General features: G+C 45.9%; 1 protein-coding gene and 1 pseudogene across 2 annotated transcripts; one reads left to right on the top strand and one right to left on the bottom strand.

Annotated features, from left to right (window-relative positions):
• Window positions 1-48,008: 48,008 nt before the first annotated feature.
• LOC147711102 (rho guanine nucleotide exchange factor 19-like) lies at window positions 48,009-313,744 on the top strand. 2 transcript variants are annotated; one of them, XM_086921908.1, is made up of 13 exons: window positions 48,009-48,038; window positions 100,761-101,354; window positions 135,590-135,666; window positions 178,711-178,952; window positions 189,044-189,204; window positions 189,911-190,063; window positions 207,231-207,360; window positions 207,463-207,537; window positions 208,015-208,107; window positions 221,877-222,037; window positions 223,607-223,768; window positions 223,895-223,961; window positions 311,175-313,744. In XM_086921908.1, the coding sequence occupies exons 2-13, from the start codon at window positions 100,819-100,821 to the stop codon at window positions 311,202-311,204; spliced, it is 1,887 nt and encodes a 628-aa protein (XP_086778034.1). In that variant the 5' UTR covers window positions 48,009-48,038; window positions 100,761-100,818; the 3' UTR covers window positions 311,205-313,744. The 2 variants fall into 2 exon arrangements, with proteins under 2 accessions (XP_086778034.1, XP_086778035.1); XM_086921909.1 differs by lacking the exon at window positions 48,009-48,038 and adding an exon at window positions 48,052-48,148.
• A 144,984-nt stretch (window positions 313,745-458,728) lies between these two features.
• On the bottom strand, window positions 458,729-495,383 carry LOC147711101 (uncharacterized; annotated as a pseudogene).
• Window positions 495,384-534,839: the final 39,456 nt, after the last annotated feature.

Here is a 534,839-nt window from a genome sequence, read left to right as displayed (position 1 = left end):
AGTCCAGTCTGCTGGTGATGAGTGCGTGGGTGACTGTCTTCCTTGACTCAGGGGTAATCCACTTGAAGGTCTTATAGCGGATGCAGAGGGTGTTGAAGCAGCTGGAGGTGACGGCATTGACCTGTCGATTCATGGTGAGTGATGAGTCGAGTATAATGCCGAGGTTTTTGGCATGGTCTGAGGGGGTAGGTGGGCTTCCGAGGACGGTTGGACACTAAGTGCTGTACTATGCAGAAGGGGTGGGACCAAAGACGAGGACTTCTGTCTTCTCGGCAATGAGCTTCAGGGAGCTGTTGCTGTGGTGCTGACTCACTGATAGTGAGGTGAGAGGTGGGCTATTCAGTTAACAGTGAGTTGTGTAAGGTGCTTCAGTTATTGTGCAGCGTTTGTGTCCTTTTTTTAAGAGTTTTATATAGCACGAACAAGACCCGAGACATTAGGTATCAGAGCGCTTTACATGAGGACCAGGTGTGTTTCATGAGGACACATTCATTTTTGTTAGGCACAGTGAGATTAACTGATTTGCCCAGAATCACAGGATGTTGAGCGTTGTTGCCGAGACTCGAACCCGGTTCTCCAGCTTCGAGGTAGACCGATCTAGCCGCAAGGATACATCCTCTCCCCAAGTGACTTTGTGGCAGTTGTTATGTTACTGCTAAGGTGTGTATGTGTGTGTGTGTGAATCTCTTGCGGTTGTTATATGTTTGCAGTTGTCATTCAGTTACTGCTTAGGCATGGATGGCTCGCTTAATAATGATTTATGTGTGTACTTCATTTATTGGTGATATGGTTGTGTGGATAACTTAGTGCTAAGGTATCTTGGTGTTTGTGTGTGGTTTCAGCATTGCTGAGTTGAATATTGGTAAGATATTTGGTAAGTATGTGTAGGCTCAACTATTGGTGTTCTGAGGGTATTAGTGGTGAGTTGTTCAGGCATTGGTATTGTCTGTCGTTTTTACACTGATGGCGTGTGTATGTGTGGATGTATACATCGATTAGGTTGTAGGTGTTTCAGTTATAGGTGGGGGTGATTGGTTCATTACTTTGGCGAGATGTGTTTTGCCAGTTAGTGCTGAGAATGTGCGTGGTTGTGAGGTTGTTATTGGTGATGTGTGTTCGTAAGGTGTGTGCTGGCTTCTGTTACAGATAAGGAGTGCCTGTTTGCGTGGGTCGTTTATGAGCGAGGCGTATGGAGTTTAGGTATTGGTGAGGTGTTGCAGGCACAGTTTTTGATGTATTGATCTGTGTTTATCGGTGGGAGGTGAGATTCCTGGTTCGTCTGTTATTGAATTGCATGCTGTTGCATATTGACTGTTCTCGCCTCAAATCACACCGGGTGGCTGCCGCTCTGCTTTAGTCATTCAGTTCAAGCGATGCTATTTTCAGGCCACGGGTCTGACCTTTCATCGGCCTTTCAGATGTGAAGCTCTGTGCGAGATGTGACCTCTATCCTGAGTCGTGTGCGACATGTGAGACACTCAACGTGAGCCCTGTGGGCGATGTGACTCCCCCCACCCCCTCCCGAGACTTGACACACACCATGAAGTAGATGTGACCTCTGAACACAGTCTTACGTAACATGTATGACACTCATGGAAGGCCAAGCGACCTCACCGGGTCAGATCGGTGGGCGGCCTTCCGTGAGTGTAATACTGACATGTCACACTAGACTCTGATGGAGGTCGCATCTCGCACAGAGCTGCAGATGAGTCTCTCAAGCCACACAAGGCTCTGGGGCGAGGCTCACCCCAGTCTGTGCGAGACGTGACCTCAACTGAGAGCCTCGTGTGACATGTGGCACAGTCATCGACAGCTCTGAGCGAGATGTGACCTCGACCAGAGCCAAGTGTAACGACATCTTGGTGTTAAATGTGACTTTCAACTTGAGCCTCGTGTGACATGTGGCACAGTCATCGACAGCTCTGAGCGAGATGCGACCTCGACCAGAGCCAAGTGTAACGACATCTTGGTGTTAAATGTGACTTTCAACTTGAGCCTCGTGTGACATGTGGCACAGTCATCGACAGCTCTGAGCGAGATGTGACCTCGACCAGAGCCAAGTGTGACATGTGACACAGTCATCGACAGCACAGTGCGAGAAGTGTGACATGTGACAGTTATTGATAGCTCTGTGCAAGACGTGACCTCAACCAGAGCCTAGTGTGGCATTAGAGGCTCATTAACAGCTATATGCGAGATGTGACTCACTCAGAGCATAGTGTGGCGTGTGACACAGTCGTCGACAGCTCTGTGCAAGACGTGACCTCAGAGTCGAGTGTGACATGTGACGCAGTCATAGGCAGCTCTGTGCGAGATGTGACCTCAACCAGAGCCTAGTGTGACGTGTGAGAACGTCATTGACAACTTTGTGCGAGAAGTGACTTCAACCAGAGCCAAGTCTGACATGTGACAGTCATTGATAGCTATGTGCAGGATGTGACCTCAACTGAGAGCCTAGTGTGATATGTGACACAGTCATCGACAGCTCTGTGCCCGATGTGACCTCAACTCACATGATCCTTTGTGTGACACACGAAACGCCGGTTCATCGACAGCTCTATGCAAAATATGAGCTCCCCCCAGAATCTTGTGTGACGGGCGAGACGAGAAACTCTCATCAAGAGCTCCATGTGAGATGTGACTCCCGCCAAAAGACTTGTGGGACATATGAGACACCCAGCGGGTGTTCTGGATGAAAAACCATTATAACTTGACGGTCCCTGAGCTGAAACCCCGAAACAAATATATTCAACCCTGAACTGTGTGTGACATGAAACGCCTGACGAGAACCACATACGTCTTTTAGGGGCCGCTAGGAGGCGCAGCGGCGACCCCTGGCTTGTCCCTTCCGACCCCTGGCACTGCATTTATAACCCCTGGCTTCAGAGTTAGCAAAATCAGTGCCAGGAACATTTGAGCAGCTCGCCCTTATATAAATCGTCTGGGGGCTCCAATTTCCTTGTTTTGGGTAATAGTTTTATTGCACAACATTGAATAATAATGTATCATTCAGTATTAGTGCAATAAAAATGGAGTACAATTAGCTGCACTATAACCCTCCTTGGCAGCAGAGGTAAGTAAAAAAAATGCTTTTAAATGTATGTTGTGTGCATGCATACATGTGAGAATGTGTTTATGCGATAGAGAGTGTGGGTATGTTTGATTGGGTGTATGTGTAAGCCAGGCATGCAACGCCTATAGGGCTAAAAGGGTTTCATCCCCCCCTGTCCCCCAACCTCCGCTGTCTCAGCCCTGAGGGCTCGCACTGCTGGGGGCTCAGGCTGGGCAGTGTCTGGAGTCTTATCCGAGTTTTTTTACAAGTATTTAAAGACACTTTGCATATATTTACATACCTTTGTAAACTGGTTACCAAGGTTTACTTTTTTGTCTGGTTCCAGTACTCCGTGGGCCCCCACTTTGCCTATTGCATTTGCATTTACTGCCATTACATGAGAATACATTTCATGAAAAGGAATATAAAGTAGGGTTGCCAAAAGGAAAATGGCAGCGAGGTGTTGTTTTAAGATCCTGCAAATACCTCATCTTGACACTAAAAAGGGTCATAAACAAAAAAAAATGTATTCATTTGTAATGTGACTTTTCTTTCTTTGTACTCTTTAAATATCAGTCATGGATCAATCAGGTAGCCCTAGAACACAATTAAAATTGCTTTCTAGTTATATGTGCTATTCAAAGTATACACAGATAAGCGCTGAAAATCAGTGTTGGATTGGACTAAAAAATCGGTCCGGGCACACTAAAAAACAAGTATTTGCAATGCAATAGGTCTCGCGAAGGCAAGATGGCTGCCGAGACGCCGTAGGGGGAAGCCTCACTCTACCTCTCTCCTGATGGTGTTTCAATGAAGTGGGAAAGAACGCTCGTTTAGACTTTTATACTGCTTAGAGTTCTCAGGTGGTACTCTATCGTATGTATCCCGCTGTGTACTGAAGCAACACTTGAGGAGATGTTTGTGAACTTGATACACTGGCCTACGATTGTTAAGGATCTGACTCAGGACAGAAGCTTGAGAAAAGGCAAACATATTTTCGAGTCCTTTACAGCTCTAATCTCAAGGACATTTCAGGCGGGCCGTCTTTTTTACTCTGCTGCGATGGCGGCTAAGATCTATCGTATTAACAACAAAAGCAGGGATTTACCCCCCTCCGATGAAGAAGGCTCTGAAGAGGGTCCTGGATCTTCAGCGGCTAACCTGAGAGTAAAGTCGAGGAGCAAAGCTCAGCTGAGGCGGGAGGCTGCGAAAGAGGCGAAGGAAGCAAAAGCACGCAAACTGAAAGAAAGGGAGCTGGCAAAGGCAACCAAAACGGAAAGCGCCCGATCTGGTAGGGGTCCTGGCAAGGGAGCCACAGACCCAAAGCTGCTGGAGGCGTTGGGGAGAGAACCTGCCTTACGGCAGACCACGATAGTGGAGTCATTCCTACCTGTGCCTGGAGCGGTGGTGACAGTTTCTTCGGATATAACGGCTGGACAGCAGGCGTCTCTCATTCCCACGCTGGCAGTTTTGTGTGGAAGCAAGTTGGGCCACGTACAGTTTCAGAGCTCCGAGTCGGCTGATCAAGAAGTTAACGTGGAAGTGGACGCGTTGCACACTGAGCTTGCAGGCTGCCTGGCGACGCCTCCCACAGGAAGCGAGGTTACAGAAGCAGGGGATGTGGCTGCCTCTTCAGTGTTTGCAGCAGGGGGCGGGCCTGTGGTCTTAAAGGGCCAGGAACCTGAAACCGAACCTGAAACCGAGTCAACAACAAAGAAGGTAGGAAATAACCACGCAGCAGCGCTGCCTTCACTCCAATTTCATAATAGAGACTCTGGGGCAGAGGGTAGCCTTGAGAGTGAAGGCATGATCTTAGCCCTCTGTGGAAACAATGAAGGAACACAAATTGTGCAGGATAAAAGGAAAGAGACACGAATTCAAGCACATGAGGTATTGGATGAATTAAATTTAAATATGTCAGTGGATACAAGCATGACTGTTAGCAACATCGAATATGTGCAAAACATCCCAGATCCATCTATGGCATCTCCTGGTGAAGACATCTTTTTTACTGGAAATGATGAAGCAGACAATGAAGGAGATGAGGAAGAGTTAGATGGAAGTGAGACAAGCACTGCAGAATCCTCTAGTGCAGAGTCAGAATTGGGTGATTCAGATTCCATAGCAGGTTCAGGTTCAGAAACTGACATATCCGGTCTCGGCAATGTATCGACCATCTCGGATAGCGACACTGACTCAGTGACACATGAGACAGTACAAAGGGTGGTAAGACCAAAGCTAAAAAAAAGTTTAAGAGAGGAACGCAGAAAGTCAAAAGACAATGACTCTGCATACACGGGGAAAGCAGGCAATACAACCCGCAGGAATGAATCTAAAGTACCTCGCAGAAGACAAGTGAAACCAGTAGTTAAAAAGCTAGTCTGGGATAACATCGCAGAGCAAGGAATAGCTCACACTGGGGCATCTGTGAACACGGAAATAAGGGCTCAGGGATCTACTTCTCATGGAGCAGAGGGGGACCCTGGAAGGGGCGCCGCTAATTTTGAACTTTTGTTCACAACCCTAAAACAAATCCAAACTGAGGCACGCACTGAGAGTCACAGATCAAGTAGAAGGGCCAGGCGTGCAAATAGGAAGATACAATCCTCTCTGCAAAAGGTCAACAAAATGTACGAGGACATGGTCGGGAGAGTATCCGAGCTTGAGGTCAGAACAAGCAAACTGGAAGACGACTTTGTTAAAATGAAAGATGCTGGCGATGATAAAGACAAGACAACTGCAGATATGCTCTGGAAGCTAGAGGACTTCGAGAACAGACAAAGGCGAAATAATATCAGATTAATTGGAATTGAAGAGGGGAAAGAGGCGGGGGATGTTAGAACATTTGTTATTGATTTGTTGAAAGGTGCATTCCCTGAGTTGGTCTCATGGGATTGGGAACATGAGATTCAAAGAGCGCACCGATTTCCGTTGACATGAAAGAACTTGCAGGGCAAGCCACGGGCGATATTGATCTATGTTGGTAACTTTCTTCTGCGCGAAGAATTAATCAATAAGGCAAAACCACAGGCTAAACGCTCTTATAAGGGAATTGAGTTTTTCGCCCGCCCCGATTTTTGTCACACCACCGTGGAAAGAAGGTGGCGGATGAGACAGCTTATTACTCCGTTCCATAATATAGGCTATGAGGCTTATCTTTTATTTCCGGCACGTCTGAAAGTCGGCTTTGAGGGTAGCTTTAGAGTTTTCCATTCTGAAATTATGGCGCAAGAATATCTTTCTTACTTGAGAGAGAATAGAGGTCGTCAAAAGCCTACACGTGGATCTTTGGAGGTTCAAGATACACAAGTTGGTCCTGTCCAAAATATACCTCGTAAAAAGTAAAAAGTAGTATACTCTGCTAAGCAATAAGCATAAAAAGGAAAATGAGAAAATGATACATCAGGAGCAGCCTGATTGTTTAAAAAAAAAAAAAAAGTGTAAAACCCGGAAATTACTGCTAAAAGTTATGAATCACGGCGGGGGGGGAAAAGGGAAAAAGGAAAAGCAGTAACAAAATGATTGGGTCTATGTCTATGCCAGTGAGCATTCTGAGCAATGTATATAGTTAAAGGAAAATCAGGGAGGGGAGGGTGAGACAACCCAGTGGCAAACGTCAGCCAGACATAGGTCTTATGGACCTATTTGCCTGTAGGGGGGGAGGGTTCACGAGGGTGGGGTGTCTGGGGTGGGGGAGGGAGAACTTAGGGGCAGGGCACAAGGATATTGTAATTTGTAGAGGTAATGATGGGCGTGTGATGGAAAAAGTGTTTCAGTGGCATGATGTCAAGGAAGGGATTATCAATTCTAAGTTGCATGTATTGAGTGTTTTAGGCGGATTGAAGATAAAGTATGTCAAGATAATGTCAAGTGATCAGGCAGTCAAAAGTTTTGTGAAATTCAGTAATGACACTTAGGTTTACAACATGGAATGTGTGCGGTTTAAATGATGTTCAAAAGAGAAATAAGATAGGAGTACGATTACGCCAGATGAATGTGGACTTCATTTTCTTTCAAGAAACGCATATAACGAGTACCCAAGAGTCCTTCTTGAACCAGATGGGATTCCAACTCATAGTTAGTTCCAAACAAGGGGCTAAAAATAGAGGAGTCGCTATTCTGTCAAGGAGTAGAAACTGGAGAATAGGGAAAAAACTAGAGGATAAGTGGGGAAGATGGGCCATGGTAGAGATTGAGATAGATGGGGTTTGGACGACGATGGTGTCCATTTATGGATCTACACAGGACGACCCGGAGGTGCTACAGTTTATAGATTCTGAGTTAGCTGCTTGGCCCCCACAGATTATTATAGGAGGAGATTTTAATATCAACGGGGCGGATGGGTTAGGAACTGGTCAAAATGGAAGCTATAAAGGCCGTAAGAAAAGAGTCCATAAGGCACTTGTTGACCTCCTGTGTAGTAACAATTTGAATGATGTTTGGGGTATTACTAGACCACAACAGAAAGGGTATACTTATTATTCTGCACCACACCAAGTTTGTGTTAGGCTTGATTATTTTTTAATTTCTAGTAATTTAATGTCAAGGGTTAATATAGATAGATTGCCAAGAATTCTAAGTGACCACAATCCGTTAATTCTGGATTTAAAGGTAGAAGGAGGAAAAAGACCTAATCGGGTATGGACTTTTGAAAGAAAACTTCTTTTAGAAGAGGATTATGTATTACATATGTCAAAATGGATCACTGACTTCTTTTACTATAATAAAGGAACAGCACCGGAGGGAGTTATATGGGATGCTTTCAAGGCAGGCGTCCGTGGAGAAACATGTAGTTACAGTTTTCACAAACGCAAAATGGAAGGGATATTACAAAGGGAATTAGAGAGAGCCGTCTCAGAAGCAGAAGAGCAAGTTGATAACTGCCTTCTTAGAGGTGACCCAGTAGAACAATATCTGATAGATTTACTAAAAGTCAAAAGTGAGGCAGAAGGGGATTTGGCAAAAAAAGCGGCAGTACACTATATAATCCGTAGGGAAAGATGTTATGAATATAACGAAAAAGTTGGGCATGTTCTGGCCATGCGTACTAGGCAGATAGCGGCAGCGGGCACGGTGAGACAAATTAGAGATGAAAATGGTAATATACAAACTGGTCCTGAAGAAATTAGGGAAGTATTTAGGAAATTTTACCAGACCCTCTATGACCATCAATATCCTTGTAGTAGTGAGGAGATTAGTGACTACTTGGAAAATATACCAAACGAGACGGTAACAGACGAAGATGCAGATAGATTAGAAACCCAGATAGAAATGGAAGAGGTCAAAGAAGCCATGGGCAAACTCCCCTCTGGTAAGGCTGCCGGCCCCGATCAGATACCTCTAGAATTCTATAAAACTTTCTGGGGGGTACTTGCACAAGAGTTAACTAGAGTGTTTCAATCTGCACAGCTTGGGCAGTCTACACCAAAGTCATGGGGGGGTGCAGACATCGTCTTGATTCTTAAGAAGGGCAAGCCGGAGGAGGAGCCTGGGTCTTATCGCCCCATTACATTAATGAATAATGATACTAAAATATATTCTAAAATATTGGCAATGAGATTTGCAGAAGTAATCAGCTCACTAGTTTATCACACCCAACATGGCTTTATTCCTGGTAGGGGAACAACCCATCATACTAGGAAGGTAATAACACTATTGGATGCCGCCGAAGTCAGAGGGGACCCGATGGCAGTCATTCTTTTGGACGCTGAAAAGGCGTTCGATCGGGTCTCCTGGGACTATTTGTGGTATACGTTGGCTAGAGCTGGCTTTAGAGGTGGGTTTATTAAAGCACTTCAAACCCTATATAAAGAACCGGTCGCGGCCCTAAGAGTCAACGGGGGGACTACTGGCCAATTCTATATTAAAAGGGGCACACGGCAGGGGTGCCCATGCTCCCCATTACTTTTTGCCATGTATATGGATCCACTGATCCGCAAATTAGAGCTCTGTCCAGAAATAACTCCATTGCCGACATTACTGGGGCCATGTAAAATCTTGGCCTATGCTGATGATGTGGCGGTGATAACACCAAACCCCACAGAGGCAACTGTGCATATAGAAGAAGAGGCCCGCAGATTCGGTCGCGTATCCGGGTATGCCCTAAATGTCTGCAATAGGTCTCGCATTAGGAAAGTTTGAGCTATTGGTATTGTAAATGACACATTTTTTATTTATGTGTTGGCTTTGAAAATAGTTAAATTAATAGCTTTGTCACTTACAATACCAATAGTTTTAACTTTCGCAAATGTGACACCTATAGCATTTGTAATGCCATATGTGTTGTATTTATGTGACTTAGATGTATTGATATTACAAATAACAATGGCATAGCTTTTTTAAATAATTAATACTTAAATAAAAGCTATTGTAATTTATAATGGCAATAGCTTAAACTTTTGTAAATAACTTTTGTGAAGATTATGTTTAGTGTATTTTATTGTGACAAAATCCAATAAAAGAAGTGAAATATTAACATCTTTTTGTGACATTTGTAATAAAGCTTGAAACATTGAGAGAACATATTTGAACCAGTTGTTGTTGAATGGTTGCACAGATTGATGCAGTGGTGGCGCTGAATGATGTGGTGGCGACGAGTGATGCTGTGGCGTTCAGTGATGCTGTGGTAGCGCATAGTGATGTTGTGGTGCCCCTGAGTGATGCTGTGGTGGTGCTGAGTGATGCTGTGGTGATGCAATAGATAGAGTGAGTGCGATATAAAGATAGAGTGAGAACGATAGATAGAGGGAGGGCGATAGATAGATAGAGTGAGGGTGATAGATTGATAGATAGAGAAATGGCGATAGAGTGAGGGCGATAGATAGATAGATAGATAGATAGATAGATAGATAGATAGATAGATAGATAGAGTGATGGCGATAGAGTGAGTGCAATAGATAGACAGATAGAGTGAGGGCGATAGATAGATAAACAGATAAAGTGAAGGTGATAGATAGATAGAGTGAGGGTGATAGATAGATAGATAGAGTGAGGGGCGATAGATAGAGTGATGGCGATAGAGTGAGTGGGATAGATAGACAGATAGAGTGAGGGTGATAGATAGATAGACAGATAGATAGAGTGAGGGCGATAGATAGATAGAGTGAGGGCGATAGATAGATAGATAGATAGATGGATAGATAGATAGATAGATAGATAGATAGAGTGAGGAGTGATAGATAGACAGAGTGAGGGCGATAGATAGATAGAGTGAGAGCGATAGATAGAGTGAGGGCGATAGAGAGATAGAGTGAGGGAGATAGAGAGATAGATAGATAGAGTGAGTGAGTGAGTGCGATAGATAGAGTGAGTGAGGGCGATAGATAGATAGAGTGAGGGCGATCAATAGAGTGAGGGCGACAGATAGAGTGAGGGCGACAGATAGATAGAGTGAGGGCGACAGATAGATAGAGTGAGGGCGATAGATAGATAGAGTGAGGGCGATAGATAGATAGATAGATAGATAGATAGATAGATAGATAGATAGATAGATAGATAAAGTGAGGGTGATAGATAGACAGAGTGAGGGTGATAGAGAGATAAATAGAGTTAGGGCGATAGATAGAGTGAGGGCGATAGAGTGAGGGCGATAGAGTGAGGGCGATAGATAGAGTGAGGGTGACAGATAGATAGAGTGAGGGTGACAGTTGGATAGAGTGAGGGTGACAGATAGAGTGAGGGCGATAGATAGATAGAGTGAGGGCGATAGATAGATACAGTGAGGTGGCCTTGTGGTGGACATCGTGATGACCGTGGTGCTGGTGGTGGACTTGGTGGTGGTGGATGTGGTGGTGGTGGATGTGGTGGTGGTGGACGTGGTGGTGGTGGACGTGGTGGTGGAGGTGGTGGTGGTGGGTGTGGTGGAGGTGGTGTTGGATGTGGTGGTGGTGGATGTGTGGGGGTGGACATGGTGGTGGTGGACGTGGTGGTGGATGTAGTGGTGGACTTGGTGGTGAACTTGGTGATGGAGGTAGACGTGGTGGTGGTGGACGTGGTAGTGGCCTCGTAGTGGACATGGTGGTGGTGGTGGTGGACATGGTGGTGGTGGATGTGGTGGTGGATGTGGTGGACATGGTGGTGGTGGATGTGGTGGTGGTGGATGTGGTGGTGGTGGGTGTGGTGGATGTAGTGGTGGTGGATGTGGTGGTGGTGGATGTGGTGCTGGATGTGGTGGTGGTGGACGTGGTGGTGGAAGTGGTGGCAGTGGTAGTGGTGGACTTGGTGGTGGACTTGTAGTGGTGGACTTGGTGGTGGACTTGTTGGTGGTGGAGGTAGACGTGGTGGTGGCGGTGGACGTGGTAGTGGCCTCGTGGTGGACATGGTGGTGGTGGACATGGTGGTGGTGGATGTGGTGGACATGGTGGTGGTGGACGTGGTGGTGGTGGTGGATGTGGTGGTGGACGTGATGGTGGTGGAGGTGGGTGTGGTGGTGATGATGGACGTGGTGATGGTGTTCGTGGTGGTGGTGGACGTAATGGTGGTGGACGTAGTGGTGGTGGTGAAGTTGGTGACTGTGGAGGTGGAGGCTGTGGTCGTGGTGGCTGTGGACGTGGAGGGGGTGGATGCGATGGTGGTGGTGGTGGTGTTGGTGGTGGACATGGTGGTTGTGGATGTGGTGGAGGTGGTGGACGCGGTGGTGGTGGACATGGTGATGGTGGTGGACGTGGTGGACGTGGTGGTGGTGGACATGGTGGTGGTGGACCTGGTGGTGGTGGTTGACATGGTGGTGGTGGTCGATGTGGTGGTGGTGGATGTAGTGGTGGATGTGGCGGTGGTGGATGTAGTGGTGGACTTGGTGGTGGACTTGGTGGTGGACTTGGTGGTGGACATGGTGGTAGACATGGTGGTGGACATGGTGATGGTGGACGTGGTGGTGGTGGTTGGTGTGGTGGTGGTGGACGTGGTGGTGGACATGGTGGTGGTGGACCTAGTGGTGGTGGAAGTAGCGGTGGTGGATGTTGTGGCGGTCAATGTGGTGTGTGTGTTGGTGGTGGACGTGGTGGTGGTGGTGTTGGTGGTGGACATGGTGGTGGTGCACATGGTGGACGTGGTGGTGGATGTGGTCGGGGTAGTGGTGGTGGACGTGGTGGTGGATGTGGTGGAGGTGGGTGTGGTGGGGGTGGTGGACGTAGTGGTGGTGGATGTGGTGTTGGTGGACGTGGTGGTGGTGGACGTGGTGGTGGTGGACTTGGTGGACATGGTGGTGGTGGATGTGGTGGTGGTGGATGTGGTGGATGTGGTGGTGGATGTGATGGTGGTGGTGGTGGGTGTGGTGGTGGTGAACGTGGTGGTGGTGGACTTGGTGGTGGTGGACGTGGTGGTGGAGGTGGTGGTGTTGGTGGTGGACATGGTGGTGGTGCACATAGTGGTGGTGGACGTGGTGGTGGATGTGGCCATGGATGTGGTTATGGTGGTGGTAGTGGTGGTGGACGTAGTGGTGGACGTAGTGGTGGACGTGGTGGTGGTGGATGTGGTGAATGTGGTGGTGGTGGATGTGGTGGTGGATGGGGTGGTGGTAGGTGTGGTGGTGGTGGACGTGGTGGTGGTGGACGTGGTGGTGGTGGACATGGTGGTGATGGACGTGGTGGTGATGGACGTGGTGGTGGTGGACGTGGTGGTGGTATATAACCATAACTCATCTGTGATAAGAAAATGGCATAGCTACTTTACTGTAATAATGTACTACACTGGTGATGCCGCATTGCCAGCAGGCAGATTGAAAGGCAAGGTTAGCAAGCCAGGCCGTTGTTTAAATAATTAAAGGTGTGACTAGCATTCCAGCTTTGTTCTGGTCTCTTTTTAAAAGTTAATGGTTCACAAGGTGACTTTTATGGCACTCTATTGCACTGCTGAAGTCATTACAAGAACTAAGAATTTTGCAGTTTCCCACACGTGGACTTGTACCTACTTTTCAAAGTGACTTACATTAAATTGTTTAAATGCCAGACGAATGGAAATTCGCCATAGTAAAACCCTTGAAGAAGAAGCCAAACATCGACTCCTCAATCTTGCAAACTATAGGCCCATATCTCTGTTACCCATTTTGGGTAAAATTACAGAGAAAATCGTGTATAAGGAGCTTTCTAATTAGCTAGAGGCAATACAGGCTCTTCATCCCCGGCAATCCGTTTTCCGACCAAAATATTCATCTGAGTTGGCGTTACTCGAAATATCAGAAACGATCATATTCATCCTGGATGAGGGCAAGAGGGCAGTATTGATCCTTTTAGACTTGTCAGCAGCGTTTGATTCCATCTCACACAAAATCCTGCTAACCAGATTGAGATTGTGTGGTATATCAGATCATGCTTTGACATGGATCACATCCTTTTTGACAAATAGGACACAATCGATCTTGCTGGGACCGTTTCTGTCATCAGTACAAGTCATCACTACAGGGGTGCCACAGGGGGCTTCTTTAAGTCCTCTGCTGTTCAACATATATATGGCCCCTCTTGTCTCATTGATCTCTAATTATGGGATCGAAATTACGCCGACGATACCCAATTGATCCACTCCTTGGATAAGACCACTACCAATGCAGAGGGAAACTTTAAAATCTGTCTTACAGCTGTGTTGCAATGGATGAGGGAAAATCATCTTGGTTGCAATGACAATAAGAATCTTACCAATTGATAAAGATAACCCTTTTCATCCAAATGATTGGTGGCCAGACAACACCACAGCGCCGCCATCAATTTATTTTATTTTAAATTCTTCTAAAGCGCAGGAATCAATCCCGTAAGGGTATCTCCGCGCTGTGCCAGCAGTAGGAAACTCAGTCAGTGAATAAGGAACATTAAATTAGATGGACAGAAATGCCTCTTGATAAAGGATAGTTTTTAGTATTTTCCTAAAGGATAGGTAATTAGTAGTTGTTCTGGCTTCAAGGGGCAGTCTGTTCCATAGGGCAGGTCCGACTGAGGAGAAGGCCCGGTCTCCTTGTCTGGACTTCTTTGTGGACGGGGGTTTTAGCAAGGCTTGACTACTTGAGCGAAGGGACCTACTGGGCTGATATGGCACCAAAGATTGAGACAGGTATTTAGGACCTATGCCATAGATGCATCTATGGACCGTGCAGCAGATCTTAAAATCGACGCGCTGTCTTATTGGGAGCCAGTGCAGCTCTCTGAGCAGGGGTTTGGAGGGGGTCCTAGCTGGTGCCCCCATAACCAGTCTTGCTGCCGTGTTCTGGACCACCTGCAAACGACCTACTGCGTCAGCATTTGCTAACGTCAGCAGGCCGTTGCAGTAGTCCAGACGGCTGGTCACTAATGCCTGCACAAGTGTCTTCCTGTAAGAAGCAGGAAGATACGGAAAGACACGTCTAAGCAGGCCAATAGTGTGAAAGCACAATCCTGCGATGTAATTGGTGTGCTCCTTCAAGGTCAGCTTTTGGTCCAGTTTCACCCCCAGATTCTTCACATGGTGTTTAGATGAAGGTGCTGGGCCAAGATCTATTGGCCACCAGTCAGGGGACCAAAGAATGCTTGCTTTTCCAAAAAGCATGACCTCAGTTTTTGTGACATTACATTGGAGGCAGTTCTTCGCCATCCAATGTGACACCGCCCTCATACCCTCAGCAAAGTTCTCTTTGACTTTCGAGTCAAGGGAGCTGAAAGGGTAGAGGAGCTGGGTGTCATCAGCATAGGAGATCGGTGTGAACCCATACTTCCGCACAATCTCAGCAAGGGGGGCCACATATACATTGAACAATGTAGGGCTAAGGCAGGAGCCTTGTGGCACCCCCTTCGTGAGCCCCCTGGAGATGGAACGGAAGGGGCCCAGGCTGACAGATTGTGATCTCCCGGAAAGGAAACTCTCCAACCATGATAGTACTAGGCCTCCGATTCCTACTCCTTGCAACCGGCCGAGAAGGATGTTATGATCCACGGTATCGAAGGCTGCAGACAGGTCCAACAGCACTAGAATCATGGAGCCTCCTCTATCCTGTGACATTTTGATCTGATCCGTCACAGAAAGAAGGGCTGATTCAGTGCTGTGGTTGGGCCTGAACCAAGATTGTGATTGGTCCAGGCCCCCTGTCGCCTCGATAAAATCGGAAAGGATGGTATTTACGTGCTTCTCAGCCAGTTTGCTAATGTAAGGGAGGAGAGAAATCGGGCGAAGGTTGGAGAGTTCAGACCAGGGCAAGGTGGAGTTTTTGCGTATAGGGTTCACTACCGCTTTCTTCCAGGCTGATGGGAGCATACCCTCAGCGTATGAAAGATTAAGCAATTTCTGGTGGAAGTGGAAGTGGCTAAAAATGTAGGCGTGTGGTTTGACTCTGCCCTTTCATTCAAGCCCCATGTTCTGAAATTGACCGGGACCTGTTTTGGGCTCATAAAAACTTTGAGAAAGTTTTTTTATTTGATCCCCCTGGCAGCCAAGATGACAGGAGCAGCCCTTATATTATCGAGGCTGGACTACTGCAATAGTCTCCTTGTAGGAATTAAAAAAACTATCCTGAGGAGACTACATGTGGTCCAGCACGCAGTGGCCAGATTGGTTTTAGGACTACCACGTAGGGCATCGGCCTCAGCTGCACTGATGGCCCTTCACTGGCTCCCGGTCCACAAAAGAGTTTTGTTTAAACTCTTGACAACTTTTAGAGCCCATCGTCATCTGGGTCCAGGATATCTTTCAGCAAGATTTAGGCCTCATACTACTGTGAGAACACTAAGTTCTACCACTGCAAATTTGCTCAGAGTTCCAGCATTTAAATTAGCCACTAGAGACAGAAGATCAGCCACTGTCTTGGGAGCAAAAGCCTGGAACAGCATGCCTAAGGAGCTCAGAGCTATTGAACAGGAGGGTCAGTTTAGAAAACTGTTAAAGACGTGGATATTTGGATTATCAGATGCTTGCTGCCTAAAGATAATTTAGGTTTATGTCATTCATCTGATCTGTTGTTGCTTATATCGCCAGGAGACTCCGTCAGGAGTGGCAGTTCGCGCTCTACAAAACTACTTTTCATTTCATTTCAAGTATAGTTTCCAGCCATTTATAATGTGCATATTGTCATTGGCTTTATTTTCACAGCATACGTTTTATTCTTATGCCGTTGTGATGTCTCTTTATAAAGAAGTGCATGGCAATGAGGATTTAAATTAGGGTTTGGTTTGTGACTTTTCAGAAAGATCACTGCTTTAGCCCAAGTTCCTCTTTGAAATGAGAGAATTCCTTGGTGATTTGCATTATCCTTATACTGTAGTCCATACTTCATCCCATATTTTTTTACATGTCTTACAAATAATATATAAAGGCTGTGTTATTGTCCATGAATGCCATCTTAGGCCTCTAGTGATATTTACATACCACTTTCGTTGGCCTCATTGTTTACCTCACTTCACTTGGAGCACAGGGGGAAGAAAGGAGGAGGCTGCCCCCACTCAAAGCCTATTCATACACAAAAAGAGTCTTTTGTGTATGAATACTCATTGTTTACCTCGTCAGATAGTTTCATATGACATATCAGTACCTTAATGGCATTAACAGACTGCAATGCACAGTTAGCCAGTATAAACCCTCTATGAATATATCCATTACAGATAATCAGACCATATACGAGCTGTTGGACAACCAATGTGCTAGAGAATATAGTATATAAGTTAAAGCAGTAGTTAGGACATGGACAGGCTAGAATTCACTTGTCGTCACTATAGCGCCTCTCTATAGATCTTGCAAACCAGGAGTTTCCTCCAGGTAGCATAGGTTGCATAGACTAGATGAGCCAGTTTATACGACCAATGCGCAAAATTTAGTGTGCCAACTAAATTTATGCTTCTGTTTTTGTATGTCTATAGTTGCTTAACATTCTTACAAGTGTCAGTAAGTCAGCAAATTGCTGTAAAAAACGAATTTGTAAGAACAATGCGACTCTGGAATCTTGGTTGTTATAAATGGCCATTCTTTACATGCATGCATTGAGACCTAATGCTTCTTAGAGGCCCTATGGACAGCCTTAGTTGTTTAATAACAGGAAAATCCTCTGATTTCTGGAGGAAGTGGTAACACTGGCAGAGAACCTAACTGAGGACTAATGTGGGGGAAGAAATTCCACTGACGGATAAAGCAGGTTTAGCACTTCCTTCTGTAGGTGGTGTATGGTAGTCTGTTGTGTGCGTGAATGAGTGTGTACGTATGTGCATGCGTGTGTGTGAGAATTTGCATTATATGGAGGTGTGTGAGGCTTTTCATGTGTGTGAGCACATATGATCTGTATGTGGTAGTGGTGTCAATCTGTGCTATATATAGAGTGTTGCACCGGTATATGTGTTTTTGTGGATGTGTTCGTGTGTGTGTGTGCGCATTTGTTCTGTGTATAGGCTGGCGTTTGTGAGTGTGCATGTGTGCTATTTATAGTTTATGTGGTGTTGTGTGCATCTGTGCTCTATGGTGTGGTGTGTGCATCTGTGCTATATATCGTGTGGTGGGTGTGCGTATGTGTGTGCGCGCATCTATGCTATAAATGGGATGACCAGTGAACACGTACATGTGTTATTTACACAGTATGGTGTGTGGTTGTGCATGTGCTTTTCATGTGGGATTTGTGCCCGCTCTGCCGCCTGTTACTTATTGTGCTTACGGGAACATGCAGAGCTGACGTGGAAACATCTGGAATAACGGCAGCTTAAACATATTTCGAATTGTCTTTATAAATCAGAATAGTAAAATTAAAATAAACGAGGGGTGTGCGGGCTGGAGTGAAGAGATGGGGACAAGGGGTGCACAGGCGGGAGTAAAGAGATGGGACAACGCGCTGGAGTAAAGAGATAGGGGCTAGGGGTGTGCGGGCGGGAGTGAAGAGATGGGGACAAGGGGTGTGCGGGTGGGTGTGAAGAGATGGGACAACGGGCGGGAACAAAGAGATGGGATAGTGGGCGGGCGGGAGTAAAGAGATGGGACAACGGGCGGGCAGGCGGGAGTAAAGAGATGGGACAACGGGCGGGTTAGTAAAGAGATGGGACAACGGGTGCACGGGCGGGAGTGAAGAGATGGGACAAGGGGTGTTTGGGTGGGAGTAAGGAGATGGGTCAGCGGGCGGGCGGGAGTAAAGAGATAGCGGACAACGGGTGCACGAGCGGGAGTAAAGAGATGGGACAACGGGCGGGAGGGTGGGAGTAAAGAGATGGGGACAAGGGGTGCACAGGCGGGAGTAAAGAGATGGGACAACGGGCGGGCAGGCGGGAGTAAAGAGATGGGGACAAGGGGTGTGTGGGCGGGAGTGAAGAGATAGCGGACAACGTTGTATGGAAAACAAGCGGAAGGGAAAGCAGGCTTGTTCCTCTGGGAAAGGTGTTGTCGCAGCAGGTCTAGGCAAACACACCGCTCACCCAGCAAGGCCTGAAAGACATATAGGCAGAGGTGACAAGAGAAGGAGTCAGACAAGCATTCAAAACAAGCTCTGCATTGCATGGTGGAGGAGCGGCATTGTGTGGCGGGGGCGGGGAGGGGACTTATTTCCAGGAGAGCGCTTTAGAGTATGATCACGCAGTTCCAGTATAAGCCCGGCTGTAACTACTAAAAGAGAACTGAAAGACGTGTAGCTCAACCTCGCGCTGAGTTACTGGGATTCAAGAAGCCACACAAAAAAAGAACTGAAGTAAACAAACCTTCTGCCTCTGCCCGTCATGTCTGCAAGGGCTTTAGGGATCTCGGCACTTCGTCCAGGCAACACAACAGCGCCAACGTAGTCACGTAGGGAAAGTGGACGAAAATGTTAGAAGACGCCGAACTGCTGACAATGGACGAACAGGCGCCATGTTTTTAGTGCGTCAATTTGGTGTTGCTGAAAGATAAAAAAAAGCTCTAGGCATTGCGTTGTGGGGTCGGCGGGGGCGGCATTGCATGGCGGAGGGGCGGGGGCGCGGGAGAGCGGCTTCCTTCGAAGTCTGATGCCGAGGCTCATACAAATGGTGCGCGATGTGGCTGGCAATGTGCATGCGCCAGGCTCACATGAACTGTACCTGATCCGCAGTTTTGGGTAGACTTTTGAAAGCCTTACTATAATCTCGACAAACAAGCATTGCTAAAGCAATGCTGTAGTTGAGACCTGAAAAGTAGCCCACATTTGCATAATGCTTCTCCGCAAAACACTGCTTCGTGACATTTTATTAACCCCTTGCATGCTGCAGCGATTCTGCGCCTGTGCAGCACATTCCGATCGCGGGTGCGGTCATGACGGCCCCCAGCCGTCATCAGCACACGAGCACTGTAGTGCATGATGGCTGGGGGCCATCATCAGCATGCAAGGAGTTAAAACAAGCATTTACAATGCAATGGTGTTGCCTTTGTTAAAGTTAGAGCTATTGGCATTGCTCTTGACATTATTTTTATTTATGGTTTTTTTAACATAAATAAATGGCATTGTCATTTACAATGCCACTAGCTTTATCTCTCGCAAATGACACACACAAACACACACAGAGCCCCCACACACAAACACACACAGAGCCCCCCCACACACACCCACACAGAGCCCCCCACACACACAGCCACACAGAGCCCCCCACACACACAGCCACACAGAGCCCCCCACACACACAGCCACACAAAGCTCCCCACACACACACAGCCACACAGAGCCCTCCACACACCCACACAGAGCCTTCCACACACACCCACACAGCACAAGCAGGCAACAGGGGCACACGGAGGCACAAGCAGGCAACAGGGGCACACGGAGGCACAAGCAGGCAACAGGGGCACACGGAGACACAAGCAGGCAACAGGAGCACACGGAGGCACAAGCAGGCAACAGGGGCACACGGAGGCACAAGCAGGCGACAGGGGCACGAAAACTGAGGCACAAGCAGGCGACAGGGGCACGAAAACTGAGGCACAAGCAGGCGACAGGGGCACACGGAGGCACAAGCAGGCAACAGGGGCACACGGAGGCACAAGCAGGCAACAGGGGCACACGGAGGCACAAGCAGGCAACAGGGTCACGAAAACAAGCACAAGCAGGCAAAAGGGTCACAAGCAGGAATTGTAATTTAGACGGGGCTGAAGTGGAGAACGGTCAGTAGGGAAGTAGTGCGGCTGGTGCAGTGGTACCAGGCCGAAAGGTGAGAGGGGCTGTCTGCACCCCAGTTTGGACAGTTTCCACTACCTAACAGGGATTGGTGGGAGGGGGGCATACTTCTTGCTTGCTTTAGGGCTGTTACTTCGGGGACGCAGTGCACGCTCTTGCCTGCTGCCGCCGGGACACGACAACAAGCAGGGAGATGACAGGCTGGGAGAGGGCAGGGAGGGGACAGGCTGGGAGAGGGCAGGCTGGAAGTGGACAAGCTGGGAGAGGACAGGCTGGGAAAGGTCATGGAGGGGACAGGCTGGGAGAGGGCAGGCTGGAAGTGGACAGGCTGGAAGAGGACGGGCAGGGAGGGGACAGGCTGGGAGTGGGCAGGCCGGGAGAGGACAGGCTGGGAGTGGGCAGGCCGGGAGTGGGCAGGCTGGGAGTGGACAGGCTGGGAGTGGACAGGCTGGGAGTGGACAGGCTGGGAGTGGACAGGCTGCGAGAGGACAGGCTGTGAGAGGACAGGCTGCGAGAGCACAGGCTGGGAGAGGGCAGGCTGGGTGACGACAGGCTGGGAGAGGACAGGCTGGGAAGCAGAGAGGGTTTTAACTGAGAAGTCTGCCAGCGCGGAGCTCTCCGGGGCGCAGAGCAGCAGCAGGGCCCAGCAGAGCAGGGCGGGGGGCGGCAGGGGCTCGCAGAGGTGTCTCCTGGGGCAGCCGCCCAGGTCCACCATGGTTTGGCTCCGAGCCCCAAGCTCACATGGACAGTTTCCACTACCTAACAGGGATTGGTGGGAGGGGGGCGTGCCACCTCCTGGTCCGAGGGCTGAAATTCCCGAATGTAAACCCGGTCCTTGGTCCTGGCATCCTCCTCTTCAGCAGCGACAAAGGACGAGGAGACCGGGGCAGCTGCTGGCATCATGTAATTTGAAGTTGGAAAAAAAATATGGAACGATGCACAATTTGGACAACACCTGTAACCACCAACACATGTAAAACGGGGACAACATCAGCTTGCGCCCGATTTTGGACTTCATAGCGCCCTCATACTGAGCTTTAAACCGTGCTGACACCAACGCAGCATTATTAGATTAACAGGAAATATTTTGCTCAGTTGAGGCTATTTGATCAGCCGTGTTTCAATGAATATTGGTAATCGCAATCGATATGAATAATTCTAAATATAAATAGAACCCTGTTCCGGAGGGAACGGGAGTAGAACGGAGGGAAGAAGTGGTCGTACTGTCCCGGAGCAGCAGGTTAGGACTTGGCGCTGATGCGGGCTTGGTTACAGTAACAGCCTGCAAACAATTCGGCAAGTAAACTTTAATTGCCATTATTAAAATTCTTCAGGTTGTTTATCGTGAGCCTTCCTTCCTTCCTCTCGCCTCCCTGCCAAGCGCACCTTGTTTTAACAAGTCTGCCAGCCCCAAACCCACACACCTCTAATTATGGACTCAGGCGGGATTCGGAGGGGCTACCCTCCCCTTAAAAAAAAAAATAAAGAGAAAAAGCCACAAATATTCGGTTACCGTCGCTGTTTTAACAAGTCCACTCGAAAGTCGTTCTAAAATGATTGTCTTTTCGTTAAAATGGAGGGTTATGGAAATATGCAGCAGGAGTGCAAGATTCACCCCACCTCCATCGAAAACCTACTCCAACATCACTTAATCCGGAGCTTCATTCAGAACTCGGGGAGACACGGAGAGCGAGGCAGCGGTAGGGGGGCGGGGACGGGAGCCGAGGCAGCGGTAGGGGGCGGGAACGGGGCCGGGGAGACACAGAGAGCGAGGCAGCGGTAGGGGGGCGGGAACGGGGCACAGGAAGGCAGGTGCCGGCTCAATGCTGGACCAGATTCGGGTAACAGCCTGCAAACAATTCGGCAAGTAAACTTTAATTGCCATTATTAAAATTCTTCAGGTTGTTTATCGTGAGCCTTCCTTCCTTCCTCTCGCCTCCCTGCCCAGCGCACCTTGTTTTAACAAGTCTGCCAGCCCCAAACCCACACACCTCTAATTATGGACTCAGGCGGGATTCGGAGGGGCTACCCTCCCCTTAGTACCTCACCCTTAAAAAAAAAAAACTAAAGAGAAAAAGCCACAAATATTCGGTTACCGTCGCTGTTTTAACAAGTCCACTCGAAAGTCGTTCTAAAATGATTGTCTTTTCGTTAAAATGGAGGGTTATGGAAATATGCAGCAGGAGTGCAAGATTCACACAACCTCCATCGAAATCCTACTCCAAGAACACTTCATCCAGAGCTTCATTCAGAACTCGGGGAGACACGGAGAGCGAGGCAGCGGTAGGGGGGCGGGAACGGGAGCCGAGGCAGCGGTAGGGGGGCGGGAACGGGGCCGGGGAGACACAGAGAGCGAGGCAGCGGTAGGGGGGCGGGAACGGGGCACAGGAAGGCGGGTGCCGGCTCAATGCCGGACCAGAATAGGGGGCGTTCCTGAGGGCTTTTGGCTGACGTAGCGTGACGTAGCCAAAAGCCAAAAAATCTCAGGAACGCCCCCGAATCTGGTCCGGCATTGACGGACAGGCCCGTCTTCCAATGGCTAGCCTCCATTTATGGAGCTAGCCAATGAAAGACGGGGGCGTTCCTGTCTCCCGTACTATTCTCATCAGGTTTTCGCCTGCGCGAAAAAGATGCGCAGAGCGCATCTTTTCGCCAGGCAAAACCTAAAAACGGGGTGGGGAGGGTAAAAAAAATGCACTGATTAGTTTACACTGGTGAAACACGCCTGAAAACACTTTTGCTAAGGCCCCCTGCCACTCACTCAATATACATAAATGAATGGGCTGGCCCAGCGAGAGAAAGGGAGTGACAACGCTGCCTGTTGAAAAAGGGAGGTAATGGACGCCCATCTGCCTCCAGAAAGTCCACTCAGGCACCCACTGGCGGCATCCTAACAACGCAGAAACCGCCCAAATCGGCCCCCTAGGCAACCCAAAATAGCAGCCCACAGCTGGAACTCAGATACCGGCCCCTCGGCCATTGCCCGAGTGCCCTCATTACCATTCTAACCCTGCTGAAAATTCGGCTTTAGATGACTGCTTATTTTAGTACCACCTGGAACATCAAAATAAGGAGCTGGCAACCCTAATCATAAGACTGGAAGTTTGTTGCAGGATCAGCACATTATTTATTTCCTCCACCCTCTGTCTCTGAATAATGCCATAATAGCAATAGTTTAACTTATATCTGAAACTCTACGCCGCGGTCATAACATGCTGAGTTACCACTACGCCAGCCACACGCTTGACCCAGTCTTCTCCCCCAGCAAGTACATCTCCTTCAGCCACTCCACCGGAGTCCACTAGACAGACCACAGCTGCGTCCACTTCAGCTTCAGAAGGACCGCGACTCACCACCACCCACAACAGGCTCCCCGCAGGAGCTGGAACAAGATCACCACCGACCAGCTCACCACATCACTCAACCAGAACCCCCCTGACAGACCAACGGACCCCAACCAAGCAGCCAACAACCTCACACAGTGGATCACCAACTGCGCTGATGACCTCGCACCCCTGAAAAACCATCCCAGCAGGCCCGGAAGCAAGAAAGCCTCCTGGTTCAACGACGACCTCAAGAACTCCAAGAAGGACTGCCGCACCCTCGAGAAAACCTGGCGAAAAAACCCGACTACAGACAACATGACCGCCCTCAAGCACGCCACCCGCAAACACCACCAGCTGATCCACACCACCAAGAAGACAGCATTCAAGGATCGACTAGACAAGAACGCACACAACAACAAGGAACTCTTCAGCATCGTCAAAGAGCTCTCCAACCCCAGCGCCGGAAGCAACGATATCACTCCCTCACGAAACCTCTGCGACGCACTCGCCTCGTTCTTCCACAGCAAGATCGCAGACATACACAACAGCTTCGGCGCACAAACCATGCACCCAACCACAGAACCTACGCCCCCCACCACCACCCTCCGTGCCTGGACCCCGGTCAGCACCGAAGACACCATCCACACGATGAACGCCATCCTCTCCGGATCACCATCCGACCCATGCCCCCACCACGTCTTCAACAAGGCCGACTCCGTCATCGCACCCCAACTCCGAGACATCATCGACTGCTCCTTCAACACCGCTACCTTCCCGGAGAGCTGGAAGCATGCCGAACTCAGCGCCCTCCTGAAGAAACCATCAGCAGACCCCACCGACCTCAAGAACTACCGCCCCATCTCGCTCCTCCCGTTTCCTGCCAAAGTCATCAAGAAGACCGTTAACAGACAGCTTGCCGCCTTCCTCGAGACGAACGGATCCCTTGACCACTCGCAGTCCGGCTTCCGAGCCAACCACAGCACCGAGACCGCCCTCATCGCAGCCACTGACGACATCCGAGCCCTGCTCGACAATGGGGAAAGAGCGGCCCTCATCCTCCTGGATCTCTCCGCAGCGTTCGACACTGTCTGCCACTGCACCCTAGTACAACACCTCAGCAACATCGGAATCCAAGAGAAGGCACTGGAGTGGATCATCTCGTTCCTCGCCGGAAGAACCCAGAGAGTCCGCCTCCCCCCGTTCAGATCTGAGGCCACCCAAGTCATCTGCGGCGTACCACAAGGATCATCACTCAGCCCCACCCTCTTCAACGTCTACATGAGCCCCCTCGCAACCATCGCACGCCAACACAACCTCAACATCATCTCCTACGGCGACGACACCCAGCTGATCCTCTCCCTCACCAACGACCCAGCCACCGCCAGAACAAACCTAGGCGAAGGGATGAAAGACGTAGCCGAGTGGATGATGAACAGCCACCTGAAACTGAACTCAGACAAGACGGAAGTTCTCATCCTTGGATCATCACCCTCTGCCTGGGACGACTCCTGGTGGCCCCCTGCCCTGGGCAGCGCACCCAAACCAACGGACCACGCATGCAACCTGGGCTTCATCCTGGACTCCTCCCTCTCGATGACCAGACAAGTCAACGCCGTCTCATCATCGTGTTTCAACATCCTACGCATGCTCCGAAAGATCTTCCGCTGGATCCCCACCGAAACCAGGAAGACTGTCCCCCAGGCACTCGTCACAGTCAAACTACAGAAAAGACTCCAACGCATCCAGAATGCCTCCGCACGACTCATCCTGGACATCCCCCGTCACAGCCACATCTCCGGACACCTGAGAGTCCTGCACTGGCTCCCCGTCAGCAAGAGAATCACGTTCCGACTCCTCACCCACGCACACAAGGCCCTCCAAGACCTGGGCCCCAGGTACCTCAACAACCGCCTGACCTTCTACACTCCCACCCGCCAGCTACGATCGACCAATCACGCCCTCGCCACCGTTCCGCGCATCCGAAGAGACACCATGGGAGGAAGATCCTTCTCCTACCTAGGCTTGGAACTCCCTCCCCATCCACCTCCGTCTTACCCAAGACCACCTCCCCTTCAGGAAGCAGCTGAAGACCTGGCTGTTCGAGCAGTAGCGGACCCCCACCCCCCAAGCGCCTTGAGACCCTCCCGGTAAGTAGCGCGCTATACAAATTCCTTGATTGATTGATTGATTGAAGTGTCTGGGAATGCACCCTGCAATCAGACAACTCACTCCTCATTCTCGCCTTCACTTTCACGCTCACCCTGCACTCACAGTGATCACAATGCACTCACACTGATCACCAGGTACTCACACCATTCACCCACTCACCCTGCACTCACAGTGATCACTCTGCACTCACAATGCACTTGCACTGTTCACCCTGTACCTCATCCTGCAGTCACAAGAGCACACTGCTCACCTTGCACTCATGTGACACTTCACACACCTGTCCCCCTCACTGCTCAATGTCCAATCTCACTCAAACAAGCCCATCACTAACCATGCATTCATTCATTTCATTCTGCACGTTCATCGGCACCCAAATTTATATGGTCACCTAACTCACCCTGCAGGTACTCCGCTTACCCTACTCTCACACTGTCATATTGCTCACCGTGCACTCACATGGGCACTTCTGGCACCCACACAGTGCAGTGGGATAATGTGCCTGCTACTAAGAATGTGTACCCTGCAGATCACAGCACTGAGTGTGAGTAAACTATGAGTAGCGCTTTAAAAAAATTAAATGTTTGTCAGAAAGGTGCTATAGAGAGATGAGGTGCATTGAAGGTGAGTAGTATTGAGGGAATTCATGGAGAAGGAGGAAATGTGGGAGGGGCCACCAAAAAAAGACGGTTGCACTGTGTGGGACCAGTGCTAGGGCCAGCCCGGGCTGAGTGTTAAACCCCCCCCCCTCTCCCCCCCCCCCCCCCCCCCGAAGTTCGGGTCTAGTTGCGTCCCGGGTGTAAGCCTAAGTATGTGTGAGTGAACATAAAGGTGAAATGTCATGTGTTGTCACTACCGCTACCTTTCGGTGAATTGACGTTCATGCGAGCCTTATAGTTCTGAGCTCCACCCAGAGCCGTCTGTGAAATGTGAGACACCCATCACAGCCCTCTGCTAGAAGAGACCCTCATGTGAGTTCTTCATAGTTAGACATAACATCCACTAATGGTGACACCCACTTGAGGTCTGATGCACGGTCAAGACGTCTTCACGCCTACTGAGACAACACTCTCAAGGTGAGACTGCCACCTCAGTCGGTGGTAGCTCAGCTGTGGCACTCACCCACCCAGAACAAGGGCCCGAGTTTACAGTAAGTGACTGTGAGTATGCTGTGTCTTGATTGACTGATGCTATCAGCTTAGAATGACTGACTGGTCTTGGTAGTTTCTGCATGGATCAGCAGTCTCTTTTGGACTAAAGGTCTTCCCTGCTACTGTCCATGCACGGTCTCTGGATGCCTCACGTCTCTTCTCGAGTTGGTGGTCTCTTCCCGGGGTGGCTGTCTTTCCCTGCGCATGTTGTTCTCTTGAGTGACTGTTTCACTCTGATAACCTCCTCTTGAACCATCACTCTCTCCTCAGACTGACAGTCAGCTGGTGGACGGGCCTGTCTTGCCTGTGACGACAGCGGTGCCTCAGTCAGATGAACTTTGTTTGAAGTCCTCAGTCGGGTCTCGTGGCCCATCGAAGGGGGGAGGGCGGAACCCCCATTAAGACTCTCTCCTCTCAGCATCGTCTGTTCACATTGGCATCCGCATCTCCACCGAACACAACGAGGCACTGAGCTCAGAGCGCCGCCAGTCCAACTGAAGACACCGGGGCAGCGAACTGTGCCAGCTGCTCCTTCCAGGAGGCCCCGCGGGAGCCTGGCACAGATTCCAGGGACGCCAGCCCGGATGTCCGCGCTAACGTCACAGGATGCACAGGTGTTCGGAGAGAAGTACCTGGGCATGGAAGAAGAGGTCTCTATGGCAACCAGGGCAGGAATGAGGTACCCTGGCCAAGCTATGAAGGTCCCAGCACCACCGTGCCGGTAAAGTACAGAGTGCTAAAGGTTAGGGTTGAGGTACTTTGACAGAGTTGTGTGGGGGATCCCCGTACTGGACTAGGATGGGGCTACCGGGACAGGATTGTAGGTCATTGACAGTGAGGTGCGGTGGTGGGGGGTGCAGGCGCGCCTCAGTGCAATGAAAAACATTACATTATATAGCGCTAAAATCGACTGGAGCATCCGGGGCTTTTTGAATAGGGTGCTTGTCAGCTAAGTCTCAGCACTGAAAGAGAGGTGGTATTTCGGATGAGGGATGTGACGCACTGGTCCAGCTCTGTGGTACGGCAGGTATGAGGTGTATTTTCACAACTGTGTGTCACCATAATCAGAAGAACAATATCCTTCCTTAAGGCATCTTGTGAGAAACCCACCTGCCCATGGGCCCAACCAGCAAAAGCTACCTCGACAGACTGTTGTTTTAAGAAACAGATCATACTTATAAAACACACAGAGGGACTTTGGGTCTAGGGACTTCATCCTCTAGTCTGTTAAATTATTGTTCACGTTTTGATTTTACCCCCCACAGCATTCAGCAATAGATCAGCCCAGTTTATACGTGGGCTCCCTTTACTTTGAGCGACTGCACAAAGCTTCGACGGTTCCTAGGGGATAGTAAGCGCTATATAAATGCAATTCCAATTAAAATTAATCAAACTAATCTAAAACAGTTATTTTTTCTTCAGTGATTAACCTGCTTCCTAGTTAGCTTTTTCCTTTTAAATATTTTTTATATTACATTTAAAAGCGGCTTTTTATTTTGCCTGCGCTCCATGTTTCCACTTACGTGGTAATTTATTTTTAGAATTATAAAATTTTAGTTGACATGGAACATTGTAATGTTGCAATTGTAGTGCTTGGTTAGCTGGTGATTTCTTATTTTCTCCAACACAAACAATAATAAAATGCATGGCTTAATTGAAAAGCTTTTACTAAAATCAGTAGTTAAAGGACCACATTGGTGAATGTTTTTAAATCTGTAATGCAAGCATATGGTGTCCGTGCCCATTCATAAGTGGCCACATGTTTTCTATATTTTTCTTTTTCTGGCACATTTTTGCAATAAAAAAGAAATTAACCATTGCATCAGCCAGCCGGGACTAGACCTATTGGGTTTGTCAATGCTTGTTCTTTTATGTTCCCCATCCGATTTTCTATGCTGCCTGTGGCAGGTGGTGGTGCTTAATTTGAGCAGGTGGTTTCTGGTGCTCCGCACCGGCACTTAATTGGTGCCCATTCATAAGTGGCCACATGTTTTCTATATTTTTCTTTTTCTGGCACATTTTTGCAATAAAAAAGAAATTAACCATTGCATCAGCCAGCCGGGACTAGACCTATTGGGTTTGTCAATGCTTGTTCTTTTATGTTCCCCATCCGATTTTCTATGCTGCCTGTGGCAGGTGGTGGTGCTTAATTTGAGCAGGTGGTTTCTGGTGCTCCGCACCGGCACTTAATTGGTGTCTGGGACTGGGCGCACAATTTAATTTTCATCACCATTCACCACACTTATGACACTCTGCCCCATGGTGGCGCTGCTCATCTAATTTAGAGGTGAGCTGAACAACGGTACTTTATGAAAACAAAATACTAATACTTGCTTCCCCAGTCATTCCTTTAGCTTTGGGGACGCAGGCAAGAGAGATGGTTAGTAGTTGTTTTGGTACCGTCATTGGCAGCGATGACGGGGCAATGGGTGGTGCAAGCTACAGTGGCCTCCTGGTGAGGGCCCTGGCACTTATTATTTTACAAATTAAACACTGGCAGGTGGTCATCCACTCTGTGATCTTATGATTCTAGGAGAGTAAGAGATGTAGTTAAATAGAGAAGGGGATTCAGAGTTCAGCCCCTATGGAATGCGTTACAAATCTCCTCTATATTGTCAGTATATGTCAGGTGAAAATATTTGCCAAGATGCACTGCATTATCATAATCCTCTTTTTTAGGTTTCGCCTGTCGAAAGCTGCGCAGCAGCGTTTCGCGCAGGCGAAACCTTTTGTTTTACAATATGTGGGCTTTGTCCCGCCTCTGTCTTCCATTGGCTAGCTCCATAAATGGAGGCTAGCCATTGGAAGAAAGAGGCGTCCGTCATTCTGCGATGCGACTCGTGGACGTTCCGGTGATTTTTTCTCATCCAGACCCTTTTAGCACGTGATTGCAGCGGTGGGCGGGTGTTTTTTTTTTTTTACCGTGTTGTTTTCGTCTTTTTGGAAGTGCCTTTAGCTGGAGTGGTCGGCGAGATTTAAGTTGCCAGGAAGTTGTTGTTATTTCCGATCAGGTAAGCAGCATTTTGTTTATAATTACTGTCTCATGTCGTCTCCCTGTTTGTTTACGTCTTTGTGTGTGTTTTTGCTGTGGTCTCTACATGCCCCTTGTTGTGAATGTTTCTCTTTGTTTCTAACACATGCCCCGTGTTTGTACGTGTACCTCGTCTCGGGCGGCTGCTGCGGGTAATTCCTCTTGGAGCCTCTCCCAGGGAGGCCGGCTCGCTGTCCGTGTGCCCGTTAACCCGCCCCCCTCCCGCTGTCCGTTTGCCCGTTCCCCCCTCCCGCTGTCCGTGAGCCTGATGTCCACCTGCGTCCTCGTCCATAAGAAGCACCATCTCGCACTCGCCCTTCCCTTGCAGAGAAAAATAACAGTGATCCCGTTTAAATATATAGTACAAGTACTGAACATGAAAGCGCCAAGATGCAAGTCAGAGGGTGATGTGCGACGTAAATATTACTGCGGCGCCTCCCTTCCCTTTGTGCAAGAGGTTAGACTGGGATAGCGGCTTGGGTGGGGGAGAGCGTTTCCTCTTGTTAGATTTACCCCCCTAGAAGCCGACACACAGAAATTAGCGCAGGAGAACATCTAGCGTCGGAGTCTGCCAGCTGTGCTGGCGTTTTTTTAAATTCAATGTATGTATTGTATATTTTACCTCATGGTTCGTTGAAGGCGGAGGTGTGGGGCGTGCGAGGCCCCGCCGCCTGTTCTCGTTAGGCTCTCACAGTCTTGGCAGTACATTGTAATCATTTTTTTTGTTGCAGTTTTATATAGCGCGAACTCCACCCGAAAGTATTGGAGCTCTTTAGACGAGCACCAGTTACATTACATAAGGACACGTTCCTTTTTAGTAGGGACGGGGAGATTAGGTGATTTGGCCAGAACACAGGATGTTGAGCGGACGCCGAGACTCAAGCCTGGTGGTAGAGGTGTAGCGCAGCGGCCAGGGTGCCTGACTCCGGACCATGGGGTTCAGGGTCCGCTACCCACGACAGGTTAGCCCACTGAGACTCTGGGCAATAGCTCGCTCAATCTTCCTGTGGGCCCCCAGCGCCAGGGCACCTCTCCGGAGGTAGCTGTGCGCTTTACAAATGCTGGTATTTCATTTCCCCAGTTCAAAGGCGGCAGCTCTGGATCTTACGCCATCTCAGTGCTACCAGGAGCAGCTCCTCTACTGTGGGGAAAGCCAGCGGGCTGTTATTAAGTCTGTTAGAAGCTCCGTCTGGGAGAGAGTGTGAGAGCCACGGAAGGAGGCTGAGGTGTATCCGTGATCCTATGAGAGAGAGCGACAAAATTGGCTGAGGTGGATTTAAGTGGTACCCGTGAATAGAGCTAGAGACCTCACTGCTAAAGTCCCGGCGCATTCACATAAAAGAAAACACCACTGTAAGAGGTGCCCTCAGCAGGGAAGCCTACCACTGAATGGGCATACCCTGTCCCTATACAAGCTGCAGGCACTGCGGGAAGCGCTTTAATTTCCAAAACACTCAGGTCAGCACATTCTTATGTGGTGCGAGTCTGGCTTCCAAAATTCCCTCCAGCGCCTAGAGGCGGCCCGGCTAACAACACTTGCTATATTCCTGCTATCTCATATCTTTTATTATGGGTTCTATGCGAATGCCTGGAGATACCATACCATTTACTTAAGCAGCGTGTCGCTTTCTGATGTTATGCTACTTGTAATACCATGAGTGGCCTCTTATAGCAACTTATTACAGCTGAACTCTGAGTCACAAATAAATGCCGGCTTCCGTAGCTCGCACAGGCTGCTAAAAGTGGACCCCTGGGAACAATAAGACATGTAGATCACACATATAAAAGAAAGAGGAGAAGGAAACAGAGAGATAGTTAAATGTCTAGACATATAGGCATCAGGACATCAATTGAAGTCATAAATATCAAATGTATTACCCAGCCAGTAACATGTTACTAACATAACATAATAACAGTTTGGCTTATACCCTGCCAAACCAGATTTGACCTATCTTGTCAGAAATGTGCGAAAGATTAAGCTATTGACATTGTAAATGACAATGCCATTTATTTATCTGTTTTCAAAACCAACACATAAATAAACAATTTGTCATTTACAATGCCAATAGCTCTAACTTTGTCAAAGGCGAAACCGTTGCATTGTAAATGCTTGTCTTTATAGGATCTCAATACTGTGACTATTTGACTATTTCGGACATGCAGGGTGAACTGCTTGGGTCCTCTAATGACCACAATTTATGACATCTCTTTGGTCTTGGCAGGGTTGGCTTGTTAGTATAGAACGGTTAGTTAAGCGGGTTATTTCAAGTTCCCTCCCATTGCCAGCTAGGTTCCACTGGGCCCTTATTACCGATAGGGTGCACTTTCCATGGTTGAAGCAGGTGCCTCGGGTACAAACATGGATAGTGTGCCCTATCAGGACGAATACGCTGCCCTGTGGGCAGCCGTGATCTCGTACTGCCCCCAGGAGAGCGCATTCAAGAGAAATACAGAGCAGCTGTTTTAAAATTGCTGTTTCTCTGTGCAAGCAGGGCTGGACTGGCTGTAGCGGTCACCGGGCAAACCCCCGGTGCACCCCACGGGTGGGGGCCGGTTTTGGGCTCCTGGGGGCGGTTTTTGTTTCAGACCCATTTTTGCAGCATAGCTGCAAAATCGGCCCTGTAACAAAATCGGCTGAAAACCGTCCCTGGCATAGAGCTCGGCCGCACCCACAACCCCCGGGGGTGGGGGTGGGGGGCTGGCTGAGCACTTTGTCAGGGCCGGTTTTAGTTCCCAGTCAGGCGCATATGCCTGTTGCGCCCCAGAGCACTTGTGTAATACGGCTGAATGTCCTTTCATACATTATACGCCTGTCCCATTGATGATAATGGATCAGGCAGTGAGACATGATGATTTGAGACATTATGGTGACATGGATTATATCAAATGGAGGCTAGGAGGACCATTTCAGGGACATGGGCCACTTTTTTTTTACATTTTGATCAGAGGTAGTAGGTGGGGGAGACTGTGTACTATGTCTGTAAAGGGTGTGGAGTCCTCTATGTCATTAGGTAGGTTGAAGATCTTCAGATGCTGAGAAGCGGAGAGTACTTTTGATATTGATTGGAGAGGCATATTGTTTGATTTGGATGGTCTAGTTTTTAACTTCCATTTTATGTCGTAGTCACTGTGAGATTATGTTGGGAGGAGTTCCCCAGTTTGGGTCTAATGCCGTTGTCTGCGGTCTGGGCCTGGTGTGCTGTCCAGGACAGTTCTGTAGCTCTGGGCCGTGCTTGTACCGGTATAAGGGTTATTTTTCTGGTTCTATTCTAGGGTCAGTGGTTGATGTAATTATCTTGGGGACAACCATGCTTTTACCTCTCTTGTGAACTTGAAATTCTCCTGAATGTTTCAAAACCTAGCTGGCCATGAGCTCCAGAACCTGCCAGCTTGTACAGAGAAAGAACTTCCTATGGATTTCTTGTTGTAGGGCGGTATGACAATCTGTGGTGCTAGTCTGGAGCACTGTGTCTACATTTTATTTGTTGCATTTGATTTGTAGAAATAGTGGTCTTATTCCTTGGGAAGATCTATGGATGGTACAAAGTGCTTTGAACATTTATTATTGAGCTACAGGTAGCACGTGGAGTGTTTGGAGGACTAGCATCTCAATCAATCATAGCATTTGTAAAGTGCACTACATACCCGTGAGGATCTCAAGGAGCTGGGGGGGGAGCTGGGGATTCACTTGTAGATCTTGCGGAGCATTTGGAGGGTGTTGAAGCAGGAGGAAGAGACGGCGTTGACCTGTTTTGTCATGGAGAGGGTGGAGTCAAGGATGACCCCTAGGTTGCGTGCATGGCCGGTGGGTGTTGGAGCTGTTCCCAGTGCGGTCAGCCACCAGGAGTCGTCCCAGGCCGAGGGGCTGGATCCGAGGATGAGGACCTAGTTCTTGTCTGAGTTCAGCTTCAGACAGCTGTTTTTCATCCATTCGGTGACAGCTTTCATTCCTTCGTGGAGGTTGGTTTTGGCGGTGTCGGGGTCCTTGGTAAGGGAGAGGATCAGCTGGGTGTCATCGGCGTAAGAGATGATGTTGAGGTCGTGCAGTCGGGCGACGTGGGCGAGCGGTGCCATGTAGATGTTGAACAGCGTTGGGCTGAGAAATGAGCCCTGGGGTACGCCGCAGATGATCTTAGTGGCTTTGGAGAGGAATGGGGGGGAGGCGGATGCTCTGTGTTCTGCCGGAGAATGTAGTAAGGTGGATAAATGGCTATGGTTACCCCAGATTTATTGCCTAGTGTTTAGCTGGTTTTCGACTTAGTTGGCCTGGGATCCTGCTAATCAGGGAACCAGGCTATCTGCTCTCACTGTAAAATGGACTCCATGTACTTTAGGTACATCTCCAATTGGATATTGGGTCACCTTATGAGCCCCTGTACAATGTACTATAGGAACGCAGGGCATAGGTGCATCCAAGGCATACCAGGGGCTGCAACATGTATTATGCCACCCCTGGCTGGCCACTCACATAGACACAACTGGCTGATCACTCAGCTGGGGCAAGGTCGTGTAATCACCCCTTGCTTAGGTGTAGTATCCCTATACCTACCTTTACATATAGACACATATATACCTATAAGTCACTCCAAAGGCAGGCCTTGACAATCCTGGAGGCAGAGTGCTTGGTTTTATGTGAGATGAGGCTCTACCATGAGCTGAGCCTGTCTGCAGCTTTCCGAACCATGTCCTTATAGCTGTTCTATGATATAGCCATACCATATACTCTTAAGTGGATTATCATCCTCGCGGTTGAATGCTAACTTTGGTTTGGCTTTATCAAAACATGTCGTGTAAGGTGTCATGCGCTTTGGAATACTACCCCCTCGCCAGTTCTGGCGATGGGGGTAGCATTCCACCCTTCTAGAGGGAGAAGACATGTTGTTCCTACTAAACCCGGTTAAAGATAACCAGAGCCGTAGCATCACAAAATGGATGCTGCTGCCACAGACACAAGTCTGACCTCCTGCTGCTGGGAGTCCTTCCAGCTAGGGAGGCTTGGACAATAGGTTTCCTGTCTCGGGAGGTGCTAGCACCACCCCAGACAGGCCATAGTGTATTGGGGCAGGGAGGGCTGAATGAAATGAGACACTGCCTGGGGCACACAAGGTGTCCCATGCATAGTCCGTTGAAACCAGTTGCTGGGGCACTCCAGCCCCAGCTCTGGCGCGAAACTGGACAAAGGGAAAGGGGTGTAACCACCCCTTTTCCTGGTCCCACCCATAGGAGGGACCTAGCAGGTAATCCAGCCAACCAGATTAGTATATAGGTAGAAGTTGAGTCAAGAGACTTTAGATTTATCCTGAACTGAAACTTGAAACGAAACTCTGGACCTTCGACCTTCTACTCGACATAGAAGACAGAAGAATCTCCCTTGTGGTCAAGGAGTGATCACCCTGCACAAGCAGGCACCATCAAGCGATCAATGGTTTGCTTTGTCGACACTCCAGTCGGAGCCCGAGCACAGAGCCTGACAAGACCCGGACTTCCAGACTTCCTCCAGCCCGATCCACAGCCACAGCAAAACTGAGACCAGTGGAGGCGACGAGAGATGTGGGACCGGCTATCTTGGAAAGCCTGCGGATTGCTTTCCGTGCAGCTTCTGAGGTACCCTCGAAGTTGTGCATTGGGGACTGAGAAGCCCCGAGCAGCATCTGCCCCGAAGATCAGCCCTCCACACTCCACGAGTGCCGCGTGGGGCCCTTCTGCATTTTCTTATTTGACGCGTCTGTCCGGTCACTTGCCCGTTGGCTAGTGGCCTCTGTGACGATGAACCTTTGAATTTCCAACACTGGCCTGGTTGCTCCAGGCTGGCCCTTGCTTCTCTGAAAAGGAGAAGCCCATCAGACCTTGCTGGTCTGATCCAGAAGCAATCTTTGATTCCTGCGTGGGTTGCCTTAGCCAAGGCTTGTTGACTTCAATCCGGAAGCGGACACCGCCGACAGCGAGATCCTTTGTGGGACAGTCGGTGCCCAGCTGCTGGTTGTCGTCGACACCTCCTGGTGAACGTGGCAGCAGAGACCAGCTTCATGAGATCACCTGATTGCTTTGCGACATCGCCTGGTTCCTTCCTGGTCACTGACTAGTGACCCAGACTCGGTCCCCTCTGCTTTCACGTACTCTTCATCCTCGATCCGCCCTTGGATCCAACCGGACACTTCTCTCTTGGTCGCCTGCAGCATCTTTCCTCAAGGCCCCATAGGATTCAGCGACGAAACCCGACACACTTTGACACCTATGCACCCGCTTCCTGTGGGTGAGGTAATGCTAGTACTCCGGTGCTCCTGTGGGTATTAACTAACCTAGTGTCCTAGTTTTCAGTAGCTTTCTTCTAGTCCATCCGGAAGTGACCTAAAAGAACTAGTTTCCATTTCTTTCTTTCCCATTCTAACTCCATGGTAACTCGCGTGCGTGCACACGCCTTCCGTGGGCCTCCTGCTTCCTATCCTTTGGTAGTACAGCATAGCCCCAGTGATTCCCTAGGCCCTAGGCCTATCCTTTGTTTGTGACGTGGTTCTTATACCACTATTTTAGTATATGGTTTGAAGTGCCCCTAGGGCTCTACTGTATATTGTGCAACTTATTGTATGATAATTAAGTATCTTGTTATGTGCTTGTGCCTCTGACCTGATAAAGAGTTCAGAGGGGTTGTGTTAGAACTTATATATAACCTGTGTGGTGTCCTTTCATTTGGTATTAAAGGGGTTACATATGGTAAAACAGCTGGCTTTACATGCCCTCTGAAGTTTTAGCCTAAGACTGCTTTGTCCATGCTACCACTAGGATAGCTGGTCTAAAAGGTTGACTTTAAAACCATCACCATAAGGGTTGTTTGGACTGATACAGGGTTCCCACTAGAATAGTGGACATCACATATCAGGCCAACTTCTCACGTTGGTGTGCAGCAATTGGGATAAGAGCTTGCTGTTGTTTTACCAATTGTAATCTTTGAGATATCATTTGAAAGATCACATTAGGTACCTATCGGTACATATAACAAGACTTATAATACTTAAGTTCTACTGAACTTAGTTGTTGTAGACCAAAGGGCCTAGCACACCCTGACTACAACTCCTAGCGATGTTTAGTATGAAACACTCAGTGTAGGTAGGTGCACACACCACACCTCACTAGATCATGTCTGCCACAGGTGAGCCTAGTGTGTCTCTACCTGTGGGAAGTGACCCTCCAAGGGCACCTTCCAGATTTGATATACTCAACTTCAGAGAGCTGGGACACTTGTGTACCACAAGGAAGTTGAAACAGGGTTCTAACCCTACCCTTCAGCACCTGATAGAACTCCTAGAAGAATCTGAGGTTCTTAAGGCCTCTAGTACAGGCCCTACAGGTAATACAGATGAGGTCCTACCCTCTACAGATGATGCCACTGATCCTGAGTCATAGAAGATGATGAGGATGAAGTTGAGGAAGATTCTGAGGAAGAGGTAGACAGCCAGGCCCAAGCTAGGAGACTTAGCCAGGCTAACCTAAGTCTATTTGGGGCTGAGAATGGAGCAGCCCCATTCAGGCCTACAAGTGAACTTAACCAGAGGTACAGGAGGGAAAGATCCCACTCTAGGGACTCTCTCCACTCCAATGCCTCAATGGGTTCTCAGAGGGGAATGACTTCCCCTCAGAGAAGGGAACACCAGGCTAGGATGAGGGAAGTCAATCTCAGAATTGAGAGAGAAGAACTTGCCCTAGCGGAAGAGAAACTTGCTCTTGCAAGAGAGAAAAAGTTAAGTGGATTAGAATTCACTGGTGGCAGCAATATCCCTAAGGATAAATACAGTTCCTATGACAATAGAAACCTAAGTAAGATTGTGCCCCCCTACAAAGATGGGGATGACACCCACAAATGGATAACTGCTTTGGAGAGGGCTTGCAAAGTACAGCAGGTACCCCAAAGTCTGTGGGCAGCAATCTTGTGGCTCTCCTTTTCAGAAAAAGGTAGAGATAAGCTCCTCACAGTTAGTGATGAGGATGCTAAAAACTACTCAGCCCTGAAGAGTGCTCTAATTGATGGGTTTGGCTTAACCACTGAACAATATAGGTTGTTGTTCAGGGATACCCAGAAGACACAGACTCAGGACTGGACTGATTTTGTAGAATGTGCTACTAAGGCTCTGGAGGGCTGGTTATTGGGCAGCAAAGTACATGACTATACAGGATTGTATAATTTGATTATGAGGGGGCAGATCCTTAGCAATTGTCAAAACCAGCTTCTACACCAGCACCTGGTGGACTTAGATCTGACCTCTCCGCAAGAATTGGGTAAAAGGGCAGACAAATGGGTCAGAACCAGGATTAGGCTTAAAAATCAGGGTGGTGACCAGAAGAAAGATTCTACCAAGCCTCAAGAGAAAGGTGGGGATAAATCAAAAGACAAGTCCTCCACATGGCCCCAAAACTTCAATGGTGGAGTGGGTCCCAAAACACTACCTCTAACCCTAAGAAACCTTATTGCCATGTCTGTAAACAGCCTGGCCACTGGAAGACTGACAGCAGTTGCCCAAGGGCCAACAATAAGGAAAACATTCCCCCAAGTAATACTCCCAGACCTCCTGTTACTATTAGTAGTAATTCCCCAGGTGGTGGGAGTACCCCCAAGAATTTGGCTGGGTTTACTTTGGGAACTCATGTGGACTCTGGTCTAACCAGGTCCCCTTCCATAGCTACTCTTGCCTGTGAAAATGGCATGGGGTTTGCCAACTTCACTGCTTGTCCCAACACTTTGGGCAAGTACAGACAGGAGCCCCACATCAATGGCCAGAAAGTTGAAGCCTATAGAGACACGGGGGCTAGCATCACTATGGTGACTAACAGTCTAGTTCCCTCAGGACAACTTTTACTTGGGTTCACCTATCAGGTGACCAACATTGTTGGAGTGCAGAAAGATCATCCCATGGCAGTATTTATTCTCAGCTGGGGAGGTGTCACTGGCCCAAAAGAGAGTGGCAGTGTCTACAAACTTGCCTGTAGATTGTCTACTGGGAAATGATCTAGAGATCTCAGCTTGGGCTGGGGTAGAAAAAGAAACCCATTCCAAAATGGTAGGCCTCCCAGAAAAGGTTAGTGGGGCTGTCATAGCCACAGCCCCAGCTCAAGCAGAATTCCTTCCTAAAGAGGTTGGAAGGGCTGTGATGGTCACAGTCCAAGCTCAGACAGACTTCCCTGAAAAGGTTGGCAGGGCTGTGATGGTCACAGCCCACACCCAAACAGAGTTCCTTCCTGAAAAGGTTGGTAGGGCTGTGATGGTCACAGCCCAAACTCAAACAGATTTTAGTGTTGTGAACCTGAAACTATGGATCACTCCACTCAGACAGAGAGTATTGGGGAGGAAGAAAAGTCATCCTCCCCCCTGTCCACAAGAACTCCCCCATCGGCAGATTAGGGGCACCAAAGCTAGCAGTCCTAGCAAGGTGAAAAATGCAAAAACTCCAGAGGGATCTCCCTTACACTTAGTTAGGAACCTCCCCCAGATGGACTCTGTTGGGCACAGCCAGCCTGGGACCCAAGGGCCCCAAACCTGACCTGTCCCTCCAGTAGGTCAACCAAAGGGACCCAACCTCTAGCTGTAGGTAGTCAGAGGTTGACCCTGAGAGCACAGTGCAACTCAGTCCTGGAAAGAAAGGCATGCATGGTAGAAGATGATTGAAGGAAGCTGAGCCCTACATTAGAGGAGCCTCACTTCAGTACTCCATCTCAACACCAGCCTTTTACTTTGCCCAAACACACCACAGGTAGAGATTCCTATGATACCCTTAGGGTAAGGGATTGCCTAGTGGACTGTTGGACTTGGCCCTTCTGGCAGGTTCACCCCTAAACCTTTTGCTTTTTCAATGTGAATTGGTGGTAGTGGTTTTTGGTTTCAGCGCACTTTCACTGTGTCCCAATGGAAAGTGCTTGCGCACTCTGAGTGCGTGGAGTAAGGTTGGCCTTCCCTCCCATAGGAATGCATGGGGAATGTCTGTGTCCCTGGTAGTTCCTGATGCGTGAGGTGTGCAGGCTCGAGTTTGGCATGTGCTGACTCGTGTGTTGAATGCTGCGCAATGATATGTGCGGCGTGAATGTGTCTAATATGGAAGTGCCACTTCTAGAAGTGTGCCTGTCTGTGCAGTGAATGTGCTGGCGTGTGATTGGCAGGAGCTGGCTGGGGTGCCAGGCTCCATGAGTCATGATGGGTCTGCCCGGTGGTGAGTGTGGAGATTAGCATGCTGATGGCTGGGGAGGAGTGCACCTGGGTCCTGAATAGGGCTGGGCTTTCCCCACACAATGCTGGCTCCGCCCCCTGTGGTGCGACTGATGACCCTAGCCCTGCCAGTGAATAGAGTATATCAAGGGTGCTCCCAGACCAGCTGTGACTGGTTCTTCCCCCACCCTGCACAAAGAGAAAGGGTTTCACTGTATAAAAAGGGGTGTGTCCCCTTACAATTTGTTCTCTTCTTGATCCTATCTAGAGGGGGGCTGCTGCTGTGGCTGGGCGCCAGGAGGACCGCCACTAGGGATTGCCTTCCTGCCTGGAGGGCCCAGTGAGCTGGCTCTGGGCCCAGCCTTGCCCCCCTGCCTACCTGAAGGACTTTGCTGCTGACATTTTGGCCTAATAGCGCCTGGGAGCGCTTTATTTTGGCCCCTAGCGCTTGAGAGCACTTTATTTGTACCTCTAGCGCCTGGAAGCGCTATATATATTCCTCTGGCGCTGGGAGCGCTTTTTATTGCCTCTAAGCGCAGGGAGCGCTTCATCTGCTAAAAGTCGATGCCCACCCGGCATTGCCCCGTGTCTGCGAGCGAAATCGCCCCTGCCGCCCGGCCGGAAGTCAGGCAGGCCGAGGGCGGCGCAAAAAGACATCCGGAAGCCCACTGGGAAGTGCTGCGAGAGGAGTCCGGGACCTAGCGAGGCTCCCCTGAGGAAGGAGCCCCGCCCGCGGAACCAGGGGAAGCGAGAAGAGCCGCCGCAGAGCCGGAGACGAGACCCGCCTCCACAGCCTCGTCGCCGGAGAGAGAGGGAGCCCCGCCTCCGCCTTGAAGAGAAGCCGGGAGAGAAGCGAAGTCCCCTGAGAGAACAGCCCGGTGAGTGACCCGGGCTGGGGGGAGTTCTGGGCATGAGCCTGAGTGCCTAAAGAAGGCACAGTTCTTTCTTGAGTCCCCCAGAAAGGGGGGGCTCCAACGGCTGGCCTCCCTTCTTCTAGAAGCCAGAGAGGCTTTCGGCGGCATCAGCATTTTGAGTCCCCGGAGAGGGAGACTCCAACAAAGGCTTCTGGGCACATTTTGTTACGAGCCCACGAGGCTCGCAGGGGCACATTCTTGCAGAGAGCCCAGAGAGGCTCAGTGGCACAAGTGTATTTTGGGTCCCCCCAAGAGGGATTCCACCGAAGGGGCTATTGGTTCTTCAGAGCCCCGAGAGGCTCAAGGACACATTTCATTTTATTTAGAGCCCGAGAGGCTCGGGCACATTTGCTTATTTTGAGTCCCCCCACGAGGGACTCCAACGATCTAGGGTGCATTTAGGGAGGTAGAGCGACCCCAGCTGGCAGCGGGCCGCTCCCATCACAGTTGGCAGCAGGTTGCTCGAGCCCACGAGGCTCACAGGGCCACGAGTGTTCCTGGCCAGACCCTGCGAGGCTCCCACGTGTCTTGCCCATTGGATTCAGCTGCCCAGCACTTAGTGGGCAGCTGCCACGTGTAGGCTTGGTGCATTTCTTCTTGGCTGCCTACAGCCTGCCCCTGACTTTGGGACACAGGGCGTCCTAGCCCTAGAGAGGCCAGTTGGCCTAGGGAATGCCACAGGTGGTGGCTCATGTGAGTTTTGCACAATTGTGATCTTTCCCTGCACCTCTGAATGTGTTTTGATGCGTCATGTGCCTTGTTCTTACACCGCTGAATGTATGGTATGCATCATGTGTTTTCCTTCCTTACACCGCTGAATGTATGTTATGCATCCTGTATTTTTCTTCCCTACACCTCTGAATGTGTTGTGATGCATCATGTGTAATGTGCTTATACCCCTACAGTTATTGTGATACTTAGGTGGTTGTTCTTGCTAGTACCGGTGTTGCTAGTGAGGTCCTGGTTCCCTGCGTGACATTTTCTTAAGGTGGTTAGGATTGCGAAGGTGGTACTTAACTGTTACCAGTAGTTACTGGTTGTGTGCTCTATTTTCTATTTTGTGCTACAGTGATCTATATTCTATGTTCTAAGTGCTAGTTCTAAAAGTGTCTATTCTTGACAGTGGTCCATGTGGCCCTGTCTTGTTCATATCCCTTGTAAATTCTGCCCGTGCCTGTTGGCACATTGTAAAGTGTGTGTTTTCATCTAATGTGTTTTGGTATAATACAAAGGCTATTTTTATATATAACCTTGTGTGGAGTTTCCTTTGTGGTGGGCCTTGGGTGTTGTTGCTTGGTGCGCGTGCAAACACTTAACTTACATAGCCTCCAAGTTTAGCCTTGCTGCTCGCGTCACGTTACCTAGAGGGTGAGAAGGGGTTATCGTGGCGTGTAACTCCTATGCCCTGACTTGGGAATGGTGGTCTCTGACTGGCTTTGGCGCAAGCCCTGGCCAGCCAGGGATCCCATTTCTAACAAGGACCATGAGACAGGGGGTAACCATGCTAGTGCAGGTACTTCCTTATATGGCCACTTAGGCAATATAGGCTTACCTGCTCAAGGATAGCCTTATCTCCTTTCGTTGGGGGGGGGGGGGGTTGTGTAGGAAGGTGGATACCTGACTATGGTTACCCCAGATTTTTTGCCTAGTGTTTAGCTGGTTTTCAACTTAGTTGGCCTGGGATCCTGCTAATCAGGGCCCTAGGCTATCTGCTCTCACTGTAAAATGCACCCCATGTACTTTAGGTACATCTCCAATTGGATATTGGGTCACCTTCTGAGCCTCTGTACAGTTTACTATAGGTACCAGGGCATAGGTGCATCCAATGCCTACCAGGGGTTGCAGAATGTATTATGACACCCCTGGCTGGCCACTCACATTGACACAACTGGCTGATCACTCAGCTGGGGCAAGGTGGTGTAATCACCCCTTGCTTAGGTGTAGTATCCCTATACCTACCTTTACATATAGACACATATATACCTAAAAAGTCAATCCTATGGCAGGCCTTAACAATCCTTAAGGCAGAGTGCTTGGTTTTATGTGAGATGAGGCTCTAGCATGAGCTGAGCCTGTCTGCAGATTTTGGAACCATATCCTTATAGCTGTTCTATGATATAGCTGTACCATATACTCTTAAGTGCATTATCCTCCTCGCGGTTGAATGCTAACTTTGGTTTGGCTTTATCAAAACATGTCGTGTAAGGTGTCATACGCTTTGGAATACTACCCCCTCGCCAGTTCTGGCGACGGGGGTAGCATTCCACCCTTCTAGAGGGAGAAGACATGTTGTTCCTACTAAACCTGGTTAAAGTTAACCAGAGCCTCAGCATCACAAAATGGATGCTGCTGCCACAGACACAAGTCTGACCTCCTGCTGCTGGGAGTTTTTCCAGTAGGGGAGGCTTGGACAATAGGTTTTCTGTCTTGAGGGGTGCTAGCACCACCCCAGACAGGCTATAGTGTATTGGGGCAGGGAGGGCTGAATGAAATGGGACACTGCCTGGGGCACACACGGTGTCCCATGCATAGTCCGGTTGAAACCAGTTGCTGGGGCTCTCCAGCCCCAGCTTTGGGGTGAAACTGGATAAAGGGAAAGGGGTGTAACCACCCCCTTCCCTGGTTCCACCCATAGGAGGGACCTAGCAGGTAATCCAGCCCACCAGATTAGTATATAGGTAGGAGCTGAGTCAAGAGACTTTAGATTTATCCTGAAATGAAACTTGAAACGAAACTCTGGACCTTCAACCTTCTACTCGACATAGAAGACTGAAGAATTTCCCTTATGGTCAAGGAGTGACCACCCTGCACAAGCAGGCGCCATCAAGCGATCAACGGTTTGCTTTGTCGACACTCCCACCGGAGCCCGAGCACAGAGCCTAACAAGACCCAGACTTTCAGACTTCCTTCAGCCCGATCCACAGCCAAAGCAAAGCTGAGACCTGTGGAGGCGACGAGAGCCGTAGGACCGGCCATCTTGGAAAGCCTGCGGATTGCTTTCCGTGCAGCTTCTGAGGTACCCTCGAAGTTGTGCATTGGGGACTGAGAAGTCCCAGCCCCGAGCAGCATCTGCCCCGAAGATGATCCCTCCACACTCCACGAGTCCCGTTTGGGGCCCTTTTGCATTTTCCTGCTCGACTCGTCTGTCCGGTCACTTGCCCATTGGCTAGTGGCCCCTTTGACGACGAACCTTTGAATTTCCACTGCTGGCCTGGTTGCTCTAGGCTGGCCCTTGCTTCCCTGAAAAGGAGAAGCCCATCAGACCTTGCTGGTCTGATCCAGAAGCCATCTTTGATTCCTGCATGGGTTGCCTTAGCCAAGGCTTGTTGACTCCAATCTGGAAGCCGACACCGCCGACAGCGAGATCCTTTGTGGGACAGTCCGTGCCCAGCTCCTGGCCATCGTCAACACCTCCTGGTCCATGTGGCTGCAGAGCCAAGCTTCACAACATCACCTGATTGCTTCGCAACATTGCCTGGTTCCTTCCTGTTTCCTTCCTGGTCACTGGCTAGTGACCCAGACTCTGTTCCCTCTGCTTTCAGGTACTCTTCATCCTCGATCCGCCCTTGGATCCAACTGGACACTTCTCTCCTGGTCGCCTGCGGCATCTTTCTTCAAGGCTCCTTAGGATTCAGCGACGAAACCCGACACACTTTGACACCTATGCACCCACTTCCTGTGGGTGAGGTAACGCGAGTACTCCGGTGCTCCTGTGGGTATTAACTATTGTAGTGTCCTAGTTTTCAGTAGCTTTCTCCTAGTCCATCCGGAAGTGACCTAAAGAAACTAGTTTCCATTTTTTCGTTCCCATTCTAACTCTATGGTAACTCGCGTGTGTGTAAAGACACTGCACACGCCTCCCGTGGGCCTCCTGCTTCCTATCCTTTCGTAGTACAGCGTAGCCCCAGCGATTCCCTAGGCCTATCCTTTGTTTGTGACGTGGTTCTTATACCACTATTTTAGTATATCGTTTGAAGTGCCCCTAGGGCTCTACTGTATATTGTGCAACTTATTGTATGATAATTAAGTATCTTGTTATGTGCTTGTGCCTCTGACCTCATAAAGAGTTCAGAGGGGTTGTGTTAGAAATAAATACATATATATTTTATATATAACCTGTGTGGTGTCCTTTCATTTGGTATTTAAGGGGTTACATATGGTAACAGCTGGCTTTACATGTCCTCTGAAGTTTTAGCCTAAGGCTGCTTTGTCCATGCTACCACTAGGATAGCTGGTCTATAAGGTTGACTTTACAACCATCACCATAAGGGTTGTTTGCACTGATACAGGGTGCCCACTAGAATAGTGGACATCACATATCAGGCCAACTTCTCACAGAGAGGAAGGAGGTGGTCCAGTCATGGGCCTTCTCGTGGATCCTGGCGTTGTGTAGGCGTGTGCGTAGTGTACGGTGACAGACTGTGTCGAAGACGGCTGACAAGTCCAGGAGGATGAGGGTCGCGGTTTCTCCGTTGTCCAGCAGGGCCCTGATGTCATCGGTGGCGGCGATGAGGGCAGCCTCGGTGCTGTTGTTGCTGCGGTACCCGGACTGGGACGGGTCCAGGATGCTGTTCTCCTCGAGATACCGGGTCAGTTGTTTGTTGACGGTCTTTTCAAAGACCTTCGCCGGGAACGGGAGCAGGGAGATGGACCGGAAGTTTTTAAGGTCCTTGGGTACGCCTTGAGTTTCTTGAGTAAGGTGTTGATCTCGGCATCTGTGAGCGGAGGAGGAGCCTTGGAGGAGTGTTTTTAGTCATTGAATTTTGTGTGTAGTTAGACAGGACACACACAAATATAGGCTACTAATATAAGCTTTGAGATCACAAGAGTGAAGCTAACATGTAGCTTTTGCTGGTATCCAAGATGTGGGAAGATGTGCTGCAGTGTTTTCATTGTGTAGAAGATGCTCCTTGTGACCTCTTTGGCATGTGGTACCAAGGGTCGATCCGAGTCCATGATTACTTCTGGGTTCCTCACTTCTTTATGAAACTGGCGGAGGATCATTTTCCTTGGGCAGTATGGTTGTTGCCTGGTGTTTGTGCCAATATCCACAGGTCACTATATCTGAGCTTTAGGTGGTTAATCATCCATGCATCTAAGACACAAAGATATAGTCATGTCTGGACTTTTAGAGGTTTTTTGGGCCATCCAGCTTCAGAGTGATTTGCATAATATCTGAATAGTTGTAACATACAGGGCTGACTGAACTGATCAGGACCAGTAAGAGGGTTGGGTAGGTGTTGAAGAAAAGAGAGAAAAGATGATTCACCCCTGAGGGGCGCCACAATGTTGGTTGTTTATGAAAGTTAGCAGAAACACCTAGCTTTGTTTATCTTTAAAGAGACAATCCATTTTAGGGTGTTTTCGTCTATTCTGAGGTGAAGCAATCTATGTAATTGCGTCTGGTAGTTAAATGTGTTGAATACTCCTGAGAGGTCCAGCAGCATGTGATGTTCATCTTCCTGAGAATTTATTTTTATTTATTTGAGAACAACTTACATGTTCTCACAATTATTTTAGAACAGCTCCCATGTACTCATAAAGATCCAGGCTTATGCCTGTACCTGACGTATTTATTTCCTTTCATAGAGCAAATTCTACTCAAGCGTAGTGCTATAAAGTAGTGTAACTTCGCATGTGCCTTTTTAAAATGTTGCCAACATTCATAACCAATTTAACGTGGGAAAGAAAAACCTGGGCAATGGAAGTGTGCCGCCTCCTGTGGCAATGGTTGAAGCCACTACATTTCACAATACATGTCTGAGGGTATGACTGAGTGTTTGAGACCTATGGTGACATTGTGGCACAAGAAAAAGTTGTAAACCATGTTTATGCTATACTATTTAATCACAGTGTGCCATGTGGCCAGTAATATATATGAAGGGTGCCCCCTGAAGGGTGGGGCCCACTACGTCGTGTGGGGCTTCAAGGCTCTGTGTAACTCTCCTGTTGTCACGAAGACACGCAATTTCCATTTTTATTCACACTAAAAATTCTTTCTGAGACTTCTAATCTTGGTGTAAGTCAAATCATCCAATTTCACTGTCAAACCCGAAAATAGCGATTTCTAAAGAAAAAGTCCAGAACTGGAATAGTTATGTTCTTCGGGCAACTTTAAATCAAATATCACTCCACTCCGTGTACCTGGTTTTATAGCGCCCAGTGGGCGATGAACCTCGGGATTAGTAATCATAGCTGGACTACATTTCCCAGAATCCTATGCCGTGAGTTACAAGTTTAACGCTTGTTTCCCCACTACCAGTGAATGCCACAGCAGCTCCTACATCTGTAACAGCGGGAACATTCCAGGCAGAAAAGGACGAGCCCTTGGTTCACGTTACATAGAATTTGAATATAGCCCTTCGTCCAAGTGAACCAAGCTAAAAACTTCCGCTAAAGACTATGCTACTACATGAAAGTCCAGGACTGGAACGTAGGGATCCGATTAGCCAGGACTTCAAGTGGGATGACAAAATTGGAGGGGCTCTAAGGGGGGTGGTCGATATAATTAAGGGTGTGGCTTAAAAACCCCTAAGCTAAACATCTTTGCTGAGCATAGTGTGCCGCCCACTGGTATTTTTCTTTTTCTGTCACAGCATCGAGATAAATGATTCAACAAGTAAAATTTACACCTACACCTAGGACTATTGGCTTTGTCAATGGTTGTTAGTTGCATTAGATAAATAAGCAAAAACTATAGCTTCGTTTGTATATAATTGACAATGCTTCAGTTCTGAAATGATGAGACTGGGAAGAACCATAAGGAGTCTCTTTGAAGTGACATCAAAGGCAGTGAAGGTTAGCACTGCTGCAGAGTAAAGATTTATTTTTCACCCAGAGGGTAAGGACAAAAAAGTAGAGCCCGATAGGGACTCGTTTTTGGCATCTGCTGTTTAGAATTTACGGTGCTGAGCAGCAGCAGGACCCGGCCCACTTAAAGCCATGCGATTAGCACATGTGTTACATTAGGATCATCTTTCTCGTCAGACCTTATATCACACTTTGAAATACCAAGTCAAGCAGATGAATGATTATCTGTAGGTGTGATGACATTTTACAGCGTGCTTTCTTTGAATGCACTGCTGCTTTAAGAGATTTCTTCTAAAAGGGTGCGCGGATGGGCGGGTCGGGCAGTAATTTGCGACACAGGCGTGTTTGCTTCTTGAAGTCTCAGGTAAGATGTGCGAGACGAGCATTAGGGGAAACGTTGGTGTATCGTATGGGGGCAGTGAGTGGACGCGGGACCCCCGATGCACGGATGGATCACCCATAGGGTCGCAGAGGGTAGGTTTACAGTTTAGTTTACACTAGAATCAGGGCTGCGGTGAACTCTCCATCACCTCCTTCCAGCGACAAGAAAGTGCTCCCCTCTTCAGGCGCCCGGTCGTAACGCTCTCTCAGCGGTCGTTGGAACAATCCCGAACATGCCAACTCTCCCCTTGCAGGGACTGTTCGACTGCCAACTGGTTTATCCCGTAGCACTCTCCCTCTTGAAACTTCTTCCACTGCCAAAATAACAGGCATTTACATTCCTCCGGGGTGTCTCTCAGCGTGCCCCTTATAGCGGTTCCCACAAGGGACATGTATTCAATCTCATGGGCAGGGCAGTTAGTTGCAACACCCTTGCCCCATCTTCGTTGGGTTGTAGGAGGGAGGGGAACGGTTGCCCCCTCTGTAGCCATACTGTGTAACCTGCTGCGCCACGGGTAGTTTCACTTTCACGGCACTCTTGGGGGCAGTGCAACCTTCAGGTGGAGTTGGTGCTCACCCGAGGAATAGGTTTGCCTACTGTCTCCACCTCGCCAGAGTAAGTGCCACGTTCTTGCGAGACAGTTTGGCAACCTGATGCTGGTGCATTCTGGGCGCTGTAGTCCCAGACTACTTCAATTGATTCAATTAAGCTAATACGCACGGAATCGATGATTACCAAAAGAACGTCCACTACGGCATTCCAGCGCCCTCGGTGACGCAGATTCTTCTGGTAACCTGCCCGCGCTTGGCAAGGCAGAGTGGGCAGCTGCGCAGCCCCTTGCGCTCCGCTGAAAAACAGGGGGCCCCACTTCACTGTGGAAGGCCGTACTTTCACAGATAGCCCCACCCCTGCTCCTACACGGGGCCGTGCCTCACCCGATCACATTATGAACGGAGGTGTCTTGACCTTGCTGGTAATTGCGTGCCTGGGGGTGCAGGGATGAGGGGAAGGGACAAACGGAATGGGGGACGGCCAGCCTCGGATTGGTAACGCAGGCCCTCGGGCAATGCCCGAGGGGCTGGTGTCTGAGTTCCTGCTGTGTGCTGCTTTTTTGAGCAGACTGGGGCCGATTTGGGCAGTGTCTCTACTTTCGGAATACAGGCAGCAGCCCAGTGGGTGGCTGAGTGGCCTCTCTGCAGGCAGATGGGCGCTCATTACCACCAACACCGCCGGCCCCCCACCCCTGGTTTAGCAACAGGCAGAGGTATCACTCCCTTTGTCTCGCTGGCCGGCCCATTAATGTGTGCACATACTGAGCGGAACAGGGGCCCCCAGAAGAAGTTGCCTCACTTGTTTTAAGGTGTGTTTCACTAATGTAAACTAATGCGTGAATTTTTTTAAGCCCCCCCTCCTTCTTTTTATTGCAATTACGCTGAAGCAGTGATTTGAGTAACGGCATTCTGCAAATGAGGGCCGATTTATTATTTTTTTTTTGAGTGCCCGGGCCGATTTTCAATCCCAATCCGACCCTGGGGACGGCACAGCAACTATGCCAGCGGTTATATTGGCTCTCACAGTGTCATGTGTCGGGCAGGCAGCGCCTCTTTTAAACACCGGCCATTCTAGTCTGTTTTTTCTGCCTTTTGATTCTAGGCCACAGAAGGCCCCTTTGTTTCCAGGACCAGCCGTACACAGGTGAGGAGAGGTGGGGGAAGAGAGGAGGAGGAGGAGGAGGCAGCCCGATCACCTGGCTTTGCATCACCCATAGCAAATATTTTTCACTTCTGTAAATAGAAATGTGCATTGGAAATGTATGCAGATCTGCCATGGTAGGGAATTGTTTTGCCAAGTCCTTGTTACTGTTTCGAGACCCAGGGGAGGGAGTCCTACTGCTTCTAAACCCAGGGGAGGGGATCCCCCTCCCATGGGCCTCCAAATACTGGACCAGGCTGCAAGGTTTGCCCTGTTCCCATCATGCACTGGGACAGGAACAGACTAATTTGCATACAGCCAGGTTCTGAAACTGGGATGGTGCAGTGAGCTAAAAAACGGTGTTGGATCTAGCCCTGATCTCTTGACTGGGTGAGAGTATTCTGTTTAATTCAGAGACTCTGTCCCTCACCACCCCTTGTTGTAAATATTTTTGTCCACCCCAAGCGTGGAAGGGTATACTCAGATGTGAGTCCCTTGCTCATTGCACCATCAGGATTCAAGCAAGCCGGGCCGAAGACGGCTGAAATGCCAGAAACCGGTCCCCGGTAGCTTGTTTCCTTCCCAGTGTAAGAATTGGCTTTTGTAGTTTGGTTTGCCCTGTTCCCATCATGCACTGGGACAGGAACAGACTAATTTGCATACAGCCAGGTTCTGAAACTGGGATGGTGCAGTGAGCTAAAAAACGGTGTTGGATCTAGCCCTGATCTCTTGACTGGGTGAGAGTATTCTGTTTAATTCAGAGACTCTGTCCCTCACCACCCCTTGTTGTAAATATTTTTGTCCACCCTAAGCGTGGAAGGGTTTACTCAGATGTGAGTCCCTTGCTCATTGCACCATCAGGATTCAAGCAAGCCGGGCCGAAGACGGCTGAAATGCCAGAAACCGGTCCCCGGTAGCTTGTTTCCTTCCCAGTGTAAGAATTGGCTTTTGTAGTTTGGTTTGCCCTGTTCCCATCATGCACTGGGACAGGAACAGACTAATTTGCATACAGCCAGGTTCTGAAACTGGGATGGTGCAGTGAGCTAAAAAACGGTGTTGGATCTAGCCCTGATCTCTTGACTGGGTGAGAGTATTCTGTTTAATTCAGAGACTCTGTCCCTCACCACCCCTTGTTGTAAATATTTTTGTCCACCCTAAGCGTGGAAGGGTATACTCAGATGTGAGTCCCTTGCTCATTGCACCATCAGGATTCAAGCAAGCCGGGCCGAAGACGAATGAAATGCCAGAAACCGGTCCCCGGTAGCTTGTTTCCTTCCCAGTGTAAGAATTGGCTTTTGTAGTTTGGTTTGCCCTGTTCCCATCATGCACTGGGACAGGAACAGACTAATTTGCATACAGCCAGGTTCTGAAACTGGGATGGTGCAGTGAGCTAAAAAACGGTGTTGGATCTAGCCCTGATCTCTTGACTGGGTGAGAGTATTCTGTTTAATTCAGAGACTCTGTCCCTCACCACCCCTTGTTGTAAATATTTTTGTCCACCCTAAGCGTGGAAGGGTATACTCAGATGTGAGTCCCTTGCTCATTGCACTATCAGGATTCAAGCAAGCCGGGCCGAAGAAGGCTGAAATGCCAGAAACCGGTCCCCGGTAGCTTGTTTCCTTCCCAGTGTAAGAATTGGCTTTTGTAGTTTGGTTTGCCCTGTTCCCATCATGCACTGGGACAGGAACAGACTAATTTGCATACAGCCAGGTTCTGAAACTGGGATGGTGCAGTGAGCTAAAAAACGGTGTTGGATCTAGCCCTGATCTCTTGACTGGGTGAGAGTATTCTGTTTAATTCAGAGACTCTGTCCCTCACCACCCCTTGTTGTAAATATTTTTGTCCACCCTAAGCGTGGAAGGGTATACTCAGATGTGAGTCCCTTGCTCATTGCACCATCAGGATTCAAGCAAGCCGGGCCGAAGACGGCTGAAATGCCAGAAACCGGTCCCCGGTAGCTTGTTTCCTTCCCAGTGTAAGAATTGGCTTTTGTAGTTTGGTTTGCCCTGTTCCCATCATGCACTGGGACAGGAACAGACTAATTTGCATACAGCCAGGTTCTGAAACTGGGATGGTGCAGTGAGCTAAAAAACGGTGTTGGATCTAGCCCTGATCTCTTGACTGGGTGAGAGTATTCTGTTTAATTCAGAGACTCTGTCCCTCACCACCCCTTGTTGTAAATATTTTTGTCCACCCTAAGCGTGGAAGGGTATACTCAGATGTGAGTCCCTTGCTCATTGCACCATCAGGATTCAAGCAAGCCGGGCCGAAGACGGCTGAAATGCCAGAAACCGGTCCCCGGTAGCTTGTTTCCTTCCCAGTGTAAGAATTGGCTTTTGTAGTTTGGTTTGCCCTGTTCCCATCATGCACTGGGACAGGAACAGACTAATTTGCATACAGCCAGGTTCTGAAACTGGGATGGTGCAGTGAGCTAAAAAACGGTGTTGGATCTAGCCCTGATCTCTTGACTGGGTGAGAGTATTCTGTTTAATTCAGAGACTCTGTCCCTCACCACCCCTTGTTGTAAGTATTTTTGCATCACCCATAGCAAATATTTTTCACTTCTGTAAATAGAAATGTGCATTGGAAATGTATGCAGATCTGCCATGGTAGGGAATTGTTTTGCCAAGTCCTTGTTACTGTTTCGAGACCCAGGGGAGGGAGTCCTACTGCTTCTAAACCCAGGGGAGGGGATCCCCCTCCCATGGGCCTCCAAATACTGGACCAGGCTGCAAGGTCCAGTTGTGAGGGACCCCTTCCTTGGGTCTTGTAGCCATTATGTAGGGCTGCCCATGGTAGGTGGCCCCCATACCCTGAGCCTGGCAGCTAGGGTCCCCCCCGGGAGGTGTTCTACTGGCATTGCCAGTATTTTGATCTCTCGTGGGATAAAACAAATGATCGAAACCACCTAAAGCTGGTATTTATTAGCCTATATCCTTACATTATTTCATCACCAAATATAAATAGAAACCCTTTAATATGTTGGAAAGCTGCTTTAATGAACCATGTTATGTTATGTTATGTTAGTGCTATTTGTATTGCGCACGGCTGCTCCAGCGAAGGAGCGTCCCGGCATGTCTACTCACACCTTTACGAGTTCAGCCCACAATAGCAGTCTGGTGCCAGGGCAAGTCTTTAGTGTTTATTTGCTTGTTTTAGAATAAAATATTTATTTCCTGCTGCCTCTTTTCTGTATAGATTATGAGCTGTAAAGCGCAGCATGCAAAAAATGGTTTGCTCTACCGGTCACACACTTGTATGTACCTGCTACTAATTAGAAAACTATTTTGAAATGTGCTTTTAAAGTCCCCACTGCACTAGCTGCTTTGGTGGTATGTGACATCGAGAGATCACTTCGCCAGCTTCAAAAGAAATTTAGGGTTTCGAACAGTGGCGGCTGGCATCAACGGGAAAGGGGAGGGGGTGGTCGCACGCACGCTACAAATAAAATAAAAATATATCAAAATGGGCGTGCACAAATATAAAGAGGCTGACCCAAAAATCATGCGCACTTTGAAATGTGCACATACAAACTACCCTCCTCCTAGTCCCTGCTGCTGTCATTCAGCAGTGGCCTGCCTCCGTCCTGGCACTCATTCAGGACGGTAGGATGAAAAAAAAAATGTAATGAAGAATTACCATTTTATTTTTTATCTAGGGGGCATTTAAGTGGGGGCGACCCTCCAACGAAGGAGCCGCCCCTGGTTTCGACAAAGAAAGTGATGAAGGATTCTTGTTTCTGCTACAAAACATGTTTCAGATTGTAGACAAATCAAATCCGTATGTGTGAACCTTCACATGAAAAAGCCTCTTTCCAGCATACATGCAGATGCCGATGGGCCCAGATAAATCTCTCACATTGGTTCACATTGACCATGGTTGTAAGGGTTTGCTGTGTTCTATGCATGCATTTTGCTAGCACATGTCGTGTTCTCATTGGCACTTTGAAGCCTTATCTGAGTGAAACATTCTGTGTCTGCTTGCCTTGGGACGTTATCTGGACATGGGTAGACCAGTGACTCAAAGTAGGGTAGCGGGATAGGATGCAGAACTATCAACACTTAACACCTCTCAGAGATTAACTTTCACATGTAGTTGTGTGCAAGAAAAGCCACCATGATTGAGGATATGACTTTCTAGCTTTTACAACGTCACTGCTGGAGCAAAGCTACCACTGTTTACAGAAGGTTTCACCCAACAACCAAAGACTAAAGTAAAAAAATGCTGAAAAGTCATGTTACAAATGTTGTGAATGTATACAATGTAGTTTGAAGCCCTATTTAGTAGCAGTACCAACCAGCCTTTGCAGGCTCTTAAAACAACAACAAATGGTCGGTATTTTATTCTTTGAAAGGTGGTAACAAGCCTAATGTAATGCAACATTTTATTGTTTAGTTAATTAAAACCGTAACAATTTTCCTTACTATTTATAGCAGCTATGATAAAAGAATCAAGCAAGTTTTAAAACCATTTGACTGTCGGATACTCGAAGAATTATATCCGATTTTAAAATAAACTGTTAACCATAAATACGCTCTAAGATTCATTGAAATGGTGCCTGTACTCTACTTTTTGCTACATGGATTGCAGAAGTGACCCGGCAATTAACAGATGATGAGAGTTAATCGGTTGGGTACAGGCAACAAGTCATTATGATTGAGAATAGTAGTCTCTACGTCTGGGTGGTCCAGTCCACTTGCTCCCTCCTTGCGGTATCGTCCTCAAGATGGTTGTTCAAAAAGGATCATTTATTGCTGGCGCTAGTCCTTCTGTAGGTGTACCCTCGCGTTGCTGTGTTGACTTTATTGCCTGTTCATTTATGCACAGGAACTTGCCACCTTTTTGTTATATATTAGTAAATTAAATGCGCTAATCAAAGTCAAGTTCTAAACAAAGGATGGTGTGAAAAATCAAGCACCTTCTCTTTTGTGTTGGAAGGGCAATACTTCAGAAATTGTAAAATACCCCTCACATACTAAAATCTGATTCAGTGTCATGCTTCAAAAGTTGGGGTCTTCCCGTCCCTCTACGGGACAGGGCGTGCTACGACCCACGATGACGCAGGAGCACTTTTATTCAGGATTCGTGATTAAGTGTAGTGTGTGGGGTGGTAGGGTCGTGAAAGATGTGATAGTTAAAAATTCCCTGGCTAGTGGAAAAAATAATTTTATTGCCTTCTCTAGCTGGAAATAGTAAAAAATGGGGAGATGTAGATGGTGCACTATGAGTCACTTTCTACAGGGTCGACAATTTTCAGAAGCCATCCCCCTTGCTTTCTTACTCAGGACCAAAAAAGAACGATCCCTATGTCACCTTAATCGGTGATATATTAATATTGATGTACATATGCCTGCTGGCCAAAAGTACTGTTCTCTGTACACCTTACTTAGGCAGTCAAAAATAAATATACCATTTTTATATGGATTGTAAATCTCTGAAATGAAGATACATGGGATAAACGACATCGCTCATTATTTATCACACGTATTCACAGCACCATCATGTGGAAAGTATTGTGGGGTCTACCACTGGGATATATTTCTCTTATGCAGACACAAAAAATTTCATGCTGGTAGTGGGTGTCTTGCAACCCAAAAGGGAATCCCACTCGCTCACAAAAAACTAAAAAACACTCCTCGCAGTGATTTGTAAAGTATTTACGTTTAGCTTAGGTTTCACATTCATTCATATCTCCTTCATGCTTCATTATGGACTTTAAAAAGTTTTGTTGTATCCCACATGTAGTCATTAGATAGATATGTATACATGTGAGCATTCTCTCCTAAGCAGTCATACTTCCACAGCGTGTTATCAAATTTTAGTTGGTATACATAAATCTGTGTATTAACGTTGTTGCCCCATGAGCTGACACGAGAGGTGAAAGGCGCCTGTGTTCAGACATTGTAGGTTTTTAAAGAAAAGGAGTATAAACAGTTGTCGTTGTCGTACTCAGATTTAAATTGTCGTAATGGGTGGTCGGCTCTTTAAATACTAGCCATCGTCTTACTTACATGCTGGTAGTAGCGCATTCACCCAAGGATTACCTTCTCGTGGCTTACCAGAACATACTCTGGATGTTATCAGAGCCCAACTTTTAACTTGTTTGCCGGTGTACAAAAGCGCGCTCAAAACTTGGAAAACAATGGGCAGAAAACTAGACTGAGAACTCTACAAAAAATGGCCGCAGCTAATGGGGCCTTGTAGAGGCTTTGTCGTAACCACACTTCCTGGTTGGATTGTTAGTGTTGGTTGGAGACAAAAAACTGATTGTGTACCTGACTCAAAATGGCCACCGTCTATGGGATCTCGATGGGGCCTCTTGTATCCACACTTCCAGTTTAGTAGTTTGTGTTGGTAATGGTTGTATTTTATCAGGGGAAGATCAACATTGATTCTTAAAGGCTTGTTTAAGCGCAATTGGTGAAAAAATAAATATTTCCTGAAAGAAATGTTTATACAATTTGGCAAGAAAAACATTAGCAAGAAAAATATTGGGCTAGTAATCTCAAAGGGTCGCCATAAATTGGTTGTTGAATACCAATCATGAAAAAACTATTAGAAATTATGAACCACATTTTGTAAAAAATGTTAGTATGTTGCGCAGGAAAAATAATGGGCCGCAGATTTCCAAATAAAAATGCTTGATTCGAAAAGTTTTCCAGGAAGTTTGTGTTCATTTCCCAAATGTCTTTTCTAAGAAAGAGCTGAAGAAAAACTGGCTTGTATAGTAGGCACCTGAAAAAACAGTCTTAATTAAAAAGAGAAAGGTATCTCAAAAAAGGGGCTAATGGTCACTTGTGTTGATAAGAGATATGTATTTTTAGATTGTGCACAGATTAGAGCTGGTTCCAGGGAATGTCATCATTCAAACCTTTTACATGTGTTCTCAAGCGGAACACCCACGATTGTTCCTTTTCAAACAAATACCTCTCATTTCGGATTTGTTCGATGACTGTCCAGGAGATGTCTTCCCACTTGTGACCCAATTGGTATATTTCTTTTTGACCGCCTAAGTAAGGCGTACAGAGAACAGTACTTTTGAATAGCAGGCATATGTATAACAATATTAGTATATCACCGATTACGGTGACGTAGGTATCATCATTCTTTTTTAGTCCTGAGGAAAAAAGCCAGGGGGATGGCCTCTGAAACACGTCGACAATGTAAAAAGTGACTCATTATAGTACACCATCTACACCTCCCATTTTGTACTATTTCCAGCTAGGGAAGGTAATAGTTATTTTTCCCACTAGCTAGGGAATTTTTAACTTTCACACATCTTTCACGACCCTACCACCCCACGAACTACACTTGATCACAAATAAAATTGCTCCAACGTCTACGTAGATCGTAGCGCGCCTCATCCCATAGAGGGACGGCAACACCCCAATGATGAAGCATGACACTGAATCCGGTTTCAGTGTGTGAGGGGTATTTTACAATTTCTGAAGTATTGCCCTTTCAACACTAAAGAGAAGGTGCTTGATTTTCACACCATCCTTCATTTGTTTAGAACTTGACTTTGATTAGCGCATTTAATTCACTAATAGATCTATAACAAAAAGGCGGTAGAATCCTTGTGTTGTATTAACAGTATTGAGAGGAGGTTGATTCTACCTCTTCCCTCTTCACCCCCCCCTTTGATTTCTTGAATGCGCAGGAACTTAAACAGTTTACAGTTCATCTGATGGTCAGATGGATCAAGGCCTTTGACAATAGCCGCCCAGCATGTTCGTATTCCTCTGTCCAGAAAAGCTTTTCTTAGTAAAGTGATTCATGCTGGGTGAAGCTTCTCACAGATGCATATTAGGTGGAACATATCTTCTTTTAGACTTCCACATAGACCACACCTTTTATGTCCGTATTTTTCCACTTTAGGGCATCATCTGCCAGTGAAGGATATTTTCTGAAACTCAAAGCCATTAGCTGTTTCGTTTAGGTGGGCCAGAAATGTTACATATAAGTAAGCTGCTGGTTTAAGAACCTTGTAGTTGATGAGAACTGTCCAATCCGGGCCGGCTCCAGGGCGGTGCGATCGGTGCCACTGCACCGGGCGCTGACTTGGGGTGAGGGCACCATGTTTATTGTTTTAAAAGAACCAGATGCCACGTTCCTTGTCCCCGCAATTTTCAAGCATCAGTAAAAATGTCACAGTAACTCCGGTGATTAATATTCTTCCTGGAGACAGGAGCTATGTCTGGTAGAGGAAGTTTTGACTCATCATAGTGCGGAAGGTTAATATGCCTGCCGCAAGCATAGAACGTGTCCTATTCAGATCACAAAGTGCACACAGTATAAATAGGTCAATGGGTTATCTTTTGTCAGAGAGATCATTTTGTTACTTGCAGTTTAAAAGTTAAAATCCTAATATAGAGCAGTGAGCTATTAACTGTCCTCAAAGAGCTGCATGCAAACTGCAAGGAATATATTACAGCTACATGACTTTTTTTCCCAGTCTTCCCTTACTCTAATAATGCAAAAAGGGTTGATTTGGGTAGAAATCGTATCTTATTAAAAAATGAGGTTACATTTCAAATTATGAATTTGTGCTTTTCCAGGCCAAGGACTCTTAAACTATACTGCCTGCAATTATGGATGACATGTGACTCCTACACCTTGTAGGTCTCGGTCTTGTGTAACATTTCCTATACACCGATTTACACAGGCATGATTGTCTCTGTGGAACGTTATTTGTGGTGTAAAGTATTCTGACACCTTAAACTGGTATGAGTGTCACTATAAAACAAAATGAATCTGAGACAGTGGTTATGGAGACTTGGGGGGGCATTGTCAAATGGCGATAGTGAGGGAATCCTTGGCGAGGTGGTAATGGGAGTGGGTGCCGACAAACATTGTCGCACAGTACTAAAGTCGGCCCTGTGTACAGTTTTGGGATCCCTGGCTCAAAATACTTTTGTCGAGCAAGAGCGAGTGAAGTTTTGCGACTTTGTTAAGTGTGAACTTAAATGTTACATGAGACATATTTTTGTTCCAGAGTTCTAAGGTGCAAGTAGATTCAACTGCATTGTGCAAATAGTGCATATGTGATACGTTAGGAGCTTTCTCTAGCTCTAATCGCAGAGCCTTGTTTAGTTTAGAGTCCACTGAATTTTGCTTTATACGGTACCACACTTTAATTGTTGAGAGTAGCCTACCAACTGTCTCATTCATTAAACCAAATTCTAATCGCAATTGGGCGGGGGATGCCATTCGAGGGAGCTGAAAAATCCTTTTAAAGATGCTAGTTGTTAGATTGTTGAGTAGAGTTTTATATTTTCCTTGGAAGGCAAGGCTGGCGTAGGTTAAAGTTAGTAGTGTTTTCGCTGTTCTTACCGTGACCAGTGGATTGAGAGAGGTGCCCCCCAAGTTTACTGCCAGTGTCTTGTAGGCAAAAGTTTATGCGTTTGCCCGTTGGGACATGTCGTTTTTCTGTTCTCGTTGGTTTAATTATTATAAAGGTAGAATCCAAAGTATTTGTAGCTTTACACGTAGTCCAAGGCTTTGCTGTGGTGCTGCATTTAATTTTTTTTTTGCTATATTAACTTCTAGCTTGTTTACTGTTGGCAATTCTACAAGACCAGGTATTATCCTTATGCGACCAGTCTTGATCAAACTAAATAGGACAATGTAGGCGAGGTGCGAAAGCGGTAATAATCCCAGGCGTGGGGAATGGGAGTTGATTGTGGTAAGTTTATCCAATAGATCAGCTAAAAACAAGTTAAATGGGGAGCAAGCACGCAACCCTGCTTCAGGCCCTTATTTGTGATCCATTTTCTTGAGACTCTTGATCCATCTCCAAGTTTGACTCTAACCCATGTATCCGTGTAAAATAGCATTAAACCTTTTAAAATTCTTTCAGGTATGTTCCATGACCTCAGTTTCATCTATAATAATGGTAACAAGTGGCGTAACAAAGGCCCCTGGACCCATCGCAGTGTGGGGGGGGAGGGGGCGGGGAGGCCCGAGCTCTAGGGGGCCACCTCAGCATTGGCCCCTGGGCTGAGAGCTCCTGTGTAAGTCCGAAATGGGGCCCTTCCCTGCAATTTGCAGACCCCCCCCTCAAGTTTCATTATGCCACTGGTGTCAACTCTTTTCTTGCAGCACTCCACCAGGCTACAAGGTCCAGGTGTGGGGGCCCCCTTCCCTGGGCATTGTACCCATTATGTAGTCTTTTAAGGGCCAGGGAAGGGAACCCCTCTCCATTTGCCTTGCAGCCCTATACTATGGAATTGGGAACCGTGTATAAGTCCTGCCATCAGCTCTACATCCTGCGAGTCTTGGAAAATCACATAAATCCCCATATCAAAAATATATATATTCTGACCTTTTGTGATGTAACTGGTGCCCATGTGAAGCTCTCAAGAGACCTTGAGCTGAGCTTGTGGTATATAAACTGTAAAAAAAAAAAACTGAAATGCTGTGTAGCAGTCGGCTCACATCCTGGAACTGTTGCTTTCACAGTCCACCCCGAATGGTGACTGGGAAATTCGATGGAGGATTTAATATCTATGTACATTTATTGTGTAGGCAGTGCAGATGAATTCCAATAGTACCGGTGTGGGAGATGCTGCTGCACCCCTAACCAAACATTCTTGGAACCCTGCTGCAGTTCCAAAGTGAATGGGAATAAAGTTGTCTTTATATTTTGCTTTTATCTTGTCACATTCACCGTGTGTTGAAAGACAAAGGTCAAATGTCAGGAGACACATTGCTTCTTATTTGTATGCGTGTGTGTGTGTATATATATATATGTGTGTGTGTGTATATATGTATATGTGTGTGTGTGTATATATGTATGTATGTGTGTGTGTGTACATATATATATGTATATATATATTTTTTTTACAACAAGATTGGTAACTTTTCTTTTTCTTGAGTGCAAAGTGAGAGAATATGTATATTGAACAATGGAACATTCTTTCTGGTGAGAAAGGAAAGGCTATAAAATGAAGTGTTTTTTAAACACACTGCAAAATTTCAAGAAATAATAATGGGCTCAGGGGGGTTACAACAGGGTGGCATGGAAGTTAGTTGGTCACTAAGTTGGGAGCAATGCTAAGTTTCCCATCTCTGTAATAATAATAAATGAGTTTCTAAAGCGCCTTGTTATACTAACTAGTATGTTCCCGCGCTGAAGCTAGTCTCCCATTTTGCTTTGGTAACATGAGAGAATCCTAAATGCACAGAGAAACTATATGGGGAAGTGCCAGGTTTTTAATTTTTTTTCGAAAGGTCCCTTCCGAGAGTTCAGACCAAGTGTCAGAGGGAGGTCATTCCAGTGTTTTGCGGCCAGCCGTCTGAAAGATCTTTCCCCTCCCCCCATTTTTGATCTTTTGATTACTGGTAATTTCACCAGTTCTGTTCCCAGGGATCTCAAGGCCCGGATAGGGGTATAAGGGGTCAATAGATTGTGTAGGTAGCTAGGACCCTTTCCTTGCAGGATGCGGTGGCTAATGCATAGTGTTTTGAAAATAATTCTTTCCCTTATCATGAGCCAATGTAGGGTTGGGCAGGGTGTTCTTGGATGGAGGTCTCCTGGGCAACATCAAAACGAGGCAGGCCGGGCTACTGTTGAAGCATTAGAAACAGCAGTTCAGTCAGCGGAATTGGCACATGCCACAGATAGCACAGCAGACACGGCGCATGCACTAACACTGGCGTCACAGGAATACAAGGCATACGTAGAGGACATAACCAAGACAAAATTAACTAACACACTGCATAGGATCTATGAGTTGGGAGACAAGACTGGCAAGATGCTCGCATGGATCGAAGGTAGGGAAAGGGCCAGTAGGTGGATTGCCACGGTAGAATGCCCAGATGGTACATACGTGACGGCTCCCCCACAAATTGTAGAAGAATTGGCCACTTATTATGAGACTGTATACACTGCTCGTGGGGGGGGGGGGACAGAGGAAGACTGCTTACAATACCTGCGGGACATACCCCTACCCACACTGTCACAGGAAGACTCAGACGCTCGAGGGCGACTTCACAGGGGAAGAAGTGGGGAAGGCTATAGCAGCGCTGCATACTGGGAAAGCGATGGGCCGAACGGCCTACCCGTTTAACTCTACAAGACACTATCAAGACAGATAATCCCCTATATGCTCCCGATGTATAATGATTGCCTATCAAATGGAGAGCTGACTGCTGACCAACGATTAGCCACCATTGTAGTAATACATAAACCCAGTAAGCCACCTGACCAAACTTCTACCTACAGGCCAATCTCCCTAATGAATGTGGATGCTAAAGTCCTGGCGAAAGTTCTGGCGCTACGACTACAGCCCCACCTTACAGACCTGATACACCCGGACCACTCGGGCTTCATGCCTGGTAGAAATACATCACTTAACCTACGGTGCATCCATGGAGTCCTACACCGTATTTCCCTCTTACAGGAAGATGCGGCCATCCTCTCCCTTGACGCTACAATGGCCTTTGACCTAGTAGAATGGCCGTTCCTGTTTGCAGTCCTCAGGAAGGTGGGCTTCGGCCCTACATTTTGCAGTTGGGTTAAACTTCTCTACACCAAGCCAATGGCACAAGTGGTAGCTAATGGCCACACTTCCCGCACATTCACACTGGGACGTGGAACGAGGCAGGGGTGTCCTCTATCCCCGCTACTCTTCGCGCTTGTACTTGAACCTCTGGCGATGCGGGTACGAGTGGACCCCGTAATCAGAGGGATCACATGGGGGATGGGGTGGGAGGATCGCATCTCCCTTTATGCGGACGATGTACTGGTTTATTTGATGTCCCCCTCACAGTCGCTGGCGGCTTTGATGGAACTGCTCAGGGTCTACGGTGAGGTATCGGGATACACCATCAATTGGACCAAATCGCTTCTTTATGTCCTGCGAGGCCACACACCGACACTGCCCCCAGACTGCACCCTGCAGACGGTCACCAGGAGATTCATATACCTAGGGATCTATGTCACGCCATAAGAACCCTTATTTATGGAAGAAAACCTAATGAAACCACTTCAAAGGCTAAAATCGGACGTCACACACTGGCCATCTCTACCGCTTACACTGCTAGGGAGGGCCGCATTATTTAAGATGCTATCACTCCCCAGATTTCTTTACGCATTGCAAAACATGCCCTGTCCAGTCCCTCTTACCTATTTCAAATCCATAGACACAGAAATTTACACGCTCCTGTGGTATGGGAAACCGGCCTGTATAGCGCTCGCCAAATTAATCCGATCCTGGTATGACTGGGGGGATCGCCCTACCCTGTGTCAAATTGTATTACTGGGCAGCGCAATTGAGTGGTTAATCAGTGGATACATGCCCCTCAAATGAACCTGGCCTTCTGCCTTGACCGAACGGTGCTACCACCTGACCAACTCATGCAGGCACTATACACGAACAAACGACGTCACACCTTTACAGGCCCAAAAGCACACACTATCAAGATCTGGCACGCAGCGCAGAGAACCTTGGGGTGGGAGGGAGTACTCACGCTCGCAACGCCACTTTGGGACACACGGCAACTAGGTACCCTAGCAAACACAAAGGGCTTCCAACAATGGGACTTAATTGGTATCTCCAAAATCGTGGACTTATGGAAAAAAGGCGAAATAGTCACATTCCCTGCCCTTAAAGAAAAATACGGGATGGCGGACACCGAACAGTATCGCTACGCACAAATCAAGCATGCGCTGCAGGGGGCGATTCCAACAGGCACCCGACTGGTTGAGTCCTCCCCCTGGAGGATAGACTCCTTACTGAATCCCTAGACAGAAGAGCGATCTCCCTCACATATTGCAAACTTATTAATAACATGCCCGACCCCACGGCTGTCCTCCGAAGCAAATGGGAGATAGACCTGGGGGATATAGAGGATGAAGACTGGTTGTACGCACTGGCATCTCCCAGGGAGGCCTCCATTCCGTCACGAATCAAGCTGGTGCAATTGAAAATATTACACAGAATATACTACTCCCGCACACTCCTACACCGGCTAGGCCGTATCCCAGAACCTACCTGCTTACGTGGGTGCGGTCTCCCGGGCACATTCTTCCACATAATATGGGACTGCCCAAGGATCCAATATTATTGGGACCGAATACTCTCCGAAATATCAGAGGCAGGTGGTGTCTTATTACCAAGAGACCCTAGATGTTGTTTACTGAACATTCGGTCGCCCACTGACATGAATCGAGGAATGCAGACATGGGCAACATTGGGCCTAGCCCTTGCAAAAAGGAACATTGCCAGGAACTGGGGCTCAGGGGTAGGACCCACTCGCGCACAGTGGGGAAGGGATATGGACACAGCCATGCTGGCAGAAAAGGCAGTATGTGTGCATAGAGGATGCCCCAAGAAATGGACTAGGTTATGGGGGAAATGGAACGAATACAGAGGACAACTATGCGACACACCACAGGACCTATCCGATCTCGAAAGTAATCCAGGAAGGGGATGCCCAGAGATGTTATGGTACATTGCCATAGGGTTCTATTTACCGAAGGGAGGGATAGAGGTCATGTATACCCCTGACTGGTGCGGTGAGAGGATAGAAAACGACTATGTTCAGTAGATAGCACTCCTCTGTGCAGTCCTCATGTCAGAAATACCGGTGCCAGATATGATGGAGAAAAACTTTCACCTTTGAAGTAAATGTGATGTAGTTTACTTGATGTGTGCAACGGAAAATATGTTGCAAAGAGGTTGTACCTGTATCCTATGACAGAACCGAAATGCCAACTGTTAAGTATAATAGGTAAAGCAAATAATGCACACATGGCTGCTCATGTCACCTATGCTGTATGATGCAATTTCAACATGTTTGTTTTAAAATTGAAAAACGACGGACCTGTTCAGATTTCTACTCATACTGTATATTATGTACCCACATTGTTGCTTAACACCGCCGTACCCCTGGGATATCGGCACAAAGGCTGTGTTATCCTAATGTTACAGAATGTTACTGACTAAATTGTGGCCAGCCCAGGGGGATGTAGGCTGGAAGCTGTGTTTACTATTAGAGGTACAATAAAGGTATTAAAAAAAAAAAAAAAAGGCAGGCCACCGTATTTGAATGCATTGCAATCTTTGTACACATTTCCCACTTGCCCCAAGATATAGAGCGTTCCCTTAGGCCAGGCGAGATGTTACCAGTGCATGCACTAATGTTTTTCTGGTGGATACAGGGAGCACGTCTAGTGTCCTCCGTAGGCCCTTCATTATTCCAAAACATTTCCCGGCAAGAATCTTGGTGTGGTGGTCAAAGGAGAGCTTTGAGTCCAGCCACACCCCCAAGTTCTTAACCTGGTCCTTCGGTGAAGGGGTGGAGCCCAGGGAATGAGGCCACCACGTTGAGGACGATATGGAAGGAGTCCTGCCTACTATTAAAACCTCTGTCTTGCTGCTGTTCAATTTGAGGCAATTGCTTGCCATCCAGACATCTAGTTCCTGTAGGCAAGTGGAAAAGTTGATGGCTTGCCTTTTCATGGGGTTGCGATAGTGACACCACTAGTTGTGTGCCATTCGCGTAAGATACCACACTGATGTCGTATTTCACAATCAGGTCAGCTAGGGGGGGCCATATATATAGATTAAAAAGGGTGGGACAAAGAATGGAACCCTGGAGGACCCCTTGAGCCAGCCTGATGCTTTTCGAGTAGAACAGACTCTGAGACACTTGAAAGCTTCGGTCCTGTAAGAAGGGTCTCATCCATTCCAAGGCCAGTTCGTCTAGCCCTCCTCTTTCGAGGCGCTGTAGGTGCAGAGTGTGGTTGACTGTATCAAAAGTGGCGTTGAGGTCCAATAGAACCAGCGCCACCGCCTGGCCATCATCTGCGTGTCTACGTATTGTTTCGGTTTATAGGAGCAATGCTGACCCCATCTAAGAAGTAGCATGAAAGCCCGATTGTGTGGGGTGTAATAGATTATGCTTCATGTGCGAGGTTAGCTGAATGTTGACCACCTTGTCTGCAATTTTAGCGAGATATGGTAGGAGTGAGACTGGTCAGTAGTTATCCAACTGGCTTGCATTCACCCCCAGCTTTTTAGGTTTCGCACTGTGAACCAATCGCGAAGTGATCATCGCTGCAAAACACCTATTTCAATAGTTTCTGCTTTCAAGGAGTCAAGGGAGACAGGGGACAAGTGATGTAAAAGGATCAGGTCACGCGTGCTTCCCGTCTCCCATGGCTCCTTGGAAACAGAAACACACACACACACACACACACACACACACACACACACATACAGACCCCCCCGCCTGCCGCGCATACACACACATGGTGAACTCCCCCAACACCCGCCGCCGCGCATGCACACACATAGAGAACCCCCAACACCCCGCGCGCACACGCACACACTCACATAGAGAACCCCCCTCCCGCCGCTGCCGCCGTGCATACACAGGCACACATAGAGAACTCCCACACGCACACGCACACACATACATACATACATACATACATACAGACATTCCCCCGCTCTTACACACACACATCCCCTACCTCGGCGTGTCTTCTATTTATTATTTATTTCAAGGGTTTTATATAGCGCTGCTGGACCCTGGAGTATCGGAGCGCTTTACAACAGAGTTAGACACAATAAGATAAAATAGCAATATATGTGGAATTAGCAACAGGATACAGTATTGCAAAAAGTATGGTAAGGGAGGGGGGGTAAGACAGGTACAAATAAAAAATAGGCGAAACAGTTAACAGGGGAGAAGATGTTGAATTCATACAAGGTGGGGGGAGGGTATAAGGGTAGAGAGAGTTGACATGCTAGGTACCCCAATATTTGTTGTGGAGAAGTAGTTTGAGTTCTTTTTTGAAAAGAGGGTAAGAGGGGTTGCAGCGAAGGTTTTTGGGGAGTGAGTTCCAAATGGTAGGAGCATTACCAGAGAATGCACAGGATTGAGTTTTTTGACAATTAAGTCTGGGTGGGATCAGGAGAAGGGAGTCGGTGCTTCTCAGGGACCTGGTGCAGCCTGCTTTTTTTTAGTTTGGTTGCAAGGTAGGCGGGGGTGTTTTGATGAAGAGCTTTGTGGGTGATACAGGCAATCTTGTCAGAGGATCTTCCTTCAATTGGGAGCCAATTAAGATTTTTGAGGACGGGCGATATGTGGTCAAATCTTTTACAGTCCGAGATAAGTTGGGCAGTTAGATTGGGGACAGATTTAATCGGTGCAAGATGGGTTTTAGGGGTGCCGGCAAGGGTGGCGTTAGCTTAGTCAATCCTGGAGAGGACTAGCGATTGGACAACGATTTTGAAATCATCAGCTGGAATGAGAGGTTTGATTTTCTTGAGGTGGAGCAGGGTGAAAAGAGCACTTTTGGCGGCATTATTAATGTGGGGGATGAGGTTGAGATTCTGGTCGATTCTGATGCCAAGGGATTTAACAGAGTTGGAGGTGGAGAGGGAGCAATTGAGAGCTTTGATATCATTGATCCAGATTTGGATGGGAAGGGTATTGTTTTTGGGGGTGAAAAGAATGATTTCTGTTTTTTTGGGGTTCAGTTTGAGATGGTTTAGATGGAACCAGGCTTGTACTTTAGTTAGGGTGTCGTTGAGGTGAAGGAAGTCGTTGTGGGATTTGATCTTGTAGTATAATTGGGTATAGTCGGCGTAGAGGTGGTAACTTATTTTAGCTTGTTTGAGAATGAGGGTGAGTGGTTCCATGAAAAGGTTAAAAAGGGTTGGGGAGAGGATGGATCCTTGAGGGACCCCGAGTGAGACCGGTTGAGGATTAGAAAGGAAGTGGCTAAGCTTGATTTGCTGTGATCTGTTTTGAAGGAATGAGCAGAACCATTTGTGTACAGTGCCTTCCAAGCCAAATCGATCTTTGAGGGTGTTTAGAAGGGTGGGATGATGGACAGTATCAAATGCCGCCGAGAGGTCAAGGAGGATCAGTAGTGAGGATTCACCATTGTCAAGGGAGCGATGAATGTCATCTGTGATATTTAACATTGCAGTTTCTGTACTACAGCCTTTTCTGAATCCTGAAAGGAGATTGAAGTCGAGGATATGGTTCTCAAGTTGTGGTAGGACACATTTTTCCAGGGCTTTAGAGAGAAAAGGAAGGTTAGAGATAGGGCGCAAGTTAAGGTCATTTGGGTCGGCAGAGGTGTTTTTCAGGATGGGAGAGATTTGACCAAGCTGAAGGGAGGCTGGGACGCAACCAGTGGCAAGGGAGGAGTGTATGATATTGGTCCAAATAGGAGCAATGGTAGATTTGAGGTCTTGGACCAAATGGGCGGGAAGAGGATCTTTGGAATGGGAGGAAGGTTTGAATTTAGTCATGATGTTAATAATAGATGACACTGAAACTGGACTAAATTCACCCCAAGAAGCATTATTTTTAGTTATGAGTCCATTAGGAGAGAGGTCTGAATGCGCGAGAGCATGAAGGGTAAGAGATGGGTGTAGGAGAGTGGGAAGAGTTGATGAAAGAGATAAAGGGGTGTTGTGGAGGGTGTGATAGTGTGAGAGGGTTGGAGAGAGGGGGGAGGGAGGAGAAGGATAGTTCTATCTTATTGACTTTGTTGCTAAAAAAGCTGGCGATTTCTTCGCATTTGTCAATAGAGGCAGATATTTTAGGTGGGCCAGTGGAGGTATGCTTTTTAACCATGCTAAAGATTTCTCTGGGTCTGTTTTTTAGCTTGGTCAAGTTGTGACCGGAGAAAGGAGGCTTTTTTATTGTAGATAAGGGTAGATAGGGTAAGATTGTCATCGGTGGGATGATTTCTCCAAACACGTTCAGATTGTCTTAGGGATCGTCTTTCATTATTAAGTTCAGAGTTGAACCAGGATTTGGGAGGGTTGTTTTTTTGTTTGAGCTTAACTGGGGCAATTTCGTCAAGGGCTTGGAGAATAGAGTTATTATAATGGTTGGTTAGGTCATTAGTACTGTCAGAGAGAGGGAGGCGAAGTAAGCAGGTTTTAATTGTGGATTCCAGTTCATCAAGAGGGATAAGGTGAAGGTTGCGTGTAGATTTCTTAGGTAGGGTGTTGATGGGGCGGCGTGATTTGTGGGTCTCTTCACGTAGAAGAGGACGAGGTAATGGTCAGACCAGTCGATAGGAAGTATACTAGAGAGGGAGGCTAGATCATTGCTAGTTATGATAGCATCTAGGGTGGAACCTTTATTGTGAGTGGGAGAATGGCAGAGTTGGGTCATGTTGGTGATTTACATGGTATTCTTAAAAGTGGTGATAGCAGGGTCATCAATTTTGTAAAGTAACACACGGTAAATACTTGAAGAAGTTACTTTATTGGTAGTTAATATGACACACCGGGCAGCGCTCCGGTCACTAGCTCAAACTCATTGACAGCTGCAACTGTCACTTTAACTGGATTAACTGTCAGATAAGCCTAAACGCCATCTGACGTAAAGTATGCTAATGGGGTCGCGCGGCAGGGACGGAAACATGAAAGGGACAATTACAAGAGGGAAGGGTACCTTCGTCACTCGTATGCAAATGTAATGTCGCGCGGCAGGGACAGGAACAAGGAAGGGTGAAAGCAGATTAGTAAGAGTGTCACCGTAACACATCTCCTTCCGAAGGATGAGAAATTAGAAACCCATATAACAGTTGTGAACAAGGTTCTAGTACTACAAGTCTGTTCATAATGCGGCCAAGTCATAACGGATGAATGGTTATCCCACGTAGTCATAATCTGCGTTTAACCCAAACACAAACATGTGGTTCTCACTAATTACCAATTCACAAGAAGTTGTCACTGCTAAGAAGTTGGTTTGTTCATGTGTGCCAACCAAGTTCAAACATTACCCAACGTGGATGAATGAGCTACATAACGTATGTGGTTGAGTCCACTAAAACACAAACTTGTGCTCAAATGAACTTCCAAAATGTAAATAGTCACTCCCTAAGTATGCTTCCTCATGTGAGCATCGCATGGATTTGGATGCCTTGTCATTCTCTTCCTCTAATTCCAAAGTGTGCCACTAGCCACTGCAATACGTTTCTCTATTGTGCTCTAGTCCAAGGTTACATGTTCTCCTTCTTTTCCTAGGAGTGTGGCAACAGCCTTAGGATCCTTTTTCTTGGGAAATTTCCTGAACCATGTTGCACTGTGTCTTCTCCTACTGATGCAACCAGTTTCCTTCTCGCCATCCTGATCAGCGTTGGGTCTAACATCCATTCTCTTGTTGTACTCTTTACCAGAGTTTTTTGTAGATTCTACTTTACTTGCCTCAACAAAGACTGGTCTTACTTCTGATTCCACCAAGCGAGTTCTACTGGAGAATGTGGTTGAGTCTTCTGTGTCTCCGAACACATATTTTCTCCTGCCTTCTATAAGCAACCTGTTCCTTCCTAAAGGAACTTTGGAATGCGAACATGGTGGGCTATTCTGCGCCTTCTCTCTTTCCATATCAAACACCTCGCTATATAACCAGTCCCAGTACTCTCCATACTTATTACACTTTGATTCAATCAGACTCTGGCTATCTACTCCTACTAAGTCAATGTCATCAACACATTCCTACCTTGTCATAGGTTTGGGCTCAGCCAGTGCAGTAGAGCGCCCCGCCTTATCATCTTTGAGGCGAGTAGACTTACAAAAGGCCTCCTCTGCCCTCGTGGTTAGTGTTTCCACACTTGTTCCCTTACAAACCAGTTCAATTTCCACACCATCATCCTCACTTGACTTATCACTGAATCTTTTACTTGTATTTTCTTCAACATCTTTTCCAAAGGATGTTTTTAGATTCCATTTGAATTTATCAACTTCTGCCTCTCTGATCCACTCATTCCTCTCAACAGCCCTTGTCCATCCGACACATGCCATAGATGGTAGAGTTCTCTTCCTTAACTTCTCCATTTTTGTAAATTGTCTACTGTTGTCTATTGACAGCCTACTCGTGGAGTTTGTATTTGTGGGTTTTTGTGCCAACCCTAATTTCATTTGTTCGTCCCATCCTAGTACGGAGAACTCTTCTTCTGAAATATATACTTTACTCCATGTACTTCTCTTCATGTAACTCAATTTCATCTCTCTACATCCAATCAAGATAATGCTTTCACCAGTGTATGTTTCCAGGGCCGTGTCTGCTTCTTCCCAATTATTCCCTAGAGTTACAGCCAATTTATTCTTCCATATGCCTTTGCTTACCACTGTATAATGTGACCCAGAGTCCACGTTAATGTCAATATCTACTCCACCCATATTGATGGTATACTCATGTTTATTTTCATTTCTGTTCACTTCCAGTTTGATATCTCCATCTTCTTTGTATATCATGTTCTTTTGTGCATATCCCTTAACTTTTTTATAATCATCTAAAACATGTATGACGTTCTCAAATACATTCCCGTCTGTTCCCTTATAGAATTAGTTTTTTAAATTATTGTACACTTTCCGACCTCCGGCTCCTAAACTGTGTAACAATATTCCTACCTTCTTCTCTGGTTTTAAAGGTTCTTCCTCCTCATCAAAAATGGATATGTAATTGCTAAAATATACCTTCCACTCCTCCCATTCTGCTGAATAAGTACCATCTCCTTTCATAAATGGTTCAAGTGGCGGTAAATTATTCATCATGTTTTTTTCCATGTTAATATCGCACAATATTCTTTTTTTTTTTTTATTGTTTATCAGTCCAGTATTTTCCCACTGTTTGCAGATGTTTAACTTAAAGGATACAGTCTTAGTACTCTTTCCGCTGTTCCACTCGATTTAAATTTCTTTTTTTTAAATTTAGGAATTCTAATATAAAGATGCAATTGCGGCACTCAACAATAAGGTGGCGCTATTACGTGGTGTGCGTCACTCTCCCCTTGGCGCCAAAGAGCTGAGGGAAGTGCAACACACGTTGAGCGCCGCCAGAAACTTCTAGCTTTATCTACCTCACGTTTCTGAATCCGCTGCTTAAAGGTAAAATAATTATACTTTTTTTTAAAATTTGGTGTATTTCAGTTTCTACGCTTAGCGCTGAGGAGGGTCAGACTTTTTTCTTTCTGGCGGTTTATATGTACGTGGGTTTCCGCCGCTCTAGATTCTTCTAACTTTCACTAAAACACAGCTAACTTGTCATCTGCTGCTCAATTCTTAAGATTTCATAAACTCACGCCTAGACATTGTGTAAAATCTCACTTACTATGCGTTATGATGTTATCTTTGGCTGCACACTAGAGATGTGAGGAGAATTTTACTTCACACGTTGTTTGCGCGCCGATTTACCTCAAATTCAAGATGCGGTCCTTATCTTTTCTCGTTTCTTCTCATGGCTCAATCATTTAGTTGCTCTTTCTTTATGTTCCCCTTCACTTCAAAATGTATTCAAATATTTGTCATCATTGACACGCTTATTTCTCCGCTTGCTGTTCACTTTTAAATTAGTCTTTTATTACTTCCTTTAGTCTTTTCCAAAAAGCGGCAGTAAGATATCACGTTTTCTCTTGGGTTTGCGCTGTGGATCCGAAGAGAATCACACTTAACTTGCTTTGCATGCAGCTTAAATCAATTTCAAACGCGGTTTTAGAGCTTTTCAGCTTTGTTCTCTGCTTCCGCTCACATCTCCACCCAGTCACCAGGGCTCACCTCCATGAACTTTCACAGACTCAGTGTCCACTTACTTCGGGTCTTACTATTCTTTAATTATTTATTTTACGAGAACGCCCAAAGTTGAATTAGTATTCACTTCTACGGCAGAAAGATCACGTTTGCTCCTGGGTTTACGCTGTGGTCTGAGGAGAATAACACTTCACACGCTTAGCGTTAAGATATTATCATTGGTTGCACTCTGGGGATCTGAGGAGAATTTCACTTCCAACGCTGTTTGCGCGCTGATGTACTTCAAATTAAAGTTGCGGTTGCAGTGACCCTATGTCCACTGTTACGCTCACATCTCCTCAAATCAGTCACCTTGGCTCTTCCCATAAGTCTTGCGTAGATTCCAGTATTAAGCAACTAGGGTTCCTTACGTCACCTTATCCTTTCACACGATAAACCCAAGTCCACTTTTTATACACTGGTCACACTTCTTATGGATCACATCCAAGGTTCACTTTTCAACTTAAAAATTGCGGTGACAGCGATTAAAAATCGTTCCCTGCTCAGCTCAAATCACCTTATTCTGCATAAACTGCTCACCTCATCAACTTGCGCAGATTCCAGTTTTCTTTAACTTGGGTCTTACTTTTCTTCAGTATTTTTAAAATTCACAAAACGCCCATAGTTCATTCAGAATCCACTGGTCAAATCACTTCGCAATAAGTCCAAGGGAATTATTTCACCTCACTCAAATTTCAAAATGTGCCGGTAATCACGGAGGCTGCTCTTTTTCTTCAACTCATACACGTTTCAAGATGACTTTTTAAAAAAAAATTCTCACGTGGTGGGTTCTCCGGCATCCCATCCTCGTCGCCAAATTTGTAAAGTAACACACGGTAAATACTTGAAGTTACTTTATTGGTAGTTAATACGACACACCGGGCAGCGCTCCGGTCACTAGCTCAAACTCATTGACAGCTGCAACTGTCACTTTAACTGGATTAACTGTCAGATAAGCCTAAACGCCATCTGACGTAAAGTATGCTAATGGGGTCGCGCGGCAGGGACGGAAACATGAAAGGGACAATTGCAAGAGGGAAGGGTACCTTCGTCACTCGTATGCAAATGTAATGTCGCGCGGCAGGGACAGGAACAAGGAAGGGTGAAAGCAGATTAGTAAGAGTGTCACCGTAACAGTTCCAGTGGACGTTGTAGTCAACAAGGAAGATATTCTTAGAGTGTGATAGAGAGGATTGGATAATGAGGTCAGACATTCCTTCAGTAAAAGAGATACAATTTCCAGGGGGGTGGTAGATGGTGTGCAGCCGAGTGGTGGGGGAGTCGTGAATAAAGAGATCTGCGCAAAGGTATTCAAAGGATGAAGGGTCATGAGGCTCGACAAGCGTGATATGTTCAGTTTTAAAAATGAGTGCAATTCCTCCTCCTGTTTGCTTCATTCTATCTTTCTTGATGATTGAGTAACCTGGGGGAATGAGCAAGTCTAGGATCGGAGTGGAGTGGGCGGTGAGCCAGGTTTCGGTTAGGAATGCCATGTCTATGATTTCGCTGAGGATAGTTTCTGCAATCTCAGTGGCGTGGCGGGAGGCGGATCGGCAGTTGATCAACATGCAATGGTGGGGAGAGGGGTCAGGTTGTTGTGTTGAGGGACAGGGGGGATAGTTCTCAGATGCTGGGGAGGTCTAGGGGATTTCGTAAGAAGGGGGATTCTGCTTGTATCTAGGAGAACTGGGATAGTAGATTGCTGCGTGGGGATAGGTCTCAGATGTTGGGGAGGTCTAGGGGATTTCGTAAGAAGGGGGAATCTGCTTGTAACTAAGAGAACACGGTTAGTAGATTGATAAGTGGGGTGCATAGTGGAAGTAGATTGAAGAGTAAGTGGCTTAGTGGCTGGGGGTGAGCTACAACCGTGGTTTCGGTTTTGCGGCCTTTTTGCATTTCCGTAGCATTGTCTCCCTGGTATTTTAATAGAACTCTGGGACATCGTCGCTTCTCGAGCCTTTAGTGAGGGCGGCACGGTAAGGCACAAATAACCCCGCCGTAAGCTTGGGGGGGGGTGTCTGGGGTCCTCTGTCTCTTTTGATTGTTCGCACAGGGTGTTGGTGAATGGGGAGAGTGCGGCGTGCAGGCTGAGAGATGGCGTATGTTGGCCGGGGCAGCTGCAGCGGGATGGGACAGGGGAGGTAAACAGCTTTTTCAAGGTCTGCTGGGGGGTCGTCATTAATGACTGTGGTCGGAAAGGTAGTGGATGAAGAATTTGCGGCGCTAGTGAAAAGTAATGACTTACTATAGAATAGTCGCCACCTTGTTTCCTCCTTCCCGAAAAAAATAGCAATCCTGCCTGCATGCGCCATGCTTGGGTCTTAAAAGTGGACTTTTTAGCAAGTGTTGCTGAGGTGTTAATGCCGGTATACCTCCGCATCTCGCCCCAAACGTTACTTTTGTTAAAGTAAAGCACTACACAGTCACCCATCTCCTTAGCGCTCACACATCAACAAACCAAACCGCCCCTCCTCTAACCATAGCGCTTCACGCATTCCTAAAAATGCCTTCCCCAAGCCACAGCATAGCCCGCCTCCTCTGCTATTCCACCCACACTACGAGCTCCACCCTCCGCAAATGCATCGCAAGCCATTCACCACCCCCCCGAATATAACTGGCACTGGCAGGCCATCTCTCACACATTATGCCAGCCTCCTTCTGCACAGTGCGCATACTTCAACAACGCATCTCCCTCAAGCCACAGCCTCTCTTCACACCTACCGAGCCCTCCCACTCTCATTCCACGCCACTGTCTTTTCCAGCCTCTTTACCCTCTAACCGTTCCTCCTATAGTGCGAGACCCGCAATACTACTCGCCCACCTCGCATGCACTCGTCGGCCCTAACAGCTGTGAGCCTGTGCCTGAGGTGCATCATCAGAGCTGTGTGAATATGCACCTCAGGCACGGGGCTGACGCAGTTATTATTCACACAGTTCTGATGATGCACCTTGGGCACGGGCTGACAGCTATTATTCACACAGCTCTGATGCACCTCAGGCACGGGCTCACAGCTGTTATTATTCACACAGCTCTGATTATGCACCTCAGGCACGGGGCTGACGCAGTTATTATTTAGAGCTGTTCAATGGAAGGTCTTCCTCAGGGCTGGGGAAACTTTGGTAGGACACTAAATTGTCTCAATATTTTTGGGCATGTGCTGGAGAACTGTCCTTCCAGTGTTTGCGGTGGTGTCTTCGCACTCCTTTGTACTGTGCTCCTTTGTTTTCAGCTACTTTCTCGGAGGCAGCATTTGGTTTCTTCTCACAGGGGGCTCCTTCAGCGGCTCTGTTACTTCTGTGGGCAGCTTCCTCCAGCAGATGTCCAAGAAAGATTCAGATAATTTAGTGTCCTCCCAAAGTGTTCCAAGCCCTGAGGAAGACCACCCATCATGAAGGTCGAAGCTCGTTGGCACATATTTTTCTGAGGCCAAGAGTGACCATCTGCAAAAATTAGTCAAATGATTGACAGTCCAAATGCAATTAAGAAGGATTAGACTAGAACAAATACACCTTCCCTCTGACCTCTGTAGGACCCTCAACTCAATTAATACTGAGGAGATAGAGTAGACCGGTCTCAATATTTAGAAAAGAAGAGTAGAGCATATAAGATCTTACTTGCAGAACAATCGGCCCAGGAGTAGGAAACTAAAATATCTGATCTATGCAATGTCTAAAAAATGCATGTAATGTCCAGTGATTATTCGTTGGTCTAATGTATGATTTTTTTTTTCATGTGTGTTGTCTCCAATACAGCAGATTAATGTTTGATTTATATTCTAGTTTGTCTTTAACAATTCATCAAGTGTTTGTTTTTTCATGTAAATGTGTTAATGTGGCACTGTATTGTTGCTTTTTAATGACATAATGCTTGAAACAGCCAACTCATACGGAATACAACTAAAGTTTTGGTATACGTGACACGAGGGTTCTATCTTAAAATTTAAAGAAAGGGAAAAACTCTATGTAAAGATTATATGTATAGAATAAAAATAAGCAAGGTTCATTAATTGAACACCCACGGAGATGACATTGGGGGATCTCCGTTGTGGAAAATTTTTATTTATCTATGGTCTGAGAGGTATTTTCTTTGTTAGAATTAGATTATTTGGTGCATCATTAGCTACTGTAGAAAAAAAAATGGTTTGAGTTTTGTAGAGACTCTTTAAATGGTGGTAAAGTTATTACCTTTAAAAAAATCTGAGGAACTCCCATCTCTAGGAATCCTAACTATAACTACAAAGTGACTAATTCTATTCTGAAAAACAAGCCTTTGCAATGCAATAGGTCTCGCATTAGGAAACTTTGAGCTATTGGTCTTGTAAATGACATTTTTTTTTATTTGTGTTGGTTTTGTAAATAGCTAAATTAATAGCTTTGTCATTTACAATGCCAATAGTTATAGCTTTCACAAATGTGACGCCTACAGCATTTATAATGCAACATGTTTTGTATTTACGCGACTTAGATGTATTGATATTACAAATAACAATGGCTTTTAATTTCTTTAAATAATACTTAAATATAAGTGATTGTAATTTATAATGGCAATAGCTTAAACTTTTGTAAATAACTTTTGTGAAGATTATGTTCAGTGTATTTTATTGTGACAAATCCAAGAACAGAAGTGAAATATTAACATCTTTTTGTGACATTTGTAATAAAGCTTGAAACATTGAGAGAACATATTTGAACCAGTTGTTGGTGAATGGTTGCACAGATTGATGCGATGGCGCGGAGTGATGTTGTGGTGGTGCTGAGTGGGGCTGTGGTGGTGGTGGTGCTGAGTGGGGCTGTGGTGGTGGTGGTGCTGAGTGGGGCTGTGGTGGTGGTGGTGCTGAGTGGGGCTGTGGTGGTGGTGGTGCTGAGTGGGGCTGTGGTGCTGGGTGGGGCTGTGGTGGTGGTGCTGGGTGGGGCTGTGGTGGTGGTGCTGGGTGGGGCTGTGGTGGTGGTGCTGGGTGGGGCTGTGGTGGTGGTGCTGGGTGGGGCTGTGGTGGTGGTGCTGGATGGGGCTGTGGTGGTGGTGCTGGATGGGGCTGTGGTGGTGGTGCTGGGTGGTGCTAGAGTGGTGGTGCTGGGTGGGGCTGTGGTGGTGGTGCTGGGTGGGGCTGTGGTGGTGGTGCTGGGTGGGGCTCTGGTGGTGGTGCGGATTGATAATGTGGTGGCGCAGAGGGCAGAAAGGCAAAACAAATTCCTTTTATTCTAACCCTACATACCGAAGAGCACTCTAAAAAGTGGAATAATTCAGAAATACTTTGCAAACATGTAAAACTCTTTTAACAAGCCTTTTCTGTGCCTTAACACAGGTTTTCTTCCCAAATAACCTAATACTGCTGACGAGGGCTCGTTTGATGATACCTGGCACTTGCTGCATCAGCACTACATTTTTTTTCATGTCGCGGCGCTGAATAGTACTTCCGCAAGACAGTAAACCAGAGGCCACATCCTGTTGAATGCAAATCCGGCAATGTTAGGTAATGAAGCCTGCTGCAGGGTACCCTTTCGGAGTCCTGCGTCTGATAGAAATGATCGGCTTGCGGCAGTCATTTTGAAGCCTTCACTCTGTCGCTGCTGTGAATGTGAAAGCTGCGCTGGGGCAGGGGGAGGTGCAGGCTTACAGTAGGATTCTTTGTGAGAATCATGGGACGCGGGTGCCGTCCCAGTGACTGGGCCTGGCTGTGCACAGCAATGGCTCTTCGGAGTCTTTTAGGAAAAAGGAAAAAGAACAATATTTTTACATCAACAGTAAATAGAAATAAATGCAGAGAGCACACACGCTCTACTGCTGCTGGTAGCTTTTAAAGTACTGTGACCATGTGTGATCTCCACTGCAGCAGCACCCATGTGGTCTGGGCCAATTAACACATTGACTAATTCACCGGCTAATAATGCAAAGTGGCCAGGAAATGCAAGCGGCCGGGAAATGCGCATTCCTTTGTTCCCTTTGAAGAGAAGCTCAAGGCCTCGTGGCTGTGAAAGTGAAAGCAGGGAAGCTCTTGGCTTGGCATTGCTGTGGGGAGGGGGAGAGGAGAAATGCGAGGCACTGCCTGGCGGCTGTGAAAAGTGTGAAGCGTGGGAGCGGAGCCCTTAGAAGTGAAGCTCTGGAGGCAGGCGGCTCGGAGAGCGCGTGCACGAGCACATGCACTCGACGAAATCCACGATGGTTTCAGAGCTTGGATGAGCCTCTATACTCTCGTCCTATCTATCACTTACGTGATGGAATAGACGAGACCTAATCAATGGTGTATACAGTAAGGGAAAGGTGATTTTTAGGGTTAAGGGGCGGGTACAGATCTACAGAGGTAAGGTTAAATATTTGATTTAGGAGTGGAATGATGTAAAGGGATGTAAAGGTAGCTTTAGGATTTAGGTGATTGTAGAGGTAAAAAGATGTTGGGGTAATTTTAGGGTTTCGGGGCAGATGGGAGGTAAAGGGAGGTAAGGGATAGATGGAGATAAAGGGTGGTACGGATTTATAAGGTTCCTGGGATGAAAGAGGCGCATGGAGGGGGAGGATATCCCTCCATGAATATAAAAAAATGTGGAAACGTGTTTGTCTGTATATATTTAGATACACACATATTAGGAGTGCGAGACAGAATAAGATGGTAGATAGAAACTCTGAGAGGGAGTGTCAGATGGAGTAAGGCAGAGATGGAGAGAGACAGACATAGGGAGGTTAAGAGGGAGACGGAGAGTGAGCCTTAGGGAAACGGAGACAGATAGGAGATAGCTAGATAGTACTACAAAAATGTGTGGTAAAGATCCACAATGTAATGCATTGAGTTGTAAAGTTCCACATGCTGTATCACATGCATGATAAAGACATAAGTTAAATACATCCACTCACGATCTCTGGCATTGAGTGTTGTAGCCCCCAATGACCCCGCCTCCCCAGAGACCTACTTTGCTATTGAATATTTCTCACACCATTATCTGATATTTCAACACCAATAAAGAGAACTCCATTTGTTTCTTCGGCCCCACATCCCCAAAAAGATGTAGCTGATTTTTTTTCTTTTATTTAAAGGATCCCATTGACAAATACTATTTTCTTTCGCAACATAGCTTAAAGAAACATTCTGAATTAGGAACACCCCATATGCTACAAAGTTTAATTAAGTCGGGGGAAAAAGGGGGCTATTTTAGGACCGTTTGATATGATCTACTCAAACTGTACCATGCAGAGTCTTTCTTAAAATTTGAACCAGTCCTATTTTTCCAAGTTTATAGCAAATGATGCAGTATTGATGCCCCCAGATGCTTAACATGCATTCAGTAGCCCAAACTCTGTAGTCACTTCAACTCTTAAATAAGGGGCTGTCATGTTGATTACACAATTCCTGATATTTTTGTCTCACGTGCTCTAGTTAAATCTCTCCAGCATCACCAAACAAATTGAAACTATTGAACCTAATTAATGTTCATTGATACAGATGAATATAATTCTATATTGTAGTCAGATTCTTTATTATTAGAACCGGAAGCATTATTATACCCCTCTAATGAAAGATCTCCCAGATTGGCAGCAGTCGAAATCTGTTAAAAATCTAATTTAATTAACTGTTACGCCTAAAGCACATCCTCATTCTTATTATATCCATGTTATCAAAAATATTTATTTTCCTGCTTAAAATTATCGGAAAATCAAGCCCCAACCCAAGATCCATTTTTGTCATTCTCACAGGCTTCTGAAGGGTCTTCTGATTACTGTGAATAAAAGGGAAAACTAGTGGAAGTTTAATACAAACCAATGCTGTTTAGTTTCATATTGAAAGGTCCTTTTCAGACTCGCTTCTTTTCTAAGGTTCATAGATCTACTCCAGGAGGAAAGCCTTTTAAGTTTCCTTTCTCCTGGCCCTTAGAACATTGACACTGATATCTCTGGTGCTATAAATCATGTAACAATATTTCCCAAATTAAATTTCTGAGTTTGCATATTCGGCTTTGTATCAATATTTACCGAAACCTTTTCAGAGCTCTAGATTTACAGAAGCTACTCTGAGTGGGGGAGGGGGCGATTGTCATTGAGAAAAAGGTTGTCAAAAGAATTGAAGTGTTCCCATTTTCCTCCAAAGGCATGTCAATCAATCTTCTGTTGAGGTAAAGCAGAAAGGCAGAAGAGCTTGGTTAACTAAAAGAAGAATCGGTCACAAGAGACTGCAAAGATTCAGGGGGCAAACACTTACCTTACACATTGATATTGTGTGGTAAATATTTTAGTAATTTACCTTGATCGGAATTTCTATAATATCAATAAGGTCAAGCATGAAGAGCAGAGTCCGTGGTGGTTAGAATTCAAGGGTCTTTATTCAGTAACTCTAGTTAAGGGAGAGCTCCGTCATTTAAGGAGGCTCGGGAATAGTCTCTACTTTAATCAAAGAAAACATGGTATTTATACACTTTAGACATAGAAAAGAGGAAGTAGCTTCCCTTGAGCAAAACTCGGATAGCTGTGTTGTAATCTTACAGAAGTCATGGCAGCGTAACTGTGTCCAAATCATACAGAAGTCATGACAGGAAGAAGCGTGACTATGCCTTTAATCATGAGGAAGTCACTGCAGAAGCAGAGCATTGAGAAATAACACTACGCTGGTTCCTTAGGTAAAAGAGGGAGAGAGAGAGAAAAGAGAACTGGTCGTTGACAGGATGTCTGGTGTCGTGTCCTTTAGCAAACGGGCCCTGGTTTCTCAGAATTGGTCGTTGTCTTTGCAAACGGGAGCTTATTTCTCGGAATCGGCCTGCCCATAAGAATGTGGTTGCAACGGGGCTCGTTTCTCGGAATCGGCTCGGACATAAGAATACGTGGTTGTAATTAGAGGAAGTAGCACGTTGAGTGCGACCTTGCGTTCATGTGCCTGTGTTTTCTAGTTTCCACCATGGTGGGTTCGGGACGAGAAACAGAGGGTGTATAATGGGACCTACATAACGAAAAATATTCATTTTCCACATTCCCTCCTTGTCCCATAATATACCCTTTTAACATTGTTTTTCTTAATCTACCTCTATGTTCATTAAGTTGTCTACTTGTTCCTGTAACATGATCTCTTCCTTCCTTTTCTTTCTAGTTTGGGGTCTGGGAATGCAAGTAGTGATACAGAAACTACAGAGTGCTGGGCCACATTGGATAGAGGCAACAGGTGAAGAGGATGGCTAGAGCGAGACCTAGGACTGTGTGCCTTGACATCCCCATGAGGACAGGAGGCCCCAGAGCCATCCAGTCAGGGACCAGGCATCAGTGTCTGCATCTAGCTTTCTGGAAAGTACATGAAGGCGGGAAATAGCCGAATACACCGAGGGTGCATTATCTGGAATATATATACAGCAGCTGGACCCGATCAGTTCGCATACGCCACCACGGTCGGCCAATATGATATCTAGAACCATACGGTTCTGCAACGTCATGAGTCTGTCGGAAGCCATCTCAGCCGTGATGATGTTGCTTAAGGCACCAGCGGTCTCGTTTATGGCTCCCTGGACTACACGGGTTAGTTGTCTTATGTGGCGGCTGTTGATCATAGGCCCCCAGAAAGGGATAATTCCTTTGAAGAAATCGCCAGCCTCTTGGTCCTCTGTCTTCAGCATCTATGACCCCTTTTCGCCGTCTATTAATTACGGTCGGAGGATCACTTAGATGGTAATCTGCCGGGGAGGTGTAGTTAGGAGGAAGGAGAAATGCAAGGTAGCACTTTCCGGACCAGCCTTGAGGTAGCCAAGTACAGGCGTGGGGTCCACAGATAAAATAGGTGTTTGGGGCAGTGGCCATCATTGGGAAATTTAGGTCAGGTAGGGTGTATGTCTTATTACACTCGCTGTATCCCATTTTCTGAACCTGCCCTTTCCTCTTACACAAAATAGGCCCTTATGGGGCACAGCCCATCCTCCCTGATCTGTCTGTCGTCTTTGGACGGAACACGTTTCCCTAAAGGAGGTAGTGCCATTAAAAAGGGAGTAACTGGTATTCTCATTATTATCTGCTCGTCCCCACATCATGGTGAAATTTACCATCTTTTCAACGGCTCGCACTGTCTTGGTTTTTATCTCGTTCCAGGTACTAGTGTTCTTGGCCTTGGTCTTAGGAATGTTTCTAACAGAAGCTGAGAATATCATAGAGAATGCGTAGGTAGATCCAGCATAGCCGAAAGGGAGAGGAATAAAAGGCATTCCCCCGTGTACGGAATGTGGCATTAAACCACAGACCCAACAGTTGGTTTTGTTAATAACCATTTGATGTTGTTGGAGGGTGGAGATGGAACGTGTTATTGAAAAATTCTTTTCTTCTGTTCTCGATGTGGAGGGAGATCTACATGTGAATGCATAGCAGTGTTATTCAAAAGCGTGGGGGAAACAGGTGGAAAAGCAAGATGAAGGAACCAACCTAGGCAAACCGTGATACAGAAAATGAGAATCATGATGGAGAGGAAAATTGTAACTTTGTATAATAATTTTATGGATTTAAACATACTTTCCATGATTTGTCGCTAGTCAATAGTGCATTCGTGACCGGACACTTCCCAGCAACCGCCTCACCAAGACTACGTCTTGGACTTAATCAGCCACCGGTAGGTCGAGGTCAATGTCTCTAGCTTGTTTCTGATGAGATTGCAGCCGTGAATGTCAGTAGGAGTTGATCCGAAGAATTTTTTGCAATGGCTGACGTGGAGCCATCCTTTTCGTCCTTCGACCTTGACTGCAGTCCTCGTCGTGAGTAGCACCAACTTGGGAGACGTCCACCTTCTTTCCAGGGGACTGGCACAATCAAAATTCCGGACGAGGATCCAGTCGCCGGGTTGAATGGTGTGTTCCCCGGACGTGGTTTTGTCTGGAAAGGCTGCAGCCGCCTGTGAACGACAAGAACGTAGTGCAGACATCAAGGAAGCTAGGTAATCTGTCAAAACATTCGAATCCATGTCAGTTAACTTTTTAGGGGATGGGACGCCCCAGATATTTGAAGGTCTTCCATATGTGACTTCAAAGGGAGACAGACCCGTCCGGGAATGTGCCACCATTCGCATGTAGAAAAGGGCAACCGGAAGAGCTGTAACCCAGTCTATTTGTTTGTCAGCACAGATTTTGGCAAATTTGGTCTTTAGGGTTTAATTATGTCGTTTGACCAAGCCTGCTGCTTGGGGGTGTCGAACACAGTGACATTTCCAGGTGTATCCTAACAGTAAGGAATCCGCTTCCATTAGCTTAGAAGAAAATGGTTGTCCTTTGTCAGAGTATATGACTCTTGGCAACCCATATCGGGGGGGAAAAAATTCTCCAACTAGTTGTTTAGCTGTCGTTTGGGCACCGTAGTCTGGGACGGGGTATGCTTCAGTCCATCGGGTCAAGGTACAGTCTACTACGAGGACATACTTATGTCCTCGACATCTCTCCTTCTGTATGTAGTCCATTTGGAGGACTTCAAAGGGGTGATTAGGGGGATGGAACCCTCCTTGTTCAACTGAGACACTTTTCCCTGGATTGAACTGACAGCAAATCATACAGGTTCGTACTTTTTTGTTTGGCTGCTTAGCGCAAATGCTTGTTATGCCATACCAAATTCAGACTGTCCAACATTCCTTTTTCTCCTAGATGTGCAGGACCATGGGCAGTCTCTATGATTACGGGAACCATTATGTCAGGGAGAAACCATTTGGACTTGTCTTTTGTTACCCAGCCCTGAACTGTGTGAGAATTTCCCTCTACTTCTCATTTCCTCTTTTCGGTTTCTGTTGCTTGGTTTTGGATGTCTACTACATCTTTGGTGGGGTCGATAACTGGATAAACAGTCTTAATAGTAGTTTCAGTATTCAGTGTTCCTGTCTGAGCATCATGTTTAGCTGTGGCATCCGCCAGAGCATAGCCTCGGGTAATGGAGTCACGACTTTTGTGTGTGCCTTGCATTTCAGTATAGCTATTTCTGTGGGTTTGTGTATTGATTCTAGCAGCAAAAAGAATGAGGTCTCCATGTTGTATTTCAGTTCCATTAGAGGCCAGGAAACCTCTTTCCAAAGGGTCCTGAAATTATGGACAACCCCGAACGCATATTGCGAATCGGTGTAGATGTTGACCCGTTTTCCTTTGGACCATTCACATGCTTGTGTAAGAGCTATGAGTTCTGCTGCTTGGGCTGAATGTACGGGTATTCTGGCTGCTAGGAGGACCGTATTCTCTGTACTGACAGCGTAAGCTGCTGAAAGCTCGCCTGTTTGGAGGCGCATACAGGAACCATCTACGAACAGTGTGTGTTCGGTGTACTTAGAGGTACGTCTACAAGATCAGACCGGGGTTTAGTGACTAGTTCGACTATCTCTAGGCAGTCGTGAGTTTGGTTGTCTTCGGGAACAGAGGGTAGCAGTGTAGCTGGGTTGAGGATATTGCATCGTTTGATAATGTGGGGTTGGAACAATGTGACTTCATAACCTGTGAGACGAGCTATGGTCAAGTGTTGTGTCTGTGTCCTATTCAGAAGTAATTCTACTGCATGTGGGACTTGTACTTCAAGAGGATGTCCTAGCACTATGGAATCACTTTGTCGAATTGCCAGAGCTGTAACTGCAACGGATTTTAAACAGGCAGGCAGTCCTTGTGCAACAGGATCAAGAGTACTGGAAAAATAAGCACAGGGACGATGTTTATTGGCCTGCGTTTGTGCGAGTACTGACAAGGCTGTACCTTCCCGTTCTGTGACGAAAAGGACAAAAGGTTTGGAATAATCAGGTGTAGCTAGGACAGGTGCACAGCATAATGCTTGTTTGAGAGTGTCAAAAGCAAAAGTATGACCTGGTGTCCATGGCAATGGAGAAGTGGGAAAATCTGAGGTCATTAATTATATCAGAGGTTTGGCTAGATAGGTGAACTGGGGAATCCACTGCCTACAGTAGGAAGTGAGTCCAATAAAAGCACAGACTTCTTTCTTTGTTTTAGGGACAAGAATGTTAAAAATGAGTTGGATTCTTTCAGGTGTGAGTGCCCTACCCTCCTTTGACAGCAGGTGTCCTAAGTATGCCATCTGCTGTAAACACAATTGTAATTTAGAGGGTGATATCTGTGGCATGCTGTGCAAGAAACATTAGGACAGTTTGTGAGACTTGTTCACATTCTGGTTCGGAGTGCGCAGTGATCAGTAAGTCATCGACATATTGTAGCAATGTCGTATTGGAGGCAGAACAATGTCATCTAGTTGTCTTTTGTGCCCGACTGTAGATACTGGGGACTTTCTGTGTACCCTTGAGGAGCTCTTGTGAAACAGAAACTACGACCTTGCAGTGGGAACCCAAATAGATTCTGACTATCTGGTTGAATGGGTACACTGAAGAAGGCATTTTTTAAGGTCAATAACTGTAAAATGTGTTGCATCAGGATCTATAGCTGTTAGCAGAGTGCTGATGTCTGAGACCACAGGGTACTGTGGTACCACACATTTGTTGAGTTCTCGTAAATCTACCACAAGTCTGTAAACTGGTGGTGCACCGTCATCTGTCTTTCGCACTGGTAGAACTGGTGAATTACATATGTTGGATGGTACTTCTCTGACTACTCCTTTTTGTATCAAGTCATCGATAATCTGAATAAGGACTTGTTCTGCATCTGGAGGTAACTTGTATTGGCGAACACTAGGTAAGACAACACCTTCCTTCAATGTGACTAAGTGTGGTGTGATATCCATGAACCCTACGTCAGTTGGATCTGTAGCCCATAATGTAGTAGGAATGTTCCTTAATCTGACATCTAACTCTCGTGTTGGTACGTAACCTTTGAAATCTCGGAGGAACAGTCATATTCCTTCCGGAGAACAGCATATCACAGCACCTAGCTCCTTCAATGTCTGGATGCCTAGTAAATTTTCAGGACATGGTTTAGTAAGTACCAAATCAGTGGAAGTTGTAAGAGGTCCAACCTGAAGTGATACTGGTTCAGAAACTTTGTTAATGACTGGTGTACTTGAGAAACCCAAGGAAATACTATTTGAGGCAGAGAGGGGTACCATGGGAACTTCATTGTGTTGTACTGTCGTCCTACTGGCCCCGGTGTCAATTAGAAATTTTGTTTTTTTACCCAAGAGTTTAGCATGTACATAGGGACCCTTTTGGTCGACCGGATTAGTGGACGACTGTCGTGTTCCTCCCAGCTGTCTCATGAAATTGTAGGGAATTCAGGATAGGATGACACGGGATACTGATAGTTGTGTGGCTAGTTTAGTATCAGCTGGGGGAGTTTATGTTGGAACAGAGGGACGAGTGGTATAGGGGCGAGGCTGTGTCTTTCCAGTAGCAATATTATATTGTAAGACTGGACAGTCACATACAAAATGTCCGGGATTTTTGTAATAGTTACAAGTAACTTTTTCTTGTGTTTCTGGACGTTGCTTATGAGTCTGAGGAATTGTATTGGTCTGTGCTACCAGTACTTTCATTTTAGTATCTTTTTGTCCTCTTTTTCTCCTGTTCATGTTAGTCTCTAATCCTATTCTGATGGTACTGGAGCATCAAGTGCTTGTGAAGGGGAACTTGCTTGCCAAGTACTTTCAATCTTTAATACTCTGTCTTTTATTTGTTGTAAGGCATTCTCTACAAGCTTCGAAACAATCTACTATAGGCGTCTCCACCTGAGGAGAGACTGCTATTAATAAGAAAACCTTTTTCCAGTCTGGTATAATAGTCCCCTACATCCTCATCTGGTTTTTGTTTGCATGCAGAGATAGCATCCCAATCTTCCTTTTTAGTGGCCAATTACTGGGAGAGTATTTTCGGGAGAAGGCGAGGGAGTTCCAGGACTAGAGGTCCCAAGCCTTGTCCAGGAGCACCGAGTATTTTCTTCTGTCTCTAAAGCTGTCCATGCTATCTTCTTCCCTTCTACCTCCCAATCGTTCCCTTTTAGTTTCTCGTATGTTCCTTGAGGCAGTAAGACTTTGAGGAGAATATTGAGATCCTTATAAGTAAAGGAACCCATTTGAAGGATGTCTTTGAGTTCCCTATGGAAACCTGAAGGATCTTTTTCATGAGAAGGGACCATTTTCTTCATTTCTAATATTTTCTATTTTTGCCAGGGGTGTGTAGACAAATGTTTTGTTGTAGCTTTCCTGCAGAAACTGCAACTGGATGTACTTCTTGGAGAGGAAATTGACCTTGATCATACTGAGGAGGATTTGAGTCATAAACATTAGAATGGTACATAGCGTTGTCGTTGGTCTAGGAAAATGTTTAGGAATTCTTGTCTCCTTGTCACCCACCTCCCCTCTAGACAGTCTCCTCGTAAAAGAGGATGTAACATTTTGGGTGGGTGGCTAGTGGCTTCATACAATGTAATGAGGTGTTGAACCATATAGATACTGGCTAGTCTTTGAGATGTCATGGGGAGCGATCAGAACATTTGGGCGACTAGGTCAGGGCCATATATAGAGTATTGGGACACCCAATGGGTGCTTGATCGGGCGAGTTCTTTTTCTCGTGTGGTGAGTGGAGGTTCGTCGTCCATCCAGTCATCTAAAGCCTCTTGTGTTAATTGAAATGATTGGTCTGAAGAAGCTGATAATTTTTTAGACTTATTCCTAAGTTGTCCGCTACTTTATGAACGAGGGATACGAGAACGTACTGATCCCTGAAAAGCAGCTCCTTCTTCCCTATCTTAGTCTGTACCCCCATTCTGTCTCTTGGGTAGGGGCATTTTTCTGGTGAGAGTCAGACTTTACTGGTAAAGAGAGGGATGAAGAAATCTATTTCTTTTATTATAATTTCCCGCTACCACTGCTTGATCTAGCTGTAGTAAGTCATCGGGAACCTTTTTTCCTGCACTTGATATCATCGGGATAAAGCAAGTAATCCTAAATCGTGAGAGGCACTTTATATATGAGAGAGGTCTAATTTTAATAGCCTCTTGTAGGACTTCTAAATTTTCTCCTGTTCGGAGAGCTTCGTAAATTTTATTTAGACAATTTGTGATATTTGGTACTTCGGTATGCCTTCTAAAGCTTCCCGTAAGCGATAGGAGACATCTGCTTGTGGGGCTTGTGGGCCTTCACCTGGAGTCGGGTCCAATTCACATTCTAGCATAGGCAGAACACCATCTGAAGTATTGGGGGTGGTTTCTGTCTGAGTAACTATCCGTCTGACTGTTTGATTAGTATAGGCAGGAGGTGGTTCCATTAAATAGGAGGTAATTAAGTCTTTGGGAGCAGAAGGAATTTTAGGACGGGATACATACCCGTCCCGGAGGCTGAGGCCTCCCTCTTTATTTGTTCAAAATTAATATCTGCATTCTGTTCTCGTAACTTTCTCATCTTACTTTCTTCTGACATTCTATTTGCTTTCTCTACTTTCCTTTGCTCTTTCTGTTCCCTTTGATGTGCTTCCTTTCGCCATAATTCGATACTCTCTAACATCGAGGGTCTTGCTTTCTTTTCCCAACATTTCTTTTCAACTGCCATGATACAATTCAAATCCCATGTGACACTTTTGGCCATCTAATCGCAATTTCTAAATCTTGAGTGTACTCTTTCCACAAATCCAAGTACAAAACTGCACTAATTCCATATTTCGTATACATAAGAAAATCATGAGTATCCTTTGGGGGGACTGGTACATCTTGTTCCAGTAACCCCCTCCGCGTACCCATTTTACCCAACTTTGAAAACCAAGGCATTGTGACAACAAACAACAAAAAACTTACACTTGATAACTTGATATATCCGGAGTATCAGAATACAAACCTACCGTTTTCTAGAAACCTAGATCTCGTCTTGACCGTGCTCTGAATAAATCGAAACCAGTCTTGATACACTCCCAGCAGTACTCACAGAGGTGCAGAGATCTTGAAGATCTGGACACTGGACTAGTTGCGCTGCGCTCTTGATCGGGGGACTTGTCGGGGTTCTGAAGACCTCGGACTCTGCAACTTCACAAGATTCGGGCTCTGGGTCGAGACTTCCGCTGTCGTCCTCACCGCCTCGTATGGATGGCTAGGCTGCGGCTCGGTCCCTCTTCGACACGAAGGAGGCCATGCAGGAACACCCTGCAGTGTGCACGTTTAAGTCCGTTGGTATCTGGAGAGAAAGGTTCGGGTCCGCATCACCGGCGTGTGGGGAGAAAGGGAAGTACTTGTTCGGGGCGCCAATTTACTGTGGTAAATATTTTAGTAATTTACCTTGATCGGAATTTCTATAATATCAATAAGGTCAAGCATGAAGAGCAGAGTCCGTGGTGGTTAGAATTCAAGGGTCTTTATTCAGTAACTCGAGTTAAGGGAGAGCTCCGTCACCTAAGGAGGCTCGGGAATAGTCTCTACTTTAATCAAAGAAAACATGGTATTTATACACTTTAGACATAGAAAAGAGGAAGGAGCTTCCCTTGAGCAAAACTCGGATAGCCGTGTCGTAATCTTACAGAAGTCATGGCAGCGTAACTGTGTCCAAATCATACAGAAGTCATGACAGGAAGAAGCGTGACTGTCTTTAATCATGAGGAAGTCACGGCAGAAACAGAGCATTGAGAAATAAGCCTAGGCTGGTTCCTTAGATAGGAGAGGGAGAGAGAGAAAAGAGAACTGGTCGTTGACAGGATGTCTGGTGTCATGTCCTTTAGCAAACGGGCCCTGGTTTCTCGGAATTGGTCGTTGTGTCTTGGCAAACAGGAGCTTATTTCTCGGAATTAGCCTGACCATAAGAATGTGTGGTTGCAACGGGGCTAGTTTCTCGGAATCGGCTCGGACATAAGAATACGTGGTTGCAATTAGAGGAAGTAGCATGTGGAGTGCGACCTTACGTTCATGTGCCCGTGTTTTCTAATTTCTACCTTGGTGGGCTCGGGACGAGAAACCGAGGGTGTATAATGGGACACACATAACGAAAAATATTCATTTTTCACTATTGAGCAACTTGCATCTTCTGGTATCCAATAAAAATCTAATGCAGCAATGTAAAGTGAACCTGATCTGCCCTTCCAGGAGATCTGTGCTAACTTTACTCCATTTATTCTAAATTTACCACTTCCAATTGGTTTTAATTATGCGTTAGAATCTCCTGTTAGACAATCAACCCAAGTAACATGCAAAATACTATCCAAATATTAATTCTGAACAACCTCCTCTTAATTCATGTCTTCCCACAGGACATCCCTTGGAAGAGGTAAAAAAGAATAAAAACTCGATCTAATTTTGAAGCTCCGATCTTCATCCTCACATGATCTAAAGTTAGTGAGGTTGCTACCGGAACATCCTTTTACAATGGTCTCTAGTGTAGAATTTGTCTCGAATTTAGTCACTTCACTGATTCTTATATGTGCAGAGATCTTGCAAACCAGAGGAAGTGATGTCATTCTTTTTAAGCTTAGTAAACTTACCAGACCGCGTTCTAATGAAACAATTAGGATGGTTTACCTACCAACAAGTTGATATTAGGACTCCAACCTCTTGATGCTTTAAATTCATACCTTCTGCTGAGGGTCCACAAATAAAGATTCATTGTTTTCATAGAGGTTGTCCAGTGCATTAAAGAAAAGTGGGAATGAGATTGGATGAAGTTTAAATTGTACCCGTGTTTTGTAATTCAACCAAGATCGGACTGAGAGGCCTCTGGTGTTGGCGAGATGGGGGCATAATACTTTGCCAGATTATTTTATTCTCATTCTGTATGTATAGTCTATGGTCTTCCATTTGTTTGCAGGTTCAACAGTGTTTGTGAAATAAGTGTAGGGAGCTGTTTTGTAAACTATTTGGGGCATTTGCTGCAGAGGTGGTTTGGTTCATGCTCCATGCATTGAAGATCTTCTTTAAAAATGTTGAAAGATGACTACATTGCCGTTTGGTGAAAAAGTTGGAGAGTACCGCTAAGGCATTTGATTGTGTGTTTTGTGTTTTTGTTTTTGTTTTTAATTTCAAGCATTTCACATTCTGGTCACTTGGCAGCAACCCTGAGGAACTATTAGTCAAGGAAACTGTATTCAAATATAATAGATTAGAATGTCTTTATTTCACAGCCTAAGAAATCTGGTCTGGATTAACGAAGCATGTGGGCTGTTGTACAAGAGCAGAGCTCTTTCTTGATGGGGAAGAGAGGTAAAAGGTGGAACATCTTGAGATACTTCTGTTGTGGGTCAGGCTTTCAGAGTAGCACTGGTGCATGAAGCCTTCCTACAAGTTGTGATTGAAACAAAGTATGGCCTGGTGGTTAGCCTTGGAGAGAAGGCAAGGGTGACTGGTATTCATGGTAACCTCTTTGCATCCTCAGCATGCCTGATCTGGATATCCGACATCTGATAGAGACTTTGTGCTTGTGGTCATGGAATTTCAGAAATGGGAGTATATGACTTGTGGTTTTGTGAGAGACTGAATCTAACATTTATATTATCAATCACTGCTGAAGGGTGGTGGGGTGCCATTGTCACAGTCCTAGAACATTGGGTAAAGCATGGTTGGAAAGTGTAGGATTAGGAACAAGAAAAATTGGGTGATCGGAGAAATTACACCTTTTGAGAAGGAATTCATGTTCTGCTGGATAAACTGTGAGGAAGGTAAGGAGTGAGAATGTTTACGTGTGCACGATTGTGAGACCCCCTTGACCCATTTGTGCACTCTGTACTTGAGGATTATCCTGTAACTGTGAACGAGTGTCTCATGGGAGTTGCACCATGTAGCTGCCAGGTCTCTTTAGTTAACAGTAGTTCAGTCTCGTGCTTAGTGAGTAAATCCTGCATGTAGTGACAATTTTTATATTTCAGTCTTGAAGGGATCAAGAGAGGGAGGTTTAAGGAGACGGTTTAATTAACAGGATGATGGCAGCAGTCAGTGTGGGGGAAAAAAGGTTAGGGTGGTGTAGGAAGGAAAGGAAGCAGGGGTGCATGACAGATGAAGTAGCACACTTAGGAGGCTATTAAAAAGACTGGGAATTTTACTGGCTCTGCAAAAGAAGGAAAATGGAAGATGAGGAGAGGGAGATGTGTCATTACAAGGAGATTGTAGGGTTTTTGGTAGTGTGTGGTGTAAAACTTGGGACTGAGCACTCTAGGTCCATGCATTGCCCCCCCCCCCCCCCGCCAGCAGTTAAAAAAAAATTAATAATAATAAAACGATAAACCCAGGTTTAATACGGGTTCATTTTGTTTCCCGGCCGAGTCTTGGGGGTGGCGGCAAGGGTGATGACGCGCACCGATGGAGAGTGGTTACATTGCTATCATTGCACATGGCAGTTTGACAGTCGTCTCAAGCCAGCCAAACAGTCATGAACCCTGAAGCTCTCCCCATTGCAGCTGCGTTGCTGGGTTGGAGACAGCAAAGCACAGCCTCCCAGTCTCCCTGTGAGCGAAGTCATAAGCGCTCAGGCCAATCCTGAAGCTGCTCTCATGTATGAGAGCAGCTTGAAGATCAGCCAGAGGGAAATCTGGATGACTCTGCCTGCAGTGGAGCCATGAGAGGAGCAAAAGATGGCGATGCTGCAGGTAAGCTCTTCTTTTTTTGTTAGTCTGCCCTGTCCCTCTCCTTTGACAATGGCCACTACCGCCTTAAATAGCAGTTGAGCTCATCTAAGTTCAGAGTCACACAGCCCTGTTGGAAAAACTTATTTGCATGGATTCTATGTAGATGTATGAACCCTCACCTCCGATCCTAGAAATGAGAGTAAATCTCCTATTCTCTTATATAGAATAAAATGAATATTAGAAAAAACTAAAGCATTTAGCATCACCCATCCCTACTGGTTGTAATAAATTAATATAACCCCTACATATCACCCGTGTATGTATTGATTACCAGCCTCATGCTTAACGTTATAGCTGTATTAGTAGTAATTCACTTAACTATTTATGGCAAGCGATGCATTCATCTAATTTTTCTCAGAGCTGTTGGGCCTGTGATTGGATAATGGCGATCCGGGACATCTCTTCTAGCAATCTATCCATTGGGGCTTAGTATGGGGGTGTGGTTGGGTGTTATATGGCCACTTTGGAAGCATTTCACAAGTTGCCATTTAAAGATTTTTTTTCCTTGTTTCTTAAAAAGATGTAAAAAAATGTTTTGTGAAACTGGATTGTTCCAACCATGCGCTCGCAAATTTTCATTACAGTAGATTGCCATATAACTGAATATTTCATGTGCTGAAAAAAGAAAAGTAACTTCCTGTCCAAGGCCAGTCTTTCCAAACTGTACCAGCCGCTCTCTTTGGTATATGACCACTCTTAAATGATTCGTAATATAGTTGGTATGAAATATAGCGAAGGCCTCCTTGAGGATCATCATTTGAGTGAGTACTGGGTACCTTATGCAATTTGCTGGGATCATATTTGACAAATATTTATAATTTCTTCTATGGTAACCTACCTGATTGAGCACTACATGTTAGTGTGAGATTTGCATTCTTATGCTACATATATTTGCAGGGCTCATGATTCAGCCAGGAGGGTATCCTGGCATTTGATAGCAGGTGTTGCGTGGTCCAAGCATGGGCCATGGCTAATTGAATAGGCAAGTCTTCCGTTTCTCGCAGAATTAAAAAAACCAAGGAGACCGCTCTGATGTGTAGAGGCAGTTTATTCCAGACCTGGGCAATGAGGTAGGAGAAGGCACACTGGCCAGATCTGGTCCTGCGTAATGTGAGGATGTGTGAGAGTAGGAGTCTGGCTGAGCGAGGTATCTGGTGTGTTTGTGGAAGCTTGTGTAGTTGTTGAGATATGCTTGGTCAATGTTGTGCGAGACTTTGAATGTGTGAGTGAGGAGTTTGAAGAGTGCCCATTTATGGATGGGTAGCCAGCGGAGGTCTTTGAGGTATGGTCGGTGTATTCTGAGTTTGGCACCAGAGTCTGTATGATCTGGGGTGTTCTGTTAGGTCGTGCGCTAATTTGTATGTAGCCTGTATTGCTGTAATTCAGTTTGCTGCTGACTGCAGCCTCATCCCTGCAAGTATGGAGAGGAAACCACCTGAAAATCTTCTTGAGCATAATTGTGTGTGGAAGCAGGAGACAGAAACTGCCTTCACTTGGTTGAAAATAGCCAGCTGGTTGTCTACTACTATTTCGAGTGTTTTTCGCATGGTTATCTAATTGAGGATCTTTGTGGTACTCTGCTGATGAGGTTGGTGTTGGCCGAGGTGAAAGTCAGATTGCCTGGATGGGTGTGACCTATAAGAAAGGAGCAGATCTAGCAGAGTGTATGTTCTTAAACACCATTTTCATGTAGCCCTTGAAAAAGGATGGGAGTAGTAGAAGGTGTCTAAGGTGGCAGATCAAGAAGGATGAGGGCAGTGGTGTCTCCCTTGTCCGTCTGTCATCTGTGGTTGCGATAATGTCTCAGTGCAGTGGTTGGGTCAGAATGTGGATTGAATGGTGTGTATGAGGTCTCCATTGATGTAGGTGGTTAGTCACTTGTTTATGATGTTCTCCATGGCTTTAGCCATGAAGGGTAGCAGGAAAATGGGTTGGTAGTTGGATTCACTCTTTGGGTCTGCTGAGGGTCTCTTCGGGAGGGAAGAACTGTGGCATGCTTCCAGGTTTGTGTGCAAGTGGATGTGGTGATTTAATTATTCAGATTGAAAGCGATGCTGATGGGTTCGATTCCTTTAGTGAAGCCTTGCCAAGGGTAGGGGGTCTGAGTGTGCTGCGTTTTTTTGAGTGGTGATGGTTGACCACTTTGTCAGGGTTGTCATCGGAGTGCTGTAAGTGACATATGTAGGGTTGCTGTGACAATGGAGCGGTCAGGTTTGGGCGCAGAGTTGTCGTAGATGCTGGTGATCTTGCTGCCAAAGTCGAGGGACAGCTGGGTGCATACGTCCTGTGAAGGAGTGATTTTGGTGCGGTTTGCGGCCAGAGAGGTGAAGTATTTCACAATAAACAAGGACTCCTTGGCACTGTTGCTGTTGAAATGCTTATTGAGAGTGGAACGTTGGTGGGTCTGGTTTGTTGGAGGTAGCATCTGAGAGGTAATCTGTAGATGCTCTGGTAGTATTGTCTGACGGATGATCTGTAGGTGCTCCTGTCTGTGTAGTCATGGCTTCTTCTCAAATTCTTTCTAGCTGCATGGAGTGGAGTTTTGGTGAGTTTCTGCTCTTCTGTGAACCACTTTTCTTGTGGTATGGCTCTAGTGGGGTGTCTGCATAGGAGGTGATCCAAGTGTTGAAGCTGGAGATGGCACTGAGGAGGTCATTGAGGTGCTTAGATTGGTGGTGTTGGAGCTCTGGACCAGTATTCTTCAGAGACCTTATTCAAGTTACATTGTGCCGATTTGGCAATGACATTCAGGCAGTGGCGAGGGACGGGTATGCTAAAGTGGACGAGGGAGTGGTCTGACTAGGTGATGGTTGTGAGCTTGCCCACCATGATTTAGCTGAAGCTGGCCATGATGGGGTCCAGTAGGTGTCCGGTGGGATATGGGTAGAGCCTTTTACTCACTAGGTGAGTCCGAGGTTTGTCAGGTCCTCCAGGAAGTTGGTCGTTTTGGCATCAGGAAGTTCCTTCAAGTGGTAACCGAGGTTGCCAAGAAAGATGAAGGACCTGGAGTAGAGTATCAAATGGGAGCTGAAATCCTTTATTGTGCTTTTGAAGTTTGCTCAGCATCTGGGAGGTTGGTAGACTGGAGTGCCACTCGGGATGGTTGATGGTGATGTGCTGTTTGAAAGTCAAGTATTCCATGTTGCCATTGGTGTGTGCTGAGGTAATGATGTACTGAATGTGCTCTTTGAAGATAATGGCGAGTCTGCCTCTGGGTCTGTTAGTCCCTTCCTGTCTTCCAATTTTGTGTCCGGGGGTGGATAACCATCTTGATGTCAGGAGGCAATGTGGAGTCAGCAAGGTTTCTCTCAGAAAGAGTAGGTCCTGAGATTGGTCATGCAGTAGGTCCCAGATTCCAGTGACTTGTTTTAGAAGGAAGTGGATGTTGAGGCAGGACAGGGTGGGAGTCGGGGGAGGGGGGGAGGGGGTGGGGTGGTTGGCCTGCGGGAGATGTATTTGGTGCTTGTGGGGGTGGTGCTGAGGTGTTAGACATAGGAGAATTGGCAGGTGGAGCAGGAGAATTGGCAGGTGGAGCAGGAGAAGGCACATTTGGCACCAGCCTATGAGACGCTGCAGAAGCACCACAAGGTGTGTCGAGAATTCAGAGCAAGGAGTAGTAGTGATGGTTGGGAAGCGGGCCAGGGGGCCTGGCGTTGGGCAGGGTTCGAACAGACTTGTCTTTGGAGCACTAAGGGGAATCCATGTTGCAGTACCATTGAGTAGAACCAGGAGGGCAGTGGAGCTGCGGGGTGGTGGTGGGGATGAGTGTGCAGCAGGAATAGAGTGTGGCGCAGGAGAATGTCACAAAGGTGGAAAAGGAAGAAAAGAGGTAAGTGAAAGCTGCAAGAATGGAAAAAGGCACCGAAGACAGCGTGTAAAAGATTGTAAGTGAATGTGTGAGAAAAGGCCCCATAAAATCAACAAAGAATGAATGTGTGAGAAACACAGCAAAAGACAGAAGAGAATGAATATAAGCAACGAGAGACCAAAGAAAGGATAGAACTGGCTTCTGCTATGTAGAACAGCCTGCCTTCCCACCCACCCCCTCCCACTGCTGTGCATTTCTACTTTGGAGCAGAGATTTGTACAAGACACGGTCTAACCTGCAGTTCTGTTTGCATGAAAGCCATTCTTCTTGCTAAATGCTCTTGTGCAAACGCTGTGCCAGAAGCAATGGACATCCGTGACACCAGATGGTTTCAACTGCTGGGTTTGAGAGTGCCCTGTGCTGGCCCCGCCTGCTGGCTAAGAGTGCCCTGTGCTGGCCCCGCCTGCTGGCTAAGAGTGCCCTGTGCTGGCCCCGCCTGCTGGCTAAGAGTGCCCTGTGCTGGCCCCGCCTGCTGGCTAAGAGTGCCCTGTGCTGGCCCCGCCTGCCCTGTGCTGGCTGGGAGCTACCTGTGCAGGCCCCTGCTGCCAGCTGTGAGCGACCTATGCAGGCCCCTGCTGCCAGCTGTGAGCGACCTATGCAGGCCCCTGCTGCCAGCTGTGAGCGACCTATGCAGGCCCCTGCTGCCAGCTGTGAGCGACCTATGCAGGCCCCTGCTGCCAGCTGTGAGCGACCTATGCAGGCCCCTGCTGCCAGCTGTGAGCGACCTATGCAGGCCCCTGCTGCCAGCTGTGAGCGACCTATGCAGGCCCCTGCTGCCAGCTGTGAGCGCGCAGTGTTAGACCCATTTGCTAGCTGTGAGCGCGCAGTGTTAGACCCATTTTCTAGCTGTGAGCGCGCAGTGTTAGACCCATTTGCTAGCTGTGAGCGTGCAGTGTTAGATGTGATTGCTGGCAAAGCCTACCATGCCAGACCCGGTTGCTGACTGTGAGTGCGCTGTGCTGGACCAGGCTACCTGGACTGAAAGCGTGTCAGGCTTGGCTGCTGGCTGCGAGCATACTGTGCTTGGCCTGTCTGCTGGCTGGGAGCGAACTGTGCCAGATCCTATTGCTGGCTGTGAGTGCACCATTCCCGATCCAGCAGCTGGCTGCTAGCAGGGCACTCCTGGATACAGCAAAAGGCAGTTCTCGTACTCTGGACCTGTCGGCCATCTTCAACACCATCTCCCACTTCATCTTGATCAACTGACTCCATCACATCGGAATCAAGGGAGACTCCTTCAAATGGATCACCTCATATGTCACCTTCAACCCCTAGAGGATCAGTCTCCCCAAGAAGATCTGCGGCATCCCTGAAGGATCATCCCTCAGCCCCACCCTTCAACACGTACATGACCCCCCTGGCAACACCGTAGGATCACATGGACTCAACATGATCTCCTTTGCTGATGACACCCAGTTTATCCTCTGGCTCTCAGAAGACACCTCCACTAACAGCCAACTTCTATAACTGTATGATGAACGTTGGCAACTGGATGAAGGTCAACTGTCACAAGCTCAACACTGAGACTGAAGTCCTCATCTCTGGGAACAACACCTTGCCGTGGAATGACACAATGTGGGCTGCTGAACTCTGTCCTTCCCCCGCAACCTCTGCATCCTCTCGGACAGCAAGCTATCTATGAAGAAACAGGTAAATTCCTCTCATCCACATGCTTCCACACCCTACGCATGCTCCGCAAGATCTTCAAGTGGCTCCCTATAAACACAGAAGAGCAGTCACACAGACCCTCGTCAGCAGCAGGCTGGACTACGGGAACACACACTATGTAGGGCACTGCACACCTCCTGTAGAGACTACAGACTATACAAAACTCTGTTGCAAGACTCATTCTTTACCTCCTCAGACGGACCCACAGCGACACTGGCTCCCGATCCAGAAGAGATGCCAGTTCAAGATGTTGACCAATGCATACAATGCCCTGCACAATGCAAGACCAACATACATCAACAAATATATGACCTCCACCAATCTCCCAGACACCTACAATCCGCCTTCCTCGCAGACAACCCCCCTCCTCCCCGGATCTGCTGAGACCACAGCAATGGATGTTCCTTCTCACACCTGGCGGCTAAAGCTTGCAAGAACCTTTTCGGGCACCTCAAGAAGACCTCACTCCAGGAATTCAAGAAAGGACAAGACCTGGCTGTTCGAATGAACAGATCATCACGAAGCAGTTAGCAACTCCAGCGCCGCGAGACCCCCAGTACTTTTTCCAAGTCCTTGATTGTTTGAGTAGACTGGCAGAACACATTTCTGACCAGGGCTTTAAGTCTGATAAAAAAAAAAAAGGGGGAGGGTCTGAATAAGGCGAGTAGTTCATGTAATGTAAGGACATAGCTTAAATACGTAGACTACATTTCTGTGATTCACATAATGTGCCACCCAACCAATATTTTGCTTCCTCTCTGAGCTGTTTGGTATTTTCTACAGATATACAACACAACTTGCACACACCTAAAACCGGACAAGACTGTTAGCTTCGTCAGTAGTTGTTAGCTGTTAAAGATAAATGAGTAACAGCAACGAGTTTGTTGTAAAGAATATTGAAAATGTTTCTATTCTGAAATTGTGAGACTACAAATTAACCATTACAGAGGCCTATGGAAGGGGATAATCGTACTATGTTCTTTTCTCTTCAGCGCCCTCTTTTCGCTCCCCCATGAATGCACTTCCTCTCATCCCCTTGACTTTACTCCCCACAAATGCACAGCACATCCACTCACTTGTAAGCACGTCATTTTCTTTTTCAGTATTTTGACAGCTGTGTACCTCCTTCACCCTTTTGCATTGAAACACAATTGCAACTGGAATAACGTGAGGCCAAGGATTGGATGACCATAAATTCTGAACACTTTTTTTAACTGACGGGCACAGTAGAAATCTACACTGCATTTAGCCTCCACCCGAGCGCCCAATCATGTCCTATTAATACATGGATGAGACTGGGTTCAAAAGTAGAATTATAAAAGAGTAATACTCTTAGAGAATGCAAGATGAAATACAACGTGAAACATAAACGGGGATTAAATCGTTGACGTTACCTTAACTTATTTTTTTTTTTTTACATTAATTGTTCAGTAGTCGATCAGGGTTTTTGTCATTACAAGTAAAGCATTGAATTTAGGGCCCAATAGAGAACAGTCGGCTTTTAATTTCTACCCGGTTTCAGACCTGGCCCACTTAAAGCCTTGTTTCTGACTGAGCTATACCAACTCAGTTCTGCTGTGGGAGCACTGTTTCCTCGGGCATAAGTAGCTGATACATGGGCAAAGAAACTGAGAAAAGAGAAGACTGTGCAACCCAGTGCATTGGGGTGGTAAGGGCATGGGGCTAGATGTAGGTAATTTAAATTTACCGATTCGAAAATACCGAATTTTACCGATTCGGTATTTTTTGAATCGGTAAATGCTATGTGGGTAATTAATCCGTAAAAAATACGGATCGTTAAGATTCAGTATTTTTGGGAAAGTCCAGGGTGGCACTTTGACACCCTTTTGCACCCCTGATTAGAGCTTGTGTGCACATGTGGCATACATACATGCCCTAAGGGTATGTATGTCTGTCACATGGCACAAGTGTAAATGCACATATTTGCATTTACATAGGAATTCGTTATTTACCACAAACTAATAGTTGGTGGTAAATAACGAATCCTTTAAGCCCAGAAGCACTGTTTGAAGTGCTTCCTACATTTCATTTACCGATTCGGTAAATACCGAATTGGTAAATACCAATTAGTTATTTACCGAATCGGTAAATATGCCCCCTACATAGGAAAAGTCTATTACCGGTCGGTAACAGCCAATTTCGGCCATTACGACCGGTAATAGGCCACCTACATCTGGCCCCTGGTCCCTTATGCAAGCAAGGAAAGAGGGGCTCCTCTGCACCCCCTCCTTTTCGCTACTCCCACTCTTAGGCTCTGGTACCATTACTCTTGCTGCACTTATGATAGCTATGCCCCAGAACACTTGCTACTGGCTGTAAGAGGGATCACTTTAGCTTGGGTGCTGGGGAACATATAGTAAGCGTAATTAGCATTCTACTTTCTCCCATGTGTCCACTCCAAACCCACGTTAATTTATTATTTATTCAGGTTTTTTTGTTTTTTTTGCAGAATCACTCTACTCCAACCACTGCCAGCTCAATCATGCGGTGACCGAACAGAACATACAATGCCTCAGATCTCCTCGGCAAACTTACCAGCAGTTGCAGAAGCCATTCTTGGAAGCTCTGGGTCAGCAATATCAAGTCCAAGGTCTACATTGGCGGCCTTTGCTGAAATATCCCCACCTTCCACCTTTACTGAACCATTTGGTCCAATGCCATCTATCATAAGTACCAACCCAGCAGTGCCAGCATTTAGTTTTAGCAAGGACACACCAGTAGTGCCAATGGAAGCTGATGCTTCAGTACCAACGGCTGAGTCGTCTACTGCTAACCCTGCAGTGCCATTGCTTCTTGCCTCTTGTGTGATGGGGGTGGATTCTCCCAGTGCCTGTCCAGCTGAAGCACCACAAACTGTCTCCAGAACTGAGCCCTCAGTGCCACCAGTGGATTCTACAGATGGTGACAAAGCAACAACAAAGATGGAGTCTACCATTCCTGGCCCAACACCACAGACCCTAACCGCTGTCGTAAAGCGAAAGTTCTCGTTTCCGGGAAGCCTTCCAAAGGCGTCTTGCATGGACACCAGTCATTCTGAGTCAAGGTAAGTCTCAAATGGTGGAGGTTATGGACAAGTGGAGGACTGATCACTTCATGTCACCAAGGAGGTAAAGTGCTTAGGACTGCAAACAGCATCCAAGTGCTAGGGCTCTGAGGTTGAATTGTTATGATTTCAGTAGATGCCAACCAAGACTGTTAGTTCTTGACCTGTAAAGAGCGAATATGTTGCCATAGGCCCCTTTGCAGTGCAGGTAGGAATGAAGCAGAGCTTAAACTTAATCACCAGGGTTTAAGCTAGCAAAGGAGCATAGGTTGTAAGTGCATGTTCAGGCTAGTCCTAGGAGGAAGCTTAAGGAGCAACTTAAGCACATAAAAGGCCCAGTTTATAATATGGCTCGGGCATATTCTAATGTGTACTGCACCTATATTTGGTTGAATGACTTCCCTGAAAGATGGTAGTTTGTGGTTTTTTTTTTTTTTTTTGCAGATTTATAGAACCCGATCCAAAGATATTGGAGCGCTTTACATGAGTATCAGTTACGTTACACAAGGGCACATTCATATATATATATATATTTTTTTTTTTTGTGTAGACACGGGTAATGTGGAAAGAGCTTGCAATAGAATGTATTAGACATTCCAAAGAAGGGTTCCCTGTACTCCCTGCCACATCCAGGATTTTCCTGCTGTATTTTGGAATGTTGATAAGACTGGTGCCTCTAGATATAAGGTTGTATTCCGTATCTGGGGCGAGTGGCCTTGCTGTAGATGAGACTAGTGCCTCTAAAGGATTTGAATATGCTAAACTACATTTTAATTTTAATTCTTTGTTGCATTGGAAGATGGTGCAGATCTTTCACAACTCCTATAGTCTTGACACATTGTTCTAAGTAGTCTGGAGATGGGGGGGGGGGGGGGGGTTAAATCTGTTCTTTGGAGAACCACTGTAGACCATATGTGGACCATCTGACCATATTCTAACCATATCATTATTAGGGTCCGGTGACATTGGTTTTATGATTCAGCTGTAGTAAAGGGAGTACCACCTTTTTTAGGCCTCCTAAATTGATTGTTGCCTCTAGTCTAAACCAACACATCACTTCAGTTGTAAAGACCCACATTGCATTAGGTTGTCGCACAAAAGCAGAGAACTACAAACTGTCTCTGTGGTGATCTGAAGTAAGGTGACCAATTTAGTATGGATCCTCTGAGCTGAACAATGTTGAATTTCTTTTTTACAGGTTGATGTACCTTGATGCTTTCAGCCATCCATATCCCCCAAGCAATCCACCACCTTTGTACTAATATTTCACCTTACCAGGGGTGTTGATTGTGGGTCCTTTAGACAGTTGGATAGTTGTGAAACTGGCAATTTCATTCTACTTTAGCATTGACATTCAGTGCAAACTGGGAATGTGGTTCCTTTCTGCTGATGCAGAGTTTACCTAGGAGGAGCACGTTTCATCCAAAATGCAGGCGCTTGTGTGTATATGTATGTATGTGTGTATATATATTTTCGCATGTGCAACTCTTTAGCACGTGATGTTTGATAGCAATGGTAACAAGTTCTGAGCAATTTAAATGGTGCGTTTATTTACCACATACAATGAAAAGCTAAGCAGACTAAAAGTGTGACCTTTCACTGTCCCTCCAGTTACCACAGTAGGAACATTACCAATAGAGTGAATGTAAACCTGAGCACAACCTAAAGATACTATATTTGAAACCGGTAGCACAGAGGTTTCAGTGGGGGATGTTTTTTTTAATGTATTTTTGTAGCCTGCAGGCCACAAGTTCCTGCCCAAGTTGTTGCCGGGATTCTGCGCATGCACAGAACTATGCGCAGGACCACAGGACCTCAGTGTATAGGGGTTGTACCTTCCTACCACCTTAGTGTCCAAAATCCCAGAACCGACTAGGTATGGTGTCTCATTCATTCTCTGCCAAAATCACGAAGCAACAAATGATTAAACAACCCAGAACACAACACTCTCACTCTCTCAGGAATCGCGGTAGCAAGACCTACCCTTTCTCTCACTCATACCTGCCCACAATTAGGCTTGTCAGAGTCACTGTATAGTTCAAAAATGTTTATTTTACCTATTGTGCTCTATAATGCAGTATACGAGCCACTACCAGCAGCAAAATGCATAAACCTAGCACAGTTATCATTGTTACAATACCATAGGATATAAAGGGTGAAGTCATTATATATAGACAGTGGAAAAAGGATTATAAGGCCTAGCCACCCTCCCCTTGGTACGTTGAGGTTTATTATATAAAGAAAGATCTATGCGCTTTGTTAGCCGACCCCATACCTTAGAGCCTAGATGGTAGCTTTACATCATAGGAACAGCCTAGCTCTTCTCCAAGGAAAGTTTCCCTCCAAGTGTGTGTGAACAACATGCAACACCGTAATAGCCAAACACAAGCTCTCTAGCAGTGCAGCTGTGTGTAGCATATTTTGTCTACGTGCTAGGTACTGACCAGAACAGAATAACAAGGGGCATGTTTTTCGACCTTGCACATTGTGTTCAGACTGAACCCCAGGACAGCAGAGAACGCAGAAAGCAGACCCTTCTCATGTGAAAGACTCAAACAGAGTCTTGCAAAATTAAGTCATGTAGTAACGTGCGCAAAAGCAGCATCTTGGCAGCAGAGCTCATGCTAACATAGCAATGTCGAGAATGACCCCAAGGGCCATATAAAAAGTGCATTGTACTGCTGCAAAGATCTTCATATAACCAGCAAGGTTTAAGTATGAATATTTAAAGGGAGAGCTCAAATTTGTATTCTGTTACTGTACCTTTTGAACGTAGTAGTAATTCACACCAACGATAAGTGCCAAAATAGTTCAGTTTATAATATGGGCCATACATAGTATAATTGGCATGAAATGTGCATTGAAATATTTCAAGGTCCCTACCTGAACCTCCCCTCAGATTCCATACGTTCAGATGTCAATGAAACCGGCTAGGTCATTGTCAAACTAGAGGAAGTTTGACCACAAAGGTGTATACAACACTGGAAATGCCTCCCAAATTATCTTCTTACATGACGTTTTTAAAAGGACATGAATTAGCCAAGAAATTTACCAATACAGGTTGAGTAATCATGGCTTGAAAGTATCACTGATTTTAATGTCACAAATTTCTTTCCATTGTTAAAAGGGTGTATTAATCAATTAAGTACGTAAGAACAGAAGCCATCCTGTTGAATAAATCCGAAGTGTTTAATATGAACAAAAATTGTTATATACATGATAACTTGATAACTCAACTCGCTTGGCATCTCTTACAAATATGTAACAATCTTATTGGACACGGGTACTGTTCGAAGAGCAACATAACACCGGTGATCATGGGTGGTTGCACTTGGGTGACTTTCGTTGGTTTGTTTTGAAGTGCTACAACAAGTCAATCAAGCTCCTGGCTCCTCTGATCTTCGCTCCACCCACTTGGGTGGTTCCTCAGCTTGGGTTTCTTCTGTCGCTTTGTAGTAGTCACTGCGAGAGATCACTGATCATTCCTGGAGGAACGCAGCAAAGGTAGGGAGTTTTTTTTTTATTAGCAGCCGTTGAAGTGAATTCTGCTGATCTCCCTCCATAGGATGTGATTGTAGATATATAGAGATAGAAGACCAGCTGTATCTAAAACTTAAGGTTAGGGGGCTCTGCTGAAGCGGTTATGATGTATTATAATGAATAGGCAGAATAAAGGGCCTTGCCCGACAACATGGAAGCCTGGATGGAAATCTTATGTTTTGCTTTTCCTCACGTGCAATCATTCATTTGGGTCACTGCTGCTTTACACACGTACTTTCTGAAATGCTGTATGCTACTGTTGATCTTAGTTGCGGGGGAGGATAGTAGGATGGTTGAGTTTTCTAGTTTGTTTCACTGATAATGAGGGGTTACAATTATCACAGGTTTCTACTTTGGTCGCTTGCATTCAACTGGCATGTGAAGACTAACATGAAAACACAAAACAACAAAGTACAATTTATTATTTAAGGTGACCAGGGAGATTCCGGCTATATCTTAAATATGCCTGTTTTGCTATGTATGTTAGCGTATCCTATTCTCAGAAGCAAATACCCCTTTTGCTTGTTTCGGTGAATGGTCCCTTCGCAGAGTTAAATTCACCCTGGTGACCTGTTCTCTACGATCTCTGGCATATTCCAAATGTTGCTCATTGCATTGACCACCAAACATATGGCTTGCAAAAGTTAATCTACTCCTTTTTAAGTCTCTAGAAATAAATGCTAATCCGCATACCACCTGTACCCCCCATTGTATCTTACAGACCTTTGGTCTTCAGAGACAGAGGAACTGGTGGTAGGGCATGGGGAGCAAGCAGCACCCCCCAGCCCAATACTTTTTCATGGAGCTTCACTACTACTTCAAAGTATATTTCTAGAGTTTTTTTGCTCATCCTATTAATATTCATGTAATAAATATGAATGGGCTCCTCTGTGCATCCAGACCACCTCCAACCATACAGATAACAAGAAATACCTACTTCAAAAAAAAAGTCTGCTAGAGACGCAAAGTTATAAAGAAGATAACGAAATACACCATAGGAAATATTGGAAAAATACATTCAATGTTATCCTGAAAAGTGAAAAATAATGTTTTCTTCCATGTGCTTGATCACGACCAACCTACTCTTTGCAGTCAACCAAAACATGACCCCAGAGATGTATATGTGGCAGTATTACACTGAAAATTGTAATTTTCTATAAATCCAAGCTCATCAGTGTAGCACACCCAGACTCTGTAGCCAAGAAGGACTTCCTGAAATGGGATAAGAGCAACTGAGTAATCCTGCTGGCACCTTACACTTATACCACAATTCTTGAGTAAAAACAAAATTTAGATGAAGGCTCACAGGTGTGGACTTGTTTTTTTTGGCTACACTTGTCAGGTTGTATCGGTCCTTCTGGAGTGACATGTTGTATACGTTCTGATAGCACTGAATAAAGTCAACATTTTAGGGACCGACTCCTCTGATCTACTTTTCCCATTTATAGGAGGAACCCCACAACTGTTAGTCTGCAAGAAATTTCCGATACCAGCTAGTCACTCGCCTTCTTCCCAGAAGGTAACTGCTTCATCAGTCTCAGTACTTTTTGAACTCTCTACTCACAAGGAGAAAGCTGTATTAGAGCCGGTTTGTCTGACAGTTATTTGATACCATTTAGTTCTGTGTGATCCGACATCTGATTCTACCAATCCCAGAGCAAACATTTGAGGCAGAACTGCGATCAACTGCAATAGCTCTGCGAGTAGGAGTGCGTTCCATCTTCTTTAGTTTTAATACTGTATCCTACAAGAGTGGCAAGCACATTCATTTAAGGTATTACATTGGTATTCTTTGGTAGTGAACCCTAGCCAAATTTAAATCCCCAGATATCCACTTCCCTAGATCTACAGCATAGTAGTAACTTCCTGTTTTTAGTAACCTGTTTTATGCAGCAAAATTATCCCAGGGTTAGATAAGAAATGAAAGCAAACATGAATGTTTAAGTAAGGAAAGGCAATACTTACTAAAATAATGTAACTTTTAGAGTCTGTGAAAAAAACTTGGTGCCCAAGCCCTATTCACTGACATTTCCTGAAGAGTTGGGGCCAGAACATCTTCTGCCAAAGATAGGGTGGTAATCACACCCAACCTTTTAGTAGACTTACTCATACAAGAAAACACTGGTTCATGGGGATCGAAGGGTGGGCATATAGAAGAACCTCTTGGCAAAGATATGAGACCTTTTTATGATGACCTTGGACACTGGAGGACTTGGGAACAGTACTGAGACAATACCACATTGTGATGACTGGCAAATAGGTCCAAGATAGAACAGCCAAACCAACACCGTGTTCAAAATCTGTAGAGACTAAGAATCTTCTTTAGAGGAGGTAAAGTGTTGGCTGATGGATCCTGCATATTGCCCAGACTTACAGTAAGAACAGCTGAGAGACCGATATGAACCTTTGCTCACGGTCTTATCTTGAGATGGAATCAATCCGTCCTTTAGTGCCACTCAAAAGATTTGATGTCAACATTTGTGGTTGTATTGTCTGTTTGGAACGGAGTTGGGTTTCCCTGGAGCACAGTCTGGTCTGCTTTAAACCTTGCCACACAACAGTGAAAACTGGTTCCTTTTCAGTATACAGGCTCTCCTATTGATGAGGGCTCTTGAGCAGACAGTCCTGCAGGTGGCTCTACACTTCCGGCCACTGGTAAACACTAATGGAGGAGGCACAAACAGGCATTCCCTCTTATCATATATTGGGGTGGGGGGAAACACCAGCTGAGCTGTCTTCAGAGGAGGTAGTAAAGAAATGGGATCCATTCCAGATTAAAGGTGAACCCAATGAGCCATCGGGAGAGGAGCTTGCATGCCTCCCTGCACCCTGAAGCCACCAAAGGGCTGGTGCTTCGGAATGTCAAGATACTTCCTGTAAGGGTTTTAAATTTCTGAAATCGATCCAGAAAGAGAAACACTCAGCCCAGGTTCATCCTGAAACTTGCTCCAATACACGAAGTCCTGAATCCAGGTTAGATGTGACTTATTGTCCAGTTCAACAGGAATCCATGCTCTTGTAGTTAACTGCACAATCTAGCCGTGTCCTGTGATGGTGTGCATTTGTACCTGCTAGTCATCCCGGTATGGGAGAACTAGAAATTCCTCATTGTGAAGGAATGGAAATCTAGGAGGAGACATGAGACTAAAGGGGAGAACTGTAAATTGATACTAGCAGTTAAATACTGCAAGCCAAAAACCTCTACTCTCCTGATTGTACTGGAAAGCAATGGTATATATTTTGTAGCCAAAGATGCTAAAAACATCCCTGGAAAATCCATCTGTAGGATCTGCTGAAAATGTCCACACTATTTTGTAGTAGGGAAGAAAGAATTCTGAACTTTTAGATCCATAAGGCTGCTAAAGCTGCCAATGTTTTTCTACCATGAGTACAATGGAAAAGACTTCCTGACTTAGCTCTGTTTTTGAAACAAGTACTGCTGGCTTTTTGGCCAGAAGTTCCAATGTCAGTGATTTCAATGCAGAGGGGTCTCTAAGGCAGATGATGAAAACGAGTCCTTAGGACCACTGTGTCAGGTGGTAGAGAAGAAAACTCTACTTTGTAAACTTCACTGATAATTTAAATGACCCAACGATCGTAGGGATCCATGTGTTGTAAAAACGTGCGATCCTTTCACCCACCAGAAGAGATGGAGAACAGATGCTTAGCATGGTCTAAATCGAGGAGTTTTGGCAGGCAAGGAAAAGCTGGTGTTTTTGTGGAAACCTTTGTGAAAATATTGTTTGTCTGGACCTTCTCCTTTGGAGGAGTGGGAAAATCTGGATCTGTTGGAGTAACGAAAGGACCTGAATAGAGATTACTTTTTCACTCTTTCCTTCCAGTTCTAATCAAATCTTAATGATGGACAGTATTTATGGCACCTGGGGCCTACTCAGATTCTTTGTTTACTTTGCATTTCAATAGCTGATAAGTCCTGCAATGCCTTTCTCATTTTGGATGGTTGAGTAGAGCTTCTGGGAATTCTTTACCAGGGATTAAGATGCATAGGTCTCAGTATCCATAGACCAGTTTGAGGCTGCACAGGCCTTCAGGAATAGATCGATGTTATGATCTACTGACTCTATAGACTGCCATCTTCACCCAAAACTACTGATCCAGCTCCAATACAAATAATTCATCAGGGATTGATGCTCAACAACATTAATACAATGGCCCATACACATTCACCCAGTATCCCTGAGGCGCTGGGGTCCGTTTGTTTAGTTTACATCCAAATATTCCTTATAGTTCTTTTCAGGACATCTGTCTTATAACTAATCTTGCTATCCACTCTTCCTCTACTTGGTCAATGGACCAATTAGTTAAATAGTTGATGGCAATGATAAAAATTGATTTACTAATCATTTACTCCAATTAATAACGGACTCTCTGTAAGGTTAACAAAATGAATGTACATCTCAATTAAAGGTTAAATGCTCACCTACAATTTGGTCACAATAAAAACATCAATCTCTTGCAGAGAAATTTTACAATTGATATAGGCTCACTGTGCAATGACATTATGCAATGAAGGAGTGGTTAGAGTAAGAGATAAAAACATGTAAGGTGTTCCAGCAAATGATTATGCCAAACAATAATATACCTAATGGAGGGCTAGATGAAGAGACAATGGGTTCATACAAAATAATGCATATCAATATTTTGTTGACTGGGTGGAGAGACAAAAGATTCAGAGACGAAACAAAGCTGATATCCTGATAACGACATAGGTTAAATACAAACCTAATGGTCCTTAGGAAGAACACCCCCTGGACCCAGGTAATGGCAGGGGTTCCTCAAAAGGTATTCAGGAACGCAAGATATCTAACAGGAACAGGATAAAATAGGAACAGCTAGGTCTCTCTGCAAACCGATGGACAGTGATGCATCTCCCCTCTTCTCTTCTGCCAACCGAAGCTTCAAAATCACCCCTTAAGGTACCCCAATTATAGTGTAAAACCTATATGTCCGTTCCACATTAGTTTCAAAATTTCAGGAAGCTTGACGGGGGATTGGTTGATTTTGGGGGGTGGGATGTCACACCACTGTGACTTCACTTACATTTTGACTATTCTATTGTTCCACTTCCTTTCCCATAGTCTGACTCTCAATTCTTTCATATGATATTTACAAAAGTTACAATTTAAACATTCTTTATTCAGATTAAACCGCATCCGCGGAAGTTGTTGACTTTCACACGGTCGGTCACAGCCCTTGGCAGGCATTCAGCATCACCACCTTCAACTTTTAGGCATCATCTGCTGTGCTCGGCGCTTCTGCCTGCTTTGTCATGAGTCTCGCTCCCATTCTGAGCCCGCCCTATAAAAGTAGTCAATTTAAGAAAAGACTGTTTTTCATCCAATCCACTAAAGCAAATGAAATATAATTCATTAATCCTAGGACACTGCATCCCTCACTGTTTACCACTGATTCCCATTAGTATTAACTAGCATAAGCATTGGGCAAAAGCAGCATTATTTATTTCCAAGCGGGATGCAACATGCAACTACTGATGCACATGCTGCCTATTCGTGCAGTATTCCTTTTTTTTTTTTTTAAAGCACACTGCAAATACAGGTTTAGTTCTTTCGTATATTCACGTTCGTGCATACATGCGCAAAGCAAATTCCCTCTTGTTTGTGTGGTGCACATTAGTTTACTACTTCTACTTACTGTTAGTACGTATTATAGGGGTACTCTATTCGAGCAGGTTTCATTTTGAGCTAAACCCTGTTCAATCACCCCCAACCTGCCAACAAAATTAATAACACAGGAATCCACTTTGATCGAATGAGCTAGAACGATGTCTGCCCATTGCAAATCCTAGCAATGGTGAAGGAACCTTACGATTGCAACTTTTTCTTAATCTTTATTTTCCTTTTTGATGACCTCTAGAAGAGCTGGTGAATGGGCATACCCGATCCTGGATCTCTGGCAATGACAGAAAAGAACCCCTCTTCCGCTGAGTGGAGATTATGCCTCATGAAAATCTAGATTATCCTGAACGTGATTGTTAGACCTGCCATCTTTGGCGTGATTACCCCTATCTTTTTGCCTCTGCCTCCTGTATTTTTGATGCTGTGCTGGATTCGTTTTTGCTGGTTAAGATGCTTTGGACACTCTGCCACTGCTGATCAGTGCCAGAGTGTAAGTGCTCCCTATGTAAATTGTTATTCTGATTGGATATAAATGTTTGGCATATTAGTATCACCATGAAGTCCCTAGTAAAGTGCACTGGGTGTGCCAGGGCTGGTGATGACAAATGCTACTAGTGGGCCTGCAGCGCTGATTGTGCCACCCACAGGATTAGCTCTAAAAATGGTGTCTCAGGCCTGCCACTGCAGCGCCTATGGGCAGTTTAGAACTGCCATGTCCTCCTGGTCAGTGTCCCCACTGACCAGGCCTAACCCTTCCCTTTTCGTGCACATCAGTCACCCCTATGGAAGGCTCAAGGTACCCCCCTGGGCAGGGTGCAGTGTATGTGAAAGGTAGAGCATGTACTAGTGCAGGTGACATGCTCTGGTAGTGAATTACAGCCATTTTCGTTTTTCACTATTGTAAGGCTATCTTGCTCCATAGGTTAACATGGGGGATGCTGGCTACCATGGTTAACAGCATTTCTTCCCATAGGAACAAGATAGGACATAAGTATCTAGTATCCCTGAACTCAGAATTTAATAATACATCTTTTAGGAAAGGTGGTTTTTAAATCCTGTGTTTGACAACAGCACTTTTAGAAAGTTGCTGTTCTCTTGTCTGACCCTTCTGTGTGCCTGGGCCTGTTTGTGTATTGACTGTCTGGTTTGTGAGTGACAGGGGCTGGGGAATTCCCCCAGAGGCTGGATGAGTCAGCACTAGGCTGAATGAAGCAATTGCAACCTGAGTGGTGGGAGGAGTTAGCACCTGGGCTGAATAGGGCTGTGCCTGCCTGCCACAATGCTGGCTCCACCTCCTGCTGGGCGGCTGAGGACTCTGCCCCTCACTCTGAAAAGAAAGATGCAGCCGCTCAAACATTTTGCCAACACACCAGAATCAGTTTGGTCATTGCAGGCCCCTCATTAGGTGGTAGCAATGGAGCACTCTGTTCTGAAATAGATAATTCTCCTAAAGGCATTTCTGCAGGCTTGCTTGAGTGCTTGCCCATGGGGACACAACAGGGTAAATGTTAAAGTCCTGGGGCAAGCATCACCCAAAATAGTGAAGAGGGTATGAAACTCCTTTAAGCCCAATGAAAAAGCTGTAGAATGGCAAAAGATCTTTTGGCAATCGATTGTAAAAGGTGAATTTTTCAAAAATGTTTTACATAAAACGGACTTATGATAATGGTGTGATATTTTGTCAATAGTCACATTTTTGTAATGACTTGACAGAAAAACCTCACGGCCACCTTCAAATGTTTACCCAGCCCGGTAGCCAATGTCACTGAAGTAAATACTAAAGCAAAGAGTGGAAATCCTGCCCCTCCACTATCCAAGTTTTCCCAAGAATTGAGAAGCAAAACACAAGCTACCAACTGGGTTATTCCTTTAACCTAGGATCTGCTCAGAGAGAGGAAGGTAGGGCCCCTTCTTAAGCATCCTCCCGGAAAATTCATGTAATCCAAGGATTCAGGGGATCAGATGTTTTAGCGCGGGGGATAAGGAATCCCACCATGGAAGTGCATCAAGCAGGACGAGGAATGATGCGGTTTAAACTCTCCAGCATACGAACACCTCCTACCACATGTGTGCAGATGATACCCAGATTTACATGAAGATCTCCTCTCTTGAGGAGATAAAGTCAATGGATGATGCATTAAAGCTCACTTTACATTGGCTAACCTGCAATCATCTTAGACTCAATCTGCAAATAACAGAATTGCTCTTGATTTCCTCGCCCAAAAGCTACGCCAATGGTAAGGAATGGACCAAGTCGATCACTGCTCTAAACTGTTGACTCCTCCAAATCTTTGGGTATTACTCTTGACAAGAACTTAAACATGCAATCTCACATCAAGTTGATGGCCAAAACGCTCGCTTTCACTTGAGCTATCTCAGGCAATTGAAACCATTAATTTCATCTACTGACCTTCAAATGGCAGTACAATACTTAGTCATTTCTAGGATCAAGCATGGTTGCACCACACTTTCAGGCACACCCAAGATCTCCACCTCTCCCCTAAAAACGTGCCTCAATCTACAGCAAGACTCCTAACAGGATCAAAGAAATTTGACCTCATCTGAAGGCTTCGAACTGGCTCCATTCATAGCAAGTTTCAACTTAAACTGGCTTGTATTACTCACAAAGCCACCCACCACAAAACACTGATGTATCTAGCTAAATAAATCAAGATCTCTGCAGGAGGAAGACTCTCTGGCGGAGCAGGCAAAATAGGAAAGGTCCAAGGCTTAAACAGCGCTTTGATAAGCTGCTTTTGTAGGTGAATGGAGACACACTCGAAGCCCTGGACCTCTTGGGCTTCATACAGGAATGCACGTTTGAAAAGTGGAGAGTGTGTACTCCATGAGGGATCACAAGTGTGCTTGTTAGGATTAATATCCGTTCTTTCAAGTAGTCATACAGAGGACAGAACTATTTCAGGTTCAGTGTAACATCTTTATTATTTTTTAGTGAGACATGGACAGCCGACACGTGTTTCGCCCCCTCTTGGCGAATTGCGCCGGGGCTTTCTCAAGGCTGTAAAGAAAGATGAATGAATTGTTTAGGAGTGTGATGAGATAACAGTTGACCCCAAGAGAAAGAGATAAAAAAGAAAGGAATCACCTAAAGTGGAAAGTGATTGGAATATTTTGTGATGTCTCGGCATCAAGGCATTATCTAAAGCGTGAAATGAAAGTGTATCGTGCCTCAAGTCACGTAATTATAGATTTCACATATACTTATAGCGAGTCCAAACAACAAAAAGTGCAAGACCTAAAAAGATGAAACAAGTGATTTTAAGAACAGTACAGAAAAGTGCGCTTTAAACAGTGTCTCCGATAGGTCGAATGTTCGAAATTCTCTAGCGACCCAGGTAGTGAGCAAGGGTACCAAGCCAAGATGATGTAATAGGACAAGACAGAGTAGTAAAAGCATAATAGACAATATGTAGTAATCATACCTATTTCCACATATACAGCGTATATTATTACTGTTTCCCATTTTGATAAAATCCAAGATACAGAAAGTTCAATACTCGAGGAGCAAAAGTTCTTCTGTGAGTTCTAATAGGTAAATTGTATACAAAATTGTTTGTAACCAAATGTTATGCCATAGCACAACATACAGTGCATACAGTATTTCACATTGAGATTCGTTAGAAAACATACATATAGTTGAAAAATTGTATATGGTACAGGTTAAACAGGTATACCTATATTAGGTCTTAGATTTTGTTATGCGTTGCTTTATATATCTGGGCCTAAATGCCCTAGACATTGTATGTTGGTTAGGTTAACTAACATGTCCTCATTCCTCGTCGGGAGAGATAGGCATATGTGCTTATTGATCTTATCATGTTAGGAAAGCATGTTTAAAAAGATAACTAATGACTGTGGAAATGGGGTAAAAGGTCCTTTAAGTTTTACGTGCATGGAAGAGTATCCAAGAACGAGATAACCTGTTTATCGGATTTACAAATACTGCAAACTTGATTGCATACGATAAAATGTATCAAAAAAACAAAATCGTTTTTTTAAAAGGATAAATAAACAGAAGCCAAAAGGAGTTGTCTTTGGCTTCTTTTTCTAGATTTATTATTTAAAATCTATCAATGTCCACGTGGAGGTGCGTGTCTATTTTCATATACGTTTCCGTCTTTTTAAGCCAACGTTTAATGACTCACAAGGCACCCACGTGGTTACAGGCGATTGCCTATCGAGACGATATCTAAATTGGGAAACATTAACTTCTTAAAAAATCCCATCGGATGTTCAAGACTGGTCGTGCAACCCGTATGTTGACAGTTCGCGCCCATCTCGTAATATCCACATTAGTTTAAGCATACACGGGACACCCAAGGTTTTATGTGTGTTCGAGTGCCATAGGAAGAGCCGTTATTTAAAGAGAACTCTGATCTTAACCACCATGGTTTGCAAAAACAACAGGACACCCGCATTGCTAGGGCGATACTTTGCCAAAGTGAAGTACATTACTTAGAGAGAGCCGAGGTGCTGGTAGGATCGCATGAGCATGCAAAATGACTGGAGCGAGTAGAACGAGCCGCGACTTTTCCATTTCGCCAGGCATAACAGAGCCCCAAACATACTTTTACTCACTTTTGGGCTGATAGTGCAGTTCGGTCCCTGCTCCCAGTCCTCGGTCTGCGAGTTAGTTTACGGGTTGAATCCCAGGCTACCCGTCGCCCGAAAGTCACCCGGAAGTTAAAGTGCATTAACCGGAAGTGAACCCGGGAGATCATGTTTACAGGGTTTGATTGCCTTCGTTTACGGGAAAAAAAACCCTGTGCCCGACTGGATTTTACTGTACTAGTTATTATTTCATAGTATGTCAAAAGGAACTAGTGATTTAAAATTTGATATTGGATATAGCATATTATGTCTGTCAGCATAGTTACGCAAGGCCGCCATTTGCAAGGAGTGTTGACGCCTTAGTGTGAGACTGTCAGCCTACATAGGCGAAGACGTCACAAAACATACACAGAATCGAGTAACCATTCTCTATGTTATACATCTGGTCGTCTTGTAAGATGCATCGTGTCTGGATATTTATTACTCTGCCTATCCTTCAGAGCAGAGATATAGTCATGGTTTGGGTTGCAAACGAGTTCTAATATCAGAGATTCATAACCCCGGGGCAAGTAGAGTAAATTTGAACAATCTTTAACATAACACCGAAGTATACATCATGTAACATCCTAGCCTAGTTTCTGAATGACCTGCCTAGTTATGCACATTAATCATGGTACAGTCACCAATGTCACGTTTTTTGTTTGTTTATGCAGTCTAAGAAGGTAAACATTCATGAACAGCTAGATCTTACGGGGGACACAGGGTGGACTAAGCATTGCTGTGATTGTGCTGCATAGGGTGGTGTTATCAAAACCGCACATTTATGCAAAGCAAGATATTATTATTCTTATCACATAATTGTTAGTAATATATCCATTGGCAATGTACATCATCTCCTAAAGGGGATATGGGAGTTTTATTAAAGCCAGTGATGCCATTCGTATTCCACTGGCTTTAATAAAACTCCCATATCCCCTTTAGGAGATGATGTACATTGCCAATGGATACAGCCATATATTACTAACCATTATGTGATGAGAATAATATCTTGCTTTGCATAAATGTGCGGTTTTGATAACACCACCCTATGCAGCACAATCACAGCAATGCTCAGTCAACCCTGTGTCCCCCGTAAGATCTAGCTGTTCATGAATGTTTACCTTCTTAGACTGCATAAACAAACAAAAAACGTGACATTGGTGACTGTACCATGAATAATGTGCATAACTAGGCAGGTCATTCAGAAACTAGGCTAGGATGTTACATGATGTATACTTCGGTGTTATGTTAAAGATTGTTCAAATTTACTCTCTACTTGCCCCGGGGTTATGAATCCCTGATATTAGAACTCGTTTGCAACCCAAACCATGACTATATCTCTGCTCTGAAGGATAGGCAGAGTAATAAATATCCACAGACACGATGTATCTTACAAGACGACCAGATGTATAACATAGAGAATGGTTACTCGATTCTGTGTATGTTTTGTGACGTCTTCGCCTATGTAGGCTGATAGTCTCACACTAAGGCGTCAACACTCCTTACAAATGGCGGCCTTGCGTAACGATGCTGACTGAGACATAATATGCTATATCCAATATCAAATTTTAAATCACTAGTTCCTTTTGACATACTATGAAATAATAACTAGTACAGTAAAATCCAGCCGGGCACAGGGGTTTTTCCCCGTAAACTAAGGCAATCCAACCCTGTAAACATGACCTCCCGGGTTCCCTTCCGGGTAATGCACTTTAACTTCCGGGGGACTTTCGGGCGACGGGTAGCCTGGGATTCAACCCGTAAACTAACTCGCAGACCGAGGACTGGGAGCAGGGACCGAACTGCACGATCAGCCCAAAAGTGAGTAAAAGTATGTTTGGGGCTCTGTTATGCCTGGCGAAATGGAAAAGTCGCGGCTCGTTCTACTCGCTCCAGTCATTTTGCATGCTCATGTGATCCTACCAGCACCTCGGCTCTCTCTAACTAATGTACTTCAGTTTGGCAAAGTATCGCCCTAGCAATGCGGGTGTCCTGTTGTTTTTGCAAACCATGGTGGTTAAGATCAGAGTTCTCTTTAAATAACGGCTCTTCCTATGGCACTCGAACACACATAAAACCTTGGGTGTCCCGTGTATGCTTAAACTAATGTGGATATTACGAGATGGGCGCGAACTGTCCACATACGGGTTGCACGACCAGTCTTGAACATCCGATGGGATTTTTTAAGAAGTTAATGTTTCCCAATTTAGATATCTTCTCGATAGGCAATCGCCTGTAACCACGTGGGTGCCTTGTGAGTCATTAAACGTTGGCTTTAAAAGACGGAAACGTATATGAAAATAGACACGCACCTCCACGTGGACATTGATAGATTTTAAATAATCTAGAAAAAGAAGCCAAAGACAACTCCTTTTGGCTTCTGTTTATCATTTTTAAAAAACGATTTGTTTTTTTTTGGATACATTTTATCTTATGCAATCAAGTTTGCAGTATTTGTAAATCCGATAAACAACGGGTTATCTCGTTCTTAGATACTCTTCCATGCACGTAAAACTTAAAGGACCTTTTTCCCCATTTCCACAGTCATTAGTTATCTTTTTAAACATGCTTTCCTTACATGATAAGATCGATAAGCACATATGCCTATCTCTCCCGACGAGGAATGAGGACATGTGAGTTAACCTAACCAACATACAATGCCTAGGGCATTTAGGCCCAGATATATAAAGCAACGCATAACAAAATCTAAGACCTAATATAGGTATACCTGTTTAACCTGTACCATATACAATTTTTCAACTATATGTATGTTTTCTAACGAATCTCAATGTGAAATACTGTATGCACTGTATGTTGTGCTATGGCATAACATTTGGTTACAAACAATTTTGTATACAATTTCCCTATTAGAACTCACAGAAGAACGTTTGCTCCTCGAGTATTGAACTTTCTGTATCTTGGATTTTATCAAAATTGGAAACAGTAATAATATACGCTGTATATGTGGAAATAGGTATGATTACTACATATTGTCTATTATGCTTTTACAACTCTGTCTTGTCCTATTACATCATCCTGGCTTGGTACCCTTGCTCACTACCTGGGTCGCTAGAGAATTTCAAACATTCGACCTATCGGAGACACTGTTAAAAGCGCACTTTTCTGTACTGTTCTTAAAATCACTTGTTTCATCTTTTTATGTCTTGCACTTTTTGTTGTTTGGACTCTCTAAGTATATGTGAAATCTATAATTACGTGACTTGAGGCACGATACACTTTCATTTCACGCTTTAGATAATGCCTTGATGCTGAGACATCACAAAATATTCCAATCACTTTCCACTTTAGGTGATTCCTTTCTTTTTTATCTTTCTCTTGGGGTCAACTGTTATCTCATCACACTCCTAAACAATTCATTCATCTTTCTTTACAGCCTTGAGAAAGCCCCGGCGCAATTCGCCAAGAGGGGGCGAAACGCGTGTCTGCTGTCCATGTCTCACTAAAAAATAATAAAGATGTTACACTGAACCTGAAATAGTTCTGTCCTCTGTATGACGACTTGAAAGAACGGATATTAATCCTAACAAGCACACTTGTGATCCCTCATGGAGTACACACTCTCCACTTTTCAAACTCTCTGGCGGAGCACCAGGGATCTAATCCTGAAACCACCCTTATTCCATAAAAAGAAAACCTATGACGGAGCCTTCTCTGGAGCGACCCCTAGAATTTGGAACTTGCTTCCCTCTCCTTTCAGAAGAATGAGTTCTACTACTGCCTTCAAGAAGGAAGCGAAGATCTTACTCATGACCAACTTCTTACCATAAGCTATCGACTGAACTCAATCCCCTTCACCCCTCATTCTACGCTGCCACCGACTCGATTCTTATTTTTCCCCATTAGCTATGACTCTGCTTTCTCCATCTAGCTCTATCAGAACTACTATGTTCCTGAATTGTTGTATTACAGCAAATCCTTTCTAGCTGAGATCTTTCATTTACTGTACACTTGTTTTTCTATTTGCCTATAACAGCCTCAAAGTAACATCGTCTAACTCAATTACTCTGCATTGAGACCCTGTTTTACACCCATCCTACTGTTGTTCCCATGCTTTGTTTATAGTTTATCGCTTTGTATCATCTTGCTTTTTTATGTTTTTGTTTACCAGTATGTACTTAAGCGCTCTGGTACCCTTGGGTCATGTTCCCGCTACATAAAACTTTCAATAAAAAAATAAAATGAGAGAGGCTAATGACAAAGTCCACCCTCGTGGTAAACAGTAGGGGCCAATGGCACAACTAGAAGAGTTTTTAGTTCTGAGAATATCTGCACCCAGCACATAATCCATTCTCTTCCTCTCCTCCACTAAGAGGACCCCTAGTAGATTATCACTCACAGACATTCACCTTGCCTTTGTGATAACTAGCCTTACAGCTATGGGAAAGGAGGGTTGGCACAAAATGAAGACCATACCAAATTTCTTCCTTACCCCCAAGGTCCCCTTTGCTGGAAAAGGATGAACAGCGGCACCCTACACTGCTTCCAGTCATTCTACTCCAGAGAAGAGGTGGTGACCATCCAGGAGTTCTTCAGAAGGCACCTGTTTCCATTAGAGATTGGCAAAAAACCAAGAAGAGAAGCCACAGAGGAGTCGAGAAGGAGGAAGATGGCGGCCGGCTAAGACGCTCGGTCGCAAGCTCCTGAGCACCAGCAAGCAAGTCGATGCTAGCGCTTCCCCTGAGTGAGCAAATGGGTGATCCCAGCCGCGACCCCAGCTGCTGAAAGAGATGGTCAAGGTAGGGCTGCTTTGACACCCTGATAAACCAAGCTATAACCGGTAATACCCCCGCAGTGGCAATACTCCCGTAGCGTTAAAAAAAAAAAACCCTCTGAAGTTTGCAGCCTGAGGAGAGACTGAAACGAGGCAGACACTCACCGAGACAAGAGTCGGGTGATATCGGCAGGCTCAGCGGCTCGGCGGCGGTGTTGCAGTGTTGCCGGGATCACGCTCGGAGGTCACTCGTGGTCTTCCTTGTCGGGTCCCCTCTGGAAGCCCAGGAGGTGCAGCAGTCACGACCAGCAGAAAGCCGATTGTCGGAGCAGAGAGGGCGCGGCATCCATGCAACGGTGGTGGTGGAGCTCTGGGCGAGAGCGCAAGACGCCACCCGTTGCTGCAGAAAGGCTCTCGGCGGAATCTCTTTCCTCTTCGGGGGAAAGGAAGCAGACAGCGGCATTAGCCTCAAAGACTGCAGAGAGGTGAGTAGCCTGAATTACAAAGAGGCAGGCAACGAGAAGAGTATCCTGAGCATACCGAGTAAACAAGGAGGCACAACAAATAAAAATAGTGAATGTAATTATTTAGACACTTCAAGTGTGAAAGTAAATAAGAACCAGGAGTATTATAAAATTTCACACATTTTGAATGACTGGTACTGGATGAATAAAAGAAGCAAAGTGGGTGTTCCTGGAGATAAAGAATTAACTCAAACTAAATTACCTTACACTGCTATAAGAGGAGAAAAAAGAGCATTGCTTAAAAGACCCCAAAGGACTTTCCCCATCTGGTGAGTACGGTGTTTCCGATTCACAACAATCGACGCAAGGGCTGGAGCCCTAAAATACTAGGGAAGAGTTTCCCCCTGTGACCACCTATGTGACTAGGTCAAGAAAATTACTGGCAGAGAAAGCAATACCTATAGGAACACAAGACAAAATAGAAGAGGAAACAGGAAGATCAGTCTATTGCTGAAGAAGTCGGAATTTACCCAAGCAAAACATATCAGCCCAGAAGAAAGTGTGTGACCCCAAGAAGTACAAAGAAAAGAAATCTACAGCGGTTGGACGTATTATCAGAGAGCATCAAAAGCAGAGCCTCAAAAACGAAAAATAGGGGGCAAAAAGTTAAGATAACACTATCCCTAAGATCATATTTTAAAGTGCAACAAGTATTGCAGATATGGGGAGGACAGCCCACGGCGGAGGTTTCAGCTGATAGTACTTTAACATCTACATCTGCGTCAATCTCAGGTGGAGGTGAGGGTGAAGAATCTACTTGTGAGGACGAAGAAGAGATACTTGCTCTAGAATACTTAGACTGAAGTATATACGAAGAAGAACAACAACAAATAATCTCCCCAACCTCAGCCGGGTCATTACAACTATCACATCAATCAACACCAAAAGCAATAATGAGTAACCAGACGACACAATTTGCAGAGAAAGAGGCTGAGGCTGAAGCAGATATAACCCTACAAGATCAACAAGGGGGGGCGTTGGGGCAACAAGTTGACAAGGAAAGGGACGCAGATCTACATGACCTGTTACCAAGGGAGCAGGATATGGATCAGATGGATATAAGCAAAATGGAAAAGATAATGGGGACGTGTATGGATAAAATGATGGACATAATCTTGGGGGAAATGAGAGAAAAATTCTCAATATCGGAAGGGAATCAAACCAAAATCCAAGAAGTAGTCAAACCTTGACCAGAAATTAAATGAATTAGGAGTAAGAGTAACAGCTGTGGAAAATGAACTTGGCTCTTTAATCAAAAAAGTGGATGTAAACTAAAGGGAAATACGGCAGATAAAAGACAGTGAGGGCAATCGGGAAAAACTTGAATCCCTGGAGAATCAGGGAAGACTTAATAACCTTAGATTATTGAATATCCCTGAAAGTATGGAAGGGTCAGATATAAAGTCGTATGTCATATCCTTGTTAGAGGAGTTCTTCCCTTGGTCGAAGGATAGTGATTTATCAGCAGACATCCAGCAAGTCCACAGGGATCCCTTTAGAAAAAGCAAAGACCGAAAAGCCCCGAGAAAGATACTAATACATTTCAGGACCTATTCCTTGAAGGAAAGATTTCTAAATGAAGGACTAAAAAGCGGACCTTTTAACAAAGACAACTGGTCATTTCGTGTCAGGTCGTATATATGTAAAGCCACTCAGGATAGACAGTGGGAACTGGGGCAATATATGCAAGAATTACAAAGTCTGGGGGCAAATGTCCAGTTGAAATTCCCCGCTGCTCTACGAATAATGTGGAGAAATAAAATGCACAATCTAAGAGCCGAAAGAGGTAGAGAATCTCATCCAGCAAATAAAAGATCAAATCGAAATTGATAAGACTAATAAAGGTTAATGAGAAATTCGAAATAGGTCACTGAATATTTTTTGTTTGTAAAGAAGAATTTTAACCTGAAAATAAATTAAAGAGTCTAAATGAAAGGGGAAAGCGCAGGCTTAACAAATGTTTAATGTTTAACGAAACAGCTGGCGATACGGAGCACGAAAAGGGTGGAAATACCACCTGAAAGAAGAAGGGAGGCTTCCTCAGGGTGGGACGTTAGGCCTGTATTGTACAGTAATTATGTAAGATACAATTACAAGTGGGTGGGGAGCAAAATAGGGAAAAAATAACCTCAAATCTGGTAAACAAAGGTTTTCGATGGGGACGAGATGGTCCATTTCAATATTATTTTCAATCGGCATTTTTCTTTTAAAACGGAATGGCAAGAGAAAAGATAAAAATACTCTCACGGAATGTCAATGGACTTGGAACTCCCAAGAGAAGAAGAAGAATCCTGGAGTATCTGAAAGAGGTAGAAAGCGAGATAATTATTCTTCAGGAAACTCATTTGGTAAAATCAGAATGGTCTCAAATTGTGAAAAACTTACACTGGATTGGCTCAAGCATTCATACATCACAAGAATGCAATATAAAAGGGGTGGCAATTATCATAAACAAATCTTTGAATGCTAAACTGGAATCGGAAGTGGTGGATAGAAAGGGAAGATGGGTAAGGGCTAAAATTAGGATAGAGGGTTCCACATTTATGATTGCAGGGCATTATGGCCCAAACATCGACGACCTGGCTCCACTCAAGAAATTATATTCAGAACTATTGACATCCCCAGCCCCAATAATTGTAGGAGGAGATTATATTATATTGGACCCGACCGTGGACAGGCAACCTCCTTCTAAACAAAGGAATTCACCAAAGATGAGGGAATGGCTGGGGATATACAAAAAAGATCTAAACTTGGTTGATATGTGGAAGCAAAAAGGTGAAAAAATAAATCCGTTCACTTTCCATAATAAAAAACTAGGACATAAATCTAGAATAGATTTCTTTTTAGTAAGCAACTCACTTCGAGATAAGGTTAAAAGTATTGAGCATCAACCAGCACACTTATCGGACCATTCGGCAGTCCAATTAAAACGGTCATTAACACAATGTCTAACACCGACTAGATGGACAATGGATCGGTCAATCCTAACAACGGAAGAAAGTGTGGATCAATTGCTAAAAACCACAACTAATTATTTTGCAGACAATGATGAAGAATCCTCTAAAAGAATTATATGGGACACATATAAAGCAGTAATAAGAGGACACTTACTCAGCTTGGGAGCACATAACAATAAGCGAAAAACTGATATTAAAAAACTGGAAGCAGAAATTAAAGAAGTAGAAACACAACTGGGTGTTAGTATATCTCCGGTTTCTAAAGAAAGATTAACTGAGAGGGTTTGTAAGTTAAAAGAGGATCGAACAGATTACATGGAGAATATAGTTCAAGAGAAATGGGAGAACAGTGAATTGGCTAATCACGAATATGGGGAAGGCTGTGGGAAAATGCTAGCTTGGAAGTTGAAAACAGACCAGACAAGGAATACTATACTATCTGTACATACTAAAGATCAATCCGCTTTATGTGAAGATGACGCTTCAATAAGACAAGAGTTTTCAGACTTCTTCTCAACAATATACAAAGAAGATACAAATCCAACGGCAGAGAACATTAAGAAATATCTAGAGGGTATAACTATGCCAAAATTGACGGAAGAGGAAGTAGTTTTCTTAAACAGTGATATAACATCTGAGGAGATGAGAGCTGCCATAGGTAGCTTAAAGAGGGGGAAAGCGGCAGGACCTGATGCCCTAACCAATGAATTTTACATAGCCTTAAGAGTCATTAATTGGTCATTTGACAAAGGTTATGAACAAGATCTATGTGGAGCATGAAAAGATCCCTGATTTGTGGAACGACGCCACAGTAAGCCTTATATTAAAAACAGGGAAAATCCAAAGTCTTGTGAATCCTACAGACCAATAACATTACTTAATTGCGACTACAAACTGTTTATGAACATAATGGCAAAAAGATTATCAAAGTTAATGCCGAATTTGATTGATCAGGACCAGAAGGGATTCATAAAGGGCAGACAAATTCAAGAAATAACGCATGAATTACTGGCGACAATTGATGTAGCCATATCAGAACAGCTACCACTCACGATTATCACTTATGACGCGGCGAAAGCCTTTGATCGCGTGAATTGGTCTTTCTTAAATAATATCATAGAGAAAAATAATTTGGGGAGTAACTTTGGCCATATGGTGAAGGAAATTTACACAAACCCTAGAGCAAAAATAATAGTGAATGGGAATTTGACAAGTAATATCACTATTCAGAGGGGCACGAGGCAAGGTTGCCCCTTGTCTCCATTGCTCTTCAATTTATATGTTGAACCTTTGGCTTGCTCGGTCAGAAATCATACCTAAATAACACCTTTCAAATATCAAAAATGGACAAAGAAAGTGGCATTATATGCAGATGACCTTATGGTGTTCACGGACAATTATAACAACTCAGAATTAGCAATTAATGAAACAATGAACAACTTTGGCAAGGTTTCAGGTTACTTGATAAATGTTAGGAAGACCGAGGCAATGAGCTGGAAATAGTACCACAAAACCAGCTTTCTCAAAGGAAAAAAGATATTTAGGGATAACCCTAACTAAAGACTTGGATAAAACTCCACAACTAAATTTAAATATAGTAGTAAAAGAAATGAGAAGACTCTTTAAAATATGGTCCGGTCTACCACTAAACCTTTTGGGCAAATCAAATGCAGTCAAAATGACAATTATCCTCAAATTCACGTATCTTTTTAATACAATTCCGTTGGACTTTAATAAAGCAGCCCTTAAGAAAATACAAGGAGAGATATCCAGCTTTATTTGGTCGGAGAAAAGCACAAGACTTGCGTGGAATAAACTCAGGAGAAGGAAGGAACAAGGGGGCATTGCAAGTCCTGATATTTTTGAGTATTGTAGAGCTTTTCAGTTCAAAAACTTTAGAACGCTGCTAATGAAGCATGGGGAGTTCCCAAATTTTCTGCAGCATCTTACAAATGGAGAAGACTATTTTCTTTTCAAGTTTGGCCATCCCAAATTTTTTAAGAAAGTAAAATTGAAGCTGTTAAATAACGCGGTCAAACTATGGGCCCAGATTAGAAACATCTTGAAGATCCCATATTATAGTAACATGGCCCCAATTTGGGATTCACCTGGAACCCCAGAATGCCTTAAGGATGCATTATCTAGTGTACATATACAATTAGGCTTTGAAAAGTGGGGACAACTTTTATGTGAAAATGATTTAATATCATGGGACCATCTACATACAATAAGGGAAGGGACAGTATCGAAGTTCAAATACTATCCATTAAAGAGCTGGGCTAATACCATACCAAAAGGAATAACAGATACGGGCAATTTTGAAGAAGAAATGATAAAGGAATCTACAATAAAAAAGATATCAAAATGGTATTGGGCGTTAATTGAAGCTGGAGAAGACCAATTAATACCTGAGAAAATTTGGAGAAGAGAGTTCACCAACGAAGATATTGATTTAAATATGATCTGGAAAAAATCATCGGAAGTATGTTGGGCGTGTGTAAAACCTGCAGCCCTAAAAAGAAACAATCTGTTCTCAATACATAGAGCGTACTGGACTCCAAAAAGGTTATCAAGCTTTAAAGGCGCATCGATAAAAACTTGTAGTAAATGTGGCGAAGAAAAGGTAGATGACATTCATGTTTCATCGTTGCCAGGCACTTGCGCATTATTGGCAAGAGATTGGTAAGACACTATCGGCACTAATGGGAATTCCAATAACTGTAAGTACACTTTTAATTATTTTTGGGATCAGAACAGATACCATCAGGTTAAGTAAACTTCAGGAAAACTTAATGTTTGTGCTGATATTATTAGCACAAAGAGAGATCTGTATAAATTGGATAAAACCGGTACCTCCGTCATATGAGGACTGGTTAAATTCTGTTATTAAAGTGTGTAGGCTAGATATGAAAGGGAATAGTATTAAAAGAATGCAGTTTTGGGAGATATGGGTAAACTTCACTCCTAAGTGAAAATCTGGTTTTGTGCTTGGCCCTTTTTTTTTCTTTTCCTTTTTTCCCTTTTTTTCTTTTTTTCTTTTTGTTTACCAATGATTAAAGCGGAGACAAGAATTTCCTGGCAGGATCGGATCTCTGCCGAGTAGCTCTAGGGCTAGCTCATCCCAGAACGTTGAAATTATTGTGTTGGATAAAGGTAAAGAGGAGAATATTGACTGGTTCTAAGTAACAGCTGGGAAACTCCCCTTGGGGTTTCCAACAGAAATTTGGGGCAGTGAAGGTATAAAATATGGAAAGACTGTCAAATCCCTCGAATACCTTCTTATCCGCTTCTCTTTCGCAATGAGGTTAAAGGAAAAAAAAAATGAGGGTTAGGTGAGCTATTTCTGGCCTCATTCCTGTAATGAGTGGTACAACTGGAGGTTAAACAATATGTATACAATAATTAAGAGATGCTGTGTGAAAAGCGAATAATTGAATTGAATAAGGAATGGGACGAGGAAGTGACCACAGAAGGTAATGGATGTGGTGAGTGGCATGGCTACATCTTAAGACACAAGGACACCTGACACTTCAGTCTGTTTAAGAAAGAAAGATTTGTGTTTTGAGTTGTATTTTCATTTCCTGCTCTCATCTAAGCATAATACAATTGTTGATTTAAATGATTGGTAAAGGTGAGCACTCACAAATAGGATCTTGCTGTAAGTTACTAAAGTACTTGTTTAAAGAAAGCGGTGCTCAACAAACTGTTGATATTGGGTACAAGGAAGCTACTAAGAGTAATAGGGTTGTAATGGGTTGGGGAATTAGGATTCAGAGAAGAGTAGTTCTAAGAGGGAGCAAGGGGTTTTGTAGGATTCAGGGAATGGGAGCGGTAAGGATTAGTATGTGTTTTTCAGGGTTCAGGGAAGAATTTTCAATTTCAATCCTGTCCCTTTTTCCTACGTTAAGGACTCCACGTTAACATTTGGCAACCACCGTTTTTCTCTGTGATATTCAGGAACATTTCAAGTGGCAGAGAAGGCTACTTCGTTACGTTACTTGTATGTGTTTTATTATTCTGCCAAGAGCGCTCCGCGTAAAATAACCCATGCCACTTTTCAGAAACCTGTCAAAGAATAGCAAAGGGAGATCAAGCTGGGGGCTGCCAAGAGTTGAGTTTCAGATGTTACCGTGGATATAAGTAACAAACCACATTGGAAAGAATACAATTTAAAAAATTACAAAAATAAGTGTGTCCATCTGTAACGAAACTTGTGCTCATGTAAAGCGCTGTGATACCCAATATCTCCAGGTCGAGTTCGCGCAATGTAAACCCCTGAACCAAACACTGATGGGCGCTATTCTGAAAAAATGTGCTATTTTAATAGAAGCTGGACTAGGAGGTGTAAATCCTTGTTGGTACTGAAGGTTGTACACACTGAGAATTCCGACTATTCAATACCCCCAAAGCTAAATCTCCACTTGGAGGACACATCAAATAGCATGGTTGTCAACCTCCTGGAAGATTTGAATACCCTCAGTATGACACTGCGGAATGAGGGTCCCACTCACCAAGCTGGCCATCTGCTGGACCCCATAATATCCAACTCACAGGAACTAAAATGGTTGAAAACCGACCCCATCTGTTGGTCGGACCACTTTTTTAACCCTTTTTAGCATCACCCCCACTGACCCTAAGCCATCACTCTCTGCTCGGCCCCCAATTCTTATGAGAAATTGGAAAAGGTTAGACCTATCCGAGCTGCAGAGTGCACTAAAGATTCACCCCCCCGTTTTGGGCACCGATATGGAAACTATTGCGCGTGAAGCCCATACCTGGCTGGAGAGAGCAGTCGATATCTGTTTGCCCGCTACTAAGTGCAGAGGCAACGTCCATCGCCCGCCAGCCCCTTGGTATAATGATGAATTACAATTAGAAAAAACCAAGTGTAAGGCACTAGAGCGGAAGTGGCGCAAACACTACGATCCTTTAAAAAAGGAAATTTATCGTAGTGCCAGAAATCTCTATCATAGAGCCTGCACGAGAGCCAAGGCCTGTTACATAACGGAGATGATTAACACAGCCGCAAACAAAGCACGGACTCTTTTTGACACTGTTAAGGAACTGGCCGGAGCAAATTCTACGGCTGCCCCACCTCCCCTGACCCCTCAAAAATGTCAAAATCTTGCCACATATTTTGTGGAAAAGATAGAGAAGATAATTGCCAACATTAATCCTCTGATGAGGGACGACGGGGAAGTTCCGTCCCCACCTTTGGCAAATCAAACAGAACCACGGCTTGACTCTTGGCCACTCATTTCTTTGGACATCTTGAAATCTTTAGCTGCGTCCATTAAATCAGGCTCTCCCTGTGATCCTCTCCCCATTAACGTTCTGAGGCAGTTGGATGACCCAGCTCTAGGGATTATTGTTGACACATTAAATGCCTCCATCCAGCTGGCAACTGTTCCAGCGGCCTGGAAGCATGCCATGGTCAGCCCTCTATTGAAAAAGCCGGCGGCTGATCCTGAGGTGCTGGCCAACTACCGCCCAATTTCCCTGCTACCTGCGTTCTCTAAGATTTTAGAGAAGCACATTCACGGTGCACTCTCAATGTACACGGAGAACAACAATCTTCTCCATTTTACTCAGTCAGGTTTTAGGGCCGGCCACTCCACCGAGTCCGCCCTCTTGGGAGTCACCGAAAAGATTAGGGGATTTTTGGATGAGGGGCAAACAGTTGCTCTTGTCCTACTTGATCTTAGTGCGGCCTTCGACACCATCTCACACAACAGACTACTTGCTAGGCTGAGTGATGATGGTGTCGGAGGGAAAGCGCTTGACTGGATCGCGTCCTACCTGAGCAACCGGACGTTCCAGATCTCGTCCTCGCAAGCTCAGTCAGACACCTTTCAGTCTCCACATGGCGTGCCTCAAGGCTCAATTCTGAGCCCGCTGTTTTTTAATCTGTATCTCCGCCCACTCGCCGATTTAGCTGAGCGAGTCGGTTTAGAACTTATGTCCTATGCGGATGATTCGCAGATTATTTTTTCCCTTACAAACGCAGAGCCTTCATCCCCGTCTGCATTGAAATCAGGCCTTCAGGAAGTCTTCAGCTGGATGTCCACCAATCAGCTGAAGCTTAACGGGGAGAAGACGGAGATTCTCATCCTTGGGAAAAAGAGAGATCTATGGCAGGATATCCATTGGCCATCCTCCCTGGGTGCTTTCCCCCGCCCGGCCACTCAAGTCAGGAACCTAGGGGTATGCATTGATGACTCGTTATCAATGAAACAGCAGGCAAACAAAGTAGCTGGTATGTGCTTCACCATCTTGAAGTGGTTACGGAAGATCATCTGGATGCTACCTATGGATACCCAGAAGACCGTAGTCAATGCACTGATTACATCTAGGCTTGACTACGGTAACATCTTATACCTGGGTTCCAATCTAGCTGTGATTAGGCGGCTCCAACTGGTCCAAAATTCCGCCGCCAGGCTGCTTTGTAAGATCCCTAGGACTGCCAGAATATCAAAACACCTTAAGGACCTTCACTGGCTTAGGGTTGAGAACCGTGTCCGGTTCAAAGCATTGACCTACATGTTTAGGATCAAGGCAGGGACCGCCCCAAAGTACCTTCAGAATCTGGTTAGGCCCTATGTTCCTGAACGAAACCTCCGCTCCTCAAATGGAGCCAACTTTGTGGTTCCCAGATTTAAACTGGCCCGCATGGGGGGAAAGTCTTTCTCCCATCTGGGTCCAGTTCTTTGGAACTCTTTGCCTTTAGCCCTGCGGAAGGAGGTAAACCTCGCCAGTTTTAAGAAAGGTGTAAAAACTTGGCTTTTTGATAAATAATTGCAGGCTTTAAATAGGTTGTTTTCTGTGCTGTCGGTGTTTTTCTCAGCTCTCACCTCCTTTGCGCCGGGAAACCCTTTGTGGGTATCTGTGCGCATTATAAGTGCAAAAAATAAATAAATAAATAAATAAATATAAGAATGGCTGGGGAGGCCGCCTGCAGGTAGTGGTCATTTTTAAAAAAATTGGATATTGAATTCATAATTAACTTCTGTTGTGGTAATCTCTAAATTAGTCCGACAGCACCACCTTGTGGTGAGGCGGTCTTCGGGCAGGCGCGCAACACCCATTGGAATCAAAGGGCTTCAGGCTGGCCACAGGTACTGTTGCCACAGACAGCCTATCTGCGATCACCAGCAGCAAATAAGGGGCTGTTGATGGTCAGCCACGGTGTCTAGGAAAGTAGAACTGTGGGTCAACACTGATACTACAAGGTCAAAGGGCGTCTGATGCCACTTCACTATCCCTGGCATTTTTGCGCATTGGCGTCTATGCTTTCTGCTTTAAGACTTGAACAGCCTCACACAGCTTTCCTCTGATGACGCAGTTTTGCCAATTTTGAGTGTGGGCCTTTCTGCCCTACAGTTGCATTTCTGCCCTTGCCCTAGGAGGATGGAATGGACTATCCAGCCTTGCCTAAACTGTTTCAAGTGTGGTCTTCCCTCTTCCACCTCACCTACGCCTCATGTGCCAAGAAATTTCCAGCCAGTGCCAGGTTTTGGCTCCAGGTGCCACCCAAGTGCGCTCCTCCCGTGCCTGACAGGCTCACGCGCTCTGTCCTTTATCTCAATTTCTTCTGAAGTGTATATAATGAAGTCCTTAAGCAGGAGGAAGAGACTGCCCGAGCAGGATAAGTGCTCCTGTTTCAGATTGGTTCAGTACATTTTCTGTGGCTCTGTTAACTAAAGCAAAATAAAACTTCCAATGAAAACTAATCTGTGTCAATGCCCGGCTGGAGCCCGCCGTCCGCACACCATTTAATGAGTTCAAAGGCCTGGCTGGGACCTGCATGTGCCCAGTTGCGTGCAATTTCAATTCGGACATTTTGTATGTCGCGTCAACACCTCAGCTCACCTCTGGCGTGTGCTGGGCCCAGGCCGCTATAAAGAAACGATGGTCCTGGACCAATTATTTAAGAAAGAGTTAGATTAACAGAATTATCAATTTATTTGAGCTTACATTAATCATCTAACAAACATCTGTAAATAGTGAAAATAAAAAAGCAGATGTGCAGAAAAACCACTAAGTATTATTACAATATATTTAATTCGTTTTTTAAAGGAACAATCGTTAGATGGTCCAGAAGGTACGAGAATGTTCTAGGGATCGTGTAAGAAAAAGTGCTAACTTTTTTATATAGGAGTCAAGAGCGCAGTGTGTAGAAAAGTAAAGGGCATGTATCCAATAAACTGTTAGTTGCAACCTGGCCACATGCAAATTATTCATTTTAATTAGATTTTCTAAAGTTGTAAGGAGAGTTTCCTTAAGGCTGTAACCAGGGGTAATGGGAAATTGGTCCAGGTGCGGTAGGGGGTAGCGTTGATGTTTCGATCCGGCTTATCAGCAACTGAGGGATTTTAATACCTCAGCCATGCGGATCTTTCACAGGACAAGGGGAAGTGACCCTCCTCAATCTTGCAATGCTCTATTGGAGTCCAAAACCTGGTTACACCAATGCCCGTAAAGTGGCAAGGGCCCACGAAGGACAAATCCCATTATTCAGTAGATTTAAACCATGACGGTAGTGCGCAGACCATCCATGGAATGTAATATTCAGGCCAGTATGTGTGGCAAGAGTTCGCTGAATGAATCAGGTAAACCTAGGGCTGCTACCGCGATGGAGTAAGGAAGTCGATCAGATCGTCTCCAGTCATATAAATCACGCTGAGCCACAGTGACGCCTGTGATGGATGGATGGGTGTGGGGTGCATGTGTGCCCACTCCCCCCAGGGAGTGGTCCGGGCAGAAGTCGGGGGACAATGCGGGTTTGATGGCATCCCCCCCCACTTATTTTACAGGGTGGACACCGTCCCCCCCTGCTGGACCATCTAAGGCACGAATGCGCTACCTATCAAAGTACTGCTTTGCAAATTGCTATTGGCAGGCCAGGCGCGCAGAGCCCTTTGAGTTCAAAGGGCTTCAGCCCCCCTCCTCCACCACCTATCCCGCACCCCCCCCCCCCCAATCCCAGTCTGAGACAGCTTCCCGGGCACACACACACAGCTGCACCCAAGTAATTCACAGGTCTTTAAAAGACAATTTGCTTGTGAATGAGGCTTTGCTGTTTTTCACTCCTTCGGGCCCCTCCATCTCAAATGCATATTTCTGGAAGAGTCAGGGAGCGCTGTACCTCAGTATGTTTCCTGACTTCTGTTCCTTAAGGACACATCTCAGGATAAGGAGAGTGAAGGGATAGAAGAACACCTGGAATTGTAAATGTCCCGGTTTCCAGAGTGCCCTGTCATCTAGTCTCTGCATAGGCATTGGTACCTGTGTCCCTCAGAAAACTCACTTCCGGGACCAACACTTTTCCATAGATAAAAAGCGTTCTGGCCAGTGATGTATTTCCTTCATGCCAGGCCCAAACACTGCTGTTTGGTTTCTAAAGCCCTAAAAACCTCTGGAGGCCAGGTGCTTACCTTAACCTAAGGATTTTGTAGACTTCATGCAACCAAGGCTCACATAGGTCAGGTGTTCCTCATGACGCTGCACAGTGATCCCAAACCAAACCATTAAGGTTGTGCCAAAGATAGGTGACGTGAGGCAACCCAAGTATTGGGATTTCGTTTGAGGTGAGCACCTGCACGTTATACTTTTGTCAGTGTGTTATGGTTATCAGTCTCAGCCTAAGCTTGCTCGCTGAACCCAAATGTCTCTACTGCAGGCCCCGAAAGTGCCCAAAGGCGCAGGTGGGATAACCAGTTTACAGAGGATTGTATTCACAGACCCTCGGAGCGCCACGGAGCCAGCCCCTGGAGGGTCATGGAGCCAGACTCGGATTTCATGTCTAAACCCGCATTTGAGAGCTTCGTATTGAATACTAAGATGTTGGACGGCTTGTGTACTTTTAATTTGTAATGACAAACACAAATTAGCCTTGGCCCGAAATCAATAAATACACTCCCTTAAGTTTGTGGTAGTGAGCAGCAGCTTTCCAATGCTGGAGAGCCCAACAAAAAAAAATATGGCAGCCCTCCATCTGTTTAGTGTGCCTTGAGGGGGTGGGGGCTGAGGGGGCTTTGAATGTGGCTTCCCTTGGCAGGCTCGGTTCGAAGCCCTGCTCTTAACTCCGCTGCCTCGACACTTGGTACAAACTGAGTAGAAACAGCAAGGAACGGGCTGCATCTTGCAAAACTCCTTATAAGGTCCCAAAGGCGAGACATATTGGCTATGCCAATGCTTGTTTAATATGTACTACACATAATGCAGGTACCCACCCGCTTCAAAGCACTGCTAACATTGGCGAAAATGGGGAATGAGGCAGTGAAATGGACAGAGCTTTGCTCAGGATCACATATTTAATCAGATGGAGAACCTGGGAATACTCTCGACAGGCAGGGCATTCATTTTACTAGTACGGAAACTAGCAAAGGCACCCTGGAAGTGCAGGCGGAAGTTGCAAACATGTGGCTTACTGCAGACCCTCTTCAATTTTCCGATTCTTTAGAGAAGTAAAAACGACAAGGAGGGGAGTTTACTTTAATCAGGAAAGAGGACTTTCCTGCTGATTGATTATCCTAAACTTGAGGAACAGTAGGGTGGAGGTGTTCTCTCAAGTCACTAGCAGAAGAGATTACATCTTTTTCACTCTTGAAGGCCTCAAAGTGCCTAAAGAAAGTGAATTAACCTTGGGGAGAGAGAGCTATTCTGCGGCTGTAACATCTGTTCATAGAAGTCCTAATAGTGGGTATTGTAGCCAATCTTGGGGCTTCCTGCGGATCATTGCTCAATCCTTATAGCCTTCAACAATTTCCAGAAGGATTCAAAGAGGAAGGGCCCAAAAGAAGACCACCATTACTGGAAATGCTTCAAAGTAAAAGGATAAACCTGAGACTCCCAGCAGGAGTAGCTTTCTCATAGAAAAATGTTGGCCCGGGACATGATACTTCATTTGTTTTAACATGGTCTTTCTTCTTTGTTTACATGAATTATCCTATAAGGGAGTTGCCAGGCAGCTCTAGAACACATTTTAAAGTGTTTTATGGTGTGGCTTGACAGCGCAGCCATTGCAGACAATAAGTGGGAATCACTATAGAGGGGCTTTGGTTTCGCCCACATGTTGGTAGTCCGGATTACATGCATTGGTTGGACAGAAATTGTGTGCTTCCAAGCGCGCACCAATTTAGGAAAGAGTTGGCAGCTCACCACTTTTATGAATACCAGAACACAATGTATTAACATTGTCAACTCAGTTTTCACTCCACTTACTAGTTGGCTTTATGGTTGTTTTTCAGCGCGTACAGCACTCCACTACTTATATATTCGCTGTATAGAAAAAACATATAAATGTATACCAGGGCAGAGTCTGGGGACCACGCGGTGGATGGCGTCCCCCCACTTATTTTACAGGGCAGCTGCTGGCCTATAATTCATGTAAGGCAGCACGGAGAGTCCCTTTAAAAGTGGGACAATTTTCTGTTTTATCCACTTTTAAAAATAAATGCAGACAGAAAACACACATTGTTTTTGGTCTGTATTTATCTGTAAAATATCTGTGAAAACGGGGGGCCTTACACATCAGCATCCTGAAACTTGGCATGCAATTATGTTTTACTATGCCTCGCTTACAGCACTTAATGGCTTGACAAATGTAGTTGTACGTCAAACTTCATCCACATTTAGGCTCTTAATTCCTCCATACAGGGACCTTGTGCCACAGGCCTAAGTACTGAGCAGCTTCAATTGGTAAATCTTGCAATACGTGCAAATGATGGATCTGCTGCATAGGTGATGTCACTTCTGGCTGTGATGTCACTTCTGGCTGTGATGTCACTTTCTGTGACACCACCTAACTTGTAGAGTACCCCCACTTCTTTTTTTAGGACTTGTGCCCTGGGAGTGGTTAACAAACTCTGTCTGCTGAGACACTAGAACGTGTCCATCAGGACACAACACTACGTACGGACCCTTCCAGAAACTTCAAGCCTTTGCAGCAGCTACTAGCAATAGTCCTCAGATCTAAAAGTAAGCCGGGAATGTTATCCTCTCCCCAAATGAAAAGAATAACATTATACCCACAGAGGTCTTTGTGTCTGACAAACCCAGTTCCACAACAGAAGCCTTGGTGCAACTAGTGTATTTCTTGACAGCAGGTATAGTGGGTGAAAATGTCCAGAGTTGCGTATAACGGTCTCTTGGGAATGAGTAGTTGGTATTATACTGCCTTTTTTTGAAATTTCAACCTATTTTGTACATTCAGTCTTGTCCCTAGGTTCAGAGTGAGGACCGGAAAAGCATCCGCAAGATCGAAACGAAAGTCTAAATACGTCCAAACACGTAAGTAGAACCCTTGTTGTTTATGACTAGATCTAATCTGTTCTCTAGAATATACTTGCTTCACAAAGATCCTTTTTACTCAAAATTCTTCTCACAAGCCCAGAGTTTATCAGTTTTGTGGTGAACTGATCACCAGCTCCTCCACCTTGTTCATGTCTCAGCCAGTGCTTTAAATGGGAAAAAATAAGTGCAGGTACTCATTAATATGAGCTAGAGGTGTGGCAAGTGGGCGGGGCTAGGGGCGGGGCTAAGAGCAACATATGATGATACATAATGAATTCTGTACCAGTTGCAGCCACTATAAAAACACATGAAAAATGTGTGTATGTAAACGAAACAGGTTAAAAAGAAATCCAAACAGGATGATATGTGAACAGTTCCTCGTTTTGTAATATTTGCTGCTTTTTAATGCCATACTGCTTTTTTGTTGTTGTTTGGCACAATACTATCTACTCTCAGGCATACACGCACACGCACACACACGCACACGCACACACATACACACTCACGCACACACTCACATACACACTCACATACACACTCACTCACATACACTCCCTCTAAAATCTCCTGAGTATCCTGATTCTCTCCCTCTTTCCCTCACTTTTCTCTCACAGAAAAACAGGCACACACAAGTCTGCAAGCACACAGACATAAGCAAACACTCACAAAAAGTCTAGGTGGGATTAAAGCCATTTTAAACTCCTTACCTCCCATGACTTTCTAAATTGCTGTTGTCCATGTTCTGCCTCAATACCTGTGTTTGCCCAAATGCACACAATAGTGGGAATGTGATTAACAGCACAGGGCCTAAATGGGCCCTCCACTGTCAATACTGTGTGATGGTGAACACAGCGACATCATGCAAATGATCCCAATCTGAATAGTTCAACAGCGGCTATGCTCAGGACTATAAAAGCGCTGTGGCTGTCAAGTAGGTTCCAACCATGGCAGCCTCGTGCTCACCAGCACTAGCAGCCAGTGAGCCTACCTTTCATGAGTATTGGTACTCTCCTAAGCAGTAGAGACGTGCTACTACACACATTTAAAACAATGCCACTGCCCTTTTCCCTACGACCAGGCTCTTCTTGGTTCCATGCCTTTACATAGGCATGTCCTCTCCATTCGCCTCTCATCTTTACCCAGCCTCTAAGCTTATCTCCCTAGTTCTGCTTCTCTTCTTCCCACTTTTTGCTTACTCTCTCCACAAGTCTTCAATTTCCTCACTGTTTATTTCCCTACTTGTCTCCTTTTCTCCCCTCCTTTCTGTACTCATCCCCTAAGTTTGCCATCTGGCCAGTATTTTGTTCTGCAGTGTGTGTGTGTGTGTCTGTGTGCGTCTGTCTGTGTGCGTCTGTCTGTGTGCGTCTGGGTGTGTGTGTCTGGGTGTGCGTGTGTCTGGGTGTGCGTGTATCTGGGTGTGTGTCTGTGTGTGCGTGTGTCTGTGTGTGTGGGTGTGTCTGTGTGTGTGTCTGTCCGTCTGTATCTATCTGTGTGTATGGGTGGATGACAGCACAACATGATGACGTCACTGAATTATACCAATTACTTTATAACCGGGATCACATTTAAAACTATTAGCCATGGGAGATGGGATGCGCAAACATGGAAGATGACAGCACGGCATGATGACGTCACGGAATTATTCAAATTACTTTATTAACAAGACGTATCCACGGGACGGGCCAAACGGGATAAACATTTCAACTGTAGAAAATTATCATGGGAGGGCACGAACACGGAAGAAGACACTTGGAATATGCAAATAGAAGGCACATTTGAAAATATTAGCCATGGGAGATAGGATGCTCGAACACGGAGGATGACAGCATGACATGATGACGTCACGGAATCATGCCAATTACTTTATAATCGGTATCACATTTAAAACTATTAGCCATGGGAGATGGGATGCACATTTTAAAATATTAGCCATGGGAGATGGGATGCACAAACGCGGAAGATGACAGCACAACATGATGACGTCACTGAATTATTCAAATTACATATTAACAAGATGCATCCACGGGACGGGGCCAAACGGGATAAACATTTCAACTGTAGATAATTATCATGGGGGGGGGGGGCACGAACACGGAAGAAGGCACTTGGATTATGCTAATTACTTTATTAACAAGACGTATCCACGGGACGTGCCAGACATCATATGCATATATGCAAACGGGATAAAAAATGTGAACTATAGATGATTATCATGGGGGGGCACGGACACGGAAGAAGACACTTGGATTATGCAAATTACTTTATTAACACTGATTAATGTTGGAGGGGTTCACAAAGAGAAGCAGCTCCTGTCCTGAACAAAAAATGCAAAGAAAACCGGCTTTGGCTGTCTTTCTCAACCCATTTACACACCTGATTGAGAGGGGCGGGGGTGAGGCTAAAGCACTTTCAGCTGAACTGTCGTTGCGCATGTGATCAACAGGGAAGGGTCTGTCTAGAGACCCTGCACTGTTAATCACAGCGTGACGCAAGGCAAGCCCTATCTGACCCCTGCTGTCTCAGGCCATTCACATGGGCGCTGCTGGAATCACCAGCAGGGACTCTGTAAGAGGCTTTGCGCCCTTACAAGCTCCTGAGAAGCATGGCGTCATCTATCCTGTGCAAACGGGGAAACATAACCGGAGCCTGCCGTCCCGTTTTATAGGGTACCAGTACTCTCTCTGGCTAATAAAAAAGTGCCGGTACTGAGGGCCTGAAAATTCAGAAGTGCCGGTACTCCGTACCGGTGAGTACCGGCCCATTTAAAGCACTGGTCTCAGCAGGTAACAGGTGAAAAGGCATGTGTTACTGTTGTCTTGAGGCTTGATGGCGAGTGAAATGCATAACCTTTGAAAATAGCAGGCTTGGATGTTCTAGTGTCCTGCATAAATACAAACAAAATCCTGAAATCAGTATGTGCAATTTAAAATACTCATGCATCCACATGTATTCTCTACAAAAGTGTGGCATAAGGCAATTAAGTTTTCAGTGCCACATTAAATATGATATGGACATCTACATACAGTAGAGTGTAAAAGTGGCTCTACATTTTATTGGTGGCTCTTTTTGACGTTCCCTTATTTCCTATTAAACTTTTGCCACTTTATTCAGATTTATACATTTTTTTTTTTTTTTAGTACTTGTTCTCGAAGAAGAAAAATTGAAGCTAGTGCTTTAGGTTGAGCCTGGGCAGTGCATGCACTGCTCTGCAAGGCATGCTGCATTCAGGGAAGGACTTAAAGCTCCACCCACTCCCCGCCCATATTTTTAATTGCCTTGTGTCCTTGTCCACTGTAAACTGTGGCTGTTCATTGGTACGCAGGCTTAGTAGTCCCTCCTTAGTACCGCCTTGTCTTATTTTGTAACCTTCCATGACAACACCCCCTGTTACGTGTGTTATTACTCCGTAGGCTTTAATTATGGTGTCCGAGCACTATTTTCTCAGATAGTTTTGTCCTGCCTGCGGTTGCCGGCAGGACACATACTTTAAAACCTTTTTTTAAAGCTCGGGCGTCAAACGCATTTGCAATGTAATAGGTCTGCATTTACGAGAGTTTGAGATTACATTGTAAATGACAATGCCTTTTATTTATCTGTTTTGAAAACACATAAATAAAAGGCATTGTCATGTACAATGCCAAGAGCTCAAACTCTAATAAATGAGAGACCTATTGCATTGCAAACTCTTGTTAACATCTGTTTTCGCGGGTTAAACTGTAGCCTGATATCAGCCTTTTTTGGGCAGGCTACAGCCTTTGAGACACACACTTCTTTCAGCCTTTCTTCCATGTCTGACCCTATTTATGAATAAAACAAGCGAGAAATGGTTTTCTTTCTTCCGAAATTTAAGTGTAAATAAAAAAGAAAAACCACCATTTAGTTGTTAGCACAGTGAATATTTTTTTACTATCTTCGCCAGACTCCCCAATGCTCAACACGTAGCAAAGCTTTTTATCTAGAATCAGGCTTCCCCAATGAGTAACTTTTGAGCTACTGTTAGCTCTCCCGCCCAACTTACCTGTAAGTACCAATTCTGTGTCCATCCCCGTGGGTAAATTGTATAAAAAAAAATAAGTGCTGGGGCTCTTGTCAGGAGGCAGCTGCACCAGCCCATTTCTCCTGTTGGCGCCACCTAATACAGAACCATGGAAGTGGGCAGAGGATGTGGCGTTATGGCCAGAGCTTTGGACTTCAGAGCTGGGGCACCAGGTTCGAGTCTCGGTGTTGGCTCAACATCATGTGATTCTGGGCAAATCGCTTCAATCTCCCCGTAAATGAATGTGTCCTTAAATGGTGCTCATGAAATGCACCATGATTAAGTGCCGATACTAAGCACCGGAAACCACTGGCTCAAATTAAGCATTGGCCCATCCCATTCTACTAAGAAGCTTTTTCGTGGTTGAATTTGTGTATTCAAGCCAAAATGAGTGTATTTTCAGAACTCGAGAGTTAATAGAGAAAAATGGCAGAATTTCCAAAATATATTTAAAGCTGATTTTCGAGTGACAAATCATGTGGAGAGACTTATTACTATTGTAATTACTTTCGTGCCAGGGGCATTGCACCTGTTTATATTACCCAGGTAGAGCCATTCAACATTGACATGGCTGTTTTAAAGTTACAGCTGGCAACCCGTCTGATGCACTGGGGTGATCACTGCTAATAATTTTACACATGGTGGCCACCTTATGTAATCCTGTCTAATGTGGTCACCGTTACAACACTAACAATACTGGTAGCATGCAACGATTTTCATTGAACACAAGAAGCTTTTAATACTCAAAAGGTTAAAGACTCCTGATCTAGATGCGTTGCAAGCTGTAACTGACCCGCAGCTAATTGAAGTTAGGCTGTTTATCTGGATAGCACATCATGATTGGCATTTTTAAAGTCTGTCTCGCACAAAAGCTCTGAACAAAACATTGAAAAAACGGGAGCACCAAAATAACAAGCATTTACAATGCAATGGTTTTGCCTTTGTTAAAGTTAGAGCTATTGGCATTGCTCTTGACATTATTTTTAATTAATGTTCTTTTTAACATAAATAAATGGCATTGTCATTTACAATGCCACTAGCTTTATCTCTCGCAAATGACACACACAGAGCCCCCCCCACACACAGCCACACAGAGCCCCCCCCACACACACAGCCACACAGAGCCCCCCCACACACACAGCCACACAGAGCCCCCCCCACACACACAGCCACACAGAGCCCCCCCCACACACACAGCCACACAGAGCCCCCCCACACACACAGCCACACAGAGCCCCCCACACACAGCCACACAGAGCCCCCCACACACACAGCCACATAGAGCCCCCCCCACACACAGCCACACAAAGCTTCCTACACACACAGCCACACGGAGCCCTCCACACACGGACGCACAAGCAGGCAACAGGGTCACACGGAGGCACAAGCAGGCAACAGGGTCACACGGAGGCACAAGCAGGCAACAGGGTCACACGGAGGCACAAGCAGGCAACAGGGTCATGAAAACAAGCACAAGCAGGCAAAAGGGTCACAAGCATGAATTGTAATTTAGACGGGGCTGAAGTGGAGAACGGTCAGTTCGGGAAGTAGTGCGGCTGGTCCAGTGGTACCAGGCCGAAAGGTGAGAGGGGCTGTCTGCACCCCAGTTTGGACAGTTTCCACTACCTAACAGGGATTGGTGGGAGGGGGGCGTACTTCTTGCTTACTTTAGGGCTGTTACTTCGGGGACGCAGTGCACGCTGCTGCCTGCTGCCGCCGGGACACGACAACAGGCAGGGAGGGGACAGGCTGGGAGAGGGCAGGGAGGGGACAGGCTGGGAGAGGGCAGGGAGGGGACAGGCTGGGAGAGGGCAGGCTGGGAGAGGGCAGGGAGGGGACAGTCTGTACATACAACCAAGAACCTACCAAAACCGCAGCAAGATGCAAAGAATAACAACAGTATCTTAAGTGTTATTCTGTATCTGGAAAAAACACCACCTCTGAACAAGTCTCAACTGCTCGACCACAGCAACCAGCAGAGTCAACACAAAGGGAGTCTTGCTACCCTTACCATGCAGAGTCTAGTATGGATGACAGTACAGTCGAGGGATACCGGCTGAGCACAGCACATACTAGTGTGGACGGCAAGGGCCAGGCACGGGCCCCCGGTACCCACACCGCAGGAAACCAGAAATCGCTCGAAGCCACTGCTAGCCAGAGTGCAGACAAACAGAAGACCGCTGCTGGCCACAGCAAAACAGCCACAAACCAGGTCATGTATGGGGTACAGACCTCTACCTAGATCCAGGCAGCCATAGACAGAGGAAAGCCAAGAAAGCAACCTGACCAGTTCTACGGCATCGCCAGTGATATGCCAACAGAAAAAAATGGCTTGCTGATAAGACCCATGCGCTCGGCACCTGAAACAGGGGCAGAGGCTCTACACTAATGTCGCAACTAAGAGTCGCTCGGGGCCTCAACTGCTAACCCAAAGCGGAGCCAGGCAACCCAGCCACATAGATACCCCATAGAGAAGCCACATTCTCAAACTATTGTCCACCTTGTGGTAAGCTTTGAATAAAGCCACAACATGACAAGAGGCAGTGTACTTCAGAGTCCGGAGGGAGTCCAAGCTGCCTTTACCTGCACGAACGTACAAATCAGAAAGGACAGGATGGATGGATGGATAAATGAATGAAAGGTGTTAATTTATGGGCGGTGTGCAAGCTGCCTCTTAACGGGCCGTGGGCTCTCACCCTAAAGTCAGAGCACAACCAGATCTCTTCATCCACCTGCGATACTGAACGCTCACGATATTTGACGACCGCTAATGGATACGGAAAATGAAACCAGCAAAACCACAGTACATGGGGCAGCGAAAGCAATCTGCTGTTTGTGAGAGATACTAGGCCAGTTGAAACCCTAGGGGGAGGGTCGTACATTAGCCCAGCACACCCCTATTCTGTTGGGGGGGGGGGGGGGGGGGAGAATTCTGAATCGGGGCTTGGCATTCCTCCACACCTGACCTGCCATAGGCCAGGCAGAAGATTAGGGACAGGTATTAGACCAGGTGAGAACCACCAACCTTCGGCAGGACCACTGCACAGCAGGGCACTGGAAGTAAGGGTGCTGCAGCAGCCCAAAAATAATCGTGTTGGAGTCCAGAAGGTAAAGGAGCAAGATTTCTGTTTTTCTGGTCACAGTTGCTGTGCGTTTAAAAACAAAGGTCAAATGTCATGCTATGACTACTGACGAACTTCTGCTAATTCAGAAACTGGTATTCACATATAATTCTCTGACTTAAAGAAAGAGGATATTTGTAAAAGTGACTTAGAGGACAATCTTGCTAGGGTACACGAGCTTAAAAAACGGATATCCTTCCGCGTTTCCCTTCAAACACAACAACGTTTAAATCATGTAAATAGACTATACATAGGATTCAAAATAGCTCAGCAATTAGGACCGAGCAAACGAAGCACACTTTTTTTGCAATTCTGAAGTGTGATGAAAACAAATATTTTAATAGGATTAAAATAAATCAAGGCAGTTTACTTGGTGACAGACGCACATGACAAATATCCGCCGATTATATTTTCTATGCAGTTTACTAGTAAAACCGCGTGTCTATGCAGATTTAATACCCATTCCAATGGGAAATATGCGGTCTGTGAGTGAAGGTGTGCAACCACAACTGTTTTCAAAATGCATCAGCAGCTACACACGACACACCTTTGCCGCTCTCCTGCTGAATCGTCCCGGTAAGTTTGCTAGACGTTTTTGGTAGGATGCTTGGATTTTTCACAATCGCTGAGACTTTAGTAACGGAATATTAATGGCAGCACCACTGCTGCACGGTGGAGGCCTACGCCGATACGGGCCAGGGAATCCAACCTCACAAGAGCTCCCCGGTGACAGATGGAGGCAGAGGGCCAGGTGGGGAGGGGGGCGTGCCTGCCAGCGAAACAGCAGAGAGGGAATGACTGGCAGCCAGGGGTAGGAATGCTCAGCTGTACCGCGTCCATACATTCTACATCCGAGCTACAGAAACACCTCCGTTAAGGCACAGCGCAGAAACGTAAGTCCTGGTGTGATTCCCTCTATCCGGCTCCGCCACATACCGGACCAGGCAGTCAGACACGCCGAGGAGGGCCGGGCCGATGCCGAGAGCTGCCGTTCACATCGACCAGCAGAAAATGGGTCCAGACAGGCCCAGTGGCAGGAGCCTGTCATCGGGGGAGCATTCCTGCGCCACGTGCCACCTCTGGGCAAGACAGGTCCCGGCGTGCGACACACGGCACCCACTTTCACTGCGGACACGCCTGCCGGATACCTCACGGCAGCAACCAGGTAGCGGAGTCAGCAACCTGTCTGCAGCCGCATGGACAGGCCCTGGCTGGAAAGGGTGAGGGTGCCCTACCAGCAAGGTGTGAGCACAGACCGGTGCAGACTGAGCAATGCGGGCTGGTTAGGCCCGCCGTCCCCAGTGGCACAACGCAAAATCATGGTGCCTCGCTGCAGAACGAAATGAAGGGGCTCAGAGTTCCCGTATCTCTCAGACTTTCATTCGCCGTGCTCTGAAAAGGTTCCCTGAAGGTCTGAGGCCCCTGAAGTGGTGTGCCCCGCCGGGGCTTGTTACGCCCCGGGCCGTACCCCTTCAAGTAAAACATAACGAGAAGCACCAGTGCCGACCGCCCGCTAAGCAAGGTATGATCGGAAAGACAAGTGCAAGCTGGACTAGAGTGCTCCCAGTAAGCTAGGTTGAGAAACCAGTGCAGAGCCTTTCTGCCGCAGTATGAGCACTATGCAAACATGGCACGAGAACAGACCACGGCCTGCCTGATAGACCAGCGCAGACGTGCCCCTTTCCCATGCATAACTGTTCGGCGCACCATCAGCGAAGGGTGCCCACCCTTCTTGGGGTTTTATACTCCATATTCCCCAATACATAACCTTGACTATAAATAATAAATATCCCCCAGCCAGGCGTGGTCACCATACGCCATTACGGTCCGATCTATAGTGTCCTGCCTCTCTGCAAGATGGGTTCAGACGCCCACCAGGCCTGGCCTGGCACGGAGGCATGTCAGACAGTGCAGAGGTCCACGCCCCCTTTCAATGACACGGATACTGATTGGCGGGTTTTAGAGTCCTACGTGTTCCCGTGATGGCACTGCTCTTTATGCTAAGCCGGTCCCAAAACACACCGCTGCACTCCACTGTACCCAAGTACAGAAAACGAGGACCGTTCCCATTCTAACGGCATGATTCTTAGGCCGTTAATAAAATCACCATCTGGCGATAAATACTATGTCCAGTTTCTTTTTTTCTACCCTGAAACCGGACCTAGGATGCGTGTTTCCGGTCCAGGGAGGACTTGGCCTGGGAGTTCGGTCTGGACTGTTCCCATGAGGCACAGGGTCAAGTCTGATTTGCATATGGCTGGGTCCAAACTGGGATGGCGTAGTGGGCAAAAGAACGATGGATTTAACCCAGATCTTTTGACTGGGGAGAATGTTTGCGTTGTCTGCATTCCGTCAATTATTTCTTTGCTCTAACAGTTTCTTTTTGCAGCCTAAAAGTGCTAACCTTTGGATTCCTTGCTACTTTTGAAACAAGACATCCCCAAACTACTGTAAAGCGCTTCGACACAAGAGGCATTTGTCCGTGGTACACAAAACAGCGTACTTAACTAAAACGATGAAATCGGAGCAGTCTATATCCCCCACCCAAGTTAATCCGCTAAGCCATCAGCAGAGGGCAACCCCATCACAACAACGTGTGATATTAAATCCCGTGTTGGGCACAATAAGCAAGACTGAGTTGCCAGCTTCCCCTCAAGACGAAGGACGGATGGGGAGGGAGGAGTCCCTCCGACACCTCTCTGGGGGACAAACATTACACACAGCAGTTGGAATCTAGCACAATCTTGAAACCTCCCAGACATCACACATGGAGTGGGGGCTAAACCCAGACCAGCCATCACATCAATAGGGTGCGCTGTGACTGCAGGAGAGGGGCTCAAATGCAAGGCCGGAGTCCCAGCCCCTCAGTGTGCAGAGCCGGGCACCACCCGCTGCCAGTATTGTCAGACCACACCTCAACGCTGAGGGGCTTGGCGCCCTTTCACACCCCGAGAGATAGCATCATTAAACATGGAGGCCATGACAAAAGGTGCTTACATAGAACTACCCGCAGCCCCCACCCACCACAACCATTCCCAATACAAAAGAAGAAAGGGAAGGCACAATGCAACCGAGCAGACAATGCTTCGGGGTTTTATATAATAATAAGGTTTTGGGTTTCTCAAGCGTCAGTAATACATGGAAAACGGTGGCATTAGCAGGGCGGGTTTCCTCAGAACGCACGAAGCACAGGCAGTAGTGGTGCGGGTTTTTCCTCACACAAAGCGCCACAGCCCGGCAAAAGCAGCACAACATTCCACAGGAATAAACAGGTACATGTACATCTCAGGCAGCAGTACAGAAAGACACAAATATACACACAGGATATGTGTTCCCGACTAGCAGGGAATTCCCGTATAAACCACACATTAGGCGACGCTGAGCAGAGAAGGTTTTGTCAAACAAACCACTCACTGTAAATCTATCTTGCTCTGTGCAGCCAACCACCCACGATCCCACCAACCTAAGTGGGAGAGCTCCGCCAGCATCAAACCGCCGAGCCGTGCATAACACAACGAATCACAAGGAATATACTTTAAATAGAAACAGAAGCGCCCACCACTGAAAACCGGAGCACTCCCAAAAGCACGGAGGAACGAAAGATCTTTGTCATTTAATGCAAACACAAAGTAGTCTAGCCGTCGGTGTTTCACTACACAAGCACAGTTAGCAATATGGACTGTGTTAAGATGTGTATTTGGTTACAGGTGATTTCTTGTGTTTGGGCTGAATAGTCTTGTGGAATAATGACTTAAAGCGCTTGATGGTAACAGCAGTTAATAAGTGCTCAAGAAAGATTCTTACTGATCTTTAGCTTTTATAGAATAACGAGCACCGGTTCATGGCATTGTAGAGTTTTATGTCAGCTATGCACGGGCACCAGCGGGAGGGGGGCGGGAACGGGGGCTGGAGACACGGAGAGCGGAAGGGGGGCAGGAACGGGCATTTGTAGAGCAGGAACGGGGGCCGGAGACACGGGGAGGGGGGAGGGGGGCGGGAACGGGCATTGTAGAGCAGGAACGGGGGCCGGAAACACGGAGAGCGGGAGGGGGGCGGGAACGGGCATTGTAGAGCGGGAACTGGGGCCGGAGACACGGAGAGCGGGAGGGGGGCGGGAACGGGCATTGTAGAGCAAAGCACGGGCACCAGCGGGAGGGGGGCGGGAACGGGGGCCGGAGACGCTGCGAGCAGGAGAGGGGGTGGGAACAGCCAAATAAAAGCAAGCACTCACCTGGACTTCTTCCGGGTGCCGTCAATGCCGGACCAGATTCAGGGGCGTTCCTGAGGGCTTTTGGCTGACGTAGTGTGACGTCGCCAAAAGCCAAAAATTCTCGGGAACGCCCCCGAATGTGGTCCGGGATTGACGGACAGAGCCAACTCCCAATGGTTAGCCTCCATTTATGGAGCTAACCAATGGGAGGAGGGGGCTGTTACCAGACTCCACACACAGAGCATAAGATTTTTTCCTAGCGCATGCGTACTTCGTACGCATGCATCGCTAGTCAAAACCTAAAAAATGAATACTTTCTGTGCATGTATGAGACAGAAGTACACTGAATCCTCACACATCCAATTCCGTGATGTAAAATAGACCCTCATGAATTCCAATGTAAACTTCGCATAGGATGTCAAATGATGATCGAAATGGCAGTAGCATCAGGGAAGTTTGTAGGAGGCACTACATTTGAGTGGGTAGGAGTGACAGCACATGGACAGCCATGGGGGAAGTCGAGCTAGGAGTCTGGCTTGGTTTCTAGAGCCAGAGCACAATTTGAGCCATCAACAGATGCATGTCAGCCAACAAATGTCATGGAAAAAATGGTTGAGTTAACAAAAAATATATATTTTTTTCAACATTTCTCAGTGTCTCAATTAAATAAACAGAATTATATTACAGAATTAAGTGACATTTATTTAAATGATATTTTATTAACAGTTTATTGAGCATTTTCAATAAGAGAGCATTACAGAAATGTGGTAAGAAAGAAGTATGAGCAGTAAAAAAACACGGTGGGGTTTTGCATGATGTATGAGAAGCCAATAAAAAGAAACAAATGCGTAACCGTGTGAATGCATTAATGTACGAATCAGCAAAAATCATTGGTCAGTAGAGCCACACGGTTTAGCTTCTGTACCTTTGGTGGTTTAATTACCTTGTGAAAGAAGAGGAGAGTAAAGACGAGAGTGTAAGCTAGAAGGAGTATAGCAAAAGGTAGGGTTGAAAAAGGGGGTGGGGTAGCCCAAGATCCTGTCTGTTGGTAGAGGGTGGTTAAATAGTACTCCGCTCGGTACCTGGATTAGGACTGCCATTGATCTGTAAATATGCATCTAGAGGTAGCCAAAGTTGTTTGGATCTGGTATGGTCATAGTTTTGTTGAGTTTTCTGAGAAAGCATACCCAGGCCCACAAAGTGTGGTAGGAGATTGATCTAAAGTCTTTTCAGTCTCAAAGGATCATTTTGACCCCTAATGTGAGTAATAGGTTAAATAATAGGAGTTCTGCATTTTTAGTTAGCATTAGGAATAATCCAAGGGGTCTATGCAAATGAGGACAGGGTCACATTGCAGTGGGAAATCTTGTTTATGTTTTTAGTAATATCCTTCCATTAGGAGTGGAGCACAGAACAGGGTAAAAATGTGTTCAAGGTCTCCTTTTCCAGGTCAGCAGTTCCAACATTAGGTTTAATTTATGAATCCTAGTTTGAAGAGTTAAATCCAGGATCCAGAAGGATCTATGTAGCAGCCACTATTTACACTGTGCGATTATGGGGGAGATTTTGAGGTTCGTTACATGTTTCCATTTAAGGGACCCATTTTTCTGATCTAGGCAGCTTTATCCTTCTTTGAGGCAAGAGGTGGACCACTTCTGATATTTTTGTATGCCACTTGAGTGTGTTCCTGAAGGACTTTATAAAGTTTAGCAGCTTGGTGGTCGTGAGATGTGATTAAGGTTAGTTTTTTTAGAATGCTTGAGGTTTGCAGGTTCATGAAGACTTGGTTGCGATAAACTCAAAAGTTGAGATTAAAGTAAATTGTAAAATTCCTGGTCAGGATTGTTATAGCATGTTTGTAATTATGAGAAAGGGATCACATTGGCCCTGCCAACAACATCCTTAATGTACAAGATGTTATGTGATGTCCAGGTGTGCCTATGGAGAGTTTTACCATCAATTGTTATTAGTGGGTTGTGCCACAGAGCGGCGTAGGAGGGCTTGATTTTGACTTCATTTGTTGTCTAAGTGCTTAACTGCCATTATTGTGTCTCCGATTTTATTTGAGGAGTGTGGGGGTTTGAAGTGTTTCATTAAGATTAGCAGCTAAGTGGGTGAAGTAGATAAACAGTCATTTCTTGATCTCTGCCCAGATTGGAGGGGGGCAACCGATTTGTAGCCAATATAAATGCCAGTTGGAGTTTGCTCAAGTTGGAAAATCCGAATCCACCTTTCTCTTTGTCCAGTTAGAACATTTTGGTTGAGATTCTGGGTCTTTTACTGCACCAAATGAATTGTATGATAGTCTTGTTGAGCACTTAAAAAAAAAAAGGTAGAGGGGTGCAGGAGGAACATGCTGATGATCCTGTTTACCTGGGGTACTATCAACATTTTGGTGCAGTCCAGTCTGCCGCACCAAGTCATGTGTTTGGGTGACCATGTGTTGATGAGGTCTTGAATTTTTTTTTTTAAGGAGGTTGATTTCAATAGGAGTGCATGACGTGACCAGAGATTTGCAGGGTTGAAGGCCTAAGTATTTAAGGTGAAGATGTTGCCATTTGAGGTTATTGTTACAGAGATTTGCAGGTGTGCAGAGTGTTAAGGGGATGACCTCTGTTTTTCTTTATTCAGTGTAACTCGAGGCTTTAAAATAGGTATCGATCTGGTTCACAATTTCGGGTATGGCTGTGTCTGCATCTTCGAAGAAGATGACATAATCGGCATAGGCGGAACCTTATGTGGTTTTGAATCGAATGGAATGCTTATATGATGGTGTAGTGGTGTAATCCTGGTTAAAATATTTTGAGGAAAGACCGAGAACTGAGAAAATTGGGAGGCATTACCATCATTCTCAAGGACTATTGGAAGGGGCGTATTGAGCCTGATATCATCATCCAAGATTGTGAAAAAATGTTCTTCACAATCTTTTTCTTTCCTACCCTCTCCCTATTAGGAGTCCTCATCTATTACCCTCCAGCCCCCAGGGGGCAATTTCTGAAAATTCTCAGATACCGCTGCTAGCAAACACCTCGCCCAACATCACCCTATTAGGCAATTTTAACCTGCACCTTGAGGGCCCTCTTAAACCTGAAACCTTGGATCTCACCCAAGACATATTTGCTATCCAATTGACCTAAAAAGTCACTAGTCCAACACATACCCAATCTTCTCTAACAATGAGAAGCTTTCAGTAGGTAATCCCATCCCAGTGCCATGGTCGGATCATTTTTTATTCCAATCTAATGCAACATCCCTCCACAGTCCACTAACATCCAATCTTCTAGTAGCTGGGAACGCCACTGGGTGACTCATTAGAGGCATGGACCACATCTCTGATAAATACTAGACCTCTATTGGACGCCAACCCTGACATTGCCACTGAATTTCAACTATTGGATTGAATCATCTTTGGATGCCACTATACTGCTTCAAGTGGGCCAGAAAAGGCCTTAAGAGAAAACGACACCTTGGTACTCACCCAAACTTCGGGGACTTAAACAAAATCGCAAAAGATTAGATAGAGCTTGGAGGAAAGAGTACAACACCTTACAAAAACAGAAATCTAGAGTCCATCAAAACCTACCAAACAGAAAGAAAGAGCACAAGCACAGTATTTTGAAGAGAATTACATCCGCTGCCAACGCTCCCAGGGAAATCTTTCGGATAGCTAAAAGTCTTATGAAGTGTCCTTCACCTGAGACACTACCTGTCTCTTCTCAATCGCGCTGTAATGAACTTGCAGAATTCTTCAATAAGAAAGTTCTAGATATATATGATACCTTCCCCCCTGGCCCTCTGCCCCAATACCACGGTCTTAGAAGCCGATACTCCATCTGGCACCTTATCACGACTGGAGGAACTTCCAACTATGAACCTGTCCACCCTTTCTCAACTCTATGCCCAGGTAAAATCTGGTTCCCCTCTCGACCCTGCACCCCTCCATATGCTTCGTAAGGTAGAGGAAACAATACTCCGTCTTACTCGAAGTGTTACATTTATCTAAATCTACTTGTCAAGTACCTTCGTAATGGAAGCATGCCATGATAAGATCACTGCTAAAAAAAAAAAACGAATCTTGACCCTGAGGTATGGGATAACTACTGACTGGTCTTGCTTCTCCCCGGAACAAGCAAAATATTGTCGAAATACATTAATAGAACTCATTCTGAGTTCTTGGAAGCTAATTCCCTGCTGCACGCCTCTCAGACAGGATTCCGACCACAACATGGTATGGAAACCGCTCTTCTAGCAGTAGTGGAGGAATCAAGGAAAATCCTCTACCAGGGAGGAGCAGTGGCCATCATCCTATTTGACCTGAGCTCCGCCTTTGACACTGTCAACTATAACATTCTTCTTGACAGACTGGGAAGTGTTGGAGTCTCGGGTAATGTCATGGCCTGGATCAAGTCCTTTTTACTTGACAGATTGTTTCAGATATTCAAAGGTAACGACACCTCCAAATGTGTGCCACTTACATGTGGAGTTTCCCAGGGTTCTTCACTGAGCCCAACTCTGTTTAATGTCTATTTAAAACCTCTTGCTGAGCTAGTTTTGCCATATGGGAACCATATCCTCATATATGCTGATAATATACAGCTAGTGGTAGCATTAAAACACCAGGAAAAACCTGACAGGTAACTTAAAAACCTGTCTGAAAACAGTGGCCAAATGGATGGACCAGTCGTGCCGAAAGCTTAATGAAGACAAGACTGAGATTATGATCTTGGGCAGTCATTCCATCTCTACATCAGGACTGGGGTGGCCCAACTGTCTTGGCCCTCCGCCAGCCCCTAAACCCAAGATCAAAAGCTAGGGAGTTTTGGTTGGATAACTCAAAGTTGATTACCAAGTAGTGAAGCTAGCAGCCACCTGCTTTGGTATTATCAGATTGATTCAGAAAATTGTATCTCTTCTTCCATTACCCGCTCGGAGAGTCATGGTTCAGGCGCTGGATCTCTCCCGCCTGGACCACGGGAATTCCTTCTACTTGGGTGCCCCTAAATCCACTACAAGGAAACTGCAAATAGTGCAGAATTGTGCAGCCAAACTGCTACCCAAAATTCCCAGAACTCACCCTGCCAAGCCGGCTCTCAAATCACTGCACTGGCTGCCAATAAATGAGCCCATAATATGTATATCTCATAAGACCCTCTGGTGGAATGGCCCAAAAATCCATCACTCTAATAACTTTCTATCACCCCCTATTATGCCTCCGCTCATCCAGTTTGTTTCTGGCACCTGTACCCAAAATCAAGAGAGCCAGCTGCGTTGGCCACGCTTTCTCTTACAACACCGCTAGACTATGCATCACTCTTCCTAGTCATTTTCGATCAACTGCCCATAATCTTTCCTTTCGTAATTGAAGACCTGGCTACTCCAGAATATGCCTTAGAACCCCTAACTCTGTCTGCTTGTTACTAGCACTGGGATGCCTGCAGGTAGCTACGTGCTTAACAAATGCTGATTAATTATAATTCAGTTGGGAGGGGCTCGATGACTAGGAGAAAACCTAGTGGGGATAGGGAGCAGCCTCGCCTGGTTCCTTGGGATAAGTTAAATTGATCAGATAAGTATTTATTTACTCTCACTCTGACTGATGGAATGTTGTAAAGCACACCCTCTCAAAGGTCGATCCTAGATTGCATTTGCAGATCACTGATCTTGAGAAAAGGCCAGGACACTTTGTCAAAGGCCTTTTTAGGCATCTAAGGCCAGGGCCATTGTTGGGGAATGAAGAAACCAAGCCTTTTCTAATATGTGACCAAAGAGCCTGATGTTTAGGATGCCAGTCTTCCTTTTATGAAACCAGTTTGGGAGGGATGTATTTATGAGAAGTCATTTTTCCAATCTTGTAGCTTGGATTTTTGCATAGATTTTACAATCTACATTAAGTAAGGGATATGGCCTATAGTTTTTGGTATCTAGTGGGTCTTAGTTTTCTTTGTGGATGGCTGTTATCAAAGCCTCTGAGAAATTCAAACTGGTTTTGCCCTTGGATTAATAATAGTCGAAGAGGGATTTTAACTGTGGTGTAAGTTGTGGCTTAAAGGTTTTGTAACAACGATGATGGCCCCAGTGCTTTTCTTATTTTAAGTGCTTTTATCGCTTTTTCTAAATAAACCAACCAAGACACAGTAAATAGAAAAGTCTTGTCCTCCTTTTTAATTGATGGGAGTTGGGATGTTTTGGAGGTGGATATCTCAATCTTTACTACCTGGTTGCCAGTCAGGGTTGTACAACTCTTTATAGTTGTCTGTGAAACAAGTGGCTACAGTTTTAGTCTCCCTCCGTTTTTCCTGATTTGCTTAATTGCAGTTATCGAGGAGTTCTGGCGTTTTACCTGTAGTTAATTAGCTAGCAATCTTCCAGCTTTGTTGAAGTTACATCGTTTTATTAGCCTTATTGGTGTATTGGTATTTCAGGGCTTTAAGTTTATTGAAAAATTTGGTGCAGGGATTTGAGATTAGGAGACATTCAAGTTACTTCAGTTTGGTTTCTAGTTCTTCAAGTTTTTTTTATTGGCTGTCTTGTTTTACTGGCCACGATACTAATCATTCTACCCTGATTGTTGTTTTCATGGCATGTTTCTGGGGAGATCTCTGGTGAAGCATTTTCATTGAAGTAGCTTACGACTGGAGCATATTTCTTCTCTGCTGGTTGTATCCTTTAGTAGCATCTCATTGAGATGCCATAGTCTATCTGGGTTTTGGGAGTTGGATATTGTAATATGCAATTAAATACAGGCGGGTCTGAAATGTCTTGAATGGTGCAGAATCGAGTAAACTTCTGATTTTGTTAAGATGTAATCAATCCTTGAGTGGGAGCTACGTAGGTGCGAATATAAAGTGACCTCGCTTCCCGTGGGGTTGAAAAGCCTCCAGATGTCTGTTAGGGTGTGTGCGGAGCATAGATTTTTCATGTGTTTGTGGGATCTCCCTGGTCTGAGTCAGTGGGGGTTAGTCTGTCCAACACTAAATCCATAGGAAGATTAAAATCTCCTCCTAGTAACATATTTGAGCCATTTGGAATTTCCTTTAGTCTTTTATTTTGGTTGACCCAAAATGAGGGGGAGTTGGATGCACCGATATTAACAATAAATAGTTCTTGGTTGTGTTTGGATACTTGTGCGATGACCCACCTACCCTCTGTCATGTATGATTTTAATTACTTTAATGCCTGCTGATCAGCAAAAATAGCGCTGACTCAATATTTCTTGGATTCAGGGTAGCATGCCAATTCGGAGCACCACTTACTTAGGAGGTTGCAGGCAATATCGACATCTATACTGGTTTCTTGGAGTAAGATATCAATTTTCACCTCATGGCAGTACTCGGATTTCCTTTCTTTTAACAGGCTCATTCCGCCCTTTCATGTTTAACTAGAGAACCTTAAGGGTGTTGGGCATGATATATGTTGTGAATTACTCAGTGGAATGTTTTTTTTTTTTTTAGGCACACATAGTGTTATTTCGACTGTGGCATATAGTATATGATGAGGGTATGAAGGGATTTGGAGGATGAGGCTTGAGATACCCTCTGGCGAGATTGGGAGGTAAGGAGAGGAAACCAAGAACCAGAAAGTGAGGAAAGAAAAAAGTATAACTAGCTAACCCAATTTCCCAACCCTAGATGGAAAGTAGGGCAGTGGAAGCCACAGCCAACTGCTAGGAGATCAAAGGAGAGGGCATTACGGCAGCAGAGAGGAGCGGTTGATAGTTGGGTGAGTGGGAAGCAGAGTGTACCTGGAGTCTGGAATTGTACTAGAGCGCACAGTTGACCTTCTGAAGATGTGTTGATGGAATCTAGTTCGGGTTTGTTAACTTGTAGTCTAGTTTGAGGGCAACCTCCGCCTAGGCATAGGAGAATGCAGCTTCACCAAGAGGATTAGGGATTGCCATTTTGAGCTGTTAGTTTGCATAAACTACTTGTGATCAAACCGATGTCATACAAACTACCAAATTGAATACAGCATGTACATAAAAACATAGCTCAGTCATATAGTTCAATCTAACAGTCCATAGTCCAATAAATAATTAGAGAGCTGAATAATTCGAGACCTGATGTTTACAGAGTGGAGTCGTACCTATATCGTATGTATTGACTGGGGAACATCTTGTAAGGGAAACCGTTACAATTACACATGCAAAAAGCTTGCCAGAAGTACAAAAAGCTTGCTGTTGTGAGCAAATATAGCAATTGCGACAAGTTCAGCTGAGCTGAGGCGAGCCAATGAACAAGGTGAACAAATCTGAACACATTTATAGATTTTCTTGTTAGGTCGTGGATTAAGCCATCATGGTTCAATGATACCATGTATGTGGTGAGGTGGTGATTGTTTCGTTCTGAGTGTATCAATTTGCCTTGGCTTCATCTTGCTAGGTTAATGTTTTTCATATGAGGTGCAGATATCTGAATGTGTGTGGTTGGGAGAGCCTGTGTGAGTGTATGTATGGGGGGAGGGGTGTGTTTTTGTGTGGGAGGGTGGGTGTCCAATATGTATGTGGGTCTGTGTGTGTGTGTGTGTGTGTGTGTGTGTGTGTGTGTGGAAGTTAGTGGGGCACCTGAGCTCGATTAAGTGCACATTGTAGTGGAGTGAAAACATATAGTTATGCCCTTACATAAGTGTACAAGAGTGCAGAAGTACCTGTGAGTCAGAGGGTGAGAAATCAGGGAGAGTCCAGCTGTTGGGGGTAGCCATTATAGGCCTAAGAGGGTGAACCTATTGAAACAAATAAGACATGCCAACATCATATAGACCTCGTACATAAATCAGGATTAACTTGAAAAGTTTGAAGTCTTATCTGTTGGGATGCGAAGTAGACTGGTGTGACTGTTAGGATCGTGTGGGCGGTTGAGTCAGGTTATCATTTCTTCTTGCTGTTGGTTTTCAGTGCAAGTGTAGAGCTCTACAGGGTCGTCCAAGATTAGTCTTTGCTTTGTGGATGATTTTAAATATGTCTGGGCCGATGGAGAGGAAGGTGATGTTCAGCGATATTAGGGGATTTCTTAGAGCTAAGAAGCCTTTTCTGCAAAGCTCAGAATTTTTTGCATAATCTTGAGATATTCCAATGTTGACGTAGTTCCATGTTACTGCTGTAACCTTCCTTGTGTCCACTAGTAAGGTCTTGAAATGTTGGAATTTAAGCAGCCTGAAGATGAGTGTCTGTGGAGGTTTGGCGCCTGGATTAGGTCTGGTTGGCCCTCTGTTGCTCTTTAGATTTCAAATGGTCTCTCAAACTTGATTCCTAGAGTTGTGGTATTCATTGTTTGAGGAAGGCGACACATGAGGTTGCTTCACTTTCAATGCCTTCAGGTAGGCCAAAGATTCAGAGGTTCCCCTTTTGTTCCGATTTTCTATGCCTTTTATACTTCTGTTGAGGTTGTGTACTTGTTTTAAAGCGGCCTGTATATTCTTTTTGTCTTTGAGATCCTCATCCCCTCAGCTACTGCTTCTAGATTCTGCTGCTCTCATTCCTACGGAGAGGGATATGAAGTCATTTTGCATGTATGAGATCTCCATTTGTAGTAGGTCTCTATTCACTTTGGTGCTTTGCGCCAGTTCCTGCAATGAGAGGTTGCAAAGGAATAAATACATTTTGTCATTGGTATCCAGGGCCTATTTCTTAATAAATCTTAGTAAATCTTTATTTCTATTATACACAATAATCATAAAAGATAAGCCTTGTCTTAAAGAGGAAACACAATGGTACTTATTATAAAACAGCACAAAAGTCATTTAAGACCTTTTTAGGCACATTTAGATTCATCCAATTTAAAATATACATACTCATAAAATCCTATTAAAATAAAGACCTCGGCCTAGCATGCGCGTTATTACTAAGCACACAGTATTTTATTCCAAAATAAGGCACCTTTTAAATAGCCGATGACCGCAGTCATCACCACCTGATCCTGTAAAAGTTGTAAATATAAAAAGGCAGGGTGATGTTGGGTGAAGCCCCTCACATTTAAAAGTGGTAATATCTTCTATGGTAAAACTCATAGTATTTACAAAATAGGACCAGATGTATTAGGGTCTGGGGGAAACTTTTGTCACAAGGGCTAACTAAAGGAGCGTGAGGATCAAACTGGCCCGGCAGGAAGCAAATCATCGTACGGATAGTACCCAAACGAAATTTAGTAAGTAGGATCGATCCGTGAGGTGCTTAACTGTCGTGAGAATGTTCAGGACCACTAACAGGAAAGATCTAATAGTCTTTCATCAGCACCCTAGCTTCCCTTTCCTCATAGGCTTTATTAAGAAATGTTTCTATTGAAGCTCTGCGATCACCCTTTTTTGATGAGATGTGGCTTATCGAAGATGTCTGTGCGATCGAGGGAGTGGGCGACCAATTTTATATAATCCACTGTATCTTAAGCCCGTAGCTGCAATCCATGCAGTCCTCAATCACACTCCTCTTGACCACAAGCTCTCATTAGCCCAAACCGAGATCCATAATAAAAGTGGAGCCAGTTTAACCTGGCCCTCCACGTAGTTTAGGCCCAATTCCTTCTGAATGGCAAATGAGGAGCTGTTTGGGCCCACCCCTAGGAGCTTCCTTCAAAATCGGTCCTCTTCCAGCTGGATTCCTTTACACTTACGGTAAACCCAAATAGCAGCTCCATGAGTCAGGACTGGCGGACACTTCATTTTGAAAATTTGTACCAGGGGCAGCACAGACTTGTTGCCTACTGACATTGAAAATCTAAATATGGCACAGCAGGCTTGGGTGAATTTACAACAGCTGCTAGATATACAGGGGAGTCAATTGTTCTGGTAGTCAAGAGATCCCCAGGTAGGGGAATATGGAAACCCTGGTAATGTGTTGCCCTTTTGATGATGATAGGCTTCGACTTAGCTGTCCTCCCACAAACCATATAGTGCGCCTTAGAAATGTTAGTGTCTAGGTCCAGGTCATCCATGAACTTCACAAACACCCACCAGGAGTTTTAGCCTGTTACCCGTTTGGGCTATCAGTATGGCATCGGCATATAACAAGGATAGCACAGTACTTGTCTTTACTTTTGGCAGATCAACTCTATATGTGCTCAGACATGCATCTAGGCTGTTAATATACAATAAGAACAGTAGTGGGGCCATCAAGCATCCCAGCCTGAAACCTCGTGGTAGGCCTAAAGGTTCAGTTGTTTCCCCCTCAATGCAGTATCTAACACAAGCATTAGCATCCGTGTGCAGGGCTCTGAGAAAATTAACCAGGTTGACGGGCAGCCCCAGTGTCCCAAGGATGTACCAGAGCTTGGACCTACTCACCCGATCGAAGGTGCTGCTAAGATCCATAAATGCAAGGAAGAGATCCCTGCTGTGATATAACATACTTCCCTATAATAAGATTCAGGTTCAAGCATTGTTCAGTAGTACCTATCCCTTCCCTGAATCCGTATTGAATGGGGCAAATGGTGTCTTTAGCCGAGCCCAAACTTCCACATGCTGGAGAATACGACCTACCACCTTTATCACTGAGCATAATGGGGAAATTGGTCTGTAGCAGGTAGGGTCCGACCAATTCCCCTTCTGAAAAACAGGGCCTCTTGTATCTGTTTTCCAGATAGGCGGAAGACCAAGTTGTGTTGCAGTGTTGAGAACATTAACCAACACTTATGCCCAAAGATGAGGTTCATTCTTGTAAAGGTCCATGGGGATTCCCTTTGGCCCAGGTGCTTTATTGGACTGACTGCCCATGGGCCCATTTCAATTTGACAGGTGACTCAATTGCAGGTGAGTCTTTAACTCTTTTGAGTGATGCCTTATTGTCTTTGTGGTCCTTTGAGTCCTTATCTTTGTGGTAATTCTTGTCCATCATTGTGTAACGGAGTGCCAGTACTTAAGTAGACCTAAGTTATAGCGCAAAGTTTTTTGTGGCAACAGTTTGAACATTCGTATTGTAGTGACACTTTAAGCTGGAGGAATTTGGTCCTGTAGCGGCTGTCCTGGTGCAGGAGGTTGTTCACATCCTACCTTGGTTAGATCAGGCAGTGATGTAGTAGGATTTACTGGCAGAAGTGCTGAGCCGTGGCACTGTGTTGGTGATGGTGTTGCTTACAGTGGTGCCCGCCTTGGGAAAGCTGGAGCCTCCTTTCTCCGCTCTAGTAAGTATTCGGTAGAGAGGGCTACAATTCAAGAGAATAGGATGCACTTCAAATTGTTATGGGATGTCAGTCAGTAGGGATGTGATGTTTGTCGGCTCACACCTCGTTGCACTTGAGCAACAGTCTGTAGACTTGTTGAGGGAATCTCGAGGTTGCAGTGTGCTCGGCTCTATCATGCACTGCAGTGAGATAGTGTACTAGGTTGCTGCTGGTTATTGAAAGGCGCTATGAGGGCCAGGCGCTTTTGATCTGAGAGGGTTGTGAGTTGTCCCCAAAAGTACATGTCGATTGAGCATGAGGTGTAGGGTGGGACTCGCCTCACATTGGGAGTGGCAGAGAAGATGCGTTAAACAGTCAGTCTTATTATCCCCTTCAGCATGCAAGGTTTTATGAGGGGCGGGTACGTGATTTAATCGGATCGCTGCAGCCCCATTTTATGTTCCCATCTACTTAACAGATAATTCAATGTGAGCAAGGCCTCGCCTAGGTAGAGAGACTGCACTTCTGACGCTCCTGCCTCGGTGCATGCTCACCTTAGGTGCTTGGATTGATGGAAAAGGTAAGGGCTTACGTTTTCATTTCGGATCTTAGGGGCCCTGGTTGCTGAGAGGTATGGGTGCGCACGATAGGGAGTCAACGCAGTGCCATTTTGCAGAGCAGGAGTTTACGGCATGGAATACCCCCCACAAGAAAGTGGGCCCGCACACCTTCTATGGCACAGGAAGATGAAGGTTACGGTATGCGCTTTACTTTACAGGATTACTTCAAATCATTGAATTTTGCATGCATCCTTCAGTACACAATGTTTCTACTGCCTCAGGCGCTATGAGGTGTGTGTGCGGGGGACAGTCAATCATCGTGGCACCGTCTTGCAAATCTGTTGCGGTAGGTCCCAGACCCAGCATTGGGGCTGCACACTCAATGTGGTGCTGCGTTAAGGTGATTGGTGGGGGGGGTGAGCACTCTGAAAATCGAGAAGACCTCTTCCTTAGTCTTTTGTGGTCAATTACGCTCTATGTGGCAGGTGCATGGCGGAAGTGACGATAATCGGAGTGCCCCAGGCGCCATTTTCACATCCCACAGGTTTTTGCTGGATTTCTGGGGGGCCAGCCGGTATTAATCACATAGGTGCTCGTCACTGCCACATTTGGGCTTGAGGGCAGTGGATCATGGGAGATATTTGGGTGCAATCTCCCCTAGGGTGACCAACCGTCCAAAAATTTCACGGACAGTCGGTAATTTTGTCCGTCTGTCCGTTGTCCGTGAAGGATTCTTTAACGGATGCCATTTGTCCGTAATTTTAACCACCCACCTCCCTTCTTGACGCCTATGCTGCCGAGTTCGGGTTTTTAACAGACTCCGATGCAAGCTCAGACACCCAGCAGCATTGGAGAGGCACAGTGGGATGGCAACCCTCACACCTCCAGCCCTTGATGAGCTGTTAAGAGGTGCTTGGAGGTGACTGAGAGAGGGGGCTGCAGCTTCAGGAGCAGGGGCATCTATTCAGATGCAAACAGCCCTGAATGCGTCATGTCTCTGCAATTTAGAGGGGCCTCACACATCCCATGGCCTCAAACATCCTATAACCGGCCCCATTACACCAAGACAGCACGTGGTTTAAATAAACCTCGGTTCTGCAAACATGCAGTATATAATGTAATAAAATTAAGAAATGGCACAATCACACCCTAGGGTGACCAACCGTCCGTACATTTCACGGACCGTCCGTCATTTTAGTATGATGTCCATAAGGCGTCCGTAATTTGGGGATCTCCAATTACGGACGCCTTGCAGACATCATACTAAAATCGAAATGGGAAATCGGAGTAAGGAATGCAGTTTCCCATGTGAGAGGCCCTGTGAGTTTAAAGGTTTTCACTCGGGGCCTCGCAGTTACCTTTTAAACTGAAGAGGCTCCCTGCAGACTCCCCTCCCGGACCTCCCTCGTGCAGACTTTGGAGCGGCCCATTGTCATTCTGAGACTGCAGCTGATTGGCACTTATAGAATGACAATGGGCCCAATTGTAGTGACAGCATGTGGGGTGCCTCATCCTGCTTGGGACTGTCTATGGCAAAGCCTTCTGCTTTTGTCTTGGCGCCATGCTGGAGAAAATACAAATAAAATCACTAACAGTTTTCACCGTACATTTAAAAGACAGATTTCAACATACAAATACCAAAATACTATTTATGAATCTGTATTGTTACTAGCACAAATCTTGATTGCAGAAAGGGCTCGATGTCGCTTTGCAAAGTTGTGCGCATACTGAAACTCATTGATTGGCTCAACCTTATATAAACTTATTTTGACTTGTATTTATTTTGGTTGTCTATTTACTTACTTATGTTATTGTGCCGCCTCCTCTGATATGTCTGTAAAACTTACGTTTTGTCCCAAATTTTTGTCCTGAATTTTGACCCTTTGTCCTGAATTTTTACACTGACCGTCCTGAATTGCACCTATGCCAGTTGGTAACCCTATCACACCCACGCTGATAAAGTATGGAGGACAATCAGTTCTCTCCGAGTATCTCCTTTAAGTACTGTACATCAGTTGGAGATCGCAAAAGTAACATTTTGGAAAGAGAGCCTGTCTTCTCGTTGTCTTGTCCAGGAGGAGGGGTGGGGGGGAAGAGCCCTACCCCACCCTGGAAGAGGTCAAGATGATACTAGAATACTGCACGCCCACCCTGGTGGATCCTGTTCCCCCTCCTGTGACGGCTCCTGCCCCCCCCCCCCCCCACCCCCCCCCCCCCAGTGATGGCTCCTGTTCCCCCATGTGGTGGATCTGTCTCTGCCCTGGGTGGCTTCTGTTCCAGTCTTGGATTGGCTCCTGCAGCGAGGGTGAAGTTCTTGATGGGCCTCTTCTCAAAAAGGCTCAGCTAAAAATGAATATGTTAAGGTGGGCGAGTGAGTAAGTGAAGAGATGGGTGGATGGCTGGATGAATTAGTGAAAGGGTGAATGGATGAATGAAATTTTGAATAGATGGATAATGAGAGGATGGATGGATTGAGTGATTGGAAAGATGGAGGAGTGAAAAGGTAAATGGCTGGATGTATGGGTGGAAGGGTAGCTGGATGGGTTAATGGGTGGATGGATGAGTGAAAGGATGGATGAGTGAAAAGGTGGATGATTGAGTGGATGGATGGGTGAAATGATGGATGGATTGATGAATTGATAAGTGCAAGGGTGAATGGATGAACGGATGAGTGAAAGGGTGGATGTAAGGATGAGTGAGTGAAAGGGAGGGTAGATGGACAAAAGGATGAATAGATGAGTGAATGAGTGAAAGGATAAATGGATGAGAGGAAGGATGGATGAGTGATAGGGTCAATGGATGGATTCATGAGTGGAGGAGTGGCTGGGTGTATGGCTGGGTGTATGGCTGGGTGTATGGCTGGCTGGGTGGATGGCTGGGTGGATGGCTGGGTGGATGGCTGGATGGAAGGATTGCTGAGTGAAAGTGTCGATGGAGAGGGAAAGGGAGGATGGATGGATGACTGAAAGGGTGGATGGATGACTGAAAGGGTGGATGGATGACTGAAAGGGTGGATGGGTGGAAGGATGAGTGACTGGGTGGATGAATGAGTAAGTGAAAGGATGGCTGAATGGGTGAAAGGGTAAATGGCTGAATGGATGAGTGAATGGGTAGAAGAGTGGATGGATGAGTGTACAGATGGATAGGGTGAAAGGGTGGATGGATGGATAATGGATTGATGAGTGAAAGGATGAATGAAGGGATGGATGAGTGAAATGATAGATGGAAGGATACTGGTTGAATGTTTGGATATGGCTGGGCTTACTTATATACTATTGTGCGACCTCTGATGTGTCTGTAAAACTTATCCAATTGTCCTGAAGTTTTGTCCTGAATTTTGACCTGTCCTGAATTTGTGTCCTGAATTTTGACCCTTTGTCCTGAATTTTTACACTCACCGTCCTGAATTTGCACCAATGCCAGCTGGTCACCCTAATCTCCCCAGCTGTCGGAGCTCACACTTCATTTGGCCTTTTTTTCTGTGCTCGAAGCCACGCCCATTTTTTTTTTTTTAATGAAACCATCAACAGCCCCATTCCCAAAAAACATTGCGAGTTACCCAAATTGTCAGTTTGTCATGTTCTCTACCTATAGAGCCTATATTTTTATATTCTTATTCAATGTAAAGTAAGGTTATTTTATATTGACCATATAATTGAAGTTGTTGTCGCACCCAGATCCTGTACCAAATTACTTCAATGTGTTCTCAAACTGAAAGGATAAGGGAAATGATACATAGTTAAGTAATGCCATAGTCATGGATCACGCAGCTTGGTCAAGTGGGGAAGCTGGGATTTAAATCCAGGATTGTGTATTGTCCTGTTCGGAGACTGTAGGGTTACATCTTTCCCCCTTTAAGTCTTAAGGATCTGTTGTGTGCCACTGTAAAATCTTTATTTGATTAATTGAGTTAACCGGTAATGAGGTGAGCAGAGAGAGGGTGTACAGATATAATAGCAATACCAAGACTTTCAAAAAGATGCACTGTGGCAGAAGCAATGATTGATATGTGTAAAAAAACAAATTAAAAGAAAATCAGGGCACCAACGTTTGTCAGCAGTCCTCTGCTGGCATGGCTGAATGCCAGGTGTTGCAGAGCAGTCTGCTAAGCCTTGATTCCATTGCATACTTTTTTCTTCTTCCACCCTATACTTCTGTCCATTTCAATTGTGCGCTTTCTTTTTCATCACTTCCTACACTCGTCACAATTTCCATATCTTACTGTTACTCAATCTTTTCTCTTTTTCTGTCCTTTTCTCTTGCACTGGTTAAAAGTAGAATAATTAAGCAACCATATTCAATAGGAGAGAACTCCCACTTGGGTATTGACCTATGTAGAGTCCGAGGGCTTGAGAAAAAGCAGAGGGCACTTCACACTAACAACTAAATGAGAGTTCCTTTTTGATTGTATGTCAACTAACTTGTACTCCAGATTTTTATGATGAATGGTGTTTTTCCTGAGACTATTTAGATGGAAAGTTGCAAGAAGCCTATCTGTTGAAATTTCTTGTTTGGTGACTAGTTTGCCATTTTTATCCCATGTAAATACTGTGAGAAATTGGGTTGTTAATTAAGGGGTGTGTGAGCCCTTCTCAAACAGCCAATCTCTTTCAGGATGAAACACAAAAAGTCACTATATTAACTTGTGTGTAACCCTCTGGTAGCTTCTCACAAAGCAGTAAGATTTAACCTAGAGGCAATGTGTAAAGTATTTCTGCAGCACCTGAACAGTAATAAAGTGAAAATACAACACAATAAAAATCCCACATCAATTTAGAAAAATAGAGTACATTTCAATACATTTGACACCAATATGACAAAAATCCATCCGTAGAACTGGTGTTAAGAATGTTCAAAGTTTAAAGACAAGTCTAGCCCCTAAAAGAGAAGCGCCAACTGTAGACATCTAGTCATGCGAGATCGGGGCAAAGTTGAAAGTTATGGCCAACCATGATGGTGTGCAGGTCCGCTACAAGGAGTGGATTGGGCCCGGTCTGCTCTTACCCTCTGATTTTTGAAAACGTTTAGTATATAAATGTCAGATAAAGTAAAGTTCACCTCAGTGAGACAATGTCAGAGGAGACGGTATCTTCACCCGGTAGCTGCTGGACGAAGTTACGTTGAAGATTTCTACATTCAGATTTAGGTTTTTATTGGAACTCGAAAATCTCCAGCAAGACTAAGTTTCTAAGGCTGTAGAGGACAAGAGTTCCATGAGGCTGGATACCAATTCTCGGAAGGAGACACTGAACAGGATTTGCTGTTGCTGAGTTTGATTACTAGCCCACAGCACATCCCCTGAGTACGCCTTGGACTGCCCTGCTTCACTACCCTGAGTGATTCTGGTGCTACAAGTGGGGCGCTTTGTTCCCAGTGAGGGGATAATTGTGGACCTATTACTTGTACAAGTCTCACATCTTACACATTAATAGCCCAGTTACCCTGCACCTGTTTTCGTCCATGATTGTTTCATTGAATTCATGGTGTGCTCTTCATAAGCTGAATAATGATACATTTTCAAATACACTGAAATATCTTTCTCCGCCATGTGAGTAAGTCCCCTCGGCAAATTGGAACATGTACTTCCAACGATAGCAGCTACCTGCCAGTTGGTTACACAGTGTTTTACTGAGCTTCGCCCAACAGGGTTTAAGGAATAACTAGAATGGAGACTTTATAAGAATATGACCAATATTAGGCACACATGAAGGCCATGAAGCTCGCATAGGAGTTATTGAATGTAAAGCCTTGCCCGTGGAGTTTGATGAAGTAAATGAACAAGGAGGTGTTGATGCACATACGAAACCAACTGGTTAAAAAATCAGTTCGGGCAAATTTGTATTTTTGGTCAATTATGCAGTGACATTTGAAAGTGGTGAGGCGTAAAAGTTGAGCTAAGTGCCCCGTGGCGAGAGAGCGAGCCTTAATGTCATAAAAGGAAATGTTATAAAAGAGTGAGCAAATGGAGCATTTTCAAGCAAATATGAGAAAGCAAGAATGGTAATCTATGGTGAAATTGTAGGTATGACATCAATAAAGGGATTTCATGAGATAATGACATGGGTAGCTGCTTAATCAGTATAAGCCGAGAACTTCTAACAGACTTTGAGATGAGAATGCAGTGAGCACCACACAGATTTCTTTATTTGATATACCTTCACAAATAAAATCTACTGAGGGAATACAAGTTATTGTGATTTATCTGACTGGACACAATAAGACAGCAAGCAATAAGGATTAAAAAGCAGTAGAGCACCCTACAAGGCGTTGGGTTGTATTTTCCTGATCACCCAGCGTGGTTATCTGAGCTGTGCAAGCTCTATAGTGCTTGGCATTAATTTCTTACTGCCCATATAGGCAAGTGCTTCAGTGCCCTACATAGTGGCAATAAGCACTAGTACAAGACACCGGATGAGTGGAGAGGCAGAGTTTGGATAGAGGGGCACATGGCATGGTGAAGACTGTGCGAGTGAAGGGGTAGACATGCAGTGGTGGGTGCACAAATCAATAGTGAAGTGGTAAGGTAGAGGGTAACCAGAGGGGCAAAGGATGAGGGAAGTGCTGGGCGTTATGAGGTAGGTCCATAGCCAGAAATATGTGAACTGAGGATGCAGTAGGATGTGAATTAAGAAGCTGTGCAGGGAATAACAGAAGGTGAATGGTATGGGTTTGGTGGTAGGGATATTGAAGGAACAGGAGTGGCAGGCACAAGGTACCCATAGGTGCTTGGGAGACTGCAAATACGCAGGGGGAGCAGACAACAAGAGAAAAGTTGGGGCAGGCAGGGCGTGGGGGGTTTGTGGCTAGTACTCCACTCTGGTTCCCTGGTGTCAGATTGCGGCCGAATACCTCTGTACTCTCAGTGCTTGGGGTGATCCTGAGATGTCTCAATCTTGTCATTGTACTGGTTGCCATCAGTCTGAAAGGTGACATACTTAGTAGTCACAAAGCCTGGTGTTCTAGTTGCCTGGGATCAGACCAGGTATTGGTACACATGGCTGTGTCATTGCATGAGGATTCCCGAGATTACCTTGTGCCTGATGATAACACAGCCTCGGAGAAATCTGTGGTGTTTGCTTGCGTGCTTGCTAATGCCTGTGTCTGCTATTCAGTGGTCAAAGTGCATGAAAAAAGTTATTTGGAACTGTAATGCTGTACGCAATGGAAGTGAGGTGAATGGCGTGGTCAAAGGCCTGGCAAAAAACCCCAAAATATTTTGTAACTTTTTTCAGTCTTTTCCCTTCAGATATCTACACAAATTAAAACACAGCTTAATTGAAAATGATATGCAAGTTATCTTAATCAGTAAGAAATGGATTATCATACATTATGAAACCTCTATTAGTTAATGCTCTACAGAGATCTGTCTTTAACCAGAGAGCCATCGAAATTAACTCTGGTTGGTGCAGTGGTGAATAGTGACTTGTGTATGTTTAGGACTATAAGGTCCCAGTCTGTGAAAGAAAGCACTGTGAAGTCATTATGTTACACTGGCCTTACACACAGTATAAGAAAGGCTGCTACAAAATGCGAAAAGGTTTAAGATAAAAAATTGCTTCCAAAATATAGATTTTAGTAAAACCCGACTGTATGTAATGCAACTTTTTTTTATCAGTCTTTTAAAAGCACGCACTTCATAGTTTAGATGGTAGCTCCTTTACAATACCTCTCAAAAAGAATAAGGTTGTGCCATCAGGAAACTTCAACTGATTCCATCAGTTAAAGGCAATACTGGCTTACAAGCACCCTTTACATTTGCAGATTGACCAGTTGCGCACATTTACATTTCTTTCAGGCAAGCGGGCCCCTAGCAAGAAAGTTTGGTTAGCTGTCTGCCACTCCCTTAGTTTCACAGGACAGGACACACCCTGCCTTCCATTTCAGCTGTAGTAGTTCGGCTCTTGGAATTAACGGACCTGGGACGGTTGTCTGTGCACAAAAAGTAGGGGAACTGTTTTTCTAAAAGTAAAAAGTATGGGCACGTTGTTCCCCTCAGATTTCCCCCCCCCCCCCCTCCTCCGCCCCACTCAACTTCGACCACTGCTGCTATTATAATAGCTTCAACTCATGCTCGGGATGTTCCTTTGCTTTTGCTGCACATTGCTGCGACCATCCTTGATGTGTCTGTCTGCCATTGATCTTGTTGGTCCCTGTGGCCTCTGCCTGTAGTACATCTCGGGTCCCTCCTGCATCTGCTGATCGAGTCCGCACCGCACGATCATCATCCACATCATTAGGGTCAACACATGCGATAACCTCTTCGCATGCTAGCCTCAGCTGCCTGTTGTAGTTGGGACCTGGGTGCCAGGGCCAGATCTAGGATTTACCAGGCAATATGTCTCTTTCCTGACTTTGTCTTACAGTAGCCCTGGCACATGGCCGGTTCTAGATGCGCAAGCCATAAGCCACCATGCCGGGGGCTTGGGTGACACCACTGCCAGTTGTGGAGCCTGGGCCCCTCCTGCGTCTGCCTGCAGAGCCCAACCCAGCACTCCCCCTTTGACCCGAGCTCCCCAGCCAATCCAAACACTGCTAGTGTGCTGCATGTGATACTAAGCAGCATCAGAAACGCAGTGTTGGGATTGGCTGGGGCATGGAAGCACAACGCTCCATTGAAGACTGATGGGGCTGTGTCTTTGCTAATGCAGCTCCATGGATGCCTTCAATGTGAAAACCTGAACTGTGCATGTCGGGCTGGCAAGAGCAACCATACCAGCCAATCTGACATGTGCAGCTAAGTTTCAACCTCAGCTGTTCATCCCGTCCACTTAGAGCTCCGTAGCCCTGCCCAGAAGGAAATGCAATGAATAGAGGTACGTACCGGGCCAATTTAAACGGACAAAAGGAGCCTGGGTGGTAGTGGCTCGCAGCAGCAGGGAGTCTATGCACCTGTGCCCATATGAGCAAACTGCATTTATGACATCTTCTTTAATGAGATATCCTATGGAGGAGACCGAGGTAACCAACAGAGTGAGGAGTTAAAACGTGTTCTAGCTTTCGCCTCTAGACTTTTCAATTCTATCTAGGACTCTGAGGCAAGGATAATGCTTTTCCTTCTTTGCTGTTTATTAACGGAATGTTCACAGCAGCCAATGAAAATAAAGTTGTACAGAAAAATATATTTCCCATTATTATTTCACACCCTTTTATACCTCAACACCATTTTAAAATCCTCTTTCCTTGTTTGTTTGGCTTTAGCGTATCAAACAAAATCAGACCCCATAGCAAGCTCCAACAGTTGAAAAAAATGAACCATAGAAGTGCATCCTCTGGAAGCTGCATCCGGAAAATGGAACAGTCCAGGATGGTCTATAGAATGTGAAGTTCAAAGTGCGATTAGCCCTTCCGTCCTCTCGCTCTCGTGTTTCTGCTCATTGTCTAGAGGGAAAAACAAAGGATTGTGCATCATTTCTGTATTGACAATATGATATTGCAATAATTAATGCTTTACAATTTCAGGGTGGGTTGATGGGTGTACACAATCATGCAGGTTGGATCAAATCTCAAGGTGGGATAATCCTCACCTCAGAGTCCTTAATAGAATTGAAAATTCTAGACTTGAAAGCTAGAATTTTTTTTAATTCTATATCCTGATCGGAGATTTCGGATTATGCCTGTATAAAGGTTTGTCAATACCACTGAGACTACATCTAGAATCTGTTTATAGTAAAATGATTTAAACGTGGATTCAGCGGACCAGTCCGCTGCTATCATAATATGTCATGAAGCTGCAAACCCAATAAAAAAAAATGTGAAAGCAGTTTCCCATCTTGACCGAGTGAGCTCCAAACATACTCATGTCTATCCCGGCTTCTGCCATTAGCCACTTAACCCATCTTGCTAATGTGGCAGAGAAGACCAGATTAAAAGGCTTTTGAATGGCAATAAGTAATTGACCACCAGTGGGTTGTCTGAAGTCTCTAGTGCGCTCCTCGTATTCTTTTAGAGATTTGATATTACAGAGCTTTGGACTGTCGGGGAAATTTGGGTACAAATTCTTTCGAACAGGTTTTGGTTCTTTTAGACGGCTTGAAAGTAACTCTGTCCGTAGAAAATAGCCATCATGTTAAATCCAGTGCCTTATCAGATATTCTTCTGCAGGAGACCAGGCAAAGTAGCATTGTGAGTTTCGGGAAGAATTGTTTCTTGGTTAGATCTGCATTAGCAGGCGATCTGTGAAGAAAATGTAAGATGATATTTAAATACCATAAGCCGCTATATTTTGGCTGAGGAGGATTAGACCAATGGACCTTGCTTAACCCTCCGTACCAGAAGATGTTTACCGACTGGTTTCCCACTTACAACAGACCAACTGGCTTAAATAGCTGAACAATAGTTATTGACTGACGTTCAAGCCCAGGCCACCAGAGGCCAATTCTGCCTGAAAATTGATCACAAAGGTAACTTGAGCCCCCCAAGGTATCCAGATTATGATAGTCTCTCTAACCCAACGAACTTCAGCATTCTGAAGAGCATCTCTTATGAGTGACTGCAGACCAGGATTGGGCGATCAAGCTCTCAGATTGTTCCAGTAGACCTGGCAAGAGCCTTCGTCTCCTGAAATTCGCCAGACCATAAGGTGCAACAGATTCTGGAGGATTAAAGGATGTTGAAGGCCCAACGGATCAATTGGAAGCTCCAGGAACAGTAGAAGGCTGGCAGGAGAGTCACATAGCATCTTTAGAAGTACCATGATCTATGACTGATCTCTCCACAGAGGGTCACTATTATAAATTCTGCCTTCTGGCTGGAAGGCATAATAAAGATACCATGCCGATTCTGGAGAAAGGAATCTGCAGCAGTGGCTATCAGATCAAGCCTCCAGGAAAACAATCTCTTCAATTGAGTGGTGAGGTGAGAGGCAAACAGGTCAGTGTGGCATAGACCCCATTGATGTTGGAGAGATTGTGAAAAACAAAATGGTTCAGCTTTCAATTGCTGAAATCTTGCAGGTGTCAAGTTTCAATTGGTCACTACGTTGTTCCACTCTGGGAGATAATCCCCTCTCACTCCCTCCTATCTCCCCCCCCCCTCTTTCCCCCCCCCCCCAGACAGAAGCAAAGATCTGGCCAATTACTTCGAGTCTAAAATTCTGCGGATACTGGACTCCCTTCCCACCGTCAGCCCCCCTTCCATCCTGGCTACGGCGGACGAAAACAACAGCCCTCAGCTGGAGACTTTCAGAGCAGTTTCCCTCACCGAGGTGACGTCCACGCTAGAGAAAATGAAAAGCGGTTCCCCCCCCTTGACCCAGCCCCGGCTAGATTCTTAAAAAAGGTGTCCTCCACCATAGCCCCAATCATCAAGGACCTTATCAACTCTTCCCTCGCTGGTGGAACGGTACCCTCCAACTGGAAGTACGCAGTTGTGAAGGCTTTGCTGAAAAAGCCCCAACTGAACCCGGACGACATGTCCAATTACACACCGATCTCACTGCTCCCTTGTATCAGCAAGATGGCTGAAAAACTAGTCAACTCGCAACTATCCCAATTTCTCGAGACAAACAATATCCTGCGCCAATCCCAAACTGGGTTTCGACCCGGCCATGGCACGGACACCGCACTCCTCTTCGTCATCGAGAAGGCAAGGTGTATCCTAGACTCGGGGGGATCAGTGGCAGTGATCCTCCTGGACCTTAGCGCCGCCTTTGATACGGTGGATCATCGTGTCCTTCTACACCGCCTGGCCAAGGCAGGTATTGTGGGTACGGCGCGAGCATGGATCGAATCCTTTCTTTCCCATCGATCCTTTCAGGTGTGGGACGGCAACTCCCGGTCAGAACCTCTTCCACTGAAGAATGGAGTTCCCCAGGGGTCGTCGCTCAGCCCCACCCTGTTTAATGTCTATATGGCTCCCCTGGAAGACGTAGTGGCCCCCTACAGTATAAAAATAATTAACTACGCTGACGACACCCAACTTGTTGTATCCCTGTCCCACCTGGATAACCATCCTGACAGCCTGCTGCACTGTCTCCAGGACATCCATACCTGGATGTGTGACTCGGCCTTGAAGCTGAACGGCGCAAAGACCGAGATCATGCTCCTGGGCAATAAATGGACGACCTTTCCACCCACATCTTGGCCCGACACCTTCGGCGAAATCCCCTCTCCTAGAAATGAAATCAAAACACTAGGAGTTTGGTTGGAACCTGACCTCACCATGAAAACGCAGGCAGCCAAGACAGCAGGCACCTGCTTCGGTCTCCTGCGGTCCGTACGCAAGATCTTGCCCCTTCTTCCCCTCCCATCCAGGAAATTACTTGTCCAGGGTCTGGTCTTGGCCCGGCTCGATTACAGCAATGCCATATATCTGGGGGCCCCTGAATACACCCTGGCCAAACTCCAACGCACCCAGAATGCGGCGGCCAGGCTCATTATGAACCTTCCCCCCCAGAGCGTCGGCCAAGCCTGCCCTCAAAGCCCTACACTGGCTTCCAGTCCGCCAGAGAGTAGAGTTCAAGGCCCTATGTACCACCCACAAGCTAATCAACGGAGCTGGCCCTGCCGCGCTTAAACACATGGTCACCCCATATAAAGCCTCAAGACCCCTTCGCTCCGACGCCGAACACCTTGCTACGGTGCCTAAATTTAGGAAGACCCGCACCGGCGGTCGCCGCTTTTCGGTCAAAGCCTCCACAGCGTGGAACTCACTCCCTCTCAGTCTACGCCTGGAACCCTCCCACATGGTGTTCCGCAGGAAACTTAAAACCCTCCTTTTCCCCAAATAAAGCACTCCCCCTACCCCCCTCTGTATCTTCACAGGTTGAATAGCGCGGGGATGCCTACGGGTCACCAGGCGCTTTAGAAATCGCAAAATAATAATAATAAATATAACTGAGATGCGGTGTTGGAGACCATATTGCCAGAACTTTTCGTGATGTCGATCAGGCCTTGGCATCTGGTTCACCCCCAACTTGTTTATGAAATGGACTCAAAAGTAAAACATATGTATAGTAACATTCAGACAAATAAACAGTGTACAAAGCAACAGATGTGGGAATCTCCAGAGGAAGAGTAGTCCGATGGAGTCCTTTATTTAGTACAACAGCCAGCCTACACATGTTTCATCGTTTTTCCAGGAACACAACCCTGAGGAACACGCAGCGACTCTGGAACACACTCCGGTATTGGGCTTTGTTTCACAATAGTGAGTCGCACCGGACTCTAAGCTGCACAAGAGCAGTTGGAAGCCCCGGAAGATTTTATATAAATTCACGACATGTATGCATCTTTAATAGCAGTGCCGATTGAATTTCACACGCAATCCAGAGACAAGGGACCTTCATCACATACAGGGGTCACTGATACTCGTTCGTCCATGGTCAAGGGCCCGGCTGGGTCGGAATTATCACCAGCTGAGCGACCTTCTGGTGTAACACAGCCATATAAAGCCCTGAGGATTCGCAATAGCGATGAAACTCGTGTCGGCTGGCTGTTGTACTAAATAAAGGACTCCATCGGACTACTCTTCCTCTGGAGATTCCCACATCTGTCGCTTTGAACACTGTTTATTTGTCTGAATGTTACTATACATATGTTTTACTTTTGAGTGCATTGGGAATACGTGTTATTTTGTGTTTTGGTAGTTTCTCTACCAAACATTGAGTGGTTTTAGGGCTCTCCACTCACCCAGGTGCACCACTCCACTTGCTTAGCCTTTATCAGTGTGTCTACTTTAGGTTGTGCACCCATTGTCCTTTCCTGACCAAAAGCCTTGAGGTTTTCTCTTGTTTATGTAATGGGCTGCTTAGATGTCCATCTGGAGCAGACGGCAGCAATGCAACTTTTAAGGGGCTTGAGTTTTGATCGTAAAAAGACCCTGCCAGTAATTCTAGGGAATTTTATGTGTAGGTTTTGTCTGGTGCCCAACGGCCTCCAATAGAAATATTTTTGCACCAGACCCCCCTAACTACCCAAGTTATCGTCTGATTCGATAATGAGGTCTGGGTGCTTGCCGAAGATGGCCTTGCCATTCCAGGTCAACATGTGGTCTAGCCACCACTGAAGTACTGCTCTGGTCAGATCGATCAGATCCACGTATGACATCCATCTATATAGATGCTGAATTTTGTAACTTTGAAGGGCCCTGTAGTGCAGGGGGGCTGGAAAAGTGCCTTGGACAGAGGAGGCTAGAAGTCCTACTAGCCTGGCAGTTGGGCTGTCAGAGTTGATCTGTAATCCCAGGAAATCCATGCATTAGGAAGGAGTAAGGAGGTATTTGCATTGTTTAGCAGAAACCCAAAGTCCTGGAGAAGGTGAATAGTCCCATATAAGTGGGTCTGGAGAGTACATTTTTCCTGTGCCGTCAGGATGTCATCGATATTCGTAATCAATCAGAACCCTCTGGAGTGAAGGTGTTCCACCACCGGTTTCATGAATTTGGTAAAGCACCAAGGGGTGGAGGATAGCCTGAAACAGAACTTTGTGTTTGTACCCTTGACTGTTTGAGTCAAATTGGAGATATTTCCTGTGAGGAAGGAAAGTATCTTTGAGATCTAGCCATACTATCCAGTCTGCACTCTGGATTAGGTCGTTGAGAAGATGGATGCCTTCCATCTTGAAATGTCGGTATAGAATCCAGCCATTCAATGATTTTAAATTGGACCACTAAGCAGGAACCCCCTCCCCCTCTTTTGGTGACCACAATAATGTTGCTGAAGAAATCTGTCAGGTGTAGGGTCGATTGCCATATTTATTCCTTCTGAAGAAACTGAGTCTTCCTGATCTATTAAAATCCACTCTTGTCTGGAAAAATAGAGGGGCGGAGTGTGGCTGTATTGGGAAGGGGACCCCTAGAACTGTATTTTAAATCCATGGATCATTTCCAGCATCCAGGAGTCTTTCGTAAGTTTCACTGAGTTGGAGAGAAAATCAGTGTTCTGCCCCTCAGGGTAATGGACTTTGGAGATATGAAGCTTACCTGAGGAGGAGCAAGCGGAGTCCTTTCCTTGTTTTGGAAGGTCCCTCTTCTGTATCTCCCTGACCCCCTCGATATCTGGAGGGGTAGAAAGAGCATTGTTTTTTTGGTGTATCTGTGGACTTGTGAATGGAAGCCTCTGGAGGGGCCTTGTAATGAAGTATAGCCCAGCTGAACGCCCTCTATATTGACCGGCCTGGCCAAAAATCCATAGGTGGAACACCCTTTGAAGGATGATTGGGCCTTGCCCAGGGCTGTAAAGGTCTGGACAAAGCTTCCCAGGTCCTTAACAAATTTGTCACCAAATACTAGGCCCTTAGCCGTAGGGCCTGTCTATGCTGTTGTCGCCCAACTGACAAGACCCAATTAGAATTGCCTAGAAGGCCCATCCGGCTAGATTGTCTGGATATACTTGTGTGCCAGCATCTTTACCTGAACAACCATTTCTAAAGTGTTGTGGAGGGGAACCTGCCAAGTCGAGGACCTGGTCTTCACAGGCCTTCCATGACCTGTATGTATCCTTTTTTGGCTCTTTCGCTGACCGCTTCAGGAAGGTCACCAGGTCGGGTTCATTTCAGGAGTTCCACTACCTTGTCAGGGATGTCTGGTCTGGGGCATTCAGAGCGCAGTCGATTGCAGATATTGCGGTCAGAGCTTCTGAGAAGTAGTGATTGCAGGTAGTCTAACATTGGAGGAAGTGGGCACCAGTTGGAAGAGGGGGTTGGATAATGTAGTCCGGATCAAAGTCCAAGGAGTATGAAGAGTCTACGTTGTATAAGTATTGGAATTCTGGGTGGTCCAGAGCTTATTTTTGAGCTTTTGGCATGGAGAGGTGGGATATGAGAGTTGTAAAAATGTGAGGAGTGAGTGGGTGCCATGTCCAAATCGTCGTTACCATCCCTAGGGCAAGGGGATGTGTCTCGACGAAGGTCCAAACACTGAAAAAGCATGGTCAGGGATGAGGCTCAGTGAAAACTGGTTCACGGTGGCTGCATGTAGCTATTCAGGTGACTTGGCCAAGGGCTCAACTCCCCTGTGTTGAGGAAGGATTGTGGGAGGAATGAAGGGTTTAGAGAAGGTGGAGTTAGGAGTGTACTTCCTCAACTGACATGTGAAGCGTTGGAGGGCAACAGTCAGGTCTCTGTTTACAAAGTGGGGGACATGGTTGTCAAGAGCTTTCAAAAGTAAGTCTTCAAGAAGGTACTAGTTTGTAATCACCTATTCTTTAATCTCTTCCTGATGCAAGTGTCTGTCGTTTAAGGTGATAGGTATGGAGGTTCAGTGAGGGAGCAGTGGGGGTTTCTGAGGTATGCTGCTCAGAAAAAAAGGGGGTTAGCGACCAAGATGTTCGGCTGCTTTACAGAAGGCAAGTCTGCTACAATTGTCCCCGCTGGCTCAGCCTGTAGATACAGTTTATACTTGCCCCAGTGTTCTGGGTGTGGGTGAAGTGCTGGGAATCTTCCACAAGTAAGCAGGGTAAGTGTATGCATTGGAAGTCACTCTTCTTGCCAAGCGTTGGCGTGTCCTCACAGCCAGCTACTTTTGGGTTTCCTGAGTTGCTGCTTGTGCGCTTGCGGGGGAGGTAAAAAGGGGATTTGGCCGCTAGACGGCAGTCCTGCAGAGCACTTCTTGCACCTGGGCACCCTGGTCAGGTGTGTTAGTAGTAGCTGGTTGAGTAGGGCCTAATATAGCAGAGCAAAACGATACAAACCGCACCATAAACTATGGGAGAAAAAAAATCACTTCCAGTTACCTAGCTGAATGGTTAGCGACAAAGAAAGAGGATTTCAAAATGGTGTTGAGGTGTTTTATGGCACCAGGGACCGCTAGATTGCTTTAAAGTGGTCATAAAAAGAATGATGGGAGATGTACTTTTCTGTAAAAGTTTGTTTTGATTGGCTGCTGTGAAAATTCTATTCAACAGAGAAGAAGGAAAAGCATAATCTGAAATTGTTTAGTGCACGCGAAAGCTCAAATGAAAAAAACATTTTCTATAACTTTTCAAATCCTCCTCAGTCGTATGAAAAGGCCTGGCACGCTAAATTAAACATGTTATTTTAACAGCAGAAGCTGTCAATTGATTCCTTAGTGTTCTATTGTTACTTTATCATAGAGTTCTATTGAACTGTGGCACCGTATTCTTATCTAGATTTTTTTCTATCCAATCATTTGAATCTTTGGTCGACTAGACCGTTTTTGTCTGCTAAGAAGTGTAAAGGGAAGAACATCAAATTCATAATAATTTAGTATGAACCCAAATCAATCAAATTCAAAGGATCCCACGGACTACAGAATCAGTTTAAGATGTATTACAAAGCCAAAAATAACTGGAAATACAGGCACCTCAGCAAGAGATTAAGAAAATAAACAGGCACTAACACAAACCTAATCCTACGCAGAAGTCTCATACGACTCAGGATTATTATCAATGTTATTTCTAAAACCATCAGGCAAATGTTAATTCCTGCTTGAAGTCTCGGCTGCGTTAGCTCAAAGAAAATAGAATATTAGTCTGTCCCTACACTATCTCTAAGGTGACATCCCTACTTAGCAATCCCACCCAGGCAAGAGAAAAAGGTGTCAGCAGTAAAGCCTTCCTAAGAGGTTCACTAGCTTTCCATGGGTAAGTAGCCTAAGCTACAGAGCTCGTTCTAAGATGATCCTTTTTGCTTCTCCCCCTTCCTTCTCCTCTCCACCCTCTGGGTACTATCCCTAATACAAAATCCCAAAAACATTAAACATGCCTTAAACACACCCCTTCGGCAGGTCTCCTCTCCTGTATTTTTCCAACAAAACTTCAACTTCATCCAAAACCGTTGGTGTGTCCTTGGGTCCCAGGCACCTTCTCCGCCAAAATTATCGTCTTGACATTCCTGTTCACTCCGACCGTACTCTCCTCTACCATCCTAACTCCTAAAACAAAAGGCTATTCTTGCTAATGAAACATGTGTCCTTGCACCTGCAACAGAAAGCCTGTGAGCAGATCGACTTTGCACGTACACAAGTCTACAATCCAAATTCAACTAAGAAAAGGAGCCTTCCCAAGGAAAATACATTTCGGCCTACAACATTTAGCCAATCTACGAAAACCCAATTAGGCCTTTAGTGGTGCTCTCATACAATCGGGCCTTTACATTTAAACACATTTCTAAACTACATCATAAGCGTTACATTCAAAATAATTATAAAAGCATTACATTTCACTCTTAAATAAGCAAACCTACATTTGCAACTTTTAGTGGGTGCACGTTTAATCCTAATGCTACATCTTATATGTGAAGCAATAATTTCTCCATTACTTGAGGCATATTCTCGGTCAAACACTACATTAGTCTTCAAATGATATGAATATTCTAGACATTCTAACATAATTTGATTAATTACTACACTTCTAATAATCCCACATTAATACAGTCTTCTAAATATGCGGGTGTTAACTACCCATGATTATGACGCACCCCAACAATTTTCAGAATAACATGGCACTCTATCAGTTCCCCTCCCCCTTTGATGACCTGTGTCATCACCAAATTACACCATTCTTGGGGAAGGAACCGACTTAAACAGAATTTGTTGCCCTTCTCCCTCGCCTAATTTATTTAAGGAACTTGTAGCAGTGAAGATGAGCACCATTTTCATGTACATATCCACTCTTCTGCACAGGAAAGTCTGTGATTTTAAAGGTCCCTTCTACAGCAGCATATCTCCCACTACGGGCACTTTCTGTGAAGGGAACATTCTTTGTGATTTTCATAGCACATAAGTGTTTAGTGATGTGCGTTAATGCTGTAATGAAGCGTGTCTCGAGTGCTATTTATGCATCTCCATGGTCTATATCACCTGGATAGGAGCGCATCAAATACAGCAGCAGTAGTAGTGATCAGCTGTCTTAGTTACAATGAAAATGAAGTGCATGTGTACATCACCTGCAACCACCAGCACCAATTAAGCACAATACACAAGTCCATGAAGTTAACAAAGGAGGTTGGCAGAATGAGCCATTGGAGAAGGAAGATGGCATTTTGGCACAAATATTTGCTTGGTTCTATCTGTCAGTTGTCGGAAGTTTGGTTATATTTTCATTGATCCCAGCTCCTATTCTCCTTACCAGAACCCCTTTACCAGGAGTACTGGTCACAGTGCACTGGAGTGGACCCAAACCCTGGCTCGCCTGGCTTCCATTTGGACCGCTCCCGCTCCCTCTCCATGACAGCTGTGATAGCGGTAGGGCTCCTGTCTCCTCCTCTGATGTCTCCTCGGGATTCAACCTTCACCTTCTGGCAGGAGATTCCGCAGGTGAAGGAGAGTGGGCTGCTGAAGCACATCACCCCCCAGGAACGTAGACTGCAAGAGGTAAGGCGAGCAAGCACTTGGAGGAGGTCTGAACGTGTTAAAATGTGAAGGGGTCTGTATACATGATATGTGGTCTAGAATACTTACAAGGGGATTGTTTATAAGAGCCCTGCCAGTGATGCAATTGAGGATATAAAACATGGTAGATGAGATGACAGATCTTTGCACCTGACAATACTGGAGAATGAGGGATCCATTCAAGCCCGCTCAGTGTCTCTGTCTAACACTACCACAGACTACTGGCGGCCTCTTACTATGTGAAAATACCATAAGCTGATGGAGGCCCTCTTTGAGCCAGATGGAACAGATTGAGGTATCACTTTGTTGTCCTTGAGAGTAGCACAGATTGAAGTAGCTTTCTCCGGCTATCACTAGCAGAAACTTAGGGAGCTCTTCCTTTTTAGGTCATCTTTCTGGATCTGAAGCTTTCCCAGCATACCTAATTTCCTTCTTTTAAAGCTAGATCATCTAGGAGGCACTGACCTGTGTGTGCTGTGGATATGAGTACTGAAAGTTTTTTATGTTTGTATTTATACTTCTCATGGGATTTGAGCAACAGTATAAAGAGTTCTTCAATACAGAAGATACCAAGAAGTGGCATCCTGAGTGCCTAGTGCACAATGGATTAGATTTTTAAAAACACTATTAATGTGATAAATACTCAATATAAATACTTTCTACCACCTTAAAAGGTAGAAAAGCAGAGTCAAACTGGGCTTTAACAAAATGGTGGATTTCACATTATTCTCCACAGCAGATGCTTAGCTTGCTGAGGTGTCTCCCAGAATAGTGAAAATTGAATGGCAAAAATTCATAGGCACTTTGCCAGACTAATAATTTTTTCCAATCTTTTTTTAATTGGTGTTATTGTTTACATATACACTTGCAACATCACATAGCCTGCACAGCTTTCAGTGTCCCAGATAATCAAAATGAAAATGTTTATACCTGAACAATCAAAAGCAGGCCTCTGTCCACCAATTATGCGCTGATACTACCTCATTATTAAGGCACCTATTCCTTGAAAGAATATACACCTATTGTAGAGGGGATTTAGAAGTAATTCCTATGCATATTTTATTTATCAATGATTAACAAATGGAAAAGCTTTTAGTACTGCAATTTCTGTGTAGGCATGTTGCATTGAGTTTAAAACCCTTAGGTGCAGGAGATCTCTAAATTATTCGAAGAGGCACCTCTTAGGTTTCACAGGTGTCTGCTTTCCATTCATGTGAATGTGATCTTTTTCCATCCCTAAAATGTCCCAGACCCAATATATCCCATCTCTTAACAGATTTGGTCTTGCCACATTGTTTTGTCAAAGTCTTGCTGCACATATTGCTAGTAAGAACTACTTGCCCCTTTTGGAATGTTGTGTACCCCTCTGCTTTTTGGACTGACCCAGTAATTGTGTAATTCATGAATCTTGGGTGTATTTGTCTGACAGTCAATCAGTTGCGTAAATTATCTTTGTCAAATAGTTTGGGATTTTTGGGCCGTGCAATAGTATGTGTATCATTGCGCCTTATTCTTCAGATCTCTCTAATTTCTGTGTGCCTCACCTTTAAATCTCGAGGGGTGTGTGATACCAGTAGAGTACACTTTTAATACAGACTTCTTTTCCAGTAACGTATCTAGGTGAGGAAGTATTCTAAATGTATCATCCCATTCTATTTGCTATGAGTGTGCACCCTATCTTTCATTCCCATTATATTTCAGCTGGAAATCTTTATTGTAGGAATTCTTACTATAAATGTATCAATCTCAGATCACCCTTCTGTCACTCTTTTGTAAGAATCCATCTTTCAAATTTGAATAGATGCTGACTAGCATGTGGTATAATACAAGACTGAAAAATCAGTTCCCTATCTAATCATGAAATTGTTCTATTGTGGTTGCCTTGCTCCTTCTTGATGGTTCAAAAGGGCTAAACACCCTCTGCCTTAAACAGCTTGCCTATTTTCGTACACCCTTTGATTTTCCCCATATGCTATAAGAATTCTCATCAAGTGCTGGAGCTAAGGCGGGATTGTCTACGAATGCCATTGAAGGTGAGGGACAGGAGGGAGAGGCCCAATCGTTGACTTCTCTGATCCCAGACATGTGGGTTGGCTCTCATAACTGGGGATGAATATTGCCCCATGTACCTGGCTTCTTCTCAAGCCAATAAGTATTTGAAATGTAGGTCCCAGCAATGATTGATTTGATCTATGTAGCAAACGTGTTTTTCGATTTCAATCATTCAAAAATTTACAATGGAGTGAAGTTGGGCAGTACTGTATTCATGACATTGGGGAGACCAATCACTCTTTCATGGTGATCTTAGAAAATCACACATGGTCCTTGCCTTTATCAGCCAAGATAAAATTAATGCACTTTATACATAGTTTTAAGCAAAGAGGAAGGCATCAGTATTGGGACTGTTTGGAAGCAACCCAACAAAGAAAAGCCCCCATATGCCATGATAAGTCCTTCTGAATAGCTTTTGTAAATAGAGTATATAATGGTGGTGATTACCTATTCCCTGGTAGATATTATTTGAACCACTAACTAAGTTATTGATTCCTTCACCCATTGAAAGTGGGAGAGGCCCTGTAGAACCAGAATCTGCCTCTGTGTGGCTATTTTCAATAAATGTGATTTCTGTAAGTTAATCATAAATACTGCCACTTCGGTTTGCTCAATAGACTCTTTCATCGGTGGCAAGTGGATGAATAGGAACATTTTTTGAATCAAGATGTCTGCATCCGTGGTCAACTTGTGCTCATACTTCACAAACCTCACTCCTTTGATAATGTTGATTCATCTTCTACTTTCCATGCCTTTCAGGGAATAGTCCATAAGGAAGCATTAAACATTAAGGTAAAAGGGGCATGGTTAGGCCTATGTTCTATTTCAGTTTCCTGTATAATTTGTAAAATGGATGTTGATACAAGGATTTGATCTAACCTAGCATATGACTGGGGTGTACAGATAAGTAAGATGTATATTCTGAGTGTTGTGATGGATAATCGTCAGCCATTCCCATACTCGTCAGTCTGTATTCTTCATTTAAGGTCAGCCTGTCTGTCCTCTTTGAATCGAGCATCTATGATTAGAGCTATCCAGAACTATGTCAAGATCTCATGCAGTATTACCTTCCCTTCTATTGTGAGGGTGATGGCGCACTTAAGGAATTTTTCCTTACCCAATATTTGGGGCACACAGATTAACATCTGTGTATAGTGTGAACCTATTTTAAGCACAAGAGGCCCAGACCTACTTGTACTGCCTGGTACAGCTTTTACCACTTCACAAATGGCACCTAGTAGAAGCATAGTAACTCCACCTGTCTAATGTACTGAGCAAAGAATTGTTTGGACAGCCATTTCAGACTATGAAAAGACCAGTGCCTTTGAAGGAGAGATTCCCCTGTATTAGCATATATATTTCCCTTCATTTAGTGTAACATGCTTTGCTTTTCACCGAGGTATTTAGGCCTTTAGCATTACACCTAATAATCTTAACCATGGTGTTGTGTGTTCCATTCTACTTTGTTGTTAGCAGAGGTTAGTGAGTCTTTATGGCCTTGTTCTACTAGAGCTGTGGAAACCGTACCTGTGTCAGTAGAATCGTTTCTTAACCTGTAACCTCAACTGCCTATTAACTGACTCATAAACTGACTCTGTAAGAACCCAACTTCCCCAATAAAACAACCCTGGGATTCCTAGCCACCTCTGAATACTCCAGGTCATGTTCCCTGGGACTTTAGACGACCGGCGAGCACCCTTCCACCTCACACCTTGTTCCCTCAACCACACCATGCTAACATTTGTAAAAGGGAGCAAATCTCGTTTTCAAGTATATTCTTAAACTTCTTGTGAGTGTGCTTCGAAGCCTCCTGATCCATATGATTGGTCCTTCATGCTGCCAATTTTTCATCCTTTGTAACACTTCTGTTTTGCCACTGCACTTTCTTTGGAGGATGGCTTTTTTCTCCCCGATGGGTCTTATTGTGTGCTATTTTGTTTGTAATTGTGTATTTTCCTGTGTGAGGGTTTAGGTCTGCTGTGTCCTGCAGCAGTACTATTTTTTGGTTCTCTTGATGGAGGTGGTGACCATTCTTTTCCCATTCCACATACAGATAATGCTGAATTTTGTGAACACAGAAGATCTGTTATCGGCCTAAATTCTCTTGGCAGCCTCAGTGGCATTTGCTAGATAATGGAACAACTGTACTTTGTGTTCTTGATCAAACCATTCCCTTTTCTGTCGAGCTTTGGTCATGGTATTAGACTCTTCTAAATATAACTTAGGGGAGGGGTTTTCTTGACCACCTTAGGCTTACTCTGAATGCAGTCCAGTCTCACCAGGGGTGTGGGAGTGAATGCCCCCTTTCCCCCCACATTTAATGTTGCTCTTCCCATCTCTCGTTTGCTGTTCTTTTGTGGTCATCCACCCTGGCTTCATCTCACCTTTGAACGCTTTTGGTCCAATAATGATCCTTTGGTTGGTTGTGCCTGTAATGCTGCTGTGGATAACACATCCTTGACCGACTGTCACTCTGAACATGGCCTCCGGTAAAAACAAAATTACAGTCCCTTCCTACAACAGTTGTGTGCAGCTCCTCAGTTATTCCTTCCGGCCTAACAGATAAGGTAGGAAGCTCAAATTTGTCTTGAGTTGGTGCTGCATTTGTTAGAGTGGAAATCTCACTGTAATCTGTTTAGAACATTTAGTAAATGTGGCGGGAATTACCTTTTTAATTACCATTACTATTTTTCCACGCCAATATATATTCTCATATATATTCTCGAGGTGACTAATCTTTGCCACCATGTATGTTTTGACCAAAAGTACTCCCTCATAAACGCAAGCAAATTAAATACAAATAAATATTTTGTAAGTAGTTTAAAGTGTTTTATTTTATAATTGAAGACCATGGTTTCTTGGAGTCTTTATTGATTAGGTTAATATCGGGCAAATTACAGAATTGATAATAGAAAACAAGAATTAGTGCCGATCATATTATAATATCATACTGCACATTCCATTAAGGAAAGATTCCCTATTTTAAGAATTGGGCACAAATTATGTCGGTCAGAACCCATAAACAATTAAAAAATAAAGGCAAGAGTGAGATTAGCATGAAGTGAGATTTGCATGAAGCTAATAAATCAATCATTAATCATTTCAGAGTTTCTCATAAGAAGAAAATAAAGCATAGAGCAAATAACGATTGGTAAATCCAATTAGTCAAAGCAAAAAGCTTAGGGTTTTATTAAATGTCACAGGGACACAAAGCCTTTTGTTCAGCTCTGCAGCCTTGCCTCACCCTCTTCAGCAGCTGAATCATAGTTTCTCCTCCCCTGCATCTAGATCTGCACCTCTCTGCTCCCCTCCATCTAGATCTGTTCTCAAAATCACCTCTGCTCTCTTCAGTTATGGATCTAAGTCTCCCCTCGACCTCTGGTTCTGCTCTGTTCTCTGACTCCTAAGCTAGGAAAATGTTACAAAATATGTGGTCTGTTCTAGTCTTCTCCAATTGAAATCCAGAATTCTCTGGTAAGCACATCTTCCCATTCCTCCAGTTCATGCTCAATTCATCAGGCACTGCCTATTTCTTTGTCCTCTTTTGTAATGTAACTTGTCTTGTGCATCCTCCCTATGCTTACCCATGCTCTACTGCTTGGCCCTTGATGATGTCATTGGAATGTTGGGATGGTTGAACAGTAAGGAGATGTCAGTTGGCATGAGGGGCTGAGCAGTGGAACTGCTCCTGGTGGGGTCTCTACTCTATCTCATGGATCTGAAGAAGAAATAAAGTTATGATCCTGAACTATACACTACAGACTATGGATCTTTCTGTATTGTAACACTGACGACGATGTAAAAGAATCTGCGTGCTACTTCTATGGATTTGGACTTTGGACTTTCAAGAGACTAAAGGACTTGGATTTGAATTTGGAGAAATTTGGCACATCTAAGACTCCACCAGTGACCACTTCATCGGTCTCCCTATTCATGTAAGTGCCAGTTTCTTTTTCAATGTTTTTGGCAGTACTGGTTTGCTGTAACTTACTACGAGCTGTTTGGAGAGATGGTACTCTGTTTAATGCTGAGGATGACATGAAAAGAGCGTGTGGTTTTCATTACTTGCCTGCTTCACTTTACCGGATTTATCAGCTCTTTTTTTGGAACACAAAGCGAGTCTGGAGTTTGACTCTCTGTTTAGATTGTGAAGATCTGCCTACAGTTTTTGGCCCTGTGACTGACGTGTGAAGTAACGATGTGGAAACTATCTTTTTGTCATGTTTTGGATGTCTGCAGGACCATCAGAGCCAAGCCTCTGTGCCATCGCAATGTTTTAACTGGCAGTTTCTCTGTGATCGCACCGCAATTGTTTTGGCTGCTTTGTGTATCGAGCAGTTTATTTGGAGGATTGTTGCTGCCATCTACTGGTCTCATCTGCGTTTGGTGCACTCCAACAAGTAAACTACGTGATTTTGATGAACTTGACACCCTTGAGATTGAACTTACATGATCGAGTGCTTAATTTAAGAAAAATTTCTACAACCTCTTTCGGCAAATTTTGTTTTACCCCATGGTGAGAGAGCAACACGCACATAGCAACGTTGAAAATCGAATTAAATGACTGCTTTTTAGTACGCTGTACATCAACGGCTCTACATGAAAAGAAGCGACATGGGACTTTATTGTTGAGCGCTTCCGTGTAATGAGGGACATGCTAGAGAAATTGACACTGAAGAAAAGTATGCGTTTTCACATCTGTTGCTTTAGAAATTGTAACGGCTACTCTTACCGTTACCGAGCGCGCCCTGCTGCTCGCGCTGCTTTCACTGGCTCTGACTCCTCTTGCGCTGCTCCGTTTTCCTCACTTTCGGCCACTGTTTCCGTGGCCTCCCTCAGCGCGCTCTATTTCCCTTCGTTCTTCACGACTTGCCGGTTGTGTGTTATGACGTCACCACGTATAAACGTCATTGTGAGCACGCATACCACCATCTTAGTTTCTATGGGTACCGGCACAACGTAGGGAGCGATCTGATTTCTTCATTGAAGCAGCTAAGTTTGTTTTTTGTTGGCAGTTTTGATGTATCGGTATTTACGAACTGCAGCTCATTTTATGAATTTAGTTACAACGATCTGCAGCACACTTCAGGAGAGGCACTTTACATTAACTTTTCCAAGGTACTGTTTATTTCCATGTGCTGTGTGCGTGTCAACATTTTAGTGGAATGGCTCGGGAGCAAAGATCGAGCTCCGGTGTTTGATATTATATAAGGGCCAGGGTGGTCAAGACTTTTGAAGGAAAATTTTCATGTTTTTAGCATGTTTAAATTATATTAAGTGAATCTTATGATGGAGCCTTCTATGTTGGTTGTTTGGTGTATGCATTAGTGGGGTTTCCCTTGTCCAGCTGTTACTGTTTACGTATGGGAAAGGGAATGTGTGTGCATGGTACCAGTAGTGTATGCAGAAATGGTAGTACACTGTTTACACTATTTTCCTTATCTGGTTATTGTATGCTGTATGCTGTCGTGTTGGACTGTGTGTGACGGATAGTCTGTCTTTTTAGTAGCTTCTCATTTGATTTTGTTTTTACTCTTTTGAATTGGTTTTTACCTCCTGTTGTATTTCAGATTTTGTAGAGAGTCCAGGTGTTTTGTGCTCTCATTTGGGTTGTGGGTAATTTAGTTGGTTACCCCTCAGGCTATGTGCAGTTTTCTTGGTTGTGGGTGACTTAAGCCTGTCACCCCATTAGTCTTTCATGGTTTTTGGGAGGTGTTTTCCCCAATAGGGTGGTGATTTGCCCTTTACATTATGTTTCAAGGTTTTTGGGAGGTGTTTCCTTTAAAAAAAAAAAATTCCTATGGGAAGGAGGTGGGGTGAGGATGGTTTACCTCCGTTGTTGGGTGTGTAAGTTCTAGTCCCTGACATTTTCTGGAGTTGCTTTAGGACTTTTGTGTGGGTCTTTGGTTATGGAATTATTTATGAATGTGTTTGGAGTGTTAGAAAGTTTAGAACTTGGATGTTGAATCGCTGTGTTATTTGGCTCTTTGTTTCTGAATCTTTTTGACATTCTCTTTGTGCTTTTTCATCTTTGCACTTTTACTTCCTTGTGAATTATTTTGCATGTGTGCTTATGATTCCTTTGTTGATTTTGATAAAAGGGGGATGTGTTGTAATGGAACTTATCTTGTGCATCCTCCCTATGCTTACCCCTGCTCTACTGCTTGGCCCTTGATGAAGTCATTGGAATGTTGGGATGGTTGAACAGTAAGGAGATGTCAGTTGGCATGAGGGGCTGAGCAGTGGAACTGCTCCTGGTGGGGTCTCTACTCGATCTCATGGATCTGAAGAAGAAATAAAGTTATGATCCTGAACTATACACTACATACTATGGATCTTTCTTTATTGTAACATCCCCACAGCATATTTGGAACTTATTTAAAATGACCTCGTAAACACGATATATTTGTTACAAGAGAAAATTATTATTTAAACTGGAAACATATTGTGGCAATGCATTTTGAAATGTTTGTGCATTTTATTTATACAGAAAATAAATGAGACTTTAAGTCAGTTCATGAATAGAGCTCGTTTAAATTATCATTCTACCAGCAACTAACACGATATCAGGACGGCTTCTGAGAGTCTATTTCACTGCGTATTCTGTTAAGGACAACGTCAAAGCGTCTTACCCGCAAGTTGCAAACTATAAATTATATTTAGCGGTCAGTGCTCTTGTGCATTTTTTTTTTTAAATGTAGTTAATTTAATACAAACTATACACTACCATTTCACACGTTTAATAATTATTGTACTTTACAAAAACACATTCTATAATTAAAACAAAATCTAAACTAGTTACATTAACTATGAACTTTTACTTGTACATGTTTTAACATTTTTAAAAAGCATGAATTATTACCAGAGAAAAGCCTTTGAACCCTAGTGTTTTCATTGTATGCACTAAATGTCTGTGTAATTTTTAAAAGTCATGGGCAGATTGTCATTTTCGTTTGTTATGGAAGTCACATTTTATTTTGTAAGTTATTTCCTACACTATTGAAGCTCCTCCAAATTGGCACCAACCAGTAGTTGTCATATGCTACGTTTGCACGTCCCTGCTGCTGCTCCATTCCGCTCTAAATTAGTGGTGTCTTGAGCACGGGACCCAAGGATGCCCCTTATGGACACAATGGCACTTATGCTCTACAGGGCCATGTCCTATGCCATGACATACAGCCAGGCTTGACATGAAGGGGTTCTGCAGATGTTAAAGTATACCCCTTTCCCACAGCACCCTATCCCTCCCCTAGCGTACTGGGTCTGTAACCAGTCCAAGACTTGCTCATATACCCACATCTTCCCTGACTCCCCTAACACTTTCCTAGGTGTTCTTCTCAGTTCAAGGTGTATTTGTGAGGGTAATATCCTCGCTGTGCAGGGGTTCTTGGCGCAGAGTACGTAGGCTAATACTTACTCCTATGGTATCTCTGGAGGCTAGGGTCAGCTAGCGCTCTGTGGACCTAGCGCAATAAGGAGTTGCCATGATGGGCTTGGAGTAGTTGATATTCGGAGTAAGAGCATAGTTTAGTAAACAGGACTGCTCCATTTCCATGTTGGCCATGTCCCCCAAATAACGATTGAAACACAAGACAAGGAGTACAGATTGAACTCTAGCAAAATATGTATAGCAAAATATGTAGAAACTATCTGTTAGGAAAATATGTTGTAATGTATTAGAGGATGGCTTAAAATGTCTACATTGTCCATTTGGTGCTTATCAGGCACTCTGTTGAAGCCAAAGGCCTGTCCTAGGATTGTAATTGCAACAAAGCCAGATCACCTTTGGAAACATGTAGCTTTTAGTCCGTGTGTCCCCTCAGAGGCCGAAGTTTGAAAATAACCACCTAGTGGTGAAGTTTCTCTGAAGGGACAGTCTGTATGCATTTTTGTTTTGTTCTCCCTCCACCCCAGGAACTTGTGGTTAGGATGTATGCTTAGGTATGAGGTCGGCCATGCTACTATGTTACTATGTTATTGCTTTTCATCACCTGTGATGCTGTTGTCCTCTTTTATTTCAGACTGTGTTTGAGGTGGTTACATCAGAAGCTTCATATCTCCGCAGCCTCTCATTGGCCGTGAATCACTTTCAGAGATCTCAAAAGCTCACGCAATGCCTCTGTGTCACTGAGGTGCACACGCTGTTCTCCAACCTGCAGCAGGTGATGGATGTAAGCGAGAGGTAAGAAACAGAAACATTATCCCCCCCCCCCCCCATCTCCCATATTCCTAAAAATCCTATGCAAATGGTAAACGTTAAGCCATGTTGCCCTATGACTTTGTATTTCATAGCATGGCACATGTATTTCTTGTATTCCTTGGAATTGCAAGACTGATGTGCCACAGAATTCTGCCAATGCACCTCTTCTCTGCAGTGTGCACTAATACTCCTTCACTGAGATATCACACAGAGCTCTGCCATTGCATTTTGAACTGCAGCAGTCCTAGATCAGAAGAGAGAACCACATGCAACTGCACTAGTACACCTCCATTGTGCTACAGTCTCCCTGCTATTACATTGCTGGGCCCTATCTACAAGTCTTCCAGTGTTTGACCTTTCCCTCTCCTCTCCTTCACCATCCTTGTAGTGGGAAGAACTACATCTGTCATGGTTCCTCCCTCCTGATCTTTGGCATACCATACTGTTCAGTACTGATTCTCTACAAAGGTCTACCAATGTCCCTCCATCATGACCAACTGCACCCTTGCCAATCCAACACCGGGGCACCAGAACACAACACTGTCAATGCTCCTCCAGTTTGCCCCAAATCTTCTTAGAACGCAGTCCCCCTTTTTACCTTGTGGGCTCAATTGAGAAGGGACGATAGCTCCACAATCTCTACTTTCTTACCTTCCACCCTGGTGACTCTTTACCCGTCTTCTTGTAGTTTTCTCATGGATCTGGAGGAGGAGCTGGAGGTGGACATCTTTCTCTCAGGAATTGGAGAGCTTGTCTTGAAGCACTGCCCATCTTTTCACAAAGTCTACGTTCCCTATCTAACCAACCAGATGTACCAGGAGCAGCTTGCACAGCGGCTGATGTAAGGAATACCTGTGTCGCCAGTATATCCAACCATTTCCTTTGAAACAGAGTTGCTGTGTTGCATCTGAAATTGATTAAATTAATGCTTTGCACTTTGCAACAGTTATGTGCAAATTGACAAACTGCTTTCTTTTTAAAATTAGCTGAATATATAGTGAATCTGAAATCGCTTGCCCGCTTTGTACTAACCTTGTCCTGGTAGTGTTTGAATTGTCTGGGTCACTTCTAGCTATTGAGGCTCCCTAGGAAACAATGTAGCTTTATCAGATTCAAAGTGTCTTAAAATGGGCACCGCTTTGAGCTTTTAGTACAATCCAAATGGCTATCCTGGACCATTCCGGGAAAAGGGGTGGGGATTGGATGGGGTAGGAATTATAAACTTAGTCTTCAGCACGGTTGACCTGGTTAACTAGAATAGCTTGGGAAATGTTTTCAATTCAATGTTTGTACTCAAGTGACTTCTGCTTTTAATGCTTCTACGTAGATTCTGTCCATTGATTACATATTTTCTGAACACTTTAGGATTTATTTAGGTTCCAGAATCCAAGGTATTAAAGCACACATTTTTCAATCGAAAATTTAATTTTACAGAAAATAATTACCACCATGCTTTTCTCCTCTCGTTTTTAACAAGCCTACACAACCTTTATTATTATTATTATATTTCTTATATAGCGCCAGAATCGACCCCCGAAGGGGTATCTCCGCGCTTGCCTTGGGAACCCGTCCTGGTTTTTCCCTGTGAGATAGCCCCTACAGGGCATCCCCAAGGTGAAAGCCAGGCATCCCGCCGCGGGGGGCCGTTGTGGAGATTAAGCAAGCTTAATGCCCAGAGTTGCAGAGTGTGAACCCATGATTAGGTCAGGCACCGAAGCGAGAACTATCGAGTCCGTGGACATTTGAGCTCAGCACCCTGCGCGTCTAATTGAACCCTGGTCCCGGGTCTGACCTCTGCTTCAGGGTCGGCCTGCTCTAACCAGTGAGCCACACTTCTCCACCTTGAGATATGATATTTAAAGACTGGTGTTGCACTCACTGTTTCCATTGCTGCAAACTTGCAGATTCCTTTACCTTTCTGGCCAATCTAGACCTTTATGAAAACTTCCAATCCTCTCGCAGTTTGTCCGGAGTAGTGCTTCTGACCTACAACTTTTGGAATTCAGTCAATACTGAGTTTATTTTGCGTTAGTGTTTAACTTGGGGCCTTGATTACAAGTTGTGTGCATTAGTGTGGAAGATTAACCATATCCAGTCAAACCCATTACCCCAGGGCTACCTCCAATTTGGAGGTTTTTTTTTACTTTCAAGTGAAGCAGAACCCGCATTTAACACACCAAATTCTGCATGTTTTGCCTTATACCCGGGTCTTTCTATTGATATTTTTAACCAGTTTGACTGGCAAAAAGCTGCAGGTGAAAACCACAAGGGTGGGTGCATATCACACAACTCTAAATTCCGATGTCTGTGCAATCTTCTTGCACATGGATCAGAATTTAGTCCTGATCTTGTGATTACGGCCTAGAGTGAGCCTTGAAGGGAAAGATAGACTGGGTCAGATCAGGATTCCCCCCCCCCCCCCTCCCCTTGGCGTTGACTATACCAGGGTCATCAGTAACTCCAGCGGGTGAAACTACTTCCTGTTTGGATTTATTGGGTATTAATGTGGAAATATGTTTCCATGTTTAATCCCATGTTTCCCCAAGCATGTCACATCCTGGGATTCGGTATGTTTTAAGCAGCTGATATCTCTTCATGAAATAAAACCGGTCATCCTGCTTGGACCTTAACCCCCATTACCTGCCCCACCAGGGTACTGGGGCACCAACAATAAGGCCCTAACAATGAACCAGATAGTGCCAAGCAGCAGACGCATGTTATGGCAACAGTAGATTTTAAATACATTATGGGTTTCTACATCTTAGCGCCAGGTGTCTCCTCTCTCCTTCCCTCTATTCAAATGGATGTATACAAAAGGTACATGTATGAATTATAGGAACTAGATCATCCATTTTGCATCTCTACCTAACTTTGCTCATCACCACATCATGAGAGTGTAATGGAAGAGTTGTAAATATAATTGCAAGCTTCCAGGATAGGAGTCATGGCATGAGCATAATTCTTGTAAAAGTAGTTCTTTGTTGACTGGTTCCCTTTCTTACTACAGAATCGCCAATGCCCTTTTCCCCAATGTCAGGCTTCAGTAGATGAGGATGTGTGGTATTTCAGGTTAGTCAAAACAAATTTAACTAAAGAGGGTTGGGCACACAATAGGCAAAGGAGAGTTCACTCAACTAACATTTGAGGTAATTTGAATTTTTATGGTCAAGAAATGTCCCCTAACGTGTACCCCACCGTCTCCATGTACGAGCTTAAAGTGCATGTAACTTCCCTCCTCGACCAGCTATGAAGACGCAAATACATTTGCGTCTAACGTTAACATGTCCTCTTTAAGATCCACCATGAATGGATTGATAATTCAGTTCCTAAGTATGCCTTGCCAACGTCTTTTCATGGTGCACTTTCACGTTTTCCTAGCCCTGCAGAGCTAGGCCCTGATTTCTGCCATCGAGCCCTTTCTGCTCTCTGCCTCCTGAAAGCTGCAACGTGGGATACATCCCTGACCTCTGTCCTACTCCCTGCGTGGCGAGAGGTGCCCGGCTCGGCCTGCTTGCCTGCCAAAGACAGTATTTTGCCTTCAAGTTATCAGTATAGTCGAGCTCAGCTCCTCAAACACATTCCAGTCTAGCAGAGTAGATAAACAATCCCCGGCTGCAGAGCAAAGGGCCCGGCCTTTCTGTCTCCATGCAAGTAATTCATTGCTCCCGTTACCATGGTAGGCCCATGGCCCCTTGCATTACACGCAGACACGTAGTCACATATGCACGCATTAATAGTCAGTATAGAGTAGCCTCTGCCCAAGAGACCTTTCCTTCTAGATAATATAGTTCCCCAAACACAAGATATCAGATATGATTTAGGAACGAGTCGATCTGACATGCCAGACTTCTGTCTCTTTCCTCTAGTGCTAAATGTCAAGTCCCCTGCACCCTCCAGCCTCACGTCAGTCACACGTCATGCTGCTGCGCGCGCATCCTTGCTACAGATTTCTGCTGACACTGCAAGATTCCTCTATGTATCCACCCACTTGTGACACTTTCATGTGACGTTTCTAGCACACACCTCTGGGTACGCCCTCGTGCACGCCTTCTGTTACGAACATGTGTTCTTATCTCGCTTCTCTCAGCTGTTACGCCTTCTGTATCCATCACCACTATATGCATTGACTATATATATTGTACTCTGTTAATAAAGTATTGTCTATCCCTTCCTGAACCTTAGCGGTGAAAGGAACATGATACCATGGTTCGAACCATTCCATTTATGGAATAAAACCCTTATAACTCAGATACCACGGACTCTGCCTCTCATTTCCGATTGAGTTATTTTATTGAACTTTACCGCATAGAAATTCCGACGGTAAATATTTATTTACCACATTAATTTGGCGCCCGAATAGGGACCCCTCCCCCACTCCACGCGCCGGTAGGTGCGTCGCAGGCTTTGTCCCCTGCCACAGCCGTGACGGACAATTACGCGTACCCGCAGGATTTCCTGCATCTCCCTCAGGCCTACGGAGGTGACGGAGACTGCGATCAGCATCCAGACGAGGCGGTGAGGAGTGCGGAGGATCCCGACCAGAGCCCAGCCGAGAGAGCAAGGTCCGAGGTGTCTAGAGGCCCACCAGTTCCGACGTACCTGTGACGTCACGAGTCGAGTCCAGTCCGGTCCAGTCCAGACGAGTTTCCGAGGCCTTCCGTTCTGTGCTTCCCGGTGAGTACCGTTGCTGGGGACGCATCTAGACGGGTGCATTACTATGTATCCGGTCAAGACGGGTCTGGGTACACAGACTCGGTCTGCACTGTTTTAGCAGTGTAGCTGTACTGTTTAGCAGTATATCAAGTAATTCGTGTCTTCAACGGTTCGATTTTGTTTTCGTTATAGAATTCATGCATAGGCAATATGTGTTCAAAATGTTTTTATGTGATTAATGTCGTGGTATGAGTGACTGTTTGATCTACATTACCGTGTTTTCTGTGTAAAAATTGTGTTCGAGTAAGTGTCAAGTATCGAGATGCCATTGTTCTCAAAGTTAAGACAGTTAGGAACCAGGAAAGGGATACTAGAGGAAGCGATTCCTGCCCCACCTAGGGACACTCCAGGAAAGTTTATGTATCATAAACACGGCTTAGATGCCATATTATATCTAGATTTATGGGTCGATTATACTAAGAACCTAGACGAGAAATATAGATGGCCCGCTACAGGGACATGGGATGCAGATTGCATCATGGGAGTAGAAGAAGCGCTATGGAAAAAGGCCAGACAATCTCAGAAGGACGCCATAGAATTGTGGCGTAAAGAATCGCATAGACGTACAGAGAAAGAATTCAGAAAAGCAGAAAAACATAGAGAAGATTCAGATAAAGCCCGAGAAAACGTACTAGTTGAAGAAGGAATACGAGTTAAAGCAGAACAAGTAGACCGACAACGAAACACTCTTGTGAATGGTATGTATCCTCTTTTGGCCGAGGGTTTACCTAAGGCCACTCCGGAAATACCAAAAGATCTGCCCCCTCCATTGGTTCCGACTAAATTACGTCACAAGACCGCAGCAGACATTTTTATTTCGTCCTATTTGGATGATGTAGCTCCCACATATACTACTGCACCTGCCCATGTACCCGCACCACCTGCACCTGCTGACGTCCACCTACCCCATGATCATCAGCCCCCAGGTCCGCAACAGCAGATCCCTCCAGGTCCGCTACCCGCACCCGCTGTTCCCCCCGGTATTCAACAACTGCATCCATTAAATCCTTTTGGGACTGGCGTGGTCCAGGATCCAACCCAGCTACAGCAGGTACCGACCCTACAGCCAGGTTATGCTCAAGCCTCCGCTTCAGGAGGTGCTACAGGAGGTTATCAAACACCCCCACAGTTACACCGAGTGACAATGAGAGATTTAGCAAAGGCTCGGACACCTAAAGGTGTACCGGCCGAACAACTTAGAAGAGAACTTACAGACTGCAGATATGACCCAGTGCCTGGTACGTCAGGACCCATGTTGTTAGCGTCCCTACGTTTGAGACGTGTTACAGATTATTTGATACTACTACCAGGAATGCCAGAACATCTAGACAAATTGTATTATTTTATTAGAACAGGAGAAGGACCGGAGTCTGTTGCTGAAGCCATGTCACGTCAGAAAGTTGAGAATAAAGGTTTAATAATGCGATTTTTGGTAAATTGTTTAATAAGAGAACAAGATCAGGCAGGTTTTCCACAAAGTGAGATGAATAGACTGACTAGATGGAGCCAGAATATGGCGGAGGGTAAACATGATAAGGAGAACAGTGTACATCATATGTTTAGAAAGATCCGTAAAGAAATAATAGAAATACATGCCCAGCGAGCACCTGAAGAACAACTTGAATTAGACGATCCAACTTTCTCGCAAGAGGAGGATGATATAGAGGATCTAGCAGAAACCTCGCAACAGTCAGACAAAGAGATGATAGCATATGTAGGTAAGGGAAGATACCTTAAGAAAACAATACGTCCAGAAAGCAAAAGACTTTTTCTCTCTGCTATATCAAATCCGAGATCTCCTGAACATATGTTTCAGGCTACCGATAAAATACTTCAAGATCGAATGGGGTACCACGTACTCAATTCCATGGATGAACAAGAACTAGCCCGGTCTGCAGTACAATGGGCTGACAATTCTAGTACATATAAGGATACAGTAGCACAGACATTTTTTGAACCTCTCCCCTGATGAACAGAAATTAGCTGGTGTATACATGATTCAGCATCTCATTACGTTGTTCAAAAGCCAACATTCTGATCCAGGTCCCTTACCAGATATACTAATAGAACTACTCTCGAATAGATGGAGAGGCCTAGGTACTGATTTAATTAAAGAAATTCTAGAACATAGACACAAATATAGTGCCTTCCTGAAACCACAGTTTATTTCAGCTCCACCACCCCCAGAAAAAAAAATGTTTTACTTCGACAGACAGAATCCTTTGCGAGAAGTACATCCAGTCAGGAATGCTGATGATACCCTTACATGTGTGTATGTATACACACCCATAACTAAAATGGAATTATTGGAAATGAAGAAAATAGTGCCCAGTCATGATAAAGACCCTGCAGGTTTTCACCGAGAAATTAAAGATATGTTACTCATGGGCGATTACACATATTCAGATATTATGAAAATGTTAAAGGTACTGTTGCCTGCAGGAATTTACGAGAAACTAAAGGAGAAAGAATGGGAGGTGGGAGACTAAAAGATTGATTGGGCTGCATTAGAAGTCGAAGAAAGAGGTCGTACCCCAGGGTTAGGCCTTGGGGATAAAGCTAAAGCATTACCAGGTTTATTAGTACAGGTTTTGCCTAGACTGTTAGCGACTAAAAAGGAAGACTGGGACGCAATCTCAGCCTGTAAGCAGAAACACGATGAAGATACTAGTGATTTTTATTCTAGATTCGAGAAATGTTTTATTAACAGTGGCCTGAAAACAAGTAGCGAGTCATACCCACACCTCTTTGTATCAAAATTAGTCGAATTCCCTGCCTCAAGTTAAGAACCGTGTTTTGAAAGTCGAAAGCACATGGCAAGCAAATACGCCGTCCCAAATGTTACAAATGTTACAGTACCACCAGAATAGAATTAGGGAAGAACAAGATCACGAACAGAGACATATGAAAGATACGAAAATGAAAATGTTAGTTGCTCAGTCAGTTCCAGCTGACGGTCAGAAAAGGGGTATGACACAGTCTAATAATACGGCGGCTCCCGTTAAAGGGACATGCAACTATTGTAAACAGCCAGGTCACTATGTGAACGAATGTACAGTTCTGAAACACAATATAGCAACAGGCAAAACTAAAGAGAGACCACGTCGGCCTAGACAGGATCAGGTCCAACATCAGGTCCAGCAACATATTCCACAGAACGTACAGCCTATGCCTGCTCCACAGCAGACAGTACAGACAGTAGCGGTACCACATCCACAGCCCATTGCCGCGACACAGCAAGTTTCACAACAGATGTACCAGTATGCACAGTCTGATTACCCCGATTATCAGCGATACTCATGAAACAGCCTAGAGAGGGAGGTTGGCTTGCCTCTCATTGAAGTTCCTGTAGATCAAGAGGGTCCTTATGTACATAGTCAAGTATTAGGAAAAGATAGAAAGTTTTTGATTGACACAGGGGCAAGTCGAACAACAATAAGTCACGACGAGGTTCCAGGGGCACCCCTCTCAGGCTCACAGAATGTTTCCCTTGGATTTTCAGGACAGCCTATTGTTAATGAAGTATCGAAACCTGTTCCCCTAGCAGTTGGTCCATTGTCACGTACTACAGACCTATTGCTCACGAAATCATGTCCAGAAAACTTGTTAGGTATCAAGACGCTAAAGGCTCTAGGAGCAGTGATATGTTGTTCTCCGGAAGGAGTTAGACTGTTTTTGCGTGACTTTAAGGGTCACTATGTATTACGAGATTTTGATGTCAGATTGAAAAATGTACCAGAACATTTGTGGGCGCAAGGCCCAACTGATGTAGGTTGTATGCACATTACACCATACCGAGTTACACTCAAGCCAGGAGTTGTATTACCCCGAACCCGACAATACAAGTTACCACCCGATGCTGTAGTGGCTTTACTGGAAATCATTGAAGAGCTCATTGCACAAGGAGTGGTTGTCGAAACCGACTCCAATCTATGTAATTCCGATATCATTCCAATTCTTAAACGTACTGACCCGAATGCACCTCCAGTTTATCAATTAGTTATCGATTTACGAGAAATGAATAAATGTATTGTACCACAATATCCTGTGGTCCCAGACATCTCATCATTATTGACTGCTATTGATTCAGAGGCGACGTTCTTTACTGTAATTGATCTCAAGAACGCCTTCTTCAGTGTCCCCATTGAACCGGAAAGCCAATATCTTTTCGGATTCTGTTTAAATGGCCGTAGCTTCAAATTTGCACACGCACCTCAAGGATTCACAGAAAGCCCCAGCATCTACAGCCAAGCTTTGAAAAGACAACTTGACAGTATTCACATGCCAGTTAACACTGCCCTACTCCAGTACGTCGATGATCTGTTGATCACCGCCCGGAGTGAACCAGAATGTGTGCAAGCATCACTGACAGTTTTACATTTTCTGGCTGACAAGGGGCACAAGGTGTCCCCTTCAAAGCTACAATTCTGTGTTCAGCAAGTGGTGTACCTTGGGCACTTGCTGTCCAAGAGGGGGAGACAGCTAACACCTGACCGCATTCAGTTAATTGCACACTTACCGCAACCCAAGACACAAAAGGAAGTGCGGGCCTTCATTGGCCTCACCTCTTACTGTAGACAATGGATCCCCCAGTACGCATTTCTAGCCAAGCCACTTATACAGTTGACAACACAGGAGGCAGCGACTTCGACTGTCCTCCCTTGGACTCAGGAACACACACAGGCTTTTAATGAATTAAAGAAAGCATTATGTCAAGCACCAGTTTTAGCAACACCATGTTACAGCAAACCTTTTACACTTTTCGTTACAGAACGTGACGGCACAGCATTATCTGTCCTCACACAAGACCAAGCAGGTTCACATAAGCCGTGTGCTTATTTTTCGAGTACATTAGACCCAGTAGCCCAGGCCCTGCCTGCGTGCTTGAAATCAGTTGCAGCGACAGCCCTAGCAATCCGACAAAGTGATTCCATAGTGTTAGGACATCCCCTGACAGTGCAAGTTCCACACTCTGTGGAAGTTCTTTTAAACAGAACACAGACTCAACACTTGACCATAGCACGACTGACAGGTTATGAATTGACATTGTTCCAGCCACACCTAGAAATCAGACGCTGCAATATACTCAATCCTGCCACATTGTTACCCTCGAACATAACAGATCCAGCTCCACATGACTGTATAGAGATCATTAATGCAGTAACAAAGCCCCGACGAGACTTGACAGATGTTGCACTGACTAACCCAGACCTGACACTTTATGTGGATGGTTCATGTATGAGAACAAGCACAGGAGAATTAGTGGCTGCATATGCAGTGACCACTGAAACTGAAGTCAAAGAAACACACCGTATTGATACACTGTCTGCTCAAGCTGCAGAGCTCATTGCTCTGACTCGAGCCTGTATAGTAGCCAAGAACAGGAACGTTAACATATACACAGATTCACGTTATGCATTTGGAGTCGTACACGACTTCGGTGTACTCTGGCAAGAAAGAGGTTTTTTGACCTCTCGCGGAGCCAAGATCCAGCATGGTCCCCTCATTCAAGCATTATTAGAAGCAATACATTTGCCATCAGCCATAGCTATCATGAAAGCACATACTAAAGTTACCGATACTATTTCCCAGGGTAACGACCTGGCCGATCGAACTGCGAAACACACAGCTCTGACTCATACACATGCAGCTGATATGACAAAGACAATAGTTCCAACACCGACACATTGCATGACAGTTAAGGATCCCGCACTAGATGTAATTGACATACAGACACATGCTACTCCAGACGAAATAAAGAAATGGACTGAACTAGGAGGGATCCAGACAGACCAGGGATGGATGACGAAGGGAAAAGCCACATGGTTTCTCCCCGACTCTATGGTTCAAGTTATGATTAACACCGCACACAGTCCAGCACACTTAGGAGAAAAAGCCATGTTAGACAGTTTACAGAATCTCTGGTACAACAAACATTTACGAGCAGCAGTAAAACAGAAAGTGCGTACTTGCATGATCTGTTGTCAGTTCAACCCAGGCAAAAGCATTCCTGTAGAGCAAGGTGGATTTCATCCTCCCGATTACCCTTTTGAAGTCCTCCAGATGGATTATATCCAGATGGAACGATGTCGAGGATTCAAATATGTCCTCGTAGTTGTATGTGCACTTTCCCGTTGGACAGAAGCATATCCAGTCCCAGATTACACTGCTCCGACCACTGCCAAACAGTTGGTTCGTGAATTCTTCCCACGGTACGGTTTGCCTCGTGTCGTGTACTCAGATAACGGTCAGCCATTCTCGTCCGAGCTAATGAAGCAGGTATCACTCCTGCTAGGATATCAGTGGAAGTTCCACTGCGTCCGACATCCCGAGGCAGCAGGTCTCGTAGAGAGACACAATCAGACACTGAAAACACGTCTTGCCAAGATTTGTGCCGAGAAAGGGGTTGACTGGATAGTCGCCTTGCCAGTTGCATTGTTTTATATGAGAATGGTCGCACACTCTAGAAAAGGGTTATCGCCGTACAAGGTGGTCTTTGGTAGGCCACCGAATATGTGGGGGACGCCTTTGCCTCGTAAGATCACAGATGTTGACTGTAATATGCTGACCGATTACCTTGCTTCCTTGATGTCTGCACTACAATCATGTCGTTCACAGGTGGCTGCAGCCTTTCCCGACAACACCGAGGTGAAGCCACACGAGATCGTCCCTGGAGATTTGGTGTTTATCCGGAATTTCGACAGGAGGAGTCCGCTGGAGCCCCGCTGGCAGGAGCCGAAGCTTGTTCTACTGACCACGAGGACAGCAGTGAAGGTGGAGGGCCGCAAAGGTTGGCTCCACTCCAGCCACATCAAGAAATGCTATGGACTGCCGCCAAAAACAGACTCCCAGTCCTGCCCCATTCCAGAGACTGATACTAAACTCCCCCTGGTAGAGAACTCCTTCTCAAGAATTTCGCATGAAATTGAGGTCTAGTAAGTCAGACAGTTTAATTGTTTAAGTCCTCCCCTAGGTGAAGCGGTTAGACAGGTTCCTGACATGTACAAGTTAGACCCCAATAGAGAGAGAGATAGACAGAAACAGATCAAGAAACAGAAACATTGTAAATCTTTCCGGAGCTATTTCATCATTCCGTTATTGATTATGTTTTTTCTGAGTCTTATGGTCATTGGCATAAGTGTATTATTGCATATGTTCTTTCCTATTGCACACTCTATTCTTAATAACACTGCAGAGCACACGTTCAGTGAACTGCCTCCACATGAAGTGTCTTACAGACTTGCGCTGCGCAACAATACATTCATCAGTATGTTACACCATTCCCATCAGACCAGCAATGCTACAAATTGTTGGATATGTGGCCGACTCCCTCCCTATCAGAAATACAAAGGAGCTCTGCCCCTCTTCCCGTATCAGTTTACGCACAATGGTTCCTGTGGTGCCTGGTTCAGCTTAATTAATTCTGTAGACACTGATTCCATAGTTTACCAAGGCAATTGGGTATGGGGAAATCTGAACACAGTCATGCATCAAGCATGTTTCCCAGACAAGGATGGTCTCCCACAAAGGACAGGGACCGATCTAGAAAACGAAGGATATGGATTAGGTAATTATACACTTAACCGCATGATTCTGAATGTCCAGTCTGAAACCGAACCAGACTTGCCCTCTAGGTCAGTGTTACCCGTTAAAGGCGAATTATGTGTCAGAAAGAATGGTTCAATACACTTGGGTCATAGTGAATGTATTACTGTGATCGAATTCAGTGATAAGGGCAAGTCCACATTCAAAGCTTCCCGTCATTCCTATTTCGTTTGTGGTCATACCGCATACATACGTTTACCCCTAGATTGGGATGGTACTCGTTACATTGCATTCCTACTGCCCCCTGTTTTTCTAGCTCCTCCTGATTACCATAGAAATCCTCAGCTTATACAATCTAGACACAAGAGAGAACTCCCAATTGTAGATCAGACTGAAACAGCATGGGAACAATATACAGATTTCAATAGAGGATTCTTTTTCTTTTTAGGACCTGTCTCGAATAGTAAATTGATACGAAAATTGACCAGAACCCTTGAAGCAGTAGTGAATGAAACTACTTCCGCCCTAAGTAACCTAACGGAGGAACAGTCTGCTATAAGACTTGTTGTTCTTCAGAATCGTCTCGTCCTTGACGTCATCCTGGCCGATAGGGGCGGGGCTTGTAGAGTCATCGGATCGAGTTGCTGTGTTTTCATTCCAGAAAATGCACCATCAGTATATAGAGCCATATCCCGTCTTCATAAGATCGCTGATCAGATTCATCAGGATCCAGGCACCTGGACTTGGTCCGGTTGGTTCTGGAGTACGATAACAGCCTGGGGATGGAAGCTACTTTCTTTCCTAGGGATTATATTGGCCATAGTATTCAGTTGTTGTCTCTGCATTCAATGTGGGCCAGCGATATGTGGCTTGTGTGCCACAGCCTGCATTCCTCGTTCAAGTTCACGCTCTACATCCCGCCTGAGAAAGGATGAGCAAATGATGTTATATGAACAGATAGATGGATTAATGAAGATCGATGTATCATGAAGGGTCCGTAGGGGACAAGGAGGGAATGAGGTAATTTGAATTTTTATGGTCAAATGTCCCCTAACGTGTACCCCACCGTCTCCATGTACGAGCTTAAAGTGCATGTAACTTCCCTCCTCGACCAGCTATGAAGACGCAAATACATTTGCGTCTAACGTTAACATGTCCTCTTTCAGATCCACCATGAATGGATTGATAATTCAGTTCCTAAGTATGCCTTGCCAACGTCTTTTCATGGTGCACTTTCACGTTTTCCTAGCCCTGCAGAGCTAGGCCCTGATTTCTGCCATCGAGCCCTTTCTGCTCTCTGCCTCCTGAAAGCTGCAACGTGGGATACATCCCTGACCTCTGTCCTACTCCCTGCGTGGCGAGAGGTGCCCGGCTCGGCCTGCTTGCCTGCCAAAGACAGTATTTTGCCTTCAAGTTATCAGTATAGTCGAGCTCAGCTCCTCAAACACATTCCAGTCTAGCAGAGTAGATAAACAATCCCCGGCTGCAGAGCAAAGGGCCCGGCCTTTCTGTCTCCATGCAAGTAATTCATTGCTCCCGTTACCATGGTAGGCCCATGGCCCCTCGCATTACACGCAGACACGTAGTCACATATGCACGCATTAATAGTCAGTATAGAGTAGCCTCTGCCCAAGAGACCTTTCCTTCTAGATAATATAGTTCCCCAAACACAAGATATCAGATATGATTTAGGAACGAGTCGATCTGACATGCCAGACTTCTGTCTCTTTCCTCTAGTGCTAAATGTCAAGTCCCCTGCACCCTCCAGCCTCACGTCAGTCACACGTCATGCTGCTGCGCGCGCATCCTTGCTACAGATTTCTGCTGACACTGCAAGATTCCTCTATGTATCCACCCACTTGTGACACTTTCATGTGACGGTTCTAGCACACACCTCTGTGTACGCCCTCGTGCACGCCTTCTGTTACGAACATGTGTTCTTATCTCGTTTCTCTCAGCTGTTACGCCTTCTGTATCCATCACCACTATATGCATTGACTATATATATTGTACTCTGTTAATAAAGTATTGTCTATCCCTTCCTGAACCTTAGCGGTGAAAGGAACATGATACCATGGTTCGAACCATTCCATTTATGGAATAAAACCCTTATAACTCAGATACCACGGACTCTGCCTCTCATTTCCGATTGAGTTATTTTATTGAACTTTACCGCATAGAAATTCCGACGGTAAATATTTATTTACCACACATTCACAAAAACGTTTCCTCGTAATACACTATCCTTCAATTTAATCCAGGAGCATTTTCATTATTTATTTCAAAAACATCTAAACAATATAATCAATAGTATTAGAACATTTGAATGTTGGGAGCTCATTTGAAAACAATGGAGTGCTTTGGGCTTCTAATGTCCGGTAGAAGCCAGGGCTCCAAAAACCCAATGTTGTCATCAATAGCTGTTGCTGTGAACAAAGGCCTCACTGAGCTCAAGGGGATTTCAGTCCCCTCTGGCTCTTTGAGGCCTTTACTTTATTTGTTAGAATATTCTGCCCTCTAGTGAAGGAATGTTTTAATAGCCTTATAGCCCTCTGTAGCTGGGCTGTTCAGGCATTAAAGTTCAGCTCCCTTGTTAAAGGCCCTAGCCTTCGGCCCAGGCCATTAACGCTGGATTGGTGCCTTTAAAGGCCAGTATAGTCAAAGTCAAAAAATTTATATAGCGCGCTACATACCCAGAGGGTCTCAAGGCGCTTGAAGAAGGGTGGGGAATTACTTGTCGAATATCCAAGTTTTAAGTTGCTTTCTGAATGCTAGGTGGTTCTGAGTGAGGCGAAGGTAAGTGGGAAGTGAGTTCCAGGTTTTAGCTGCCAGGTAGGAGAAGGATCTTCCTCCCATGGTGGTTTTGTTGATGCGAGGTACAGTAGCAAGGGCTTGGTTGGAGGATCGTAGCTGGCGGGAGGGGGTGTAGAAGGAAAGTCACCCTGTGTCGGCTGGCTGTAAGGCTATTATAGTTCATAAGTGAATGATCACAAAGCACTTTTATCAGAATTCATGCATGTAATAATAAATAAAAACCCCAATCAAAAAGTATCTTGAAAATAGCCCTCAAACCAAACAACTAATCAGATTATCAAAAAAGTCAGTAACCCATTGAACAAGTCCCTGTTAAGCAAAAGCAAGTCTTCGCCTCATTCAAGAGGCAATCAAGTTGTGTTTGTTTTTCAGGCTGATATCAGTGGACATCTAAAAACGTTGACGCGTGTTTCGGTGGAAAATCCTAACTTTCTTCCACTTTCCTCAGGACTGGCTGCTAAATTTATTCCATCTAATTAGATTTACTCTTACTTTTTATCACAAAAGCTAGAGGTCTTATGTCTTCTAATGATCATGTGGTCACGATAATTAAAGAACACTGTCATGACGCTGGTACTCCAAGGTGCCATTTCATGACCACAGCACAGAGGAGAATGCACCGATAATTCTACATCCTCTCTCATATATTCCAGTGCTTAAATAATCATTGTAATTAAAGAACACTGTAAACTGCTACCATTTCCTTGCATTATTCCGTGTAGTAGCACAGGAGAGTAACAATTAGAACTCTGCAGCCTTCCTGTAAATATTGTTGAACAGACAAATATATGGACCCAGATGCACTGTGATAATGTATGCACTTGAACAAATAATAGGCTATGAAACTGTTGATGTCTTGTCTGTGGTCATGAAATAGCAACTTGAAAAATGGCCAATACATGATGAGCGAAACATACAAACTGCATACAGTGCCTAAAGCCTTGTCTCTTGATTCTTCTCGACCTATCCACAGCCTTTGACACTATTAACCACAATACCCTTCTGAATTCTTAACAAAGAATGGGGTTTGAAGGCATAGTGCTCAAATGGTTTGACTCATTCCTTTTGGATAGATCTCAAATGATCAAAATAGGAAACGTTCTCTCTACTTCAATGACTGTAGGACAAGGCGTTCCTCAAGGCTCTGTCCTCGCACCCACTTTGTTCAATCTTTACATGGAAGCGTGGGAAATCTCTGGAAAAAAAATCTGGGCTCCATTATTACCTCTAAGCAGATGATACCCAAATCTACCTTAAGGTGTCTTCCGCACATGACATCTCAATCCTCAACACCATTCTCAGCTCCATCCAAAATTGGATGTCAACTCCTCAACTTATTCAGAATCCTTAAACTGAATTCCTTCGTCTCTACCTCTTTCTCCTCCTCCTGTTCAATCTTGGATGGACAATCTGAACTAACTTAACAAACCTATCATTGTCGACCGTGCTAAATCCCTAGGTGTCATACTAGACAAAAGGCTCAAACTACACTCCCATATCAATACCATCGCCAAGAATGCATGTTACCAACTGCGCCTTCTTTGGAGGGTTAGACGTTTCTTTCCTGAGCAAGGCCTAGAAACATTGGTACAATCACTGGTTCTCTCCAGATTGGACTACTGCAACTCTCTCCTTTCTGACCTCCCCAAAACCCACCTTTTCCCTATTAAATCCGTACCCCATTCTGCAGCATGTTTCGTATATGGTATGATCACATCACACCCATAGTGTCTTCTCCTCTTTGGCTTTCCATCAAAGCAAGATCAATTTACAAGACTGCCATTCTCACCCACAAAGCCTTGCACACTTAGACCCCTCGCTATCTGGCGAATAAACTCGGTCTCAGGTGGTTCTACATCTTCACGCAATGCTGAAAACCCTATTGCTAGAGTCCCCTACTTTCAAAAGGGAAAGATTTATGGCTTAATACTACTCAGGCAATGCGGCGAGAATTAGGAACTCTCCTCTTCCAACCCTCCAAACCACAGCCTCTATACTGACCTTCAAAACCGATCTTAAATCTCTTCTCTTCCAAAGACACTTCCAGGATTAATTCAACCCTCACTCGTGTTCAAGGCCACTTGGCATTCATTTGAGCTCAAGACTGTAAATATGTCTTGCATGCCTATATTAACAGATTCTTGCTAACTCTTATTTTATCTTTTTAATTATCCTGATAGTATTTGTAACTTGTTAGTGTGTAAATCTCCTTATGTAATGTACTTGGTTGTATTGTAAAGCGCTGACATCTTTGGGTGAAGTCTGCGCTATATAAAACTGCATTAAATAAAAAAATATAGCGCTGCCCTTCAGAAGAAACAGTCTTGAACTCAAACAAGAAGTGTAGTACTTAAAAAAAAAACTCAGATAGGCATAGTAGCTAGCTGAATCCTGTTCAACCTGTACTATCTGCTGCCTGTAATATGTTACTAATGCATTGCCTTGTATTAAAAAAAGTTATCAGCCCAATTTTTTGCTCCATCATTTTTTGAAGACCGATGTATACAGGGGGGGGTTATACCAAGACGTAATCCAACATAGTGTGTTCGCATAGAGTTTGAAGGTAGAACCACCAAACTTTTACCAGCATCATAATTATTATCTCCAGTCGAATGGATTTTGATATCCAAGCTTTATACAGTGAATTTTAAATAAAACGCCTTTTGAAGTTGGAATGTGCTGTTTACTAGTTCCCTTTCCTGCATCTTCCACCTAAGCAAACCTTAAAGGATTCTTTTGATCAATGAATGTGTTGCCTTTAATCCTAAATGTCATGTCATTGGTATCTGTGGGGGCTTTTATGTGTCCTTATCTATTCTGTTTCTGAGCTAAGTTACTGGCACTTCATCTTGACTACTTATGTATTGCACTGGGTTCAGCTTCTGACTTACTTTAGTGAATGGTGACTCAGTGTGTGAATCATCCTCTTCCTCCAGGCAGGAGAACCTCAAGTTCCTTCAGGTTTTACAAAAGCTGGAGCAGGAGCGGTTGTGCCAACGACAGACTCTGAAGTCTTTCCTAGTTCTGCCTTTCCAGAGGATCACGCGTCTGAAGATCCTGCTGGAGGTAAGGCTGGCGGACACCTGAGAGAGAACCTCCTGCATGGCATTCATTGTTTTAGCCGAGCTGCCACTGTCATGCCATAAGTGTCGGTTCTGTTTCTTGCAGACAGTTCTGAAGCTGTCCAAAGTGGGCTCTGTGATGGCAGACTCCGTGGGCAGAGCATTGAAAGCAGTGAGTCAGGTAAGATCTCTAGCTTGCCTAATAACAGAATGCCATAATTTACCTCTCTGCCCAAGAGGCTCCCTGATTGGATAGCAGCGCAGCCCTAAATGCCAGGAACATGAGGCTTAGAGGAACCAGGCCAGTAAAAAAATGACACTGACATGAACCAAGACCTCTCTAAGGACTATTGTATTTATTTTTCAAAACAAACTCCCAAACTGAATGCAGAGCAGACTAAACACGTGTTGTCCACTCTCACCTCACCCGTGGATGCACTGAAGGCGCAGAATCTCTTATTTAGTGGGTGGTTCTTCACTTGGGGGGGGGGGGGGGCGAAGGGGGCTTTGAAGAGGGTCAAAGGTCAAAATTATTGTACCTTCTAGTCACTCTGCCAATTGCATGCAACTCATTTTACAATATAAAATTAGAGCTTCAAAGATTAGTGTGTCCTGATGAACCACTCTTTCTTTCACCATGCTAACTACCCCTCCACAGATTGTCTCTGAGTGTAATGAGGGTGTTGGACGGATGAAGCAGACTGAGGAGCTGGTGCGGCTGGTGAAGCAAGTCCAGTTTTTGAAAACCAGGGTGAGTGCTGATGAGATGGTATAGTTCCTATTACCACCTTCAACGTTACATTAGCAGATCATGAAATAAGAACAAGAGAGGGATATACTGGGAGTCACTCTTGGTCCCCTTAATCAATATCATAAACAACAAAAAGAGTGAGGCAAAACAAAGGAAGGCCTCACATCTTTAAAAATTTGAGGTTTTATTTTTTGTTAAAGAATTTTGATCAGAAATGCTGTCTATGTAGTTTGCATCAGGCTGTACGTGAGAACCTATAGGTGGGTGGGTGGAACGTGAGACTGAGTATGTCGAGCAGTCCAGACATGGAACAAACTCCTACTACTTCTCTGCCACTCATCTGGTCCCCATCAGTCACTTTAAGTAGCCCCCTTCCTAGACTTTTCTCTGAACAAAATTCCACACTGGCCACCCCTCACCTCCCCCACTCTACCTTCACCTCAACTAGAGGTATGGAATTGACCACCTTCTCTCAGCAAGGCACACCAACATTTACCAACTTACCCTGAGTCACAGGTACCACACACAACTCATGTGTACATCTTGTGGTCTGCCGGCAGTCTCCATACAAATTTAACCCATTATTTTTTCACTAGCATTTTCGAGAAACTCCTCTCCTTGTCAAACCTCTCATAACGTGCCCACTCATTGACCAGAGTGTCCTCTTCTGAAGCAAAAAAATCCAACCTCCAGCCAGAGTCAATCCTTTGGTAGTACCGCCCTACTGTTTACCAGTCTTGTAGCTGACAACTGACCCTGGACATGCTAGATCTTTTTGTTTCCCTCCCTGGGTTGACAACTTCCCCTCGAAGTAAAACTTGTGAAAATTTCTGTACGTCCACCTGAGCACTCGCCCCACCCTTCTCTCGCGAAGTAAAGCAGGGGCTGGATTTTTGTTTTAATGGCCATGGAGATGTGGGAGTACTCTTATTTAACATGTTTGTATGGCTCAAATGCTCAAAGTTGCTACTACGTTTGACATGTAACCTTCAATAACAAGGGTGCTAGAGTATGTACGTAGTACGGAGCACATGGTTCACTTTAAACCATGGAAAACTAATTAGAGGCCCATGCAGGCCAGAACGTATCACACAGCCTCTTCAGTGTGTGAGTGGTAGATTCAACAGGCTATGCAGTGTTAGAGAAGATGCATGTGGGAAAGATGCATTGTTGGTGCTTTACTAAGGGAGGAGAGAGTGGGATGAGTTCTCAAGTGGATGGAAAGTAATTTTCACAAGTTCATACTTCAGTAGGAAAGAGTCAGTCCAGGACAGTAGACCCATGTGAGTGCTAGAAACAAGATCTAGTGTGTTGAAGGTTAGTTCTCTCAAGAATACCTACACAACATATTACCCCATCTCCCCTGTTTCCACAGCAACTGAGGACTGGTATCCTATTCGTCCCCCACCCTCTCTTAATGGCGGAAGAGGAGCGGGGCAGCCTGGCAGGAAGTGAGAGTAGCACGGGCCACAAAGAAAAAAACGACAATGTGTGCCTGAGAGCAGTGGTCCAATGGGAGGAGTGAGAAAGCAGGGGGCTAAAGGAAGGAAATTGTCAGATCAAGAACAGCTGGGCAGTTTGGAAAGTGTTTTTCAAAATATGCAAAATGTGCAAATGCCATGTGCAAATTGGTTTTGAAATGCTTTAGTTTTAATGGTGCATAGAGCCGTAACTTATAAAACTGCATCTGAACCAAATTGCACCGGTCATTTAGAAGTATAGATAGTGCTATGAATAGTTAGGCCACATTTTCGTGTGGTACACCATTATTTTTAAAATGGATGCTGTTTCTTGTGTTATGTTCAACTTCTCCATCTCAATTGCCCTCTCCCAATCTGTGTCCCACTGCACAGCCCCTTGGTCCCCAGAGAACAAGCAGAGGACATCCATGAAATTAGTGTTTTACAATATCTTGTTAGAAAGTGTGTATTGTGAATGAGGCCTCCATGGTGTACCCAAAGTATCATTTTCAATGACGTCCACTGGAAGTTCTGTTGAAGATGCGAGTTCTATGAGCTATTGCTCGAGAAATGTCTAATTTGTATTATTCCTCTCTGAATGCTGCTGCTTAGGAAGCAATGGAAGAGTTCTCTTACCTTAAGAAATGGGTTGGTGCTTAAGTAATTATGGAATTGTGGGTGGAGTGGTGTGGCTCACTGGTTAGAGGTGGAAGACCCGAAAGCAGAGAACGGCCCGCGACCAGGGTTCAATTCCCGATGCGGCAGGGTCGTGGACCAGGGTCAACGGACTCGATAATTCTTGCCTCTTTGCCTACTCCAACCAGGGATCACACTCTGCAACTCTGGGCATTAAGCTTGCCTCATCTCTACAACGGCCCCCACAGACGCCGGGGATGCCTGGTTTCACCTTGGAGATACCTAGAAGGGACCATCTCACAGGGAAAGCCAGGACGGGTTCCCCAGCGGTCTTCAGCGCCAGGATGCTCCCGGGCAACCGTGCACTTTACAAGTCCCACACATTTACATTATTAAGTTGTTCCCGATGACCATAATCATCCCATACTGGATTTGCAAAATCTATTACAAGTTTGTGGGAATTAGCTATAAACCTTTAGGATCTTGTGTGTTTTGTGAGTTTCATATTCTTTTTCTTTGACAGGGATTATTTGCCATTTTTGTTATAGGGGTCCTGTTGTGATGTCAATCTCCTCATGAGTTTCAAACTTAGTTTTTACTTAGAATATGCCTAATTTAAATGTATGATTTTGCATTATTTCCTGTAGTGCCAAGTTGGACCTTTATGGCGACCACTGCATTTTTCACCCTTGTACCACTTTTTTCACTATTCTGTAATAAAAATGAATTGCTAATTTTTGAGCTAGACCTCCGTCCTTTATGCGTCTAATATTTTTTATTCAGTTCAACTCTGCTAAAGTGCATTTGTCCTGGTGAGGAGTGCAGTCTGTAACCATCGAATCAATTGGAGATTCCATATCCAAATTATTTTAGTAAATATTGGGGTTCAGATGATTTGGGGGTTTGGCTCCCACAGCAGGGAGAGCAAAAGCTGCCCACACTTAGAAAAACCATTCCCTGTGGGTGTGCATGAAAGATCTTGCAAGAGTGTTGCAGCGAGGACCACTAGTTCTAGTATGTCCCCCATCGACAAAATGTCACTGACTGACACCAGTGCTGATTGTGAACATTTTTCTGTGCTTATAACTTTGTGCCCAATAGCCTGTCTACAATATACGCCTGAGCTGGGTGACCACTATATTTTGTGCATTCCCTTTAGACAGCCAAAACTCAGGAAGGGATGGGTGTGACACAGGATTCATCTGCATACTGATGGCCTTCTTGGGCAGGGAGGGTGGAAGTGGCTCACACATCTGAATAGGTTATGCCCTGCCCTCACACAAAGGGCTGATTTACCCCCTAGTGGTAGTCTGGAGCCTGGGCTGGGCTGCAAGGGATCCTTGTGCATTTCCGAGAGCTCCTTTGAAGTCATGCCCTTCATAAATGGCATGAGACACTTCTGGATCCTGAACTGAACCTCTGTCAGAAGGACTGCTGAGCTGCTTAAAGGACTCCACTTGACTTTTTTTCTTGTTGCTCTGCTGCTCCCTGACTCTGCTAGAAGGAGAGCTGGACTCTACCTTCCCTTTAAGTGATCTCCAAGGTCTTGCAGCTTGCATCCTGTTCTTATGAAGTCTCCGGGACATTCGAATTCCTACAATTCTGCTGGTGCTGCTGGACTCCGCCTTCTATCTATCTATCAATCAATCAAAGCATTTATATAGCGCACTACTCACCCAGAGGGTCTCAAGGTGCTAGGGGAGGGGGTCCGCTTCTGCTCGAACAGCCAGGTCTTGAGTTGCTTCCTGAAGGCGAGGTGGTCCTGGGTCAGGCGGAGGTGGGTCGGGAGGGAGTTCCATGTCTTGGCGGCGAGGTAGGAGAAGGACCGTCCCCCTGTGGTGGCTCTTCGGATGCGGGGGACGGCGGCGAGGGCGTGGCCGGTCGATCGAAGCTGGCGTTTGTGAGCGTACAAGTTGAGGCGGCTGTTGAGGTATCCTGGGCCTTGGTTGTGTATGGCTTTGTGTGCGTGGGTGAGGGGTCGGAAGGTGATTCTCTTGTTGACCGGGAGCCAGTGCAGGTCTCTCGTGTCCGGAGATGTGGCTGCGACGGGGGATGTCCAGGATGAGTCATGCTGAGGCGTTCTGGATCCGCTGGAGTCTCTTCTGGAGTTTGGCGGTGGTTCCGGCGTAGAGGGAGTTGCCGTAGTCCAGACAGCTGGTGACGAGGGCCTGGGTGACCGTCTTCCTGGTCTCGGTGGGGATCCACCGGAAGATCTTGTGTAGCATGCGCAGGATGTTGAAGCACGACGAGGAGACTGCGTTGACTTGTCTGGTCACGGAGAGGGAGGAGTCCAGGATGAAGCCCAGGTTGCGTGCGTGGCCTGTTGGTTTGGGTGCGCTGCCTAGGGCCGGGGGCCACCAGGAGTCGTCCCAGGCAGAGGGTGAGGATCCCAGGATGAGGACTTCCGTCTTGTCCGAGTTCAGCTTCAGGCGGCTGTTCTTCGTCCATTTGGCTACCTCTTTCATCCCTTCGTGAAGGTTGGCTCTGGCGGTGGCGGGGTCGTTGGTGAGGGAGAGAATCAGCTGGGTGTCGTCGGCGTAGGAGATGATGTTGAGGTTGTGCTGGCATGCGATGTCTGCGAGGGGGCTTATGTAGACGTTGAAGAGGGTTGGACTGAGCGAGGAGCCTTGAGGGACGCCGCAGATGACTTCGGTGGCTTCGGATCTGAACGGGGAGGCGGACTCTCTGTGTCCTTCCGGCGAGGAAGGAGATGATCCACTCCAGTTCCTTCTCCTGAATTCCGACGTTGCTGAGTCGCTGCACTAGTGTTCGGTGGCAAACAGTGTCGAAGGCCGCGGAGAGGTCTAGGAGGATGAGGGCTGCTGTTTCTCCATTGTCAAGCAGTGCTCGGATGTCATCGGTGGCTGCGATCAGGGCGGTCTCGGTGCTGTGGTTGGCCCGGAAGCCAGACTGCGAGAGGTCGAGGGATCCGTTCGTCTCGAGGAAGGCGGCCAGCTGCTTGTTGACGGTCTTCTCGATGACTTTGGCTGGAAATGGGAGCAGCGAGATGGGGCAGTAGTTCTTGAGGTCGGTGGGGTCGGCTGATGGCTTTTTCAGTAGAGCGCGGAGTTCGGCGTGCTTCCAGCTCTCCGGGAAGGTAGCGGTGTCGAAGGAGGTGTTGATGATGTCCCGCAGTTTGGGTGCGATGACAGTCGGCCTTGTTGAAGACGTGGTGAGGGCAGGGGTCAGTAGGAGATCCGGAGTGGATGGAGTTCATCGTGCGGACGGTGTCTTCGGTGCTGATCGGGGTCCAGGCGCGGAGGGTGGTGGTGGGGGGCGGTGGTTCGGTCGTGGCGAGCGTCGGTTGAGTGCTGAAGCTGTTGTGTATGTCCGCGATCTTGTTGAAGTAGGAGGCGAGGGAGTTGCAGAGGTCTTGCGAAGGGGTGATGTCGTTGTTTCCGGCATTGGGGTTGGAGAGCTCTTTAACGATGTTGAAGAGTTCCTTGCTGTTGTGTGCGTTGTTGTCCAGTCGTTCCTTGAATGTGGTTTTCTTGGTGGCGTGGATGAGTTGGTGGTGTTTTTGGGTGGCGAGCCTGAGGGCAGTCATGTTGTCCGGTGTTTGGTCTCTGCGCCAGGTTCTCTCGAGGGCTCGGCAGTTCTTCTTGGAGCTCTTGAGTTCGTCGGTGAACCATGGGGCTTTCTTGCTACCGGGTCTGCTAGGTGGGGTCTTCAGAGGGGCGAGGTCGTCTGCGCAGTTGCTGATCCACTTCGCGAGGTTGGTGGCTGCCTGGCTTGGGTTCGTTGCGCTGGTGGAAGGGTTCATGCTCAGGGAGGTCGCGAGCTGGTCGGCTGTGATCTTGTTCCAGCTTCTGCGTGCAACCTGTTGCTGGTGGATCGTGGTCCTTCTGAAGCTGAAGTGGACGCAGCTGTGGTCCGTCCAGTGGAGTCCGGTGCCGTGGCTGAAGGCGATGTCCTTGCTGGATGAGAACACTGTCTCGAGTGTGTGTCCGGCGTAGTGGGTGGGGGTGGTCACCAGCTGCTTGAGACAGGGGTTGGCGAGGTTGTCCAGCAGGGTGGTGGTGTTGCGGTCTTTGTTGTTCTCCAGGTGGAAGTTGAGGTCCCCGAGGAGGATGTAGTCAGCGGAGAGGAGGGCGTGCGGGCTGATGAAGTCGGCGATGTCTTCGCTGAATTGTGTGCGTGGTCCCGGGGGTCTGTAGATGAGGTTGCCTCTGAGGGTGGTCTTGGGGTTGATGTGGACCTGGAAGTGCAGGTGCTCGGCGGGTGCAAGGGTGTCGTCGGTCGTGATGCGGATGGTGTTCCTGTGGATGATGGCGATGCCTCCTCCGGTCTGGTTGATGCGGTCCCTTTGGATGATCTTGTAGCCGTCTGGGATGGCGATGGCGATGTCGGGCGCTGAAGAGGCGTTCATCCAGGTTTCCGTGAGGAAGGCGACGTCTGGTGAAGTTGTGTCGAGCAGGTTCCAGAGCTCGACGGCGTGTCTGTGGACGGAGCGGGTGTTGAGCAGGATGCATTTCAGGTGGCTGCTGCTGTTGCTCGTCTTGGTCTTGGTCGGTGCTGGAGTAGTGCAGGTCCGGATGCAGGTGAACTTGCAGGAGTTGCAGCAGAAGGGTCCGTGGGTGCGTCTCGTCTTAGGACTATGAGTCCTAATCTTTCCTGAGGAGCCCCCTCCAAGCTCTGGGTCTCAGGAATGTGTTCTGAAGCTGCCTTAATCACCTACAGCTCCAGGGCCCCTGAAATTAAGCGTTTGGGCTCTTCTCAAGCACAAACGGGACTGTTCACATTGGGACGATGTCGCTTGCTCGAAGGATCAGCGCAGCCACCGCATCATAGTGTCTTCTCACGCCAAGCATTGCATCCCCATCTGCCATTTACTATACCTAGCTTACTCTTCGCACCTGCAGGATCATCCATAGCAACGCTATACCTGTTCCTGGCGATCATCTTCCCTGCAAATGGGGCACCTCACTCCGGTTGCAAAGGTAAAACTTCATCTTCGCCTGTTTGAAACTGTATCTGTACTTCACTCCATCTTGGTCGGACTGAACTTTGGATTTACCACAGGCTAGCGTGACCTAAAGAAACCTTTTAGCGCTATGGACATTTAAACACTTTTGGTTTATTCTTTGCAAATTCATAACTCTGGTTCTACTTATTGGTTTTTTGTTGTTTTGGTCTTGTTTTATTCATAAAAATATCTTTTTTTAACTCTACGTGAAGTATTTTTGTGGTGTATTCATTGCGTTACTTTGTGTGTTGTACAAATACTTCACACATTGCCTATGTAGATAAGCCCAGGGGGTGAACACAGGTTACCTTATTGTATATCTAGCTTACCCTGACTAGAGTGGTGGTTCCTACCTGGCCTTGGTGCATACTTCAGCCATCTAGGAATCCCATTTCTAACACACAGTAAGTAATCTACCCTAGGGATTGATTGGGAAAGGAAAACGTGCGAAATTGTAAGTTCTATGTTGGACAAGTCGTTTCTCATTGTGTAAAAAGTTTACTTAAGGAGAAACGAAGAAAAGTTAGCAAAACGGTGGTGTCCCGGCGCACTTAATTCCCTTTTCTTTTTATAAATCGAGCACCGTTTGAAAGATGTAGTTAACAAGAATTTCGCACAATTCCCTGTTTTTTTTTGTTTAGGTCATTGCTTTAAAGGAAAGAAAAACTGTTTATGCGCTAACTAACAAACGCCCCCTTTAAAATTAGGGAACAATACTTGTAAGGTAACTAAAAACAAAGCTTAGTCTAGAATGGCTTGCAGAAGAGAATGAGTAAGATGTATGAACTCTTCTAAATTACCCTGGATGGATTCAATAATGGATTCAATAAAATCTGAGGATAAGTAGGTTAAAAAAAGCCAAAACAGATTCATTATGCCAGCATACCAAGAAGCAGACTTTCATTTCCCTAGCTTCAGATGTCGCACTCTACTTTAAAACTGTGGCAATAAGTGACATTTTAAAAAGGTGGGGTGTAAATGTTGTTTAAGGAGCTGCGTTCCACGTTCTAGCCAACCAAGTACGGCTTCCAGAAGGGTTGAGGTACGATTGATCAATGCCTGAACCTCAGCATGACCATCTCAAAATATACCATAGCAAAATGAGGCCGTATTTATATGGCTTTTATGAATTTATCTGTGGCCTTTGACTGCATGAACCATGTAAGTTATGGCATATAATGCTGGTGATGGGCATTGACCATCACCTTATCAACTTAATTTGTGAACTGTATTCACAGGCGACCCCTAGCGTTCGTTATGTTAGCAAAGGGGAATGTACGAGGACTTTCCAGATCATGAGGGGTCAGGCAAGGATGTGTGCTTGCCCCATTCTTGTTCTCATTGTATACAAATGGGGTGGGAGACACTCTAACATGATCTGCAGCAGACATCCCAACCTTCCCCCCCCCCCCCACCCCAGTAACGCTACCAATTCTGGCTTATGCGGATGACGCAGTGTTAATAGCCAGAACGGTGGTCGTGCTTCAAAAACGAATTAACATCTATGTGGGGCACATGTCATCACTGGACCTAAAGATCAATGAGGCTAAATGTTTTGTTATGGTGTCAGGTTCCTTGCCTGTAAATAGGTTGCCGTCTTTTTATATTCAGACAAGGAAGCTGGACATAGTGGAGATCTTATCATATTTGGGAGTCTCCTTTGATAATAAGCACACCTGGGTGCATATGGTCAAATGTAAAGCACTAACAATGGAAAGGACTTTAGGTGCAATTACAAATTTTTGTAAAAAGTTGGGATCTAAACCCATAGGAATGATAAAAAACAATTTATATTCCGAAAGCTATTTCAGTTGCAACATATGGGGGTAGGTCTGTGGGGAAGGGTACCTACCGATTCCTTGCTGAAGATAGAGGACCGTTTTATAAAAAGGGTTACCACCCTCCCCCACTCGTTTTCCAACTATGTCTCATCTCAAATTCAGATTCCCCCACATAACGGACATAAGACTTTCCCTGAGCATGCTGTGACATTCAATTTGGAAAAGAAACACTGTGGATGTCAATCAGACTATACTCTGAAATTGTTTGTCATTAGACAATGCCAACAAGATTGCTTGGTTGGAGTATGTTAAATCTTCGCTATATTTTTTAGGTGTCCCGGAATTGTACAATAATCAATCTTGTTGCTCCAAATTTCCCATAAAGAAACTAAAGTCCCTTTTTCTGGCTAGGGCAGACTATGTAGGGAAGGAGATGCGCCAAGCAAAATCAGTGGTGAAACTTTACTACAAAATCCCCCCCCCCCGATAACTGAGGGTGAATTTTTGTATCTGGAGGTTGTAAACCACGCACAGCATAAATTCAACCTTAAGATTTTGTATCAATTTAATTTCAATGATGTTGGGCTTTCCAGCCAAAAATACTCTATTAGTGAACTGGATTGTTATCCCTTGATAATCGGTCAACGCAATCTGATCTTCATATTCTTTTTTTTTTTTTTTCTGTAAATATTAAAGGGACTTGAGACATAGATATATCTTACCTGTTTTACGGTGTCATAAGTTTAGCCAATGTGGAGTTGCCTTATTTTTCATGAAGAAACTCCCTGATTATGTTTGCTTTTGTGTAGCATCTTTTCTGTGGGCTTGTCTGTGCAGACAGCGTCTATTGTAAGTATGATATGTGCTTGCTCCTGAACCCTTCCACTAAAGTTCTGACTTTTTAATCATGATGTTTTGTGATTTGTTTTTACACAGCACACATACTTTTTATCTGCGCATTTCCATTTCTGTGGTTTTATTAATCAATAGTATGATGATAGGGAAGGGACTGTTGTAAATTTAAGCTTATTGGTGCTAGAAGCCAATTTGTTGGAGCTGCTATTCCACCCGTTCAACCACCATGTATTAAGTTTTTTTTTAAATGGCTATTTTTACAGTTTTTAAACTTGTATACTTTTATGATCTATGTCATTTAATTAGATTGAATAACGTGATTTTGATGATGAGAAACTTCAGCAATGTCACACAGACAAGACGACAACCTAGTTAAGCACATGCCTAACACAATAATAATTTCCAAAATATTAAAGTTCCACAATCTCTACAATAGTCATATGTATGTTGTCACACCAGCCACACATAGTCTTCCAAAGTCCATCAGAAACACAATCACACAGTGAAGTTGGTGTATGACAACAATGGCTGAACCAAAGCCACAACATACCATGGTTAAGGTAAGTCACCCGACAGGGCACAGGCCAAGTGCCATAACAATAGTTAAACACTATTCCATGAGGGTAGTCACCCTTGAACTCGCTATTTTTACCTCCGAACGAAGGCTCTGATAATGTATTTTATTACCTGACCAGGCCCCCCCCCCCCCCCCCCCCCCCCCGCAAATAGCGGTGGGGCGCCCTTAGTCGCTCCACATGCAGGAACCAACACTGGGAGTCCCTCGTCTGTTTTGCCAGCAAGAGAAGAGGGTCGCCAGTGACTTTCTCTGGGGACTCCCGGACAGCATATAAAGCAGTACGAGGCAAAGGATTGGCCTTTTTTCTCTTCACTGTTCACGATCCAGCATACAAGGTTACGCTCTTGGTTAAACCACATTAATTGCAGTTGCCCATCTCCTTAGGAGTTTTTTCAGTAGGGAGCAGCGAGTTGCACGTTGTTAGAGCACTATGTTTGACTGCTGCCTTTCTGCCGGGATAAATGTAACATAAACACACACAAACAGCAGGGACGGTTTCTCCATTAGGGCTGAGGGGCTGCGCCCCTCTGAAATTCCAACACATTTACATAAAAACATATTAAAAAGATAGATTTATTTAGAGATAGGATCATATCGCTAAATAAATTAATGTATTGAAGTCTGGGCTGTCTGTCAGACTGCCTTCCCTGCCTCGCTCTGAAGCAGGAGACGGAAGCAAGGCAGTAAATCAACTTTCTGAACGGTGATGCAGGACGCAGAGCTTTCTGTTTTAAAGGCCTTCATTGCCATTTCGGTCTATGGTTATATGCACTATGTAGGCCAGTGACTCAATCAGCGTCACAGTTTCGGGAGTCGGAGACTTCATCCCTTGGTGATTTCAGAAATGTGTCATTCAACGGCATAGATCCCACTCTACGTCATACGTGAGTGTGGATGAAAGCACGTCTGATCTGGTGCCTTGTTCTCAGCAAAGGTAAGTATTTGCAAGCTAATGTTGTGTTATGTATATTTTGCTGAGAACCCTCATCACGCTAACCTCCCCCACTGTGCCACCCCAGTCTTTTGCTGCAGATTGCTGGCTCCGTTAGAAGTGGAGCTGCTGTATCTGTTCCCCAATGAAATTGATCCAAATTACGAGCAGGGGTCTTGTTCCCTTGCGAAGTTGATCCAAATATTTGAGTCCAGCAAGGAGAGAAATATGTGTTAAAGTGGACAGTTCTCTGATATGGCATTAAAACTGGCTGTGTCTTCATGCCCCTAAGTTAAAACTATGCCAAAAACATGGATTGACTTGCAAACAATGAATGTTAAAAACTTAAGGGTATGCATTTCAGCGATTTTAGTTCCTCTCATTCCACATGCTTTTTTAAATTTTGAATTGAGTGCGACAACCCTGGTGAGCCTGCATTACAATCATGGCTACTGGTGCCTGCTGACATCAATTATAAGCCCCACCGTGCATACTTTACCTCACTCGAGTCAACCTGCAACCCGGCCTGCACTTAGGGAAAAAAAAAAGCTCCTAGGAATTTTCATGGCCATCAAGTGACTAAACTTTCATGGCCGGAGTCTTACATTTGGTTTTGGGCCCGACTCAAATTTGGAGTGGATCTTCTGGGACACTTCCAGTGAGACCCTGGCACACTTGGGAATCTTGTGTGACAGTCTTCTGAAAGACCCTTCGATGAGACTGCGGCATCTGAAGGCCCACACTGAGAGCATGGCATATGAGGAGCCATGGCCAAGAGCCTCTTCTTCAATGAGTCCTGATGGAGATCCTTCTGATGTGGGTGTCTGGTTTGTTTGGAGCCACTCAGATGTGAAGCTTTTGCAAGGCGTCCCATAGATGGTCTCAATCTGAACTCTTGATGTGATTTTCCTGTGTAAGGATTATGACATCAGGAAATCTAGCAGGATCCATCAAGCACAAAATGGGTGAGTTAACACTTCATTTGAGGTCACCTGAGATTTTTAGTGATGCTGACATTTCAGAGACTCTGGCCTACTTGGAACAATTTTTGACCCTGGCTGTGTTGTAGAATGGATCAAATCCTGGAAGACACTGTATATCCTACTGTGACCTATGCATTAAAATGCTGATGTATATGTACTACCATACAGTGCACAGTAGAATGGAATAACAGGATTAACAAATACAAAAAAGAAATCCTGTGTAAACATCCTGCACACTGGTCAAAAAACGTGCACGGAGAGGCTTCAATGACTAAACGATCATGGCTTTTAGTGCCCCAAGTGATTTCTTCAAAAAATCACAGCTGCTATGGAAATCGAACCCTTGCAAATGCAGATTAACATTGTATAGGCAAAGACAAATGTATTGCACTAACAACGGGGTATGCAGTTTACTTTGTGTACAAGACAAATATTTGACTGGCATACGCCTTTAAATTAAGCACAGTCAGATTTTTACCATCCTTTTAGGTTGAAGCCTATCAGACAGCACAGCTGACAACTTCTTGGGGACATTCCGAAAGCTTACCTGGGAATGCATTCCTCCCATTGGCTTTGTGTTTTGTAACTCACAGTTGCTTGCTTTCCATTTGCTGGTTTTATTTGTTTGAGGATGACCAGCCTGAGTTTGTCCCTCCCGTGGAGCATAGCTTATTTACTGTATTCTTCTAGGAGTGCTCCATTTCTGTAAACAGGCCTTTAAATCTTGTCCTTATCTTGTCACATTTGCTGTCTTAACTTTTCTTTCTCTGACTTCAAAGTGGGAGTATTTATGCGACAATCTTGCTGTGAAAGGAAAGTCTTTTTTTCTAGCACCCAGCACAATTAAAATGTCTGTAAATGAACTGTGCTTGTGTTTTAGAATATGGCAGAATTAGGAAAGTACAAATGAAGCATGTTTTTATGTAATTCTGAAGTGTGGGGGAAACAAATATTTGAATATGATCAGAAAACATCAGTACACTAGGTGATGACATTTCCACACGTTTTGTGTGCAGTAAAACTGTATGTCTGTGCAAATGTATTAGTCATTTCAATTGAAAATGTGTGGTCTGTAAGGGCTGTGTGATACCACATCATGCATATTCCACACTGCGCCACTCCACTCAAAACCACTCTACTCTACTTTATGCCCCTTCATTCTACGCCACCCTCCTCTGACACGCCACTCAGCGACCTGCCCCTCCACTGTATGTCCCTCTACTCTAAGCCACTCTACGTCACTTGTCTCTACGCCACAATAATTCACTCTACACCCCTCTACACTACTTACCTCACTCTAATCTAATGCACTCCAATCTACCCACATCCACTCGTTTCAATCTACCTCAAACTACTCCACTTCAATATACCCAGCTCCCCTCCAGTATACCCCACTCCACTAACCTTTAACCATGCTGAACAGCTGGCACACTGGTGTGCAACATGGCTAATACACATTGCCAAAACCAATAGCTCTTGCATATGCGAGACCTATTTGGTTTTGCCAGTGTTGGTTTATTTTACCATCTCTGCGACTGCAGCATACCAGTAGAGGTCACTTATGCCTCTTTCATTCACAGTCCATTCCACTCATCTCCCGTGGACGTCAGCTGCTGCGGCAAGGGATGCTGTCAGAGATTCTCCTACTGGAGACCTCCCCGGGGCGACAAAGGCCAAGAATCTGCACAAGGCCATTGTACTTGCACCTCTTCTGTGACTTGCTGCTCCTCTCCAGGCCCGAGTGAGTATGTCCATGGTCTCAATGAGGTGCAGCCCTAGAATGCACTAAGTAATGACTTTGACTTTGTCCTTCATCAGGTCCATAGATTCTTATCTCCTTAGGGGGTACCTTACCACGGCAGTATAACCTTGGGTAGAGCTTCCCATTTAATGAATACTCACTTGAAGGTATTTACTTTAGTTGGCGCTTGTATAATTTTTTGTTGATAAAATAAAGGGCATTAAAAGCCAATCCTCAACTGACCAAACAGGTACAAGGTGACAATACTACTCAAAGGTTTATTTATTTTATTTTATTTAGCATTATTTAGAAAGCGCAAATAGTCCTTCCCTAAGGGATATCACTGCACTAATAGGGTTTCATGGGGATTACTCCTATAGCTTAGTAGGTTAATGCCTCTGATGTAGTAATCTGTGTATAGCTTGCAGCCTTCAATCCAAGTATAGTTACTTAACAATTTAAACTTTTTGTATTTTTAATTGTATTTTTTGGCTTTTGAACGGCGAAGAAAACAGGGGGGAAACGGGAAAAAGAAAGGATTACCTTACATGCATGAAAGCATCGTAGGACAATATCAAGCATTTATACACGAAGGGAAACCACATCAAATACAGTGTACGGTTCAGCGATAAACAGGCCGGGGTCCGGGACGTTGGACCACTTGGGAGGGACCCTCAAAGTCATGGGGCGTGACACCAGTGGGGGCTGCTCACAAGTGAGAAGTAGCAATTGGGGCCAACAGACTCGTTCCTTCCAGTCGCCCCACGCAGCCCCAGATGTAAAGCAAGTTGGGCCGGGAGTGTAATGGCATAAGTTCCCAGAAGTTTGCAAGCCGTTCCTGGCAATATGCTGCATCCTGCAGCCAATCAGCAGCAGGTCACCTGTCCCAGTGAATGGCCACCCTCCATTTAGCCAAAAGCAAAAGCAGTGCAGAGAGTCATTGAGTCTCAGAAGGAATCTTTCATGTATCCCAAGAAGACCACCAGTGGTGTTAGCTGTGGGAGATGACCAGTGATCTGAGCCACCTTACAATAAACACTGCTCCAGGAAATCGCTACTGTGGGGCAATTCCAGGCAAGGTGGAGAAATGTTGCTTCTGGAGCAACACACCTCGGGCAGCCCGCATCCTCAACAAGTCCTATCCCATGCAGTGGGGATTGTGTGTGATCTAGTCTGTGTAGGAATTTAAAGTGGGATTGAAAGGCTCTATATTAACACAATATTTGTCAGCCCCTGGGCTATCCAGCCACTTTCCTTCTGCCACAAAATTATACCCTGTTCACTTATCATTGAAATTAGTTCAACCCTTCCCTAGGGATGGGCAATGGACTGCTTAATCGACAGACGTGAGGATTTGATCCCCCGTTGCATCTGAGGTTCTGTTTGTGAATGGCAAGATGACCCAATGCACCATGATTACCCTTAAGATGAGTCTTTGCTCACCCAGAATGCATTTGAGATTCTTGCTGAATTCTCATTTCCACTTTGAGTTTTGCCTTTGTCTTTCTTACACTGCATTGTTGTCATGGCTTCTAACTTAGAGCTTTGTTCCCCTGCCACCTCTTCTAGGAATGATCTTTTCTTGGTTGAAGACTACGCCTACTCCAGCAATGTAAAAGCAGAGAACTTCAAAGCCAAGGCCCTCGGTCTGCCCAGCACAGCCTTCTTGATCTGTCTGCGGCAGAACCACAATGGGTCCAGCTGCAGCTTTATCCTAGAAGCGGCCAGCGAGTGAGTGTTGATTGTGCAATGTGGGAGAGGGGGCTTCTGCACAGCACTAGGCCTATGGATTTTTATGTCTATTCTAAACAGGGCACTTCATCTTCACAACTCTAACAGTATCTCTTTGGCTTCTAGGGATGAGAAGAAGGAATGGATGTCTGCTTTCCAGCCAGGGTATGTTCCAGGACCCTTCAGTGCAAAGGTGAGGGTTAAAGGGTGGAGGGTCGAGATTTTTGGGGGAAGGGACGGGTTAACCCTCAAATGTTTCTCCCAAGCTATGCAGCAGTGCAGAGTTCTCAGGGTTTTCAGGTCTGCATTCTCCTCAGTTTACACTTTTTTACTTTGTGGCATAATTGAATAGTTTCAGATATGACTTTTATACCATATGTCTGTAGCACTGTCCCTTACAGATTATAAATAGATTTATACATTCAAAAATGCACCAATATTGATTGGTGTGTGGCTAGTTCAGGAGCCTAGTTGATATAATCAGGAGGTTAAACCTGTGCAAATCTAGCAACAAACTCCATATCTGCAAGCATTTTACTTTGATCAAGCAATTTTTCAGAAGTTTAATAAAATTGATTCCAAGCTAAAGTAAAAATGTTTTTCTACTATGCAGTAACACTTTATTTAAAGTGATGAATGGATTTAAATGTAATTTAATTATATTTTAATAAGTCAATGTTATACAGTCATTTCTAAACTCAAACTGTTAAAATATGTTATAATTAAATAAATACTTACAGATGTTTTTAACCTTGAATATATTTATTATTTGTAACTATTTTAAATAATTTAATTTAACATTATTCCCTATGGGGTTTCACTTTGAATCCCCACCACCATTATTTTCTATGGGAGGGTGTTACAGTACACGTGGATGGTCATGTGTGATGCTGGACTTATTGCTGCTTTCAGCTGGAGTAATTTCCTACTGTTTCGGGTCCCTTTTTGACTGTAGTCACTTTAAAGGTGCAGATTGTGAATAGCAATGAGCTTACTTTTTTGTGGGTGGGCTCATGTCCCTCCCTAAATCCCTCCTATTTAGTGGTAAGCATGCTCCTTTATCATGCCATTTCCTCGGTCCCTCTTACATTTACAACTAAGTAGTAAACTTACATCTGTGAGGATCTCCCCACAGAAAAGATGGGAGGGGTGGAGTTTTACAAGAGCAGGTTTGTGAAAAGCATTTAGAAGTATTTTAGTAGAACTGTTTTAGTACTACAGAAGGTAGTTTATGAATTGGCTCCCAATTGTAAGAAAATAAGCACCTTTATCTTTGACAGTTGTAGCTGAGTGGACAAATCAAACGTTATGCCCTAGCCTTAAAAATGAGAGGATGAATCAAACATCAAGGATTGAGAGACCACAGGCTGTTAACTGAACAGAAATTTACTATTTTGTGGACAGTGTGGGTAAGCTGTTGGCAATCTGAGTCCTGCTTTGTTTTAGGGGCATTAATGTTGAAGCCAATGGAAACAGGAAAGAAATCTTTTGAACATGAAAGATTAACTTTTTCTTAACTCCTTCGATGCTGATGACGGAACCGCTCCGTCAGCTGCGGTGGCGCTGTGCTGATGACGGAGCGGTTCCCTCATGGCCCGCTCGCCGCGCCTGCGTGGATTCCGCGCCTGCGCTGGGCGTTCCATTGAGCGGGCGGTGCCATGACAGACCCGCTCCGTCATGAGCACAGCTCAACCGCGGCTGGTGACGGAGGGCTTCCGTCACCAGCATGCGCCTGCCGCGCGGCCGCCCCGCCCCCTTAGCGCTACTGCAGAATAGCCGCCGCAGCAAAGGTGTTAAAGCAAAGGAGATCACTTGAAGAAACGGAATTGAGTTTCTACTTTACACCTAGTACATCATAAAACCAGTACAAAGGATATGGTGCATGTGAGCATGGTTTTCAGAAGCCTACCACAATGCTCTCACTTTGCAGAGATCTTTTCAACAAAGAGAGCAGACCTAAGGCAACTTCCTGAAAGCCATTCGTTTCGAACGAGAGATTTAGGCGTGTGACCTGGTGGCAGGGCTGGCAGAGATGTTTTAAGGCATGGGTAAAGTTTGTCCAGGCCCATGGCCCCAGCCTTTGAAGGGAGCCCCCTGATATAGCCAACTCTGTTCTTGCCCTAATGACCTTGAATAATTCTTAACAATTTTTTTACATACCGTTTTCCTTTAATTATTTTCTTTTCCTGTGGGTGATGTTTTGAAGTCAATACAGCCATTTGGCAAGCAATATATATATTTTTTAACACTATGTGACATCCATAAAAACAGTTTGTTAGATCAAACTATTGTAATGATGAATGATGCGTAGTCAGGGTCTTGTTGTTTCATCAAGTACATTTATTCTCAAGTTACAGGAAGATGTTCAGTTCCAATTAATGCCATTAGATGTTCCTTAAGTTGCCCCACCAGGAGCAGCACTCCTCGCTGCTCAGCCCATCCAGACCAACTGACTCTCACCACATACAAACACACCAACATTCTGCATGACCTCATCGCAAGCTGAGCAGCAAGGCAGAGAGACAGTGTAGGGAGAGTGCAACAAGAAGAGTAAGACTACAACACATCTCCCCCATTATAATAATGAAAAACAAAAAGAAAGTGTGAAGCTGTTAGACACACGTTTAAGGAAAGGAGGATGCAGTACAAAGAAAAAGATACATCACCCCCTCATTGCTATGGAAATCAAAACAGTCAAAAGCAAAGAAAAATAGTGGATCAAACAGTAAAGAAAGATGCATGAAATAAAACATACAACACATCCTTCCCCCCTGAACACACATAAAGCAGAAATAGAGGATGCACTACAAAAACATATAATACACCCTACTCACTGGTAAAATAAGGAAAACAAGGAATGCAAGTCAAAAAGATACAATCAAAAACTACATACTGCGTTTCCAAAAACAACACACCACACGGTGTACCTAAAACGCCACATGACAGGTCCAACACCCATAAAAAAAAAAAACTATGGGTAACTGTAAATCCAAAACTAACCAATAATGAGTACTTAAAACTCAAGGGAAACACATCATGAGTTATTCTAACTCAAAGCAAATGATTTATGAGTCACTAGAACTCAAGATAAGCATATTATGAGTAACACTAACTCAAAGGCAACATATTTTGGGTAATCCTACACCCAAAGGAAAACATAACATGGGAAAATCAAAACCCAAGGCAAACAAACATTTTGGCAATTACTACACCCAAAGGAAAACAAAATTATGGAAATCGCCATGCCCATGGCAAACATCTGATAGGTTTCTTTAGACCTAAGGCAAACAAATTTTGGGAAACTAACCCCAAGGAAAACAAAATATGGATCACTAAAACCCACGACAAACTAAAATTAAGGAAAACCTTTAAACCCATGACACACACGTGTAACTGAATAAGGGACACTCCACCAGAGTCAAAGGAAACACCACACACACTTACCAACCACAACACCAGAAAACAAAAGACAAGCTAAGCTACCAATGACCAGCAAAAATAAGAATGTCTAATGCCCCGGTGAGCTGTCTCAAACAAGGAATGTTGTAAATACGGGAATATTCGCGACGTCTTCCATAAAAACCACAACATTCCGAAAAAATACTCCACCCAACGTTAAAACAAGCATACAACTGTAACATGCCCCCATCCAGATGTAAAAATCACAAGGTATGTAGTAACACAACAAACTAAAACAATAAACGTGGTCACCGTAGTCTAGGTAGATGAGCGATACCTCACCCGAAAGTCTAGTCAGCAAAACAGAAAGTCAAATCCAAAGATGAGCGAAACCTCACCCGAAAATCCACCACGTAGCGTCTCACCCAAAGTCCAGAAAGTATTTGTCAGATCCAGAGTTACCACTGCAACAGTACCACATTCGCAGTAATGACGACCCAGTTCGAAATGACCACAAGCAAGGGGTCAGCACCAGCAATACCTCAACCGAAAGTCCAGAAAGTATCAGCCAAAGCCAGTGTATCCAATGCAGCAGTCCAAATGGCCACCTGAACAAAAAGGTAAAATGCTGCATCGCTAGATAGGAGCGAATGAAGAGGAGTCTGGACATCAAGAAAGAGCGTGGAACCTCAAATAACCTGAAATGCATCGAAAGCCAAACTCCGTCGTGTTTCAAAGCAGAACAAAGAAATCCATCCCAATCTGCTAAAATGGCCGCCACAGCGTCGTTATGCGTCATTTTCTAGAGGAAATTGCCCACGTTTACATGTTGAACTTGACGCAGGTAACCTTACTGACATCCGACGTCACAGGGGTCATCTCCACCAATACGCCGGAGTATTCGAGCAACGTCATCAAATGGAAACAGCAGAGGAAGAGTGAGGAGCTCCGCTGGCCAACCGTCATCGACCTCAACCGTCAACTCCACAACGGTGAGCTAAAGCAGAGAAGTGTACTTCACGCGCTAGGAAATATTTGCTCAACTCTTGCCAAAATACACTGCTTGTTGAAATATCCTTCACTGTGACGGCAGAACGGCACCACGAATTATGAGCAGACCACAAAAAAAAGACAAGAACTGTGCCCACTCACTTGCTCACAATTCGCTTCCCCAGCATATAAAAAAAATAAAACTGCTTTACTTGTGCACCGCTGACTAAGTCTCACAGAAGTCCTTTTAAAAAAAAAAAAAAAAAAATTAATAATCCTCTTCATCACGCAGATACTTCGCTCGAACACCAACTTAACAAATGAACTCCTTGTCCATATATTCTTTACCAGTAGATGGCAGCAAACACTCGGAAAACGTTAGGAAGACGTTAGATCTCCAAAATGCTACATCCTCAGTCCAAGTTGCACACAGCAGACAAATGTCAAACGCCCTGCCCAGGTCCAAATTCAGTGAATTGCACACGTCAGACTCCTCTTCCAAAGATACGCTTAACAAACCTCAAGCATTCTGGTCTACAGGCTGTCCTGATGACTAAGGACACTGGTGGGGCTTACCAGAGCGCAGTTTCTTGTAATCTTCTTCTTTGAAAGTAGAGTTCATCTTCCTTTTAAATTTTGTTACATCCTTAGTTCCAGGTTAGTCCAAAGTTCATGGTAGTCCAGATAGTCCTTCACGCAGTTCTTTTTACCTCGTCGCCAGTATTGTAATGATGAATGATGCGTAGTCAGGGTCTTGTTGTTTCATCAAGTACATTTATTCTCAAGTTACAGGAAGATGTTCAGTTCCAATTAATGCCATTAGATGTTCCTTAAGTTGCCCCACCAGGAGCAGCACTCCTCGCTGCTCAGCCCATCCAGACCAACTGACTCTCACCACATACAAACACACTCCAACATTCTGCATGACCTCATCGCAAGCTGAGCAGCAAGGCAGAGAGACAGTGTAGGGAGAGTGCAACAAGAAGAGTAAGACTACAACACAAACCATATGAGAAATCGCAAGGGATCACTCAGATTTGCAATAATATTAGTGAAATGCTGCTGTATTATGATAACATCACACACGACTATCTCTGAATATTAGATGTTAACAGATCTAGAATTTGCACCAGTGTGCCTGTGCACTGTCAATGACCTGGCCAAAGAGGGCATGAAATAGTTGAAATTGGATCATAAATTCAAAGCTGTTATGACCAGTGGCCCCCAAAATATATTTGGCCCCAGGGCCCCGAAATCCTTAAGATGTCACTGAGGGCTGGTGGGTCCGACATTACTCTCCACTGGGCACTCTGTAGAAAAAGCAGCCTGGCAGCATCAGGAGTAAACTTCCTCAAAAAATGTAAACCGTTTTCTCTTGTGCAAGCAATTTTATTGTCTATATATCTATTTAATAATGTGATCTTCTTTGTACTGCTGGCCTTCTGTATTTCCTGTTATGATCCCAATAAAGCTTTTAAACATAAAAAGGAGTATCTCGGGGGGTGGCTGAGACTATGAATAGCTCAATGACTGGTGCAATTTTAGATTACATTAAAGGACTGTATTTTTGAAACAAGTAAAGCTCAGCCACCTTTTGACTAGGAATGTGCTATGGAAATACCATGGATGGGCAGGGGAGCACCAATGAGCAAAGGCAGTGGGACGGGGGGCTGGGGGTGAGCCAGTGTATGTCCAGTGGCGGCTCACCATGGGTGTGCTGCGTGCCGGGGCAGGGTTAGGGTTGGGGGGGTAGTGAAGTCCGAGATACGACGGACGGGAGTAAGGAAAATAATTAAATAAAACAATTTACCTTACGCGCGCTGCATTACAGAGTTGGCTTAATCTTGTAGGTTTGAGCATTCTGATTGGAGGCTGGTACTTGTGATCTGGTCGGTCGGTTTCTGCCTATGAAATGTAGGAGTCTCTTACATAGTTATATATTTACAACGTTAATAATGTCATTGGACTGGAGTTGATGGATGGCATCCATGAACTTGACCAGTAGGTCTGTAACTACAGATCTGATGAGTAGGGTTAATTTCTCCGACCACTGGGCTAGGAGGACTTGTTTACTGAGTGGTTGAGACTAAGGTTGTCTCTTTTGTTCTAAGTTTTCCAGGTGTCTATAGACTAGTGAAATACAGTCTCATGGTGATCACTACAGCCTTTACTGTCGCATTTCTGCTTGTCCAATACTATACATGCAGTATTTGGACATATACTGCATATTGTGTGCTGGCGCTTTCGTGCTTCAGTGCACTGACCTCTCTGTAGGCCAGGTGCCACTGCCTGGCTGGCAATACACCCTACACTTCCTGATTATCCTACCACTGAAAGGGTTTTCAGCCGTCATCTCTCAATCCCAGTTTTACTATCTTAGTCTTCATCCTCCTCTTTCTGCCTCCTCTTACTCTGGGTAGAAGCCTGTTGATGAAACATAAATAACTGTCTCCAAAAAGGATTACCGGATCCCACCACCTGCAACGATCACCACAAATTAAGCACTGGCCTAATCCACCCTCACGACCTGATGATGCCGTTTTAATTATGGATTAACAAAGTAAATTATTTCCACTTCCAAATTTGCCTGATCCCTGTCTAGGCCTAGAAAAGAACAAATGTAAAGCAAGCCAAACATTAATGTTATGCAGAGCTCTTCCTGACCAAGAAGGAATGAGTAGCATGGTCAAATATCTTTATTCGGTTTTTCAGACAGAAAAAAACCCATAAAAGCACATTAATCAATAATAAATATTACACAATAAAAACGTGATACACAAGCATAAAATACCCAGTTAATAAAAATGTTAATAACAATCACAGATCGGCAGGTGTAAAAATGACAGCTGTACACAAACAATTAGCTTTCCCTACTGTTTCTAAATCTTGGGGCAGATTTTAAAAAACCAGTCACAAATAAAGTGCTTTCAGGGATTAACAATTGCAAGTAGTAAAGGGCAGGTCTAACCTGGGTAAAATTCAGTTTTTTAAGAGGGGCTTTAAATAGAACCTCCGGGGTAGATCATAAAAAGGGCAAATAAATAAAAAGTGCACCAGGTCCTGCGGAGACTCATTGCCGCAGCAGCAGGGTGGTAGCCCTTGGTCTCTATGAGAATCCCTTGGAACGGCTAACAAAAGGTGGTAATAGTTCAGACAAAACCTGATTAACAAGTGCCGCTCAAAACCCGACATGGACCAGGATAGATAAGGCTCCAATGAGGCGGTGGTTTTCAGCATAGCATGGTTTCGGACACTGAGTTTATTTAGTTCCACCTCTTCCCGATTCATTTGATGTTAAAGAGAAAAAGGTTTCCTTACAGCCTCTACATCAACGAATCTGATCAAATCGGGATTTGAAAAAAGTTCTGGGCGCCCCACGGCTGAAAAGCAATCTTTTAAATATTTTAGCCATGGGATTTTGAGCATGTTGTCTAAAGATAGTTCTTCCCTTAGGAGTGGATGGTTTAAAGGCAGATCTTTATTTAGCCAGCATTTTAGCCAGAAGATTAGTGGCCGTATTGCTAAAGTATCACTAATGAAGGGTGTTCCAGTTTCGTCATGCACTACTAGGTTGGAGGTCCCCTTTGGGACCCCCAGCAGTTTCATCAGAAATGTTCTCTGCCACCACAATATCATTAGCTGTCACGTGCCCCCAGAGTTCGCTACCGTAACTTCCTATTGCCGCGCTCTTTGCCTGGTAAATCTTTCAAAGTGCAGCAATAGGACGTTTGCCCATTTTCCTGGCAAAATTAAATATAGCAGCATTTGCCCTGGTTATCTCGCCCCTTTTCTTTTGGATTAACGGTCCCCATTTTAACTGGTCATTGAACAGAACTCCCAAATACGAGAATGTTCTGGTTGTGGGGACCCTCTCCTTGTTAACCCTAAATGAATAAGGCTTAATGTTGTGCTGCCCCACCTGCATTATGTAAGATTTAGTGTTGATGGATAAATCACAGGCATCCATAAAATTATGAAAAGCATTTAATAGGGTTTGAAGGCCTCTTGGGGTCCTAGCCAGAAGGACCGCATCGTCCGCATACAGTAAAACAGGCAGCCCCTTGCATCCAACATAGGGGTAATCAGCACCAGTGTTTATTAAAAACTCTTCCAAATTATTAATATATAAATTGAAGAGAAAGGGGGCTAAGATAAGCCCTGCTTAACGCGCCTGTGGACACTAAAATCCCTGGACACTCTTAAATCCTGCAAGTACCTCACGTTGGCCTTAGTATCCTGATGCATGTCCCTAAGGAGGTTGACCAGGCTGGGCTCCACCCCCATGGCGCCCATGGCCTCCCAAAGTTTCCCCCGGTTGACCGAGTCAAACGCAGAAGAGTCCATGAACGCCATGTGAATGGTACCCCGCCTAGCCAAGGTATACTTTCCCAGGACCATGTACAGGTTGAGGCACTGCGCTATTGTAGAATGACCAGGCTGGAACCCGTATTGGATTTGAGAGATGACCCTGTGATCGTTGGCCCAGGCTGTCAGTCTATTTAGGATTACTCCATCCACTACTTTGACCACAGAGTCAATGAGGGAGATTGGCCTGTAACAGGTGGTGCTGTTACGGTCACCTTTCTTAAATACTGGCACTATCGTGGATGTGCCCCAGGACCGAGGGCAGCCATGTTCGGCCGCTGCGTTAAGCACAGGAGTGAGAACCGGCACCCAAAGAGATTAATTTGATTTGAATAAATCCGGGGGCACACAGTCTAGATCTGGTGCTTTATTACCGGATAACCCCAGGATACCTTTCTTAACCTCACTAATTGTAAAAAGTGGGGGAGTTGCACTTTGTTCCCTTTGACCACTTCTGTCTGAAAAGTATTACTATTAGAAGTAAGCCTAAAATGGGATACCCACTCATCTACGGGGATGTTAGTGCCAATAGAATTGGACCCCACCACATCGAACAGAGGTTTGTTAATAATACCCCAGATTCGTTCACTGTTTCCAAGGGTATTTGGGTCTAACCGATCTTGCCAAATTTTGTCCTTCATTTCTGCCTTACGCTTAACCAGGGTCTTTTTGTAAGACAGCCGTAGTGACCTGATTAATGTGGGGTCTTTGGGAGTGGACTTCAAAGCCCCCTTTAGCTTGCGGCCTACTTTTGAGCATGAGTAGTCAAACCATTTGGGGTTCCTACACAGAGGGCCCGAAGAAGGGTACAGATAGCATTTCGCCTACTTTTAAAACAATCCCGTCCAATGCTAAGAGAATATCTGGCGGGAGAGACGCAGGGGATACACAAAGATAACTGAGTCACAAGTTTTAGTAATTTTATCCTAGATTACCTCAGGGTTCACCTTAGACCATTTTAAACGTCGCCTACCATCTAAACATTTCAGGACCCCACAATTTTGGACTTTATCACGTAAATTTAAAAGGTTGCCAGCCAGTAAGATACAAACAGGATTGTGATCGCTATAAAAAGATTCCTGTATTTTGAAGCCAGATATAATTGATTCTAGGCCATTGGCGAGGAGAATGTGATCAATATAATCCCCCCTCCCAGAGTACCCCTTAAATGTAGGAACGGGCTGGCAGCTACAGACATCAACCAGGGACATAGCAGAAATTAGGTCTAATTCATTTAGTAGCTGGTTCAGCGTATCACTCGAACAGAATGTTCAAAGTGAAGACCTCCCATTCTGTGACAACCTAGTTCTCCCATTACGGTGTTCATGGGGTCCCCACATGGATGCACATTGAAGTCCCCCAAGATAAGGATCCGATGGGAGAAGTTTTCAGTGGTGCCTAATGAAATCGCTCAATTCAACAATCCTACATTCCCCTCTTAAATTTACAGTGCTATAAAAGTTAATCAGGGACACCCTTTCATTCCCTCTTCTTATAATCACAGCTTGGATGTCGGTGTTGTGTGTAGGTATTACTTTGACTACACAGAGCAAGTCTAAGTCCATATACAAAGCCAAGCCCCCTTTGGCTCTACCACTTCGTGAAGGTTCAGTGGGTATGAAAACTTTTATATCATTCTAGGAAAATATCACACTCCACCAACCAGGTTTCTTGTAGACAGATCACCGAGAAAGACCTTATGAATTCTACCCATTTTGGATATTTAGCCATTCCCACCAGCCCAGCAATGTTCCAGGAGATAACACTGCAATCCGATTTCTTACATGCAGATGTTTGTGACAATCTGGTTGCAGTCATACCCCCTCTAGAATCAACGTTATTGACTATATTAGCGCCCCTAGGGGGTTGATTGGGGGGGGGGGGTCACAGATTTGGCTAGTAACTTGCTTGGTGGCTTCCTCAAGTTGTACATGACTACCACAGTCGGATTGCACACACATTTCATCCCTGGAATGGTTAAGTCAATCAACCAGTTCTAAACCGCTATACATGTTTTGTGTATGTATTTGACTGGCTAAATGCGGTTGTGCGTACCTGCCCCCAACCGACCTTTCCACCCCCCGATGTTTTACCAGTGTCCATTCATTTTCCAGGACTGGGAAATGGGATGGGGGGTTAAAGTATGACAATGGGAGGGGTTGGATTGAGGACTCGTGGCTGTAGTGTCTCCAGTTACAGATATGCCCCACGGTGCGCGGGTCCCTGAAATTCAATACCACGCAATCTCCTTGTATAGTTTTTGGCCTGTGCCCCACCCAGGACAACCTGCGTACCATCAGGATTTCGCTAGAGACCTTGCGGGGGAGTGGTCTATATCTATTTAGCCAGTCAGTGGTTTTATTTTTTAAGGAGATGAATGATTCCTTGGTTGGGTTAATTAATTTAGGGACCCCAGTTAAAACTACCAGATATGGACTTCATTCTGGTGGTAAGTCCATTCTTATATCCCTAACATTGCCTGCAACGGGTGAATCCCGGGAGATTTATTTGGGCTTAGCAGTATTAGCCCCTGATATGGTGTTAACAGATAGTAATACAGGAGTAGGTATTTTTGTGGGAGATGCATTTAAAATAGATGATGATACAGGTGCGATAGAGTTGTTGATCACATCCCCCCCTTGTGCGTTATTCTGTTGAGCATCACCCAAAGACTGTTTTTGTAACGTAGTATTGTCCACAATCTCCAAGCTTGCTTTCTCAAGCTCTGTTAACCGCTGCTCGATCTGTACAAGTCTGTCTTCAAAAGATTTGAAGGTTGATTTTAGCAGAGCTCCAAGATTGGCAAGGTCTGGGACCTCCGGTGCCAAGGTGGTAAGAAAAGTTAGGCGTCCCTGTATTGATTTCGGACGGTATTAGTAGCCCATCTCTCTCTCTACGTGAGTCAGAGCCTCTATACCCAGGCCGTTTGATTCAGAGTTGCTGTCGCTGACACGTTTAGCAATTTTGGACTTCCTGCCTCTGGCAACAGCATTAGTCCCCTGCTTCCTCTTGGGAATTCCCCCCTCACGCCTCCCTCAGAGTTCCCTGGTGTTAGGTCTCGCAGGTGAGCTGCTGGTAGACACCATAGTGTTCTCTGTAGCCATAGATGTTTGAAGCTGGTCAATTAGTGAGATAGGACCCTGATTCAAGGGAGTGGGTGAGCTATGGACAGTCACGGGAACGTTGATATTTGCACGTGACAATGGATCCCAAGTACGGGCGTTGGCAAAGTGCCCCATGGAAGATCTTTTGGCTAAAGCAAGAACTAGGGACACCCTGTGTTCCATAAGGCTAATCCCCTGATCAATAACTGAGTTTGCCCTGGTGATGAAATTGTCCAGGGTCCCTGTTACTTTACTTCTGCTATGTGCTGACATTTTACAGTACGATTGGCCAGCCAAGCAGGTACTTGCAGTTAAGCTTGATGGTCTAGTAGCAGGAACTCCACTTTGAAATGGGGTAGCCCAGTCCGGTCTCCCTCTGGCTCGTACGGGCTAAAACGGGTCCGCCCTTGGCCAGGGCTTCGCCCGGCTCGTCCCGCGAGGCGGGTCCCCACGTTGTTTAAACGTGCCCGCTGGCGCAGCGTCAATAGAGCGCGCCGCCACTAAGGCAGCCAGGAATGTAGTACCGGAGCGGCGGCACAACTTTGACACCCAGTGACTCCTGGCGGTGGCGGCGTTTGATGCCCAGTGACTCGTGGCGGCGTTATCCAAAGTCAGGTAGGTTAGCACGGTTGAGTAGCAGAAAAGACAACTCTTTGTTAACGTGACATTCAGACAGCATCTACAGGGGGAAGGAATTGGTTGGAAGAAACCCCCTTCTCCTATGAAAGAGCTTGCAGGCCTCGTGGAAGTAAGTCATGTCGGCCAACTGACTGATTTCTCAAGAATGCAGTGCCACTTCACAAGAGGCAAAATACTTCAATGGCATATGCATGAAAAGAGGAAAATACTAATTTACAATCGCACCCTTCCTTCTGGGGAAAAAGATGTTTGTGTGGCTACAGCTTACACCGCCTGCAGTTCTCCTACAAGAAATAAAGATGCACAGATGACCGTTTTAGGTCTGGCAGTATTCGGTTTACCTATTGTTACGAATTCTTAACAAAAAGAATAAACTTCGTGGACTCTGGCTCCACTCAGAAGAGCATTTCTCACATGACCCATGCTATTGACTGTCAATCATTCTATGTCCTAAGTGTGTACAGTACACAAATGTCCATTTTAAACTATTTTTTTTTAGCTTTTTTAAAATTTTGTTAGACAACCAGGCAGCATACCTTAGCCAGACAATCACTGGCGAGATACAAAAGTCACAAGTCAATCCATCATGGTTTTGTAGAGCGCACTACTCACCCGTGAGGGTCTCAAGGCTCTGAGGGGAGGGGTGAGCAACTCCGTGGGGTCATTCGAAGAGCCAGGTCTTGAGTATATAATACAGGTTCACAGCTAGCACGGCATGATTCAAGGAGGAACTGGCAGCTTAATGGAAATAAGTGTAAAAACAGAAAATGTACATTACAGGCTCTAAAACTGCTGCTACCATTAACAAAGGAATGCCTAGGCAGACCACCTTTGAACCATCATAGCAGGTTGGCATCACAAGCAGTGACTAGCTCCCAGACTCAAGGCAGCATCATACACCACATCAATCGCCTTGACACACACCGTGAGCATATGGCCATTCACTCAACGTAACATTTAAGTCCCCCCTTCTCCCTCATCCATAGTTGTCATTATCACAGGTATGCACGAGAAATGCCTGGTAGAGTCCCCAAATATTCCTCTGGTGGTTACAGATAGGCATGAGGTCCTGACTAGCATCAGATAGAGCATTGCAGTAGGGCATATCGGTGTGCCACTCCTGTAAAGTTGGGAGAGTACCCTTCATCCAGTGCATCGCTGGCCTGCGCCGCAATAGCCCAAAGCAATGAGGCGACAGTAGGACTTTGGGACGTCGCTATCATTACCGAGCAAGGCCAACATGGGGTAAAAGCAATGCTCTTACCCATAATCTCATGCAAAGCCCCAACAACCGTGAGCTGTAAGTGTTGCTTTCCCGGGCAAAGCCAAGCACCATGCACAAAGCCAGCAAGATCTGCACCTACAGGCATCTGGACTGCAAACGGTCCTCTCTCCGCACACGAATTGAAAATACATACAGCAGGACATTTGTAGAACATTGCAAAATAGAAAAAAACAGATAAAAAAATATGAAGCAAAAAAACAGTAATGGAGTTAACCCAGCCCTACTAAGTCTTGAGAGGGCTCCGGATCGCACTCCTACAAACTCAGTGAATGCCGCTGAGCGCCTGCAGCAGCAGACTTATGGAGGAATTGCTGCAAGAATTTAGGGTTACTGAAGATCCTGGCCTTCCCATCCACTGTCACCCATAGGTAAGCGACATATAGCACAGCATACTCCATTTTTAGTTACTGCAACTTGCGTTTAGCTGGCAGAAATTGTCTACTCACCTCCCAGACCTGCTGAGTAAAATAAGGGAAGATGGAGAGTTCAGTACCCTTGTGGCGAAGCGTCTGCAATTCCTGGGACCAGCGGAGTGCTGAGTCCTGGTCTCTGTAGTTAAGAAGTCTTGCATTTATCTGACGGGGCTTGACTCTGGGCACCTGGCTGGGTGCTAGGGAATGGTGGGTGCGCTCCACCAAAAAGATATCTGCAAATGTCTAGGGGCCCATTAGGTTAATATGGAGTTGTTCCCCAGATTTCTCCATGTTCCCCACATTGGTAGACTCTGAAAGGCCCACAATTCAAAGGTTGTTCCTATGGGAGTTGGCCTCCAGATCCTCCGGTTTGGGCAGCAGGGAAGAGTGTCCCTGCTCTAGTTGCTTCTGCTGGTCAGCGACAGTGACCTGTTTTTCCTCCACCTTTGATACATGACGCTCCACCATGTACAGATGCTCTGCATGATTATCCACTCGCTCCAACATTCTGTCCTTCCGATAGGTGAGGGCATCGATCTTGGTGAAGCTAAACTGCATAGCGGTCAAGATCTGGCAGGGCTTACCTCTTAACTCTTATGTGGGAGCCTCAGGACCGGCCTTGGGTGCCTCCACGCCCTGCTTGCAAGGCCTAGGGGTCTTGCGCTGGTCAAATTGAAGCTTGGACTGTGACTTCTCAGTTTTGCTTATTGTGATCAGTGACACTGCACCCTCAGCAGACTGGGACAATGAGGCAGGCACTATGTAGAGCTAAGCACAGGAGTAGTAAGCAGTGGGACAGAGCTCCCTGCACTAAGGTCCAGGAACACAGGTCCGAGGCCCGACACTACCCACCAGCTGCAGGAAAAGAGACACCAGAGGGGCATCAAGGACCCCAGCAACGCCACTGCCAGTGGAAACAGAAGCCTTATTAGCTCAATCAAAAACTGGGGCTCTACTCACCCCAGGGTTCAATGACACTGACCAGGGGGTCTCCACAGGAGCAAACAGCTTAGCAATTATTATATATGGGGAGCGCCATGAGCGGCAGTCTGCACCCCTCCCCTCAATGCTGGGCAGAGTAGAGCGCCATGACCCGCAGGGGCAGAGCAGCATCCTCTGCCCTCTGTGATCGCAGTGTCAACACATGTGTCTGGGAGGCCAGGCATCTCTGCAGTAAGACCAGCAGACCCCAAGGGCAGCAGAGCATGCGCTCAATCTCTGGAACGGTAGGCAGCGGGTCGTTATGCCAGGACCGACACTCTGAAGAAGTGCCACAGTCGTCTCACAACCCCTACGGCTCTTCACCGCACCGCCAGCCATGCACAGCCTAAACAAAGCCACAGGCAGCCCCTGCAAATCCCGCATGCTTGGGTGTAGTGTGCATACAGAGGCAGTGTCCAGCTCCGCAAAGCCCCCACCTCTGGTCGCAAGGACTCCAAAGGGCACAAGCAGGGCCCCGCAGTGATTGGCATTATCCGTAGCAAGCCCCACGGCCCACCTCCAACTCCAGCCATGTGGCAAGCAGCAAAGGGCAGATAAAGAGCACTCTGTGCCATTCTGAAGAAACATTTCAGCAACAGTGCTCTCCTCCAGCGTCTGAGCTATGCAGAGCAATAGGTGTGGCAACATATATATTTCCTATGGCAAAGGATTATGCAGGATAGTAAAAACAGCTGAAGTAGTTCCCCTAAACAGCGGCCATCTTCAAGCCAGGAAAGCTCTACCCACATCAATTTTAAACTATTGTATCTTGTGCATGCATTGTGTACAAAGAGTAACCCACTTTTTTCTTTTCACTGCAAGTAGTTTTTTTTTTTTTTTTAAACGTCTGGAATCACCAAGAGGCATTTATACAGATGCATAAGAGCGCACAAACAGCTGTTTAAAAGAAATGAAATATTGGCAAAGTCAGGGAGGCCTAGCATGCGCAAACACAGCATCATCAATAATCTTTATTTCGATTATAAAAAACCATAAAAGATTACAGACATTATAAAAAGCAATCATAAGACAACTCATTCTATTCATAACCCGCCTAGTCAGACACAATTATAAGTACTAATCGAAGTCCCAGTAAAGGTTTTCCTAGAAGTTAAAACAATAAATATGATTTTGGATTCTAAAATACGTAGGACATCCTTCACAGGCCCAATTTTGACATCAAAAAATGTCAACATTATATACAACAATCCATACCAGTCAAAAAAAACAACTAAAACGTCAAGCCCTTTCTCATTCTTATTAGATCTACACAGAAAAGGTATCTACTTACTGCACAACCTATTGTGCTTAGTGTATCTGTTTGCAATATTCTTTCTGCCTCACTACAGCATCTGAGTCCCAGGAGCCGGCATATTGGTTTAATCCATTATTTCCTAGCATAAGTGTAAGCGGGCAGAAGAATAGGACATGTGCTTCATTCTCTTTAACACCTGTGTTGCAAAATTCACAACCAATATTTTCCTTTTCTGTATTATACACCCATTTAGTGGTATTTGCAAAATACCATGACAACATTTTAAATACAGAGATTTAGCAAGTTCTGATTGGATTTCATCCATAAATGACTCAAATTTACTATTTGGCTTTATAGTTAGGTACCTTAAGGATAAGGTGCCTAATCTAGAATTGTATGACGGGGAATCTTAAAAAAACATCCAGTAGGTTTGTTTCAGCAATTTTTTGGAACTCAGTCAAACCTTCCTGGGTCTTACCAAAAATGTCTCAACCCTAGTTTAGTAAACCAGTCCTAGATGTGATTCAACCATGCCAAACTTGTGCTGTTTCTGATTTAAAAAAAAATTCCTGTAGACCTTCTCTATAATGGACAAGCTCGTCTGTTGACCACATGCGGACCCAAAACAATAATGGCCGTAGAGCCGCGTGATCATCAGTACGGTGAATATGTAAATCCATTACTACAGGAAGTAAAGGAGTGCGCTTAGGGATGCTTAATAATTTTCTGAGAAAGATGTTCTCTTGCACCATAAAGGTATTTTTACTGCATAGCCCCATAATACTGCCCCGAAGAGGCAGGCAGATTGTACCTTGTATTCGTATAGCTCCAGTACCGGAGAGGCAGCTTTTGATTGGCTACTCTTATGTTTCCTCATTATTGGGACTAGGTTCTGAATGAGAACTTTTACTTTTGTCCAGCTGCGGTTTCCAGTCTAATTTAGTGTCTAAAGTGATGCCAAATAATTAAAATTGGGTAAATATTCTATCCTTTCAGTTTTGACAGTTAGGGTTTTTCTAAAATATTCATGAGGATTAACTGCCATATATTTTGTTTTGGTAGAATTAATCTCCAATCCCTTGGTTTCACAATAAATTCCAATTGTATTAAGTTTTGCAGACCTTTTGGTGTCTGGGATATTAAAATCGTATCGTCTACAAACAGGTACAGGCCCCCTCCCCAACTTGGGAGAATCATGTTCGCAGCCCAAGAGGAATTCTGGAATGTTCACATACAAAGAGCAACGTGGGGGCAGGCACACACCCTTGTCTTACACCCTTGTTTACATGTATTCGGTCTGTCAGTTCACCATTTGGCCCCATCTAACCCTGGCAAAGTTACCCTCATGCAGTCTAATAATCTGTGCCAAGATTTCCCCCGGGATGCCCAAGTCCCTTAATGATTTCCACAGAAGATTTCTGGGGACAAGATCGAACGCTGCCCAGAGGTCCACAAAGGCAATATACAAGTGCGCCTTCTTAATTTTAATGTACTTTCATATAATACAAAGGAATCTAAAAACCTGGTCGATTGTGCTAATTTTTTCGCTAAAACCTGCCTGGTACTTGGTTAGGATACTATTTTCCCCAATCCAGGTACTCCAGTTTATTTAAAATTTGTTTTGCAAAAACCTTTTGTAGGACATCGATTAGACTAATCGGTCTGTAATGCGCCAGGTTCTAACGGTCCCCCTTTTTAAAAATAGTTATAAAATCTGCTCCCCGCCATGTTGTCGCGTTCTAATCTAGGACCCTGATCGATACTGTGACCTTATGCCCCTATACGGCTATAAATCCATATATTCCCTATATTGGCATAACCGATCAAATGCAATATTCAGAAACTCTTCTCTGGCCTCACACGAACAGAGCCACATTTCAGAATCGCTTCCTCTGCAACTTCCTTTGCAGCTCATTAGTGCAATGACCTAGCAGAAGTTACTATCTAAGATTCCTAGATCAACACTCCGAGTTCTTCAACAAGATAAAGACTCAGCAACCTGGGAAAGCCCTGCTTGCTATGTTTTGATTAGTAATAGAACTCTAATGAGCACTGATAGACGATCACTTCCTAGTGACATCTTTATTGACGTCTTATGTCCAAAAACTTACGTCAAACAATCAGGTATAAATATTACCAACGTTGCCTTAAGCTGCTGCTGCTGTTATGCTGAAGCTATCGCTGTCAAGCTAATGCTGACACTATCGCTACTGCTATCGCTGCTAACGAGCGAACGATGGTGTGGTGAACACAGGAGCTGAACAGCCGTCCCCTGCAAGAGCCCAGCAGATGCAAGCTGCCCGCGGACGCTGCCCCTCCTCGACGCGCTGAGAGACGCTGTCTTTTCTCTTGCCGAGAAAATCCAACTCCGGCGTTTCCAGCCTACTCTTGCGAGTGACTGGGATATCAAGTTCCCTGAAGGAGATACCAGACCTCCAGCTTTCTATTCCAGAGGTATGGTGTTGATTAAACCCTTAGAGCAAATTCTTGAAGCAAACCTTGGCAAAACTAACTTAAAGCTATTTACTTACTCCCCTCCCAAGTATTAGGCTTAGGTCAGGTACATTGGGGTAGGCTTAGTTAGAAGCACCAGTTGAGTATTTTAGCCTAATGTATATATGAATGTATATATGTTTTATTCATTTTAAACCACTGTATGGCTAAGAAACCATATCAATGCTTTTACAATATTATTTCGCAATACTCATCTTACTGTACGTACTTTTTATAATAACAAGTCTTGCAATTGTGGCAATTCATTTCTTTTGTACAAGAAGAAAGACTTCAATAAATAATACCTTTTATTGAAAACGCCCGTCTCTCTATTCTCTACATATTGTGAAAGTAATCTGCACAACAACTGACTGAGTAAAATAACTGTCTATTGTTTCACACGACTCTAGAGACTGACTTTTATCTGAGGAGCAAAGTTGTCATGTTACACGGTTGTTGGAAAACTGAATCCCTTCTTGGCTGTGCCAGGGAAGCTGATCACTTCCTATTCAGTCAAGAACGTTTCCAGTGACCTCTGAGCTAGTTGGTAACAAACCCAATTAAGTTTAGCATAGTCAGTAGAGGCCTGGAAGATCCGCACTTCTACGTCGATACTACTGTTTGTTATTCCAATGCGCAGGGCCTATTGGGAAAATAGGAACTACACTACATGGCGCCCAACGTTTGGTAAGGCGATAAACTAACTCAAGACGTTAGAGTAACTCAGTCGTGCATTTTTCACACAGACCCCTTTCTCCCGTAAATACTCCAATAGACGTCTGGAGTGGGTGAAAGGTTAAAATCTGCCCGACCTTAGTAGGAAGAGATTCCTATGTAAAGCTCTGGTTTATTCAACGTTTAAGGATACAGTGTTCCAAAATATTGTGCACCTAATCTTTGTCTCCTTGGAGACCTGCTCTGCAAAACCTGCATTTATAAAATGTCAGTAGAAAACAGAACTGATGCCGCAGCAGATGCGACTCAGCAGGGTCCCGACGGGACTACTGAACCGGGTGCAATAATCATCCCGGCACATTTAAGAAAATCTATAACGTTAAAACTTATAGAAAATGGACTGACCACACAAGGCGGCACAGTCGTCTTCGTGATAGAGGCACATGAATATCGACAGACAGAGGTAATCTATTCATGGATAAAACTTCCAGCGGCAAACGCTGCAACACATGAGTTCCACTATTATAAAATAGAGGATCCACCGGATGAATACGCTCCTTTCAAGGAGATTGAAATCCCATTAAAATACCAAGAACATTTACTTTGGTTTAAAGGCGCCCTAAAACATGATCATATTACCAGGCTCGGTCCACTAGGTAGACAGGAGCAACGTGGCCGGTTCTAGCCAGCTACACACCACATCCGGACATTGCAAAAATGTCTAAAGAAGAGCTGTTAGCACAGCTAAAAACATTAATTAAAATACATAGGCAATTAGTCCAATATGTAATGCGGACTGCAACAGTCCAACCAGCTGTTAATGTACCACAGCTGACCCCTCATCAGGGGAACACTAATAAAATTACACCACAGAACATACAATCATGTCTTGGTAAAACACCCGTAAAACGGGAACAAATTCCTTTCTGGTTAGCGCAGAAAATCACTCAAATAGAGGCAGTATTTCCGAATACTACCCCTATTGAGAAACACAGAATCTTGACCATCTGCCTTCCAATGGGGGTCGCACCACACGTGGAGGACTGTGACACTTGGGGTACAGTCTTTGCTTCCATTTACACAAAAACACATGGTGTTCCGTCTATGGTGGTAATACCAGAAGTGCTAAAACAGATTCAAAATGAATACGGTCCAGAACTTGCTTTTAACTCTTGGTATGAAATTACTGAAAGACTTCAAGCAGGTCTCGGCTATATTATTAGCCAACATAAAAGGAGAAGCAGCATCTGTGGCGATCCGCCAGAAGTTGAAGGAAACGGATATAACAGATCAACCAATTGAGCTTGCCAGAATCATAGAGAAATGCTATGAAGAATTAGGTAAAGACAGCTTGGGTGGAAAACCAGTTAAGCCCCCACTGCTCAAATCCTGAAAAATTATTTATTAAAAATAATTCAAACACTCCTAAAAAGAGCTGGGATGGAAAAAAACAATCCACTCCCAAGGAAAAAGTTTTCCAGTCCAGAGGAAGGTCTCCTCGACGGATTGAAAGAACTCCGACTCGAGAACACCAGTCTCCCCAGAGGGAGCCCTCTGAGAAAAGATACAACTTTAGAAATGGGGATAATTTGAAAGAACCTGATAGATATCAAAGTATTGATACACGTCCCTCTCGATCTTTTTTGCAGAAATCGGAAAGAAGAGGACGGTCAGACACACAAATCCAAAGACAAGGAACCTGCTCAGAGTAAAAAATCTAAATTTCCAAAATAGAAGGTAGCCAGTATTAGAGTAATCGAACATGCCGAGAATACTGAGGACACAGTTGAAAAACTGGGAGTGGGCACAGACAATGCTAGACAGTGCAGCAGAAATCACTATAGCCCGCAAGATCTTGAGGAGTCATCTGGAGACAGTGGACACGAATGAATACATTCAGGTTGAAACTGCTGACACCAGACTTAGCGAGCCCCATAAGATATACAAAATAACATCGCATATAGAGGGTGATAAGACTAGGAAAATAAGGGGTCTATTTTGGGATAAACTCTCAAAAGGCTATGATATTCTGTTAGCGGAAAAAGATTGGCCCCCAGAGTTTGTCAGGGAGTGCCCTCGTGGCGAAGAAATGATTATGCCTGCCTTCTCGAATCACATTCCGATTCACAAAAAATATAATTATGCAAGGAAATGGGCAGTAGCCCAGGCACCGGCATTATATAAAAATCATGTTGGATGGGATGTGGACTCTCCTCCTCACAAGATCCAGTTAAAAAGTGAACCAACTGCACAAAGGCAGTATCCGATTAAGCAAGAAGCTAAAAAACAAGTCCGGGAGATCTTAGATCAACTTGAATACCAGGGGGTGATTGAAACATGCACCTCTCAAATGAACAATCCTTTGTTTCCTGTCTCCAAGCCAGACAATTCATATCGTCTAGTTTTGGACTACAGACATCTTAATGCATGTTGCAAAACTTTTGCAGTACAAAATTCGCATAGTGCTGCACTAATGAACAACATAGTTAGGAAAAAATATAAAACGACATTAGACATATCTAATGGTTTCTTTTGTCAAAACATTGCACCAGAAAGCAGATACTTGACCGCTTTCTCAGTAATGGGGTCTCAGAAAAATTTCTGTAGGCTGCCTCAGGGGTTCAAGAACAGCCCAGGACTATTCTCAGCTAGAGTAACAGTTACTACAAATATATGATGATGAGGCATTATCTTACGTAGATGATATCTATCTCACAGACGACGACTTGGAGACTCACTTGAAAAGAGTGAGCACTAAGCATGGGCGAATTTTGCGAATCTCGCGTTCGCGAATTTTGCGGATTTGCGAACTCGCAATCCGCAAAATCTGCGAATTCTCGCGAATTTGCAGGTTTTTTTTTGTGTTTGCGCAGGTTTCTGCCAGTTCGCGAGGGTTTTGTACAATGTCGCAAATTGCGAACTTACCTGTCGGGTCGCAAGTTTCGCGAACTTGTTTCTACGTGTCCAGCCTGTTCTTCATCACTGCCACTCTGTCACCACTGCCACTCTGACTACTCATGCCACCCTCTGGCCCACCCATGCCACCCTCTGTTTCATCACAGCACCCTCTGGTTGTCCAGTCAGTGTACATTATTGTGGCAACGCAAGCACACCTTCCCTGCCTCAAGTGACCTGAATTATTTGGGGCTGATTAATGTGTCACAGAATATTTTTTTAGCTGGCACCTGCTTCCTTAGTGCTTCCTGATTAGTGATCTTTTGCACTTGCTAAGTGCTTTCATTGTTGCAAAATTAGTTACACCTGCCCTGCCCCAACTGACAATAATGAATTAGGGGCTGATTAATGGATTTGAACTTCCAGCCTGGCTCCTGCTTGTCTCCCTTAGCTGTAATTCAGGACCTTTGTGGCATATGTGTAACTATTCTGAGGTTCAGAGCAGGGTCACATAATAGTTGCAACTGGCAACTGAACTCTGGAGGGGCCCCTCAGGAAGCACTACAGGAAATGGCTACTAATGATGAGCCTGAACTTTTGAACCTGGTAAGTAGTTTCAGTTTTGCTAAGATTGTATTTCTGCAATTTTGCACTTATTTGCAGGGCGCGAAGTTGTACTGGGAAGCCGCGAACTCACGCGAACAGTGCGAGCAAAATCCGCTGCTCGCAGATTTGCGGATTTTGCGGGAGATTCGCGAATCTCGCGGATTGCGAATTTACCGAAAATCCGCAAAATCCGCGAGCGAAACGGATTTTCCGCCCATGCTTAGTGAGCACCATTATACTTGGGTTCGCAGCAGAGGGTTACAAATTCAACTTTAAAAAGTCTCGAATTGCCCATCTGACAGTATTATTTTTAGGATACGAATTATCAAGTGAAGGAAAAAGCCTAGCGGACAACTTCTTAGAGAAGTGCGCTGTACTCCAAGCTCTCAAAACGCTGAAGAATTTGCAATCTATTCTAGGCTTCCTGAATTTCGGTAGAACTTACATTCTAAATTACGCGGAGAGGGTTAAACCTCTCTACGAACTAATCAAACCTGATTTTAAACAAATCACCTGGACTCAAACACAGAAATTCTGAGATCACTGCAAACAGACATATTAGCAAAAACAAAATTAGATACACGTGACAACACACGCAATCTTGTAATCCGAGTCATCCCAGGAAGATGCGGATTCACGTACCTAATCTCTAATGAGGGAGAAAAGTTACCAATAGCTTACAAATCACATTTGTACACAAAGGCTGAAATAAAATTCAGTTCAACAGAAAAAATTCTAACTGCGGTTCAGACTGCTGTAGCAAAAGAAAGGCCCCTAGCACATGGTAAACGAATAATAATCGTTACACCTATACAGGCTTTAGAAGCGGTAACTAAAGCAAGCATTCCTAATGCTAAAGCTTTGCATCCGAGATGGATCCAGTGGGTTAATTCTCTTGCTGCAACAGACGTAGTTTACTAATTTGATCCTAACTTAAAGACACAGGAATTTTTTACAATATGAATATGAATGTCCTATGCCAATTGAAATCCTGCCTCTCGAAGAATACGTAAGTATTATATATACTGACGGATCAGCACAACCCGCAGTTGGGGGCAAACAAGCTTACAGTGCTGCGTGCGCGATTGTTAAAGGTCGTTGGCACAAAGGAAAATTTAGACCACTGGTCACTAAATCACAATCTCTCGGAGATTGCTCAGCTCAACGAGCTGAATTGGTAGCATTTAAGATGGCGCTAGAAAATACTGATCGCGAATTCCCCACACTAATAGTGTGCGATTCTTATTATTGCGTACAATCTTATAATGAATACTTGCAGAATTGGGTGGAAAATGGTTTCAAAGATGCAAAAGGTGGCACAATAAAGCATAAAATGCTATGGGAACAAGTAGTTCTTTTACAGAAAGAACTACAAAAAACTCACGTGATACACACTCTGAGTCATCAACGTGATGGCGTTCACGTTGCAGGGAATTCATTGGCTGCGAAGGCAGCTGTGCAAATGGCTTCCGTAGCTGCGATTACTCGGTCACAAACAAAAATAGACAGCGACATTCTACAAGCTGTCAGTGCGTCAGTAAAAGATAAGAAAACACTCCCAAAAGGCTTTCCAGAAAAGTACTTCTATTCAACAGATACGAATAATGTTCCTTTTTCTCAAATCCCTGGAGTGGGGGATAGAGTAATTCCAAACATGGAACACAGGTTAGGACTAATAAAAGCGGCACACGAAGGGCTTGCTTCTGCACACGCTGGCGTTTCTGCAACAATATCACTATTAAAACAGAGATATTGGTGGCCTCGCATGAGAATACAAACTAAGAAGTATGTATTAGAATGCGAAATATGCCAAAGAATGAAAGTATCCACAGTAAAACGACCAGCGCAGACACCCCTTCTCATCTCAGATAAACCATTTGCATGTGTTTACCTGGACCACTGTGGTCCCCTACAAAGGGACGGCAACTATAAATACATCATGGTCGCAGTGGATTCCTGTACGAGATTCATATGGATGTGGCCCCAGCGCTCGGCTGACACCAGAGCGGTTATAAAAGATCTGCGAGTCTTTATCGGCACATACGCAATTGCCATGTTCCATTCTGACCAGGGAAAGAAAGAGTTCTCCCAAATGATTTTAGGTCCAGAGGGGGGAGACAAAAGCAAACAACGTATGCAAAATACCTCTAATTATGACCTATATTGCTTTTTAACAAGGAATAAATCTAAACAATCTTTATACAGGAGAGAATGTCAAAGAGGAAAGCTAACACTTGAAAGTATTATCAAAACATATTTTCATTTATTTATTTTTTATATAATTTATATCGATTTGAAAATGTTTATGCATCTGCACATTTCATTTTGTCAGTTGGCATATTAGACAAAGATTCACCATATTACAAGAAACAATTTAATCCTAACATTCTCGCATACACACTTGCATACCATACATACCATAACCAGCATCCACAAATCTGGATATAGTTTGGTCAAATCTACACAGACCAATTTCTAACTGGCAGAACCACCTCATCTAGGTTCTTTATACAATCTACCAAGTACACCTTTTGGGTCTCCTTGTCTCATTGTGTTCAGTTTGTTTCCCAATGTTTGTTAGGAATGTTTTTTAATAACTGTTATGGTATGTATGGTATGCAAGTGTGTATGCGAGAATGTTAGGATTAAATAGATTGTTAGGGGCACTTTTTCTTAAGCCATATTGTTTCATTTTGCACTTTCCCTAATTATACAAATTGTTTCTTGTAATATGGTGAATCTTTGTCTAATATGCCAACTGACAAAATGAAATGTGCAGATGCATAAAAATTTTCAAATCGATATAAAATATATAAAAAATAAATAAAAATATGTTTTGATAATACTTTCGAGTGTTAGCTTTCCTCTTTGACATTCTCTCCTGTATAAAGATTGTTTAGATTTATTCCTTGTTAAAAAGCAATATAGGTCATAATTAGAGGTATTTCGCATACGTTGTTTGCCATTCTGACCAGGGTCCTGCTTTTAGCTCTCGAGCTTATAAGGAGGCCATGGCCAGCATGGGAGTCGGGTTGCGGTATTCTTGTCCGTCACACCCCGAAGGGAACAGTGTGGTAGAAAGAAAAAACCGGGCCATAAAGCAATCTATAACAGCGAAGGTATTAGGTTCGGGTGCTGGGTGGGTCAAACATTTAATAAGTGTCCAGATCAGTCTTAATAATTTGACAAGAAATTCTCTAAAAGGTTTCAGCCCATACAAACTATTGTTCGGAACTAGAATGCGAGTTCAGTACTTTGTCAGGTATCAGTGGTACAAGATAAGAAAACAGACTTTGACATAAGATAGTTTGGCTGTTTTACAGGACTTGAATGAAACAAGAAAATCCTTAAGCAACATAAAGTTAAAGCAACAGCCAGCTACCACTGACGAGGCACCACTGGCAACAGCCCCAGCAAGGCCTGTCTGGATTCCAAAGATTGGGGATCTAGTCAGAGAAAAAATAGCGGTGAAGAAGGAATTTGGGCCTTCTTACAGAAAAGCAGTACCTGTCTTAGCTATCAACGGAACAAGATCAGTAGTACTACCGCCCCTTGCTGGTAAAACTGAAAGACTAATCACATTCGATCAGCCTGCAGTGCACAGAGAGGGACTATGCAATAATGCCATGTGACTCGTGCCTCTTGAGACACAGATTGAAACAGTTCGTCAAGAAACACCAGTCTACAATGTGGCATCAGAATGTGCTACCGAAAGACAAATTGAAAGAAAAATTCCAACAATTGACAGAACTGCCTCTGGCTATTTCATCAACTTCAATAACTTTTCCGAGGATCAAAGCAACCCCGAAGTGATGCCAGAAACTAAAAAGGCTTTTAAAGAAAAAGCAACAGAACTCTTTCAACAAATCAAAGAAGTATATCTGGATGCACCATTGATTGAGCATTGGATTATTTCAGGGGTATTTATACTCCTGCTATGCCTAATTTTAGTTTTAATTTTAGGAAAGTTTATTACAATACAATGGACACAGCAAGTCAGAACATCAACTTAGTCCTCAAACCACACAGATCCTCCCACATGAAGAAAAGAGAACTGTCAACAGTAAATTTCACAGCCATTCCAATACCCGGTGGGGTAGTATGGGAAAAAACTGACGATGAGATCTATGGTCCGGTAGAAATCCTGAAGTATCCTCATCAACTCAAGGTTTCCTTAAGTGACTTTGTAAAACCTAGTACATTCTCTGGTTGGGACTTTGAAAGTATTAATAACATGATGTCTGATTTAGTAATGTCAGCTAGATTCACAGAACATGATTATTTACAAGGTTCGTCTAGTTATGAACAGATGTTCTGCTTCACACATTATGGCGATCATTATTTGCATAAGTCTGCACAACCTAGAAGTGTTTTTAAGTATAACCAATGGGAACATTGTGCTACACCACCTAAAAGCAGTTCTAAAACATTCTATGAGAAATTTCAGTACTTATCAGGGTTCAACACCAGTGATGCAGAAACGTTTATTATAAACTGCTAGATAAAGCAGGATTGAAAACAATGCTGACAAATACTAAATTGATATACTCAGAAGTATTTTATGAAAAAATGATGACATTCGGTTTTGATTATTGGAAAAATAACATTGAAACAAAAACCATCTGGGGGACAAGAGTGGCAGGTACAAGGCCTAGAAGCACTTTTTCGAGCCAGCATGATCCCAGAACAAATGATGTTTTTAAATGACACAATTCACCAAATATCCTGTCTTGGCCTAGCTAAGATTAAAGACCTTAACAAACCGTCTATTCCAAAGCCAATAACTGAAAATGCAACAACAGATATTGAGATAGACGTATCTAAAATTTTACATTTAATCAGAACACATCCTGATTGGAAAAAGTGGTTAATCTGGCCTACTGACACAAACAACTGTCAAGATAGATTCCTGAATAAAACACAGGGGTTAAAAATGACCAGACAAGACCCTAGATACTCCCAGAGACAACATCCAGGGATAGTAACCACATACAGTGTAGGGAAACTCTGCCTTGAATGGCTAGGATCATCCACACTGGCTGAAATTAAGCAACACTTGTCTTTACTTAAAGATGGTGCTGATTTGCGCAATTTCATTCTTGGACCACGCAAACAGCGTCAAAAGCGTTTCATAGCGACCAGTATCTATGCGGTATACAACGAGGCTTGGAAAGTCACACAAATTGAAACAGCTGAAAAAATACGAGAAATTGATCGTATTAATTTGGAAAAATCACTTTCTGTAGTGGACAATGGGTTAATGACTCTGTCCTCCAGAATATATTCGTTGGACAATATTGTATCATCTGCCTTTGATATAATAGACAGAGACTTGCTAATGTTACAGCATGGCCAGTCGCAATTACGTTCTATTGTACAATTAGGCTGGACGCTGCAAAATCTTCGTTCAGGCTATGTGCCTTGGCGTTTAATCAACACAACGTCATTGTTTTCCATCTTTAACCTTACTGATAAACAAATCAGCTTGGCACAGAAAGGAGCAGACTATACAATCCTGAGCATCAAAAAACTTGAGAGATTACCATTGACAATGTCAGAAAGTCCTGTCATTGAATGGATGATACACGGGATTATTACAATTCCGATAACAACTTTCCGGTTTAAAAAGTGCCTTGATACATACCTACTGGCCAGTATGAACGATTGGGTAAAGGATATGTTAAGTCGGCATGCAAATTACCATACACACATTCATGCTACAGTGACAGCGACAAAAATGTATTTCTTAGTGTTGAAAACTGTGAACGTTCACTAAGCGGTATACTTTTGTGCCAGGGTATTAATTTACACGGAGCCTGTGAAGGTAATTCTAACAACCTTTCATGCCACCAGCTTGTCACACCTGCAACGCAGATAGAGCCTTTCTTTATGCAACTCTCGAATGGGAGTTACATTCTAAGAACGGATCACAGATGTTGTGGCCTTTTGCCAGGAAAGCGTATCTCGTAAGCGTAACTTCCATGGTCAAATGCTGTATGCAAGCATTGTTTCCGAGCGGTCCTGGAGACATAGAGACTCCCATCTGACCTCGTCTGAATTTCTCTTCTATACAAATTGATACTTTAAGCAGAATGAAGTCTGTGCTTTTGCAGACAACAGTGCCCATCACGTCATCAAAAGAGACGTATGATCTCCTAGTTGCAAGGACAGCTACGGAGGTTCATGACCTTTTATCAACAAATTGTCCTGTGCATTTCGTAGAAATGCTGAGCCAAATTCTTAACATGTTTAGTGCCATAGGCATCCCAGGCATATTTAAGACGATTTTTACGGGACTGCTAACACCGTTTCAAGCAATTCTGGGAATCGTTCCCAATTTTGTCCATTTAGTCTTTGGCGGCATACCCCTATTTTTGGGACTTGTAGCAGGGATTTTATTTTTGACCCTCCTGCTCCAATATGGCAAGCCACAGCTCAGACATGACTCCTATGGGAATGGAAGAAACAATCCTAGCAGTGCGCTACCGGGACAGAATAACTAGAGTCCTTGGATTGGCCAGGCTGAGCGATCTAAACATGACCTGGTTCCTTTCATTCAGACCTATATGGCAAAACTGCATCTTACCTGTACTACGATGTATGCTATGCGGAGATGAGTGCATGTTGGACACCTGTCTTGCACTTCCATCAGCAGTACCAATTGATATCGATACTTTGCTCAGTCCGATAACGGCTCACGCATTGTGTTGTCCCCAGCGGCTACCAATCCTGATGACGGCATTCGTTGAGACTCCTGTACTACGACTAGGTGGCAACAGTGGAGCGAGTGACAAAAGCAACATCACCCAGGTACGACCTTCTGTGAGCATTGCTGATCCAGCCTTTGATGACCGCAATCATTCTCACACCTGCCAAGTTACAGCACTATCGAATTTGGTCGAACTGTCACCTGATTTTGTAGACCAATTCTTTGAGAACCTGTCTGATGTTCTCACCCGAACAGAAACAATAACTTTAGAAAAGCATTCCGACATACAGCGTTCCCATGAACTCTGAATTCGGCCTTCAGTTTTGATCAACAAAAACTGCCAAAAAGCGTTGGAACTCTATTCCCCCGTTCACAAGAAAATATTTTTTGGATTGAACTATTTTTCATAATATTTTCCCCTTTTTCTGGCACGAAAATTCTTTGCTTAAAGTAGACCTATTCATAGAGAACAGAGGCTCCGACTTCTATTTAGGTAAATCTAGAGAAATAATAACTTTCAACCAGCCTCTAGCACATTTTACTGAAATGCATTTATATGTGATGAAACTCTCGCCCTTCTTTTCTGTATTCAGAGATATTTCATGTGATTTTTTTTTTTGCAAAATCGTTCATTGATTGCATATGCTATAATTTGAATGATTTCTATGCTTTAAAGACGTACAGTACCTATATTTTCATGTATTTCAAATACGCCTATTTCAACTGCATATATGTATTTTGGGGTGGGCAATGTTACACATGCATCTTATTGCTCTAGTTTTAGTAATTTGATGGACATAAATTCGTGGAGTGGGTGTCGCGTTCTAATCTAGGACCCTGATCGATACTGTGACCTTATGCCCTTATACGGCTATAAATCCATATATTCCCTATATTGGCATAACCGATCAAATGCAATATTCAGAAACTCGTCTCTGGCCTCACACGAACAGAGCCACATTTCAGAATCGCTTCCTCTGCAACTTCCTTTGCAGCTCATTAGTGCAATGACATAGCAGAAGTTACTATCTAAGATTCCTAGATTAACACTCCGAGTTCTTCAACAAGATAAAAACTCAGCAACCTGGGAAAGCCCCGCTTGCTATGTTTTGATTAGTAATAGAACTCTAATGAGCACTGATAGACGATCACTTCCTATTGACATCTTTATTGACGTCTTATGTCCAAAAACGTACGTCAAACAAGGCACCTTTCAGGTATAAATATTACCAACGTTGCCTTAAGCTGCTGCTGGTGTTATGCTGAAGCTATCGCTGTCAAGCTAATGCTGACACTATCGCTACTGCTATCGCTGCTAACGAGCGAACGATGGTGTGGTGAACACAGGAGCTGAACAGCCGTCCCCTGCAAGAGCCCAGCAGATGCAAGCTGCCCTGGACGCTGCCCATCCTCCTCCTCCTCCTCGACGCGCTGAGAGAGACGCTGTCTTTTCTCTTGCCGAGAAAATCCAGCTCCGGCGTTTCCAGCCTACTCTTGCGAGTGACTGGGATATCGAGTTCCCTGAAGGAGATACCAGACCTCCAGCTTTCTATTCCAGAGGTATGGTGTTGACTAAACCCTTAGAGAGAATTCTTGAAGCAAACCTTGGCAAAACCAACTTAACTTAAAGCTACTTACTTACTCCCCTCCCAAGTATTAGGCTTAGGTCAGGTATATTGGGGTAGGCATAGTTAGAAGCACCTGTTGAGTATTTTAGCCTAATGTATATATGAATGTATATGTTTTATTCATTTTAAACCATTGTATGGCTAAGAAACCATATCAATGCTTTTACAATATTGTTTCGCAATACTCCTCTTACTGTACGTACTTTTTATAATAACAAGTCTTGCAATTGTGGCAATTCATTTCTATTGTACGAGAAGAAAGACTGTTCAATAAATAATACCTTTTATTGAAAACGCCCGTCTCTCTATTCTCTACATATTGTGAAAGTAATCTGCACAACAACTGACTGAGTAAAATAACTGTATTGTTTCACATGACTCTAGAGATTGACTCTTATCTGAGGAGCAAAGTTGTCATGTTGCACGGTTGTTGGAAAACTGAATCCCTTCTTGGCTTTGCCAGGGAAGCTGATCACTTCCTATTCAGTCAAGAAAGTTTCCAGTGACATCTGAGCTAGTTGGTAACAAACCCAATTAAGTTTAGCATAGTCAGTAGAGGCCTGGAAGATCAGCACTTCTACGTCGATACCACTGTTTGTTATTCCAATGCGCAGGGCCTATTGGGAAAATAGGAACTACACTACAATGTTTCAGGAATCGGTGCGCCCGATGCAATGGTATTACACAAGATGTTAATATAAGGGGCCCATATCTCCTTCTCATGTCTCCATAGGTCACCAGGAATTTTATCCGGCCCGGTGCCTTCCCTGGTTTTATTGCATTTATTGCTTCTAGTGTTTCAGACATACTAAAGGACAAGGGTATCTCTCTTGGGTTGACGATTAAATCATCGCTGCCAAAATTAACCTTATTATTGGCAGTTGAATACAAATGAGAGAAATGGGATTCCCAAGTATTCGCATCAAGGAAAAGATCCCTGCTACAAACCCCATTTCTATTATCTTTCGCTATCCGGCACCAAAACCTAGCTTGGTCGTTTGCTTCACATGCATCTAGCAACTCAGACCAGATGTTATCATCCCAGCTTTTCCTTGCCTTGAATAATACATCCTTGTAGCACTTCCTTTTCTTCCTTAGGGCTACAATATCCTTACTTTTGGTTGCCTCTATCAGATCTTTGTTGGCGTTACTGCATTCTTTGTTATACCATGGATGGCCTAGGGAGGCTAAATCTGTTTTCCCCTTTTTGGAAGTCTTTGAAATTTTGGTCAATATTTGTTCAAGGCCCTCTAGCATATTAGAATGCATTTGCATGATCTGTAGCTCCTTTATTGGTAGATCAATATATGGGGAGACTACTTCTACAGATGTCTTGTAGATCTTTTTAACAGTATTTTCATTCCCTAATACTACAGGCCATTAAAGTGCTCTACGATTATTTGACAGCACAGGCTCAATTGAAATGTGTGAGGCCTCTTTTCCCTAAGGGAATTAACTGAAAAGGGAAGCAGAAAGCGTCGGACACAAGGGATAATGATCGATCTCCATACGATCTTCAACTACAACATCATTTACATTCGTCCAGAATGGGATGGAGAGCAGTACGTAATCTATATAACTTTTACAGCTACCCCGCCTGCATGTTGGTTGATTTGGACTATCAGACGGTGGACGCCCATTACAGGCACGTGGGCCATGGGCTGCAATCAACCGCAGTAACTGCGCTACAGCATGTGTGTATTGTACTACAGGGCTACTCTCCAATTGAAGACCTTTTCGAGTCCTGCTACCGGTTCGAATTTGTGGTTAAAGTCGCCCCCAATGATTATCAGAGCTCTGATTAATCGTAGATATAATATAATCTAGGTGCTCAACGACATCCACTTCTTTACTAGCAACGCTTGGTCTACTATATACATTCAGAATTTAAGCTTCCCTTTTATTTGATCCTAAGAACTTGACTCCCAGTATGTCTTGGCTGAGAGTACCAATTTGTTTAAAATCAACACCTAGGGTAATTTTTGTCCAAATAACAAGCCCTCCATATGGCCTTCCTCTGGATAAGGTGGTGGCAGGTACACTAAAGGTTTTAAAACCTACTTTAAAGGGGCTTTCCACAGCCCAAGTTTCCTGGAACAACACAATCTCAGTGTGACCAATATACTCCTGCCACATTGGATCACTTAGATTTTTTCTAATTCCAGCTATGTTCCAAGAAGTTAACTTGATCTTGGACTTACACCCTTCGTCGAGTAGGTACCCATTTATCCTCGTTTCAGTTTCCAATTGCTGTGGGTACTCCATGTTATTACACAGATCGTTAACTATATTCTGTTGTCCTATAACTTTATCACACTGATTTTCAATCGAGACTTTTTTGTCGTGCATCTTTTTTTGGTCAGTTACATATTCTTGACCCCCACCACAGGTCCTACAGTCAGTCTCAGTGTTATTAGAGTTAACAGTTGGGCTTCTACATAAATACTAAGGGACACATCAGGGGCCATATTAGAAGTACTTGGAATACCTAGCTCTAAAAGATCAGTTAGGGTACCACCATGATTCACTTAGTCTATTTCATTATCCTCATATGCGAGGCCTCAAGATATTAAGGTTACTAAACTGGCCCTATCCTGACTAGTTCCAGGTAATCCTGGAAGTCTAGGTCTGACAAGGCTTGAAATCTGTTAAATTGACTTAACGGGGGAAGTCCCCATTTCTGATCTCCCCCCCCCCCCCCCTTGTTGCCTATAGAAATATCCTAAAGGTAGGGCACTAATCTCCATCTTAGGTGTAAAAGTTGCATCGTGGTGGCGCAGTAAATGATGAACCATGCCTGGCCTGCAAAAATTAACCACAATGCAGTCACCTCTTATATTCTTTGCGGAGTTCCCTACCCACCCTACTCTCCTAACCATTGGGATCTGGTTAGCATCTTTAGGGTGGCACTTCTTCTGTCTTACCAGCCAATCTAGGGTTTAATTCCTTAATTCTACCCAATTTTCCTTCTGGTCACTCCTTAGTGCTGGAACCCCAGTCAATATTAAAACATAGGGGCATGATGCTGGGGGGAGTTGCAATGTCTCCTTATTAGGAGCCAGGGGCTCTCTGGGGTCATTAATTCCCTCACTACTTGGATTACTTGCACCCGTGATTCAGTCTAAGGATGTTGCTTGCCTTTTTTGTGTGCCCTGGGTAGCTAATGACTGTGACCCTGCTGGCTCACCCACTTGGTTACTCCCAAAATTCCCAAGCATTGATTTATCCAGTGTTTTATCAATATTCCCATCTTTGTTAGCTGACAATTTCCCCCCATTGCCCCTGTATCTTATCTATCCCCTCCAGTTGGTAATTGGCTTGTGATATTAGTACTTAGGGTATTAATTACAGACTCAAGCATGCTAATTTTATCCCACAGTTTGGAAAAAAAAATTCAGCCAAGTCACACATACATATTAGCGCTGAACCTAGTCCTAGGTCGTTTATACCAACAGGCTGATCAGTCATAACTTCCTTGGAATTGGGTTTAACTATAGGCTTCATTAACACAGGTAAGGTCATCTCAGTTTGCGTGCCTACCGAAATATATTTAACAGCTGAAGGAGTGACAGTATTTTTCTTGCGCTTAGTTTTTCTTGCCCCCTTGTCCTTCTTTCTTTTCTCTCCCCCTTGCTCAGTCTTGTGTGGATCCGAATTCTTTACTGTTTTGGACCAAGTAGCTTTATTCTGAACTAATGGAGAGCTCGATGTTACATCAGGAGCGAGGGGTAGGGGGACAATACTTAGTAAACAGTTTGTGGCGAGGTTAGGTTGAAGCTCCTGATTCTGATTAACCATCTCTGGTACAGGTGGGGAGGCACCAGATATTCGGTGCCTCTGCAATGTGGCAGGATCTCATGCAAGGCGCCGCTCTGTCAGATGAATTTCATGGGATAACAGACATTCTGTCCTTACTAAAAAAGCGTCCAATGTGCCAGATACACCCTTTCGTTTTTCCATTAGTTTGGTATATATGTTTTCTTTGTGAAATGAAAGGAGACAGTACCTTAATCCTTCTTATGAACCTAGTTAATCACAATGATGGGCAGGAAGAACTGTGCTCCTCAGAGGAGTGGCCCAGCCCAGCCTCCTCCTGCCGCGGACGGGCCCGCCCTTGGCCTAGACTTTGCCCAGGCACGTCTGCGCGCGTCCCGCGCTGCGGGAGCCCTCAACCATTTTTAAAGCGCCTCCTGGAGCTTTGCACTGACGCCGACAGTAGGCGCCACCAAGGATGCTGGGAGTTATAGTCCCCAGTCACCAAAGGAACAGCGTGGCAGCAGGTATTGCAGCGAGTGTGGCATGGTGTGGCGTTGCAGTCTCCCCGGGACTGGTCTCAAACAAGGTAGGATGGCTTCCAACAGTAACAGCAGAGAGATTATGAGGGACACAGTATCTATTCAAATGCACTTTTAAGCCAGATCTATTTAATTTGCCCATGCCAGTATTCTTTTGCGGGTGCTTAGCATGACCACCCTATGGAAATGTATGACTATTTTAGCATGAACAGTTCCTCAAATGCTCCCCTGTTTTGTGCTTAATAAATGCCAATTGCGTACCAAGCCTCTTCACAATTAGGGTTTTTAAGTGTACTTTCCCATAGTACCAGACGAGGACCAAAATATTTAGCACTGACTAAAAAAGCAGCTAAAAAAGCAGCATGGAGATGCAAGTGGATGTGCAGGTTATGCATTTAAAGGCACATTATATCACCATTTTGTGGCACTATTATCTATAGCCTTTTTAAACCTCTTTTGCAAACCAGATACTGGTGCTGTAAAATACATAGACTTTTAGGTCTAGCCACAGACCGCTTTAGATGTTCTGGCATGAGCATTTGCCATCTCACAACACGCCATAACATACACTTATATATATTCAGATGCATATACAGAAAGGGGCTTTGGGAAAGACTTTCAGTCCATAGCCTCTATGGTTCCGCTTTCTTGAGGTATTGGCTAAGAGGGCTGTGCATCCGTTTTCTTACCAATAAACGACATTTTGCAGATGTGAACATAGTAAAAATGGTTCCCTCATTCTCCTCAAACTCGAACTGCCACCAAACACCTCCACACACTGATCCTTTGTTCTGATGATCCCCCTGCCAGAAGTATTGATAACAGGTCTTCTCAGTAGAGGTCATTTAGGGGTCTCCAGGGGTCAGATCGGTGACCTCTGGCTTTGCCCCATGCAACCCTTGGCACAGTATTTGTGACCCCTCGCCTTAGAGGTGGCAAAGGCTATTTCAAGAACACAATCTAAACCGTGCCCCGATGAGCTCGGTTTACTTTCTGCGGCTTCCACTGGACTAGCACCATTAACCGACTAACCGCGGCGGTAATTCCGCCACGGTGCGGGCGTTTTCTTGCGCGGGTGGAATGCCGTCGCCCAATGGCCGACTGCAGCACTGGGGAGGTAGTGCTGCTGTCGGCCATTGGCCGACGACAGCAGGGAAAGGGTTAAACCTTTAATTCATGTAAACAAATAAATTCAGTGATGCAAATACGCACTTTCCTAAACCTAATAAAAAATAAACAGATTTAAATGTCAAGTTTGATTAGTGTAAAAACATGTACAACTGTGTCGGAATAAAAAACGTCACCTCTGTGATTTGCATGGGTGGATACTCAATCAGTTAATCCATATCCATACTAATATAATAAAGAGAGAGCCCAAACCTTTGAGGCGGGTAATCTCAGGAACCTGAGCACCAATCACAACACCCAATACAGCGTTCGAAAGGGCAGTTGCAGCAGAAGGACATAGGCTATGCAGACGCCCGCCATATACATTTAAAAGGTAAAAGAACTGTGCAAGCAAAGTAGTCCCTGTGGGCGTGTCTGTGTTGTGCTGTGGGAGTGTGCTGGGGGAGTGACAAACGCTGGGGGCACCAGGACCCAGAGCCTGAGTGGCCAAATGAACCTTGGCAATGAAGAAATTTTACTACCATAAATGCAAGTCAAATGTGCCGTTTTCCCTGTTTGCACCAGGGCCCATGGCATCCTTACTACGCTACTATTTGTTCCACGTATAATCATTTCACAAATTCGATTCCCTATCTTTGTGTGGTGGCATCATTCTGGAACAAACACGAGTCCATGAAAGCATCCTGCTTATCTTAGTGTCTTTAACACCCCACCCGACATTTACGCAAGTTTTCTTTTTTCAGATTAATATAGTGCGAATTTGGCCCAAGGGCATTAGAGCGATTTATATAATCACCAGATTACATTGAAATTATTTGTCACACTAGAAGATCACTAAACACCTGGCCCTGTGTACTCCACATACTAGACCAGTTTCGTCTCTTATCTGAAAAATTATAAGTGTGGGGAGTAGTATGGTAGTTAACACAACCAACAAGGTAATACCGGTTGGCCTGAATTATGATTTATTCTTCTTGTTTGCTAAAAGAGAATCTTTTGACACAAATTCCCTTAATCTCTTCCGTGCGTCACTGTGGGCTTGTGCGTTGGACAGCTGGGGGCCGTCCGATTTGCGCACAAGTAGTATTCACCAGCACATCGGGGAAATGTGCGCCGCATCAAAGCGGTTATACAATGTTGCAAAAAAATCATAATACACAATTTGTCACGGTGGTTTACAAACTTTCAGACTCCATGTTGCCTAAAATCAGCATCAATTCTTGTTGTTCATAGTTCATAAGACAGCAGCATCTATACAGCCAACCTGTTTCGCTGTAAAAACACCGCTTCTTCAGGACTGTAAAATACCAAAGTAAAAGCTTCAATTATATAACATAATTATACAAAATTTCTAAACACTAATCATTGTCACATTAACATCATAATAAAAAATTCGATTTCCAAGGTAAATTTTACTATGCACAAGTGTTGTATGTCCTCACAACATAATTAAGCATGTATTGATTTACTTCTCAAAAAAATAGATAAACTAAAAAAATAAGCAAACCTTGGAAAAAGAGGAATAAAGATATTAAGGTCAATTGACCTAAACCGTTTACCTCTAAAGTTATCTTTACTTGTACAATTGTTCATCATTAATAAACTGCAATTGGCAGGTCAACTGTGTCCTCCCCAGTAAGATTTCTGCAGATATCTGTACATCACTGGCTACAGCTCCCCCCAAGCAAACGTTGTAACCTATACAGATCAAACACAAGAGTTCCATAGTTATCATGCTCTCAAACAAGTCAAAAATGTGTACATAAGTTAATCAAAATTCAGTCCCCTAATGTGCTTTCTTACCTAGTCATATCCACATCTAGTCATTTAACGCCATGTAGCTACGATAGTGTTCACCATTGTGTCCATATAATGAAAATAAATACAAATATTGACAATATTTGGAAACCTCACCTATGGAAAGGACATGTCTCAAACTGTGGTCCCTGTCCCTTTCCGCAGTATCTCCTCATCGACCAAGTCTATGTTCACAGGTTTGTGGAATGACGTTGACAATCCCACTACCTATAACACCATTCAAAACTAACCAGCATTTACAATGCAATGGTCTCTGCATTATTAAAGGTAGAGCTATTGGCATTGCTCATGACTTTTTTTTTTAAACCGTAAATAAACGGCATTGTCATTTACATTACCAATAGCTTAATCGTTAAATAAATGGCATTGTCATTTACAATGCCAATAGCGTAATCGCTCGCAAATGCAGGACCTATTACATTTACACCCACACATAGCCACACACAGAGCCCCCCGCACACACAGAGCCCCCCGCACACACAGAGCCCCCCGCACACACAGAGCCCCCCCGCACACACAGAGCCCCCCCGCACACACAGAGCCCCCCCGCACACACAGAGCCCCCCCTCACACACAGAGCCCCCCCTCACACACAGAGCCCCCCTCACACACAGAGCCCCCCCTCACACACAGAGCCCCCCCTCGCACACAGAGCCCCCCGCGCACACAGAGCCCCCCGCACACACACACCCAGAGCCAAATACACACACCCAGAGCCAAATACACACACCCAGAGCCAAATACACACACCCAGAGCCAAATACACACACCCAGAGCCAAATACACACACCCAGAGCCACACACACCCACCCAGAGCCACACACACCCACCCAGAGCCACACACCCAGAGCCACATACACACCCACCCACACCCAGAGCCACATACACACCCACCCACACCCAGAGCCACATACACACCCACCCACACCCAGAGCCACATACACACCCACCCACACCCAGAGCCACATACACAACCACCCACACCCAGAGCCACACACACCCACAGAGCCCCACATACATACCCACACACCCAGAGCCACATACACACACCCAGAGCCCCCCCACACCCACCCACCCAGAGCCCCCCACACACCCACCCAGAGCCCCCCACACACCCACCCAGAGCCCCCCACACACCCACCCAGAGCCCCCCACACACACCCAGAGCCCCCACACACCCAGATCCCCCCACACACCCAGAGCCCCACAGCCACCAAGCACCACATACACACACCCAGAGCCCCCACCCACCCACCCAGAGCCCCCCACACACCCACCCAGAGCCCCCCGCACACACAGAGCCCCCCGCACACAGAGCCCCCCGCACACCCACATACACCCACACCCAGAGCCACATACACCCACACCCAGAGCCACATACACCCACACCCAGAGCCACATACACCCACACCCAGAGCCACATACACCCACACCCAGAGCCACATACACCCACACCCAGAGCCACATACACCCACACCCACACCCAGAGCCACATACACCCACACCCAGAGCCACACACACACCCAGAGCCACACACACACCCAGAGCCACACATACCCAGAGCCACACACACACACCCACCCACACCCAGAGCCACATACACACCCACCCACACCCAGAGCCACATACACACCCATTCACACCCAGAGCCACATACACAACCACCCACACCCAGAGCCACATACACAACCACCCACACCCAGAGCCACACATACACACCCACAGAGCCCCACATACATACCCAGACACCCAGAGCCACATACACACCCAGAGCCACATACACACCCAGAGCCACATACACACCCAGAGCCACATACACACCCAGAGCCACATACACACCCAGAGCCACATACACACCCAGAGCCACATACACACCCAGAGCCACATACACACCCAGAGCCACATACACACCCAGAGCCACATACACACCCAGAGCCACATACACACCCAGAGCCACATACACCCACCCAGAGCCACATACACACCCACCCAGAGCCACATACACACCCACCCAGAGCCACATACACACCCACCCAGAGCCACATACACACCCACCCAGAGCCACATACACACCCACCCAGAGCCACATACACACACACCCAGAGCCACATACACACACACCCAGAGCCACATACACACACACCCAGAGCCACATACACACACACACCCAGAGCCACATACACACACACACCCAGAGCCACATACACACACACACCCAGAGCCACATACACACACCCAGAGCCCCCCACCAGAGCCCCCCACACACCCACCCAGAGCCCCCCACACACCCACCCAGAGCCCCCCACACACACACCCAGAGCCCCCCACACACACACCCAGAGCCCCCCACACACCCAGAGCCCCCCACACACCCAGAGCCCCACAGCCACCAAGCACCACATATACACACCCAGAGCCCCCACCCACCCACCCAGAGCCCCCCACACACCCACCCAGAGCCCCCCACACACCCACCCAGAGCCCCCCACACCCACCCAGAGCCACATACACACATCCAGACCCACCTACACATACACCCACCTACACATACACCCACAGAGCCCCACAAACATATACACACACCCAGAGCCACATACACACACCCAGAGCCATATACACATACACCCAGAGCAACCACACCCACCCAGAGCCCCCCACACCCACCCAGAGCACACCCAGAGCCCCCCACACACCCAGAGCCCCACACCCACCCAGAGCCCCCCCTCACACACACATACACACACCCAGAGCCCCCCACACACACCCAGAGCCCCCCCACACACCCAGAGCCCCCCCCACACACCCAGAGCCCCCCCCCCACACACCCAGAGCCCCCCCCCACACACCCAGAGCCCCCCCCCACACACCCAGAGCCCCCCCCACACACACCCAGAGCCCCCCCCCACACACCCAGAGCCAAATACACACACCCAGAGCCAAATACACACACCCAGAGCCAAATACACCCAGAACCACACACACCCAGAACCACACACACCCAGAACCACACACACCCAGAACCACACACACCCAGAACCACACACACCCAGAACCACACACACCCAGAACCACACACACCCAGAACCACACACACCCAGAACCACACACACCCAGAACCACACACACACCCAGAGCCACACACACCCAGAACCACACACACACACACCCAGAACCACACACACAACCACACACACACACACCCAGAACCACACACACACCCAGAACCACACACACACCCAGAACCACACACACACAACCACACACACACAACCACACACACACAACCACACACACACCCAGAACCACACACACCCAGAACCACACACACCCAGAACCACATACACACACCCAGAACCACATACACACACCCAGAACCACATACACACACCCAGAACCACATACACACACCCAGAACCACATACACAACCAGAACCACACACCCAACCAGAACCACACACCCAGAACCACACACCCAACCAGAACCACACACCCAGAACCACACACACCCAGAACCACACACACACACCCAGAACCACACACACACACCCAGAACCACACACACACCCAGAACCACACACACACACCCAGAACCACACACACACACCCAGAACCACACACACACACCCAGAACCACACACACCCAGAACCACACACACACCCACAACCACACACACACACAACCACACACACACAGAACCACACACACACCCAGAACCACACACCCAGAACCACACACCTACACCCAGAACCACACACACCCAGAAACCCAGAACCACACACACACCCAGAGCCACATACACACCCAGAGCCACATACACACCCAGAGCCACATACACACCCAGAGCCACATACACACCCAGAGCCACATACACACCCAGAGCCACATACACACCCAGAGCCACATACACACCCAGAGCCACATACACACCCAGAGCCACATACACACCCAGAGCCACATACACACCCAGAGCCACATACACACCCAGAGCCACATACACACCCAGAGCCACATACACACCCAGAGCCACATACACACCCAGAGCCACATACACACCCAGAGCCACATACACACCCAGAGCCACATACACACCCAGAGCCACATACACACCCAGAGCCACATACACACCCAGAGCCACATACACACCCAGAGCCACATACACACCCAGAGCCACATACACACCCAGAGCCACATACACACCCAGAGCCACATACACACCCAGAGCCACATACACACCCAGAGCCACATACACACCCAGAGCCACATACACACCCAGAGCCACATACACACCCAGAGCCACATACACACCCAGAGCCACATACACACCCAGAGCCACATACACACCCAGAGCCACATACACACCCACCCAGAGCCACATACACACCCACCCAGAGCCACATACACACCCACCCAGAGCCACATACACACCCACCCAGAGCCACATACACACCCACCCAGAGCCACATACACACCCACCCAGAGCCACATACACACCCACCCAGAGCCACATACACACACACACCCAGAGCCACATACACACACACACCCAGAGCCACATACACACACACCCAGAGCCACATACACACACACACCCAGAGCCACATACACACACACACACCCAGAGCCACATACACACACACACCCAGAGCCACATACACACACACACCCAGAGCCACATACACACACACACCCAGAGCCACATACACACACACACCCAGAGCCACATACACACACACACCCAGAGCCACATACACACACACACCCAGAGCCACATACACACACACACCCAGAGCCACATACACACACACACCCAGAGCCACATACACACACACACCCAGAGCCACATACACACACCCACCCAGAGCCACATACACACACCCACCCAGAGCCACATACACACACCCACCCAGAGCCACATACACACCCACCCAGAGCCACATACACACCCACCCAGAGCCACATACACACCCACCCAGAGCCACATACACACCCACCCAGAGCCACATACACACCCACCCAGAGCCACATACACACCCACCCAGAGCCACATACACACCCACCCAGAGCCACATACACACCCACCCAGAGCCACATACACACACACACCCAGAGCCACATACACACACACACCCAGAGCCACATACACACACACCCAGAGCCACATACACACACACACCCAGAGCCACATACACACACACACACCCAGAGCCACATACACACACACACCCAGAGCCACATACACACACACACCCAGAGCCACATACACACACACACCCAGAGCCACATACACACACACACCCAGAGCCACATACACACACACACCCAGAGCCACATACACACACACACCCAGAGCCACATACACACACACACCCAGAGCCACATACACACACACACCCAGAGCCACATACACACACACACCCAGAGCCACATACACACACACACCCAGAGCCACATACACACACCCACCCAGAGCCACATACACACACCCACCCAGAGCCACATACACACACCCACCCAGAGCCACATACACACCCACCCAGAGCCACATACACACCCACCCAGAGCCACATACACACCCACCCAGAGCCACATACACACCCACCCAGAGCCACATACACACCCACCCAGAGCCACATACACACCCACCCACACACCCAGAGCCACATACACATACACACACACACCCCCAGAGCCACATACACACACACCCCCAGAGCCACATACACACACCCACCTACACCCCCCCACATACACCCCCCCACATACACCCCCCCACATACACATACACACACATACACACACACATACACACCCACCCAGAGCCACATACACACACACACCCGGAGCCACATACACACACACACACACCCGGAGCCACATACACACACACACCCGGAGCCACATACACACACACACACCCGGAGCCACATACACACACACACACCCGGAGCCACATACACACACACACACCCGGAGCCACATACACACACACACCCGGAGCCACATACACACACACACACCCGGAGCCACATACACACACACACACACACACACGGAGCCACATACACACACACAGCCACATACACACACACACACCCGGAGCCACATACACACACACCCGGAGCCACATACACACACACCCGGAGCCACATACACACACACCCACACCCAGAGCCCCCCAGAGCCCCCCACACCCCCAGAGTCCCCCACACCCCACCCCGTGCCACATACACATACACACACCCAGAGCCACATACACACCCACCCAGAGCCACATACACACCCACCCAGAGCCACATACACACCCACCCAGAGCCACATACACACCCACCCAGAGCCACATACACACCCACCCAGAGCCACATACACACCCACCCAGAGCCACATACACACCCACCCAGAGCCACATACACACCCACCCAGAGCCACATACACACCCACCCAGAGCCACATACACACCCACCCAGAGCCACATACACACCCACCCAGAGCCACATACACACCCACCCAGAGCCACATACACACCCACCCAGAGCCACATACACACCCACCCAGAGCCACATACACACCCACCCAGAGCCACATACACACCCACCCAGAGCCACATACACACCCACCCAGAGCCACATACACACCCACCCAGAGCCACATACACACCCACCCAGAGCCACATACACACCCACCCAGAGCCACATACACACCCACCCAGAGCCACATACACACCCACCCAGAGCCACATACACACCCACCCAGAGCCACATACACACCCACCCAGAGCCACATACACACCCACCCAGAGCCACATACACACCCACCCAGAGCCACATACACACCCACCCAGAGCCACATACACACCCACCCAGAGCCACATACACACCCACCCAGAGCCACATACACACCCACCCAGAGCCACATACACACCCACCCAGAGCCACATACACACCCATCCAGAGCCACATACACACCCACCCAGAGCCACATACACATACACACACACACCCAGAGCCACATACACATACACACACACACCCAGAGCCACATACACACACACACACCCAGAGCCACATACACACACACACACCCAGAGCCACATACACACACACACACCCAGAGCCACATACACACACACACACCCAGAGCCACATACACACACACACCCCCAGAGCCACATACACACACACACCCCCAGAGCCACATACACACCCCCAGAGCCACATACACACACACACCCCCAGAGCCACATACACACACCCCCAGAGCCACATACACACACACCCCCAGAGCCACATACACACACACCCCCAGAGCCACATACACACACACCCCCAGAGCCACATACACACACACCCCCAGAGCCACATACACACACACCCCCAGAGCCACATACACACACCCCCAGAGACACCTACACCCCCCCACCTACACCCCCCCACCTACACCCCCCCACATACACCCCCCCACATACACCCCCCCACATACACCCCCCCACATACACCCCCCCACATACACATACCCATACACCCACATACACACACACACACATACACACCCACCCAGAGCCACATACACACACACACCCACCCAGAGCCACATACACACACACACCCGGAGCCACATACACACACACACCCGGAGCCACATACACACACACCCGGAGCCACATACACACACACACACCCGGAGCCACATACACACACACACACCCGGAGCCACATACACACACACACACACACCCGGAGCCACATACACACACACACACCCGGAGCCACATACACACACACACACGGAGCCACATACACACACACACACACGGAGCCACATACACACACACAGCCACATACACACACACACCCGGAGCCACATACACACACACACCCGGAGCCACATACACACACACACCCGGAGCCACATACACACACACACCCGGAGCCACATACACACACACACCCGGAGCCACATACACACACACACCCGGAGCCACATACACACACACACCCGGAGCCACATACACACACACCCGGAGCCACATACACACACACCCCCAGAGCCACATACACACACCCACCTACACCCCCCCACATACACCCCCCCCACATACACCCCCCCACATACACATACACACACATACACACACACATACACACCCACCCAGAGCCACATACACACACACACCCGGAGCCACATACACACACACCCGGAGCCACATACACACACCCACACCCAGAGCCCCCCAGAGCCCCCCACACCCCCAGAGTCCCCCACACCCCCACCCCGTGCCACATACACATACACACACCCAGAGCCACATACACATACACACACCCCCACCCAGAGCCACATACACACACACCCCCACCCAGAGCCACATACACACACACACACCCACCCAGAGCCACATACACACACCCCCACCCAGAGCCACATACACACACCCCCACCCAGAGCCACATACACACACACACACACAGCCACATACTCACACACACACACACACCCACGGAGCACCACATACACCCCCCCCCCCCCACATACACCCCCCCCACATACACCCCCCCCACATACACCCCCCCACATACCCCCCCCATACAACCCCCCCATACACCCCCCCCACATACACCCCCCCACATACACCCCCCCCACATACACCCCCCCCACATACACCCCCCCCACATACACCCCCCCCACATACACCCCCCCCACATACACCCCCCCCACATACACCCCCCCCACATACACCCCCCCCACATACACCCCCCCCACACACATACACACCCACCCAGAGCCACATACACATACACATACACATACACACACAGCCACATACACATACACACAGCCACACACACCCAGAGCCACATACATACACACACAGAGCCACACACACACACAGCCACATACACACACACAGCCACACACACACACAGCCACACACACACACAGCCACACACACACAGCCACATACACACACACACAGCCACATACACATACACACACACAGAGCCACACACCCAGAGCCACATACACACACAGAGCCACATACACACACACACAGAGCCACATACTCACACCCACCCACGGAGCCCCACATACACCCACCCACCTACGGAGCCCCCCCATACACCCCCCCATACACCCCCCCATACACCCCCCCATAAACCCCCCCCATAAACCCCCCCCATACACCCCCCCCATAAACCCCCCCCCATAAACCCCCCCCACATACACCCCCCCACATACACCCCCCCACATACACCCCCCCACATACACCCCCCCACATACACCCCCCCACATACACCCCCCCACATACACCCCCCCACATACACCCCCCCACATACACATACCCATACACCCACAGCCACATACACACACATACACACCCACCCAGAGCCACATACACACACACACCCAGAGCCACATACACACACCCACCCAGAGCCACATACACACACCCACCCAGAGCCACATACACACCCACACCCACCCAGAGCCCCATACACACCCACACCCACCCAGAGCCCCATACACACCCACACCCACCCAGAGCCCCCCACACCCCCAGAGCCCCCCACACCCCCAGAGCCCCCCACACCCCCAGAGCCCCCCACACCCCCAGAGCCCCCCACACATACACACCCCCACCCAGAGCCACATACACACACACACACCCAGAGCCACATACACACACACACACACACCCAGAGCCACATACACACACACACACACCCAGAGCCACATACACACACACACCCAGATCCACACACAGAGCCACACACACACCCAGAGCCACACACACACCCAGAGCCACACACACCCAGAGCCACATACACACACACCCAGAGCCACATACACACACACCCAGAGCCACACACACACACCCAGAGCCACATACACACACACCCAGATCCACACACAGACACACACACACAGAGACACACACACACACAGAGACACACACACACACAGAGACACACACACACACACAGAGACACACACACACACAGAGACACACACACACACAGAGACACACACACACACAGAGACACAGACACACACACACACACAGAGACACACACAGACACACACACACACAGAGACACACACACAGACACGCACACACACAGACACGCACACACATGCACACACACACACATGCACACACACACACACATGCACACACACACACATGCACACACACACACATGCACACACACACACAGACACGCACACACACATGCACACACACACACACAGACACGCACACACACATGCACACACACACACACACACACACACCCAGAGCCACACACCCAGAGCCACATACACACAGGGAAGCAAGCACAGCGAGGGGGCTGTGCCCGGACTGACCTGTGTGCGTCCTCAGATGAGCCTTCATGTGTGAGGAATTGCCGTACACCTTGCCGCAGCCTGGGTTGGGGCACGTGTGCTTCTTCTGGGGCATCTCCGGATCGCTCCGGTCCCTTATATGCTTGGTGTTGAGTCCTTCTGGGTGCCCTGCGCCGGTCACTGCTCCCCTCCCCCTGCCGGGCCGGGGCTGTGCTGGTTCAGGTCTGCCAGGCCACGTCCAGCAGGGAGGCGGTGTCCCCAACATCCTCTCCCGAGGGCAGGGCGAAGCGATTCCCAGGGCTGGGAACTGAGGGTGGCGGGAGGATAACTCTGGGGAGGGCGTGCATCGGCGCTGCTGATGTGAATTTATTGTGTGCCCAACTCAGTGCTCCAAGGGGAGAGTGGGCCTGCACCTCCGTGACCTTGCGGGAGGCATATCGGTGCTCCGAAGCGCCCACATGGCAGAAAGAAGACTAGACCTGCAGCCGATAAAGGGAGCAGACATGGGGGCGGCTAAGGATGGGGCGACAGAAGCTCCACAGAGGGAGTTGGGGCGGGGGGGCACAAGACAGGTAGGCCGGGGGCGTGAGCTGTTATGGGGAAGCCCGGGCGTGAGCCTCCCTACATGGCATGAGTACTGATCCAAAGCCTGCTGCTTCCACCCCACCCTGTGGTAGTCTCTACTGGCACCCCACCACTAAGCAGCCGGGTCGCAGGGACAAGGGGGCTGCTGGAGGCCATTGCAGGGGAAACTCACCATCTCCAGTCACAGGGCACAGTACGTTCCCGTAATCCCCAGGCACCAGTCACTGGAGCTCCTCCTCTCCAACTCTGGGACTCCCCGAAGCCGTTTCTGCATCACGATGCCTCCCATGCAGTTCCAGGCCAAAGGCGGCAGTCCAGCATCGGTGGGTTCAGTCGCGGGGATCGTCGGACAGCACTAAAGGTGGGGTGTAACACCGGCACTCACGATCCTCTCTGGCAGACGCAGAGACTCTGGAGCGGTATCAGGATCCACTCGTGCCAGCGTTGACCGCCGATGGCACCGTCTGGCAGCAAGGCTGTGTGCTGCCGTTGGCTCTGCTGTCTTTCGGCCCCAGGACTCAGAGGAGCGCCGCTGGTCTAGGCTTCGATAGCGATCAGGAGTGAGGTAATGCCTTTTTTTGGGAGACCGCGTGCCGATCGTCATGTCAGGAAAGTCTCAGATTGCGGGCAAAGAAGCCTTGGCACAGTGTTTGGGGGACACCAACGTTGTCCAGAGCCCAGCAGTCACCAAGGGCTCAGCGTAGCAGCGAGGAGGAGCAGGATTTCGGCTGAATATTAGTCAGGGCCAGCGAGGCTGTTCCCGCCAACAGCAAAAAAAAAATGGCGGGCGCAAACTTCTGAAATTTTCGGAATCGGGGGTGTTGTTTTGCGTTCTGAGTGACGGATGACGTCAGAGAGCGAAAGAACGCATACAACACGCCCCCGAATCCGAAAGAGACAGGGCTTGATTGGAGTGACGCCCCTCTCATCCAATGGCTGGCCTCCTTTTAGGGAGCCAGGCAATGGAAGAGAGGTGGGCTCAAGCCCCATACTACAAATCATTAAATCTCCCACTGGAGACTGCGCAAGCGCAGCATTCGGTCCTCAACCTAAAAATGAAGTTCAAACTACAGATACCTCACCTAAGGAAAGGCCAGGTATTGAACCGTGGTTCCTTCTCTTGCCGTACCATCTCCTCACCAACGTACTCTGTGTTCAACAGGTTAAGTGCAGTGACTTCTACAATTCAACAAATCCATGGTTATAACAAAGACCTAAAACAACTAGAATCCAATGACCATGTTGTACTCAAAAAATGAAATGGCCATCTTGGTATAAATCCAAATGCTAGATGATTCTGAAAAACACCACCTGTCAAAAGGCCAAGTCTCAAACCGTGGTTCCAGCCCTTAGTGTATCATCTTATCATTGACCCAGTCTATACTCACAAGGTTTATTGCAATAACTTCTACAAACCCACTATCTCAACTACCATACAAAAAAGAATACTATATGCATTCTTTGTCTATATTGTCATCAAACACAAATACCAGTGACTCTATTATAAAAAAGGGCTACCAAATAGTGAGCTACTCCAAAACTAGCAACCACAATTATTAAACCATATAATTCTCAATGTAGAAGAGTATGAAACTCCTTGTCAGTGTTCAAAAATATTTGACAGTCCACAAAGTGTCTGTCCACCATGTCTCTTTACATCTGAGTGTATGTTCTCAATATCCCCATCAATAGTTGTTCCGAATATGATCAATCCCAAATAATGCAAACTGACTAATTTCCATGGAGCCATTTTCAGAAAAAATGTCCGCTTATTGGAGATCTATGGTCTTTTATTTCTTTTTAAGTTCAAAAGAGTTTTATTTGATAATAATAAAAAGGAAAAGCAGGTGTCAAGCAAAATACAATGGAATACAAAGTTAAAGACTCTTAAGCAATAAATAAAAAAAAAAAAAGAACATAAGTATACGAATGCATTTGTAATAAGAAATAAATCTGGATACAGATTGAAAAATAAGGAAAAGACATAGGAAAAATACATGAGCATAAAATATGGCAATCATAAAAACTTTGAGAGAATTTTGAGAAAGTGATACAGTGAAGAATGAATGGAATGTATCGGGCGATTAAGGGGGTTTGGGAACTTCTTGTTGCAGAGGCAGAGGATGAAACAAACGTTTACTGCAGGAGTCCAAATAAAGTGTAACTGGGGTCCATAAGTCCATGCGTTTGATAGCCAAACATGCCGGGAAAACATGAGTGGTATCGAGCCTGTGGTTGTGGCAGACATTAAACCACCACGCTTTGAAAGAAATTTTGGAGAGATCCTTCCAGTTAACAGTTAATTGTTGGAAAGCAGCAGCAAGTAAAAGGTCAACAATTTGGGGCTTCAAGTCAACATCATCCCAGCAGGGGGAAAGGCTACCCATAAAAATATGTGTGTGGGAAAAAGGAATAGAAGTGTGGAAAATCACATTGACTTGAGCCCAAACCTGCAGCCAAAAACTGCGAACATGAGTACATAAAAATAACATGTGGAATAAATCAGCTTGTGGAAATGAGCAAGACCAGCATGTGTGAGGAGTATTAGGGAAGCGTTTGTGCAGGTCGGAAGGTGTGAAGAGGAGTCTATTATAAATAAAAAATAAAGTCTGAGTGAGTGTTGCTGCTCTTGAAGATTTGCGTAGTTTGGTCCAGAGTCTGTCCCAGAAGGGAACTGACCAAGAGACAGACAAGTCATGCTCCCAAGTCTCCTCAACTTTGGATTTAGGTCTCGGAGTCTTACTAGCATGAAGGTATTTATAAATAGCAGTAGCCCTTGGTGCAGTGCGTAAGAAGGAGTGAAGTAAAGAAGTGAGGGTGGATGGGGGGGGAGGAGGGTTGGGTTGAGTGAGGAGATCGTACTTCAATAGAACTGCATTTTTAAGGGATTGATATTGACGTGCAGAGGAGGTGGGTAAATCATAGAGGGTGCGAAGTTCATGAAAAGATAAAAAGGAGGAGTTGGAAAAAAGTTGGGAAATCCATTGCAAACCTCGAGTATGCCACGATTTCCAGAAAAAGGGTCTGTCCCGGATAAGTATGAAGGTGTTATGCCATATGGGGGAGGATAGGAATTCGGCAATAGTGGTAGGGGGTGAATGAGAGGAAGAAAGGAGTATTTTTGTGGTAAACTTATGAATCGGAGTAGAAACAGATGCGGGTTTGCGAGGGAAGGAGAGGTATTCAGAAAAAGAGAAGGGAGATAGAAGAAGGCGTTCGAGTTTGGTCCATAATGGGCATGGGGTGTCAGGGTCTTGGAGCCAAAAAGAGGCTTGTCTCAATTGGAACGCCTTGTGATAGGCTGGGAAATCAGGGAAATTAACCCCACCCTCTGATTTAGGACGAATCAAGCGCGCCAAGGACATTCGTGGTTTCTTTTTGTTCCAAAGAAAGGAGGTTAGAATAGATGTGATCTGTTTGAAAAATTTGGATGGGATAGGAACCGGAATGTTAGAGAGCGTGTATAAAACAATGGGAGACAACATCATTTTTATAGTGTCTAGGCGGCCCCACCAGGAGAGGTAAAGAGGATGCCATTTGGACGTGAGATCTGTCAATTTTTGAATACATTTGGACATACATAGGGAAACGGTATCCGGGATGGTGGGGGCAACATGCAATCCAAGGTACTTGATATGAGAAGGTTTCCATGTGAAGTTGGAGGCGGCAAAATCTGGTTTGAATGTAAATTTGGTTAACGGAAGGATCTCGCATTTATCATTATTAAGTTTATAACCAGAGATTTGGGAGTAAGCTTGAACTTCGGTAAGAAAAGCAGGGATGGAGAGAGACGGGTTGGAGACAAGTAACAGAATGTCATCTGCATAAGCAGCTAGTTTAATGTGGGTATCTGATAGTTGATAACCATGGATGGAGGGGTTTTGACGAAGCTTGGAGAGGAAGGGTTCTAAAGCCAAGTTAAAAAGAAAGGGGGATAGGGGACATCCTTGACGAACACCTCTTTTTAAGTCAAAAAATGAAGAAATTTGACCATTAGCACAAACCGCTGCGCGTGGGTTAGAATAAAGCAATGAAATTAAAGACGTAAAAACAGGACCAAAACCAAACCATTGGAGGGTATGAAACAGATAAGTCCACTCAACCCTATCAAACGCTTTTTCAGCATCCAAAGCAATGGCCGCAAGAGGGTGAGGCAAAGGGCGGGATTTAGAAAGAATGTTAAATAAGAGTCTGGTGTTGTCAGTGATAAATCGGCCTTTGACAAAGCCGGACTGTTCTTCACCCAATAAGTCTGGAAGGAGAAGGTCAAGTCGAGCTGCAAGAGATTTTGCGAAAATTTTGTAATCAATATTGACCAGGGAAATCGGCCTGTAATTTTTACAATATTGAGGATCCTTCCCCTCCTTGGGTATGAGGCAGATATGAGCGTCTGAAAAGGAGCCAGAGGAAGAACCTAAGGAAAGGAAGGTGCTGAGAAGAGAATGGAGTCTGGGTATAAGAAGCTTTGAAAAGTGGAGAAAGAATTCTACCGTGAAGCCGTCGGGCCCAGGGGCCTTGTCTTTTTGAAGGGTTTGAAGTGCTTTGAGTAATTCTTGTTGGGATATATCGTGTTCCAATTGAGAAAGGTCAAGTGGAAAATGTGAAGGTTTTTGTATGGTGGAGAAGAATGTGTCCAGTGAGTGGGAAGATGGTTGAGTTTCAGAAGAATATAAGGTTTTATAGAAGGTAGAGAATGTAGTGAGAATGTCTGCGTCTGTGTGTTTGAGGTTCAAGTCATTGTCGTAAATAGATTCAATGTTTAGCTTGTTGTGTTTCACCTTCAGATAATTAGCCAAGATCTTGCCAGCTTTATTTTTGCCCCCATAAAACTTGGCACTAGACTTTAATAAATATAATGATGCATCATCTGTAGATTTTTTGTTGAAGTTCATCTTAGCGCTGATAAGGGCGGTTAGAGTTTGCTGTGAGCGGGAAGTAAAATAAGAATGCTCCAATTTCTTAATATCTAGAAGGATGGTCTTAGTAGCTTCTCGAGCAGCTTTACGTTTTTTAGCAACAAAGCCAATGATAAAACCCCTCGCTGCCGCTTTAAAAGCATCCCAAATGGTATGTTTAGGAACAGGGGAGTTATCGTTTAGGGCAAAGAATTCATGGGAGAAAGAGGTGAAGGCGGTAGTAAATTTGGGATCGAGGAGGAGAGAGTTGTTGAAACGCCAACGTTTAGGGCCTGTCGATTTGGGTAAGAGATCCAATTGAACTAATGTAGGGGCATGGTCAGAAAGTAAGATCGGACCTATTTCTGCATAAGAAAGAGTTTGGGCAATGTTGTGAGTAACAAAAATGTAATCGATTCGAGATTGGGAGTGATGACAAGGGGAGTAGAAAGTAAATTCTTGGAGATTTGGATTACAAAGACGCCAAGCATCAGTGAGTTTATGTTGGGAGATGGTGTGGGAGAAGAGTTTGTGAGGTTTGTTAGGGGTGAAATGTGCCTTGGAGTTCCTGTCTAAGAAGGGATCTAAGGGCTGATTGCAGTCTCCCGCTAGAATGAAATTATCATCCATGAATCTGGTGACATGCTGGGAGAATGAATGCCAGAAAGTGGGATCACCAGCGGTAGGGGCGTAAACATTTAGAAGGGAAATTGGAACATTCTTAATAGAAAGCTTAACATAAGACCATCGGCCCTCAGTATCTGACTCTTGAGCAATCATAGAAGAAGAAAGAGCTTTGTGACACAGAATAGCAACTCCGTTGCGTTTACCATCCCCAGGGGAAAAATAAACATCACCCACCCAGCTTCTTTTCAACTTAACAGATTCTTCGGCAGACAAATGGGTTTCTTGCAAAAAAGCAATGTCTACATTTAAACGTGAAAGATGAGACAAGATTCTTTGTCGTTTGATAGGTGAGTTGATGCCCTTAACATTCCAAGTGATTATTTTAAGAGACATATCATATCAAAGAGGAAGAAAAAAAAAAGAAAAGCAGAAGAAGATAAGAAAATTCGAGAGGGATCCAGAGGAGTGAGAAAAGCAAGAAGAGCAAAAAGATCAATGAACGCCAGCACATGATACTGATGAGCAAGAAGATGAGAAAAGGGGGGAGAACGTGAGGAAGAAAAATATAGAAGCAGTAGAGGTAGAAAATCCGAGAAGAAAAAAGTAAAAATAAGTGAAGTAATAGGAGGAAAGAGAAAAGAGGATGAGGAAAAGGAAGACAGAGGCGAACTATGTATGAAGAGTGGAAAGGTAGTCCAAAAAATAGGTAGTGTGATAAAAAGAAGAAAATAAAAGAAGAGTATTTGAAAGGTAAAAGAGTGAGACACCTGTATGACAAGGGAAATTTGGGAACATAAAAGTGATAGAGATACAAAAAGGAAAGTGAACAACCGGGAGGAGAGGGGGAACATACTTACGAAGGGTAGAGACGGGGAGGGTTGATCACCAGGGGGAGGATGCACGAGGAAATGAATGAGGGGGGAGCGCCAGGCAGAGGAAGCAAGCGTCCAATGCAAGCGAACCAACAGGTCGGGGGAAAAACGCCATACGAATCGTAAAACCTGCAAAGAAAAAGGGGGAAAACAATGACGCATGAGAGTAGTGAGAAAGGAGGAGAACAAAACAATGATGAGTAGACATAAAGGTGTGCGAGGAAAAACATTCGGAAGCAATATTAACTAACTAACAGGAGTACAGGAAAAGCGAGGAAGAGTGGGAGGAAAATCTGGAAAAGTAGAGTCATTGGAAACATGAGAAGAACAAACAGTAATACATGCAACAGTGCGCGATAAGCGCGCGTACTAATTTAAACTATATTGCTGCGCCATGCAGAAATCATGTTATAAACATTCAACCAGGAGACATGAGAAATAAGGGAAAAGCGGAAAAAGGAACATAGGAATTGAAGTCGTTAGGAGACCTAGCAGAGGGAAAATAACAGCACAAACTGCTATAAGTATAAAACATATAGGTTAGGTAAAGCATCTAAACCATGCCATGAGAAATCATGGAGGGAAAGCTGATGAAGAACTGGAAAAGTCCATGTCAGGTGCTTGTGTTGCATTCAGGAAGCTTCGAAGACGAACAGGATCCTCGTAGGTCGTAGTCTTGTTGTTGTAAGTTACTCGAAACAAGCAGGGGTGAAAAAGGCCGTATCTAGCTCCAAGGGCCCGAAGTTCTGGTCGCATATCCAGAAAGGCCTTGCGGCGGCTGGCTGTGGCTTTGGCGTAGTCCTGCGCGAAGAAGAGATTGGAACCTGACCATTGGAGACGAGGTGAGGCACGGGCCGCTGAGATGACTTTGAGTAGATCAGTGTATTCTAAGAAGTACATGATGACACCTCTTGGTCGTGACGAGGGGGAAGGAGAGGAAGGTAGGCGACCCAGCCTATGAGCGCGCTGAATATTAAGCGTTGTGCCTTCAGGAAGATGGAGAAGTTTAGGTAAAAATGATTTGAAGAAGGCAATGGGGTCAGTTCCTTCACAATTCTCCGCCAGGCCATAAAGGCGAAGGTTGTTGCGCCTATTTCGGTTCTCCAATTCTTCGACTTGTTTTTGGAGAGAGGAAAGCTGAGACTGCATGTGTGTCACTTTGGAGGATGACTCCTGAAGAGACGTGATAGAATGTTCTACGTTGGTCACCCTAGCATCCATTTGAGACCAATTATCAGTGAGAACTTGCAATTTAGAATTAGTCTCTTCCATGAACGGCTTGAGGGCACGGATCTCTGCTAATAACAGCTCCATGGAGACAGTCGACGTGGAACCAGTCGGTGACGGAGGGTCCTTTTTGAGGCGCTTCGTGGTCCCTTTCCCTGTAGGTTGGGTAGGTCGTTCTGTGCTGGACTGTGACATCTGGGTGGAGATCGCTGTGGAAGCCTCAAGGTGCGCCAACGCTGAGAAGACTTTCGAGTTTTTGATGAAAACACGACGCGGTGTTTTGAGAGTTCGTGGAGTTGCTCTCCGTTCCATACAGGAGCGGTAATGTTTGAGAGGAAGGGGGTCCAGTTAGGACCAGCGCACACTCGTGAATGCCTCAGAGTCTGGTCAGGAGTATACAAGCTTCAGAGGTCGGAGATGGAGAAGAAAAGAAGCTATCTGTTGAAAATCAGAAGTGCCTAAGGGTTAGGTGGCAATTAGAGCAGCCTTCATGCACTTAACTGGTGGGAACGTCCCAGAATCGAGTGAGGCACGCAGGAAGTCAGCATAACAATGAAGTGTTGATAATTGGCACAGTAAACAGCATAATAAACTCTTCAGGCGATTAATAAAGCTGTGCATGCAGAGAGAAATGCACCAGCTTATTGTAGAGGTGCATCACCAGTTGTGAGAGAATGTATGCATAGAAGCATAATAAAGTACTGCACTGATATGAGGGAGTCTGCAGAAGCTGCGTTTACATGTAGATTCTGTGAGGAAGCTCACTTGCGCAAAATGGCCACCGATGTGAAATTCTAGCGAAAATGCGAGTGAAAGTCTAACAAAAGCAGCGCTTCCCAAAGGTTTCCCAGCAAAGTTGCTAACCTGAGGCTGGAAGCTGAGCAGGAGTGGCCAGCATTAGAGGAGGCTCCTCGTACGACATTCGTGTTCTGTCAGCGGGTGCCGCGTAGCTGAAGCCGTAGAAATCCAAGATGGCGGTCGCGGCAATCAGGGAGCCGCGTCCGCCGAGAAAATGAAGATAGCGGACGTTCCGCCGCTGAAAAGTCACCGCATCGAGAAGCCTGGTACTGTGCTGGGCTTCCGATGCGGAAATGTGGCGTTTGCAGGCGTCGGGGGTTTAAGGAAGGTGGCGGAATTCCACAGCGACCCGGAGCGCTCACATGAGAGCCGCCGTCCTCGTCGGGCGCAAGCCACGCCCCCCATGGTCTTTTATTTCTAATAGATATTAATGTTTCCATCTTTTTGAGGCCTGATTGTGGATCCTACATATCTCAAAGAACACACACACACAAAAAGTTGTGCTACAATTTATGAACTCCTTGATTTTGAAAGTCTTGTGATCATGGGTAGAAAATTCTGAAACTATTTTTCACAAATTACAACAAACACAGTTGCATAGTATTGCACGGTGCCAACGACATCTTCTACAACAACATTCCACTTTTTCATTTACTTTGTTACTGTTGTTCCCCCCCCCCGTGATATCGAGTAGTACTCCATATTTACTTTTGTTTCAATTTTTCTTCAACCATAACTCCCCCCAGGGCACTCACATGTGATATACGGTGTTTCGCTTGCGAGCAATGTCCATAAAGATTCCGAGACATACTGTCCATTCGACCTGCCATTCTCCCATTGTAATATTCCTTCAATATACAATCTGTTTCGAGTCTGCAACCTGTCCTACGTGCATATCACCTCCTGTGGAATGTGGTCAGCCCCTCAAGTGGGAACCCTCCCTTGCCCTTAACAGACCACCATCACATCCACCAATGGCACAGGTATTCACTGGATGTGCTCCTTTGCACCTATTTCAAACTCCTCCACTATCGAATACCATTCTATGGAAATCAGATGTTTGCGTAGGCCCCTTCGCTCCTCTCTTTGTAGCTCTTGTCCCTCTGCCTTTCCCCATCTCACCACCTCGCTATTCAGGACTCCACACTCGGCGGTTTCACCGACTGCCATTTCATTGCTATCATCCTCTTTGCTAATAACATTGCTAAATCTACGAATCTAGTGGCTACACTCAGTTTCTTTTCTTTGTGTCCCAGCCCCACCATGTTGTATAGTGTTGAATCATAGGGTCTACCTGGGGCAACCTCCGTTAGGATGTGGTGGATTGTGGCCCAGTAGTATCCCAACTTAGGGCAGTCCCAGAACATGTGCAGCATGCCTGCGTCGTCACGGTGGCATCTGGGGCACTGGTTGGACGACTCGGGGAACATCGCGTGTATTCTGTGTGGGGTTAGGTACGCCCTATGTACTATCATGAGTTGAATAAATTTGAACTTAGGGTTTCGTGATACTTTCTTGGGGAGCCTTAGTATCCTTTCCCAGTCCTTATCACCAATGTCTCCGCCTGTGTCTCCCTCCCAGTTTGTACGGAGTGGCTGTAGTGAAATGGATTTACTCTTCCTAATACCCTTAGTGAGCCATTTTGTTAAATGACTGCCTGATCCCATGAGGTATTGCATAGTAAGCAGGGCCGTTGTTTCCGGTTCCATGCCTTCTTTCTCCCAGTGTGTGGAAATTTAGTGCGTGACTTGTGCCTGTAATAGAAACGTCGATCGCGGTGTCTGGTGTATCTGCATAAAGTCAGCATGTGTGAGGAGTCTACCCTCCGAGAAGAAATCCCCACTTGTGTTACCCGAGCTTACCCAAGCTTCATGCCATGTACGCAGCTTACGTTCTGTGAGCGTTCCAGTGCCTAAGGGGATGCCCATAAGGGGTATCGTGGGTGCGTAAGCCTGTTGGCTGCCAATGTACCCGAGTGCTGCCCTCCACTGCTGTATTGCAAGCTTAAGCAGGAGGGGGGGGGGGCTGATGGTATTTTCGCTTTTGGGAGCAACAGTCGGTGTATGACCTCCATTCCTATTTGCTTCTGACATGTTAAATTCGTGCAAGTTACGACCCGCTAACCAGTAAGCCAGCCACTGAAGTTGGCATGCGCAACCATAGGCTATCATATCAGGTACTTCTAGACCTCCGCCGTCTTTTGGCAGTTGCAGTTTGGCTAGACTTATGCGTCTCCTGCCCTTCCCCCAAACCAATTCTGTCAGTAGCGAGTGTAGTTGTTTAAAGAAGGCCATGGGAATTAGTACAGGTACATTCGTGAAGTAGTATATCATTCTGGGCAGGACCACCATTTTCGAGATCCCTACACTCCCTGCGACCGACAATGGTAAAGTGTTCCAAAATCGTACTTGTGGCTATAGCGCATTAAGGGCCCTACCCAGATTGCCTTCAAGTAAATCCAGTGTTTCTCTATATATGTGTATTCCCAAATATTTGAATGTTACTGGCGCTATTTGAAACTGGTAGGGAGCAAATTGTACGTGTGTGGTTGTCATTGGCCTGTGAAAACTATAACTGTCGGATTTGGACGCGTTAATCGCAAGGCAGGATATCTCTCTGAACACCTCAAACACCCCTGATATCGGCTCTAGTGGGCTTGTTACGTCGCGCAGGAATAACAATATATTGCCCGCATATGCAGAGATGATATGATGGGTAGTAAGTTGAGTGATCCCCATGGTATCCGCCAGGGTGCGGACTTTTATCATCAGGGGCTCCAGGGCCAATATAAATAGTAATGGTGACAACAGGCATCCTTATCGCGTCCCCTTTGCAATGTTGATTTGGGCTGAGATACATCTATTAGTCCTAACGCGTGCAGTGGGTTTGTGGTATAATAAAGCAATCCATTTTGTGTATGCTTGCGGGATGGCAAATTTTCCCAGTACGACCAGCATATAATCCCATTTTAGGGAATCAAAGGCCTGCTTAAGGTCCAGTGATACGGGTCATTAGTTGGCTCAGTCTCCTCGGGTTAAAAGTGGTGTTCCTGCCCGGTACAAATCAGCATTGGTCCAGGTGTATTAAATCCGGAATATATTGTGACAGTCGAGTTGCCAATATTTTGCTAAGTATTTTATAGTCCGTGTTTAGGAGCGACAGGGGCCTGTAATTCTCCAGCTGTAGCGCGTCTCTCCCTGGCTTCAACAATGACACTATTAGTGCCTGTAGCGTCGATTCTGGCAGTTCACCTCTCCATCGCCTCCTCGTATAGTACAAGGAGGCGGGGGCCAGGACCTCAATATAAGTCGAGTAGAATTCCCCCAGTAGCCCATCCGAACCCGGTGCTTTGTTTCTCGGCAGTGCTTTTATGGTCTGCCTAACTTCTGCCAGGGTGATGGGCTTAGCGAGAACCTGTTGTTGTGCCTCTGAGTTGTGGTATACAAATGTCAGCCAGGAAGGACTCAAGCTCAGGCTCTGAGAGTGGCGCGTGTGGGCCATACAGGTCTGCGTAGTATTTCCGGAACGTTTCATTTATATCTAATTGGGTCTGTACTCCATCTCTCTCCTGATCAATCACCTCGGTTGTAGGGGTACTGTCCTGAGCATTGCGTGCCATGCACTCCAGTAGAGCACCGGCTTTGTCAGCCTGCGTATGTACCCTATTCGTATATTCCCTAAAATCAATTAACTGTAGCTCTTCCAAAAGTTCAGCATGCTGGATATGAGCCTCCTGCAGCTGCGTAAGGTTACCGTCGGTGCCCGCCGCTTCACCCTCCAGCACCGCCAAGCTTCCCTCTACTGCCTTCAATTTCTCCAGTACTAGGCGCTTCACTCCAACCTTAGTGCCCATTGCCACTCCGCGCAAAGTTGCCTTGAAGGCGTCCCACTCTATTTGTCTGCTGCTGGCAGTGTTTTCGTTCTCTATGAAGTATTTTGTGCATGTGTCCAACAGAGAGGACTTTAACTCTAGGTCCTCCAGTAGTCCCAGCGATAGGCACCACGTCTGGATGGGAGTGGGCATCTTCCCCCATTGTAATGACAATTCAACCGGATTATGGTCCGACAGTGTCTTACCCATGTGTAACACTGTGGCGATCGCCCCTCGCAGCGCCCTGGAGCAAAATATGCGGTCAATCCTGGTGTGTAACCTGTGCGGCGGGGAGTAAAACGTGTATTCCCTGTTTGTATGTAGAACCCTCCATGTGTCATCTAATTCCCATCCGCTTGCCCAGTGTGCCCCCGCTTCCGCCTGTTTCCTACTATCCGCTGTATGCAGTGGTGTGTGGGACCTGTCTAGTATAGTGTCCAGAACTGCGTTGCAGTTCCCACCTATCACCCAATGTTGTCCTACCCAGTCCGATAGTACTCCACTAATGTCATCAAAGAACCTCGCTTGCTCTGAATTGGGGGCGTATATACTGCCCAACACTATACTTGTGCCATCCAGCGTTCCCAATATGAACACAACGCCCATTCTTGTCCACCCGCTTTTCCACTAGTGTAAATGGCAAATTATTCCTGATCCAGACCGCCGCCCGGAGTAGTCAGTGGCATACAGTTGACCCTTCCACTTGCGGGCTAGTTTCTCTCCCTCCGCCCTATTCAGGTGTGTTTCTTGCAGGTATGCGATCTGTGTTTGTCTCCTGTTCAGCTGCGCCCTTATCCTGTGCCTCTTGTGGATCAACCCCATACCTCTTACGTTCCAGGTGCAGAACTGGTAATGGTTAGGTAATGACATTAAACATATTCTCCTTTCTCTTGGACATTGCCCTTGCTCCCCATTCATGTGTCAACAAAATGTATATTTTGTGTGCCATACTTGTGCGCAACTCCCCAACCTTGAGGTCCCCACCCCACAACTGTGCGGGACCAAACCATAATACCCAACAGGGGTATGAACTGAGTGCAGTCATGCCTTCGCCTGGGGGGGCGTGTGCTCAACCGCTCTTTCTCTGCGGGTAACAGTCAAAGGTCCTCCGTTGTATTCCCCATTCTCAACATTTGACCTGGCTCTCTTCCCCACCCTCCATACGATTTTCCCGATCTACATATACATCACCCTCCCGCTTCCGTTCCGCTCTCCTTCACATGTCCTCAGCCATTTGCGCCGTTATGCGCGGAGACCGGTGTAGACTAGCGTCCGTGTCTGATGCTACCGTGCTTGAGCTGTCTTGGCTGTTTGACACCAGATCAATGTTCTCGTCGTGCTCTGCCAGTGCGTTAGTTGTAAGCAACACCAATTCCGCCGATTCCTCTCCTCCAGATGCCTGATTTTGTCCGCCCCGTGCTAATCCTGCCTCCGGCACTCCGTCCTGGGTCGAGGTGTCGCCCCCATGTGTGGGTTGCTTCCGTTTCTGCGCGTCCGCGGAATTGTCTCTCGATAGGGGCGTTGGCAGTTCACACCTCGATCCATTCAGACTCCTCCTGGGTCATTGAAAAAATGAGACTTGCCATCGTGGATAATTTTTAGTCTTGCTGGGAAAAATAGCGCATATTTTATCATCTCAGCGTACATTTCACTCCCCAGAATGACGCCCTGGCTTTCTGTACTGCTTGTGTAAAGTCTGGGTAGATCGAGATCGTCTGTCATATTTTACCGCCCCGGCCTCTCTCGCTGTTTTCAATATCGTGTCCCTGTCTTTGAAGTGTAGGAGGCGTGCTATCAACGGCCGCGGCGGCGCCCCTGGACTCTGTGGTCTCGACGGCACTCTGTGCGCTCTTTCTACGCTATACATCTGGGTGAGTTCCTTAGTGTCGACTATTGTCTTCAGCCAATCTTCTAAGAATCTGGTCGGGTTGGTCCCTTCGCTTGGCTCCGGCACGCCCAAAATGCGAATGTTGCGTTGCGAGCGTCCTTCTGCATCGTCCACTCTGTCTCTCAATCCCTTGAGCTGCTTTTCCAATACCTCCAGGCGTGTGGAATGTTCCGTCTGCTGCGGTATGAGGTCGGCCAGGATTAACTTGTTCTCTGCAACTTTTTCAGCCAATTTCTTATGGTTATCTTTCAGTAGGGAAAGGCCCGTCGACATAGTGTCGATTCTAGCTTCAAGCGCCTCCCTAGAGGCCCTTATTTACGTTAGCATAAGATCCAGTTTCGCATCTTGTGCACTCATCCCAGTTGATGGGATTATATCCTCGTTTGTGGATGCTATCTGGTCATCCGATCCAGCGGAACGAGCCGTCCCATTGGTGACCGGGTCCGGCTGTTGGAGTCTATTTCGTCCCATTGTGACCTTCAGTTTTCCCCTCGTGGGCCGTCTCTGGGTATCTACCTCCTGCCTGTCTATTTTGAAAGTCCGTCGTACTTCCACTAAGGGCCTGTTACGCTGTGGGCGTGCCAAGTGGTGCGTGACCAGTGGAATTCCGGGCCATGTTGTGCCTCTGCTTTTTTTCCCCTATAATTGGCGTACCTTCCTCCGTTATGTATCATCCCCCGCCAGCCTCCACTACACCATCGGGTGTCTGCAGCTTGGCACCCCTCTGACTCCTCGGTGCCTCTGTGCTTGTCTTCAGCTCCCTCAGCGCTTGGGCGCCGCCTCCGCTAGTCCCAGGGTCCCGTCCTTGCTCCTCTCGGTATTGGGTCTCCTCTTCCCCCGGGTGTGTGGACAACCTTCACCTCTCTGTGGGCAGTCGGGCCGGTACAGTCCTTCACGGGGTTTCCCCTGATGGGTCCTGTGCACCTTGTTGTATGTTGGTAGCCCCGACTCTTTCTTCAGTCTCCATCCACGGGGCTGGGCCTACCTTCCCCCGCTATGTCCTCTTGTGCAGGATCTGCCCGTTGTGCCTCTCCCCTCGACTCCCGACTAACCTTGTGTCGGTTTCTCTGACCTCCGCAGGCCTCCGGTGTGGGGTCCCCCAATCCACTGGGGCACTGGAGTTGGGCCGGCACCGCTGATCACTTCCAACAGCCCCGTTCGCGCTTCACGATGGTTGGCTCTGGGGCACCCTCTCACTCGCTGTTTGTGTGCCGAGGCTCCGCTTTGGTTTTTATGAGGGACGGCCGCTCAGTGCTTGCACTTGTCCCTTATTCGCTGCAGGGGAAGCACCAGGGTGGACGGTGTTCCCACACGGGCCCGCTCTCATTCACCTGCAGACGGGCGGCCACTTCCGGTCCGGCTCGGCAATGCTGTGGGACGCGGCTTCCCCCTGCTCGTCAGCCCTCACTGCGACTCCCGATGTAGTCCGCCTATGTCTCCGTGAAGGTCGGCCGCTCAGTACTTCCACATTGTGGCCCACTAACACCGCGGGAGAAGCGCCAGGGAGTGGGCAGTGTTCCCGTGCCGTCCTCCGGTATTTCCCTTCTGTATACGGCCGCGCTTCCTCACACTCGCCGCCGGGCGGCAACTTCGGTCCGGCTCGGCAATACTGAGGGTCGCGGCTTTCCCCTGCTTTCCAGGCCTCACCGCGTCTCTGATGTAAACCTTCCGTCGGGACGTCCCGGCTGCACCTATGGCTCTCCCACTCAGCTACTGGCCTTGTTACGTTTCGGATGTACTGCAGGTAGGGTTTTTAATCCAGAATCAGGATATTTGACAGTATTTTTAGGGGTTTCTCGGACGGAGCTCACTCAGCCCACGTCTGGCATCCTCGGCTGCTAGCCACGCCCTGTATCCACCTTTTTATGTGATCAAGGGGTTCCTAGTGAAGTACCCTGCTAATTCCTGATCCATTGTGAAAATGGACCAATATTTTTTAAGCATGTTTAAAATGTATTGATTCTCCGCACGGAACCTAGTTACAAATCTCACCAATTTCATGTTTCCTTTTCCATTTGCGTTTCTTCTTATTCTTAAGTAATACTGTTCGATTTATAATCCTCGCCTTATGTAACATCTCTTCTGGATATCCACATTCTAGGAATCTAGATATGGTTTCCTTTTCTTGTATCCTACATTCAGTATCTTCACTGCAGTTGCGTTTGTCTTAATAGATTCACCATAAGGGATGTTCGTATTTTGTTTATATGGATTTCCAGATTCCAAATGCAGAATGCTATTGCTGGAAGTCTGATTCCCATAGGATCTACTATGTAGAGTCTGATCCTTCCCATAGCTAAGTCTAAGAACACCATTATTATCAGTTGGTCATAATCCAAAAGATAACATTAACAACATGGTGTGGCGACGTGATACGCTGGGATGCCCTAAGGGTAGCCATGTGCTATATACGTGTGCATTCATTCATTCATTAGAGTTGAGAAATTCATGAGATTCATGGAATTCCTTTTGAGTGCCATTCTAGATTTCAAGATCTATACCATGTAACCACATGGTGGTAACCAACATGGAGATTCTCTTTCCAGTCCTGCTTCCTCTCATACCACCCCATAAAGAGGCTGGAATAAGGAGCAAATTTAGCTCCCATTGTTTTACCCCTAATGTGTTGGTATAGGGCACCATGATACAGAAAAGAGTTCAGAACAAAGTTTGTCATTTCTATATCCATAGACATATATTTCAAAAGGTTAGCAAATTTACATGAAAAGACATGCATCATAGCTTTCACACAATCCTCATGTTGCATAAGTGTATATAAGATCTTAAAATCCATAGAGACTGTATAATATAACATAATGTGCATTTGTAAAGCGCACTTTCACCCAAGTGTAGCTTGACGCTGATTAACAGATGTTTATTCTAACCCAATTTAGTGGTGCTCATTTGATCAATCTCAAAAGGCTGAGTGGACCTGCTGGTATTTAAATCTGTGACCATGAGGTCGATCACAGGCCACTACAGTGGACACATTAGTCCATTAAACAACCAGACCAGGTTCCTCCCCTGGGATTCCACACAACCTATTTGCAGATCTTTTTAATCTTGAATGTCTGAAGCTAAATTGCTAAACATAGTTGATAGGAACATATCAATATATTCAGATAAGCTTTATGTACATGAACCAGTGCCAGATGTGATGGGTCTAAAGGGTGGCAGTAAAAAATAAATGATTGGAATAGTAGTATTTTTGACATATAGATGTTTTTATCTCCTCATGGTACAACATTCCTTCATGAACATCTTTTAAGAGGACTATGGCATTTTCTTTGAGTGTCTACATAGGTATTATTCTTATATTTCGCATACTCATTGGACACTGCAAGTTGTTTTTTAGCTTCCAAATCCTAATTTTTTAAATCTAAAACAACTACAGTCCCATCTTTATCATTCTGGCGAATAATGATATTCAAGTCATTTTGTAGATTTTTCAAAGCTTTCTTCTCTTTAATGTTGAAATTGTTTTTACATGTAATTTTCTTAATAGTCTCCAGTTCCCAAGAAACGTCAATGACATTTTAGGAATAAAGGCAGATCTTTCCCTTAGAACAAGATTCTTAATAACATGGTCCTCAATTTCTAAATCTCTAGCCAAATCCTCTGTATCAATCATCCTCTATGCTCATCAATGCTTCCAAATCCTACAGATCCTTCGTAGTTGTGTTAAATACCATACTTCTCCCACCAGATTACATTGGACAAGGTCAAATTCTTTTTTAGGCATGGGCAGACTCGGTGGTTTTCTTAGAATCACAAGATGTTGTGCCACAACTGGGACTCAAACCTGCTTCCCTACTTCCTGCGTTAAGCCTCATCTTATTTTAATTTTTAGAAAAAATAAAAATAAAATAGTAATATCCCTAAGCTACCCAAGATAAGGGGCGCAAAGGTGTGCAACATGTAGTGAGACACCTGGCTCCTATGTGGTAACCTCTAACCCCGAGCACCACACATGCAACACTCAGCTGGGTCCAGCCAAAGGGTATAAATAAATGGGTGAGAGACAACCCTGGTCTTGGCCTATAGAGAGTAATGCTGTGTTTGTCTCCCATTTGTAACCCCACCAGTGCTTGATCGCAAACCTTACACATGTCCATACCACACTGGTGATGAGTCTACCAACCCACATGGCACTTCTCTTCCTGCACATCTGATGACGATCGCCCTACACAGGTGGCACCCACTCTATGCACTGCTGCCTTTGCGGCCGATCTGCTTATCGGCCAAGCAAATTCCGTGAGTCACTGTGACCTTGTATGACAGCATTTTCATCCTGCATCTCCAGAACCTCTCCTCTGGGGTATCCACTCCTGAGCCAGACCCGTGGAGCTGCTTACTTCAGGACTTGGCACCTGCAGCTTGCCCTGGCCAGCCCGTGGAGCTGCGACCTCTGGTACTAGGAACTAACCTCGCTCTACACCTGATACATACGCCAACTTGAATTGACATATCTTCTGAATGGGCAACTAGTGTAGCTTCCTGGGAATGGGGGTGATGCAGGTTCATCTGGGGAGGTTAAGGATGAGTCTGGTAGCTGAATTCTGTAGGGTCTGAAGTTGTTTCATAATATGCAAGGAGATTTCTACATAGAGTACATTGACGTAGTCCAGCCAGCTGGTGACTAGAGCTTGAGTGACTGTTCATCTTGTTTTGACTGCAAGCCATTTGAAGATCTTATGGAGCATGCAAAGGGTGAGGAAGCAGGTGGAGTAGACTGTTGATCTGGTTTTTCCAGGAGGATGCCAAGGTTGCAGGCATGGTCTGTCTGAGTTGGTGAGGGTCTGAGTTTGGAAGACGCCAGGAGTCTTTCCATGATGAAGCGTTGTTCCCGAAGATCAGCACTTACGCTTTGTCTGTGTTGAGTTTTAAATAGTTGGTCTTTCATCCAGTTGGTGACACTTTTCATGCATCTGTGGAAGTTGGCCATAGTAGTGGAGGGGCATTCCAAAAGCGATGGGATGAGGTGGATATCTGTGCATGAGGTGATGTTTAGTCTGTGGGTTCTGACTATGTTGGCCAAGAGGGTCATGTAGGTGTTGAACAGTGTAGGGCTGAGGGACGAGCCTTGAGGGATCCGGCAAATGATCTTGGGTAGTGACGTGAAAGGAGGTAGGCGGGCTCTCTGGGTTCCTCTGGTGAGGAAGGAGGAGATCCATTGTAAGGGGCTTCCTTGGATTCCAATGTGGGGGAGTATCTTGAGAGGGTGTGGTGGGATACAGTGTCCAACGCAGCTGAGAAGTCTAAGAGGATCAGGGCCCTCTGTTTCTCCCCACTCAAGTAGGGTTCAAATGTAATCAGTGGCAGTGATCTGGGATATTTCGGTGCAATGGGTGGTGCAAAAATCCATATTGGGAGGTGTCCAAAAGACTGCTGTTCTCCAGGTGTTCTGTGAGTTTGCGGTTAATGACCTTTTCAAGGACTTTGGAAGGAAAGGGGTGCAGAGGGATGGGATGGTAATTCTTCGGATCATTGGGGTTGGCAGATGGATTCTTGAGATGGGGGTTTGACTTCTTCTTGTTTCCATTCTTCGGGGAAGGTGGCTGTGGTGACCGATGCTTTGAAGATGGCAATGAGCTTTCTGAATATTTTGCTCCAGAGGCTGAAGATGTAGTGAGGAGAGGGGTCACTGGGTACTCCTGATTGGATAGAGTTCATGATGATGGTGATGTTTTGAGTGGTGACCTGGTCCCAGGTGGTCAGGGTTTGCATTTGTAGGAGCGAGGAGTTTGAGGGTGTTGGCAGTGGGTTGGGGTTTTAAGTTTTTGTAGATGGAGATCTATTCATGGAAGTTAATCATGGTTTCGCAGAGTTCCTGGGTGGGAGTGATGTTTTCCTTTTTGTCATTTTCAGGAGTTGGTGGTATTGTCTGAGGGATGTCTTGAAAGTGGCTCAGTCCGTGGGCTCTTGCTGGTGTGCCATATCCTTTCAAGATGCTTGCAGCTGCCTTTTGTGGCTCTGTTCTGCAGTGTACCAGTTGGCTTGTTTGGTGGGTTTCTTAAGTTTGGTGAGCTTGATGGGTGTGACTCTGTCAATGTATTCAGTGAGCCTGGTTTAGTGGTTCTTGACAGCCTGTTCTAGGTTGGTTGACGTGTCAGTGGAAGGTGTTGAGGGCATCATCGGGCCACTGTCTCTCAGATACTTTGTTCTGGGCTGCAGTGAAGGAAGCTGGGCAGTTTGGTGGCAGAGATGGGGATCCTGTGATGGTGAAGCGGACAATGGCATGGTATGTCCAGGTGAGTTCGGTGACATGGCTATACTTGACTCCCTCAGTAGCTGTGAAGATCGGGTAAAATGTGTGTCCTGCGATGTGTGTGGGGTTGGTGACTAGCTGGGTGAGGATGATTTTGTTCATGCTTTGAGGAGGTTTGCAGTGTTGGTATCGTTAAGGTTATCGAGGTAAATGTTGAGGTCTCCGAGGAAGATGTAGTGTTTGGAGTCAATGGTGAGAGGGGTGATGTATTTGGGGATGGCATTGCAGAATCTGTGGTGAGGTCTGTAGGCCTTAAGTTCACCATTTTATTAAATGTCCTTTGTACTTCCCTGTGTTATGTACATTATGTAAAACTCATCCTGTATTGGACATAACAGAAAATAAGCCGAGATGCTAACGCTTCTTTATATTAAAGTGTGGATCACAAGTTTGTGGTGCTAAATGTTATCAACAATCGTGAGTGCAACGTCGTATGAATTTTTTTTCCGTGATATGAATTTTGGAACATGGGTATGACATGCTTCAATTTCCTCTAACATTGAGTGATCATTTGGCTATTGTATTTTTCTATATTTATTTAATATTCCCCGCCGTCCCTTTTATGAAATACTTTTCTTTAAGTTTCTCATTCCGCAATGATTTCATTAACTTTGAACCCTGCCCCTTTTCGCAATGCAACTTGCACCCTTTATTTTGTTTTTCAATGCTGCTCCCACCTCTTTACCAGCAGTAACATCTTTGAATACTGCAGCGCAAACTACTGTATTCAGTGCTGCTTGACCATAGGTATGTGAACAAAATTAGAGGCCCTATTACCTGCTGGGAATGCCGAGCACAGTTACCATTTGCCGAATTTAATTATGTAATGTCAAAAAACAAAGTAGCCAACCATCCGGTAGTAATGAAGGGGAGGGGGTCTAATTGATGCACGCTCCATAGTTAAACATGCACTTGACATCAGGGAATTAATCATTGGAAATGATTTAGATTTTCTATGTATTACCGAAACTTGGTTAAAAGAAGACTACAACCTAGATATTGCAGTCGCTCTACCCCCTAACTACACAATCTGTTGGAAAGACGGAGAGGATGGTGGGGGGGAGGGGTGGCTATCATTCATAGATACACTTCAATGGAAGAACTTTACCCTACACGAGCTTAAGGGAGTGGAAAGCCTTGGCTTCTGCTGCGCCGTAAATGGATCATCTTCATTCTCTGGAGTTTTAATCTACCACCCCCAAGGCAATAGCAGTAGCTTTCTGGACTAATTATGGAAATTCTTAGTCAAGCTCTGCTTAGATATGCCAATCTTACAATGCTTGGAGACCTAAATCTACATTTAGAATGTGGTGGTAACCCCGGGGTCACCACTTTCTTGGAAACAGTCCCTCCCCTTGGCCTGAGCCCACTAGTTAAATGGCCGACACACAGGGCAGGACATACATTGGATGGTGTTTGTTCCAACTTCTCACTTCGGATAGGGGCACCTATCCCACAGGCTTGGTCAGATCACTTCTTTATCCCCTTGGCTGTCTCAATATCCAAGGCGACACAAGCAGCCATAAATAGCCCTATGGGGTAGTCGAGGCGTAAATGACATTTACTTGCTACTAATCCCACTTTGTCCATAATTTCCCAAGAAAAGATACCAGTACTTACTGGTGAGCCAGCAGGAAACTCCCACCGCTTCCACACTTGGATAGCAGCCATAAGTGATAACTTAATTCCTTTAAAACATCCTTCCAGAAGGAGCAAAATAAAATCACATAATGATCCATGGTTCACTAAAGATCTAGCAAAGCAACATCTACACTGTAAACAGCTAGAACGTAGATGGAGAAGGGGCTATGAGAGAGCCAATATACAGTTCTTTAAAACTCAATGGAAGCAATATCATTCAGCTATCAAACTAGCAAAAAAAGACTACTTGGGAATAGAATAGCTATGGCAAAGCAAATCCAAAAAGAGAGATTTGCGATCATGAAATATTTTATTGATCATAAAGCCCTACACTCAGAAGTCCCTCCCTCTCAATCGCTTTGTAATGATATTTCAACATTGTGTGAGGATAAAATCATGAATATTCAAAATGATTTTGGAGCATCAAGCTTAGAAGAATCTGTTAACGGACAGAAGTCTGATCACAGGCAGTATAGGCCCATTCTCCACGCCGTTCAAAAGGTCACTCTATCTCAGACACACAAAGCCATCTTAGCATGTAAATCGGATTCACCATGGATGCATGGCCTCCAACGATATATCATATCATGGATATAGTGAATCCTGTGATTATTGATATTATGAACTCCTCGCTTTCCTTCGGCATAGTGCCCGATGAGTGGAAATTTGCTATAGTGAAGCCTCTAAAGAAAAAACTAAATATAGATCCTTCTAATCTCTCCAACTGTAGGCCCATATCCTTACTGCCAATCTTGGGTTAGATTACAGAAAGAATGGTCTATAAGGAACTCTGTAATTTCGCCGAATCGGCGCAGATCTTCCACCCTCGACAAACCGGCTTCCGCCCAAAACATTCCACAGAATCTGCCCTATTGGAGATATCTGCTACTCTGAAATTTATCACAGACAATGGCAGGAAGGCAGTGCCTTTTGGATCTGTCGGCCACTTTTTATAATATCTCTCATATCATCCTCTTGGCCAGACTAAAGTCTTGCAGCATTTCCAACACTGCACAGGCCTGGATCAAATCCTTCCTGTCCAATCGGAGGCAGGTAGTCTCCCTTGGCACCTTTCTTTCCTTTGAACGCACCATCACCAGGGGAGTTCCACAGAGTGCCTCACTTCTGTTCAATATATACATGGTCCTGCTTATTTCCCTCCTCTCTGCCTATGGGACTGAAACATCTTACGTTGACGATACTCAGCTGATCTGGTCCCTTGATAAAAACTACACGGATGCTGAAGAACATTTCAAAACCTGTCTTACGGCGGTCATTAAATGGATGAAAAACAACCAACTCCGTTGTAACACGGATAAGACAGAAATCCTGTTGATAGGGAAAGATAATCCCTTTCAACCCAAGGATTGGTGGCCGGAAGAAGCAGCAGCCCCGCCATCTATTGTGGAGGTGGCAAAAAACCTGGTGGTGTGGTTTGACTCCTCCCTCTCCTTCAAACACCTTACACTCAAGGTGGTGGGTACATGCTTTGGCCTAATTAAAACCATGAAAAAAATTATTTGATTTGATCCCACTTGCTGCAAGGAAAACAGTGGTTGTGGCATTAATACTTTCACGTCTAGACTACTGTAATAGCCTCATAGCAGGTGTTAATAAATCAACTCTGAGGAGACTACAGGTGGTGCAACACAAGGCTGCCAGATTAGTCTCCAAACTTCCCCGTAGGACATCAGCATCAAAGGCTCTGAAACCTCTTCATTGGCTCCCGCTACACAAGAGAATTCTATTCAAACTCCTGGTTACCACCTTCATAGCTACTCGCCAATTAGGACCAGTATATATCTCCACAAGATTTACACCACAATGAGGACACTCAGATCTACATCTGCTAACCTCAAATTGCCTGGTTTCAAACTTGAAACTAGGGGAGGGAAAACTGCTACGGTGTTAAGTGCAAAGGCTTGGAAGTTTGTGCCAAACCAACTGAGATCAACGGAATCAGAAATGCAGTTTAGTAAAGCTCTAAAGACCTGGATCTATGGAACAACTGACAAATCTTGTCTTGCCCTCATCTAGGTCTTTATTTTCCACTGTTAAGCTCGTTATCTGTACAGCGCAAGGAGGCTCCTATGGGAGTGACAGTTCACGCTTTAAATGCCACTTTTCATTTAATTTCATTGACACTGGTGGTCGCAGCGCCGCATCTGCTCTTGCATCAATCGGACCGCTTACTCTTGCCCCATAATGACCTGCAGATCAGCCAATGTGGGGACTGTTCAACATGCAGGAACAATTGTTCACACAATTGCCATTTGAAATGCAGCCCCCACAACTGGATTAATTTCCCTGAACCCTAACATAACTTGTAGCTAGTTATTTACTCTTCATTATTTGACAGCGATTGTTAAACCTCTATTAGCCTGCATTTCCTATAGCTAACCCATGTGGCCTCTCAAGCATCTAGCTGCATGGATTTTCTTGTGGACCTGCACAATCTCCTACAATTTGTGCGTTTTTGTCTTTACCTTATGTACTCCTTCATGATTAGTTATTGTTGATGGAATCTTAAACACTTTAGTTCTAAATTATGACCGTTGTCCATTTCACCACATGGGCATGAATTTACCTCAGTCTCCAATTATAAGCATTTTTGTTTCAGTATGTACCATTTACATACGGTCACTAAGTTAGCGGGCCCATTGAGTGTTCATTAACCCCTAGTTTCGTGCTCAGATATTTTGACTCCTAGGGCTCCTCCGTATTTCGACCATGGCATTTGGAAGTCTTATTCTCATTTTGACTGCTCCCTAAATGAACCTTTCTGGGGCTGCTTCCTACAATAAAATCAATCCTTTTATTTTCTTACACTCCTGTCATGTCTCTTGACCGGTCCCATCTCCTCCTGTGCTCCTACTCCTCCTTCATCCCTGATGAACCCTGAATAGATGGTGGGTTAAACCATAGTCGATTTACATAACAATAAGATAAGGATTCGGAATCCTTTGTATAAAGCAGACCAGAAAAAGCCTTTATGATCAGTATATGATATTAATATTTATATTGCTTATGAGGATACACTGAGGGCCTGATTTAGATTTTGGTGGATTGGTTACTCCATTACAACGGTGATGGATATCCTGTCTACTGAAATATAAATCCTATGATATCCTATGGGATTTATATTTCGGTGGACGGGATATCAGTTACCGCTGTGGAGGAAAAATCTAAATCAAGCTCCAAGATTCAACACATTGGACATAAAGTGATGGAATATATTTTTGAGTTTTAAGTCAGTTCATAAACTTTATTCGACAGTTTTAAAAACGTCATAAAAGTACACAGATAAAATCATACATGTGACATTACACAGGGAAAGTACATATCGTGGGTTGTTTTCAGGGCATACAGAAGTCAGCAATAAAAAACCCCCAGAAAAAAATAGCTAAAAAACCATACTTTTTCTTGCAGCAACAGATTTCAGGATAAAAGTTGCTATAAAAAAACACAAATCCGGGCTAGCAAGTGAAAGTAACAATTTCATGGCATTTGAAGTAGAAGACACAGAATATTTTTTAAATAACGGTTTCAAGTAAACAATACGTAGGGCTTTATAAAGGGGGCAGATTAACATAAAATGAAGGGTACTTTGCTTGGTTAGTCCATCACATGGACAGGCAGATGTTGTATAATTTTTCATTTTTGGAAAGGCCACAAGGTTGTGGACAATACCAAGTCTAAATCTGGATAGTACGAATTGGTGAGATTGCCTGAAGATTATTTTAAGATAGATAGGCAAACCAGGACCCTCGTTTGCATTGGAGGAATAGAAAGCGTGGGTTGAGTAGTTACTTGTGTCTGCTTTCCGTTTAACGAATTTTACCCTCATAAATTCTTCTTTCACCTCCTTTTTGGATAAAGTGGTTACAATCTCGGGATCTTTGCGTACATCCAAATCAAAGAGTTCTTTAAAAGTAGTGGTCACATACTTTATCCATGGTATATTCTTGAAATTATCCAAAGACAGACAATCTTTGATAATGCTCTTTGTGAAACTTGTTTCGTCCTTCAGCCAAATAGACCTCCATACCAGGAGGGGTCTCAATTCGATTAAATCGGCTATATGGTCCAACCTTAGTTCCTCGTGGACCAGGTAGTTAGATGCCGATGAGGGTAAACAAAGTAGCCGTTTCAGAAACAAATTTTCCAGAATTTGCAAGTCTTTGTTAAACCCGTACCCCCATACCCCTGAACCATAAAGTGCTATTGATGAACATCTGTGTCTATAAATATTTAGCATTGCCGGAATCCGTCGGCTGCCCAGTTTATTGGCAAATCGGAAGACACCTAGTGTAGCCTTCCCCATCCTGGCTTTTATATTAGTTTGTTCAGGTGTCCATGAGCCCCGACAGTTAAAAGTAATGCCCAGATAACAGAAGTTATCTACAACCTCAATTCTGTTATCTTTAAAATAGAAAGACTTGGGGTGATTCACCTTTTTGCCACAGACCATAATGAATGTTTTAGAGTTGTTAATTTTGAGTTTCTTGCCCTGGATAAAATCATAAAAACAGTTCATTAGCCGCTGTAGGCCGATTGGGGTTCTAGATAATAAAACGGTGTCGTCCGCATATAACAACACTGGAATTGGTAGGCCGCCTGCTTGTGGTGCATCTGCTTGGACCTGTTTTAATTCTTGTTCCATAGAATTAATAAAAAGGGAGAAAAGCAAGGGGGCCAATACGCACCCCTGCCTAATGCCTGATTTTACCATAATCTTTCTCGTACACTCTCCTGCTGGTCCATATCGAATCTGAGTGGTAAGGTTGGAATATAACCTAGCTAAGAAATGGATAATAGCTGAGGGAGCTCCCATATCGAGAAGGGTTGTCCACAACAGGGAATGGTTCACCAGGTCGAAGGCACTAGAGAGGTCCGCAAAACAAAGAAATAAGGAGCCCGATTTGACCTTGGTATATTTACCTATTAAAAGGTTGAGGTTAATGCACTGGTCAATGGTCCCCAAACCCTTTCTAAAGCCATATTGGGATTGTGCCAGGATATTGTTATTGGTCGCCCACTCCTCCAGGCGTAGTAGTAGTACCCGGCTCATGATTTTAAGGGAGGAGTCTAAAAGGGAGATGGGACGGTAGTTTTTGGCCTCCCCTCTATCTCCCTTCTTATAAATCGGGATAATAACGGATTCACTCCAGGTTGCCGGGGTGGAGAAATCAGTGGCAGCATTAAAGACCTGGGTCAATAGGGGGCTCCAAAGGGCCAGATCATGTTTGTAAAGATCTATCGGGACCCCGTCAGGTCCCGGGGCTTTACCTCCTTTACTAGAGTTAATTGCCGTGACTACTTCTCGGATGGTGATTCCCAGAGTCTGCGGGGTCAGCTGGGGATTCATACAGATTTTATCATAAGACTCCTCAGGGGGGTCAAATATTCCTGAAAAATATCGGACCCAGCTATCTTCGCTTACTAATGCGGTAAGCACTGGGAAATCTTCTTTCTGGAGGAAAGGGGCATTAATCGTACTCCAAAACAATTTACAGTCCCGGAGAGCTGCGGCACAATCCAGATTGTCCCAGGCTTGTTCCCGGAGTTCGTTTTTCCTGCGTTTAAGTTCAATGTTATAATTGGACCGCAAGGTTTTAATCACTTCCCTGTCTCTTGGAAGATTGGATAGTGCTTGCTTAAGGGTTTTTAGCGCTGTTGTACAGGCTTGGTCGAACCAGCCAACCTTATCCCGTCTAGAATTGATCTTATTGTTAGTAAAGATTCTATTAATAATAGTGCCTAGATCCTCAAAATCCGCTATAATACCCTTAGGGAGGGCATTGACTTCCAGACAGCGAAATATCTGCCTGGAACCACCTACCACAACTGCACTATGTAGTTTTTCTGATTTTTCTGTGCACCACTTTATCCGGGTTCCATTAGGCCTACTTGGGACAATATTGTCAACAACCCTGCCTGTAGGCGTAATTCTGGGGCCCCAGATAAGAATAAACATAGTTAGGGCATTATGATCGCTCAGACAATAGTCCTTAATTATTGGCACTGTGCAGAATGGCACCAAACGGGTTGAAATCAACAAATGGTCAATAACCGACTCCGTATCCCTCCCTTTGAATGTTGGAACAATGTTGCCCTTTTTATCAAGAGCTGGTTGGTGAATAACTAAATCAAATTTTAACAGAAGACCATTAAGGGAAGTCCCATATGGGGTGTGTTGAAAATGTGCTAAATACTCCCCCGAATCCCCATCGAACCCGCAAACTGGGGTTTGAGAGTGCGGGCACGTTCTGATATTGAAGTCCCCTCCCCATACGATGTCATAAGATGTGTGGGATTTATTACAGATTTTATTTAGGAAGGCTTCCAGTTCGTCCACAACCAGGGTGCTGGTCGGATCAAATGTGTTATTGTAATGATTGATCAGTAAAGTGTTCCTACCCTTTTTGGATTGTAATTCCAGGATTTGTGAATGTGTGCCAACAGTAGAATATGAACCTACAGTTATCGGGAGATCAACTGATATAAGAACAAGCAGACCCCCTTTAGCCCTCCCCATAGCAGATTCCTGGGCAACAGTTATAAGAAACAAAACCATCAAAATGAATGTCTAAAGTGGACCATGTTTCCTGTAAACAAAGAATATCAAACCCAAGGATAAGTTCCCTCCACCCTAGAGCCGAAGCTCTGACGCCAGCCAGCTATATTCCAGCTCACCATGGAATACCCTTGATCACTTGGGGTAGATATCTCTTCTAAGGGAGAAATCATTTTACATCCCCTATCAGCAATAGCCTCATCGAGTGGTGAAAGGTGGACTTCAATTGGTTTATCGAGAGTTAATGGGATCAGATCGGGTAGATCAGAAGTTATTTTGCCAACCGTTACTGGTATGGTATAATACTCCACAGTAGCCCCGCTATCGACAGGATTAGTCTCGATGGGCAGAGGGGGAACAGTGGTGGAAGCACTGGGTAGTCAGCCGACTCCCTCTAGCCCATCGAGACAACTATATCGATTATAATCCCAGAAGGTGTTCTGCGGGGGCTGAAATGGGGGCAATCTGGGGTATCTTGGGCGAAAAGGCCTTCCCCTACGTTCAACCCTAGTCCATTCATTGCTTCCATCATAGTACATGGGGTTAATGGGTGGGGGGAAGACAAAGGAAACAGGGAGAGTCTGGATAGTGGAATCTAATGACCTATTAACACCCGCACATATGTAAGACACAGTACGTGGGTCTCTAAAACTGACAGTGATACAGTCTCCCTTAATGGATTTAGGGGTTTTACCAATCCATGGTACCCTCCTCACCATGATGACTTCATTGTGCAGGTGTGCCGGTAAGGGACGGTTCCAATTAAGCCATTTTATGACTTGGTTTTTAAGGGAGTTAAAGGTTTCGGTTTCACCCCTATCTAATGGAGGTGCTCCTGCCAGAATTACCATGAACCGGTTGGCCTCCGGTGGTAGGTCAGGCCATCTAATTCTTGGAGTTTTGAGGTCTTCGGGTGGGGGCCCTTGGGTATCGATAGACAAAAGTGCGGGTGGAATATGCGAACCTGGGGGGGGGGGGCTTGGATATTCTGGGAGGCAACTAGGCTAACAGAGCTAGGAACTTGGGGATCTTGTTGGACGCTTGTGGACGTTGAAACAGGAATTTGGGGCACAGTAGTAGGAGGGATAATTTGGGGGGCAGGCAAACTAGGAGGGAGACCAGAACTATTAGGCTTGGAGGAGTTAGCTAAAAGTATAGCGGTTGATTTCTCTATATTAGACATTCTAAAATCAAGCCTATCTAGTTTGGCCTCTAAAGGAAAAATAATCGATTTTAGTAGGGTTGCTATTTTATCCATAGAGATATCGTTACTAGGTAAGCTCCCTCCACCTTTGGAATTCAACAATACAGATACTCCATCTATTCTAGCTGTTTTAGATGCCCTCCCGTTATTTTTACCTTTATTGTTATACTGTCTCTTCCGTTTCCTAATAGCCCCTTCTTTTCCCCCCTGAGTTGTAAGGAGGGTAGAATTTCCATCATTTACAGAGGTAAGGGAAACATTTGCACAATCAGAGACATGGCTAGAATCAGCAATGACGATGGAGGGATTAGATATTACAACAGAGTCTACATTTAGCAGGGGGGCAGAATCGGGAAGTAAAAGTTGGGCATCCACCACAGGCAAGCAGTCAGTAGGTCTTTCAGGAGTTTTGGCATTAGCAAAAGGGCCCATACTGGAACGTTTGAGAGACATTAGTTCCTTGGACAATCGTTTCTCCAGTGTGACAATTTCTTTGTCAATAATATTGTTAGCCCTAGTAAGAAACTTCTCCATACCTCCTGCGGCAGATTGTGATCCTCCAGCCAACAGGGATTTGCTCCTGGTTTCGCGTCCGACCATGGTCCACAGGAAATCAGGCAGCAGAAGGATTCAGGGGGGTAGCCCGGTCCGGTCAATACCGGTCACGAACGGGCACAAACGGGCCCGCTCTTGGCCCGGTCTTCGCCCGCTTCTTCGTCCGCGCGCGTCCCGCGTACGCGTTCCAGGCGTGGTTGAAATAGAGGAGGAGAGAAGGGGCGGGAAGAGGAACCAGGTGCGCGCGGTGGACGGCGCTAGCACTTCTGGACCTCGCAGTCCCGCTCCCACGGCAGATAGTCGTCCAGGCTCTCCCCCTGCCGAGGTGACCGAGCCGATGTGCTCCCAGGTCGCTGGATATGCTAATTAAGAGGCTCCGCTGCAGTACTTGCCCCCAAAGCGTCCACGAGTGAGCAGAGCAGCACTTCACACACAGCGCGAGCGGCACCCGCGCCAGCGGGGGCCGCGAGGAGTTATGAAGGTTGTCAAGCAGGTCGGAGGGAGAAGGGGGCGGGAAGAGGAACCAGGTGCGCGCGGTGGACGGCGCTAGCACTTCTGGACCTCGCAGTCCCGCTCCCACGGCAGATAGTCGTCCAGGCTCTCCCCCTGCCGAGGTGACCGAGCCGATGTGCTCCCAGGTCGCTGGATATGCTAATTAAGAGGCTCCGCTGCAGTACTTGCCCCCAAAGCGTCCACGAGTGAGCAGAGCAGCACTTCACACACAGCGCGAGCGGCTCCCGCGCCAGCGGGGGCCGCGAGGAGTTATGAAGGTTGTCAAGCAGGTCGGAGGGAGAAGGGGGCGGGAAGAGGAACCAGGTGCGCGCGGTGGACGGCGCTAGCACTTCTGGACCTCGCAGTCCCGCTCCCACGGCAGATAGTCGTCCAGGCTCTCCCCCTGCCGAGGTGACCGAGCCGATGTGCTCCCAGGTCGCTGGATATGCTAATTAAGAGGCTCCGCTGCAGTACTTGCCCCCAAAGCGTCCACGAGTGAGCAGAGCAGCACTTCACACCCAGCGTGACTTAGTGACACAACGGCTACTTTGAGTGCAGTGGCGTCACTAGGGGGGTGCGGGGGGTGCGGACCGCACCGGGTGACACCATCCCTGGGGTGACACCGTTACGCTGTTTTCAAGTTTTTGTATGTATCTCCTGTGTTGTTTTTCACTCCATATCGGGCCCTGAATTTTACCCGCGATCCCTTTTTTGACCGCTTGAAGATCCCGCCCCACCGGCGTAGCTAGGGGGGTGGGGGGTGGGGGGTGGGGCGGTCCGCCCCAGGCGGCACTCATTTGGAGGCGGCCGGCGGCAGTTGCGTGCACTGTGGTGGCAGCCCGGGATTTATTTGGGTATACACAGTCAGTCGAGCAGCACTGCACAACGTGTATGTAAGTGCAAGCAAGCGCAGCGCTCCTGGTCCCAGGGCCGTCAAGGTCCTAGGCATTATTTTTGGGTCAGCCCCGGCCCTGTGCTGTTTAAATGCAGCAGTGATGCGCATGCGCACGCTCACGCGCCACCACTACGCACTCTCGAAGTCTCGGCAGTGCTGCTGGGCGGGCAATTTTCTGCAGACAGTCCAGTTGGATGAAGGTGAGGAGACGCCACATACAGATGAAAAATGTAATGTAAGTGTAAAACAATGTTGTTTCTATGATCGCACTTGCTTTCAGGTCAACCAACAGTCGGGGGTCATTACTAGTATATAATGTACGAGTGGGAATCGGAAATACACACACAACCACATGTAATGTCGTATTATTAAAAGACATGCTCTATGCTGACATTCTGCAGTCCTAGGGTTGGGTTTTCATGTTTAATACCAGGGAAAGGACGACAGCCATTATTTTGTCGATAAGTGGGAGGTTTGATTCCTCACACTGAAAAAATATACAAAAACGTAAAGTGTATGTCTGCATTCTGCAGCCTTTCTTTTCTCAAGTGAATGGCTATCACGGAGCAATAAGAGTCATGCTACGTGCACTGCAGTTATCCAGGCCAGATATATATTCTACCTGCAATTTTTTAAGAGCGCATATCCAGTGCTGTGCAAAACACGTATGTGTTCTTTTAAGGCGCGCTAAGTGTGCGCCTTGCAAGGTGTGCGGATATTACATGAATGTAAACTCATCAATGCTTCATTAGTTCATGCACCTGACACTCGTTACAAATGCTGAACAGGGACCATTTTGCAGGAGTTTCTTTGACTCTTAAGAACACCAGTCTCACTTAGTTTGAGACCGACCACCACTGCTCCAAACCGCCTACATAAGGAGGCCCTAGTGATAACCAGCAAAGTGCTGCAAAGCCATACCAATGGCATTGGTGCGTGAATAGATGGGTGACAAAGTGAATGAATATATGGGTGGGTGGCAGATTGGAAGAATGGCAAAGTAAATGCACGCATGGCAGCATGAATGGATGAAAGGCAAAGTGACTGAATGCATGATTGGATAGCAGAGTGGATGGATTGATGAATGAATGGCGGGATGGATGGCAGAGTGGATAAATGGATGGATAAGGAGCTGATGGATGGCGAAATGGATGGATGAATGGCAGAGGGAATTAATGCATGCCAGAGTGGACGAGTGGGTGGTTGAATAACAGAGGGGATGGATTGATGGATAAATGAATGGCAGAGTGGATGGGTGGTTGGATAGATAGAAGAGTTGATGAATGGATGGGTGGCAGAGTGGATGGACGGTGAATGAGTGGCAGAGTGCTGTCAAGATCACTGTACTGTTTCTCAAACTTACCAATTCCCAGATCCAAGAGCCTCTTCCATATGATGGATGCCATGCTAGGGGATCTAATTTGAAATAATGAATGATGCCGAGTAGCACTTTCCTTTCATAATTGAAACTACCCACGGATCAGGGAGGCCTGGGAGCCCTGCACTTCAAGCACTGCTATCTAGGGGTGCAACTTCAGCGGCTTTCTCATGAGCACTATCTCGCAGTGCAACTTCAGTGGCCTTCTCGAGAATGAATGTGTACAGTGTGGCCTATGTGACATTGGTTTCATGCATAAGGACCTGAGGGGTGTTTCTTAAATGACATGCATGGAGTGGAGCAAAAAGGAGATAGGTATAGCTTTGCTTATGTTTCTAAATACTGTTGTTGTTTGGTGGAGTGTGGGTGTAGTGTGATCTATGTGGGAGTTGTTTTGGTGTTGTGCTTGATGTCTAGCGGGTGGTTTTACAGCTGTGGTCTTGTAGTAGCAGTTAAGTATGGAGTGGTGTAAAGAGGAGGAAGGGATGCATTTACTTATGCATTTAGCTACCATTTTAATGCTGGTGGGCCTTCATCAACTGAGACTTCACCTTCGACGTTTGCTCTATGCTTACGCCACAGTTTCACGCCCTTTCTTATGCAGTGGAGTAGAGAGTGGCGTTGTAACTTAAACTCTGCCAATCCACCCCTGCTGCTCACCGCAATTTTTCCCCAGATCTGGGGGATAGCCCCGGGCGCCAGAAGCTCTAGATACGCCCCTGTCCCGCCCTGAACGTCTTTCATTAACTCCCGGGGAGGCCGAATTGGCGTCATCCCGCCAATCTAGCGTTTACTTGAAAAGACCATCCTTTTCCAGCATATCGCTCTAGCCGGCTGACGCCGGGACAGCGTTTCTTCTGCCACACTTTTTCTTCACGAATACGGATAAGTGCTGCTGGTCTTTTCCAATGCATGCTGCCTTACTGTTGAGCCTTTTGCGCATTCCTCCCCAGATCGTTTATTTCCGCATTTCCTTCTTTGGACTGGATGCCTCGTGTATCCATGCACGGAGGACACCCCTTCAGCACCCGCTAGCCCTGAACTACCATGCGTTCCCCTGCGGATTAACTTCCACTTCAATCCTAAAGTGAACGCAACATCCGAAAACTCTGTTGCCTTCGGTAATTATTTTCATGTCCGCCCACCTAGCTGTCATTTCTTTTCCGACCTTAAATAGTTCCTTGCCCTTGGATGTATTATATATTATCTGGTTAAAATACTCTTTCTTGTTCTATTGCAGCCATTCTTTTGCAGGTAGCAAAACTTTTGCCAACCAATATTGTCTGGGCGTGCTGATTATTTAAAATATAGTTTTTTTGTCATTTACCAGACCCCATTGAGTTTCTGGCTATCTTCATATCTTTTCGCCTTGGTAAGAAGTTAGCACCTGTTCTCAGGCCTGGAGAATCATTTACTTTATTTAACTGCTCTTATCCAGCTGAGCCCTGTTTTTGCTTTTATTATGTCCAACAGACATCCTTATGGTGTTTATTGTTTTGATCTGCATTTTCGACTCTCCACATTTGTGTCCGTGTACAGTGCTCAGGTACTATGCTTCACTGCCAAATTTTCTTCTTACCTCCTATGGACTGTACGTTACAGCCACCAGCGCGCTGTACGCACTGTCACAGGGTCGCAGGAAGTTGCCCTAACTAGGCCTCAGAAGGACGCTTTGCCAATGTTACATTTCACGAGTGGATTTCTTCATGTCAGCCTCGTGACGCCTGCCCACCCTGGACTCGGAACCCCTCTAGCATGCTTGACAGACGACTAATGCCCAGAACAAGCTGGTCATTCCTGAGGTGAGACTCTGAGAGCCGAGTGAGCAGCAAGGCAAACGCCTTACTCGGAATAATAATACAAACTAAGTTTGACTTTTACTTAATAAGCTTCTCCTGTGTTTATATCCAATTATCCACTGGAAGGTGCACTATGTTTTTTAGTTACGTTTTCTCCGTAAAACCCCCATTTTAGACGTTTTGTGCCCCCATCCTGGCCAGCCTCAATCCCTCCCCCCTCCGCCCCCGTCCCTGCTCTGCTCGAAGGTGAGGGCGAGTGTGTCTTCTGTGTCTATTTATTTAAACTTTTCCACTCAGTGTTGCTTGCACGAATTCAAAGCGCATTTCATGAGTTTATTTCAGTCACTTTGAGAAGAGCCAAAAACTGTGTGGGAGAAACCATCGGGGGTGGGGGGTAAAAGGCGACGAGGAAAGGGTTAAAAGAGCAGAAGGCAGGGGAGGGGGGTGCAGGCGGAGGGGGTGGATGGTGCAGACAGAGAGGGAGATGGTGCAGGGAGAGATGGTGCAGGCAGAGAGGGAGATGGTGCAGGCAGAGAGGGAGATGGTGCAGGTATGGGGTGAGACGGTGCAGGCAGGGGGTGAGACGGTGCAGGCAGGGGGTGAGACAGTGCAGGCAGAGGGTGAGACGGTGCAGGCGGAGGAGAGACGATGCAGGCGGAGGGGAGATGTTGCAGACAGGGGGAGAGATGTTGCAGACAGAGGGAGAGATGGTGCAGGCAGAGTGGAAATGGTGCAGGCTGAGGGAGAGATGGTGCGAGAGATGGTGCAGGCAGAGAGAGAGATGGTGCAGGCGGAGGGTGAGATCTTGCAGGCAGAGGGTGAGATCTTGCAGGCAGAGGGTGAGATGGTGCAAGCAGAGGGTGAGATGATGCAGGCAGGGGGTGAGATGGTGCAGGCAGGGGGTGAGATGGTGCAGGCGGAGGGGAGATGGTGCAGGCGGAGGGGAGATGGTGCAGGCGGAGGGGAGATGGTGCAGGCGGAGGGGAGATGGTGCAGGCGGAGGGGAGATGGTGCAGGCGGAGGGGAGATGGTGCAGGCGGAGGGGAGATGGTGCAGGCGGAGGGGAGATGGTGCAGGCGGAGGGGAGATGGTGCGGACAGAGGGAGAGATAGTGCCGGCGGAGGGGAAATGGTGCAGGCAGAGGGAGAGATGGTGCAGGCGGAGGGGAGATGGTGCAGGCGGAGGGGAGATGGTGCAGGCGGAGGGAGAGATGGTGCAGGCGGAGGGAGAGATGGTGCAGACGGAGGGAGAGATGGTGCAGGCGGAGGGGGAGATGGTGCAGGCAGAGGAGGAGGAGATGATGCAGGCAGAGGGGAAGATGATGCAGGCAGAGGGGTCGATGATGCAGGCAGAGGGGGAGATGGTGCAGGCAGAGGGAGAGAAGGTGCAGGCGGAGGGGAGATGGTGTGGACAGAGGGAGAGATGGTGCGGGCAGAGGGTGAGATGGTCCATGCGGTAAGTCCTGAGGGGGTGACACCATGAGTTACCCGCACCGGGTGACACCAACCCTAGTGACGCCACTGTTTGAGTGCACTGTCCTGACATGTTTGATTATTGAAGCAAAGCATTTTCAGAGTGTTTGCTCCATGAGGAAGCAGACTCCCCCAGCCAATTATTACATCAGATGGAGACAATTTGGGACAGTTCAAATGTAGAGTTTAAATGTGCAGATGTTTGGAAACCACTGTGCAAAACACGGGACTGCAGTTGCATGATAGTGTGGGAGTGGTCGTAGTTCATGGCAATGCATCGCAAACACCAACAGTGTTTGGAAACAAATTCCTAATAAACCTCCATTTGATCACTCACTTTAACAGGTTCAAAGTGATTCAGAAACCTTTGAAAAAGGAAGGTGTTGATGTACTGATTTTATATTTTATAAAGCTGGAACTTGTTACTGCCTTGGCTAATTTAACTTTGTTTTGTTTGGGGTGTAATGGTGTGGGTTCTTTGCTTAGTAACGCTTACATACCATTCTGTTACAGAGTTTAAATTAACAGAGAACTGATGGGGAGACATTTCCCCTATTTTTATAATTTGTTTTAGCATGTTCTAGTACTCCTTTTTTTAAATATTTTGCCTAAAGCAAATTTTTAATACAATTCAAGTTGAATCTCTTAATCCAATTGTTTTCCTTGTGGTTCCATTAAAATGGGAGCAATGTAACATTGTGTCTTTGGTGGGAGTGACTGAAGAAGTGTCAGTCCAGCGCATCATTGCAGCTGGGAGGGAGCAGGAAGCTTACATTGCACATCAGGACATGCCGAGGGTTTGAAGCATTACCTCAGTTACATAGGTGATATAGATTTGGTTATTGGCTATGTGCTTTGGGCAGATATCCGAGTCCACTCCCTATTCTCAGAACAATAATATTGAGTTATAACATGGATAATGCATTTTCTCCATGCGTCCAACTTCTGCAAAGAGGGCCAGATTCATGCCAGATTTTCAGATTATGCACAGGAGTGCAGTTTGCACACAATGAATTTACACCAAAATCAATAAATTTGTTTGTTATCCTGAACAATCTGGCATAAACTTAACTTTGGTGGATCAACAATGAATTCCACTGAAACTGTAAACGTTTGACCAATCACCTCCACGTCTTTCAACTTCCACCTCTGAATAGCTCCTTTGTGGTTTTTTTGTTGTTGTTACACTTCCACCTTTCCAAGAAGACAAATAATTACCGCTGCTGCTCTTTCTATAGGTGTTCTACTTGAGGCAAGAAAGTGCATGTATGGAGAGCCCGTACATAATCGGGGCCATGTTTCCCGCTGCTCTTTTTAATAACTACTTTGGATTTTTTTCCAGACCTGCAGAGCCACCACTGGAGATGATTGAAAGTGGGATTTCCAATTGTCTGAAATGAATGGATGATGATTCGGTCAGGACAAACTGAGTTGGTTGACTACCTTAATGCGAGACACTCAACAGAGAAGATGGGAGGATTTTGAAGATCTCGGAAGTCACTGCAGCTGCATGGTCACAAAGTGTGGGGCACTAGACATTGTCTACGGCGTGTCCCGAGTGACTCCAGTTAATCACTGATATTTTCTCTGGATTAAATGCCTAGCCACACTCCAAGCCAGGATGATCTTCAGGGGGCAGGCCAGTCAACAACAATGCAGAAGTTATTCATGGTAGGCTGGACACTGCACATGCAAGCACTTCTAAAGGTGCTACCTTGTATGCTCTTGAGGCATGGTGAGCATGTGTTTAATTTTAAAGAACGGATAGCAAAAACGAGACTACATATATATTGCATCGAACAATATACCAATCATATGCGTTATTTTGTACATGTATAATAGATTGAGGCTAAGAAAAACAGATATGAAAAGGATAAGCATAGGTCTTGGGGTCTGAGCAGACCTAGGATCTACAGACTTTATAGCATGTCCAGTCCTTGGTCCATGCTGGAGAGTGGTTGGTTATTAACTGCCTTCATCTTTGCCAGGTTTGGCTGGGTAAATCTTTGTGCCCTGAGGTGGGTCTTGATGGGTCATATTTGTCTGGGCAGTAATTTTAAAGTATCTTAACAACTGATTTAAGAAAACATGGGCCTGCCATTCCCTAGTGGGCTGCTTCCTGCTGAGAAGACTGCCTGACCACCTCTGTGCATTCATGGTTTTTGTCTTTTTTTTCTAGCAGCCTTCATCCCCCCTCGCCCTCTCTGATGTGCCAGTGTACTTTCCTTAGTGTGCCTGCTTGCTGCACATTTTGCTATGAATGCTTCTGCCAAAAAAATACAACTTTCATAAATTGTGGAAGCGACCTAGCACCACTTGCCTATTCCACCACCTGTAGACCTCTTAAATCTGGGAGTGACCTGCCCACACACTTATTCCTTCCTAGAACACTAATGATCTCAGCTTTTCACAGAACTAGATAAATCAGTGTTTGTTCAAAGGTGTCAGTAACACGCAGCTGACCCATATTTAGTTCTCTATATTTAAGTTTATTTGACTTTTGACTACCTTGAGGGGACATTTTGCTGTCACTTAGTCTCTTTTAAAAATAGAATAATGGTGTTGGTGTTTTCTTATCTTGTGGTCTAGTTGCACCCTTTGGCTGATTTGCAGGACCTTCACTATGTTTTTTCTGACCCTGCTAGTGTGATTGTTATTGAGGGCATTGTGAGCATAGAGGATTTCTAGAGTGTTAGTAAGTACTCTCTTCACTCTCCTAGTTTCCTTCCAGGGCATTTTGTGTGGAAGGTTGTGCTTAGAGTCCTATAAGCAGGGGTGGCTGGCGGGGCGGATCGCGTGGGGGGGTGGGGGGGGTCGCACATCGAGGAACAGTAAGCAGGCCCCACTAACCAATCACAATTCTGCAGCAGCATTGTGATGTTTTGAGCGTCCTGGTTTGACGCTCAACTGGGGAATGGGGTCCTGGGCTTGTTCTCCATGCAGGTTGCAATGCAGAGGGCCGACCAGTCATTGCACACTTGAGTGGGCAAACCACTCCGCCCCTGCCCTGGTCAAAGAGCAGAGCAGCATCGCCCAATCACCTGCCTGTAAAGCAGCAGAAAGCAGAACTAAAATGATAAAACAAAGTTATTATTGTTTTAGGTTTCTGCTTCCCACTGCTTAAAAGGAGTGGGGTGACGCTCCTCTGCCAAAGTGGAGGAACCGCCCCTGCCTAGAAGTACAAGGTTTTATTGTGAATGTAAAGCTGACGGTGGATCCCTCTACCGAGTGCTTGATAAAGAGCAGTGTATTTTCTCTTGTGAGTGTTATTCCAGAACTCACCGGGTACAGGGTTTTCTCCAGAGTAAAATGATCATATTTTAGTTCTACAAAATAAAGTTGAATATCTGCACTCATTAGATCGTGTAGATATTGGGCACCATGTACTCTTGATACTTTCTGGGTAAATATGGTATTTGTTGTTGCCGGGACGAGATGTTCCCTTTTCTTTTTGTATTTGTCTTAAAGTTGTCAATCAAAACCTTTTGAAGTGAAAAAGGGTGTATTACTTTTCATGCACATGAGCTTTCAACAGGAGCACTACGCAGAGAATATTTAATAAATTATATTTCCTTAATGTCGCAAATTTTATTAATGCAACTTCGCCTCAGTGTGGAGTGGGTAAATGCCACTTAATGATTCAAGCAGGAATATGTTCTAATTTGAACAATGTAAAGCACTTCTGCATGAAACTTCAATCAGAGTTGTTGTAATAGTTCTTTATTTGCCAATAACCACATGAAAGGCATTTTTAAAAAACCTTTTAAACTGTTTTAGTAAAATTTTAAGGATTTTTGACTATGTACAGTTACTGTAGTTATGAATCATATGATAGACTTTAAATATGTTTGTGAAAGTTTGTTTTGAGCCATTTTTTGTGGTTCAAGCATTTGTGAATAAAATTTGTTTGGGAATCCCACATGCAGTGATGTGATTACTTTCTCAGTGGTTCCTAGAATCACGGGTCCAGGAGCCCAACTGTATCAATTGAGTTGTTTTACCACTGACGTCCCCCCTACTATTATTGCCTCAAACTGGAAAACCAGCAAAGCCCTTCAACACTTTACTTTAGTGCAGTGCTGGTAGAGCAGTCCAAGTCACTTTCAGAGAGATGATCTAGGCTGGAAAGAAACTCCGCAATCAGTAATGCGTATAACAATCAAATCTTTTGTACAGTCAGTGTTATATAATTACACAAATGCCATATGAAGTATAAAATCACACTGATATACTATTGAGAAACTATACCAGATAATACACAAATTCTCAGTGGAAATAATAATTTAAAGCTCTTTCTAAATGGGCACTAACAGGTAAACCGGGTACAAATCCCTTACCCTAAAGATTCATCACGGACAGAACTAACCTCCTGAATCTAGACTGCTGATATTATCTTTAAGGTACCTAGTAACACACTGTGTGCCGGCAAACCTTTACGTGGAAAACCCTAATATCTTTAAAGAGGCCTATTGCAATAATATGAACTCTTCTAGATCAACCAAGTTATGCTTACACTCTTTTTCAAAGTAACTGTAATCAATGAGAAAGGCCTACTGTTTTTGACTTTACATTAATTTTTTTAAACCATACTTGCAAACTTGACACCCATTAAAGCATTAATCTGAGATCTCTGCCCACTACTAGCACCTTTATTTACACTTGATCCATTGAAACAGGGATACAACTCTCAATGAGAGTCAAACACTTTTACCAGTCTTAAAGACATTTTAACAAAACCAATTTGCTGTTGACCAATGGCTAGGCGAAATCCTGCCAGACTTTTCACTATCAGCGCCATGAGTCCTCTGCAACTCTGCCTCAAGTACCACTGTTGCTTACAACTGCCCAGACTATAACTTCTGCCGTGGCTAGCCACCCAGGACCTAAAATAGACCTCAGCGAGCACCTTTGAACAGGTTCCCTCCTTTTCCTGATAGTGGTGGGCTGTGGCCACCTGTGCCACCTTCCTTTGGGCTCCTGACCCCTATACATCCGTTATTTCTGTTACTGCACAGCTGTGGTCTCCTTTCTAGGTGGTGTCCTCCTGCAGGGCACACTGGGCAGCACTGTTTCTTAAGTTCAGCCTATTCCTTCACTGCAGATTCAACTTCTCCAGTGGTGTTACGATCCTGGCTTCTTGTACAGCTCCTTAGTCACCATACAGCTAGGTCATGATTCCACAAGGTAGGCTTCTCCTCTGGTAGGGCAGGGGGGAGAATGCAGTTGCGCTATCCCCTTTCTATTGCTGACAGTTTCTCCTATTTTCCAGGCAGACTACAACACTACTATTCTGTAACCTTCACAGGTTATCCCCCAGGAAGGACGCCAGCAATGGGTATCCTAGTTCTGTAGTTCAAGTGATTCCGATCTACCATGGCGGATGTACAATTCTACTGGTCCGTGACAATATGGACACCCCATCTGGGTTTCTATCCAGTACATATCCTAGCTGTGCCTGTCACAATGTGGCGTCCAGAGAGCCATCTCAGGGGCTGTTTTCAGGAGGTTTCAGAGCATATTTGTCCCAGACTGGCAAGACTGGCAGGAGATTCCGAAAATCAAAGAGGCACTTAACATATCCTCAGCAGAAATGGCTAAGTTAGTGAGTCAAAATAGAGAAATGAAGGAAGATCTAGAGCGTCTCAAGAATCATTCTAGGAGAAACAACTTGAGACTAATCCATGTCCCCGAAGCTCTTGAAGTCTCTATCAGGATATTTGTGATATCATTACTGAAAGATAGTCTTAAAGTCCCCAAATGTAGATTTATCCCTAGAGATACAGCGGGTGCATCAAGATCCTTATAAAGAAACCCCGCAAAACAGAAGCCCAGGAAAATCCTGATACATTTTCTTACTGATACTGTAAAAGAGACAATTCTATTGGCAGCGCTCAAGGAAGGCACTTTAACAATTGACTTTCTCATTTGTTATTAGAGCGGATGTGTGCCACACCACCACACAGAAACGATGGGAGATGGGCAAACAGATATAGGAATTGAACAAACTGGGGGCTAGGGCACAGTTGGAGTTTCCAGCATCACTTTGTACTATGTGGAACAATCCTATGTATGTCCACTGCTCAGTAGCGGAGGTAGATGTTATAGGTAAAATTAAGAAGGGAGCAGGGGAATAGGTGTAGAGAGATGTGGAAGTGAGGGAGGCTTGGAGCGACCAGGGAAAGGAAAACGTGAAAAACACATTTATTTTTGCCCATGGGACTGAAGCCCCTTAGGCTTTTAGCCTAATATAGTAGGGCGGGTTCCCCAGAGGGTTGGAGGGGCACGTGGGTGGGGTGGTGGTTGGGAAGTGGGGGTGGACCACAAGGTGGGGAGCAGTGGGAAAAAAAATATTTTTTTAAATAATTCATTACATTTTTAATATCAGTTAGCCTGTCCTGGGTTTTTCTTGTTAGTTTTAGATATGCCTAGTTGGCCCCCTCAATGGATGATCCTTTCTGATGGGAGTTCGAGATCTAAATCTCCTTTCGTGGAACATTAATGGTTTAAGATGTCTCCGTAAGCAGAGGTTAGAAATGAAAAATCTAGAGCAAAGCCCAGCTCAGATCTTCTTAATCCAGGAGACCCCTTTGAGTCTTTCAGAGAGTCGTATCATATTTTCACGGTACCCTTGGATAAAATACTTCTGTACATCAGAAAAGACAATCCATTGCAAGGGGGTCGCTATCTTGATAAAAAGGCGGCGGGATGCAGAATTAAATCCTTTAAAACAGATCAAACTGGGAGATGGATTATAACCAAACTAGACTTTGGAGGATCAGAGTTAGCATTTGTATCCTTCTACAGTTCGAACATCGATGATCCTGCGCACTTATGTAAGCTGCAATGGAACTTGATGGAAGAAGTTCCCCTATAATAATCGGGGGAGATTTTAATGTGTTGCTTGACCCCCCCCTGCTGGATAGAGCAGGTCAGTCACTATGTAGGGGTGCCCATAGTCCGTCAGACTTTAAATAACATGACGCATGACCTGGCACTTTCTGATATATGGAGAGCTAAGAAGGGCAACATACAGGGTTTTACCCTTCACAGTAAGAAACAGGGACATTTCTCAAGAATCGACTATGTTCTGGCTGATAGGTTTATTATAGATGATATGATGTCAGTAACCATTCAACCAAATCTTATATCAGATCACTCCCCTGTTTTTTTCCTTTGCAGGAGTAGGTATAAATTAAGACCTAGATGGACACTTAAAAGATCTGTCGGCAGATCCAGAGCTAGCTATAGGGCTCAAACGTGTATCCCTCAACTATTTTATTATAAATTTTGGATCTACGTCTATAGATTATGTTTAGAATGCCTTCAAGGCATATCTGAGGGGCTTCATGCATAGTTTTATTTGTACTAAAAATAGAGAGGAATCACAAGAGTTAAGAACGCTGGAGGATAAAATCTCCCAACTTGAAGTTGACCTGCTTCGGCTCAATCAGGGGGCCCCTGAAAGAATACCACCAGCTCAGAGAAGGCTTGAAAATGCCCGCCAGGAATATAGGATCGGGCTCGATTACAAATTTAAAGCACAGTGGCTTACAAAGTCCATGCAGCAGCACTTCTTGCCCTGGAAGGCCAAAACCAATCGGGAAAAGAACCACATAAATAAACTAATTGTAAATGAAAATGGGGCGCCATCAAGTAGATCGGAGGACATGCAAGCTTGTCTACTCTTTATTCTCTGAGCTCTATACGGAGGAGATCTCACCTGATACTGAGACCCTTAAAACCTGCCTGAGGGAGAAATCCTGGTCTACTCTAACATCTGAAAGCCGTAAAAAACTAGATGCCCCAATAACGGAGGACGAGATCAGAACACAAATTGGGAGGTGCAAAACAAATAAAGCAGCAGGTGCAGACACGCTTGCTAGTGAAGTATATAAACTCTTGACGGAGGAGTTGGTTCCGATCACGGTCTATTGATTAGGGGGCCAGGTACCTAGGTCCTGTAAGAAGGCAATGATAGTGCTCATCCTGAAGCCCACTAAGGACCCCTTAAGGGCTAATTCCTACAGACCGATGTCCCGGTTGAATGCTCATTATAAGATCTTTATGAGCATTCTAGCAGGGAGGCTTGTCAAAATTGTTCAACAGCTGATTAATTCTTATCAGAAAGGATTTATCCCTAAAAGATATATTCAAGAACAAACACAGCAACTCATAGGTAACCTAGACTTGGCAACTGCTCGAGCTGAACCTTTGGCCATGGTGGCACTCGATACAGCCAAGGTGTTTGACAGCGTATGCTGGGTCTATCTTTGGGAAGCGTTAAGAATAATGGGTTTTGGGTCTGTTTTTATCCAGACTCTGGAAAAATGTTATCAGGGGCCCCTGCTAAAATACTTTTGAACGGGATCTTAACGTCTAGTTTTCATATACTCAGAGGAACGAGACAGGGTTTTCCCCTTTTGCCCCTGTTATTCAATATTTATGTAGAACCCTTGGCACAGGCAATAAGAGCAGATGTCTTAATAACTCCCTTTAACTTCCATCATTATAGCCGCAAGGTTGCCTTGTACACTGATGACTTGCTGTTATATACTAATAACCCCGCAGTGGCAGTTCCAAGGGTTGAAACCTTGCTAGAAGAGTTCGGATCTCTATCTGTGTATCAAGCCAAAACCTCTAAAACCGTGGTGATGTGTTGGAATATCAACTTTTGAGGGGGGGGGGAGAACAAGTCAAGATTTTAAATACTTGGGTATTATAATAGTTAAGGACATTGAGAAGATCCCACAGATTAACCTAAATAGGGTTATAAAAGAAATCATTTGTTTATTAGCAAGGTGGAAAAACCTTCCCTTAGCAATCTACGGAAGGGTTAACCGAGTTAAAATGGTTAATTTCCCCAAATTAAGTTACTTGTTTAATGCCACCCCCCTCAATTTCCCCAAGTTGGGCAATAGTAAAATCCAGAGTAAGATCGTAAGTTTTATCTGGGCCTATAAGGGTGCTAGGTTGGCCTGGAAGCTTAGGCGCAGGCTTATTAAAGGGGGACTGCCTCTCCCTGATAGCAATTGGTACTGTGTAGCCTCTCAATGTAAGAATATCCGGATCTTGCTCACGAAGCCTGATGATTCAACTTGGGGAATACTTCTGGCTGAAATAAGGCGGGATGGTTTCTTGTACAAATTTGGGGCACCACGGTACTTTAAAAAAAAAAAAGTATGTTTAAAAGTACTGAAGTCTGCCCTCAGACTGTGGTATAAGGTTAGATGCAGATGAGGGGGGGGGGGGGGGTGTAGGTTACTGCTCTGATTTTACCCCAATCCGGGAATCTCCTGGGACCCCGTTATGCCTTAAAGATAGCCTAACTATTTCAATTAGAAAGACTGGCATTACAATATGCAAAAACAACAAGTGATGGACCGAATGTGGATCAATGTCACACATTCCCCCAGTCAAAAGATCTGGGCCCAAATCCATCGTTTTTTTGCACTCCACACCACCCTGGGTTAGACAATGGCGATATGCAAATCAGCTCTGACCCTGTTGCCCCATGGGAACAGTCCAGTCCGAACTACAAAAGCCATGTCCTTCCCAGAACGGAATCAAGCATCCGAGGACCGGACCGGTTTCGAGGTAACACCTCTCATCAGCCCGGCTAGCTTGACTCCAAATGGTGTGGAGTGCCTGGGACCCACGTCTGGGCATCCCCAGCGCACTTAGGGCGGTAATTGCAAAAACAACAAGTGATGGACCGAATGTGGATCAATGTCACACATTCCCCCAGTCAAAAGATCTGGGCCCAAATCCATCGTTTTTTTGCACTCCACACCACCCTGGGTTAGACAATGGCGATATGCAAATCAGCTCTGACCCTGTTGCCCCATGGGAACAGTCCAGTCCGAACTACAAAAGCCATGTCCTTCCCAGAACGGAATCAAGCATCCGAGGACCGGACCGGTTTCGAGGTAACACCTCTCATCAGCCCGGCTAGCTTGACTCCAAATGGTGTGGAGTGCCTGGGACCCACGTCTGGGCATCCCCAGCGCACTTAGGGCGGTAATTGCAAAAACAAGTGATGGACCGAATGTGGATCAATGTCACACATTCCCCCAGTCAAAAGATCTGGGCCCAAATCCATCGTTTTTTTGCACTCCACACCACCCTGGGTTAGACAATGGCGATATGCAAATCAGCTCTGACCCTGTTGCCCCATGGGAACAGTCCAGTCCGAACTACAAAAGCCATGTCCTTCCCAGAACGGAATCAAGCATCCGAGGACTCGCTATAAGTGTACTGGGGATGCCCAGACGTGGGTCCCAGGCACTCCACACCATTGGAGTCAAGCTAGCCGGGCTGATGAGAGGTGTTACCTCGAAACCGGTCCGGTCCTCGGATGCTTGATTCCGTTCTGGGAAGGACATGGCTTTTGTAGTTCAGACTGGACTGTTCCCATGGGGAACAGGGTCAGAGCTGATTTGCATATCGCCATTGTCTAACCCAGGGTGGTGTGGAGTGCAAAAAAACGATGGATTAGGACCCAGATCTTTTGACTGGGTTGAATGTGTGACATTGATCCTCATTCGGTCCATCACCTGTTGTTTTTGCAAACTCGCTATAAGTGTACTGGGGATGCCCAGACGTGGGTCCCAGGCACTCGACACCATTGGAGTCAAGCAAGCTGGGCTGATGAGAGGTGTTACCTCGAAACCGGTCCGGTCCTCGGATGCTTGATTCCGTTCTGGGAAGGACATGGCTTTTGTAGTTCAGACTGGACTGTTCCCATGGGGAACAGGGTCAGAGCTGATTTGCATATCGCCATTGTCTAACCCAGGGTGGTGTGGAGTGCAAAAAAACGATGGATTAGGACCCAGATCTTTTGACTGGGTTGAATGTGTGACATTGATCCTCATTCGGTCCATCACCTGTTGTTTTGGCATTACAATATGGTCACATCTGATAACCTCAGAGGGGGTTCATCCATGGGAGGTTTTAAGAGCTAGGATTGGAAGTGACTTCTCTAGATTCAAATACATGCAATTAGTATCTTGGTTTACAGCTGAGAAGAATGAAATCTGTGGTGAATGGGAACTGGAGCAATCCCTTCAAGATGTAAATCTTAATAACAAGGAAATGGCTAAATGGTATAAGAAGTCCCTGAGGCAGATGAGAAGTATCTCCCACAACACTCAGTATGGAATGAGGTTTCTTTGGAGTGTGATATTGAAGCAATCTTTGAACTCTCCTTGAAGCTTCTACAGAAGTATGTAAAGCCGGCTAACCTCAAGAAGAATCACTTTTTTGTTGTCAATCGGCTGTACTGGACTCTGGCTAAGATAGGCATTTAGGGGTGCGAGATGGAGCAAACTTTGCTAAGATGCGATTTCATAAAAGCTAACAACCTCCACATCATTTATGACTGCCCCAGGCTGAGAGCCTATTGGAGTGGAATTCAGAGAGCCCTCTGTGGTATTTTTGGCAGGGAAATCATCTTGAATGTGGCACTGGTTCTTTTTGGGGAAGACGGTACGATAAGTAAGAGGATTAAGCATTCTCACAGAGGTTTACTGCTGTATCTTGTTTTGATAGCACGGAGGGAAATCTGTATTAAATGGAGAGGCCCCCTGCTTAAGTTGGAAGATTGGGTTGACGGAGCTTCTAAAATGGCCCGTCTGGACCAGGGAGGAGGAAAATAGAATTGCCTTTATATCTGGCAGGTCTTTATATTGTGGTGTAGAGATTCGGGATTCGAATTAGCTCTCATGGTACAATAATTACACCAAGTCATCCACAATGGTGCAGGTCTGGATTAATTTACAGACCAAAGCGAATGCAGTGGCTGTGAGGCGCATAGTTCAGAAGGGCGGCTCTATAAAAATTGCAGGCGCATATTTGGTGATATGAGGATTTCCCCAAATTCTTTTTTTTTTTTCTTTTAAGTTAATGATGAAAAAGGGGTGCAGATGATTCATCCCCCATCATAGAGACTCAAAACAAAGGCACAAAAGAGGGAAAAGCCTTCCCACTCTGATTCTATGTTCTATAGTAGCACCTCTGGAGAATAATGAAGGAGGAAGGGGGCAGGGACTATCCCGACACTTCAATCACTCTTTCCTTCCGTTTAAGGAGCCTGGTTAACTTCAAATGGCCTGAGGAATAATCCTACATTCTACATTCCTGTCTGGCGGACAGTCTTCTTTCTCCTTCTTGTGTATCATACACACGATATCCAAAATGGATTTTTGTCACCATACAGTAAAGCACTAGAGATACTTCATAATTACCTTAATTCATACATGCAATCAGGACAGTGCATACTCTCCATACATGCCCCCACCTACCCAGACCGCCTCACCTACGCTTCCGGAAGCAGCTGGCCTATATAAAAGGGTAGGTCTTACAGCTCATTATCGAATTTATACCGATCTGAGTGTGTGAGATGTCCAAAAACTGAAGGACAGAAAACAAAAAACAGGAAATGTTCTAACTCTGGGAAACTTCACAAAAGTGCCTGCATGACTGGCACACAAACTCTACCAAATGCAGCACTAATGTCAGTCGGAACACTTCTCTCTGCCATCAGTTTATGATCAGAAAGGCGAGACTCTGTGCGTGATCCCATGTTTGTGCAGATATTATTTTCTTTTCAATATCATCTTTGTATTTTGTTTAGTGGTATTTCACAAAGCGCATGCAAGAAACAGACTGCAGTTCACATGTTGCCAATTCTCTAGACTAGATTGCATCTTTTGCGTGCCCAGTGTATTGTCAGGTAATCGCCCTTCTCGATAAATCTCACGCTTGCCCCAGTCCGTGAGGTGTGTGCACTGTGCCTCCCAGCCAGGTATGAATAAAAAGTATGAATAAAAATGTAATGCTTAGCCCCGTTATAATGCACAACTTTCCCCAATAAAATATTATTGTGACTCAACAGATCCTGTCTCTGGCATGAAATGTGTCACCAAGAGAACTAAATCGTGGTGACTGTTGGAGCATTGCTTCGGGCCCATACATTTGTTTATCATCGACTTGGTATTTGTGTTGCAATATATTTCTTTTAAACCCTCTAGCTACCAGGTCAACCTCTTGGTACTCCGATGGATCTTGATACTGATAGGGGCTGGAATATTCGGAGGATGGACAATTATCCTATGAGGACTAGGAAGCGGATAATTGTTATCACCAATGATATATACTTGTTATAAGACCAACAATATTTCTAACCTCTATAATTAGTTCAAAACCCATAGATGTACCCTCCATGAAATGAGACAACCAGCAGAATTTAGTAACATTTTAGGTTTAGTAATTTGGGACATCATCATTTAAATTAATGATAACAGTCAACCCTAATATCAGGTTAAATATAGTTTAATAATATGACATCAAGCCTGAGAATAATCAAATGGATATCCACATCATCTGAGACCGATCATGGGGTCAACCTAAGGTGTGGGCTGGTTAATAATGAGATCCGAAAATCAGGTAACCTCATACAGACCCTTTAGGAAGTTCAGCAAAGTTCTGAGTAATCGGTTCTGGTTCGTCAAGTCTGCAACAATAAAGTCACAGAAGCAGCATATTGTAAAACCCTTCAGCCGAAAGGTTCAGTACTGCATTAGCACACCAGTCGGTAGCAAGTTGCAGTGTTAAGTCAAAAGTAACCAAAATCCTCGGATGTACGAATCAAGATGTCCAAATACAAGAATGGGTACCGCCTCGTCTGTCCCAAAATCTGAGCAATTATACTCCATAAATTTCTGGGGAGACAACCCTTGGCATCACCAGAAATGTCCAACCACTCTGTCCTATTGGTCTGGCTTGTTAGGATGAGGGTGATGTAGCAAGTATAAAGAATGCAATCTGGAAAAATCCCGTCAATCAGTTATGTAGCTTCTTAAATCATGTAAGTTTAGTCGTATGAACAATGAGCGATTTCAGAGAGAAAGAGAAAAAAAACTATGATTTATCGGTACTACTTTCCTAAGTAGCTGTTCTAGTATTTTACAGAAATTGTTGCAATCATACTTGTTGTACTGAGGATGTCGAAGGAAACATTTAAAAGTTGGAATACAAATAGTAACTTTGCTGAATATTCCCACAGGCTTCAAAAAAGTTCACGCTGGAAAAGAGAGCAAGAAATGAGGCTTACATGAAATACAGCTAATTCACGATCAGTTATGTTGAATTATAAATCTCACATTAATAATAAACTAACATTATTGATTTCATAAGTGAAAACATTAATAAACATTTCAATAAAATCATAATTCATTTAAGTATAAGGTACTCATAAAACAATGTGTGTTAACGTTACACATCTAGGAAAAATACATATAGGTCTCATTACGTGAATTCTATTCAAATCTCACATGTATAAAACGTACATTAGGGAAATTTTCAGGAAAATAACTTTAACAAAACCCCATGTAGCACTTTCTTTTTTGGGGGGCATTTTCGGTGCAGACGTTCTATCATGACATAACTGTCTTCTTCTTTCAGATGGAAATTAATCCATTATGGATAACATTTCTGTTTAATTAGGATCACATTATCAAAATCCTAGGATCAAAACCATTATTACCTGTTAATAATCACATCTATTGCAATTGATACATCAAATATAACATACATCAATTCTCCCATCTGTATGCTTGTACGATGCAGTATATGAATCAAATGTTCATATCAGTCAAAATAAACAGGGAAAATCTGAGCACACATTTGTCATCTACGTAAACACCATAATTACTTATTTTGTCAAGTGTAATATCTGCTCTGGCAGTGGCATCAAAAGGAATCACAAAAATTCCCAGATTGTAGTCTGCACCTATGTTTTTTTTTCTTTTCATAATTTGTTCGTGAGCAGGCACTGTGAACTAACTCATCTGCGCCAGGATCCTGTGTTTGACCTCCTAGTCACAGGTTCAAATGTGGGCAGGTTCACTAAGCCTGAATTTCTTCCAAAGTCCATAAAATGAGTAACACTAATTTGGGGAGCGATTAACAGCTGTTGGTCAATGCCGAGATGTCCCAAGGGGTAAACATGTGCTTCATAAATACGTGTTATGTAATAATACACATTAAAGCACAAAAAACTATTTTATGTAAATGGATGAACGTACAGAGGAGGGCATAGATGCATGGGTGCGTTCATGCATTAATGCACATATGTGAATGTAGGTTTTCTTCTTTTGTTTAGACTATTTATGACAGGTACATTTGGACTTAATTCCCGCCCACCTATGGCCTTCAGAAGTAAAGTAGTAGTAGTAGTAAAAGCTTTTATTCGACATTTTTGTCATTAAGCCAACATACATGTAATACACATACTGTTTCATAAGGTAAAAATTTGTTACAGTGAATAAAAAACTTTAAAAACATTCATATTGTGCAATAGCGCTGATGAGACAAAGTGCAATTCTGGGCATATTCATTAATCATGGGTTTTAAGGGGGATATACATACCAGGGTTTTATACTCGACTAGTTCAATCAACTTTTTTTGTGTCTCTTTAAAACAGTTATATGCAATAGTAAAAATATTAAAAGACTAATATTAAAATCAATTAATCTTAAAATGGTAATCCAAGCTTCTTTCTAGTTATACAAACACCATGGAGAAACCTACTCAGACCAAACACTAATAGCCTACTGTTAGAGGATCTGAGTATGCGTTCTGCCTCTTTGAATGAACGTGTCCCCATATTTTTACATAGAGGCATGATCCATTTTTTTCGAGATTTAACATATAATGGACAAAAGAGGATATGAGCCTCATCTTCTTTCTGGTTTAATACACATGAAGTACAATGAGGATCTTTACTTACTCCTCCCCACCGGCAGGAATTTGAATTAATCTGTAACACTCCATATCTAAATTTGAGGAAGACAGATTTAGCCAGGGGTGGCTCAATTTCATCCATAAAAAGTTCAAATGACGGAAGATCCTTAAATTGCAAGAATGTGGACGTTAGTTGTCCAGTGGCACGTTCATATATATGATTATTCACATAGTTCCAGTAGGCAGATTTTACCTGGATCTTACAACTATTAGGCAAGGTGATAGATACAGCTGGTGTTTCCCAGTAATGTGATAGGCCTATTACTTTAAGCCAGTAGGATACATGTCTCAGCCACTTAATTGTATTGAATGAATCTAATTCCATAATTTCCGATAAGCCTGCTCTATAGTTACTTAGTTCTGGGGTAGACCATAACCGCACCCAATAAAGCAATGGTCGCAAAGAACACAAGAAATCAGTGCGCTTTACATCAATGTCTAAGTAGAGTGACACCAAAGGTGTTCTTTGGGGGAGTCTGAGTAGGCGTCTGAAAAACTTGTTTTCTACAACGTCAAATGTTTTTTTAGAATAAGGCCCCCAAATTTCGGCCCCATACAGGGCGGCGGATTGGGCTTTTGCTTGGAACACGTCAATCGCAGGTGTAATAGCTTTAGATGTACTCCCACCATGAATCTTTAAGATGGGCAATGAATTCTGTGTAAGTGTTAGCCTGCTTTTGTCGAGTTGGTTCGCCCAAGACATTCTGCTATCCAGCCTAATGCCCAGATAGTCAAATGACTCCACATATTCAAGTTTGTTATTATTTAGGACCAAGTTCTTCTTAAAGGATTTGGAGGGATTAATTGCCATATATTTCGTTTTGGATGAATTTATTTCTAACCCCTTCATTACACAATAACTATTAAATTTATTTATTAGATTTTGCAAGCCTTTCGGAGTTTGAGATATGAGGATGGTATCATCCGCGAATAGTAATGCAGTGACAGCCTCGCTGCACAGTTTGGGCGAATCATGATTGCATTGAGCTAAGTAATGGGGGATATCATTTACGAACAATGAAAAGAGGGTTGGTGCTAGAACGCACCCTTGTCTCACACCTCTTTTCACTGGAATGGATCGGGTGAGTTCTCCATTTCTACCCCACCTTACTTTAGCAAAGTTGTCTGTATGCAATTTTATAAGATTACCCAACAAATCATCCGGGACGCCCATCTTTTTTAGGCACTCCCATAATAAGTGGCGGGGGACAAGATCGAACGTAGAGCGTAGGTCCATAAATGCAACATATATGCTACTCTTCTTAATGTTAACATACTTCCAGCATATACACATAAATCTATACACTTGGTCCACAGTGCTAGTCTTGGATCTGAACCCTGCTTGATAATTAGATAAGATTTCAGAGTCATCAATCCATATTAAAAGCCGATTTAAAATGTGTCTAGCAAAAATTTTCTGTAAAATATCGATTAAACTAATCGGTCTATAATTCCCTGGATTGTAACGATCCCCTTTTTTATAAATAGTTATAATTTCCGCCCCTTTCCATGTTTCAGGGATTGGGGTGCCCAATAAAATTGAATTGCACAAAAAGTTTATGTACGGGCTCCATACCTCCAAATTATGGGTGAACAAGTCGCCAGGTAACTTGTCCGGACCTGGAGCTTTCCCTGCCTTAACTGCTTTTATGGCACAGAGAGTTTCATTAATACTAAATTGCACCGGAGTTGTGCACTGAGTAAGAAACCCGGGGTCATTATGTACACCAGAGGACCCTACTTGATCATACAACCCCACAAAATGGTCAAACCAAACCTTTTCATCCAGAAAGAAATCCCTATTGGAACAGCCTTTTTTGTTATTTTTGGCTATTAGATTCCAGAAAGTGCATTGATCATGTCTCCTAGCTGCACTCAAAAGTTCTTCCCAGTTTTGATCGTCCCATTCCCTTTTTGCATTAAACATAAGGGTTTTATAAGCTTTCCTACACTCTCTAACCCGCATCTGATCTTTAGATTTCACTGCAGTTATTAGGTTCGATTTTGCTATACTGCACTGTTCGTTGTACCAAGGCGTTTCTAGTTCCAGTTGCCTATTTACATTGACTTTTTTAGTAGTACAACATTTACTCAGGAGGGGAGTTAGAGATTCCACTAGGTGATAATGCATTTCCAAAACCTCGTGGGATCCCAGCCTTATGTTTGCGTATTGGGGGACGATATCTGAGAAGATGTTGTAAATCCCCATGAGTGTCTCTTCTTTTGCTAGAATGTGGGGCCATTTAATTGCCTTCCTATTATTAGAAATAGCAACCTCAGCTACCCCGCTCTCAATGTCCGTCCCGCAGTCTTGCATCAAAAAAGGGTCAGCTAATAGTCCTAACTGTAGGGGGAAGTGGTCACTTTCGGGTCTGATCACAACCTTGAAGGTCAACAATAGGTACCAGAGGTTTATAGAAATTAACATAAAATCGATCAGGGATTTAGACAAACCTTTACTAAAAGTAAAATTGGCCGGTTTATCTGGGTTTAATCGACCATTACATGCCCGCAGTCCATACGATACAGTCAGTTCATAAATTTGCATAGCAGCCACTGAACATTTTACATGTTTTGTATTATCTAAGGGGGGGATGTCAAGCGCTCTATCTTCTATTTCTAGTAGTTTTTCGAGCCCCACTATGGGTTCGAACTGGCAGTTGAAGTCCCCACCTATATATATTTTGGAATCCGGCTCTATGTTTACTAAGTAAGAACTGAGTTGTTCAATAACCAATGATGCCTTATTTCGTGGGGAGGGTCTATTATAAACATTTATCATATATACATCTCCCATGTTTTTCGTGGTTATCTTAACACCTAGTAAGTCTTTAGAGGGAAAGTACAGTGGTGATACAACAACGTCCAGGGAGATACTTGTCCATATTATTAGACCCCCAGAGGGTCTACCTCTTAATGATGGAATTGCCCCCTTGAAGAACGTTTTGAAGCCAAGTCTATGTATAATATTGGTGGCCCATGTTTCCTGCATAAGTATGATGTCATGCTCCTCGATGAAGGAGCTCCAGTTTCTGTCGCACAGGTTCCTGGACAACCCTGCAATGTTCCATGACAAGATCTGTAGGTCACGCTTTGGCTTGCGGGGTTCATGACCGATGGGTTCTTGATCAGTTAGGTGGCTTATAGCCGAGAGATGGCTCTCCTTGGGGACCTCCGGGATTGTCAGTGTAACTGCCTGAGACCAATGAACTTGATTGTGCAAGGGACGTGGAAGGGAGCCGTGGCCCCCAGTGCTGCCTTCAGCAATTGCGGCTTTCCCTGCCTGCAGATCCTTATGGAATTGATGGGCAGGCAGACCTTTGGGTGCAACCTCTTTGTTTGTTTGTCAGTAACCCCACCATGACCAGTTCTTATCTGACCCTGCAATTAACGGTGGTATTCTTTCAAGTGGTGTCGGAGGGTCAAAAAAGGAGTATTTGTTAGTCGTCATCCCAAGTTGAAGTGGAACTCTGCTTATCTGTTCCCCTTGCATCGGGTAGAAATAACTAAGGTCGCAGGTCCCAATTCCTCTATTGTTGCTGCATGGCTGTTGGTTATAGACCAGTTGGGCAACAGAGGGGTCTTTAAAGTTCACCAGGATACAATCTCCTTCAATGTCTTTTAATCTTGTTCCCACCCAACTAACTCTTCGGACGTGGATAACCTGGCAGTTTACTGTGTAGGGCAAAGGTCTATTTTCTTTTAGCCAATATAAGGTCTTATTTTTTAGCTCGTCATATGACTCCCTTTTATTTGGTTTTAATTGTGGAACCCCAGTGAGAACTACCACATACGGTTGGCATCCTGGTGGAAGATGTGCATTGTAAGCCCTTTTGGGCTTGTGCGGAACAGTGCTACAGTCAGATGTTTGGGCATTGATGTTATTGCAAGTGGCTGCAGCTTGCGTTCCCTTTGTTGGATTAACAGGTGCCTTGGTTTCCAGGGTGGTAGATTTTGATGTATTTTTAGTTTTACGTGGAGCCGGTTTTGGTGGATCAGCCGGTTTCGGTCTATCACTGGTTATTGAGTTTTTCGGGGACTCCATACCTGGTCTTTCCTGCACAGTATTTGACCTACTCGAGGCCGCCTGCTTTTTTGAGTTCATTGCACTGTCTTTCATAGCTGAACCAGGTTGATGTGCTGGTCTAGGTGGCATTGGACTCTTTTCCGATCTTTCAGATTCTTGATCAATCTTAGAGTGAAGTTTTACCAGCGTTTTCAGGGCAAAAAAATTATCCAAAGATGTTTGTTCGAATTTGTCCAAACGGTCCATTAGCCTTTCCAGTTTTACTGTTACTGGCTGTAATAGTAATGTCATGAGTGAAAGAATTTCTTCCATCAGCTTCCCTGGTACCGGTTTTTCTACAGAGTTGTTGGCTGATTCTATAGTAACAACTGTGTCAGCATGATCTCTTGTTTTATTATGCTCCGTGAATTCTCCATGCTCATCCCCGTTATTCATGAGAGGGTTTGCTACTTTTTGGCTCTGGTCACCGGACGCTACATTCATGTAGTACTTACGTATTCTTTTTAGGGTTTTTAATCTATACGCTTTGCGAGGGGTGACCGGTCTTTTCCTTTTAGCAGCTGTTGTTCGCCCTGTCATCTTGGGAGGTGATTTAAGGGGGTGGACAGAGGGAGCGTCATGTATCATTGCTAAGGGTAAGGACAATGGTACTGAGGTTTGAGTGTTGTTTTTTTGAATGTTCGTAGGAGATTTTTGTAGGGGTGCCTGGTCAGATGTGATTTCATAAAAGTCACTAGCCCGTTGTGTATCGATGACACATGGTTGTGTATCACTAGGAATGGCAGCAGTGTTAGAGTCGGCTGGTATGAGGCTATGTATTGGTGATTTAGCCTGTGCGAGGGACCCCATAGAGGATCGTTTATGAGCCAGGTATTCCCGTGACAATCTGCGTTCTGCTAGTATGATCTCCTTTTCTACCACTGACACCGCACGGGTTATGAAATTGTCCATAGTCCCTAACGTGGTGTTTCCCCCCTTTCGTGAGCATCTGCCTGAGCGTGTTGCCATTGGTGATATTGCAGACATGAGCTACTCGTTTTACAATGGACAAAAGGCTTACCGGAGTTGTTAGGGGGGTGGCCCGTCCCGGCCCCTGCTGGCCCCGGACGGCCACAGACGGCCCGCCCTTTGCCCGGGCTTCGCCCGGCGTCCCGCTTGCGTCCCGCAAGACGGGCTCTCGCTTGATGATGTAGGCGAGGCGGTGGTGGGCGGGGCACTCAGGGGGGCGCTGACCAGATGTCAGGTGGTCACGCAGGGACTCCTGGGATAGTGAGTCCCTGCCGCGCTACCCCTGCAGCCTCCTTGGGTGTTTGTTTCCCACGTTGTTACCTCGGGCAGCAGGCAGGATCCACACTGGATGGCGTTGGTTAGACCACCCACAGAGACAAGGATGGCGAGCAGTGGGTTGAAGGGTTAAAGGCTCCAAAGGCTCCAAAGTTCCACAGCGTCTCTCTGGCGTTTCCGTGGGACACACAGTGTAGGTGGGAAGTAAAGGGTGATTCTCTGTGATGTGGGAAGAAATATAATGGATGTTTAGACAAGAAATTAAAAAAATATATGAAAATAGCAACGCATAAGACTTTTAAAAAAACAAAACAAAAAAACAGGTAGTTGCCAGCAGTGGAAGGTACCTGTGCCCCACAGTACATCATCCAACAACCCCCTATTCAGACTGTTATGATAATTCAAGAACAGGAGTTAGCAAACTGGATCTAGCCAACAGGACCTCAATACCAAGTCCTAGCATACAGGTCCTACCAGTGGCTTAACATTAGCCCCCCCCCCCTTTTGTACCGCCAGAGCCCCTTCAAAACAATTCACTGAAAACAGGGGCGTAACAAACGCCCTGCAGCCCCCGCGGTGCTGGGGGCCCCACTCTCTTCACTAAATGAAGGGGGCCCCTCCGCTCTTCTGAGAGCTGTGAGAGGGGCTTGCCCTAAAGCAAGCCTCTCTTCCTCTAAAGCAGGTGCAGGCTGTGTGCAGCCTGCTCTGAGCCCCTCCCACTGACTGCAACTTGTTACATTGTTTCTCTTCAATGTTTCTCTACAGTCAGAATGTGCAAGGCCCGGAACGAGGATGGGGTGGGGGCCTCAGGGAGCAGGAGGCAGCACCGAGCACTGCTCAGGACCCTGACAAGGGTGGGAGTGGGGGCCCTCAGTCAGCATTCTCCAGGGCAAAGCTCATATGAGAAGGGATGAGCCAGCAAAATGGTGCCCTCAGAACACAGCCTGTGGGCGTCCACAGGGGGGGGTTAAGGGGGGCCCCGAGAAGGGTGCGAAGCAGAGGGGAGAAGGGTGCAGGGAGGAGATGGGTGCAAGGCAGGGAGGAGATGGGTGCAAGGCAGAGATATGGGTGCAAGGTAGAGAGGAGATGGGTGCAAGGTAGAGAGAGGAGGTGCAAGGCGGTGAGGTAGGAGGGTGCAAGGCAGAGAAGGGCGCAAGGCAGAGAGAAGGGCGCAAGGTAGAGACTGGTGCAAGGCGGAGGGGAGAAGGGTGCAAGGCAGAGGGGAGAAGGGTGCAAGGCAGAGGGGAGAAGGGTGCAAGGCAGAGGGGAGAAGGGTGCAAGGCAGAGGGGAGAATGGTGCAAGGCAGAGGGGAGAATGGTGCAAGGCAGAGGGGAGAATGGTGCAAGGCAGAGGGGAGAAGGGTGCAAGGCGGAGGGGAGAAGGGTGCAAGGCAGAGGGGAGAAGGGTGCAAGGCAGAGGGGAGAAGGGTGCAAGGCAGAGGGGAGAAGGGTGCAAGGCAGAGGGGAGAATGGTGCAAGGCAGAGGGGAGAATGGTGCAAGGCAGAGGGGAGAATGGTGCAAGGCAGAGGGGAGAATGGTGCAAGGCAGAGGGGAGAATGGTGCAAGGCAGAGGGGAGAATGGTGCAAGGCAGAAGGGAGAAGGGTGCAAGGCAGAAGGGAGAAGGGTGCAAGGCAGAAGGGAGAAGGGTGCAAGGCAGAAGGGAGAAGGGTGCAAGGCGGAGTGGAGAGGGGTGCAAGGTAGAGAGAGGGGTGCATGGCAGAGGAGAGAAGAGTGCAAGGGGGAGGGGAGAAGATTACAAGGCAGAGGGGAGAAGGGTGCAAAGCAGAGAGAAGGGTGCAAGGCGGAGGGGAGGAGGGTGCAAGGCAGAGGGGAGAAGGGTGCAAGGCAGAGGAGAAGGGTGCAAGGTAGGGAAGGGTGCAAGGCGGAGGGGAAGATGGGTGCAAGGCAGGGAGGAGATGGGTGCAAGGCAGGGAGGAGATGGGTGCAAGGCAGGGAGGAGATGGGTGCAAGGCAGGGAGGAGATGGGTGCAAGGCAGGGAGGAGATGGGTGCAAGGCGGAGGGGAGAAGGGTGCAAGGCGGAGGGGAGAAGGGTGCGAGGCGGAGGGGAGAAGGGTGCAAGGCAAAGGGGAAAAGGGTGCAGGGGAAAAGGGTGCAAAGCAGAGGGGAGAAGGGCACAAGGAGAAGGGTGCAAGGTAGAGAAGGGTGCAAGGCAGAGGGGAGAAGGGTGCAAGGCAGAGGGGAGAAGGGCACAAGGAGAAGGGTACAAGGTAGAGAAGGGTGCAAGGCAGAGGGAAGAAGAGTGCAAGGAGGAGGACGAGAAAGGCGGAGGGGAGAAGGGTGCAAGGCAGAGGAGAGAAGGGTGCAAGGCAGAGGGGAGAAGGGTACATGGTGAAGGGGAGAAGGGTCCAAGGCAGAGGGGAGAAGGGCAGGGGCAGTGGGTGACATTTCAAAGTGGTGGGGCGCAAAGTGATTTGCATACAGCACCGTAGCGAGCGAGCGCAGCGAGCGAGCCCGAACCCCAAAAGGGGGGTTTGGGGGGGTGTTACCCCCCTCCATGAAAATTTTGAAAAAAAAGAAACATCGTGCATTTTCAAGCAATTTTGAGAAAGCAGGAAGGTTAATAAAGCAATTGTGAAAGTGCAGTTATTACATTAATAGATGGCATAACATAGGTAGCTGCTTATTCAGTATAACCACAGAGCTTCATACATTCACACTTGTAAAAGCCTCTAATGTGAGCCGTGATGTCTTGCCTAAGGAGCAAACTGGACTGATTAAGGTAATGCATTTTAAATATAAAATGGAAATGTGAAAGGAGTGTGTAGGAAGACTTCATGGACATTGATGGTAATTTAAACCCCATTATTCAGCTCATGGATATCTTTTAATAGTTATGCGCGGCAGCTTGCCTCTCTAAAGGCATAGAAAATCCTCTGAAACATCACACATGATGCATTCTAAAATGTTACGAGTCATGCACTAGGCTGCCTTTTTAAGTACATTAAGCACGTACAGGGATATTATTACAGAGTAAAAATATTTGATGTAAACATGGGAGTAGCCAGAAAAAGAAAATATGCCCCAGACAGGCTTAGAGGGAGAGCTCTCCCTGAGGGAGTTATAAAACATATCTCCTACCCCATCACCCTTTCAGTCTTTTTCGTCCTTTCAGTCCTTCGACACATATTTCTTTTTCTATCGGTTTCCGTCCTCCTTTGATAACCTTTGTAATTTTTCTAATAGTTCTTTATTCTTGCTGCCCTTCATTCACCCATCCTTCCTTCTCTGCAGCTGTCATTCTTCCTTTCTTTACCAATACATTCATGCTTTTGTCTGTGCATCTCTATCTTCACCCATACTTCCTTTTTTAAATCCTTCCAACTATTAGTCTCTTTATTAAGGCATCCTTCTCTTCATCCATCCACTTATTCTCTCCATCCATTGTCCATTGTTCTGCCCATCCAACCAATCATCCATCCACCAGTTCACCCCTTTCCCTATCTATCCATCTCTCATCCCCACTTATCTTTCTTCCTTTGAGGCTGTCTTTGTGCCATTTGTTCCATCGCTTCATAAAGTCTTTATACTGCTCTCCTACAGTGGTATTTATGAGCATCATTTTGGAAACTAGCGGTCTCTGATCAAATAAGATCAGCTATAAACAAACAATGACATGTTTCATATTACTCAGAACTGCTCAGTGTCACCCACCCTTTAAGCTGCTAAAGTGGTAGTTGATGATGCCCCTGGATGTAAATGTGGAATGTCCAGTATTAACCCCTTTTCCCCTTGAGTTTGTGAAGCATTTTAGTTTTTCTAGAAGGGGAGGGAGGTGGTGGTCTTGGTAAAGGAGAGAGTTTAAAACTACAGGGCATGTGAGGGAGGGTTGGGCACCACACAGTGCATTCAATACGTAGATCACACATTCAAGCCTGAGAATATGACATGAAACTCATTCACTCAACTTCAATATAAGACCACGCATCTACTGTTGCTCCCTCAAATACAGGCATGGCTCTAGGAAGTGTTATCTGGATAGCCAAGGGTGTATTTGAGCTTCGGGGGCAATGATGGGGTGCCCAATCTGGTAACCAGTGACAAGCGAGACATACTCTAGGCTCCCGGGCACATATTCTGTGGCACAACACACGTTGTGGCAGAGACAGGTCTGTTAATTATTGCTTTTGATCTCGGCGATCTCTTAAAAGTTAGGTTTCATTTCAGTGGCGACGATGCTTTTTACAGGTGGCAGGTTTTCCGTTACCTGAATCCTTCACAGAAAATCACACAAGTTCATTGAAAGTAACATCTGAGTTATTTGAAAAGTTTTAATTTTCATCCTGAGATAATTTAAGGCGCTGCGCTATCCTGTAACATGTACCGATTTAAATCAAAATGCTATTGGGAAAGTTGCTGTTATCATGAATTCATTGTACTTTCTTTGAGTGGGACCGAAATGAGCACAATTTAGGGAATTGTAAAGTAACACATTTTAAAGTGTGTGTTAAAATGTGCAAAGAAGCACTTCAGGCAACGTGCAATAAAACCTTCAACATATGAGATAGATTAGTCTCCCGAGTCCCAAGCCTTGCAAAATAACCATACAGCAGCATGTCTGAAGTGTAAAATGGCTGGCCCGTATTAATTTATTAATATTACAGGCTGCGACACGCAACAGAAATAAATCCGGACCGCAGCCGATTTGAAAACATTATATGCAGCACGCACCTCAATACTGTGTCTGTCACTGTGACGTGACTGTTGTGATGTGGACCGTCGGACGTCTGCTGGGCTGGCTGGGCTGCTGCTGGCTCTGCACGTGGGCCATGGTGACGATGACACAGAACAAACTACTACTAACTAAGAACGATGTCACGGCGCACGCGTCCTCCCGAATTTGGCCAATCACTGCATGGCTTCATGCTGAAGTCACACAGTGATTGGCCATGATTATGCAGTGCTGAGCAGTGTGCCCCCACCCACGCGCAGCATCCAATAGTGGATTTTGCGTGGTGGACCAGCCAATCCTGTCGCTGCATGCAGCTCCAGGATTGGCTGGGGGGGGTCACACTGAGTACTCACCCTGAAGCCCTATGTAAACCCCGGGCCCGGCTGTAGCAGCACCCCCGGCCCCTTCGGACCCTCTCTCACTGCGGAACTTTTTGGGTGTTTGTTGCACATGCTCGGGCAAGTCACAGCCCTAACATTCTCATGCGCACAGTGCTGTTGGCCTGCTGCAGACTGTCACTCAAGCTGCAGCAGACCAGCAGCCCCGCCCCCACACCCTGCGCACTCCGCACTGCATACCATTGCCTGTCCCCGTGTCCCGGTACTAATAGAAGCGCGGCGCTGTAGCGCTGGCGCATTATTGTGAATTTTATAATGTATGTGAATTATAGCTTGCCAGTTGCCACGGTGCGTCCAGGCTTAGTGGGGCTACGCCCCTACGCCCCAATGGACGCACCGCGCCTGGAGAAGGGTGCAAGGCAGAGGGGAGAAGGGTGCAAGGCAGAGGGGAGAAGGGTGCAAGGCAGAGAGGAGATGGGTGCGGGGCGGAGAGGAGAAGGGTGCAAGGCAGAGGGGAGAAGGGTGCCACGGGGAGGGGATAAAGGGTGCAAGGTGGAAGGAAGAAGGGTGCAAGGCAGAGAGAAGGTTGCAAGGTAGAGAAGGGTGCAAGGCGGAGGGGAGGAGGGTGAAAGGCAGAGGAGAGAAGGGTGCAAGGCAGAGGGGAGAAGGGTGCAAGGCAGAGGGGAGAAGGGCGCAAGGCAGAGGGGAGAAGGGCGCAAGGCAGAGGGGAGAAGGGTTCAAGGCAGAGGGGAGAAGGGTGCAAGGCAGAGGGGAGAAGGGTGCAAGGCAGAGGGGAGAAGGGTGCAAGGCAGAGAGGAGATGGGTGCGGGGCGGAGGGGAGAAGGGTGCAGGGCGGAGGGGAGAAGGGTGCCACGGGGAGGGGCTAAAGGGTGCAAAGTGGAAGGAAGAAGGGTGCAAGGCAGAGAGAAGGTTGCAAGGTAGAGAAGGGTGCAAGGCGGAGGGGAGAAGGGTGCAAGGCGGAGGGGAGAAGGGTGCAAGGCAGAGGGGAGAAGGGTGCAAGGCAGAGGGGAGAAGGGTGCAAGGCAGAGGGGAGAAGGGTGCAAGGCAGAGGGGAGATGGGTGCGGGGCGGAGGGGAGATGGGTGCAGGGCGGAGGGGAGAAGGGTGCAAGGCAGAGGGGAGAAGGGTGCCACGGGGAGGGGCTAAAGGGTGCAAGGTGGAAGGAAGAAGGGTGCAAGGCAGAGAGAAGGTTGCAAGGTAGAGAAGGGTGCAAGGCGGAGGGGAGAAGGGTGCAAGGCGGAGGGGAGAAGGGTGGAAGGCAGAGGGGAGAAGGGTGCAAGGCAGAGGGGAGAAGGGTGCAAGGCAGAGGGGAGAAGGGTGCAAGGCAGAGGGGAGAAGGGTGCAAGGCAGAGGGGAGAAGGGTGCAAGGCAGAGGGGAGAAGGGTGCAAGGCAGAGGGGAGAAGGGTGCAAGGCAGAGGGGAGAATGTTGCAAGGCCGAGGCGCGAATGTTGGAAGGTGGAGGGGGAGAAGGATGCAACGGAGAGGGGGAGAAGTGTGCAACGGAGAGGGGGAGAAGTGTGCAACGGAGAGGGGGAGAAGTGTGCAACGGCGAGGGGGAGAAGGGTGCAAGACAGAGGGGGGAAGGGTGCAAGGCAGAGGGGAGAAGGGTGCAAGGCAGAGGGGAGAAGGGTGCAAGGCAGAGGGGAGAAGGGTGCAAGGCAGAGGGGAGATTGCATGGCGGAGGGGAAAAGGGTGCAAGGCAGAGAGAATGGTGCATGGTGGTGGAGAGATGGGTGGAAGGTTGAGCAAGGTGGAGGGGGAGAAGGGTGCAATGGTGCGGGGGAGAAGGGTGCAATGGTGAGGGGGAGAAGGGTGCAATGGAGAGGGGGAGAAGGGTGCAACGGTGAGGGGGAGAAGGGTGCAATGGAGAGGGGGAGAAGGGTGCCATGGGGAGGGGGAAAAGGTGCAAGGCAGAGGGGAGAAGGGTGCAAGGCAGAGGGGAGAAGGGTGCAAGGCAGAGGGGAGAAGGGTGCAAGGCAGAGGGGAGAAGGGTGCAAGGCAGAGGGGAGAAGGGTGCAAGGCAGAGGGGAGAAGGGTGCAAGGCAGAGGGGAGAAGGGTGCAAGGCAGAGGGGAGAAGGGTGCAAGGCGGAGGGGGAGAATGTTGCAACGGAGAGGGGGAGAAGGGTGCAACGGAGAGGGGGAGAAGGGTGCAACGGAGAGGGGGAGAAGGGTGCAACGGGGAGGGGGAGAAGGGTGCAACGGGGAGGGGGAGAAGGGTGCAACGGGGAGGGGGAGAAGGGTGCAACGGGGAGGGGGAGAAGGGTGCAAGGCGGAGGGAGAGAAGGGTGCAAGGCAGAGGGGGAGAAGGGTAAAAGGCAGAGGGGAGAAGGTGTTAGAATTGGGGGTCTCTGGTTGGCACAGTGCAGCACTGGTGACAAGCAGGGACCCTCTCCTCTAAGTCAGGGCAAAGGATTACTGTTGGACTTGGCCCTTCTGGCAGGTTCACCCCTAAACTGTATGCTCACGGCCACCAGCTGCTGCGTGCGTTCCCCGCCTGCCTGCCTCACTACCCGGCTGCCTCCGTGTGACCACGCCCCCTTCCACCGAGCGGCGTGGCCTCGCTGTGCTCGCCGATCCTGCTGCCGTTGTTCTCTGTGTTCCCCCTGCCTGAAGTGCTTTCTTGCCCTTTGGTATTGTTTTGCACTGTGTAATTGTCTTTTTTCTTTCTGTATTGCCGCCTGACTCTCCCTCCCCGCCTCCCGCCACCACCGCTGACCACGCCCCTTTTTCTTCTGTACCCTCCCCGCTCCCGCCTCCCAGCTGCTCCGCCCTCCCTCGCACTTGGCCATATATGGCGACCGTGCGACACAGGTGAGTGTCCTAGTTTAGGACACCCCCTGCGCCGCACGGCCACCAGCTGCTGCGTGCGTTCCCCGCCTGCCTGCCTCGCTGCCCGGCTGCCTCCGTGTGACCACGCCCCCTTCCACCGAGCGGCGTGGCCTCGCTGTGCTCGCCGATCCTGCTGCCGTTGTTCTGTGTCCCCCCTGCCTGAAGTGCTTTTTTGCCCTTTGGTATTGTTTTGCACTGTGTAATTGTCTTTTTTCTTTCTGTATTGCCGCCTGACTCTCGCTCCCCGCTTCCCGCCACCACCGCTGACCACGCCCCTTTTTCTTCTGTACCCTCCCCGCTCCCGCCTCCCAGCTGCTCCGCCCTCCCTCGGACTTCGCCATAAATGGCAACTGTGCGAACGCGCAGCGGTCACGCGCAGCGGGCGCGCCGAAGGAGCGCCAAAGGTAAGCCCGTCTGCGCCCGTCCTCGCCTGGACCACGCCCAGTGCCAGGACCCCTGGCCCTCGAGGACCCCCGCCCACCCGCCTGACGTACACCGCCACCACCCTCAACGCGCTCAACACCGGCCGAATCCCAGGATGCTACCGAGCAACCCGAGACGCACCCACGGACCCTTCAGCTGCCACGCCTGCAAGTTCACCTGCATCCGGACCTGCCTCGCACCCGCCAAGCTGAACACCAGCAGCAACCACCTCAAGTGCATCCTGCTCAACACCCGCTCCGTCCACAGACACGCCATCGAACTCTGGAACCTCCTCGACACCACAGCCCCTGACGTTGCCTTCCTCCCGGAAACCTGGATGAACGACCCTTCAGCGCCCGACATCGCCATCGCCATCCCAGAGGGCTACAAGATCACCCGGAGGGACCGCACCGCCAACCAGATGGGAGGAGGCATCGCCATCATCCACCGGGACACCATCCGCATCACGACCAACACCGACGACACCCTGACCACCGCCGAACACCTGCACTTCCAGATCCACACCGACCCGAAGACTACCCTCAGAGGCACCCTGATCTACCGACCCCCGGGACCACGCACACAATTCAGCGAGGACATCTCCGACTTCGTCAGCCTGCATGCCCTCCCCTCCGCTGACTACATCCTCCTTGGGGACCTCAACTTCCACCTGGAGAACAACAGCGACCGCAACACCATCAACCTGCTCGACAACCTCGCCAACCTCGGACTCGGGCAGCTGGTGTCCACCCCCACCCGCCTCGCCGGACACTCACTCGATGCCGTCTTCTCATCCAGCAAAGACATCGCCTTAAGCCACGCCACAGGACTCCACTGGACGGACCACAGCTGCGTCCACTTCACCTTCAGAAGAACGACGATCCACCACCACCAGCAACAGGTTGCCTGAAGAAGCTGGAACAAGATCACAGCCGACCAGCTCGCCGCTTCCCTGAGCCAGCACCCTCCTGCCAGCTCAGCGAACCCCAGCCAGGCCGCCGACAACCTCACGAAGTGGATCAGCAACTGCGCGGACGAACTCACCCCTCTGAGGACCCCGCCCAGCAGACCTGGCAGCAAGAAAGCCCCATGGTTCACCGACTAACTCAAGAGCTCCAAGAAGAACTGCCGAGCCCTCGAGAGTCTGGAGAAGGGAACCAACACTGGACAACATGACCACCCTCAAGCTTGCCACCCGGAAGCACCATCAACTGATCCGCGCCACCAAGAAAACTGCATTCAAGGACCGGCTGGACAACAACGCACACAACTGCAAGGAACTCTTCAACATCGTGAAAGAGCTCTCCAACCCCAACGCCGGAAACAACGACATCACCCCATCGCAAGACCTCTGCAACTCCCTCGCCTCCTACTTCCACAACAAGATCGCGGACATACACAACAGCTTCAGCATTCAACCGACGCACGCCACGACCGCAGCAACGCCGCCCACCACCACCCTCCGTGCCTGGACTCCGATCAGCACCGAAGACACCGTCCGCATGATGAACTCCATCCACTCCGGATCTCCGACCGACCCCTGCCCCCACCACGTCTTCAACAAGGCCGACGCTGTCATCGCACCCCACCTGCGGGACATCATCAACACCTCCTTCGACACCGCCACCTTCCCAGAGAGCTGGAAACACGCCGAACTCAGCGCTCTACTCAAGAAACCAACAGCGGACCCCACCGAACTCAAGAATTACCGCCCCATCTCGCTCCTCCCGTTTCCAGCCAAAGTCATCGAGAAGACCGTCAACAAACAGCTGTACGCCTTCCTCGAGATGAATGGATCCCTCGACCCCTCACAGTCTGGCTTCCGAGCCAACCACAGCACCGAGACCGCCCTCATCGCTGCCACCGATGACATCCGAGCCCTGATGGACAACGGAGAAACAGCGGCCCTCATCCTCCTAGACCTCTCCGCGGCATTCGACACTGTCTGCCACCCCAGCCTAGTGCAGCGCCTCAGCAACGTCGGAATCCAGGAGAAGGCACTGGAATGGATCATCTCCTTCCTCGACGGAAGAACACAGAGTCCGCCTACCACCGTACAAGTCAGAGGCCACCGAAGTCATCTGCGGCGTCCCTCAAGGATCCTCGCTGAGCCCCACCCTCTTCAACGTCTACATGAGCCCCCTCGCGGCCATCGCACGCCAACACAACCTCAACATCATCTCCTACGCCGACGATACCCAGCTGATCCTCTCCCTGACCAACGACCCCGCCGCCGCCAGAGCCAACCTTCACGAAGGGATGAAAGATGTAGCCGAGTGGATGACGACCAGCCGCCTGAAACTGAACTCAGACAAGACTGAGGTCCTCATCCTAGGCTCCTCGCCCTCCGCCTGGGACGACTCCTGGTGGCCCCCCGCCCTGGGCACCGCACCCAAACCGACGGACCACGCACGCATCCTGGGCTTCATCCTGGACTCCTCCCTCTCCATGACCAGACAAGTCAACGCCGTCTCCTCGTCGTGCTTCAACATCCTGCGCATGCTACGTAAGATCTTCCGGTGGATCCCCACCGAGACCAGGAAGACTGTCACCCAGGCCCTCGTCACCAGCCGACTGGACTACGGCAACGCCCTCTACGCCGGAACCACCGCCAAGCTCCAGAAGAGACTCCAGCGGATCCAGAACGCCTCAGCCAGACTCATCCTTGACATCCCACGAAACAGCCACATCTCCGGACATCTGAGAGACCTGCATTGGCTCCCAGTCAACAAAAGAATCACCTTCCGTCTCCTCACCCACGCACACAAAGCCCTACACGATCAAGGCCCGAGCTACCTCAACAACCGCATCAACTTCTACGCTCCCAAACGCCACCTCCGATCAGCCAGCCACGCCCTCGCCGCCGTCCCCCGCATCCGAAGAGCAACAACAGGAGGAAGGTCCTTCTCCTACCTGGCCGCCAAGACCTGGAACTCCCTCCCGACCGACCTGCGCCTGACCCAAGACCACCTCTCCTTCAGGAAGAAGCTCAAGACCTGGCTGTTCGAGCAGTAACGGCACCCCCCCCCCAGCGCCTTGAGACCCTACGGGTAAGTAGTGCGCTCTATAAATGTCTTTGATTGATTGCTTTTAATGGTGACCCAGCAGTATTGATTTTTGGTTTCTGCGCACTTTCACTGTGTCCCAGTGGAAAGTGCGTGCACACTCTGAGTGCATGTGGTGAGATAGGCCTGCCCTCCCATAGGAATGCATGGGGAATGTATGTGTCCCTGGTAAGTCCTGATGCGTGTACATGCTCCAGTCTGGTATGTGCGGACTCGAGTGATTGAATGCTGCGAAATTATGTATGCGGCGTGTATGTGTCTAGTGTGGAAATGCCACTTCTAGACATGGCTGTGTGTGTGCTGCAAAGGTACTGAAGTGTGATTGGCTGGAGCTGGCTGGGATGCCAGGCTCCATGAGTCATGATGGGTCTGCCCGGTGGTGAGTGATGAGATTAGCATGCTGATGTGAGGGGAGGAGTGCACCTGGGTCCTGAATGGGGCTGGGTTTTCCCCACACAATGCTGGCTCCGCCCCCTGTGGTGCGTCTAACGACCCTAGCCCTGCCAGTGAATAGAGTGAGGGGCTGAGCACATCAAGAGTGCTCACCAACCAGCTGCAACTGGTTTTTTCCCCTCACCCTGAACTAAGACAAAGGAATGACCTGTATAAAAATGGGGCTGTGTCCCCACACAAACTGTTCTCTTCCAGGATCCTGTCTGAGGGGGCTGCTGCTGTTGCTGGGCAGGAGGACCGCCACTTGGACTGCCTCCCTGCCTGGAACCCAGTGAGCTGGCTCTGGGCCCAGCCTTGCCCCCTCCCTACCTGAAAAGACTTGTCCCTTCTGTGCTTCTAGCGCCTGGAAGCGCTTTTATTTGACTTTCAGCGCTTTACCTTTCCTTATAGCGCCTGGAAAGCCCTGTACTTTCCCCTTCAGGCTGGGGAGCGCTGTGATCTCCTACCTGGTGCTGAGAGCGCTCTCTTTCACTTATAGCGCTAGGAGCGCTTAATTTTGGCCCCAGCGCTCAATAGCGCTTTACTTTGCCTGCAAGCGCCTCGGAGCACTGAAATTGCCTTAGAGCTCAGAGCGTTTTATTTTTGCTCTAGCGGCTGCCCACGCCGCATTTGCCCAGATTTGCTTCACCTACGGGTGCTCACCCCATTTTAAACCTTCACAGACCGGGTGCCACCCCGGATTGCTGCAGAAACTCACTGTCCCCCCTCCGGGCCGCCGCGCTGCCTGCGACGACCCGGAAGTGCTGCCAGCATCACCCTGAAGCAGACGGGTGCTCGCCCCGGTACATAGGAGTGAGGCCGGGAGCAAGGAGGTGAAGTCTGCGGGGCTCCCGTATTACGGTAGAGCCCCGCCTGCTGCTGTGAAGAGAAGGAGACGCACTACACCCCAGGAAGCCGGGGAGTGGAAGCCGGCTGAGGTGGCAGGTGTGAGGCTCCCGCGAGTTAAACCGGTGAAGAGAAGCAGTGCAGAGGAGGAGCTTCCGTCCCAGGAGTCCCGGTGAGTGCTGCTCTGGTACTCCGACACGGGGGGGGCATCATCCCCGTAAGAGTCCCGAGAGGAGAGGCTCCCCGGGGGCAGTTTTCTTTCCCCTATTGAGCGGCCCCAGTTGGCAGAGGGCTGCTCCAGCGACCCCGGGGGCAGTATTGATTACGAGCCCACAAGGGCTCCGGGGGGCAGCTTGAGGAGATAGAGTCCCCCGGGAGGGACTCCAACAGTAGTGACGGGCTCAGAGAGGCTCCAGGTGGTCCCTGTGTGTTGGCGAGCCCAGAGAGGCTCATGGGGGCATTGGTTGTTTTGAGCCCTGCAAGGCTCCCCCAGCGGCCGCATTCTTGCAGAGAGCCTAGTGAGGCTCTGGGGGCAATTCTTTGTTCAGGGCCAGCCCACATTGTTCAGAGCCATGGAGGCTCGAGGGGGCCTCTGTTTGTTTAAAGCCCAGAGAGGCTATTGAGTGCCTCATTCATTTCTAGAGCCCAGAGAGGCTCAGGGGACAGTCAGTTGGGCAGAGCCTGCGAGGCTCCAGCGTTGGCGCATCATTGTCTACACAGCTGCCCAGCACTTCGTGGGCAGCTGCCACGTTTAGGCCTCCCCGGACATTAGGACACAGTACGTCCTAGACCCAACAAGGCCAGAGGGCCTAGGGACAGTCACAGGTGGTGACTTATGTGAGTTTGGCACAATTGTTCCTACACCGCTGAATGTATGTTTATGCATCATGTGTTTTCCTTCCCTACACCTCTGAATGTTTTATGTTGCATCATGTGTAATGTGCCTATACCCCTACATGCATTGTGATACTTAGTTGGTTGTTCTTGCTAGTACAGGTGGTGCTAGTGAGGTCCTGGTTCCCTGCGTGACCTGTTCCTAAGGTGGTTAGGGTTGTGTAGGTGGCACTTACCTGTAACCAGTGGTTACTGGTTGTGTGCTTTATGTTCTATTTTGTGCTACAGTGATTTATATTCTATGTTCTAAGTGCTAATTTTACCTAGTACTAGTTCTAAAAGTGCCTATTCCAGACATTGGTCCATGTGGCCCGGTCTTGTACATATCCCCTGTAAATTCTGCCCGTGCCTGTTGGCACATTGTAAAGTGTGTGTTCTTATCTAATGTGTTTTGGTATAATACAAAGGCTATTTTTATATATAACCCTGTGTGGAGTTTCCTTTGTGGTGGGCCTTGGGTGTTGTTGCTGGGGTGCGTGGGCAAACACTTAACCTACATAGCCTCCGAGTTTAGCCTTGCTGCTCGCGCCACATTACCTAGAGGGTGAGCAGGGGTTATCTTGGCGTGTAACTCCCTTGCCCTGACTTAGGAGTGGTGGTCTCTGACTGACTTTGGCACAAGCCCTGGCCAGCCAGGGATCCCATTTCTAACAATTACTCCAAGAAATAACCCCTGCTCACCCTCTAGGTAGTGTGGCGCAAGCAGTCTAGGCTAATCTCTGGAGCACATATGGTTAAACAATTGCAGTATCACACACAACAACCACAAACCCACCACACAATGACACCAGACTGTAGTTCTGTGAAAATATATCATATATATATATATATATATATATATATATATATATATATATACTCACTGAAAAAAAACCATAGGTTTCACACCAGTTATGGTTACCTGGAGATTTTACAGACATAAAACCATTGAAATTCCCACGTTATGGTTAGTTGGACTCACTATAACTTGCACGTCTGCAATGCACTGCTGATGACGTCACATATTACATCACTCATGACATGGTCAGTGACATCACTCATGACATCACTCATGACACCATCCAGTGAATGTGTGTCTTTCTGAAAAATGTTTTATATATGTATTTGTAAAGGACGATGGAAGAATAAATTGTTAAATAAGTGTGTAACTGGATGTTTTTTTTAAAGAATTGATTGGTTAACTGCCTTATTAAGTGTATCTTAGTGAATACATATATTAGCGAGTAACTTTTAAATATTGTAATATATCTATCAGTGTTTCACTTTGTGTACTAGTGGCTGCATGGGTTGGTGACTGACTCACTGTTTGTATGTGTTTTGAAGACCGCATATGTGCAGGACTGTATGGGTGGATGAGTGTGTATATGTGTGTTAGTGAGTGAATGACTGTCTCACTAGTGTCTATCAGTAACAAGATATGTTTTAATCTAGTATATGTGAGTATTGATGTATATAAGTGAGTATATGAGAGAGTGAGAGGTTGTAAGAGTTCCTGTTTAAATAAGTATGTGTTTCTATAAGTGATTGTTTAAATGAGTAAGTATGTGTAAGTTTCCTTAGAAGTAAGGTGGTAGTGTGTGTATAGTTGTATATGCAAATAAATGGATGTTCAATAGTTTATTTGCATGTGTGAGTAACTTTTGGATGACTGTCGGTGTGTAACAGGATGTATAGGTGTATCACTACATATGATGAGTGAGTATATGTATGAGTGACTATATAGAACTATTGGTGAATGAGTGGATGTGTATATAGATGGTGGAATTACTGAATTGGTTGTTGTAACTGGTATGGGTATCCATTTTTTGAAAATGTTAGTTTCTATTTTTGAATGTGTTTCAAGGGTTACATTACACTGAAAGGATATCTGTCACTTTCTCACAAGGATGGTGTCATTAGTGATGCCATGAGTGATGTCACTGACATGTCATGAGTGATGTAATAAGTGATGTCATCGGCAGTGCATTGCAGGCACGCAAGTTATAGTGAGTCCAACTAACTATAACATGGGAATTTCAATGGTTTTATGTCAGTAAAATTTCCAGGTAACTATAACTGGTGTGTAACCTATGGTTTTTTCAGTGAATTTCAAAGGTTTTTTAAATGCTAATTCCTAACTATAAGTCTCACTTTATAAGTAAGACTGTTGGCGCTCTAGTTGTTCTTTAGAACACTCTGGGACATTCTGTCATTGGGCTACATCTGGCTGATATTTGGGCTACATTTGTTTTTTTTTTGTCTCTGGTGGCCATCTTTGGGCTACATTGGGCTACATTTGGGCTCTACCATATATATAGCCCAATGTAGTCCAATATATATTTTTTCAAAGTTAATTTTCGTAAAAACCTCTGGAGTATATATCTTGAGACATAGCAAAGGCACATCGGGCTACCAGTCCCTACAATTTTGCCAAGTTTGGTGGAAATCCATTCAGCCGTTCGGGCTAAAAGTGAGTTTGACCGCCCTATGGAAATGAACATGGAGAGGACACGTTTTGGGACCCCCCTTTATCTCGGCCCCGCTTGACGAATCCCCCCCACATTTTCAGGGAAGGAGCGGAGCGGGCCACCTACTTTAAGAAATTCGCAAAGATTTGTCCACCGGCGCCAAAGTTATTCCCAATAGAATGTTGCGGATTTCCTATGGAAAGTAGATCCTAACTAGAACTACCTACTGGTGACCGCCAGAAGGTAAAATATATATATATATATATATATATATATATATATATATATATACAGGCTTGTAAATACAGTCAGCAGGCTTGTAAAACACGGTTCCAGTTACTTTGGGGATGCCACAGTTCTTTAAATGCAATATTCTGGTTCTTTAAAGGTAATTCTGGACGCTTTCTCACTTCTTTGGGGGTCTGTGTGCTTTGTAGCGCTCCTGGTACGTTCCGTACGACTTTCTGGACGAGCCCTACTAAACCTCACACTTCTCGCGTGAGACGGCGTACGACGCGAACACTGAACCCAGCAGTATGAGGCATACCAGCCTCAGGAGAGCCAGCGCACGTTGTAGTCGATTCAAAGCGCACTACGTGGCGTACCAGCCTCCGATGAGCAGGCGTACGCTGGCAATGGATTCGTAACGCACTGCGAGGTGTACCAGCCTCCGATGAGCAGGCGTACGCTGGCAATGGATTTGAAGCGCACTGCGAGGCGTACCAGCCTCTGATGAGCAGGCGTACGCTGGCAATGGGTTTGAAGCGCCCTATGAGGCGTACCAGCCTCCGATGAGCAGGCGTACGCTGGCAATGGATTCGAAGCGCACTACGAGGCGTACCAGCCTCCGATGAGCAGGCGTATGCTGGCAATGGATTCGAAGCGCCCTAAGAGGCGTACCAGCCTCCGATGAGCAGGCGTACACTGCAAGTCAGTTTAAAGCGCACAATACCTTTTCTTTCTATGTCTGATTCGGTGCGGACGGCCCTAGGCTGTCGTCCGGCGTCGCGGTGTCGTCCTGGAGGGCGGGGTGACGCGGGGGCCACGGGGTCGCTTTCCTTCAGACTGGCGGTGCTCCGGGGGACACAGACTCACAAGGGCAGAGTCCAGGGGTCCTGGAGAGGGGTGCAGCAGATTGGATGATCGCTTACAGCAGGGCTTTCCACGGAAGCCGAGCCCACACTTCAAGTCTGTCCTTTCTTTACTTTCCACGGGCGGAGGCCAGCAGATTCTAGTGATCAGACCGGACGCGTCCTTTGCTTTGCGATGGGAGCTTCGGCTCAGGGAGGCAGTCACGGTGCTTGGGTCAGGCGGCGCTGACCTTTGCTGTGCGAGCTGCGGCTCGGCGGGCAGGAGTTCACGGTGCTTGGCAGGACAGGGGAAGCGCAGGTTCTTCAGAAGGCACGATAGGAACAACGCACACTCAGCTTTCCAGGGGCAGCGATGCAGGGACACAATCCTCAGCAGCAGTTCCCCTTCCAGGGGGGGGGTAGCGCTCACTGTTCCTGGGGCGCAGTTCAGGGGGCAAGTTCAACAGCAAGCCCTTGGAGATTGTTAAATGCACAAGTAGTTTCAAAAAGTCTGTCTTCTTCTTCTCTCCTTCTGCAGCAAGGCACCCACCACAGGCCAGTCTCTCAGGATTAGAGACAGTACTTCTCCATGCAGCTTTCCTAGGTTCTTCTCTTCTTGGTGTCAACAGGATCTAATTTCTTAGGAGCAGGGCTCCTTCTTTTATAATACATTTCTTTTGTTCTCTCAGGCCAGGGGTCCTTTGCATAGCCTAATTCAGTTTTGAAGCACTCTGTTGTGCTGTTCCTGGCTTTTCCTTTCAGTGTGAGGGGCAGGCACATCAGACGCTCCGCAGGAGGTGGAGCCAGCATTGTGATGACAGGGGCAGCCAGGAGTATTCTGTTGACAGTCCTCCCTCTTCCTGGGCCAGGTGTCGGGCTGAGTCATCAGTCGCTCTCCAGGAGGTGGAGCCAGCATTGTGGTGGCCGAGCACAGCCCAGGGGCACTCCCACCTCCCACTAAGGTGTAATCCTTGCATTCACCACCTGTCATCCCCCAGCCCTGTCACTCACACAACCCAGACATCAGATACACATCCTAGCAGAGGCGGGCTGAAAAGGTTAGGCAAGCAAATGCTAACTTTCTAAAAGTAGCATTTGCAAACACAGGATATTAAAATAAACTTTACTAAAATAAGTATGTTATTATTCTGAGTTCAGGCATACTAAACTTGACCTTCTACCATGTTCCCTGAGCCTGCTGGGATTATAGGGTGTAATGATTCCAGCAGCCCATCTTGGCCTAAGAGAACAGGTAGCCTTACAATAGTGAAAAACGAAATTGGATGTAATTCACTATTAGGACATGCCACACACATCAGGGCTTGTCCTTCCTTACACTTACAATGCACCCTGCCCTAGGGCCTACCATAGGGGTGACTAATATGAAGCAAAGGGAAGGTTTTGAGGTTGGCAAGTGTGTGCACTTGCCCAGCCAGCATGACAGTACCAGACTGCACACAGGTTCTGCAATGGCAGACCCTAGACACATTTTAAAAGGCTGCTTCTGTGGGTGGCACGACCAGCGCTGCAGGCCCACTAGCAGTATTGGCATTTACAAGCCCTGGCGCTCCTGGTGCACTTTACTGGGGACTGACAGTAAATCCAATGAGTCAATCATGGAAATCAATCACATATACATTTTACATTGGGAGCACTTGCACTGCGGTACGGATTGGCCGTGGCGCAGTGCCCTTAGCAGCGAACACCAGCAAAAACATCTGAGGCACATCAGCAAAAAGTGGAAGGGAGACTCACGCCAAGGTCCAGGTCGAACAGGTGTCCCCTCCAGCTGAAATGTGGGGAGAACTACCCTTCCCCGGGAGTTCCTCATCACTAAGGCGGAAAAACCTGGACAGACTGTCAGCATTGGCGTGATCTGTGCCAGGGCGATGTTCCACCGTGAAGTCCATACCCTGTAGGGAGATGGACCACCTCAACAGTTTTGGGTTCTCACCCCTCATTTGCATCAACCATCTGAGGGGCCTGTGGTCTGTCTGAACCCGGAAGTGAGACCCAAACAAGTAGGGTCTTAGCTTCTTCAATGCCTAGACCATAGCAAAAGCTTCTCGCTCTATTGCACTCCACTTCTGTTCCCGTTGAAGTAACCTCCTACTGATGAAGGCTACAGGTTGGTCCCAGCGCTCCTCAGTCATTTGTGAGAGAACAGCCCCTACACCAGTGTTCTTCAATCTGTGGGGCGCGCCCCCCAGGGGGGGCGCGACACCTTCCCAGGGGGGGCGCGAACTCCACTTAAATCTGACCTTTGTTCCCGGCGTCGCTCCATTCTTCTTGTAGGATTCTGGTATGTCTAAGGGGGAGGGAGGGGAGATCGATGGGGCAGGACGTGCCCATTCTTTTGACATGTTAACTCTCCCAGGAGGGGGTTAATTCGCAGAGCTGACAGCTTCAGCTGCAGTGGGAGGCACGGAGCCTCCTCTGCTAAAACCGAAAGCAAACAAACAAACAGCCTTTCGGTTTTAGCAGTGGGGACACCTCGCCTCCCACTGCAGCTGAAGCATTTCATCTCCATGAAGTAACCCCTTCCTTGGAGAGTTAGCTCTTCGTAGAAAGACAAAGTTTCCAGAGTTCGAGTCTCGGCAATAAAGCGGAACATCCTGTGATTCTGGGCAAATCACAATCTCCCCGTGCCTAACAAAACAGTCCAACTATCATGAAACTGTGCTGCTTATATTTAAAATCTCCCAATTCCGCAAGGGGCCCTTTAAGCAGTATGAATAACTTGAATAAACATTTTAAAACATGCATTGAACATCTGCCAAGCAGTGGACATAACTGTCAAATATTTATGTGCACTAAATGTTGCTTCCTTACAAATACATTGTTGCTATTAGCTCTTCTTGTCGGTCTTTTTGATTTGAGAGAAGTAAAGCTCGGCTGCCAGCATATGGTGCGATGAAATGTGTATGTGTTTGAGTGCGTGTGGTAGTTGCCTGCTTGGAGTTTAAGTGAGAGGGTGGGATGCTGATGTTTCAAGGTAGTTCATACTTTGAGGGCGTGTTTGTTTTAAGTGGGGATATTGTTCCCAGCAAGCACTCATGCAAAGCAATTATTATTACTGATCCGACAAGCTTTTTGGACAGATTTGTAGTAGTGCAGATAAATGATGTCCGGTTCCTGTAGCAAATTTATATAATGAATTGAATGGATTTTATAGTCCTAATCGTGGTATATAAACTGCTTCCTTGGTAAGTGTTGAGCAGTGGCAGGCAGGAAATCAAGGAGACCGCTATCATTTCATGTTCTGTATAAAAATGCACATTTAAGTCGTTCCAAGCAGATGTTTCTGGCTCTTTGTGTAACTATTTCAGGAAGCATCTTAAGGAGCCTAATTCACCTGGATTCTGTCCCTTTATTTTCATGGTATGGATTGCACGTAGGTGGGAGGTTGTCATTTAATATCGAGTCTATATCATCTGTGGGCTGTAAATGCATATATGTATGTGTGAAAACCATTAAAATCAGACCGCTTCGTCCCACTCTGTACATCAGATGTGTTAGCGCCGACTTAGCCCAGTTACCATGTGCTTTTCTGTTGATTTAAACAAAATTCAGAAACTCTTTGAAGATGTGTTTGAACTGAGGGGAAGCCATGGTAGTAAGAGCTCCACGCCTCTTTGTACAACGAGGATTTCTACTTACCAATAGAAGTGAAATATTACCTCAGAATGTGACTGCTCACAGCTGCTGGTTTCCACGGAGGGACCTTCTTCTGGTTCCAACGGCTATTTTAGAAAGAAGGGGATGGGGGGGGGTTCTTGTTGTTGGAAAGAAAGGCATGGGGCTGCCATTGTCTGCTTCTCCAGGGGGGAAAAAGTGCAAGGCCACTATAGTAAAAGCGTGCCGTGCTTGCAAAATATATAAATAAACAATACATATAAAAGGGGCAAGGTCAGAAGAAAATAAAGGCATGCGGTCACGCGCTGCCAAATAAAACAAGTGGTGCCTCTGTGGGCACAATCCTAGCTCCTCCCACGGCCTATTGGTGTCGATTACGTGCTTAAAATTTCTGTCAGGTGGTGGGGGGGCCCAACATCCCAAAAAAATTAGCTGGGGGGGGCTCAACCAACAAAAGTTTGAAGACCTCTGTCCTACACCATGCTCTGAAGCGTCTGTTTGCACTAGAAATTCCTTGGAGAAATCAGGGGCCAGGAGCACGGGCGCCGTGCACATGACAGTTTTCAGGGTGTCAAAAGCCTTCTGACAGGTGTCAGTCCAGATCACTTTCCTGGGCTGCTTCTTAGAAGTCAGCTCTGTCAAGGGGGCAACAATGGTGCCATATCCCTTGACAAACCTCCTGTAGTACCCAGTGAGCCCCAGGAAGGCTCTCACCGCAGTCTGGGTCTTGGGGGGTTCCCAAGCCAGGATGGTGTCAATTTCGGGCTGCAAGGGTGCCACCTTGCCATTCCCCACTTGGTGTCCCAAGTACACCACTGAGCCCTGCCCGATCTGGCACTTGCTTGTCTTGATCGTGAGGCCTGCCTTGCGCAGTGCCATCAACACTTCCCAGAGGTGTCGCAGGTGTTCTTCTCATGTGCTGCTGAACACTGCAATGTCATCCAGGTAGGCGGCGCTGAACTCAGCCAGTCCTGCCAACACCTGGTTGACCAATCTCTGGAAGGTGGCAGGGGCATTCTTCATCCCAAATGGCATAACCTGGAACTGGAAATGCCCATCTGGTGTGGAGAATGCTGACCTCTCCTTTGCCCCATCGTTCAAGGCGATCTGCCAGTACCCAGATGTTAAATCAAATGTGCTGAGGAACTGGGCAGTCTCTAGCTGATCAATGAGCTCATCAGCTCTGGGGATGGGGTGCGAGTCAGTCTTGGTGACTGAATTGAGTCCCCTGTAGTCCACACAGAACCAGAGTTCATGTGTGGCTCCCGGCGCAGCAGCCTTTGGGACCAAGACCACTGGGCTGGCCCAAGGACTGCTGGATGACTCAACCACCCCAAGAGCAAGCATTTTGGAGACCTCCTCCTTGATGCAGGCTCTGACCCTGTCAGTTACCCTGTAGGCCTTGTGCCTCACAGGTAAGCTGTCTCCTGTGTCCACATCATGGACGCACCAATCTGTGACACCAGGAACCAGGGAAAACAGATCTGGAAACTGCCCCAGCAATTGGCGGTAGTCATCCTGTTGTTCAGGCTTCAGTGTGGGTGAGAGGTTAACTCCATCCACTGACCCATCTTTCTCATAGGCTACCAAGAGGTCGGGAAGAGGCTCAGTCTCCTCCTCCATTCCATCATCAGTTGCCAACAGCATGCCCACTTCTGATCTCTCCAAGAGGGGCTTAAGGCGGTTAACATGTAGGACCCTCAAAGGGTTCCTGGGAGACTGCATGTCCACCAAGTAGGTGACAGGACTTTTGTGCTCCACAACCTCAAATGGACCTGTCCACTTGGCCCCAGTGGAGCCTTGTGCACTTCAGGATACGACCCACACCTTTTGTCCAGGTTGAAGCTCTACCAGAGTGGCATTCTGATCGTACCACCGCTTCATCTCTTCCTGGCTGGATTCCAGGTTTGCCTCAGCAAGTTTCCTGAATCGCCTGGTCTGGTTTCTGAAGGCCAGCATGTAACTGTATACATTCTGGGGAGGTTTCCTGAGAGATTGCTCCCAGCCTTCCTTTACCAAACTCAGAGGTCCTCTCACTGGGTGGCCATACAGAAGTTCAAAGGGGCTGAACCCTAGAGACTTCTGGGGCACCTCACGGTATGCAAACAGAAGGCATGGCAAGAGGATGTACCACTTACACCTCATTGGTTCTTCAAGACCCATGATCATGCCTTTCAGGGTTCGGTTGAATCTCTCAACCAACCCCTTTCCTTGGGGGTGGAGAACTTGTATGTTATACCACACTCTTGCCAAAGGGATTTCATGTACTTGGAATTAAAATTGGTGCCCCTGTCACTCACCACCTCTAGAGGGAATCCCACTCGTGAGAAAATTCCCATCCGTGCCCGTCCCACCACGGGGGCTGTCACTGTCCTCAGAGGGATGGCTTCAGGGTACCGGGTGGCATGGTCCACCAAGACCAGGATGAACCTGTTGCCCATGGCTGTCTTGGGGTCCAGAGGCCCAACAATGTCAATACCCAATCGCTGGAATGGAGTACTGACCACGGGGAAGGGTTGCAGAGGAGCCTTGTGCTTCCCTCCGCTCTTACCACTTGCCTGGCAAGTCTGACAGGTCCTACAGTAAGCATCTGAGCTCCTGTGCATTTGGGGCCAATAAAAGTGGGCGACAAGCCTGTCATAGGTTTTGTCCATCCCCAAGTGTCCTGCTAAAGGCACATCATGAGCCAGCCCCAGTAGGAAGGCTCTGAACTTCTGGGGTACCACCAGCGCACGGGCTGACCCAGGTTCAGCAACCTTAGGCTCAGAATAAAGGAGGTCATTCTCCCAGTACACATAATGTGTTCCAGACTGAACATCATTGGCCTGGTCTGCAGCCTGCTGCCGCATACCCAAGAGAGAAGCGCATTCTTTCTGCTCCCTGCAGAATTCCTCCCTGGAGGGGCCTCCTTCTTGCTGCCAATGGGTTAGCTCAGGCAGGTCCCCCACATCAGCAATCTGTTAGCCTGTAGGCTCCAGGGCATCCCCCTCAAGGTCTGCTTCCTCCTGGACCGTGGAAACTCCAGGGGCCGGTTTCCCGTGCCCCCTGCGCTTTCTCTCGAAGGCCGGTTCTGGGCCTCTCCTTCAGGCCCCAGGATCTCTTGAGCACCCCTACTGACTGCCATTGACCGGGTGGTCATGCACGCCCAGTCAGGCAGGCCCACCATCCTCAGGTGAGCCGTCTTCTCCACCTTTTCTCAAGGGGAGTTCTCCAGATCATTCCCTAGCAAACAGTCTACAGGCATGGACGTTCTCACAACAACCTGCAGAGTACCAGAGACCCCCCGCCCCCACTCAAAGGGAACTTGAGACATTGGACATTGACTCTCTGAGTTGTCAGCATTGACAACCCTACAGTAGGCATGGGGTACAACCTGCTCTAGAGACACCAGGTGCTGCCTCACTGCAGTCACGCTGGCTCCTGTATCTGCTCTCTTACCATTGATGGTCACCATCTGCCCATATTTCTTAGTGTTAGTGGGCAGGTAGTTCTCAGGGACCATTTCACTGTCTCCTAAAGAGACTAGGGTCATCTGGACAGGATCTCCACCCCCAGGGACTACTACTTCCTCCCCAAAATTAACACTAGCCAATTGCCGGGGTGGAGCACCAGTGGGTGCTGGTTTACCAAACAGGCGACACTTAGGGTCAGTAGCAATGTGACCCGGGTCACCACATCTGTAACAATTGAAGGGCCCTCTTGGAACAAGTCTACCTGTCGGGCCCCGGTCTGCTTCTGGGGTGGGGGAGGCTGAGAACCTTTCCCTTGGTTCCCTTGGGGATTACTTTGGGGGCATTTATGGAACCCTTTCTGTTTACCCCTGTCCCCCCCACTCTTCTGCTGGGGACCCTGCCCAGCTCTGGCTGAGTCTCCCACTGGACCCTTGTGGACCCTGGTGCTGAGCCAGCGGTCCGCCTCCTCAGCAAGCTTCCTCGGGTTGGACAGCCTGCTGTCAATTAGGTGCTGGCGTAGCTCAGGAAAACAATTAAGCGACAAGTGCTCCCAGGCCATTAAATCAAGAAGCCCTTGAAAATCATTCACCTTACTACCCTTTACCCATCCACCCAGTGCGTGCAGAAACAGGTTACATACTCCACATACGTTCTCCCAGGCAGTTTAGTACAATCCCTGAACCTCTGTCTATACATTTCAGGTGTCAACACAAACCTGGTCATTAAGGCATCTTTCATGTGGGAATAGGAATTGCTTTCTTCAGGGGGCAAATCTAGGAGGGTGTCCCGCCCTTCGCTAAGGAACCTCCCCCACAACCCCGCTCCCCAATCTTTGTCCGGGACCCGGTGGGAGGGCATGGCTACTTCATAGGCCCTAAACCACTGTCCTATGTCATCCCACTTAAAGTATTCCTTAACCACATCTTTGGGTATGTACACCCTGGACTCTACCTGCACCGGCGTTGTGCTGCCACCAGAGGGAGGATGTTCCAAACTTTTCTCCTTTAGACTCATCTCCCTCAGTCTTATCTCATGATCAACTTGCATTCTTCACTCTTCCAGAGCCATCCTCTTGCTTTCTAGCTCAAGTTGGCCCTTTAACTTCAGCTCTGCCAACTTCATCTCATGATCCCTGGTTGCCTGTCTGTCAGCTCCTCTGGCGACAGGCCTCTGCTAAAGCTATGGACGCTATCTGCTCTCTCAGGTACTACAAGATCCTCAGGTGCATTCTGATCCTGAGGTGCGTTCCTTGATTCAACCCAGGCTTTCAGGGCCTTGTAGAAAGCCTCCTTGTTCTTGCACCCTGCACATGGAACCTTGAACTTCTTGATGAAGTAAAATAGCTCAGCTCTCTTGTAGCTGTCCAGTTTTGACACTTCCCATTCATCTTCCAACACCTCAGAGGTTTCAGATGGCGCTCTCTTCACGCTGTTTGTGCCAGGCATGATTTCAACACTAGGGATCTTCTTTAGCAAAGCAAAGAAACTCTGTGGCTTAGTTACTGGACTGTCTCACCGTGCAATGGTCAATAGTTACTGTATGGACACTGCAATTGTAAATTCGTGATCCTCACTGCTGCCAGCAATGTTAGAATTGGGGGTCTCTGGTTGGCGCAGTGCAGCACTGGCGACAAGCAGGGACCCTCTCCTCTAAGTCAGGGCAAAGGATTACTCACAGAAATAACCCCTTCTCACCCTCTAGGTAGTGTGGCGCAAGCAGTCTAGGCTAATCTCTCGAGCACATATGGTTAAACAATTGCAGTATCACACACAACCGCCAACCCACCACACAATGACACCAGACTGTATTTCTGTGAAAATATATCTTATATATATATATATACGATTCTTTTGCGCTAAATACACCGTACGTGGTTTAATATCTGCTGAGAGTGCCGTCTTGTTGCTTTCTGCTGCCGGTTGCCGGTCGCGGAGCTGCGGAGCTTCGAATATATATATATATATATATATATATATATATATATATATATATATATATATATATATCTGGAAACCCTCAAACCACTTCCTGAGTTCTCCCAGCGGCAGTCAGGCGAGGAAAGAGACGCAGACCTCTGGAGTTTTTCAAGTGGGCAGTATTTTATTGCAGTGACCCAAACACAACGCGTTTCAAGCTCGTAAGCCCTTGATCACGTGTCACAAGATTGCATACACCATGATAGCAATTTAAAGTGCAAAAAGCGCCCCTCCTACTGTTTGCATCACAGACCACGTGTGTATTAACATAGAAAAAATACTATGTATATATAGCTTTCTTCTTTTGTTTCAATGTTACTGCTAATACAACGGAACATAATATCACTATTGACATATTGACCCCATTTGGACAAATAATCTATGTCTGGGTTTTCAATTAATAAAATATGTCACAGAACTTTATAAAAAAATAAATATAATTATAGTTCTTATGATTAAAATATCTTCTTACAAAAAGGCAAAACCAACCTTTTCTGTTGCCGTATTAACAAGCAGTAATTCAGGGAAAAATAAATAACCGGTTAAATCCGTTTTATCAAATTACCCTGTGTCAAAGCCAAACTGTTATACGTTGTAATCAATCTCTAAAACAGTTTCTTAAGTCTATACACATGAATAGTCTATAACCTTGGAGAGGGTTCCAAAAAGTGCCTATAAGTGCATCCCTTACCAAATAGTAAAGTGCTAGTGCAAAAAAATGGTGCAAATTTCTCAAAATAATCAAATTTGGTTTAACGGGTCTAATTTACCATTGGCCCCAAGAATACATGTTAATGAAGACATGGGAAATGTCGGTATTCATAAAAAATCCCAAGAACCATTTGATTAAAAAACAATTAATTAAATTTCATTGTTTAAAAGAGAGAAATTCTACATGAGGGAAAAATAGATATATACAGGCTATATACATATATTCTATTTACAAGGACAAATTCATATATTTACAAGACTGAGATACATGAACCAACGCGATAAGACCATGCTGTGATTAGCTTATTATTACAGAAAACTCCGCATGTCTTCCGTCGTGTTCAGACCGTTGGGCCATTTGCAATCTAGGTCCAAGATATACTTGGTCTCCAATTGCCGGAGTTGGCGTTCTCTGTTGCCCCCTCTTCTCTTTTTATTTACAGCGTCAATTACATAATAAGAAAGGCAATTGATGTTGTTGGCATGCACTTTCTTAAAATGTCTGGCAACAGGGTATGTTGCGTCGCTGTGTAAGATGGCCCTAATATGCTGTAAAATCCTGACGTGCACCTGCAGTTTCGTGCTACCCACGTAGCGTAGTCCACAGGTGCACGTCAGGACATACACAGCATATTCAGTCTTGCAGGTGTAATTGCCTGTAATTGGGTTGGAAGTGGACTTGAAGGGCGTATGATAAGCAGTCATGTTGCATCCAAAGTTGCACGCTCTACATGTAGAACATTTGGTGAAACCTTTCCTAGTGGGCATCCAGGTAGTGACTTTCTTAATTTCAGGGGACACTCTATCCAATCTGCTGCCCATAGTGCTGCTTCGTCTAAAAGTGATGACAGGTTTGGCAGCTATCCTAGTTCGTAAGATGTTGTCTGTCAAAACTACAGGCCAATGTTTATTTATAATAGACCTGATCTGACGCTCCTCTCGGTTGAACGTAGTGATCAACCTAGGAGTATCTGATGTTAGAGCTGGGCTGTCTGCGCTGGCAGTATTAGGGCATGGTTCCTCTGTGAAAAGGCTACTTCTAGGTCTAGTTTTGGCCTTTTCCTCTGCCTCCCTAATTATTTTGGTAGAGTATCCTCTGTCTTTCAATCTGATTAATAAATCAGATTTGCACTTATCAAATTGCTCCTCATTGCTACAAATCCTTTTTATCCTCAGGATTTCTCCATAAGGAATACTAGCAATGAGGTGCCTGGGATGCGAACTAGTGGCGTGCAAGGTGATGTTACCGGAAGTCGCCTTCCTGAACAATGTACTTTCAAGGGTGTTATTGTGTACAAAGATCTTGACATCAAGAAATTCAGTTTCTTCTCTCTCTATGTGGGAAGTAAATCTTAGATTTAAATCATTTTTGTTGATCTCATTCACAAACAATGTAGCTTCCTCTTCTGTACCCTCCCACAGAATGAACACATCATCTATGTACCGCAGATAAGATCTGATATGGGTGTTGTATGCCTCTGAGAAGGTGGTCATAAGGACCCGCTCCTCCCACCAGCCAACATGCAAGCATGCGTAGCTGGGGGAGAAGCAGGCCCCCATCGCCACCCCTCTCATTTGTTTGTACAGATCTTTGTCGAACAAAAAATAATTGTTGTTCAGACACCAGCTGATAAGCTGCAGTAAGATTTTGTTATGCTCATATAGTGTGCTGGACCGTGTATCCAAAAAATGTTTAACTGAAGCAAGCCCCTGCGTGTGGTCTATGGATGTATATAAAGCTTCTATATCTAAAGTGATGAGAAGCAAATTTTCAGACCATGGGAGCTTCTTGATTTTCTGCAGAAAATCGCCAGTATCCTTAACATAGCTAGGTAATGACATCACCAAGCCCTGTAGGAAAAAATCAATGTACTGGCCTACATGTTCTCCTACACTGTTAATGGCCGATTATATAGGCCTTCCAGGAATAGGGACCACATTTTTATGAATTTTGGGGATTAGGTACAGCACAGGTATCACTGGGAACTCTATAAGCATGTATTTGTATTCCTCTGTGGAAATTAAACCCTGTCTTTTCCAAATGCTAACATTTTATGTAACACAGATTTAGCTTTATCATACTCCTTCATATTCGACCTAGCGTAACAATTTACATCATTCAATTGGCGAGATGCTTCGGCTACATATTCCTTCCTAGGCCACAAAACTAGGTTCCCGCCTTTATCAGACTTTTTGACCACCACCTCCTGATTGCTTTCCAATTTTTTGACCAAATCAAAATATGCCTTCCTTCTAAAAAACAAATTTCTTTCACATCTGTTTTTGAGGACAGTATGATTTAATTTTTTAAGATCATTAATAATTAAATCATGGAACACATCAATGCTGTCCTTCGGCATAATAGGAACAAAACTAGACTTCGGTTTGAAGGGGCTGAGCCCAGCCCCCTCTTGGACGTGGTCTATTCTGCGTAGTCGTGCCTGGGTTGCTTGATCTTGTTCATTTATTTCAGAACTGTCCGAACCATCTGCCAAATCATGTACCAAGAGTAGTTGCTGAATATCCGATGCTGCCAAATTAATGGTAGGTGCACTTGCATTTTCTTCTGCTACCATATCCTCATCAATGTCTTTAGATGTCTTAAGTGCAAAGAATTTCTTTAGTTTCAATTTTCTGATGAAACAATAAACATCAATACGCGTTCTAGCGTAATTGAAACTATCACCTGGGCAAAAGTTGAGACCCAAGGCCAATAGTTGCTCTTCAGCTTTGGATAGGGTAACATTAGATAAATTGATCACGGTGTTGTCTGTTACTCCTTTTTGTTTTTTCTCCATTTCGCTTTTGTTTTTTTGGTGTTGGTGTTTTTCTTTGCATCTTTTGCGCTGGTCGCGCCTTCTTTTGGTTCGCCGACATTTACTGTTGTTTGATTCCGCCGAGGTCTTAATGTTTGCAGTCTCGCCTCGACTAAAAAATCAATCTCCTGTCCCACATTCAGCACTGTTTGTTTTCTTCTTATGGGGATAGATTCCGTGCTAGACGCACTGGTGAGTGAAATGGAATCAAGACTGTCTGAATTTTCCAAAATTTGTCTTGCATTGCTCACTTCTTCCTGGGTATTGACTTTTTCTGTGTATTGTTGGCGCTTTATGGGATCAAATTTCCTAGAGAAAGTGAAGATCTGGCCATTTTCATAATCCTCTAAGTCACGATTGAACTTAGTAGCCTTTCTTAATTTGATCTTTTCCTCATGTTTTTTTAGGTGGTCTAACATGGTTTCCTCTAGTTTGGCATTTTGTTCACTTGTTCCCAATTCCTTAATTTTTTCTAAAAGGACATCTATTTCTTTTAATATCTCCTCACGGTCGATGTGGGCATATTTTATGAGGATTTTGACAAGATTCATTGAGGCCAGGAGGTTACTTTCCCCCCACTCCCGCAGCATATTAGGATTCGGTTTGTCAAAGCTGGGCGCTAATAAAATTCGAAGTCCTCGTGGCACCCTTCCAACTTCTGCATACTTTGACAAGGAACGATGTTCCCACCACTTGGTAATTTCTAGTTTCCGCTTTTTTTCCCAACTCTTTGTACAAGCGAGCAATATCATTGTCCTTTTCTGTTGTAACGCTGGCTGGCGCGGCAGTTTCTTTTGCCGGTTTCGTTTGCGCGCTGAACATTGCCTCAGCCGCCAGCTCTCTCTCCCTCATTTCGGCTGCTGACATGATTGGGTCACGTAAATTTGAAAAAAAGCCCCAACGGGCATGCAGGGATAAGAAGCTGATTCCTCTCACCCCGCCGCACCGCTGTGAAACACTCCGACTCCCCTTCTACGCTTTCCTACTGGTTTCAGTATCGTGTGGACTCACCGGATTGTTGCCGCTTTTCCGCCGAACCTCCGTCCACGCGTACACGGTCGGCAATGTCCGAGTGACTCCGTTTTCCTCACGTACTCTCCCAGGGTAGGCGGCAGCTGATTGTTATCCACCATGGATCCTTGTGCTTCGTCGGTTAGGTTCAGCCGCCGACTCGTGGGGAGGAGGTCTGGTAACGAAGGTAACCGCCCTTCGTGATAGACACCTGGAAACCCTCAAACCACTTCCTGAGTTCTCCCAGCGGCAGTCAGGCGAGGAAAGAGACGCAGACCTCTGGAGTTTTTCAAGTGGGCAGTATTTTATTGCAGTGACCCAAACACAACGCGTTTCAAGCTCGTAAGCCCTTGATCACGTGTCACAAGATTGCATACACCATGATAGCAATTTAAAGTGCAAAAAGCGCCCCTCCTACTGTTTGCATCACAGACCACGTGTGTATTAACATAGAAAAAATACTATGTATATATAGCTTTCTTCTTTTGTTTCAATGTTACTGCTAATACAACGGAACATAATATCACTATTGACATATTGACCCCATTTGGACAAATAATCTATGTCTGGGTTTTCAATTAATAAAATATGTCACAGAACTTTATAAAAAAATAAATATAATTATAGTTCTTATGATTAAAATATCTTCTTACAAAAAGGCAAAACCAACCTTTTCTGTTGCCGTATTAACAAGCAGTAATTCAGGGAAAAATAAATAACCGGTTAAATCCGTTTTATCAAATTACCCTGTGTCAAAGCCAAACTGTTATACGTTGTAATCAATCTCTAAAACAGTTTCTTAAGTCTATACACATGAATAGTCTATAACCTTGGAGAGGGTTCCAAAAAGTGCCTATAAGTGCATCCCTTACCAAATAGTAAAGTGCTAGTGCAAAAAAATGGTGCAAATTTCTCAAAATAATCAAATTTGGTTTAACGGGTCTAATTTACCATTGGCCCCAAGAATACATGTTAATGAAGACATGGGAAATGTCGGTATTCATAAAAAATCCCAAGAACCATTTGATTAAAAAACAATTAATTAAATTTCATTGTTTAAAAGAGAGAAATTCTACATGAGGGAAAAATAGATATATACAGGCTATATACATATATTCTATTTACAAGGACAAATTCATATATTTACAAGACTGAGATACATGAACCAACGCGATAAGACCATGCTGTGATTAGCTTATTATTACAGAAAACTCCGCATGTCTTCCGTCGTGTTCAGACCGTTGGGCCATTTGCAATCTAGGTCCATATATATATATATATATATATATATATATATATATATATATATATATATATCTATCCAAGAAAAACTCGTCCCAATCCACAAGACTGCCGAATCTTGCACAGCTCTGGAAAAACGAAGAGGAACCCAGAAATGGTGCCAAACAAGTGCGTTTATTCAAGCTCAATCTCGCTCAGCATGCCCGCCATTACGCGTTTCGACAGTATCCACTGTCTTGATCACATGATGTGATCGCAAAGTTACATGGGAATTTATCCATCTAATCATTGACACAAAAGGTGGACTAAATCATAACCACCACATTCAAGACATAACATTCCTTCAAAAGGGTACATGGAAACAACAAAAGGACTAAAACAATGTTGTATAGTCCAGTTCCATCTTGAATACAACCCATAGTGGGTAAATAAATTGAAGTATATACATGTGCAAATACGCAAATAAATAGCATGTACAAAAAACTTCATAAATATATATATATAAATATATAGATCATAAAAATCATTGTTAATTTCATGATTTAAAAGAGGACTGTGTTCACAAACCCTTTTTGAAAAAACATTTGAAGAATATATCCCGAGTGGGAATTTCCAATAAAGTGTCGTGTGCTGTATGTAAACAAAATCACATGTAAACACACAATTCAAAATATCAAATTCCCTTACTGTAACAAGGAGCAGCCATCATCGCAAAAGTGCAAATAAAGGTTATTTAAAGTGTTGGAGTGCAGATAAATTATATCTAAATGTTTAAAAAGGGAAGAGCCCCTCCCTATTCAATTATCTTCAAACTGACAGATGTTAATACACAGCTGCGACCGGTAATGCAAAACAAATCTATTGACTGTGAATTTTGTAATTAATATCCTCAGAACAGTTTACTACAATAACTAGACAGTATAGTTAATCCAAGCTCTAGTACAGGTACAAGATATTTTATAATTGGAACTATAAACAAGTGTAAGTCCTCGCTGGCGTTAAGACCTCCAGGGGCACGACTATTAAGTTCCAATATGTACCGGGTTTCAAGTACCCTGAGTAGCCCATCCCTATTTCCCCCTCTCTTGAGGGGTGGCACACAATCTATAACATAATAGGTGAGGTGTTTGGGATCACTCCCATGCACCGCCTGAAAATGGCGTGCCACCGGGTAGGCTTGTTCATTATTGGTGATTGCCCTTAAGTGCTGCAGTATTCTCCTGTGAACCGGCAGCCGGGTACTCCCTACATACCTAAGTTCACAGGGGCACTGCAGCACGTAAACGCCAAACTCCGTTTTGCAGGATAACTGTTTAGTTATTAAAACAGGATCCTCCTTGAAAGGAGTGAGGTAGCGTGTTTTATTGCATCCATTTTTACAGGCTTTACAACTGGAACATTTCAAAAAACCTTTCTTTAAATTCATAAAGGTCTTAAATGTCGGTAGTTCCAAATGGTTCTTCACTAGCCTGTCTGACATTGAGGTAGATTTTCTGAAGGAAAACTCAGGTCTTCTGCCCACTGAACCCCCAATGACGGGATCCCCCGTCACCAGGTTCCAGTTACGGCTGAAAATCCGCCTGATTTCCCTATGCTGTTGGTTGTAAGGAACCACAACTCTAGAGCTATCTTTGGATGTTTCGTCTGACACAGTATCACTCTTTGATTTAGGCGCTAGTATCTCTGCCCTTGTCAAATTATTGGCTCGCTCCATGGCCTACATATATATATATATATACTCACTGAAAAAAACCATAGGTTTCACACCAGTTATGGTTACCTGGAAATTTTATGTGATCAAGGGCCAGGGAGGCCCGAAACGCGTCATGGCTAGGTGCGAGGGTTTTGAGCACAAATAAACAAAATTGCACCTTAACCTTGGGTCCGCAGTTGTCTTGAGAACGTTTGGAAAACTCTACTTTCTTGCTATATATATATATATATATATATATATATATATATATATATATATATATACACACACACACACTTTAAGCGGGCTTGTAAATACAGTCTTCAGGTTGCAAAACACGGTTCCAGTTACTTTGGGGATGCCACAGTTCTTTAAATGCAATATTCTGGTTCTGGGGTCTGTGCGCTTTGTAGCGCTCCTGGTACGTTCCGTACGACTTTCTGGACGAGCCCTACTAAACCTCACGCTTCTCACGTGAGACTGCGTACGACGCGAACACTGAACCCAGCAGTACGAGGCGAACCAGCCTCATGAGAGCCAGCGCACGTTAGTCCAGATTCAGCGCACTATGAGGAGTACCAGCCTCCGATGAGCAGGTGTACGCTGGCAATGGATTCGAAGTTCACTGCGAGGCATACTAGCCTCTGATGAGCAGGCGTACGCTGGCAATGGGTTTGAAGCGCACTACGAGGCGTACAAGCCTCCAATGAGCAGGCGTACGCTGGCAATGGATTCAAAGCGCACTGCGAGGCGTATCAGCCTCTGATGAGCAGGCGTATGCTGGCAATGGGTTTGAAGCGCACTACGAGGCGTACCAGCCTTCGATGAGCAGGCGTACGCTGGCATTGGATTCGAAGCGCACTAAGAGGCGTACCAACCTCCGATGAGCAGGCGTACGCTGGCAATGGATTCGAAGCGCACTACGAGGCGTACCAGCCTCCGATGAGCAGGCGTACGCTGCAAGTCAGTTTAAAGCGCACAATACCTTTTCTTTCTATGACTGATTCGGTGCGGATGGCCCTAGGCTGTTGTCTGGCGTTGCGGTGTCCTGGAAGGTGGGGTGATGTGGGGGTCACGGGGTCGCTTTCCTTCAGGCTGGCGGTGCTCCGGGGGACACAGGCTCACAAGGGCAGAGTCCTGGGGTCCTGGAGAGGGGTGCAGCAGATTGGATGATCGCTTACAGCAGGGCTTTCCACGGAAGGCGAGCCCACGCTTAAAGTCCGTCCTTTCTTTACTTTCTACGGGCGGGGGCCAGCAGATTGTGGTGATCGGACCGGACGGGCCCTTTGCTTTGCGTTGGGAGCTTCGGCTCAGGGAGGCAGTCACGGTGCTTGGGTCAGGCGGCGCTGACCTTTGCTGTGTGAGCGGCGGCTCAGCGGGCAGTTCACGGTGCTTGGCAGGACAGGGGCAGCGCAGGTTCTTCAGAGGGAACAACGCGCACTCAGCTTTCCAGGGGCAGCGATGCAGGGACACAATTCAGCATGGGCGGAAAATCCGTTCCGCTCGCGGATTTTACGGATTTTCGGAAAATTCGCAATCCGCGAACGCTCGCAAATTTACCGAAAATTCGCACGCAGCAGATTTTTTTTTTCTTGGTGATACAATTTTGCGGCGCGCGGCATTCACTTACCGTCATTCAGCATTTGCTGAGTTGTTTTTCTCGATATTTTGCGAGTGCTGCGCCATTTTGGATCTTGCTGCGAGATCCCGCGAGAGTTTGACGACCGCGATTAAGTCATCGCGCTCGCCACCTTGCACAGCGAGAGTTTGTCAACGGGAGTACGCCGTGATCACGTATCGCGAGAGTTCGCAATCGCGAACCGTACATGCGGCGGGCAGCAACAATCTCGCACTCGCGAAAAAACAAAATTTGCAATTCTGCACAAGAAATCCACCAGCAAGCAGCATAAACCTTCTGAAAATGATGATTTTTATCTGAATAACTCCTCAGGTTGAGATATGCCTGCACTTTTTTTGCAAGGAGTCCATTTTGGGGTGGGGGGGTGGGAGGAAGGAAGTGCCCCACAGTCTCCAACTTCCTGTTCCTGTCCAGCAGGCTCCTCCCAGTGCTTTGTCCATCTCCTGGTCACTTTTCATTTGGATCTGGAGCTGGAAGGATTACTTTTTGTGGATGCTGCTGGATATTTGGATTTGAGGCCTTTTTGACTTTCTTTGGATCACTTTTGGATTAGAAATTTCACAAGTAAGTTTGTTTGGGGCATTACAGTTGCTGCAACTACAATTTTGTAATTTTCGATTTTTGGGATGTTGTTGGGGCCTTTTGCCCAGGGGTACTCAGTGGTGGGTGGACTGAGTCTTTCTGTGCGGTCTCTTTAATAAAAACATCATGGAGGGCCTGGATGGCTTGGGATTGTGCTGATTTTTCTGTGATTTTCGTTTTTTTGGGCTGTTGTTGTGGCCTTTTCACCAGGGATAGTGAGTGGTGCATGTGCCTAGTCTTTCTGTTGGGTGTCTTGAATTTAAACATCATGGAGGGCCTGGATGGCATGGGAGTGTGTTGATTTTTCTGTGTTTTTCGATTATTTGGGGTGTTCATGGGGACAGGCCATGTGGGTGGGGGCCATTTTGAGTGCTGCTACAGGCCCTGGCCATGTGCTGGGAGGGAGGGGGGCATTTTGATTGCAGGCAGTGTTAGGTCTGCAACCATTTTGCTTAGCTTTCACCCTTTATGCCCAGGGGTTCTGAGTGGTGCATAGGCCTAGTCTTTCTGTGGGGTGTCTTGAATTTAAACCTCATGGAGGGCTTGGGATTGTGCTGATTTTTCTGTGATTTTCGTTTTTTTGGGCTGTTGTTGTGGCCTTTTCACCAGGGCTAGTGAGTGGTGCATGTGCCTAGTCTTTCTGTGGGGTGTCTTGAATTTAAACATCATGGAGGGCATGGGATTGTGCTGATTTTTCTGTGTTTTTTTGATTTTTTTGGGGTGTATAACTGAACTGATGTTCCTCTGTCTTCCATTGCTTTTAGGTGCACAAGACTCAAGAGAACCACCAGTGCCAGGAAGAAGTCCTGCAGCGGTGTCTGTGTGCAGCATAACGTTACGCGACGTCACGTCTGGCCACAGACAACTCTGCAACTCGTGCAACTGCGGCCTGCTGTTCCTACCTGCTCTGAAGAAGATGGCCCCAAAAAAAGTTCCCCGTAGCTCCTCTAGCAAGAAAGTTGCCAGTAAGGAGCAGAAGAAGCAAGTTACCAAGGAGACTGGTGAGCCCGCCGCCACGTTTTTTGGGAGTAAAAAAAAAAGTACGCCTGCAGCAGCAGCGGGATCTGCTGGGGACCAAGCTGGGAACAGCACCCCCGCTTCATTGGGCTCAGTGCCACTACCACCACCACGCCAACTTAAGTCCAAGCCCTTGAGTGCTGCAGAGGCACTTAGTCTAGTTGTTCAATCACCATCGACCAGTGATGTTGGCTCATTGCAAGAAAGTAGCAGCAATGTCCCTGAATCAACACAGGTTGTTGTAACTCATCCTACGAGTGTTGAACAACCACAGCCGCAACAACAACCACATGTACAAGTACAAGCCCAAGTAGATGTGGAAGGAGAGGCAGCGCAAGGAGATGCGCAAGCAGAGGTGCATGGAGGGTCACAAGTGCCCACAATAGTTGTTCCTCCCGAAGTAGGGGCACATCAGGAAATCAACAATCAAGGCGAGGTATCATTTGAGGAAGCCACTCCTCCTGATGATCATTCATTGTCTTCCACACCCCTAGCAAGGAAGAGATCAAGGGTGAGGTCTACATCTTCTTCAAGCCCACCTCCTTCTGATGATACGGATCTAAATTGGGAACCATCACTGCCGTCTGAGAGTGAGGCACACCATGATCTGACAAAGGTAGTTAAGCGTAAAAGGAAGGTCGTCGAAAGACTCATAGTTATGGAGTGTGATGAGGCTCAACAAGAAGTGGCGGATACTCCTGCTGATGAAGACTCTCACGACGACGCAGTCATCATAAAGGTCACTGCAGCCCCAGCGGGCATGCAGCAAAGACATTTTGACCCTAGCCCGAGAAGCTGCTGAGCGTGATGATGTTGTCGACGAGGAGGCAATGGAAGAAACACCACAATCATTGGAGTTAACTAGTACACCAACACCTACCGCTTCCATATTTCTTACTCCCCAGAAGGGACCTCCATCCACCTCGACCTCAATTAGTGGTGGTGAAAGTGCAAAACATACTAAAGTTCGGCAATCCACATCCTCCACTTCATCTGGCATTAGCAGCAGGACCACCACCACCACCACCAGTATCGCCACCTCCTCCGGCCCCCAAAGACATTTCAAGTCCGCAGTTTGGGACTTCTTTAGTGTTTGCCCAAAAAAGGAAAACCTCGCCATTTGTAGCATTTGTAAGTTGGCAGTTAGTCGTGGTAAGTTTAGTTCCAACTATGGTACCGGAGGCCAGAGAGGTCATCTTGAAAGAAAGCACGCTGTCCAATGGTTTGCGCACCTACAGGCGATCAAGGAAGCCCGAACTGCACGTAATGATGTTTCATCTGATGATGACGAGGAGGAAGAAGATGTGTCAAACACTTCACTTACACCCAGTACCCCTGTCAGCAGCACACCCCATGTGAGCCACACTAAGAGTGTGGGAGAGAGTGAGACACCAATGCGAAAAAGTTCATCAGCGAGCGTAACTGGGTCGAAGAAATCATCATCATCATCCCGTAAATGCTTGGTCCAGGGCAACATTAAAAAGATGTTTACAGAAGCGCAATATGAACACAACCACCCACTGATGCATCTGTATAACTCTAAACTGGCTAAAATGCTAGCTCTGGACCATCTCCCTTTTTTTTTTTTTGTAGAAGGGGTTGGTTTTCTAGAATTAGTTGCGGTTCCAGCACTACATGAAATGTGCTGGAGGTGATTAAGGCAGCTTTGCAGAAGAGTGCTGTTCACACTATACATCTGACAACAGACATGTGGACCAGTGGCGCAGGCGCTGATTACATGTGCATCATTGCACACTGGGTCTCTCTTTCAGGGGTTAAAGCAAAGCTAAACGCTGGTGTTAACCCGGACCAAGTTTTTAAAGCTGCGCGGAAACATACAACACTAGCCATGTTTGGTTTGGAGAAACGTCACACAGCACAAAACATTTTGGATGAGTTTAACACAAAGGTCCTTCACTGGCTGTCCCCAAAAAAACTCCAGATTGGTTATGTTTCCACGGATAATGGCGCCAATGTAGTTAAGGCCATGGAGCTGGGTCACTATTTCAGAGTGCCGTGTTTGGCGCACTGTATAAACCTGGTTGTTAAAAAAATTCTTGAGTGATAAAGACAGTCCAGCATACGAAGTAGTGGACACCTGCCGAAAAATGTGCAACCATTTCAGCCATTCTTTTAAGGCCCGGAAGCATCTGAGGAGCCTGCTACATGAACGTCGAATGCCAGTGAAAGCACTCATCCACGAGGTGGCAACACGTTGGAACTCAACCTTCTACATGCTTGAGCGTCTGTATGAGCAGTATACGGTACTCGATCACTATTTCTTAAAACAGGGTACAGCTCAGAAGGGCCTGAGGATGGGTGCGGCGCAATGGGACATAGTTAAAAGCCTGACAGGCATGCTTCATCCTTTTGAGGTCTTCACGCGTGCAGTCAGCAAGGAGGACTGTAATTTGGGAAAAGCTATCCCACTGTTGTACATGCTGGAGCACCAACTGAAGGAGGTGTCTTCTGTGTTTCAAAAAGATGAAAAAAACCAAGACCCTTTTGTTTTGGCGGAGAAATTATTCGTGCGCCTACAAGGTGATCAACGTCTTAAAATGATCCACTCAGAACAGCATTACATTTGTGCTACTATTCTGGATCCACGCTACAAAAAGGCGCTGGCAGGCCGAGCATTCTTTCCTTTTGCTGATGAAGATGTTACAAAGTACAAACGTTGGCTAGCCTTGTCAGCCAAGAGGTTTGAAAGAGAACGGCAGAAAATTGAAGGAAAAGGCAGTACATCAGCATCAGCAGGCCATCCCCAGTCAAAACAATCCACTTCTGCACCTGTGGCTGTGGCACAAGTGACCTCTCAGCCGTTAAAGACACCGGCAACCGGATCATCTGCACCAGACACAACAGTAACATTGGATGCTGAAGAGGATTGGCTAACTCGGCTTGGGTTTGGTTCTCAAAAGGTCACAGCAAAAGTTAAGCAAAGTGGAGGAACCTTGGAGGACCTTGAGTCGATGGTGCAGGACTATCTGAATGACTCAACAGAGGTCTATGTTAATGCTGACCCATTGGCGTATTGGCATGGGAAAAAAGAATTGTGGCCACAGCTCTCCAACCTGGCTTTAAACTACTTGTCTTGCCCACTCGCAAGCGTGTCTTCTGAATGTGTTTTCAGTGCTGCTGGTGGCATTGTAACTCCCAAACGGAGCCGCCTCTCGCCCAAAAATGTGGAGAGGTTAACAATGATCAAGATGAATCAGCACCTCATACCACCAGATTACAAAGTACGAGAAAGCACGCCGGATGAAGACGAGGTGGACAGCAACGTAGATGAGGGAATTTCTTCTCTGTTAGGTGACACTGAGCTCACCCTGCCTGAATTCGTAGAGTATGATTACGAAGCATTATTCTTATTCCTGGACCCTGGCACCGAGCCCTGAAAATGAGACAATGAATCAAGAACTTTCTTTTTCGTCCTTATTCACTTTTATTCCTGTGTGTCTGTCTTTCTTCGTTGTGCACAGTTAATATAATTCAAACTTTAATCACCTAATCACAAAAACAAGCCCATCAGCAGAACTGTCTTCACTGGTTTGCTTATTGATTTGAAGGTGCCGCAGTCTGCATTCCTCAGGTTCACAAGTTCAGAAGAACATGCTCCTCCATCCTCCTCCAGACTCCTATTTCCCTCAAAGCAGAGGGCTGGATTACGCCCAATGAAGAAAGACTCAGCACTTGTGGGGGTGTTCTACTTCTTTGCGGGTGAGTTTACGGCTCTGGGGCCATTGCTGGGAAGCTCTAATACTGGATAAAAGTGGTTTGGACCAAATCGGAGGCGGAACTTTTTTTGTGTTTTTGCTGACTTGCTTGCCTTTGAGGTGCTCTTTGGGGGGGTTCCGGGTGTTTGTGGGTGAGTTTTGGGGTCTGGGAGCACTGCTTTGACAGTCTAATTTTGATTGCATTTGCTTTTCAGGAAATCTCTGGTGGGAAACGGGAGTTATGACCTAGCTGCACAGCGCGTTTGGACCGAAGGCCGATAAATATTGTAAGTATGAGATTTTCCTTTTTGGCTGTTTGGGGGTGTTGTGCTTTTTGGCGGGTGGGTTGGCGGGTCTTGGGGCAATCCTGGGAAGGTCTTATACCGGATAGAAGTGGTTGGGACAAAATCCATAAGGAAAAGAATTTTGGCACTTTTTGTAACTTAGGGTTAGCCCTAGCAGCGGGATTGCATGTGTTTCGGGGTGTTCTAGATTTTTGCAACTGAGTTCTGGGGTCTTAGAGCATTCGTGAGAATGTGTAATTTTGGTTGCAAGTCATTTGAAGAAAATCCATGGTGGGAAAGGGGTGATTCGGCATAGTTAAAGAAAGCCTTTGCCACTATTCTTAACTTAGGGCTCGTTAGGGTTAGCAGTATTTCTATTGCATGTGTTTGGGTGGGGGGGTTTTCGAGTCTTGGAGCGACGCTGGCTATGGATACTTTTGCTTGCTTGCAAGTGGTTTGAATACAATCCACGGTGGGTAAGGGGGTATTTGGGCCTACTTTTACTTTCGAAGTACGTTTTGTCACCAGTTTTCGCTAGGCCTCGTTTTTTGAGATCTGATTGGGGGTCTTCTACATTTTTGCGACTGGCTTTAGTAAAGGTCTGGGTGGGAGCACTGCTGGGAAGGACTAATTTTGTTCTAAAACACAGTTTACAGTACACCTAGCTTGAGGGGAAAGATCCGCTAAATTAATTTGCCCATACTTATTTATCCTTCAAAAGGTGACTCAGACAGAGTACGCACTTTCAAAAATATTGTACTGTCTATTAGGAAAATCAAAGTGTTACTTTTTGCACTACACAGCGTGCATACCTTATATTTATTTATCAGTGGTGTTGTAATATTATATCACTTCCTGTTTTTCGTTCAATAATTACATGCCGGGTTTCAGTCTGTGCAAAGAGGAAAAAAGGATGGAGTCAGGCTTCACATTAGCGAGCCGCAATTCAGCATCCGCCAGGCAGGCAGTGGACAGGGTGTCTTCTGGTCACCAACATTGATGGACGAAGCGTCAGCTGGAATGGAGGAGTGCCGCTAATAAGAGGAATTGTTTGCTGCATGCAACTTACTTACCAAATTCAACAGGACAACTACAACAACATACAGATACAGTATCCATTGTTTTCTTCTATGAGTGTGACTGCATTTCTTGGATCTCTCTCTGCTTCTAAATTGATCCCTACAGCCATTCTATAGGTTTTACTTCGGCTATTTTTAAAACCTAATTTAATGTAGCCCTGTACTGTCGCATTCTGTCATTCACGGTTTTCGAAAGTACTACTTACTTTTCAGTAACAATGCATTCAGTAGTGCATGCACTTCCTTTATGTCACGTGAAAGATTTATGGTTAGCTTTGTACCCAAAAATTTCTTTATGTTCAATTATTGTTTGTCCATGCTGTGCTTTTTTTTTTTCTCTCAACAAAACCTACCCAAAAAGAAACCCCCATTCCCATCCATTTTACAAACCCTAACCCTCTTCCCCCGGGCTGTGTGGTTTTGCTTGATGTGTGACTAAATGACATCAATAATTCCACACACTTGCTGGGGAGGATAAGGTCATAGCAACAGGCTGGTGAAGGAATCCGAGGATATATTCTAGACTTACTCAGCTTCAGTACTATTTCTTGTAGTAGTAGCCAATGTCAAAAATCCAACACAAGTACAAGTTATACTATCAATACTTTACCATTTGTTAGGCTACATTGTGGCACTGTTCTAGTGTACTGTCACCTGCTATATTCTCTATCGTACCGTTGTAATGCTACAGTAAGGACAAACCAGGTTTCATTTTCTTTTTTTTCCATAGGCATGCAACTGCCACTGTGTCACACCACTAGTACCACCGCAATGAGGAGGAAATTTTATCCGCCCTGGATTGCCAACCTTAATTGCCATTTCCCGTGGAGCCAGCCCTGGGCCTAGCCTTACTTTCAAACACAAATTACAGGTAAGATAAGCGTTTGGTTGGAGGTAGTATAATGGAGTATTAGGAGAGACGAGAGATTGACGGTAGTACTACTGAAGTCCTAGGACTATTCAAGAAAACAAACTTACTGTTAAACCCCCACCCACCAGACTCAAAAGTAGTAAAAAACAGGTATGGTCAGATAAAGTTTCAAAAAGTATATATTTATAGCCCTAACAAAATAATCTCCCTCAAGACCCTCCCTAACTCCAACGATTGTCCTTCAAAAGGCCCAAAAAAAACCAACTCCCAATTCCCACCCCCCAAATGTCTCTAAAAAAGGGGCAAGGACACTACAGCAGGGTGCTGTTGACTTTAGCGGCCAGGGCATCATGCTCCTTGCGGAGGGTGGCATGGTCGAAGCGGAGGCCCTCCACCAAGTTCTTATAGCTTAGGACCTCCTGCTCCAGGTAGGACACTCTGAGGCATAAGCGGCGCTGGCGTGCCTTGTAAATCCTGTGGGGGGCAGCTTCTGTCTTTGCTGCTCGACGGTGGCGTTTGGCATTGGCAGCCCGCCTCCGTACCGCTGGAGCACTGCGCTGGCTGGCAGCCCGAGGGGACACGGAGGAGGATGCAGCTGTCCCAGTGGATGTTGTTGTTGTTCCGGTAGACTGCGTCTCCTCCTCCTCCAGGGCCACCAGCCGCCGATATTCGGCGACAGTGGCATCCAGCCTCTGTTGCCGGGCCATTCGATCCAGCTCCCTCCTCCTTGATGGTATCTTTGATTTGGAAGGAGCAACTATATGAAGAAAGAAAGACATAGTCTGTAACCAATACTCCTTAAGATTAACACAAAATGATTGAGCAGAAAGTTGTGTCACAGTACAAGTAGCAAATTGAAAGCACAGTACATAACTATTGAGGACAGTATCTATGTAGTCTCCGACTTCTTCATCCTTGCTCTAACATTAGTGGGAGTTTAAGGAACAAATTCTACGAGCACTATGGACTTCCATTACAGTCGACTATGACAGTACACCAGTCTTATTCTTCTTCTTCTCTCTTGTTTAGGAAAATTGGTACGTTATCTTATGCAAGCCGGCATAATGCCAGCGCAGTGAACTTGCACCCGAGAAAAACAGACGCACACCATGATGAGTGAGACAGACTTGCGTTACTCTACCGGTCCAGTACATGCAGGTGGTGAAGCTCTTACTTTTCTATTACGGGTGGCATTGAGAATACTCTGTTAAAAGGGCTACAGCTTAATTAATTTAGCTTTCACCCTATAGTGCAAATGAGTATTAGAAAAGGAAAATGAAGAAGCTAAATAATCTGATTATCTATCACTTCACATGGGATGTATTTGACATATGGGATGACTTTAGGTGCTTTGCTTATTATTGAGTGAACAGTGATACACCCACACATGAATGACGTACTACTACTAAACTAAAGTTATTAAGAGAGGTAGGGAGTGTCCACCGTAATAACCGGATATATGCTGTGCTTACAGTTGCAATACAAACTACTGCTACTATTCATAGTAGTATTTGGACAAAATTACAACTTCTTTTCCTTGCCTTTCCTACACTGGAACGGACGTGCGGGTGCGGTGTTACATGCTCTTCAAAGTAACACTTAGTTCATCCAGTGACCGTCTAATCTCTCTAGATACACATATGCTATCTAAGAGTCAGATAGTACCATGATCCAGACATCCATCCATTCAAAGTATATGCACACATAAACTTTCTGTTTCACCCACCCAGGCTGTTCTCCTTCCACCCATCCTTGCTTCATCATTCACCCAGCCATGCACCATACCATATTCTTTCCTTCCCAGCCACCTCGGGGACCAAGCAAACCCATATCATTCTTCTTTGCCAGTCATCATTACATTTCTCGTCCTTCCACACTTACTTAAACCCTTCTTTTGCTTTTCGTTCATCCCATCCATCAAGTTCATCTCAGATCTGATTGGGATTCTTCTCGCCAAAAACTTCACAGCTAAGTTGAAGTACATTTAGAGGAGGCTACTACCTGGTTGATTTATAATACACCCGTGCAGAAAGCACACTCAGCAGTCTTCAATCTCAATAAGTAAGGAATATATAGCTTACCTCTGCCCGCCACCACCGTGTTATCCCTCACAGGATTGTCCGGCACTTCCACCGCCTCCTCCCCAGAGTTTTTCCCCTCGTCCAATGCCACCACCTCCGCGCTGGCCCCGCCTCCAGATGTTCCACCTATAAAGTACATTTAATAATGTTAGAATACACCACTCACTACTATATAATATTTGGTCTAGGAGGAAGAATGACATGTGAAAAAAACAGAATACAATGTAATAATTTGTGACTGTCTACTCTAAAGTAAAAATGTCCCTTTTTCCAGGGAAGGCTGTTGTCTTGCTGCACTTTTTGGCACAACTGATGAATGCTTGCTTTTTATTTTTAACACGCACCATTTTTTCTCCTAACAGACAGAAGCTTGACTTCTAAGAACATGAGCAGGATCAAGTTCAAACCAGGTGAGAGCTCGGCTCGACCACAAGAAATGTGTCCAATTAATCGTCAGCACTAAGCACTTTTCCATTTTCAGTTAAACGTTTACTTTTATGACCAACTTGATTTTAATAAATGTTTTTCCTTTTAATAAAGCTTTTAAACTTAAATAGACTTTGTGGTTTTTGGTCCTCCAGACTAGAGTGGATGAGCTAAAGGTTTTGGAATTTTTGCAAGCATGAGTCCGTGCCTCTGACATTATTGGGGATCAATCATCGGTGACTTTGGGAGCTAAATGACTCTGCCACACTATCTAGTTAGTAAGGAGATTGGGGGTTCAACTACAAAGTCTGTTATCACTGAGGTATGTGGAAAGTCTAACAGCACCTATTATAATTGATAAGGTAATCAATGCATTATTTAGTGTCCATAGTTCTGTTTGTGCAGATTTGTCCCTGCAACAGTAGTAGAATGGATTGTCCTACTATCCAAACCAAAAGTAAAGTAGTATCTTATTCTTTCTTGGTGGTCATTCACCTTTTTATTGTTGGCAATTGTCAAAGCATAAACATTTAGGAGACTTGAAAAGACATTATGGACAATCCGAGGACTGCACTCAGTGCATAGAGCTATTGCTGACTAGAATGGGAGTCCAATGGAATTGCCAAATGTGCAATCTTAGTTAGCTACATAGACAGACTAATAAGAATAATCTAGTAATACCATAGGGAGTCATAGTCGAGGCAGGATAAGAATTTAGATCCAGTCTACAAGAAGATCAAAGACGATTTAGAAAAAATCGAATGAGGAACGCTAGGAAAAAATAAGTACTCTATATTAAAATTAAAACTTACTGGGGCCAGCAAAGGAGCCCTTGCCTGCCCAATCCTGGCCTGCATCTTGAACAGCACCCTCCTCCTCCTGTGTCCTCTTGCCCCTGGGGGGAGCTGATGTACAACATGAAAGAAAGACCAGAAAACCTGGATGATATTTGTCAACCAAATCAAACATTTCAAAAGAACAATAACAAAATATTTTGGCGAAATAGCAAATAGACAACTATTCCACGGGATATATTATTGACCGATCTAATGTGGTCTACTACGTTATTAGTATTGCTTGATTTGCGGACCGTCGAATTGGAAACTTCTTATGTAACTCACTAAACAAAGTACTAAAAAGGTTTGCCTAGGATTGGCAGGCAGCAGTCCGCAGCATGCGAAGTGACAAAGTCCATCGTGATTGCAGATCAGTGACAACACTAAAGTTTCCTACTACATTAACCAGTCATTAAAATACTCAAACTATCAATCCACCACCACTATTTCTTCTTATCGCCATGTGTACAAAGGAAGGACTGGACTTGAGTCTGTAGGGGCTGATTTAGAAGCCCCTTGGGGCTCTTTTGCTCCATTGTTGCGTGACTTTTGTGACGCAGCGGCAGAACAAAAGAGGCGCAATGGTGCGGCGTATATTAACAACGTAACGCATATGGGAGATGGATCACGTTGTAAAGCCCTGCGCCATCAGGGGGCGTTCCGGCGCAAGGGAGGGCGTTCCTGCACAGGAACGCATCCTAAAAGTGGCTGAGGGAAATCTACAAGATTTCAATCACTCACTTTAACGACAATGATGCGTGACTCAAAACCCGGCGCCTGCTTGAAGCAGACGTATGGCTTGACACAGCATTGGGGAGATAGGGCACCCCAGAGCATTGATGGAGCTGCGCCATCGTTGCGACGCAACTCCAGCAATGCGCCGCCTTTACGGCACAGATGCGTAACGCTTTGGTGACGTTTTGGGCAATGGTGCGCCGCATTGTAAGTACGGCGCACCATGGGTGGTGGTGGTGGCGGCGTGGCGCACAATTACTGGCGCATCCCTGCTACTTTGCAGGGATGCGCCGGTAATTAAAAATCTGAACCTTAGTGTCTGGCATTACGCAGTTCTTTAAACTACTCATGCATAATTCCACAGGCCAATGAAATGAACACAAAATCGAAAACAAATAAGCATAGTAGCAACACTACTGAGAAGGAGAGCAGTGCACCTGAAATGCACAGAAGATTTTGAAATATAATTTACCTACAATGTAATGAGCAGCATTATTACTCTTGGTAAAAAACAAAAATTTGCAATATAATAACACACAGAGCAGGAGAAAACAGAGTAGTAAAGAAATAGCTACTACTACTCACCAAGCCCGGGGATCTCAAGGCCAAGCAGGTTGAGCAGATCTCGTTCACGGTCCAGGACATCCGTCCAGCGGTGGGTGGCCTGGTTGTAGGTGCGCCGGACCTGAGAGTGGTGGTACATGGCCCGGCACACCTTCTCCCACCGCTTCCAGCGCTCCCGGATCCCGTACCAGACACCGATCCTGCCACCTGCCATGATGGTCCTGGGGAGGCGGCGCTGAACATAAAAAATGAGTGCGGCCACCTCCTCCGGGCTTAAGATCTCCCGGGGTACGACCTGCTCCCCCCTCAAACGCCCGCACGGGAGCCGGGCACGGGGTGCGGGACCCTTCCCCTTCTCGGGATGCTTCCCGGCTCACTTCACCATGGTCTGGGCAGAAAGGAAGCTAAATGATAAAGTAAATAGAATAGGGGAGAGAAGAAAAGTAAAGAGTTGAAAAAAGTAGTTTAAAATTAACCAAAAGTAGCAGAAAACACAAAAATATAGAGCAAGAAAAATAGAGATAGATAATAAGTAAAATAGATCAAAAAAAACTTCAAACAAGCAAAGGATAGCAGAGATACAGAGAGGATACCAAAAGCATGCCCAGAACCATAGCAATGAATGAGAAACAAGATGGCCGCGCCGGTTCACGACCGCGCGGGTAAGTTCGCGCAAGATTTTCCTCGCGAACACCCCCGAAATTGTACTGGCGAGCCGCACACTTTGCGAGATTACACTTCGCGCCCGGAAACGGAAATACGTCACGCAAACAAGATGGCCGCGCCCTTGAACGACCGCGAGGGTAAATTCGTGCCTTGCGCTACAAGCGGCTCGCGAAAACGCACAAAACCTTGCGAACTAACATGCCGCAAAAAACACAAAGCGCATATTCGCACGAATTCGCGGCTTTCGAATCCGATCTCGCTCGTGTTCGCGCCCCGTGAATCCCGCGAAATTGCAGAAAAACAAGTTTTGAAAAACTGAAAGCAGGTGCAAGAGTTCAAACTTATCATTAGTAACCATTCCCTGTAGTGCTTCCTGACTGGGGCCCCTCCAGAGTTCAGTTGCTAGTTGCAACAATTGTATGACCCTGCTCTGACCCTCACAGCAGGCTCATAGAATTGCTACAAGTAGGCCACAAAGGTCCTGGGAAAAAAAATTGCACTGCAACAGAAAGCAAATTACTGATAAGGAAGCAGGTGCCAGACCTGGAATTTTAAAACAGTGACACATTAATAAACTAACCCCAAATTAATTCATGTCAGTTGAAGCAGGGCAGGTGTGCTTGCTTCCCCCCCCCCATAATCTACAGTGATGATGAACCAGAGGGTGGCATGGGTGAAACAGAGGGTGGCAGTGGTGAAACAGAGGGTGCTGGGAACCTGTGATGATGAACTAGACGTAGAAACGACATAGTCTCGACCGTTGCGAGCCGACAAGTAAGTTCGCGATTGCGAACTGGTACCAAACCCTCGCGAACTGGCAGAAACCAGTGCGAACAAAAAAAAAATCCGCGAATTCGCGACAATTAGCAGATTTTGCGGATTGCGAGTTCGCAAATTCACAAAATTCGCGAACGCCAGATTCGCAAAATTCGCCCATGCTTAGACACAATCCTCAGCAGCAGTTCCTCTTCCGGGGGGGTAGCGCCCACTGTTCCTGGGGCGCAGTTCAGGGGGCAAGTTCAACAGCAAGCCCTTGGAGATTGTCAAATGCACAAGTAGTTTCAAAAAGTCTCTCACTCTTTTTCTTCTCTCCTTCTGCAGCAAGGCACCCACCATATGCCAGTCTCTCAGGATTAGAGACAGTACTTCTCCATGCAGCTTTCCTAGGTCCTTTTCTTCGGGCAGAGTTTCTTCTTGGCGTCAACAGGATCTAATTTCTTAGGAGCAGAGCTCCTTCTTTTATAGGACATTTCTTTTGTTCTTTCAGGCCAGGGGGGCCTTTGCATAGCCTATTTCAGTTTTGAAGCACTCTGTTGTGCTGTTCCTGGCTTTTCCTTTCAGTGTGAGGGGCAGGCACATCAGACGCTCCGCAGGAGGTGGAGCCAACATTCTGATGACAGGGGCAGCCAGGAGTATTCTGTTGACAGTCCTCCCTCTTCCTGGGCCAGGTTTCGGGCTGAGTCATCCGTCGCTCTCCAGGAGGTGGAGCCAGCATTGTGGTGGCAGAGCACAGCCCTATTCAGAGTCCAGGGGCACTCCCACTAAGGTGTAATCCTTGCATTCACCAGATGTCATCCCCAGCCCTGTCACTCACACAACCCAGACAGCAGATACACATCCTAGCAGAGGCGGACTGAAATGGTTAGGCAAGCAAATGCTAACTTTCTAAAAGTTTTTTGAGAACAAGGGGAACCCAACGGATTGCTAAGAGCCATGGGTATAACTTTGTTATAGTGAGACAATGGAACTTAGCTTATTCAAGATACTTGCGTTATATAGTATAGGAACTCGATGGAAGCTATACAGTTTAGGTTGTCCTGGCCCAGCCGGGGCAGGAGTTTATTACCAAAAGACAATGTCAAATATACAATACAATTTTACAAGACACAAGCCTGTGCCGTACTGACAAGAAAGGAAGGAATAGATATAGGGTGAAATAGAGGGTGGTTTTCAGGCAAGGAAAAGAGAGCAAAGACAGGGCACTGCGAAAGGATGCAAAGGTTGCTAGCAGTGTCGCCTGGAGTGCAGTTTACACGGACATTTGAAATAATACAAGTGTCAACCCACTCTTGGGTGTCGACGTTTCGATCCCTAAAGGCTCTAATAGATACACGGGATCATCATCAGGACTTATTTAAGTAGCAAAACATGCCTGAAATGAATAAAGCCTGCATTAGAGAAAAGGAACAAAAAGAAAAACAAGGTTTTGTGAAAAATATTTCGCCATTAAAGAATTTATAAAGATTTTAACTGCCCTTATTGTAATTACATTCGAAATCGCAGTGCGAAACCCAGTGCAAACTGTCTCGTGATGACTTAAAAATTAAGCAGAGCACATTGTCACAATTTCCGGAATCGCAGTGGCATGCGTGAGGTTCATTACTCTGGGGCTATGTAGTGATATGTGAGCCTAATCCAAGTGTGTTGGAGAGTGGCAGGTATCTTCATATACAGTTGCTCAGAAAACATAGGGGGGGCTTCCCAAGTCTATTGGGCAATAGCTTTGCAAACCAATAGGGCGATTTGATATTGAAAAAAGTTTAGCATACCATGTGGTTGAGCTTATACATACGACTCTTTGGGGTTCAATGGTTATTTCAATATCATCGTATTTAAAACTTCAATGTCGGTCTGAAGGTGGCTGCACTGAAATCAAGGAATCAATTAGGGATATACGACCAGTAAAATTCCAAAGACCAGTGAGTACTAACCGAGTTTAAAAGATGGTTACCTGCTGTTTCACGTGCAAGCGTGGAACTTATGATTATACAGACATCAATGGTATCATATTGTCAGTGTTCCCGACTCCTTTCTGGGGAATTAAGTGGAGACTCGGTATTATTACAAAATTGTTGGGTGGTGGCCAATTGCCGTGCTCTTAATCAGGGAAATGCGTGGGTTACTTACAGATTCAGAGTTTCAGACTCGCTGGGCCCTGGGATTCAACAATGTGAGTATAGGGCGCTGAAAAGAGGAATAGCGTGTCAGAGTGCGCGGCGAAAATGTCGCATTCATCTGAACAATGCAAATCAGAGCTTGCCGCTGGGCAAGAGCGTTTCACTTACTTGGACAGAATCTGCCAGCCGCCTCTCCCAGGGGTGCTCGGACAATGCCGGTTCCAGTGTGGAGGCATGTCCGCGGGACTAGTTTGTAAGACGAAATCCGATCACATGGTTTGAGCGGAAGTCGTCAAATGGGTCGGCATCTGCGTTAGAGTGTCGGCCATCTTGGAACGGAGGGTCATTATAGGGTTTGCATAGGCACTACTGTAGGGATCAAAGCCTATTGTGGACATTCATAGACTAATGTCCTTGGGAAGCTATTGTGAGCCTATTTGCAATGAATAAGATAATGGTGACATATGTGCAGACAAGGTGACAATTGTGCAAAAGTGAAAGATAAAAAAATTTTTTATATAAAAAATGAGAAATAGAGAAAAGTCCTCAATCCTCAACTCCAGATGCCTTGATGCATTCAAAATTATTCGACATCACAAACAGATTTTGAAGTCCTGAGTTAGAACAAATAGGTCTCATTTGTTCAACATGATTCCATATGCCAAATCTCTTGGAGTGCCCGGAGTATTTTGGTTCAGAAGTTCTCAGAGCAATGTTGTCCAATCCTCGCTCCTATTTAGACCTGACTGGATCGTATTGAATTGGATGATAGATTTTAGTTCTTCTCTGTTAAGCAGTTGTTGTAAGTTACCACCTCTTTGTGGTAATTTCACAGTTTTAAGAATGGTCCATTTCAAGTCGTCTGCTGAGTGGTTCATACTTGTGAAATGTTCCACCAAGGGGGCGTTCATGGTTCCACAACGTATGCGGCTCCGGTGTTGGCTAATTCTGGTCTTGATTTTCTGGGTCGTTTGCCCCACATAAAGTAGAGGACATGGACATACAATGGCATAGATCACATTAACGGTGTTACAATTTGTGAAATCTTTTAGGTGAATCGTGATATTATTGTGGCTGAAAGTGCGCCCCTCGAGTGTCAAGTCACAGACAATACAACTCCCACATTTCACATGGCCCCTCAAAACTGGCAGCCACCAGCTGGAATCTATTGTGCTTTTTAAAGGTGGTGCTGGTAGGGCTGCACGGACAAGGTGGTCTTTGATGTTACGGCTTTTCTTAAAAGCAAACAAAGGTTTGTCAAAATCTAATTCCCCTGAGTTAAGGGTTGGCCAGTGACGTAGAATACTTTTTCTTATTTTGTTTGAAATTGGGGAGAAAGTTGTTACGCAGGCTATTCTTTCTGAACTTTGCTTCGTTTTGGGTTGGAGCAGCACCTCTCTTGGGCAGTACCATGCTCGTTTCGAAGCGTTTCTCACTATCCTATTTGGGTAGCCTCTTGTTTTAAGTTTAGCGCATAGTATATCTGCTTCTCTGAAATAGTCATTCTTAGAGGAACAATTTCTCCTTATTCGAAGGAACTGCGAATATGGGAGAGAGTCTTTGAGGGCTTTGGGATGATTGCTATCATACCTCAGTAGAGTGTTCCTTTCAGTCGGTTTCCTGTAAAGGCGAGTCAATAATTCGCCATCTTCGTGGTAAATAGTAAGGTCAAGAAATGCTATCTCAGTTCTGTGATGCGTGAGAGTGAATTGCAAGTTGTCACAGTTGTTGTTTAACCAGTGTAAGAAGGAATTAAGAATATTGCTGTCCCCATTCCAAATTAAGAAAATGTCATCTATGTAACGTCTCCAACAATCAATACTCGTTCTGAATGGATTAGTGATCCATTCAGAACGAGTATTGATTGTTGGAGACGTTACATAGATGACATTTTCTTAATTTGGAATGGGGACAGCAATATTCTTAATTCCTTCTTACACTGGTTAAACAACAACTGTGACAACTTGCAATTCACTCTCACGCATCACAGAACTGAGATAGCATTTCTTGACCTTACTATTTACCACGAAGATGGCGAATTATTGACTCGCCTTTACAGGAAACCGACTGAAAGGAACACTCTACTGAGGTATGATAGCAATCATCCCAAAGCCCTCAAAGACTCTCTCCCATATTCGCAGTTCCTTCGAATAAGGAGAAATTGTTCCTCTAAGAATGACTATTTCAGAGAAGCAGATATACTATGCGCTAAACTTAAAACAAGAGGCTACCCAAATAGGATAGTGAGAAACGCTTCGAAACGAGCATGGTACTGCCCAAGAGAGGTGCTGCTCCAACCCAAAACGAAGCAAAGTTCAGAAAGAATAGCCTGCGTAACAACTTTCTCCCCAATTTCAAACAAAATAAGAAAAAGTATTCTACGTCACTGGCCAACCCTTAACTCAGGGGAATTAGATTTTGACAAACCTTTGTTTGCTTTTAAGAAAAGCCGTAACATCAAAGACCACCTTGTCCGTGCAGCCCTACCAGCACCACCTTTAAAAAGCACAATAGATTCCAGCTGGGGGCTGCCAGTTTTGAGGGGCCATGTGAAATGTGGGAGTTGTATTGTCTGTGACTTGACACTCGAGGGGCGCACTTTCAGCCACAATAATATCACGATTCACCTAAAAGATTTCACAAATTGTAACACCGTTAATGTGATCTATGCCATTGTATGTCCATGTCCTCTACTTTATGTGGGGCAAACGACCCAGAAAATCAAGACCAGAATTAGCCAACACCGGAGCCGCATACGTTGTGGAACCATGAACGCCCCCTTGGTGGAACATTTCACAAGTATGAACCACTCAGCAGACGACTTGAAATGGACCATTCTTAAAACTGTGAAATTACCACAAAGAGGTGGTAACTTACAACAACTGCTTAACAGAGAAGAACTAAAATCTATCATCCAATTCAATACGATCCAGTCAGGTCTAAATAGGAGCGAGGATTGGACAACATTGCTCTGAGAACTTCTGAACCAAAATACTCCGGGCACTCCAAGAGATTTGGCATATGGAATCATGTTGAACAAATGAGACCTATTTGTTCTAACTCAGGACTTCAAAATCTGTTTGTGATGTCGAATAATTTTGAATGCATCAAGGCATCTGGAGTTGAGGATTGAGGACTTTTCTCTATTTCTCATTTTTTATATAAAAAATTTTTTTATCTTTCACTTTTGCACAATTGTCACCTTGTCTGCACATATGTCACCATTATCTTATTCATTGCAAATAGGCTCACAATAGCTTCCCAAGGACATTAGTCTATGAATGTCCACAATAGGCTTTGATCCCTACAGTAGTGCCTATGCAAACCCTATAATGACCCTCCGTTCCAAGATGGCCGACACTCTAACGCAGATGCCGACCCATTTGACGACTTCCGCTCAAACCATGTGATCGGATTTCGTCTTACAAACTAGTCCCGCGGACATGCCTCCACACTGGAACCGGCATTGTCCGAGCACCCCTGGGAGAGGCGGCTGGCAGATTCTGTCCAAGTAAGTGAAACGCTCTTGCCCAGCGGCAAGCTCTGATTTGCATTGTTCAGATGAATGCGACATTTTCGCCGCGCACTCTGACACGCTATTCCTCTTTTCAGCGCCCTATACTCACATTGTTGAATCCCAGGGCCCAGCGAGTCTGAAACTCTGAATCTGTAAGTAACCCACGCATTTCCCTGATTAAGAGCACGGCAATTGGCCACCACCCAACAATTTTGTAATAATACCGAGTCTCCACTTAATTCCCCAGAAAGGAGTCGGGAACACTGACAATATGATACCATTGATGTCTGTATAATCATAAGTTCCACGCTTGCACGTGAAACAGCAGGTAACCATCTTTTAAACTCGGTTAGTACTCACTGGTCTTTGGAATTTTACTGGTCGTATATCCCTAATTGATTCCTTGATTTCAGTGCAGCCACCTTCAGACCGACATTGAAGTTTTAAATACGATGATATTGAAATAACCATTGAACCCCAAAGAGTCGTATGTATAAGCTCAACCACATGGTATGCTAAACTTTTTTCAATATCAAATCGCCCTATTGGTTTGCAAAGCTATTGCCCAATAGACTTGGGAAGCCCCCCCTATGTTTTCTGAGCAACTGTATATGAAGATACCTGCCACTCTCCAACACACTTGGATTAGGCTCACATATCACTACATAGCCCCAGAGTAATGAACCTCACGCATGCCACTGCGATTCCGGAAATTGTGACAATGTGCTCTGCTTAATTTTTAAGTCATCACGAGACACTTTGCACTGGGTTTCGCACTGCGATTTCGAATGTAATTACAATAAGGGCAGTTAAAATCTTTATAAATTCTTTAATGGCGAAATATTTTTCACAAAACCTTGTTTTTCTTTTTGTTCCTTTTCTCTAATGCAGGCTTTATTCATTTCAGGCATGTTTTGCTACTTAAATAAGTCCTGATGATGATCCCGTGTATCTATTAGAGCCTTTAGGGATCGAAACGTCGACACCCAAGAGTGGGTTGACACTTGTATTATTTCAAATGTCCGTGTAAACTGCACTCCAGGCGACACTGCTAGCAACCTTTGCATCCTTTCGCAGTGCCCTGTCTTTGCTCTCTTTTCCTTGCCTGAAAACCACCCTCTATTTCACCCTATATCTATTCCTTCCTTTCTTGTCAGTACGGCACAGGCTTGTGTCTTGTAAAATTGTATTGTATATTTGACATTGTCTTTTGGTAATAAACTCCTGCCCCGGCTGGGCCAGGACAACCTAAACTGTATAGCTTCCATCGAGTTCCTATACTATATAACGCAAGTATCTTGAATAAGCTAAGTTCCATTGTCTCACTATAACAACTTTCTAAAAGTAGCATTTGCAAACACAGGATATTAAAATAAACTTTACTAAAAGAAGTATTTTATTATTCTGAGTTCAGGCATACTAAACTTGACCTTCTACCATTTTCCCTGAGCCTGCTGGGATTATAGGGTGTAATAATTCCAGCAGCCCATCTTGGCCTAAGAGAACAGGTAGCCTTACAATAGTGAAAAACGAAATTGGCTGTAGTTCACTATTAGGACATGCCACACACATCAGGGCTTGTCCTACCTTACACTTACAATGCACCCTGCCCTAGGAACTACCATAGGGGTGACTAATATGAAGCAAAGGGAAGGTTTTTAGGCTGGCAAGTGTGTGCACTTGCCCAGCCAGCATGACAGTACCAGGCTGCACACAGGTTCTGCAATGGCAGACCCTAGACACATTTTAAAAGGCGCGGAGGGTAGTGCGGGGGGAGCGCAGAGGGTAGCGCGGAGGGTAGCGCGGAGGGTAGCGCGGAGGGTAGCGCGGAGGGTAGCGCGGGGGGTAGCGCGGAGGGGAGTGCGGAGGGGGAGAGAGAGAGACAGTGGAGATAGTTGACAGAGTGGAGAGAGAGAATGGAGACTGACTGACCGAGAGACTGACTGGCTGAGAAACTGACTGGCTGAGAGAGAAAGGGACTGTGATGGAATTGGGGTCACAGTGTGTATGAAGCTATGCAATGCTTCTTAAGATTGCTATTGTCTACTAATAAAAATGTATTATCAAAATGTTCTCTTTGTAGTTACATCTGCTTTTGAAATACTGCAGGGTGGAAGGCAGTCAGGAAGTGGAATAAAATTGATGGGGATCAAATGATACATCTACTTTGCACCAACCCCCTTCCCAACAATCGCCCCCATAACCCAGAGGTCCTTTGTGAGGTACTCCTGGATAAACTCCGGAAGGCCACGGACAAAGTAGCACCAATTTGTAGGGTGAACCTAGTGGATAGGAAACGAGGGGCCCCATGGTATAACGACTCACTCAGAGCAAAGAAACGTGGGTTACGTAAACTGGAAAGAATATGGCGCAAAAATTACAGTCCTGATTCTCGGAGCAGCTACATACTGGCTCTCGCTAGCTATAAGCAAGCGATTATAGCTAGGAAGTCTGAGTTTTACGAGGAGAGGATCTCTACTGCTACGAATCCACAGAAAGAAGTCTTCCGAGTCCTTACGGAGCTCAGGAAGAATAAGGAACAGTCTCCGGACTTTAGTCAGGAGGATTGTCAGAAATTCCAGGATTTTTTTACCAACAAAATCATCGACTTGGTCACTGAAATTATGGCAACCTCGCAAATTGACTGTCCACCGGTGGCTATTCCAGCTAGAATGCCAGCCATAACTTTGCTCTCCACTCTACCCTTGATTACTAAGGATAGGTTAGTTTCTCTCATGGGGCGGGTCAAGTCGGGCTCCAGGTTGGATCCATGTCCACCTGAAGTGTTTAAACTCGCACTCCCCGGTATAGAGGAAGATGTGCTGAGTCTCTTAAACCTTTCTTTACAGATTGGACAAGTGCCCTCCTCTTTTAAGGAAGCCCGTCTGATTCCTTTGCTAAAAAAAACCGGGGGCGGACGCAAAATGTCTGAAAAATTTCAGACCAATTTCACAGTTACCGTTCCTGGCGAAGGTACTGGAGCAGCACGCCCTCACCACTCTATCGGAACACCTGGAAAGCAACATGCTGTTAGAGCCGAATCAAGCAGGCTTCCGTGCTAATCATAGCACGGAGCTGGTTATGCTGTCAATCGTAGATGAGCTTAGGAACAGAGCAGACAAGAAAATCCCGGGGGCCCTGGTGCTGCTGGACCTCTCCGCGGCATTTGATACTGTGTGTCATGAACAACTTCTGTCGCGGATGAGGGATTTCGGCATTCAGGGCACAGAATTGGCATGGTTCACATCCTTCCTTCAAGGGAGGACACAGAGAGTGCAATTAGGTGACATGCTTTCTACCGCAACTTCGATAACTTGCGGAGTCCCACAAGGGTCTGCTCTGTCACCCCTATTGTTCAATTTATATCTGCAGCCTTTGATTCTAATGCTTAATCAAATGAACTGCCAGGTATATAACTACGCAGATGACACTCAGATCATCATCCAATTGGATGATAACCAGAATGCTTTTGCTAGATTGCAAAACATTCTGAGAAGTACAGCTAACTGGATGTCCGGTAACTCCCTAAAAATCAACCCGGACAAAACCGAGGTGCTGCCAATTACCATCGCTGGCAACCCTTGGTGTGATCGTTTCTGGCCTGGGGAGTTGGGCATGCCTCCGGAACCGGCGGAGGTGGTTAAGAGCCTGGGCATCCAGGTGGACAGTAAGCTGTCCATGAAAAAGCAAGTCACAGCTGTGGTGGGCAGCTGTGTCGGCCTCCTCCGACAACTCAGGAAAGTCTCCTCGCTGCTCTCTTTTTCCACTTTAAGGAGTGCGGTCTCTGCAATGATTTTAGCCAGGTTGGACTATGGCAATTCGTTGTACATAGGACTTCCACAGGGTCTTCTAAACAGAATGCAGACAGTCATGAATGATGCCGCTAGGCTCATTTTTAAGAAACCGAGGAACACTCAGGCATCCCCCTCCTGCGGGAACTTCTTTGGCTGCCAGTTAGGCAGAGGCTAATGTTCAAGGGGCTCTGCATTGTCCACAAAGCCCTTTATGGAAGGGCAGCTACCTATCTGAAAGCACGCCTGACCCTCTATAAACCAGGGAGGCTGCTTAGATCTGCTGATTCCATCTATCTTGTTCAGCCACGTTGTAGACTGATCACTGTGGGTGGGCGTGCTTTTTCACATACTCTGCCAGCTATGTGGAACAAATTACCGTTGGAACTTCGCAATGAGACAAACCTAATGCCCTTCCGTAAGAAATTAAAGACTGTGCTTTTCCAGCAAGCGTGGGGTGGCCGCTAAATGTAATCTGATGTATCCTTTCTATTGTCTAGCTGATCCTAACAAAGCGCTTGGAGACCTCTGGGTTATAGTGCGCTATACAAATCACAATAAATAAATAAATAAATTGTCGCATTGTCTAATGTTTTAAAACGGAAACGAGAAGGAGCAGTGGATGCACTTTTGTCACAACTGAACGATGAGTGGGCCCGATGTTGTATATCATGACAGGAGTCTGCATCAGGAAACCCACCTAAAATTGGGCAAACTTCCCCGGCGTACTGATGGCAGAGCCCCTGTAATGAATGAACCACCACCTATGATAGCCTGCTGGCAGACTAAGCCCAACCTTTGACTCCACCATCCAGTGTTACTTATAACGGCTGGATTAGTTACAGTGGTGTAACAATAGCCCCGCATCCCCTTCAGTATGGCGGGTAGCTGGCCTGAGAGCTCTAGACTGGCACAGAGGATGGGAGGGGGGGTCCTCCATGTAGTTTGCAGGGGGGCCCCCCTCAAGTTTTGTTACGCCACTGACTGAAGTGGTAGGTGGTGCCCCGGGGGAGTGGGGGGGCCTTCATGTTTTCTGCAGTGTCATCTCAAGTTTTGTTATGCCACTGGATCCAGCAGCAAGGATGTAGAATCGGGTACTAGTTGCCAGATCTCAGTAGTGAGGCCCCAACGTCTATATCTATCAGCCAGGAAGCAGCGGCTGCCAGGACTCTGCGGCCAGGACAAATCCTCCAGGAACCAGTTGACAGAACCTAAAAGCAAGGACCCATTGCCCAAAACCTCAGTTTGTTTTAATTACAACATGATTCCTGATTTCTGGCATGAAAGTATAACTCTTACCTATTCATAAGGAGTAGTCTCATTCAAAGCCAAAAAACTACAAACCAACTGGGTTATTATATGCTATTAGGAATTTATCTCCTGCAGTAGTCCTGGATTACCTACAGACCTGGGTGAAACATCAGAAAAGATCACAAATTAAATAGTTTTTGGAAAAAAGCACTCCTCTCTATAGAGTGAAATGGCAGTACAACTAATATATGAAAATTATGTTATAAGATGAGGTCAGCTGGCCTACCCAGTCTTTTTTTAATTTCACTGCAACTTTCAGCAAGGTAGACCGGAATCTTTTATAGGATCACATGGGTGTACTACATACCAATCCGTGCAAGCAAATGGTTATGGGTTCTGATCAAGGACTCATTCAGAGAATTTCTTTTCACTATAGCTTAAAGCATGGGTTCTAGCCTATTTTCATGTGTGTATACCGCAAATGGAAACCTAAAGAATATATGCAGATGACGTAATGATCCTGGACTTGACCGCCAATACAGACCATCTCATCTTTACTTTGTATGCTAATGATCACTGCTTACAGATAAACATGGAGAAATCCAAGATCTTGACATTCAGGAATAGATAATTTTCTATTAATTTCAATTGGCTTCTGGGTACTGAAAAATTAGAGAGCCCATTTTTTGAAGTATCTAGGATTCAATTTGTTTAAAATATGAATTTTAATCTACACGTTCATTACCTTGTTGCTAAGGAGATTTCACATTCACAGTTTATTCACAGTTTATAAATCATTAGTGGATGGGGCTTGGTGCCCGCGGGGAATGGCGGCATCTTGGTAAGGTGGTCCGACGGGACGGAGAGCTGCCGCGCTTCATTGCAATTACCCGTGAAACCGAAACATGGATAATATATCGGAAGATGCCCTAATCATTCTGTGACCTTCGGTGCCTCTCAAAACAACACAACAACGATGCCCTTCAATAAGTTAGATTCCTAGGCGGCAGCGCTATATCACGGCCGCCATCTTAGGGCTTACATCAAAGGCGACATTCCTCAGGAACATGGAGGTACCGACTTCGGAGTCCCTGATGCATTTTTTGACTGTTTTTCACTGCATATCTGCTGATATGCGTTCTAATATGCATTTCCAGGACTTAACTGCTATTTTCTGAAGGCAGAGGAATATAAAATGTTTTGGCATTTCATCTTTGACTAGAGGAAAATCCTGTTGGCCATTTTGTGCAAATTAACCCTGCTTCAAGACTCATTCTTCTCACATATATGGCATGTTGATGTCTGACTCTTATGTTCTACTTCCAGCTTAAATAATTAGGCACTAACAAATTGTGACTCACCCTTTCTCTGTTTACACCAAATATAGACACAATTATGACATCATTTACCTCGCATAAGGTTCAAATAGCGCTCAGATGTTGATTTTTTTACGGCAATCCTGCATGTTTTGTTTAAATCCCACATGGCTCTTTCCTTCTGATTGCGTGTTGCTTTCAAGCCATAAATGTGGTGCCTTTTTCTTCTGGAAAGGTGGGTTGTTGGCTCTATGGGCTGAACCAAAGGAGCCCTATCTTCAAAGCCACAACCGAAACATATTTTTGTCAAAAATTCTAAAATTTTCTCCACTTACTCTAAATTGGAGGACTCTTTATTGGCTTTGCCACATTCTTCGGTGGCATATATGGATCCCTCTTCAACGCCCTCTGGGAAGTCTGTTACTAAACTCCTCTAGCACAACTCTCCTTCTCCTCCAAAATCAGTCTCACCAGTATCCATGGAGATGTTGTTGGATGAAATAAGGGCCCTTAGGCCATTTATGGAATAAACTAATTCTAAACTACAAACTTTAGCCGATAACTAGTACCAACTTGACACGAGGGTTACCACAGTTGAACAAAGTATGTCTTCATTTAAAGATAACAATGCAAACGTATCTCAGCTTCAATCTCAAGTTTCGACGCTTCAAAGACAGATTGAGGACCTTGAAAATCGCATCAGAAGAAATAACCTCAGAATTTGCGGTTTGGTTAGAGGGATTTGATGGGTCAGATCCCCTCATCTTCTTTAAATCTTTTCTTCCCAAAGTCTTACACTTAGCAGAAAGCAATGTACTTAACATTCATAGAGCACACAGATTAGGTCGTCCAACTTCGCCCACACAAAGACCAAGAGAAGTCATTTACTTTTTGGAATACATAGATTTGTTATTGGTGCTATCTTCTCAGCGGATCACTTGGTCTGGTTCAACTCTATTCTTTGCGCAAGACTATGCTAAAGCCATGGCCAACAGACGTAAAGCTTTCCTTAATTTGAGACCAGCTCTTCGATCAATGGGTGGGTGCTCGCTATGGTCTTCTTCATCCCGGTTTATTCAGGGTTACATACAATAGGCCAACAACGTATGATTATCCAGTTTGGTTACAACGTTTCATTAATTCATGTAATCCTAATGCAATGGACGTTTTGCAATCTTCCGCTTCGAGCAACACTTGATTCTATGAACACATTGTTTTTACATAGTACATTTATCTTAATAGATGGGTTCTTAAACGGCCTTTTTAACCCTTTACTTATTTAATGCTGGTTGTTTTTATATTAGTTACAAGTTTCATAGAGTTTACATTTTTGCTTCTCTTTTATATTGTTGCAGATTTCCTTTTCATAAGAATCCTTATCCAATTGGACTGAGGTTTGTTCATTGTTTCACTTTCAATTTAAATTTTGTTATTTGTCGTTTCGTCCTGTTTTCTAAATTTTCATGTTCCCTATTCTCTCATTCAGTATTACTTTTTTGTCCTCTTCCTTACTTATTGATATCCTCAGTTAACTTGGATTATTTAATATTCCTCACTCATATTGTTCTACCAGTTCGATTTTTTTTCTCAAAACAATTTTTATTGGGTTGTACACTCAATAAGTCATCATAACAGAAAATAAATATCACAGTCGTCGGCATTCCACAAGGCAAGCTCTGAATTAAGCAAATTGTCCATCAGCAATGTCTTTCCTCAGTTACATATAGTTTCTGGTAGCAGTATAATTGCAATCCAAGTGTGGATGCTGGAACAAAGCCCCCAAGCGACCACCCATCCCCTTCCCCCCCTCCAACCAGCTGCAAACTTCTCAAACTATCCCTTCCTCTTCCCCCCTCAATACATCCCCACCCAGGCATGTCGTAGTGTGTCCCCGCTGGAGTGTAAATGGGTCCATAACCCTGGATGTATCTAGCAATTGGACCAATGGATACCATGTGGTATGAAACGTCTCACTTTACAGGAAGGGGCAGCAGTTTGCCATCCGGACAAGGTGAGGTTCCTACAATCACTTCGATATACTATAGTGGGTGTGCCCCAAGACCATTTGCCGGGAACTCCTCATCCACTTCCGCAGGGAGTGTGAGTTCCATGACCAGTCTTACCCAGGCTGTTGCCCTCTCTAACGCCTGTTCACTACTCGTTCTGTGTGCAATTTGTAGTCAGACCTCCCCCTCGCATGGAGCCCACTTACTAAATTCAGTTTTCCATTTATCTAAACTGGGGCCTTTGTTCGCTTTCTCCTTTGAGGTTATGGTTCTCTTAGATAGGAGGAAACCCAGGTCTAGAAATTTACTGGTGATTTTGTTCTTAGAGGTGTGGGGAAACCAATGGAGGATACAATGCGCCATGGAGGGCTGTAAGTCTCTCTCAGTGACATCCCTCAGCAAAGCCGTCACTCCTTTCCAAAAGGATTCCAGTGACGGGCAAGCCCGCAACATATGTTTGAAATCAGGGTCATCCATAGCACATCTAGGGCAAGACGCTGATTGGGTTGGGAAGTATTTATGTAATCGGGCTGGTGTTAGGTATGCCCTGTGTAGGTTGTGAAAATGCACCAACTGGAACCGTGCATTTCGCATACTATTCCAGGCCCTCTCCACTATTCCATCCTATGCCGTGTCTGGTATATCTGTCCCTATATCAGTCTCCCACTTCATCTTCAAAGCTGTCAGTGGGGTTGGTGCTTCTTGGGTCATGCACCTATACAAGCATGTTACTGCCTTGATTGTGCCCGCAGCAACCACAACATATTGACACCCCATGGATGTAGGTGGCTCTGCCATGCCCTCTTTCCAGTGTTTTCGAATCGCTGTCGTGAACGCAGCATGTATTAAAAAGTCACCCCGTGGTAGTTCGAATCGGTCCCTGAGGACATCAAACGGTATTAAGGTACCATCCTCATATAGGTCACCTATTGTCGATAAACCCTGCTGTTCCCAGGTCTTCAACCTCTGCCAGGTTCCTCCATGCAGTCCAAAAGGGGGTGGTGATGGACGGAGCATCTGAACCAATCAAACACTCACACCCAGTCAACAGATCTGGGTTTAATCCATCACCGTTCTTTAGCCCACTCTGCCACCCCAGTTCAGACATGGCCATATGCAAATCAGTCTGACCCTGTGCCTCATGGGAACAGTCCAGCCCGAACTGCCAAGCCATGCCTTCCCTGGACCGGACTTAAGCTTCCTAGGACCGGTTTCTGGCATTACAGCCATCTTCAGCCAGGCTTGCTTGATTCATCTCAAACTTCTTTCTACTACTCTTTTCAATGCAGTACCCTATCTCTCATTCTATACATCTATCAATATATCATCTACATCCACTCTCTCATTTATCCCACACCCCATAACACTACTATGATCACCAAAATAACCCTTTCTAGACTCTCCTACTCTACCCCTCCTTGCATTATCTGGAACCTCTTTTTCCTATACTGATCCTCTAAAACAAACATTTCTAAACTCTTTCCTCTGACTCCTCTCCTCAAACTCCTTTTTACTCATCCAAAAGCCTCCTCCTACTGCTAAGACCTAAAATATATATTTTTTTAAATCCTTCACTCTTTTATCCCTCCACTATCTTTTTCAATCAAAATTAACAGACTAACATGTTCACTTCTAAAATTCCATATTCAACTATACTAATATACTACCCAAATAACTGAATAACATATCTACTACTCAAATTACTTCATATTTATACTATACTAATTTTTAACACTAATCCTTTATGGGTTCCGGAGTGGCGTGCTACTCGCCAGACAAGTGCTTCAACACCCATCAGGGGTAGCAAGTGCTATAAGAATGCAAATCTTTCTTCCCCTTTTATCCCTCCGCTATCCTTCTCACTCCAAGTAACAGACTAATATCCACCACTGAAATTACTTCATATTTCACCATATTCACCACTAATCCTGAATAGCGTGCATCAACAAGCGCCAAATAAATACAAACCTTTGTCCTCCTCTATCTTTCTGCTATCATTCCAAATCCAAATAACTGACTAAACTATACACCACTCAAAATGTACTTGCATGTTTCACTATACTAATTCAACACTAATCCTCTATGGGTCCCGGAGTAGCGTGCTATTCGCCGAAAAAGCGCTTCGAGCCTCATCGGGGATAGTAAGTGCTATATAAATGCAATTACAATACAATACAATATAGACTTCATAGTTTGTTTTACCAGAGCTCCTTCTCTGTAACCAACCCAACAATAGTTTTTCTCCTTTCTGGCTCTGGATTATTCTATATGAATATCTTTTTCTTCTTGTCTTTAACAATCCTTTCTCATTATGCAACACTATATTGAACGGTCAATATATTTTATTATTTATGCTTTTTCTTAAATTCTTATGCCATTGAAATTAATCTCATGGAACGTTAGGGGATTAAATTCTCCTATAAAGAGACAAAGGGTTTTAACTCACTTGGCAAAAGTTAGATACAGACATAGCTTTCCTGCAAGAGACACACCTGACAGAAATTGAATAGCTGAAATTAACAAGCATTGGAAATGCAATAGGTCTCGCATTAGAAAAGTTGGAGCTTTTGGTTTTGTAAATGACAAATATTTTATTTATTTGTTGGTTTTTAAAATAGCTAAATTGATAGCTTTGTCATTTACAATGCCAATAGTTATAACTTTTGCGAATGTGACACCTATAGCATTTGGAATGCAACATGTTTTGTATTTACGTGACTTATATGGCAGCTCTCGTCGTTATGCTACATCTCTAGAGAGCAGGAGAGTGCAGCAGGGGAGAGAAGCACAGCAATGCAATATGTCTCGTATTAGGAAAGTTTGAGCTATTGGTATTGTAAAGGACACATTTTTTATGTATGTGCTTGTTTTTAAAATAGCGAAATAATAGCTTTGTTATTTACAATGCCAATCGTTTTATCTTTCGCAAATGTGACACCTATTGTAACACAATATGTGTTGTGAGGGTGAGTGAGGGTGAGGTGTTGAGGGTGAGGTGTTGAGGGTGAGGTGTTGAGGGTGAGGGGTTGAGGGTGAGGGGTTGAGGGTGAGGGGTTGAGGGTGAGGGGTTGAGGGTGAGGGGTTGAGGGTGAGTGAGGGTGAGTGAGGGTGAGGGTGAGTGTGGGTGAGGGTGAGTGTGGGTGAGGGTGAGTGAGGGTGAGGTGTTGAGGGTGAGTGAGGGTGAGGGTGAGTGAGGGTGAGGGGTTGAGGGTGAGTGAGGGTGAGGGTAGGTGAGGGGTTGAGGGTGAGTGAGGGTGAGGGTGAGTGAGGGTGATGCTGAGGGGTTGAGGGTGAGTGAGAGTGAGGGTGAGTGAGGGGTTGAGGGTGAGGTGTTGAGGGTGAGTGAGGGTGAGGTGTTGAGGGTGAGTGAGGGTGAGGTGTTGAGGGTGAGTGAGGGTGAGGGGTTGAGGGTGAGTGAGGGTTAGGGGGTGAGGGGTTGAGGGTGAGTGTGGGTGAGGGTGAGGTGTTGAGGGTGAGTGAGGGTGAGGGTGAGTGAGGGTGAGGGGTTGAGGGTGAGTGAGGGTGAGGGTAGGTGAGGGGTTGAGGGTGAGTGAGGGTGAGGGTGAGTGAGGGTGATGCTGAGGGGTTGAGGGTGAGTGAGGGTGAGTGAGAGTGAGGGTGAGTGAGGGGTTGAGGGTGAGGTGTTGAGGGTGAGTGAGGGTGAGGTGTTGAGGGTGAGTGAGGGTGAGGTGTTGAGGGTGAGTGAGGGTGAGGTGTTGAGGGTGAGTGAGGGTGAGGTGTTGAGGGTGAGTGAGGGTGAGGTGTTGAGGGTGAGTGAGGGTGAGGGTGAGGGGTTGAGGGTGAGTGAGGGTAGGTGAGGGGTTGAGGGTGAGTGAGGGTGAGGGTGAGTGAGGGTGATGCTGAGGGGTTGAGGGTGAGTGAGAGTGAGGGTGAGTGAGGGGTTGAGGGTGAGGTGTTGAGGGTGAGTGAGGGTGAGGTGTTGAGGGTGAGTGAGGGTGAGGTGTTGAGGGTGAGTGAGGGTGAGGGTGAGGGGTTGAGGGTGAGTGAGGGTTAGGGGGTGAGGGGTTGAGGGTGAGTGTGGGTGAGGGTGAGGTGTTGAGGGTGAGTGAGGGTGAGGGTGAGTGAGGGTGAGGGGTTGAGGGTGAGTGAGGGTGAGGGTAGGTGAGGGGTTGAGGGTGAGTGAGGGTGAGGGTGAGTGAGGGTGATGCTGAGGGGTTGAGGGTGAGTGAGGGTGAGTGAGAGTGAGGGTGAGTGAGGGGTTGAGGGTGAGGTGTTGAGGGTGAGTGAGGGTGAGGTGTTGAGGGTGAGTGAGGGTGAGGTGTTGAGGGTGAGTGAGGGTGAGGTGTTGAGGGTGAGTGAGGGTGAGGGTGAGGGGTTGAGGGTGAGTGAGGGTGAGGGTAGGTGAGGGGTTGAGGGTGAGTGAGGGTGAGGGTGAGTGAGGGTGATGCTGAGGGGTTGAGGGTGAGTGAGGGTGAAGGGTTGAGGGTGAAGGGTTGAGGGTGAAGGGTTGAGGGTAAAGGGTTGAGGGTGAAGGGTTGAGGGTGAAGGGTTGAGGGTAAGTGAGGGTGAGGGTGAGTGAGGGTGAGGGTGAGGGTGAGTGAGGGTGAGGGTGAGTGGGTGAGGGTGAGTGGGTGAGGGTGAGGGTGAGTGAGGGTGAGGGGTTGAGGGTGAGTGAGGGTGAGGCAGTGAGGGTGAGGGTGAGTGAGGGTGAGTGAGGGTGAGTGTGGGTGAGGGTGAGTGTGGGTGAGGGTGAGTGTGGGTGAGGGTGAGTGTGGGTGAGGGTGAGTGAGGGTGAGGGTGAGTGAGGGTGAGTGAGGGTGAGTGAGGGTGAGTGAGGGTGAGTGTGGGTGAGGGTGAGTATGGGTGAGGGTGAGTGTGGGTGAGGGTGAGTGAGGGTGAGGGTGAGTGAGGGAAGAGAAACTTCGTAACATATCTTGAATTATAATGAAATGAAGTTTTGCCAAAGACACACTATACGTGACTACAGGTCTGAAAATTCCAAAGCCTGCATAGAGTTTTAGAAAAGTACAACATTCGTGCTTCAGCCGTAAACGCATCATATAAAAAAATACACTTTCGTAGCACATTGCTGTAGACGTCACAGGTAGGATGCATTATTTATATTCCTAAGGAAGACTACGTTTGAGATCTGCAGCCTCCCTACGTCTTTACTGGTTGAAATGAAGTAGCAGTAGAAGGAATGAAGTATGCCATGGATAGGAGCTTCTCGGCTCCCACAGCAGAACATTTTTCCCACATTCATAAACTATCAGATTGCTTTCAACCATTTTAAATTCTCCCGATCCTTGTCCGACAAACACATTTAAAGTTACATTGCCTTTATATCACCGACAATATTTGAAGTATTTGCAGGGAAAATATACAGCAAAAAGTGTAAAGTCCAAAGCGACATAGCGACATGGCGACATGTCCGTGTTTTCACTCTGGGCGGAAACACTGATACAGCAACATGGTGTCTGTGTGATGTGCACATTATCACGGACAATGTATTTATCGATTAGGCAGAAGTACATCGCATAAATAAATGCATGCACCCACAATCAAAAAAATAAAACGAGCATTTGGTAAGTCAATAAGACTAGCCTTGGCAGTTTTACCGGAAGCATGTGTCAGAAAAAGAACATATGACAACACTTGCTAGGCCGACATATGCATGAAATATATTGCAAATTACAAAAAGTCATTGATGTGGCTGTTGCAATGTTGATTTTTTTTAAAATAAACCTTTCCATTGGACCATGCACTTTAATATGAGAGTAGGAACGGAGGGCATTGCTGTGGGGAGGGGGGAGGAGAAATGCGACGCGACATGGCAGGCAGGGGAGGGGGCGGAGCGGGGGTGTGGGAGGAGTGCGGGAACAGACGGCGAGGGGAGGAGAGTGGCTACAGGTCTGAAAATTCCAAAGCCTGCATAGAGTTTTAGAAAAGTACAACATTCGCGCTTCAGCCGTAAACGCATCATATAAAAAAATACACTTTCGTAGCACATTGCTGTAGACGTCACAGGTAGGATGCATTATTTATATTTCTAAGGAAGACTACGTTTGAGATCTGCAGTCTCCCTACGTCTTTACTGGTTGAAATGAAGTAGCAGTAGAAGGAATGAAGTATGCCATGGATAGGAGCTTCTCGGCTCCCACAGCAGAACATTTTTCCCACATTCATAAACTATCAGATTGCTTTCAACCATTTTAAATTCTCCCGATCCTTGTCCGACAAACACATTTAAAGTTACATTGCCTTTATATCACCGACAAGATTTGAAGTATTTGCAGGGAAAATATACAGCAAAAAGTGTAAAGTCCAAAGCGACATAGCGACATGGCGACATGTCCGTGTTTTCACTCTGGGCGGAAACACTGATACAGCAGCATGGTGTCTGTGTGATGTGCACATTATCACGGACAATGTATTTATCGATTAGGCAGAAGTACATCGCATAAATAAATGCATGCACCCACAATCAAAAAAATAAAACGAGCATTTGGTAAGTCAATAAGACTAGCCTTGGCAGTTTTACCGGAAGCATGTGTCAGAAAAAGAACATATGACAACACTTGCTAGGCCGACATATGCATGAAATATATTGCAAATTACAAAAAGTCATTGATGTGGCTGTTGCAATGTTGATTTTTTTTAAAATAAACCTTTCCATTGGACCATGCACTTTAATATGAGAGTAGGAACGGAGGGCATTGCTGTGGGGAGGGGGGAGGAGAAATGCGACGCGACATGGCAGGCAGGGGAGGGGGCGGAGCGGGGGTGTGGGATGAGTGCGGGAACAGACGGCGAGGGGAGGAGAGTAGGAGGAGGAGAGTAGGGGAGGCACGGCCTAGCGGCCGTGCAATCAAGAAGTGAGGGGGCGGGAGAGTAGGCAAGGCAGGCGGCTGGGGGCATGTGCACGCGCTTTTAAGCTCAATGCGCATGCGCATTGAGCTTAAAAGTCACGGGCACTGCAAGGAATCGCAACGATTCCTTGCAAGTTGGACAAAGAGTGGATAAGCCACCATAGTCTCGCTTGCTCGATGCGCATGCGCATCGACAGGCGAGACCTAAAAAGAGGTTTGGTAGGGGAAGTATATTTCTCTAAGGGAGATGGAGTAGCGATGTTATGTCGTAAATCTCTTCCAATTGCATATATTTCACAAGAATCAGATACGGAGGGTAGATGGCTAAATGTTAAGCTATCATGAGAGGTGTTCCAGTTTCTTTTCTCAATGTCTATGCCCCCACCGGAGGTAATGCCTCATTTTGGCCCACACTGGCTAAACACCTTTCTAATTGCATGGAGGATAATTTCATATTAGCTGGAGATTGTAATCATGTGTTTGATTTTTTCATAGATCAAAATTCCAGGGTGCCTTTTGTTCCCAACAAACCACATAAATCTTTTACACACACCATCACTCAATATAAACTCCTGGATGCATGGCGCCTATGCAAGCCAACAACTAACGAATATACATTTTTCTCCCCTGCACATCAAATTTGAACCAGAATTGATTAGGTATTTGTTTCCCACAATATCTTGCCATCCCTCACACATGCTGAAATAGGTCCTATTCCATTATCAGACCACGCTCCGGTATCGATTGGATTGGACTTAATACCCAAAATTGAATGCCCCAAAAGATGCCGTTTTAATAAAACACTTCTTCTAGACCCAAAATTTAATACCTCTTTCATCTCCTTCTTTAATGAATATTTTAGATAAATCAAACAGAATCCTTACCATTCTCAACGATTTGGGATGCTTTTAAAGCTGCAGCATGAGATTTCATTATTAATTTTGTTGCAAAAAAATGTAAAATTGCACACAAAAAACCCAAAGATCTCCTCCAAGACATTAAGACACTGTAACACTCTAATGTCTCCAATTCAAAAGAATGTTTAATGGCTTTACTTTATCCGTTAAAATCAAGTGCAAAGTATTATGGTGGTAAGAACAAGGCAGGTAAACTATTAGAAAACTACTTAAAAATTAAGCACAACAAGTTAAATATCGAATCTGTCTACAACAAACACAATGTATTACAACTTAAGGATGCTGAAATTTTGAATGAGTTCTCCCTTTTTTACAAATCCTTACATACATCGGAAACGCATCCTACTGATCACACTTTATCACAGTTCTTTTCAAGTATTCAAAAATCCCAACAGAATTAGCCCGATCTCTCCCCCCTAGAAGCAGACTTCATCAACAAGAGCTTTTAAAGGCTCTTCACACCTTGAAAAAAGACAAGGCACCTGGTACTGACGGTTTCACTGTTGAATTTTATCTCCATTTTTCTAACCTCTTAATACCTACATTGCATTCTTTGATTAATTTTTTTTACTCCTCGAACAACTCATCTGGTTCCTTTTCAGAAGCACACATCTGTCTCATCCCTAAGGAGGGTAAAGATTCTAAATATTGTAAAAATTATAGACCCATTTCTCTGGTCAACATTGACTATAAAAATCTTTGCTAAAACCCTGGCCATGCGCTTGGATTCGCACTTATCAAAATTATTAGGAAAAGAACAATCCAGCTTTGTTAAGGGGAGGTTTATAACGGATAACACAAGGCTTTTCTTTAATGTCCTATCCAAATCCACTCACTTAAATCACCCTCTAGCAGCAATTGTGTTGGATGCTAAAAAGGCTTTCGATAGAGTTGAATGGAAGTACTTATTTTATACTCTCAAATGGTTTGGTTTTGGTCCCAATTTTTTTTATCTAATCTCCCTCCTGTATTCCAATCCTCGAGCCGCTGTTTGTGCAAACGGGATGATTTCTTCATTTTTTTATTTAGGCAGAGGGGTACGTCAGGGATGTCCCCTTTCCCCATTTTTATGTAATTTGGCTTTGGAACCATTTTTAACTAAAATACGTCAGAATCCAAATATACATGGATTTCAAGCGTCAAATGCCCATATAAAATTAGCGGCTTACGCTGATGATATCTTACTTTTTCTATCAAATCCAAATGACTCAGTTCCAGCTTTTTTAACATTAGTCAAATCTTATTCTCTCATCTCTGGATACAAGTCGAATAACGACAAATGTGAAATTCTACCTCTGACGAAATACACTTTCAGTGCTGATTTCAGTACTTCAAAATTCTCTTGGCGCTCAAATCATATTAGGTATTTAGGTTTATATTTTACACCCTCAATTTCCAACACAGTACTTTTATGCATGAACATATGTATCCAAAAACTCTCAGAACTCACTTCTAAATGGCATCCCCTATATCTATTTTGGTGGGGTCACTTGGAAACCATAAAAATGATGTTGACACCCATAGTTTTATATTCTATTTCTAACATACCTGTTTCAATTCCAGCCAAATTATTTAAGAAAATGTATTCTATCCTATCTTCTTTTTTATGGAACAAGAAGAGACCTCGAATGTCCATATTAAAATTAACAAGACCCAAAACAGAAGGGGGTGTAAATTTTCCGGATTTCCAAACTTACCAGAAAGCTTTCCTTTTACGCCAAGCATCTCTTTGGTTGTCGGAATTTACAGACTAATGCCCTCTCTGGACCACGTTAGAAAGCCGTTTTTATCTCCTTTCTCATTCCAAGAATTCCTTTCCTTTTCACACAAGCCACAATTCGTGTCTACTCTAATAATAAAGCACACTTCCAAACTTCTTGATTTGCCTCCCACTCACGCCTACATCACCACAGATTCTTTCCTTGACTTAACAATTTGGCACAATAAAAACTTGACGATCAGAAATAAATCTTTTTATTGGAAATCTTGGAGTGTAAAAGGTTTAGTTTGGATCCATCAATTATTTTTAGATTCAAGCTTCCTATCTTTTGAAACTCATAGTCAAACATTTAACTTACCAATCTCTTTTAAGCATAAATATAACTTGTTAAAAAAAGCTGTGATAGATACATACGATCAACTCCGAAAATCACATGACACCTCCATCCTCCCACAGCCCTCTCCAAACCTTCACACACACGATTGAAGACTACACCCAAAGCCTCTACTATTTATAATTATTTACAGAATATTGTCCCAGTTACGCAAAAGTCTAAAATAGAAGAAGCATGGGAACGAGACTTTGATACCTTCTGGCCGATATCACTCTGGAGGGGCATAGGGACTAAGATCCGTAAATCTTCTAGGGCTGCAAATACTACACAAACCTTATTTTTATATTTAAAACAGACTCCTAACCGGCTACCTTGAGTAACATTCCCTACCACATTAGACTCATGCTGGACTTGCTTGTCACCCAAGGCTGACTTATTCCACATGATTTTTTCATGCGCACAATTTTTGGAAGCAAGTATGGACTCAAATAACCTCAATTTTTAATACTAAATTTCCTCTTTCCTTTACTCACATTTTTCTTGGCAGTCTCTCGGCTATTTGGGATGATGTCCAGCTCAAGGTTATAATTATTGACTTATTACTAGCAAATGCTTTTCAGCAAATAACGATTAATTGGGAAAATTCTACAAAAATGTCTTATAAAGCCTGGTGGTACACTGTTTATCATAATCATAGATTGATACTGCATTTGTTTATCTTTTTAAGCTGTCAATGAACCACTTGGATTTATGGTCACCTGTTACAACATATATTGATGTTTGTGCCAATAGTTGTTCCATGTTAAAACCCTCTCCGCAGGAAGTTCCTAAACCACCTTGAGTCCCTTAATGGCTCCATTAATTTCTTCTTACCTCCTAAGGGTATTTATGATCACATATCCTTAATTTTGCTGTTCAAAGTCCAATATCTGTATTTTAAGTGTAAAAGCCTTGATTGTATTAATTTGCCCTAATTCATATGTCAAGATTGTATGTTAAATTTAGACACCTTACTCTCTTTCAATAAAAAAAATTTAACTACAAAAAAATAAATAAATAAAAAAAAATCATTAGGGGAAAAACATCAGCAACATGCTTTAAATATATATAATGCGATCATTCCCCTGATGATGCTCATTTGTTTGAATGCATTTCTTAATTTAAAAAAAATGATTGTAATACAGTTGAGGGCAACATTTTGCTGTCTTTGCTAGTAGTTAGGCAAAGTCGTTCAATCCTTGCATTTTATCTGGAACTGACCCTGACCGCTTGTAATTCTAAAGCTTGTAGTACAATCCTGAGTAGGAGCCATAAAATCAGTAAACCTGTCCCTAATACATTACAAGCAAATATAAAAAATTAACTATGGTCTCATGCGTTCCTGTGTATGCACTACTTTAAAATCTTGCTAGATTATTTTTTAAACATGGCCACAAATATGCTCACAAACCCTATAATTCTTATTCACCCCTCGTATAAGGTTGACGGTAAACATGACTTTTTCAGCACACTGTGAATTAATCAAATGGAATTTGTTTTATGAGTATATTATTTATTATTTAAAACATTTGTATAGCGCATCTGTCACCTGGCAGGTATCCTGGCGCTGAGAGATTACTCCTAAGGTGAAAGTAAAACGGGGGGCTAGGAAGGAGTAACGGTGAGGGATTTAGGGGAAGAGCCAGGATTTAATCCGCTTTCTGAAAGGGAGGAGTTGTGGAATTTGGCGGATGTCGACCGGCAAACTATTTCAGAGCTTAGCGGCAGCCACTCTGATCTTCCCCCCCGTCCTTACCTTGTTGAATCTGGGTACCGTGACAAGGCAGGCTGAGGCCGATCGGAGAGTTCTGGTGGGGGTGTACCAGGAAAACATTTTTTGTAGGGATCTGGGGCCAGTTCCGTGTAGTGCTTTAAAAACAAGACAAAGTGCTTTAAAAGCTATTCGCCGCTTCAGTGGGAGCCAGTGTAGCTCGGCTAAGGCTGCTGTGGCCGAGGATCTTCTGGTCCATCCGAGAGCAAGTTTGGCTGCGGCCGACTGGACTCTTTGGAGTCTGTCCAGTAGAACAGCTGGGGACTCTAGCAGAAGTGCATTACAATAGTAAATGCGACTAAGGATAGTGCACCTGACTATTAGTGCTCGTGCCTGAGTGGGAAGTAGTGGCATAATTTTGCGTAAAGAACGCAATAGGGCCGAGCAGGTGGAGACTGTTTTAATTACCTGCGTTTCCATGCTAAGTTTGTTGTTTAACATGACGCCCAGGTTGCGGACACTAGTGACCGGCTGTGGTTTTCTGGGGTTTCCGGGGGCCAGAATTCCGTAGGAAATAGACGAGGAATCCGGCTCCCGGCGCAGAACAGTATCTCGGTCTTTGAGGAATTGAATTGCAGGGAATTATTGTGCAGCCAGCCGGCTGTGTGTCTCAGGCAGTCGTGGAACGATTCCATGGGAATTGAGTCTTCCCCCTCCCAGGAAAGGATAAGGTGGGTGTCGTCCGCATAGTTTATAGTTCTTAGACTGTGGGATTTAATCATAGTAACTAATGGTTTCAAATAAACGTTAAAAAGGATCGGGCTGATGGACGAGCCTTGGGGCACCCCGTGAGGTACCGGGGAAAAGGCGGATTGAAAAGGGGGGAGGGACACAGCCTGTTTCCTATCTCGCAGGTATGAGTGGAACCAAAGCAATGCGGTGCCGTCGACCCCTGCCTCTTTGAGTCTTTTTAGCAGAATCGCGTGGTTGACCGTATCGAATGCGGCAGACAGGTCCAATAAGATCAAGGCCACTGCGTGGCCCCTGTCTGCATGCATACGAAGTTCTTCCATGGCTGTAAGCACCACTGTCTCGGTGCCATGGGCTGGACGAAATCCAAACTGGAAGTCGTCCAGAATGTGATTCTGCTCCAGATGTGTCGATAGACAGGCGCTAACCCAGCGTTCCACGACTTTCACCGGGAAGGGTAGGAGCGATATGGGCCGAAAGTTGGATAAACACTCAGGGTTCAGTGAGTTTTTTCAGCAGTGGGGTGATAAGTACTTGCTTCCAGGGGGTAGGGACAAATCCGCAACACAAGGATTGGTTGCAGATCCTGCGAAGGGTGTGGAAGAGTTCAGTTCCGCACGCTTTCCAGGTTTTTGGAGGCAGCGGGTCAAGGGCGGACCCAGAGGTGATTCCGTGTGCCATTCTCTCGAAATCTGCTTCCGAAATAAGGGGGAGGACTTGCAGACATTCCCTGGGTAGGTGTCCTGGGCTCAGCGAACTCCCGGGGGCGTAGGATTTATTTTGCGGAGGGGTGTTTAGTTTGTTAATGATGGTCTCAATTTTTTCCTTAAAAAACAGTGCAAGATTATCGCAGAGTGCCTGTGTAGGAGGGATAGTTTTTTTGGCACAGTCGGGGTGGATGAGGTTATCAAGAATCTGGAAGATGCTTTTGGGGCTATTTGCGGCATTGACTATGGTGGAGCAGTAGTAGGTGGCTTTGCTCTCAGCGATGGCAGATTTATATTCTAGAAGATTGTTTTTCCAGATAATTTTATTTGTGTCGCAATAGCCGTGTCTCCACTTCCTCTCCGCCTGTTTACAGGCTAGTTTGAGGGTTTTCAGGGAGTCGTTAAACCATGGGGCAGAAGCTCTGCCTTTAGGTTTGCATCTTTTTAATGGAGCTAGGGATTCCGTAGTAGATAATATCCTCGAGCAAAAGGTTTTGTAGTTGTCTTCGACCGAGTTAATAGGGGAGAAACCGTCTTCCACATTAAATACGGTGGTGATAGAGCTCAGTTTTTCCAGAGCTTTCCAGTCTCTGTACATAAATTCTGATGGGGCATTATGATTCATTAATCTGGTTATTGTACTTGTAATGTAGAATTCAAGAAGAGAATGATCCGTCCAGCTCATGGGCAGAACGTCATTCAGGTGTACTAGTTGAGGACTGGAAAAGATGAGGTCAAGTCGATGGCCTGCTGAGTGGGTGTGTTGCTTAACCAGTTGGTAGAGTCCCACACTTTCGCAAGAGAGCAGGAGGTTTTCTAGACCAGTGTCAAGATTACCGTTTGGCCAGAGGTTGAAGTCCCCTAGAATGATTAGTTTATTGTGGGAGGTTGCCATATTCGTGAAGATGGTGAGTAGTGCTTGCTGTTGTTGGGAAGTAAAAGTCCCAGGAGGACGGTAGCAGATAATTGCCGTAAAAATTCCTCCCGAATGGCAATTTATGGAAAGGCCAAGGATCTCGGTACCGGCGACTGAGTCCATGTCTATGGTGTTAATATGCCAGGAGGCTCTGTAGATAATACCTACTCCACCACCGCGGCCTTTGGGTCTGGGAAGGTGCAAAATTTAAAAATCCTGAGGACATGACCATGCTAGTTCAATATCACAATCTGCATGGGTCCACATTTCAGTTAAGAAAAGGACATCCAAATGATGAGATTCAATAAGCAGATGAATTTCGTTAGCATGTTTTGGCAGTGACCTGACATTCAAAAGGCCTCCCAGGAGTAGACCTTTATTTACGAAGTCATGCAGTGGAAAGGCGGTGTCAGCAAAGGTGGGCTGACCTTCGTGAGTATTTATGATACTTTTCAATCCAAAGGGTTGCAACCATATCTGTCTTTGGAGTTGATCATGGTTTACACAGATGTATTACCCACCCCAGACCAATGGGTGTCCACTGTATGGCAACTTGAAAAAAATGGTACAGAAATGCTATTCGTGTACTTAATGCAAAGTAGTGATTCAGGTTCTAAAGCACATTGCCCAGTTCTCCAAAATCTGAGTTATTTGAGAAGAATGCTTGTAGAGTTTCAAATATTAAATGCACTCTTTGCCAGCTCCTGATCTCCGACTGATGCACATAACCGTTTTAATTGTGTTTTTTTTATTTTGGGATGTAATTTTAAGTGATTTATAGCTTAAATGTATTTGTTGACTACATTATTGGGGTTTTATTAAACTAATATCTTTTTCTGCTTTTTTTCTGGCTATAACAAACAATATTTGCAGTAATTTTTCTGTTCAAGTGAGAACTTTCGAATTTTGATGAACATCAAAGAAACAGTTCTTAGTCAATGCCTCAAGGTGGCAAAACATTTTTTATTTGCATCTTTTAGGAAGTTGAATAGTACGGTGCCTGCTAAAATAACTACATGGCACTCAAAAGGCTAAAATCTGATCTATACATGAAATAAAACCTACGCCTTTCCACCTCCTCAGATGAAGCCAGGACACTTAACTGCGGTGCAAGTCAGGGTCCGAGGTTGCCCCTGTATATTAATCAGGTTCCACAGTACACAAGCGTACTACTGCAATCCTTCCGAGAAATAACAGCACAATCACGGAGCTTTGGATGAGTTTATTCCAGAAAATTCAAGCCGCAAACTACCCAACGCGTTTCGGCGAAACCGCCCTGATGAGCTAATCTATAAAATTTGCCATTTTGGTCAATTCTATTTCTTAAAAACTGGGGGCCTCATTTATGAGGCCCTTGCGCCATCGGAACTTCACTTTTCATGAAGTTCCGTGGCGCAGAAGCCTGCGTGGTATTTATCAGGCAGCAGTACGACAGTTTTTGTGGCGTACTGCTGCCTGATAAATATCAGTCCCTTTAACGCAGTGTTCTGCGTTAAAGGGGCGTGCAATGGGTGTTGCTGGGGGCGTTCCCAGCAACATCCATGGCCTTTTGACACTGCCCCAGATTTACGAGAAATCGTAACTCTGAAGCAGTGCCAAAAGCTTACGCCTCCCCAGGGGAGGCGTAAGGGAGGCGCAACAGGGAGAAATGTCTTTATTTCTCCTCGTATTTCTTTTTTCTATGTGTGCTGCATTCTACAGCACACATAGAAAGAGGAAAAGCCTCTTGTGATTATTTTTGTACAGAAAGGTTTCCCTTCCTGTACAAAAATAATCTTCCCCGCAACGCAGGCACCCTTGCACCATTGTGCAAGGGTGCCTGCGCTGGCGCAGGCAGCCCATTGTGCGCCGACGCAGGGGAAAAGGACAGGAATGCGCCGTATCTTATAGATTCGGCGCATTTCTGCCCTTTTCTTTTGCCGTAGGGAAGCGCAGCAGGAAGGCCTGCTGCGCTTCCCTACGGCAAAAAGTCATAAATGAGGCCCTGGTAATTTACTGTGGGATGTAAAATAAACAGTTCAATCATATAAAATGCCTCCGAATAGCCGAAAAAAATGTTAGCAATTCTTGAATCTGTCAAATATTTGTGACTTTAGGAAGTTGAACACGGTTATAGAAGCTAAACTGTATTTTTTAAATGAAGTCTATGAATTGCTTTTTCGGTTACTTTAAAGCCTAAAAAAGTGGTCATTAATCGAGGGATGTGAACTAAACAACCTCCATGGTAATTTCTGTTTAAATAAGAATTTCTGAATTTTGATGAAAATCCGTGATGCCCTCCACTGAGAAATGATTTAAATGGCCATAAATATTTTGTTTTCAAATCGGGTTTCTTTCGACCATTTACGGCTCTAGGAAGTAAATCATGATTGTGGAAGGTAAAATAACTATATTTAGAGTAAAATTCTGGTAGTCAATAGGCCAAACACCCCAATAAGCTGTCTATGCAATGGTCTATGAAAATGGCTTCTTTGGTCATTTAGAGGCCTTAAAATGTAGTCCTTCACTATGAAATGTATAACAAACCACAATTAATTTAGTTTTCTGCTCAAAGAAGATGATCTGAAATTCGAAGGCTTGATATTAGAAAATGCCACAAAGTGGCAAAATATTTTGTTTTCAATTCTTGCATCTTTCTATACTTTGTGGCTTTAGCAATAGGATCATCAATGTGGGAGGAAAGAAAACTACGTTTTATGTTTAAAGTATTTTATTAAGGTACAAAAAGAACATGGGGAAGGGAATAGGAGGTCAAGCGAACATACAGTACAAAAGGCGGAACGTTGCTGCGGTGCAGAAGGAAAGTAGGGAGGCAGGAAGCCCCAGAGGGTAACAAGGCAGAAGTCATAAGGCAATATGGCATTGTGAATGGCCCCCCAGTAGACCCCCACTCCCTGAGCAAAGCCGAGCTGTAATAGCGTCCCGCAACACAGCAAAAAAGAAAGCACACCATCCCTCCAACCCCCCGTCCCCGGAAAAGGAGAGGAAAGAGAAGCAAAGGAGGAAAAGGAAGAAAACAATACCCCAACATCCCCGTCCGAAAGTCAGCATTAAAAGCATATAACCCCGCCCCCCACCCCCAGCCCCAGACCCCAGATCCCGCACAGTCACACCGCTGTAGCCGCCGGCGGCGTCAGCCTAAGGAGTCGCAGGTACCGTGGACATGTAAGCTCGCGAAATTCCGTGGACAGCAGTGCCAAAAAGGGGTGCCAGAGCTCTTCAAACTGGTCAACATTCCCAGCCACCGTTAGCGACATCTTCTCCATGCCCAGTACCTGCCAGAGCCTGTGTAGCCAACCAGTGATAGAGGGGGCAGTGGGGGTACGCCAGAGTACAAGGATGTTTTGAACCGCGGAGCCTAGCGCAATCGCAATCTGCCTACCCCTGCGGGACTTCAGCGGGTACATTAGGTCATTGGGGAGGCCTAGCAAGACATACGCAGGGAAGCGCGGGAGCTCGATCTCAAAATGCCTATCCACCTCATCCAAGACCTCCTTCCAATAGGCCGACAGCACCGGGCACTCCCAGAGAATGTGCGTGAGGGTGCCCTTCTGTCCGCAGCCGCGCCAGCAACCTTTATCGCCGATTTTGCGCATCTCATAAAGCCTCTCCGGGGTGTAATACCAATAGGTGGACACCTTAGTAAAGGTCTCAGTCAGCCCAGTGTGGTACGCTGAGTGCCTCGCCCGATATGCAATCCCGTCCCACTCCTTGTGGCTCAAGGTCCTGCCCAATTCCCTTTGCCAACGCTCCCTCCCTGGGTTATGGTAATGAAACGGCGGGGGTTGGAGAAACTTGTACAAGTCGGTGATAAGCTTGGCATCCGAGGTCCGATTTACCAGCCAACGCTCATAGGGCGTAATCGAACGGGCAGCGACGTCGCGCACTGGGGGTTGAAGAGCCCAGTGGCGGACTTGCATATAACGCAGTCTGTCTCCCTCCGTCAGGCCAAACTCCTGTCGGAGCTGCTGAAAGGGGAGCACACCCTCCGGCCCGTAAATCTGGAAAAGCGCCCTGCAACCCGCGCTCACCCAGTGGGAAAAGGCACCCGGTTCCAGACCCGGAGTGAAGTCTGGATTGCCAGCAATGGGAGTGAATGGCGATGGAAAAGTGGTGAGTTCACGAAGCTCACACACCGCGTCCCACACTCTCAGCGGAACCCGGGTGATAAAAGAGGCGTAGAGATTAGGCGGGCGGTGAGGGCGCCGCAGGAACGGGACTTCCTGGAGGGTACGGCCCGCAACTGCCTGGTCTTGAAAGAGCCAGTGCTTGTCCGAATCCCACCGGCTCCACTCCACCAAATACCGAAGTTGCGCCGCCTGAAAGTACTTCCGGAGGTCCGGGATCCCGAGACCCCCCGCCTCCGGGGCAAGCACGGAGAGGACCCGCTTCATCCGAGGCTTACGGCCCTGCCACACAAAGCGGGAGATGTCTGCCTGCGTCTGCCGTATCCAACCTACAGGGGGCTGGAGAGGCAGAGCGCGAAAAAGATACAGGATCTGAGGCAGTATCGTCATCTTCACCGCTGCAATACGGCCCAGCCACGAGAGCAGGCCTTTGTTCCATCGGCCGAGTTCCTCTTTGATCTTTTTGCCCAGAGAGGAATAGTTAGCTGCGACCATTGCAGGCAGGGAGGCAGGGCCGGACTGCCATTTGCGGGCACCGGGCATTTCCCCGGTGGGCTGGAGGGTTGGGGGCCGGTTTTGTGGCCGCAGGGGGCCGCTTTTCTTACAGAGTGCCGGTTTTGTAGCAGCGCTTCAAAATCGGCCCTCTGTAAGAAAAGCGGTAGCAGTGCTTTGCGGGTAACAACCCCCTCCCCTCCCGTTACCAGGGCCGGTGGAGAAGCAACCTGCCAGGGCTGGTTGCTGGTCTCAGTCCGGCCCTGCAGGGAGGGCGCAAGCAAAATTCCCAGATAAGGCACCGTGGAGGAGGACCATTGCAGAGGAAAAAGACGCTGGAGGTCCCGCCTGGTGTCGACAGAGAGCGACACGTCCAGGGCAGCCGACTTAGTCATATTCATTTTAAAGCCCGCCATGCGGGCAAAGGAGCTCAGTTCCTGGACGCAGGCAGGGAGCGACCGCTTGGGGTCGTCCAGGGTCAGCAAGACATCGTCTGCATATAAGCTGACAGTATGCGTGTATTGCCCCATCTTCACCCCAATAGCGTCCGGGTTATCGCGAATCCTCTGGGCAAACGGCTCCATATAGAGGGCAAACAGGAGCGGCGAGAGGGGGCAACCCTGTCTCGTGCCGCGTTCAATGGCAAAGCTGCTGGAGCTGTGTCCATTGACACGCACAGATGCTGACGGTCTCCTATAACAATTCAAGACCATGGTGCGGAACTTCTCGCCGATCCCCAGTTTCCCAAGAACCAGCTCGAGGTACGGCCAATGAACCCTATCAAAGGCCTTCTTTGCGTCGACCGATAGCAGCATCCGCTGCCCCGGAACGCGTGAGGCCTTTTCAAGCACATGCGTCACCCTCTTGGTGTTGTCGACCGTCTGCCTCCCGGGTACAAAACCGGCCTGGTCCACCTCCACCAAACCTGGTAGGTGTAGACCCAATCTGGCCGCCAAGATCCCCGTGTAAAGCTTGAGGTCCACGTTTAGAAGCGAGATGGGCCGATACGAGCCGCATAGAGTCCGGTCCTTTCCCGGTTTCGGGATAACCGACACAGTCGCCGAGAGAAGGTCCGGTGGGATGGCTCCCGGTTCGGAGAAGGAATTGAATAAGCGAGCCAGGAGAGGCGCGACAGTGGGGCAGAAGGTCTTGTAAAACAAGGCCGTATAGCCATCCGGGCCCGGGGCCTTGCCGTGCTTTAGCCGTGCAATAGCGGAGATGACTTCCTCCACGTGAATATCCCTCTCCAGGTGGTCCGCCTGGGCGGGATCCAGGGCCGGGAGGGTTACGGAGTCCAAATAGGCCTCAGCCTCTCCCGGTGGGGAGGGCTCTGCAGCGTACAGCGCCTCGTAAAAGGCCCGAAAGGAATCCGCCACCTCCGCGTCACCGGACACCGGGACCCCATCCACTCCCACTAGCTCTTTTACTACGTTGCGTTGCTGCGCAGCCCTGAGCCGGTGGGCCAGGAGCTTACCGCATCTATCTCCGCCGGTGTAAAAGGCATGCTTCAGGCGCAACGCCGCATACTCCGCCCGGTCCAGGTCCAACGCAGAGAGGAGTTTCCGCGCCGCCTTCAGCTGCCTCCAAACACGAGGAGCCCCCGTCCGGCGGTGAACCTGTTCAAGTTCCCTGACCTGCGCCGTTAGTTCCTCCCTCTTGCGTTGGCGCTCCTTGTTCTCCGCCGAGGAAATGGAGATAAACTCCCCTCTGATGACTTTGTAAATCCTATTTAAGGATTTGCATTGCCTTGTGACATGCAAGTCGTCTTAATTATTGTGTATTGTGTAGCCCCCTCTTCCTCTGTAGCTGTGAGTCCCAGCACCCCACAGACATCCTGTAAGGAGCTCAGCTGATGTAGCACCCCATTCCATCGAAAGATAAGACGGAAGGGGTGACCCCAGGAATAGGCCGTCTCATGCTCCCGTAGAAAGTCCGTGGCGATGCGGAAAGACCTGCGCTTCTGCAGTGTGATGGCGGACAGGTCTTGATAGAGCGCCACGGGTCGTTCTCGAAAGGACAGCGGCTGCTTCCTGCGGGCCTCCGTCATGATGCGCTCTTTTAGGGGGAAATCCGGCAGGAACGCCAGGATATCAGGCGGGGGCGCCGATGACTGGCGCTGGCGGCCCACCCTATGTGCTCTGTCGATGCGGATCGGGAAGTCCGCTCCTTCTTCCAAGATGTCGCGGAACAGATCCTGCAGATAGGCCACTAAGTCCGCACCCTCATCCGCGGACGGAACGCCTCGCACCCGGATGTTATTCCGCCTGGACCTGTTCTCGAGGTCCTCCGAGTGGGCCTGGAGCTCGACACACTGCTCCCGTAGGCGGAGGACGTCCTGCTGGAGGTGGACTATCTCTTCGTCGCGACGCTGGGCCGCCGTTTCCACAGTGTCGACCCGCTCGCCCAGGCCTTCGATTTCCCTACGCACTTCACGGACCTCTCCGGCCACCTCGGTCTTGAGAGTCTGGAATTCCTCCTTGAGGGAGCTGAATAAGTCCTCCATGAAGGACCTCGTGACTGGTGGTTTGCCTCCGGTGGCGTCCGTTGAGGCCCGGGAGGACCCCGGGGACGGCTGCGTCCTGTCGCGTAGTTGCTGGGCCCTGCCGAGCATTTCCGGCAGAGTGCGATCTCCCCGTGCCGCGCCTCGTCTCCCAGTCATCTTGGTTTCCGCGGTGGATGAGGCCTAGAGCCAGCTGCTGTGGATGTGCCCAGTTGCCCGCGGGCACCAGATGCGAAGTCCTCACCGAGGACAAGGGTAGTGCGTCACAGGCGACAAAATGGCGGCCCAGGTCAGGGCGAGACGACCATCGAGCCAGTCAGGGTGGTCAGCAATGTTCAAAACGGAGGCTTCCAGCTGTGTGTTCCCAGGGAGGACAGCAGATGTGTAGGCGCCAGGATGAACCAAGGCGCCCGTATGACGCGGGCGAGGGCCACCAGTTCCAGCTCCACAAAGACAAGATGGCGGGAGGGCGGAACCCAGGAGGGCAGCCTAGGCCAGCAAGTCTATGGGCGACCCTCAAACAGCAATGGGTCGGGAAGGTGCGAAACCAATGTCTCCCATTAACACCGGCCAATACGCCCGGTCCGGGCACCGCTCAGACTCCGTCGTCCTCCGCTTTCAGGCTCGGGGTCCGCAAGGCGTCACACACCGACACCCATGGCAGGGGGGTGGATCGCCGTCGCAGGGCTGGGGTCTGTCGTCCAGCGAAGGTTCTTGCCACAAGGGCGCCGGCCAGGAAGCCTCCACACTCCGCGGAGTCCGTCTAGTCCGCTCCCTCGGTGTCTCCAGCGTTTCAGCACTCGGCCCAGCCGAGGCGCGCGGACAGCGCCGCAGTACGCTCCGCCTCCAGGCCCTTCTCCTCGGGGCGACCCAGGCTCCACTCCTCGGAGCGATCGCTGAGCAAACTTTTCGGGGACTTCCCCCGGGGCAACAGAAGTCAAAGTGGTATCAAAATGTGCCCCAAGAACTCCGGCACAGTTCTCTCGCCCGCAGTGCAGCCGCGGGGGGAGAGAAGCGCAGGAATCGGGGCTCGAGCTGAGCTGGGCCGGGGGAGCTACGGGAGGAAGCATCCGCTCACCCCGCCATCTTGGCCACGCCCCCAGAAAACTACGTTTTAAGTGATTTCTGGCACTCAATAGAGCAAACCCTAACAATCAGTATATCAAGTGACATTTAAGAAAATTCTATATTTGTTCAATTGGAGACCTAAAACAGTGTTCGTAAATATGGAATGTGAATTATTTTGGTAGCCAGCTGCTTTTATGAAAAATATAAACTTGCACCTTTTTAAATTTCTGCTTCCAGATGAATGTTTATCATATAATTGCCAGAGACGAATTGGGGCTGAATGATACCAAGCAGAGCTCCTATCTTCATGTTCAGGGTCCTTTGGTCGTGAGTAATGAGCATCTTTAAGTGTACTCTAGATGGCCATAACTGGGTGACCTATCCAGTGTTTCCATTTCAGCTATAAAGAGGCAGGATTCTGAAAAGACTTTTTCACCCTCATCTTGATATAAAGAAATCTTCAGAAGACTACAGCATCTCGGGTGAAGGGCTTTGGGGAGCAGACTGCATCTCCTCCTGGGTTGTTCCTAGTGAGACATTTAGGTTTATGCGCAGCATCTTTTACTGTGAGAAACTGTTAACTTTGTTCCCAAACAGCTCCCTTTGGAAAAGTTCAGATCCCTTTCCACAAAATTTGCCAGATAAATTCACATTTCCAGGATGTGGTGTGGATATCTTGGGGTGGAACCTTGGACATGAGACGCAGGTTTCCATTTGTCTGCAAGTTTCCAGTGCCCTAAGCCTACCAGTAGAACATGCTACAGCGATAGGGTGCACCTCCTAAACCACTACCTAAAAGATGGAAAGTGACCTAGGCTTTGCATATACTAAACAAAAGTGATGGTGAGCATCCCCCAAGTAATTCAATTACATGTTTTACCGTGTTGTAATTAGGCTGCTGTACTTACCCAGTAGTTATGCAATTGATCATGGTAAAAAATGGAACACAGTACAGCAAAGGTACTATGACATTGAGTTTGGTTTGTTCTGTCTTAGCTAGACCCCTCAGAGGGAATCCCAGTGGGTGGAACAATAGCCAAATATAAAGTTACGGTACACAGTAAAGCATCAACTCTCGATTTTTCTTGAACAAGTCTTGTATGAGAAACTATTCCAGTATGCGGTTAAGGTGCTCCATGAGCCATAAAATGTTGGATTTGCAGTAGGTTCTTCAAGAACGATGTCCGCTGCTGGTAAATCCAGTGGTAGGATTCTCAAGTCGACATTCAGTCACGTTCTTTCTGAAGCAGGCTTCTATTGGGTGTTTTTGCAGTCTGTTTATTCTTCTTGACTAGAAACCTGTAGTGCAAAAACAAGTCTTAGCAGCTAGCCAAAGTACTGTGGAAGCATGGCTCCTTCAAGGAGGGCTCTCTAATATTCAGTACATGAAAACTCAGTAATCTGCATATGAAGTGCTGAGTTAAAACTGATCATTCAGTTGCTTAGATGCCTTTACAGTGGTTGTTCACTCTGGGATGGAAACAATTGTTTTCTGTTCATACAAATATAGTTCAGTGACAAAATTGAAACCATAAATATGTCCAAAATATCGATCACAAAAATATTGTTTTCCTATACATATAATGGTGAGTGCAATAATATTGAAAACAAAATGTCGTTTTACACTAATAGGGTAAAATATGTTGAGTACATATTAACTATTTTAACATTAATCTAATGTAAATTAAATGTTTAAATATTAAAAATATATATCTACACATATACTTATTGACACACACATATATGTATGTTTATGTACATATATATAATGTTAAACTGTTATAAAAAATATTCATTTTCATTTGTTATGATTTTCTAAATGTACTACTATAAAAAGTATATTATCTATATGTTTATATATGTGTATATATATATATATATATATATATATATATATATATATATATATATATATATATATATATATATATATATACACAAAAACATTTAGCAAACTGGAAAAAATGTAAAAGCATTGTGTAGTATCTTAGCTTTAGTGTTGTTCATGTCATCCACTGCTCCACCAGTGGAACACCTTGGAGATGATGTAATATGGAATGTTGGTCTCTGGTAACCACAGTTGGAAAAGGGCTGAACGCTTTGCTGGCTGCTCCTGGTGGGGCTGTACTAATGCTGTATTACTGATCTTGTAACCAACTTGAATAAATCATCTTGAATCACTTCTACTTGCGTGGACTTGATTACTACAATTTTATGGCGACGAGGACTTCAAAGAACCACAAGTGTTTACATTTCAAGACCTTCAATTTCAAGTCTGTACTTACCCTCAACCATCTTCTGAAACTACAGCTGCATTTATTCAACTACTGGCACATATCAGCCAAACCAGTGACCTTCCACCGGTCGCCCTCAACTCAATAGTGCCAGTTCCAGTTTCTATGCAGCTCAAGGATCTGCCTGCTGTTCCCACAGCATATCAAAAGATCTGTTCTTGCTGTCCCTACAGCGTCTGTTCAAGCTACAACTCAAGGCTGTTCTGTAGCTGCATCTACTCTCACTGGATTTCAACTGCAGCTCAAAGAATTACATGTTGTTCCCACAACGACTACTCTATAACCAAGGTATGTGGACTGTCTTGTGTTTCTTGTGCAGCGTGAGTTGCAACCCAGCAGAGTTTGGTAGTGTATTTAAATATTTATACATAACTTCATTTGCAACCTTCTGAGACTGTTATGGCTTCATTTGCAACCTTTTGAGACTGTTATGGTATTAATATATCAGTCATCGGCACACATCAAATTAACAAAGGTATGTGCTCCACAAAGGGTGTTCATGTGTGTAGCGTTAACTTGCACATCTCGTTTTTATTTTCATCAGCACAATCGAGATCCTCCGTGACTATTAGGCAAATGGCAAGTTTAATTGTGCTTCCTGATAAACTACAGTAAAACCGTTTCTCCAGGCAGCAAATTGCGGTACTTTGGTGAGTCATTAACTATTATTTTAAAACTTGCTGTTACACTCCGCAGCATTTGAATGTGTGCCACGAGCCGCGGCTTTTGAATGCTCGCCGCGACCATTGCAAGCACTATCTTACCTGCGTCAGTGTCAAGCTGGTCAAGATGGAACTGGAGCCTGTTGTGACGTTTCTCTTCGAAGTCTGCTTGAGGCAGTGCCAGTCATGTATGTACCTGCCGAGAGCCACCTGGTACTCCGTGACCGTGCGTGCCGCCATCTTGTGGTTGGCGGCAACTACATTGGTTATCACTGAATTATGCCTAATTCTATTGCAGGACAGGAGGCTCAGATTATGCTATCTCATTTCTTTAATGAAATGCCCAGCAGCCATAGAAATAAAAGAACTACAATACCCAGAAACACATGGGCAACAACCATAGAGTCTGTGGTATAAATGGTCATAGAGACAGTCACTCTTCCTCTTTCTTTGCTGCTCCGCAGCAAGTTAAGTGCTTTTTGTCTTACCTTATCGCTTTTGCTGGTATTGTTTGACTGCTTTTGCTTTGCATGCTTTGTGCTTCTTAGCGCTTTGTTTCAATTGCTAGCGCTTTGTTTGCTTCTTCGGCGCGCATTTGATGTTTGCCGGTCTTATTGGCGCTTTGATTTCTGTCTCCTTCGGCGTTGGTTTAGGAAGCGCGTGTTCGTCTTCCCAGTGACTCGGGCGCTCGGCGCCTGTGTGTCCTTCAGTGTGGAGCGGGAGATCAGGGGTTTTGGGAGCCTCGCGCGCGGCAGCGCGAGCTTTCCTTTTCACGCGTCTGGCTTCCTGGAACTCCGCGCATGCGCGGTAGACATTTCCTGGTTTCTTGGCTTCTCGACTTTCCGGAGCCTCCTGAGAGACGCCTCTAGTCAGCGTCGACGCCCACAGCCAGCGCGTTAACCCCTCAGACGCCCATTGTTGCAGAGACACTTTGGGTTGTAAAATTTGGCATAGGCACTGCCTAGAGTGTGTTTTTTTGTACTAAGCAAGCCCTCCCTCCACATTTAAATTTCGAACTGGGCAGTATTTTTTCCTGCTTCTTGGCTTGCTGTTGGGGTTTTTGCACTCCCCCTGAATTTTGCCTTTGGCATACAAGATTCTAGTCATCCAGTGGGCTATATATTTACTTTCTCACTCTGAGAGACCATGAGTGCTTCATATGGGGATGACTATTATGAGGAGGACGACGTCTCAGAGACCATGGAGTATGATTTGGTGGAGGCGCTTGACCAAGGAGTCCAGCATTCGGTCAACCAAGCCTTGGTGAGAGCCATCACGCCTTTGAAGCGCCATTTAACCCAGTATGCGCAACAGCAAGGATGGGTTCCTGCTTCGCGCAAGTCTGCTACCTCTCCTAATAACCCTCACTCTTCGGATTTTCGGAAACTGGCTAAGGCTTTGCGGACTGCTAAACCAGTGCCCAGAGTTGAGGCATCTACGGCTGCTTCTCCTGCGGACACGGATGATCAAGACTCTTCATCCTCCTCTGACCATGCAGGTCCCCCTCCTAAAAAGAAGGTCTGCAAAGAGCATTATGTGGATGCGCCCACGCATCCCCCTGTCCTGTCTTTTGAGCCTTCGGACATTTTCCACCCTAACTCTTCTGCTTGGCTCCCTTCACCTGCGGTGGCACAATACGTGCAGGCTCACATACGTGAGCCATTTGATAAGGACGTGAGGGCCCGTCTTTGTTCTGAGTGTCCGCGTCCAGACCTAGCGGATCAACTGGCTGAAACTCCTGAAGTAGATCCCACGATGCTTACGTACCTATGCAAATTTGCGAAGGACCCTAAGAAAGGGCTGGACCGTTCTTGGCGCTCTTGCCAGGATAAGGTCTTAGACATTATGGGTCCCCTCACTAAGATCCTCGACCTTGGCTTTGTGGCCAAAGAGTCCTCTGAGGTGGACCCTGACTAACTAATTGAATGGGCTCAGAGAGCCATTTGCCAACTCGGCAATGCAAGTTGTGCCATCTCTAGCGAACGTTGTTGTTCGATATTACTAAAACTTGATCCCAAGCTTGCTGAGCTGTGCACTTCTGAGGCTGGTCCGGAGACCCAAGGTTTACTCTTTGGACAACCTTTCTTAAAGGAGCTCACAAAATTTGTCAACACCTTTAGTGGCTTGGACAAAGCTCAAGCCTCTTTATGCCGGGCCTTTCGTCTGTTTTTTGGCAGGGCCGGACGTGGTAGGGGACGTCCGTCCGGCCGTGGTCAGCCTACCCAAAGGGGAACCCAGTCCCACAGAGGCCAACAGCAAGACTCCGGTTATTCGAACAAGTCCAAGTTCTATCCTTCGAAGAAAGGACGTGGCCAGTACCAGAAAGGTCATTCTGGAGGATCCTATGGTGGATACTAGGATTCCAACACATCAGGTGAGCCTAATTCCGGCATGCAGTGTGATTCTTGGGGGCAGGATACAGTATTTCCTACACAATTGGCGATTAATCTCCAGCGATGCTTGGGTTCTGGAGACTGTTCAGGGTTTCCGAATAGAATTCTATCAACGCCCGCATCAGACCCACCCTCCTCCTCCTCTTTCTTGACGCAGGATCAGGAATTCATTTCCGCGGAAGTGGAAGCTCTTCTGTCAAAAGAAGCCATAGTTCCGACCGTGCGTCATCCACAAGGGTTCGCCGCACGGTGTTCCTGGTGCAAAAGAAAGGCGGGGGATCCAGTTTGGTTCTCAACCTAAAGGATTTCAACGGGGGCGTGGTTTACAGGCATTTCAAGATGGAGGGCATCCATCTGTTGAGAGATCTTCTGCGGGAGAAGGACTGGATGGTTCGTCTGGATCTAAAGGACGCTTACTTGTCGGTCCCGATCTTTCCCCCTCATCGGCGCTTTCTTCAGTTTCAGTGGCTGGGGAAATGGTACGAATACAGAGTTCTCCCGTTCGGCCTCTCGTCAGCACCTTGGTGCTTTACGAAGCTTCTGATGCCGGTGGTGGAGTCTCTCCGTTCGAGAGGTGTCCGTCTAATAATTTATCTAGACGATATCCTCATTCTGGCGGACTCTCCGTTTCAAGTGTTGGCCCATCTGGACTGTGCCATAGATCTTTTGCAGTCTCTGGGATTCCTTGTGAACGTCCAGAAGTCTGTCTTGGTCCCAACTCAGGTGTTGGACTTTTTGGGTTTCCAGGTCAATTCTCTTACCTGTCAACTTCTCTTACCCGCTCAGAAAATACGTTATATCAAGAGAGAGCTAACTACTGTTATTTCCAAACCGACTGTCGTTGAGGTCGTTAGCACGTGTTGTCAGTCGGTTGGCCTCCTCCATTCAGGCGATCTTTCCGGCGCCCCTACATTACAGGGCTCTACAGCGCCTGAAGATTTGTCATCTCCGGAAAGATCTTCGTTACTCGGACCAAATTCCACTTTCCGAGGAGGCGAAATGGGAGATGCAGTGGTGGTTGGACCACATGGAGGCCTGGAATGGTCGGGCCCTCTTCGGGACCTCTCCGGAATTGGTGATCGAGTCGGATGCCAGTCAGTGGGGTTGGGGAGCCAGGTGCGGTTCCGTCTCGATGGGGGGTCGTTGGTCTCCTCAGGAGCTTTCTCTCCACATCAATTGTCTGGAACTCCTGGCGGGTTCCTTTGCGATCAAGTGCTTCTCTCCCCTTCAGTCCCAGTGCTACATTCTTCTCCGCATGGACAACGTGTCTGCAGTCCGTTACATCAACAAGCTGGGCGGTACTCGCTCGAAGCTTCTGGCGGAGATTGCCAAGGATTTTTGGCATTTTTGTCTGCAGCACAGGATCACAGTTATTGCGGAATACCTTCCCGGCCGCGACAATCAGATTGCAGATTGGCACTCCAGACACCTGAAAGACTTCAGCGACTGGAGATTGCATCCCCGTGTCTTTCGTGCTCTTCTCCGGACTTGGGGTCCGTGTCACATGGATCTGTTTGCCTCTCGGCTCAAAACTCAGCTCCCCCTGTTCTTCAGTTGGAGACCGGATCCGGAGGTCCTGGCCATGGATGCTTTTCTTCAGCAGTGGCCGTCGACTCTGTTATGCCTTTCCCCCTTTCATGATGTTGCCCGGGGTTCTGGCTTACACGAAACGGTTCCAGGCGGAGATCATCTTGATTGCTCCACTGTGGTGGGCTCAAACGTGGTTCCCGCTTCTCTTGGAGATGAGTTGTGCAGTGCCGCTCCTTCTTCCCCAGAAGTGGAATCTCCTCTTAGATCCTCTTCGGAATCTGCATCCCCTGATTCTCTCAGACTCTCTCCTCCTGCTAGTGTGGTGGATTTCGGGGAACGCTGGTCCGTCCCAGGCCTTTCTGCAGACGCTGCCTGATTCATTACTGACGCCTGGTCTTCCAGCACCCACAAACGTTACAGGGGATCCTGGAAGCGTTGGTGTGACTGGTGTGTTCAACAAGTTGATCCCGCTTCGGCGAATGTCTCTGTCGATGTCTGTCATAGTCAATTTCTTGGCTTCTCTGGCTTCCTCGGGTTTGGCATATCGCACAGTGAACAATTTTCGATCGGCCATCTCAGCGGGCCATCTCCCGGTGGACGGCAAGCCTGCAGGCGAACACCCACTGGTTTCTAAACTACTGAAGGGTATTCGTCTCGCAAACCCTCCGTGCCCTAAATATGTCTCTTTATGGGACGTGTCGGTTGTGCTCCGCTTGTTGGAGGCCTGGCCTGTTAATTCTTTGCTCTCCCGTAAGCAACTGTCGGCCAAATTGACTGTTACTGTGCTTGATCTCTTGCAAGCGAGTGTCTGATGTCCGCGCTTTGGATCTGGCCGGCCGCCGATTCACACCTGATGGCGTTACCTTTCATCTTACCAAGCGTACTAAGACAAACACTACTGTTATTTCTTATCCCGCTTTCCCTGCTCGTCCTAATCTGTGTGTCGTCCAGTGCCTCAAGGATTATGAGGTAAGTACTGCTTCTTTTCGTGCAGCTATGCAGGGTCAATTGTTAATTGCTTTGCAAAAGCCTTTCCGTCCTGTCACCCCTGCTACTCTAGCTCGATGGGTTCGTTGGCTCATGGCTGAGGCTGGGATTGATGTTTCTGTGTTTGGAGCACACTCAGCTCGTGGAGCCATGGCTTCTAAGGCTTATTCCATGGGGGTCACTTTGTTTGACATTATGAAAGCCGCTGATTGGTCCTCAGACTCTGTTTTCAAGACGTTTTATTTTAGGTTTAAAGTATTTTATTCATCATGACACATCAAGACAAATACACATCAGTATAGTATAACCCATACTAGCCAGAGCGCTCCCATGATCGCTGAAGTTATCAGGCATAGGCCTCATATGGTAGTCCAGCATAGCAGTAGAGAGAGTGCATAGGCCTGGTGTGACACAATATTTCAATACAAACACCCCCTCCGCCCCAACTCCCACTAACCCCACCCCAACTACCCCCACCCTCCCCGTCGTACAGTGCATTGTCATCATCCAATGTGTATATCAAAGCTGTAGGTCATAAGAAGAGGGGACCTCACGCCAGTTCACCGGTCCGGTGCCGGTGGGTACGTAAGCCGCAGAAGGCGGAGGTATCTGGGACAGGTGAGTTCTCTGATCTCCGTGAGCAGTAAAGAGTGGAATGGTTGCCAGAGTTCGTTAAATTGTGCTATGTCCCCTGCCACCACAAGAGACAGTTTTTCCATACCCAGCACATGCCACAGTCTATGGAGCCAGCCCGTGATGGTGGGCGGTGTAACAGTGCGCCAGTGGATCAGAATATTCTGGACCGCGGAGCCCAGGGCGATAGCGATCTGCCTACCTCTTCTGGATTTGAGGGGATACATCAGGTCATTTGGGAGTCCTAATAAGGTATAAGCAGGGAAGCGCGGGAGCTCAATACCAAAGTGAGTCTATTTCGTCCAGCACTTCCTTCCAGTAAGTAGCCAAAAGAGGGCAGTCCCATAAGATGTGTGTAAGCGTACCCCGTTGCCCACACCCACGCCAGCACGTATCAGCCTTACTGTGATCGAACTCGTGTATCCGTTCAGGCGTGTAATACCAATAAGTGGAAACTTTGGTGAATGTATCTGTGAGGCCCATATGATATGCCGAGTGGCGCGCCCTATATGAGATATGGTCCCACTCCTTTGGACTCGGTGTTCTCCCGAGTTCCCGCTCCCATCTCTCCCTCCCAGGATTATGAAAATGTGTTGAGGGTAATTGTAAAAACCTATATAAATCCGTGATTAGTTTTGAGTCTGATGTACGTGACAACAGCCACCTCTCGCACGGTGAGAGGAGTCTGTCTGCTGTTTCTCTCACCTGCGGCTGCAGCGCCCAATGTCGGGCCTGCATATAGCGGTGCCTCTCGGTCTCGGGAAGAGAGAATTCCTGACGGAACTGTGTGAATGGGATGACCCCTTCGGGCCCGTACAGATGACACAGGGCTCTACACCCTGCCTGCCGCCAGTGCGTGAATGCTCCCTTCTCCATTCCGGGAGTAAAAGCTGGGTTATCCACCAGCGGCGAGAGTGGCGACGGAAACGAGGTAAGGTTATACTTAAGGCAAGTAGCGTCCCAGACCCACAAAGGTACCCTGGTGATAAAGGAGGCGTAGAGATTCTTAGGCCGATGGGACCGGTGCAAGAATGGAATCTCCTGCAGAGGCCGACCCGCCACCGCTTGGTCTTGGAAAAGCCAATGATTATCCGACTCCCATCTACACCATTCTACAAAGTACCGCAGTTGCGTTGCTTGGAAATATTTACGGAAGTCGGGAATGCCCAAACCTCCCGCTTCAGGAGACAAAAGGGAGAGGGCCCTGCGTAACCTGGGCTTCTTCCCCTGCCAGATGAAGCGTGCCACATCTGACTGCAGCTGCGGGATCCACCCGGTCGGAGGTTGAAGCGGTAACGCCCTGAAGAGATAGAGAACCTGAGGCAAAATAAAAAAAATTAGGGGAAAAACATCAGCAACATGCTTTAAATATATATAATACGATCATTCCCCTGATGATGCTCATTTGTTTGAATGTATTTCTTTATTTAAAAACATAATTATTGTAATACAGTTGAGGGCAACATTTTGCGGTCTTTGCTAGTAGTTAGGCAAAGTCGTTCAATCCTTGCATTTTATCTGGAACTGACCCTGACCGCTTGTATTTCTAAAGCTTGTAGTACAATCCTGAGTAGGAGCCATAAAATCAGTAAACCTGTCCCTAATACATTACGAGCAGGTATAAAAAATTAACTATGGTCCCATGCGTCCCTGTGTATGAACTACTTTAAAAAATTGCTAGATTATTTTTTAAACATGGCCACAAATATGCTCACAAACCCTATAATTCTTATTCACCCCTCGTATAAGGTTGACGGTAAACATGACTTTTTCAGCACACTGTGAATTAATCAAATGGAATTCGTTTTATGAGTATATTTATGATACTTTTCAATCCAAAGGGTTGCAACCATATCTGTCTTTGGAGTTGATCATGGTTTACACAGATTTATTCCCCACCCCAGACCAATGGGTGTCTACTGTATGGCAACTTGAAAAAATGGTACAGAAATGCTATTAGTGTACTTAATGCAAAGTACTGATTCAGGTTCTAAAGCACGTTGCCCAGATCTCCATAATCTGAGATGTTATTTGAGAAGAATGCTTGTTGAGTTTCAAATATTAAATGCACTCTTTGCCAGCTCCTGATCTCCGACTGATGCACATAACCGTTTTAATTGTGTTTTTTTTTATTTTGGGATGCCATTTTAAGTGATTTATAGCTTAAATGTATTTGTTGACTACATTATTGGCATTTTATTAAACTAATATCTTTTTCTGCTTTTTTTCTGGCTATAACAAACAATATTTGCAGTCATTTTTCTGTTCAAGTGAGAACTTTCGAATTTTGATGAACATCAAAGAAACAGTTCTTAGTCAATGCCTCAAAGTGGCAAAACATTTTTTTATTTGCATCTTTTAGGAAGTTGAATATTACGGTGCGTGCTAAAATAACTACATGGCACTCAAAAGGCTCAAATCTGTTCTATACATGAAGTAAAACCTACGCCTTTCCACCTCCTCAGATGAAGCCAGGACACTTAACTGCGGTGCAAGTCAGGGTCCGAGGTTGCCCCTGTATATTAATCAGGTTCTACAGTACACAAGCGTACTACTGGAATCCTTCCATGAAATAACAGCACAATCACGGAGCTTTGGATGAGTTTATTCCATAAAATTCAAACCGCAAAATACCCAACGCGTTTCGGCGAAACCGCCCTGATGAGCTAATCTATCAAATTTACCATTTTGGTCAATTATATTCCTTAAAAAGTGGTAATTTGCTGTGAGATGTAAAATAAACAGTTCAATCATATAAAATTCCTCAGAATAGCCGAAAAAAATGTTAGCAATCCTTGCATCTTTCAAATATTTGTGACTTTAGGAAGTTGAACACCGTTATGGTAGCTAATCTGTATTTTCAATGAAGTCTATGAATTTCTTTTTCGGTTACCTAAAAGCCTACAAAAGTGGTCATTTATCGAGGGGTGTGAACTAAACCACCTGCAGGGTAATTTTGTGTTTAAATAAGAATTTCTGAATTTTGATGAAAATCCGTGATGCCCTCCACTGAGAAATGATTTAAATGGCCATAAATATTTTGTTTTCAAATCGTGTTTCTTTCGACCATTTATGGCTCTAGGAAGTAAATCGTCACTGTGGAAGGTAAAATAACTATATTTAGAGTAAAATTCTGGTAGTCAATAGGCCAAAAACCCCAATAAGCTGTCTATGCAATGGTCTATGAAAATGGCTTTTTGGTCATTTAGAGGCCTTAAAATGTAGTCCTTCACTATGAAATGTATAACAAACCACAATTAATTTAGTTTTCTGTTCAAAGAAGATCTGAAATTCGATGGCTTGTTATTAGAAAATGCCACAAAGTGGCAAAATATTTTGTTTTCAATTCTTGCATCTTTCTATACTTTGTGGTTTTAGTAATCAGATCATCAATGTGGGAGGAAAGAAAACTACGTTTTAAGTGATTTCTGGCACTCAATAAAGCAAACCCTAACAATCAGTATATCAAGTGACATTTAAGAAAATTATATATTTGTTCAATTGGAGACCTAAAACAGTGTTCGTAAATATGGAATGTGAATTATTTTGGTAGCTAGCTGCTTTTATGAAAAATATAAACTTGCACCTTTTTAAATGTGTGCTTCCAGATGAATGTTTATCATATAATTGCCAGAGACGAATTGGGGCTGAATGATACCAAGCAGAGCTCCTATCTTCATGTTCAGGGTCCTTTGGTCGTGAGTAATGAGCATCTTTAAGTGTACCCTAGATGGCCATAACAGGGTGGCCTATCCAGTGTGTCCATTTCAGCTATAAAGAGGCAGGATTCTGAAAAGACTTTTTCACCCTCATCTTGATATAAAGAAATCTTCAGAAGACTACAGCATCTTGGGTGAAGGGCTTTGGGGAGCAGACTGCATCTCCTCCTGGGTTGTTCCTAGTGAGACATTTAGGTTTATGCGCAGCATCTTTTACTGTGAGAAACTGTTAACTTTGTTCCCAAACAGCTCCCTTTGGAAAAGTTCAGATCCCTTTCCACCAAATTTGCCAGATAAATTCAAATTTCCAGGATGTGGTGTGGATATCTTGGGGTGGAACCTTGGACCTGAGACGCAGGTTTCCATTTGTCTGCAAGTTTCCAGTGCCCTAAGCCTACCAGTAGAACATGCTACAGCGATAGGGTGCACCTCCTAAACCACTACCTAAAAGATGGAAAGTGACCTAGGCTTTGCAGATACTAAACAAAAGTGATGGTGAGCATCCCCCAAGTAATTCAATTACATGTTTTACCGTGTTGGAATTAGGCTGCTGTACTTACCCAGTAGTTATGCAATTGATCATGGTAAAAAATGGAACACAGTACAGCAAAGGTACTATGACATTGAGTTTGGTTTGTTCTGTCTTAGCTAGACCCCTCAGAGGGAATCCCAGTGGGTGGAACAATAGCCAAATATAAAGTTACGGTACACAGTAAAGCATCAACTCTCGATTTTTCTTGAACAAGTCTTGTATGAGAAACTATTCCAGTATGTGGTTAAGGTGCTCCATGAGCCATAAAATGTTGGATTTGCAGTAGGTTCTTCAAGAACGATGTCCGCTGCTGGTAAATCCAGTGGTAGGATTCTCAAGTCGACATTCAGTCACGTTCTTTCTGAAGCAGGCTTCTATTGGGTGTTTTTGCAGTCTGTTTATTCTTCTTGACTAGAAACCTGTAGTGCAAAAACAAGTCTTAGCAGCTAGCCAAAGTACTGTGGAAGCATGGCTCCTTCAAGGAGGGCTCTCTAATATTCAGTACATGAAAACTCCGTAATCTGCATATGAAGTGCTGTGTTAAAACTGACCATTCAGTTGCTTAGATGCCTTTACAGTGGTTGTTCACTCTGGGATGGAAACAATTGTTTTCTGTTCATACAAATATAGTTCAGTGACAAAATTGAAACCATAAATATGTCCAAAATATCGATCACAAAAATATTGTTTTCCTATACATATAATGGTGAGTGCAATAATATTGAAAAAAAAGTCGTTTTACACTAATAGGGAAAAATATGTTGAGTACATATTAAATATTTTAACTTAATCTAATGTAAATTAAATGTTTAAATATTAAACTATATATCTACACATATACTTATTGACACACACATATGTATGTTTATGTACATATATATAATGTTAAACTGTTATAAAAAATATTCATTTTCATTTGTGTTATGATTTTCTAAATGTACTAATATAAAAAGTATATTATCTATATGTTTTTATATATATATATATATAGAGAGAGAGAGAGAGACAGATACAAAAAAATGTAGCAAACTGGAAAAAATGTAAAAGCATTGTGTAGTATCTTAGCTTTAGTGTTGTTCATGTCATCCACTGCTCCACCAGTGGAACACCTTGTAGATGATGTAATTTGGAATGTTGGTCTCTGGTAACCACAGTTGGAGAAGGGCTGAACGCTTTGCTGGCTGCTCCTGGTGAGGCTGTACTAATGCTGTATTACTGATCTTGTAACCAACTTGAATAAATCATCTTGAATCACTTCTACTTGCGTGGACTTGATTACTACAATTTTATGGCGACAAGGACTTCAAAGAACCACAAGTGTTTACATTTCAAGACCTTCAATTTCAAGTCTGTACCTACCCTCAACCATCTTCTGAAACTACAGCTGCATTTATTCAACTACTGGCACATATTAGCCCAACCAGTGACCTTCCACCGGTCGCCCTCAGCTCAATAGTGCCAGTTTCTATGCAGCTCAAGGATCTGCCTGCTGTTCCCACAGCATATCAAAAGATCTGTTCTTGCTGTCCCTACAGCGTCTGTTCAAGCTACAACTCAAGGCTGTTCTGTAGCTGCATCTACTCTCACTGGATTTCAACTGCAGCTCAAAGAATTACATGTTGTTCCCACAGCGACTACTCTACAACCAAGGTATGTGGACTGGCTTGTGATTCTTGTGCAGCGTGAGTTGCAACCCAGCAGAGTTTGGTAGTGTATTTAAATATTTATACATAACTTCATTTGCAACCACCTGAGACGGTTATGGCCTCATTTGCAACCTTTTGAGGCTGTTATGGTATTAAAATATCAGTCATCGGCACACATCAAATTAACAAAGGTATGTGCTCCACAAAGGGTGTTCATGTGTGTAGCGTTTACTTGCACATCTCGTTTTTATTTTCATCAGCACAATCGAGATCCTCCGTGACTATTGCGCAAATGGCAAGTTTCATTGTGCTTCCTGATAAACTGCAGTAAAACCGTTTCTCCAGGTAGCAAATTGCGGTACTTTGGTGAGTCATTAACTATTATTTTAAAACTTGCTGTTACACTCCGCGGCATTTGAATGTGTGCCACGAGCAGCGGCTTTTGAATGCTCGCCGCGACCATTGCAAGCACAATTTTACCTATGTCAGTGTAATGCTGGTCAAGCTGGAACTGGAGCCTGTTGTGACGTTTCTCTTCGAAGTCTGCTTGAGGCAGTGCCAGTCATGTATGTGCCTGCCGAGAGCCACCTGGTACTCCGTTACCGTGCGTGCCGCCATCTTGTGGTTGGCGGCAGCTACATTGGTTAACACTGCATTATGCCTGATTTTGCAACGAGAGCCTTGCCAGCGACGTTTTTTCCCCCCATAAATGAACTTTATTGCGCTCGACTTGTTTAGTGCCTCTCCAGTTTAACGTATTTCTCCAATGGAGCCTCGGCAACTTATTGGTACAATGGACCTCCTGCCTTCTTGCATCGGTTTGCCTCAAGTCTCCTGAAACGGTGTAATTTTATGGTGACCATATTTACTGGCTCCTGTCTGCAGCTTTTTTTTCCCCCTTGTGTTACACCTGCCTGCCTGTACATTCTTCGGTGACAAGCACACCTCTTATGCTAACGTGTTTGAATTGATCTTTTGATCATTTGTTGCAGAGGTTTTCATTATGTGCATTGTTTTATCCTTCCATTACTTATGTACCTTTACATCTTAAGGGGAGTATTCAGGTGAGAGTTCGCTCAATGATGGCTGCATTTGTCTTTCTATTATAATGCATATTATTATAGTTAGCCATCAGTATTTTTTTTTCTGTGCTTGCTGCAAAGTTTGCCTTGATTCTTATTTCCTTATGCTTCAATGCTTTATTACTTGGGGGGGGGGGGTTATTTGCTTAATCAAATTTTAACAGTGAATGCCCAATGCTTTATTGTTGTGATGGATTCCACTTGAATGCATTAGATGTTGCTTGAGTACACAATATTTTTGCTTCTACTGAGGAATGTCGATACTCTAAATTTGCAGTTACCTCACATTGTGCACAATATCTGTATCTCTATAGGGGGTGGGGTTTTGTCCCGTTTTACAGTGCACGTTGTTTTATGCATCTAGGTTTCATTACTCATGTTCTCCCTGTCTCTACAGTGCACAACAAGAGACTCAACCAGATTCGTCGTTTCTTGCTTGGTCACCCTACATTGGGTGCCTAGGGTGTGTTTTTGTGTTTTTTTGCTCATATTTTACAGTGCACAACAGTCCTTTACTCAAGGTTGTCGTTTTTTGTTTGTTTCCCTAGTGCACAACACTGACCTCTCCACGAGGTAGGTTTCTTTAATTACAGTCCACACTTTCAACTCATGGCTCACATGTTGCGAGGATTTTTATCCCGCATTTCCAATGCACATTATCTCTTCACCTCTCCGCGAGGTGTGTTTGACCTTTCCGCGAGGTGTGTTTGACCTTTCCGCGAGGTGTTTGTTGGGTCTTCCCATCATCCTGTGCATAACATATGACCTCCCGTCGAGGTGCATCCTTACACTGACATGTCATTACACATGACATTACATATTTTATACCTTCACTACAGTGCACGTTCTTACCTTTCTTAAGGTGTCTAGTGTGGGTTGTTTGTTTTATTCCACAGTGCACAATATTTTTATCCTTTTTTGTTGTTGCCTCTGCACATTCATATTGTTACCCACATGGGTGTATAGTTTTGGTTCTTGTCCATTTGTGTGTGGCATGTCCTAATAGTGAATTACAGCCAATTTCGTTTTTCACTATTGTAAGGCTACCTGTTCTCTTAGGCCAAGATGGGCTGCTGGAAATATTACACCCTATAATCCCAGCAGGCTCAGGGAACATGGTAGAAAGTCAAGTTTAGTATGCCTGAACTCAGAATAATAAAATACTTCTTTTAGTAAAGTTTATTTTAATATCCTGTGTTTGCAAATGCTACTTTTAGAAAGTTGATTTACAAAAGGGGGTGGTGATGAACAGAGTGTCTGAATTGAGCAGACCACTCTTACCCAGTCCAAAGATCAGGGCTTGATCCATCACCGTTATTTATCTCACTGCCCCATCCCAGCTCAGAACCTGGCTATATGCAAATCAGTCTGTCCCTGGCCCAGTGCATCTTGGGAACAGGGCAGACTAAACTACCAAGCCAATTCTTTACCAGAAAGGAGACAAGCTACCGGGGACCGGTTTCTGGCATTTCAGCCTCTTCGGCCCGGCTTGCTTGAATCCTGATGGAGCAGTGAGAAAGGGACTCATGTCTGAGTATACCCTGCCACACCTATAGTGGCCAAAATCGATTTACAAAAGGGGGTGGTGATGAACAGAGTGTCTGAATTGAGCAGACCACTCTTACCCAGTCCAAAGATCAGGGCTTGATCCATCACCGTTATTTATCTCACTGCCCCATCCCAGCTCAGAACCTGGCTATATGCAAATCAGTCTGTCCCTGGCCCAGTGCATCATGGGAACAGGGCAGACTAAACTACCAAGCCAATTCTTTACCAGAAAGGAGACAAGCTACCGGGGACCGGTTTCTGGCATTTCAGCCTCTTCGGCCCGGCTTGCTTGAATCCTGATGGAGCAGTGAGAAAGGGACTCATGTCTGAGTATACCCTGCCACACCTATAGTGGCCAAAATCGATTTACAAAAGGGGGTGGTGATGAACAGAGTGTCTGAATTGAGCAGACCACTCTTACCCAGTCCAAAGATCAGGGCTTGATCCATCACCGTTATTTATCTCACTGCCCCATCCCAGCTCAGAACCTGGCTATATGCAAATCAGTCTGTCCCTGGCCCAGTGCATCATGGGAACAGGGCAGACTAAACTACCAAGCCAATTCTTTATCAGAAAGGAGACAAGCTACCAGGGACCGGTTTCTGGCATTTCAGCCTCTTCGGCCCGGCTTGCTTGAATCCTGATGGAGCAGTGAGAAAGGGACTCATGTCTGAGTATACCCTGCCACACCTATAGTGGCCAAAATCGATTTACAAAAGGGGGGTGGTGATGAACAGAGTGTCTGAATTGAGCAGACCACTCTTACCCAGTCCAAAGATCAGGGCTTGATCCATCACCGTTATTTATCTCACTGCCCCATCCCAGCTCAGAACCTGGCTATATGCAAATCAGTCTGTCCCTGGCCCAGTGCATCATGGGAACAGGGCAGACTAAACTACCAAGCCAATTCTTTACCAGAAAGGAGACAAGCTACCGGGGACCGGTTTCTGGCATTTCAGCCTCTTCGGCCCGGCTTGCTTGAATCCTGATGGAGCAGTGAGAAAGGGACTCATGTCTGAGTATACCCTGCCACACCTATAGTGGCCAAAATCGATTTACAAAAGGGGGTGGTGATGAACAGAGTGTCTGAATTGAGCAGACCACTCTTACCCAGTCCAAAGATCAGGGCTTGATCCATCACCGTTATTTATCTCACTGCCCCATCCCAGCTCAGAACCTGGCTATATGCAAATCAGTCTGTCCCTGGCCCAGTGCATCATGGGAACAGGGCAGACTAAACTACCAAGCCAATTCTTTACCAGAAAGGAGACAAGCTACCGGGGACCGGTTTCTGGCATTTCAGCCTCTTCGGCCCGGCTTGCTTGAATCCTGATGGAGCAGTGACCCTTGCTCATTGCACCATCAGGATTCAAGCAAACCGGGCCGAAGACGGCTGTAATGCCAGAAACCGGTCCCCGGGAGCTTGTTTCCTTCCCAGTGTAAGAATTGGCTTTTGTAGTTTGGTTTGCCCTGTTCCCATCATGCACTGGGACAGGAACAGACTAATTTGCATACAGCCAGGTTCTGAAACTGGGATGGTGCAGTGAGCTAAAAAACGGTGTTGGATCTAGCCCTGATCTCTTGACTGGGTGAGAGCTTTCTGCTTAATTCAGAGACTCTGTCCCTCACCACCCCTTGTTGTAAATATTTTTGTCCACCCTAAGCGTGGAAGGGTATTCTCAGATGTGAGACCCTTGCTCATTGCACCATCAGGATTCAAGCAAACCGGGCCGAAGACGGCTGTAATGCCAGAAACCGGTCCCCGGGAGCTTGTTTCCTTCCCAGTGTAAGAATTGGCTTTTGTAGTTTGGTTTGCCCTGTTCCCATCATGCACTGGGACAGGAACAGACTAATTTGCATACAGCCAGGTTCTGAAACTGGGATGGTGCAGTGAGCTAAAAAACGGTGTTGGATCTAGCCCTGATCTCTTGACTGGGTGAGAGCTTTCTGCTTAATTCAGAGACTCTGTCCCTCACCACCCCTTGTTGTAAATATTTTTGTCCACCCTAAGCGTGGAAGGGTATTCTCAGATGTGAGACCCTTGCTCATTGCACCATCAGGATTCAAGCAAACCGGGCCGAAGACGGCTGTAATGCCAGAAACCGGTCCCCGGGAGCTTGGTTCCTTCCCAGTGTAAGAATTGGCTTTTGTAGTTTGGTTTGCCCTGTTCCCATCATGCACTGGGACAGGAACAGACTAATTTGCATACAGCCAGGTTCTGAAACTGGGATGGTGCAGTGAGCTAAAAAACGGTGTTGGATCTAGCCCTGATCTCTTGACTGGGTGAGAGCTTTCTGCTTAATTCAGAGACTCTGTCCCTCACCACCCCTTGTTGTAAATATTTTTGTCCACCCTAAGCGTGGAAGGGTATTCTCAGATGTGAGACCCTTGCTCATTGCACCATCAGGATTCAAGCAAACCGGGCCGAAGACGGCTGTAATGCCAGAAACCGGTCCCCGGGAGCTTGTTTCCTTCCCAGTGTAAGAATTGGCTTTTGTAGTTTGGTTTGCCCTGTTCCCATCATGCACTGGGACAGGAACAGACTAATTTGCATACAGCCAGGTTCTGAAACTGGGATGGTGCAGTGAGCTAAAAAACGGTGTTGGATCTAGCCCTGATCTCTTGACTGGGTGAGAGCTTTCTGCTTAATTCAGAGACTCTGTCCCTCACCACCCCTTGTTGTAAATATTTTTGTCCACCCTAAGCGTGGAAGGGTATTCTCAGATGTGAGACCCTTGCTCATTGCACCATCAGGATTCAAGCAAACCGGGCCGAAGACGGCTGTAATGCCAGAAACCGGTCCCCGGGAGCTTGTTTCCTTCCCAGTGTAAGAATTGGCTTTTGTAGTTTGGTTTGCCCTGTTCCCATCATGCACTGGGACAGGAACAGACTAATTTGCATACAGCCAGGTTCTGAAACTGGGATGGTGCAGTGAGCTAAAAAACGGTGTTGGATCTAGCCCTGATCTCTTGACTGGGTGAGAGCTTTCTGCTTAATTCAGAGACTCTGTCCCTCACCACCCCTTGTTGTAAATATTTTTGTCCACCCTAAGCGTGGAAGGGTATTCTCAGATGTGAGACCCTTGCTCATTGCACCATCAGGATTCAAGCAAACCGGGCCGAAGACGGCTGTAATGCCAGAAACCGGTCCCCGGGAGCTTGTTTCCTTCCCAGTGTAAGAATTGGCTTTTGTAGTTTGGTTTGCCCTGTTCCCATCATGCACTGGGACAGGAACAGACTAATTTGCATACAGCCAGGTTCTGAAACTGGGATGGTGCAGTGAGCTAAAAAACGGTGTTGGATCTAGCCCTGATCTCTTGACTGGGTGAGAGCTTTCTGCTTAATTCAGAGACTCTGTCCCTCACCACCCCTTGTTGTAAATATTTTTGTCCACCCTAAGCGTGGAAGGGTATTCTCAGATGTGAGACCCTTGCTCATTGCACCATCAGGATTCAAGCAAACCGGGCCGAAGACGGCTGTAATGCCAGAAACCGGTCCCCGGGAGCTTGTTTCCTTCCCAGTGTAAGAATTGGCTTTTGTAGTTTGGTTTGCCCTGTTCCCATCATGCACTGGGACAGGAACAGACTAATTTGCATACAGCCAGGTTCTGAAACTGGGATGGTGCAGTGAGCTAAAAAACGGTGTTGGATCTAGCCCTGATCTCTTGACTGGGTGAGAGCTTTCTGCTTAATTCAGAGACTCTGTCCCTCACCACCCCTTGTTGTAAATATTTTTGTCCACCCTAAGCGTGGAAGGGTATTCTCAGATGTGAGACCCTTGCTCATTGCACCATCAGGATTCAAGCAAACCGGGCCGAAGACGGCTGTAATGCCAGAAACCGGTCCCCGGGAGCTTGTTTCCTTCCCAGTGTAAGAATTGGCTTTTGTAGTTTGGTTTGCCCTGTTCCCATCATGCACTGGGACAGGAACAGACTAATTTGCATACAGCCAGGTTCTGAAACTGGGATGGTGCAGTGAGCTAAAAAACGGTGTTGGATCTAGCCCTGATCTCTTGACTGGGTGAGAGCTTTCTGCTTAATTCAGAGACTCTGTCCCTCACCACCCCTTGTTGTAAATATTTTTGTCCACCCTAAGCGTGGAAGGGTATTCTCAGATGTGAGACCCTTGCTCATTGCACCATCAGGATTCAAGCAAACCGGGCCGAAGACGGCTGTAATGCCAGAAACCGGTCCCCGGGAGCTTGTTTCCTTCCCAGTGTAAGAATTGGCTTTTGTAGTTTGGTTTGCCCTGTTCCCATCATGCACTGGGACAGGAACAGACTAATTTGCATACAGCCAGGTTCTGAAACTGGGATGGTGCAGTGAGCTAAAAAACGGTGTTGGATCTAGCCCTGATCTCTTGACTGGGTGAGAGCTTTCTGCTTAATTCAGAGACTCTGTCCCTCACCACCCCTTGTTGTAAATACTTTTAGAAAGTTAGCATTTGTTTGCCTAAGCATTTCAGCCCGACTCTGCTAGGATGTGTATCTGCTGTCTGGGTTATGTGAGTGACAGGGCTGCAAATGTAAGACTCTAATCTAAGGACATCTACAGATCAGCTACCATCCCCAAATATTTCATCTTTGCAGTGAAATCAGCAGCGCCAAGATGCTCCATGGAGTGTATGTGCGCTATACAAAAACCAACAAACATCAAACATCTGGGGGATGACAGGTGGTGAATGCAAGGATTACACCTTAGTGGGAGGTGGGAGTGCCCCTGGACTCTAAATAGGGCTGTGCTCTGCCACCACAATGCTGGCTCCACCTCCTGGAGAGCGACTGATGACTCAGCCCGACACCTGGTCCAGGATGAGGGAGGACTGTCAACAGAATACTCCTGGCTTCCCCTGTCATCACAATGCTGGCTCCACCTCCTGCGGAGCATCTGATATGCCTGCCCCTCACACTGAAAGGAAAAGCCAGGAACAGCACAACAGAGTGCTTCAAAACTGAATTAGGCTATGCAAAGGACCCCTGGCCTGAAAGAACAAAAAAAATGTATTATAAAAGGAGCCCTGCTCCTAAAAAATTAGATCCTGTTGATGCCAAGAAGAAACTCTGCCCGAAGAGAAGGACTGTCTCTAATCCTGAGAGACTGGCCTGTGGTGGGTGCCTTGCTGCAGAAGGAGAGAAGAAGAAAAAGACAGACTTTTTGAAACCACTTGTGCATTTGACAATCTCCAAGGGCTTTCTGTTGAACTTGCCCCCTGAACTGCGCCCCAGGAACAGTGGGTGCTACCACCCCCCTGGAAGGAGAATCTGCTGTGAGCCTGGCATCTGCCCTGGAACACTACTGAGGAAAAGCTGAGTGCGCCGTGCGCTATCTGAGAGGCCCTGGGCACCCCCCGTCCCGCCGAGCAACGCAACTATCTGGCAGGCCCCAGCGGACATCGCAAAGACCAGCCTCGCTGGCCCAAGCACCATGCCTGTCGCCTGCCTAACTCTCGCGAATTTGCTGAAAATTCGCAAATTTGCGAGCAGCGGATTTTTTTGCTTGGTGATGCAATATTGCAGCGCGTGGCGTTCACTTATACGTCATCACGGCTTGCCACCTTGCACAGCACGCATCGCAAGAGCTCGCAATTGCGAACACGTAGATGCGGCGGGCAGCACCAATCTCGCACTCGCGAAATTGCAAAATTTGCAATTCTGCACAAGAAATCCACCAGAAGGCAGCATAAACCTTCTGAAAATGATGATTTTTATCTGAATAACTCCTCAGGTTGACATTTGCCTGCACTTTTTTTGCAAGGAGTCCATTTTGGGGTGGGGGGGTGGGAGGAAGGAAGTGCCCCACAGTCTCCAACTTCCTGTTCCTGTCCAGCAGGCTCCTCCCAGTGCTTTGTCCATCTCCTGGTCACTTTTCATTTGGATCTGGAGCTGGAAGGATTACTTTTTGTGGATGCTGCTGGATATTTGGATTTGAGGCCTTTTTGACTTTCTTTGGATCACGTTTGGATTAGAAATTTCACAAGTAAGTTTGTTTGGGGCATTACAGTTGCTGCAACTACAATTTTGGAATTTTCGATTTTTGGGCTGTTGTTGGGGCCTTTTGCCCAGGGGTACTCAGTGGTGGATGGACTGAGTCTTTCTGTGGGGTCTCTTTAATGTAAACATCATGGAGGGCATGGATGGCATTAGATTGTGGTGATTTTTGTGTTTTTTTTCGATTTTGTGGGGTGTTGATGGGGCCTGTCCATGTGGGTGGGGACCATTTCGAGTGCTGGTACAGGCAGGGCCTGGCCATGTGCTGGGGGGCAAGGGGCCATTTTGAGGGCAGGCAGTGTTCTCAGGCCTGCACCCATTTTGCCTAGCTTTCATCCCTTATGCCCAGGGGTAGTTGAGTGGTGCATGGGCCTAGTCTTTCTGTGGGGTGTCTTGAATTTAAACATCATTGAGGGCATGGATGGCATGGGACTGTGCTGATTTTTGTGTGTTTTTTGATTTTTTTGGCTGCTGTTGGGGCCTTTTGCCCAGGGGTACCCAGTGGTGCATGGGCCTAGTCTTTCTGTGGGGTGTCTTGAATTTAAACATCATTGAGGGCATGGATGGCATGGAATTGTGCTGATTTTTGTGTTTTCTGATTTTTTTGGCTGCTGTTGGGGCCTTTTGCCCAGGGCTAGTGAGTGGTGCATGGACTGAGTCTTTCTGTGGGGTCTCTGTCTTTAAAGTAAACATCATGGAGGGCATGGATGGCATGGGATTGTGCTGATTTGTGTGTTTTTCGACTTTTTGGGGTGTGTAACTGATGTTCCTCTATCTTCCAATGCTTTTAGGTGCACAAGAGAACCACCAGTGCCAGGAAGAAGTCCTGCAGCGGTGTGTGCAGCATAACGTCATGCGATGTCACGTGTGGGCACAGACAAGACAACTCTGCAACTCGTGCAACTGCGGCCTGCTGTTCTGACATCTGAAGAAGATGGCCCCAAAAAAAGTTCCCAGTAGCTCCTCTAGCAAGAAAGTTGCCAGTAAGGAGCAGAAGAAGCAAGTGGCACCACTTACCAAGGAGACTGGTGTGCCGCCCGCCACATTTTTTGGAAATAAAAAAAAAAGTACGCCTGCAGCAGCAGCGGGTTCTACTGGGGACCAAGCTGGGAGCAGCACCCCCGCTCCATTGGGCTCAGTGCTACCACCACCACGCCAACTTAAGTCCAAGCCCTTGAGTGCTTTAGAGGCAGCCAGTCTAGTTGTTCAATCACCATCAACCAGTGATGTTGGCTCATCGCAAGAAAGTAGCAGCAATGTCCCTCAATCAACACAGGTTGTTGTAACTCATCTGACGAGTGTTCAACAACCACAACAACAACCACATGTGCAAGTAAAAGCCCAAGTACATGTGGAAGGAGAGGCAGCGCAAGGAGATGCGCAAGCAGAGGTGCATGGAGCGGCACAAGTGCCCACAATAGTTGTTCCTCCCGAAGTAGGGGCACATCAGGAAATCGACATTCAAGGCGAGGTATCATTTGAGGAAGCCACTCCTCCTGATCATTCATTGTCTTCCACATCCCTAGCAAGGAAAAGATCAAGGATGGTGTCTACATCTTCTTCAAGCCCCCTTCCTTCTGATGATATGGATCCAAATTGGGAACCACCACTGCCGTCTGGGAGTGAGGCACACCATGATCTGACAAAGGTAGCTAAGCGTAAAAGGAAGGTCCCCGAAAGTCTCATAGTTATGGGGTGTGATGATGACGCTGAAGAAGTGGCGCATACTACTACTGCTGATGAAGACTCTCACGATGACGACGTAGTCATCATACACGCCACTCCAGCCTCAGCAGGCATGCAGCAAACAGACATTTTTACCCTAGCCCGAAAAGCTGCTGAGCGTGATGTTGTCGACGAGGAGGCAATGGGACCACCACCATTGGAGTTATCTAATACACCACCACCTACCGCTTCCATATTTTCTCGCCAGAAGGGACCTCCATCCACCTCGACCTCCATTTCCTCAATTAGTGGTGCTGCAAGTGCACAACGTAGTAAAGTTCGGCAACACACATCCTCCACTTCATCTAGCATTAGCAGCATGACCAGTATCGCCTCCCCCGCCCCCACAGACATTTGAAGACCACAGTTTGGGACTTCTTTAGTGTTTGCACAACAAGGGAAAACATAGCTATTGGTAGCATTTGTAAGCATGCAGTTAGTCGTGGTAAGCTTGGTACCAACTATGGCACTGGAGGCCAGAGAGGTCGTCTTGAGAGGCAGCACACTGTCCAATGGCATGCGCACCTAAAGGAGATCAAGGAAGCCCGAATTGCAAGTCAACAAACTGTATCCGTTGATGTTTTATCTGATGATGACGAGGAAGAAGTGTCAAACACTTCACTTACACCCAGTATCCCTGTCAGCAGCACACCCCCTGTGAGCCACACTAAGAGTGTGGGAGAGAGTGAGACACCAATGCAAAATAGTTCATCATCATCATCATCCCGTAAAATCATGGTCCAGCCCACCATTAGAAGCATTTTGTTTTCGGATGCGCCATTTGAACGCAACCACCCAACGGCGCGTCTGTATAACACTAAGCTGGCTAAAATGCTAGCGCTGGACCTTCTCCCTTTTTCTTTTGTGGAAGGGGTTGATGTTCTTGAATTAGTGGCAACGCTCTGCCCTAAATGGAAGGTTCCTAGCCGGTTCTCTTTTGCCAGAGTTGCGGTTCCAGCACTACATGAAGATGTGCTGGAGGTGATTGGGGCAGCTTTGCAGAAGAGTGCTGTTCACACTATATATCTGACAACAGACATGTGTACCAGTTGGGCAGCCACTGATTACATGTGCATCACTGCACACTGGGTATCTTTTTCAGGGGTTAAAGCAAAGCTAATCGCAGGTGTTGACCCGGACAACGTTTTTAAAGCTGCTCAGAAACATGCAACACTAGCCATGTTTGGCATGGAGACAAGTCATACAGGAGAAAACATTTTGCAGGAGTTTAACACAAAGATCTTTCAATGGCTGTCCCCAAGAAAACGCAAGATTGGTTATGTTTCCACGGATAATGGCGCCAATGTAGTTAAGGCCATGGATATGGGTAACTATTTCAGAGTGCCGTGTTTGGCGCACTGTATAAACCTGGTTGTTAAAAAATTCTTGAGTGAAGAAAGTCCAGTGTGCAAGTTACTGACCACCTGCCGAAGAATGTGCACACATTTCAGCCATTCTTTTAAGGCCCGGCAGCATCTGAGGGGCCTGCTACATCAACATAAACTGCCAGTGAAAGCACTCATCCAGGAGGTGGCAACACGTTGGAACTCAACCTTCTACATGCTTGAGCGTCTGTATGAGCAGTGTGCGGTAGTCGATCAGTATTTCTTTAGACAGGGTGCAGCTATGAAGGACCTGAGGATACATGCGGAGCAATGGAAGCTAGTTCAAAGCCTGACAGACATGCTTAGTCCGTTTGAGGTCTTCACGCGTGCAGTCAGCAGGGAGGACTGTAATTTGGGAAAAGCTATCCCATTGTTGCGCATGCTAGAGCACCAACTGAAGGCGGTGTCTTCGACGTTTTAAAAAAGATGAAGAAAAGCAAGAAGCTTTTGATTTGGCGGAGAAATTATTAGAGCGCCTACTTTGCGATGAGCGTCTTCAAAAGATCCACACAGAACAGCATTACATTTGTGCTACTATTCTGGATCCACGCTACAAAAAGGCACTGGCAGGCAGAGTATTCTTTCATTTTGGTGACGCAGAACTTTCAAAGTACAAACGTTGGCTAGCTATGTCAGCCATGAGGTTTGAAAGAGAACGGCAGGAAATTTAAGGAAAAGGCAGTACATCAGCAGGCCATCCCCAGTCAAAAGAATCCACTTCTGTGGCTGTGGCACAAGTGACCTCTCAGCCGTTAAAGACACCGGCAACCGGATCATCTGCACCAGACACAACAGTAACATTGGGAGAAGAAGAGGATTGGCTAAGTCAGCTTGGGTTTGCTTCTCAAAAGGTCCCAGAAAAAAGTAAGCAAAGTGGAGGGACCGCGGAGAACCTTGAGTCGATGGTGCAGGACTATCTGAATGACTCAACAGAGGTCTATGTTCATGATGACCCATTGGCGTATTGGCATGGGAAAAAAAAATTGTGGCCAGAGATCTCCAACCTGGCTATAAATTACTTGTCTTGCCCACTCGCAAGCGTGTCTTCTGAACGTGTTTTCAGTGCTGCTGGTGGCATTGTAACTTCCAAAAGGACCCGCCTCTCGCCCAAAAATGTGGAGAGGTTAACAATGATCAAGATGAATCAGCATCTCATACCACCAGATTACAAAATACGAGAATACACGCAGGAAGAAGACGAGGAGGACACCAACTTAGATGAGATGAGGGAAGTTCTTCTCTGTTAGGTGACCTACTCCCGCCTGAATTCGCAGAGTATGAGGACGAACTCTTCTTCCCTGACACCGAGCCCTGAAAATGAGCCAATGAATCAATAACTTTCTTTTTCATCCTTATTCACTTTTATTCCTGTGTGTCTGTCTTTCTTTGTTTGGCAAAGTCTATATAAAAAAAAATGTAATCACCTAATCACAAAAACAAGCCCATCAGCAGAACTTATTTGCTTATTGATTTGAAGGTGCCGCAGTCTGCATTCCTCAGGTTCACAAGTTCCCAAGAACATGCTCCTCTATCCACCTCCTCCAGACTCCTATTTCCCTCAAAGCAGATGGCTGGATTACGCCCAATGAAGAAAGACTCTGCCCTTGTGGGGGTGTTCTACTTCTTTGCGGGTGAGTTGACTGCTCTGGGGCCATTGCTGGGAAGGTCTAATACCGGATAAAAGTGGTTTGGAGAAAATCCATGAGGAAAAAGGTTTTGCCATTTTGCTCACTATCGTTTCTTCGGGGGCCTGTTTGGGTGGGTTCCTGGTGTTTGGGGGTGGGTTTTGGGGTCTGGGAGCACTGCTGGCACAGTCTAATGTTGATTGCATTTGTTTTCCAGGACATCCATGGTGGAAAAGTGGAGTTATGACCTAGCTGCACAGCGTGTTTGGACAGAAGGCCGGAAAATATTGTAATTATGAGATTTTCCATTTTTGCTTTTTGCCTGTTTGGGGGTGTTGTGCTTTTTTGCGGGTGGGTTGGCGGGTCTTGGGGCATTGCTGGGAAGGTCTAATACCGGATAAAAGTGGTTTGGAGAAAATCCATGAGGAAAAAGTTTTTGCCTGTTTGCTCACTATCATGTTTTCGGGGGCATGTTTGAGGGGCTTCCTGGTGTTTGTGGGTGGGTTTCGGGGTCTTGAGCAACGCTGGGTATGGATACTTTTGATTGCAAGTGGTTTGAAGCAAATCCATGGCAGTTTGGGGGTCTTCTACTAATTTTCGCCTGGGTTGACGGCTCTGGGGCCATTGCTGGGAAAGTCTAATACCGGATAAAAGTGGTTTGGATAAAATCCATGAGGAAAAAGTTTTTGCCTTTTTGCTCACCATTGTGTTTTCGGGGGTCTGTTTGGGTGGGTTCCTGGTGTTTGGGGGTGGGTTTTGGGGTCTGGGAGCACTACTGGCACAGTCTTATGTGGATTGCATTTGTTTTTCAGGAAATCCATGGTGGAAAAGGGGAGTTAGGGCCTACCTGCACAGCGCCTTTGGACAGAATTGAAAGAAGGCCGAAAATATTCAAAGTATGAGATTTTCCATTTTATTCTTTTTGCCTGTATGGGGGTGTTCTGCTTTTTTGTGGGTTGTTTGGCAGGTCTTGGGGCATTGCTGGGAAGGTCTAATACCGGATAAAAGTGGTTTGGAGAAAATCCATGCTGAAAAGCGTTTTGGCACATTAACTTAGGGCTCGTTAGGGTTAGCACTAGCAGCAGGATTGCATGTGTTTCGGGGTGTTCTAGATTTTTGCTACTGAGTTCTGGGGTCTTAGAGCACTCGTGGGAATGTGTAATTTTGGTTGCAAGTGGTTTGAAGAAAATCCATGGTGGGAAAGGGGGGATTTGGCCTAGTTAAAGAAAGCGTTTGCCACTATTCTTAACTTAGGGCTCGTTAGGGTTAGCAGTATTGTATTGCATGTGTTTGGGCGGGGGCTGTTTGTGGGGGGGTTTGCGAGTCTTGGAGCGATGCTGGGTATGGATACTTTTGCTTGCTTGCAAGTGGTTTGAGTACAATCCACGGTGGGTAAGGGGGGATTTGGGCCTACTTTACTTTCAAAGTACGTTTTGTCACCATTTTTCTACTAGGCCTTGTTTTTTGAGATCTGATTGGGGGTCTTCTACATTTTGGCGACTGGGTTTAGTAAGGGTCTGGGAGCATTGCTGGGAAGGTCTAATTTTGTTCTAAAACACAGTTTACAGTACACCTAGCTTAAGGGGAAAGATCCGCTAAATTAATTCACCCATACTTATTTATCCTTCAAAAGGAGACTCAGACAGAGTACGCACTTTCAAAAATATTGTACTGTCTATTAGGAAACTCAAAGTGTGACTTTTTGCACTACACAGCGTACATACCTTATATTTATTTGTCAGTGGTGTTCTAATATCACTTCCTGTTTTTCCATCAATAATTACAGGCCGGGTTTCAGTCTGTGCAATGGGAAAAAAGGATGAAATCAGGCTTCACATTAGCGAGCAGCAATTCAGCATCCGCCAGGCAGGCAGTGGACAGGGTGTCTTCTGGTCACCAACATTGATGGACGGAGTGTCAGCTGGAATGAAGGAGTCCTGCTAATAAGAGGAATGGTTTGATGCATGCAACTTACCAAATTCAACAGGACAACTACAACAACATACAGATACAGTATCCGTTCTTTTCTAATTATCTTTTAAGTAATGTTATTGCTGTGAGCTTCTATGAGTGTGACTCTATATTTCTTTGATCTCTGCTTCTAAATTCATCCCTACAGCCATTCTATAGGTTTTACTTGTGCTATTTTTTAAACCTAATATAATGTTAAGAAGTGTTTCTCTGAGTGCAGAGATAGGCAAGTGAAAACACATAATTATTACTGCAGCCCTGTACAGTCTCATTCTTTCATTCACGGTTGTCGAAAGTACTACTTACTTTTCAGTAACCATGCATGCAGTAGTGCATGCACTTCCTTTATGTCACTTAAAAGATTTATGGTTAGCTTTGTACCCAAAGATTTATTTATCTTCAATTATTGTTTGTCCATGATGTGCTTTTTTTTTTCTCTCAACAAAACTTTCCCCAAAATCCCCCATTCCCATCCATTTTCCAAATCCTAACCCTCTTCCCCCGGCTGTGTGGTTTTGATTGATGTGTGACTAAATGACAGCAATAATTCCACACACTTGCTGGGGAGGATAAGGTCTTAGCAACAGGCTGGTGAAGGAATCCGAGGATATATTCTATTCTTACTCCGCTTGACACTATTGGCAAATGAAAGCAGATTTTCATGTGCGCCATCAACTTGATTGGTCATCAAGAACATCCTCCTCCTAGACGTGGCAAATTATTACGCTGCTGTGTCCTTCAGCTTCGGTACTATTTCTTGTAGTAGCCAATGTCAAAGAAATTCAACGCAAGTACTAGTTATACTTTCAATACTTTACCATTTGTTAGGCTACATTGTGGCACTGTTCTAGTGTACTGTCACCTGCTGTATTCTCTATTGTACCGTTCTAATGCTACGGTAAGGACAAACTAGGTTTAATTTTCTTTTTTTTCAGATGCTGCAACTGCCACTGTGTAACACCACAAGTACCACCGCAATGATGACATTTCATCCACCCAGGATTGCCAACCTTAATCGCCATTTCGCGTGCAGCCAGCCCTGTGCCTAGCCCTATTTCCAAAAATTACAAAAAACAATTTGATGGACAGAATGTAGATCAATGTCTTACATTCACCCCAGTACAAGGATCTGGGCCTATATCCATCGTTTTTTGCACTCCACACCACCCTGGGTTAGATAATGGCTTTATGCAAATCAGCTCTGACCCTGTGCCCCATGGGAACAGTCCAGTCCGAACTACACAGCCATATCTTTCCCAGACCGGAATCAAGCATCCGAGGACCGGACCGGTTTCGAGGTAACACCTCTCATCAGCCCGGCTAGCTTGACTCCAGTGGTGTGAAGGCTCTGGGACCCACGTCTGAGCTACCCCAGTACACTCCGGGAGAAAATTACAAAAAACAATTTGATGGACAGAATGTAGATCAATGTCTTACATTCACCCCAGTACAAGGATCTGGGCCTATATCCATCGTTTTTTGCACTCCACACCACCCTGGGTTAGATAATGGCTTTATGCAAATCAGCTCTGACCCTGTGCCCCATGGGAACAGTCCAGTCCGAACTACACAGCCATATCTTTCCCAGACCGGAATCAAGCATCCGAGGACTGGACCGGTTTCGAGGTAACACCTCATCAGCCCGGCTAGCTTGACTCCAGTGATGTGGAGGCTCTGGGACCCACGTCTGAGCTACCCCAGTACACTCCGGGAGAAAATTACAAAAAACAATTTGATGGACAGAATGTAGATCAATGTCTTACATTCACCCCAGTACAAGGATCTGGGCCTATATCCATCGTTTTTTGCACTCCACACCACCCTGGGTTAGATAATGGCTTTATGCAAATCAGCTCTGACCCTGTGCCCCATGGGAACAGTCCAGTCCGAACTACACAGCCATATCTTTCCCAGACCGGAATCAAGCATCCGAGGACCGGACCTCGTGTGTGTGTGTGACATTGATCCACATTCGGTCCATCACCTGTTTTGTTTTCAAATTCCGCCCTAAGTGCGCTGGGGATGCCCAGACGTGGGTCCCAGGCACTCCACACCACTGGAGTCAAGCTAGCCGGGCTGAAGAGAGGTGTTACCTCGAAACCGGTCCGGTCCTCGGATGCTTGATTCCGTTCTGGGAAGGACATGGCTTTTGTAGTTCGGACTGAACTGTTCCCATGGGGCACAGGGTCAGAGCTAATTTGCATATCGCCATTGTCTAACCCAGGGTGGTGTGGAGTGCTAAAAAACGATGGATTTGGGCCCAGATCTTTGGACTGGGGTGAGTGTGTGACATTGATCCACATTCGGTCCATCACCTGTTTTGTTTGCAAATTCCGCCCTAAGTGCGCTGGGGATGCCCAGACGTGGGTCCCAGGCACTCCACACCACTGGAGTCAAGCTAGCCGGGCTGAAGAGAGGTGTTACCTCGAAACCGGTCCGGTCCTCGGATGCTTGATTCCGTTCTGGGAAGGACATGGCTTTTGTAGTTCGGACTGAACTGTTCCCATGGGGCACAGGGTCAGAGCTGATTTGCATATCGCCATTGTCTAACCCAGGTTGGTGTGGAGTGCAAAAAAACGATGGATTTGGGCCCAGATCTTTGGACTGGGGTGAGTGTGTGACATTGATCCACATTCGGTCCATCACCTGTTTTGTTTGCAAATTCCGCCCTAAGTGCGCTGGGGATGCCCAGACGTGGGTCCCAGGCACTCCACACCACTGGAGTCAAGCTAGCCGGGCTGAAGAGAGGTGTTACCTCGAAACCGGTCCGGTCCTCGGATGCTTGATTCCGTTCTGGGAAGGACATGGCTTTTGTAGTTCGGACTGAACTGTTCCCATGGGGCACAGGGTCAGAGCTGATTTGCATATCGCCATTGTCTAACCCAGGGTGGTGTGGAGTGCAAAAAAACGATGGATTTGGGCCCAGATCTTTGGACTGGGGTGAGTGTGTGACATTGATCCACATTCGGTCCATCACCTGTTTTGTTTGCAAATTCCTCCCTAAGTGCGCTGGGGATGCCCAGACGTGGGTCCCAGGCACTCCACACCACTGGAGTCAAGCTAGCCGGGCTGAAGAGAGGTGTTACCTCGAAACCGGTCCGGTCCTCGGATGCTTGATTCCGTTCTGGGAAGGACATGGCTTTTGTAGTTCGGACTGAACTGTTCCCATGGGGCACAGGGTCAGAGCTGATTTGCATATCGCCATTGTCTAACCCAGGGTGGTGTGGAGTGCAAAAAAACGATGGATTTGGGCCCAGATCTTTGGACTGGGGTGAGTGTGTGACATTGATCCACATTCGGTCCATCACCTGTTTTGTTTGCAAATTCCGCCCTAAGTGCTCTGGGGATGCCCAGACGTGGGTCCCAGGCACTCCACACCACTGGAGTCAAGCTAGCTGGGCTGAAGAGGTGTTACCTCGAGTCCGGTCCTCGGATGCTTGATTCCGTTCTGGGAAGGACATGGCTTTTGTAGTTCGGACTGAACTGTTCCCATGGGGCACAGGGTCAGAGCTGATTTGCATATCGCCATTGTCTAACCCAGGGTGGTGTGGAGTGCAAAAAAACGATGGATTTGGGCCCAGATCTTTGGACTGGGGTGAGTGTGTGACATTGATCCACATTCGGTCCATCACCTGTTTTGTTTGCAAATTCCGCCCTAAGTGCGCTGGGGATGCCCAGACGTGGGTCCCAGGCACTCCACACCACTGGAGTCAAGCTAGCCGGGCTGAAGAGAGGTGTTACCTCGAAACCGGTCCGGTCCTCGGATGCTTGATTCCGTTCTGGGAAGGACATGGCTTTTGTAGTTCGGACTGAACTGTTCCCATGGGGCACAGGGTCAGAGCTGATTTGCATATCGCCATTGTCTAACCCAGGGTGGTGTGGAGTGCAAAAAAACGATGGATTTGGGCCCAGATCTTTGGACTGGGGTGAGTGTGTGACATTGACCCACATTCGGTCCATCACCTGTTTTGTTTGCAAATTCCGCCCTAAGTGCGCTGGGGATGCCCAGACGTTGGTCCTAGGCACTCCACACCACTGGAGTCAAGCTAGCCGAGCTGAAGAGAGGTGTTACCTCGAAACCGGTCCGGTCCTCGGATGCTTGATTCCGTTCTGGGGAGGACATGGCTTTTGTAGTTCGGACTGAACTGTTCCCATAGGGCACAGGGTCAGAGCTGATTTGCATATCGCCATTGTCTAACCCAGGGTGGTGTGGAGTGCAAAAAAACGATGGATTTGGGCCCAGATCTTTGGACTGGGGTGAGTGTGTGACATTGATCCACATTCGGTCCATCACCTGTTTTGTTTGCAAATTCCTCCCTAAGTGCGCTGGGGATGCCCAGACGTGGGTCCCAGGCACTCCACACCACTGGAGTCAAGCTAGCCGGGCTGAAGAGAGGTGTTACCTCGAAACCGGTCCGGTCCTCGGATGCTTGATTCCGTTCTGGGAAGGACATGGCTTTTGTAGTTCGGACTGAACTGTTCCCATGGGGCACAGGGTCAGAGCTGATTTGCATATCGCCATTGTCTAACCCAGGGTGGTGTGGAGTGCAAAAAAACGATGGATTTGGGCCTAGATCTTTGGACTGGGGTGAGTGTGTGACATTGATCCACATTCGGTCCATCACCTGTTTTGTTTGCAAATTTAGCCCTATTTCCAAACACAAATTACAGGTAAGATAAGCGTTTGGGGGGAGGTAGTATAATGGAGTATTAGGACTCGGAGAGACGAGAGACTGACGGTACTAGGACTATTGAATTCACTTACTCTGTGAGAGGCACTTAGTTTTGAAAACATTTGGGCCATTAGTACTTGCACAACTTGAATCCAGATGCCACTTAAGTTTCTGGACTGTTAAACCCCCACCCACCAGCCTCAAAAGCAGTAAAAAACACGTATGCGAAGATTAAGTTTAAAGTATATTTATATATCCCTAACATAAATAATCTCCTGCAAGACCCAACCCACCCCCCCCTCCCGAACCCCAACGAATGTCCCTGAAAACGAAGTCCAAAAAAGTAGAAAACCCAACTCCCAATTCCCACCCCCCAGAAGTCTTTAAAAAAGGGGCAAGGGACAGTCTCCTCCTACTGCTGGCTGCTGTTGACTTTGCGGGCCAGGTCGGCATGCTCTTTGCAGAGGGTCTCGGCAGGGTTTTGGTGTTGAGGAGCTCCTGCTCGAGGTAGGAAACCCTCAGGGAAAGGCGGTGCATCCTTTTTTTGTAACTGCTGTGGGGGGCAGCTGATTTCTTTGCTGCTCGGCCGTGGCTGGTGGCTGCGGTACCCCAGCTCCGTACCGCTGGAGACCTGCTGCGCTGACTGGCTGACCCAGGGAGTGAGGAGGATGCAGGTGTCACCGTGGATGTTGTTGACGTACTAGTCTGCGTGTCCTCCTCCTCCTGGGCCACCAGCCGCCGATATTCGGCGACAGTGGCCTCCAGCCTCCGTTGCCGGGCCCTTTTAGCCAGCTCCTTCCGGGTTGGTTTGGAAGGAGCATCTATATGAAGGAAGAAAGACAAAGTCTGTAACCAATGCTCTTTAAGATTAACACAATGATTCCGCAGAAAGTTGCCACAGTAGAACTAGCAACTTGCAAGCGTAGTACATAACTATTGTGGCCAGTATCTATCTAACCTCCCACTTCTTCATCCTTGCTCTAACATTAGTGGGAGTTTAAGGAATCAATTCTACGAGCACTATGGACTCACTCCATTAGAGTCGACTATGACAGTACACCACTCTTATTCTTATTCTTCTCTCTTGTTTAGCAAAATTGGTATGTTAACTTCTGCAAGCCGTCCTAATGCCAGCACAGTCCACTTGCACCCGAGAAAAACAGACGCCCGCCATGATGAGTGAGACAGACTTGCGTTACTGTACCAGTCCAGTACATGTAGGTGGTGATGCTCTTACTTTTCTATTATGGGTGGCACTGAGAATACTCTGTTACAAGGGCTACTGCTTAATTAATTTAACTTTCACCCTACAGTGCCAATGAATACTAGAAAAGGAAAATGAAGAAGATACATAATCTGATTATCTATCACTGCACATGGTATGTATTTGCTTACATATGGGATGACTTTAGGTGCTTTGGTTTTTATTGAGCGAACAGTGATACATCCACACATGAATGACCGAGTTCTACTAAACTTATTAACAGAGGTAGTGAGTGAGTGGCCATCGTAATAGGCTGTGCTTGCAATACAAACTACTGCTACTATTCATGGTAGTATTCGGACAAAATTACAACTTCTTTTCCTTGCCTTTCCTACACTGGGACGGACGTGCGGGTGCTGTGTTACATGCTCTTCAAAGTAACTCTTAGTTCACCCAGTGACCGTCTACTCTCTCTAGATACACATATGCTATCTAACAGTCAGATAGTACCATGATCCAGGCATCCATCAATTCAAACTATGTCAATCATTCTTCTTCATGTCTCTCATCTGGGCAAACCTTACGTTTTCTCACGGGGAGCACACTATGCAGTCTGCAATCTCAATTAGTAAGGAATATAAAAGCTTACCACTGCCCGCCACTACCGTGGCAACCCGCACAGCAGTTTGGTCCGGCACTTGCACCGCCTCCTCCCCAGAGCTTTACTCCTCCACCTCCGCGCTGGGCCCAGCACCAGATGTTCCACCTACAAAGTACATTTAAGAATGTTAGATTTCATAGACATACACCACTCACTAGTATTTTGTGTAGGAATGAAGAAATGTGAATACAGAAACTAATCTAATAATTTGTGACTGTCTACTCTGAAGTAAAAATGTCCCTTTTTCCAGGGAAGGGTGTTATCTTGCTGCCTTTTTTGGAACAACTGATGAATGCTTGCTTTTTAACACGCACCATTTTTCTCATAACAGACAGAAGCTTCACTTCTAAGAACAAATCATCATCACCACCACTAGGACAGAGGGACCAACGATTCAGCACCAAAAAGAAAAATTTAAGTTCAAACCAGGTGAGGGCTTGGCTCGCCCACAATAAATGTGTGAAATAAATCACTATAAGCACTTTTCCATTTTTAATCAACCGTTTGTTTTATGACAAGCTTGATTTTAATAAATATTTTTACTTTTAATAAAGCTTTAAAACTTAAATAGACTCTGTGGTTTTTGGTCAAGAGTGAATGAGCAAAAGGTTTTGCAATTTGCAAGCATGAATCCGTGCCTCTGACACTTCTGGACCCTGACTCCATACTCTTGTCCTGCGTTGGATAATCATCATTGGGGATCAATCATCGATGAATTCGGGAGCTAAATGACTCTGGCACACTGTCTAGTCGCTAAGGAGATTGGGGGTTCTTCAAAGACTGATATCACTGAGGTATGTGGAAAGTCTACCTGCGCTTATTATAATTGATAAACAATGCACTATTTAGTGTCCATAGTTCTGTTTGTGCAGATTTGTCCCTGCAACAGTAGTAGTATGGATTGTCCTCCTATCCAAACCAAAAGTAAAGTAGTATCTTATTCTTTCTTGGTGGTCATTCACCTTTTTATTGTTGGTAATTGTCAAAGCATAAACATTTAGAAGACTTGAAAAGACATTATGGACAAGGGGGGCGCTAAAGGGCGCACTGCAGAATGGCCGCACTGCTGTGAGGCTCCTGCCGCCCGGAGCTTTTATCCGTCTATTGATCCTGCTGACCATCACTGATCCCTGATCTGACCCCGGATTCCTGCTGGGGTACTTGTTGGCCACACTTGGTCCAACTCCTGTGCTGATCGGTGCCTGCAGACGGAAGTTACGAGGACACGAAGTTTTCCCCGACTGGCGCTCTGGAAGTCGGGTGCTCCATGGCCCGGCGACCTTTCCTACTCTAGTCCGAGGCTTCGCACGTGGGGTGAAGGCCCAGGTCCCCCTCCCCCTCCGGATCTGGTTGATAGCTGGGCGCGCTGCTGAGCACTCCCCTGGAACGAGACTGGTTTGCGATCTCCGTTGTGGACTATTTCAGAGCTGTGGTGTCACAGATACGCTGGAGCCTGTCGTGGAGGCGCGAAGGTGTTGCGCCCTTGGCCTGAGGTGAACGGCGGCCATTACTCCGGCGGGAGTGGCGGGGTGTTCGTGCCTGCTCGTGCCCCCGCCTGTGGGGCTTTGACACGCGCTGGGCAGCTGCCTGTGAAGTGACCTTTGTTGATTTGTGTGCTGCCCCGAGCTGGTAGCGGCTCAGCATGGGGAAACCGGACAATAAGCAGCCAAAACTATCTTTTGACTCGGTGGCGGCCAGGAGGGGCATGCGCCTAGTACAGGAGGCTGGGAGCTCGCGTTCTCCCCCCCTTCCCGTTGCCGATGCGGGGCTACAGCCACACGCTTCGGACTTTCAGCAGATGATGCAGGAGATGCAGCAAGGATTTGCCACTATTGTGGACAAAGTGGACACACTGTCGTCACGCATGGATGCGGTGGTGCAGACACTAGATGTGCATGAGGAGCGCCTGACAACGGCGGAACAACGCATCTCCGATCATGACGACACTGCTGCCACCCATACCACCCAGTTGGCGAGAATTGACAATATCCTGCGGGTGATCGCCGCTAAGAATGAGGAGTTGGAGGCGAGGAGTCGGCGCAACAACGTACGCATAGTAGGTGTGCCGGAGACGACAAATGTTGGGAAAATGGAGACTTATGTTGAGAGGCTCCTTGTTGGTGCCATTGGTGCGGAGGCCTTCTCTGCGCAGTTCATTGTCGAGAGGGCGCACCGTTCCCTTGGGCCGAAACCGGCCACTGGATCTGCGCCGCGGCCTATAATTGCACGGCTCCTGAACTACCGCGACCGGGACGCAGCCCTCCGTGCGGCCCGCACTCGTCGCACCCTTTCCTTTGATGGGGTTAACTTCACCGTGTATCCTGACTTTACGCCGATGGTGCAGGATCAGCGACGGAAATTCCTAGGGGTAAAGAAGAAACTTTGTGATCTTCAAGTGGACTACGCTTTGCTTTATCCTGCTAAGCTGAGGGTGACCCATCAGGCAAAGCAGCATATTTTCACGAACCCGCAGCATGCAGAAGACTTTGTAAAACGCCTCAAGAGGGAACGATCTGCAGCAGACCGGCAGGGTGAGCGGGACCCTGGAGGCGACCGGTCGGCAGGTGAAGAGGAGGACGCTTGAATGTGGTGATTACTCTTCGGCGAGACTGTGATGGCGCTCGCTCTGCGCGCCCATTTGTTTGACTGCTCCTGGGGCTTCGGTAATCATTGCTTTGTACTGTGGGGGGATGAATATGATGGGTTGCCGAGTTGTTCTTAGATGTGGCTACTGGGGGGTCAGTAAGGGTATGATGGTAGGCGATTTTCTTGTGCTCCGGGCACCCACCCCCGCACTGCGCCTGGGCCGTGTGAGAGCCCGCTGGCTCGGAGAATGGCGTGGTGTGTGGGAGTGGTGCTGTGTACCTCTGGTGGGTACCCCACTGGGTATTCCCCACTATTACTTGGTGTTTTCGTTCTAGTCCTTTGTTGGTTGACTGGATGGATGTTTGGAGGGGGTGGGGGGTGGGTTTCTGGGGTTCCTGATAGTTGGGGATTCATCAGGTGGGTGGGGGGGGAGACTACGTTGACTACGCGTGTTCGACCTGGTCCTTGGGAATGTGGTGCTATTTGCTCCTGCTGTGTGCTTGCACTGATTTTGGCATGTGGCCGCTGCATTGGTTGGTCCACTGGCGTACTAGATCCTAACGGCTCTGCGACGTTTTCATTGTGCCTGAGTGTCATGGCCGCTGTTGCGGTGTGCTGTCTGCACGAGAGCGTGCTACGCAGGACACGCACATGTGTGTTGTGGACCGGTTGGGATATGTGGGTCGCACATTGACCTTTATACTTCTTGCGTGCCTGTTGCACGGATGGTGTTGTTTGGGGCTGGGAGGGGGGGCCCTGGTTGTTTGGTTTGGAGATGGCTGGGATGTCTGTGAAGTGTGTGTTGGAGCGGTTATGGTGTGTGCGGGTGGCTTGGAGCTGTCTTGTACTGGGAATTTGGGACAGTGCCTCCTATCACTGGGTCCTATGGTACTCTGAGTATGGCTGATGGCGAATGACACTGTAGACAAGATATCGATATTGTCTTGGAATGTACGGGGTCTCAATGATGCCAGAAAATGTCGAAGTGTATTACAGTATTTGGACAGGCATACGATACATGTGGCTCTCCTGCAGGAGACGCACCTGCGGCGAGTGCCCGCTCCTAGGTTTGGTGGGCGGTGGGCTGCGGTTAGGGTATTTGCATCGTATTCTTTATATGCATGTGGGACTGTTATTCTTGTTAAGAAATCGCTCGCCTTTCAGGAATTGGGGTCTATGGCGGATCCTGATGGGCGCTATGTGCTGCTGTGGGGGCGGCTTGGGCAGATCACTGTGCTCTTTGTCAACTGCTATGCACCCAACATTGATACGCCAGCTTTCTTCCTTACCCTGTGGGGCCACGTGCTTGCTGTGGAGGCCTCCCATATTGTATGGGGGGGGGATTTCAACTTTGCTATTCAGGCTATGATGGATAGGTCGGAAGGTTGCCCTCAGTACAATGTGCAAGCTAGGGATGTTTTGCGGGGTATTGTGGAGGAGGCTGGGTTAATCGATTGCTGGAGGTATGCTCATCCGACTACTAGAGAGGGCACACATTACACCGCACACGCACGCACATGGGCGAGGCTGGACTATGTCTTCCTATCCAGAGGGCTGGTAGCCGGTCTGCGAGAGGCGATGCATCTGGCTAGGACATACTCTGATCACTGCCCGGTTAAGGTTGTGCTCTCTGTGCCCGGGCTGCATAGGCCACGCCCACCATGGAGACTTTTTCCAACTGCCCTGCTGGACCCTGAGTTTAAGGCGGAGCTGGGCGAGGAGGTAGAGGCTTTCTTTCCGAGGAACAAAGGGTCTGTTGATAGTGTGGAGGTGATATGGGAGGCCTTTAAGGTTACGATCCGGGGTGTCACTATATCCAAGAGTTGTGGAATACTGAAATTGTTAGTTCGGACTCTCGAGGGCCTAGAGGGTGATCTACGACAATTGGAGCTTAGATTGCGGGCTGGTTCTGATCCCGACCTCTTGGGCCGATTTCGGAGCAAGCTCTCGGAGTACGAGGAAGAGGCTGCCAGGGAGGCTAAACATAGGGGGAAGTATTGGACGGCGAGGAGATACTGTGAGGGAGAAAGACCTGGGAAGGTGCTTGCCTCGCTTACTAGGCATCAAAGGTATAGTTCGGACGTGCTGGAACTGGTGTTGCCGGATGGCACTCACTGTAGGGACACTGCGGAGATACAGCGGACATTTATTCACCACTACACCCAATTATACACAACACAGCAGTCAGGGGAGGCACGTTATGGCGGATTCCTGGATGATTTGGCGCTTTGTTGGCTGTCGGACGATCATAGGGCGTTCTTGGGTCGACCCCTAGAGGTGGAGGAGATCAGGGAGGCCATCATGTCCCTCAATAACGGGAAAGCCACTGGGTTGGATGGTCTTCCTGCTGAATTCTATAAATGCTACGTGGATATTATGGCTCCTGTTCTCCGCGAGGTGTTTGAGGAGTCCCTTGAGGAGGGGCGGCTGCCGTGCTCTATGAGAGAAGTCGCTATTACCTCGTTACTCAAACCGGGTAAGGATCCCCTGGATGTGGGTTCCTATAGGCCCCTTTCATTGCTTAATTGTGATGTGAAGATACTCGCGAAAGTGTTGGCGGTCAGGCTGTCTGAGCTCATGCCCGTTATTGTTTTGCCTGACCAATCTGGGTTTGTGCCTGGTCGCGCGACTTACCACAATCTTCGGACTTTGTTTTCCCTCATCCCGACTATTGCTCCTGAGATCCCGGTAGCGGACGTGTTTCTAGACGCCACTAAGGCGTTTGATTCCGTGGAGTGGGGTTACCTTATTGATGTTCTGTGCTGGATGGGATTTCCTCGGATCTTTATATCCTGGGTCAAACTGTTGTATGCCGACCCGGTGGCGAGGGTGGTGGTGAATGGTGTACTTTCCCCTCCGTTTCCTCTTACTAGGGGGACCAGACAGGGATGCCCCCTTTCGCCCCTCCTATTTGCCATTGCCATGAGCCCCTAGCCTGCCGGATTCGCCAGCGGCACCAACAGAGCGCGTTCAATTGTTTTCAACGCCAAGTCGGCATCTCTTTATACGCTGACGATGTCACGCTTTATGTGAAAAATCCACAGGCGAATCTTAATGCACTGTTGCGGGAGCTGGTTGCTTTTGGGGGTGTTTCCGGGATACATATCAACTGGCAGAAGTCCCAACTCTTCCCGCTCACTGTGGCGGTTCATCGATTTCCTCTTGATTTCCCTTTGGAATGGTGCGATTCGGAACTGCGGTACCTCGGTATTGTTGTCTCGTTGGACAGGGAGGAAGACTGTTAGGCTTAACTACGGCATGGCTATTACTAAGCTGGCGGATGACGTCACGAGGTGGATGTCGTTACCTCTGTCCATGGCTGGTCGGGCGTCCCTTATCAAAATGGTGGTTCTGCCCCGGTTTCTGTATCTTTTTCAAAACATTCCGTATCACCCAGGGGCTTACTTTTTTCGTCGACTCCGATCGGAGCTCATCCGGTTGTTCTGGGGGGGCAAACAGCCGCGTGTCGCGTGGGCTACCCTCACGTTACCCTATGCCGATGGGGGCTTTGATGTCCCTGATTTTGAACTTTACTACCTCAGCGCTCAAACGCACTATGCTTACCATTGGATGCGTCCCACGCCGTTTATGCCACAAGTTGCGGCTGAACACTGGGTCGCCCACCCGCTTCCGCTTGAGGGGATGGTGCTGGGCAATGTGGCCGATGTGGACACACATCGGACGACGGTGACATGTACGGTGGATGCTTGGAAACGTGTGGCGCGTTTACTGGGTGTTTCTTTTCTCTACTCGCCGGAACTACCTCTGGCCTATCACCCTGCTCTTTCTCTGTTACAGGAGACGGGGTTTCAGCGTCTTTGTAAGCGACTTGGGATCCTTACATGGGGTGGCATTTTTCATGAGGGCACTTTCCGTACCCGGGCACAGTTTTTTGGTGCTGTCGACGGTTCCCCTTTGGAGCTGTTTTATTATATTCGCCTTAGGCAGGGCCTTCGTGCCTTGCTACCGGATTTTCCTGCGGAACCGGAGGTAACCCTCCCACTCCACGTACTCCTGGTTTCTGATGGTCGTCATTTGGTCTCGAAGCTGTATGGTGCCATTAGGCGGCAGCGTGCTGTTCCGTCCAGTCGGGTTCGGGAGCAGTGGGACGCTGAGCTGGGCATCACTATCTCTGATGAACAGTGGAAGTACTGCTGTGGTGTTACTGCTAACGTCTCCTCCAGTTGCCGTCTGAAAATTATACATTATAAATTTGTCCAACGGTTCTATTATACCCCGGCGAGGAAACTTCGGTTTCGACTGGCGGAGGACGATCGGTGTCTTCGGTGCCGGGTGGAGGGTGCCGACTTCCTGCACCTGGCGTGGGAATGTGCGGACGTTCTGGAGTATTGGATGCAGGTCCATGCTGCTCTTCAGATTATGACTGAGGATGGAGTATTGTTCGACCCTTTGGTCCTCCTGCTGGGATAAACCAAGGAGGTGCCTGCCTCCCACCATAGATTTGCTGATGTGGCCTTATTGTTAGCTAAACGTAGAGTGGCCTGTTGTTGGGGACGTGGCAGGGTGCCACGGTTCAAGGACTGGCTATGTGATCTCATTTACTGTCAGGACCAATATAACGTTTATGCGGAGCTGATGCCCGTGAGATGTAGACCCAAGGATTTTTGGAGCCCGTTACAGGTGTATCTCCTCACTAGGGCGGTGCAGGACCCTGAGTCGGAAAGTGAAGACCGGGTTGGAATTGGTTAACGCCGGCGTAGTGTTTGCTGTGCCGCACTGACATTACACGGGTCTCTGGCGTGGGTTGAGGGGGGGATTGTCTTCCTCTTCTGCTGAGATGGTGGGTATACACGCCCTACTGTGATGTCACTGTTCACGGGTTGGTGGGTCGATGCATGTCTTCTTATCGATGGAGTTCGGAGGGTGGGCCTGTGTGGACCACGTCATGCTTGAGGGTTGGACCGTCCGCTGGAGTGCTACGGTTCTCCCCCCCACCAAGAATGTACGCTAAAAGCTTCTGCCTCCTCCACGGGTAGCTGCTATGTTTAGATACGCTATGCGATGCGTGTTTACAATTGCTTTGTCCATTGCTGCATGCACTGTCGTATATGTCGAATTGTACTCTGGACTGTCTGATCATTTTGTCATATTGCACTGTCCATTCTCATCTGTATGTACCATGATTGCACTGCTGCTGTATCTTGCCTATCTCCAAATAAAGGTTTAAAAAAAAAAAAAGACATTATGGACACTCCCAGAGGACTGCACTCAGTGCATAGAGAGAGATGTACGACGTTACGACGCATGGTTTTACCACGCGTACCTTTACAACGCGTTTTTTACAACGCAAGTCGTTACCACGACTTGCGTTGGAGGGGTGCGGACTTAGGAATTTTTTAATTAACTATTCCAACACCAGCCTACATACAGTAGGGAAGGTGTTGGATAGTAAATTAAATTATTCCTTGTCCTGTAGCGCCCTCCAGCGCAAGCCATGGTTACGACTTGCGTTGTAAAAGACGCGTTGTAAGGGTACTGCGGAGTAAAATCCGCGTCGTAAAGGATGTTCCCCATAGAGAGCTATTGCTGACTAGAATAGGAGTTTCGTTTAACACCTTTTGCCAAATGTGCAATCTTAGTTAGTTACACAGACAGACTAATAAGAATAATCTAGTAATACCACAGGGAGTCATAGTCGAGGCAGGATAAGAATTTAGATACAGTCTACAAGAAGATCAAAGACGATCTAGAAAAAATCGAATGAGGAACGCTAGGAAAAAATCATGCTGGTGGTTTACTACATGCCTGGATCCAGTGAGTTGTCCGTGATAAAGTGTCAAGGGATTCACTAACCTGCCAAATTGCAATGATTGGCTTGGTCGGGCTCAGTGCGGCCGTAAGGATTACTGTCAGGGACCAAGGGTTGGAGGGACCTGAGAACGGGAATTCAGGTAATGTCAGCCGTGCTTGATCAGGTGTGGAAATTACTGGGCACTGAGGTATTTGCAATTACCTTGGCTAGGCGGGTCAGGCCGTGAATTTCAGGTCTATTCGTGCTCCCTAGATGAGGTCGCTTGAATCGGCAACCGCGAGTGCTAAATAAAAGGGAAATTGCATTAAAACGGGATTATGGCACTGGATCAACCCTAACGATACAGGGAGAGGGTCTCGGTCGGCGCTTACCTTATTACACCTTAGAATCAGTGGGAGGTGGGAGGTATTGCCGTAGAAATGGGAGTCTTCTGACTGTGAGGGTTAGCAGCCCTTGGATTGTCACGCCGCTTGAATCGGCGGTCTCTGTGGTGAAACGGAGGACTCGTGTTAGGAGCTGGGTGATCAAGGGTGAACATTAGCTTGATGTTAAGGGGGAGGCCAGGTCGGTGCTTACCGTGATCCGCGGTGGGATCTGCGGTGAGTAGGGAGAGAAGACACGATGGTCTCACTGCAAAGCGCCGGCAGCGTGGATCCGTTGTTCCCGGGTCGCTCGATTCCTGCAGGCTGTGAATATTAAGCTGCCAGAATGGAAGACGGACTAAACGTGCAGGCCGCGGTTACAGCGGCCATGATGGAGGGGTTTAGGACCCAATTGACTGGGCAGGCATGAGTAGGTTCAGGGTTAGGGATTAGGGACTTGGTGATATCTCGTGGGTGTGAATAAGGGTGCATAAACCAGTGATTAGTTATTGGGTGCTATACCCTTGGTGAATTTACGAGTAAAGGTGCATGCTCTACTGAGGTAACTAGCCTGTTATGCCTGACGTTTATACACATTGGACTAATTTACAAAGGAATTTCTGTATGGCAATGGTCGCAATAATACATTCATTGCATTGAGTTCAATCAGAATATATACTTGAAAAAGAAATTTTCTATTCCATGCAGTAATACCAATTATCCAATATAAGCATACGTCAATGAATTATTCGAATGTCATTGAGAGCTCCGAAGATCAAGAGTTCATGTGAGGAGGGAATTTTGGCTTTTAGAGGAGAGAGGTCCAATCCTCTGTCCGGTTTAGTCCTGATGATGATCCCGGTTCATTAGGAGCCAAGGGATCGAAACGTTGACGCTTAAAAACAGTGTTGCTGAAATCTATTTGTGTATTATTCTGCATACACTGTATGTCAAGACTTGCTTTGATTGTTTTATTATTTCGCAAGCGACAACTGGCTCCAAAACCCTTCTTGCCTGTTAAAACTTCTTTCACTCTATCTCCTTCTATATTCTAATGTTTTTTCAATCTTTCTGGTTAGGTACAGGATTGTGCCCTATCTAATTCCTTGTATATGACCCTCTCTTGGTCAAATTTGATTCTAAAAATTTGAAAATTAAATATTCCCTCCCCGGCTGGGCTGGGAAGCTGTACTATAGCACTTATTGTGGTCTATATGTTTATTTGTACCTTTATTGCATTCCCTGAGGACCCTTGTTCTCTCTAATAATTAAATATTGGTCAGTCACTGCAGGATGTAAACTAAACAACAATTGCTATTTTTTCTGTTTCAATGAGATCATTTTTTTCTATAAATAATGCTCGTCCTTAACAAGTACCTTAAAATGGTCAAACTATGTAGTTTTCAAAGCTTGTGTCTTTTTGCAATTTATGATGTTAAGAAATAGACCATGAGTGAGAAAGCTAAAATAACTGTGGGGCATATTTATGACACAGATTTACAAGAACAGATAAACCTGGGAATGAGCCAAAAGATACGCCTCCCCAGGAGAGGTGTAACAAGAAGAAATATCTTTATTTCTCAACGTTTTTTCCTCTTTCTTTGTGTGCTCATTCTGCATCACACATCATGCAAAAAGTCTTTCAGGATTGTTTTTGAGCAGGAAGGTGCCCCTTCCTTCCTGCACAAAAACAATCTTTCCTACAACACAGGCACCCTTGCACAATGGTGCAAGGGTGCCTGCATTGGCGCTAGGCTGGCAAAACTGCACCAGCGTAAGGGAAAAGGACAGGAATGCGCCTTATTGGTTAAATACAGCAAATTTGTACTCTTTCCTTGTGTCACGGGGCAGCACAGCAAGGTGACGTGTTGCGCTGCCCTGCACCACAAAAGTCATAAATATGCCCCATTGTTTAGATGGATTTCTGTTACGCAATACACCAAAATCAAATAATATGCATATCAAGTTGAGTACGTGAAAATTGCTTATTCGGTCATATAGAGGTCTTAAAATGTGGGTATGCACTGCTAAATGTCAAATAAATAACAGCTAGTGTAATTGTTTATTCAAATTAAGTCCTCTGAATTTCATCAACATCAATTATGCCAGACATTATGAAATGTCTCAAAGTAGCCAAAATATTTTGTATTCTATTCCTGTCTGTTGACAATTGATGCCTTTAGAAAGTTTGAATGTAATGTGAAGCCAATGAAAATGGTTTATTCAGTCACTTAGACTTAGCACCTATAGTAAGTACCAAATTATAGGAGTACAACAGGGTACTCTATTCTAACCACATTCTAGACATGGGTGCAGCGGCAAAGGGGCTGTCAGCGGGCATACCTACTATGTGCCACAAAGAGGTGGCACACAATCTGTGTGCTCCTTGAAAAGGGAGAGAGGTGGTCCTATGGATCCCCCAGACATTAACCTGCAAGCGAGTGCAGTCCCAAACTGCACCCGGCTACAGGGGGCTATCTGCCACCCTTTGAGACCATGCCTGATTGCCACCAGCATGGTGAAAGACAGACCAACAGGGCATTTCATTTACTATAATTGGGTACACTGACCAGGTCTGTTTCAAGCACACCCATTTAAAAGTGTGCTGAGACTAAGTCTAGGGCAGTCCGTCCGTTATATAATATAGCCCATGTGATCCGCTTCCTTCATTCTAATTTGGGGCACAAATTCACTGAGACACTATGATGTTTTATTGGACACCCGATCAAACTTTCATCAACATCTGCCTGCACTGATGAGCTTAAGGTGAAGCATTTGCATCCTATTTAGTTTCTAATACCTTCCGCTGTGGCCATCCTAAAACGTTGTCACCTTTCTTGGTAATATGTACTCCAATAGGAATCCTTTCCCTGAATTGAATTTCTGTTTTAAAATAACTACAAATATTACCCTTCTGCTAGCCCTCCCAGTCACTGTACTTATACATGAGGCTGTCCCCACTTTCAGACCGTGGCTCCTACCCACTCTTTCCTTTATTTTTATTATTAGGCAGACAAGTTCATTCAGAGGCTCCCTCCTCCCTTTCTGAATTCCTGCTTATATCCAAGTCTAAAATAGTAGATTCAAAGGTGAATGATTCACTCTGTGACGAGGAGGATTAGCCTAACGGGAATTATGATTACCGGTATGCGATAGGTGCATAACCCCCCATGCCTGTCCTCCGAGTCACTTTACGTACACTTGAGGATTTACCAAAATCAATTAGTACCAAGTCACAATTATATCTTGCTATGAACCTAAAACATATTTATTCAACATTTACTTCATTGTTGGTTTCAAAGCTGAAGTCTCAGAACTTCCAGGATTATTGGGAAACAAATCCTATCTATAATGGGACAAAAAAAACATCTCTTTCGCCCATGTGGCCTCTCTACAGATTTCCTGTAATGATAACCCTCCTCTTTTTGCCCAGAATGTAGCCATTGTTCTTGGTTATCTACCACAGATGTTCTTAGTAGTTCTTCCCTTATGATACATAGTCCTGAGTTAAAAACTGTTCGATGAAGTAGAGAGAGAATGACAAACTCCGACAAGCTGACAAGGTTCAGTGATTACTCCGATTTTCAAAGGTGGAGACAGAACGTCCCCAGCAAGTTACAGGCTGAAAGCAACTTTGGACGTGGACGCGAAGCACTACTCCTCATTACTTTTGGATGATCTGACTACTTGGTCTGACAGCTCAAAACGAATTCCGCTTAATCAAACAGGCTTCAGCAAAGGGTGCGGGACAACAACAAATATTTTATCACTCTCACTGATAGCCGATAAATACATCCTTTTAGACCTGGCACCTTGGCGTGAGTCTCCCTTCCACTTTTTGCTAATGTGCCTCAGATGTTTTGCTGGTGTTAGCTGCTCAAGGCACTGCGCCATGGCCAATCTGTGCCGCAGTGCAAGTGCTCCCGATGTAAAGTGTACCTGTGATTGGTTTCCATGATTGGCTCATTTGACTTACTGTTAGTCCCCAGTAAAGCGCACCAGGAGTGCCAGGGCTTGTAAGGGCAAATACTGCTAGTGGGCCTGCAGCGCTGGTTGCGCCACCCACAGAAGCAGCCTTTTAAAATATGTCTAGGGTCTGCCACTGCAGAACCTGCATGCAGTCTGGTACTGTCATGCTGGCTGGGAAAGTGCACACATTTGCCAGCCCCTAAACCTTCCCTTTACTTCATGTGAGTTACCCCTACGTTGGGCCCTGGGGTAGGGTGCATTGTAAGCATAAGGAAGGACTAGCCCTGATGTGTGTGGCATGTCCTAATAGTGAATTCCTGCCAATTTCGTTTATCACTATTGTAAGGCCACCTACTCTCCATAGGCCAAAATGGGCTGCTGGAATTATTACACTATAAAATACCAACAGACTCAGGGAGCATGGTAGATAGTCAAGTTTAGTATGCCTAAACTCAGAATAATAAAATATTTCTTTTAATAAAGTTTATTTTAATATCCTGTGTTTGCAAATGTTACTTTTAGAAAGTTAGCATTTGCTTGTCTAACCATTTCAGCCCGCCTCTGCCAGGATGTGTATCTGCGGTCTGGGTTGTGTGAGTGACAGGGCTAGGGATGACAGGTGATGGGAGTGCCCCTTGACTCTGAATAGGGCTTGCTCTGCCACCACAATGCTGGCTCCACCTCCTGGGGAGCGACTGATGACTCTGCCTGACACCTGGCCCAGGAAGAAGGGGGACTGTCAATAAGGTATCCCTGGACTGTACTAGTCATCTCAATGCTGGCTCCCCCTCCTGCGGAGCGTCTGCTGCCCCTCACACTGAAAGAAGGCAGAGTCTGCAAAACAAGGTGCTCCAGGACTGAAAAGGACTATGCAAAGGCCCCCCTGGCCTGTAAAGACAAAAGAAACTGACTATAAATGTAGGAGCCCTGCTCCTAAGAAAGGAGATCCTGCTTGTGAACCAAGACGCCCCCTCTGCCTGAGGAGAAGGAATCAAAGGAAGCTGAAGGAGAAAGACTGTCCCTAACCTGGGGGACGGACCAACAGTGTTAACCTTGCTGCCAAAGGAGAGGAAGCAACTCTACTGGAAAGACTTTGCTTTTATTTTTACTTGCTACAAAAACTTGTGCTTTCCAAGCTGATCTCCAAGGGCCTGGAAGAGAGCTGGCCCCCTGACGGAGTCCCGGGAATATTGGACTCTGCCTGCCTGCTAAAGCTGTGAAGAAATTGCTTGGCTCTCCCCTGCCGCTGGATCCGCTACAAGTGCGTCCTGTGTCCCTGGACCTGCGTGAAGCCGTCTTGTGCCTGCCCGCCCCATGTGACCCGCTCTGCCTTGAGCTGTCCTCGCACCATGTCGCTGGGCTGCCAACACCCGCTTCGCCCTCCTGTTACGGACCCCGCACTCCCTGCCGCATTGGAAGGAGAGATCGTAATTGTGCCGCAGCACCGGAGACGCTTTGTGCATCGAAGCGCACCCTCTCCTGTGCGCGCGCCTCACGAAAAAGAAGCATTTGCCTGCTTTCATCGGGCACCCTCGGAGTGTTGGTGGCGTACGCCAGAAGCGTACCGCAATCACACCAGCCTTTGTTTTTGACCCCCACGAGATGTACTGCCTTGCCTTGGGGCCATACGCCTCACATATGCCTGCAATTTCAATTTTGACCCCCACGAGACGTACCGCCTTGCCTTGGGGCCGTACGCCTCGCATCTGCCTGCAATTTCAATTTTGACCCCCACGAGACGTACTGCCTTGCCTTAGGGACGTACGCCTGGAATCTGCCTGCAATTGGAGAACAAGCACCCCTGATCCTGCGCAGAGCCGGTCCTAGGCCTTCTGAGGCCCCGGGCGAAAGGGAAGATGTGAGGCCCCTTTAAGTGCCTTACTGCCCGCGCTTTTCCCGCATTTCATATCGGGCCCCCTGCTCTGCGGGGCCGGCAGCGGGCCTCCTGAGCGCGAGGCCCTGGGCAGCTGCCCATACCGTCCATGCCTAGGACCGGCCCTGATCCTGCGAGCTGTACCGGCCTGTGGTTCTGTGCCGGGTATGACTCGCACTAGCTTGCTCGGGTGAAGTTCGCCTCATACGCTGAAGCGTATCAACTTGCCGCCATACGCTCGAAGCGTACCCTCTTGCCCCGTACGCCGGAAGCGTACCATCTTGCCCGCACCTTGTCCCCGAGGCTGCGCCGCACCCAAGGGCCGCACTGTACTTGAGTACAGGCCGCCCGTGCCGCTGCTGCCTCTAGAGGAAGCTGCCTGCCTGCCACAAAAGGACGTCTGCCTCCCAGCCGGACCGGCTCTGCCAGACCAGCGTCCTGAGTCCGCCCCGCACCCGGGGGGCCCGCGCATCAGCAGGAGCTGTGCTGCATCGGACTAGAAAGTCCAACTGTCATTGAATCCAGAACTGCACCTTTGGGGGGAAGTTAAAGTATTAGAAAAGCATTGAAGAAGAACCTTAAAAGCATTTTACAAGAAAGCATCGTTTTTCATCCCTAAAGTGGTTTATAAGAAAGCCTTGTTTTATGCATTAGGGAAACGTTACACCAGCCTTGTTTTTCCTCACTGAAACATTCCAAGGAAGACTAGTCTTACCTTTTGGAAGCATTCTGTCTGATCTAAAGACACTTGCAACAGGGAAGCCTATACCCTTAATTTCAAGAAAGTATTGTGTGCATCCTAAATTTCAAGTTATTTAAGGTCTTGTGATAAATCTGAAAATCTCCTATCTTTTACACAAAGTATACGTATTTTTACATAAAATACAACCTGGTGTCCATTTCTGGGGGGGGGGGGGGGTCAGTGTTTTTGCTGTGTGTAGCCATAAATGCTTAACTGACTATTGCGCCCTAAGCATTAGCCTTGTCTGCTCGCGCCACGCAACCTAAAGGGTGAGCAGGGGTTATTCTTGGAGGGTAGGTCCCTTGCCCTGACTAGAGGAGAGGGTCCCTGTCTGGTTGGCATAGGTATGCACTTGTGACAGAGACCCCCAATTCTAACACATCCGAAGAAAAAAGCTGTATCATTGACCTAAAGGTGGCCTTCGACAGCGAGGACCGTAACATCTTATGGGGAAAACTGCGCAGCTGGAACGTCCCGGATAAAATACTCAGAGGAATATTGCTCTTATACTCCAACACATGGATTAGAGTAAACCTGGGATATGGGCAAGGCTATAAAAAAAGTTAAAACCAGCAGAGGGCTCAAATAAGGTTGCATCCTGGCCCCCCCTCTTTTGAATCCTTTCATGGCAGACCTTGCGCAAAAGCTCAACAAGATCACATCCCACCCACCTAAACTAGGTACCCTACCCCTACCCCTAACCCACTTATCCTACGCGGACGATGTCATTTTGATATACACTATTCCAGAGTTACCACAATGAGAAAGAAGATCCTGCTATTATTATTCTAGAAAAGGCACACATGGTCTCTCACCCCTTCTATATCATGGGTATCCTTTTAAATTGTATATATGTAAATAAATGTGTAAATGTAATGTATTTTATAACGGGTATTACATGTTTTCTTATACATACTGTATATGTATTGTTTACAGCCCTGAAGAAGCCCGTGTTGGGCGAAACGCGTAGGCTGTGGATGATATGAAACCTAATAAAAGCATTTGAAAACTACGCCATCTGTTTGGAGATTCATCACTCCTGTCATCGATTTATGTTTTATGCACGGCATTTGAAGCCAAAATCTGCATTGTACACGTTGCCGCTCCACATGTGTGTAAACAAGAGACCATGGTACCACTGCCATCAACACAGTCCTCTTTCCCTGCTTCCTCAACTACTGCCGAACAGAGGCCTCTTGATGGTTCAGAAGTTGTAGCAGATACACTGGTGTTCCAACCCCCTTGATTGTGGAAAAAAATACTTGTGCTTTCTCATGGGTTGAACAAAGCCCCTGTAAAATTCTTCTGTTGGTTGGAATGATTTGCAACTTTTCCATACTCAGTAGGAAACCAAAGGAGGTTAGAAGGCTTCACACTAATTCCACACTGGCTTTAGCCTTTGAAAAAGATGACCCAATAAACCATTCTTCTACGTAGGGGAATATTTGAACACCTTGTGATGAGCAACCAACACAGCCAATACCTTTGTAAACACCTTCCAGGATGAAGACAGACTGAAGGAAAGTATTTTGAACTGATCATGAGACTCTACAGTGAACCTCTGGTACTTCCAGAAATCTGCACCTTTTAGAACATGTCCGGCAGTTTGAGAGTCATTAAAAAGTCCTCATGTGAAACCAAAGGTATAATAACCACTTGTAATGGAACTATTTTGAATGATATATTTAGACTTATTTGCTCATGTTCTTGAGATCCCACATAGATCACCATTTACCTCACTGTTTGGGAAATAATAATGGAATTGAACAAAAGCCTTGAAACTCCAGAACCGGCATTATTGCTTCTTTCTGCAACAAGGCTTGAGAGCCCAGATTGATTGATTCTCTCTTCTGATTGGATCTCAGCACTTGAGTCTGCACAAAGAATGGTTCTGGTAGGGGTCAGAGCAACTCTATCAAGTAGCAATCTTATTCAATTTAGAAGACCCACATGCCCATGCATGCACCTTTTTCCAGTTATTGAAAGTCTCGTTTTTCTTCCTTCCACCATATTATAGTGATTGTCATTGCTTTGCTGGTTTCTGCTGCAACTGTTGTGGCCAGGTTTACCTGCCTGCTCAGCTCCCCAACCACAAACCCACCCTCTAAAGGGATAGCTACTCTCTTGTAGTCGGGGCAGTCTCTTTATATGGGTGTGCGTGCGTCGCTCCCGTGTTTCTTTGCCATATTAAAAATGTGTAATCAATAGATGATTCCATTTATTTTCTTTACTCCAGTGCGTGGGATGACCATCACCCCGGCAAAGAAGTTACATGGGGAAGGGAGGAAGAAGCCTCTGCTCCAAGCCTGCTCGATGATAGGCCGGTGCCGGCCTCCTTGGGGTGAAGTGCGCATGTTGGGTTGGACGGATGCCTTTTTCTGACCAGCCTGACATGCTCATTTGAGCCATGTTAATGTTATGTTAATGTTAATGAAATGTTAATGTTAATGTTATGGGATCTTTTACAGCGCACGACTGTCCCAGTCAAGGGGCGCCCCGGCGCTTGCAGAAAGAAGGGGAGTAAGCAACAGCGGAAGGAGATCATGGATTGCCCACCTAGAAAATTTTAGCAGAAAAGGTGGGTTTTTATGGCCTTTCTGAACAACAGCAGGTTGTTGAGTCCGCGAATTTGAGAAGGTAGATCATTTCAGAGCCTGGCTGCGAGGTGCCGGAAGGAGCGAACGCCCATTCGGGCCAGCTTGAAACTGGGGACGACTGCCAAGTTTTGGCCCTCCGAACGGAGGGCACGACAGGGTGATTATGCTGTTAATAGAGGGCTCAGCATAGGTGTCGAGGTAGTTTTCAAGACCTTGAATGCGAGGCATAAGGTTTTAAAATGGATCCTCTTCTCCACCGGGAGCCAGTGAAGTTTAATGAGCGTGCTACTCACAGATTTGCAACGAGGGAGGCCTGTCAGTGCTCTAGCCACTGCATTTTGGACTCGTTGAAGTCTGGATTTTTTGGCCTGGTTCGCTCCTACAAGTAAGGAGTTTGCGTAGTCCAGTCGTGAGAGGATAGCTGACTGGACTACTAGCTGACGTGTCTGGGGGTCGAAAAACTTTAGTATAGGCTTAAGGTTCCGAGGGATCCCATAGCACATTGCTGCCACCTTTTTTGTCTGGTGGGTAAAGTTGAGGGCAGGGTCTATCCAGACTCCCAGATTTTTCACCTGGCTTTTAGGCTCCGGCAAGTTACCAAGTGCCTCGGGCCACCATCTGTTATCCCAGGCCGCCGTCTCTTTTCCCACCAGTAAGACCTCAGTTTTGCCAGCATTAAGCTGTAAAAAGTTTGAGGTCATCCAGTTTGTAATGTCAGTAAGGCCTTGTTTAAAATTCTGTGCACTCAGTCCATCATCCTTACTCAATGTTACCACTAGCTGGGTGTCGTCAGCGTACAATACTAACGACAACCCCCATCTCTTGGCCACCTCAGCCAGTGGTTGAACATAAGCGTTGAATAAGGTCGGACTGAGTGCAGACCCTTGCGGTACTCCTTGACTGATAAGGCGCTCTTTCAACAGGAACAGGGGAGTGGAAACCCGAAATGACCTGTCTGATAGAAATGCATTAAACCAGTTTAGTGTTATACAAAACCGAGCCACCCAATATTCCCAAAGGGACTGGGTATATATAACAAAATACAAAATGTCCCTGTAGGAATTATTTGACCATTAATGTCTAAATTATTAGTTCGTCACATACGCAATCGATTATGTACCAGAAGCAATGAAGAAACAGAATTAAACTGTTCTTTATTATGCTGTTATTTGAATAATTTTCTTTTTTCACACCAAATGTACGATATGGCAACAGAAAATACTACTACATTTGCAAAATCAATTAACAGTAGTATATGGCAACTTTTGCTAATAACATGGAAAAACCAATGGCATGTCCTTAAAATTAGAGTAATTCCAAGGACATGGCATTGGTTTCTCCATGTTATTAGCAAAAGTTGCCATAAACTACTGTTAATTGATTTTGCAAATGTAGTAGTATTTTCTGTTGCCATATCGTACATTTTGTGTGAAAAAAGAAAAACGAAAATTATTTGAATAACAACATAATAAAGAACAGTTTAATTCTGTTTCTTCCTTGCTTCTGGTACATAATCGATCGCGTATGTGACGAACTAATAATTTAGGCATTAATGGTCAAATAATTCCTACAGGGACATTTTGTATTTTGTGAAACCAGTTTAGGGCTTGTCCCGATACTCCAGCCTCCTCAAGTCGGAATAGCAACACGTGAGACACCGTGTCGAAGGCAGCACTGAGATCTAAAAGTATCAGTGCTGCCGTCTTACCAGAATCCAAAATGGACCGTAGATGTTCTGTGACACTCAGGAGTACCATCTTGGTGCTATGTCCTGCACGTAAGCCATGTTGGGAATTATCTAAGATGGAATTAGATATAAGTAATTTAGTCAGAATGGTGTTGACATGGGATGCGGCTACTTTGGCTGGCCAGGGGAGCAGCGAGATGGGTCTGAAGTTCTCGGGCAAAGAGGGTGTCTAATGTGGGTTTTTTAATGATGGGGGTTACCAAGGCTTGCTTCCATCTGGTGGGTATGATGGCAGTGGAAAAGGATAGATTTATAATGTCTTGGAGAGGACTGAGAATAGTCCAGTCCTTTGCTCTGAAAAGTTCAGGTTTTAGGGGGTCTACAGGTGAGCCTATTTTAATCTTGTCACAGAGTTTGAGGAACTCCTCTTGGTTCAATGGAGGAATCTCAGTGAGTTTGTGGGTAGCCCTGGTGGCTAAGGCTTTGAGACATGGCTTGGCTTGGAAGGCATTATATATCTTCTGGATCTTATCAATAAAGAAGGATGCCAGGTTTTCACAGTGTGTCGGGGGAGTGTTTAGTTCCTCTGCTGTTTTTTTTTATACTTAGCTCCTTTAATATTTTGAAAATAGTTTTAGAGGGGCATTGGCTACAAATAATCTCCCTAGCATAGTACGAGGCTCGAGTTCTGCAGATAGTTCTATGGTAGTTTTTTTTGCAGCTGGTCATATTGTGACTTCAGCGTGGGGTCATAGGCCTTTCTCCATTTGTGTTCGGCAATTTTACAGTTTTTTCTAAGGGAGGCAAGTTCTTCATTGTACCACAGACTTGACACCTGGGAGCGTGCCCTGGTCCAGTTGGCTGGTGTAAGAGCGTCTAGCGCCTGGGTGATCCATTTCCAGAAGCCTTTGTAGCCTAGTTCAACGTCTTTGTTGGTTTTACGGGGTCGGTTTTGAGGAGTGTGTGAAATTCTTCAAGGCGAAGTTTTCTCCAAGGTCATTTCAGCACTTGCTGGGCAGGTTTTGACTTGGATGTGCCCCTGACAGGTAAGGTCATGATCGCCAAGAGGTGGTCTGTCCATGTCATGGGGATAGGAGCCTCTACTGTCACATCTTCCAAATTAGAAATGATGGGGCCAGGAGATGGCCACCAATGTGCGTAGAGCCACTGACTAATTGGCAGAGCTGAAACGCGGCCAGGTCTGCAAGCAGACTGCCAATCTTCTTATCTGTGGTGAGATCAAAATGTATGTTTAAGTCGCCAAAAATATTGAAATTGGCTGTCTTAGTTACCAGGGAGCTCACGGTTTCAAGGAGGGCCTGAATAAAGCTACTATCTTGTCCTGGAGGTCTGTAAATCAGGATCCCTGATAGTTAACTGAGGGCTAATTTTGATGCTATAGCGGGCACTTTCGCTACCTTCTATGTCGATTTTAGTGAATAAGCATGCATATTGGGATTTGGCCATCATCGCAATGCCTCCACCCCTAGATTGTCTATTTACCGTGTATATAGAGTATCCTAGTGGAGTGGCTAGATTAATGACGGAGTGCATGTCTTCTTGCAGCCAGGTCTCCGTAAGGAATAGAATATCTAAGGCATAGTTTTTGATTAGGTCCTGTATTTTCAGATGATGATTGGATAGGGATCTAATATTAATTTGTGCGACGGTAATTAGCTGCTGAGGGAGGGCAGCAAGGGATGGGAGTGTCAGAGGTCTGGGAAGGCTATAGCCACAAGGACACTTGAGGATGTTTTTCTGATGTACAAGTGACAATGTCTTACATGTGGCTCCTGGGGCGTTAAGATTTAGAAGATCTCCTATGGAGTAGACAACAGATCCCCTCCTCTCCGGGCTAAGGTCCCTGGCGAGAGGCGACGTACAGGCGCGGACGGGCGCAGACGGGCTTGTCTTTGGCGAGTCTTCGGCGCGCTGAGAAAGCGCCCGCTGTGCCCGTCCGCTGCGCTCCTGTAGTGCCATCTACTAAATCCGGGTGAGGGCCCGTCTGACTGGTGCAGGATGCACAGCGGAATTCGTAGTCACATCCGGTGTGCCCCTGTGATCGTGTTCCCTCCACAACAAGCTGACCAGGTCAGTGGTGGACCGGGGAAACGAGGTGAGTGAAGTTTTAAGATATGACGAAAAACAGGTTTTAGAAAATAGTTTAAAATGCAAGTGCAATCCTGCTCAAAGATTGAAATACAGCGCTGCGCGCCTCTCCTTACTTTTTGCTCAGCCAACGCCAGGCTTTGCAACGTAGGTGCTGGGGAATTGCTGCTGATGTTTCCAAGGCTCCAAATGAGCGTTGGCAGCCCCTGACCCAGCCAATGGCTTGCTCAGGGGCTGCTAATGCTCATTTGCTCTTTAAAATCAATTGCAGATGCTCTTAGTGACCGAATTAGTGTTTGTCCGTAGGGTTCGCTTTGGGAGGGTTGCATGGATGTTCATTTGTAAAATGAGCTTCATACCTAAGGTCTTTGTATGTGAATGGCTTCAAAGCACTAAGCCGCCATTGAAATGATGGGCTTTTGGGGAATGCGGACCAGTCTTTGGCTGGATGAATAGGGGCTTTTACATATGTCAGTGGCTTTAGTACTTAATTTGTAATAGGATGAGTGCTGGTGCCCAGAGCTCAGCACAGACACCTGCGATCGGTGCTTTGAAATGTCAGCGCACCTAATACCAAGGAGGGACAGACTTAATTTTACCTCATGCCTCTTCCATCCACTATCGGAATCTCCCTACCCCTTGCGGGTTCCGGTTTTCTCCCTCTGCAACAGTTATTCCATCTCTCGCACCCCCTTCTTCCCCCTTGGTGTGCTTTCCCTGTTGCTCGCAGTCAATGTTTGATGAGCAAAATAAGTGCCGGTCCCCAATGCATTCACAGGGATGTGCCGAGCGAATCCTGGCTCATTAATATACATTTTTTTGTTGTTGCAGATTTAATATAGCGCGAACTAGACCGAAGGTATTGGAGCACTTTACATGATCACCTGTTACTTTACACATTCAGGCACGGGGAGATTAAGGTAAGGGGCTTAATTTACAAGCCTCTTGCGCCACTTCTGCATCATTTTTAGGTCTCGCCTTTTCCATTCCGCAGGAATGGAAAATGCAGAGAATTCTAGTGCTCCAAATACTCGTCAAACTAAGGCTTTTTTCTGTGCGGTTTTCGTCGAGTTCACGTGAATCACGTGACCAAACAAGCACGCGCATCAGCCTCCCTCCCTCCCTCCTAATTGCATTTTTTCACGACCGCCATCACATCAAAGGGCTTCTCCCAGCATGTGCTCAGCGGCTTCTCCTCCCCTAATTATTCATGGCTGGCCGGCCGTACTTTCAGTTTCCTGGCCGCTCTCGTTTCCCTAATTCTCTCTCACGCTATCATGTGCCCTCTCTTGTACTGTTTTCTCTCTCAGCTCCCTCTATATCTTTATGTGTCAACTGTGTCTCTCTCCAGATTATTTGCCTACCCGTTTGTTTCATTTCAGTTTGTCTGTCTTATTCGTCCCTTTGTTTTCTTTCATCATATGTGCCAGGCTGTCACCCCTCATCGCTCTTTTTTCTGTTTTCTGGATTTGCTTGTTATTCATGGCTGGCCGGCCGTACTTTCAGTTTCCCGGCCGCTCTTGTTTCCCTAATTCTCTCTCACGCTATCACGTGCCCTCTCTTGTACTGTTTTCTCTCTCAGCTCCCTCTATATCTTTATGTGTCAACTGTGTCTCTCTCCAGATTATTTGCCTACCCGTTTGTTTCATTTCAGTTTGTCTGTCTTATTCGTCCCTTTGTTTTCTTTCATCATATGTGCCAGGCTGTCACCCCTCATCGCTCTTTTTTCTGTTTTCTGGATTTGCTTGTTATTCATGGCTGGCCGGCCGTACTTTCAGTTTCCCGGCCGCTCTTGTTTCCCTAATTCTCTCTCACGCTATCACGTGCCCTCTCTTGTACTGTTTTCTCTCTCAGCTCCCTCTATATCTTTATGTGTCAACTGTGTCGCTCTCCAGATTATTTGCCTACCCATTTGTTTCATTTCAGTTTGTCTGTCTTATTCGTCCCTTTGTTTTCTTTCATCATATGTGCCAGGCTGTCACCCCTGATCGCTCTTTTTCCAGTTTTCTGGATTTGCTTGTTATTCATGGCTGGCCGGCCGTACTTTCAGTTTCCCGGCCGCTCTTGTTTCCCTAATTCTCTCTCACGCTATCACGTGCCCTCTCTTGTACTGTTTTCTCTCTCAGCTCCTCTATATCTTTGTGTCAACTGTGTCGCTCTCCAGATTATTTGCCTACCCGTTTGTTTCATTTCAGTTTGTCTGTCTTATTCGTCCCTCTGTTTTCTTTCATCATATGTGCCAGGCTGTCACCCCTCATCGCTCTCTTTTCTGTTTTCTGCATTTGCTTGACTCTTTCACTTCCGAGCTTATTAAAGCATAACCCAAGACAGAATACAAACCACTTTATCCATTAGCATTATCCTTTTTATGAAATGTTTTAATCTACTTGAAGTTGTGCGGGGCTTCTCCGAGAGGTAATGAGGTGTCAGCATCTGCTGGGGACCGAAGAAGCTTCCTCCTCTCAAGACACAGACGATCCTCAATTAACTGAGCGCCAGCAAAAGTGGGCTGGGACCGACTCCATTAAACCCTTCAGATGCTTGAGAAGAATCGATGTAATCATTTCATACAGCTAATACCCAGTGAGGGATGAGTGTGCATGCGGCTATGCAGACGACGTGCAAGAGAGGCGCGGAAACAGGAACGCGTGAAGATCCTTACAATGAGACACAGCGTTAATAGGTGCGCGTGATGTGCAAGGATATTATGATATGCAGTGAACCTTCCATAGTTACTATTAAACATGCATCTTTCCCTATGCAGACAAGCACAAACAGTGGAAACAAGTACGGTGTTGGTGGCCAATACACTGACTGAATACGACCAGAAGCATCAAACAAACAGAAAGCCACAACCTCAGCAACCACCAAAGAAAATGATGGTTGCAAGCATATCCAGGTCCTTTGAAGTTCATGTCAGTGCTCATCAAACAGCAGAAGCAGAGGCTGGGATCAGTCCTTGGGACTGCCTGCTGCTGGGCAACGAGAAGGCACTCAAATATCAATAAAGACTATTAGATGGCAATCAGCAGTTAAACTAAGCCAGAACACAATTTGCAGTTTTTTTAGAGGTTTCTCACTTCAGAAGGTTTGCTGGTTTGTGGCCAACTAATTATGTCATTTGTATAGCTTATTTTTGGGCCATTTATTAAAGTCGTTTTTCCATCACTAAAACTTTCACATAGTCATTTTGGCTAGCCTCCACACAACCACACACCCAACCACACACACAACCACACCACACACACAACCACACAACACACACAACCAGACACCCAACTACACACACGCAACCCCACACACCCACACACACCCCCAAACACCCCCACACACACAACCCCACCACCATACACGCATACAACCACTCACGCATACAACCACTCACACATACAACCACCCACACATACAACCACTCACACATACAACCACCCAAACAACTACACACACAACCGCACACACACATCTGTCGCCCTCACTCTATCTATTCCCCTCACTCTATCTATTGCCCTCACTCTATCTCTTTATCGCCCTCACTCTCTATCAATCTATCTATCGCCCTCACTCTATCTATCGCCCTCACTCTATCACCCTCACTGTCTATCTATCGCCCTCACTCTGTCTATCTATCGCCCTCTATCTATCTATCGCTCCACCACAGCATCACTCAGGGGCACCACAGCATCACTACCACAGCATCACTCAGCACTACCACAGCATCACTGGTTCAAATATGTTCTCTCAATGTTTGAAGCTTTATTGCAAATGTCACAAAAAAGTTAATATTTCACTTCTGTTCTTGGATTTTAGTCACTGAACATAATCTTCACAACAGTTATTTACAAAAGTTTAAGCTATTGCCATTAAAAATTACAATCACTTTTCTTTAAGTATTAATTATTTAAAAAAATTAAAAGCCAATGTTAATTGTAATATCAATACACCTAAGTAAAGGCAATACAAAACATGTGACATTACAAATACTAAAAGTGTCACATATGCTAAAGTTAAAAGTATTGGCATTGTAAATCACAAAACATAAAAATAAAATGTCATTTACAAAACCAATAACTCCAACTTTCCTACTGCGAGACCTATTGGCAACGCCAATGCTTGCTACATGGGCCTTGTAAATCTGCCCCTAAGTGATTTGCCCAGAATCACAAGATGTGGACGCGACCCCGAGGCTCGAACCCTGGTTTCCAGCACCAAAGTCGGCAGTTTAGCCGAGGGACCACATCCTCTCCTATGAGGCGTAATGCCTGTGAATACCACCGAATGAACACGTTGCACTGCAGCCCGTTAGTACAGCAGTCCCAGAGCACTAACAAAATCGTGTTGCAACGCAAAGCAGCAACAGCTCTGAATGTTAGATGTCGTGGCCATTATTGTGTGGAACCACTAACGAGTATTTGAACAGCAGGTGGTAGAGACACAACTCATTGTTATCCTTGACAAGTCACACAGTGTAGCTGAAGGACACAGGACACACTGCAGAGACCTCTCAGCTTTACATATCCAGACACGTAGGCTTTGTGTCGACCAAGTGATAGCAGCTTTCGGAGGGACGCTTCCACTTGTCAGCAAAGCTCTTAGGCTCGAACTGCTGCATTACAGCGCTTCTAACCTTTCCATACAAGAGGCGCTGTGCACAAAGACACGCGCGGGGATCAACACCACACCCCGTGATCAAGGAAGCCTTCCAGCTGTTAAGGCACGTGTCCTTGAGTTACTTTAACACCATGCGCGCTAGCGGAATTCCGCTCGCACGCTGGGTTTTGCGGAAATGCACTTTACGTGACGAGCTGGGCTCGTCATCAGCGTGCGAGGAGGCTACGCCATGACAAGCCCAGCTCGTCATCAGCGTCGAAGGGGTTAAGGGATGTGTCCAGGATAACAGTGCACTGTCTCCAGCTCTGACCTGTTCTATTACTCTGTCTAACACTCGCTTCCACTCTCCCACACTCTCCCTACCACTCCCCCTCCCTCTCCCTCTCTCACACCCTCTTCCACTCTCCTTCTCTCTTCCACTCTCCCTCCTTCTCCCACACTCTCTCTTCCACTCTCCCTCGCTCATATTCTCTTCCACTCCCCCTCCCTTTCTCACACCCTCTTCCACTCTCCTTCTCTCTCTTCCACTCTCCCTCCCTCTCCCACACTCTCTCTTCCACTCTCCCTCAGATTCTCTTCCACTCCCCCTTCATCTCTCACACTCTCTTCCACTCTCCTCCTCTCTCTTCAACTCTCTCCCACTCTTCCACTCTCCTCCTCTCTCCTCCTCTCTCTTCAACTCTCTTTTTCTCTCACACTCTCTTCCACTCTCCTCCTCTCTCTTCAACTCTCTCCCTCCCTCAGACGTTCTCTTTCCCTGTGTTCCTCTCTGCTTCTGAATGTATCTCTGATTCCAGGCCCTCTTCTTTCTTCCTCTGATTTCTCCCTTCTCTCTCCCCATCATTATCTCACTCTTCTTTTAAATCTCTCTCTCTCACACACACATACTGCTATTCATCTTAGTGTCTCTCTGCCTACCCCTCTCTCTGACTCCCTCCCTCTCTCTCTTGTGCTCCCTTTCAGCACCCCCACTCCTTCTAGTTGCCCAGTTAGAACATGCATGACACCTTTGTTACACCACTGCTTGAAGAAGAGGGTTTTCAAACCTTTACTGAGGGCAACATTGTGAGCAGGCTACTCTCGTTTCCTCACAGTGCAGCCTTGTAAATATTTTCTCCCAATGGTCCCACTTGCACGGGCCGGCTGCCATTTGTCCCTCCGTTACATGGGTTTTGTATTATGCCTCACAATAGGACCGTGGGCACTCTCGGAACACAGAGGTGTTTTTCTTAAAAGACCTCCACATGCTCCATAATATGCAAAGTGATATCAGCCTGAATCCAGCATAACAGGCTTAAATTATTTTGTGCCCTAATGATGTCCTAACTACATACAATTGCTTTATCAACCTTCTTGCGTTATCAAATTTGCTTGAAAATGTATGATTTGCCCACTCTTTTTTTCAAACTGTACCCAATGGGAAAACCCCCTGAACCTCCATGATGACGTTCAGGCTATAGTCGCTCACCACAGGGCACTCATCCTGAACTTTTATGCCCACTACATTCAAATATCACCAGGTGCCACTGCTGTAGGGCTTACAGTTGATGCTTTTGCAGAAAAGACTTCCTATGATTGTAGAGTTTAAAGGGCTGCAGTATTTCCTTCTCTGCCGACTTTTTAGGTTTTGACTGGCGATGCGCACGTAGTGCGCATTGGCCAAAAACCTTATGATTTGTGTGTGGGGGTCGGGTATACGCCCCCTCCTCCCATTGGCTAGCTCCATAAATGGAGGCTAGCCATTGGGAGAGGGCTCTGTCCGTCAATCTCGGACCAGATTCGGGGGCGTTCCCGAGAATTTTTGGCTTTTGGCGACGTCACGCTACGTCAGCCAAAAGCCCTCGGGAACGCCCCCGAATCTGGTCCGGCATTGAGCCGCCACCCGCCTTCGGTGGGCGGGCTTTATTTTTATTTTTTCTGAAGCCGTGTTTTGTTTACTCTCGTCCTGCCTTTTGCAGGAGTGGGCTCCGCGATTTATGTTGCCGAGCAGGTAAGTGTGTACCCGTTCCCGCCCCCCCTCCCGCTGTCTAATTGGTTTTTAACTTGGTTCGTGTTTCCGTTAACCCGCCCCCCTCCGCCGTTCCCGCCGGCCCCCCTCTCGCTGTCCTCCCGTCGTCAACCTTGTTCTTCATAGGCATCAGCAAGTTAATGGTTTCTTGGAAAGGGGTTTGCCGCTTGGCAGAAGGCACTTATGCAGTCTTTGTAACAATGCGGCCAGTCTCTGAATGTCCATGGATCTATTGTTGTTTTTCGGCAAAATGTGCAAAATGTAGCTGGAGCCAATCTCGGTGCCAAAGGTTTTGAAACCGAAACAGCTTTGACTTTCGAAGCTGGAGTGGTCAGAGCCTAAGAGATGGAGCCTCTGCGCGTTACTGAAAGGCTTTAAAAGTGGTTCTGGTGCAGAGGATGGGGCAGTTGAAGCGGAATCTCAGTGCCAACCACGGCCAGATGTTAATGGCGGCCCGGGGGATTTGTTTCAAGGATGCCGAAGGTGTTGGTCTGAGCAGTGAGGGGTTTGAGTAATCACAGCACCTTGATCCGGCGGCAGATTGTGTGATTCCAAGTCCATCTCCAATTCAGAGTCCAAATTTCCAATCAAAAACGCCCCTTCAGCTGCAGAGGCCTCTGGATCTTACTCTTCCGGTTAGAATCTTCCTGTCCAAAGATATTGGAAGTCTGTTCTATTTCCAGTCTCTGCATAGGTGTGTGTAACTTCTACAGGCCCGGGTGGAAACTCTGGCGGGGGCTGTGCAGTTGCACATGTGTCTTCTGGGTGTGTTTGTGCGGCGAGCGTTGACAGGGTGTCCTTACCCAGCGTGTGATTACTTGTGCACACAAGCCAGGGATGTTTCACGAGGTAAGAGAGTTGTGTACAGTATCTAGGACTTGTTGCTCTTCGGTAGTAGGGAGTGTTTGCCGAGTGTGTGGCCAGATTGTGTTTGCAGGGCACTGTACTGTGTGCGTGTGGCTGTAATGCTTGGAGGCTGTGGTGTGTGCGTGTGGCTGTAATGCTTGGAGGCTGTGGTGTGTGCGTGTGGCTGTAATGCTTGGTGGCTGTGGTGTGTGCGTGTGGCTGTAATGCTTGGAGGCTGTGGTGTGTGCGTGTGGCTGCAATGTTTGGAGGCTTGGTGTGTGCGTGTGGCTGTAATGCTTGGAGGCTGTGGTGTGTGCGTGTGTCTGGGTTGCACACAGTAATGGTGGTGGCACAATTGCGCGTGGTCGTGCTCCTTCATCGGCTCCACGTGAAACCCGCCTCTAACTTATGTGTTGGGTTTGATTGTTAAAGTGGATGTTCTGGCGAGGACGCGGCCCGCCCTGGTGCCGGCTGACGGGGGGAGGACCTGCCCAGACAGGGGTTGATACGTGGGCCTCGGCTGTCCTCGTTTGCCCCTGAGTCTTGTTTGGAAGCTGTTTGCCTGAGAGCAGGACGTTGTGTCCCTAGCCTAGTGTGCGAGTCACGGGGCGTTGCTTATCACACCATTTCTGCGTGGAAAGACCTCTGGTGTTCTCTGTTTGGGGGGAGACCTGCGTGTATGCAGTGTGCTGGTGTCTTTCGTGCACAAAGTATGGTGGTTGTTTGTGATTTGCACACCAGGCCTGGTTCTGCATCTTGTGGGGGGCAGGGCACTATAAGGCATTTCAATATCTGTGTTCAGCGTCCTATTTGGAAATCGTTGCACAACCTGGGGTGCAATCTATTGAGGTGTAGCGTGTGAGGGGCCTGTGTGCACTCACTTACTGTGTTGCGCGCCGTGGGTTGCACTCTCCGCGCCCATCTGCTGCCACAGGGCCCTGTCGCCACTTCCTTTTTCACACTTGCACACAGCAGCACTTGCGAGGGTGGCTCAGGCCACTAGGGTGTGTGTGTTTGTGCTCTGTGTGTCCCGGCACCTTGTACCGCGTCCCGTTCGGTTGTTTGGCGGTTGTGCTTAAGCTTTCTTAACATTTGAAGAGCTTTTGTATTTTGTTGGCTCACGATTGTCATTTGTGCTTCATTTAATGTAACGTTTGCTTTTATATTTTGTTCACTTGTAATGTTCTCATGTATCAGTTCTGTTCCTATTGTGAAGCGCTCTGACACCTTTGGGTAAAGTCCGCGCTATATAAAAACGCACAAATAAAAAAAATAAAAAAAACGGATCTTTCCATCCCACGTCGCAGTACTATGTCGATAGGAATCCTTCATGGGGGTGGTGTGTGTGAGGGGGGAGGGCGGGGGCTGGAAGCGCTGCTTGCCAGAGGTTTCAACCTCAGCCGCTGACCTTGAGCGGTGTCTTTTCTTCCTGGGCCTCGGCTACACTGGACCAGTAACATGCAGAGACCCTGGGGCTGCCCCGGAGCAAGCACGGGAGCCCTTTTCATGGACTGGGAAGGAGGGGACGATATATATATATATATATATATATATATATATATATATACACACCCACACACACCCTTATTACTTATAATGTGATTATTATTTACACATCTGTGTACATAGGCTGGCGTCATACCATCATATATGTGCTGGGGTCTGGCACAAGCGAGCTGCACTGCCTCGCAAAGCGTCAAGATATTGGAATGGGGGAGGGGCAGAAGTTAAGCCCATCAGTGCTGAAGCGGAGTCCACAGCTCGAATGATTGACTGGTCAGGTGTGGTTGTCAGTGAGATGATTGGAGGGGGAGGCAGATGTCTAGATATGCAGAGAGAGGACTTTGAATTCTTATTTCAGAAGATGTGGCTCTGCAACCCAGGGGGAAACGCGTGCTTTCTCACTAAAGTCGCCCCCTTTCATCATTTTTCTTACTATGTGAATCCTGTAGCATGGTGAACATGAGGTGTAGGCTTTTAATTGGCCAACAGGGAGTGCAGATAGACGTGGAAAAAGAAACCAATTTAAAACAGGATGCACTTAGCATAGTGACTGTTACATCAAACGGGGCCTGTGGTTGAAAACGGAAGTATCCTTGTGGTAGCCGTGTTTCATGGTCTTATAATGACATCGAGGTTTCCCGAAGTCTGACTGATTTCACAAGAAAACCGAAATGCCGTTTTCTGTCTTAAATACACAAAACGTGCCATGCAGTTTTTACATTACATGTCAAATATTTTTTTTTACAATTTCTCTCTGTTCAATTAGTTTTTTACTTTTTATAAAAGTCAGGAAATATTTGACGGCTATGACATCATTGCTGTGTATAGGGAATTCTCAAAGCACATGGTTATGAAATAACAATAGGAAAGCGTGAACTAATATGTGCACTGGAAGACTGAAGCTCTGTATAAAAATTATATATTCATATAACTAAATAATGTGTAAATCGATGGGGTTTCTATAATAGATGATACATAAAACAGGCAACTGTGAAGCATGGTCCTGTATTGCCATTGAAGGGTTCTAGTGACGTATGCAATCAAGAGGGCAAAGTCTGTGTGGTTTGAAAATGTGCCCATAATTCCGGAAGAGACCAAAATGCCTCAACGTACCATTTATTTATCTAAGGCGTATGTTTAGAGCTGTTCTAGGAGCACTACAGGATGCTTTAGGTCTATTCTGTCAGTTGGGTGCCCAGTCCATCCATATTTCTGTCACCGCTCTCGACGACCACCAAAGAGTATTAACCATGTTCTGCGGCATAATGAAACTTGAGGGGGTCGCCCTATAAAGTACATGGACTCAGTGCAGCCCCTAGGACACACAGGCAACAGTCCCCTCTGCTGACACAGACCAAAGGCTGCATGTAATACCGATAACTGAGCACCGTACACTCTGAGGCCAGTCCTAAAAGGCCAAGCCCGGCCTCTCTCCTGCAATAATCAGCAAAGCAACACTAATGACCCCTAGCCCCATCTGAACCTGGCCCGAGTCGTGCTTGGCACAGGTGTGCTGAACACTGCGGATGTGAATGGGGTTAAGATGGACTGCGATGGAGCAAGTGGGTTCTGGAGGATATGAATGGAGTTAGTTTTATTGGCTGTGTGGTGTTTGAATGCACTGGGCAAGGCAGGTTGGTTCATATTGGGAATGGGGTTCTAGTGTACTGGGTAGAGCCAGGCTGATTTTGCTCTGTTCTCTCCCAGCCTGCCCCCTCCCTGCCCTTTCCCAGTCTGCCCTCTCCCAGCCTGTCCCCTCCCAGCCTGCCCTTTCCCAGCCTGTCCCCTCCATGCCCTTTCCCAGCCTTTCCTCTCCCAGCCTGTCCACTTCCAGCCTGCACTCTCCCAACCTGCCCTCTCCCAGCCTGTCCCCTCCCTGCCCTCTCCCAGCCTGTCCCCTCCCTGCCCTCTCCCAGCCTGCTCTCTCCCAGCCTGTCCCCTCCCTGCCCTCTCCCAGCCTGTCCTCTCCCTGCCTGTTGTTGTGTCCCGGCGGCAGCAGGCAGGAGTGTGCACTGCGTCCCCGAAGTAACAGCCCTAAAGCAAGCAAGAAGTACGCCCCCCCTCCCACAAATCCCTGTTAGGTAGTGGAAACTGTCCAAACTGGGGTGCAGACAGCCCCTCTCACCTTTCGGCCTGGTACCACTGCACCAGCCGCACTACTTCCCTACTGACCGTTCTCCACTTAAGCCCCGTCTAAATTACAATTCCTGCTTGTGACCCTTTTGCCTGCTTGTGCTTGTTTTCATGACCCTGTTGCCTGCTTGTGCCTCGGTGTGCCCCTGTTGCCTGCTTGTGCCTCCGTGTGCCCCTGTTGCCTGCTTGTGCCTCCGTTTTCGTGACCCTGTCGCCTGCTTGTGCCTCAGTTTTCGTGCCCCTGTTGCCTGCTTGTGCCTCAGTTTTCGTGACCCTGTTGCCTGCTTGTGCCTCCGTAAGTGCCCCTGTTGCCTGCTTGTGCCTCCGTGTGCCCCTGTTGCCTGCTTGTGCCTCCGTGTGTCCCTGTTGCCTGCTTGTGCCCCTGTTGCCTGCTTGTGCCCCTGTTGCCTGCTTGTGCTGTGTGGAAGGCTCTGTGTGGGTGTGTGTGGAGGGCTCTGTGTGGGTGTGTGTGGAGGGCTCTGTGTGGCTGTGTGTGTGGGAAGCTTTGTGTGGCTGTGTGTGTGGGAAGCTTTGTGTGGCTGTGTGTGGGGGAAGCTTTGTGTGGCTGTGTGTGGGGGAAGCTTTGTGTGGCTGTGTGTGTGGGGGGCTCTGTGTGGCTGTGTGTGTGTGGGGGGCCCTGTGTGGCTGTGGGTGTGTGGGGGGGGGGCTCTGTGTGTGTTTGTGTGTGTCATTTGCGAGAGATAAAGCTAGTGGCATTGTAAATGACAATGCCATTTATTTATGTTAAAAAAAACATAAATAAAAATGTCAAGAGCAATGCCAATAGCTCTAACTTTAACAAAGGCAAAACCATTGCATTGTAAATGCTTGTTGACAAGGTCATCTAAGTGAGGACAAAGGAGGTTTGCCGTAGGGCAGCGCAGCAGGCCCTACGGCAAAAGAAAGGGCAAAAATGCGCTGTATCTATGAGATACGGCACATTCCTGTTCTTTTCCCCTGCACCGGCGCACAAAAGGGGCGCTGTGTGCCAACGCAGGCACCTGTGCACCATGGTGCAAGTTTGCCTGCTTTACGGGGAATTATTATTTTTGTACAGGAAGGGAAACCTTTCAGTACAAAAATATTCACAAGAAGCTTTTCCTCTTTCTATGTGTGCTGCAGAATTCAGCACACATACAAAAAGGAAATATGAGGAGAAATAAAGATGTTTCTCCTTGTTGTGCCTCTCTTATGCCTAACCTGGGAAGGCATAACTTTTTAGCTCTACCTCAGTTTTAGGTTTCTCATAAATCTGGGGCAGTGTCAAAAAGCCATGGATGTTGCTGGGAACGCCCCCAGCAACACTCATTGCACGCCCCTTTAACGCAGAAAACTGTGTTAAAGGAACCGATATTTATCAGGCAGCATTAAGCCCAAAAAAATGGCTTAGTGCTGCCTGATAAATATCACGTAGGCTTCTGTGTCAGAAAACATCACAAAAAGTGAAGTTCCGGAGGCGCAAGGAGTCTCATAAAAGAGGCCCAAAATATCTTAGCCCTAAAGAAAGAGAGATGACAGACTAACGATCTTTGTCTTGGATCCAGTTTCCACATAAGTCACTCACCGCTACAGAAGCCCCTGCAGATGTTGTTGGTGTGCTTAGGACATCAAAGGATATAGGCAAAAGGTACTGTGATAACAGATCCATATCTGCAAAAACTTCAGTAGGATCCTTTCCTGTATGTAATCAAACAGTTCCTGAAAGTCCTTGAGAAACATCTGAGTAGCATACGCTTTTTAGGATGCTCAACGCAGAGCAAAATTCGAGTCTGCTTATACCCTCTTCAGTGACCATACCACCAACCTTTTAAAAAAATCCTGAAGTGGTGCTAGCCAGGGTGCGAGGAGGGGTCCTTTCGGGTGCTTGCATGAGTAAAAATAAAAAATAAAAAAAGAGTGGGTAGAGGAATCTGTCTGAAGGTGGGGACAGCCTCATTTGTAAGTGCGGTGAGGACTATGGTGGTGGTAATACCTCTTCTATCTCATCCCATGTTTCATTCTTAGCACACCTTGCTAAAGGTCATGTTATGGTTTCGGCCAATACATGTTTTACTCTAAGGTAATATTTACCCATTTAGCTCCTGCAAACTTATTACAAAGCACCTGGCTGATAGAAACACCATGGGGCAGGTTTACATGCCCCCTGCGCCACCAGCACGTCACGTTTTGTGACGTACTTGCGGCACATTTTACGGCTTCATATTTACAAGGACAGGAAACGCCAACCAGTGTAAATATGGCCCTTTTACACGCAGCACTTTGCGTGAAAGGGGCATTCCATGGGTGTCATTGTGGGTGTTCCCACGCAACACCCATGGAACAAGACACATTTCCAGACTTACGAGGTATTGTAAACCTGGAAATGCGTCTGAATGCTATGCCTCCACAGGGGTGGCATAGCAAGGCGAAATGTTTTCATTTCTCCTTGTTTTTTTCCTCTTTAAATGCGTGCTGCATTCTACAGCTCGCATTGAAAGAGGAACATGCCTGGATTGATTGTTTTTGTTTAGGAAGGTGCCCCTGCTTCAGCGGAACTCCAAAAATAATTTCTAAATCAACATCGCCATTTCCCTGAACCCTCCGAACACGCATTTATTCACCAGTGGGGCCCATAACACTGCACACTTTCTCTGTTCATTTAACTCGAGTTCAGGGATTTGTACAACTACAAAGGAGTCATGCTGTAACATTGGCGGAGTGTCTAAACCTATTTGACAATTTATTATTTACACCTATAATTTTAAATGATTTACCATGAGTTTCATCAAAGAACAATATTATTCAGACACACCACCATAGTGGCAATGGATCTGCTAGAAAGAAAATCAGGCGTAGGAAAAACTACAAGACCAGCTTTTAATCTTCCATCTTCCTAATTTTTATTTAAAGCAAACTTTTAGTATGTCTGACAATTAGAGATTAATTAATTCTTCATTCACTAAAAATCTTAAGCTTTATTTCAAAATGATCCTTTTTATTTAAAAGCTCAGAAAATAGACATTTATTTCAGAATTAAGTAAAGTTTAGCAAAGAACCAATAGTTCCAAACACATTCTCTCCAAACATTCCTAACAAAAACCCTCATCTTATACTTTAGTCCTGCAAAGAAAACCAGCAATAAATCATAAAGTTCTTACATCCAGGATTCGATCTGCAATCCGACAGCACTTTGAGATGAAATCGAAAGAAGCGACGCTTCTAAGCAAAATAAGGGGTTTTCATTTTCCTAACTAAATCTATCTAAAATGTATCTAACAACACCAACTCGGGTTCTGATTGGACAAATTTGGGGTAGATGAGCATTTCCCTATCATTACAGCATCTAATTCACAGTGAATCAGCAGTTTCATAAAGCAGCATTGTTTAGGACAGTCTTTGGCCTAGTCACTTCCTTGACTTGTAACTTTAGGTTTCGTTCCAACGTTCAGAACATTCGAATGCCCATATTTTGGCAACCATCTTGTCTTCCAGTGCAAGGTAGCCTTGAACCTCCCATCAGAGCACAGGCGGTTTGCTCTCACTTGCAGGCTTTGGGCCTTGCTCACAGTTTACCCTAGCAGCCATATTTTTCGTAGGCCTCAGAGGCCACTTTTGGAACTATCATAGAAACAAACACAAATTCATTGTAAATATGGAACTAAAGCCCTTCTGTTTACCTCCCACCATAATAATGTTTCCCCATTAGTTATTACCTAGCAGGTAAGCCACATAAATGCGTTTTATACTTACATATCCGGCGGCTTTCTGACACAAAAAAGTGTACAATAAGTACATTTAAGCTACGTTTATTTATATTTAAGTTATGCATCAGTTCACATCACAGTAATAATACATATTAGTTAATTATATTGCTTCATGCAAGCAGAATTAGTATTCCCACGTGTATAAATGTATGCAACTTATTCTATGGTTGATTAATTTACCACAACACACTATTAATAAATATTAACGTTATGGAACATTGATTTCACAAGGGGTACACAAAATTTTGTTTTTGCCACCTTGCTCCATCAATTCCCTCATCTGGTGATCCTATCACCAAACATCTCTCAAAATGTTGGCAATGTTTCGAATTCTTCATATTAGTACATTCTACACTCTAGTAACTTTCTCCTTTGATTCTTTAAAAATCTTTTCTCTAATTTCTTCCATTTCTGTTTCATTCTTTTCTCTTTCCCTTGCATTTCGTTCTTGAATTGTCTTTTTTATTGCTTTTCTGAAACCTATTCTACCTTTGTATATACAGCACAACCTTATCAAGAAAATCACTATCACTAAGATTGTGTTTGGAATTAGTTTCTTACCTATGATTGAACTACCTATTTCTTGAAACCAATGCTTAACTTCTGTAAAACCTCTAACTTTTCGAGAACACCTTCAACCTCCAGTGGTTTAATTTCTCTATGTAAATCTGTAATATTTGTAATATACTTCTCAATATTTTGACTTTTATCTGGAATATAAGTACAACAATGTTGCACTTTCAATATTTCACAGACTCCTCCCTCTTTTGCTAAAATTATATCAAGGGCAAGTCGATTTTGCATTACCATATCTCTCATAGCAACCATTTCAGTATCAACCATCAGGAAACCTCCTGCAGTGTCAGTTGACAAACGATCAACTATTGTGGACAATTTTCGGATTTTATTTGGTTTAAACGAAATTACCACTGCTGGTATCAGTGTTGCAAAAACATCCCCTATTATTTCCATCACACTCTCTCTTCTTTTTCGACTTAAGACTTTGCCTATTTCATGCTTTCCATTAGTACCTCTATCTACATGAAAAATTTTAGGAAAGACCAAGCCCACATAACAGGTCCCATACCAATGGTCAGGTAACCTATAGTAAGCTTTGTTCCCACAAATGAAGTATATACCCGGGAAAACAGGGTCATTTCCTCCTTTAAATCCCCAACCCCCTAAAATTCTATAAGTATCTTTACATTGACTTGCACCCACAAAATAATTGTCATACAGAGAATTGTCTCTTCTTATACAAAATGTCCCTAACATTGGAGTATCTATGTTTATAGCCACATTTACATTCTTATCATCAAGATTCTCATCATTAAATGTCCAGTATTTAGATTTCGAATGTTTTATTTTCTCACTTCATTTGTAAGCAACCCTTCTTTCCTCAACCATATTTGGAAACGTCTTCTCTTCAACTCTCAATTTACATGTCAAATTATTATTAAAAGCGTATTCATGTGTCAATTCGTCTAATTCTAAGAAACACTCTCCCATCTCTTTTGCAGGTTTCTTTTTATTTAATGCACCATCAATTTTTAGTTTAGCAAAAATTTCATTGGAATAGTGATATTCCAGTTTCCCAGTCTGATAAAACAAACTTGCAATTACACTACAGGTCACACCATATGTAAGAGGAAGGTGGTGATAGGTCACCCCTTCTGACACGGACGCTGGCAATTTTACACAAACATAGCAATCATCAACATTCATAGTTTTAATATACTCAAGTAATAACCTTGAAAACGTGTTCTTTGTGTAGTCACTGATGGACTTATCCTGATGCATCTCTGGTCTATACACATGAGTTTCATGAACTTCTACTTTCTCATTTGGCTTCTTTGAACTCATATTTGACTTTAATTTTGTTAAACTATCTTGGAAAGGAATAACAAAAGCTAAAATGATCCATAGTATTATCAATAATACCATACATATTGAGCAACATCTACACCATTTTCTAAAAATAGAACATTTTGTTTTATGGTTACTTACGGCCATTTTCTCTAACACAGTTTCTTCGACCTAGTGTCACCTTTAGATTCCACAGTACACAATTCACTAACAAGATTTCTTCGATCTTATGTCAATTCTATTCTAAATTACACTATGGTTAATTTTTCTAACAGATTTTCTTCGACCTTATGTCAACTCTGACCTCTTCTATATATCCGTCTCACAGGACTTCAGAATTTTCATTTATTATCATATACCTTGAGCACCTATCTCTTTTCTCTGTTGGCATCTTTACGCACTTTTCCCAATCATTTTTGGGTAATACAGGTTTTCTTGACTGCTATTAACTTCTACAATGGGTGGCAATACAATGTATGCCCACTCGGGTGATTCATACTTCTGGTTTGGTCGTCTTACTCTTTTTGGCCTTTAGACAACTTCTATTTTCTTTCCTCGTGTTTCTTTCTGGTTAGTGATCTCGTTCACTTGCTCTTCTGGCTCTTTTGCTTTATTCACCAGTTTGAATCTCAATCCACCAGTTTCTTTAGGCCAATTATCTCCTTTAAAGACTTTCTTAGTCTTTGGCTCTATTGCATTATGCTCCACTCTCTGTTTCTTGGGCTTTTTCTTAATGGAGTTTCATCTGCACTGTCATCAGTTTCACTTTCAGTTTCTTCAACTGTATAGTTGATTATGATTTTCACAATGTCTTTGTCTTCCTCAGGTTCAGCTTTCTTTTCGGTTACTCTGTTAGGAACACCTTCATAACTGGTACTTGGAATCTCATCCTTATTGCGAGTTACTTCCTCTTCCCCAGTCTCAGGATTTAGGTTCCTGCTTTCAGAGTTTTCAGATTTCTCTTCAGCTTTCTCCTCTTCAACAACCTTGTCTTCACTTTCTTTTGCACTTTTACTGGTGTTTGCCTTTACCGATTCTCGATCTTCAGATTGATCTTCAGAATCTGGTATCTCCACAATCTCCCTTTCACCTTCACCTTCAGACGCAGAATTGGCTTCTGATACTTCCAGATGTGGACGTTCCTGTCGATCTTCAGTATCTGGTGTTCTTTCTGGTTCCGCTTCAGAATCAGTCAGTTGTACTTTCACCGTTGTACGGGTATTCAGGTGCAGGCACACGAATGGTGTGGCTCGCATGCACCCACCTCTTCAATCCAGCACACTTGACTGCAGTTGTACTGACCAAGATTACCTGGCGTGGCTTCTGCCACTGAGGTACCAAACAATTTCTCCTGTGATGTACTTTCACTCAAACCCAGTCTCCAGGGAATAGATCATGAGCTGGATTTTTCTCTTTGGAAATTGACTCAGTTGCCACCTGGTGGAGCACAGAAGTTACCACATCAGAAAGGTTTTTGCAGTAATCCAGTATGATGTAATCATTAATTGTCAATAACTTATCAACAGGTACATAGGCCTGCCTCATCACCCTGCCCATCAAAATTTCATGTGGACTTAGTCCAGTTTTCCTGTCAGTAATGCTTCTTAGTGTCATCAGGAAAAGCAGCAAGGCATCTGGCCACTTAAGCCCTGTTGTCAAACATATTTTTGCAATTCCGCACAATGCTTTGCAATTGCATCCGCATAATTGTTTCCACGAGTTATGTAATCCTCACTCTTTATGTGCTGAACATTTTACTACAGCTATTTTCTTAGGCAGATGAATTACATCTATTAGGGTTTTCAATTCAGCATTCTGGATAGGTGTTCCTTCAGAAGTCAAATAACCTCTTTGGGACCAAATCTGTCCATAATCATGAACAACTTCGAAGCCATATTGACTGTCAGTCACTATGGTTACCTTCACCTCCTTTCCCAATGCACATGCTCATATCAAAGCAACCAACTCCGCTACTTGAGCAGAATGAATTCCTTTCAGACAAGATGCTTCCAACACTTCTGCCACCGTACAAACGGCATAAGCAGCGCTTAAAATACCACTCATGATCCATCCACAAACATCACAAAATCTGAATTAGGTAAAGGTTCATCTCTGATGTCTGGGTTTTGTGCAGTAATCAAGAACATCCAAACATTTGTGATCAAGCTCATCTTTCAATTCTGCTTCAATAGTGTCAGATAGCAATGTGGAAGGATTAACGTTTACACATCTGGTGATTGTCACATTTTCAGCTCCCAAAATTATTTTCTCATATCGGGTCATTCTGCTATTGGTCATATACTGTGTTTTGGCTCTAGTGAGGAGAATCTCCACAGAATGAGGGACATACACCCTCACAGGAAATCCCATCACTATTCCTTCACTTTGCTCCAAGCTTACACTTGTAGCTGCTACTGCTTTCAGACATCCTGGCAAAGCTTTTGCAATAGGGTCCATAACAGCTGAGAAATACGCAATTGGTTTTCTCATTTTTCCATGTCTCTGAATCAACACTGACAATGCACATCCTTCTCGCTCACTGCAGTACAGTTCAAACTCCTTTTCATAATCAGGCATTCCTAAAGCTGGTGCGTCACACAGTTTCGTTTTCAGCTGTTCAAAAGCTTCGATTTCTGTTTTGGTCAAAACTATGGGGTCTCTGATATCTGCTCTTGTCAGTCTCTGTAATGGTTTTGAAATCAATGAAAATCCACTAATCCACTGTCTACAATAACTTACCATTCCCAAGAACATTCTTACCTGTCTTTGAGTTTTTGGTGGCTGCATTCCTTGTATCATTTTGATTCTTTCTATGGTGACTTGTCTGATTCCTTTAGCAATCTTGTGACCTAAATATTGTACTTCATTCTGACAAAACTGCAATTTTGATGGAGACACTTTATGTCCCTCCTCTGCCAAATGATTCAGCAATGCTACTGTGTCAGTTACACATGCGTCCTTTGTTTTTGATGCAATTAAGTTCATCAATATATTGTACCAACACAGACTCTCCAGGCATGCTCAAATTTTCTAATGATTTTTTTAGCAGCTGATTAAAAATCGATGGACTCTCAGTGTACCCTTGTTGAATTCTAGACCATGCTAGGACACGGTTCTGGAATCTGAATGCAAAAATTGGTTGGCTTTCTGGATACAATGGAACAGTAAAAAACTCATTGCACAGGTCAATCACAGTATACCAATCTGTATCATGAGGAATTTGGTACAGAATTACTGCTGGATTCGGAACAATCTGACAACATGGGACAACAATTTTATTAACCTTTCTAAGGTCCTGTACAATTCTAAATGTTCCGTTGGGCTTTTTCAATGCCATGATTGGTGAATTACAAGGATTGCTTTCTATTTCTCTCAGTATTCCCTGCTCAATCATTTTGTAAATCACTGGAGTTATTCCAGTTGCATCAATTTCTTCACTGCAATATTTCACCTGTCTTAATACTTTGTCTACTGAGCTCGACTGCCATCCTATCATGCTATGTCTAATCATGTCTGAAATTTCTGGTCTCAAACCATAAACAAATCTGTATATGAAGTGGCTCATATCCTTCTCATTTAGTTCCTCATAACCACTATACTGTTTAAAATCTAACCGCAATCTTTCATAAAATGAATGTACAGATTCTTTTGGCTCTTGTGTGGTCCTGTCTTTTTTTACCCAATCGGTTTCTTTTGGGGGTATCTTATTTTTCAGCCATACTATCACTTGTTCATACTTTAGCATTACATCTGGTGATGAAGCTCCTGTTACTTTGTCTCTAGGAAATTCTTCTCTTGGCCAGTCTATAGCTATTTTACATTCTATCCATAAATCTGCTGGCACCACTATATCAAAAAATCCATCCAAATTGATCCATAAAACTATTGACACTTTTACAAATCTGTCTACTTGTCGATACCATTCTACTGGTTTCTCTTTCAACCTAGGGAAATCATTTGTAAATGACAATATGTCTTGTCTACTCCAAAGAACATGTACATATCCTCCTCCAGGTATCTCTCTCATGGGGAACTCAGTTATCACTGCCTCTTTTTCCCTGATCGGAAAAGATAATGTGTATTTATCATTATTTTCTTCTCTCTTCTTTGCCCACTTAATCCTCCATTTGCTCACATCTTCCCCATTTTCGCAACAGCACAATCAGTTATTTTATTTGTGCTAGCCTCCCAACAGTATTCATGTTCTCAATGTCTTTTTCTGCAAAATCCACTCTATATGATTTCTGCAATGATTTAAATTTTGAAAACTCTACTCCAAATTCACTTGCTAATTCTTCCAACTGATCATACACTGCTTTGGCCTTCCATGTTATGCTTTTACACATAAACATAAGTTCATCATCCTGGTACGTTTTTAGTCTATCTGTTCCAATCGTTCCAATAATTAATTCTTCCATATCTACTTTTAGTTTTGCCACATCCAGCACTTTTGATTCCTGGTCTTTTAATTTGAAAGTTTTAATCCAGTCACTCAATTCTTTTTCTGATGGTCCTACAGGTGTTTGTGTTAAATCTATTTTATCTACACTTTTGTCTGGCGTTGCAGAATCAGATTCTGCCCCAATCGGATATCTGTATGATGGACTCTGATTAAAAGTCAATTCAGGCGGATTCACATTAATATTTCGCACTATCTCAGATAAATCTGGATAAATATTTTCTTTTACTTTCTGTAAACTCTGTTGTAATGGAATTGTCAAGCTTGGCTCTTTTATCCTTTGATTTTCGAACACTGGTATTACAGGCCCTATCATTACAGGGACAGTTACTGCATCCATGTTTTTAGTGAGGTTCTGAATCAGTTCATGTGCAGAACGTTCATAGTCAGAAATGTTTGGTTGCACATCACTTCGGGTTTCATAACTTCACACAGTTTTGTGCGAATCATTCATTTGTACAGGAGCACCTGTAATTCTAGCTTCCTCAATTGGAGTACTTGGAATATATCTTGTTTCTACTCTATCTGGCACATCTTTTAAACTTGAATATTGTCTTGGGGTTTCATTATTTCTTTCATCTGCTATTGGAGCATTCGGAGTAGTCCATAAAGAACCTGGTTGATATTGGGGTGGTCTCCTATTTAATATTTCTTCTAATACAACATCCTCTGGTTCACTCTCACCATAACTTTGGTTCCCTGTTACTACATTCTTTTTCTTTTCTGTACATTTCCGACCCTCCTATTCATCCAATAATCTAACTGGATACATGCCATCACACATATTACCAATTCTCTATCTACGCATTCTACTCTCATGTGTTTCGCCCCATAAATCTAGACCTCTACCTCTTGGTCTGATATGCCTGCTTAACCTCTCGCTTTCCAACTCATGCATCTCGTCTTCCCACTCAACCAGTGCTTCAAATTGAGTCGGTCTAGGTCTTGGCTCAAGCATAATCATTTTGTCTCTCAAATTTCTTATAATTGCCAAATCAAAAGATCCACCTTTAGGAAAAGCTAACACACTATCATCCTTGGTATACCTTGCCCAATTCTCTAACCAAACGCATGTATGGTAACCATATTTTGACAACATGTAAGAAGCTGGCGTTTTTGGTGGAGGAAGTATTTTTCCCTCTCTTGTCATGATTTCCTTATCTTTTGCAAATACATTCTTTAATTTCTTAAACCATGAAGGTTTCTTCATTTCTTCTCCGTAATAGTAAGACATTATTCCGCTAATTCTCCGTCTTTCAAAAGATTGTGTACTTCCCTGTTTGCAACACCAACCTATCACAGCGCGGTTTACACTAGCGTACCAATTAGAACAAGATACGTCTTCTTAGTGCTTAACCAATCACTTTGCTGCTTTTTCGTGATGAACCTATCAGCTCCTACTCTGTCTTGGTCATGAGGAGCAATCCCAGTGCAACACTTTTGATGTCACGAGCGCTCCGGCTTCTGCAGCGCCGACTGACTCCTCCTTCACAGGGTTTTTTCAAAAAGCTGTATTTACAAGATATTTGACAAAATCAGTTTGTAACTTACAGAAAACAATACCATTCGCCTGTTTCGCTTATAAAGTGATAGAATTTTTCTCAATCACTCAAGTATTCTGTATGTGGAGTAGACAACGCTTATCTCCGCAGAATTTTAGACTCGTTGATAAAGTAGCACTACCCTCTACCTTACCCTTCTATCAGACAATAACAAACTAGTTTCTCCAGGAAAGCACATACAGAGATCTTTTTCACCTCCTTAGAGACAATCCCAGAGTTTCACCAGAACGCATATTGCAATTTCATTTACACGCGTTCATACAGAAATCCCTTACTCATATACACATCAACTCCGTATTTCCAGTAGGCAGCGCTTACCTCTAGCCCACGACAGAATTCATCTTTCGTTAGTAAAGTAGACTCAACTCCTTTACCCTTTTATCAAGCTCAGGTTAAATCCTACTACTCTCCCAGCAATAAGTTTTAGTCAGGATACACAATGATCCCTATACTTGAAGGCTAAGACTTCATAGACTGTCCTCACTATACATTTATCCTTTCACATCTAATGTCCCTAAACAGTGATATACGACGATACCACCGCAGTATACGACAATACTACTTCTTGAAACAGACCAATGCACTGTGCAACTTTACTTGCTACACTGCCTCTGCCTGCAGACAGAGGCACCGGCTTCACACATCACTTGGAAGCCTTTTCTGAACTACATATAACGTAATACGAACTCAACAGATGTTAGTTCATAATTCTATACATTTTAAACTCTATATAGTGCTTTATACATAATCCTAGCTAATTTCCTTAGCAACCACTACTCTGCTACCAAGTAACAACTGCTTCAGCGGAACTCCAAAAATAATTTCTAAGTCAACATCGCCATTTCCCTGAAACCTCCGAACACGCATTTATTCACCAGTGGGGCCCATAACACTGCACACTTTCTCAGTTCATTTAACTGGACTTCAGGGATTGGTGAAACTACAAAGGAGTCATGCTGTAACTTTGGCGGAGTGTCTAAACCTATTTGACAATTTATGAGTTACAACTATAATTTTAAATGATTTACCATGGGTTTCATCAAACACCTATTTTATTCAGACACACCACCATAGTGGCAATGGATCTGCTAGAAAGAAAATCAGGCGTAGGAAAAACTACAAGACCAGCTTTTAATCTTCTATCTTCCTAATTTTTATTTAAAGCAAACTTTTAGTATGTCTGACATTTAGGCATTAATTAATTCTTTATTCAGTAAAAATCTTCAACTTTATTTCAAAATGATCATTTTTATTTAAAAGCTCAGAAAACAGACATCTATTTCAGGATTAAGTCAAGTTTAGCAAAGAATCGATAGTTCCAAACTGATTCTCTCCTAACATTCCTAACTAAAACCCTCATCTTATCCTTTAGTCCTGCAAAGAAAAAAAGCAATAAATCATGAAGTTCTTACATCCAGGATTCGTTCTGCAATCCAACAGCACTTCGAGATGAAAACGAAAGGAGCGACAATGGGCTAAAAGGGTATACGAATACCAAAAGGTCAGAAAGGGGTCCACAGTGGGCCCAATGAAAAACTTTGGGAGCCTGCCTATTGATATGCTCAAAGAAGGCTGTTATGGTAGTCCCATATTTTGGATCTGTCTTGTATTTGTGATGTGATTTTTGTAGTGATTATTGGTTTGTGCTGCAATTCACAGCACACTGAAAGGTGAACATTTTTTATGTAGATCTGAGCTTTTGCTCTGATAAGCTATGAGTTGTGACTGGTTAGCCAGAACATTTCTTTGTAAATTCTCATGATGTGCTAAATTGCAATTGCATTGATCATATTCTTAAAACTGATAAAATAATCTTTGCATTATATTCCAGCTCTGATTGAGCTTTTTTGAGGCATTCTTAATTTACTTTTCTTTTGTCTTGCATTTCTGCATGCAAGAAAGAAAAGACTGGGGGCCAGATGTATGACCATTCCGTTTTGCGGGTCGCAAATTGCGATTTCTTGCGACTCGCAAAACAGAGTGTACCAATGTGTCTCAGGCACATTTAGCGATCCCTGATGGGGTCGCAAATGACCTGCCTCATCAATATTCATAAGGCCGGTAAAAATGTGCGACCTATTAGGAATGGCCAGCACTCACAGGGATGGTAGCCTCCTGGGGTCGGCAGAACATCATGTCTGTAACTGCTTTTTAAATAAATCAATTTTTTTCAATTTAAAAATGCAGACCGTTTTCCTTAAAGGAAAACTGGATGCAAATTAAAAAGAAAAATTAAACGTTTCGGTTTCATTTTTTTTAGAGTAGGCACTCTTAAAAATGTTAACTGCCAGTCACAAAGGGGTATTCTGGGGACCACTTCCGTTTGCGACTAGCTTACCACCTACTTGAAGTAGGTGGTAAACTGCGATTGTTTTGCAATCGCATTTACGGTTGCAAAATAGTCCAACATTCCCCTGCAACTCTATGTTAGGAAAGGACGCCCTTGGCCCACCCCTCCCTAATTGCAACTCGCAAACCCTATCTTGCAAGTCGTTAATAGGTTACCGACTCACAAAATTGGGCTTGTACACAGTACAACCCTTTTTAGCAGTAGCAAATGGCCTAATTTTTCATTTGCGCCGCTAAATACAGTCGTACACTGGCCCCAGAAGATGAGCATTCCTCTACTTTGCAATGAAGATATAAAACTCCATCCTAATATAGATTCATCAAGTACCAGCTAGGCTCTGTTTGGAAGGCATAGAAAATACAGCTCTACATGGAACATCGCACCCACAAGTATCAGGAGCAGCTGTATGCCTCCCTTTACTCGGGTGGCCCACCCGTTGCATAGGGAGCATTAAGTCCCCTGCAATCCTTTTTCTGTAACTCCACTTTCTTCTCCTTAGTACAAGATGTTTGCCTAGCACATCCCCAGGCAACAAACCTACAGCTCTTGTCTCCTGGTAACAGGGTAGGCCAATGCATCCCCTGCATCGCTCTGGTGAACCCCTCCAGCTTCTTTGGTTTTATGCTAGATTATACTTTGGATAGAAAGACATAGAATGTCAAAACCCCACACATAAATAGTTATTTATTTATCATTTGTAGCATTTTGAACGTCAAAGTTAAATCTGTACACAGAACAATGGTGGTATGGAACAATACATTGATGAAGACAAAAAGTTTAGTATTAAGTTGTGGAACTTGGAAACCCAAGTTCAAAGTAATCTGACTATCAAAATCAGATGTGAATAACCTCAGGTTGGGCCACTCGGAGGGGATGGGTTGACCTACAGGAGGAATGAGGCACATTCCTGCTCAAATATAAAACAGAGTTCAGGGCCCTCGGGAAGCAGGTGTCCACATCGCCTGGACATGGGACATCTAGTCGGGAATCATGCTTAACTCGTAAGACTGCCAGTAAATGATAATGGAAGGGATGTGCACAGCGCACATTTTTTTAAACATTTTTTATGTTAACTTTTACAAAACAAAATAAAATCATTTATTTAAAAAAATCAGATGAGAATTCGCATATGTCCATTTTTACAATTGAATCCCCACGAGCTATCAGTGAGCAGGGGTTTCATTCAGATGTGCAGTGTAGACCGTGGCATGGGGACTTCTTGATTTTTCAAGTGTATTTGTGTAATCTTGAACGTAAGTGTGACTCTGGATACCACGAGTAAGCAAAGGTGGTTGGATTACAGAGATGTGGCACAAAAGGGTTGGCATGAGATGATCATTGGTTGCTTTGAAGACTAATGTTAAGGAGCTTAGGACCAAATTTATGCACCTTTTTTATAGCTCGCAAAAGAGCCGATTTGCAGAATCAGCCCATTTGCGAACAGAAAAAAGGGTTTTCAAATGTATCAAACCCAAAATGCAATTTGATAACCTTTTACCGAATTGCAATTTGGATTTGCGATTCGTATGTAGGAATGTTTTGTTACCGTGAATGCGGGCGTTCACATTTTACCACCTACTTCAAGTAGATAGTAACCCATTCGCAAATGGCAAGGGGTCCCCAAGGGACCCCTTCCCCTTTGGGAATGTTAGTAAAATCATTTTGGAAGAGCAGGCAGTGGTCCCACGGACCACTGCCTGCTCCTAAAAACTAAAAGAAAACTCATTTTTGTTGGGGTGAAACGCATCCCATTTTACTTTAAGGAAAACGGGGTGCATTTAATTTTTTTTTTATTTAAAAGCAATCACAGACATGGTGGTCTGCTGAGCCCAGCAGGCCACCATCCCTGTGATTTTTGTGATTCCTAGGGGCTCGCAAATTGAGACCTACCTCACTAATATTCATGTTAGGTCATTTGTGATCCCCTAGGAATTGCAGAAAGTGTTAAACACACTTTCATGCATTCCATTTTGCGATTTCCTAATTGTGAATCGCAAAGATTCGCAATTAGGAAATCGTAAAACAGGGCCTTCATACATATGGCCCTTAAACTGAACCCTGCAGCCAACAGAGAGGCAACTTGTTTTTAGATGGTAAGGTAGGTGGCATCAAGCCATGGTGGGTGTTGCAAGTTGAAATGAAGTAAGAATCAAGTCTTCATGTGTAGATAATTTCGTTTATTGTCATCCAAATACTCCACCCGAACATGAAGCGTCTGCTCTGCGGTAACGCCAACATTGACAAAGGCCAACCGCAGAACAGCCGTCCACGCGCGAGTGATACAATTCAATTCATAACATATTTACAACTCGCGCAACAGCGCGCAAGTATACATCGCGCGACAGACCGTGCGATGCATACCTTAGTACTACACTACATCACTACTACATCAGTACTACACTACATCACCTTTCCCCTTACAACAACAACCACAAATAAAAAGAAAAGAAATTAAAATAAGTTAAAATCTAATAAATTCATTAAATCTTTCCAGTGCTTTCCGGTGCTCTAATTGGTCTGCCAAAAGAAGAATGAATGAATTTGATTATTTGTAACATTTTGACAATTAGGAGTAGTTTCTGTCCTGTAACTCCAGTTCTGTAGTAGGGGTATCTCTGTTATAGTCATAATCTAGTGAATAGTCCCGCCCATGTGCGTGGACCCCGGCAATCAAAAATAATCTCTTAAGTTTTCAAAATAATGCAGAAACTGCAAAGACACTTAAGAGAGAATTTAAAGACAAATAATGCAGCCTATATCCACAGGCTACACTGTCCAGTACTTCAACTAGAAATTCCACCAAAAAACACCACAAACAGAACAGCCTGCTAGTTTCTACCATAGAGAAACCTGCCTCCCCCAGTCAAAGACTCAGGAATGATAGAGAGGAAGGTAGGGACAGACAAGCCCCATAGGCTGCCATTATGTGGCTTAAATAGGATACTGTGCCTTTAAGAGAACTTTCCAGACTTCTCCCAGTATCCCAGAATGCATAGCAGGTCCCTCTACTTTCAGTTCTTTTTGAAGGCGAAGCACGCCAGACCTGTCGCATTCCTTACATGATGAAAAAATCTCCACCGGGGAGGAGGGCGGGCGCTTATGACTATAACAGAGATACCCCTACTACAGAACTGGAGTTACAGGACAGAAACTACTCCTTCTGTAGTAGGGGATCTCTGTGTATAGTCATAATCTAGTGAATAGAATGGCAAGCCCATCCCCACAACTAAGCGGCGGTGGAGAGTAAATACATAATGCCACTATTGTGCGAACAAATTCCGCAGCGAAGCCTGTCCAACCTGAGCATCTGCCCTGGCGTCAGTGTCCAGGCAGTAATGCTTAGCAAAGGTATGAACCGACTTCCAAGTGGCTGCCTTGCAGATTTCAGCAATCGGCACGTTACGGAGCAGAGCCGTCGTGGCAGCTTTGCCCCTGGTGGAATGAGCCTTAGGTTTACCTCCTAAGGTCTTATTAGCCTTCTGATAACACAATTGTATGCAGGACACAATCCACCTAGAGATGGACTGCTTAGAGGCCGCAAGACCTGTCCTGACCGATCCATAATTGATAAACAACTGGTCAGACCTACGAATATCTTTGGTTTTATCCAGATAAAATTTCAACACCCTCCTGACATCCAGAGAATGGAGAGACCTCTCCGCTGGGGATGAAGGGTTCTGAAAAAACGTAGGTAAAGTTATAGTCTGGTTGACATGAAAGTCAGAAATAACCTTGGGAAGAAATTTAGGGTGAGTACGCATAACAACCTTAGCAGCATGAAATACAGTATAAGGTTCATTACAACACAACGCCTGAATTTCACTCACCCTGCGGGCCGATGTAACGGCCACGAGGAACGCCGCCTTCCAGGACAGGTGCTGCAACGAAGCCTTATGAATAGGTTCAAAAGGTTCCTTCATCAATCTAGACAGCACCACATTCAATTCCCATGAAGGCGAGGGAAGCCTGACAGGAGGGAATACTTTCTTCAATCCTTCCAGAAAATCTTTGATCACGGGGATCTGGAAAAAGGAAGTCTGTGAAGGGCATTTCCTGTAGGCAGTCAACGCAGCCAGATGAACCTTAATGGAATGCACATTAAGGCCAGACTGCGCCAAATGTAAAAGGTAAGGAAGGATGACATCCTCCTTACAGGTCGTAGGATCATGGTTCTTAGACTGGCACCAGATACAAAACCTCTTCCACTTGTAAGCATATGAAGTCCTAGTGGAAGGTCTCTTGGACTCCTTCAGAATGTCCATGCAATCATCGGGCAGATTAAGATGGCCATACTGCACTATCTCAGGAGCCATGCCGCCAAACTCAAAGACGAGAGGTTGGGGTGTAACATCCGTCCCCCGAACTTCGTGAGAAGGTCCGGCCTGCACGGCAACCGAATGTGAGGAAGGAGAGACCGGTGAAGTAGGTCCGTGAACCACCACTGCCTGGGCCACTCCGGGGCGATGAGTATCATCCGAGCTCTGGACCGGGCCAGCTTGATGAGCACCGCCGGAATCAGGGGAATGGGAGGAAAGGCGTACAGAAAGTTGTTTGTCCAGTCGATCCATAACGCATTCCCCAGCGTCCCTTTCTGGAAGTACCTGGAGGCGAAGTCTCTGCACTTGCTGTTTTTGGCGGTGGCGAACAAATCTACGTCTGGAGTTCCCCACCTTGCGAAGACTTCTCCTAGTACTTCGTCGTTTATGACCCATTCGTGGTTTTCCTGAAGCAGTCTGCTCAGTGCGTCTGCCTGAACATTCTGCACACCTGGTAGATGGGTGGCCGTTATCGTCAGTCCTCTGGCCAGGAGCCAGTGCCAGATCGTCTGCGCCTCCTGTGACAGAGTGCGCGATCTCGACCCCCCCTGCTTGTTGAGGTAATACATCGTGGTGGTATTGTCCGTCTGTACAAGCAGAGAGTTGGTCCGGAAGGATGGAAGAAAGGCCTTCAGCGCCAAGTGAACAGCCCTGAGTTCCAGGAAATTGATGTGATACGTGGCCTCCATCGGTGACCACGTGCCTTGAATCTGTAGAGTCCCGGAGTGCGCTCCCCATCCCAGAAGAGACGCATCCGTCACGACAGTCTGCGTGGGAATGTCCTTGTGAAAGGGAACCCCTCTGAGGAGATTCTCCGCCGAACACCACCACTTCAGAGACTGAAGAGCATGCAGCGACAGTCGAATCTTGTCGTCCCAAGATCCTTTCCTCTGATCCCACTGGTCCTCCAAGCACTCCTGCAACGGTCTCATGTGCAGCCGTGCGTGTGGCGTCAGGAAGATACAAGAGGCCATCGATCCCAGTAGAGAAGACACGGTCCTCACTGTTGTAGATGGAGTCGTCATAAGAGCCTGAGCCTTCCGAAGGAGTGATAATCGTCGCTCTTCCGAAGGAGACACGCTTGCTGACAGCGTATTGATGGAGGCTCCCAAGTACTGTATGCATTGGACCGGAGTCGGGACAGACTTGGCCATGTTGATGTGCAGCCCCAGCTTGTTCAGAAGAACGCACGTCTTCTGGAAGTGTGCTCGCGCTTCCGAGAAGGAGGATGCCTTGATCAACCAATCGTCCAAGTAAGGGTAGACGAACACCTTGTTCTTCCTCAGGTGTGCCGCTACCACCGCCATGCACTTCGAGAATGTTCTCGGCGCAGACTTCAGTCCGAATGGGAGTACTGTGTATTGATAGTGATTGGTGCCGACTTGGAACCGCAGGAACTTCCTGTGTTTGTGTGCAATGGGCACATGGAAGTAAGCATCCTGTAGGTCTATAGCGCAAAGCCAGTCTCCCTGTTGCAACTGAGGGTAGATCTGGTGCAACGACAGCATGCGGAACTTTTCTCTGCGAATCCATTTGTTTGCTTGTCGCAAATCCAGAATGGGCCTGAACTCGTTCTTGTCCTTCTTGCGAACCAGAAAGAACCGGGAGTACAGACCTCTTCCTCTCTGAGACAGAGGTACGTCTTCTATCGCCCTTTTACTTAACAGGACATCCGCTTCCGCCTGAAGCTCGCGCAGCTGAAACTGCGAGCCGACCGGGGGAATCGCTGGAGGAGGGCTGGTGAACCGAAGACTGTATCCATTGCAAACAATATTCAGCACCCACTTGTCCTGAGTAATTTTTCTCCACTCTGCCAGAAAAAGTTGGATGCTTCCCCCTACCGGAGTGGGTAACGGATCCGGGGGAAGTAAGTTCCTAGGGCCTAGACCCCGCCTGGCCCTTGGGCGCCGGAGCCGACTGCTGGCCTCCTCTGCCCTTCTGCCGCTTCTGGAACGGCTTACGGAACGGCTGCTGCTGTTGCGAGTGCCCCGAAGCCTGTCCTCGTCCTCGGCCTTGTCCGCCGAACCGCCGTTGGAAGGGGCGGTACTGCTTCTTGGTCTCCTTGGGCTTCTCCAGGCCCACAGCCGTCAGCGTTTCGGCTTCCGCCTTCATGCGGGCCATTTCATCATCCGCATGCTTCCCGAAGAGGGTCTCACCGGAGAACGGCAGATTGGCCACCCTCTGCTGTGCGTCCGGTTTCAGGGACGTTAGCCGGAGCCATGCGTGGCGCCGTTGGTTGATCCCGTGGCAGAATCCGTGAGCCGCCAACAGGGAAGAGTCCGCAGCCGCGCTGATTATCTGGTTGGCCACCAGCATCCCCTCACTCAGGACTTCCATGAAGTCTTCACGCTGCTCCCGAGGCAAATGCTCCGCAAAGCGCTCGAGGGAGTCCCAGAGGGCGCGGTCGTAACGTCCCAACAGAGCCGTGGCACTCGCCGCTTTCATGGATGTAGCGGAAGTTCCACAGACTTTTCGCCCCGCCGAGTCCATCCACCTTGACTCCTTGTCCGGGGGAACCGTGGAGGTCGGAGTGGTGGCATGCTGTTTGCGGGCTGCCGTGACGATGACGGAGTCAGGCGGAGGCTCCGCTCTCAAAAAGCCCGGATCCGAGTCGGGAGCCCGGTACTTCTTTAGTAATCTGGACGGAGCTGCTCTCGTCACCGCCGGGGTGAGAAACAGAGCCATAGCCGGTTCTTCCAGGCCCGGTACCAAGGGCAGGAGAGGGCGAGACATGTGCTTCTGATGTAGAGTCTCGAAAATGACAGACGTCTTCGGAGTAGGCACTGTCAGTGTAATGCCTAGCTTCGCCGCGCCCCTCAACAGGACGTCCTGAAAGGCAACCAGGTCATCTATCGGGGACACTCTGGTGTCCGGCGACCCCGATAGAGTAGGGGAATAGTCCCTGGTCCCAGATCTCGTGTGAGAGCGAGATTCGCGCCTCCTATGGCGGTGTCTCGATCTCGTGGAAGATCTGCGCCTAGAGCGAGAACGAGACCTGCCAGCTCGTGGGCGCTCCTTCGGTTTGCGTGGAGGGGTCTTCCGTGGTTCCTCACGGGGTCTCTTCGGTTCCTCCCGGGGTTTCGGTTTCGGAGTCCCCTTGGGAGGAGCAGGCAGGGACGGCAGGGAAGTGGACCTCGGCGGAGGAACCTTCGGCTGCGGGGTGGGCCCATGCGGAGGGACCGGAGGTGGAGAAGGATCCCCCGAAGGCAGTGGTGGTTTGGGCGGAGGGTCCTCCCTAGGTACGGGTGGAGGAGTAGGAGTCCTGGGCCGAGATGGAGTGTACACTTCCGAGTACACCGAGCCCGTTGACCCTTTAGGGGAAGGGTGCGGAGAGCCATCCCCATCCGCAGGCGACCGCTTCCTCTTGCGCCCTCCACTGGAAGCAGCGTGACTCCTGGGACTAGAGCCCCCTCTGTGTCGTTTTGGAGAGGGTGACCTACTCCTCGACGCTGACCGCTGTCTGCTGGACGCAGAGCGACGCTTCTCCGGCGTCGAATGGCGCTTCCTGGACTCCGGCGTCGAACGTCGTCCCCTCGACGTCGACCCTCTCATCCTCGGCGTCGAACGCCGACTCCTCGACGTCGATCTCCTCTTCCGCGACCTCTCACGTCGCCCTCTCGACGTCGGGCGGTCCGCCCGCGACGTCGAACGCCTCCGTCGTCTCGATGTTCCCGACGTCGAGGAGCCCCTCGACGTCGATCGGCGGTGTCGCCTCGACGGCGATCGACGGTGTCGCCTCAACGACGACCGACGGTGTCGCCTCGACGGCGAGCGTCGGTGCCGCTTCGACGGCGAGCGTCGATACACGTCCCTGCGCCTTCGGCGTCGGTATGAAGACCTCGACGAAGACGATGACGTCGACGGCGGCTTCGACGTCGGCTTCTCCTTCGCCGTCGAGCCGTCACGCCGTCTCGACCCGGAGCCCCGGGGAGAAGGGGAGCACGCCGTCGTCATCCCTCTCGACGTCGTCGTCGAAGCCCTCGACGTCGATGGAGAATGGGATCGTTTGCTGGACTTCCTGCCCCCGGGGAGCCCCCCAGGGGCCTCAGCAGAGGCAGAGGGATCCCTCCCAGGCTGCCCAGACCCACCTGCAGCTCGTAGACGCCTATCCTCCAGGCCAGCCAGCCTGATCTTCAATCTGTCCCTGAGGGTCCGAGCAGAAAGCTGCTGGCAGATAACACACTCCTCAGGGCCATGATCTTCTGGAAGGCACACGATGCAGACATCATGGGGGTCGCTTTTGGCCTTCTTCCTCTCACATGCTGGGCACTTAACAAAAAGGCCAGGCATTTCGGAGCCCCAAAACGCCTAAAAAAACAGCACAAAAGGGAGAAGAGAACACCAAGCAGTAACTGCAACACTTTTAAAAGTCAAAAGTGCAAAAACAATTTCAATAAACCCTTGAAAAAGGGAGAGCTCAATGCCAGGGTCCTGTAAGCAGGAGCCGGAAAAAAGAACTGAAAGTAGAGGGACCTGCTATGCATTCTGGGATACTGGGAGAAGTCTGGAAAGTTCTCTTAAAGGCACAGTATCCTATTTAAGCCACATAATGGCAGCCTATGGGGCTTGTCTGTCCCTACCTTCCTCTCTATCATTCCTGAGTCTTTGACTGGGGGAGGCAGGTTTCTCTATGGTAGAAACTAGCAGGCTGTTCTGTTTGTGGTGTTTTTTTGGTGGAATTTCTAGTTGAAGTATTGGACAGTGTAGCCTGTGGATATAGGCTGCATTATTTGTCTTTAAATTCTCTCTTAAGTGTCTTTGCAGTTTCTGCATTATTTTGACAACTTAAGAGATTATTTTTGATTGCCGGGGTCCACGCACATGGGTGGGACTATTCACTAGATTATGACTATACACAGAGATCCCCTACTACAGAAACAACATTCCTACTGCATTGTTGATTACCTGATTGAACAGGCAATGATTTCGGATCAGAAGACATTTTTTTACCATTTGATTCATGTAACCAAAAACTCCAATCTAATCCATCCGAACAATCTTTTATATGTTTTTCCTTAATAATCTCAGCTTGTTGCTGTGTTACTTTCACTAGTTGACGCTTATTCCATCAACCCTTCCTATCAACAAATGCAGCTCCCTTACTGACTTTTAACACTTGGACAGGTGCAAAAAGTTTTGAATGACCTTTGCTAACTCTTCCTGGATTCTTAATTAAAACCCAATCACCTGCAAGAATATCATTTAATTTACTATCCATGCTGCCATCAAAATGTGATTTCATACGTTTTTGTTTATCTTGGACTGTCATTCTGATGGAGTCTAAATCTACTTTAGTTCTAGTAGGATTCTGAATTAACCTGGAAGGAAATAAAAGTGAACGATTCTCTCTCCCTCTTAATAAAGAAAATGGAGACACCCCTGTAACACAATGAGGAGATGTGTTATAATGCGATACTTTTCGTTTGATAAAATCCTCCACATTGAGATCACATGACACTGCTGTTTGTACACCTTCTTTAATTACTTTATTCCCCCTTTCTACTAGACCATTTGACGCTGGAGAATATAAAGCCACTTTCAATTGTTTGATGTCAAATTCTTTCAAAAAACTACACATCTTCTCCGAATAGAAATGTGTCCCATTGTCAGAGACAATTATTTTCGGAGCCCCTTCCAAATCAAAAACCCTTCTGAGAAAAGAAATTGTAGAATCTGAATCAGGAGATTTCACGAACTCCAAATACATCCACTTCGAAAAATCATCAATCAATAGAATAACATACTTTTTTCCTGATTCAGAATGGAATACGGACCAGAAAAATCAATACCTACTTTCTCCCAAGCTGAATCAGGAAACTCAGTCGGATGTAAAGGAACCTTTACAGTGCTCCAATGCATTTCAGACATCAAACACTCCGGACATGAATCAATTAAACTTCTGACCTGACTATCTATGGCGGTCCACCAATAATGTTGTGTAATACGCGTCATCGTCTTAGTCACCCCTAAATGACCTTGATGTGCTTTATTAATAATTGAATTACGAAGTTTGAAGGGAAGAACAAATCTGTCCCCCCTACGAACTATTCCATTCTCAACAGAAATTTCTTCCGCTATTTGTGGAAATCTGCGCAAATCTCCACTTAACCCTCTGGGTTCCGCCCAACAATGGGTAGAATAATAAATAACTTTTTGTAACATATTATCGTCCATGGCAGCAGCCTTCCAGTCGTTCTCGGAAATTATATTACTCATCTCATTTACTGCATCCACTAAAGTAACACATTCCGTGTCCTCCACTAGAACATCTTCCTCATCATCCCTGTACATAGGCAATCTTGACAAACAGTCCGCTCTGAAATTCTTACCTCCCTGAATATGTTTTACCACAAAATTAAATTCTTGCAATTTGGAAACTAACCTCATAAGTCTAGCCGACATGGACGCTGAATTAGATTTGTTAAAAATATTAACTAAGGGCTTGTGATCCGTGATCAATTCAAATTTTCTTCCCCAAAATATACATTTTAAATTTGTGAACTGCCCATGCACATGCCAGTGCTTCCCTTTCTATAGTACTGTACCTTTGTTCAAACTCTTTCAGTGCTCTAGATACAAACGCGACAGTTTGTTCACGCCTTTAACTTTTTGGGTAAGTACAGCACCAAGACCAGACATGCTAGCATCTACTGTAATAATGGAAACAGCATCTTCCCTAAAAGCATGTATGGCCTTAGCGGATACAATCATTTTCTTTACATCACAAAAAGTTTTGTCTAACTCTTCAGACCACATAAAACTGGAACCCTTCCTCAAAAGAGAACGTAAAGGCTCCACCAATTGAGAATAGGATGGAACAAACCTAGCGTAGTATTCGGCTAAGCCTAGAAAAGATCATAAAGCGTCCTTATCTGCAGGATGTTTAGCATCTTCAATGGCTCTATTCATAGAGAACTTAGGGGTGATACCTTGATCAGAAACTGTGTGACCTAAATAGTCAATTTTATTTGCAGCAAATTTACATTTGTCACTGCGGACAGTCATGTTCCTGGACATTAAAATTGAAAGAACCATCAGTTTCTGTAAAACGCTTCCTGCCGAAGCTAAACCGAAAGGAAGTCGTAAAAATGTAAAAGCTCAGAAAGTGGTGATAAAAGATATTAGTTCTTGAGACTCTTTTGACAATGAAACTTGATGGTACGCTGATTTAAGGTCAATCAGCGAAAACCATCTAGCCTCCCCAATTTTCGCCAGAAGTTCATGTATCCTAGGAAGTGGGTGGCAGTCCACGATAATATTTTTATTTAAGGAGTGCAAGTCTGCACATAGCCTAATTTCCCCTGTCTTTTCGCGAGCAACGCCAATTGGGGCCACCCATTGTGAGGAATTTATAGCTGTTATGATAACCTGATCACATAGATCTTTCAATGTTTTTTTTTAAATTGGTCCTAACACTTAAGGGAACTGATAGGACTTTATGTTCAACTGGTTGTGCACCGGGAATCAGTCTGATTTTGTGCTCAAACCCTCTTACGCTTCCAACTTTATCATTAAAAACAGGTTTAAATTCAGAAAGAATATCTTGTACAGTTGTAGCATTAGAACAATCAAAAATGGAAACGGGTAGCTCATTCCTTATGTTTTTGGGTAAGTCGCCAACCTTAATAGGATTGTCATCACCAGGTACTAGATACAGACCCATGCGAGCAAGATCTTTCCACCCCACAATGTTTTTTCCCTTCTCTGCAACATAAATCTTAGTTATAGTTTCTCTTCCTAAGCATTGAACTAAACCCGAAAAAATAACCAATCATATTAATATATCTTTTTCGCCAAATGCCTTGGGATTAACATCGGATTTCAGTAGATCTACTTTCCTATTCCACTTTTCATAAAACGTTGAGACTCTTAAAATTGTGAATGGGGATCCAGAATCGGCCATTACCTGCAAAGGAACGTTATCTATTATAGCAGAACATAAGGGCCCCTTAAGTGAGTCAACCCCCCCCCCATTACAATCTAGAGTCACCACAACATTGTTAAAATACTTTTGAATATTCTTTGTGCGGCTTGACCTGGGCATCCAAAAGGAATCGCAAAGTTACGTTGAGGAGAATATTCTGAAGCATCAATTGCAACAAGATGATTCTCGAAATAAGTCAAACCATTCAGGCCAAATAATCTCTGGGGTACCTGGTTTACTAAGGAAAGGACTGGTTGTGTAATCTGATGCCATTGGTTGTTTGTCATAATCAGCTCCTCTGTAACCTATTAGAATTATGCTAAGTGCCATTAATATTCACTTAAGAATATATCTAAAAATAAAATTAAAATCAATTCTGATCAAATTGTAAATAAGCTCACAGATAAATAATAGATTAGTCAATTAAAAGGTAAGCGTGCGTATCGCTGTAATAATACGCTTCTAATTGAAATCATCAAACTGTAAACAAGCTTGTGGATCGCGGTTACAGAGTCACAATCAAGTTTGTATTGAAACGTGCGTATCGCTGAAGAAATACGCTTTTGTTTTAAAGGATTAGACACAATACAAAGACGTGCGTATCGCTGGTACAAAGTCACCATCAATTTGTAAAGAGCGAGTGTATCGCTGCAGAAATACGCTTTTGCTTTAAAGAGATAATCCCAATACAAACACGTGTGTACCGCTGCAGTGTTATTTTCAAATAATTCCACTTAATCCAAACAGCTTCTAATACCATTAAGCAGGTGCATCGCTGTAACGATGCGCCAGAATATTATCATTCACTCGATGAATTGTTGACTTTCAACGAGGAGGTAACTTTAATTAGTTACTATTCAGTGTCACGAGCCAATCATGAAGAATATCCCAGTCAAACATCCAGTAAGGAGAGGAAATATTTCTGGACACGCCTCTAAAATTCAAAAGCCAATGAAAAGCTTGTGGCTTACCAATCACGCTTCATGCTGCAAACAGTACATACCTCTTCGGAGTAAACGAGGTGAAGATAGATCAGTCCTACCAAAATGATCCTGAGATAAAGACAATGCTCGTAACACTCGTACTCTGAATATTAGGATGATCAAAAATCAATATTTTCTTGCGTGGGTGCAGGTGGAGCTGTTTCCCGATCGTCGCCAAATGTTGCAAGTTGAAATGAAGTAAGAATCAGGTCTTCATGTGTAGACAATTCAGTTTATTGTCATCCAAATACTCCACTCGAACATGAAGCGTCTGCTCTGCGGTAACGCCAACCGTGACAAAGGCCAACCGCAGAACAGCCGTCCATGCGCGAGTGCTACAATGCAATTCATAACATATTTACAACTCGCGCAACAGCGCGAGTATACATCGCGCGACAGACCGCGTGATGTATACCTTAGTACTACACTACAGTGGGGTAAGGAATAATCAGAAGGCTAAGTTTATCAATGCAGGGAGACCCATCTGTAACTACTGTAGCTATCGAGACCTCTCATGACAAATGCATTAATTTGGTTTTAGTTCTTTGGAATGGAATGTCAGGAGTAATCATTTCATTTTGAGCAGCTGGTACTATCCAGCTGGAACTGTGGTGGAGATAAAGGAATCTAGACCCAATCCGGATCTGATAAGCAATCCTGGGTACATAACTGGGCACATAGATGAGAGGTATGTGGGCGGAGGGTTTCTGTTTTTTAGGGTTTATGCTTGAGGAAATGGTGTGCCATCCAGATGCAGATGGTTCTAATACAGTAAGAAATTTAAGAGGTGGAGTGAAACAGGGGAAGAGACAGTCTGAGTATCACCTGCATACATATGATCACAGACACCGGAAATTGCTTTCTCCCAGCAAGAATAGAAAGGTAATTGTAGAAATTAATAAAGTCTGGTCGACAGCTCTTGTAGTTGTAGTTTATTCTTCAAGTTACAACTTGGTAAATTCCAATGTAAGTCTTAATATAAGCCCAACAGGAGCAGCCTCCTGGCTGCTCAGCCCATCTTCTCCAACAGCTCCACCTTCAAGTACAAACATCCATAACATTCCAAATGACATCATAGAGCTAGAGCATCAGGCAGATAATCAGGGCAAGGGAGATGCATTACATAAGAAGCAGATTACTACAGTAACGGACCAAGTCCACCAAGTTCTGGGCACTTGCTAATCTCGCTGAATACTCAAGTAAGGAGTAACTCTATTTTATTCTATTTATACACCAGTGGTGGTTTTGCCAGTCGGCACTACACAACCTGGGTACTAAGACAAATTCCAGCACAAGTGCAAAACACACCACAAAAATAGACCATATCTAAATTATTAGGCAATGTAGGTAGGGAATCAACCTTTTGATGGACTCAACGATTTACGACAACACGACTAATAATCTACTTGGATGGAGTGATGCCCTCTAGGAGGTATTGAGATGGATCGATCAGCGCACCAAGATACCACCAATGAGAAATTGGAAAGGGAGAATGTAAATCACTCTTGAGTTGCACAGACCAGGCAGAGCGCCTGCCTCCCACCAACAGGCCAGACTGAGAGGCTCATTCTGCATATGAGCATGGACCCAGGTTACACTGGGCACTCCATGCCCCAACACAAAATTGTCTTACAGTCACACAGTCCTAAAGCATCAAGTCCAGTTAGGCCACAACTGCTTTTTATTTATACATTGTGTTTGGATGGAGAATGGGGGCTAAGCCTACATGGGTGTCATTTACCTTCCTAGGACCAAACCAAGTCATGCAGATGGGGGATTTGCCCAGCTGGCCCTGTGTTGTACCAGGGATGCCAAGAGCTGCCCCCGGTACATATTTGTGCCTCCCCAGCACAGATAGGTGGAGAGAAAGGGCATTTTTTCTGATGTGCTCTTCTGAATTCTGAATAGGCTGCAGCAACTTATTTATCCCAAGGGATAAATTTAGCTTAGAGGCAGGGTAGGCCATTTTAGAGAACATGGATTTTTGTTTATGGTTCTCAAGAGGTAGTGCTGGGTTACATTTTCAGTGGGCGCGGATGAAATCACATGATCAGACAAGAGAAAGGGTGGGCTGAAATAATCATGTTAATTATTGATTAGAGGTATCCTTCTCCTTTGGGACTGGCCGAGGGGTCCAATCAATTATCTGATGTGAAAAGAGTATCTTGTGGTGATTAGTATTTCAATGGGTTTCGTTTGTAAGTAGTGCAATGTAATGTGTAAGGTAGATTGTGATAATGTGGAGGGAGAGAACCTTAGTCAGTTGGTGTTGATCTCCTGGGCCCTTCAAACTTACTTGTAGTCTGCGCTTGCTTCAATAAAACCATTTATTTTGGAAACTATATCAATGGCTGGATCATATGTTTTCACATGCAAAAGCCACCGCTCTCCTGCTAGCAACATCACTGACCAATCGTGGGACTTATACCACTCTGCCTACATTTTCAGTACTTGCTGTATGTGGGACTCCAAACACAATGCAGCTTCAGCGCTGACTGTCGAAGACTTTAAGGGCATTCAGGGCCTCATTTATGGAAAACGAACGCAGCGCGGTGCCACAAGTTATTTTGCTGCGCCACGCTGCATTAGTTTTGAGGCACAGGGATGGGACGTATTTACAGCAACATGCTGCATCTCTGTGCCTTTCCCTGCGCTGATGCACAAACTGCTGCCATGCGCCGGCGCAGGCACCCATGCAAGGATGCCTGCATTATGGGGAGAATGTTTTTGTGCAGGAAGGGGCACCTTCCTGCACGAAAACAATCCCTTGAGGTGATTTCCTCTTCCAATGCGTGCTGTAGAATGCAGCACGCATTGAAAGAGGAAAAAACTAGGGGAAATGGAAACATTTCTCCTAGTTGTGCCTCGCTACGCCACCCCTGGATTTGGCGTAGTATCCTGACGCATTTCCAGGTTTACAATTGCTTGTAAATCTGTAAATGCATTAGTGGACATGGGTGTTGCGTGGGAACACCCAGAGCAACGCCCATGTCACGCCCCTAACACGCAACGAGTTACGTGAAATGGGGCAAAATTTACAAGCAGACGTAAAGCCATGCAGGGTGGCTTTACGTGTGTTCGTAAATTTCATGCAGCAGGTTGCGCCGTGAGTGCATCACGGCGCAAGGGGCTCATAAATAGGCCACTCAATTTTTACAATGAGACCATATTGCATGCCATGGAGGGATGACTATTGTGGGTAATCGACCATCCACGGAGGAAGGGGGCACAAGAAGAGGTGGACTTTGCCCCTGTTGCCTATAGCACTGCTTTCATAGTTGCACCCTTCGGTCTGGAGGACTTCTTAGAGGGACACCAATACTATAAAGGAATTGTTGTATGGGACTGTTATTCGCTGTGCCAATTTTTCACGCCGCTCCAGTGTTTACCATCTCCAGCTGTACCATGTCCTGGCTGTTCAGCCCAACAGAGCCAATTGTGCCTGGAAGGGTGTAGTTCTCCATCACCTTTGCATCTTACTCTGAAGCCAACCTGTTGTCTCTGCAACACTTCTGAAGTGGACCACAAGTTCCTGCACCACATCATCCCAGCAAGCACGCCAACAGCTCTATCATTTAGGATACACCACTTAAATAAAACTCCTTAATAAGTAAATAACTAGTGCACTCACAGGAGTTTTGGAATAATTTCCAGGAGCTGCAGGTCATTTTATGTTAATACATTATGGTGAGTTAAACTGGCCCAGATCCTGGATGTCAAGACATGCATACAGTTTAACATAAGTAAAGCTTCTATACAGCTTATTATGTGAACATTCTAAGTGTAATATAGACTGCAGTTATCTCTGTACCTTTGTCCCTTATGTTATGCATTGTGCCTGGTGCTTGGGTCATTGTTATCATTCGTTCTTGCACGTCACTTACTGAACTGCCACCCACTCATTATACAATTTCACTTTTTGGCCTGTCTATACCTAACCTACAGTGAGGATCTCTGGTAAGGCAAACTCCTGTGGAAGCATCTTGTTACGCCCACTACGCCCCAGCAATAAACATGATGACACACAGACTCCCAGGTCAACCACACTCAGGGCAGGCCAGTCATGGCGACTCTCTTACAATGTACCAGGTCACTTCACATCACCAGCCGCCCTGCTTCATATGCATTGTATAAGGATTTCAGAAAGTTGACTGTACACTCGGTGCCCATTTAATTGCCTAAAATAAACAGACTGATCCAAGGTTGTAATGTTTATATTGGCTGTGTTGTGACAGGACATCAGTAAGGCAGACCTATGAAGCAGAATGTTCTCTTTGAACACACTTCGGTGGCACGCCTTTTCAATAGCCTTAATGCATAGGGCAGGTGCTTCTATCACATAAGACACATTGTTCTAATAACCTTTATAGAACAGTCAACACATCCTGCCCGAAAAACTGGAAGAGGGCATAACGTTCTGATTATATTTTTGCATTTTGCTGCTAGTAATGCACACAATAAATCCATGCTTTAAATAAACTGGGATAAGGCAAATGAGTTTAAAAGTCCATTATTGTTCTAGTAAGGAATGCACCCAAAATTGGCTGCTTATCTCAAAACTCAGATTTATAGGCGTTTCATCTTCGTTTACTGCAGGTCAGAAATCAATCAGCCGAAGGAGAAAGTATTACTTATTGCTATGATGCCTTTGATTGGTCAAGTATGGATTTTCCTAGCTTGATGGAAAGTCCTGATGTTATTAAAAGTGGTGGGTATTGTTTCTTTCTAGCTTTTAATTTCAAACAGTTGCCACAAGCAATAACAACAAACCACACATCCTAGTATGCATTGGTGTAGACGGAATTAAAAGTAAATACAAAGCACCTCATAACACAACGTTGGGAAAGGTTTGGTATAAGAATCTAAAAGAACATTGTAAGATACAGAGGAAGCGAAATACTTGCTTCCAAGTTTTTAACACAGATTTATTAGCACTATTATACTTGTTTAAAGTATATTAATCACACTTGTAGAGACAGGAGCCACTGGTTTGTAGTAAAACGTCTTAAATGTGGTCACTGGCAATTAAGCAGCTTTAGGAATGTCTTCTTCTAAAGCCCCACCCAGACCAGTGTGCCTTAGCGGCCATGACTCCTCTTGGTGAATAGTCTCCAAAGCAAAAAATATCTATAGCACCCACATATATCTCAAATGCTATCCATCTCGCTTGCATGAGAGAGGGAACTGGATCATGTGGTTTATGGAAAGAAAATAGAAGTTGAGAAGATGGCGTATTTTAAAGTTGACATTCTTGGTTGAGGTTGTTTTTTATACGGCAATATTGGGCTTTGTTATCGATGAGTGCATTATGATGGTTATATTGTGTTTTGTTTTTATTGGTTTGTACTGTTTCCTTTTGTTTTCCTGCTTTGTGTTCTGTTCTTGTATTGGGTTTTATTATGCTCTGTAAGAACTTTAGAGATGTTAACAAACTCGGCTGCATTTCCAGCACATTATTTTAAGGTTCCCGTTGCCAATAATCCTTTACCAATGTTTAAGGCGGTAAAATACGGCTGCTCTAGCTATTCAACTAACTAAGACACATGTCACCCCATAACCGTATCTAGCAAACACCATGTCAAATTATCTCCAGCTTTAAGTAGCCTCCATGCTCACTTTATGTAGTATTTTTAAAGCACGACTACACCTACAGGTTTGGATGAGAAGAAAAAAAAGGGTATTGACCAGATTTTATTCTTCTATGTATTTGAAAATACACAGCAGGAGGTGAGAAATATATATGATTTAAATTGAAAGCTCGAACATTAGAAATCCTCTGAATTGAGAGTAGACACGTCACAATAGTCAGCAACGTTATGGAAAGAGTGTCATCACAATTAGAGAACTATTTTAAGAGTAGGTGGCTATCCCATAAAGTAGCATATTTTGGATTTCTTTCAAAAGATGACAGGCTAGTGTACGTTCCCCAACAGGTATACAGTTCATTAAATTATGATTAAGAGAAACTGCGAATCTAATGATACTGATATTTTTTCTGAGACACAAGAAAAGTCACGTGTTTAAATATCAGGCAGACATAATCTGAAATGGGATTGGAATTTGCACACATATGTGAGTGAGTGTAGGAAGACCTTGTAGATTTGCAAATAGTAGTTCCTGGAGCCCATGCCTTGCTAATGACTCCGTCAGTCTGTGTCAGACAAAAGGCTGTGTTTGACAAAATGCCTGCGACCTTCAATTGTTGTGACCCCCAAACTTTCCAAGGTATGATGATTATGATGGATTGACAGGTATGGGGCAAATGATATCCAAGCGTTTCCTGGGGCAAACAAACACAGACTGAAGATGGAAAACCAGTTCTGTATGAATAGCCAGGCTTCTACCCTTCATGTGGGTTATGTACCCGACAGAATTATGTTTGGATGTTAACCTGCGGGATCCATTAGGAGATATGATAAGTTGAGAAGAAATATTGGCTAATCTAATAACATTTCTAGATCTTAACTCATACCCTGGTAACCCAAAACGCGGTAGGAATGGTGAGCGATGACTAGAAAAATCTTAAATGAGCAACCCGACTGGCTCTCATGCTGAGCAGAGGAAATGACTAGATGAGCTCCAGACTCCAATCCCGAACAAAATCTTCCAGGAAAAGAGCCAACAGATCAAATTTCCAGCTGTACAATTGGCGAAGTTAGGAAAACAGACAGGAAGCAAAGCGGTGTTTAAACGAGTGTCAAGATTTCTTGTCTGGAGACATGCTCACCACCTATGGTGCGAGGGCAAAATACTCAAAATCTGCTCATATCGAGCTCAAGTCAGAGAAGGAAAGGCTGGCAGTGCTTACAGAATATCAGACAGTGCACCACTTGGTGAGAGGCTTTGTGTTTGTGTAGAATGTACTATGTGGATGTGCACTAATTACGAACTACATTTTTCAGCAGTCCTTGAAATCTCACATTGGTTAGGGATGGTGGCGGCCATCTTGAATCATCAGGTAGGACCTTCCTCATGAATGACAGCAGTCTTCCTAGGCACCAGTCTTAAAATGTTGCAGCAGTCAAGACCTTACTACTTGGATTCAACATTCAATCTAGCAAAGAATAGTTACTTTCTTGAGACAGTGTTGGAAGACCATTTGTGAATACAGAGAACTATTCTGAACGTCGTGTTGTGAAACCTACTCGGACAATTTTGAACATTTGACTTTGAGTAGTATTAAAGACTTTAGGAATGGCTGATCATAAACTTTGGGTTCGATCTTGTGATGTCAAGATAATGATTACATGTGATACATCCTAATAGCTGTATAGATGGGAACAGCTAGGTAAGAATCTTTCAGATCTAGGTGAGCCATCAAGTCTTCAGCCTGAAGATAGTCTCTTAAACAGATAATTGTCTCAATCTTCAGAAGAAAGTAAATAATAAAAATGTTGTGGAACCTGATACTTTGCGGTTATCTTTTTCTTAACTTAGCGAATATTTCTTAAAAACCTTGATGATGGGGACAATAAAGTTCCATAACCCTCCTGAAAAGCAAGACCTCAACTAACTATGAAAATAGGAGAGCGCCTTAAAGGTTGAAGGGAAAATGTTATGAGTTCTAGTAGAGATACCTGAACTGAAGGGTCATTGAGCACTATTTGAAAACTTAGTAATGTTTGTAAGATCCATGAATCCACAGATTGTTTTGCCAATTGTGTTAACTATTCTTTTACCCACTTTAGAGAGTAATGAATCTTGAAACTTATTGAGGTTAGCTGCATCTGTGTGTTGACCCTTGGTAAATCGCTATCAGAAGTATTATTTCCTCTACAGGGATAGTGTAATACCTTTATAGTTGAAACTTCAACATTGGCCCCTTGTACTAAATTGGGACCATCTATATCAAGAGAAGCAGTAGTCTTTTTGGCCCTGGCCTCAACTGACAATGAAGGAGAATCAACTACCAAAACAAGTCTGAGAAGCAATTAAGATGTTTCAATGAACATGAAGCCTGCAAGATATTTGAATTTTTCTTTAATTAAACACTCATCAAAAAGAAGCACTTGGGCTGCAGGACCAGTTTCGGAGGAAGTTAAATTGCCAAACCCCAACTTCTACGTGGCCAAGCCTCCAGACTGATTATAGATTATAGGTTTCTAGATCTAATGGAATTCACTATGGGCCAGATGTAGGTAAAATCAGTTTTGCGAGTCCTTAATAGCGTTTTTTAGCAAATCGCTATTAAGGACTCGCAAAATGGAATGCAAAGGGGGTTGGTGGCAGCTTCCTCCTGAACTCGTTTGTTGGCCTAAGGTGATCCCACTTTACATTGCTTTTACTTGTGGAGGCTGTAACTGTGGGATGCTGGGGCCAATGACTAGCGCAGGGGGACACTGGTTAGTGTAACCAGACGCTGTATAAGCTCAGGATTATTATTATTATTATTATTATTATGTGGGAATCGCAATAATAAGTGCAATTCCTTAATATTCCTCAATTGCAAATTGCAAATTGCAATTTGCAATCAAGGAATACCTTCCCATTAATTCCTATGGGCCTACAGGCACTCACAAATTGCGTTTGCAATTGCAAGGGTTCTAAAAGGACACCCTGTTGCACCCTGAAATGTGCGTGTGTGCACATGTGGCGCACATACATGCCCTAAGGGCACTTTGAAAAAAGCAAAAAAGTGCTTTTTTAAAGGAAATCGCAAATTACAACCAACGTGAAGTTGGTGGTAATTTGCGATTCCTTAAGGCAATATCGCAATTTGCAATGCCTACTAGCATAGCATTTAGGGAATCGCAAATTGCGATTCTCTAAATGCTTGTGCAAAATAAGGAATCACAATTTTTGTGATTCCTTTTTTTGGGAGTAGGTATTTGCCCTCCTGCATTGCAAACAGCTGAATTGCAATCACAAATGCTAAAATTCTATGAATTTAATCGTTTGCAATCACAATTTGGCTTTCTACATCTGGCCCTATATTCTTTGTTTCAGTACACAAGTGCCCCTGTTTGTTGCGATGAACCTGTGGAAAGCAGCACAAAGACAGACACATTGGTGCCATTGGAATTGACACTGGAAAGTACTAGACTAAAAGCACTGCATACTAATCTCTTTATATTTTCTTGTCCTTGTTAATGATGACATCAAATGCCCCATGCTTATCAGTAAGTAGGGGCAGCATATGTCTCAGCTGTAAGAAGCAATGCAACAAGCTGTAGAACAACCATGACACAAGCTAAAGAATAAATCTTGTTCCTCCGATGTGAATTTCTTCTCATGTATAATAATTGCCCTGCTGGTGACGGAACTACTCCGTCATCAGCCGCGGTAGCGCTGTGCTGATGACGGAGGGTTCAGTCACGGCCCACTCGGAACGCCTGCGCGGCGCGGGTTCCGCGCCTGCGCTGAACGTTCTATTGAGCTGGCAGGGCCGTGACGCAACCGCTCCATCATGAGCACAGCGCAACCGCGGCTGGTGACGGAGCGGTTTCGTCACCAGCATGCGCCCGCCGCTCTTCCGCCCCGCCCCCTTAACACTGCGGCGGAATAGCCGCCGCAGTGAAGGGGTTAATAGTGTACTTCTTTGTAAATATTCCATCCTAACTCCTTTTGAGAAACAAATGTGCATACATGTGCAACAGGAAGTGGACAACTCCTATTTGGACCAAGTATAGATACAAATGATTGGTAATATTAAGAAGTGACAGGGAGTTAAGGTCCCCAGTTCTCTCCTTTCCTGTTCCAACTGTCAAAGTCATGAAGACACACATGTACCGATGTTATCAGTGAATATAATAATGTAAAGGTGGATGTATTTACATATTGATCCTGGTTTAATTACACGTGCCTCTTTCATGCAGGGAATAGTGACTATTTAAATTTGTATTATTGATGGAGCTGGGCAATTTCATATCTTTAGTATGATTTTTGTATATGATGTCCCTGAGATGAGTTTCCAGGACAATGTACTGATTTATTCAATGAACATATCCATTCATGGATTTTGTACATTACATTCTATATTTATAAATATGCATTTTATAACACTTGGAAGTCTGTAATTCCAGTATAAATAAAAAGTTGTCTCTAATGTCCTTATTACAGTTGAGGTTTGACGTCCAGAGCCACCTCAAATATGGAACTAGCATAGCAGCTCACTTTGAAAAACCACAGTTGAGATTAGCTGTAATAACTTATTACATTTAAATTGTGACATGATAATGCCTGTCGTAAGAGTCAGCAGTCAAGGGGACAGGCAGGTCAATGAGTACATTTACTGCTATAGTTTAAACACTTTTCCTTCTTATGGTCTGTATTTCTAAATTGAACATTAATCACTACAAAGTCGGATTTAATGTGGCTACCTTAGAGGTTGCTCACCTGGTTGTCTCAGCCTTTCCTGTGCCCTGGCTGATAGCCTGCAGCTGCTGCCTCCAAGACAGGAATCTGACACCCTGCCAGGAGGTATAAATGCTCCAGGAATCAGAAACAAAAGGTCTGCCTGGGTGAGAGGTGTCACCTCCCTCGACAGAATGGCTAGTGAAGTGGCATATCAAAGCAGTGAGCTTCATAGCTCTCACCACTACTGATATGCAAGTAGGCTTCCTCCCAGAGGAGGAAAATCCAACCCCCTGCCCATGGCGCATTTGCAACCTGGGCAGGCGGGAAAATTGGATAGTTAGGAGGCATACGCCCACAGAAGGGTGCCAGTATCAAGTGGTGTTAGACTCTTCATATACGCCTCGCATATCATTGAGGCGACTCCATAGTACGTTGGTACAACAATACACCTTCAAGAGATATTGCGACTCAGGATTGGGCCGCCATATTGATGATTGAAATGCCTAGACATAGATGTATGCGGAACATTAGTATGCTCTTTTTATAATCTCCTTATTCAAGTGTGGATAACATTGAACTAGTACTGAGTCCGTTTTTGACCTATTAATCCTGCCATTTATTCTGGCGTTCTAATACGTGTGACTCACATGGATGTTTTCATGGTGGTTATATATTTGGAGTTTATAGAGTGAGACTCACCTTGATATCTATCCAGGTATTTCACTGCGCTCGACCCATTCGAATAATCTGGACTCTTGCAATTACTCTGGAGCCTCATGTTCACATTTTCATCTATATGATATGATGACACATGCGCCGCATACTTCAGCTCTATTAGCCTTGAAAAAGTCCTTGCACTAATTGAGAGTACGGACGAAACACGTGTCGGCTGTCGTTTTATCAATTGGAAAATAACTTTTATGGAACAATAAAGAACAAGATGACACAAATATGAACTTTATTCATTGATTTGTTCTGTCCTACATTACAAGTTGCTGACTGCATTTGGACTCACTGCTGTTATGACTACAAATCATATTAGTCTTAAATTTATCTATATTTGAGGATTGTGCTCTCTTGACCATTCCTGTCTAGCCCACAGAAGGCTAGCCTCACCTCTAGAATGGGCTACCTGTCTGTACAGCCAAAGAAGGTTTCTGCCATTTGTAAAAGTGGCTGAATAGAGGCTTCTGGGTAGAAAGGCAACATATTCCTATCATCTCAGGAGTGTTCTGAGCCAGAGGTGGGTTCCAAAAGGTATCGGAATCCCTCTGCAAGACAAAGGCTACTCCAGAACTACCTTGGACTGGAGGTACTAGTTCCCTGCAGCCTGGAGTAAAGAACCACACTCCCGGATTCAAAGAAACACTCGCCATCGGGCCCGCAGAGGGAATATCCCAAAAGTAAATGATCTAGTGCATCCCAAGAAACTTAGTCCTGACCTCCAACAACAAGTTTCAGGTGGCTACTGTTTTTTCATGTGCTCCAGGATGTCAAAGCAACCAAAGGCTGAACTTGCTGTTACCACGGCTTGTTGGTTGCAAGCCGGGGTACTACTACCTTTATTCGGCACTGTGCCTTGAGGGAACTTTGTAGCGTCTACAACATGGCGCCCCTGTGGCCCGTTGTTGAGTTTTCATGCCTTTATTCACCAGTGCAATGAGCACCCACGGCTCCTATTTTCAGTACCAGGGACAGCCAGGGCTACTCAGCACCAGACTTGTCGGAGCTTTGTCTGGGGACCACCCAGTAGTTTCCACAGGACTCGACCTGCAAATGACTGTTTGTGCACTGACCGCAACTTTAATATTTTGCAGGAGTGAAACGCGCTGATGTATTTTTCCCTTTAAAAATCGATAACTCCGGTTATACTCATTTGGTTGTATTCATTTTGGTGTCTATATGTATATAAAAATCTGCTTTACGTTTATAAATTGGTGTTGAATCCCTTCAAGTTGTCAATTACTTATCACCCTTGTTAGTGCTCAGAAATGCTTAACACAGGTTCCTCAAGTAAAGCCTGACTGCTGTGCGCCACACTACCAGGACTGAGCTAGAGCTTTTTTAACGGGAATACAAGGACCTATTTGGGTAATGTGATATCATTGCATAGTGAAGGCTAACTAGCCTCACTACATAATAACCCAGTTTCCGACATGGGTGGTACAGCAGTGGGATCCTGAACATGTGTTTCCCAGTACCACTTGGTCATCAGTGACTTTGCACGAGAAATCCACTATTGACATTAGACCCAAATTAATTTTTCAGATTTTTTCAACAAAAAAAAGTTTTCATTGAAATTGATAGGGCTCTGTGTAAACCTCCGTTCCAGAATAATTAAAAAGCTAGAAAAAAGTTTAAGTAAAGATTTTTTTTTTTTCAAAGGTTTCAACTTTCAGATAAAAGGTTAGTGAACAATGGAGGCTGACAAGAACCTCAACCTATCCATCCTCCAGGCTTTGAAGATCATTGATTTGAGAGACTTGTGTGAAATTGGGGGCATTGGCTACCAAAAGATAGCCAAAAAGGGGAGCTTGACAGAGGCCTCAGCTTCTATGAGAAGGGAATGTTTGAGAGGGAAGGCCATTCCTCAGAAGAACAACCCGAAGAGGATGAGGATGATGCCTTGGCCCAAGTGAAAGATGATGGGAAAGAAATTGAAGACCAAAACTCAAAACCCTTCCCTAGACCCCCTTCCCAGAGGTGAGTAATGAAAGTCACTCTAGTAACCCTCCCTACTGGAAGGGTGGTAGTTAACCTTGAGGAAAAGCTTGGACCCTTCTCACAAGAGGAGAAAAAGATCGAATTAGAGGAGACTAGCCCTAGAAGAAAGAAGGGTCAAGATGGGCTTAAAGCCCAAAGATAATGGTGGCAGCACAGTAAATAGGGAAAAAGAGGAAACATTTGACCTCAAGATCCCCAAATAGTTTGACCCCAAGTTTAGCGATGACATTGATAAATGGTTTGCAGCCTCTGAGAGGGCCTGCACACTGAGAAAGAAAGGTCACCAGCACTGGGGCTCTCTACTGTGGGATTTTTTTCTCAGCCAAGAGCAGAGATAGACTTGTATTGCATTTTTAATTTGTAAGGCGCAACAGCTACTCGACAAGGCTTTCCCGGCGCCAGCTAGGATGGACCAAAAGGAAGGGAAATATTATTGATTAAACAGCCAAGTTTTTAGGTTTTTACAAAAATTTGCATATATATTTTCATTGCGAAGCAGCGCAGGGAGAGAGTTCCATAAAGTGGGGCTTAAGTAGGCAAATGATCCACCGCCTATATGTGACAGTCTAATTTTAGGTACCGGGAACTTCGCCTGAGTGGCGGAGCGCACATGAGGGAAGTGGGGGTAAACCAGAGCCTGCAGGTATTTTTTTTTATTTTTTATTTTTTGAAAAACTTTATTGTGCAAAAATATCATTACAAGATTGGGCCTACAACCACAAGGGCCGGCCGCTAGAACATATAAAGCAATTGTATAAACTCACAAAGCAGCGACCGCTCTCTAGTGGTCCAGCATAGTATAGGATACATTTTAGGCAGCACAGGATGTAGGTAGGATATAAATGTTTTAAATTTTTTAGAAACAAAACAGAAAGGAAAACAAAGGAACAAAACTCAAGGCGAAAGGCATTCTAGACAATGTCGAGCTCCGATGGGGGGACCTACAGTACCGGATAACGAATCAGGATGGCAAGAAAGATGATATGGGGGGAGGCAGTGGGGAAGTCAGACAATAGGAAAAAAGGAGTAAATCGTTTCAGGAACCTCAGGATCAGGGGAAAGTGGAATGTCCAGAGTGTCTTGGAAGGGGGGTGTGCAGATGTTCCCTCGGTAGGCGTTCCATTGACCCCAAATTTTACTCCACGCCCTAGGCTTGCCTCTAGCCAAATATACGGTCTTCTCTCTAAACATGCACCAGTCCATATTCTCCTTCCATACCGAAACGGTGGGAGGCCGTGGGAAACCCCACAACTGCGCAATATCTCTTTTTGCGATCATGTTCCCCAGTGCCGCCCACCGGGCCTGAGCAACGTTGTAATCATTCGGCTCCCACACATTCAACAAACATCTACGAGCCTCAGGCAGCAGAGCGACCCCGGTGACACATTCCATGAACGCATGCACCCGCTGCCAATACGCCGCCACCTCCCGACACTCCCAGAGGTTGTGGAGAAAGGTGGCACGCATTCCACAACCACGCTTACACAACCCATCCAAGGAAAAACCCATTGCAACCAAACGAGGACCCGTAACATACACACAATGAAGAATCTTGAGCTGGACGAGACGGAGACGGGCGGGAATGGCGACCTCTTTCAGGGAGGAGAAGGCAGACTGCCAGTCCTCGTCATCCAGCACCAACCCGTCTCCGGTCCAGACTTCGCTGAGACGCACAAGGAGATCTGCCCGATTGTTGATTAGTTTCTTATAGATCAAGGAGATTGTACTATCGGGCAGATGACCGTCAAGTATATGGTCCTCGAGTGAGGAAGATTCAGGAACCGTAACACCAGCTGTGAAGACAGACAGCAAAGCGCGGCGAACCTGCACATACCTGAAGAAATCCCGATCCCCCAACTCGTACTCACTCTGAAGTATTGCAAAGGTCTTCACCGCGCCTTTCACCCAGAGATCACCCACTCTGCTAATACCAATCATATCCCAGTTCTCAAAACCTTTCGTTGTCCAGAGGCATCCCAATTGTTCAGAAGCATACAAAGGGGTCGCTCCCGTCAATCGATCATTCCATCCCATGGCCGCATTGGCATCCTTCCACACACGCACCGCAATCTTAGTGGGTACAGTTAGGTTCCTCTCCGCCGTCCGAGAGTAGAGTGCTCTATTGAAGTTATCACCGGGCAACTGATATTTGTCCATCTCGAAGGCAGGAGTCGGACCGGGTGCATACATTGCATGGTTGATGGCGGACAACTGGGAGGCCCAGTAATACCTCCTGATGTCCGGGAGCGCGATGCCCCCGTCATACCAGGGGAGAGTTCGTTTTGCAAGAGCGATGCGTGCACGACCGTCCCAAACGAGCCTCCTCTGCAAATCTTCCACCTCCCGAAAGTAGGCCGCCGGAATAACGTCAAAAGAATTTTGAAGTGCGTAGAGAAATCGAGGCAGAGACATCATTTTAAAAAGTGCCGCTCGACCGAGTGGCGATAGCGGCAATCTACGCCACCGAGCCACGTCCAACTTTAATCGTCGGAGAGGAGGAAGGAGATTATGTTCGTAGCGGGCAACTGGGTCTAGCGATATATAGACTCCCAAGTACTTGAAGCCGGCTTGCGAGATTTGAATGGGAAACCTACTCGGTAAGGGGGAAGGCTGCCCGAGATGACATACACATACGATTTGGACCAATTAATGATCAAGCCGGAGTTCTTACCGAAAGAAGTGAGAACGTCGAACAGGACGTTAAGGGATTTACAAGGGGAGGTGAGGTACAGGAGGATATCGTCGGCGTACAACGAGAAACGATCTTCAAAACCGGGGGTCCACTGAATGCCCTTTATCGACGGCTCCCATCGGAGCCAGGCTGCGAGCGGTTCTAGAGCAAGAGCAAAGAGCAGGGGGGACAGCGGGCATCCCTGCCTAGTACCCCTCCCGAGAGCAAAAGACTGGGACACTCTGCCGTTAACGACGACCTGAGCCAACGGATCCGTATATAAAAGTCGAACCCAACTGATAAATTCCGCACAGAAACCAAACTTCGCCAGAGTGGCCCAAAGATATGGCCATTCAATCATGTCAAAGGCCATCGTGGCGTCCAAGGAAGCCAAGATGGCCGGCTCCGGAAGAGACTCCGCCGTAGCGAGAACGCTGTGTAGGCGCCGCAAATTAAGAGCAGTGTTTTGGTGCGGAATGAAACCGGATTAATCCGGGTGGATCAGGTCACAAATTCCAGTGAGTAAACGATTAGCGAGAACCTTGGCAAGAATCTTCGGCTCGGCATTCAATAGGGAAATAGGCCTATACGACGCACAGCGATCACGAAGCTTGCCCTCCTTAGGAATTACAACTATAGTAGCCAGACGCTGGTCACAAGGAAGGGGGCCAAGCTCACGTGACTCCCTGAACATAGCGCGAAGATAAGGCGCGACTTTGTCCGGGCGCAGTTTATACAGTTCGATAGGCAGGCCATTAGGGCCCATAGCCTTGCTAGAACGGAGGGAACGGATTGCGGTAGCAATCTCGTCGACCGACAACGGGGCCTCCATGCGCTCTCGATCCTCCACAGACAGACAGGGCAGTGCGATGTCCCTCAGCATCAAGCGAGAGTCATCTTCGTCTCTGTCGGACACCGGGGAGTAGACCACACGAAAGTAATCGGCAAAACACTCCACAATCTCGCCAGGGTCAGTCACGCACACACCATCCGAAGTCTGAATCATGGGGACCACACGATTCGCTCTTTCCTTTTTATCAAGCCAGGCGATCAATTTACCCGCCTTATCCCCAACATCATACAATCTACCCTGCTGTTCCCTGTACATTGTCTTGGCAGAATCTGTAACAAGGGATTTATAATCAAACTGATTCAAACTAAGGGCGTGGAGTCTCTCCTGGGTGACGCCTAAGTCTAGATCAGCCTCTAACTCCAGTATTTCGGCCTCCAGGATCACAACCTCCTTATTTCTAGCCATCTTGGTCTCAGCTATTAAAGATAAGGCCTGTCCACGAATAACAGTTTTGAAGTCCTTCCCACAGGGACACAGAGGACAAAACGGACCCCTCATTTTCCAGGAAGTAGTGATCTAGGGACTTTATCAGGCTGCTACGGGTCTTGGGGTTACGCAAGTACCATGGATTGATAGGGGCGATCCGCCCTTCAGCGTGTATCCCCGTATCAAAACTAAGCCACAAAGGAGAATGATCTGAAATGCCTCGGGCCAAGTGACTGATCTCCCTAACGTGGGAAGACTGGACAGCAGGCATAAGGATGTAATCAAGCCTGGAGAGACTCTCATGAGCCCCGGAGTGAAAGGTGTATTGATATTGCATCGGATGCATTAACCTCCAGCAGTCCACCAGACCAAAGGTGTCTATGAACCCACCGAGCCAAGATTGGGAAGTGGGAAGATCCCTCGGAGGGTGGCGATCCAAACCGCCTGAAAGCACAGAATTAAAATCCCCACCCATGAGGAGAAGACTGTCAGGGAGCTCCAGCATCATCTGGCCAACATCCGAGAAAGTAGAGGTCTGGAGACCAGGGGGAACGTATATAGTGACCAATGAAAGAGTCTTACCCTCCCACCTACCAGTGAGGGTGGCGTAGCGCCCTCTGTCATCAAGGATGACATTATCAATCTCTATAGGGAGAGAAGACCAGATCAAAATACCAACCCCTCTGGAGCCAGTGGTGAACCCCGAGTGAGCAACCAATCGGTAACCCCACCTATTCATAGCATAACACATGTTTCCCACTAGATGCGTCTCCTGCAAGAGTACCACATCAGGAGACAAACTACGCAAATATTGCAGTACAACACCCCGTTTTATACGATCCCCCAATCCATTGACGTTCCAAGATAACCACCTCAACCCACTAACCCCCATCCCCACAAGTGATGCATAAGTCACCCCACGAAGAGCAGGACACCTGAAGCAAAGAAAAAAACAATTTGCCGCCTTGAGAGAGAAAAGCACACACACAAACACCCCATCCCACCCCCCAACCAACACCCGTTACAACTCCCCCCTCCCTGCACCCCTGCAGTAGACTAAGAAGCCACCCCAACATGCAGTGTGCCTGTCGCCCTAACAGCCCCATTCTACAAAAAGACCCCGGAGGAGGAAAGAGGCCCGTCACCACCCGCCACCCGGATGTGGACGACAATGAAACATACTATAAATAGAAAAGAAAAAGAACCCAGCTGAGAAATGTCCAATATTCGGAGGTCAGGGACCAAGAAGTCACTTCTGTGTAGGCTCGCCACCCTCGGCACCGCCAGGGTGCTCCGTCCGATCGCCTCGGCCAGGCAGGGAATCCAACCAGTCACTCATATTGTCCGGTCGATCGAAAAGGAAGGTCCGCTCCTCATACTCCACTCGAAGCCTAGTAGGGAAAAGCATTGCGTACTTTAGACCCAGGTCCCGAAGACGTCGTTTTACCCCCTGAAAACCCATCCTTTGTCTCTGGACAAGTTGAGTGAAGTCCGAGAAAAAATTGACAGAGGAGTTCTCCATGCCTGCAGGATCGCATCCCGGTCTCTGAAGTGGAAACATTTTGGGATGATAGGCCGCGGAGGAGCGCCCAGCTTGGGCTTACCACCCAGAACATGATGTGCACGCTCCACTGCGAAAAACTTGCTGAGTCCAGAGGGGGAAAGATGATTCAGGACGAGATCCTCGCCCAGGAGATCCACCGAGTGAGTCTCGGGATTTTCTGGAACACCTATGACGCGGATGTTGTTGCGTCGCGCTCTGTTCTCAAAATCCTCCAGCCAGTGGGACATAAGTCATTGGCCGATTTCAGATTGCCGAGTTCTGTTTGGAGTTTCGACACATCGGCCGTGAGGCTGGAAGTCTTCAGGTCCAATGACTTCACTTTCTCATTGGTCTTGGACAGGTCGGCCCTGATCAAGGTGACATCAATGGTGACCGTGTCGATTTTACGAGCCAGAGCTTCATTTTGCTGGCCGATGGTCTCCTTCATGTTGGAGATGGCGCCCATAATGTCCTGCAGGGACAGATCAACACGAGCAGACGGATCCTCCTTGGCGTCCTCTGGGGTACGACTGGAGAGCCCGGGGGATCCTTTGGACTGAGTGTATCGTCCATAACATTTGTCTGGACCAGTCCCTCACGAAGAGGTGTCTTTTTCTTCCGCTTCTCAGCATCACCCCTGCCAGCCATGTTGGAAGATGCGCCCCGGAGGGGCCCACGAGACCTGGTGAAAATGGACACCGGCAGGCAGGGCACCAACAAACCACAAAAGCTGGCTCGTACGGCCAAGACAAAGTCAGAAAGTGATCCAAAAGGCTGTGATGTTAAAGCAGTGCGTGCATTAAATGGAGGCTGGATTGGCCCCCAGCCGAGCGAAACGGTCTCTCAATCAGACCGTGCCGGGATCCAGAAACGAAACCGAAAGTTGTGATAGGGCTACCGAGGAGACCCCACTGCCGTTGTTGTTCAACTTCGTCCCGGTTCCACAAGTCGCCCAGTCCCCGGCTCGCCTTCAGGTGGGCCCAAAAAGTTCAGATCAATGTAGTTTTGGTTGCCCAAGTCCGATTTAAATTCTGAAAAGAGTTATGGACTCAGTCGAGGGTCATCTCAAAGAATCCGTCCAAGAATTCAGGATATCATCAGGATAGATTGCAGAGAGTGGCGAGGGTCAGGGAGCCCTGTGCTCACGTGACCATCTTTGATGCGCGCTAAGCTCCTCCTCCGAGCCTGCAGGTATTGAGGGCTGCTCCTGATTTGATTTTAAACATTCAACTCAGGGCTTTGAACTTAATTCTGCTCTCTACCCTGAGCCATTGAAGGTCACGCAGAGGACCTGAGATTGAGGCAATTCTGGGAACCTGACAAATCAGTCTGGTGGTGGAGGTCTGATCTAACTGTAGCTTGCGGGTTACCTGCCTATTTGCCCCCAAATAGAGGATGTTGCCGTAGTCCAGTTTTGAGGTGACAAGAGTGTGGACCACGGTTCTCTGGGTAGTGCTGGGCAGCATCCAGATAATCTTTTTGACCCTTTCAGTATGGTAAAGCAAGTTGCAGCCACCTTTACTGCTTGGTTTTTCATAGATAGTGAGTCATCTATGATGACCCTTAATGAGAATGTGGCTGAGTCCTATAAGCCCATAAAGGAAACTTTAATGGAAGGGTTTGGACTAACCACAGAAGATAACAGAGAAAAGTTTAGGGACACCCATAAAGGTCAGAATCAGACATGGTTGAACTTTGTAGACTCCTCAGTCAAAGCACTAGATTGCTGGATAAAAGGCAATGAGGTGGGCACGTATGATGGATCATATCATCTGATTATGAAGGAGCACATTCTAACTAATTGTAGCACAGATAAATTGCACCAGCATTTGGTGCATTCTAAGTTGTCTTCTCCCAGAGAGCTGGGGAAGATACCGGACAAATGGGTCAGAACCAGGATGTCCAAGAGGGCCCATGGTGGGAGTGGACAGAAGAAGGATGCTCAGACTTCCCAGCAGGGAAAAGATGTGAGCAACTGCAAGGATAAAAACAAGGAGTTTTCTAAAAGCCCCAAAAGATCTTCTAGGAAGAGTGGGTGACGAGACTCATCCTGGTCCAAATGTAAGGAGTATCAAGGAAAGAACTGGGACCCTACAAAATCTGCTTTAACATAAAATGACTGTCAGCAATCTGGGCATAAAAGAGAAGATTTAGCATGCCCCTAAAAGTCCCCCAATGGTGGACAGTCCAAGGGATTGGCTAGCATAGGAGAGAATTGAGGTGTACTCTGGACAGGCCAGAGGTTACACAGAGGCTTCCTTAGTGTCCATTGCTGGGGTGAATATTGAAGGCCTGCCAGTTTTACCTCCAAGCCTGGAAAAGACAGACAAAGTCCAAAATTCTATGGGACGAGGTAGAGGCTCTAAGGGATGCATGTGCCAGTGTCACTATGCTGGCAGCTAGACTGATTTCCTATGGCCCAATTATACCTGGTGTAAGTCACCAGGTGGCCAATGCTGACAATGTGACTAGACTGCAGCCAAAAGCCTTGGTAAGTTTATTATGGGGAGTGGTTACTTGCCCACAGAAGGTGGTTTGGTGTGTTTGTGTTGTGCTGCAGCGTGTGTTGAAGAACGCCACGGGATCAGAGCCTGGAAACCTAGCCCGGTCCCTCAGCCTCCCCCCAGCCTCCCCCGCTCTGGGGGAGAAGTGAAGTTATCGGGCAGCTGTGAGGCAAGCTGTGAAGCTGAGGCTCTGCCTTGGAGCTGGCGCAGGCTAAAATATAAAGGAGTATAAAGGAGTGGAGTGGACTGAAGTTTTTCTCAACAAACTGAAGGCGGAGGCAACCGTGGTAGCGTAGTACGAGCCAACAAGATTAAACAAGCATTGGAAATGCAATAGGTCTCGCATTAGAAAAGTTGGAGCTATTGGTCTTGTAATGACAATTATTTTATTTATGTGTTGGTTTTTAAAATAGCTAAATTGATAGCTGTGTCATTTACAATGCCAATAGTTATAACTTTCGCGAATGTGACACCTATAGCATTTGTAATGCAACATGTTTTGTATTTACGTGACTTAGATGTATTGATATTACAAATAACAATGGCTTTTAATTTTTTCAAATAATTAATACTTAAATAAAAGTGATTGTAATTTATAATGGCAATAGCTTAAACTTTTGAAAATAACGTGTGCATTTTATTGTGATGAAAATTCAAGAACAGAAGTGAAATATTAACATTTTTTTGTGACATTTAACGAGGGTAACAATCATGCAGAAATATATACATTAATAGGGAGATCTAGATCGTGTATATCATCATGATTTATGTAGTTCACTGTGAAAACATAACTTATTTTCACATATTTTATTAGATTATATTTTCTTGCCATGTATTTGGTCAATGGGAAAAATGCTTTGTTTTTTCTAATATATTTTTAGGCCTCTGTATTTTGCTGCTTTAAATAAGCCTGGTTTTTCTGCTTTAAACATATTTAGGTTTTTGATAGCAGAGATCACAAACTTTACCTATTTGTCAGTGTAATATGGGTATACATAGCTTAGAAAATTAAAGGCCACGTACTAAGAATAGGACGTTGGGTGAGATGGATCAAGGGTGCCACGGTGCCTAGCAGATTTGCAAAAACAACAGGTGATGGACCGAATGAGGATCAATGTCACACATTCAACCCAGTCAAAAGATCTGGGTCCTAATCCATCGTTTTTTTGCACTCCACACCACCCTGGGTTAGACAATGGCGATATGCAAATCAGCTCTGACCCTGTGCCCCATGGGAACAGTCCAGTCCGAACTACAAAAGCCATGTCCTTCCCAGAACGGAATCAAGCATCCGAGGACCGGACCGGTTTCGAGGTAACACCTCTCATCAGCCCGGCTAGCTTGACTCCAGTGGTGTGGAGTGCCTGGGACCCACGTCTGGGCATCCCCAGTACACTTATAGCGGATTTGCAAAAACAACAGGTGATGGACCGAATGAGGATCAATGTCACACATTCAACCCAGTCAAAAGATCTGGGTCCTAATCCATCGTTTTTTTGCACTCCACACCACCCTGGGTTAGACAATGGTGATATGCAAATCAGCTCTGACCCTGTGCCCCATGGGAACAGTCCAGTCCGAACTACAAAAGCCATGTCCTTCCCGGAACGGAATCAAGCATCCGAGGACCGGACCGGTTTCGAG

Source organism: Lissotriton vulgaris, chromosome 5 (assembly GCF_964263255.1).
Source record: "Lissotriton vulgaris chromosome 5, aLisVul1.2, whole genome shotgun sequence".
NCBI classification, from domain to species: domain Eukaryota; kingdom Metazoa; phylum Chordata; class Amphibia; order Caudata; family Salamandridae; genus Lissotriton; species Lissotriton vulgaris.
This window is presented reverse-complemented; position numbering and strand designations above follow the sequence as displayed.

Coding starts and splice junctions, on each gene's coding strand:
- LOC147711102 (XM_086921908.1), top strand. CDS start 100,819: ATGCCTCAGATCTCCTCGGCAAACTTACCAGCAGTTGCAGAAGCCATT. Junction 189,205..189,910: donor GTGATGGATGTAAGCGAGAG/GTAAGAAACAGA, acceptor GTCTTCTTGTAG/TTTTCTCATGGATCTGGAGG. Junction 223,769..223,894: donor ATCCTAGAAGCGGCCAGCGA/GTGAGTGTTGAT, acceptor TTTGGCTTCTAG/GGATGAGAAGAAGGAATGGA.